This window comes from Myodes glareolus, chromosome 11, assembly GCF_982192425.1.
Source record: "Myodes glareolus chromosome 11, mMyoGla1.1, whole genome shotgun sequence".
Classification (NCBI taxonomy): domain Eukaryota; kingdom Metazoa; phylum Chordata; class Mammalia; order Rodentia; family Cricetidae; genus Myodes; species Myodes glareolus.
The window spans coordinates 23,814,577-24,353,945 of NC_142036.1; the positions used below are offsets into that span (position 1 = coordinate 23,814,577).

Sequence of the window (539,369 nt, forward strand, 5' to 3'; positions counted from 1 at the left end):
TTACTTTTCAGAGTTGAGGAGCCATAGATGGGTGGTTGGAGGGAAATCTGACCCATGCATTATGCTTCCAAACCTGTGGGTCCCCTTTAAATGACAAACGGAAGACAACTTGGACAATTATTAATCTTCCAAACACTACTTTTGTGGTACTTTGAGATTGAACCTACCACCTTGTTATGCAAGGCAAGTGCCATGCATTGAGTTACATCTTTAACCCTCCTTTATTCGATCAATTTATCTATTTATTTATTTGCAGTATTATTAATATTATTATTATTATTTTAACCAGGGTCTCCCTACATAGGCCTGGCTGTCCTGAAACTCACTTTTTAGACCCACCTGGCCATAAACTCACAGAGATCTGCCTGTCTCTGTCTCCAGATGGTGGGATAAAAGTCCTGTGCCGTCAGTCAGGGAGGAACTTGTACAGTTGACTGTCTGGGCCTCTATAGAGTAAAGATGACCTCTTTCCTTTGACTTCTCCTGCTAAAGAGGTCACTGTGTGTCTCCCTTTCTTGACCTGGTGGGAAATGAAGCATCTCCATTTGTGAGGTTCCCTCCCCACCTTCGACCTATAGGGACTGTATGGGCCCAGGCAACTTCATCAGTGCAGAAAAGCAGGGATGTTGCTGTAACCCCTGCCCAAACACGCATGACTGTCTGAGGGAGGAGACAACTGCACAGTATCCTGAGGGTAGGGACAAAGGGGACTTTGTCAGTCAGGGGCCCAACTTCCCTCAGACGGCATAGGCCTTGACTCTGAGTCAGTGAGGAACTTCCTCTCTCAGGATATCTGCTTTTGCCTTTCTTTGATTCCAAAGAGTTCTCCCTTTCTGTCAGCTTGACCCCTATATTCTCCAACCCCCAATCCCATTGTTCCTACAAGTCTCCCCCAAATGTGCCCTGGTAGGGTGTGAGGCAGGACTCTGCTCCCTGGGGAAGGGATGAGTTAGAGGTCGGGGTGGAGTAGGGATGGGATTGAAGGCCAAGGGTTCTAGAGCTTTTTTCCCAGCTGAGCGACAACTCCCATAATCTAAACCTCAAAGCCTTTCCCAGCTCACGGAAGGAGAAAGACAGTGTTGACACTGGGTGACAGAGGCCTAACGCTCAATAGACCTGCATTAGTGCTGGAGGTCCTAGGGTTCACCCAACCTGCAGCTGGAAAGGAGAGAAGTGTTTGTTCAGTCAAAAACCACACAGAAGAAAGTGCACCCTGGGAGGGTGCCGTATTGTCCTTGCTACTTCCGGCACAGCCTCCCTTTGTTTCTGAGAGAAACCAAAAGCCCTTCCGCCGTGCAGTCACACCACACAGACCTCTTTGGGGTGCCATGGCCATGGTTCTATTCCTACGGCTCTATCCCCAGCATGCATCAGGCCTCATCGTCTGCTGTGTTGTGCTTATGCACACTAGAATGAGTAAGATTATGACTCTGGAACTATCATGCCAAGCCCACACTTCCCAAATGCTTTCACAACCCAGCCTCTCACAGACGAGACATCGCGCCCAGAGAGAGCTGACCTGTTCAGGCAGCAATGCCTAGGGAGTGATATCATGCGTGTCCCTGAGGCCACTGCCTACTTACCTAGTCACCATATCCTCCTGTCAATCATGGCAGCAGAGCGTGTCACCATAGAGGAAGGCCAAGTCCCCGGCCTGGAAGTTCAGAGGACCTCATGGCTAACTTTCCCGCTGTACAGGCCAGGAAGGCTTCAGAGAACAGCTGGACTATGAAGGGTGGTAGCTCTGGACAGCAGATCCCTGTAGGAGGGTGCTTAGGGTGAGCAAGTGAGGGGAAGGTTCTGAACCCCTAAACTTCTTCAGGGAAACAAGGATTCACAAGGGGAAGATGGGAGAGAGGTAGACAGAGAATGAGGAGGGGGGAGGGCTGGAAGAGCTGTCTGCCTGGAACAGCCTGAGAGAGCAGATGAGGAGATCCAGTCATCTTGGCAGGACAGCCAAGTACTCAGGCTGGGTCCAGGGTCCTCACGGGAGGCCTCACTCTTCTCTCACCCTGGGAGGCATAGCCACCCACAGCTGTCATCTCTGGCTTCTCCATGGAGTCATCTGAACTCCAGGGAGTAGATGCAGGAAGAGAGGACCATCTGTCCCTGCACGAGGGCCACCCCGAAGGATCGTCCCAACAGCGTTTGAGCTGAGTGGAGACTTCCGGAGCTTTTCCTCCCCTAATCATCTTCCCAGAGTTCAGGAGGCAGCCTGATGGGTACAGGGGGATGGCCTCCATTTTCACAGTGGGAGACGTGTGTATAAACACACACACACAAATACACATACATATACATATGTACACACACACACACACACACACACACACACACACACACACACACACAGTTTTCTATATATGCAGGTTCCGTAACCGTTTTCTAAGCTCCATGGAACCCACAGCTTCCTGAGAGGCATTTCCTGTCCAGGTGGTTGACAGAACCATTTGGATCAACTTTCAAGGGGAAGGGGACAATTGTCTTTCTTTTCTTTTCTTTTCTTTCTTTTTTTTATAAGACAGAAATCTTATGGGTTTTTACAGGCTGATTAGAATGCTGTGTCTCCAACCAGAGTCAGAGATATGACTCATTCCATTCTTTTTTTTTTAATTACTTTTTATTTAGATAGGAGCACATGTGTGTACCACGGCACACAAGTGAAGGTCAGAGGACAACATAGAGAAGGCAGTTCTCTCCATCCACCATGTAGGTCCAAGAGAAAGAACTCAAGTTACCGGGTTGTCAGCAAGCACCTGCCCCAGTTTGCTTTCTGATGCTATGATAGACACCGTGACCAGAGCAAGCTGGGGAGGAAATGGCTTTTATGGCTTACACTTGCATGTCGCAGTCCACCATTGAGGGAAGGCAGGACAGGAGCTGAAGCAGAGACCAATCAGGAATGCTACTCAACAGTCTCCCCCCCAGACTCAGCTAGCTGTCCTCCTTAAACAGCCCTGGACCACCCGCATAAGGATGGTACCTCTCACAGTGGCCTAGGACTACCTACATCAATTAACAATCAAGAAAATGCCCCCAAAGACAACCCACAGGCCAGTCTGACGGACACTGTTCTTTGAGGGCCCTACCTCCCAGCTGTGTCAAACTGATAACCACGATTAGCCATCCAGAGCCTTTACCTGCCCAGGCTTCCTGCTGGCCCCTTACGTCCCATTCACTGCTCCACAACTTTGGTTCCTGGTTTTATAAGCTTCTGTGAGGGAGGGGTCCTGTTGTTGGTTGTTTTACTCTTTTTTACAGCTCCCAAGTAAATCACACGTGGAGTCTCATTCTTTCTTATAAATGCCTGTTAGCCTGGCTTGTGTCTAGTCCGCTTTTCTTAAATTATCCCATCTACCTTTTGTCTCTGGGTTTTTTTTCCTTTTCTTATTTCTGTAATCTTACTTTTACTCTTAATCCATGGTGTGGCTGGCCTCTTCTCACTCCTTGATCTCTCGTCCTTTCTCTATTTTTCTTCTACTATTTAATCTCTCTGCCTGCCAGCCCCGCCTATCATTTCTTCTGCCTCGCTATTGGCCTTTCAGCCCCCCCTCTTTTTTTTAGACCATCAGGTGTTTTAGACAGGCAAAGAATCACAGCTTCACAGAGTTAAACAAATGCAACATACAAGAATGCAGCCCATCTTTGCATCATTAAACAAATGTTTCACAGCATAAACAAATGTAACGTATCTTAAAATAATATTCAACGGGGGTCCATACTCAATGACCTTCAATTCTGCTGATGTCTGACTAGTTACCTTGTACTAGGACCCTGTATCAACTTGTTTTCCAGAGAATTTACGTAACCAGAACCACTGGGTCAGACAGCATGTCTCAGAAACGTTCACACAGTAGCTTAATTTGTATTTTTGATAGACAAAAATTATATGGTTGAAACATTTTGCATGTTTATAAGCTGCATGTTTATAAGCTATTCTTAATTATTTTTGTGATTTGCTCGACTATGAACCATCCGTGACAATTTTATTTTATTTATTTTTGCAAGTTTGGGGTCCCGGACTGAATGAGAGATGAAAAGGACAAGTGTGGTTTGGGCACCAGCACCCGCCTCTCCATGATTCCAGACAGCAGACACATGGTAACTGATTGCCCATAAATCTTTCTTTTCTTGATAGCCCGTGGCCCCTCAGTGTGTCCCCACAGACCCATCCTCCCATTAGCTGCTTTGTGAGTATTTTGCCAAGAAACAAGAAAATAACTAATACTGTTCCCCTCAGTCCTGAGTCTAAACCTTGCACTTAGCCTGGTGTTGGGCTCCTCAATAGCGTTTGCCCCTTTCTTAGGCAGCCATGATGGTCTTGGCCCTTTAGCCACTGTGGAGTCACTGCCCTGGTGTCTTGGTCACTTTTCTCCCTCCAACTTCTTCCTTCTGACATCCACTCGAGAGAATGTCCCCCTTCCTTGCTTTGACTCTGTCTCCTCCACTGTTCCCCTTCCTGACTGAGGCACACAGCCTCCCTCTTCCCTGACCCCACCTCCCCAGCCTCACTGCAACAGAACCCACACCCACCCCCGTTCTGTCCAGTAAGCCTGTTACCCACCGGCGACAGCCCACCGCCCTGCACCACCCACCCTTGTTCACAGTCTCCATGGCTGGCAGCAAGCTCACCAGCTGTTCAGAGTCCATACGCACCCACAGGCCTGTGGAGAGAGCATCGTGGCTGGTACTCACAGCAGCAAGTGGCCTCCTGGAGACCCATGGCCCCTACTCTGAAGGAGGAGTGTCAAACTCCGTGTGTACGTGGGTGACATCTTCCCATCCAGCTCAGAGAGGGTCCTTGCTCTGCCAGTTTTCCTGAGGGTTGATGCATTGCAAGGTGTGAGAAGACACTCAGGGTGGGCAGCTTCCGGGGACCCATGATCAGAGCACCCACAGACCTAGTCCCCTGCTAGCTCCCTGGCTGCTGGGGCTCAGGCATGCTCCCACATTATTGGGTGACCTGGGGACTTGTTCATGTTCCCTGTGACTCTGATATTCCTCTAACAGTCAAACTGTCAGAAGCACGTTGTATCAGGAGGCCACAGTCACAGCAAGAAAGGTAGTCTTGGAGCCTAGAGGTGACAGTCCCCCAGTGTGTAACACTATCCCACATCCAGCAGGCTCCAGAACTTTGCCTGTGCTCTCAGCCTCCTCCCCTAAAGCTTCATGTGACTTCCCCCTCCCCTCTCCTCCTTCTCAGGGGAGACAGAGTGAAGGGATTGGTCACGTTGGCTAGGGTCACGGTCAGGCCTTCAGCACACATGGGAGCTCTCTGAGGACTGGATGCAGGGAAATGGTCCTGGAGATCTCATCTTGCTCCCTTGGGAATCCCCTCAAGGTGTGCTGTACTGTCTGAGTCTCTGGTCTTTCAGACTGTGTCCTGACCAGCTTCCTTGGACTCCAAGAGTGCCAAACTCATTCTCAAAGTCTCTATTTTGCCTAATAAATGCCAGGAAAGGAAAATAAATCTCCCTCCCGCCAGTGCTGTGGCCCTGACACCCCTTCCCAGGGACCAAAGGGGGGGGGATTGGCAAAGGATATGGCTTCAGCACCACCAGACAAGGAGTAAACAGAGGTTCAGAGAGGTCAAGTGTTGTGGAATGGCACTCAGCCACACAGCCAGCCAAGGAGTAAGACTTGAAAAAAATATATATTGAATAAAGAAAGATATATAGACTAAAAAGCCCAGAGGCAAAACATAATTAAATTTAAACTGGATAATTTAAGTTAGAAAAGAGGGCTTGAAACAAACCAAGCTAAGGTGCAGCATTCATAAATAAGAATAAGCTTCCTTGTATTTATTTTGGAGCTAGCTGGAGCCCCCCCCAAGTAAAACAAACAAACAAACACAAACCTACAGTCAAGTGTCATATCAGAAGGTGCACAGCCTGCTAGCGGCAGAAGTAGATGCCCAGGAGTTTGGATTCTTGTGAGGTCTCCTGAATGTGACTGTCTGCCTCTTCTAACTGCTTCTTTCAGGAGGGGGGGGGTGCTCATACCTCTTGTCCCATCTTCAGCTATACATAGCACAGTCCTGGGTGCATCTGGGTAACTGAATGGTTAGAGACCTACAGACTTGGTGGGGCTTACAGGAGAAGCTTGAGATGCCCTGACACCACCGTGCTCTTTCTTCCCTTTACACTGGAAGGGTGATGAAATGAACACATAGCAGACATCTAGACAGATGTCCCTTACTTGGAAATTACATTTGGTTATAATGTGAAGGGGTTGTGAAATCCCAGGGCTGCCAATTACTTGAACTTCAACAGGGATAGCTGTCCCCGAGTTGAGCCACACAGCAATGGGTGAGAAAGCCTTCACTCACTGCTGCTGCTGTTTCTGGGCACTCAAGATGGATTGTCCCCTCTAGGCAAAGGGGCTCAGGATTCTAGGTTTCAGTGCTTCTCCTGAGCCTGAATTAACTGATGTGAGCCTGTGCTAAAGATGGCAGATGAGGCGGTGCCTTCAGAGTGCTACTGAGTGCTTGATCGCACTATGACTAAAACCCACTCTTGACACCAATAGGAGCCACGCACTTGACAACCTCAACTCCCTACTAAGTGACAGCAGTCAAGATGGTATGGTTTCGGTGCAAGAAGAGCGAGACTCAAAGGAACAGCATCTGGAGACCAGGGTGGGGGAGGGTGGGGGCGGGGGGTTTGCTATGTTAACAGACGCTACTAACATATCTTTCAGAGGTGATGAAATGTTCTTGAATTAAATCGTATAATTTTGACTACACTGGCAGTGTTAAGGATATACTTTAGAGACGTACATTTTTATGCTTTGTGAATTATGTCTCAAAAAGCTTAAAAAAGCAAATCTAAGCTCTGTCGTTGGCTGAAGCCAACCTGATAACATTTTTCCCATTGCTGTAGTGACAGTGGTTCAGTGGGAGGCGGTGAGACGAGGCAGCCTAGGGCCTTTAGCCAAGCTCCTGAGGAAGGAGTCAAGCCTCTTGCAGTCACCAGAATGCCTAATTTGAGAGTACATTCACGTGTCCACCTGTGTGTTCTCTTGTGTGGCCATCTTTGTGTGTGTGTGTGTGTGTGTGTGTGTGTGTGTGCCTCACACATGTTTGCAGGAGTGCAGCAAGCAAGGAAAATGTCATATTCATGTGACATGGGTGTTGTGGTGTTGGTTGGCCATGGTGGTCTCCACATAAAGACCGCCATCTTTGTGTGTGTGTGTGTGTGCCTCACACATGTTTGCAGGAGTGCAGCAAGCAAGGAAAATGTCATATTCATGTGACATGGGTGTTGTGGTGTTGGTTGGCCATGGTGGTCTCCACATAAAGACCAACAAAGGCAATAGTACATCTCTGCACCCCTCCCAATCCCCTTCACCTATGTGGTGCTTGGGTTTGTGGTACAAGAGACTGTCTTAGTTACTATTGCTGTGGTGAAACACCATGACCAGAAATAAGCTGGGGAGGAAAGGGTTTATTTTGCTCACAGTTCCATAGAACAGTTCATTATCAAGAGCAGGGAGGACAGGAACTCACACAGGGCAGGGCCTGCTCCCATTCATCACTAGTTAAGACAATGTCCTACGGATTTGCCTGCAGCCCAATCGCATAGAGCAGTGGTTCTCCGCCTTCCCGGTGACCCCCAACCATAAAATTATTTTCATTGCTGTCAGCAATGAAATGTTAGCACCGGACCCTCAATTATTTCTCTAAACCAGACCCCAACATATACTATCTCTTTCTGGACCGGCGTGGAGGAGACAGGAATAAAGACACGACTCACATGGTTTCATCAGGAGGGAGATTCTCAGAGATCCCTCATAACATCCTGAGTTCACATCCTGAAGAATTCTCCTGCTTTATTTTCCAAACAGTCTTAATACTTAATTGAGGGAGAAATACATTAGTATTCTGTCTCCTAGGTAACCAGGTGAATGGCCTTTTGCCATGTCCACAACTACCTGTCTGCTCTTTATGCAAGAAAGGAGCAAAACATCCTGACCTTTGTTAGATTAGCGACAGCCTGCATGGCAGGACCCATCTCAGGTGTGGCCTATGGCTTGATGGCTTGGCTGCCGTGCCATATAGAAATTTGGGCCTACACATTGCTACTTCATAACTGTAATTTTGTTACTGTTATGACTTGTAATGTAAATATCTGTGTTATTTAAGGGTCTTAGGGGATCTCAAGGGGGTCGTGACCCACAAGTTGAGAACCACTCTATTAGAGACATGTCTTCTGCATCCTGTCTCTTCCCACAGTTACTTTTAAAATAATCACTCAGAGGCTTAATATTAACTATAATTGCTTGGATGATGGCTCAGGTTTATTACTAGCTAGATCTCACATATAAATTAACTCATATTTATTAATCTGTATATCACTTTGTGGCCCATGTAATGCTTACCGGTAATGCTCTGGCATCTTACTTCACTGGTGGCTGCTGGCATCTCCCTCTACCCAACCTTCTTTCTCCTTGTATTTGGCTTTCTCACCTAGATATATTCTGCCCTGCCATAGGCCAAAGCAGTTTTATCCATTAGCCAATAAAAGCAACAAATATTAGCAGCATACAGAAGGACATCCCACACCAGTCTTTACCACCTCTCACTGTGATTTCTCTTCTTCAGCTGCCACAGTCAGATCTTCAGGCTCTGGGATGAGAGAGGTGGGGTCATCTTGGCCTAGTGGATGCTCTATGGTATTCACCTAGCCTGGTCCTGTCCAGAGGACTCTATATTGCTATGGTCGGAGTGGGTGGATACTCAAGGTCCTGGGAGATGCAGGACAGGGTCAGAGCTGCAGCTGAGACCTAGACACGCTGGATTCAGGGGTATGCTAGGCACACCACCCGCCCAACCAGGTCCAAGGATGTGAATTAGGAACTGACATTATTCCCTGATGTTAATTTGCAAATGGGAAGACTATCGTGTCTGAGATGCTCCCTAAAACTTGGTAACAAGTCAGACTTTCATACAGTGTTCTTAACTCACCGTTAAGCAGTAGGGAGAAGTCATAATGAACTAAAAAAAATAGGCTTTAGGGAAAGACAAATATAACCGTGAGCTCTGTGGGAAGTGTCCAGCAGGGACACAGGATGCTCTCCAAAGAGAAGATATCAAGTGGTGCAGTTCCAGATCATTACCACTAGGGGGCAGAGACTATGCAAATATCCCACTGTTCTTCTGATCTGGAACCAAGCAATCTGCTAACCTTTCTTCTGGTTCCTGGTGGCAGTGTAACCGGGCAGGTTCTCCCACCTGCAATCTCCACACTCTGGCAACAATTCTCCTTACTATCATATAGTCAGAAAGAAGAAACCGGGGGAAAAAGTATTTTTAAGCATCATCCAAGATCTCTCGTGTGTTGTCCCCATTTGACACACAAGGAAACTGAGGCCCAGGAAGGATACAGATGAGCCACACAGACAGTCAATGACTGGACTTTGATCTAGGGAGACAGCCTCACCCAGACTCTCCCCAGGTGCAGAGAAAAAGGGTCTCCAATGCTTTGGTTCAAGTGGAGTGGTCCAGGCTTCAGGTACCACATATGGGCACAACAGTCCCATGGCTCTCTACTAGAGAATCCAGGCTCTAAAGGGTGGCCTGTTTCATCCCAGAGAGAAGCTCCTGGTGCTGCCAGGGTCCTGAATGGCTGTGAAGAACTTGCCACAGTGCTCCACCATGATATCCACCAAAGCCGCCTGGGATTCCTTCCCATCTCAGCAGCCCGTGGAGACGGAGCTAAGTGAGGTACATGGATGTCCCCTCAGAGGCCTTGCTGACAGAGAGGGAGTTCTGCATAGAGCCTCAGAGCTGAGAGGAGCTAGACAGTCAGACCGGGTGTGCTCCAGAATAGTAGGGCAGAGCCAATGGTTCTTTGCACCTCATCATCCACCTCCTGCATCCTTGACAGAAGCCTGGGCACAGGAAAAGCCACTTGGTGGCTGAAGACACATTGGGAACTCGCTATATAAAGCCAGAGATGGCAGAGGAGGATCAACAGACTTAGGGAAGCTGAAAGAAGGGTCCAGGCATGTCCCGTTGGAGGGAGCAGGTTCAGCGGGTGCTGTGTCTGCTGCAAGGAGACACATGACCTCGGCTCATTACTCAAGACACAATTCCGTATCTCCCACCAGTGCCTGAAGCTCCAGCGCAGAAGTTGGCCACCCTGAGCCTGTCATTCAGGGCAGTGATGGCAGCATCCTGCCCAACCACTCCTGCCTGCTGAGCTCCACCAGAGGTCACCCGTGACACCTTGTCACCTCCAGGGCAGATGCAGGCTTTCCCACCTCTTAACCCTCATGTAGCATGAGGACAGTGACTATGAAACCAGATGGGAGTTTGAGCCTGAGTTCACCACTGCCAGCCCAGCTGAGTGACCTTGGGCAAGGTCCTTACCCTCTCTGTGCCTCAGAGATTGTGAGGAGATTTGAGACAGCCTAACTAGCGCAGAGGAAATATTCTATATGTGCTCATTTTGTTCCTGCTTTGCCTACTCACATAGTTCAGAACCTTCTGCCTAGTGCCTAGGGAGTGACGCCACCCACAGTGGGCTGGGTCTTCCCACATTGTGGATTGTCTTAAAGCAATCAAGACAACCCCCCACCCTCCCGCACAGGGATGTCTACAGGCCAACCCGGCCTATATAATTCATCCACTGAAGTTCTCTTCCTGGGTGATTCTGGGTTGTAACAAGTTCACAATTACAGCTCACCATCACAGTAACAATTCTGATTTTTGATAATGTTAGAATAATGATATAAATACATGTTTTATGTACATTTATTTGTATAGCTATGTATGTATGCTCCGTGTGTGTGTGTGTGTGTGTGTGTGTGTGTGTGTGTGTGTCTGGCTATACTTCCCCTTCCCACATATCTATTACCTCCTTACTACATAGAAAGAGAAGTCAAGAGCCTGAGACCCCGCCAGAGGTCGACAGATACTGTCACCAGGTACCTAACCCAGGAACCTGGCCCTTTTCCTCTATAGTTATTATGGTACCATTGAAACCTCTTTGTGTCTCCACTCAGAGCCAGGCAGCTGGGTGCTCAGACAGACACATGCAGTGCCTCATGGCTGACCAAAACCACACCTGGGTGCCCAGCACATCACAAGGCTCAGTCTTGACTTCCCAGGGAGCATCCAAGCTAAGCATTGTTGCAATAGGTGGGTCAGTGCTGAAGGGATGAGGGCTGGGTAAGATCTGGCTTATGATCACTGTGGCTGAGGTATGATCTTGCGGGACCACTAAGTACCCCAGGTGAGTCATTGTGAACTCTGTTTTCTTATTCGCATAACCTGGAAAGGGGAAAGAAATCCCACAGTGGGGCTCCCAAGCCACTATGGGTCCAGTCTCTCTGGGAATCCCAAGTCATCAGAGGTACCAGTGACAGAGCTGGATCTTTGCTTTGGGAATCTGCTCACAGCTAGGATGTGGTGACTCCCACCAGTATCCTGGCATTTGAGAGGATGAGGCAGGGTGATGGTGATTCAGGATCCTATGAATTCAAGAATAGCCTGGGTTAACTATGCAGTGAGATGTGACAATCTTGGGCTATAGTATGAGACTCTGTCAGAGAGAGAGAGAGAGAGAGAGAGAGAGAGAGAGAGAGAGAGAGAGAGAGAGAGAGAGAGAGAGAGGAAAAAAGAGAGGAGGAAGAAGGGGGAAGAAAGAAAAAAAGAAAGAAAGAAAAGATAAAGGAAGGAAAGAAAGAAAGAAGGAAGGAAGGAAGCTGTGTGCACAGGGAGGCTATCACTTGTGGCTTCAGGAAAGTAAGATCCCAGGTTTTCACTTCGCAGGGTTGGGTTTACCGACAGCCATTTGCAAACCCTGCTTCCTGGTGGGGATACTCAGTTCCCAGAACTTGGTACTGGGCTAAGGTCTGAGGTCAAAGCAGAGCTGAGGATGAAGGATTGTGCCCTTGCCCACCACCACCACCTTCTACTCCCCTGCATCTTGATTTATCTTAGGATTCACTCCCTTCCTTGACCTTGACTTCCCTGGGGCAGTTTTGCCCCGTGATAGCACTAGGGCAGGGCTTGGGCAGAACAGGACCAGAACCAGGGCATGAGGGCCAGGGATGAGGCAGAGGCATGTCATGACAGGGTCAGGGCAGGGCAGGGTAGGTGTGGGGTAGAGCATGGTGGGAGCATAGCAGGGGCAGGACAATGCAGGGCACGGATACAGTTGGGGTAGGAAAGGGCAGGGCAGAGTCAAAGCAGAGGCAGAACAGAGGCAAGGGCATGGCAGGCAAGACAAGGGCAGGGCAGGCAGAGCCTGGGCAGGGGATGGAAGGGCATAACGGGGCAGAACGGGGGCAGCTGTACAACAGGGACAGGACAGGGGTAGGTTCTGGGCAGGGGATGGCAGGATCAGGGCAGGGCAGGGGCAAGAGTATGGCATGGAAGGAGCACAGCAGAGGCAGGGCAGGGGATGGCAGGGGCCGGGGCCCAGCAGGTCATGGCAGTGCCAGGATATGGTCAAGGCAGCTCATACCTGGCTAGAAGCTGGCTAAGCTCCTGCCATATTACCTCTGAGTCCACATCCTCATATTCAGGACTGCTGAGGCCAGCTCCCTGAGCTGCATATGTGGCTGTTAGCAGTGTACCTCACCACCTCAGGTGATGCAGGAGCCAACCAGGGGCCAGGTAGATCTAATCAGAGCAATGATGCTGGTTGCTTCCTCTCTGGGTCCTCCTGGCAGTCCTTGGGAGCCTGGGCTAGCACGTCCTCTTCACAGAAAGGGAAACAGAAACTCAGAGATGGACAGTGGCCAGCCCAAGATCACACAGCAGGGCTGGGTCTGGATTCAGGGCTCACTACTTCTAAGTCCAGGACCTTTGAGGTGCAACCAGCTCAGAAAGGCTGAGAGTGCCGCTCTGTCATGACATCACTCTCCTCCCTGCCCCATAACCGGTATGGCCCCATCAGTCCCCAGCTATAGGGCACCAGGAATCCTGGGGGACTTTAAACAGGTGTTGGCTTCTAAGAACATTCAGAAGAGTCTTAGGGTGAGAGCAAACTAGTTCAGAGAGCAGCCAGGTTCCACTGTCTCTGTCCTTGGTGCTTTACCCACACATTGCTCATCCATTGCTCAGGAGCTCACGCGGAAGCTGGGGAGGCCAGGAGAGATCACAATAAGGCCACTTGGAGTCAGCTTATGGTCAAGCCCGGAAGACAGTGCATTACAGAAAGTCTCCATACAGTCTTGCCAATCATGCCTTGGCCAGAGACCCTGTGCCGTGTCCCCCATTATGCGGTGTGACTTGTCTTGGCCATCTATTGGGGCACCCTGTGCAACAGGGTCAGCAGAAAGGGAAGGTGAAGGTGTGCTTCTCAACTATTTCAGCACCCAGCATCTGATAGATTCAAGAGCTCCCGGAGGAGGATGTGACCCAGAGGCCTCTCCTTAGCTCTGGGTTGTGACAAATCACAGTACTGGAGAAACCAGTCCTCCCATCTCCACTCTGGACAGTGCTGGGCTGACAGGCACAGATGCATGCCCATTTCTGAGTCCCTACAGTACCATGGAGGGTACACTACAGCGGAAGCTGGATTGTTGATGGTCTTCCAGCTTTCTTCACCCATCCTTTGGTTCAGTTCCTGGGAGAGGATGAGAAGGAGACTAGGGCATTATGCTATGTATCATGCAGTCATGGGGAGGGTGGCTCTAGTACTCACCTGAAGTGGGATCCCAAATCCTTCTGGCCTATGTTCTCTCTTTCACTCTGCAACCACGGTTTCAGTGGCTACAGCCTAGTCATTTCCCAAAGTACCCTGATCCAGATTCAGGCTGCAGCATAGTTCAGGACAGACAGGGGGTGGCAGGAAGCCTCAGGACCTACTGTGGAGCTACAGAAGCTGTTGTACAACCACAAGGGTCTGGGCCCGGTGCCGTCCTAGCTCATGCTACCCCAGGAAGGTCTCCATCCTCAGCTATGATGTGAACATCACAGCCTCTGGGGGAAGCCGTGGTGCAGGGAAGACAGGCAAAGAGGAGGCAAGAGCTGGGCTGGGCCAAAAGAGAGAAGATGGAGGAGCAGAAGCAGGGATTGAGGCAGTTGTAGAAACTGGGTCCTGTTCGGGACAGCAGCCTTTGTTGGAGGAGAACCCGTGACTGTTGGGTGGAGGCAGTAGGCCTAGGGTTGGGTTTTCTGTGATTCTGAGGCCACACCCATCTCCCTTGCTTCACTGCCTCAACACCATTCGTTAGCCCTGCCAGCCTAGGTGACCCCAAGCAGGAGTAGAGAACAGAAGCTGTTTCCATGGTTCTAGAGTCCCTAGACAGGACACAGTGGGGAAGCATCTGTTCTGGTCTTATATTGAGAGAAGGAAGTGTATCTCAATGCAGGAAAGGTTGGTAGAGACAGAGACACCTTAACAGCTAGGGCTGACCCAAGATGGGTTAGTGCTGGCCTGTGTGTCGGGGTGTGTGGAGTGGTGATGGAGACCCCAGCATTGCAGAATCTGACGTTCTCTCTAGAGGATAGGAATGAGCAAGAAGTTTGACAAGAAGGGTATTCTGGTAACAGGAACAGCAAGACAAGGGCTCGGAGGCATGGGAGAGCCTGCACGGCTCCTGAGAGCCTTGGGCAGAATCTGAAAGGGCAGGTTAATGATGGGTGGCTTGGGCTGCGGAAGCTGGTGGCAGGAGCCGAGGGCATCAACAGCAATAGAAAGGGTCCAGAGAGCTATAGGAACAGAAGGATAGGGTGTAAGGTGCTAAGGAAGGCAGAGAAGCCATTAGACCACAAGGATCTAGGGCAGGCCCAAGAAGCAGGCAGCAGGGACTAAGGTGATAGCCCAAAATGTGCCCCTTCCCTGTGCCCAACATTTTTATTTTCAAAGCTAAGAAAACATCCAATTGGCTGATAGCCCTGGATCCACCCTATAGCTTGACGAAATGTTGTAATAAAGTTGCCTGTATTGCTACACTTTGTTTGGGTCCCGGGTAAGAGCAGGGTCACTGAGCACAGCACTGTGTGCAGTTACACAACAGTCTGATGAGAGAAGCTAAGTGACTACCTGGTGGGTAACGCCTACCACACAGATACACTGAACAAAGGGAGGATTTGAATCTAGGCCTGAAAAGAATAGAGGTATTGTCACGTGACCCAGGAGAAGGATTACATTTAAACTGTGTGAAATGTGGACTTCTAAGGATTTTCATTTAACACAGTTGGGCACTGATGGACCATGAACAGCCGGACCATGGGCTGGGGGTACTGGTTACATTGCTGTTATTTGGAGATTATGCTGGCCCATATACACAAAGTCCTGACATTGTCACCATTAGTCACCATTTTTCTGTCCCATGAGGTGAAAACCCATCAGAAACTAGGAGGTTCACAGGTAATGCTGCTAGCGCGGGCGCACACCCACATCCACCGCTGTGATGGTTCTGTGGTGAAGGTGGTGTCCCGCCTAAAATACTTCGCAGCCACACTGGGGAAAGGCCAGTGCTGTTTGGGTGCAATCCCCTAGTTTGATACTTTCAATAGAACAGACCCCAAAGAGTCCACAAGAGGGCGCCTGTCTGCTTCCACAGACCCCTTGAGGAGACCCAACCCAGGGCTACCACCCCTTCCTCTGAGCTGGGAAGAAGTTCCCTGGCTCTGTGAAATATGCTTGGTACTGGATGAACATCCTGATCTGGGTGGCTTTTTACAGCTCCCTGGGTGGCCCAGACCCATGCTTCTGTTTTATTATCACCTTTAGGGCTCTCAGTGTTCTCTAAAATCCTAATTGTGGGGAGAGACAGTGAGGGTGGTCTCTCCCCCTCCTGTGGTGCTGTGGTGAGGAAGGAGGGGAGAGCAGGATATTCTGGAAGCCAAGGAAGGAGAGAGCCAAGACAGGAGACCAGTTCCTGTCATTGCTTCCAAAGTCCCGAGACTGTGGATACCTCTGTGTGTCTTCCCCAGAGCCAGAGAGTCCTCAAGTGTGACAAAGGTCACAGACCCTCAATCTGAGATAGAGAAGTCCTGGCACATTTGGTCCTTCAACAACAGATCCCCTTTCCCTGGATGGCTTCCAAGATCCAGCCTGAGAGATTGAGGGGAGTCAGTGAGGATGGGGAAGGGAGTTCTCAATGCTGAAACAGCAGGGGTGGTGGACAGAGATAAGGACAGTCACTGGGAACAGCCCCTGCCTATGGTGGGCAGAGAATGTCTCTCTAGAGCCTCTAGAGAGGACCTTCAACGATGACCTTGGACTTGGGAGGCCCTGAGAAGCAGACAGAACCAAGCCCTCCCAGACTTTGAACCTGCACCACACTGAAGCTGGTCTGTGAAGAACTTCATGAGATGCTAAGAATTCAAGGGCTGGAACTTCGGGTCTCCAAGTACTCAGTTGTTGCATAAGAAGCAAGGTCACGGTGAGTTTCAAGGCTATCATCTAACTGTCTCAATTCCAAACACCCCAGTGCCAGGAGAAATTCAGATCTGACTGAAATCCTGAGGCTTCCCAAGAGAGGTGGGGGACAGGAGGACCACCCACATGTCCGACTGAGCCTTCAAGGCCCTGGAAGCTGTATGCTCAGTACCTCTAATCCTTGAACAGAATTCATCCTAGGGAGAGGCTCTGGGACCCTAAGACTGATATCATTGGCTGGTGTACTTTGCCCGGGATGGGACTTCCAGGACTGGACACGACCACGTGCCATGAATTAGCTCACGGTTCCTGTTCAACATGCACTCCTTACTGAAGGTATGAAGTTGCCTGTGTCCCTGACCTAGGAGCGCAGCGCCGGGCCTCAGCCAAGGTCAACGGGCCAGCTGGATCCTTGGAGAACAATATGTCTGACTCCCTGGAGTCTGCTGTAGCAGCTATAGACCTCTGACTGACTGAGGATGGAGTGGACGCTGCATACAGTAGGCAGCTTCCAGGTGCTGCCCTCGGCCCACCCCCACTCTCCATATGATCTGGGGCAAACTACGGACCTGTGTCAAGATCCCAGGGGTATGAAGGAGCCATGAGACCAAGGCACAGGTGATAAACTCTGGCCACGTGGTGGGAGCTGATCCTTGCTCTGTCCCCTCATTGGCTAATCCAGAGAGGGACTTGAGTGTCTCCTATACAACTGGGAAACATAGTGGATATTAGAAGTCCTGTCCTTGTCCCCTTACCTTGACCACTGGGTACATACCTCCAGGCTTCCACCTGTCAGTCCTTGCCTGTCCGTCGTCTGAAGTATCAGAGAAGACACAGTCCCAAGACTCAACTCTCAGTCATAAGCTATAATGTTAATGCCAATTGCCCCTTCCTTTAATGGCACAGCTAAGGTGCTAAACCTATGGAGGCTTATTATGTGGTAACTCACCTGAGGGCAGGCTCTTGTTTGGCTTTTGTGAGGTCTTGCTGTGGTTTGGACATGGTTTATTCCCCGAGGGCTCATGTGCCTGCGACGGGTTCTACGGTAATAGTAACAGTGAGGTAGTGTGCCCTTTAAGGAGCAGAACCCGGATGGAAGTGGTTAGGTCATTAAGAGTTCTGCCCCAAGAGATTAACATGTTCCCATTGGGGTCCCTGATTAGCTTTCAGAAAGGAAGCTAAGGGAAAGGAATGAGCCTAACCCTTGGTGCCCGCCCCCTCTGACTTTCCGTCATCTCACCGTGTATCTCTCCCTCTGGCATGCTCTCCCACCGTGAAGAGGCTCAACGGAGGGTCCTCACTGAAGGCTAGCCTGTGGGGCTGCCCAGTCTGGGCCAGTCAGCTGACGACTGTGAGCGTTTATAGATGGCCCAGTCTCGGATACTCAGCTCTAGCAATGGACTGGGCTATTCTCTTCCAATGCACAGAGTCCTAGTCTGAAAGTCTGTTTCTGGGGGAGCTCACTAAGGTACAGCCTGCCATCTCACTAACATGGCATCGTCTAGGGAACAGAGGAATGTCCTTCTAGGGCCTCCTTCCCCATGCTGTTGGGGATTGTTAGAGGTAGCACAGGAGTGTGGGTGAGCCCTGTGGCTGCCACCAAGTTGTTGTCCTTTCTTCCTGGGAACAGAACTAAAGAGGCATTTTCAGCCTATCTGACATAGTTTGTGTGAACTGAGGCATTGTGGAATATTATCTAAGCAAAGATGTGTTATCTTTGTCTGTGCTGTGGAATATTCCTTTAACTGTGTAAAGTTGTGTTACATCTGTTTATGCAGCATTTGGTTAATGATGTAAGGATGTGTGTTTAGTTATGTAAAGATGAGTTGCAGTTGTTTCCGCCTTGCCTGATTAAGGCCCCTGATTGGACTAATTAAGAGCTGAATGGCCAATATCCAGGCAGAGAGAGGATAGGTGGGGCTGCTGGGCAGAGAGAGCCAATCAGAGGAGAGACCTAGGCTTCAGAGGAGATTGAGAGAAGGGGAGAAGAAAGAAGGGGACAGGGAGAAAGAAAGGGACACGCCTGGGGCCAGAAGCCAGGCAGCAGCCAGCCAGACGTGAGTAGTGAAGATAAGATACAGAGAAGGAAAGGAAAGTAACAAACCTGGGCTGAAAGGCAGATAAAGAGAAACAGGTTAGTTTAAGTTAAAAGAACTAGCTAGAAATGAGCCTACATTAGGTCAAGCATTCAAAACTAGTTACGTCTCCATATCATGATTTGCGAGCTAGTTGGTGGCTCAAAAGAAAAAGACAGTGAGGGTTGGAGAGAAAATGTCCTCTCCACTATTGTCTCCATATCATGATTTGCGAGCTAGTTGGTGACTCAAAAGAAAAAGACAGTGAGGGTTGGAGAGAAAATGTCCTCTCCACTATTGTCCTCTCCACTATTGTGACATGGCGATATCACAGCCCTGGGATGCCCACATCTCTTAGATGGCAGAGCCATCCACAGGAGCTGCGTGGGCTCTGAGGAGGGCCATTGGCTAGTCAAGGACAGCCAGTGTGTGGGAACTTTCAAGTTAAACATCCCACAGCACTTGCACCACGAGGTCTTGGAGTTCATTTGTCCCCGTAGCCAATCTTGAGTTCAGAAAGCCCAACCTTTGGTTCTGCCTCTGCCACTCACTGAGTCTCGTCAGCCGGCTGAGCACTGAACAGGTTAGAAACTGCGGCCCAGAGTCACGTGAGTGTGCGTTGACTCCAAAGTCTGCTTACTCTCCACAGAAAGGCCCCAGATCTTCCAATTCCTTCCTTCAGGTTCCTATGTGCCATACCACTGCCAGTGTCTAGGAACGGCCTCTGGGCCTGTCCCTATGATCCCAGGGCATTTGTGGGGGGGCTGAAGCTTGGGTAGATGTTTTGGCCAGTCTCCTTAGTCCCCACCCCCACCATTAGGCCATGGTTCCTGTCCCCAGGAAAGCCTTCCACTGCCCTCATCAGAGAAGCCACTATCAGGCCCCAAAGAAACCCAGGACAAGGCTCGCTCAGCACCTGTGGCCCCTTCTGGAACGTCTCACCCCACTCCTACCCTAAATCTCTCCAGCCCATGGGCTGGGCTTCCCTCCCTCAGTTTCGGTTCCTGTATAATGCAGCCATTTTAGTCATGTGTTCTCCTGGGGTGGCTTTTGCTCCTCGGCTCTTCTCTTGATCTGCTCTCTCTCTCTTCCTTTTCTCTTCCTCCGCCACTCTTCCCCTCTCTCTTCTCTCTCGGCCCTGTCCAGTCTGGACCCATCCAGATGTCTCTGGCTGTACTCTCTCTCATATCTACAATAAAAACCTTCTCCTCGACCATACCTAGGAGCGGGCATGTCCTCGTTTTCATTCTGTCACCCACACTGTCTCTGTTGCAGAGGCCTGGGATTCTGGGTCCACCTGTTCTGATATCAGGGTCACAGCAGCTCCCCGTGACCTAAGAGTTTCTTGCATATCAGTCAGGAACCTGGAAATGGGATTTTGCTTGAAAAGCGCTGGCTACCCAGGTAGGCGGGGATTTCGGAAAAGCAGCATTAGTAATTGCTTAGTATAAGCATATCCTATGTGACTTCAGGGATGTATTTATTCGACAAATAGTGCTTATCTGCAATTAAAACTTAACTAGGCATTCTGTGCCGTTTCTGATGGACCTCCTTCAAGATTTAGTAGGCACAGCAACAGAAGAGAAGTTACTGGAAGGGTAGATAATGAGCAGGGTCAAGGGTACTGCGAGAGGGTGGTATGACCACAGGGACAGAGTGGTAGAGGGAAAGTCTACTGAGAATCTGCCCCACTGGAGCTACAGCCAGGTAGACCGGTCCACTGGCACAGCTCAGGGTATACCCCGTCCACGGACGCAGCTCAGGGTAGACCCCGTCCACTGACACTGCTCAGGGTAGACCCCGTCCACGGACACAGCTCAGGGTAGACCCCGTCCACGGACACAGCTCAGGGTAAACCCCGTCCACGGACACAGCTCAGGGTAGACCTGTCCACTGATGCAGCTCAGGGTAGACCTGTCCACTGATGCAGCTCAGGGTAGACCCCGTCCACTGACACCGCTCAGGGTAGACCCCGTCCACGGACGCAGCTCAGGGTAGACCCCGTCCACGGACGCAGCTCAGGGTAGACCCCGTCCACTGATGCAGCTCAGGGTAGACCCCGTCCACTGACACCGCTCAGGGTAGACCCCGTCCACTGACACTGCTCAGGGTAGACCCCGTCCACGGACACAGCTCAGGGTAGACCCGTCCACTGATGCAGCTCAGGGTAGACCCTTCCACTAACACAGCTCAGGGTAGACCTGTTCACTGGCACAGCTCAAAGCAGAAGAGAAACTAGAGAGAAACAGCCTGACCTGATTCACCCCCCACCAGAAGCCCCTATTGGTTGAATCCAGAAAGCAGGAAGCCTGGGGATACCTTAGGCAGCATTAGGAGAGGCGGAGCCTGGGCCTGGCAACTCCAGGGGACCAGTGTAGTCTGGAAGAGTAAGCTGGCTTGTTTAATCCTCCTTGGGTTCTGTCTCCTGATACTCACAGAGGACCAACCCTGCCAGGCCAGGTGCAGACAGTGAGTGTGAACAGAATCTCAGATGTCACCAACAGCTGGAGACCCACCAATGTATCTGCCCATCAAGAGTCCAGAGTCAAGGGTCATAGACAATGCCAGATGCCAGAGAACCTCCAGTTCCTCCACAGTCTTGCTTAAGTCACCGGAAGCTGATCTAGTTCTCTGGTTCTTTAGTCCTAAAGTTTCTCCTGAGATTTCTAGCACCGCCCCACCCCCACCCCAGAGCCTGTCTTCTCCCACCCAAGGCCCTGCTCTAGCTGCTGTCTCCACACAGACTGTCCCCCACCTCATGAGTCCCTAAACCTTTATCAGGTCCCAGCAGGCAGGCCATTCCTCTGCCTCTGAGTCCAGAAGAACCTTGTGCTAGCCAGCAGAAGGTAAAGAAGAGGTTAATTCTTCTCAGTTTCCTCCTTCCCTCCCAAGCTCGGCTTGACTGCAGAGCCCTGAGCCTGGAATGCCAACACCCTCCCTGGGATGCAACCCAACTCTGGGCATGACTGCAGTGCCCTCATGGCCCCGACTTCTCAAGTCTACATTTGCCTCCCTTCCCTCTGCCTTCTGGCTACACCCAACTCCAAGAGGGACCCAAGAACTCCATGGTGCAGAAATAGGAACATCCTACAGCCCACAAGCTGGATTAACCCACTTGTGCCAAGAATTTTCTGCAAGATTAGGACAGCCTGTGAGAAAGCATCCAGTCCCCTTCCCTAGCCCTTCCATTCTGTCCCCGGCCCTTCCATACCCCTCCTCTCCATCTTCCTCACTTAGACTGTTCCTTTTCCTTGCTCCCCCATTTCCCTCCATTCACCCTTCTTGTTATCCCCTCTCCTCTCCTCCTCCCACCTCTTTGTCCCCATCCCTCCTTCCATTTGCCTCTGCGTTCTGTGGGGCTGGGTAGGAACAGCATCCCAGCCGCCGACACTGCTTCTGGCTCCCAGTAGGGCTGTGACATTTGACATATGCTTTGAGGATAAAAATAATAATGGCTACATTCATTGGGTCCTAGCCTCAAGTAGTCATTGTCCTGAATGCCCTCATTGGGCCCATGGGCACTAAGGGGCAGGCGGGTGGGGCAAGGGTGGAGGCTCAGAGGAAGTCATTGCATTGACCCAGAGGCCTTCGCCTCCCTTGCAATCAGCTGGAATCTGCTTCTGTGAGATTGTCTCCAGGCACAGCAGTCCCTGTGCCAGACAGATACCTAGGTCAGAAACCAGGCCATTGGACACTGGGGCCAAGAGATGATCTAAGGCCGTGTGGCGCAACAGATAGTTGATCCTGCTGGGGCAGGAGTCACTAAATATAGGCCCAGGAACCTGAGGGCAGGACATAGAACGGCCGGCCAAATGGCCAGCCAGGATGGTCCAAGAACAGGTCCTGCACCAATTCCAAATCAGCTCTGGTCCCTGGAGCCTGACAGCTCTCTTGTATATCAGGACAGTCAGCCTCTTAAGTATGCCCCAGCTGTCATCATGCCAGGACTTGTGTGCCTGGTCACATGCCCTGCAGGGCCCAGCCAGGAACTATGACAGTGCAGTTTGGAGGGAAGGTAGGCGTGGGTGGCATCCAGAAAAGTGTGAGGGAAAGGAGGGTAGGAAGAAGGAGAGAAGAAGAAAGGCACTTGACCATCCCCACTCTGCCATCAGCTGGCTGAGCTGGAAGCAGGGAGCCAGAGGCTGGGAAGTGCACGTATCACCTCTGCCCTGGGGATGGGGGAGGCAACACAGGTCCTCTTTCCAACCACAGGTCCTTGAACTTTAACTGGGTCATGCTCAAGGGCGTGTGTGCACAAGAGGGCAGGAGCACCAGGATGTGGGGCTACAGGGCACATACCAGCCCACTGAGCCTCACTCCATGATAGTTGTGGAACAAGGAGCAATAATCTGTCACCCCAGCCTTCAAAAGTAATAGTCTAAAACAATTACCCTCACTCTTAGCTTCCATTTTCCAAATGGTCAGGGAGCCTTGATTCAATTGCTAATTTGATTCACTTGCTAATTGCTACAGTTAGGATGTTGATTGTTTCAAGCAGGGGCTCAGCAGCAGGCGGCTGCTCAGAGGTTCTCTGAGGCCCTGAGTTCAGGACCAGTTTTGTCCTATGGCACCAGGGGACTGGGCGGGGACTGGGCGTGGTGGACAAGCCCTCTACTATCCAGTCACTTGCTTCGTCCTGGTAGGTAGAGCCCAGGCTGGCTTTGAATTCACTATCCTCCTGTCTCAGCTTCTGTAGCATTTGTCTACAAGTGCGCCCCGCCACAATCCCCATCACTTACATTCTGAACAGCTGAGTGTGGACCTTCTCTCAATCCTCGGTACGCACGATGGTGGAAGGTCTGAGGAGAGTCACACAGAACTTTCCTGAAGGGCTAAGCCCCGGATTAGGCTGGAGGACTTCCCAGTGTGTCAAGGCACCTCACACACTACGTGGCTATAAGTTTGTACATCCCACGTGGGCATGCAGGTGACTACCCATGCATGCCCCCCCCCGCACCAGCACCAGGAGAGAGATGGAGAACTGCTATTTCTAGAAAACAAGGGACTTGGTCAGAGGCTTACTATATCATAACCTGTCCCTTCACCCCCTCTCATGTACGCGTGAGGCTCCGACTAGCTTTTTGTTTTCTCCTGAAGAATGGAAAATCCATGCTCAAGGTATGTCAGCCAGGCTTGCTCAGCACTTGTAGGCATGAGTCTAATCGGACCAGAGCCCAGCAAGGCTGAGACCTGTTCTGAGGAGGACCCCACCTTCATGATGATCACTGCTGGTTGGCTGTTGAGTCCTTCCACGTTGCTCTCATGCCATTGGTGACCTTCACAGCTGGCTTACAAGCCTTTCCGTGAGCTGCCCAGTTATGTAACAGCCACAGGGCCTGGAGAATGCAAGCGCTCAGCACTTGTAAGTTTTTATCCTAAAGTGTAAACATGCACATATATATATATATACTATACATGTATAACATAATAATCACATGTATGTAATATACATGATACTATGTACGTGTGTGTATATATAATGTTTAAGGGTATTGTTCTTTTTAAAAGAATATGATGTTGGGATGGCCCCGTGGCTCGCAGAATCCGGCAAGGATGGCCGTGAGTCCCTGCAGCGCCATGCGGCCGGGGAGTCAGGCAGGCGGTTACAGCGGATAAAAGGCTCATAGGACATAGTATTATTTTACAAAGAGGGAGACATTTATTGCTTAAAGGAGAGAAAACAGAGAGAAAACAAAGACACATGTACATACGAGACGAAACAAACACACACACGCACACGCACACATCCACACACACCAGAGAGAGAGAGAGGAAGAGAGAGAAGATGGCGGCGGGAGGAGGGGTCAAAAGTGGCTGGGATGGGCGTGGTTAGTTCTTAAAGTGTCCCAATGGTATAACAAAGGGCATTATATGTGTACAAATTAAATCTTGCAATCTTCCTATAAGCTGTGTGTACTATCATTTCCCCCCACCCCACCCCCCGTTCTGCAAATTAGGAAACCAAGGCCCAGAGAGGTCAAATGACTTGTTCACACAGCTAGCAAGAGCTGTATCTGGCAGATAACTTCAGGGTTGTGGCTCTGCGGCATTGAGCTTTACAGAGACACCAATAACCACTACCTTACAAACTATTCTGTGCTGGGAACGGCTCCAAGACTGGCTGTGTGGGAAGCAGGGTACAATAGCATTGACGCTCAGATTGTCTGGACTTAAGTGTAGCCCACTGTCAATTATAACATGGACACCCTCAAGTGTTTCTGAGTTGCCAGGGAGGGCAACTTCCAACTTCCCCAATGTGGAAGTCTAGGTTGTCTCTTGGCCTTGCTGTGCGGTCAGGGTCCTGCCCATTCGCTCAGTTCTGGTCTCCGAGTCTGCGGCACAATGGGGTTGTCTAAAGGTGTTAGGAAAACCCAGCAGAGGACTGGAGCTTAGGATCCCACGGGGCTAGGTATTCCTCTGACTTTATAGTTTCCCTTCCTCAGAACAAGGGTGTGGTTCCTTGTAGAATGGAGACGACGTGACTGGGGCTCATCACGGCTGGGTCTGGAAAGTCCTCAGAGGGTCCTGCGACTTCGGGATGAAAATATCTGCCTCGTAACACAAAAGGGGTCCAAAATGGAAGCCTCTTGCTCCTTCCCCTTCCATGCTCAGAGAATATTCAGCCCACCCTCAGCCCATCAAAATCTCTGGCCCTTCCATAGGTCCCAAGATCACACCCACGACCCAGCATCCGCAACCCAGCAAATCCAGAGTGTTCCACAGCAGACCATGTCTGTCTGGCGCTCCATGGTGGGTGCCACATCTCTGGCCCCTTCGGGGCAAAGGTTGAGGGTGGAAACTGAAACCCACAGCAGCTGCCCCAATGCTGACTGTCCCTGCAGAGGTGCCAATGAGTGACAGCTGCATGTTTAAAACTCGGTCCCTGCAAGCGTGGCTCCGTGGTGGCTGGCTAGATCGCCACCTTCCTGCCCTCCCCCTGCTGAGTTATACAGGAGCTTCAGCGGATGTTCCCATGTAGCTAAGCAGTGATGGCAGGAGCTGCTGTGTCCCGCAGGACCAGTAGGGTCCCACGCAGACTACCTAGTCCCAGGGGAAGGAGCTTCGCATTTTGCTCTTGCTTGGGGCCCTCGCTCCAGCTGGTGAGCAAGAGAGCTCTGCTTGGAGCGTTTTTTATATGTGTGGGAAACCTGTTCCCAGCAGCTAGCCCGGTCCTGTGGGCTGCTCTGGGTTTAATTTTGTCCTTGAGTTCCCCAGGGTGGCTTAGGCACCGTGAGACTAACCTCACAGGAGGCCAAGTGACTTGGCCAGTTGAAAGAACCAGCAGCCTCTGGAATAACTCAGTCCCAGGCTCCCTGAAGGCCTTAGACCCCTGATCCCTGAGCAGTGGAAGATGACTTCTCTTTTGCAGGTAGCTGTGGCCCAGACCATTGCCTGCTCAATCCTTCTGGGGAGCGGGGGAGACTTGAGCTCTGAGATCTTGTTAAATCCCCCAACAGTCAAGGGGATTATTTTACCCCTTCTCTCAAAAGATGAGGCTGCAGCTGGACTAACTAGGGTTATCTTTCCCCGGGGCCCACGTTGGAAACAGAGAGTGCGGTGGGCTTTTTCCCCAGCAGGGTGGTCATGTCTGTATAAGGTTAGTTTAGTACATTCCTGAGCAGCTGGCGTGGAGGTGGGGGAGAGGCACCGTAGTGTTACTTTGGCAGTGCGTCAGCAGGGAAAGTGGGCTCCCTCTCTGGCATTCTCCTTGACCTCTGAGGAAGCAAGTCTGGTGCTTCCTCCTTCAAACCCTCTCACAGTGCCCTCTCCTCCCTCCCAGGACCGAGCCTTTTGCTCTTTCCTGATCTCCCTACTAAACACGTTTAAAGCCAGGCTTGGGCCCTTGTTTGCTTCTCTTCATCTTGATTATATAAAACCAAAATAAATTTCTATCGAGGTAGCGAGAGCCGAGCCAGGACATCAGGCTACTTACTGGGTGCTTAATTTAGCTGCGATGTTCCACTCTGGGGCCAACTTCAACCTGGAGCCTTGGCACTGCCACAGCCCGGTTCTCATGGCCCCTGGCTGGCTCTTCTTCCCTGCACGGTGACTCCTTCCATCCTTCCTGGAACAGGGGTCACTGACAGAAAAACGGGGGGATAGGTCCTGCAGGAGACATCCCACGTTGCACAGGGGGTCCTGGGGCCTTGTAGAGGCTCTTCTTCCTGCTCTCCTACAGGCTGACTCCTCTATGGTTTCTGCATCTGCTCCCATTCCATCCCCTTATCTCCTCTGGAAGATGGTTGCTAGAGCTACCCCTGGATCTTATTTGATGCTGGGGACTATGAAATGCTCTAGAAATCACTAGTCCAGTCCGTCAGATACTCAGTATGATTACTCATCAGGGATACAGTTTAAAATGGCTACCTAGAACCATCAATGCCCACAAATACTCAGATGTGAAAGCCCACAGACTGGACGGGGTATGGAGCGACTGGAACCATGACCAGCACTTAGGGCTACAAGTCAGCTGAGCGCCAGAACCCTGGGCTGGGAGATCAGAGAGGCGGTAGTCAGGCCCTGCCCCAGCGTTATTCTGTCTGTTGGGCTGTACTGCCTGTCTTCCATATTGAGTCAGGGGCCCAAACCTGCCTATGTCTCTGGAGTGACTCTACTGTAGGACACTGGCGTCTGAGCCCATGGACCGCAGTTTTCAGTGTGCGCATTGTTCTACCTATTTTCGGTGTGCGCATTGTTCTGTCTTCCTTTGCTGAGTGAACCCAGAGGAGTCCCAACAGTTCTCTGGGTCTCAACTGGGAAACAAGGGCTCTGGGCACAACTGGGAATCCAAGAGCCCTGGTTGGAAAGGTTTCAATTCCCGTGAGACTAGGGAGTTTCTGCTCTGTTGAGGACTGTGACATGATTGGGAACGACATCCTACCGTGACCTGGCAAAGAAAGTGAAATTGAATCCTGGTTTTGTTAGTTTGTCTTTTTGAGACAGGCTGGATTTTTCTGCAGCCTGCACCTTTACCGGCTGAGCAATCTTGATGGCCCAACACATCGCGTAAGCAGATGAAACTCAAAAGCAAAGAAAAAACCTCCCAAGCTTGAAGCTGGCTTTTCAGTAGATAGTGGAAGTTGATCCTGCATCTTAGAGGCCCAGACTTCAGAGACATGAAAATACCTTCTCATTTCATCCCATGGTTTTGGATTTTTGTTGTTGTTGGGTTTTTTGTTTTTGTTTTGTTTTGTTTTGTTTTGTTTTAGATAGGGTCTCACTCAGTATACCTGGCAGTCCTGGAACTCATAAAGATCCACCTGCCTCTGGGGTACTGGGATTAAAGGTAGGTGCCACCACACCTGGCCCATCTTATGATTTTGAGGGTCAGGCTGTGTGTGAAAGGTCAGCCTAAGTGTGTAATTGGCTGGGGCATCTGTCAGGGATGGAGAAGGGCCCACTGTTAAGACAGTGTTAAAACTCACTGTCTGCAGCCACCATCTTCTCTGTCTACTCTCCTCCCTCAGCGGCTCTTCTGCCTGGGTCCCTGGTTGTGGCACACAGGGACATTCTCCCAACATGGCAACTACAGATTGTCATCTGCCTATCCTTGGAGGTCTCCAGGTGTCATGTCTTTCTGTCTCCTATTGCTAAGTACATGGCAAAGGACACAGGAAATACAAAGGAGAAGGGGGAATGGCCTCCTGCTTAGCATACTTATTCCAGAAAGGAAGATACTCTTTTCCAGTCCTGGGGTTAGTAGGTCCCTTCTGTGACTGACCCTGTCCAGAGTGGCCTGCTGCTGTGCACTCACTGGTCTCTTGGCTTGGGCTCTGCCCTGTGTCCTTGGCTCCACCCCACAGCATACAATTCTGGGTAGCTGGTGTTTCCAAATGTTAGTCTTGGCCACCTGCTGCATGCCCAACACTGAGCCTTGATTTTCTCAAGGATCTTACAGAGAACCCTTTATGTACCCTCCCTCATCCGGTCCTTCTTCCTGCCTCCCCCTTTGGTCTCTTCTTACACATCCTTTCCCTCTCCCTGGCTTTTTATCCTCTTTCCCAATTCTGTGTCTCTTTGTGTTCCCTCTCTGTCTTGTCTTCCTGCATCTCCCTCCTCTCTAGCTCCCGCCTGGGTAGTTCTAGAAACATACCCATATATGGCCTCCATGTCAAGGATCACAAATGATGACATCACGTGAGGGCCGAAGCCCGAGATGCTCTCTGAAGCGGGAGCCTGTCTCCTGTGCCCCCAGAGGAGTGGAAGGCGGGACCACAGCTTCCTCGGTGCAATCTTTGGAAGGGAAATCTGAGAGTCATAACATCTTATAGCTTGGCTTGCCATCACGGTCATGCGGTGGGCCCGAAATAAACTCCCTGCTTCAAAGGAAAGTGTTTCAGAACGGCCTGGCCCAGCGGCTGGAAGCTCAGGGCCAGCGCAGGAGGCAAACTCAGGGAGCATGTTCTGAGTTCAGACAGTCAAGAAAATCTTTGTTTCCTAGACCTGTGTCCCTGCCACAGAGCCTCACAGGTAATGCATGCTTTTGGCTTGGCCACAGGCACTTTCAAAAGAATCGCTGGGCGGGCTGGGACCTGCAGCTTTAGGGCTCCCCGAGACCTGTAGTCAAACTGTGCCCATGCCTCTCCCTCTGTCCCTTCTCTCCGGCTCTGCTCATACTGAAGACTTTGGGTCTGGTGGCAGGGAACCAGCACTCTGCTTGCACGGTAGCTATTCTTCCGGAGGACTCCAGCGTAGAGTGTCACTCTGTTGGGTGTTTCTAAACATGGATGTGAGAGAGGAGTGAGCAGCAATGCTATTTATCAGTGGGTCCACAGGGTCTCTGGTAATGTCTGTGTTAGATAGGTGGCTTCTGAAAATGTTTCTAGGCTAATGAGAGATGTGTCCCTGCAAGGGGACGCAGGGTCTGCTGCCTGAAGAGGGCTGTGAAGCTGGTGACAGCCCAGGTGCTGTGCATTCTGCATGCCCTTTCTGGAGGGTGAGGAGAAGGCGTGGAATGAGAAATGTTACCTAGATGAGACAAAAAAAAAAAAAACAACTATGGGATGCAGGGATGCAAAAATATCGTGCATACATGCATGCGCATGCACACACGCCATATGTGAGGAGGCAATGGTCTTGGAAAGGACAGATGGAACGTCATCACTGTGAGCAAGGGGTCTCTGGGTAGAGGAATGGCAGGAACAAAGGGAGATGGGACTTGGGAAGGATGGGGCTGCCGAGGGAGAGACTCCCTGGGCTGGGAGGGAGAAGTGAAGCCCCTGTGGAGGCTGGAGGGAGGAGCGCTCATTCCAGGACCGAGGAGAGATGGAACGTACTTGAAAAGCATATGAGCAGAGGGGAGGCAGGTGGGGTTTTATCTCAGGCTACATCTTGTGAAGCCAGGGATGTGGGCTGACATGAACAGGCTGCTTACATCAAGGAACAGGAGAGCTGTGATAAAGCCCTGCTTGGGGCAGGAAAACGGTCCTGCAAGGAGTCCTGTGAGGCAAGGTTTGAGGGATTTCAGAAGGGCTTAGGCAGGCCGCCAGACCAGCCCCCGGCCAGAGCCTGACCTTAGCCATACTGGTTGTTATCCCATTCTCGTTTAAAAAAACGGGCGCATACCCACCAGAAGGAACCATTTCGTATTTCTGGTCCCTTCGGGCACACATAGGCCACACCTGGTATGTACTGGTCACCAACGTTGGGAGCCTTAAGGCAGTAATTGAGAGTGTTGTCTTCTTCCCTTGGACGGAGGCCTGGAAGGAGTTAATAATGGAGAACAATGCAGTCCCTGTTAGCTGGTATTCATCAAAGACTTAACATGAGTGAATTAGTTCCCTGACCCCTCAAGGCCGCAGTGAGTGTGAAAAGACCAGTAACTCTCCTTTACAAAATTTGGAAACCGAGGCTATGAGGGGCTGTCAGAGGTCTTGTGACAACTGAGGCTGGGTGGCGATGAGGTGCTGGAACTGGGAATCAAACCTAGGCTCCAGGACCTCAAGTGCTCATGCCCACAGCCACAGCTCCCGCAGCTCTCAGACTGGCACCTCTGTGGACCCAGGGCATCTTCATGGCATCATTAGGTACCAGGTGTTGCCCAGACTAGATCTAAGGGTCTTCCTGAAGGAGACACAGAACCGTCTTCAGTCTGTCTCCTGGCCTCTCTCTTCTGAGCTGCAGAGGCCCTGGCGGCCTGAAGCGGAGGAGGGGCCAACCTTGCCACCCATCACCATCGCTTCAGGCTGCTGGCAGATGGCAGGGCTTGGTATTTCTAGAGACGGGGCAAAAACTGGGTCAGCCCTGTGGACTGAGCCGTACTGATGTGTCTGGATGCAGAGGGAGGATAGAGCCTGGGACACCCGCCAATCCCTGCAGGGCCTGCAGGCAGGGGAGAGGCCCTCCACCCTGTCTAAAACAAAGGTGACCTCCTGGCCTTGCAAAGGCCACAGCTTAGGGGCTGGGGGAAAAAGAGCAGGCTCCCTGGAGTCCTGTTAGTTGTTGCTCTGAGGCAACGCCTCAGGTGGCCTTGAGCTCTGGGAGGAACTGATTTCTTAGAACACAGTATTTGCTACAAAACTTAGAAAAGTATTTTTTTTTTCTTTCTGCTCCCCCACCCGCACCCTTCACTCTCACCCTCTTTCTTACTGTTTTATATGAGGTGGTTTTAATCAGTGGACCCCAGACCTGAATAAATAATCAGAATGTCTTTTTAGGATTTACTTGAGAGAGATTCACAAGGCACTGGACAAGCCAAGGGAAGGCAGGGTGCTCCACTCCAGATAAAGCCTCAGTTTCCTCTTTCTGTACAATAAGTCTCTGATCAGGTAGTAGAGTGAGGGCAGAGTCAACTTTAGACAAGATCAGCTCCCATTGGGTGACCTCTCTGGGCCTCAGTTTCCTCTCTATACATAGGAAGAAGAAAGCTGTATGGTGATGTTGACTGCACCCCCAAACCTGAGCTGATCATAGCACCCTCTCCCCCACACAAACACTGACCAAGCCTCAGAATCTCCAAAGCCTTGATACCCCAAAGTCACAAGCTTGGCTGTGACCAAAAGTCTGAGACTAGCAGCTGAGTCAGCTGTGCTTAGAAGCTGTGAGACCTGTTCTGTGAGCTTTTCCTGGAGAGACACCAACACATGTCTGCTCAGTCCAGATAGGCCTCCAACAACAGGCCAAAGCACGACTCCACCCAAAGCCAGCTTGACCAACCAGTGAGTCATTTACAGAGTGTGGGTGCAAGGGGGATTGACTTGACACCTCAGGTGAGGGTCACTATGGGGGATGGTCAACAGGCTGGATCCGGAGGGTCTCTTCAAGTGATCCCTGCTCTTCAGCTGTTCTGTCGTGAGGATAGAGGTCTGTAAAGAGGCCCTGACACTAGAGGTCCTTAGCCCTGTCTCTAGCTGTGGCAGCTTAAATGATAAGTGCCCACACAGGTTTATGAATTTGGAGACTTGGTTCCTGGTTGGTGACCCGGTTTGGGGTGGGACGGGCTACGGGGAAGTGCAGCTGGACTGGAGGAAGTGCACCTCGGGGGTGGGTTTTGAGAGTTCCTAGCCCCACTTCCGGTTTGCAGTTCCAGTTTACGTTAGCAACAGAAAAACCGCTACTGCGCTTGCCAAAGGCCCACCCTGGGGCCTTGACCTGGGTCTAACCTTAGCTAAGGCAGTGACAAAGATCCAGAAGGGCGAGGTGAAGAGTTGCTCGTAGGTGTCCTTGCCATTGCCCTCAGCATTCAGGGCCAGGGAGGGGGCTGAGGAAGAAACGGGCAGCTAGATGTGCCCTTGGCCAATCACATCCTGGGCCTCAGTCCCCCTTTCTGTACAGTAGAAAGGGGACACTCCCCAGAGTTGCTCTGGTTTGCGTCTCTGTTGCTGTGTTGAAGACACCGACTGAAAACATGTTGGTGTTCTGTTGGGACGGTTTGTTTGGCTTGTGCTTCCACACCACAGTCCAGCATCCAAGGAAGTTAGGGCAGGAGCCCAGGGCAGGAACCCAAGGCAGGAACTGAGGAACACTGTTGGCCGGCTTGCTCTGCCCTGACTTCCTCAGCCTGCTTTCCTATACAGTCCAGACTCACTTGCCCAGGGGTGGCACTACCCAAAGTGGGCTAGGTCTTCCTTCATCAATTAAACGCCCACAGTCCGATCTGATGGAGGCAGTTCCTCAACATTAACTTACCAGCACAGGTACTGAGGTTAAAGAATTCTGCTCAGGACCGTGGTTGAGCACATTCACCGTCCACAGCCACAAGTGTGGTTTTTACTGTTTAGATTTCAGAGCATGAGGACCAGGCAAGGAGAGCAGGTCTCTAGTCTCCCATGAGCCTCTGCTGGAGAATGAGGAGGTTTGAGAGTGGGAGAAACATTGCAAAGGATAAGACTGTATATAGGGAGTGGGATAGGACAAGAAACAACCTCTAACTCCCCACCTCCTCCTCAGTCTCAGGCTAGCCCAAGCAGACTGTTTTCACAATCACCTGAGGCTTAGGGTCTTGGAACAATGGGGTCCCTAAGACTCTCACAATAATTAACAGATACTATGTATGTATCAATGGCATATACAGAGTTATTCTTAGGTATCTTCAGGGGTGGGCTTATGAAATATGTAGATTGCGAAATTTGAGATGCTTAAGACCTTTAGGGAAGATGTATAGCATCCGCATAGAGCGTGCGCACATCCTCTTGTCCTCATAGGAGCCATCACCGGATTACCCAGAGCCATCCACATAGGTACATAGGTAGTGGTTAGGGAATAATGACAGGAATATTATCTATACATGTTCAAGGAATAATGTCTACAAGTGCTCACCATTACTTAAACATTTTTTCTGGATATTTTAAACTTCACTTAGTTGAATTCATAGATCCAGAATGCACAGATTCAGAAAATGACTGTACATACATACATACAGATGTGTATATATTACATGAAGGATTATATTATATGATTCAACTACAAACACAGTTGTGACTTAGAGTTTACTATATACACACATATAGTATACACTTACAGACAAGCTTTTAAAAATACAAAGTCTTCATTCTTACTCCCAGTCTCTCCCAAAGCCTTGAAAGGCATCAGGAGCGGTGCTGGGGAGATGACTTAGTGAGGAAAACACTTGCTACACGACATGAGGACTGGAGTTGGGATGGCGGCTGCCTGTTATCTCAGCACATAGGAGGCAAAGGCAGGATCCCTGGGGTAAGGCAACTCTGAGTTCATCGAGAGACCCTGTTTCAAAAAGTTAAATAGAGAGAACTGATGTCGCCCTCAGGCTTATGTGCATACACACACGTTCATCTCACCTGTACCCACACGTGTGAACCCATACACACGCCACACACACACACACACACACACACACACACACACACACGGCTGCCCTTAGCCATGTGAATCAGAAGTCTGGGTCTGGTGTAAAGTCATATGCAGCCTTCTAGTCCTGTTGTTGTCACTGCCTCTCTGGGTGTCTCTCAGTTTCCCTGTTGTCAGTCAGAAAAACAACACCCCTACGATGGACTCGTGATGTGGTTCAATCAGCAACAAGCACAAGGGGGCACATGGTGGCAAGGGAGCCTTCTCTTTAACTGGCAGGACAGCTCTGAGGTGACACCTGGCTCCAAGCCATGGCCTCGCTCAGGAGCACAGTGCAGCAGCCCGCCCTCCCACACACATGCTCCAGTGGATATGTGACCCCAAAATGAAAGTCACAGACAGTGCTTGCCATGTGCCTTGCACCATTATATAACTCGAGAACCCCCTCAGAGTCCCCGTTGTCCTGTGCAGATGGTCACCTTGTACAGAATGGCAGCTGGGACTGGGAGGAGAATGGAGGCCAGGCAGGTGGTCCCCCAAGGTCTAGAGCAACTAGAGGGTAGAAGGGCTGGGGGATTTGGGAGGAGTGGACACCAGCCCTGTAGCAGGTTAGACGAGGGTGGCCATGGAATCCCCCTACCCCAGCTCTGACCAGATCTCGCCATAACACATGCTCAACTTAGGAGCTGACAGCCACCCTTTTCACAAGAGAAGAAGGCAGGCTTGGGGCTCTTTTCCCTTGGCCCTCCCTCATTTTAAATGGAGGAGAGCCAGGAAGAAGGAAAACCGTCAGGTGGCCCTGCTGAAAACTGCCAGCCAGGGCAGGTCCCGAATGGACAGGAACAGGTGGAGGCTGCCTCCAGGGAGATGAAAATCATATTCAGATTTTCCAGGCCCTAGATGTCTGTCAGATGATGTTATCCACATTTGCAATAATATCATGCGTCCTGCAAACACAGCTACAGACCAAGGCTGTTAGCATCCACTTCATGGGCAGGATGAGGCCTGCTGGTAGGTAGGCTGCAATCCCTGACATGGCCAGCAGATGGCAGAGCAAGGCTAGAGCATGTGGAGAGGGATTCCCCAGTCAAGCAATCAGCGGGAGGTCTAGGCAATTAAACCTTATTCTGGTTCTACTATTTATTCTCCTGCACTTATTAAATACCCATTGTATGCCTGACCTTCGGTTAGGTTCTGAAGTTTGGACGGGAATGTGAAAGAGTTTTGTGGATGCTATAGGCTGGTACGTCCATTGTAAGCAGTCCAGGTAGTCAGTTGTCTAGAGGGCTGCTGAGAAGAAACCTCTTCAACTCTTTCACGAACACAGTATGCCTCCCCTCACACCTGACCCCAGATCCCTGGCCAGAGGGACTGGGTGCAAGAGGATGGCTGCCTTCCAGTCATGCCCACTCAGCCGTTTCTTCAGAGGATGCCCAGAGCATGATCTCCTCCCACTGCAACCCCCAACACCACACGCAGTCACACACAGGAGGCTCAAGGACAAGCAGGAGAGAAGGTTCATCATTCAGTTCTGTCTTAGTCCTCATCACAGTTCAGTTGGCATCCACACTGGCCCAATTCACAGACTGGAAACTGAGGCCCAGCTGAAAAATCACTGCAGGCTGCTAATGCGAGTCCTCAGACAGTTGCTCCCACCACCTCACAGAGGACACCTGGGGGGACCTTGGGAATCACCTCAGAGGGCAGGAGGGACCTGAGCGAGGCCTAGCTCTCCTGGGTCAAGCCTGGATGTGGGCTGATCATCTCTGGACCACCGCTGCATGCCCTGGGCTTGGCCAGTGAGGACCCATGGGTCCACTCTCCCTGAAAAATGACTGTTCCTATCCTAGGTGGCCTCCCAGTGGGTCTTGGACTCACGCCTGGGGCAGAGGATGGCCCACCTGCTCAGAACGCACACATGGGCTATTGCTCTGATCGTCAGTCTGGAATTTCCAGGAGGAGCATTTGGTCTGAGGTTGGAGGACCAAGGTTTCAATCCCAGTTTCCCCGAGGTATACCCTCTTTCCACTCTGAACCTTAACTGCTTCATCTGTGAAACAATGTGAATGACAAGGGGTATCAAGCTCCATTTAACTGTGTGTGTGTGTGTGTGTGTGTGTGTGTGTGTGTGTGTATGTGTGTGCGCACGCGTGCATGTCTACGTGTATGCATTGCTGGAGCTGGGACATAGGGGACCCCAGGGCTCTACTTTACAGCAACTCTCCTTGGAGTTCTGGAATGAACAGTAGGGGAAGAAGTCAAGTCAGAAGAAGTTTGGAGATGGGAGGGTTACTGCAAGGCAAGGCTTTGTGGACAGCATCCAGCCCAGAGCAGACTTCCAGAAGGTTTGGGGTCTGTTATTTGAGGGAATGGGAGACCAGGTGGCCAGGGAGGCACACTGTGGCCTGCTCTGCCAGAGCCCCCAATCAGCCCATGCCAAGTTCTCACTGATCGTGGCCCATGAATCCTTTCAGAATCAGGATAGAATTCTGGGAGGACACTTGCTGTGAAGCCTTAAATATTGAGGAGGAGTTTGAAGAGCAGAGAGAAGGGGAGGCATGTCACACACAGGAGGAGATACTGGGGTAGGAGGGAGCCTCGAGGATGTCGGGGCAGGAACCACTCAGGTATGGAAGGTTAGGATGTAGAGAGGAAGAGGGTGAAGCTGGGGCAAGAGCTTCCTTCCCAGGAGAGTGGAGCTGGGGGCAGTGAGCACAGTGTGTTAGAGCAGATGATGGGTGAATATGGAGGCCAGGCCAGGGACACCACCATGGGAGTGACTTAAAAGGCTGGAGAGGGAGGCACAGGGCAATGGTACCAGGGAGACCTCTGCATGGGACAGGGACAGAGTCTCTATTATCCTTGCTACATTTGTGCTCTAAGTCCGAAGCCTCAACCAGTTGTGCTTAGAAGAGTCCAGAATTGTTGGGAAAAATCTCTTGCTTTCTGGAGAGCCACAGAGCAAGTCGGGACTGCTATAGGGATTAAACCAAAGAACTGTTTCAAGGAGCCTCATTGAGTGCATACATGCTAGGTATGTGTATGTGTGTGTTCCTCCAGTGTACTGGCCCATCTCCTGTCTGTGTTTTCTGGCCAGTGGCTTGGAGACTGCTTGTTTGGTTCGTTTCCCGACTTCCCAGACCCAAATAATCACACAGAAACTATATTAATTACAACACTGTTTGACCAATCTTTTAGGCATCTTTCTAGTTAGCTCTTACATCTTAAATTAACCCATTTCTATTCATCTGTGTATCACCACAAGGCTGTGGCTTACTGGGAAGTTTCCAGTAGTGACTCTTTCTCCTTCAGCAGCTACATGGCATCTCCTGACTCTGCCTACTTTCTCTCTATATCTCTGTTCAGATTTCCTCCCTGGCTTTACTCTGCTAAGTCATTGACTAAACAGCTTCTTTATTAACTAATGGTAATAAAACATATTCACAGCATACAGAGGGGAATCCCACATCAGTGGGTCCCACCTGCCTGGGCTCATTTTCAAATTGACAGGCTGACACCTAGACCACACTCCAGGACTCTGAGTGCTGGGGATTGAGGTAGGGCTCAGACATGATACTTTCTAATTGGTATTTTCTGTGTTTTTGAGTTGTAGGTCACAACAATGTAGCATGCTTATGTAGAAATATGTGTGCACAAGTCCCATGTGAATGGTTCTAGGAACCCTTACAGGTACTCACTGTGCCATGAAAATACTTAACAGCGGATACTCAAGGAATCCACCTGCACTGTGGTCCCTGCACCCTCCAGCAGACTGCAGCTTCCCAAAAGAACTAAGCCTCTGGGTTCCATCATTGTAGGTAGTTTAGCCTGTTACAGAACTTGATATAAGTGTGATCATGTATACACATGTGACTTACATGCATGTGAACCATGTATATATGTTCTTGTCATCTTGTTCATTTGGCTCAGTGTTGTTTTGAGTCATTTTTGTGCAAGGTTGTGTTTTCTTGGGTACACGCTCTCCACAGCTCCACCACCCTGTGTTAGTTAGCTCGTTTATTTTGGTGGGCATTGTGGATCTATTTCAGTTGGGTCTAGATGAGTTACGCTTCCTTGAATATTCTAGACCTTTACTTATCTATTTATGTGTCCCTAGTTCTTTGGGATGTAGCTGGAAGAGGATCGCTAGGCCATTTGTGCGGTCAGCTTTAGCAAACACCAATGACTTTCCAAAGTGGCTTTGTTATTTTCCACTCTTCCTGGTGCTGGGAAGGCAATGACCCTACACTATCCCTGGTGACCCATATTCTCTGTGGTGACCTTCATACACTCCCTGGCATTGACATTTTCTACCATTTTCATTTGAACTGTGTGGGGCAGGGGAAGATGTGTTGCTTTAGGTTTGAATCTGAACCCTTCAATATTAATGAAGTGAGTGCCTCTTGCTGTTTGGGCTGTAGGATGGCTTCTCCGAGGAGGGTTGGACTGGTCTCCTGGGTGCCAGTTAATTGGAGCCACAAGAACACCACATAGCAAAGCAGTCCTTAGAAGAGATGAGAAAGGACTGAGCTGCAGGCTGGGGTAGGGGCTGCAACATTGAGGTTCCTATTCACTTGAGGATAGTGCAGTTCAGGAGTGGGGGTTGGCTTCCCACTGGCCGAGGAGGGTTTTCATCAACTGGACAGGGACCCTGATGGGTGGAGTTTGCCTACCCTCAGGAGCCTGGTGTATTCTTTCAGGGGCCCAGGTTGTAAAGAAGCAGGTCTCATTGGAAATTCTCTCCACTGGACATGTCAGAAGAACTGTATCATATGCCTGGTGTGTTGTGCCCACCAACTTCCACTTGGGAGGGCAATTCTCAAGGGCTTGGGCCCAATATCCAAGGGGAAGGAGAAGGACATCTGTCTCTGGGGGAGGGGGCACATATTTGCTAGACTAGAATGCTGGCACTTGGTGAAGCATGTTTTTTTTAAAGACCTCATGTGACTTGAATGCCCAGCCAGGGCTGAGAACCATTGACCTGTGGTCACACTATTGCAAGCCAGTAAATATCACAGGTTGGGTTGATTTGATTTCATTTGCTGAAAGAGCGTCACTCAGCCTCTCTTCGAGGCATTTGTATCTTTTAGAAGAGGCCCTGCAAAGAACTGCTGTGATGGCCGGTCTTAACTGGATCATGCCATCCCAAGCATGAGCTCATGTCTGATTCATCCCCAGCATTCTCAGCCCTCCCACAGCGAAGAGCAGGCTCGAAGTGCCAGTGTGGTTCGCAGCTGGGACTGGATGGGAGGAATGCACATGACACTGTGAGGGCTCATGAGGCAGGAGTCAGGATGCTGAGGTCTCTGTGTCCCCAGAAGAGTGCCTGGCCCAGAGTAGTTGCACAAGACATAATCTTAGTTGATGTATGCAATCACACCTGTACAGATAGGGTTCCTGGATTGGAAGTGGAGTGGGTACCTACATTGATAGGTGTAAAAGGGAATGGGTAGGAGGAGGGGGGCTATGTGCCTGAGGGCATGAATAGATGGAAGCGTGGGTGGTGGACAGATGGGTGGACGGTCGGATGGATGGGTGGATGGATTGTTGGAAGGCCAGATGGGCTAGAGAATAATGACAGGTGAGAGAGTTGAGGCAGGAGCGACTGAGGGCACGTCCTGGTCAATGGGTAGGAACATGGATGGAGGGGTAAGATAGTTGGATGTTTGGACACATGGGCAGGGAAGAGGACACATGGGAGAATGGATGGGGAGCTGGGTGTGCACAACTCGAGGTGGGTAGGCAGATGTGTGAATGGATGAACCAATGGATGATGCCTTGGAGGCTTAGACGGATTGGTGACCAGATGGGCGAATGGATGGCTGTGTAGATGGCTTGATCTTCAGCTAGATTCCTGTCCAAATGAATGGATTTTTTAAAACAAGTATAAGCTGGAGGGATGTTCAGCGGTAAAGCACACTTGCTGTTCATGGAGAGGATCCAGTCTGGTTGCTAACACCCATATCACGTGGTGCACAGCTACCTGCAACTCTAGCTATGGAAGCTCCGACACCTTCTTCTGGTCTCCATGTGCATCCACACTCAGGTGTACATACTAGCACGCAGGCACATGCATACATGTTAAAAGAAAGCAATTGCATAGCCTTCCCTGTGGGCAAACATGGCTGTCTCGTGGGGCGCTCATTGACTGGGGGGTGATTTTGGTTTCCTCACAGGATTTGTCACCTGCTGTGTGCCTGCTACTGCTGAGTCTCTCTTCTAGAAGGTGGAGGAGAAGTGGCCAAGATGGCGACCGAGATCACCATTCGGGGTAGCCAGCGTGCCATTGGACAGGAGGAATACAGCTTGTACAGCAGCCTGAGTGAGGAGGAGCTGCTCCAGATGGCCATCGAGCAGAGCCTGGCAGACAAGACTCGAGGCCCAACCCCTGCTGAGACCACCGTGTCCCCTCAGACTGGTCCCCAGCCAGGCCATTTCCAGCCATGGACCAGGTAAGTGAGGCCAGGCCGATGAAGGGAAGATGATCTCAGGGCCTTTCTCAAGCTTCAGATGCCCCAGGATGTTCATCAGTATTCTGATATCTGACCCTTCAATGGACTGCATTTGTCATCTAAAGACTCTCTGGTGTCACAGTGGGATGGGATCCAGGATGCTTGTGGCCCAAGGCTCTTACAGAAAATATTGTATTTGCATATAACTTATGCACACCCCAACTGTATATTTTAATTCATCACTAGATCACTTTTAATAATGAATACAAATACTAAGTAACTAACTGTCATGTCATATGTGGGGAATAATGGCAAGCAAATGGTATGTGTGGTTCAGAACAGACAAGTTTTTCATATAATTTTTATCTGAAGTTGGTCGACTTCATGAGTGTGGGACCAATGCTCTCTTGTGGTTGATTCTATGTGCTTCCATTTTTAAAAAATCTTCTAAAGGACCATTTAAATGGTCTCTGTGTTGGGGAACTGAAACTTAAGGCTGACTAACTGACCCAGGGTCACAAGGCTAGGAACTTGGAATTGGCTAGCTCCAAAGCCCAGGCATGGCCTTCCCTACTGATTTATGCCTGAATGCAGGGGACTATTGTTCAGAGTGGGGCTAGGGCTTGCTGCCCCAGCTGGCCAGTGTCCACTGAAAACATACCTGCCCAGCAGAAGGCGTCTATCTCTCTGGCACCTCATCTTCTCAGCCTCTGGACTGTCTAACATTATGACCTGAGGCCGCGTGAAAAGCCACAGACAGAGTCCGCGGTGCCACATGAATAGTCAGAGACGCAAGTGAAAATTTACATCATTTCATAAAAATTTATTTTTGTGACACTGTCAAATTGCATAAGCTCAAGCTGATCTGGGTCTCACTTGTGTAGCCCAGGCTAGCCTCCAACTCTCAGTCTACCTGCCTTGGTCTCCCCATTGCAGAGAATCCAGGCATACACAACCATGATCCACAATTATATATATATATATATATATATATATATATATATATATTATTAATTACATTTTTCATTTATTTTACATACTGATCAGTTTTTCCTCCAACCTCTCTTCCAGTTCCCTCCCCCTGCCTCCCACCTACTCCCCCCATCCACTTTTCCGTCTCCATTCAGAAAGGAACAGTTCTCCTATGGGCGTCAACAAAGCTTGGCACACCAAGCTGAGGCAGGAACAAGCTCCTCCTCTGCATCAAAGCTGGGCAAGGCAACCCAGCATGGGGAACAAGCTCCCAAAAGCCAGTTCAAATGCCAGGGACAGGTCCCGACCCCACTATGCATCTTCATTTCTTGTCATCACCAATATAGACATTTTACCTGAATGGCTGGTGAGATGGCTCCGTGGGCACAGTCTTCCAAGTCTGGTGACCTGAGCTTGATCCCTGGTACCCACCTGGTGAAAATACAAAAAACAACAAGTTGTTCTCTGACCTCCACATGGGTACCTCGGCACACACGTGCCCACACGTACACACACACACACAATACATAAGGCTTAACTATCTCTTGTCAAGTTCTTAATATCATGTGTACTTCACATTCACACCATCCACGTTCCGAGGGCTCATTAGTTACGTGGGTCCAGTGGCTGCCAGTACTGATCTAGGGGACACTGTCTTTGCGGGGACAGCCGGAAAGGTACTTGGCACTTACTCTTCAAGTGCTTTGAGGAAAGAAATGGTATAAATAGTGGAGGTGCTTTTGCTGCCCCACCCACCCCCAGCCAAGGTTGTGTGTGTTAGAGGTCAGGCACATGGGGGCAGTAACTGCTGTAGCAGGTGGTGTCTATCTGACTGTGAGCCACGGGCCTCAGATCTGTGTCTCCAGCAACCAGTGGCCCCTATGAGGCCTTGACCTTGGGAAAGCCCCCCGACTCTCTCAGCAGTTCTTCTCCCTCTTCTAACAACTTTAACGTACAGATCTCGCTAATGTGAGCCACGGAAGATAAGACGCATTCGTGGAAGATGAGGAGTGCCACCCTGTCCCTCCCTGGGTGACAGCTGTCAGTGTTTACATCAGGGCACATTGCTCCTTGCTAGTGCTATTTTACCTGTTTCTAACTGTCTGTGCCAAGGCCAGGGCACCGTATTCTGAGAGTCCCTTCCACAAGGATGTCAGGCAGGCTTCTTGGGCCGTGGGGAGGAGGATAAGGCCTTCAGGCTTCTAAGTTGACCCTGACCACATCCCATTGGGGCCTCAGAAACCCTGTGAAGGACCTGGCTCATGCACTTCCTGTTTTGGCTGGTTTAGCTGAAGTCACACACAGGTTCCTCTTTCTCAGGAGAGGACCAGACAGAGACGTAGATGGGACTGCTATAGGCACCACACATCTCTGGGGGCCTGCAGCATCCTCCCTAACTCAGGAGGCCCTCCTGGTGGGGGGCAATGTCCTTAGAACTCACAACCTTGAGCTCTGGAACTGCTCCCTTCTGTGAGATAAGGAAGTAGAAACACTCTGGGACATTTATATCTGTCCAGCCTTATGGGGCCCACCTGAAGTGAAACTGCTTGTCCAAGGTCAGGCAGCCTTCATCTGGATCTGTCCCATGACAGCACCTTGACCATCCACAAGGTACAGGCTCCCACCAGCAACACCTCACCCCACCCCCGACACACCCCCAGCGCTGGTGTACAGACATGCACACTTAGAGCTGCACCGTGTCTCTGTCTTTTCACAATCAACAAGGCAGGTGCACAGCGGGGCCGGGCAGTCGGTAGGCACTGCTGGTTCTGCAGAGCCATGCTCCTTCCGCTCTCTTGCCTCCCACCTCGGAGGTGGGCTTCAGCCTCACGACATCACTCCCACAGCCACAGAGGTCTAGGGCTCCTGCAGACTCATGAACAGGGCTAGAAGTTAGAGGGAGTGCAGGACCTACGAGCCCTGCTCATTTCTCTTGGGATGTTCCAATACATCCAATAGATCCAGGACACCACACAGGCTCCAGGGACTCCTTCTCATCCTTTGGTTCTCAGGTTAGCTCTCTCTCCATTCTCAGTGAGTCCTGCCCTAACCCCTTGCAGGTGAAGCAGGCTGCAGGTACTTACTGTCTGCCCTGGGGGTTCCTGCATGGATGGCCCTGGATGTTACCTGGAAACCTTGTGTCCCTGCTTCTGTGAGCAGCCTGTGAAGTTCTAGGGGCTCTCAAACCCCTCATCTGCTCTCGGAAGCCCTAGTCGTGACCAGGTACCAAATGGTCACTTATAAACATAGGGATGGGTGAATAGAAGGACAAAATAGAGGAACTGGAAAGAGGTGGATCTGGAGGATCAAGGGTTTTCTGTGTCATTCACGACTTCAGGTTGGATATCCCCAGCTCAGTGAGTCCTGCCCTGACCACTTATTACCATCCTTCTCATCTTGCGGGATACTTTTTCATCATCTTTCTTTTTCTTTGGGTGTGGGGATGGAACCCAGGCCTTTGCTAGGCAAACACTCTGCGGCACACTCCAGCCCTCGTGTAGTCTTCTTGCAAAAGGCAAACACGATGTGGCAGGTTCGAGCCGTCCCCACACCCTGTGGCTTGCATTCACTTCCGGCTATTCCCTAGGTGAGTCCCTGGGGCCCCAATCTCGTGGCCGCCTCAGCTTCACAGGCCAGCTTTCATGTCATGCGTTCCTATGATGACTTCTTAGGGACAAGGGGACATTGATCACTGTGTCTCAGGGCCTTTGTTATGGGCAGGTATCTAATGAATATTTTTAGGCAAATACACACTTCAAAACCAAGAGCATACTTTGGCAATGTAATTTGTCATTGTCTTCAAAATGGAGTCTGGGGTCCTAGAAAAGATGGCTATAGGGGAACAGCCAAGCAAACATAAGGTCTCTTTTTAGAGCTCTCTCCCCACTGTCAGGTGAATGGATAAAGTAGAACAGTCAGGAAGGTCATTTGCCAAGCATGGCCCCCAAGAGTTCCCAAGAGGCATACCCAGCTCCCCGTCCAATGGGGAAATGGGTCCATATATCCCTGGTGTAGAGAACCTGAGGTTACTAGGGATGGACCAGCAGTGGGCAACTGGAGCTGGTCTTCAAAGCCTTCAAATGCCTGCGTTTTATTGAAGGTTGTTCTTCTCAGATGAGACCAGGGAAGGAAACACAAACCTGGAATTGCTTGGGATGGGGTGCATAGATGATGAGCTTGCTTAGAATGGGGTGCATAGATGGACTTGCTTGTGATGGGGTGCTTAGCTGCAGACGATTCCAATCAAGCTACCGCAACCACTGTACACAGCCTGTGCACATCCTGGCATCTGGTCATGACCTCCCTAAGCTTGCAGCCTGAAGAAGGCAAGGCCTAAAGGTGCATAGGAACCCAGAAAGGTAGGCACAGCGGTGATGCTTGCTGTGTTTCAGCAGGGTGGGGGTGGGGGTTGCGGTTCAGCTAGGCCCTACCTGGACCTCTTCTAGTTCATAACCTATAGCCACATCCCACGGAAGCATGTTCCTCTCAACCCAGATGACTCAACCCAGTGGTTGGTTCTGCTGGGAATTCCCCTCACGCAGCCAGCAGAGGGGAAGTGTGGCTTTCTACTTTGCTTTGAAAGCACAAAAGTCACTTGGCTTCCCATCTAGCCCGAGACTCGGAGCTTGGGCACTGTGAGCAGTCACACTGCTGACCCTAATTTCAGGGCTCCTAGAACAAGTTCTCCTGCCTTGCCCTCAACCCCTCCCTGCAGCTCTGTGGGTGTGTGGCCTTGTCATGCACATGTGGCCTCTGAGCATTTAAGGATCCATAATAATACATGACTCAGTGATCCACAAGCCCAGTCCCTGCCATCAGGTTTGGGACAGAGTGAGGGCTGGCACATTGCTGAATCTATTGTGTCTGTTTCTTCATCAGGCAGAATGGGAAGGGCACACCCTTGCTGCCATGGGAGGTATCAGGAGGGTACTCTGTGAGATTTGTCCTGCACGGTGGAGACTTGTGACCCTGCCATGTCACTGCACCGCATCAGCATTGGTTCCTCATCTCAGCTACCCTTCTTCCTGTTACCACGTCACATGGATGGGTCCTCATTTTAGGTGAATGTGGCAGTGTTTTCTACTGCGCATCACCTTGCTAACACATTTGGACAATATCTAGAGGCCACATGGACCGGGAATTTCAGGGTCTCTTGGAGAGCTCAGACTTGCTGACTACAGAGGTAGCCTGGTCAAAGCTGCCTTCCTAGGGCTGGGAAGAGAGAGGGGGGAACATGGGGCCTGTGCAAACAGGTCAAGTGAGATAGGCTGTGCACATCCTTATCGGGGCTGGGGGTTCTTGGATCTATATCAAACTGAACTTCTTAAACCACAAAGGCAGCAATGAACCCCAAGATCTGTCCTGACCCCTCTTTGCAAGTAAAGAAACAGGCACAAAGTCCAGGAAGAATCTGTACACATTCAAAGGCACAAAACCAGTGTGGAGGTCCTGGAGCTGAAGGCAGGGTTAGGAGGCAAGAAGAAGCCAGGATCTGCAGGATGGAGGGGTCTTCGGCACTGTCTGGCCCTTGGCTGTGCTCACCTGCTGTGTGGGATCCTGGGCAGTTCCCACTCTCAGCTTGCTCATCTGTAAAAGACAGCAATATTAACACCCACCTTAATAAGTACAGAATGGAAATTGTTAAATGAATGTATCAGGTGTCTTGCACAACTTAGAGATTGTGTAGAAGGGTGTGATGAGTTGGGACTGGAGAAAGAAAATGCAAGCAAGGAAGACGAAGGTGGCCAGGCCTCCAGCCTGATCTGAACCAAGCCTCCTCTCCACTTCTTTCTCCTGGCCACCTCCTCTTCACCACAGCCTGGCTTTGCTGAGGGAGCCATAGAGTCGGAGGCTGTTCCCCAGCTTATAAGGTCAGGATCCTTAAATCCTACAGATAGTCTCCAGCCTATGTCCAGGCAGCAAGGTAGGTTGGTACCAAGGCTGACTTGCTAGAAGATGAAAAGGGGCTAAGCCTGCTGCCCCTGAAGCATCAGAGTAGACCAAAGTGGAATGGCTGCCACATCTCTGCCAGCCCTTCCGGTCAAGGGGACTGAGGTTCAGTATAGTGAAAATAAGGAAGCATTGACTCAAGTCCCCTCTGTGTCTGTGCCAGGTGACCTTGGGGACTAAAGCTTGAGAGAAACGGATTAAAGGAGAAAGAATTTACTGAGACCCACAGTTTCAGAGGCTTCACCCATGGCCAGCAGCCCCCTGTTACAGGTCTGAGGTGCAGCAGGATATCATGGTGGTGGAAACACATGGGTTAGAAGGTTGCTTGCCTTACAGTAGCCAGGAAGCAATGAAAGAGAGAGAAAAGAGCTGTGCTGGCTGCTTTGTGTGTGGCTGATTGACACAGCTAGAGTCATGAGAGAGGAAGGAGCCTCAGTTGAGGAAATGTCTCCTTGAGATCCAGCTGTGAGGCGTTTTCTCAACTAGAGATTAATGGGGGAGGACCCAGCCCACGGTGGGTGGTGCCATCCCTGGGCTGGTGGTCATGGTTCTATAAGAAAGCAGTTGAGCAAACTGTGAGGAGCAAGCCAGTAAGCAGCTCTCCTCCATGGCTTCTGCATCAGCTCCTGCCGCCAGGTTCCTGCCCTGTTAAAGCTCCTGTCCTGACTTCCTCCAATGATGGACTATGATCTAGAAGTGTAAGCCAAATCAACCCTTTCCTCCCCAACTTGCTTTTCAGTCATGGGAGTTTCGCCACAGCAATAGAAACCCTCCCTAAGACAGGGCTAAGGACCCACTCCTGCCAGCTGGATCTCAGGTCCTATAGTTCCACCGCTTCCCCATGAAGCCACCAGCCCTCATTTCATTTTTGTTGCTGTGATACAAATATTCTGACAAAGACAACTTAGGAGTAGGAGAAAGAGGGTTCACTCCAGCTTCCACCCCCAGGTTCTAGCCCACCACCATGGGGAAGCCTGAGATGTCTGGTCCCATCACAGCCATGGTGAAGAGCAGAGAGAAATGGATGCATATGTGTGCTTGCCTGTGCTCACCTTGACTTCACTGCTCCCCTACAGTTCAGGGGCTCTTGCCTAGGGAATGGTGCCACCCACCGTGGACTGGGTCTTCACACATCAATTTGACTTAAATAAGACAAGGCCCACAGACATGCCCAGAGGTCAACCCGATTTAGGCAGTCTCATTGAGATTCTCTTCCTACGTGATTCCAGACTGTGCCAAGCTGACAATTAAAGCTCCCTATCACACCATCCAATTTTGAACCAGTCAGTGGATCAAAATCCAAGGATGAGAACAAAACCCTCTTGATCCAATCCCTTCCCCAAGCCACAGCACTGAATACTACTGTACTGGGGACTAGCCTATAACACATGAGCCTTTGAGGGTCACTGTGCTCTAGAATGAACCAGCTAAGCATTTCACACAGGCTCTTGAGACAGGAATGCTCTCCTCCCACTATACATGGGAGGACAAAGACACAGAGAAAATGAACCTGTCTCCAGGTCACACAGCAAGTAGCACACGGATTTGAAACCCTGTCTGACCTTCCGTACACACCCTTTGGAGTTACCTTCCAGACTGTTGTGTCCCAAGATGACTATGGGCACACTGTACTCTTATGAGAAGCCATCAAGGTGAGGGAGAGGGCTACGTGCCTTGGCTTCTCAGACTGGCTCTGCTGTTCCCTTGCTTGCCCAGGAATCTCTTGTCCATCCCCACTGAGCCCCCCCCCCGTGGCCTTTCAGCCTGACTCCTGCCACTGCCACCGACCACTTCTCACATCCTCCCCAGTGAAGAATGTCACCTTGCTTCATATCTGCTCCCTTGTGGTTGGCTGAGGAGGGGGGCGGTGGGGGCGGGGTGAGGTTAACCTCATTGTTGTCTTATATGGTCATTTAAATCTCTAAGGGCTTCCTCCAAGGGCCAAAAATAATCCAGAGACACAGCAGCTGTGTCCAGCACACAGAGAGGACCCGGCCATCTGCTTTGGTTCAGAGCCCTGTGTCTGTCTGTCACTCAGACTCTTTCTCCCGGGCTCGCGCTCCATCCTCCTTCCTGCCTCCAGCATGACCCGCTTCTCCTATGCAGAGTACTTTTCTCTCTTTCACTCCAGTTCTGTGCCCTCCAGGTCCTCGCCTCCCGAGAGCGCACCGCCGCACGCACCCCTGGGCTTGTTCCAAGGGGTCATGCAGAAGTACAGCAGCAGCCTGTTCAAGACCTCCCAGATGGCGTAAGTGACCCCCCCCACCCCACACCTGGCCCCATCCAGCTCACACCCCCAATGGGGGCAGCAGGGAGAGGGGTGGATTTGTAGCCCTAGATCCCCTTCTCGCTGTGTCCCCTAGAGTCCAGTGCTCTCGCTGAGCTGGACATGGGACTGATGCCCGCTAGGAGTGGCATTCAGGCTATGCTCGGGACTGACCCCTAAGCTATCTCCAGAGATTGTGGCCTGCTGCTGGTGGAGCTCCATGGAACTCTGGATCTGGGGCCCGAGCAAGGGCAAAGGACCAGGGGAAAGAACTAGGGGTTGGCTTCCACTTCTCTTTATCCCTGTCTTGTATCTCCCCAAGGCCACCTCCAGGGGCTCATCTGTGCACATCTAAATCCCCACCCACAATACTTTATTTAGTGCCAGATGCCAAAGGCCAGGACTAATCAGAGCCAAAAGGAGAGGGTTCTGCCTGGGGCACTGAGCTTATGGTATAGTTAGGAGGTAGTGCTTGACCCCTTGTTCTGAACTCCAGGGTGGCAGTTAAAAGCAAAAAAGGTTCCCTTGGTGGGATCCCTTTTCTGTGTGGCAGAGAAGAGGAGTCAGCTGGCCAGTTCTCATTCCTGGCCTCTCTAAACCCTGCAGGCACCACATTATCCTTGGGGCTTTGGGGTTGACACAAAAGAAAGCCCCAGTTCTAATCTCAGTACAACTACTTGCATGTCCCCTCAAAGTGTGCCCGCCCACCCCTGCATATTCCCCCAAGGAGGGCCTGCCTGCCCTGCATATACCCCCAGGAGGGCCTGCCCACCCCTGCGTGTTCCCCCCAGGAGGGCCTGCCCATCCCTGCGTGTTCCCCCCCAGGAGGGCCTGGCTGCCCCTGCGTGTCCCCTCAAGGAGGGCCTGTCCGCCCCTGTGTGTCCCCCCAGGAGAGCCTGCCCACCCCTGCGTGTTCCCCCCAGGAGGGCCTGCCCACCCCTGCGTGTTCCCCCCAGGAGGGCCTGCCCACCCCTGCGTGTTCCCCCCCAGGAGGGCCTGGCTGCCCCTGCGTGTCCCCTCAAGGAGGGCCTGCCCACTCCTGTGTGTCCCCCCAGGAGGGCCTGCCCACTCCTGCATGTCCCACCAAGGAAGGCTGCCCCCAGTCTCCCTTTTCTGCAAGACAGGGTTGGGAAGGACTACGTGGTCTTCCAAGGCCCTGTTCAGCTAGTCCTAGGTAATTTAACATGCCTGACAACCTCCCCCCTTTTGGGTGGGGACTTTGTCTGAGCTCATGGGGAAGCTGTCAGTGTGTGACACTGAGGGCCCCAGGGTCTGCGGACCCCAGCTCGAGAGACGCACTCCAGCTGGTGGGTCAGAGAGCAAGCATTACATAGTGGTAACCTCCCTGACGAAGGTCACAGGACCAGCCAGCCCACTCCCTTCCATTTCAGCAGTGGCCACATACCCCATGGGGCCCTCCCTGGGACTGATGGGCTCGATCCGGTTGCTCCTGAGTGGAACCCCAGCAGGTGGCTGTGATGGTGTTAATGGACCTTGAGGAACTAGCTGGCTAGTTAGTCCTTTGTCCTTGAGTCTCTGTCTTTACCCATCTGCTATTAATAACCCGGAGGCTGAGTGGCAGGAGGAAGTGTTGCATGCTGGAGGAAGCAGCCGGGAGGGTTTGGGTGCTGGTCCTGGAGATGCTCCTCGAAGCCATCATTGCCCCTGATCCCAGGATCCTAAATAGTCATGGTCCCTACTGACTTGGTAAGGGAAGAGATTCCAGCAAACAGATAGATGAACTAGTAAATAAATGGACACATTGCCTTCAGTGAGCCAAACAAAGCTGCCCCGCTCTCTAGCCTTGAAATCTTTTGACATTTAGAAGGTTTAAACTGTGGAGGCTTCTAATTTATTAATCCTTCAAGTACTGTCATTTCACAGCAGCTGGGAGTAGGGATAATGGATTCGACGAGGAGATAGGAAGGCTGCGGTGACGGTGAAGGGAGGCGCCTTGGCAGGTTCATGCCTCTGGGAGCTCTTGCAGTCATTCAGCCCTGTAGGTAGCTGTGCTTGGTACCAAGCAGAGGTCCATCTTTGGGAAAGGCCCCTGGTTACTGCCGACGCGTCCACAGCTGTCAGCCTCTGTCTATACTGAGTCCTCTTGGTAGGAATAGTCTGGGTGTGACATTAGCTTCAGCCACAGAAAGCCACAGAGCTGCAGAGGACCCACCCCACTTCTCTTAGATCCGCTGAGCTGGAGGGCAGACGCATTGGTCCCAGAATAGACCAATACCCAAGAATGAGGGACTTCAGGGCAGGCACTGGCTCCTACCCTTAGGAAACAGGACGCCTGACCCAGCCTCTGCCTACGTCTGCCGCTTGCTCCCACAGGGCTATGGATCCCGTGCTGAAGGCCATCAAGGAAGGGGATGAAGAAGCCTTGAAGGTCATGATCCAGGACGGGAAGAATCTGGCAGAGCCCAACAAGGAGGGCTGGCTGCCGCTGCATGAGGCGGCCTACTACGGCCAGCTGGGCTGCCTGAAGATCCTGCAGAAAGGTGTGGGCCATCTCTGAAGGGCCAGCAGGGATAGGGGCTCTCTCTCGGTGCGGGGTGGACAGGCCCCTGCCCCTACCGCTGTCTCTGCTGCGTCTCTCCATGACTTTCAGACAGGAAAATCTAATTCTTAGAAAATAAAGAGGGAAGAACTGAATTCTGGGACAGTCTCTGTCAGCTTGTTCCAGAATGTTCCAGGGGATGATTTGATGTGGAAAGAACCACAACTGTGCTTGTGTACTACCAAGGCTGTCCCCACCAACTGTGGGACCCTGTGCAAGTCCTACCTCATCTCCAAATCCCATATTCCTGTTAGGAAAGATTAGAATTAATAGTACTAACAGGCAGGTATTGCCTTGGCCACTGAATGGTCCTCACTCCTGCCAGTCACGCTAAGAGAAAAAGTTACATGAGATATGGGCATGCTATCAGTGGCTAAGAGAGCAAAGGAAAAAATAGACACTTCGGAGCCAGGGGCTCAACCTGGGAAGACTTCCCAGAGGAGGTGGTATTTCGATGCATTTCTACAGCTAGGACCCCAAGCAGGACCATCTGAGGCAAGACGAAGGCCACCTGGGCTTGATAGATTGCAGAAGCAGCAGCTCCACACCCTTGCTCAGAACTGTGAGGAAGCCAGAACGTGTGCGGGGAGTGTGGCTGCCCCCCTTCACAGATCTTCTGCTCTTCCCCAGCCTACCCGGGGGCCATTGACCAGCGCACACTGCAGGAGGAGACAGCACTGTATCTGGCCACATGCAGGGAACACCTGGACTGCCTCCTGATGCTGCTCCAGGCGGGGGCAGAGCCCGACATTTCTAACAAGTCCAGGGAGACGCCACTCTACAAAGGTAAGTCCCTAGGTTCTCACGGACCAGGGAGTCCAGAAGCCAGGCGGGCAGTGGGCAGCTTGCTCCCATGAATGAGGGGTCCACTTTCCAGAGGCTACTACCCCTCCAAGATGCATGGGGGCATGTTAATCTGATCATACACTTGCACATGGGGTCAACCAATATTTCCCATGTGTCCTGGGGGTCAGCATGCTGAGGGATACCGACACCTTGCCATGGAAAGCTGTGGTATATGTCTGTGGGCTACACCAAGTGTGAGCACATACTCAGAGCACAAGACATAGAGCTTGGCAAGGGGTGGGGTGGGAATGTGTGGAGTGGGTGCCTCTTGGAGGGATGCCTGACCTGAACCCCAGCAGGAAGGGATTTACCAGCTGGCCAAGCTTGTGGAGCAGCATGGGCAAAGGCCAGAAGAAAGGAAAGGGGATGCACCCTCCGTTATGTTTATGTAAGCAAAACAAGCCTCCCAGCTGACTCAGGACCACCCCAAAGGTGTGCACTAGCTGCTCTAGCTAGACCCAGTGTCAATGGCTCGATAATCCGTCATAATTAGCTGGCACCTATTGAGCGCATGTGTGGTGGGCAAGGCACTTTCCTTAAGCCTCCATATTCATCTCCACACCCAGCAAATGTTGCTGGTGTCTCATTTTATACATAAGGCAGATCTCCTGTGGGTTTGGCATCTGTTACACATAATATTCTGTAGGCAGTGAGGACCAGAGAGTAGGCACCTGAACCTGACATGGGAGGGTCCTCAAGGGACCCTTAACTGTTACCTGGGACCTCAGCTGTCCCAAAGAGAGTCTTAGGAAGTAGGCTTAGTACTAGCCAGTAGCTTGGCTCTGTCATGTACCAAAGCCCCGGGCTCCTGTGTCCTGTGTGTTGCCTCCTGTGGTCCATCCGCCAGCCTCCTCCAGAAAGGCTCGGCCATGTGGTTTACAGGGAGGTCACCAGGGCTTTTGAGGTGAGGCGCTGAACCTCCTTGAAACACCATAGACAGATGCTCTCCCTGCATACTGTCCCCAGGCTTCTAGCGCTCATACGCCTTGGCGACTTCAATTCCTTCTATAGCTCCCAGGTCACCTTCAGGGTCTTTTGACAGAAGAAGCTGAATTAGAGGTTTGAGGAGGATGAGAAAGATGGAGTTAACCCAAGTTAAATGAGCATTTTTGTTGTCTGGATTCTTTTAGGCCTAGTGTCTGATATACCTTTGAAAAGGATGATGGTTATCCTTTTAATTATGGGTACTCTAGAATATTCTAGGGGACAGAGTCTCTGGACATGACTCTCTGGGTTTGAATCCCACTTCTGACATTTACTCTCGGTGTGACCCTGCGTCAGCCACTCTCTGTTTCACCTTGCTTATTTATCGATGTAGGTACTGACATTGCATTCTTCAAGGGCAGTTGGGAGGATTAACCCAGCCGCCTGCCAAATCTTCAGGGCCACACTGACTGTCTGTCTTCTGCCTGGTCCAGCCTGTGAGCGTAAGAATGCAGAGGCAGTGAGGATATTGGTGCAATACAATGCAGACACCAACCACCGCTGCAACCGGGGCTGGACAGCGTTGCATGAGTCTGTCTCCCGCAATGACCTGGAGGCCATGGAGATTCTGGTGAGCGGTGGGGCCAAGGTGGAGGCCAAGAATGTCTACAGCATCACTCCCTTGTTTGTGGCTGCCCAGAGTGGGCAGCTGGAGGCCCTGAGGTTCCTGGCCAAACATGGTGAGTGGTCACGGGATACAGCTGGCAAGGACCTCAGAGGTCAACTGGGAAGGAAAGCTGTGTTGGGGTCATCTTGGGGGTGTTCTCTTGAGCCAGGGCCTTGCAGAGCTGTGCTGAGCAGGCTGAGGCTGTGTTTAGGCTCAGCAGAGGTGCTGTTAGCGTGCTTGCAGTTAACAGACTGCACAAGCATCTGCAGACACACAAGCATCTCTGGTCCAGAACACACGTCCTCCTTTCACAAAAGAGGAATCTGAGGCCTGGAAAGAGGAAGTGACTTATCTACAGAATTAGCTGTAAAAATATCTAGATTCTTGGACTCTTGATGCCCCAACCACTATTCCTTTTTGCCACGTCACACTGTGGGGCCAGAAGACCTCAGATGGAGATCACATCCTTGCTTTGCACGTGATTAAAACTAGAGGTCAGGGTGGGAATGGGATTTGTCCAAGGTCGCACAGTAAGTTAGTGACAGACAAGGGGTCTGAACCCAGGTCTCTACCCTAATTTCCCATTTAAAAAAAAAAAAAAAAACCTTAACTGGAGAAATTAAAATAGTACTGCTTGTACCGTGATGTTTCGGTAGCAAAAACCTCAAGACCACGGCTTGTATTTTGACAACTGCCCCAAACATCCCTGGATTTCTTTTCACTCCCAATGGAAGGAAGGTCCCTTTTGAACACTGAAGAGGTTGAGACTCTGCAGGCCTTGGAGCTGAGCTGCGAGAAATTGGTGAGGACCTTCTGCATGTCAGACCTCCTGCCAATGGACCTCTAATGGGTGGAATGTGAACTGGGCATTGTCCTAGCTCCACATGGGGATACTGAGGCTTGAGAGGCTAAGTGACTGCTCATTAGGAGAGCCTGAATCCCGACTTGTGTCCGCACACAGCCTGCCTAGAAGATCGACCCCGGGCCTTTGTTGGGACAAGAGGTCACATCCATAGTGTATGTCAGGACAGGATGAGGCTTGTAGTCAGGGATAAATCTGCGGTGAACACTCTGAGAGTACAGAGGCCAAGGCGGAGCTCTGGAGCCCATGCCAGCAGGCCATGCAAGGGCACAGGGGGTGAGAGGGGCTCCTCTCCCCAGGCAGCTGTCTTATCCCCTGCCGACTCTGAGGCAGGGGCTGGTCCCTTCATGGGGTCGAAAGTCGGTTCCTACACAAATATTTTCCTTGTTTGAGCAGGCTGCTCTGCTGGCAAGCCTAGGCCTACTGGGGAGCCTGACCCCAAGGCCCAGAGGCTTGTTGAAGGTACCCCTGGACTCCCCCTCTGAGGGAAGGGCAGGGCCAGTCTCTGTCCTGAGCTCTGTCCAGACAGTTGGCATCGATTGAGCGGCTTGTGAGCCTGGTACTGTGATTCTATTATCTCATTTACATCTCATAGTAACCATGAGAGGGTAGGACCATGATTCCTGGTCAACAAAGGGTAAACTGAGGCTTTTAAAAGCCACCTGGGACCCCAGAGCTTGGGAATTATGAAACAAAACTTGAACGGTCCCAATGGACTGCCGAGTCTTGTACCCTTCTCTCAAGGTCAGAGAGATTTCCACTGCTGGTGAAAATGAAGTGATCAGAGAGGCTGAGGCGAGCACAGGGCTCTGTGAGAGGAGCTGTGGTTGGTACAAGGCTTTGATCTCAACCTTCACAAGCCATGTCAGCTCGTCTGCTTCTGCAGCATGAGGCCTACTTCTCTCTGCAGGGAAATCATGTGCATGCTGGTTCTCTTTCACACCCCACGGGAGGCAGAAGATGTAGAAGACCAAGATGAAGGCAGGCTGCCATCAGGCGTTAGTCCCCCTCCTGCCAGCGTGGCTCAGCGATTCCTTGCTTTTTTAAAATTTACTTTTACTATATTTTAAAGGGTATGCATGTGTGTGTGTGTGTGTGTGTGTGTGTGTGTGTGTATGTGTTTGTGTGTGTAGTATGATGTATATATGAGTGTAAGTACCCACAGAGACCAGAAGAGGGAGTTGTATCCACTGGAGCTGGAGTTACAGATAGTTGTGGCTACTATGTGGGTGCTAGGAACTGAACCCAGTTTCCCTTCTATTAACAGTACATAATCTTTGCCACTGAGCCATATCTCCAGTTGCTCCGTGAAGCTTACGAGGAGCAAGGAAGCCATTTCTCCCTTGTTTCTCCTGGAAAACAGCACAAACCCAGGATGCGGGGACATGGCTCCCTTGGTAGAGTGCTTGCCTAGCCTGTATGAGCCCATGGCCAGTCTCTAACGCTGTACACGCTAATGTTCTGGTATGTGCCTGTAACCCCAGCATTGTAGAGTTAGAGACAGGAGGATCAAAAGTTCAACATCATCCTTGACAACTTACGGAATTCAAGGCCAGCTTACATGAGATGATACCTCAGACTGATCAACCAGCCAACTATCCATCAAACCCAAATTCTACTAACAAAGCCAATGGGGTTTCCTTTGGGAGTTTTGTGCTTAGCTGGAGCTGAGGCCGTGGTGAAGGCACAGTCTAGGGCCTTCCGCAGTGAGAGCTCAAGGCCTGGTCTCTACGCTCCGACCATGTGGGTTCAGGTTTGGCTTCACACCTATGAGAGGTTTACCCTGGATTCTTTCAGGCCCTGCGTCCTGATCTGTGAATGAGTTCTATGTAAATTCAGAGAAACAGCATAGGTATTGCTCTGTGATAAAGAACTTAGCTTAACTTGGACCTGCCAGGGTTCCTTGTGGATTTAGACAGTATAGGCACGGTGCAGCACACAGCGGTTAGCTCAGAGGTGCTCACCACAGTGGCACTGAATTATGGCGGAATCACTGGTCACTCACTGCTCTGCTTCTTCCTCTCCAGGAGCAGACATCAACACGCAGGCCAGTGACAGCGCATCAGCCCTCTACGAGGCCTGCAAGAACGAACATGAAGACGTGGTGGAGTTCCTTCTCTCGCAGGGCGCTGACGCCAACAAAGCCAACAAGGACGGCCTGCTTCCCCTGCATATCGCCTCCAAGAAGGGCAACTACAGGTCAGTCCGGGTACTGCCATCGCCATACATAGCACAGTTCTCTAGGGATGCCCAGTGAAGGCAGGGTGGGGCAGGGCACCTGCTTGAGTCTGTCCTCAGGGCAGGAAGGTCAGAGGCTGTCAGTGTGAAGGACACTCTCCTTGTGGAGGGACGCATTGACCCCATGTGACAACCACCATGCTAACAAGAGCACAAGCTTGCGTGTGTGGTCCTACCACTGCTTACATGGCCAGTTCATCCTCCCAAGAGCTTGCTGAGGTGGAGGCCATGGTGACCTCTTTTTGTTAAGATGAGAAGGCTAAGATCAATAGAGGTTGATGACTGGTCTAAAGTCACACGGCTTGTAGGTGGCAGGAATTTACCTGCTCCAAATGACCCAGCTAATCCTACTTAGGGAGCAGAGAGGAAGCTGACCTCATGACTTGTTTGTTGTTGTCGTTGGGGTGGGAGGATGCAGAAATAGCTTGCAGGGCATCCTAGCAAGCGGCCGGGGTTGCCTACAGCAATGCAGAGGGACCAATCCCTGGGCTTCTCTTTGCACTTCATGTTCAGGTGGGAGAAGCTCAACATCTCTAGAAACAATCTACAGGAGGGAAGGTGTGCACACTCAGTCTCTCTCTCTCTCTCTCTCTCTCTCTCTCTCTCTCTCTCTCTCACACACACACACACACACACACACACACACGCACACCCCATCATTGGTGGCCCCAATAGAAAGGCACTAATAAACACCGAAGCAGAACGCAAGGCCATTGCCGGCACCGTCCTGACAACATGCTCACTCCCCTCTTTGGTAGCATGAAACTGACCATGGTGGCAGTTTACACACCATGGAGTAAGCTTCTCTCTAGAACCTCCAACACCCCACTCAACCAAGGGACCATTGCTAATAATTCCCCACTCACACATGGGTGGGGAAGAAGGCTTGGTAGGTGGGATGCTACCTGAGGACACTTGGATCATTTCCAAAGTGTAGCCTCATGGCCGAGCTGTGAGATACAGGTCTGCCATGATGGCTCCTTTTATAGACAAGAAACTGGTACTCAGGTAGCTAAGAGCCTTGTGCCTCAGTGGGCCAGTCCCCAGGCCTCACACTAAAGCCCCAGAGGTCAGACACTTCCCTAGTGGTCAAGTGGTTCCCAACTGTGGACCCTGGCAAGTTTCTTTCCATTTAGACAATTTTCATTACTTTTTAAAAGACAGTTTTTAAAATACATCTTTTTTTTCTTTTAATGGTTTTCAAAAGAAACATTAATCACAGTGGCATAGTGAAAAGATGATTTACGTCCTTAGAAAACCCCTGGCATGTACCTGGGATGTCAAACTGGGAAATGCTCTAACTACTCAGACTGCCAGAAGAAAGAGAACAGATTATATTTGGCATTGTCAGTAGGGCGGAAGGTATATAGGCGGAGAGGGACATCCTCAACAAAAGAAGCAAAAACCCCAGGCGCCTATACTGTCCCTTGGAACTTCAGGCTTCCCTGTAAACCATCTGCACACACAACCAGTTTCCCAAGGGCTGTCCAGTGAGGGGTTAAAGTTGGATCCCCGGCAGCCTCTGCCACCTGGCTGGGCCACGGCTCTTTGCTCACACTCTGGGCATGTGGCATTAGAGGCCCTCCCCACAGCCTCCCACGGGCTGAGCAGGGATTTGATGTGACATTCCATAGGCATTCAGCCACCTGCCAAAACACTGCCTAACCAGGGCCGGGAGTGCAGCGCCTGGACCTGCGGCCATTAGCCAGATGTGCCTGTTCTTCAGCACATAGGGTGAGGGGTCCTGGGGCATGGCTGAAAGAGGAGCCTAGGATCCCCACCCCTTAGTCACTGAGGGCACATTTTCTGTTGCCCAATTTCAGTTTGCCCAGTTTTTTACAGAGACTTTATGAGCGGAAGACCAGCAGCATGGGTAGACTTCCAAAGGCCTGGTGAGCAGGACAAGAATGAGACCAAGGGCCCTGAAAGCAGGGGTTCCTGACCTCAGCTACGCAGCCGAGATCCAGGGCCCATCTTAGGCCAGTTTACGGCATTGGGCGAACCTGGGGCGGGGTGCCAGGGTTTCTACATGGTGCCTGAGTGAGTTCCAGAAGCTTGGCACCTCTCTTGTGGCCAATAGAAGACATGGGCTTGTATTTTGGCTTTCACATCTGACCCACCATCGTTAAATATTCTTCTTTTTGCGTATGTGTGATATGTGTTGCACACATGCCAGGATTGGCAACATGGCTCAGTGTGTTGGTAGCTGCGGTGGTTAGTTCTCATGTGATAGGGTGAATGCTGACAAGGGTCAGGCCACCATGACCCTTTGACTAAGGTCTCCTCTGGCTTGGAGCAGCCAGGCATGTGCAGCAGTGTCCATGATCTGGACACTGACCTCCAACTGCATCCCAACTGCATGCCTACTGTGTGCTGCTCAGACTAAGGTGTGAGGTATTTCCTTAGCCTCCAAAGCAGGCTTGGTGAAAAAGATGGTGAGGTCGTGCTTTGCAGTGTGGGTACAAATCCCACCTTGCTAGGGTGTTTGAAGAATAAAGAAGACGAGAATGCTCAACTCGTGAGGTCATGTTTGAATCATAGGAGCGGCTGTGAAGATTGGATGCCTGGCACCGACCCTGTCAGTGCTCGGTGGCGTATTCATTCAGACTTAGAGGAGGTGAAGTGTGTCCAGCATCAGGACCTCAGTGAAGGGTAGCTGTAGGTGTCATTGTCATTGTGTCATGATTTGGTCTAACCTAGGTGTGGTTGAGAGAGGTTAGTGCCCTGCCTGAGATGACCCAGCGTGAAGCGGGTTCAGCTGGTTCTGAGCCTGGTGCTTCCTTGTTGTCTGAACTGGACCACAACACCCTTTCCCTCAATGACAGCTAACTTGAACATCTCATCTCCTCACTGCTCCTGGGCGGGGCTAAAGCAAGCCATCAGCCACTCAGGTCAGCACTCACGGCAAGACTATACACACACACACACACACACACACACACACACACACACACACACACACATGCTGGAGTAGTTAGTGTCTTTACTGGGACCCCAGCTCTAGGGCAACGAGAGGGGTTTTTAATACTAAGGGGGCCTGGACTGAGGTCCCAAGCCAGAGACCGCAGAGCTGCCCGTGACGTCTTCCCAGATGCTGCTGGGGCCTCCCGAAAACAACCCTGGGCTGAGTCTGTTTGACTTTCTGGTAGAAGTCAGCAAATCCAGCCTATTTCTTGGAGTCACCTGCTTACTTCCTGCTCTCCACCCCACAAAATGACCTGGTAGGGGAGAGTCATCTGCTTCATGGGTTGTCCACATGGGTGCCCTCCATGGTTAGAAGTGGGAGCAGGCCGAGTGGCACCCTCCTGCAAATGTCAGCACTTGGGAGGTAGAGGCAGGAGGGTCAGAAGTTCACGGCCATTCATGGTTATGTGTGAGTTTGAGGCCAGCCTGGCTCACAAGAGACCAAAAACTTAATTAACTAATTAAAAAGAGGTGGGGCACCACGGAAAGTCCTGGCCCTGGGTATCCACCAGCGCCTCCACTCTGCCCTGGCTTGTTGCCTGTCTTTATCCAGACCCATTTGCTTCCCTTCTGCCATCCGGGGTCTCCATTCCCACCCTCTATGAAATGGCAGCACCGTCCTTTTCTCTTTAGGAGCTGGCCAGCCCAGCCCAGCACAGCAGCCTTCTTCAGTGCTGCGGTCCTAGAAAAGTAACCAGTGACCCGGTGACTCACTGAGTTGCTGACTGGATGCTTCTGGGACTCAGGACAGATATTGTCAAGTTCCCACATTCCTGCCCCTTTTCCTGGCCTGAGCAGGGAATCACTGGAGACCAGCTGGGGCCTGCAGAGATCCCAGCCCAAGGGCCAGCCGCCCAGCCCGCCCCTGTCCCTGTTCTTTCCCGTGCTTGGGCGCGTCACGGCTGTTACCCTGCATTTGTTGGTCATGGCGGTGGTCCAGAGGCCCCAGCCCTGCCTTTGACCAGCACCTCTGAAGAGGAGGTCAAGCCCCTGGAGCCTGCACAAATAGAAATTAGGAGGCAATTAGCTCCCCTGAGTGTGTGAATTTCCTTTTGAGGTTTTTGAGGCAGATCTTAGCCAAACTCAGCATCACTGATGATAACAATACTGCCCTTGGAGAGCCCAGCAGGAGGTCGCTGGCATCCCAGTTCCAGGAAGTCAGAGGCAAGGGTAGTGCCAGGATGCAAGAGACATGGGAACTGGCCTGGTGACACCTGCCTTTCCCTCCCCCTTCCCCAACATGGCCACCTCATTAGAGCCCCACAGGGAGGCTGTGAGGTCACCTGTCAGCTTGGATGAGTCAGGGACTGAAATCAACAGTGTAAGCCCTTGTTCTAGAAGGTGGCAGGGATCCAGGGGACAAGAGCCAAGATGAGGGGTCCTGGGGTCAAGAGCTGAGATGAGGGGTCTTGGGTCAAAGCCTTAGAGCTATTTATCCTATGACCTCTGGTTTGTCACTGGTTTTCTGGGCCGTGTCTGTTAAAAAAAAGATAGACAAAGCTTGCTCTGGATACCCCATAGGGCTACAGTGAGGGTAAACTGGACCAGGCCAGTTAATGCGCTGTGAGAATTGTAAAACCCCGTGACCTATCAGCTGTCACCCTGATTGCTACACCAGAAGAAGGAGAGTAGTTAAGAGTGTAGCCGAAAGGATCGGACAATCCAAATTCAAATCTTGGTGGTCTCACTTCCTGGCTGTGTGTCCTTGGGAATTCCGCACCTTCTCTGGGTTTCCTCCTCTGGAAGTCAAAGACTCTTAGGAACACAATCTCAAAGGTCTCCTAGGAGAACTATGAAGTTTAGTAGGAAGTTGAGATCAGTGCCCCATCCAGCGGCCGGGAGCCAGGACGGTGGGAGCTCCAGCCTTGGCGGTGGCTGGCTGAGCTCTCCCTGTGGAAAGTGGGCAAAGGAGAAAAACTTCATCTTGTAGGAGAGGAGAATGAAGGACACGGGGATAGAGTGGTTGAGACTTTTCTCGCTCTCTGGCTCCATGCCTCCCCTCACCATGTCCAGAGGTTCCATCAGATACCAGTGTAGCAGGAGAGGGAAGAAAGACAATTCACTCCCAAAATGCCCCTCCTAGTAAGCTCCTTAACTGCTCGAAGCCTCAATTGTTCGCATCTGTGGAGTGGGGGCAACAAGACATGCTTTATGGGCTCTCATAACGATCAAACCAGATTCGCAGTGTTTCCTTCCCATACAGAGCAGGGTCTGGTACCAGATTTCAGCACCCAACTCTATCTACTACTCCTGTAGATAGTAGTAGGCTTTCAGTGGGTGTGCGGGGGCTTCCTGCCACTTTCTCCAGATTCCTGGGAGCCACAGTCTTTATTATTAGTGGATCGGTGTTTTGTTTGCATGTATGTTCATGTACCATGTGTACAAATGGTGCCAGTGGTCATCAGAAGAGTGCTTCAGGTCCTCTGGAACTGGAGTTACAAACGGTTGTGAACTGCCCCGTGGGTGCTGGAAATTGAACTGGGTCCTCTGGAAGATCATCCAGAGCTCTTAACCTCCAAGCCATCCACAAGCATCCTTTATTTAGGCTGGAGTTCACGAGTGGTGCTTGAAACCGTAGACCATCTGGTTGAGGTTTTTCTAAAACTCACCAGCCAACTTCACCCTTTTTTGACTTTGTGACTAGGAGAACAGGCCGACTGAGCATGGCTGGCCCCTCGGCGCCCTCTGCTGGCCCGGCCATGCACACGCGTGCCGTCTCCTTACCCGCGTGTGCTCGGCTGTCCCCACAGGATTGTGCAGATGCTGCTGCCCGTGACCAGCCGCACGCGAGTGCGCCGCAGCGGCATTAGCCCGCTGCACCTGGCGGCCGAGCGCAACCACGATGCTGTGCTGGAGGTGCTGCTGGCCGCGCGCTTCGACGTGAACGCGCCTCTGGCGCCCGAGCGCTCGCGCCTCTACGAGGACCGCCGGAGTTCTGCTCTCTACTTCGCCGTGGTCAACAACAACGTGTACGCCACCGAGCTGCTGCTGCTGGCGGGTGCCGACCCCAACTGCGACATCATCAGCCCCCTGCTCGTGGCCATTCGCCACGGCTGCCTGCGCACCATGCAGCTGCTGTTGGACCACGGCGCCAACATCGACGCCTACATCGCCACGCACCCCACCACCTTCCCCGCCACCATCATGTTTGCTATAAAGTGCCTGTCGTTGCTCAAGTTCCTCATGGACCTTGGCTGTGATGGCGAGTCCTGTTTCTCCTGCATGTATGGCAACGGGCCGCACCCGCCTCCCCAACGACTCGGCACCTTCCATCCAGTGGACGACAAGGCACCCAGTGTGGTGCAGGTGCATGGGGGGGGGGGGCAGGGACAGGCGGGTGTCAGGGAAGGGAGAGCAGGTTGATAACCGTACTTCCGAAGCAGGCTGGGCTAGTGGTTACGGCAGGTGGAGAATGAACCTGTGGCGAGCATCTTCATCAGGGACAGACTCCATGGCTCACACCAGGTGATGTAGGTCTGTCTGTAACCCCAGAGGCAAGAGGATTGCAGGTCTGAGGCTAGCCCTAGCTACAGAGTAACTTAAAGGTCATCTTTAACAACTTAGTGTTATTAGCATATCTCAAAAAAAAAAGCAAAACAGAACCTAGAGAGATGGCTCAGCAATGTATTGGAACGCTCTTGAGGAGGACTGGAGTTGGGTTCTGAGCACCCACCATGGGTGGCTCACAACCACCTGTAACTCCAACTCCAAGGGAATCCCCTGCCCTGTGGGGGCATGCACGCTCACATGCATATGTTTACACACATGTATGCAGATAATTAGAAGAATAAAATAACTTTTGAAAAATAAAGTATAAAAGAGGGCCAGGGATTTGATCTGTCAGAGAGCACTGAATGATGCAGTAGTTTATTCTCAGTCCAAAATAATAATAAGTAAAAATAAAGATAACATTTAAAATATACAAAATAGTTTATATTCTTGAAAAAAAAACCTGCCTTGGAATGAATGTCATATGCACTATTTATGGGCAAGGAAGTTGAAACTCAGGGAAGTGAGGGGACAAGCCCGACTCCTCTGTCTTGCATGCCAGGTGACAGATGCCCGTGCTAAGAGGACCACACTGAGAGGAGGAGTTCGTAGACGGCACCTGGTCAGATCTTAGACAGCGGCCCCACCACCTCTCTGGCATCACCTAAGAGTGCTGTGTTCCTTTTTCAGTTCTGCGAGTTCCTGTCGGCCCCGGAAGTGAGTCGCTGGGCAGGACCCATCATCGACGTCCTTCTTGACTACGTAGGGAATGTGCAGCTGTGCTCCCGGCTGAAGGAGCACATTGACAGCTTTGAGGACTGGGCCGTCATCAAGGAGAAAGCAGGTAGGGCTGTGACTGCTGCTGCCAGCTTAGCCTCTGTCCCACAGGCACTCAGACTTCAGGCGGTGTGACCCATGCAGGTACAGGCTGTGCCCGGCCCTGCTCTGCAGTGTCCACTCAATGTGCTGGTGGCTCCTGGGGTGATAGATAAAGGCATCCAGCCTCAGAGAGATCATATTATCTGGGCCAAAGTCACATAGCTAGGTAGATGCCAGCCCTGGCCTGATAACGTTACTCGCTACTTCAGACTGTTTGAAATAATTCTGGTACCCCGAGGGAGCTGTGGATCTACTGCCCAGCACCCAGTTCTCATCTGATGGGCAGCTCCTTTGTGCAGATCTGGAGCCTGCATTCCCAGTAGATTTCGGGCACACCAGAGTTGATGCTCTGCTGGTCACCTGAAGCAGCCTTTGTAGGGACACAGGGTGGCTGTGAGATTGGTCTCTTACCCCTGAACAGAGAAAGAAGGCAGGCTCATGGCCCTAACCCTTCTAGCACTCAGATGACGATGTCTGGCTAGCTTGGGCCCAGGAGGCTAGACCCTGATCACTTTTCTCTCAGGCAGGTAACACAGGGACTGGTCTGTGGTAGGCTATCGCCGTGCCGCCAAGGCTGCCCCCATCCTTAGCGCCCAATTCTGATGTGCCCAATTCCTCCTTGATCCCTCCGGTTCCCTTGTGCCCTAACTACTATAGGATCTTCCCTGGGCACACATCTGGGTGAACAACTCTCAGTTGATGCCTTTGACAAGTTAGTGGGTAGCAGCAGCAGGGGTCAGGGATCATCTATCTACCACCTACTCTGCCACTGCTATAGAGAATGTCGTAATCCTTCACTAACCAAGTCACTGGCTGCTGCCACCATGGTCCCTGACCACCAGAGGATGGAGTGATCCACACCCAGATGCAGGCCTTAGAAAGGGGCCGGCTCTCACAACTAGACTCGGCCCCGGGGCAGAGAACTGTAGCGAGCACTTGGGAACAGGTGGTCCACAGTTCTGAGGCCTGCCTTGGTTACTTTAAAGCCACTTCTCTCCAGCTCGCTCTCCACCCACTCCTGTACTAGGTGTTCTGAGGTCGACATCATTGTGTTATGGAGAAAGCTGGCTAGCCCGGCCCCCCAGACTCTCTGGGTCTTGGGCTACCTGCTTCCCTCTCCACAGAAAAGGTCCTACCTTCCTTGAGGGAGGCTCAGGCCCTAACGTCAGAAGTGGCGGGGACACGAGGTATTTGTCAGAAATCCCATATTGTCTTGTGGTCTTGCCATTGGGCGAGGCAGGCACTTGCCATCTCCCCTACTGGGAATGCCTTGGCTTCCGTCCCTCATGAAGAGCGTTGATTCGGACCCCTCTCAGAGGTGCAGAACCGTCTCCGTATCCTCCAGAAGGCACTGCTTCATCTCTGGCCCGGCATGTGTGTGTTGAACGGATGGATGGATCATGCATAAATGAATGACTTGCTTTAGTTGACAAGCTACTTCCCTGTGCCCAAATAAATTACCCGATTACCAGATGCACCCTTCTGCCTTTCTTCATCCCCACCTCGCAACCGAGCAAACACCAGACCATAAGGTACTCCAGGGGTGCCCGGGAACAACCAAGTGGGAGTCTACAGCCTGCAGGGAATCCCCTCGTTCTGCTCTCATTCTGCCCGCTTCATCTGGCTTCTCAGTAACAGCAGGAGCCCCACATAAGTTCCTCAGGGGATGCCTGAGAGGTCAAATTCTGACCAACTGTTGAGGCTGCTTGGGGATCCAAGTTGTGTGTGAAGAGAAGAACCTAAAGATGGTGTTGTAAGCGCGAGTCCCAAGGACATCCCCGGCAGGGCGGGTAGCCTGGGAAGTGGGTGTGGTGTTTACCTTGACCACTTTGGTCTGTGCAGATCCCTGCAGGTTGAAGGTAGAAAGGCACATTGCTAGTCCCAACTTTGGGTACTGAAGTTCCCAGCAGCAAGTACCCACCCCTCTTGGATTTAACCTCATCATTGGCTGAACTCACAGGCGACACCCGTTGCTCAGTTTAAATGACAAGTGTGCATCTCCCATCCATTTTCTCCTCTTTCCAGAACCTCCGAGACCTCTGGCTCACCTCTGCCGGCTGCAGGTTCGGAAGGCCATAGGAAAACACCGGATAAAACTGCTGGACACACTGCCGCTCCCAGGCAGGCTGATCAGATACTTGAAATACGAAAACACACAGTAACCAGCCAGCAAGGAGATGTGGCCTTCAGACTGTTTCCGAGACAGCTCAGGTGGCTGGCATCCAGACGCACCTAGGTTCAGAACAAGGCTGCAGAGTGTGCTCTTGGGTCTCTGTACTAGAGCTTTGTCCAAAGTGAGAATCCATGTGTGGAGTAGGCGAGGAACCTCCAGTTTCAAACTGTGAATGACTCACAGACCTGCCTGTTCTGCCATTCAGCATTGCCAGAGACCTTTGACCTGGGGCCAGGGCAGAGCTGGTCTGGGAAAGGTGGCCTGGGCAGGAATCCTGGCCTTCAGCTGGGAATGAGCTCACCTGCCTGGAATTACCTGGTCTGGCTGTAAGTCCCTCACTGGGCTCTGAGCTTTCAGACTGGGGGGGCGGGCAACCCTCAGTCTGAGTGCTTCGTTGTGTACAATAAACGTTGCGTACTCCTTTTCTGCCCTGTGACGTTCCTCCCTTCAGACTCTCCAGGCCTGAGGGTCTCAGTCTTGCTCCTGGCAGTAGAAGGACTGAGCAGGGGCCATGGACAGGATATGCAGAGCCCCCTTTGTTGGGCTTTCAAAGAGTCCTGAGGGTATGTCCTTCATGGACCAGGAGAGAGCCAGTTGGTTTCTTCTTCTAGTTCAATCACCATGGAAACCAGAACTCCATCACTGGTGGTGGGTCCATGCCTACGAGTCCTCTTGATACCTGGGCTTGTCTTGCACATTTTCAGATCCTCCTTCTCACGCCTTGTTTGCTACAGAAGTAGAAATAGTCAGGAAAGCAATTCAGACCTGGAGAGATGGCAGGGAGAGCATAGGAGCCCTGGTCATCATGTTCCTGTGAGAGAAGGTGGGAGCAGGTGTCCTGTTTGCACGTGAGTGCTGAGGCTCGGCGCTGTCATCGCCCTTAGTCAAAGGGCTTTGAGACCCAGAAGCTGAGACCCAGCACATGCTGCTTTCATGGGAGTTGCACCAATTTTTCAATGTTTTCTGTGCATGACAGTGAAACTGCCTCCCAGGTCAGGTCAATCAACCCCCTTGCTGAAAGCCCGCACCTAGCCTAGCCTCTGTCTCTGAGGGTCTTCTGCAAGGTCAAGGGTGGTGTCTGGCCTTTCAGAAAGTAAGCAGCTGGACCAGTAGAGGAGCGATGACTCAGGCTCTGGCTTTCTCTTCTGGGCCTTGGGCTCCTGATGGCCTTGCTGCTTCTGGCATCCCTGGTATTCATTAGTAGATTCTAGGGTCTGCAAGAAGGGGAAAAGCCTCTTGGGCTCTGGGGGGCTAAGCAGCATCTCGTCTATACCCTTAAGGTCATGATGAGATAAAGGTTGGAAGGGGAAGGCACTTGCCTGAGCACACAGGACAAATCCCTGTGGGGTTGGTTCTGATTTTGTGTTTGGTTGCATCCCGTGATGTTTCACTGGATCAAGTCCAGAGGGAACCTTGCATCCTCTCTCCTGGGGATGCTTAGCCTCAAAGGTACAGGGGAAGCTGCTAATTGTGTTCCAACTCCCGAATATTAAATCTGGCCTGAGGCCTGGCCTTGTGGGCCAGTGATGATGAGTTAGTGCTTGGGGACCACTCTGGACTTCATTGCGCCACCAAACCCAGCCAGGGTGCCTGCCTTAGAGATGACACACAGTATCACAAACAGCCTTTTGGAAGTCTAGCCCCAGTTACAATGCATGAGCATGAGAATGCTCGCCCTAGTGGTAGGAGCAGGAGACTGAGCAAACGGGAACCCCGGTAATGGCTTCGGGTTTTGCTCAGAGCCACACCAACACGACTTGATATTGCTCTTCCTTTGTTCTCCTCCCTCCCTGCTACTTATTTATTTTGCAATGATGGATCCAACACCAGGACTTTGTGCATGGTAGCCAAGCTCTCTATCTACCTGAGCTACATTCTCAGCTCCCACCTTGCTCTTTTGTTGGGGGTACATCTGCTGCTGCCACCAAGGCTGCTTTTTCCTCTCCAATTTCAAGTCTCCCAGATGTGCAGTGTGCTCCCTGCAGCTGCTTCCCGTATGAATGGGACTGGTGCCTTAAGTCCCTGTTGGGTGGGTCATGTCCCAATAAAGGTTTCTGCTTTGATTTCTTAAAGATTTATTTATTTATTTATGTGTGTAAAGCTGTATGAGTTTATGTGCATCATGTGTGTAGCTTCCCATGGAACCCATGGGTGTCAGGTGCCCTGGTGTCGGATTATAGACAGCTCTAAGCCTTCTGATATGGATGCTGGAAATCAAACCAGGTGCTCTCAACTACTGAACCATCTCTCCAGTTCCTGTTTCTGCTTTTAAATGAAGCCTTTTGGTTTTTGAAGGAATGGATCTACAGGTCCCACTGGGGAAGCTGAGCCCCGGCAGAAAAGGCTGGTGTAGGACCAGGGCTACACCAGTCAGGGTGGGGCTCAGTGGTCCCTGAGAATGTATGGCTCGAGGGGTGCTACTGCTCTAGGAGGAGGGTGGTGGGGAGGTAGGGTGTCCAAGGTGCTCACTGCTTCTACTCTGCCAGCCCGGAAGGACCTCCGGGTGTCTAAGTGTAGGAGACAACTTCATGTAATAACAGAAATCAGACTTCCATGTAAACAACAGCCGTGTGGCCGGGCTACGTCCGATCTCACTTTTTGGGTGAGGAGATTTCAGCGTAGACAAGTAATTTGATCAGTAGGTGACAGGACCGGAGCTTTGAGGCCCCTGCTGAACAGTCTCAAGGTTGCTGAGAACCATTGCGTGGGTCCAGGGGGGTTCTTGGTGATGGTGCTTTTGGGTAAGAGAGGGCACACACGTGCTCCTGGTCCCTCTGTGTTCTTTAAGATGGAGCATAGGCTAAAGACCTTCCCCTTCCACATGCCAGGAAATGACTTAGGACAACTCTGTGTCATTCTAGTATCCGTGATACTGAAGTCTTCTGATGCCTTTGGACAGAAAGTCCCAGAATCCTGGAATACTGCCCATCTTTCCCTGGCCAATCGCACTTCTGGTGAACTCCCTGGTGGGACTTGCGGGGTTGGGGGAGTAGGCTAGGACCAAAGGGCCATGTTCAGCCTTGAGTCCTGGATGTGCAGTTAACTAAGGGCTTGCTCAGAGGCAGGTCATGAAGGAGATAGCAGAAGGGATCGGCACACCTCTTGGAATCCCCTATGTGGGGAACAGAGGCTGGCCCAGCACCAGGCTTGGATGCAAAGATCCGGGTTTGATGATACACTGTGTAGCCCAGCCACACCAGAGTGTCCCTAGGCCAATGCTACTCAGGACGCCACCTAGCTCAGCAGTTTGCTGTCTGGGAACTATCAGGAGAATCCCTGGTCTTTGCCCCCAACATACACTTCTATCCAGCCACAGGCAGAGGTCTCCACATTTCTTTGATACATGGCTGAGAGCAAACCGAAGAAAACTGGGATGGGAGTTAGTTAGAGGCTGTGGCTTTAGGGCTTGGGTTTGGGTTTTGCTTTGGTTTGGTTCACTGTGGATATATAACCATGTTCATGCTCAAAAGGGACAGGTTAGTCAAACTGCCTGTTTTGATCACGAGAAACTAAAATCTCATTGTCCTGATTTTATCTCTGACCAGGATTTTGCATAGCTGCTCTGGCACAGCCCAAGGTGTAGGCACACCAAAATTATAGCTCTACCTCCCTAAGACAGAGTATTATGAACCACGGGATCCAGACTTTGCATACTTCTTCAGATGTCTGGACCAAGCATCCTTTCCCAATGTCTTTCCCCATCCCTTCCCACCTGCTTCCTATGAATTGAGCCATGGCCTTTAGCACCCATCGACAGATATCTCAGAGGCTGCAAGCCACCCCTCCCTGTAGCCATCTTCTATATCGACCCTGCATCTGGAAACTAACCCACTTCATGACACCCAAGAGGTAGAAACTGCAAAAAAAATCTTTATTTTTTTTAACTTTCTCAATATTTACAAAGAACAAAAAGAACAAGTGAGAATGCCCCCAACTCCCAGCAGATGGCAGCTGAACAGGTGTGTAATGGGCAGCTGCCAGACTAGGGTCCCTTTGCCCAGGGTCTCCACAGAGATAGGGAGACGTGTCTCTAGGGAAGGGCTCCTGTGCCTGGTCCCATAGACTGCAAGAGTCAAATAGATGCCTGGCTGAGGAGCCCCCTCCCTGAAGCAGCCCAGATAGACCCCTGCCCTGCTCTCCTCTCACTTGGAGAGCTTATCAGAGACCCCATCCTGCAGGCCAACAAAGGGGGCTAAGGCCATCCAGCTAGAGGTAGCTGAAGACATTGAAGAGGGGTGGAGGCATGGCTGGTTTAGTGGGAATAGGCTTCAGAACCACAGGTCTGTACACCTTGGGCCCTGGATTGTCCACATCCTTGCAGAAGTGGGCTAGCTCCACTGGTGAGGCTGGGCTTTTCCTCCACAAGCCCAGACTGGGTACTGGACCTTGGGGCAGGACCCCTGGAAGGCTGGGGAAGATGGGCTGTCCATGGTACTGGAATGGGCAGTAGCTCCAGCCATCAAGGCTGCCTACCAAAGAGACCCCAGACATCTTGAGTGGCTCCGTGTCAGCTAGAACCCTTGGGGACAAGGGCAGTGGAGCAGTCTCAGGCCCCAGGGACTCAAGACCCTTGCAACTTTTCTTATTCTCATACAGAGATGCCTCCCTGGGGGTTAGGCCCACCTCCAGCCCCATTGGGTAGCTAAGGGTGGGCCTTGGTTCCTCCCAGAATGAAGCAGGCAGTTGTCTCTTCCTCATGGGCACCTGGCCAGGTCTAGCAGCCTCTGGGTTTAGCCCCCCAAAGCTCTGCTCCTTAGAAAGGCACTCCTCCCTGAAGGGGGTCCCCAGGGCCTTCTCCTTGCAGCTCCCACCCTCGCCAGGGCTGGATTCGGGACACGGGTGGAGGGGCAGCTGCCCAGGCCTCTCTTCCGGCCCTCTGGGCAGGTGAGGCTCCGTCACCCTGCCAGGCAGGCCCCTAGGGAACCTCGAATACTTCTGAGAGAAGCGCTTGAGTTGCTTCTGCAGGTATTTGCGATGGTCCACAGAACGGCGGCAGGGGGCCGACTTGTCCAGGGCCGCCTTGATGTCACTGGACGCCAGGTTGACGAAATTCAGCAGCATCTTCACATCACTGTCAGCTGCCATCACCACGGGAACTGCGCGGGGCTTTCCATGAAGAGTGCAGGCTCTGCTGGGGGCTGGCAGCTCCAAAGAGAGCACAGGGCAGACCTGGGGAGCACAAAAGGTAGCTGGAGTTTCTCCAGGGCAGTTACACCTTCCCAGGGCCACCAGGACTGAATGCAAAAAGCCCCCCTCCCGTCTTCCACCCCCCCCCCCCCCCCCCGCACCCTTCTGTCCCAACCAGGATCCACAATGGGACACCTGGTAAGTCATTCAGCATCCCTTGACTAAACGAGACAGGTGCCGGCTATTTCATTCAGTCTTTTAGGGTCTGTTGCCCCCTCCTGGAAATTGACGCTCAGCAAAAAGAATCACCTTGCTCAAAACCATCTAGCTACAAGTGGCATTGCTGGGGCTACATTTCCAGCTGGTCGCGTCTCCCACATACTGTGAGCCCAGCAGGCACGACTCGCCATTCAAGTTTTTATTTTCAAAGCCAAAGAAATGCTCTACAGAAGGCCAAGCCCCCTTCCCCCTCCGTGGTGGTGGCCTCCCCCTCCCACCACCCCGCCCCCCTCTGCAGTCCCCACGCTCCACCCCCAACTCTCACACAGGGCCAGGCAGGATCCCTGTCTAGCACTTAATCTAGACCTGCCTTCAAGGCTCATCTCAGGCTGCCGGCAGCAGGAACTCCCCTGTAGAACCATCTGCAGCAATTTCATGCCTCCTCGGCCACCACCCACAGCACTGTGCCCCTCCCCCAAGGCCCTAGCCCGCTCACACCCTCCACCCAGCTTTGTCAGACCACTTGGGACTCCACACTAACCGAAGGTGCGGCCTGGGACCCCCGCCAACGTGGCCGGCAGGTTCCCCACCGTAGACCCAGGCAAGCCCGGCGAGCTGGCGTGCAGCGAGCTCCGTGCAGGGTGAGAAGCAGTTGTGCAGCCCTTGAGTGGGCTGAATGGAGGACAAGTCCGGAGCTGGGGGGCCCTCAGGCCAATCAGGAGCGCCTCTCCAGATACAAAGCATCCCAATCAGGCGGCGGAGCCCCGGTCCCACATTCTTTGCCGTCACAAATTGTCACCATGGGGACCATCACAAAAAAAGACAGCTCCCAAATGCAATCATTTCCCGGTAAATTTCTACCCTTCAGCCCCACTTTCCTCGGCCACCACACACCCCCTCCCCTTGACCTCGGTACCCTGGTTTCTTGAGGGAGTAGGGGGTGTGTGTGCAAAATGTCCAGGATCAAGGAGGGCTGGATACAGTGGAGACAGGCACCCAACCTTCCCCAGAGTCTCCAGGCCTCCAGCTGCCATGCTCCAGTGCAGACAGACAATCGGATGGGGTAAGCTGGCGTGGGCTGCTTTCCCTCTGCCCTTGAGTGTTGAGCGTGTGCTCTCTGACTCTGTCTGTCTGTCCTCGTGTCTCTAGCCTCTTTCCCCACTCTTCCTGAAGGGTCCCCTGGGTCGAGAGGTACACTGATGTGGGGAAAGGTAGCCTGGACAAGCTAGCTGAGGGGTGCTGGGATATCCATGGGAAGGGAGCCGGGGCTCTCAGGAATCTTGTCTTTATGTCTGCTTCCTCAATTGAGCCGCACAAAGCCTGAATTGCCCATTCAGTGCGGCTGGACAAAAGGGTGGCGTTGCACGGTCCCCTTGCATTTGTAGTCAAACAGTTAGGGACTTAAATCGAGTCGTCATGATGGAGAAAGAGGTGGACAAAGCCCATAGAATTGCCATCAGCAAACATTTTCCTGTGTCATATTAGCTAGTCTCCATGGCTCCCCCTGGCCCAGGGACAATGGCACAAGTTTGCACACTTGGCTACTGTCACCGTGCCAACGCCGGCAGGGCTGCAAGCAGGGCCGCTCAGTTGGAGCAAGCAAGGAAGCCCAGGCTGCCTTGGCCCTGCCCACCAACTGCCCAGAGAGAAGGTGAGGCCGACAGCCACATGGTGAACAAAGTTGCTTGGGAAGCGCTCACGGGCAGGGGCTCCGTGCCCACTTGTTGAGTGGATCCCACCCACCTCTTCTCCTCCCCTCCTCTGTTTCCCTGTCTATTTTGCCTCCTTCTTCTCCTGTCCTCCAGTCAGCACCCTGGCCCACACCTTCATACCACAGTCTAAATGGCAGACAGAGATGGCCACAGGCCCTCACTCAGAAGTGGTACCCAGAGGCTGCTGCTGTGGGGATGGGGCACGGGTCCCTCCTCTAGAGATGGCTCAGGGCTAATGAGCTGCAATTCCGACACCTGGAGCTAGCACATGTTCTCTGAGCCGAGCCGGGCGCCACAGACAGGGGTATGTGGGGCTGTGACCCCTGGAGTGGCAGCCGTCACACGCTCAGTGTCCTTGGCAGTCACCTCTGCGTGACTGAGGGCTGTGTCATTGCTATTTTAATCCCCAGGGTTTAGAAGGGGAAATTCTGTAGCAATGTCCCAGCCCCCAAGACAGGTACGAGTGGGCAGCATCCTTTCTGCTCCAAACTCTTGGCACACTCTGCTGGAGATAGACTCCAAGGTCCTGTGACCCACGCGTTAGGCTCCTGCCAGCTCCCCTCAGACTCTTTAGCTCCCACCATGCTGGGGCATTGCCTCACATACCCAGCCCTCTTCTGCCTTGTCAATCAGCACCTAGCTTGTGACATGTGGGCCCTATTCCCTGGTACAAGGATGCTCCCAAGAATATTGCTGTCAGTGGATCAGCTTCCTGTAAGATGGCAACGTGCCTCTGTCCTTTAGGCATCTCCTTGCCTAAAGGAGTTAGGAGTTAAAAGTGTTATCTGCACGCTTCTTAGGTTAGTGGGCTCCGTGGGAATCTAATCTTAAAATGTCTTTCTAGGCTAGGGGTACAGAGGGATAGCTCAGTAGTGAAACCCCAGCATGGCCCAAACCAGACTCTGTGAGCTCTAAATGTGTTCTATCCTACCAAGGTTTGGCACAGGGCAGCTTTTTGTTTCCGGAAGTAACTCTCCATCTCACTGAACAGCCTGCATCTTGTCGACTGGAAACAATTTCTAGTTTGTTTTTTTTTTGTTTGCTACCAAACTCTGGCCAGGTAAGGGCAGTGGGGATTTGGCTGCCGGTTTGTTCTAGAATTGTGGAAGCAGAGATGTCTGTCCTTGGCAAAAGACGCAGCTGCCGTGACTGGACCGGGATGACTGTTTCTGCAGCGAGATGACACTTAAGGCAGGAGTAGACTCCCGATTGCACCCACATGGGAGTCTCTGCCAAGCTCTGCCAGGGGCAAGTGAACTGAGCTGAGGCACTAAGCCAACCACAGAGCAGGGCCCTAACCTTCCCCTCCTCAGCCCGGCATGCTAGGGAGCCCCCACTGCCCACTCTGTGCCCCGTAACCCCCAGTCTCAGCTAGGTGAAATCCTGCTTGACCTAAGAGTGGAAGGGAATGGGTGCTAACTGTTCTCTCTCAGATGCCAGCTTTGCTGCCCGACACTGTCCATGGGCAGGGAATGACAGATCACTGCTGTCAGTGCGTCCCTGTCTTTGGCTGTGACATCCCAATATGCTGTGGTCTGACAGCTGTCAACTAGGGACTCTTATCTGCCCAGCTTTGGGGATGAAGGCAACCATCTGCTCTGACTTGAGGAACTTGGAAAGGCCACTTGGGGTACGGCAGCCGGCTAGAAGCTCTGTTAACACGGGGCACGCATCACGCGGTGACTTATGTAACCCCTTACGTAACAGCAGCACGGCCATCAAAGTCCAGCCTGCAGCAAGTGTCGTACACAATCAGGCCTGGGACGGGAGGCGTTGGGTGGAAGTAAGCTCTTTTGGCTGCTGGGATGAGCACTTCTTGCCGTGGCTGCCCAGATTCATGGTGAATGACGACCCCCAGTGTGACTATGCCCACAGAATGACTGGGACTGCAGGTGATCACGGGGAGTTACAGCCTTGTGTGGTCAGTTCCAACAGCAACAGAGGCAGGGTGTCACTTAGGAGTCCCGACCTTGGTAAATGCTTTGATTGCTCCTGGTACAAATCAGGGCGGTTTTAACCTCACTTACTAGCCTGGGATTTAACCTCACTTGCTATACCCTTAGTGTAGCAAGTCTTCAGAGATGGAGTCTAAGGATGGGAGGCTCCAGGCCAAGCTGGCACAGCCGTGCCCCCTCCATTACCCAGGGTCTCAGCAGGGCAGACTTCAGGATGGAGTTTGGTAGGAGTGAGTGCGTACCCAGCAGGCCTTGTCTGCTTTCTGATGGTGGCGTAAGCAGTGGAATTTTCATAAGTAGGATGGCATACGGAGTGGGCATGGGTGCTACCCCGGCTCCACAGAAGGCACTGGGGCATGAACAACAGAGTGACCGTGGTGGGTTTACAAATCCTTATGGCAAAGAGCTGTGTCTCCAATTCCTTGCCCTGAAGGTGGAGGAATTGCAGTCCCTGGCAAAATCGATACTGTGATCCAAACCCCTCCAAAGTAGAGGAGAGGTTGTCTGGCGTGCAGCCAACACCCTTCCCTCCTCCCGCACTCTCCACAGGGCCAGACCAAGCTTTCCCTGTAAAGGGGACTGGTGTGGCACAAACAGCGTGACAGTTGTGACTATGTGCCCCAGTGTTCTCTCCCCACTGGATCCTGGCCCCATCTTCCTGATGCTGCCTTGTACCCCCACCCTCAGACCCACCACAGACAGATACTTCACCTTGACTGTGTCTTTTCCTGTCCTCCTTATGCTGGGTCCTGTCCAGTCAGGGCACTGGCCAGGAACGAAAAGTCAGTTTAATCTCAACTGTCAATTCAGATTTGATTGGTGATGTCTCCAAGGAGCCTTGAGCGAGGATTCCAAGGCCAGCATGGAATTTGGAATGCTCTGATCAGCTAGTGATGTCTGCCTGGAGGGTGGATGGAGATGGTTTCTGGGTGCCAGGTCCCTGATTCCGTTTGAAGATGACGGGACACAAAGCTTGGCATTATATCATCTTACCCCTGTGATTTAATCAAGTGAAGGGCAGTGAGTTATCCACGCATGTGTTCCTTTAACCAGTACCCAGATCTCTTGCTTTCTAGGGGAGAGCACATCAGTTCAACTCACAGGTTTTTCTTTTCCTTGAGATAAGATTTCACTTTATTTCCCAGGCTGGCCTAGAACATGTTGATCCTCTTGCCTCAGTCTGTCAAAGGCTGGAACTACAGGTTCAGTGACCATACCTGGCTACACATTTACTAACAGACGTCAATACCCAGCCAGGTATTAACCATAATAAACAGCTTACATATCTAACGGTATTAAAATTTATTTTGGAGATTTCATTTACTGTTTATTATATATATTTATGTGTGTGTGTGTGTGTGTGTGTGTGTGTGTGTGTGTGTGTAAGTATTTGGCCTGCATATGTCTGTGTACCACATATATACAGTGTCCACAGAAGCCAGAAGGTGACATTGGATCCTCTGAAATTGGAGCTAGAGATGGCTGTGAGCTGCCATATAGGTGCTAAGAATCAAACGTGGGTCTTGTGGAAAAGCATCCAATGCTCTTGAGTGCTGAGCCATCTCTCCAGCCCCACGTATCTAATGTACTTTATTCTCACAACCACCCTATATGATGGATCTCAGAATTTCCCCACACTTAGCAATGAAACTATGGCTCATGGAGGTTAAGCTGGAAAGAGGATGAACCAGGGAGGTTCAAACCCTAGCTCCCTGACTCGACACCCCGGGGTCTTTCTAAGAGCTTTCGAGTGTGATATGAGACAGAAGCCATAGCCTGGGAGAAGCCCTGAGATAGCATGTGGGCGCTCTGCTGTGCTGAGACAGTGAGGAGTTTGGTATTATGCAGAGGGGAGGAGGTCAGAGCAGGAAAGAAATGTTACATTCTTCCTCCGGTTTTACTTTCATGAGGCACATCATACATGCTTGATGACTGAGAGAATCATCACATAAGCAGAACGGAACATGAAGTAAAACGGCTGACTGACTCTCGAGTGTGCCTTCAGTGCCTGACTTGAGCCCCAGGCACACCTTCCCTGTCAGCTGTATTCCACAAACACCTGTCGTCACTGCCATAGGTGCTCTTGCCTCCAGGCAGTGGGATTTCAAGCAGAACAGTAGTAGAAATGGTCACACACCTGCCTCGACTGCGGGGATCTTGTTGTCTCCAGAGGCAAATAAGTAGGGACTGGATCGCCACCTAGTAGGGAACCGGCAACCTGCAACCAGGCACCAAATGCATACTGGAGAGATGGGCTGAGGACCACTAACCTTAAAGGGGCAAAGATCCTAGATGCCGAGGGCCACCCGGAATTAGTGACTCCTGGATGTGTCCCCATGAAGAGTCTCCTTTTTATTTAGGCACTGCCCTCCTCCCTTCTTTTTTAGATGCCTCTTTCCTCACGTTTCCATCACAGCCCCTGACATACGTGCTAGCTGTAAAGCAGATCCAAAGATCTCTCCATGCTCCTTCTGTGGGGGTTGGAGACTGAGACCTTCCCCTGGGCGTGGATTTAGTGTCTCTCTTCTAATGAATTTCTGTTTCTTAGAAGGAGAAGCGACTGTGTAAGTTCCAGGCAATGTGTGAGTGTGCATGCAGTCAAATGGACATGTATGTGTGGAGATGGACAGATGGACAGATAGGTGGATGGATGGAAGGGTGGATGGATAAATCTTTGTATGTACGTGTGTGTGTATGTATATACATGGATGTGTGTGTATGTATGTATGTTGGTGTATGTATGTGTGTCTGTCTGTCTCTCTGTATGAATGCATGTGTGTATGTGTATATGTATGTGTATGTATATGTATATATGTGTCTGTACGTATACGTATGTGTGTGTGTGTGTGTGTGTGTGTGAACGAATGTGTAAGTGGGTGAATGGATGGATGAATGGATGGACAGACAGATGGATGGATGGGTAAGTGAATGGATGGAGTGGAGTGTGTGAATAGATGAGTGATAGGTTGGATGGACGGATGGACAGATGGATAGACTGATGGACAGATGGATGGAAGGATGGATGGTTAAGTGAATGGATGGAGTGGAGTGTGTGAATAGATGAGTATCAGTTAGATGGATGGCAGGCAGACATTTAAAACTTCTGGGCTCCTCAGAAGCAGCGAATTTGGTGTGACTAATTGAGTGGTGGCCATAATTTCTTTGCGTGCTTCAATGCTTCCTGTCTGTGAGATTGCCCCACACTGGAATGCCTTTTCAACCACTCTTTAGCTTCCATCTTGTCTGCTTACCTGGTCCCTCCTGCCTACTCTAAGATTCTTTTTCAACAGATGCTGTGTGCCACAGGTGGAAGGGACCTCTGAAGCATCACGGTGGGGGAAGGGGCCTCTGACTTCAGGTCTTAACCCTACCCCTCACCAGCTGGGTAGCTCCTCTGCGCCTCTGTCAGCCTCCTGCCCTGCCCTCAATGAGAACATGAAGCAAAGGCAGCCTGCTTGCTTCAGGCTGAATTGGCTCTGTTGCTCTTCGGACCATTGATTGATGAGAAAACAGGCCAAGAGCAGCTTGGGGGCTGATAGCTGGAATCTTAACTCTGAGATCCACTTGTGCCTCCCATCCCACCTCTCTATTGGAAAATAGAGCGTTTCATACAATATATTGTGATTACAGTTTCCTGTCCCCCCAAATCCTTCCAGATCCTCTCCACTTCCTTTCCCAGATCCAAACCCTTTCAGTCTCCCCTTAGAAAACAAGCAGTCAACAAAATAATAATAAAATATAATAACTCCCTTCTCTTCTGAACCCACCTTCAGGAGTCTCTTCTGTGTGCTTGGCCTTCACTAGCCACCAGGGAGCGCCTGTGAACCCACTCAGTTTTTCTATCCACCTGCAACCTCAGGGCTTGCCAGACCCCAGCCCCTTAGCCCCTTCTCAGAATCCTGATGAGTGTCCCCTCACTCAGTGCTTTCATAATAGCTAAAGACCCCCCCCATTCTCCTTTCTTACCTCAACTCTTGATCCTCTGAATCCTAAATTATTCTTGTTTCCTGAACAGAGTTGGGATAATTGAAAAGTCTTTATTGTTTTGGCCAAGTGTATGGCTCACATTTGTGAGTATGGCTCCTTACTTCAGGGTTACAGGACATTCCTGAACACCTACCATCCTTCCATCTACCTATTCCGTAAACATCGGCTCCACGTCTGGAGCGATGGAGGCGCGGGGAAGGCAGTTAGAGATGGACCAGACAACCTTGCCTATACAGAAAAGCATGGCTATAACCAGCTGGGCCTGGTATTGCGGGCTGGAAATCCCAACTACTTGGAAGGCTGAGACAGGAGGATTGAAGATTCCAAGTCTGCTTGTCTCAGAATAAAAAGTAAGAATCAGGCTATAATTCAGTGTGTGTGTGTGTGTGTGGGGTTCCTGTCTAGCATGCTTGAAGCCCTAGGTTAGATCCCCCAAGAAAACAACACAACAACCAACCACTTATTTCTATGTGTTGATTGGAAGCAAACAGAAAACAACACCTAAGGTAGAAGGCCCGGGAACTGTTCTGGAAGCTGTGGATCCTGGGTTGAGCCCTAAAGGATGCCAAGTTTCTGATCAGGCAGGTAGGACTTACAACTTCTAAGCAGCCACAGGAGAGACCTTTGCTTACAGGTCCCAGCCTCTAAGCTCAATGCCTCGTGGTAGCCGAGGTGACCTGACCTAGCCAGCAGCCAGTAGAGGGCACTGTGGCCTTTCTCAGCATAGCCTGCAGGCTGCAGACTGTGGAGTTGTTCAACGTCATTCTGGGCTCCTCTGTGTAGGAGAGCCCTAGTCTCCTGGCTCCATGCTGGAAAGCTGGAAATTGAAGTCAGGGGAAGAGTACAGCTCTTGGGGTGAGCAGGACACAGATGCAGCATCAGGGTGCTGGTACAGCAGAAGAGGAGGACCAAAGAAGATGCCCAATGATGGATCAGCATCAGCTCTGAAGACTGATGCATGGTCATGGTCACCCTCTTCCCACAGAAGCCCCAAACGAGCTACAATACTTGTGCCATCTGCACCCCATTCCCTGGAGAAAGGGAACATGTTAAGTCCCTAGGGCACCTTGGCACTGTAGTAGATCTCCAGCCTTTCAGCAGCTGGAGAGGACCTTGACCATCAGAAACAAGGCAGCACCCAGATGTTCAAGGCTGGGGGACAGAAAAAGTCTCTAGTGTAAGCCAGGTTCTTTAGATGCCACAATGACCACACGGCTAAAAGCAACTGAGTGTCATTCTGCCTTGATTCACAGATGGGAGACTATGGTGAAGAGATGAGGTGGTGTCTTCCTCATGAGGCTATCTATGCAAGGTCTGAATTTGTCTCACCACAGCCACACACAGGTCACAAACGTGCCTCATTCTGGGTGGGCACTCAATGGCTTCTTGGTCACTGTTCTAAAACTGTGAAGAGACACTATGACCAAGGTAGCTCTTATAATACTAAACGTTTAATTGGAGGTTTACTTACAGTTTCAGAGGTTAGTCCATGGTCATGATGGCAGGAACATGGTGGCAGGCAGGCATGGTGCTGGAGAAGTAACTGGGAGCTACATCCTGACAAGCAGAGTGAGAAACTAGGCTAAGCATGGACTTTTGAAATCTCAAGGCCCACACCCAGTCATACATTTCCTCCAACAAGGCCATACCTCCTAATCCCATTGTATATGCCCCAGACTCAATATGCAAGGTGCCAAAGGTGGGCAACTTGGGTGCCAGCTGGGTGCTCTGGTGTCAGGTGGACCCACAACATGGGCTAGCCTTTGAGAGGGTCTTGATTCTCCCAGGATGGCCTCTTTTGAGGAAGCATGGTAAGATGGTTTGTTTCAACTGACCTTAATCCTAGACCAACCTAGATAGAATTCTACGTTCAAAGGTAGATAAAGAGCCTCAGCCACCTATGAAGACCACGTATGGAGTCCGGGCACCCTGGAGAGAGAATTGAGGGTGTGCCAGTGAGGGGTTTGGAGCGTGGGCTCTGAGGAACAGGGCTGAGCACAGGTCTGGGTGAGATAGGACCCATTAGAGCACGAAGGAGGTTCCCGGGTGACACAGACACTAGAAATCGGGAGAGGCCTGGGGTTGGCGGAGGAACTGGGTCCTGCCTTCTCTCTTGCAAGCCCTGCTGCTTGTGAGCTGCCCAGCCTGACCACTGGGCTTTTTCCTGGAGTCCCAATACGACACTCACAAAACCCAGAAGTTCCCTGCCTGTCTGGACAGACAGGCCCCAAGTTCGGAACCTCTCCTAAATGTGGACTGAAAAGGACACACAGTGGCCCAGGGACTGTCCTTAAAAGATGTAGGAGGTAGTGACCACTTGGGTATCCGCCTGCTCCATCAGACTCACAGCCATCTCCTTACCATAACCTCCAGGGAAAAAGTGTGTTCAGAGCCTGAGAGTGTTGTGGAGGTCCAATATGGTTTCCCCTGCAGGTTGCTCAGCCTCCCATGCAGAGGTCACATATGAGCTAGAAGCACACTGAGCTGTAGGGCATATCTATCATATGTCGTGGGTCACATGGGTTATCTGTAGCTGCTTAATCAAGGGCATTTTGCTCTTTCTGGTTGACTTGGGTCTGGTCTCTGAATCTAGTAGGAAGGACCTGGGGGGTTGGAAGAGACACATGGAAGTCTGTGGTCAGAATCACTTCTGGGCTGGCCATTCATGGCACACCTGACCTAAAGGATGAGCCCCAAGTAGAACTTGAACCCCAATCCTCCAGCAGTCTCTCTAGTCAGTCTCTCTCTGTCTCTCTGTTTCTCTCTCTCTGTCTCTGTCTCTGTCTCTCTCTCTGTCTCTGTCTCTCTCTCTCTCTCTCTCTCACACACACACACACACACACACACAGGGAGTTATTTTCTCTAGGCCCACTTCATTACTACAGATGCTATAGGTTAAGATGTAGAGTCCCCTCCCACTTTGGCTCCTGCCTCCTGGTTCTTCCCTGCAGACAGTCCCTGATGCCAGCTCTGAGGGCTCCTTCTAGGAAGACTGGGAAAGGCTCTGAAGGGTGGGACATCTCTGACCCCTTCCAGGTTATGTTTACACACACGTGGGACACACACTTCTGAGCATAGCTCTGTGCCGGCTTTTCCTGAGTTTATTCCCACCATCAACCAGTCCATCAACGGCCACTACTCGAAGAGACAGGTCCTTAGTGTCTTTGATTCATGTCACTTTAAATACCTGCAAGGTCTGTTTGTTCAGAGGTGTATTATAACATTGAGGACAGCACTTTAACGCCAGAGTCTCTGACGAGTCATTCCCCACCGAATGACTAATGAAATGAAAGATTTAAAGGGTGTTTTTTTTTGTGATCCTAAGGACAAACATTTTAGGAATCTTCTTAATGTCATGTAATAGAAAGAGTCCAGGCCGTGGTGGAGAAAGGAGAGGCCATACTGGCTCTTAAAAAGCTGAGAAGCCCAATACAGTATTGGTTGTAGAAATGGCTGCATCCAGAATCCAGTGTCTCCAGAACCAGCCTATTGCCTGACTCTCCCACATGCCAGCCCTCTGTAGGCTAAAATCCTATGGTTCACAGCAAACACCACGAGCTACCAATTAATTCTGTTCCTGCCTCACCTCAGATTTTAGGTTTAGGTGATAAAAGTGAGAGTTTCTTTCCCAGGAGTCCAAGGGTAAATCTCCCTGTGAGTTCAGCCAGATTAAACTGCAATGCCAAACTTTCAAAGTCACGTCCCTCTGGCTCAAACCACTAACCTAACTTTCATAGCCGACCGAGGCACCATGGGGGCGTTTTTGCCCCCCTCAGGCAGCTATTCAAGGATATCTGACTGCCTATCCTATGTGGTTCCACTGCCCTGGGTCAGGGACCTGCACTCTCTCTGTGGAGGCTACATGCTAAACACTTAGGTTTTGCAGGGTCTTTTTCCTCCTTCACAGAAAGATGTGGGATGTCTTTCTGTATACTGTGAATATGTATTGCTCTCATTGGTTGATAAAGTTGATTTGCCCTATAACCAGGCAGAATAAGGCTTGGTGGGAAAGCCAAATGGAGATACAGGCACAAGGGTGGAGTCGAGCAGATGCCAGTAGCCACCAAAGGAACAAGATGCCAGAGCACCCGGTAAACCACAGGGCACATGGCGATACACAGATTAATAGGAATGGGTTAATTTAAATGTAAGAGCTAACTAGTAATAAGCCTGAGCCATCAGCAAAGCAGTGATAATATAAGCCTCTGAGTGGTTATTTAGGAACTGAAACATCTGGTTCCACACCACCTTTTGAAAAGAATCCTCACCTTGCAAACCAGGGAAATAGCCCCATAAGACTTCCTTTGCTGCCCCTGCCTCGGGGCCTTGGGGCCATGCACATGGAGTCTGGGACAGGGAGTAGGGAAACAGCCCCTGCCCCAATCCCTGAGAGCCTTGACCTTGCTGTGGTGTGAAGCTCACCCACCCCTATTCCTTAACGTAGGCTTCAGCTCCACTGTATCCTGATCCAGGCCTGGGAAAGAAAGGTGCACACAGACACTTTCTAACGCTCTGTACTAAGAGAACTCAAGAGCAGTGTGAGCTGTCATTTTGCATGCAGGCCTTCTCTGTCACCACATCTCCCAACAAGGATAAGGAGGAACACCAGACAGAATTCAGAGCAGCAGCTGTTTGGCCTTCCTAACACTTCAGGGGTCCGAGTCTTGCCCTCTCCTGAGCGGTTCAGTGTGGAAATGTTTGCTGACTTCTTTCAGAGAGTCCCTGAGTGGAGTTTCCCCGCCCTCAACTCTTAGGGGTCCCAGTGCTTACCTCATCGCAAGGATTTCGTTGGAAAGGAGGAGGAAACTAAGTGGCATTTGTCGGACAGGAAGCAGGAAGAGTCCCTGTCCATGAGCGTCTGAGTTACTGAGCGAGTTACAGGGAACGGAGCGGCGTCTGCCTCAGTTTCCCCGTTTGTACCCTGTGAAGTGGGAGCAAGTGCGGCATCCGGGGTCTTTCCCCAAGCGACAAAGCTCAGGTTTGCAAAAGAATGACCGTAACTGTGTGAAGTGTAGGTGTTTGTCCCTGTTGTGACAGGAAAGGTTTTCAGAGCCGAGAGGGTGCTCAGAAAGGGGATCCCTCTACCACCTATATGCGTGGAAACTAAGAGGAGAAAAGCCTTAAGTTGCTTGGAACCAACAGTCTTGACTGGACAATTCTAGATTTCTAAACATTAATCACATGGAACGGACTCCTGAAATTGCTAACATCTTTGTGATTCTGTACCTACCATAAGTAAAATGGGTTTACCTTTTGCCTGCAGACTGTTGTGCCAGAGGGCTCATGTTTTGACCTACTGCCTGCAGTTCCCAGCACATCCACCAGGTGGCCCAGACATTGCTATCCTGGGCTTCTGATTTCAAGAGCCAGGCATCTTTTCTGGCTGTGAGGAAGTGGAGAGAGCGCTTGTCTGATGCCCGCTCATCTCCCATTCAAGTTTAATCCGAACAGCAAGGAAACATCAAGCCTTAAAATTCCAGGGTTTCAGCGCAGTGATGAACGAGTACTGGAGAGAGAGAGACTGGGATGCGTCTTCAGACGCGCCAAACCCCGGCATCTCCGGAGACCTCAGAGCCTCCTCTACTGGATTCTTTGCAAAACTGAGATGCTGACAGTGAGGCCCTGAGACAGCGCTAGTCCTGGGATGGTCTGGACATGCATCAGCAGGGCTCTGCCCCAGAGCCAGTCCTGGGAAGCTGAATACTAACACAACCACCGTCCAACAAGCCTCAGGGATGCCTGGGTTTCCTCCTGCCATTTTAGCAGTCCGTGTGTGTGTGTGTGGGGGGGGGGTGGACTGGGACTGGGAACGGGACACGGAGAACAATACAGGCATCCTTGACCACAGCCTGGCAGGATCTTGCCTCTCTCAGCTGCCAACACTGGGAGGGCCGGAGCACTGTCTCACACCAGGGGCCAGTTGTCTGTGCCCAGGAAGAGGGGCATGGCACACCCTGGGCACAGTGGCTACAGCAGAGTATGTGATGAAGCATTGTTAGTGATACTGCAGCTTGAAGATGGGGCGCACCCATGCTTCACCGACAGAAGAACAGATTTCAGGCTATTCCTTGATGAAGAGCATTTTCATTCAGGTGACAGTCTTTCTAGAACGTTCTGGACTGGAGTGGGCATAACCCCAGAGAGCACTGTGAGCATACGTCCCAGTAGGACGTCCTTGGGGCAGCAGAAAAAAAAGCTATGTTTTTTAAATGGTATTGAAATCACTCTGAAGGTTGAGGAGCAGTTCTTGTGTGGGGGTTTGTGGCTCCTCAAGGGCGAGGAAGGGCAGCAGGTGAGGGTGGAGGAAGAAGAGGTGGCGGGGCTGAGGAGCGCGGATCTGTGGACAGCTGGCAGGACAGCTGTCACACTGTCAAGGACCTGGAAGGCCAAGGACTTTCCAAACCACACTAAGTGGGTAAGATTGTTCACAGCGATCCACATAAGCCGTGGGGCTACCCATCTTCACTAGGGCAGGAACTAGGAGCAAATGACCGTTGCTGTCACCCAGGGGAGGCTGGGAGTCCCTAGCAGACAGTATGACAATAGAGGTGGTAGTAAAGCCAGATGTCTGATGTGTTTTGGGTGTGGGATCCCTGGGACACAGACTCACAGCCAGGCAGGTGGGCAAGCTCTCAGGCTTGTACTGAGTGTGCAGAACTCTGCAATGCACTCTGGGAAGGTAAATCGGACAGGTGAACACGTGGCTTGTGGGGAATCCCGGGGTATTGACATGTGGTGTGGATGGAAGGGGTGAAGAACAGATGTGGCTGTCAGCCCGTGAGTGGAGATGACGGCGGGACCATGTGAGGGACATCACAGGCAGGGATGGACGCTTCCAGGCCACACAGGTACTGGAGACAATTCCACGTGTGATTTCTCTCCCTTCAGTCTTAATTGCCTTTTTTTTATCCCATCAAAAGAGGCCAGATAAGATGGCTTCACAAGTCCCTTCTACTATGGGCCTTCCAGAACTAGCCAACCGGGAAGATCTCCATTACAAAGCTAACAAAGACTCGCGACCATCTCTGCTGCACGCGAGCCACTTCTGACTTCTGGGTATCCCAAGAGCGATGTCCAAAGGGTTTATTTTATGCCAGTTTCTGCTAGGTGTGCTGTGCTGCCCACTAAGTGGCTCCTCCTTTAGACGAGAATGTGAAGGAACTGTGCAAAACTGCTGTTCGGCCCAAATCTTCCAGGACACAGGGCATCTGGGTGGCCTCCTTCCCTGAGGGTGACTGGGAGAATGGCATGCCTCATGCCAGAGCTGCAGGGGGCTGTGCTGTGCTGCAGGCTTCCATCCCCAGGCTCCTCCCTTGCTTTCTCTTGCTTTCCACAGCAAGTCCACTGTGAGCTCTGTGGTAAAACTGAGACGCGGCTGGGCTCAGTCCAGCCCACATCCTCCCGGCAGCCCCAGGAGACTCATTCCTAGCATCAACCACTTCCCCTTCACTATGTCCATGGCCAAAGCTGTATGACAGACTGGATATTAGGTCAGCAGCGAGTGTCTGGCCTGGGCTGGCCCTACGCCATGTACCTGCCGGCTGCATGGCCCTTGTTCAAACCACTTTTGAAATCCCACTAGGAAGAAGCTGGATTTGTCCTCGAGGGTGGCAGACAGGATAGTCTTCATCTGGCAGATATCCTGGCAGGTAGACAGGTCTGGTGAGGGTCATCACCTTGGAATGGATAAGTCCCTCACACTGGACACTAAACAAAACAAGCAACATGTCCCAATACTCCACAGTCTATGTAACCCTTTCCATGGCCAATCAACAAACCCTGAGAGCAATCACTGAGCTGGTCGTCAGGGCACTGGATTTGATCCTACTCTAGGTCCCCCCCCCGCAAATTTCTCCCTGTGGATGTGGGAAGACAGCTCAGTGGGCCAAATGTTTGCAGCATAAATTTATGGACTTGAACTTGGATCCTCCACAGTCACATCCAAAACTGGCTGTGGAGGCAAATATAGGTAACATTATAGCACACTGCATACCCAAGAGTTTTGTGTCTTCTCCACCCACCATGGACAGCAATGGTGACATCATGGTGGTCCAACAAGCATAACCCACACCCTCCCATGTCTTCACTTCCTGTGCCTCCCTTTTGTACATCCAGAAATCTCCCCCTCCTCCCAACACGGACATAGGCAGATCTTAGGACTCCAGATCTGCTGTGGCCTCAGTAAACTGAGGAGTTCAGTCTCCAGATCCAATAGGCAGGTCCAGAGCCTTAAATATGAGTGGACACAGCCAGACTGGTTGGCTGGCCAGGAGGCACTGGACCAAGGTTGAGATGTACACACAACTCATCCAGCACACACACTATCGCAACCTGAGCTCCTGTTGCCCATCACTGGTGACATCTGCATCCTGGAGCCAAGTCCCAGCTATAACTGAGGTTTTACCTCTCCCCACAGGGTGTCTAGGTGCCTGTGGATGAGAGGAAGGGAGGAGGCTGTGAGAGTGAGCCCAAGCATGGGCACTCAGATGGCAGGACCACTGGCCTCTCACACAGCGACAGGGTTCCAGGTCCTGTGCATGTGCTCAATGGCCCTCATGTAGGCCCTCCACGCACTACACAAGGATGAGTTGGACGCAAAGAGATCCTGACTCTGCCTTAAGTAGCTTCCAGTAGTCCTCCAATCCTATCTGACTTCCCATACTGCCCTGTGCCCCAGGAAGAGAGTCTCCGAATGAGCACTTGAAGAAACCTTGACTCTGGCTGGTTCTGAGCTCTCACCTGGGAGACCTGAGTACAAAGCTGGAGGAGACTAAGCCAGGGTCTCATCCCTGGTCTCTTTCTCCTTTAGACAACAGCCCCACAAGCCTTCTGTCTTCTGGACCTCTCAGGTTGGTGGCCACGCCTGCTTCTGTCCTGAGAGCGGCCATCAGCCTGCATCCAGACACCTAGACACCCAGTGCTGTGGCAGTCCCTTTGTGATGCCATCAATGCTCCCGGATGTGGATCCATGTCAGTATTAGAAAACCCCGCTGTCACGTGTCCTAAGACATAAGCCACTGACACAAAAGATGGGACAAACTAAACCTAGCAGCCGTGATGCTTCTTGTTGTTTTCAATCCTTTTCAGGATGCATGTGTGTATGGGGGTGTTGCATATATGTAGTTTCACACGTGTGTGGGTGTATGTGTACACCTGAATGTGGTGGCCGGGAGTTGATGTCAGGAGTCCTCCTCAATCATTCTACCTTGTTCTTTGAGGCAGGGTCGCTCACGCAGACCAGAGCTCATTGATATGGACAGTCTTTCTAGCCATCTCACCTTGCTCTGCTTTGTGAAGCCATAATTACAGGTGGCCCGCCATGTCTACCTAGAATTTACATGGATCTGGTGGACCAAACTCTGGTTCTCATATTTTGCCAAGCAAGGACTTCTGAACCATCTCCTCAGCATCCCTGACTTTTCCCACTTATTTTGTATTTATAAGAAGATTCTTTGGACATGTTTAGATTTAATTTAGTTTTTTTTTAATTTCATGACTTCTCTATTCACAGAAAACAAAATAAATTAATAAAGGTCTTTCCCCAAAGTCTTCCCATTCAAAACTCATCTTTTCCAAACTATTACCTTTAGGGCCATGCTTTTCCATCTTGTTTCAAGAGGAGCTGGGTCCAGGTCACCTTCAGTGTTACTGCAGGAGGTCCTCTGAGGGTTCCTATTACCATTATGTGCATGCACACGCACCAACTTTGTCATGACTGTCATCTGTAAGCACTAATCATAAGGCACCAAGTTAGAGATGACACAGAAAAACCATCATCATCATCTTGACTCTGGCTTCATGCCTTTAAGGAAAAAGAAATCAAAATACACCATGTAGGTCCATGAAATGGCTCAGCAAGTAGAGGCATTTGCCATTGAACCTAATGCTAATACCCCCCACCCCAGGCTCATATATTTTATTATATATTATTACTTGGTCTCAGTCAGGCAATGGTGGCACACACCTTTAATCCCATCATTCAGAGAGGCAAAGACAGGCAGATCTCTGTAAGTTTGAGCTCCAGGACAACCAGAGATAGACATAGAAACCCTCTCTCAAAAATAGCAAAATACATACATACATACATACATACATACACACACACACACACACACACACACATACTTTGTATCCAGTCAGTGGAACTATTTGGGAAGGATTGGGAGGTGTGGCCTCGATGGAGGAGGCAAGTCACTGGGGAAAGGATTTGAGGGTTTCAAAAGACTCATGCCATTCCCATCTAGCTCTCTCTGCCTTGGGCTTGGGGATCAGGATGCGAGGTCTCAGTTCCTGCTCCAGATACCTACCTCTGTGCCCTTGCTCCGTCATCAGGAACCCTAACCTCTGGAATCATAGGCCCAATTAAATTCTTTAATAAGTTGCCTTGGTCATGATATCTTATCATAACAGTAGAAAAATATAGATAAGACACAGTAAGAAGTATGAATGTGTTCTTACCACCTAGAACATAAAAGTGCCCCTTTCTGTCTCACCTGTCCCTTATCATCACTGGCTTGGCAGAAATGAAGCTGTTTTTAAAGAGATTCCCATATCCCTCAATCTGTATCAGATGATGGTAACAATGATCCCAAAGAAATGGGACTTTCCCCAAGAACCTTGCGCTGGGAGAAGGAAAACGTCCCAGCCAGAGGGAGAACTTGTCTCCTGGAAAGAGATTTCACAGAGATCTAACAACTCGTGAGACCATCTCATGGGATGAGACTGGAGCTCAGACAAGGAGAGGTCAGTGATGGGTGGGACTACCTGGACAGGAATCACATAACCCTGGTCTTCTATTTAAACTTCTCTTTCAGTTCAGGACTCCCAGGGCAGACTTGGGGGAGTGCCGCTGGATCTTTTTGCCTCTCTTCTCAACGTGGTCCCATTGAACAGATCTCCTTTTTCTGAATTCCACTTCTAATTTTCTGCCTTTAATTGACTTATTGAGGACAGGTAGCTGAACCAGGCTTGAGGTACAATGTGCGACACTCCCGTGCCTAGGTTACTGTCCTATGGCTGTGAAGAGACACCATGACCACAGCAACTCTTCTAAGAGAAAGAACTTAACTGACTGCTTTGCTCACAGTTTCGGAGGGTTAGTCCATGATCATCATGGTGGGAAGCAGACAGGCATGGCACCAGAGCAGTAGCTGAGAGCTTACATCCTGATTCACAGACAGCAGTCTTTGGGCTTGGGTTGGGTTTTTAAAACCAAAAAGCCCACCCCCAGTGACATTCTTCCTCAAGCAAGGCCTCACCTCCCAATTCTTCCCAAATAGTTCCACTAACTGGGGACCAAGTGTTTAAACATATGAATCTATGGAAGTCATTCTTATTTGAACCACCACACCCAAATTTGGCAACACTATCAGGAATATTCATTGAGCATCTACTGTGTGCTAAGCCAGAGACTTCAGCAGGGAACATGAAGCCAGATGCTAATCACACAGACAGTGACTCCTAAGTAAGTCAGTGTCCAACCTAGTGTAACACGTTACAGTTGATTAGCACTATGTGATGTGAAAGAGACCACATGGGGTTCTTATGATAGACAGAGACACCTAGGATGCTGGCAGTAGAAGAGGGCTTTCTCTAAGGAAGACGCTAAGAAGCTATTGAGCTGGGGCATTCAAAACCTGGAGAAAGGGCACCTTGGTCCTGCCCATGCACATTGGACCCGCCCATGTTTCTATGTATTTGAGGACCAGAAGAACCTACAGTGTCAGAGCATAGCAAGCAAGGGTGGGAGTGGATGAATGTGGAAGGGGCAGGCAGGACCAGGTGCAGGAGGATTAGGAAGCCTTAGATAAGATCTTGCAGACCTAGTCCAAGGCACAGAAGGAGCACATAGGGAAAAGAGAGCAAGCAAGTTCTTTAAGACCAGAGCAAGTTGGGAAGCTACGGAGAGTCACAGAACAGGAAACCTGTAGGTGCTGAGCAGTCTGTCCTCACAGGTATGCAAGTATCTCAGACAGCAGAGAGGCCAGAGCCTGGGAGGGAGGCTGGTGATTATTCTGTGAAATCAGCAGAGAAAAACATCCAAACTTGGTAATAATGCTTAACAGTGTTCACAGTGGCAAAGGATCCACTTCAAACATTTTAGCAGCAACCTGCTGGGATCCGGGCAATCTCTGGGAATGATTTATTTACATATAAAAATGAGACTGTCCCTGGGGCGAGGCTGTCATTGGTCAGCGACTCTCAGGGCCACAGGCTCAGGCCTGCCTCCCTACAGTCTAGGCAGGGGGCTGATTGCTCTCCCAGGGGAAGTGGAGGGCCTGCCAGCATCCCAGAGTTCCTTCTCCAAAGCAAGTCCTCAGGAGCATTTTACTGCGCGACTGAGCCTGAAGTACAGACAACACTTCATTCCAAGAATGCAAATAAGCTCCGGAAGGGCTCGCAAGAGGCGAGCGCACTGGCCCAGAACACCTTTTTGAAAGGCTTGAGTTTGGTCCAGAAAATGTCACCTTTTCAGTCTAGACTTGGGAAACTGAGGCTGGGGAGTTGGGAGACCCAAGTCTCCCTAGGAGGAAAGGGCAAGGCTGCTTGCTTTTCATCCTGTGGGATCCTCAGATTCTCTATTGATTGGAGCATGCTCATCCTGATGGGTAAGGGGCCCTTGGAAGGAGAATGGAGGCTCAGCAGTCACAGGTAGTCTGACAGAAGAAATTTGTCCCAAGTTTCTGCTGAGGCTGCGCTGGCCATGCATTGGGTTCTGAGAGGTCTGGTGGTTAGGGACCAGTAAACCCACTCTAGGGATGCAGGGTTACCTGTATGGACAGAAGCCTTCCTCTGACTGCCCCCTCCCCCGCCACGAGATGGATTAAACTGATCAGAATTTTAGTGACTGTGGGGAGGTTAGAATATTGCAGGTCCAGATCCTAATTTCACTTTACCCTGGACTATCTTTAGCGGCCTTGAGAGCCATTCCTGTCACTTCTGTATTTAACCTAAAGTCCTGTGACTAATGCTTGAAACCGTCTGGATTCCGCTAATAAGGGCTAAGCGAGCCTCTGAGGTCTAGAGTGTGAAACCTCACGAGGAGAAAACACCAAATCCACTATTGCCCAATTAAAGCAAGCTGTGTCTTGGGGTGCATCCGGGACTGGCTAGCTGGCTATCTCACCCTAAGTCTGGATCTGAGAGAGCAGCCCCTGCCAGCCTCCCAAGGTCCCTTTTATAGGAGAACAAGGCATTCACAGTGGGGAGACAGTTGGCTGTTATACCTTGTTAGAAAACTACAATTAAAAAAAAAAAACTTCAATGAGAGGGAAGGACCAAGGGGAAGGGCTTACATCAGCAGGTGAGTGTAGGCTGAAATACTTGTTTTGCAGTTTACATCAGATCTAAGGAACAGGAACTTATTACCAATTACAAAGAGAAACCTTAACTTGCAAGAATTCACACAGGACAAACAGGAACTTACTCTTTTTTATTTAATTTTATCTCATTTTATTGAGCTCTACATTTTTCTCTGTTCCCCTCCCTGTTTCTCTCCTCCCCTTTAACCCTCTCCCATGATCCCCATGCTCCCAATTTACTCAGGAGATCTTGTCTTTTTCTACTTCCCATGTAGATTAGATCCATGTATGTCTCTCCTAGTGTCCTTATTGTTGTCTAGATTCTCTAGTATTGTGATTTGTAGGCTGGTTTTTCTTTGCTTTATGTTTAAAAACCACTTATGAGTTAGTACATATGATAATTGTCTTCCTGGGTCTGGGTTACCTCACTCAATATGATGTTTTCTAGATCCATTTTGCCTGCAAATTTTAAGGTGTCATTATTTTTCTCTTCTGTGTAGTACTCCATTATGCAAATGTACCACATTTTCCTTATCCTTTTTCAGTCGAGGGGCATTTAGGTTGTTTCCAGGTTCTGCCTATGGCAAACAATGCTGCTATGAACATAGTTGAGCACATGTCCTTGTGTCATGATTGAGCATCCTTTGGATACATACCCAAAAGTGGTTTTGCTGGGTCTTGAGGAAGGTTGTTTCCTAACTTTCTGAGAAATCACCATACTGATATCCAAAGAGGCTGTACCAGCTTGCATTCCCACCAGCAATGCAGAAGTGCAGGAACTTATTCTTAACTGTCTTGACTGCAAACAGAAATCTTAACCTGCGAGATACATTTTTTCTGTTTTGGTCTCCCATTAACTTGCCACATATATTGCTTATCTTTCAGTCTTACAAGAGCTGACATTTCTCAGCTTTTCTAGAAGCTGCATACCCAGTATTTTCAGCAACACATTTAAATTTTTTTCTTGATTTATATTTTTCTTTGTTCCATAAAAGCTCATGCTACCTTGGAGAAACATGGAATTTGGAACAACTTAAACCTGTGTTCCCAAGTCATAATCACTTCAGAATAAACCATCATTTGTCTCTTTGAAGTGAGAGATGCCTTTCTGAGTCAACACCCGGATCTGTGTGCAGCCTCTCGACAGCTCTGGGGGGTAAGGACAATCATCTCCGCAGAGGCAGAGTCCTCAAGGGTCAGAACACAGAGCACAGAATGGCAGGTCACTGTCTCTCCATCTCCTTACTCCATCCCAATCATGGAGTAAACTAATCCAAAGGGTCTGAGCCCATCTTCAACCCTGTATCTCAAACGAGCCACCCCTCAGCTCTGAGCCTTAGTTCCCTCGACTGTGAAATACGGAGGACAAATTGCTGCTCTGCCCTCCTTCTGTCCCTGACTGAGGCCGTCTGCTCACCACTCAAAGGCCAGTATTCAGGAGAGGAGCGCTAGTGAGAAGGGCATCGGGTCCAGTCAAGAGCTAGCATCCCGAGAAGATGGGACACCCCCAAAACATCCTTGAGGATTGGGATATGTCAAGGGGCTTGTTCAGGTTGGGAAAAAGCACAGGTCATTGGACACAAGACCTTATGGGGAGATAAGAGGAAAGAATAACGGGATAAAAGTCGGTACACCCTGGAGAGTCGAAGTGACCGCCTAGAGAAAAACAAAGAACGAGCTATAGGTGTTTTTTTGTTTTGTTTTGTTTTGTTTTGTTTTGTTTTGTTTGGTCCACTTAGGCTTTTATTGGGGTGAGATCGAAAACTGCCTTCTGCCCAAAATGATACAAGCCTTGGGTGGGGAAACTAATTTTTTCTTCAGTCGTCTAGAATATGGGGTGCAGTTTTGAACCCAAAGACTCCTCCAGCCTGATAAGAATTCAGTTTTCAAGCCACACCTCACACCCTCTAGCCCAGTGCACACACAACCTGCTCCCCTGTGCATTCTACAACTCTGTACTGCCTATTGTATCTCCCTCCCCCCCAGTTCTGCAGGATGCCCTCAGACAGGGCCTCTTCCTGTCTAGACATGGGCATTTATTGGCAGCACAGAGGGAGCCACCTGCTCCCTGCCCCACTTGCACCCCTGTCACTGAGATAAGATAAAGGCTTTAAACTGATTTAAGGTGAACCGACGCAAGGACTAGGATTCAAGGCCAAGGCTGGATGTGTGCAGATGCCCAGGAGCTCCTTGCCGGGGCAGTAAGGTGAAAGCTTCTGGGGACTCCATGGTTTTTGTGGCTCTTGCTTTTTAACCTTTCTGAGCACCCATACTTTGCTGGGCCAGGTGTTGGAGACTTAGGAAGGCTGAATAAAGCCTCAGGGTTGAGTTTAGTCTGAGAAGAGAAGCCCAGCTCTAAGTGTATCCATAATGCAAAAGAACTCAGCGATGGCACATGGTTGAGCCCAGCCCCAGGAACACGAATCAGTCATTGAGACCATTCTCACTGGTCAGCCTCCTCCTTAGGTTACTTCCCTCCTATTAAAACGAGACCAGGAGGGCAGTACCAAATGGAGGTGTGGAATACCCTGTCTCCACTTCCTACCTCGTCTTCCAGGGATGCCCTCGGTGTGGGGTACTCTTCCTGTGCCTTCTGCTCTGTCCACCCACAGGAGCCAGCTTGAGGGAATGGTAGCAGCTCTTAAGGGCCAGCAACAGCTCCACCTGGGGCATACTTCTCCTGCAAGGCTCTTCTTCAGGGTCACCAGTGCAGGTCTGTGCCTTACACCAGAGCACTCCCTGCATGCTCTGTCATAAACAATAAATGATCTGTTTGCAGACTCAAGCCTAGGGTAGCTGAAGGGAAAAGGCTGAGAGAGAAACCAAGGGGCAGGAGCAGAGCGCACGCCCGGAACGTGAGTCTGCAAACTGCATGAATGAGCTGGGGAAATGCCACTCTGTGATCTCATCTCGTCACCACCATATCAGTGTGAGGCTGGGAATGCTTCCCCAGGATTTCTTTCTGTTATGGGTTATATTTTGATCATTTAAAACATAAATCATAGCCCCCAGTACTTCAGGTACAATGTCGTCATAAGGCAATGGTACAGGTCCCTCATGTAACATAACTGGTACCATTGTGTCTTAGTTTGGGTTTCTACTGCTGTGAAGAAACTCTTATAAAGGAAAGCATTTAATTGGGGGGTAGCTTACAAGGATAGCCAATGATGTGGACAGACAGCAGAAGTTAGTTCTCTGGAGGACCATTCACCTCTGGAAGTATGAGGTGACGTCTTAGTCTGGATTCTGCTGCTGTAACAAAATATTCAGGACAGGGTAATTAATAAAAATCAGAAATTTATTTCTCACAGCTCCGGAGAGAGGCAGGCAGTTCAATACAAAGGTTCTGCAGGGGTCTAATGATTAGGAGGGGTCTAATGATTGCCCCCTCCACTCCTAGGGTGGCATCTTGAAGCTGTATCACATGGAGAGGAGGGCTGTTGTGGACCAAGGACAGACGGCAAGAGGAATTAATGCCCCCCTCCAGGCTCTTTGGTAAGGACACATCGTCCTGTTGTACCCTCATGACAGGATAGCCTCCTGGGGACCTCGATTTCCAGCCCCTTGGGGATAAGGTTTCCATGTGACTTTTGGAGGGGTAGAACATTCAAAAACCGCGCCCCCCATCCTGCCATGTGTCTGCAGACCACTAAGTATGGAGTGCTTTGCTAGGACAGCTTCAGCTTAGGTACTGTCGGTTTGAGAAACTCCCACAAGGTTAGAAGGTAGCTTCCCTCTCGCCAGCCCTCCACGATATCCTGCTGTGGGGCTCCCAAGACTCGTGCCCTTCTGTTTACGGTACCTGCGGCTTGGCTTTTGCAGGCACCCTGAACTCCAGACCGCTGCCAGCTGGCTCAGGCTTCAGTCTACTGCTCTCTACCCTGTCCACTTCACTTCCTCCAGTATCCTTCAGCACTGACGGCAGCCTTGTCTCCTCAACTCAGACGAATCCACTCCAAATGCCATGCCAGAAGTCCTTGCGGGACCAGACACCTTCCAAGCCTTGCCCCTACCCACTCTCAGTCTAAAAGGCAGTCGTTGCCAGCTGGGACGGCTGGCAGATCTGTGAAGTGGCTCACTCACAGTGACAATCACAGTGACGGACATGTGGGTGGATAGATTGCTCTCTGTGTCATTATGGTGACCCTTGTGTCTACCCACCCGGGAGAGCCCTCTCTCAAGTGGGCTACCTTGTCACTCACCCAGCAGGAGCAGAGGCTGCATCGTGACATGGAGGCTTGATTGGCTGTTTACAAAGCCAGAGGGAACAAGGGCTTTTCGTGGATGCATGTGGCAGACTGGCTTCCTCAGCGATCACATGAAAATGCCGCTTGAGCTGGAGGACAGCCTGTGTGGCTGGTACTCTCGTCAAATACCAAGAGCGCTCTGATGCTTCACCAATTACTTGTTCTGGAAGAAGGCTCCCAAGGAAGCCATTGGGATAGTCTCCTGGTTGAGGAAGACTGAGGATTTCAGCTTCACATTTAGATTCGAAGACATGTCAAAGAACCATTTCATCCTGTAGGAAACTCCTTAGGAAGACAAACAACTCAAAATCACTTCAGGAAGTTCCTAAAACTGACCGAATGCACTAGGTCCCTCCCTGTCCGAGTAAGCAAACTGAGCAGCCCTCTTAGACAATGGGAAACTCAGTTACAAAGACCCTGAGACCAGACCAGCTACTTGGAAGAAGCAGAAACCAACCAAGCTGCCTGGAAGAGGTTTAGACCAACTGAGACACCTGGGAAGGACATCTCCAACCCACTGAGCTGCCTGCAGTCTGTACAGTGTGCTCTGGGTTCCCAGCTTATGAACTGGGGCTGCTTTGTTGAGACAGTTGTCTGAGTCGTCTCTACTCCTGTTTGTGTTCTATCACTCAGATCCCTATAAGTCATTCCAATAAAAACTCATTGGTTCACCAGGTTGGACTTTGGTGGTATCTGTACTTTGGTCTGTTGTGGGTTCTCTATCTGGAATGAATAGACATGTACGTTGTGTATCTTCAGGAAAAGTAAGTTACAAAAGAACATGGAATGGTCAAATCCTAGATGCATAATGCATACAGACATCCTCAGACTCTGAAGACATAGGTTTCCCCTGAACTGAGGACAGGCCACTGTTCAGCCAAAGACCAAGTACACTGGTGTCATTCATCCTATTGTACCAAGAGGAACCTAGCACCACTCCCGCTTTCTAGAGTGAAATTGAACCCCCCATGGGATAGTGTTGTGTCTCAAATCCTACATGGAGGAGGAGGAGGTGAGGTTGAAGATAGCCATTTGCTTTCAACATCAGAGCAGGCCTTCAAGCTGTAATGAGTGGTAACAGAGTGGGACATAGAGATTGCCCAGTCTTTTGGGGCTTTGATGCAGTGGGTAAGGACACATAGATCTTCTGTAGCATCTTTATAACCCATATCTGGGGGGATAGCTCAATTGGCTACTCCTCTTTACTGAGAAGTCTTTTCCCCACTATTCATCCTCTCCTGAGCCCACCCTCTGGAGTTTTCCCATAATGCAAATCTCAAATGCCAGTTGCTCCATGTGCCAGCTCTGTGACGGGTAAGACTCACCCCATCCTTGACTAGTTTTCTCATCTGTAAAATGGGAAAACACTTGTAGTTGCCTAGATTTGTTATTAGTGTAGACAGAGGTTTGCACAACCAACACCTGGCACAAAAGCACTCACATGAGGATCATGGGAGAGGGTAGAAGGAGATGGGGGAGGAAGGGAGGGGAGAAAAGAAAATATATAGCTCAATAAAAACAACTTAAAAAATTGCTGTCATTACAGCCATGATGGTGGTGTTTGAAGCTGCTGCACCATTGCAAACATCTATCTCATCTGCACCATAAGATTCTCAACTCCTGAAGGGCACAGGCCGGGGGATGCAGTAGATATCCAATAAAGATTCATTAATGCATACATAAATTACTAAGTTCTTAAGCAACCAAGTCTCTTAATTAGTATCTAGAGAAATGATAATGGCACCAATACTATACGTAACAATGTTATTGATCACTTGTGGAATGTTTAACGTATATCAGGATTCGGGCAAGCACTTTACAGAAATTATCTCATTGAACTGTCAACAGCAGCTAACCATGAAGTAGTAGCCCTTGCAATGACAAACATGAGATCCAGAAGCTTGTCCCTGGCCCCATACGGCTGAAGAATGAAGTTGTCGTACTGGCAGTGGCTCTAGAGGAGGGACTCAGCGTTGCTCCTGACTGTGTTCCTGGTGGCTGGAATAAGATGTCACAGAAGGTAAGTCCTTAAGGAAATGTTTATTAAATTTATTTCATGGACAGCTGAATGGGATGGCCAGATGGATGAAGGACTGGGTAGGTGGAAGAATGGATGGGTGATTGGAGGAGACAGGTAGTGTAATGAAGAGGTGGATGGACACACAGATGGGAGGTTGGATGGAATGAAGGTATGGACAGATGGTGGGTACATGGGTTGGTGGGTAAGTGGATGTTTGAGTGGCTGTGTCTTTGGGGGAATCCCTGAATCAACAAATGACTATTTGCATGGAATTGTGGGTGGGTATTCACGTGGGTAGACAAGAGAAAGATTGGGAAGATGTACAGAAGATGGAGACCCATTCCATGCAACACTTCAGAGCGACAGGTGAGGGATCCCCACACCAGACTGTTGGAAACAGATGTGTATCAGATAAAAGATTTGAGAAGATAGCTGTTGGCAGCCCCGTTCCTGGAAGGGAAGCAGGAGCAGGGGAGGTGCATCTGAGTTCCAGGAAGAGGCGGCTCCTTGTTCACATCTCTCTTCTGGAAGGGCTCAGGACTACACAGAGACGACACTAATTGGATCTTGTTAAAGCAAAATTGATGTCTTAGCACTGGAGGAGCTGGTGTGTTAACACGTGCTCTGCCAGCAGGAGGGAGAAAGGCGCTGCCAGGCTCAGCCCACCTGGCTCAGGACCAGAGTACTTGGTCTGATGCAACACTGTGATCCTACTCTCTGGTTCTCTGCCTCCAGAAACTCAGACTCACTGCCTCAGAGGCTCAGAACCCCAAAGCCTTGGAGCCCTTGCTACCACACTTATGAAAAGCCACTTCCCCTAACCCATGGGAGCTCTGTATAGCATTCTTGTTTATGTATCAGGCTAGGTATAGGATCAGGGGTAGCATGACATGTCAGTCCAAACCCCACATATACCCTCAGGACAGGACTAACTTTCTTCTCTGCAGGGTAGAAAGGCTGCAGAATCTCCCAGGAGCTCGGTTCCTTGGCAAAGCATGGGAAAAGAAAAAAGATTTAGTCTGAAAGAAAAAACTAAATCTTGTTTACTGACTTCAGACTTCATCTCTGGAGCTGAAATCGGCCTGCCCCACTCCCCCAACTCCTGCCTGACACACAGTTATCTCATAACCCACAGCCCAACAGAAGCCCTTACCCCCTTTCCCCAACAACCCCATCTTCCCTAGGAGGTGGGCAAAGAGGTTTGATGGAGACCTCAGGGTATGCTAGGTTGAACTCAGACATCTTTTAAATGTATCTCTTTGGTTGAGGCATCTGGCTCGGTTTCTAATGACAAGACTGGAATGGAAATCTTTCTTCTTGGCTTCCTGGTCCAGGAAACACATTTCCAAGCATCAAGATCCCTCTTGACCTTCAGAGTGACCCTGGGAGCTTGACCAGGTAGGAGTGACTCCCCATCCCCAACTTCCGGACAGGCAGCAGAGCTGAAGAGATTATGTGGCGTGTGGGACACAGATTAGAATCTGTGTCTTCACTCAGACCCCCCGGAGGAGGGGTAGGGGGTTGGGAAGACATGGACACAGCCCATGGAGATGGCTCTGGATTCTGCTGCCATTTGACATCTGCTTGTGTCGTGTCCTCTGCCAGGAACGTTCTCCCTGTCTCCTCTTCAGGCTACACCCGACCTAAACGACCTTTTAGGCAAAAGTCGCAGATGATTTGCAGACAATCTAGGTACATGATTCCCTGGGCAGTTGCAGCTCTAGACTGTTATTCTGTCTGCTGCTCATCTTCCTGCTTGAATCTTAAGCATCTTGGGAACACTAATCTCCACCTTTCATCTCTGATGCTCCAAGTCCTAGCACATCTGCTTGTCCCGCAGATGTACAAACTCTTTAATCTGTGTGGGCTCAGTCAACCAATCAGATGACGATGCCACACATGTTTATTATTCACAAAGCCGATTTGCATTCTTTTTGATTTGCCTAATTGCCTAACACAAAACACATGGTCACTTTTGGGCTCTGATCAAGTCAAACTCCTCCACCCCAATCCTGCCAGATGCCCTACTGTCCCTCGTCTTCCCCGTTCTTCCTCTGGAGGGAGCCACATGGCCAGCTTGTGTGTCTTCTCCAGATGGTTAGCAGTGTGTCCATCCTGCTTTCCAACTACTGAGGAAGTAGAAGGCGTAGCATCTCAAGCGTTCTTTTCCCATAAATGAGCCCCTTGTTGCAGCTCGTTGTTCATGATGTAGTGGGGCAGCCCAGGCTCCTTCTCCTCTGAGAGGTCCTTAAACCCTGACGGTTGTACAGCTACTGCTCTTCTGAGACTCATCTTGGCTGGGGGGAGGGTCCCATTCTTCTCAGGCAAGGGATGTGGCAAAACCCTAGTCCAGAATTCGGTTTTTATGATTCTTGTAGGGCTCCAAGCTGTTTCTACCCTTTCCTCACCCCCCACAGCCCAAGTGCCCAGCAGCCACCTGAGCTTTAGACACACTGGTGCCTGAGTTGAGAGTGTTTTTGTGTCTTCAGGTTCTTAAGAACAAAGACACTAAATCCACCCCGTCTGCGCCTTACTGGTGAGTCCCTGAGCTCCCCAGAAAGTATGGCCCCTCACTTTCCTGCAGCTCAACAGTGCCTGGTTACTGTACAGTGGTGTGTGTGTCAGGAATGTGTTAGCAGTCTGGAGCTCCATTCGAACTGGATTATGAACAGTCCTTTCTTCTAATAACATACTTGGTAGCCTAAGTATGTACACGTATGTACACATGCCCTCTCCAAGCAGCGTACCTGGTAACGTTAGATGCCCTGACAGCATCTGTCTATGCACACGCACATGTCTCTGAGCAGTGGGATTCCTTTCTCCTCCTCCTGGTGACCACCAAACTTGGACAGTTTTTGCTCAAACATATTCCCAACAGAAAGACTGATCCTGAACTGGTTTTGGAAGCGTACAGTGTGAGAATACTGTACTCAAATGAAGTTTTAGGGAGACTCCCCTATTTACCATCTTATGCCTATGTGTAATTGGGCATGCACGTGACCAAAACCAGACGCATCTGGGAACGGATACACACGGTGAGAAGACAATCGCATGACCTAACCCACCAACCACACCACAGCACCTTCCTCCATACGCCCCTCAGTAACCAAGCTCCTTCAGTCTTCTAGAGGAGCCTCAGCAAGGGTGGGGCCCTTGTGAGCATTCACTCCCATGGCCGCTGCTCCCGCCCACACGGTGCATTCTGATCTTTCTTAGCACTTTGCTGTAAACCAAGTTTCCCTGCTACTTTTCAAACCTGTGTAAGCTCTTCTTTCAATTCTTTGAATAAGAGCTAAGAACATGGGGCCGGAGGGAAGGTTCAGTAGCTAAGAGCATCTGTTACTCTTACAGAGGGACCAAGTTTGGTTTCCAGCACCCTCATTTGGCGACTCACAACTGTCTGTAACCTGAGCTCTGGGAATCCGATGGATGCCCTCTTCCGAATTCTGTTGGTACTTCCACTCAGTAATAGCAAAAGCAAACAAACAAAAAGTCATGTGTCCAGGAACCCAGAAACACTTGACCCTGACCACTAGCAATACCCTGCCTAGAATTGAGTCAACTCTGCCCAGGAGCCACACCACCAGATGCCTCTAGAATCCTCACCACTGGCCAGCCCCTTGCATGCTTAGCCCATCCTCTGGCCCTGCCTGCTCCATCCTCTGCCCTCATTCCGCCCTTTCTGATGACAGCCGAGAAATGGTCTTTCAGTGTGTTTTGAAATACGAACTTAGTGGGTCCTTATGTAAGATGGGACTGGAAATCCTTCTGCCACTAAAGTTGCTGACAGTCTGTTTCAGGATCCAGAAGGCCTCGGGGCCTCCTCCCTCCCTCCAGCCTCTTGGCACTGTGGAGCAGAGGGGAGAGGAAAAGAAGACAGGTCAGCAAAGGATTTGCCAGGGCTAAGGCACACAGGTGCTCACCATGGTGACGATGCAGTCTGGGCTCTGGGAAGCATTCACTAGGTGGCTCAAGACGTCAAGGGCTCTGATGTCCACCATGGAGCTTCCCTGTCCAGAATCACAGTATCGGTGACTTGAGCTAGGGTAGCAGCTATGCCCCTGAGGATCTCATAGCTCCATGAGGTGGTCAAGAGGTATCCCTGGCATCAGCTGGCTTCAACCTATTTGCTGTGGAATGTTGGGCAGCCTGTTCCTCCTTGGGTATTGGTTTGTGCATTGTGATATGGGAACAAGACTGCTCTCTGCCAGGACTTTGTAGCTGAGAGAGGAAGACAATGTCAGGCCTTGCTAGCAGGATCCTTGCAGAGGGCAAAACCAGGTGACCATCACCCTTCAAAGGTCAAGGTGAGGGAACGGATGTGGCCCAGGCTGGTCTTTGGCAGTGTCTGATGATGCCAGCAGGGTTCAGCACAACCTCCATTCTGTGTCAGGCTGGCCCTGTCCCTCTGACTGCACCTCCCACCGAGACTTGGAAGAACACCCAGGAGCTACACCATCATCTTCCTCTGGCTAGCTGACTTTTTCCTGCACAGTACCCAGCCCTCAGATGCCCAAGGACCCCATCTATCCATGGCCCCCACAGGCATTGTCCTGAGGAGCAGGGAGACAATGGCAAAGAGGGGAGCAGAGAAAAAAAAAGAGGGCGGAGGCAGGGGCAGACTCAAGAGGCCCAGAGAAGCAGGGGGAAGCTAGAAAGACAGAGAGGGAGGCAGAGCCTTGGCTGGAGCAGAATTCCCAGCATGGCATTCCTCTGCAGGCCATTGTACAAGAAGAGAGGCAGAGGCTGGGAGTAAGGGAAGATACCTGGGTTATCAAAAGAGAAGGGTAGAAATTCATGTATCAAACAGGAATTTGGCATTGTTCCCACAGGGACAGGCCAGCATGGGTGAGGTGAGCCTTTGGGGTGGCTGCCACAGAAGACTAAAGGGAGAACCCACTCTGGGACCCTGAGGGAGGCAAAGAGATGGAGGAACCAGAGACCCAGAAGCTTAGTGGTGAAGGGGTAAGGACGGGAACAAGGAGAGACAGATGGACTGGGGAAAGAGAGGGAAGGAAGGGGGGGGCGAAAGAACTGGGGGACAGAGAGAAGCAGAGACAGAGACACCGGAAAAGAGACAGGAGACCTAGAGAGACCTAGACAGAGAGATGAGATGGGGGAGAGAGAGAATCCTCAGTGAAAAGAACAAGGCCGGCAGGGCAAGGACCAGTCCGGAGGCAGAGGCAGACAGTGAGAGGTGGACCGGCCCAGGCGCTGAGACCCCCAAGAAGAAAGTTTTGGGGGCAGTGTGTCCTGAGTCAGTGCCCATGATGCTGGCCCTGGCCTGTGGTGGAATGCAGGACCAGCGCTTGGCACAGAGGCACCTCCTGTCTCAGCAGGCACAGGCGCCTGCCAAAGCCAGAGGACAAAGTCCCTGGGGAGACACACTCAATCTGCAGTACAAACAAATTAAGCAACCCTCAGAGGAAGACTGGAAATCTGTCACCCAGCCACAGACCCAAGCCCCCGCCCCCTCCCCCGAAGGAGTCAAGTGTCTGAACTCCCAGCCGCTTCTGGAGTACTTGAGACATGCATCAAGGATCGCCACCCGAGCCATTGCTCGCCTTCTGGGGGCAAGGCTAGAATTAAGTTCTTGGAGCCACTGAACTGTTTTTAAATGGTTTGCAATTAATTCTACAGCTTAGCGAGAGCTTTCCAGCTGAGAGGTCGGCTGGGGGGGGGGCCGAGGCTGTATTTCACCAGAGTTAATGCTGACGCAAGCCCACAGCCTGACACCGCCTTCAAATCCCTTGGACCAGAGCCTTGACAATGCGCACAGTCTTAGGGGACTTCTTCAGAAATGCTCGAGTCTCCTCTCTGGCAGATATATTTGTATATGTTTTTTTTCTTATTCTTTGTGGTTCAAGCTGTGTGCACTTCTGCTTCTGGAGAAATATGCTAGAAGATTCATGGTGGTCAAACATCTGTTGTATGTTTAGTTCCAGTCTGGCTGACTCACCTAGACGTCACGATCCATGGTGATCTTTCCAAAGTGCAGGTATGCGAGGACTTGGCTGCTTAGATGCCTCCTGTGGTTCCTGATCGCCACACCACCCTCCAACCCTGCAAGCCCTTCAGTCCTGAGGAGACTCAGGCAGAGCCCTGTGCTGCTCCAGCTGTGCCCTCAGACACACTCACTAGGCCGGGGTCGCCCTGCTCCTGGTAAAGGATGGTTCTTTCCCCTGCACTGGCACAACACTCCGCTTGGTCAGCTTGGCTTTGTCGGTCACAGCTGGCTTGTCCCTGTTCTGTGCATTTCCTCATAGCCTGTTTACACTCCCTTTTGCCCACCAGCCCCTTGATGTAACCAATTACAGCCCTGCTCACATGGCCTTCAGTACAGCGAGGCTCCTCTGGGAAGCTGCTTGCCTTCTACTTCCTCTCCCCAGCTTTGGGAAATGGGACCAAGCACCAAGATGATCCCCAAATCCTCAGTTGCCTTCCTAGGACACCTCCCCCCAATCCAGCATTCTACAGGGACTGGCTGAACTTCACACACTCAAAATCAAACTCATGGTCTCCTTCTCTCCCAACTCTGTCCCCTGTCCCCAGATCTGTCCCAATAGGCTGCCCCCTCCAGTTCAGAGAGCTGAGAGTCTTCCTGGTCTCCCTGTCCCTACTCCCTATACCTGGGGTCGCCAGTCTCTGTTGCTTTAGATATGGCTCTCATGTCTGTCATCTTCTTTCTTCCTCATGGAAGGGCTCCCTAACTCCTGCTTGGCATGCTTCCAAAGCTCATGCCTGCCGCTGTCCACCCCTTTCCAATCCGTACCCTTGCCTCTGAGAGCAATCATGCCTTGAACTCTATGCTGTCAATTGATCTATAGTACCTACCCTTTGTGGCAGAACCAGATTCTTTATACTTCACTCCTCCTCTGCCAGATCAAGCCCTTTCCCACCTCTGGACCTTTACAAGAGCAGGTTCCCTCTGCCCACAAATGTACTTTTGACTCATTGGGTTCCTGCCTCTGTGTTAGGATTCATAGTTTTGTACACAAACATATGTGTGGGCTTCTCTTTCAACAATCTGGAACCTGTTTGAGTTGTTAGTCCAGAGTCCAACTCAGAGTCATTCTCAAATATTTGCTGAATGAATACAAGAACAGATGGGTGGATGGGTAGATCAATTTAATGGTGTGTGTGTGTGTGTGTGTGTGTGTGTGTGTGTTAGAGAGAGAGGGGGGGGGGAAGAGGGTAGATGGACGAGTGGGTGAGTGAATGGTGAATAGATGGATAGGCAGATAGGTGGATGGATGGACAAGTTGATGGATGAATGGGTAAAAAGATGAACGGGTGGATGAGTTAGTGGGTGGGTGTTTGCATGTACTTATAGACTGGAATATGAGAGGACTTCACCGCTGGGAGATGTAAGGATCTACGATGTCAGCTTCTTCTAGCTAATCATTGACAAAACAGGGACTGTGATTGCCGCAAAGTATCTTCACATCCTATTATGGTTGTCACTGATGTCTCTAATCGTCATGCATGTTCGCATTACTTCACTTTCATGGTTATTAGTTTCCATTTACACAGATTGCTGTTTGTCATTACCAATGAACTGCAAAAGCTGCGTGTGCAACACTGCATCTCACTGCATCAGAGTTTCTTTCAACATCCCTGTATTTATTTTGGTTACTGGTGCGGCTCCGTCAAGAGGTTCCTATCTTTCACTGCATAGTGACGGGGTTTGGGGATGGGGGGATAAAGGGGCCTAGCACAGTAATGGATCAGTACACCTTTAAGTGGAAGTGGACAGCAGAGGACAGAACTTAGGTGAACAGCTGCGTACAGGGGAACGGATCTAGGAACATTTGGAGGTGCATGAGGAACAGGCCATGTCGGGTATGATGAGCTGCCAGGTACTTAGATCCTCGGCAAAGCCGGGGCCCAGCTTCTGTCTTGGGCTTCCCTGCTGGTAGATGGTTTTTGCTCACTCTCCCCTGAAGCAGTACAAAAGCCCAGGGCAGATCTGTCCCATAGAGCCAGTGAGCTAATCTGAACTCCCAGGCCTTGCCCTTCCTCCTCAACTCCCTCACCTGCTCCACACAGTAGGGCATCTAGTTTCTCTCGTCAGAAACTCTGAGGAACTGACTTCCAAAAGACAGATTACTTCCATGAAGGAAGGGGAGAAAGGCAACTTCCAGGTACTTCCATGTCCCTTGGAGCTTTTGATCAAAGACCCACAGACTAGAAAGGAGCAAAAAGATGGCTTATTGCAGTTCCTCTAACCTGTGGCTAAGATGGTGTAGTAGATGCCTTGGAGGGATATATGGATTCCTCACAGGATCCTGGCACTCCTCAGGTGCATGAATTAATTTTGTTTGTGTGGCACTGGGTGTCAATCAGTACCTTGGGGACACTAGGAAATGCTTTACCACTGAGCTATGCTCCAGGTGCCCTACTTCTTCAGCAGCAGGGCCAGCCTCTATTTCTGCAAGACAGAGGAGATGGGATTGCTAATGGTGTCTACACTGAGTCCTGGCACTTATTAAAGGTATCACAACATAACCTGTCTGGGACCCAGGAAAGACTCAACAAGCCACTGGGCCAAGATACATGTTGAAGCTCCAGATCACGAGGGACGAGACATACAGGACCTGGAAGGTTGAAGTGAGACTTTGTGGTTGCTGTCAACTCTCTCCAGTGTCCTTTCTTCCATCTCTTTTTTGATTAGTAACAAAACTATCACCCTTTTTTCTTTTGTTTGTTGAGACACATGGCCCCATGGTGTGATCTTGTTATCTGTGTAAGCCAGCTCCTAATGGTATAACAAAGGATCCCAGACAGGGCAGATTAAACAACAGGAATTTAGTTCCTCAGTCAGCTCTGGAGGCTGAGAGTTAAACAAGGACATAGAGGAGGCTGTTTCTCAGAGGCCCTTCTTATGACTTAGAGATGGCATCTTCTTCCTGAGGGTTCCAGTATCTCTCCCTCCATCCATGTCTGTGTTCTAGTCTCATCTTATAAAGACACTATCCTTGCATCGGCACCCAACTTAATGCCCTCCTTTTCCTTAATGACCTCTTAAAGTGCCCAGTCTCCAAATACAACCACATTTTGAGGCACCAGGCATTAGGATTTCAACATACAGATTTGGAGGAACACACTTTAGTCTCTAACGAGTCTGTATCTCTCAGCTTCCCTTGCAGCTAGACATGACCAAGTTCAGTTCTGTCAAATATGCTGTGTGCATCTTCCAGGTCATCTCCCTAAACAGCATAGCTCTGCAGTTCCTTAACTTCCCTTCTTAGTGGTTGATCCTGCTGCCTTGGGTAAGATGGCAGAGATGAAAGAAAACCTAAGTCTATGGACAACTTTAGGAGTTAGAGCTCTCTGTCCCTCTTTTATTGTCCTGGTCACAGTAACAAACCTCCATGGCATTTTACCTTAGGAATGAGGTGGAGGGTTTCACATCATGAGGCAGAGTAAGATGCTGTCCCAGTCTCTTTTCCTCTCTTTCTAAAACATGAAGGTCAATCAAGGGAACCTTACTATGATTGATTACGGTATTTAAAGCCACCATGGAAACAAATCTCTGGACGTGTCCGCAAGGGATTAGTTTAGATTAACTGAGGTGGGAAGACCTACCCTAAATGAGGGTAGCGCCATTCCATGGGCTGGGGGCTCACACTGAGTGAAAAAAAGAAAGTGAACTGAGTGCCAGAAATCGCCTCTCTTTGCTTCCTGACTGTGATGCCATGTGACTAACCAGGTTCCAGCAGCCATATCTGCCTACCTCCTGAAACTATTCCTAAACATGCATTGTCCTTTTTAAGTTGCTTTGGTCAGGGATTTGTTGTAGCAAGGAGGCGAATAACTAGAACACTCACCTTTACGAGCTCATCTCATCCGCATGGCATCTGAAAGGCCCCTCTTAAAGGCCATCAGTAACTGTCATTAGCTGTGACATTAGTGATCAAATTTCCATCTCAAGGACTTGGAGATAGACGTTCACCTATGACCTTCCATACCAGGAGCTGTTTCTTGGACCCACAGATGATATTTCAAGGCCAGCATTTGACATCTCAGAGGGCACCTGCTGCAGGTGCCGGGCTTCTGAGCAAGGGATCTGCACTGGTCTCCAAGGCAGGATAAAGGTCACTGCCCTGTACTGTTGTGGGCAGGAGGCCGACCCTGCATGGAAGTGGCAGGGAGTCTTTTCTCTGCTTTACACCCCTTTAGTCTCTGCTCTGGCTGGCTAGAAAACAGAAGGGTGTCTTTATTTAAAAAGTGGGCTGGAGAGATGGCTCAGCAGTTAAAAGCACTGACTGCTCTTCCAGAGGACCCAGGTTAAATTCCCAGCAACCACATGGCATCTCACAACTGTCTGTAACTCCATTTCCAAGGTACCTGACACCCTCATTCATCTGATGGTGCTTAACACACATTACCCCTGTGTTTTACAGAGAGGTACAATCAGTTGATGTTGCTTCCTATAGGTCTGGTCGCACTAAGTCCCCAAATCTCCAAGAGCCTACATTCTTAGCGACAACCTCATTCTTAGTTTGACAAGAGAAGCTGCACCTTACTTCCTCTGCCCGGGGCTGATCTTCAGCGACAGTTAACAAATGAATGGCCTTTGGCCTCTAAGCTATGGCTTGTTTTGTGAATTGTTGAAACGCAGCACCAAAATAATGAAAATGTCAGATTTTATGTCCTTTGCCCATTTTTTATCACAATGTTTACCTTTTTCATATCAATTCACAGCACTGCTTTATGCATTAAGGATATTAATCCTTGCAGAACAACACAGGCTGCAAGTAATATCTTCTCATTGTGCCTTGACATTTGGTTTTATTTATAGTGTTTTTGGTGTCAGGCTGTTCAGTTTATAAGTGGTCAAATCTATTAATCTTTTCTTTCGTGTATTTGCTTTTGATTTCATACTTAGAAAGCTTCTTCCCCAGACCAAAAGCATACAAACATTTATATTTTATTTATTCTTTCATTTCATATTCCCTGAAGTAATTTTTTGCATAAAAATAAAAAAAAATTATTTGGAGATATAATATAAAGTTAGAAATTATGGGATAATTTGATTTTACTTTGTAATTTATGGGGCCCCACTTTAACCTTTATTAAATTCAGATGGTAGTTAATAGGTAGACAAGATAGATGGTGCATCAGACAGACAGACAGACAGATAGAGATCTAGACTGTCTCTCTTATTCCATTAGCCTGTCTGATACTTAGATTTATCATATCTTCTTAAAAATATAAATTTCCCAGGGCCATCACGACTTAGATTAGGGTGTGGCACAACATAATTAATTAGCAAATACGTATTGAGCTGGGCCTCGTGGCACAGGCCTGTCACCCAAGGAGACTAAGCAGGAGGATTGTAAATTTAAAGGCAGCGTTGTCTACATGTGAGTTCAAGGTCAGTCTGGGCAACCTTGTGAGACATTGTCTCAAAATTAAAAGTAAAGGGAAGGCTGAGGATATAGCTCAGTGGTGGAGCATCTGCCTGGCACCAGAGGCTGAGGATACAGCTCAGTGGTGGAGCACCTGCCTGGCACGCACAGGGCCATGGGTTTCATCCACAGCCCTGCAGGCAAAAGCAAAAAAGGAAAGGAGTACCCACTGAGTGGCTGAGTGAACGTTTTCTGAACGGAATATGTTTGGGTTTGGGTTCTTCTAAGTTGGTTGATTGTGGTTTGTGATTTACTCGCAGCCAATTCTCCCTGCTTTCAGAGTCCGGTGTGAAGGACTTGACAGATTCACCCCATGGGGGAATCACCCACACAATTGTTCACAATATACAACAGATTCTTTGCCTCAGGAAAGCTTCCTCTACTTAACTGCTTTAATTTTAAACCACAGTTTTAAAAAAAGATAAAATTTATCTTCACTATTTTTTTTCTTTTCTTTGAAACAGAATTTAACATTGCCAAGACTGGCCTGAAATTTGATATGCAGCTGAGGCTAACCCTGAACTCGTGGCCTAGGCCACCAGACTACATTTAGGCTGTGGATTGAGCCCAGACTTCTGTGTGGGCCAGGTGTTTTGTCTGTTTGGCCTCATCCCTAGCTCCTCTTCTCCATTTTAAAGTGTTTTTACTACAGGGTTGGAGAGATGGCTCAGAGGTTAAGAGCACTGCCTGCTCTTAAAGAGAGAGGTCTTGATTCCCAGCAACCACTGTGGCTCATAACCACCTGTAATGAGATCTGGTGCCCTCTTCTGGCCTGCAGGCACACATGCAGGCAGAACACTGTATACACAATAAATAAATATAAATTTTAAAAGTGTTCAGTACAGTAGCGTTGGGTCCAAAAGCAGAAGAACAAGACTTTTCATCTAGCAGATTGGACACAAGCTCCCCCACTCTTTTCTTCCAGACCCTGTAAAACGCCATTTGTCTTCCAATTTTGACAAATTCTGTTCCTTGAGGTACCTAGAGAAAGTGTGATTGGTTATGTTGTGTGGTTGGCCTTCAGAAGTTGAAAATATTGGCAAAAACCCAAAACTGTATCTGTTCTGAGCTTTGTAGACTTTCCCTCGTCATTCTCTGAATGGCACAGAGTAAGCACTGATGTATCCAATGCATAGCGCCAGGTATGGCAGCACATAGAGTTTAAGGTATGTAGCAGGATACAGGTAAGTCATACAGAAATGCTCTGTTTTCCTCAGAGGAAGCAAGTACCTCAGAGAGTTTACTACCTCAGAGAGTTTAGTACCTCAGAGAGTTTAGTACCTTGAGGACTTGGAACCTCAGGTACTGGAGATTTCTTTCTCTTTGCGCACAATCCCAAGGCTCACCAGACCACAACATTGAACGACTGTGTGTGTGTGCTTCTGTGCATGTGTGCACATGCAGATACACATGTGTATGCATGCATGTGCTTGCATATTTGCGCATGTGGAGATCAGAGATGTCAGGCCTCAAGAGTTGGCCGCTTTGCTTTTTGAGACAGGTTTTCTCCCTGACTCAGGATTCACCTACCTATTAAGCTAGACTGTCTGTGCACCCCGGAATCCTGCTGTCTCCACTTTCCCAGGGCTGGATCACAACTGTGTGCACAAAGCCTGACTTCTTGTGTGAATTCTGAGGCTCAAACGCAGGGTCCCAGGCTTACGAAGTGACCACTTTCAACAAATGAGCTATTCCTTGTCCCTTCCTTTCTTTTTAACATCTCCATTGAACCTGGCAGGCCTTTAGGTATCCCACTCCTACCTGCACTAGGTCCTGATCAGTGTTTTGTCTCTCTAGTTTTCCTTCGCCAGAGGGTCATGTGCACAGCCCCTTCCAGTGTGCAGGCTTCTGAGACTGGCTTTCGTTCCCTATAATGTGTCAGAGGCTCATCCACAAAGTGGTGATACTGTGTGTTCTTGCTTCTTATTCTTCAGCCATATTTCACCGAGCATATGTATCAGCGTTGATTTATTCGTTTCTCAGCTGGATATAAATTTGGGTTGTTCATGTTTTTGCTATTACTGCCTCATAATGCATTTTTGTAGCGAAACCATCTAATAGCAACTGTAGTAGCTCGTCTACTACTGTGATGAACGCCTGAAGCTAGGGGCTTTATTAAGAGAAGAGGTTTATTTAGACCTCAAGTTTCAGGACTAACTGTCCAAAGAACAGGACACCAGCTCCGGTAAGAGCTCCACGGGCTATCCTGCCTCATGGCAGATGGTCTCACGGTAGGCAGGTGTACAAGTATGAGATCACATGTCTAGACCACATGTCTAGACAGGAAGCCAGAGAGAGGGGGAGACTTGGAGGGGCCTGGCAGGTTTTTATAACAACTGGCTCTATAGAGCCAACCATGGGCCCACCATGGGCAACACCTTCAATCACCCAGTTACTTCCCATCTCTTAAAGTCCCCACTACATCCCCACACAGCACATGAGTTCTGGGGAGGGGAGGCACATTTAAACAATATGCAAGCTACAGTAGTTGGCTGTGTTGGTGCCGTTGCAGTCAGGGTTAGAGGAGAAGCAGGAGCCCCTAGAACCTCCTCACATGTCTGAGTAACATCAGAGGACTAATAAGCAAAAACAAACCAACTACACACCCCACCCGCCAGCCCCAGCCCCACTATCACAACCCCCATCCCCATCAAACAGCAAAAAGCAGCAAAACAGGGAAGAGATGTCTCTGCTTATAAACTGCTTGCTTCAAAGGCAGAGGGACCTGACTTCAAGGCCAAGAACCTATTTTTTTTTTCAGAAGTTGTGGATGGTAGAACCCTCTTAGAATTCTAGTGCTCGAGAGGAGGAGATAGGCGTGCACACACACACACACACACACACGAGTCTCCTGTTACTTGGAAACATGTGAGTCAGACCCCAAGCTACATGATGCCTCAGCAACACAGTGGAAAGCCCAGGGTCCACATTCCTTGTCCACTGCTTGCTGACTGTGTGACTTCCGACAAGTCCCTTGGCTCCCGGGAGTCCCAGTTTCCTTGTGTATAAAATGGAGTCAGGAATGTCTTCATGCAGCTGTGGAGGTGGATAAGACGCCATCTGTAAAGGGTCTAGCATGCTCTGTGCTTCATAACAAACCCACTGTGGGTGTTATTCTTTTTTTAATTAATATTGGTTCATTAATGTTGCATCTTCAGAACTATTTTTACATTTATGGTATGAATCACTTGTCAAATATTTGGTTTGCTCCTAGTGTGGTGGTTCACATTTTTTAAATTTTAATTGAAGTTTTACATACCAATCCCAGTTCCCACTCCCTCTACTTCTGCTTCGCTGCCTCCACCTTCCCTCCAACCCCACTCCCCATCCACTCCTCGGGGAGAGTAAGACTTCCCACGGGGAGTCAACAAAGTCTAGCACATTGCTTTGAGGCAGGACCAAGGCCCTCCCCACTAAGTCTAGGCTGAACAAGGTATCCCTCCAAAGAGAATGGGCTTCAAATAGCCCCATTGCCAGCAGCCCAGCCATACAACTGTCACTGACATTCAGAGGGCCTAGTTTGGTCCTATGCTGGTCACCCCCACCCCGCCCCCCTGCTGTCAGTTCAGAGTCAGTGAGCTCTCACTAGCTCAGGTAAGCTGTTTCAGTGGGTGTCCCCATCATGGTCTTGACCCCTTTGCTCATATTATCACTGTAATTCTCTTTGTTAGTCAAATTTTTGTGTGGTTTGGGTATTAGAGTAACTTTACCCTCATAAAAAGAGTTTGGCAAAGTTCCTTCTGTTTCTATTTTGTGGAAAAATTTGAGGAGTATAGGTATTAACTCTTCTTTGAAGTTCTGGTAGAATTCTGTTCTGAAACCATCTGGCCCTGGGTTTTTGGGTTTTTTTGTTTTTTTTTGTTTGGAAAAATTTTGATGATTTTTCTATTTCCTTAGGGGTTATAGGTCTATTTAAATTGTCCATATGATCTTGATTTAGTTTTGGTTATGTTATCTATCCAAAAAATTGTCTGTTTCTTTAAAAATTTCCAATTGGAGTACAGGTTTTCAAAGTATGACCTCATGATTTTCTGGATTTCCTCAGTGTCTCAGTGTCTGTTGTAATGTTCCCCCTTTCATTTCCCAACTTTGTTAATTTGGATGTTCTCTCTCTCTCTCTCTCTCTCTCTCTCTCTCTCTCTCTCTCTCTCTCTCATTCTTTGTATTGTTTTCTTTCCCTCTATTGTATTGATTTCATCCCTCAATTTGATTATTTCCTGTCATCTATCCCTTCCAGGTGAGTCTGTTTCTTTTCGTTCTTGAGCTTTCAGGTGTGCTGTTAAGTCACTAGTGTGAGATTTCTCCAGATTCTTTATGTGGGCACTGAGTGCTATGAACGTCACCCTTAGCACTGCTTTCACAGTGTCCCATAGTTTTAAATATGTTTTGTGCATTCATTTTTATTGAGTTCTGGGAAGTCTCTAATTAATTTATTTATTTCTTCCTTGACCCAAGGGTGATTCAGTTGATCGTTGTTCAGTTCCCATGAGTTGGTAGGCTTTCTGCAATTAGTACTGTTGAATTAAAACTTTAGCTCATGGTAAAATATAGGGGTTATTGCAATCTTTTTGTATCTGTTGAGGTTTGCTTTGTTACTGAGTATATGGTTGATTTAGAGAAGGTTCCGTGTGCTGAGAAGGTATATTCTTTTGTGTGGGGGTGGAATGTTCTATAGATGTCTGTTTAGTCCATTTGAGTCATGGCATCTGTTAGTTCCCTTATTTCTCTGTTAAGTTTTTGTCTGGCTGACCTATCCATTGGTGAGAGTGGGCTGTTGACGTCTCCTACTATTAATGTGTGGGGTTTGATGTGCAATTTAGCTTTAGTAATGTTTATTTTACATTTGTGGGTGCTCTTGTATTTAGGGCGTAGATATTCAGGATTGAGACTTCATCTTGATGGATTTTTTTTCTGTGATGAGTATGAAGTGTCCTTCATCTCTTTTTATTGATTTTAGTTTGAAGTCTATTTTGTTAGCTATTAGGATAGCTACAGAAGCCTGTTTATTGTGCCCATTTGATTGGTAAATCTTTTCCCAACCCTTTACTCTGAGGTAATGTCTGTCTTTGAGGTTTCTTTGAGGTGTGCTTCTTGTATGCAGCAGAAGGATGGACCCTGTTTTCATAACCATTCCGTTAGCCTGTGTCTTTTTATAGGTGATTTAAGTAAATTGATACTAAGAGATATTAATGACCAGTGATTGTTGATTCCTGCTATTTTTCAGTGGTAGAGTGTGTGTTTCCATTCTTTGGGATTTGCTAGTGTTGTCTTTTGCTTATGTTTTCCTGGGTACAGTTAACTTCATTGGGTTGGAGTTTTCCTTCTAGTACTCTCTATAAGGCTGGGCTTGTGGATAGGTATTGTTTAAATCTGGTTTTATCATGGAACATCTTGTTTTCTTTGTCTATGGTGATTGAAAGCTTTACTGGGTATAGTAGTCTGGGTTGGCATCCATGGTCTCTCAAGGTCTGCAGCAATCTGCCCAGGACTTTCTTACTTTCAGGGTTTCCATTGAGAAATTAGGTATAATTCTGATAGGTCTGCCTTTGTATATTACTTGACCTTTTTCCTTTGCAGCTCTTAATATTTCTCTTTTTTCTGTGTGTTTAGTGTTTTGATTATTATATGGTAAGGGGATTTTTTTTGGTCTAGTCTATTTGGTGTTCTGTAAGCTTTTTGTGTTTTCATAGGCATATCCTTCTTTAGGTTGGTAAAGTTTTCTTCTTTGATTTTGTTGAATATATTTTCTGTGTCTTTGATCTGAAGTTCATCTCCTTATTCTAGCCCTATTAGTCTTAGGTTTGGTCTTTTCATGGTGTTCTGGATTTTCTAGATGTCTTGTTAAGAATATATTGGATTTAATATTTTCTTTGGCTTATAAATCTATTTCCTCTATCGTATCTTCAATGTCTGAGATTCTCTGTTGGTTATGCTTTATCTGTAGTTCCTGTTCATAACCATACTTTCCACTTCCAGGATTCACTCCATTTCTTTATTTCCTCTATTTCAGTTTTCAAGTCTTGAACTATTTGATCTGCTTGTTTCACCTGTTTGATTGGGTTTTTTTTCTTGGTTTTCTTTAAGATATTTATTGATTTCTTCCAATTTTTTTTGTTTGTCTTTTCCCCCATTTCTTTAAGGGAATTTTTCATTTCCTATTTAAGAGTCTCTATCATTTATCTTCATAGAGTTATAAGTAAGGTCGTTTTCCTTTGCTTCTTCTGGATTAGGGTGTTCAGGTCTTCCTGTTGTATGACCATCGGATTCTGGTGTTACAGTATTGCCTTTTAGATTGTTGAATATATTCTTGCATTGGCACCTACCCATCTCTTCCTCCAATTGGTCCAGGCAGTGTCTTTGCCTCTTGGTCCAATCCTTGTGGATGTCTATGCCTCAGGGATCCTCTCTTGGACCAATTGTTTCAGTTACTGTCTGTGCCTTAGGGAGCCGCTCTTGGTCCACTCTGTGCAGTCACTGTCTGTGTGTCAGGGAGCTGGTGAAGTCTTCAGGAATGGGTGGGTTTGGGGATGGGGATGGAGTTGGTTTCGAAAATTACAGAGTCTGATCAATGGAGTGGGGGTTGGAGCAGCTTGCCTTCAGGTGACTTGCCTACTGGCCTGCTAGTGAAACTGAGGCTGCTGGGGGAGGGGCCCAAGGTTTTGCCCTGGGGCCCAGAATCTAGAGCCTGGGCTATCCTGCTGGGGAGCTAATCACTCACCTCTTGATCCACTCTGTGCAATTGCAATCTTGCATCAGAGATCCTCTGAGGTCCCAGGGGATGGTTTGGGGTGGAATAGGACTTGTCAGTTACAGGGTCGGGTCAAGGTGGGTGTTGGAACAATCTACCTCTTGGTCTGCTTTGTGTAGTCGCAGTGTGTGTGAGAGATCCTCTGAGGTCATGGGGAGGGGAGGATGGGTTTGGGGGCAAAGTGGGACTTGTAGGTTACAGGGTCTGGTTGATGGGGGCAGTGGAGCATCCCACCTGCAGACAGCTTGCCTGATGACTGGCTAGTGAAGCTGGTGGTTATTCTTAATTGCCCACTGTGGTGGTTTGAAAGAAAATGGTTCTCAAAGGTAGAGGCACTATTGAGAGGCATGACTTTGTTGAAGTAGGGGTGGCCTTGTCTTGGGGTTTCTCTTGCAGTTAAGAGACACTGTGACCATCACAGCTGGTATAAAGGAAAAATATTTAATTGGGGTGGCTTATATTTTCTTAGGTTTAGTCCATTATCATCATGGGGCAACATGGTGGTGCACAGGCAGACATGTGTTGGAGAAGGAACTGAGAGTTTACATCTTGACCCACAGGCAGCAGAAAGTGATCTGAACTAGGTGTAGCTTCGGCATAGGAGACCTCAAAGCCCACCCCACAGTGACATACTTCTTCCAACAAGGCCACACCTACTTCCACAAGGCCACACCTCCTAATAGTGCCACTCCCTTTAGGGACCATTTTCTTTCAAACCACCTTGGGCCTTGTTGGAGGCTACTGTCGGGGTGGACTTTGAGATCTCCTTTGCTCAGGCTATGTTCAGTGGAGAAAAGAGTTCTCTTCCTGCTGCCTGTGGATCAAGATGTAGAACTCTCAGCTCCTTCTCCAGCACCATGTCTGCCTGCGTGCTGCCTTGTTCTCTTCCATGGCAATAATGGACTAAACCTCTGAACTGGAAGGTGTCCTCGATAAAATGTTTTCCTTTATAAGAGTTGTGTGATCACAACACTAGAAACCCTAATTAAGACACCCACCTTTGGCAAAACTGAGGGGCAGATTGCTGACCACATTTTCCACACTGCCTCTCCCTCCCATGTAGGGAAAGCTGTGCCCTTAGCTGTGGCACCAGGCTGGCTACCTCTGTACCCCACCACAGCCTGGACATCTCTTGATTGCATCCTGCACACCCAGACTCCTACCTGAGCATCTGGTGAGGAAATTACCAGAGAGCCACAGGAGTCCTTAGCCTGAGTGTGTAGTCCCCACGCTCCCCAGCTCCGGCCCATCAATTTGCAGGAGCCAAGAGAAGACAAGTGCCTGGGAAATTATAGCCCCATCCGGCCACCATCATCTGCCGCGCTCTTCAAAGTGATCAACGGCCCTTTGGCTCTCATCTTGAAGACCGAAGGGAGGGATGGCTCCACTGAACTCCAGCCTGCGCTGCTGGTCTCCTGGGAGCCAGAAAACATGATAGACAGAGTGCCTGGAACACAGAGAGCAAGCAAACAAGAATCTCTACACATCATAGGAGGACATCCTAGTGGGGCGCAAGGAGGCACATGGCCGCTTGTCTCCCAGATTCAGCTGCCAGAACTCTAGTTTCAGGAGAGCAAGGGTCGCGGCTATTTGTTTCGACACTTAGTAAACCCCAGGTAATATGAGAATCCTGTATTTCCTGCTGTAAGAATTTTGTCCGATCACTTTGGATCAGTCAAATGATCAGTGGGAGCTTCAGTTTTCTTATCTATAAAGTAGGGCTGTGGGAAGCATTGAATCTGCATCCCAAGCCCTGAGATGGTTGGAAGATGAAATATCAGTAAAACTGAAGGAGAGGTGGCAGGAGAAGGCAGATCATGAGTTCAAGTCTGGACAGGCAGCTGATTCACAGTGCAGTAGGCTCCTACAATGTCTGGTGGCCTCTTCTGTCTGGGTTGTGTCTGCCTCGGAGCAGCCATTGAGAGACAGGGCTCAGAGAGCAAGCCGTTTGTGTTCTCTACAGCATGTGCTGTTCCTGTAGGGAGGTGGGAGACTTAGTCTGAAAGATCACTGGGTGTCACAGATGAAGGGACATCTGTGCTTTCCAGTGGCAGGTTCCCAGGGCAGTTGTGGGAACCTGGCCTTTCTGTAGGGGTGGTGCTCCAGAGACCAAGGTGAGGACGTCACACTTTCTGACCAGGACAGTGGGAGCTGTGGGAAGTTCTGGAACAGCAAACTAGTCACTCAATTCTTACCTTTGTTAGATAATTGGTGTCTTAATGCCTCCCCCAAAGGGATCTGCAGCTGGACATTGGTAACTGGAGCAGAGGAATAAAGGAAATGGCCGGAGAGGTCACTGTCCCACAAGGCAGCAACCCTCCACAGGCAGGGTGCCAGTTCTTCAGTGCTTCAAGTCTCAGTCTGAATCCTGCGATGACATGGAAGGCTCCAGCATGGTGATGCCAGGAGCTCTGCTCTCCAGCATGGTGATGCCAGGGGGTTCTATGCTCCAGCACAGTGATAAGAGAGCAGGCTCTATTCTCCAGCATGATGGTACCATGGGGCTCTATACTCCAGCATGGTGATGCCAGGGCCTCTCTGCTCTAGCACGGTGATGCCAGGGGACTCTATGTTCCAATATGTTGATGTCAGGGCTTCTAGCTCTGTGCTCCAGCATGGTGATGCTATGGACTCTATGCTCCAGCATAGTGATGCCAAGGGGCTCTATACTCCTTCTGGGCACAGCAGGGAGCAAGGCCAAGCTTGGATTGGAAGGCATTCGGTGAGACTTGGGGAAAGAAGTGACTCCTACAAGGCCTTTGGGATTTGAAACTAGGCCTTCATGACAGGCTCAGGAGCTGTTGGGAAGACATGGGAACTGTTCTTAAGGAAAGCCAGCCATGAGTGGGAGGTTTCTCATTTTTCTCAGGATTCTCCTTACCTGCCACCTTCCCCAGCCCGAGACACGCACCCACAGTGAAGTCGTGAGGAAAGGAAGGGGTGTCTTCCATGAAATGTGGGTGGGGGTCCTAGAGTCTACACATTGCCACCTGAAAAACACATAGCTCAGTCACAGAGTACAAGAACCAAGAGGATGGGTGATCCATGTCCGTGTATGTAAGGGTTGGGGTGACATCATGTCAGTGTGTGAGAGGGTTGGGGTGACACGCTGGGACATCCAGGTCTGTGAATTTATAGTTTATACAGATCTTAAACAGTCTAGTTAAATCTGCGCATAAGAACCTAAGTCCAGAAAGAGGCTTAGAACAGATTTCTAAACAGAGACCAAGGAAGTCACTGTTTAGTTTACTCAATCCTTCAGTTATTTGTTCTTCTGATCAAAGCGTTCCTAAGGCCTTGTTGACTTCCAGGACTCAGGCCTGACCTGGCTCACAGAGCTGAGGAAGACAGCCCTGGCAACACGAGGGTATGGGGGAGATAGTGCCAAGCTGAGGGTAGGGTGGAGGCCCTGCTCCAGGAGGCAATAGTAGGTGGGTGTAGAGGAGGTGACCCTGGTGGGCTCCCCTTAAGGAAATGCTGTCTATGCTCATGACAGATATGTAGGAGGGAGGGAATTTCTGGGCTTTGGTGCCTACAGGGTCATTTTCAAATGAGAAAAGTCAACCCTTACAGGGAAAGCCCAGGCAACCAGCCAGCAGGGTGGAAAGTAAAGCCACTTTCTCAGATCCTAGGCCAGTGTGTGTGTGTGTGTGTGTGTGTGTGTGTGTGTGTGTAGGGGTAACCTGGGAGACACTGTAGTCAAAGAAAACACTTCATTCTCTATAGAAATCTGCCAGCATCAACGTCTTCATGAACACAGCACAAACAAAGACAATGTAGGACTAAATACACATGTTTACTGCGGAACCATCCATCACTCTCCTCAACCATCCATCCATTTTCCCTTCTCCATCCATCATCCTCTTTCCATCCATCCTTCCTTGCATCTATCCACGACCCATCCATCTTTCCACCTCCCCCACACCCCATAGCATCTCCTGAGCACCCCACGGATATTTTTCTGGAGCAAACAAGAGAGCCGAGCCATTCTCCTGTGGGAGAAGACCTCTCTTTGCAGAGAATTTTCTGGAAAGTCATTGTCTAGGTTTGGGAAAAGACAGCAGAATAGTTTGAAGACACAACATAATTCATACTCCCAGCTCCCCAAAATCATTTTCATCAAATGTCTACCTCCATCACCACTGCAAGAAGGAGCAGCAGCAGCAGGAAGAGGAGAAAGCCACTTTGGAAACCAGTACAGTGGTTTCTCAGAAAATAAGGAAACTATCTACCTCAAGATCCAGCAATACCACTTTTGAGTATATAGCCAAAGGAAGCTCATACACACCACAGGGACATGTGCTCAGCTATGTTCATAGCAACATTATTTATAATATCCAGAACCTGGAAATGACCTAGATACCCCTCAACCAAAGAATGGATAAAGAAAATGTGGTATATTTTCACAATGGAGTATTACTCAGTAGTAAAAAAAAAAAAAAAAAAAAAAAAAAAAAAAAAAAAAAAAAGCAATGACATCTTGAAATTTGCAGGCAAATGGGTGGATCTAGAAAAAACATATTGAATGAGGTAACCCGGACCCAAAAGACAAATATAATGTGTACTCACTTGTAAGTGGCTTTTAGACATAAAGCAAAGAAAAACCAGTCTACAGTCGACAATGCCAGAGACCCTAGACAACGAAGACACCCTAAGAGAGACATATGTGGATCTAAATAGGAAAGAGAAAAAGACAAGATCTCTTGAGTAAATTGGGAGTATAGGGTTCAGGGGAGAGGGTAGAAAGGAAGAGGGGAGAAAGGGAGGAGAGAAGAGAAAATATATAGCTCAATATAAACAATAAAAATGTATTGTGTGAAAAATAAAAAAAATAATAAAAATTTTGAAAATAAGTATTTAAAAAAAGGACATACTGGGATGTCTGAAGGAGAACTTGTTGGCACAAGACCAGCCTGTCTCTTCTGCTGTAGCAAGTCACCGTGGTGCAAAAGGAGGCACCCTACTCCCTCAGCTGTCTGCAGGCAAGGACAACAGAGCTACACACAGTGGCAAGTCCTCCTGGTAGAGTCTCAGGAGATCCATCACTGCTGGAGAGCCTCTGGGCCCCATCCACCAGTGTGAAGCTGTGACAGCCTGTCGTAACTGTTCTGGGCAGTTATGGTGCTTCACTGAATGGAGCACCATTTAATTCCCAGTTCTCCTTTCCAGGAGAGACAGTCTGGGCCTTGGAGAGTGAGCAGCTTGACCGCAAGACAACATTCACAACAGACACAAGGAGACAGACTGCAGACCCTGGTCCACTGACCCCCTACTCTAGGATGGGGAGCTACGATTCAGGGTCAGGACAGAAGTAGCATCCAAAATGAAGATGTCCTTTTATACCCAGAGTGAGATCCAAGGAGCAAGCAGGACCCAAGTTTGGGTAGGGTAAGAGGTAAGTCTCTGTGCTGGGACCGCCTCTCCTCACTCAGGGTCTGAGTCTCCCTTAGTTACAGCCTTAATCATCAGTTCAAAGAAAAAAGCCTTCTTCGTTCCAGCAGGCCGCCACTGTCACTTTATAATGAAATTTGTTTTTACAACCCCAAGCCTCTAATGACTAAGTGAAGCCAACTGCAGGAGGGGGAGGAGGCGGTTCAGGCAAGTGGGCGGGGACATGCCTAGAGACCTATCACTTACAGGAGGGTGAATCGTGACTGAGATGATCATACATACTGCGCCCACAGGAACATGCACACACACCTGCAGATATCACACACACACACACACACACACACACACACACACACACAGAGAGAGAGAGAGAGAGAGAGAGAGAGAGAAACAGAGAGACAGAGAGAGACAGACAGAGAGAGGTTACTTCAAGTGCTCAGTACTAAAGATAGGAGTTCCAATGGTAGCCCTGCTGTGGCACACGGAGGGCCCTCCATTTCCCAATCTGTAAAGTGGGCAGTGTCAATACTTACCTCTCAGGTCAATGTCTGGCAACATGAATGGCACAAGTGTGTAGACTAAAATAAAGTAGGTAATGCCAGCTTTGACAGTGCCCCACCAAGTGTTTGGGCACTCTTCCAGACCCTGTTTCTTTACTTGTTTCTAGAATTTTCCTCTTGTTCTTTTAACAGTAGCCCTGAAGGCAGTTCAGGAAGGCAACCCTGATGGAAGCTCTGATGTGAGGTGGCCTAGCTTTGAATTTGAGCAAAGTTACTATTTATTGGGCACCTACCATGTGCCTATCCTCGAACTAAGACTTTTTCCTTGTCTAACTCCTTACAGGAAACCAAGGGGGTCCTCGTCAAATCTTTGCGATGACGAAACAGAGTTCTGAAGACAGGGACTCTGCCCCAGCTCCACCTCATCACTGAAGTTAACAACAGGTCACACAGCCTTGAAGGAGCAAGGGTCTCCGGACTAAACAGAAGCTTAGGGGTGGCCTCTGGTCCCACTTGAGATGAGTGAGACCGCTGCTTTTGAGGTATCCAAGAAGATTGGGCCAAGGTTTCCAGGGTAGCTCAGGGTCCCTTGGTCTTAGTTAAGGTTTCAACTGCAGTAATTAAATATCGTGCCCAAAGATAGCTTAGGGAGTGAGGGTTTATTTCATTTTACAACTCACAGTCCATCACTGAGGGAAGGCAAGGCAGGCATTCAAACAGGCAGGAGCTAATGGAGGGGCCATAAGAAATGGTACTTACTGGCTTACTCTTCCTGACTTCTTCAGTTTGTTTTCCTATATGGTTTGTCTTATATCTAGGGATGGCACCACCCAGAATGGGCTGGTCCCTTCCACATCAATTGTCAATCAAGAAAGTGCCCCGCAGGCTTGCCTACAGATCAGTCTTCTGGAGGCATTTCCTCAGGTGAGGCTCCCTCCTCTCAGATGACTCTAGCTTGTGTTAAGTTGACAAAACCAACAATAACAACAACAACGAAGCAAAAAACAGCCAGCATACTGTTGGTTCCCATTTCTACAACACTTCAGACTCCAAAGATTGGGGTCTCCTTCATGGACCCAAACGCTGACGAGGAAACCAAGGCCTCACCCACCACCCAGCTCAGTGCTGCTCCGGAAGTAGGAGTCCTGCCCCCTCAGATTTCCCTGGGTCCCCTTCACAGGGGGGTTCTCACATACCAGGCTGAGTCAGGATCTGCTTAGCCCTTCACTGCCACTGTCTCTGGAGGGGCAACCTCACCCATAGCAGCCAAAAGCCCCAGGAGCTCTGGAGGAGCGATTGCCTGGCCTGCCCGCCCCCTGAAGGGTCACATCCCACCACGGTGTAGAGTCACTGTCTCCTGAGACTCATTCTGGAGATTCTGCAGGAGGGAATAGCTCCCTCAGCCCTTCTGAGGTGGGCAGTACCCCATTCCCTCAGGGAAATCTTGCTTTTATGCATGAGGAAATCAAGGTTCAGAGAATTAAATCCACTCATCCGAGATGCCTCACCCTGCAGATGGCAGGAAAAAGACCCAAGTCCAAGAGCCTGTGGCACAAAGTCTGGGCTCCCTTTCCACCCTGGCTCTTGAAGACCAGCCTCCGGCTGCTAATGATCTAACCACACACCCCCTGCCTGCAACCTACGCTTTGGACTTCAGTTGGCCATTGCTGGCAGCAGGTGTAGAAGATGTGCAGGGTCATGGCCCTTCAGTACAGGGCTCAGCCTCTGCCTATGTCAGGTTTCTCAATGAAAAGACGATGTGCATTCAGGGTATGGGCTGGGTAATAACCGGAGGGCTGTAGCTGTTGACCAGGTCAGGGTCTAAATCTCACAGCTAGGGAGACAGGGAGAGCCATGCCTTTCATTGAGAAAGTCGGGGTCTGGGTAGGGGAAGTGCTGTACACCTCAGGCCAGGGAAGAAACTGTGGCTTCCCTTGGCCTCAATCATCTAGGTACTCCCTAAAGGGCACAGATTCGTAGCTGAAAACACAAAGATGTGGGCCTTGGACAGATAAGGAGCCAAGTTGCAGAGATGTAGGCTGCCCAGGGAAGGTGAGAACCAGCATGGGTTCACACTCCCAAGTAGCACTTCAGTCAGTGGGACACAGATGAGGGAGGTGATGTGGGATGCCCCTCAGTATGCTGTGAATATATTTTATTACCATTGGTCTATAAAGAAGCTGCTTTGGCTATGGCAGGGCATAATATAGTCAGGCTGGAAAGTGAAATTGAATACAGGGAAAGAGAAGGCAGAGTCGGAGAGATCCTAGCAGTCACTGAGAAGCAAGATGTAAGGTAAGACTACAGCTACATGGCAATACATAGATGAATAGAAATAGGTTAATTTAAGAGGCAAAAGCTAGTTAGTAATAAGCCTGAACCGTCAGCCAAATAGTTTGTAATTAATATTAAGCCTCAGAGTGGTTATTTGAGGACTGGCCGGTGGGAGAGAAACCTCCAGTTACAGGAGGCAGTTCTTCACCTTGCGGGATTTCGGAATTGTGGACTCAGGAAGCAGCAGGCTTGTGACTGAAAAGATCCTGCAGACCCCAGACTCACTGTCTGGGGAGACAAGTATCCAGGTCTACCAGTTATTAATTACCCCAGGTTTGCTCCTCTGCAGGGCTGTTCCAGCCTTTCTTCTTGGTAGGTGTCTTCCCAATAGGTATCCCTGAGGTGTGGCAGCATGGTTCTTCCTAAAGTGTGTGTTTAGTGGGGTGCTCCATCTACTCCCAGACTGTCATAAAGGCAAGAGCTGTGTGGACTATTATGTGGGTGTCCTGGGACCCCAAATGTCAGGGGCCTGGAAGCCCTGGGGTAGAATTGCTTTCAGGATTGCTGGGATTTCTCCCCAGGCAGCAGGTTGGAATCTGCCTTTTCTAGGCTGTTGTCTTGAACAGGTCCTGGCCCCGCCCAGTTGGTTTCTTTCTGGGAATACAGAGGACAGCATGTGAAGTTGTCCTCTTAGGGAGCAAGACACATGCAGCTGGGGTATGACCAGTCTGTGGTGAACATCTTCCCACACAGGTCTCCCTACAGTGAGCACTGCTTTCTCCACACTGAGCCAGTCCTCAGAGTGAATGCGGAGCTGGGCATCTGAGTGTGCCAAGGACTTGAGGCAGACATCAGCCACACATTGTCCAGACACTTCCCAGGGATGATGGTTCCCATTTGAGCCACCTGGCAATCTAAGTCAGAGGCTTCTTGAATCTGGGCATGGATATCAGAATGCTACCATGTTACTTTTTTTTTTTGCACTCACTCCTAATTTGATACTAATGTCATTATTGGAGTGACATTTTTTCCATAATCATATTAATGAGTTGTCTTTTCATGTTAACTGACTTTTGTGGTGTGATTACAGCTCCTCAGAGCTAAGTATAGTGAAATAATAGGCACAGGGTCCTTCGGGAACAAACGTGGGAGTCAGTGTGCCCAACAGCTGGAGTCACACAAAGAAGCACAAAGCCAATAGGGGCTGGAGGTGTGACCCAGTTAGTACAGCTCCTACCTAGCACACATGGAGTCTTGGGTTCCATCCCTAGCCAGTATAAACTGGAGCTAAAGGCACATGCTTGTAATCCCAGTACTTGAGAGGCAGAGACAGGAGGATCAGAGATTCAAGATCATCCTTGGCTACACAGTGAGTTCCAGGCTAGCCTGGGCTACATGAAACTTTATCCTCAAACAATAACAGCAACAGCAAAAAAGCCAGAATATTGAGTTAGTGTTGTATACAGTATATTACGTGTCATATGTTAATGGTTTTTATTATGCTACTTATCTTAAAGTTGATTTAATGTAAGAATGAGCTGTCGCCCCGTGCTTAATGCATGTTTACATGCATGCACTCAGATACACACATGCACACACAAATGGCAGTGATGAACAACACACAATTGTATCTCCGTGGAGCTTGGTGGTAGCACCCATGAATTATTGAACAATTTGATAACTAATTCATGACTTTCCTGCTACAAATGGTATAAACAGAAACTCATTGAGTAAAAACCTGGTGAACTCAGCACCTTCCTGAAGATGTTTTCCAATTGTTTTCCACAAATGTGTGAATGAGAGTGTGTGTGTCTATATGGCTTGTGTATGTGTGTATATATGCCTGTGTATGTGTGTATATATGCCTGTGTATGCGTATCTATATGGCCTGTGCATGTGTCTGTGTGTCAAAACGGTGTGTGTGTGTGTGTGTGTGTGTGTGCCTGTGTATGTATATGTATATGCCCCTGTGTGCGTGCCTGTGTATGTATATGTATATGCCCCTGTGTGTTTGCATTTGTGTCCAAGCACACCCCTGGCTGTTAGCTGAGTGTGGAAGCCATGTTCACAAGTAATTTCAGGCTAGCCTTGAACTCACTATATAGCTGAGAATGTTCTTGAACTATTTATTTACTTAATTAATAATTAATTTAATGTGTATGAGCGTCTTTTATGCATGCATGTATTGCAATCACACTGTGCAGTACCCACAGAGGCCAGAAGATCCCTGGAACTGGAGCTGCAGACTGTTTGCCACCATGTGGGTGCCGGGAGCAGAGAGCAGCAAGTGCTCTCAACTGCTGAGCCATTCCTCCAACCCCTTGCATCTTTTAGTTTACTTATTCAGTCTGTTGATAGGCTCTTGGGCTGCTTCCATCTTTTGGCTGCAGTAAATAAGGTGATGGTGTCCAAGTATCTGAGTCCTTGTTTTCAACTCTATTGAATTAACTCGTTCTTTAAAAAGCGAGGAATTCTATGTTTACTACCCATTTACTGTGCTCTAAATGTCTTATTGCACTGTGGTAGTTTGGATGAGAGATGTCCCCCTCTGCTTTCAGGGAAACCCATCTAAAACAGCAAGCTTCCCCGCCCCACCTCCATCCACTCTCAGCCCTGTTGTCTAGATTCATCTTCTCTGAGGCTTCTTTTTATTCCACAGACACTTTAGGAGTGCTTGCAGCTGACACCGGGAAGCAAAGGAGGTCAGACATGACCTCAGCTCTCAAAGACCTTCAGCGGCCTGTGTGACCAGATCAGACAAAGGCGGGAGCCACCAGGACCCCGTGTCCCAGTGTGTGCTGTGACTGGAGACCAGAGCAAGGTTCTTGAAACCAGACAGGGCTCTGGAACATCTTAGATGCTGCTGCTACAGCTGAAGCACCAGGGATAGAAGTCACCCAAGAGACCAGGAGCCGAGGTTGGCTTGGGTCAAGACAGTGCGGAATCAGCTCCTTCTCTCCTTCTCCCCCTCCCTTTCTATGTGTGCATCTTCCTAGGGATGCACATGCCATGCACACTTGTGGAGCTCAGAGGAAAACTTCAGATGCCAGTCCTTGGGTGCCTTCCTTCCACCTGCTGATTTTTGAGACTTTTGCCACTGACTTGCAACTTTGTCCTGCTGATCACACTAGTGGGGCCCCAAGATTCCAGGGGTCTCTCTGTCTTCTGTCTCATCATTGCTGGAATCATAGACACAAACCACTACACTCAGGTTTTTTTTTTTTTATGTGGATTCTAGAGAGTTGAAGTCAGGGAGCCTCAATGGGGGATTGGCCTGTGGGTATGTCTGAAGAGGGATGCTCTTGACTGCCAACTGATGCTGGAGGCCCCGCCCATGGTGGGTGGTACTAGCCCTACTTAGGTGGGAGTGCATTGTCTGAGGAAGCTAGCCGATCCCTTTCCTCCTCTCAGTTGCTTTGGTCATGGAGTTTGTCAGAGGAAGCTAAAACAGCACTGTTTCCATTTTACAGGTGAGGATGTGGAGGAGTGGTTCCCCAACTGGGAAATGGCAGAACTCCTGTTCACCTATGGATCAACTTGATTCTACACCCTAAGGGCTGAGCTTTAAAAAGGGGTTCATTCCCTTCTGTGGGAGGGGTGGGTGTTGGGGGTGGAAGACTCCTCAGGGCTCAGACACTAACAGCGGCAAATGACTGGAGTCTGAATAAGATGATTATTTGCTCAGATTTTCCAAACATAATTCTGACCATGGCTACACCAGCTCCTTCTGTACCCACAGTGGGAGAGGAAAGATCCTTGTTGGCTGCATGGCCAATGGGGCAGACAGCAAGCAGCGCCCCCTTAAAGCTGGCATGGGAGTGGCAGCAGGGACCCCCCACTACCAAATCCTTGCCTGGCTCAGCACTCCTGTTGATGAAACTGCCCTCTGTTGCTAACCTTCCAGGAACGTTTCATTAAAGAAAGTGACATTTTCTTTTAAGTCTCTCTCTCTCTTGGAAAGCCTAATAAGTATCATCTAATGATCACAGAGGGTCTCCAGGACACAGTAGTACATACTATGACCAGTCTTGATCGTCTGTTCTTGTCCAGAACAATCTTAATTAAGTGGAAGGTGCCAGTAACTTTACAAGAATTTATCAACTGTCTCTCAAAGTAACTCTGATTAATAGCAGAGTCACAAAAGCGTCTCCATAACCAAGTCACATGATATAATACAAATGACTGTCTGTTGCTATTTTTAAGTAATGTTTATTAGAATCCCTTGGCTCATAATACGTGTAATTTACAGCTGCTTGCAGTCCGACTTACACACGACCTCAGCTCATTAGCACACTCGGGAAGAAATGAGCTTTCTTGTGACTTCTCCCATTCCGTTTCTTCTTCCTTATGAGGCCAGATTGCCAGACTCCTCAAGAGCGAACACCCGCCCTTGTCTCCAGGGCGAATGTCTTAAACGGTTGGTGTTTGTTAATTATCACAGAGGCACACCTCACCAGTTCATGCTAGATAGCCTGAGACAGAGAGCTGGAGAAAGACTCAGTGAGTCAGCCGTGCTCCTGCGAGCGACCACGCTCAGAGAGGATGACACAGGGGAGACCTGAAGCCAACTGAGCTTCAAGAACATTCCAGTTGGAGATCTGAGGGCCTCTGAAGGAATTTATCACCAGACACTTGCAGAATAGAAGGGTTCCAGGTTAGGAAACGAAAGGCCTGGGTTCTAATTCTGCTTCTGAGTTTGAGATGGCAGACACCAGAGGATCTTTGCCTGAGTCCTTCCATTTCTTGGCCAGAAAACAAAATCCAAAGATCAGATGTTTCGGTTGGACAGCTTGCTCTGTGAGGGCCCAGAGAGGATGCATCTAGCATTTTGCACATGCTGTGCACACCAAGAGGTGGAAATGAAAGATGCTACATTTATTACATAATCCTAAGAACTGAATGGTACAGAGTGACTGTCTTAGCTCATCACGACGAAGAGCAAATCACACATTCTTATTAAAGAAATTCAACATATAATAGCAAGTTCAGAATTGGGTGGTCTGGGAAGAAGATATGTCTTTCTGTTGTTATTGTTGTTTGTTTTTCAAGACAGGATTTTTCTGTGTAGTCCTGGCTATCCTGGAATTCACTCTGTAGTCCAGGATAGCCTCAAATTGATATAGATTTGCCTGCCTCTGCCTCCCAAGTGTTGGGTCTAAAGGTGTGTGCCACAATGCCCACCCAAAGAATATAAATCTTCTGATGAGATACCATATTCCCTTAGGTTCAAAGTTAGCTTTCTCCTAATCAAAATGAGAAAATAGTTTCATCTGTCTTACCCATTCATACAAGAGCACGTAGATGCTGTGGGATAACGCTTTTGTACATTGTAGAGATTTGTCCCTCATATTGGTTTAATAAAAAGTTGATTGGCCAGTAGCCAGGAAGGAAGTATAGGTGGGGCAATCTGATTAGGAGAATTCTGGAAAGGGGAAAGGCAGAGAGTTAGTCACCAGCCAGACACAGAGGAAGCAAGACGAGAATGCCTTACTGAGAAAAAGTGTCAAGTCATGCTGCTAAACATAGACAAGAATTATGGGTGAATTTAAGTCATAAAAGCTAGTTAGTAATAAGCCTGAGCAATAGGTCAAACAGTTTATAAATAATATAAGCCTCTGTGTGTTTATTTAGGATTGAATGGCTGCAGGACTGGGCAGGCAGAAACTTCTGCCTAGAGGTAGGTGGTGGTTACACTTTGCCATGGGCCATAATTCAACAACAAGCATGAATTAGCTCTTGCAGTATGGGATGGGCGACCATCATACCAGTCTCAAAATACAACACAGCAATGGTTAGCTGGAAGAATTGGTTTTTTTTTCAACATTTGAAAAATTTACTTATGCAAAGGACATGAATATGTCTTGCCATAGTCCAGTGTGTGTGTGTGTGTGTGTGTGTGTGTGTGTGTGTGTGTATATATATATAACTTAGGGATACAGTTCTCTCCTTCTACCTTGTGGGAACCAGGGACCAAACTCAAATCTTTTTTTCAGGCTTAGTTGAAAGTGCCTGTACCTGCTCAGCCATCTCACCAGCCAGCCCCATCCCATGTTCTCTCTGGTGAGCTTTCTAAAGTCACAACCTCGCTATAGAGCCCCAGTATCTCACAAGAAGAAATGCTCACTTTGACCATCAGTCTACAAGATTGCCTTGACTTTACCCAAGCTCTGTACATCCAGGCAGGCTTGCTCATGACCTGCAGATCATCCTAGAGGCTTTGAGGCTGCTGTCTGGGCTCGCTCACAGTTCAAGGTTCAGCTGGAACTGAATAATCTAAGGTGGCCTGGGTTCCATGGCCTTTTCACTGTAGGCAATCTAGCCTGGACAGATGCTTCATCTGGCCACAGGCAGAGAAGCATGAACTAACAAGGCCAGCCACATAACACCCTGCACTATCTGGTTCAAAGCAAGGGTAGAGACTGCATGTTGGAGTGAGGGTAGTCCCAGGTCACACGGCACAGCAGAAGGGTATGGTGAAGGAGCTGCATTAGTCCATTCTGTGTTGCTATGAGACACTAGGAGACTGGAAATGCAAAGAGAGATGCACAGAACTACTGGATGGAAAGTCCAGGGAACACAGTGCCTGCATCTGGGAAGGACCACTTTGCCTGCATTGCATGGTAAAAGAGAAAGGGAGAGAGCTATGGAGGAGAACAAGCCAAGCACCTGGGGGACAAGCAACATCAGACATATCAGGACACATGCAGGGCCACTGATTCAGCCACACCTATTCTATAGGATGTGTGTAGTAACAGTCACTACCTATATCAGTGTCATGCTCCACACCTCGTTAACAGCAAGTGCTGACCATTGTTGCCTTGTGTGTTGGCCCTGGGCACCAGTATCTTCTCTTTCATTGCCTAGAGGGCACCAAAAGGTTCACAAAGAAAGGTTTAGTCCAGAGCTCTCCGTCACCTCACTAACTACCTGAGATAGCCATCTTATAAAGAGGGAGGGTTCTCTTGGGTTCAGAGTTTCCAAAACTGACTGACAGTGCCTGTGTCTCAGAAGCTTATCATGGTAGGAATGTGTGGCAAAGTCATTCAGCTGATGGTGGGATGTAAGGGGGGAAGAGGAACAGGCTATGGGCTCAGTGTTGCTTCAAGAGCATAAATTCAGAAGACTTCCCAGTAAGTCTTACCTCTTACAGAGTCCCTATACTTTATGAAAACAGACCTACAAAATTCCACAGTACAAATGACTAGAAAGAGTGGCAAAATTTAGCCACTTGTTGGTCCCTCAGTACCCACTTCTCTATTGCTCACTAGTAATGACTCCCTGAATACATGCCTGTCCTGATTAAGAAGGGTGTTTTACAGCCTCCCTTGCAGCTAGGCGTAGTCATGTGATTATGTCCAGGCTAACAGATTGCAAGCAGAAGTGTCATGTGAGACTTTCAAAAGGGGCTTTTATAAGAAAGACTGTATTGTTCTTTTTCTCTTTTTCCTTCTGATAGAATAGGGGGTGTGATGACTGGAATTTGAACAACCATCTTAAACCACAAGGTAAAAAGACTTCTACGTGCTAAAGATAGCAGTTCTTTGAGTTGAGAAGAACATGGACCTTGTTCCATGAGAAACTGTACTAAGACTCCCCCCAACACATACACATATGCAGACTTGTCATTTTTTTTTTTCCAGAGAGAAAATGAAATTCAATTGTGTTCAGGCTTCTCTGAACATTGCTGATCATATCAGTTATTTACATAGTACTTTTAAATTTACAGAACCTTTTTTCATTTCCTTTATGATATTCCCAGGTAAAACAAACGATGTTATTTATGTTCTCATTTTATATGAAGAAATAGAGGCGCGCGGGGTGGGGGGAGGGTTATCAGCTGCCCAAGATCAGTGTGTTAGGCAAAAACCTGAACTATGTGGCTCTTGGGCCAAACTGTTCAACAGCACAGGTGCACTCAGCTCACAGTGTCTCTTCCATCCTTTTCCTCCCCCTGTATGCTGCTGGGACAGAAGAGAAAATCAGGGGGAGTCTGGGGACAGGGGGAAAGACATCTGGCTGAAACTAAGAAGCAGGAATCCAGCACAATGAACAGCTGTTTAAGGACATCTCCCTTCCCAACTGTAAACCTGTAGATTCCTAGGGATCTCACAGGAAACCCTGTTTACAGGGAAAGGGTATACGCTAAAGCCCTGTGTAAACCTAGCAGCTCCTGGTCAGATTAGAACTCCATCGGTGGCATCTCCAGAGCTGCTCTGTAATTTCCACTTGCCCAAAAACTGTGAGTTTCTTAGAAACTAGAGAGCCACTCAAATGGTATGTATGATTAGTGCTAAGACTAATTTTGACTAATTGTGATTTTTCCTTGAGGAGTCTGTTCCTGTGGTTGGATACGGTACACAATCACCCCTCTCATTTACACAATGAGTTTCAGGCTATGGTGGCTTGAATGGGAATGGCCCCATAGGCTCATTTATTCAAATGCTTGGTCCACAGTTGGTGGAACTGTTTAGGAAGGACTAGAAGGTGTGGTCTTCTTGGAGGAGGTGGATCCCTGGGGGTGGGCTTTGAGATTCCACCCATGCCATTCCCAGTTATTTCTTTCTCCTCAAGCATATGGATCAGATGTAAACTCTCAGTTACGCCTGCCTGCTGCCATGTTTCCCTCCATGGTGGCCACGGACTCTAACCTTCTGAAACCCTGAACTCTAGATTAAACGCTTTCTTTTATAACCTGCTTTGGTTGTGGTGTCTTGTCATGGCAATAAAAGAGTAACTAAGACGCAGGTCAACCAGGGTTATGCAATGAGACCCTGTCTCAAAATAGAATAAGATGAAACACAGATTTCAAAGCATCATTAATAAAATCCCATCTCTGCTAACTGGTGCTGAAATCCTTTCCAATGTCAAAGTCCTGATTCCTGGACTGATCTGAATCGAAATTCCTAGGAGATTAGGGGAATTCTCGAAGCTGTTGGGGCAGCGTGGAGCAGCATCTTTGTCTCCTCGGTGATGACACTGTCAGTGTCACCAATATTCGAGGCTATTGGCACATTCTTTAAAGACAAAGCAGCCTTAGCTCTGCAGACATTGCCAGAGTCTAGCCAGTCCCACCAGGCCGCTGTCCTCCCCAGTCATCCTCTCCTCCTTCGGCCCCACTTCTTGATTTGTCTGCTCAGTCCCAAGAGAGCATAGCCAGATATGTTAACTGCTTTTCTCTCTCACCTCCAAGACAAAATTCTTAGTAGAACCAACTTAGGTAACAAAGGGTTTGTTTGATTCATGGCTGCACAGCTAGCCCCGAGAGGCGCCTGTGTCCACGACAGTGTGTATATAAAGTCACTTTCTCACATCTTGGAGGCAGACCAGAAGCAGGTAAATTGGGGTGTAACAGGGATCATAACCCTCTATCCCTGCACCTATGGCTCCAATCTATCACCTAGGTCCCATGTCCAAACGGTTCCATGACTTTCTAAGCAGCACCAGGCAGGGACCAAGTGTTCCAACATAGAAGCCTGTGGGGAACATGCCACACTCAAACCACAAAACCAGGAACAGCAATCCCAGGACTCTATCCAGATGTTGGATAACAAAGTCAATGACTCTTTTTCCCTACGACACCAGCCTTTTGATTCCTCATCCTTCACCAGTCTCATAGAGGGCAAAGGGCAGCTGCTAGTCCCTAGACCCAGCTCAAGCACAATACCCTACGGAGGGTGGTGGTCAGTGTGGGACTGGGCAGAAGAACTGGAGTCAAAGGATGCTGAGGACCCTGCTAGGAGGTAGAGGACCAAACCTTCGGGGTAGAAGTGCAGGATGCGTGTGAGGCAGAGATTGGGATGGAATGTGCACAGGAAACCCTCACAGGCTGTGCCAGGGAGAAAGCACATCTGCACCCAGGTACTGGGAGCACCAGGCTCTCCCAGTGCTTTGCAGCCTGTGGTCATCGTGTCCACACCACACTATGTCTGTCACTTTCCCTCCCATTCTTTCTCTCCCGAATGAAGCTCTTGGAGGGAAGGCAGCGACCCTTTGTCCAGCCATTCTGATTCCCAGGGTTCAAGGCCTGATACAGAGCCTGCAAGCCAGACATGCTTTTAGGAAGACCCAAGCAAGCGAAGGAGGTGGTAACAATATTTAAGGAACTGTGAGTACAAACCGATCTGTCTCCGTCAGACCCGGAGAAAATGGTGCTCTTCAGAAAGTCCTCAGGAACAGCTGTGTGCCCGGCGGGTCGGCGCCAGCGTGAGCCGCAGGTCTCTGAGCTCCCGGGTGCTTCTGACATTTCTAACTAAAGTAAATGGCAAAGCCCTCCCTCCCGGAAAGATCTACAAAGCCCAGAGTCAGACAGGTTTCCAGGCAGAAGTCATTCCCAGAAAATCCCACTGTAAACAAGAAACTGCAAATTCATCGAGTTCCCCCTTGGAGGAAAAGTCACCCACACCTTTAATCATAAACCAAGACGCGGGATACAGAACTTTGCAAATTGTCTCTTTCCATTAATTCGCTCCGCAAATACAGGTTGGGCTGTAGTGAGTGAGCACCCTGAATCTGGAGCTCCTCTCCAGACTGGGACCACGGCAGCTGGTCTCCCAGTGGAAGGCAGAGTGGAGGACAAATCAGAGTGCCATCAGACAACAGCTGAGGGGGTTTGATTTACAGAGAGTAGAAACTCATTTGCCACAGCCTTGGAGGTTTGGGTGTCTAAGACTGAGGTGCTGGCAGGCTTGGCATCTGACAAGAGCCCTGCCTCTGTCTCCAGGATGATGCTGTGGAGGCCGGATTCCCCAGGAATGCCGTTGCTTAGGTGTCTCCAGAGCAGAGGGTGTGAGCCCACAGCATCAAGTCTTTTCTACTGGAGCGCTCATCCAGGCAGAGGTAAAACCCTCGTATCCTAAAACCTTCCCATGAGGCCCCAGCTTCTGCATTAGAATCAAGGTCCCCACATGAATTTGATTGACACTGAGTATTCAAACCACAGCAGTGTGTATTGTTGACAGAGTGGCACCTGAGTGAGGGAGTAGGCCCTGGTGACCCTGTGGAAGAGCTGTCTAGACATCAGGAATGGCCAGACTGAGGCAAACTCGGGTCAGAGGGTTTGAGAAATAACAAGATGGCTGAGGTGGAGTCTTAAGGTTTGATGTGTGTGTGTGTGTGTGTGTGTGAGAGAGAGAGAGAGAGAGAGAGAGAGAGAGAGAGAGAGAGAGAGAAAGAGAGAGAGAGAGAGACCTCAGCAGGCTGCAGAGTACAGGCCATGGGAGACAAGACTTTGTTCGGCTCAGCAGGACTCAGAACCCAGTATTGGTTCAAGCTTCTGGAGTCGGATTCTGAGCAGTTTATTTCAAGCGTATTTAAGTGCAGCACTGTTGGTGGAAACTTTCTGAGATAATGAACACAAACCCACAGGCTCAGCAAAGCACACAGAAATCTCCATGCGGAACAAAGTAAGCCAACTACAAATCCAACGTGACCACACCAAAACTCTCTGTAAAGTCCGTAAAGATGGGTTTTATAGCTTGGCTGAGAAAAATCAGCTCACGGTAAGGGTCTGGTGCAGGAAACGTCTCCAGCCACACGTTAGAGTCAAGGTTGCCCGGCTAGAAAGCACACCTGCACACAGCCTTCTGGGTGGTTAACAGATACTGCATTCCTTCCCTCGAAGAAGCAACCCTGTGTGCTTAACATCCTGGGTTCCTCTAGTGCTTATGTGTGAGTTCAAAGACCGCTATACGTCCTACAACAGGGGACACAGAAAGGCTGTGGAGGAGAGGTGAGGGGGATCCTGGTCCGCAGACTCCCTACATTGACTTTGTTTATGTCATGATGCCTTGCCAGTCCTTTTGGATGTATTCACTAAGCTCCTGAACTCAAAGATGGATAGTAGACTCCCAGCTAGGGGTGGAGGCAGACTTGCCGTTTACGAACCGACCAGCATTTCACATGGGCCTGCTCTGTGGAGGGTCTGGACTAGAGGCTTGCCTGGCATTATTTCTAATATTCCTCACTACAGGCAAGCAGGGTGTTATCCCTTCTTTATTTTACAATCAGCAATGCTGAGGCTCAGAAAATTTAAGAAAACTTTGCCGATTGTCCTGGAGCCAAGTGACACCAAGGTCACACTTGTTCCTGCAGACTTTCTGAGAGCTTGCTATACCCTGTTCCGGTCTACTCTCTGTTGCTGTAAGAAAATGTTGGGGCTGAGTACTTCGTGAAGAAAAGAGGTTTATTTAGGTTACAGTTGTAGATGTTGGAGACTTCCCTTTTAAGTGCATTTTTAAGGGTTAGTTTTTAGTTATGCGGGGAATGGTTGCATACCCACACGCACATCAGTGCCGGAAAAGACCAACGATGTCGGATCACCTTAGAGAGTTATAGACAGTTGTAAGTCTCCAAACAGGGGTTCTAGGACTACTGCTCAGGCCCTTGCAAGAGCAGCACTTGCTTTTTATGCTGAACCATTCACTACTCCAGCCCAAGGTTGGAATTTTAAAAATTAAGATTTTTGAAGGGCAAATGGTAGGCATCATCCTGTCAGACTCTTGTTTGAAACTCAGGAAGTCAGAGCAGTGGGGGCAATCTTCATTTTGCATGATAACTCTTATGATTTCACATAAGAAATCCCAGAATCCCTTTCAAGAACAGTGTTCGCAAAGACCTAACTGCCTCCCGCTAGGCCCCACCCCTTAAAGGTGCCACCATCTCTTAGCATCGCCACACTGAGAAATAAACCCCAACCCATGAGCCCACAGCAAACCCATCTCACTTTCACGTGATTAGACTCCATGTGAGGTGAACTGTGCTATGTCCAAGAGAGGGGTAGGAGGATGCTTTGGGAATTAGCTGAGTTCCCAGGAAGAGAAGGGATTCCGGGCAGAGGAAGCCACATGAGCAAAGACAGGAGGTGTAAGCCAGTAGGCATGTGCTGGGTGCAGAAGAAACTCACAGTGTAAAGGTGCAGAGAGCCAAACAAGGAGGGGATCTGGAGTGGAGGGTTATCAAAGGCGATGCTAGGGTGTCTTCTGGGCCACTTTAAGCAGGAAGGAGACATGGTCCCATTTGCAGTTTCGTATTGTGCATGTTTTTCTTCCCCTGTGAGAATGAGAGGGCTCAGAAGACAGGACTCTCTTCCTCTCTGATGTCATCTAACCGCTCCAGCACACACTGGTGCTCAGTTCAATCCAGGCGATGGAGCTGGCTCGGCCTGTGGGACTGGCATTTGGACTCAACTGTCCTGGCCAAAGGAGTGGTCAGCCAAATGGCCACAACCAAATGTTCTCTGGATCCCTTGTTTGGAATCTCTTTTGATATAAAAATACGGTACTGGGCCACAGTGACAATCAACCATGCCCAGACATGAAAACTTTTCTAATTCTTGGCTCCTTCTCAGGGGTTAAGAAAGGGCAACAAGAAGGCTGGGGTTGCGACTCACGGAAAAGAGTTTGCCTAGCACTCTTGATGACTGGGCTTGAGTCCAACGCTGCCACAAAAGTGTTTGTGTGTGTGTGTGTGTGTGTGTGTGTGTGTCTGTCTGTCTGTCTGTCTGTCTGCATCTCTCTGTTTCTCTCTGTGTGTCTATCTGTCTGTGTGTCTCTGTATGTGTGTGTCTGTCTCTCTGTGAATATGTATGTATCTCTGTGTCTGTCTATCTGTGTGTATACGTGTATTTCTGTCTCTCTTTCTCTCTCTGTGTGTGTATATGTGTGTGTGTTCAGGGAAGATACAGATAATTTTAAATCAAGGCTAAAGTCTGGAATCCTTTCTGGTTCCTTTATGCCCACTTCCATGTGTAGACATCTAGCCTCAAAGATTTAGACTAAAAGTGGTACTGGGAAAAGAACAAAACTGCATTTTGAGATGAACCAAACCTGTCCACTACACACCACTAAGGACAGATTGCTGCTTAGCCTTTAGGTCATTGACAGAAGATGGGACAAGCCTCAGGAGGGCTGGTGCTGTCTCTGACAAAACCCAGGACAAACGTGAGGCTCCCCTCCTTCAGACCCATTTAACTAGCGAAACATCCTCTCTACAGAGGCATAGCTGTCTTGTGCAACGCGCCATTTGCAGTCACATAGTTAATTAAACCGGAGGTAGTGAACAATGGGGATAAAGTCAGTGTCTTTGCAAATAACTCGTTTATTTGCAGCATTTCAAAATGAAATGGGCTTGCCTCATTTCCAAGCTCAACGATGAGCATCTCTCTACCAAATGGCTTCCCATTGTTTTCTTTGTATTTTGCTCAAGACTATCCCTGGTGCCAACTCACACTCTTGCAACATGTTTTCCCTTTACCTCTCAAGATCATTGCAGATAGGAGTTTCCCCCTCAATGAGCTGCTATTTTATAAGCTTTGAAAATCATCTGTATTAATTCTTCCAAGTACTCTGTGACTTAATTGTACCAAAATGCTATTATAGTCCGTGGTGGGGAGAGGGGTCTGGTGTCAAGTTTTAAGAAATCCTTCAAAGATTAGGTAGTGAGAATCCAGGTGTCTAACTTAAGAACCCAGGTCTATTTGTTTATCTGTCTGTTTTTGAGACAGTCTTGCTGTGGAGCCCGGGCTAGCCTCAAACGCATGATCCTTCATATATACAAGAATGCCTGATGAGAGCCCAAAGAAAACCATCTGCATACTTAAGGAGTCATTTCATTTGATTCCATATAGTCACACAGATGGTCCTGATATACAAGATCCTGGTTACCATGGTGTCCCACTTCAGTTGATGTATGTGGCCACAACCTCTGGGCACCATAAACTAAGGGATCTGATGGATCCCAGATGGAGTGGTCATACGCATCAAATGAAGAGTCCCAAGGGGGCTGGAGGAGAAGCTTCTTGTAACAACCCATCATGCGCGTGCAATCCAGGGTAGAAAGAAGGAGAAAGAGTAAAGGAGGCAGGACAGGACGGAGGACAACTTAGAGATGATGCCGAGCCAGCCACAGTCTTGCCAGGGAGCACAGCCAACTGCTCAGTTGCACAAGACATATTGGACTGAGCCATATGGAGTTGCAGAAGAAGAAAGGGAGATAAATCATCCCCAGATCTTCCTGGACCCTCTCATTGATCAAAGTCCATCCCTAGAGAGTTAGCTCTGCAACACCTGTAAGTGTATCCCGCAACTCCATATTGACACCTGGAGCAGAAAGCAGCTACTCTTCCTGATGGTGTGAGGTTGGTCAGACAAAGGTTCTGGGATTCCAGCCCACCCGGGACAGACCCCTCTGCTGCCATTGGCCTTGCCCATGGTGGGCACCATGGCAGCCATGGTCAAGGTCAGATGTCCATCCGAGGGAGAGTGGGACAGCTGCAGGCATCTGGAGAGGGAACAATGGTGGCAACTTCTGCTCTCTCCACATAGCTTCAGGAAGAGAAAGTAGACCTGGCCTTGCCCAAACAGTCTGATCTGGTCTAGTTCACGTTCTCTTCGGAGTTGGCGTGGTTTGTCCCCACCAAAACTCACCGTGAAACTCAATGCTTGACACTGCCTCAGCGCGGAAGTGTCAAGATGCTTAGACTTTTACAAGAGAATCAGGAAGTCTCCACCCACAGAGGGGTTCCTGAGTTCCCATGAGTGTCTTCCTATGAAAGCCAGCTTTCTCTAGCTGCATTTCCTGACTTGTGGCTTTGCGTAGAAGGTGAGAAGGGACTGGTACCATATTCTTGGGCTTCCAGGGCCAGGAACCAAGATCGGCTTTTCCCATTATGAATTCCTTAGACGTAAGGGGTCTGTGGCAGGAAATGGACCGAGACAGATGCTTCTCCTGTCGTCTGATATTTACATCTCATTTAAGGACAAAATTACCATCAGTCTGAAAGTGAAAGGAAGTCTAATCTTCGGGGTGGTCAATTCCAAATTCCTAAGAAAGATGGGAAAGATTAGTAAGCTAGGCTGGAGTCCTCCTGCAGCTGTCCAGGGACCATGGTTGACACCCACCATCTTCCCCTTACCCCTCTTCCATTCTAGGCTTCCATCTGAGATTCTTAACCTAAGGGTGTCTGGGGTTTGCAGTTGCCTGTAATGAAGATCTCAGGCTGCCAGGTGCCATAACAAAAAACACCACAGGTTGGGTAACTTGCACAAAGGGGGCTGATTTTCTTGCAGTTCTGAAGGCTGGAAGCTCCAGACCAAAATTCAGCCGGGTCTGATGAGGCTCTGATGAAGTTGGCAGCTTCTACCACTTTGTCGCAGTTATAATCTTTCCTCTTGGGCGATGGACAGTACTAGCTAGCTCTGATTTTTCTTACTTTTTAAAATTAGGGTGGGATTGCCCCCCACCCCTAACCATAGCCTTAGTTAAACTTAATTCCTCCTGAGTAGGTTGTCTCCAAATACAGCCACACTGAGACTTAGAGCCTCAAGAGACCAAATTGCGTTCATAGTACCAGGCATGTTCCTTCTTGCCCCCACTGTGTGATAGTAACTCTTGCCCCCATCCCCTCCAGAAGGCCCTCAGTGTCTAGATTAGTGGGACCCCTGCCTTGATAGATATTTCACACTTTGGGATCCAGGACCTTTAATCCTTTGAAGTCCAAGATTACCGGGACAAGAGGCATAGCTTCTGCAGTTTTCTTCTCAGCATCTGGACTTTTGGCTAAGCTAATTTTTTTCCTTAATTCTTAGACTTGCACATTTTAGTTATTGGAAACATACTCTCTGGCTCTTAGTACATCCTAGGGAACAGCTCTCTAGTCCAGGACAGTTCATTTCTAAGCTGGATGATAGTTTCTTCTTCCATGGATCATTCCATTGTCCATGTAAGCATAGGGTAATCAATGAGAGAGACCCTGCCATCCTGTCCAACTGATCGCTGACAGCCGCACTGGCAACAGATGCCCTCAAGTGGGAGATGACCCTGCCTTCATGCTTTCTCCATGTATCTATCCATTCAGTGTCTACTGGCTCCCTACACCACTTGATTTTTAGTTGTGTTATTTCTACATTCTTAAGATATTGTTCCAGTCATTTACCTCCACCCAAGTCCTCACCCTAAGCCTCACCTAAGCCTTTCTTGCATTTCATCCCCACACACGATCAGAGATGGCATGCAACAATAGTCTATTCCCAGCTAGCACCAGTATGTTGAACCAGTCTGTATGTGGTTGAAGTCCTGTTTTTTTTTTTTTCTTTTCCTGCTATTGAACTTTCAGATGAAGCTCCTGCTTGAGGCCAGAAACACAAATGGAGGAAGACCTCCCACAGATACTAAGATGAGAGTTTGGGCCAATTGTCTAGCAGCTAAACTGTTGCTTCTGGAGTCACTCAAGGTTGACGTTAAATCACCCATTGTTGGAGGACTGCTATTGTTGATCATCAGGACGCTCAGCTACATGATACTCCTTTTCCTTTTAATGCATGTGTAGGTATGTGTTCATGTATGTGTGAATGAGCATCTTGTGTGGGGGTGTACATGCACATATGTGCACACATATGGGGATCTAACCCAGGTTATCATGCCTGAAAGGCAAGCTCTTTACTGCCTGAACCATGTCCCCAGCTCCTGGAGTGTGTATGTGGTCTCTGTGTGTGTGTGTGTGTGTGTGTGTGTGTGTGTGTGTGTGTGTGTGTAAAGGCAGAAAGATGGCATGAGCTACTCTGAGGGAAACTCTAAGTTCATTCAGAGTACAATAGAAAGGCAGAGCTTCTTTGAAGAAGGATCATATGGATCTGGGGAGATAGCACCATGACAAATATGTCTGTCACATAAGCTCAATCTTCACCGCTCATGTACAATCCAGATGTGGCGGTGCACACTCATAAACCTAGCACTGCGGAGGCAGAGACAGGACCATCTCCTCTCCAGGCAGCCTAGCTGAATCAGTGAGCCCCAGGTCCCAGAGAGGGGGAGGGGAAGACACAATGGGGAGAGGAAGGAGGAAGGAATGAAAGGAGAGAGAGAGAGAGAGAGAGAGAGAGAGAGAGAGAGAGAGAGAGAGAGACTGTTTCAAATATCAAAGTTGGATTGGAACACCCAAACTTGGAACACCCAAGGTTGATCCCTGAACTCACAAACATGGGCACACAGCAACACAGCACACCTTCATGTACACTCCCCACCCCCTCACATACATGAACACACACATACGCAAATGCTTATACATCAATCAACACTTTCTATCTGTCTCACTCCTACATTACATGGTGAGCTGTTGCTCATTGATTTGGCTCTCATGACTCAACCTCAGAGCCGTGCCAGACTCGATGCAGACTGTGAAAATGAGGCCTGTGTTGTGCCTTGTGACTTGGTATGTGTCTGTCTTTGCTACCACACTGACCTCCAATGATGCATGTGAGTTGACTGTCTTCTCCCATTATCAAATCCAGCTTCCAGCTTTCAGAGATCAGCTGTCGTCAAACTTCTCAAAGAAGTGGACATTGCCTTCCTAGACCTTTTTCTTATGCCTCAGAGAAGGGACTGTTTACCAAAGGCTAAAGCTAGGAGGACAGCAATCACCTTTCCAGGTTCCCACTTCAGTGAGGTCACTGTCGCACCCAGGGCAAATGGCACCGTTCTATTTTAACAAGAGAAAAAGAGTCGATCTGCCTGACATACAAGTTAGGGGGCTTTGGCTGTCAAACAACTTCAGACTCATCTATGCAAAAGGCTCTAGGTCAGATCACAAGGCCCAACCTTTCCCCTATAGCAGCCCTGATTTAGATGAAGACACCTGTGTGGCTATGGGGACGTTCTCCTTTTTATGGGCTCCGCTTCTAACCAGACACCGGGCTTGACTTTCCATCTGTTTTGTGGGTGTTCTTCAAGCTTTTACAAAACACGGCTCAAGTGGGCAATCAGTTGTCTGAGCCTATTGTTTTATTCTTACAGTGTTCGATGACGCCAGGAAAAAGTCACCTGACCAAGCCCACACCTTGCAACAGCCAGCGCTCTCACTCTGAGCCACCCGATCCCATAAAGCTTTGCTTTCCAGCAATTCCTCCTTCCCATGGGCTGTGGATGAAGTTTTAGGAGCTGCCATGCCAGGCTGGAAAGATCTCTATGCAGTTCAGAGTGTTTTGCTGCTCTTCCAGGAGACTGTATTTCAGTCTTCAGCACTCAGGGCAGGTGACTGACAACTGCTCGGAACTCCAGCTCCGGGGCATCTGCTGCCACCTTCCCTGTGTGCCACCCCACCCCCAATACATGTAATTAAATATTGAAAAAGAAGGATCAGTCCAGCTGAGTTGACAACCGAGATCAGCTGTCACCGTAAGCAAGCACTGCTCCCTGCCGTCTCCTAAGGAGCAGGGACAACTTACATATACTACAAGTAGAGCTGTCAAATAGACTTTCTAGATGTTATGTCAGACTTGGCTGTTCCATCAATTTGTTTCAGTAAGCAAAGCCAAGAATGGTGGGGTCTATGAGGCAGACTAGATGGAGATGCATAGACGATGGGTAAAGCACACCCTGGTGGTTTTGTGAGAATTCCTCCAGAAACTGACAGATCAGAGAACAGAGCCGGGAAGACAGACCCTGAATGTGAGAAGTGCCATCCGATGGGCTGTGAGCTGTCCAGAGAAAAGGTCAAGGGGGTTGCTCAGATGAGAGGGCGCAGGCCACTCCTCTTGAGTGTTTGTTTAGGGGGCTGTTACCATCACTTACAGACATCACACCCTGGATTCTTTACTCTTGGGCTGTGGATTTGCCTCAGTGATGCTCCGAGCTTCCAAGCCTGCTGCCTTCATCTGGGGCTGCTGCTGTCCTCACTTGTTCTGTAGTCCCCAACTTCTTGCACTGAGTAATTTATTTTCTGGTTCTTAAACCTGCAGCTAGACACTGTGGGACTATGCAGCCTCTGGTTGTGTACACTCATCCTATAAATCAGCTCTTATCGGTCCATTCAGTTTGTTCTATTCCTTTGGAGAACCCTGACAGAGACACTTCAGTGAGGACCAAAACCCCAGAGCAGCAAGAATAAGGGGAAAGGGGAAAGAGGGAAGCAAGCACAAGACTGGCTGTTATCGAACCGGCCACAGCTTCAGAAGATGTCACTAGGTACTCTGTCACACCTTTTGGTCAGCTCCTGGTAGGACAAATGGAACCACTAGACTCCACAGCCAGATCTCCCTTCATCCTCCATCTTTTGTCTTTCACTGGCCCGTGTGTTTCCAAGGTGGGGTGGACTGTCTCCTGACAAAGTTGCTTGCTTACTCTTGGAATTAGATACTAGAAGTCACAGGAGTCCGGAAAGGCTGATGGAAGCTAGGACCTCTCTAGGTCCTTCACAGTCATATAAGACCTATTATAGAGGAGGAAGTCTTTATTCTAAGCGGGATTGTAACATTCCCCACTGTTAGATGGGCTACGATGTTGGGGACCAGGTGATTCTCCAGAGGTTCATCGGTTAGATCCGGATTTGGAAAACTGAATACCAACATACAAACCCACCCAATCTTATCTTCAACTTGCTATGTAGCTAAGAATGATCTTGAAATTCTCATCTTCCTGGTTCGGCCTCTACCTCCTGAGTGCACTCCCATGCCCTTTTATGCTGTACCTAGGATCCTATCCAGGGCTTTGTGTACAGTAAGCAAGCCCTCCAACAACTGAGCTACACCCTAGTCAAGAATGCTTTTGACCCTGCAATCAAAAGTTAGTATCTGTGAATCTTAGGGCAAGAGCTGTTTGCTTCTGCCTAGGAAACATCTCTGGACTGCTGTGGGATATTAGTTTAAGATGTGTTACATTTGTTTATACTGTGGAATATGTGTTTAATGATGCAAAGATGTGTTTCATTTATTTATATTGTATTTGTTTAACTCTGTGAAGCTGTGTTACTTTGCCTGCCTAAAACACCTGATTAGTCCAATAAAGAGCTGAACAGTGGTAAATAGCTTGGGAGGAGAAAGGATAGGCTGGGCTGCTAGGCAGAGAGAATAAATAGGAGGAGAAATATTGGGAACAGAAAAGCAAGGAGCAAGGAATAAGAAAAGAAGGAGAGGAAGATGCCAGGGGCCAGTTTCACAGCCACACAGCCAGCCACAGAGTAAGCGGGAAAGAAAGATATATAGAATAAAGAAAGGTAAGAAGCTCAGAGGCAAAACATCGTTAAAGAGAAATGGGATAGCTTAAGTTAGAAAAGTTGGCTAGAAACAAGCCAAGCTAAGGCTGGACATTCATAAGTAAGAATAAATTTCCACGTATTTATTTGGAAGCTGGGTGGCAGGCTCCCAAAGAGAAAACAAAAAACAAAGAACCAACGACACCAGACTTTCCACTCGGAAGTTATAACTTAGCCTCCCAGGACGATGAGAACTGAACTTAAAATGTGGCATGAGTAATATTTTTCAAGTAGCCAAGGGCTCCAGGTATCTGGTGCTGTTGTCTTAGCTAAAGACTCGAGTCCTATACTGGCTTAAGTTACATTTTCAAAGACATGAAAGCATCCGGCATCACTTAATTTCTGTTGACGGACAGGCCTCAGGTCTATGCTCCATTCCTTCTTTCTATGCTGTCTGGGGAAGCTCCCTTCTCATCAGTGGTGTCTCCCATCCCATCTCCCTGACCGTAATAGCATGTGATTGGTTACAAACATTTGTTACTGTTGTACTAGGTGCCTGTGGATACTACCAGGAATGAAAGACTGAATTAATGAAGGGACACATGTCTCCATGGTTTTTGCCTAAGGGGTTAACAAAATTATTGACACGTTCCCCGGGTCCCTTTATCCTGGCAGTCTTTCCCTAGCTTCTACTCCTCAGCTCTCTTCATAAGTGCAGGCCCCTGCCTCAGTAACGGTGGAATGTCAAAGGACTGGTGATGATTGATGTTATGGGTTCCCTTACCTGCCACTCCCAAACCCCCTTCCCATTCTTGGAAGGGGCAAGGCTTCCCTCACATCGCCTGTATAGAACTGGGCATTCGCGGGGCACACAAGTACATCAGCCAGGCGTTCAGTAAGAAGGGAAGGCCTTGCTATGTGCTCTGATGAAGGAAACTGCTGGAAAATTGATCTGAAACCTGGTTTGTGGAGCGGTTTATACTTAGGTGTAGGTTTACCTGGAGCGACTGGAGGGTGCCCTTGGGAACAGACAAAGGGAACAAAGTCCCTTTTCTTAGTCAGTGAGCTGTGATATCTACCCTCCACTTTAAGCCACTGGTTCTCTCACCCAAGCCCAAAACAGGATTGCCCAGCTTTGGGGGAATTTGATTGGGATTGTCACACCCCACCTCAAGAGACCATCAGTCAGAGTGCTTATAAAGCGGCATGGACAGATGAGCAGGGCGCCTCCATGGCGCCCGCGGAGATTCCTGTGAGGTAGAAGCAGCGAGCAGCTTGTTAAAATAAGAAGCAACCAGGTACTTCCCAAAGAACCGACTTGTTGATAACCTTGCCTCAAACAGGGAAAAGCCCTGGGGGAAAAAGCTCTCCCTGGGACGTCGCGACTCCCCTCCCTCTCCAAGACTCAGCGTCGTAAAAGAGGAGAGTCCTGAGGTCTTGACTGCCAAGGGGAGGGAGGTCAGTCACATTGCACTGGAGGGCTAGCCTGTACCCTCCCAATCTGGCACCCGCAGAGCCTGCAGGGAAAGGGGGCATTCGGGAGGATGGCGCACAGATTGGGATCCCACTAGTCAGATCTCACTACCACCTTCCAGCAGCCTGGGGATGAACTTGAGGGAAGGGCAAGTCAGGAGCAGGATGCCACTGTCACTGGGAGTCCTTGGCCTCTAGGGTGAATAAATAAATTATTAAGCGCCCAATACACAATAGCCTCGCTAGATGGAGACGAGGAATCACTGCAGCGGCGCTGGCGGCCGCGGCAGCGGGGAGCGCGGGCGGGAGCGCAGCCCGGGAGGGAGGCGGGCGAGGCTCTGGCTCCGCTCACGTCTGTTTTCCTTTTTCGTGCATTATTTATTTCGCCTCCGCCCGCGGCCCTGCTGCCGGAGCGGGCGCTCCGGGCCGGCGTCTCTCGCCCGCTACCTCCCGAGGGCCCCCGGCACCCCGCGCCCCGGACAGCCGCGCGGCGCCACCGGGAAGGGCGGGGACCCGGGCGGCGCAGGGACCCGCGGCAGGGTTGGAGGAGGGCTCGCGCGGCCAGCTCCCCAAGGATCCGAGGACACTTTCCCCGCCCTCTGCCTGGGCAGTCCAACCTGGGCCCTGGGCTCGGGGCTGGCCGCCTTTCCTGGCCCGCGCTCGGCCAAGCGCAGCCCGGAGCTCAGTGCAAGCGCGCCGCGCCCCGGGTCCCCACATCAGCTGCCCTAGAGGCCCAAGCGGCGCGCAAACTTTTGCTCCAGCGCCCCGCGCTCTTCCGCTGCGTGTGAAGCCCCCGAGCGCCCGCGCAGCCGCCAGGGTGAGCTTGGAGGCCCCGCCTAGAGGGCGGGGGACTGGGGAGGCGGCTGGCTTTAAATGGGGGCCGTCCTGCCGTTGAGAAACAGAGCAGCTGTGGGGGGACACCTGACCTCCCTTCCCCGTGTCTCAGATCGGTGGGGCTCGCCGCCAGACAAGGTGGCTTGAGGCATCGGAGGGGTGCGGGCGGGCATGGGGGTGTTCGGGAAAACCTACGCCTGCAGGGGAGCAGGAGCTAGGGCTTGGGCGGCCAATGGGGGCACGCACCGAGGTGCCTAAGTACCAGTGTGCGCAGTGAAGTCCCTGAGGCAGAGAGATTGCAGGCAGCGAATGATTTGGTGGTACTGTGCATGCAAAGTCAAAGAGTGTGCGGGCGGGAGTCGGTGGCAGTGCACGGGGGGTCACAGTGCCTGCGCGCGCAGAGTGAGTGGTTTTCGCCGGGTTTGAAGCTCACTCTTCCTGAGAGTTGTGCAAGGCGGTTTCTGGGGCGGTCTGAGGTTCAGTTGGTGTGTTTGAGTCTTTCTGGAGGCGTGTATGGGATCAAGGTGTGCATGCAGTATTCTGAGGGGGAGGGGGTGTGCGCCAGGGTTGGGTGTGAGTTCTGGGATGCACTGAGAGTCAGAAAGTGTACACGCTGGAACAAAAATGAAGGCTTGCTTCGCGTAGGTGCCCCAAAGTGCGTGGCAAGTGAGTTCTCGCCGTGTTGGTACGTGAATTGATGCTACTGTGCCTGCACAGTGTCCATCTGATTCAAGCCTTGCTCCCTTGACAGTTCAGCCCACCAGTGGGCGCCGCGGATCGAGATGCTACTCCGGGACCTGGTGCTGCGCCGTGGCTGCTGCTGGCCCTCACTACTGCTGCACTGTGCGCTTCACCCTCTCTGGGGCTTCGTTCAGGTGAGAGACCATTGAGGCCTCCTGAGAAGGGGGTGGGGTTAATTCAGAGCGGTTTCTCTAGTCACTCGCTGATTGATCCTGGATACAGTTGGGGGAGAAAGAAAAGCATGCCCTAACCCCCAAAAGATAAGCTTCATAAAGAGCCACAGTTGTGGCCTAAGGCCGGCAGGACCGAACTTGGCACAGAAAGGTACTGAGACCTCATTGTAATCTCTGCTGCAGCATTTGGGAAAAGAAACGAACTTAAAGAGAAAAAGAATCCCACTATGGTTCTTTGTTTCCTACCAGATTCCACCCCTGAACTTTGAAGGTCTTCAACCTGGGGTGGGGACTGTGTTTTTTTGTTAATAATGGCCGGGGAGGTGGAGGAATTATTGCCATTCATGCAGAGCATCTGTCGAGACTGCCAGAGGAGAAAAACTTTGGTCCCCCAGTTTCCAGAGCAGGGGCTGAGCAAGCACCTTCCAGCTGTAGTTACTCCTCAAGGCAGAGAGAGGTTGGATGGAACATTCTCTAGTCCTGCCCAGAATTCGCGTGCCCAGCTCTGTCCTTTACCAGCTAAGCAACTGGACAGCATCCTGAAGCTCTCTGAGCCTGAATTTCTCCTTTCTTCCTGCTATGGAGTCAGTACTTGTTGACTTGGTTACTTCACCTGGATGCCAGGCAATGTGGTTAGAAGCTGTCCCTGCTGTTACTGGGATGTATGGCTCTACCTGCTCTGCCATCCCTGAGCAGACCCCTGCATCTCCATCACCCTCAGAGACACCCCATCTCCAGCAAAGTCCAATGTTTCAGTTTTCTCTGCTCTGGCCTGCCTCTGGCTTATGATTGGTTTGTTTAAACTTGCTCTGTGTTCTTGGAACTCAGAGTTGTCACTTCTCAACACTTGGACCACTGAGAATAGGTCCCTTGGTTCAACTTGTCGCTGGGCTCCATCACGGAGTTCACCTGTCTGTGCATGCACATGCTTCCTTCTCTGCCTTCCCAAAGATCTTTCCGTTAGGACCGAGAGAACACTGATAACATTGCCTTGGGACTAGAGTGCTGGCTGCCCCACACTTTAGAGGGATCTAAAGAGAAGAGTCACTGCCACCTGCCTACCCTTCAAAGGATGAATAAAGCAAAGCAAAACAAAAACCCCAGCCAGGCAGCTTTTCACGGGAGCAATTGCGCGTGTGTGTTTCAGATTCTCAAACTCAATACAAATCAATTCTCATGAAAATCAATTAGAAAAAGAATCCTCCAGCTAAATAGAACGGACAAGATCTTGGCTTGAAGCTCTGGAAAATTAATCTGCAAATGATAGGGACCGAGAGAGCAGAGGAAAGGAAGGGGGCTTGGGAATGTATGGGTCTTATTTTTGAGCAGGAGAGCTGAATTCGGGAAGGAACACAGGAGGGACGAAGAAGCTTGTGAGCTCTTAAGGCTGTGTTCCTCTTTAAGTGGAGAGGATAAACCTGTCAGGTCATAGGAGTTTCCCCAACGTAGAGAAAGAGCTCGAAACCATCACTGCTTCCATGAGCATCCTTCCAATGAATCCTCCAGAGGGTTAAAAGACAGGCTCCATATAACTGTCTTGTGATTAATGGACCAGTTGATGAGGCAAGAAACCTGGGTCCCTCGTGCGGCAGGTTCCTCCCTTGAAATTGGCAGAAGCCTCTGGCTGTGGCAAGATAAGACACCGCGTTGCTTAAGTCCAATGGCATTTTAATTGCCAAAGGTTGGTAGGGACGTTCCTTAACCACCGCCCCCCTTAATGTGTCCAGAACGGAGCTTTTGTGATTTGGGTTTCTTCTAAGTTCACTTCAGTCGATTTTTTTTTTCTTGTAAGGGAAGAGGACAACAGGCTGGCAGATTTATTAAGTGTGACAGGATTGTGTCTCCTCAGGTTACTGTGGTACTGGCCTATCTCCTTAAGAGATGCCAGAAGCCATCATCCTTGTGGGCACTCGTCTAAAGCAAGTGCCAGATAGACAGGCTTGGATCTGGCTTATGCGTGCCTGTAAGCAGACACAAAAGCAGAGCTCTCCCAGATCTGGCAGAAGCTGATTCTTACACTTAGCTCCCTTGGCTTGCCTTTTCCAGCAGCAACATTTACCTGGATGACAGGTTGTGTGTCAAGGGCAAGTGGCTTGTGGTCCCTGTCCTTGTGGCACTGACAGGTTGTGTTGGCGAGGCCATTAAACAAGTTAATGTAGGCAAAAGCACTCAAGAGGAACAAATGGCTTAGACCTGGAAGGAGAGTCCAAGAAACCTCCACCTGAGGTGCCACCACTGAGAAGTGAGAGAGGTCAGGATCTTGACAGAGGGAACAGGCTGAAGCCAAGGGCAAGGATGAAGCATGGAAAAACCCAGGAGAAGAGGAACAGGCAAGGCCCTGACTGTCTTGTACTGGAGATTTGATTCTAGGACTCCTGGGGACAATGGAGAGTTCAAAGTCAGACATGATACTATCTCAGATTGTCACTTTTTAGACATCTCAGCCTAGGTTGTCTAGGAGGATGGATTCTGGTTCCACGGCACAAGACAAGGGGCAAAGAGGTCTATGGTGACGGCAGGTTTGCCATATTAAGCGGATGCAAAGCCCATTTTCGCTTTTAGCGTTAAGTATATTCCATATGATTCTGGGGATATTTGTCAGTAACAGTGTTGTTTAGTGTTTATCCACCATTCAGATTTAACAAGGAAGTTTCCCTAGCAATATTAGGTAAGAGGCAGGTACTATTCAGTAGGCATGGATTCAAGTAACAGAGGGAATGGAGACAGGCAGGTAAGTTTCAGACATGTTTAGGAAGCAACATCCACACTGAATGTGAGAGTCACACAAATTGGTCTCGAATTTAAGTTGCATTCTCAGGACAATATACAGCCCAATTCTCAGCCAGAATATCCCATGAATGAGCTCTAGCCCTGTTCCCAATAAAGTGCCTGTTTGCCTCTGTCCACACTTACGTCCCTCTGCTTCCTGACGGTGGACACAAGGTGACTGGTCACATCAGTCTCCTGCTGCTGGGCAGGTCCCACCATGATGGATGTCCCTGAATCAAACTGAAGCCTTCACAGTAAAGGAGAAAAGTACCTAAGGCAAGCTCTGACAGTGTTGGATTGGACACCGAGTCCATTGTTTAGGCTGATCATCTCTGTGTGGCTAATAAGCTTCCCATATCTGTCCTCCTGAAGGGAAGATAGCATGTCGCTAACACGGCTTAGCATGTCACTTGCTCAGGACGAACACAGCACAGGCCACCGATGTGTCTGCCCGAGACACCTGTAGTTTTGTGTGAGCAGACAGACAGTGTAAAACAACAGGGGACTTGCCCCAAAGAGGAGATATTTGCGCAGTAGGGAGCAGGGAGGCCCAAGGCAGGCTGCAGGAGGAGCTTGTCCCAGGCCATTGTGTAAGAAAGGGCTTTGAAAGGGGAAGAGAAGCCTATTGGTGGATAAAGAATTCAATGGACAGAGACCGATCAGTCTTGGGCTCATGCAGAACTACCTATAGGAAACTCCAGTAGGGTCCCAGCTAGAGCGAACCCCTTGGCAAGAAGGACAGCCAGCTCAGACTTGGCCCTTCTGTGAGGCCAGACAGTTGTTCCCTTGGGTCTCAGCAGAGCCCTCACATGAGAGACCAGGAGCCATTGATTTTTAAAATGCAATGAGCAAGCTCCTTCATTTCTTTTTCCTTCAGTCTTGAAAACTGATCTCAATTTTCTTGCCTGTCATTTGATCACATTTAAACATTTTGTAGACCTGTACCCTTATATCCTCTCCCAAAAGAGTACGTCATGGTGTCAGGCCAGGTCAAACCAATGCGCTCTTCCTGAACTCTCCTGCACTGAGTGTGTCTCAGAAACTAGAAAAGTAATTGCTTTGGCTGGGCGTGGTGTGAAGTTTGCACACTTGGGCTCTGAGTCTCCGACAGTGATGGTCTAGAGCAGGGCAGGGGTCAGGCCTGATTGCAGGAGAGGCTCAGACATGGTAGAGAGTCTGGTCTTTTCACCTCCAACTCTGACAATTGAGTCACATTGGTGCAGGAACGAAGGAAGTGCATACTCTAAGGATATACCCTGCCCTCGGGAGACAGGGCTGCCTTCCAGGGTCAGAAACATAGTCAGTGACTCTTTAAAATACCAAGAGGTAGTCTGTAGGAGCCCATTGACCTCTTAGGTGGTAAGTTGGGGCTGTAAGTTGGTCCAAACTCTCACTGTCAACCTGACATCCACTATGCATCTGCTGTGCCACCAAGTACACAGGGGACACTCAGTCCTGTGCCCTCTCTCACACATCTGAGGGACCCTAGGGGAGTCACCTGCAGTGACAGACTGGAGGAAGTTGCAGGGACATTGGTATTCTGTGTTTCTCTTTGCCTACGTGAAGCCAGAATAATTAACTGTGCCTTTCACTGAGGCAAGGGACTACCCCCAAGTCTTTTCTGGTCTTGAAGTCAGCTTTGGATTCCTGGATTTACAGTCCTCTGCATATGGAGGGACACTGGCAACTGTCTAACCCATGGTTCTTAGGATGGCTCTCTTTGTGTTTGTCTGGGAGACTAAAGCAAAACCCCTAGGCACAGCTCCCCTGCAAAAGTCCCAGTTGGCTGGTCATAGGTAAGGCTAAGGCAGGAATGTGCCGAAGCTGCCGGCTGGGTTCCAGGGCACAGCTAGAGTGAGGAACCAGTCGATCACAGCCTACTATAGCTAACATCAAGAAGCAGAGACCCATCCTGGGAAGACCCCAAGCCCAGTACCTACGAGGCACAGATTCTGTCTTTGTCTTTGATATTTGTTCATTCAATGGCGAGCTCTCTGGGAATGTTGGGCCCTTCCCTTGGGTGTTGGTTTTTAACAGTGACAGAAAAGTCAAGACAGAGCCCTGTCTTGGCATAGTTTACAATCCCATGTGAAGACGGGCTGGGACTAAGTAGTGGAAATGAGACCTGATACTAGGAGACCTCTGAAGAGATCCAGCCTGGCCAAGGAAGGGACAGCAGGGCTGAATGGTGACAAAGTGGGTCAGATGGGAGGACATTCCAGCCACCAGGACAGTATATGCAGTGGCCGGGGATGACAGGAGGGTGGGGCAGGGAAGGCAGATGCATGGAGGTTTGCCAAGGGCTGCTTATGCTGTGACTTCTGGGCCATGAAGTCCTCTGGATATGAGGAAGCAGTTGGGGGCCGCTGGGAGGGACTGGATGATTTGGTAGATGTGTGCCCTACAAACTACTCAGATGCTATCTAGAGAACATCAGGAGGTTATCCTGCCCCTTGATCACATGTGATACAGACCAAGGCCCAGCCAGGTAGGTTCCCTCTCTAAGATGGGGGACACCGCCCCTCACAGACATAGAAAGACTGAATAAGCTATGACTGAAAGGTGAGGGTTTGACCTGTGCTGTCTCTAGGAATAAGAAGTGGGTACGGGGCTTAGATGGTGGAAAAGACTGCCACTCCCTGGGATTAGCCCCTTTGACTCCTGTCTATTCTGTCTACTTTGGTCTTAATGAAGAATCCCAAGCTGTGGCCCGGAAGGGACCTGGGGCAGGCTCAGTTCAGTTTCTAGCTATCTCGTGGCCTCCTATGTCTCCTGGCTATGTTCGTATCTGCAGGTGACGCATGCTGAGCCCCAGAAGTCTTGTTCTAAGGTGACTGACAGCTGCCAACACATCTGCCAGTGCCGACCCCCACCCCCTCTACCCCCTCCGCCTCCACCTCCACCACCTCCCAGACTACTATCCGCCCCAGGTAAGTGAAGGATCATTCATTGGTTTTATTTGCGGGGGGAGGGGGTTACTCTATATGTTTTCCTGTGCCCGGGAAGGGCTGATGAACAAGATGAGACGGAGGACAGCTCTGTCTTCTTTGTAATTTTCCACTGGCCGAGCGGGAGGGAAGCCAAGGCCCAACTTTCCCCTGCAGTCTGCAGAAAGCTATTCCCCCAGAATGCTCCTGTGGGATGGAGAAGGATGCCTCTCCATGGGTTAATCGGATAAAAGTCAATCTCCATTTGATAAGTGACCCAGCCTGGAATGTTCTGAAGGCCAGATCTTTAAAGGGGGCAGCTGCTGGGTACGATCTTAAATACCCCACCCACACAGTTTTAATTTTCAATTCCGATGTCTGTTTAAGGAGGCAGTTAGGCTAGAACCAAAGGCAAAGATCTGGGAGCCAAGATCCACTTTCGTCTTTTGGCCATTTGTACCCAACCTACTGAAGCCTCTTGGGCTCGCCTCCTCCCTGGGTGACTGAATCTCTGAACAATTCAATTGCCTGGTCACACAAACAAAGGAGCATTTCTTTAGCTAGAAATGGCCTCGGCCCAGACTTCTGCACAGTTAAGTTTCCTGCTTCAGGTGGTGGTTCCTGGGGTCTCTAGAGGAGATTCTGGGCTGTAGATGGGTCCCTTCAGGTTTACCCTGTAGCATGCCTATGATCATATCGCCACTGAATGAAGTGTGGTGTGTTTTAAATAACCGTGATGGGGCTCCATCCCTGCCAGGCTGTGTGTCCAATGTTCAGGGCCATCTTTGCAGTGTGTATGGATTCTTTCCTTTTCATGCATACCCTGCAACCTTGTGCTTCTAGGAGTGTAACCCCAAATAACCTATTTACAGCCTCTCTCTCTTTTCATCTATGAGTCAGAGCCTTTGGGGTGGGGCTTAGCATCCTGTTAGGTTACTCAGCTGCGAGTGAGAACCGAATCTCATCAGGCCCTCTGCTCTGGCCTCTTTCTATCCCTGGGTGCTCGCTGACTTGTTTATCCCGAGAGATCCCGTTTGCCAGTGCTAAGGGCAGCCTTTGGCACCTGTCCCTGGAGGTGTCACCTTCCCTTCCTGAGACATCCTCCCTGCCCAGGCTCTGGCCCCCAGGCCCAAGTTCTGGGATCTAATAGCTCCACATGTTCAGCCAGAGTTCCTTCAACTCCTTGTGCTGTTAAATACCTGCCCTGGACAAGGAGTGGGGGAGGATTGTCTTGTCCTTTTGGGATCTCCCAGCTCCACAGAGAGCATCGTATCAGCCACCAAGGTGGCCTAGGAAAGTATTGGGAATCGTTTGCCAGGGACACTGGACAATCCTGAGTCATTCGGTAAGATTCCACCCCTGAAATCAAATTAGCCTTCCAGCTGTCTTCAACCTGGGGTGGGGACTGTGTCTCTTGTAAGTAGTGCCTGGAGAGGTAGATGAATTGTTGCTATGTGACCTGCCATTCATGCAGAACCTGGTCTATGAGATAAATGGGACTGTCCTGGGTTGGTATGGAGGTTGTATGGAGATGACATTCAATAGAACATGAACAAAAGGGTGGGCAATCTGGGAGGTAGGACTGCGTGAGACCCGTCTCGGACAGCGTGAGTCCCGTCTCGGACTGTGTGAGACCCATCTCGGACTGCGTGAGACCCGTCTTGGACTGTGTGAGTCCCATCTCGTGCTGTGTGAGACCCGTCTCATGCTGTTTGAGACCTATCTTGGATACGTATCGCAGTCTTCAGTGGGGTTGTCCTAAAACGCTTCTGACTGCTGTAAGACAATGCCTGAGACTGGGTAGTTTATAAAGGGAAGAGGTCTGTATCAGCTGGAACCAAAGCCTGGGAGCAGCATCTGGTAAGAGCCTCCTGCTGGTTCATGCCACAGTAGACCAAAGGGCAGGCGGGCATGTGCAGATGTGAGAGGAAATTGCTAGCCGGAACAAACTGCTCTTGAGACTTGTCTGTTCCCAAGAGAACCCATCTAGTGTCATGAGGAAGCCATTAATCCCTCTTTAAGGCGCTACCTCCACATGTCACTGCGTTGGCAGCCAACCAAATCTTAACATGAGTTTTGCTGGGGCAAATGACATCCAAATCACAGCAGGCTTTAAAAGCGGCGGCCTGTGGACCTCCAAGACCCGGGAGAGCAAGCCATATCCCATCCCATGGATCATGACTCACCAGTTTCGCCAAGTCCAAGTATCACCTCTCATTTGCTTGTGGTTTTCTGTGTGTATTCACCCCTATTAACAAATGCTTTTATGAAGTCATAAGCCACTTGCTTAGATAGATGGTGCCCACAGAAACAAGTCCAGTGCAGACAAGTCGGGGCTTTGTCATGGCAATCTGAAGGCTTGTGAGGGAATCAGAAGGAACACATTAAGTTGCTGGTGGTGTCACTTCAGATTGTGTGGTAGCTTCCTGTCACTGTATCACAATGCCTGAGAGAATCACCTCACTAACTGGAAAGAATCATTCTGATGCAATTTCAGAGGGTTCGGGGTAGGGTTGTTTGACCCCGGGCTTCGGATATGTGTGTTGACAGCAGTGGACGGTGGAGGAGGCCTGTTCATATTCTGGCAGCTAAGAAGGAAAGGGAGTAAGGAAAGGTCTGGGGTCACAGTATCCCCTTCAAGGTCACAGCCCTAATGACTTAATTTCTTCCTACTTGGCTCCACCTCCTAAATGTCCCATCTCTTCCCAGTTGTACTACAGACTGGGCACCAAGCCTTCAACACGTGGCCCTCAGAGGGCATTCAGGATCCAAACTGTAAGAGCTCACAAGATCCAAAGTGTGTGAGCACTGTGTGCTGTCTAACATATAAAGTACTTCAGGGACACGGCCTGGGCAGGAGTGAGCCAAAAGAGATGTTAGGCAGATAAATGGTGGACCATCGCTCCCTCTGCCCAGAAACATCAACAGATTCAACACCCTGGACTGGGTGTTAGGGTTGGTCTGTTAGACAAGAATGCATGGACGTCTTGGGATGATTTGATGCTCAGAGGTCTCTGGCATGTGAAGCCAGGCTGGGTGCTGTAGAAAAGGGGGCTGGGAGCAGAGAGGCTGCCATGTGGTAGAGGGGACAAAGCTGAGCTGTGGGCAGGAAGATGCTTCTGGATGAGAAGAGAAGAGATGGTTGAAACAATAGCAGGATGCTTCATTATAATGGCAGACATGGCTCTTCTGTCTGCAATGGATGTTGTGATTGTCCTTCATCACCCTCTCTGGCTCCACCCAGCCATCACTGGTCCTTTTCCACCTCCAACAGTCACTTTCCTCCCTTCACACCTTTGTTGTTGGTGTCCCAGTGAGTTTCATGATGGTTGCAAATAGAAGCATGGGTGAGAGTTATTTCCAGGAGCTTTTGCCTATGCTCCTGCCAGTGGCTACACCACTGAAGAAAACGTCTCTTCCTCCCTCAACGAATACTAACTATAAATCCTAGGGTAAGAGTGGGACTTTGTGAGCCCTTCCCCACTCCTTGACAAAATGTTGACACACCCAGTCTTGTGCAGATAATCATAGGTGCCACGTCATGCCCAGAAGCCAGCATTCCACAACACTCTGCTTCTTCCTCCGCCACTTACGTTCTTGCTACCCCACATGAGCATTGGAGGAAGTGGCAGAAATGGTTCACTGAGGGCCAAGCATTCAACACTTATTCTCATTGCAACAGAAAGCTTCTCCCATGGGCACTGATATAAATACTCAGAAGGCACTTGTGCTGGTACCTAAGATCCATTTAGAAAAATGATAGCAGTAGCTCGTCGCTGCCTCGTGGTGGTCTATGTCATGGGCTTCTGACCACGTGTACAGTACCAAACCCTGTTTCCTTCTGGTGGAGCAGTCCTCAGTTCCAAGCAGAAACAGTGATGCCACTGTCACACCAGTGGGCACACTTTGCCTTGCCAGGTCAGTAGGATAGCATGCAGGGTCCACAGCAAGTAAGAGTCTGATGACAGTCATTCCACAGCAAGGTACTACTTTGGCTCTGACACTTTCATACACGTGTGTCCTTACTATCTCCACCCTCCCCCCGCCTTCTCTCTTCCTTTTCTTTCTCTCTTTCAATACTTCTGGAAGTGACTTATGCAATACAAAAGTCAGAGAAAAAGATCATAGCCCCTTAACTCATGAGTCAGAATGTTGCAATATTAGATCTACTGTATTCATGAATTCAAATGATGCTGGTCTGGGATTTTCTTCTCTCTCTCCTGTCTTTCAGTCTTAGTCTCTCTCTATCTGTCTACTGTCCCTATGACTCTAAGCTCCTGGATTCCCTCAACAGTGCAGGTTCTTCATCTAGAAAATAGGCTTGTGGATCACCCTTGTTCCCACCAACACACACACACACACACACACACACACACACCCTGAGAACTCTCAAAAGAGAGAGATACTTCTGAATCCTAGCCAGGCAGCTGTGGCTGCTGCTCATCCTGTGGACATCATTTTTGAAAGAAGCAGCCCGAGGATACCAGCTAGACTCAGAGGCTAAAGGAATGCTACTGAGGAAAGACGATATAGCCCAGAAAGGGGATTCCCTGGTCATTCAAGTCAAGAAAAATTCCGTCAGGCCTCAGCTCTGACCAGTGCACGGAAAGCTCCTGGCTTACAGATCTTTAAAGGGGATCTTGCCTTAGAGATGGTCTAGTTTCATCCTGTGGAATGTCTGAGATGCTGTCTCCATCTTCTACCAGGCAGTCAGGGAGGGAGATAGGACTTGAGGAGGAAGCAAGGAAGGCATCAGGTTGAGGAAGGCTGACAGGACAAGGATCAGCTGTCACAGGGGCACAAGGGGTGGGGGGGAATGACATGTGCCTGGGGTAGATAGTGCAGGAAGAGAGACAACCCTTGGTGCAGACTCAGTGGAAGTAAGGATCAGAAGCTTTTGTGGGGACCCTTGGGTGGCTTCCGTGTGACTGAGCAGCCCTACTCCATCAAAGAGCACTCAGCCACTCTTTGTTGCTCAGGACAACCCACTTATCCCAGTTTCCCCAGGACTCTCCTGGGCCCCCAAAAGTCTCCTGATGGCCAAACTGCTCAGCTGTGAGTCCCTGGCAAAGCAAGGTGATTTTTAATATTGTTTCCTGTTATGTTCTTTGGGTAGTGGCTATTGATTGCATGTGGTGCTAGATACAGGCCTGCCCTGTATTCTGTAGGGCCCAGCTCTGTGCCAGTGTTGAAAGAGCCACTAGGAAGGCATCTAGAAATAGTTCCTGTGACACAGGAGCTTCATGGTGAAAGAGTGAGTGCATGAGCAGGTGGATGCTGAGTGAATGAGTTAATTTGTATGACAGTGTGTAGTCCAGGCTAGCCTCAAATTTGAGATCTTCCACGTCCCTCTTCTGTGTGCTGGGATTAACAGACATGCACCACCGTGCCTGGCATGCCATAGAAGATTCTTGAACAGCAATGTTTATTTGCTGCCAACTTGTTCTTTGTGCTCTGCCCATAACCCTCACACACGGGACAAAGGGTGTCTAGGGGCCTCATGCTTTGTGAATGTTAGTGAGCTGTATCACGGGGGACCCGAGACAGGGTCCTCAGAAGGCCCTGAGAAGCTGTCTTAAGAAGATGCTAGCGCTCATCCCCAGGATCCCTTGCTCAATAGGTCAACATGGGCCTAACAAGCCGAGCTCGTCACTCACTTCCTTAGTCACAGGGACACTGTGAGAAGCACAGCCCTATGGAATGACAGTCAAATCAAAGGGCTTTGGGGGCCACCAGACTCTTTTCCTCCGCGTTGTGACATCAGGCCAGCTGCAGGTCACCCTGGGCAAACCCCATGCCACCCCGAATGGGGGGATCACAGAGCTGTGACTCAGAGCCTGGATTTCTTGCCCTGTGGACCTTGGCTCATTAGCCACGTGAGTTGCTTGGGACCCTGAGCTGCTGTGAACCAGGACAAGTAGCCGTCCATGTCACGTGTGGTCTCTAAAGTGAACTCCGTGGAGAGCCTGGAACCCAGTTACCACTCAGTAAGAGGCAGCTAACAAATGCGAAGGCTGGGAGGTGCAGTGGTAAAGACACTTGTTGCCAAGCCTGACAAGCTGAATTTGATTCCCGGGATCCACAGGGCAGAAAGAGAAAATGGCTCCTACAATATGTCCTCTGACCTCTACACATGCCTCGTCACTTGCACACCCATATCGATGCATGTACGCATGTGTGTGCACACACGCAAATGTAATAAAAGTCTTATGAAGGTTAAGCTGAGAATGATTGTTCACACCTGCAATTCTGGCCCCCCGGGAGGCACAAGCAGGAACATCAGAAGTTCAGGGTCATCCTTGACTATTGAGGGATTCAAGGCCAGCCTGGGCTACATGAGACCCTGTCTCATAAAGGACTTATTAAGGCTGACAGTTGTAGTCATTCTAGGCTACTAACCGTCAGACTGACAGTGGTCGAAACAGGAACCTGGCTGAGGATAAACTTGAGATGGAAACAACTGTTAAGATTCCCCAGGTCTTCAGCATAGAGGAAGAAGGAGCTCTGAGACATCATTCACATGCCTTCTAGAACAGTCCTTTCCAGCCTACGATCCCCTGATTCAAGTTGGGGCCCCACCCTCCATGTTGAAATTTCTAGAAGGTGTTGGAGGACGATACCCAGACAAAGCCCATCACAGTCACCAGAACGGAGGACCTGAGTTTGCTTTGTACATGCCAGCTGTGGCCTGTTGTCCCTGCCTGTGACTCAGATCACCCAGGCCATGGGAGGAAGAACTGTGTACCAGCCCTAAAGGAAAAGCATGCATACTCCCTCTAGGAGCCAGGCTCCAAGGTGGACAGGCTGGAAGTAGCAATGGCAAAGCGGAGGCGTGAGCCCAAAAACTTCAAAGCACTGGGACAGATTTTATTTCTGCATTTATTTTATTCTTACAAAAATCAGAAGAGAGGTTAAGTGACTCCCCAAAGTGGTGGAGCTGGGAATAAGGTTGTGAGGGTCCCTTATGCACCAAGGGCCACATATTAACAAAGGGATTACAGTTAAGCTGTGAAAGTTCTAGAATATTTTATTTTTGAGGCAGGATCTCACAGTCTCACAGTGTAGGCAAGGTTGGCCTGGAGTGGTGGCTCCAGTCTTCCAGGTAACGGATTTATATGTGTGCCACCATGCTCAGGTAGAATGGCCTCCCTCCCCAATTTGAACAGTAGAAAGAAACTGATATTTAGTCCCCCGGTCCCACAGGCAGGAGCTCTGCGAGCCCTCAGATGCTCGTTTGTAAATGGTGGTACTCTCCTTACTTTCTCGGAAGAGTTCAGCTCTTCAGAAGGGGCGAGCTGCTTGTTCCAGGCTGCACTGCTGGAAGGGCCAGCCTGCCTCTGAAGGATCCACAGCGATGCATGCAGAACTCACCTCACCCCAGCCCTGTTCTGGGTTTATACGGCTAAAGAACAAGCTACCTCAGTAGATGACCCACATGTGGGTTGTTACTTCCCTCCCCAGGTAACAGGGTCTACTCATCCCTCCAGGATGTCCCCATGTGCCTTTTATGAGGTTGCAGTTAACTGCCTGGGACTGGGTGGTTCCAAAGCCTTACTCTCTCAGGTCTAGCAGTTGACAGTGGCTTGGGTCACTTGTTGGCGGGGTCCTCAGCGGAGTCAACCTCTCGAGCACTGTACATGGTGTCACCGTGTGGTCCAGGCTTCCTGACAACGTAGAGACCAAGTTGCAAGCCTGCAAGGCAGGCAGAAGCTGCATTCCTTTTGATGGTGAGGCCGAGAAAGACAAAGAACACTGTGCCTGTTGTGTCTCGTTCCGTAGAATCTGGTGGCCAGAGCTGGCTCGTCAAGGAGTGGAGGTTAGACCTCACCTCTTAATGAAGAGGGTCAGAGGATTCACTTTCTTCCCTTTTTCCTTTTCTTTGTGTGTGTGTGTGTGTGTGTGTGTGTGTGTGTGTGTATGTGTGTGTGTGTGTCTTTTACTCTTGCAATGCTAGAGATGGAGCCCAGGACCTTGCACATGCCAGGCAAATGACCTCACCCAGCTACATCCCAAGCCCTTGTTTTGTTTTGTTTGTTTTGTTTTGTTTGTTTTGTTTTGTTTTAAATAGGCTCAGACGATGTCTCTCTGTAGTCTAGGCTAGCCATGAACCATGTTTTTCCCGCCTCAGCCTTCCTAGTCCTAGTGCTGGCCTTCTACCACAGTTATGTCTGGCAGCCACGCTGTTCTTTAGCAACATGGACATACAGGCACATGCTCTTCGGCCTTTCATTTTCCTTTATTGCAATCATCTCAGCTTTTAAAGCTGTGATTGACTAGTGCTTGGATCCTTGCCTAGATAGGCACAATTGCTGAGTATCTTGCTGGGTCCTTAGTGACAGCTCCAGCTCTTTAGCCCATGGCTCTCAGTAGTTTATTTCCCAGATAATACTTGTGGTATCTTCTGTGCGCCAGGCATAGGCTGGGTTCTGAGATGGCAGTGACCAGGACAGAAGGTTTTGTTCTTTAAAAATATAATGATGGAGTGACCGCAGCCGCTAGTCCAGGCAGAGATGGGTAGAGTGGTGCAGGTTCCCTGCGGCGAGCAGCAGAGCTGGCGGGAGCACATCCTGAACAGGCTGGTTCTGCCATACGGCCAGGGAGAGTCATCCAAGTGGGCGGGTGACCAGGCGGTGGATAAAAGACTTACAGGACATAGTAAATAGATGTAAGGCTAAACATAAAGGTAAACATTTATTACTTGAAGAAGAGACAGAGAGACATGGAGACAGACATAGAGGAGACACGTGTGCACACACCAAGAAAGGGAACAGAAGGAAGAGTTAAGATGGCTACGGGAGGTCAGAAGAGAGGTCAGAAGTCGCTGGGAGTGGGCGTGGCTTGCCCCTTAAAAGGAACAGACCCAAAGAATAACAGAAGGGTCCCCACAGTCATAGCCACCTATGGTTGACTTTGTATGCCTGAAGGGGAGAGTAGCTGTGACGGAGAGTGGGAGACAGGTGTAGTGCAGGAAAATGGAAGATAGTTTACGCTGTGCTCTGAAGGGTACCAGGATGGCTTCTGACACCAGTGGACCTGAGAGCCCACTAAAGGAGAGTAGGAACCTGAGAGGGTGGGAGGGAACAGCCTGTGCACGGTCCACATGATGGGCAATGCCTGGACTGTAGGAAGCCCTTGTGGGCTGGTGGCTGCAGATTGTGGAAGCAGGAGGGGCCTTAGAGGCTCAAAGGTGGGGCAGCAGTACAGGAGGTTGCATGGGCTACACAGGCCAGAAGCTAGGGAAGGAGTTTGGATTTTTACCTAAGTGCAGCAGGGAACCTCTAGATGGTAAGACCTCAGATTTGCTTTTCGGAGATTGGTCCTGTGGAAGCGAGTAAGGGAGAAGGGAAGCATAGATGTTAGGGCTCAGTGATGAGGCTGGTACTGTGGTCCAGCCAGAGACGGCAGTGATGGTGGCTGGATTAGTCTAGGGGCAGGTGAGTGGTGTTGAGCTAACTTTGTCTGATTTGAGACCATTCTAGAAGATGCAGGGATGCTGGGCCTGAGGAGGAGAGGGGATGCAGAGATTCTGGGCCTGAGGAGAAGAGGGGATGCAGGGATGCATCTGGGTCTGAGGGGAAGAGGGGACACAGGGATGCTGGGCCTGAGAAGGAGAGAGGATGCAGGGATGCTGGGCCTGAAGAGAAGAGGAGATGCAGGGATGCTGGGCCTGAAGAGAAGAGGGGATGTAGGGATGCTGGGCCTGAAGAGAAGAGGGGATGCAGGGATGCTGGACCTGAGGAGAGGAGGGGATGCAGGGATGCTGGGTCTGAGGAGGAGAGGGGATGCAGGGATGCTGGGTCTGAGGAGGAGAGGGGATGCAGGGATTCTGGGCCTGAGGAGAAGGGAGGAGGCAGGACATCTGGGCCTGAGAAATCACTGAGTGGACCATTCACCACACCTGTTTCTTGCTTGTAATTTCATAGCATGATGATGACAATCAGGTGGGACCAAGGAGTGGTGACCCATTTTTTTTCCTCTGCTTTCATCTTAAACACTGAATTCCTCAACATTAATCCAGGTTTAGTGCCACGGAGCCTCTAAAAGTAAAGGTTCGCATCACACAAACCAGAGTTCTCATGGGTCATGATGAGTGTGAAGGGACCATGGTAGTTTTCCCTTGGGGGTCACAAAGCTGGTGGACACAGCTGGTGAAGTCACTCCCCATCGCCAGGTTCCTGATGGAGGTCCGTAGATGCTGCTGATATTTCCCTTGGCCAGACATGGTGTTAACACCAGATGACTTTCAGGTATCAGACCCCCAGGGTCTGTGGGACTTCTAAAGCATTTTATTTTCGTTCTGTGTTGTTGCAGAGTCGGCCCTCCCCAGGGCTGCAAAGTTAGATTTCTGGGACTTTTGCTGGGGGTACTGTTTTCATCTGGTCACAGATCCACATTCCTGGTCTTGGAGGTAGGATGTGGAGGCCAGTTGGGCTCTGGCTCTTTCCAGCTGTATCCTGGTCACTCTGCCTCTCAGGGTTCCTATTTTCTCCATCTCAGAGAACTCAGAGGTAGTTGTGGGAGATTAAAACAAAACAAAACAAAAAAATATGAATGAGGGTCTGGCACTGCCCCTGGCGAGTGGCAACTCTCCACGAGTAGGAGTTTTTGTCAGTATGAACCTTACTTTAACAAATTCCTTACCTAAGTCAGCCTCTATTCCTCCATCTGTAAAATGGACCAGCTCTCACATTCTACTGTACACTAAGCCCAGGGCATCCCCAGCATGGTGCTGCACCCAGACAGGGATCTGAGATCTCTAATGGCCTCCAGGGTTTCTGGTTATTAAATGTTTTTTAACTGAATTTTCCTTTTCCCTATTCAATAAAGGAATTATTTCAGTCTTCCATTCCTTAATTTACATCTAGCAACTAAGAAAACATGGCCAACTTCTGTGTGTATTGATGCACTGAGGAGATGGTTAGACTGGCCTTGTCTGGCTTTAGAATCACCCAGGAGACAGACACCTCCAGGAGTGTCTGTGTGGGCATTTCCAGACAGGTTTAACTGACGAGTGTGGGTGACACCATTCAATGGGCTGGGCTCTTGGACTAAATAACAAGGGAAACCTGAGCTGAGCACCAGCGTTCATCTCTCTCTGCTTCCTGACTGTGGTCATAACATGATCAACCATGTCAAACTTCTGCTGCTGCTCCTTCCCCACCATGATATACTCTATCATTAAACCAGAAGCCCCTTCCTTCTTTAAGTTGCTTCTTGTTAGCTCTCTCTCTCTCTCTCTCTCTCTCTCTCTCTCTCTCTCTTCTCTCTCTCTTTCTGCATGTGTGTGCGTGTGTGTGAGATCACAGGAAAAGTCACTAATCTTTGAACCTTGACTTGCACTTCTGTGGCACGCTGTAGGGTTACATCTCTGTCTGTGCGAGCCCCTTCCTCTAGGGGACTGCCTGAGCCCCAACTGCATGAGACTGGCTTCCCATACCAGCCTTCCAAACATCCTAATTCCATCCTGCACGGGCTTGTTGTGGAACTGCCCAGGTGATTTATGAGTCAAGGTGGAGGCACAAGGCAAGATGGATCTACGCCCACAAGGGGAAAACATGGGTGTGATGGGTCTGAACTGACTTCCCTCTGTCTCTGGCCTCAGGGCCGTCACTGTTCTGGGATATCCGATACTGGCTTTGTTGAAGGCACAGAGAGTCACCTTGATAGAGTCTGCCTGAGTTCGGCTGAGCTGTTGCTCCTGCCTGGAGCTCTGTTCTACTTCCCAGATCTGGGCCTATGCTGCAGGGTGTCTGCTAACCCATTTTCTGGGTTCACTTTTTATCTGGTGGGACTCCTCAGGAAGACTGCCCTCGCTGGAATTACGTGACCCTAAACTGGTCTCCTCACTTTGTTGATCTCGACTTCCAGATGTGAACTGAGAACACGTGTGCTGCTAAATGCTGAAAATTGCTGTGAAAATGAGGGAGCTAGCGATGAGTTAGGGGCCAGGCTCTGCCTGTGGTAATTCTTACAGCAGCTGTTTGCTTCTTTGTGTGTGTTTGTGTACACATGTGTGCTCATGTGAGCGGCTATGCATGTATACTAGAGTGCACACGCGTGTGTATGCATATGGAGCTCAGAGGTCAACCTCAGGTGTTTTTTCTTGGGGGCCACACACTTTGCTTTTTGAAACAGGGTCTCTCTGGTCTGGAGCCCACCACTTAAACTATGTGGGCTAGCCAGCAAGCCCCAGGGATCCACCTGTCTCTGTGTCCTCAGAGCTGGCAGGACAAGTGAACACCAAATAGTCCGACTTTTGTCAAGTGTGGGTCTTGAGGATCAATTTCAAGTCCTGATCCTTGGGTATCGAGCACTGTACCGACTGAACTGTCTCCCAATCCATGTTGGCCATTGATTTCTTCTGACCAGTAGAGTCTGCTTGCTGAGTCCACTCCCCGCCACAGTCTCTGCTCGGAGGGTCTTGCCAATGCTGCAGATGTGAGCTACAGTAACAAGATGATGGGGTTCAGCCTCACATCCACGCTGCGCATCCCTGGGCTCAAGCACTGAACCCATCATTTCTTCCTTTGTTTCTCCTTCCAACTTACCTGATGAGGTGTAGGCACTGGGCGGCGACAAGCAGAGGCCACCATCATGAACCCTCTCCTTAATCAAGTGGTCCCATGTGTAGCCTTTGTTTCTTCGTGGGTCCCAGAACATAATGAGCCATCCTCACCGAGGCCTGCAGACTGGCTCCCTGATTTCTCTATTCAACTCTCAAAGGGGAGAACAGACTTAACATTTCCACAGGGTTCCAACTGGCAAATGAATTCAGTCCTGTTTTCCTTGAGACCTAAGGCCATCCTACCATTGGTTCATCAAACATCTATTGAGCCCCATGTGCCAATGCTGCACACATCATACTTTGCTGTGTCTTTGAGGCATCAAGCCTGTGCCAAGGCTGGAAACACTCTGTGTTTGCTGTGGCATACCTTTTGGAGCAGGGAAGGAGACGTAGCCTTGGATCTGAAGTGGCAATTCTTGGGTATCATCTGTCACTGACATCCTAGTAGTGAGCAGCTAGCTAGCTAGTGTCATGTCATCAAAACATCTGTTGGTTCCTCATCCCAGTAAACCTGACCCTAAGAGAACATATTCTCAGAAGGCCCAAGGGACCCTCCCAAATTTACCATCAATGAGGTGCCTAGGACCAAAACCCAGGCCTCTCAAGTCTGGAACTTTCCCAAGCACCACAGACATCAGGTGCTGTGAATATGTGGCTTGTTTACGCCCCACCTCCAGGGCCCATCACCTTCCCAGCGTAGCACCAAGACAGACGAGCAGTCTCTGCAAACTGTTTTCTTAGAATCTGTAGTAACTGTGGCTATGAAAATGGCCCAGTTTCCTCTTTACACACTACCAGGAAGCATGGAGAAGAACACGTGGGCCCAGATGCAGATGACATTTAGCATCTGGTTTTATCTGCTTCGTTCTGTGTTCCATTTTATGTCCCTGTCCTCATTTTAAGTTATGAATGAAGGCACGTTAGAAACCAGTCAATTAGAATCCATTGCTTAGGGAGAGTGCTGGCCAGAAAGAAACTTTCGCAGGCGGCCAAGATGCAGCCTGGGGGGCAAGGAAGCAAGGGGTGCTGGAGTTGGGAACTTGGGTGCTGACTTGGTTTCCTTAAAGTGATTGATAATTGAGAGAGATATGTGAAGGGGTGGGCTTAAAGAAAAAACACATCTGTTTACTACTTTTAAAAGCCATTTTCAGGATAGATTCTGCAAGCCAGGGCCTAAATGAACTCTGCTGCCCAGCACCAGTGATTTGGAACCAGGTGACACATCACAGCTGAAAGCCCTCCCTCTTTTCACCTTGCGTGGACCTCATTTTTATACGTAGGGCAGTTGGGAAAGTCAAGACAATGCTTAAAATGGCACCCATCATGGGGCAGGAGAAGAGAGGTCCTGCCAGTGTGTCAGCTCTTTAATATTATTACAAAATTCACCTAGGATGCCCCACTCGTGTCCAGGACAAAGTCACTAGTTTAGCCTTTTAAGTGTCTGCTCTCGTCCCCAGGTTCAGGGATTGTTTGTACATCTTTACCCCCCCTCTGCTGCCCCAGGTGGTACTGGGTTTGACACGTGACAGGTGCATGCCAGGTGCTTGCATAAATGTGTGCCTGGGTAACATTATGATGAGGATAGGGGATGCTGTCTGGGAGAGAGGAGCAGAGAGGGGACTCAGGTTTTATCAGGTCCTGCTTGTCACTTGCTAGCAGTTCTTGGGACCCTGTCTGATTTAGGCTTCTCCAGAAACAGATGCTGATCAAGGAGTCCAGTGCAAGAGGCCACTTGGGAGGTGAGCCCAGGAAACACCTACAGGGAGGAGATGGTGAGAAGGAAAAGGACTGCAGCCAGCCGTGGTGGCTGCTACATCTGACCCTGGAGCTCAGGGCAGTAGTACAGGCTGGCACCCCAGAGAGTTAGGTGTCATATCAACTTGTCACAGCTGGTGAACTGGAGTGTCACTTCCCAGGCCAGAGAGACAATGGGTCCCGGAAGCATCTGTCAGAAGCAATTGCTTTCTTCCAATGGGACCACTGTGGCTGTCTTTGTCCCCAGTCAGACTCACTGCTCCTATACCTTATGGGGTCCTAGCAGGAACCCATAGCTCGCTCTCTCTCTCTCTCCTACATAGAGAAAGTACAAGGGGTCTGGAGAGATGGTGCCATTAGCAATGCACACAGGACTTGAGCTTTAGCTCTAGAACCCACATCTACATATACACGCACATAAATGTATATGCATTGTACCCATTGAAACATGCATACACACCTTCACATATCAAACACATGTCTCTCACAAACATTGATGTCCCAGCATTTCTAGAGCTCCGAACGTGCCAAGTACTATGCTGTGGCCACTGGCTGCGGATGACAGTGGAGAGGGGCTGAGGACCCCACGGAAAGGTTTATGGCATTCTGTTGTGTCTCCGATGGAGTCTAAGGAGTCAGTGACAGGGGAGGGAGGGGGCCAGACTAGCCACTGTGGGGAGGGGACAACGGTGACTGGTGTGCTCGGGCACCTCTTGAGCAGGAGCAGTGTGACAGCAGAAATCTCAGCTCCAGGTTTGTCACAGAGCCTGGAAGATACCACGAGTCTCAAGTTGAGGCAGACGCTTCCGCCAGCACTAAGGATGGGGCTGTGGGTGCCATTCACAATGGTCCTGGAGTCACAGAGATGACTGGGAAGAGTGCAGACAGGCAGGAGAGGGGGTGAGGAGAGATCTTGAGGGTCATGAGGACCAGAGTCTGAGGAATGACCCAGGCGTGTGGAGAGGAGTCAGAAGCCAGGAAGGAGCTGAGGACAGAAGTGCTTGCTACAGCAACAGCAAGGCAGGTGTCCGCCGCCCTTTATCAATTTATCGTCTGAATTCAGAGATCTCAATCTCTGTGAGCACAGAGGATGAAGGCATTCGGAGCCAGACAAGTGGGTGTTTCCATTCAGGGTCCAGCTGTGGAAAGCAGTCAGGGATGGGAGCTTACAGAATCCAGGGACTTCAGGGAGAAGGAGGAGCTCCCATGGTATGGAAGGTGGGAAGAGATGCGCTAGGCCTTAGGGAGCTATTTGGATCCTTGGGTGATGTACTGGCCTAGAGCTGGGAAAGCTTGAGCCAAAGGGGAAAAAAGCCAGCAGAGGTGTGGTTAGGACCACTCAAGGCCCCCACGGATGTTATGGTCAGCATTGCTACAGGCGTGTGCTAATGGAGGTTCTAGGCTGGGCCTCACGGAGCCTGAGGGAGGACGTTTGGGAGGTAGCCAGCCTTCACTCATTCAGACATTTTATTAAACATGCCTTCAGAACTTGAGTTATGCTCCAGGAGAAAAAGGATGCAGAACTGACATTCTGGCAGGGGATAAAGACCAGAAGCAATCACTGTACTCATTCTTGGAGCCAGACTGTGGCAGGTGTGCTAGAGAAAGCAAGGACTAGGATGTGCGGGGAAGCTGGCTGGGGCAGACCAGGTCACAGGAAGAGAAGATAGTGTCTGAGAGAAAGAGTGGAGGGGCCTGGGAGGGTGCCGTGGATGGAGAGAGCAGCCCTGGCTGAAACCTGAGCTTGGAGACTCATCAGAGCAACTGAGCCTGAGGCCCTGTAGGATTGGAACAAGGTAAGAAATGAGGGTTGGAGAGGGGCAGAGAAAGTGGGGTCCTTGCGCCCACTGCGAGGGCATGGGGCTGGAGTCCAAGGGGAGCACTGTCTTCCCTGCTCTGCAGTGAGGAGATGGACAGAACCAGGAAGACCAGTTGGTTGCAGTGATCCAGAGGAGAGGGAATGGTCCTGGGACCAGGCCATGCCAGCAGGGCTCAGATTCTAGACAGCAGCCTGCTGGGTGCACTTTTGAGCAAGTCAGGTGCTGATGGGTGTTGTCCTGAGGAAGGACAGGGACAGAACAAGGAACAAAGAGAAGGACTGCAGGCAATGAGAGGAGATACTAGGGTGGTCCAAGATGGTGGAACCAAGTAAGACCTTCCTGCTAAAACAGGTCAGTTCTATCAAAACTTGAACTAAGAAGCCAGTGTGTGATCTGGTGGTGGTACAGTCAAAGGCGGAAGTCGCTTCCACATCCGCTAGGTGGGGGCATCAGGGAGCCTAAGAATCTGCCCCTACTGTTAAATACTAGAAATGTGGTGGCACAGTCTGGGTTGGCTCCAGTTGCATCTCTGAGCCCAGGGGCTAGCATCTGTAGAGCTGCCATCCAGTCCTGGCCCAGGGCAGAGTCCCATGTCACCCCAGAGGGAAATAGTTTCTGGGGACACAGGAAGAGATTTCAAGAATGCCTTGTATCAGTTACTTTTCTTCCCAAGAACCCTACAAGAAAAGAGAGAAAGGGCTTATTTGGACCCAGACTTTGAGGGGACACAGCCCATCAGATGCAGGGTCTGGGCCATGAAGCAGAGAAATGTAAGTGTCCGTATCTGGCTCATCTTTCATGGTGTTCATACCCCAGCCCATGTGATGGTGCCTTCCCCCATCTCAGGTGGGTCTGACCTCGTCAGTCAACCTTTTCTAGAAACACCTTCCTAGACACACCCGGAGGTAGGTTTCCATGGTGATCTAAGTCCAGTCAAGTTGGCAGTGAAGATGAACCACAGCAGCCTGGGAGCATCATAGCCAGGGTGTAATCTAAAGTAAGCCAACAGTGAAGTATGGAAGTGGCATGGCAGGAGGAAGGACAGCAGTGAGGGCCCTCAGACTTGGGGCGCCCAAGGCAAAGAGGACCTGATTTCTGCTAAGGATGGAGAGGGGAAAAGAAGAAAAACGCATAACCCCCAATTCTTGTAAGTTTCCTTGGTCAAGTTTCAAATAAAAGTAAAGTCTGGGTGTCCTGAGGAAGGCCATCACAGATGTTCAAGGGTCACTTTCACCTCTGCCCTCACCAATAAGCATCCACTGATCACCCACTGTGGGCCGGACGCTGGGGTAGGAGGTGGAGGTCTAGGAGGCCGTGAGGAGGGGCTTAGCTCCAAGTGAGGGGCAGGGAACATCTCTGAGTGAGCCGGGGTTTGAATAAACTGTCTTGTGAAGTCCAGGGAGAGTGTGCCAGGCAGAGGGGGACATGGGCAAAGTCCTAGAATGGAACAGCCACAGGCTTCGGGGGAACTCTGATCATGCCACTGGGCACTGTAAGCCATGGAGGAGGGTGGCTCGCAGGAGAGGATGACAGAGAGTGAGACGGGAGAGCCAGCACCAATTCAGTCTGGGTCCTCCAACCATGGTTCACTTCGTACAGATCTGGGAGCATCTTCAGAGTACTGTGGAGAGCCATTAAAGAGACTTGGGGCCATGGGGATGGCCGGAGGGACCTTCCTCTTTAGATGATGGTTGGCAGTGGGTGGAGAGTGGGGGGGGGAGGGAATAAGGCTGGGTAAGAAGCTACTACTTCATCCAGGTGGTAGACTAGAGCTGGACTCGGGTGACTCAGAGCGAAGCGAAGATTCCCAGATGAATTCTGGAGAGAATCATGAGACTAAGCATTGCACGAGGGCCATCCGTCTCTCTGGGATGGAAGCAGGCCAAGCCCCTGATCGTTTGTGTGTCTGTTTCAGGGGCCTCGCTGTGGCAACCGTCTCTTTCTAAGATTATGCCAAGATGCTGGCCTGGTTTGCAGCCCGGTTTCTTAGGACTTGATTTATACTGCCCTCCCGTTCATCTCCCTAAATATGGCCAAGCCGCACGCAGGGATGTCATCTGCTAGCCCCTGGGGCCTTGCTGGAGTTTACCAGAACCAGTTGTGCCTTGGCAGTGGCATCTGTGCCCCTCTCTGTCCCTTCCAGAAGGAACCCAGTGTAAGTTCACGTCTTGGGCCAGACTGTCTGGGAAGCTCTGGCATGCGGTATCTAAACTGTAGTCTGTCAGGGGCAGAGAGGGGTGGTGAACACAGTCCTTTCTGGATGCTTCTCTGCCAGAGCACCTCCCATGTTGGGAAACTGGCACTGGGCACAGCAGATCAACTAGAAATACCTTACCTGAACTCTGGGGCAGGGGAGTGGAGTCCTTGCTATTCCTGGCAGGCCCTCTTCTTCTTCCCTCCTGTTCTCAGTTCCTTCCTCACCCTCTTCGTATTCCAGGTTCACTCGAACCCCCAGCTTCAGGAGCAATCCTCACCTTCTTCTCTCTCCTCGCTCTCGCTTGAGCTGGCTTTCCTGCAAGTGGGTCTCCATCAGATGGCAAAGCACCATCTAGGTGTGTGTGTGGCAAGGCAGGCCTGGTGAGCTCCGGTATTTGGGTTGAAGGACAAATGCCCTGGGCACAGTGGACAGGAGCCAGAGATATAGGAAGTGCCGTTCTTCACAAAGTGTGGGTCTCCTATCCTCACACTCAGCCATGGGCATTGACTTTAGCTTGGTTAGAGGACAGCAAGGTGTTTAGCAGCTTCCTGTTCTGCTCTGTGCCTGGGGGCACGGTCTCACGCTGTACTCATGTGGCCCACAGTGTTTTCATGGGTGACTTTGTTTTTCATAAGTCATCCTGTCTGGTTCATTCTAGAGGCAGAGCTGAGATGAATGGTTCAGGTGTGTGTGAGGGGAAAGGGGATGCTCCCAGAAGGAAGCAGTAAGGAAGTAAGAGAAATGGACCAGAACAGGGATGGACCCTTTGGAGACAGAATATGACTTTAGTATATTCTGTCCAAGCAAGCCCACAGGAAGTGTGATGGGGAACACACAGGAAATTGACATGGGGTGCCTCAGATCAGGGAACTGGGACCCCATACTGTGTACCCCACATTCTTCTGACTGAAGACCCTCAACTGAACACACTATCTTCTTCCATTTCTTGGCTCAGACATGGCAAGATCCAATGGCACCAAGACTTGCCAAATTCTTTTTACTATTTTTGAGATTTAAATAATGCCCCCTTATTCTCCCTTTCATTTCTTTTCCCTCCATGCTGCTGAACTCCTGCTTCCACCGAGATGGAGCCCGTTGCTCCTATATGCTAACCTCCCCTCAGAGTCCCCGAGAGCAGGAAGCCTGACAGCTCCCCCATGGGGCCTTAAACACTGCCTGAAGTCCCATCCCTGCCTCCCTCCCGCAGCCAGGACCTGGATTCCTTTACAGTCAGAAATACACAAAGGATTTTCTTCTCATCTCTAAGAACATTCTGGGCCATGTAGCCGCAAAGCAGTTTATCTTCCTAGTCACCGCTAAGATGCTTTCCGCAGCCGGTAAGCCCTGTGGGATTAACCAGCTCTGCCGTTTCCACCCAGCTGGCCCCTCTTTCTGTGGACGAGTAGGAGTGAGGGCGTGTGCTGATGGGAATGAACGGTGCTGTTTCTGGGCCTTTAGATAGCAAAACTAACCCCCTTTCCTTTCTTTCCTTCCGAACACACATCCCGTAACCCATCCATCTTCCCCTCAGGAGTTCTCACCCTTTGGGCTAGCATTGGGAGTCCTGTTACTGTTGAGGAAGCTTCTAGAGACTTCTGTGCAAGGAAAGTGACTTAAATGGAAGCAATGTTTCGCAAAGCCATGATAAAAAGATTAGAGTTCGGCCATCTTTGGCAAGAAGCCTCTGGAAGCTATGCAGAACGGAGGTGAACTGCGTCTAATTTAGGCTGCTGTGTGAGGCGGAGACTTGGAGGGGAGGTGGGGAGAAGAGGAGGTCAGGAGGGAGGCTGTTGTGGCAGAGACAAACTTTAGGAGGAAGTACATGGCTTACTGTTGGCTCACAAGGAGGGAGGTGACAGGAAGTACCCCTCTTTGGGGATGGAGCAGCTGGTGAATTTATTGTCTTGTGTGAACTCTGAGCCCCTCCCTGCACCATGTGAGTAGAGATGCCAAGTCACAGTGGAACACGGGCCAGGAGCCGGGCATCGGTTGGATCTGGAGCTACAAGTGTGGAGCTGGCCTCCAGCCGGAATTGAAACAGTGGGGCTGGGTTGGTGTTTGAGGGAGAATGAAGAGGGACAGGCCCAGCCCTGAAGCCAAGGCTAGTAAACAACAGACAGCTTCCGGACCGAGGATAAAGCAGCTCCTCCTTCAGGATGACAGTGTCCTTCCTTTAGTCCCTAAGAGATGGATTAAAGTTCAGTCCCCAAGTCTGTGGCTGGGTCCTCGCTCTTAAGAAGGACTGTTTGGAAGCCATATTAGAAACAACACCAGATGCCTAACCTGTCACACCCAGTGTTTCAAAAGAGTAGAGTCTTGAACTGTCGGGGAAATTTTACAATTAAAATCCTGCTCCTCTGTTCTCTGTACAAAGGCTGCCTAGAAGTGTGAGCCGAGGCCCAGAGCAGAGCTGATCAAGGAGACACAGGGTGTTGGAGGCAATGCAGGGTCAGGATGGGTAGGGATGGAGAGGGAGGGAGGCATGGCAGGGTGGGAGACAGCTCATCAGAAGCCAGAGGGCTTGGGTTTTACAAAGAGCAATGTCATGTGTATACTATAGCTTAAGTGGCTGCGCCAGGCTCTCTGGCGTTCAGTAATATTCCTGCCACAGATCTGTGGATTTCCACAGGCGGGGGGGGGGGGGAGTTAAGAATACAGAGAACCCAACTCTGCTTAACTGTGGGTACCAAACTCCCTTTGGGGTTTGGAAGTTGCAGGTAACAGGCTAAGGTGACCCCCTCCCCATAAGAAAACGGTCTCAGGAGGATTTATATGAACTGTGGCATATCCCTGACACTCTATCCAGCTCTTAGGAAAAGACCACAAAGAATGGCTCTGCTCACGCTGATTCAGAAGTATATTCTGCAGAGTGGATATCATAACACAAGAGCACCAGTGTCCCCGGTGTGTGTGGTGTGTGCATTGGGTGCTCACACATGGAGTGAGTATAAACACATTTAGAAGGATTCACAGGAAAGGGGTGACCTTTCTGGACTAGACAGTTCTAGAAACATCCAGATGCTGGCCAGTGAAGGGGGAGGGGCTGGGTTACAGTGGAGGCCGCCTCAATGGTGGGGTACTGGATATAAGCTAGTAGTTGTGGGACAATACCTTTCTTATGCCTGGCAACTGATTTTCTTTCCTTTAAGTTAAAAAATGTGTTCTTTGGCAATTTCATCCACACGTGTAATATATTTCAGTCTCACTCAGCTCCAGTTTCCTTCTTATCCTCCTCTCGCTCCCTCTGAGCCTCCTCCTCCTCCTTGACACCCCTCTTGCTTTTGTGTCTTTCTGTTTTGAGGGCCCGCTGAGTTCCTTGCATGAGCATGGGTGTGGGGTGCAGTTATTTGTGGGGGCACAGGCAATGCAGAAGCTGGATTCTGCAGCCGGTGGACATGGCTGGCCTCCGAAGCATCACCCCGTCTACAAGAGACGATCTTCACCTCCGAGCCTCTTTAATGTCCCTGTCAAAGGAAAATGATGGAGCAGTTGATCATGGTGACCTGTGAGGCCAGCTGTCAGGGAAAGTAAAGAGCAGATGGCAGGACGGGGCTGGTCAGGGACTCAATGTCATTTAGATTTTAGTCTGAGGTGCTCGGGGGAGTCCGTGATGACCCTGAATTAAAGAGGAAGAACTCCTTGTATACTCCCAGCAGGGCTGGCTGTATAGCTTACCGGGAGACTGCTGAGCATACCCAAGGCCATGAGTTCAATACCCACTACCAGAAAGGAAGAGAAAAACCTTTGAGTGGAGTGTGATGGCACATGCCTGTAATCCCAACACTCAGGAGGCATGGGGCCGGAGGATCAGCAGTTCAAGGCCATACTCGACTATGTAATGAGTTGGAGGTTTATACTGTGTTACATGAGATTCTGTAAAAAAAAAAAAAAAAAAAAAAAAAAAAAAAAAAAAAAAAAAGGCTTCTCTGTTTCTCTCTTGCCGAGCATTTCAGTTTTCTTTGCTGCCACTCCTGAGGTCCACAGTTTGAACAAAGCAAACTTGACCCTCCCAGAGTCCTGCCAATTGCTATTGGTGCCCACAGAGGCCAGAAGAGAGCTTCAGATCCAGAGCTATAGTCATAGACAATATTGAGTCACCTGGTTGGCTGCTAGGAGTCGAACTCATGTCCTCTGCAAGATCGGTTAGCTCTCTTAACTGCTGAGCCATCTCTCCAACCCCTCATCTGCTCTTGGAAGGAGTAGGTGAGAGATTAGAAGTTGGGGACACTCCTCAAGGAAGTCAGAAACCCGAGACCAGGGTCTCTCAGGCAGTGCTCAAATCCACTCATCAAGCCGGGGCAAGGCGTCTTCACTAAAGTCCAGTACCCATGGTCATGTCTGGCTCTCCGTAGTGTGGGGTAGAGAGCGGGGACTTTGGGGTCAGGTGGCCGGCCTAGAGTCCTAGCTCTGCCGTTGACTTTCCTCATTAGTTTGCTCTCACCTCTGCAAGTGGAAACGAGAGGGACCTCTCCTGCAGGATCAGGAGACTTCAATCAGGTGATGCTACTGCAGTAGTGAGTGACACACAGCAACCAAGGTCACAGCAGCTGCTACTATAGTGTGTGTGTGTGTGTGTGTGTGTGTGTGAGAGAGAGAGAGAGAGAGAGAGAGAGAGAGAGAGAGAGAGAGAGAGAGAGAATTAGAGAGAGAGGGAGGGGAAGAGAGTTGCTCAGTGACCTGGAACTTGCCAAGTAGATGAGGCTGGCTGGCCAGTAAGTCCCAGGGATCCTCCTGTCTCTGCCTCCCTAGTGGGATTACAAGCACCCACCACCCCTCCTGGCTTTTTTATGCCAGGATGGGGATGGAGCTCTGGTCCTCTTGCTTACCACGCAGGCACTTCATGGATGAGCCACCTTCTCAGCTCCCTGTCGGTATATCATTATTCGGCAAGTGGAGCCTGTCAGAGTTCCTCTGTAACGTTTTCTGAAACCTTGGCAATTTGCTTGCTTTTCAGCACATGTTTGGAAGCCAATAACTACTTGTGACAGCACAGACAGACACAGCCTGGTGCATCCCTATGGTGCCACTCCTTGACCTTTAGCATGAGCAGTGTTGCCTGCGACTTTGTAGACACTGCGATCACGGCTTCCTCATATGATGGGAAAGAATCTGGTGCACATTTTCGAGCTAAATTATCCCAGAGGTTGGTTGGTACGATTTAGAATTGCGCTGTCTGGGAGAGGACCTGTTTGGAATGAGCTAGTGTTACCACTCTGTTAGACGAGCCCTGGTCTCGGCAGCCTGGACCTTCTGCCTGGGGAAGATGGTGAGGTTTTGGGTGGGTCAAGGAAAAGCATGCCTTGGTTAACGTCCCCCACGCCACCTTCTACCAGAGTAAAAGGCACGTATGACTAGTGTCTGTTCCCTGCTCCCGAGTTTCCATGTGACCCTTGCCAACAATCAGAACAGGCCAGAGGCCACTGTCTCCTACCCCGAGCCCTAGGCCTCCTGGCCCAGAATGAATGAGTTTCTTGTTCTCAGATTTAGAATGAATTAGACTAGGGATAGCAGAGGTACATCACCCCCTGCCTTAGCGGAGAGGATTATGGGTATTGTGGAAAAAAAAATGCCCAGGCTTCTTTCCGAATCCTGTTAGCCTCTCAGTAGCTGGGGGTCATTCTGAAGGCAATGGGCTCAGAACCTCGGAATGTCCTGTGGGAAGGCTATCAAATTGGCCTCCTTCGATTAGCCAGGTCCGGTGCATTGCACACCAGGAGCCTGAATCTGGCTTTCTCATCTCATGCTGACTGTTGGATGAAGCAGCCTCTGCACCGAAGTCCTGAGTCGGGACCGAGCTCTGGAAGAGTTCCCAGAAACAGACAGTTGCTCAGCACAGTTGGGGACAGCTGCCATTGTCGTCTAGGGAGCAGAGGCCAGAGACACCCCCAGACACTGAAAAACCTCAAGGCAGCCTGAGACGCCAGTTGTGACGAAGTTGGGGATGTTGACCTAGCTCCATGGTGTTACTCTCATTGGGCCTTGGGGAGCCAGGGAGATGTGGTGACTTAGAAAAGTTCAGAGAGTTTCAATGACAGTACCAGAACCCAGGTGGTGGGGTGGAGTGACCTTGATCTTTAGAAAAAACTGCATGTCTGGGTAGGGGAAAGACCCAGGAGGATGCTTGTTGCCAGGGAGACCTTCCATACAGTCTCAGCATCACTATGCTTTGGACAAGCCAGGGACAGAGGAGTCATCTATGCGTGTTGCAGTAGCAGAATCTTCATGGTCTTGGGCCTGGCCAATGTCACGACAATGGTCTGTCTGCCCATCGTGAAGGGCTTCACTATTGTCTCAAAGGCATAATGACTGCTTTTTCAGTCCAGGCATCCCACTCACCCTGCCACGTGTGTGCCACGTGTGGGGTTGAATGGTCCATGGCTCCTACCTGGTACATCAGAGCCGAAGTATTGGGAGGATGGCCCACACCACTATACCCAGTGGTAATAGCAGAAGCTTTCCCACCTAGAAACCTGACTGTCACTTTCCTCATGGCTCTGTGACTTTGCCTCTCTGAATCTTTGGAGTCTTCCATTTCCTTATCTGGAAAACGGAGCTGATTGCCTTCTGCAATGCTCTTCTGATGGAGGAAGAATCTGAGAATGAAAGAAAAATGTAAGAAACACACGCTTTAACCACACCAGATGACACTGGTGGCAGAGGGAACCCATCTCATTCTTTACTTTTGTTTTTGGTACGGTAAGTAAAGTAGCTATTGAGCCATTTAGAAAGGGGGCCCCTGTCCTTGTAATGCAAGCATCCAACAAACTTCCATCATAACGGTCATGGTGGTGCCTGTGTAACAGGGTAGCCATTCCCCCAATGGCTGTTGAGCACTTGACAAAGGGCAAGTGTCACTGAGGAATTAAATGCCAGGTTTTACTTTTTCATATGTGTGTGTGCGTATGTGTGCATGTGCGTGTGTATATGTGTGTGCCTGTGCGTGTGTGTGTGTATGTGCCTGTTCACCTATGTGTGCATGTGTATGCTTGTCTGTGTGTGTGCCTGTCTGTGTGTACACATGAGTGCGTGTATGCCTGTGTGTGCATGCATGTGTGTGTCTGAGTGTACGTGTGTGTGTGTGCCTGTGTGTGTATGCTTGTGTGTGCATGCATGTGCCTGCATGTATGTGTGTGAGTGTGTGTGTGCCTGTGTATGTATGCATGCATGTGTGTGGGAGTGTGTGTATGCCTGTGTGTGCATGCATTTGTGCATGTATAGCTGTGTGTGTGTGCGTGCATTTGTAGGCCAGAGGTTGGTCTTGGAGGGCATTCCTCAGGCACCATTCATCTGGGTTTTTTGGGGGGTGGTAGTTATTTGTTTGTTTAGATAGGGACTCAGCTGTAAGCTAGACAGGCTGGCTAGGAGCCCCACAGAGCCTCCTGTCTCTGTCCCCTTCGGGCTAGGATTACAGAGCTTGCGCCACCAGCTTTGTCATGCAGACTCTGGGCATCAGACTTGAGTCTTCATACTTGCTCGCAGGCTCTTTATTGACTGAGTCATCTCTACGTCTGTACAGTCCTTACAATGCTGATCATTTAAATCAAGCTTCAGTAGTTACTTGTTGATGATAGCTACTGTATTGGACAGCGTGCCCCTGGACGGCCAGCATGGATTGTACTTTTAAGTATGGTTTTGTCTCAAAGCTACGTTCATGTCGGTTTCTTTTATTAAACAAAGGCCTGATGGGCATCAGGGACTTTCTCAGCATGTTGTGCTGTGCAGCCTCAGCCAGGACAGAACTGATCCGAGCATCACCTAACAGAGACTTTTAAACAAGACTTAGGCTCTGGCCAGAGAATTAGTCAAGGGCAGGAGGTTCTGGGAGCAAATCGTCCAGAACACAGAGTTCATACGCACCTCCTTGGGATAGAGTTTCATCTTCTAAGGTTGCCAGGGACTGTCAGCCCTTGGTGACCTCATGTCTGAGTATCTTGACGTGTAACTTGTTCTTGGAATCTCCCATGAGGATTTTACAAGCAGGTGTTTCCAGGGGAGGCTGTGGGGGCCATGCAGGAAGTGGGAGAACATGAGAGTTAGAGCGCCAAGCCTGGCCGCATGTCCACAACTGGTGTCACCTGCCAGGCGCTGGTTGAAGATGCCATTTGAAACTGAGATCCCCAGGCTCCTTGTTCTGTGCTCTGCCTCTCTAGCAGCCTGACTTGGTGCCGCAAAGAAGGTCTGCAGCCCTGGGCCAGCGACATCCAAAGCAGAGTCTCTACATCTTTGCCTATACTGAAAGGTACCTTCCTCCAGTCTCCCAGGGAAGCTTCTCACTGCTTCTGTGGGTGAGAACTTGGGGGCTATGAAATGAGCTCTGGCTGAGGGGTGACTGAGCGGGTATGATTTCCCAAGTCGAGATGCAAGCTTAACTCCACTGTCTGTCTGTCCATCTGTCTGCTGTGCATCACTGCTTCTCACATTGTCACTCTTAAGCTTTCCAGAAAAGAGAGATCCCCATGCCAACCTAGAGATTACACTAGGAAATTGGTGTGACATTTGGGAAAATAATAAAATCGAAGAACCGGAAAGCTCACAATTACAATGCAAATGAGATGTAACTTTCAGTGCAGGCTCAGGTTCTCTTCAGATGGGTGAAGAACCAAAGGTCAAAATGGTATCCCTTAGAGGTAAGCAAACTTTTGCCAAAGGCCACACAGTAGGTATTTCAGTCTTTGCCAGCATGTAGTCCCTCACACAGCTCTTCGGCCCACTTAATGTGTATGTCTGTGTTCCATCAAAACCTTGTTTCTCAAACGAGCCATGGACCAGAGTCAGCCTTTAGACCAGAGTTAATCGTCACTGGTCCAAGGTGAGCCTGAAACTTTCTTTTATTATTTATTTAATTATTTCTAAATAATTAACTGTTTAGACAGGACTGCTTCTACTAACCTGGGCCTTCACAAGGCCTCCATCATGGGTTAAGGACCGTCATGAAAGGGAAAGCCATCTAGCATCTATTGGTGCTGAATGCAGAGGCCTTGCTGGGCATTTACAATGCTGAGCATTGTCCCCATCCTTGGGCCACAAACTTCTCTCAAGCTAAAATGAGTTCACTGTGCTCAGTCAACTCCCAATGGTTCTCATGTCATGCCGTGACTACCTGTTTGTTTTATGGTGTTCATACCTTAGACACCGACACTGAGAGGTGTCTGGGTGAGGTTGGGGTCCCAGCTTGCATTTTCTTGATGTTACTGGTGTTATGAGAGCAGGGCCCATCCTGTTCTTAGCATCTATCCCAGTGCACTGCACACTGCAGGAGTGGGCGGGCAGACTCACACTGGATCAATGAGGATAGGGCAAGGAGATCTGCTCAGTGGTCACCCAGAGTATTCTAGATATGGGACCTCACTGTTACTTCTGGACAGGGCTGTGCTGTCCCAGAGCTGGCAAATGTGGACCCTCTGTGCTATACTGTGTCTGCAGCCTTGTTGGGGCCAGCAGGCATGGCAGATTTGAGAAGGGCACCAGAGCAGACAGGAAAAGGTTGGGCCGGGCTCCCAGAGTAGCAGCTCTTTATTTTTGTGAACGTAACAAAGAGGGCTATTTGGGCGAGAAACAAGGGAGGTCGTGTTTCTCAGTCCCCACAGAAGCAAAATTAATTAATTATACCAGCCTGTGGTCCACTGTTCCCGGCTCATGCCCAGACCTCCCTGGGATCTCTTCCTCACCCAGGAGAAGCTGTTGCTGCCCCCACCAGAGAGGCCTGGGCTTGATTCATAATTTGCCTTTCCTAATTAGGCCCAGGGATGAAGGAGACGATTATTAATAATGTATCCGGGTTTTTAAGTGCCCCACAGGAGCCGAGCCTTGAGAAATGGTGTTCTTGATGATAAACAGTCACACCGCCACCACACTGGGCTCTGTGCCCAGACACTGGGCAGAAAGACGTTAGAGGAGAGAGTGGTCCATGGAGCATGGGCTGTTGGCTGGAGTCACAGATGGAAGAGTCGAGAGTCCTTTGCGTGAAGGGGTGTGTGTGTGTGTGTGTGTGTGTGTGTGTGTGTGTGTTTGGGGGAGAGGCAGCCAGCCTGCCTTTGCCATCCAAGGTTCATCCAGATAGGACCTTTCTTTAGGGTTGCCTCCTTGGCCATTCCAGGTAGGTCTAAGGTTCAGCATCTCCTGAGAGGGGCCTTGATTCTCACAGTGGCAGCAGCTTCCCTTTCCACCCAGTCCTGGCTCCTCCTATCTCAGTTTCTCTAAAGCATCTCCCATCAGTCTCCATATGTGGGCTTGCTTTCTTGTGTTGTTTATTTAGAGGTCATGGGTTCAAATCTGCCTAGGTCCCAATTCTGAGATAATGCCACCAAGTTTTGTGCCATGGTTTCCTCAGTTGTCAGACCTTGTCTTTTCTCCCTACAAGCACCCACACTCGACACTCACTGCATCCTAACCTGATGTACAGAGCCGGCACAGCATCTCTGCATCCCCCACCTATGCAGTGAAAGGTTGCCCCAGCAAGGCGCATGACTTTGAACTTCGGGTTCATGACCTCAAGTCTCTTGGGGTCTTTCTCGCTCCTGCCTTTACTACATCATCGGTCATTCGCTCTTCTAGACAACCGGCTTACAACCTGCCACTTGCCCTTGGCACACTCAATACTTTACCCTGGCTTCACCCCTCTTCCTTGAAAAGATTGACACATCCAGAAAGGGGCACCCAGACGCTAGAGACACCCCATGCTGTATAAACTTCCAGCCTACCTTTCTGACAGAGTAGGGCTCCATTTGAGACTGAGGCAGAGGCTACTGATCTAGGAAGCCTTCTCCCTCTCTCCTAGACACACCCATTGAATTCTCTTTCTCCCTCACCTCTCCCCCACCACACACATGTGCACACAAATATACTCTGCCACATACCTGAAAATCCTCCTCTGGTCACCACTTCCCCACTGTCTGTGGCTCCATGGGATCCTTTCCTTTGGCAACAAAGCCCTGTGCCCTGCTGTCTGCATCTCGTTCCCACACAGCCCCTCTTCTAGAGCCCCCACAGGCTTCCTTCTTCCGCCCTCCAAAGCCTCCTTGGCACCTTACCCGCCAGTTCTCACTTCATTGTACTTAATGGTCAGCTGCTCCGGGCACGACCAATGTCATCTTGCTTCATGAGGTTCTTGCTTGGCCCACTTCCTGGCTTCTCAGTCCTTGCCCGGCCCTCTGCCTTTGGTCTGCTAGTGTTGAGGTATCCAGGGCTCAGGCCTCAGCCATCTCAGTTCTGCTTGCAATTTCTTGCTTGCTCAGCTTCCCCAGTCTCGGGGACAGGTGCTGAGGAATGCCTGCTGCTGAGCCCCATGTCTGAACTCAGACCCAGCTGGTGGCTGGCCAGCTTCCTCGGTGTGTTATAGGAATTCCACCCTGGACTTGACTTCCATGCCCTGCTCCATTCTTCCTGCTCGCAGACAGATTATAGGAATTCCACCCTGGACTTGACCTCCATGTCCTGCTCCATTCTCCCTGCTCACAGACAGAATTCGTTCTCCCCATGCTCAGGGGACCCTACCCGCTCTCCTGTCTCATGCACTGCTCTGAATGGGGCCTTTTCTCGTCAGGTGTACCACTAACCTCCAGGCTGAGGCACAATCACATCTCTGCTGGGTCTCAGGTTCCCTTTGCAGCTCCCCATCCTGTTCTTGTGCACGCGCGTGCGCTCGCGCGCGCATACACACACACACACACACACACACACACACCCACACACACACACCCACGGTGCCAGACCTCACCATCCTTTCTCAAGACCCTCCAATACCACCTCACTTCTTATTCCTTCTCCCAGCCTCCAGACCTCACACAGTCTCCCCTAGTCTCTCTGTCCCTGTCTCCAAACATGCCAAGCTCAAGGTCACTGTAGACCCTCTGCTTGGCCCCATCCTTAGGCACCTTCAGGACAAACTCCATTGCCGAATCCCAGTCTTTGTTCAAGTGCCACCCTCACAATGCCTTGGGTGTTCTAACACTGAGACCCACTTGTTCGCACCCCACCCATTATACTGCTCTGACTTAAAGCAAAGAGGACACAGTGGTATCTGAGGTGAGGTCATTTGACCAGACCTGCAGGACCCAGAAGCTTCTTCGACTAGAGGCTAAGGACTAGGATGACCAGGCCTGAGACCATGAAAACCTACCTCTGCTAGAGTCTGTGCTGGATGGTCTACAGGAAGAGACCTAGGGAGATGGGAAGGAGGCAAGCATCAGCGCTAGCTGTCTGTGGATCTTCTCTAATCCTGGTACCTCCTTGGAGGAGGTGCTGTGGCTTCTCCCAAGTTACAGGGGGTGAAATAGATAAAGTCTAATATACCCGATGGCTTGCCCAACTCAGAGCCCAGACTTCAAGGCCAGCTCCCAATTCAAAGCCACTGTGGATAATCACTGCACTGAACTGAGCAGTGGGCCCTCGGGGAGCATGAACCTCTGGATGTGAGGAAGATGGGATCTCCTGAGAAGGTCAGAGGTCAGAGGGAGGGAATGAGGAAGGGGCAGTGACTGATGAATGTGAGACTCAGAGAAAGGGGCCCAGAAGGGGGAAAGTCTGGTGTGGGGCTGAAACTGAATGAGAGCGCGACTCCTAGCGAGACTGAGGACACCTCACTGTTAGATGTCTCCAGCTTGGGCCAGGCCATTGGTGCAGGCCTGAGGCGCTCATTCGGGAGAGGCTGTATGCACAGGGATGCTGAGAAGACACTGGAGGCAGAGACATGGCTTTTAGGGCTACGCTGAGCATAGCGCCAGGGTTCTGAGCATCCCAGCAAAGGTCTAGCCTGTCATGCCCTGTGTTTTGCAGCCCCATATAGTCCTGGTGGCACACTGGCACCCAGCCCCTTCAGAGCCCGAATGAGTCTTTATTCACATCTAGTGTGGCCGCCCTCCTGATCCAGTTGTCTGTAGCAAGCAGGAGCACCTTGGTGGCTAGGAATGTAGAGGGGGACTTCCATCAGGGCTGCAGGAGGGCTGGTGGGCACAAAACAGAGTAGGCATGGCATTGCCTGTCTCCATATTGCCCCCAACATAGGTGGGCGCCTAGGATCCTAATAAAGTGTTCTTGTCACTAGGGACATCCCTAGCAATTCTAGCTACTAGGCCTGGGTTCCAGAGCGCCCAAGCACCAATGCCTTGTGGCTTATTTGTGGTTTTAAGTCTAGCCCTGGTGAGAAGTGAGGGACAGTTCCACCCCCACACTGACCCTGAGACCTCCACGGGCGGTGGACACCCTGGCACAGGCTTCCCCATGGATGCCCAGTGTCTGTGAATGGCTAGCAGCTGCTGAGAGTTCCTTGTGTCCCTAGACAATGGAGCTCTATGTGGGGCAGGCCATGAGAGAGAGGTGGTGTTTCTCCCCCACACCTCCTTCCTAGTGGACATTGGGCCTGTGTCAAACTGCCCAGCAGTGCCAGGGCTTTGGGCACCGAGGCAGGGGAAGAGCTGGGAACTCATGATGGAACTTCTGAGCAAGCATGCTGTTTGCATTTGGGCCAGGTCAGAAAGGGGGGCCCAGACTGTGAGGTTACTGTGCAGCCCTGGGCAGGTCCCCCGCCACTCCGAGCCTCAGTCTCCTCTAAGGGATTGTGAGGCAGATCCTGCCACCACTCAGATCTTTAACATAGCCCCTAACTCCTCACTCAAACCACACAGGACCAGGGCAGGGTCAAGTTGTACGCTGTGTCTCCAGAAGTTGGAAGCAGGAAAGTCATGGAGGGAGACTCTCCTCACCTCAGCATAGCCAGGATAATGAAGGCCAATTAGGCCTACAACCCTTTCAGTTCCCAGGGAGTCAGCCGCAAACCACTGAGGCAGCCTGCGCATGAGTCACCAAGGACTTTGAAACCAAGGAGAGGTGTCTAATGATATCTCCAAGGCCTGTGGTGTCCCAGTGGTGCCTAGCATTCAGGCTGGGCCTACGAGCAGGGTGCCTCTGGAGAGAGCCACACACAGGGTTGAGAGGCAGAGCACCAGATACAGGCATGACTCAAGATGGAAAATGACGCACACATATGGCCGGGCGGGGGGGGGCTGAGGTCGACTTTGGTTCCCGTCTTTAACAAGCTTCATCAATCTGCCTGTTCCGTCACTACGTGTCCCCCAATTCTGGAGTTACAGATGTGCCCCGCCATAGTAGCTTTCACATGGATGCCGGGGAACCAAGCTCAAGTCCCCATTCTGGTGCAGCAAGTGCTTCACCAACCAACCCACCTCCCTAGCCCCAGAGAAGTGACTTCTAAATGCTTAAAGGCAGGATTGCCCCCAGACCTCTCAAAGCCCCTGTGAGAGCATCCCGTGTACCTAGAGGGAAGGCCTCTGGGCAAAAACCTATGTGAAACTGGATTGAGATGAGCCGCTGAGAATGTCTGTGCGGGGTTGTCTCGATTCTAATGATTGACCTGGGCAGCCCCATCCTAACTGTGAGCAGGACCATTCTGAGCAGGGGATCCTGGGCTGTGTATCGTGGAGAGGAGGAACTGAGAGCTAGATCTCTGCTCTTGACTGTGGATGTATGTGACTCCTTTTCTTTTTTCTTTTCTTTCCTTTTCTTTTCTTTTCTGGTTTCACTAGTTGGTTGGTTGATTGGTTGGTTGGTTGGTTGGTTGGTTGGTTGGTTGGTTTTTCAAGACAGGGTTTCTCTGTAGCTTTGGAGCCTGTCCTGGAACTAACTCTTGTTGACCAGGCTGGCCTCAAACTCACAGAGATCCGTTCGCCCCTGCCTCCCGAGTGCTGGGATTAAAGGCGTGATGACTCATTGGCTGAAGTTCCAGCCACTATGACATCCCTGCCATGATGGACTGCTCTTTGAGCTGTGAGCTGAAATAAACCCTGCTCCTCTGAGTTGCTTCTGTTTGGGTATCTTTGTCATAGCAACAGGAAACAAAACTAAGACAGCCACTTTAGTTCCTTCCTGCTTTATCTGGTTCCCTCCCATTAGTCTGAGAATAACTGGCTCTCTCGGGCTACCTCTTAGTATGTATTGAATTGACTGCAAGAGCTGTCACCATGTCCCTGGCTTTGTGGCCTCAATTTCCCCCCTGCTAACAGTGAGTAAGTGAACCAGGCACTTTGGTATCTGGTTGTGTGTCTTGAAGTCTGTGAACCCTCAACCCCCGACCACCACCAGGGGAGTGGTTCTGGTCTCCTCTGTCTCCTTAAATACCCATTCAGTGGGTGCATATGAAGTACCGCCCCTACTTGCTTCTTTTCCAGGCTCCTGTGGGGTCTGCTGAGCCCACTTGCCACGTGTGTAACCGATGTCCTTGAAGCACCTCTGCTTACCATTGACTTACAGTCTTCTCAGAACTTCCCAGGGCAGGGACCGCCTCTGTCCTGGGCACTGCCTAGATTCCTCCCATGCTGCTCTTGAAATTCCTTGAGACCGAAAGCTGGGATTACTGTCCATCATCATCATCATCATCATCATCATCATCATCATCATCATCATCGTCATCCTCGTTGCCACCGCCATCATAATCTTAGTCATAATCCTCCTTGTCATCATAGTGAGTTAGCATCCAAGGCAAGAGGCTCCATTGTGGCTTTTCATACATCTCTGCCATTACACGTTGTTCTCATTCATCCTCTCCCCCTCCCCTCACTCTTTCCATCTCCTTCCTGCCTCCCAACAGTCTTGCCTTCTGCTTTGACACCGCAAGTATCTCACCATCCTCTCCTTACCCCACTCTTCCCTTGTGAGTCATCTCTTCCTCTCATCCTCTTCCTGCTTTCACAGACTACACTCATCCTTGCACCCACCACACACACACACGCACACACACACACACACACACACTCACTCTCTCTCACACACACAGACATACACTCTTACACATACTCTCACAGACACACTCATACACACACACGGACATACACACACTCACAGACATACACTCACACACACGCTCACACACACATTCACACACAGACATACACTCACACACACATACTCATTCTCACAGACACACACTCACACGCACATACTCTTGAATCTTAATTGGGCATCTGAGAGAAAACACCATTTGTCTTTCTGAATCTGGTTTATTTCAATTACTAATCTCTGATTTCATCCTTTTTTCCCCCTGATGTAAACGTTTCATTTCTCTTTAGAGATGAAAAAAGTCCCATTGTGTGTATGGTCTACATTTTCTTTATCCATTCTTTATCTGTCTGTTGATGGACATCTAGGTTGGTTCCATTTCTTAGCTAATGTGATCAGTGTAACCATGAACATGGATGTATAAGTGTGTCCGTGGCAGGAGTACCCAGTGATGCTGCTGAGTTATATGATATTTCTATTCTTGGGTTTCTGAGAAGCATCCATGCTGATTCCCATAGTGACTGCCCCCATTCACACTCCCAGCAACAGGATCTCCATGTTCTTCTTTCCCCAAATCCTCACTGGAATTTGCTGGTATTTGTTTTCTTGGTGATAGCCATTCAGATGGGTATGAGAAAGAATCTCAAAATGATTTTAATTTCCATTTCCTTGATAGTTCAGGATGTCGAGCACCTTTTCAAGTGTTTATTGGCCACTTGTGTTTCTTCGGAGAACTCTCTATTTAGCTCATGGGTTCATTTATTGATCGGGTAATTTGTCTATCTATTTTGTTTCGTTCTTTATGCAGTCTGGATAATAATCCCATCTGATGGGTAGTCGGTGAAGATTTTCAGCAGCATCTCTTTGCTCGGATGATTGTCTCCTTGCTGGGCAGAGATTTTTTTAATGCCACACGATCTCAACAGTCAGTTCTTGGAATGATTTCCTGGCCTCGGAGTCCCTTTCAGAAAGTCCTGGTCTGTGCCTACATCTTGAAACATCTTCCTCTAATGGCTTCAGAACTCTAGATCTTAAATTATTTAAGGACTACCGTCTTGTTGCCATTGTTTCATATATTTAGAATGTTCTGGATGTTTTAGGAGAGTCAGTCAAATCCACTCCTTTACCCCTCGTTGCCTGGAAGCAGAATTCCCAAAGCCTTTAACCATGGTGTCCAGGGCCTGGCCCAAATTGGGTATTCCCAGCCCTTTAACGTATTATGGGCTGACTAAAAAGAATGAGGCTCCCTTGACACAGCAGACTTGAGCCTGGGCCCCTTTCCAGTGCCCTCCTGGCTGCCTGTCCCATCATCTGCACAGGGTCAGAAGAGTTGACCGATATGTCAGTTTCACTGAGACTCAGGAAATGGTGACATGACCCCTGAGGTTTCATGACAGCTCCTGCCTTCTGTCATGTTCAAAGGGAGTGACAGAGACTGAGGCAGCTCTTTCCTGGTGCTTGACACTACCGTCTGGCCTCCTGCCTGTCACCCAGGATTACAACTCAGTGTGCAGGTTGCCCTTCCCTTGCCTATTGGCAGTCAGTGTGTGTGTCGCTTCTTTGGGAGATTGCCGGCTCCTCATGCAAGAAGATCAGGTCTTAGTCAGCTTTATAATCATCCCTGGGCAGCTGGCACCAGGTCTGGCAGAGGACAGCTTGTGTCTGATTCATCTCTGTACCCCCAGCTCCTAGCAGTGGGCACTGAGCATGCTCAATACATATCCAGAGGAATGCATGCATGAATGAGCACTATCAGAAAGCTGTCTCTCAATATGAGCCTCTAGCCTGCCCACATGGTGAGCATCTATGCTCTCTGGAGAGGTATTGAGGGAAACTGAGGCAGTAAGCAGGTTAGTGGACAGCTCCAAGATCTTGAGGTCCCTGTTCCAGCCCTCTCATAAGTTTCTCCAAGGTTTATTATCTTTCCTGAAATGATAGCGCCCAGGTTCCTTCTAGCTCCGGCATCCTCTAATCACTCAAACAAGGATAAATATGAATACCACCTTAGAATCTATCGCTGGCTTGGTGACCAAAATCCATGCTTCATGCCACCACGTCTCTTGAAATACCTCCTCTTCACAGACACAGTGTTTTTGCCTTGGGTTGTTGCCTTCCACAATACAGTGTTCATTGGCACCTACTGCGTCCCACGGGGTTTCAGACAGAAGGACACACAACCAGAGCCAGCTGTTTCCAGTACCAGTGTTTAGAATAAAGACCATAAAATGAAAAGTCTCACCCAGCTAGCAGAGTATGAGGAAAAGAGACCCTGCCAAATTCCAGACCGAGCTGTGCAACCTGTCATGTGGATGCAGTTTCTAAGGAGGGCCTTGCTGTCACCTTTGAGGGACAATCCAAACTTAGATGTATCTCTGTTAACACCTCTAGCTGAATCATTCACTCTGGTGACCAAAGAGAGCACCTTCCCTGACCCATGCTTCCAAATGCTCTGGGACATTCCAAGGTATAACCACTCTCTGAGACCACACACAGGAAGACTGCAGCTGCAACAGGCTGGGTAAATGACCCTGGGGATGTGCCCAGAGAAGTCAGAGCCTGGGGCAAAGCTGCAGAAGTAGAAAAATAGCTTTCTACTCCACAGAAAGGAGGAGCAAACCTCTGTGGGCGCTGGAGGCTGCAGCAGGGTGCTAAAGCTAAAGTCACCCTGGGAAGACTCAGCAGTGCTCCTAAAGGAGAAAATTTGGTGTAGTGATATTTTTATTTATGTTTGCCTGAAGATTAGAGGGCAAAACTAAGCCACTAGAGCCCAGGCAGTGGTGGCACACACCTTTAATCCCAGGATTTGGGAGACAGAGGCAGATGGAACTTTGTGAGTTCAAGGCCACCCTGGGCTACAAAAGATCAATGCAGAAGCAGATCCAGGTGTTGGTGGCTCATACCTTTAATCACAGTACTAGGGAGTCACACGCCTTTAGTCCCAGCACTGAAGGGGAATATAAGACGGGAGGAGACAGAGGCTCAGGGCTCAGGCTGCGGTCACCCAGCCTTGGTAGAGGTAAGACTTCGCCAATGGTTTGGTGTTTTGCTTTTCTGATTTTCAGCTTGAACCCCAATATCTGTTTGTTATTATTCAAGCTACAATTTGGAGTTTGATGCTATCAACAAAGTCATTGAATGAGCTCATGGGTGGAAGCATGACACCCAAGCATCCTGCTGGCTCTCCAGCACTATTCAGTGTCTGTGTGGTGACTGATTACCTAAGGCTGGCTCCTTCCAGCTGACAGAGCCTGGTGGTGTCCTCATCCAATATCTCTGGGTTTTCTGAAGATCTGTGGAGAACTGAAGTCCACTTGGGACTGTGTGTAGGTGGAGACCGCTTTTTCATTTCCCAGCTGCCCAGACCGGAAAAAAATCACACAAAAACTGCATTAATTACAACACTGTTTGGCCTATTCACTCAGGCTTCTTATTAACTAGCTCTTATATCTTAAAATAACCCATTTCTATTATTCTGTATATCACCATGGGGCTGTGGCTTACTGGATAAGTTTTTGGTGACTGTCTCCTTCGGCAGCTACATGGCATCTCTCTGACTCCGCCTACTCTCTATGTCTCTTCCAGGCTGTCTATATTCTGCCCTGCTATAGGCCGAAGCAGCTTCTTTATTAATCAATGGTAATAAAACATATTCACAACATACAGAGGGGAATACCCCACATCAACTGTGTGTTTGTTAATAGGCAGTCTGGATCCCCCAGGAGTCAGAGAATGTCGGGGACTGTGTGTTTGTTAATGGGCAGTCTGGATACCCTAGGAGTCTGAGAATGTCTTCCCGGATCCCAGGATGTGTTCACTCCCTTCTCTCTATTTCCATTTCTCCTTCTTGGTTCTGCCTGGGAGCATGCCAGAGCGTAAACATCTGGGAAAGAAGTCTAGGTGTTTGCTTATGATATTAATCATACACACACACTTTACCCAAGAGGAATATAAAACTGTCTATACAAAAAGTTTCTTCACAGGTGTTTGTTGTAGCTTTTCCTAGAGATCAAGAATCTACCAACAGCCTGGGAGCCCATTAGCAGGTAAATGGCCAAACAGTTGTAGCATAGGAACATGTGTGTGTGGCGCTGGGGGCAGATACCATCTACCAACAAAAAAGGGAGAACTGCTAAACTACATAGCTACCTGGGCGAATCCCCAACACTGCTAAATAAATAAAGCAAATGTAAAAGAAAACAAGAATTGCTTATCACATGATTTGGTTTATATGAATGCCAGCAACAAGCCAATCTTATCTATTATTTTAGCAATCATTAGGATGGTTGCCCCAGGTTAGGGATTACTGAGGAAGAGACTCAAGGATACCTTGAAATTATTGGGAATAATGGGTGTGGCTTCTCTGGTATAGACATCTGTCACAGCAGCCAGGTGGTCCATTGACAGGAGGGGAACCCCCGCCCCCACGTATCCCGATATCCTTGAAGCATCTTCAACTGGTTGCTGCCTCTTCAGAGCGCCTAGTACTGAGGGGGCAGAACTGGGGACATAGCTTTGACTCTTGTGCAAATCTTCGCATATACTGATGACTGGTGTAGCACTCCTCTCCTCCCTCACCTTCCCTCTGTTCTCTGCCTCTCTCCCCTCCCATCCCTCACCCCTTTTGTAATACTCAGGGCTTTCTTTTCTCTGTCCTGTCTGGTTCTTCCCAGGTCTCTGGGATGGAGCTGGGCTGTCTCTTTGCTTTACTCCCAGGGAAGCAAACAGTCTCTCGAGGCCTGTATTCCAATGAGCACCAACACTGCCCAGACCCACAGGTTTACCTAAGGATTGCTCTGGGAGAGGGTGGGGACCAGAGGGGTCTCAAGCTGCGATGGTCACACACCTTCCCATGTTCTGGCCCCATCCCTGCACAGTGAGAATGTTACTGGTAGCCTCACCGGGGCCCGATCCAGGCAGGAAGAGTGAGCCTCTCACAAGAAACTCAGTTCAGAAGCACATCCAGGGGCCAGCCTCCCTCCTTTCTCCTCCTAAGTCCCCTGCGAGCCCGCCGCCCCACCCCCAACCACAGACACACCGGATTTAATGCCTCGACTGAGAGAATGAGATGTTCTGTTATTTTTCATGGGAAATTAAACCCGACCCTGCTGTCAGTTAGCTCATGCCTGGGAGGATAGAGGCCTGCTTAGCCAGGCGCTCAAGCCCGGGCTCTGAGCTTGCCAAGGCGCGATGGAGGCACTGACTGGGGGAGGGGCTGGCTGGGGGCCAAGCATGATGTCACCTGCTGAGGTGGGGGCAGGGAAAGCAGGAGAGGTCAGAGGGCCTTCCTCAGGGTGATGGATGGCCGTGAGGGCCGCTCCCTCGCCAACCTCTCACAGACCCACCTCACTCACTCAGAGAAACTCAGACTCCAGTGTCTTCCAGCTCCCAACTCTACCTCGTGCCCCGCGGAGGACAGCTGGTGGTCGGGGCTGGTGATCATCATCGCTGTGGTCTGTGCCTCCCTGGTGTTTCTGACTGTGCTGGTCATCATTTGCTACAAAGCCATAAAGAGGTGAGTGTCCGGCCACAGCGTCCAGGTGGAGCCCCCTCAGGGAGCCCAGCTCGGCTGGGATGTCTTCAGCTGCCTGGCCACCATTGTAAATGATAGATGGTCACACCAGTCAGGAGCCGGAAGGACAGGCAGGGGACGCCCTTCATCCTGACCCATTTAATGCTTGTCATGAGTTTGTTGTAGTGGCTACGGTGATTTCCCTCTTTGTTCTTCTAGCTTTAACATTTTAGAGGTGATCTCAGACATACCTTCGCAGCGTTAGGAAGTTTGATTCTGTAAGCTACACGTCTATTTCAGCCTGATACAAAAACCATGCAAGGCCATTGCCAAACACCGAAAGGGTAGCAGTCATTAATAATATTTTGGAGAAAGGGATTTTCTTCCTTAATCCCCGTGCTCCAGAAGTTACTTCTATAGTATTATTACTAGAATAATTGTTAACATCTAAAATACTTAATTTTTCCATCTGAACCCAATGTTCTGTGTAATTTCATTTCAATAATTCAAAACCAAAAAGAATGACAAAGGAACACTTAAAATGAGGGTGTGGTCAGGTACACAGGCCTCAAACGGGGACACCTGGGCAGAAGAGGGAGCACAGGAAATAGAGCTACACAGACCTGGGCGCGCGCATTCTGGGCCTGAGCTTTTTTATTGCCAGCCCTCAAGCCACAGGCTGGCCTTCACAAATGGTATCAACACCGAGTGCTCAGGAACTAGACTACTGGAATTTCCAGGCTAGGCTTCTGTGCACCTCTTCTCTGTGTCCTTGGTCCGTCTCCTCCCATCCTTCCCAATTTGCTGTATTTTTCAATTTAAGAAACTGAGTCTCCAAGGAGCTAGGAAGCTGCCTTGGTATCAGAATTTGAATCCAGAATTGTTTGGTGCCAAAGCTCACCTCCCGCCATGTTGGGGCGCTCAACTAAAGTTTTGTATTGATGATGAGACCCCACACGCCTGCCTGCCTTTCTGTGAAGTTGAAAAGAGGGACTGCTGGATTTGATGTCTGTGCTCTGCTGGGTCAGAAGGACAAACAGATAGAGGAACTCAGAGGCCCTGAGACCCAGTAACTCTGGGTACAGATCTTGCTTTGGACACCAAAATGGGTGGAGTCCCCACTACTAAACTGTTTTTGAGAATACCTGCTATGTGCTGGCTCCATTAACAGAGACAGGTAGTGTTTGCAAACAGTAAAGATTATTTTGTCATAAACTATTCACCTGACCCCCAGGCAAGAGGACTGATGGTCCCCAGGCCAGGGGAGAGCTGCCTATTGTAGGTACTCAGAGGAGCCATGATGAATGCCATTTTTTTCTCTTTCTTTCTTTCTTCCTTCCTTCCTTCCTTTCTTTCTTTCTTTCTTCCTTCCTTCCTTCCTTCCTTTCTTTCTTTCTTTCTAAAAAAGAAAACAAACTGTATTTTTATTTTACATACCAATCCCAGTTCCCATTCCCTTCCCACTTCCCCTTCCCTCCACCTATCTCTCCACCCCACCTCATCCACCACTCCTCAGAGAGGGTAAAGCACATTACTTTGGGGAAGGTCCAAGGCCCTCCCTACTATATCTAGACTGAGGAAGATATCTATCCAAAAAGAATAGGTTCCAAAAAGGCCAGTGCAAGCAGTAGGGATAAATCCTGGTGCCACTGCCAGTGGCCCCGCAGTCTTCCCCAGTCATACAACTGTCACCCACATTCAGAGGGTCTAGTTTGGACCTATGCTGTTTCCTTCCCTGTCCGGCTAGAGTCAGTGAGCTCCCATTGTTCAGGTAAACTTTTTCAGTGGGTGTTCCCATCATAGTCTTGACCTCTTTGCTCATATTCTCACTCCTCCCACTCTTTAACTGAACTTTGGGAGCTCAGTCCAGTGCTCCAATGCAATGTCTCCACCTCCCTTTTCATCTGTTGCTAGATGAAGGTTCTATGATAATATTTAAGATATTCATCAGTCATTCAACAGGACAAGGCCATTTCAGGCACCCTCTCCTCTATTGCTTAGGGTCTTAGCTGGGGTCATCCCTGTGGATTTCTGGGAATTTCTTTAGTGCCAAGTTTCTTGCTAGCCCCATAAGGGCGCCCTCAATCAAAATATCTCTTTCCTTGCTTTCATCTCTGTCCTTCCTCCATCTCGACTATCCCATTCCCTCAAGTTCTCCTCCTCCTTCCTCTTCTCCCCTCATCTCCCCTTTCTGCCCTCTCTACTCCCACCACCCCCATACTCCCAATTTTGTCAGGCAATCTTGTCTGTTTCCCCTTTCCAGATAGATCTATGTATGTTTTTCTTAAGGTTCACCTTGTTAACTTAGCTTCTCTAGGATCACAAACCATAGGCTCAATATCCTTTGTTCTACAGTTAGTACCCATTTAAGAGTGAGTACATACCATGTTCAATTTTCTAGGTCTCGGTTACCTCACTCAGGATGTTTTTTTTTCTAGTTCCATCCATTTGCATGCAAATTTCAACATGTAGAAGAATGAACATAGATCCATATCTATCCCCATGCACAAAACTCAAGTCCAAATGGATCAAAGACTTCAATATAAATCTGACCACACTGAACCCGACAGAAGAGAAAGTGGGAAGTAGCCTTCAATACATGGGCACAGGAGACCACTTCCTACGTATAACCCTAATAGAACAGACAATAAGAGCAACAATGAATAAATGAGACCTCCTGAAACTGAGAAGCTTCTGTAAAGCAAAAGACACAGGTAATAAGACAAAAAGACAGCCTACTGAATGGGAGAAGATCTTCACCAACCCCACATCAGACAAAGGACTGATATCCAAAATGTATAAAGAACTTACAAAATTAGACATCAAAATTCCAAATAACCCAGTTAAAAAATGGGGTACAGAACCAAACAGAGACTTCTCAACAAAAGAATCTCAAATGGCTGAAAGACACTTAAGGAAATGTTCAACATCCTTAGCTATCAGGGGAATGCAAATCAAAACAACTCTGAGATACCATCTTATACCAGTCAGAATAGCTAAGATCAAAAACACCAATGATGGCTTAAGACAGAGAGAATGTGGAGTAAGGGGAATACTCCTCCATTGCTGGTGGGAGTATAAACTTGTATAATCACTTGGAAAATCAGTATGACGGTTTCTCAGAAAATTAAGAATCCAATTACCTCAGGGCCCAGCAATTCCACTCTTGGGCATATACCCAAAAGATGCTCATTCATACTACAAGGACATTTGTTCAACTATATTCATAGCAGCATTATTTGAATAGCCTGGAGACAACCTAGATGCCCCTCAACTGAAGAATGGATAAAGAAAATGTGGCACATGTACACATTAGAGTACTACTCAGCGGTAAAAAATGACGAATGCCAATTCTAACTGACCGTAGTTGAGCCTTGAGCCTGTGGGGCTTTCAGAATCTGGCATGTGTACCTTCACTGTGTACCTTGGGATGGTGATACAGATACCACCCTTGGTGGAGTCATGGGGGTGACTTTTTTCTGGTTGACAAGTCCACTATTCAATATGATTAAACTTGTCTTGTCCTCCTGTCCCAGTGGGTTGGAGCCCCTGTGTCTCATACACAGCTTTAGGGCTTGGGTCTTGACATGTTCAACTCTCCCCTCTTCACCATCTTGACAGTCTGGTTACTTCCCCAAATTATAGGTTCAGTAGATACATATGTTTTTGAAACAGATTCTCATAATGTAGCTCAGGCTGGCCTCAAGTCCTCAGTCCTCCTGCCTCAGCCTCCTGTGTATACAGGGGGGCCAAGCCAGGAAGGACTTCTGGAAATACAAGACAGGCCTTCCTGGGCTGTCCAAGGTCACCTTGGGAACCAGTCCTCAAAACGAGCAGAGGTCTTGTGTGTGCCGAGTGCCAGAGTGAAAAGTATAGGGGCTGTTTCTGAGGACATGCTTATGTTTTTTGTACTGTGCCTCACTATTCCACTTGATAGAGCCTTGGAAAAGCAGGTGCCAAAAACCCTCAGTGGGTCAGATGCCATGTGGGGCCACCTTTGCCCTCAGCCCCCCTCACACACACAAACAATATCCACCCTCATCACCATGTGGCATTCCAGGGGTTTGCAGAGCACCCAGGGAGCCTGAGATACCATGGAAGGTCCCTCTCTAGCTCCATGTGCGGCCTGGGAGAACTTCCTCCAGCGTTCATGCTGGGAAGCGCTCCTTGCAGATCCTCGCCTGCAGTGCTCCGAGGAGAAGGAGAGTCCCAGCCTGGGAAGGACCCTCCCCTGGAGCCTTCCCTGTCCACCAGGGCCCTTTCTGCTCCCCTCTCTGAGCACACACAACGTCTCCCAGAGCCAACCCAAATAGCCAAAGGACAATGCGAGTAGGCTCATAGGCCACATCTCAGCCTCGGCCTCACCAGGTGTGGAAAGAGAGGTGCCCATGCACATCTGCTTCTCCTAGTGACACCTTGGTGGTTGGGGAAGCTTCTGGCTTCGAACTCAAGGTTGGGAACATCTGTACTCTATAGAGGAGGGCTCCTGCTGGGCCGTTGTAGGGTGTGTGTGTGTGTGTGTGTGTGTGTGTGTGTGTGTGTGTGTCTGTGTCTGTGCAGGGTTGACTGAGGATGACAGTGTTATCTCATTGCCAGCAGAGCCCTAGAACCCAGGCAGAGACCCCAGTGGAGGCAGAGGCCCTTCTGGGCTCTGCAGCTGGAGCCCAACACATGATGTTTTCAATGGAGATCAGGAGCATCTAATAGATGGGGACAGAAGATCTCCAAACAGGAAGGCCGTGCCCCCATCCCTTCTACCCAGAAGCCAGGGCACATGGAGATGCTCACGCCCCTTCCTTTTGGTTTTAGGAACCAGGCCATTTAAAGGCGTTCTCTGTGGCCTCTGCCTGGCTTAGTGGAACCAGTCCAGTTTGGCCCACAGATTGGAGGATCAGAAGTCCTTGCAATGTCTGCTAGCTCTTCCAGAGCCTCAGAAGGTGCATGCTAAGTAGGAAGTCTGGGCAGACTAGAGTACGGTACGATGGCCACTACTGGCCAGCCAAGCAGCTCCCATGACACCTCTCTGCCAGCAGTGCTGAGTCCTAACACTCACAGAGCACTTACTGTATGCTACTCATTCACATGCTTGATCTGCACTAATGTGTTTAACCCTTCCAACAAACCTATGAAGGGGATGCCGTTGTTGTACCCATTTTAGAGATGTGGAAACTGAGGCTCAGAGAAGTTGCCTAGATTGCCTGAGTTCACACAGGTAAAGAGTGGTAGAAAGCTGAGGTTCTTGAAGATGTGGCCTTGGCCCCTTAACATGGGGTCATTTCTGCTTTCTCTGGTACCAGTGAAGCCCAGAAGGCTTTGGGAACAGTTAGGACAGAGTATGGGAAGCAGAGCCGAGAGGGGCTTGGCTCTAGTGCCAGGAGGTGGACAGGCTAAGTCTATTAATATTGAGGACCTTTTATGAGGCCATGACCACAAGCTGACATCTGGGAGCTCTTAGGCCCCACAAAGTGGGCCATCTTGGATTAAAGCTAGGCAAGACAGACTTCTTGGAAAACTCAATATGACTTTGAAAGCTCTCTGGGAGGAGGGCTCAGGAGGCTTTCCCAGCAGCTAGAGCACAGAGCCCATTCTTAAAAGAATGCCTGGGGAGATGCTGACCTAAGGGGCCAGTCAAGGATGATAGTCCCGGTCCCACTGCAATGCAGTCAAAGCTGTCACTCTCAGCCTCAGTTTCCCTCCCACGAAATGACTGTCTTACCTCCAGTCTAGCTTCTTCGGGAGGCCCTAAGGAGGGACAAGATTTTCTCTACCTGAGTGGGCTCTATACAAAGGATGGCACAGCAGGAGAGGAAGTCTGGATTTGATCTTGCCTTCCCAAAAGCCACAGTGCCTAGGCTCAGCCACCTGGAGTGGTTTCCTCTGTGAACAACTTCCACTACAAGAAAGGAGACCGTGCAGGCTTGACCTTAGTGTAGCTTGTGAGAGGTCCCGGTTGTCTCGTGACTCCACTGATCATCCCCTGCCTCCCCACACTGCTGAGCCTTCAGAGTCCATGCAGCGATCTTTGAGCCAGTCACAAAATACCGTGCCTGCTCGTCCTGTCTTTGGGGAGGCTCTGGGGGTGCTTGAGAAGACAGAAGCAACCAATCCTTGAGCTTACTTTTGAATATGACTGTAAATGTCTAGTTTGGAGACTACTTAGCATGAGCCATTTGTCCAGGTACCTCTGGGGACATAGGAGGGGCCTGAGCTATGTGCTGCTCGGACCATCTTCACCCAAGAGACAGCAGTACAGTGGTGTGAAACACAGGTTGTACAGCCCAGCCCAAGAGGTTGTAGATACTCAGGGTGGAGCCATTAGATACCCCCTGAGTGACTCAGAGAGGAAAGAGGACTTCAGCCAGGTGGGGAAATAGCACTGTGAGTTTACACTCTCAGCAAGTGGGCTAGGCCCTTTCCAGTGCCTCCCTCCTAGCCTTCCTGATCCCTGTGCACGTAACAGGAATGGATCCTGGGTTCGGTGGTCTCTGAAATGAGCTTCAGATGGTTCAGTGAAAACTGCTAAGAACCCCTGCTGTGTACTAGCTCAACTTGGGAATTCTTCATTGTCAGCACCACAACCATCACCACAATCATTGTCACCACCACTATCAACACGACTGTGACCACTGCTATTATACCCCACCATCACTACTTCCATCTGCCCCACCGTGATTACTACCACAACTATCACCTCTATCATCACTTCCACCATCACCACCAGCATCTCCTCCTCCTCCATCATCACTATAATCATCAGCACCACCTCTTCCTCCATCACCATCAGTATCACCATCACCACCACCTCCTCCTCCATCACCGTCACTATCAACACCACCACCATCATCACTATCATCATCACCACCTCCTCCACCATCCACCATCACCACCAGCATCTCCTCCTCCTCCATCATCACTATAATCACCACCACCACCTCCTCCTCCATCACCATCAGTATCACCATCACCACCACCTCCTCCTCCATCATCATCATCACCACCATCATCACTATCATCACCATCACCACCACCTCCTCCTCCATCATCATCACTATCATCACCATCACCACCACCTCCTCCTCCATTATCACCAATACCACCACCTCCTCCTCCATTATCACCATCACCACCACCTCCTCTACCATCACCATCACTATCATCACCACCACCATCATCACTATCATCACCATCACCGCCAGCATCTCCATCATCACCACTGGAACTATCCCCACCACCACCTCTACCATCACCACCTTCTTCACAGTATCACTGCTACCATAACCTCCAAAATCCCACCACCTCCTTCACCATTGTTGTCACAACAGCCATCAGCAACATCTCCTCTACCATCTGCAACCACCACCACCATCCCTTCTGCCACCACTAACTTTGCTAACACCTCCTCTACCACCGTTATCGTCACCAGCAGAATCACCTGTACCGTCACTCCCGTCACCAGTCAGCATGACTAATGCCACCCACCACCCTGACCATTGGTTCATCACATCTACCATTATTTTGAACACACAGAGGCAGGGTGCAAAATCCAACTACTAATGCCGCTCCTTGTGAACCAGCTGCTCCCAAAGGGATCAATCAGAGCTTGGTTATACTAGGCTGACCACACATTTTGGTCCCAATTCAGACTTGTCCCTGTCCCCTCTTTCCTTATCAATAGACCCTGGTGTGCATGCTAAATTATATGGTCATCCTAGCTAAGACTCTACTTGGCTTCTGATTGACCCCACAGGCTGCTAACCTGGACTCCGACTCAGAGGTCGCACCATCACAGATGCTGCCCCTAACAATGTCCTTGTTCCCCTCCCTCCCTCTCTAGGAAACCACTGAGAAAAGATGAAAACGGCACCAGTGTCGCGGAATATCCCATGAGCTCGTCCCAGAGTAGCAAAGGGGTGGACGCGAACACTGCGGTGGTGTGAATCTGCAGGCTCTGCACCCAGTGGCTGGAAGGGCACCTTGGTGGCACTGGTGGACATGGGGTGACCCTGGGCCTGTCCATGACTTCATGCTTTACAGGCCTCGGGCCTCCTGAAAGAGAAAGCATTCCCTTCCCAGGGTAGCCCTGGTCAACTTCCGGGGTGCAGCACAGACACCAGGCTTGAGCCAGGCTCCTTGCATGTGGCCCCTGAGCGTCAGCACCACCCGGGGCTCTCCATACCCTCCTTCTTGTCTCGGGCACATCGACTGTCACCCAGTTGCTACTAAAAGCACGTACTCCGGTGAAAGTCGAGGGTCTGTCTGTCTTCCTGGGGCAGAAAGACACCCCTCTTTAGCCAGAAGAAAGGTGATTCAGGGATTGCTCCCATTCTGGAAGCTTCCTCTCATCCAGGAAGCCCTCCTACTTCTCTGTGGACATTCTAACAAAAGCCATCACACAGCCATGAGACAAATGTCCCCTTCCAAAGGTGCTTCCCACACATCTGTCCACAACTGTACCTGCCATGGTCTTCCACCTCCAGAGCCTGCGCCACCCTCCCGTGCCCACCCACAGCCTCACAGCCTAGCCTGCAGCTCCTGGTTGCATGCCTGCTTCGGGAAGCGGTAGGCCCAGCCTGCCTAGTCCCCTGGGAGTGGATTCAGTGTCTCCCAGAAGCCCAGACTGAGAGTGTCCCAAGAAAGTCAGGGGTTCCCTTTGCACCTGCTCTGACACCCCACACCTGGCTCTTCAGGAAGCATCAGTGTGAGCCAGGCTCTGCCTCAGTGGTCAGAGGTTACAGCTTGTGCCAAAACCATGTGGGCACTCTGTGCCAGGCCAAATGTTGGTCTGGTACAATGTGCCTCCCTTACCCCCAACAGTCCCTAAAACCTAAATTTGGTACTCAGAAAACTCCCAGGAGAAGGTGGTGTTCTTTGTCTCCAAGAAGTGGCTTTCTGTGGGCCAGGGCTCCTTTCTGTGGGAGTGAGGGAGAGTGGTGAGGAGCCATCTAGCCTTGGTAACCCTCTGCCCACAGGTTTGTTTCCCTGGAGGCCACCCACACGGTGAAGTCAACATCCCTTGCCTAGAAGGAAGCTGGCCTACTAGAGGGCAACGCCCCCAGAGTATAGAGACTTAGTTGAGTTCATTAGCCTCCTCCTCACCCAACAGAGATCTTCTCTGGTGGGTGTTTGTGCCACATGATAATTTCAAAGCCAGGTAAAACTGAGGGACAAGAAAAATCAGTCCCATGTGGATAGGCGCCCGGAAGCTGCCACTACCCTGCTCCTGAGTCGATCGGCAGGTGCAGGCTAAGGGGAGGTCCGGGCCATGCCTCCTGACATGGCATTTGCCCTCCTTTGCTTGAGGGCATGGTTTGGGATTGGGTTTGAATTTCCCCTTCACAGCATACCTTGACTCTGGTGTGGGGTTGCCAAGAACTGTGGGACCGCCCTCACCTCACCCAGGGAGACACCTGGCAGTCCTCTTTGGATGTGGTTCCAAGTGACGAAGAAGCCAGAGGAAATGGATCAAGGACAGGCAAACAGGAGTGAGAAGCCTGGCAGGCTCCACCGGAGTACCCTGTCTCTTACCCTTTCTCTCTCTCTCTCTCTCTCTCTCTCTCTCTCTCTCTCTCTCTCGCACCCACACACACCGTCACCTTGATCTAAACTGAGAATTGGGCCACAGTCTCCTGGCACCCGTGCCTGCAGCCGACACTGGACAGACAGGAGGACTGTTCTATTTGTAAACACACACACTCTGGAGCCTCACGGGAGAGAGCATAACACACCCACTCGGGACACCTGTGGCTGGAGGGGAGCTCTCTGCCAGGGGACATGAAGGACTGAGCAGACCCTGAGATTTCCATGCACCCACATCCTGACCTTGGCTGAAACCTAGCAAGCCCACAGTGTGTGTACTATTAGCCAGCAGGGACCAAGGCTGAGTTTTCACTGTTCTTGGCTAGTGTGCATGTAAACTCTCTCGAGTGGGCTTGTATAACCTCACTTCACAGTTAGGGGAAGGCAAAGGAAGGGCCTAGGTTTTACAAGGGTGTCCCTAGAGAACAGCATCCCCGAGCCCAGGACAGGCCGTTTAGAGGGTGCATCTCTCATCACAAGAGAAGCCACCAGGTTTTTAACCCACGCAGCTGAAACGTGATCCTGTCGACCGAGAGCGTGGGCTTAGAGCATCATTTCACAGGGCCCTACAGCAACGCCACTAAGACCCTGTCCGTCAAGCAGCCTGAATGCAGAAGTCAGGTGACGTGTCCATGCCCAGCTGTTTCCCCAGATGCTTTCCACTGTGGTCAAGTCGTGTCAGAACTCAGCGGCATTTAGGTTCTCCCAGTTACCAGGTGTTTCTACAAGCCTTCTAGAGGACGTGTGGATGGAAGAATAGTAGATGTAAAAAATAGGAATATTATATATAGTTATATATATATTTAAAGAGATATCTATCTATACAAATATATATATATATAAATACTGTACTCCAATCTGTACAAATATGACCTAAACAGCCTAGGTAGTGTGAGATCTGCATTGCATGAATGTAAATACCTTGAACTCTGAACTCTGAACTTTGCCTTCTTAGCAATGCGTGTGTATGGGAGGTGACTGTGCCGCTGGTGTTCTGTCTTGGTGGGCAGACGCTCACATCAAGACTCAGTAGCCCCTTCCTTGCAAGGAAGGAATCATTGAGATTTTTTTATTGTCAATAAAAATATACTTATAAATATGGTTGTCACTGTTGTCTGTGGTGGGTGCCCTGAACATGCATGAGAAGGAGCAGGCATATTGATGTGACCCCACGGAAGCCTGGGCACTATGAAGGTATTTCATTTCTATTGGTAATCCTAAAGTCACAGAAATAAGTTTTTATTTATTTCATTTTTGAAGATTTATTTGGTGTGTGTGTGTGGGTGTGGGTGTGTGTGTGTGTGTATGCCATGTGTGTGCCATGTGTGTGCCTGGTGCCTTTGGAGGCCTGAAGATCCCCTGGACCTGAGGTTATAGATGGTTGTGAACTACCTGGTGTGGATGCTGAGACCAAACCTGCATCCTTTATAAGAGCAGCAAGTGCTTTTAAAGCAGCGTCATCTCTCCAGCCCCAAGGCTTGATTTCTTTTTTTGGTGGGAGGAGAAAGGGTTTATTTCATCTGACAGCTTTTGTGGTCCATTATGAAAGGAAGCCAGGGCGTGAAATGGAATAGAGACTGGGGAGGAATGCTGCTTATTGGTCTGCTCAGCCTGCTTTCTTATACAAACCAGGGACATGTTCCCAGGGGCAACCTTGTCCATGGTATGCTGGGTTCTCCCGCATCAATCTATAACCAGAAAAAAAAATGGGGGCTAGAGAGACAGCATAGAAATTAAGAGCACTTGCTGCTCTCGTAGAGACCTGGGTTCGGTTCCCAGCACCTACATAACAGCTCATAACTGTCTATAGCTTCATTCCAGGGGATCTTCTGGCCTCCACAGACATTGTAGGTGCATGGTGTACATACATAAATGCAGGCAAAACACTACACACATAAAATAAAAAATAAATAAAATATTTTTAAAAATGACAATGTGCCACAGAATTTCCCATAAATCTGCTGGAGGTGGTAGCCAATTGAGATTCCCTTTCCCCGGAGACTCTAGCTTGTATCAAGTTGACAAAGAAACTACCCAGCACAAAAGTCTATTTTCTTTCCTCCATGAGGACATGAATGTCCCAGATATGGGACTAACTCACTGTTTCTAGAACATCATCAGCAAAGTTGTGGGTTGATCAGATCATACCATGTCCAGGGGATGGGTTTTTAAATGTGCATGACAAAAATTGGAGAGAGAAAGGAGTGGGGGTATAGGACTGGTGGTCCCTTGAGACACAAAGCTGATTCAGGGTCAGTGTGTGGGAACATCTGGAAGCAGATGTTATGGGAGACTGGCAAGAACAGGCAGCAGGTCTCCAGGGCCCAAGATTCTAAGCAAGGCTTGTATTTCTAAGACCAGTCCTGTCCCTCGTCCTCTCACCCCTACCTCCATCTAAACTGAGGCTGGCACCACGAACCTTTCCAATGTGCCTGGGTGGAACCAGTTCAGATGCAGGTCTTCCAAGACTCACACCGGGGAGGCTCCAGGAACGTGATCTGACTATGCTGTGGGCATCCAGGCATGGAGAATCTTCTGGACATGCTGGAGAAGGAGTGAGGTTGGACCTGTAGCCAGCATCCTAGCACATCCATCCCTGCCTGGACACCAGTATCCAATTCCCTGGCCTGACATCTGCTCCAGCAGAGGGGCCTCAGGAAGAGCAGGGCTTCCTCAGATTGTCCTGAGCCTAGAGGCAGTATAGCAGGAGACACAGAGCTTTATATAAATCCAGACCCCACCAGGGAAACTTCTCCAAGCTTTCATCTTTTCGTGGATGAGTGGAGCCCTTGCGCATGTGCCGTGAGGGGAGAGAATGCCACTATCCTCATCTTTAGGGTAAAAAGATAGATCTGAGAAGGGACTCGATGGTCGCTTACACAGAGACCAGCGAACAAGGATGTGGCTGGGTTTGGAACCTAGACCTTCAGCACTGACCTCTGCTAATGGTCAATCTAACATAGACCTAACATAGACCATCTCCCCATCACTGAGTCACTCCTGCATCTCTCTACTCCCATAAGGCTCCCAATCTTCAGTGACTTCAGTAAGGGGGTACAAAAGAGCCCTCCTTGTCCTGAACTGGGGTTGGGTGGTTCCCAGATGGCTCCCAGGCTAGGAGGTTGTCAGCTTAGGATGAGTTTGGACAAGGATCAGCATTTTAGGCACCAGGAAAATGAGAGGAGCTGTGGAGATCCCTGCTGAGCTAGAGATATTTTTCTCAATATATATCTCATTGATATATATTCCCAGTATCACTGGAGCCTGATAAACTGCCAGCTATGGGAACTCCTGTTTCCAAGCACGCACACAGTGTAAAAGCAATCGTTACAGTTACTATCAATATCACAGTCAATAAAAGCACCCAGGCCACCCAGGCTTTTTACTTGGCCCCACTACCTTAGTAGAAACACTTCCAGCTTCACACAAATTCCTGTGCACCCCAGCCACAATCCTGGGACCAGAAGAGGACAAGGCAGAGAGTAGCAGCCTGTATATAAGGTTCTGTCCTTTTGTGCCCAGGAATAGGGCTCCAAGGCCAGACTGGGAGAGTGAAGAGGGGTCGGCCACCAGCAGAGAGCAGCGGCACCAGACTCTCCAGCCCAGCTCTCTTCTCTGGGGTCTTCCTTGCTGATTTCAGCTCCAGTGACCAGCACAGTACACTGCCCTCTTCAGTCCGACAGCAGCATGTCCTGTGAGAGTGACCCACCTGCGACCAGTGAGCACAAGACACAGTGGCACCCCAGTGTACCTGGTCTGGCAGCTGGAGAAGAGGCAGAAAGCCAGCCTTAGGCCCGTGGGAACACTGGCAGCAAGCCACTCTTTCTTCCTCCTTCCTTCCCTAAACACACTGTGGGGCACCTGGAAATCGGTCTTGCCCCGTGGCTGCAGCCTGGCTTGCCCCGTGGCTGCAGCCCAGCTGGTCCCCTTACCATAGGCCACCCTGCCCAACTAGTGCCACAGCCCAATCCAAAACTCAGGTCACACAGGGCCTCTGACAGTTCCCTAAATGGGTCACCTGCAATGCTGTGTCTGTCCCAACAGTCAGTCAGGCCCCACCCCTCTCTTCCATATTGGGGTGGGGCACTTTCCAAGCCATGCCCCCCCCTTATCACTGGGGTCCCTGAACAGGTGTCATCCTGCTGCCTCTCTCTTCCTTCTCTCCCCTGAGAAAGGGACTCTGCCACCACCCAGGCGCCATGCTGAACACAGGCCTAGCTTTCCTCCAATCCATCCATTGGCTACTGTGCCTCCTTCCCTGGCCCTGCTCCCCACTCCTGCCCCCACCACTCTCTCCCACCCTTATCTAGGTAGACTGCGTGTCTCTGTTGTGTATTACCCTCACTCCTTGGCCGGTCCTTATCATGCTTGGTTCTGGCTTGCCTCTCCCTGCCATCTAACCCGCCACCCAGGCCCCTCCCAGAGGCAGCCTCTCTCCATCACAGAGCCAGTTACATGCCCATCTAGCCTATGTGTCCTCCCCTGTGGGTATGAAATCTCACAATATCCCCTGCCATATGACCCTGTAAGCCCCTCGAGACTCTTACTCACACCCATGCTGTGTCCTGGGGCTACAGAGGGGAACAGGCAGGGCCCGTCCTTTAGGAGCGAGCTGATGGTGGCGGTGATTCTGTAATTTGAATGCAGGCATCTGGAGATGAGGGTATGGTGGCAAGGGACAGCCAGGGTCGGCTTTGCAGCACTTCTATACCCCCTTAAGCCTAGGAGGTACCCCTCTTTTATAGGGGGAAACTAAGCTTCGGGAATGTTAAGGGACTGCCAGGGCTCAGAAAAACAGCAAGGGAGCAGAGCTGCAGTTGAGACCCAACTCTGCATGGTCACAGGCTTCAATTCCTCCAACTTAAATGAGTACACAGATTTCATAGAGCCCGTTACACACACACAGACACACACACACGCACACACACATGCACACGTACACACACACACACACACACACACACACACACTTCTTATGACCTTAGGAAAGCGGCAAACCTTTTAGCCATCCCAGCCTCTGGAAGCTGGAGCTAACTAAACAAGATTGCTACGCAGGTGACCTTGGGCCAGGCTCATCCCCGTCAGAGCTGTGGTTTTCTCACCTGAATGGGGAGAATACACTCTGGTAGACTCTTCCTCTTGTCTCTCGTGACTTCTTCTAACCACTACTAGCTTCTCCCCATTCTATCACCTTAATCTAGCTTCAATATGGCAATACTATCCACCTGAGAAAAATTGCTGGTTTGTGTGCATGCTTCCTGTTCTGCCCCTGTTAGAAGGACATACAGGTACAGGGACCTTCTCTGGGTTCAGGTCTTACTCATTACTAAATCTCCGACCCTCCAAACATCCTAATATGCAAGACACTGGAAATATTTGTTAAGTTAACCGGTACACAGTGGTTTACAAATTTAACACAGTATACATGGGCATAAAGAAGAAAACATTTTTTCTTTATTTTACTTTACATACCAATCACAATTTCCCTTCCCTCCTCTCCTTCCACTCCCTCCTCACACCCTCCTCCCCCATCCACTCCTCTGTCTCCATTCAGATGGGGTAAGGTCTCCCTTGGGAATCAACAAAGCATGACTTATCAAGTTGAGGCAGAACCACGCACCTTCCCACTACATCAAGACTGCACAAGGATCCTGTCATAGGGAATGGGTTTCAAAGAACCAGTTCGTGCATCAGGGACAGGTCCCACTGCTAGAGGCCCCACAAAAGACCAAGCTACACAACTGTCACCCAGATGTAGAGGGCCTTGGTCGGTTCCATGCCGGCTCCCTAGCTGTCGGTCCAGAGTCCGTGAGTTACCACAAGCTCAGGTCAGCTGTCTCTGTGGGTTTTCCTGTCATGATCTTGAGCCTCGCCCTGCCCCCACCCTTTGAGAGCACTTTATTTTGTATAAAGGCTCACAGCACACAATTGGATGTAGTCACACCTGAATTTACACTTGGTGGTATTTTGTGCACCTCGCTAGTGTCATTCAGACATCTTAGTTTCCTGGGACTAGACACTGTGGTATTATTCCAAGGGTCACTCCCCTCTTGCAGGCCCCAACGTGGGCCACCGAGCAGGCAATGTCAGTCATTGATACATAGCAGCTGATCTTAGACCCAGGGGTTTTCCTCAGTGGTCTCCATTCTCTGCTGCAGAAGGGCTGGCTCGGCTGCTTCATGGGCTGACCAGGCTATCCCTGGCTCTTCTAGCTCTTGGGGTCACTAGCTGTCCCCTAATGTTTATGTTATAAGCATCCTCCTAATGTGTCTTATTTTCTTAGCCCCCAACTCTTGGGGATTCTGGCCTCTGATCAGACACATGAGCCAAAGAAGAGCTGGACTCCCAGGCACATGCCCAGCTCAGCAACTCGGTAGCCTCTCGAGGAAAGATACAGACATACACCCTGGCCTCCCGGTCCTTCCTACTTTCTTGTCCTCTTCCTTTGGCCAGCAATCCACCATGGTCCAGAAGAGGTGGGCTCTCTGCTCTCTCATCCTGTCCGACCAGAACTTTCCCCGCATACTGGCCTCCTTCTGCCCCTACCATCCACAGAACAGTCTGAGCCGTGCTGTTTCCTGGAGAGGAATAATAAAAAAAAAAACATATGCAGTTATTATTTTCAAAATATTATCCCCATTACAAACACTGTGCTGTGCTCACGCCATGTGACTCCAAATGCTGCAGAGCGTGCCGTGTGGAGGAGGATTCCCCAGTTGCTCATTCAGACTTGGAATCGTGGGGAGCCTCGAGTCAGCGCAAGGAGCTCGGCAGCGTGGGAACAGCACACGGAGGAGTTGGAGCCAAGCGCCCATTGCAAGCTGTGGTTTCTCTTCAGCAAAACAGCAGCTGTCACCAGCATTAGAGTCTGACATACAGACCCGGGATGGGGCAGGTCCCAGAAGAGCTCCTCCCTGTCTTACTAGCAGTCTCTCTCAGTGCCGAAGATGGACAGCATCTCTTTGTGCACTTTGTATAGGGATAGGGATCTGTCCCCTCCATCCTGAAGCTAATGAAACCGGAGCTTAGGCACCTCACCACGGGGCAGGAGAGCATGCAGGTCCTGAACCCAACCGCAAGGCCTATGTCTACACAACCCCCTCCAATACCCACTGGAGTCCAGCTTCTGCCCCCCCACACACTGAAGACCCCCATTGTCTGCGGCCTGCCTTGAGCTCCCAACCCATCTGTCTCCAGCTCCGCAACGCCTCCTCCCCCGGGCAGCGTGACTGTCCTTACCTGAAAAGGGCGACCGTCCTTCAGCTTGATTATCCACGATTCCTCTCTTTTCTAAGTGGCCTCTTGAAGGGGTGGAAATCAAGGTGACAGCCAGACAGCCCCAGGAGGTACCCTTCTCCACTGGCCCACAAGGACCTGTCTAGGCTGGGTAATTAAAAAGTGATTTGTTCCTGAAATAACTAGAGCCTCAGGTCACCTGTGCACCTTACAGAGGGCAGCTGGCACCATGGGGTCACCTCGGCATACTCACCTTACCTCAGCTTCTCGACAGAAGAATTCAACAAGGTGCTGGGCTGTTACTGTCAGCCACACTGAGAAACAGGGCTCCTGGCAGCCCCCAGCAGCAGAGGAATGATGCCAACGAGGAACACGGGGGCCAATGTGGAACAAAAAGCATGGTCTCAAGCCTTGCTTTGTCCTTTGCCCTTTCCTGCTGGCTAAGGGACTCTTGGGACCTATAGCTAGAGCTCATTCTAAGCCGAGGGCAGTAAACCTGGACCTGCAGGTCAAGAAGGCTGCCAGGCCAGGAACCAGCTCAGCGTCACAGGATTTCTGTTCAGAGGCTGTGGAGTTGGTTCTGACACTGAGGCTGGATCAGTGGTAGAAGCTAGACCATGTGAGGCCAGATCAGTGGTGGGAGCTAGACCATGTGAGGCCAGATCAGTGGTGGAAGCTAGACCATGTGAGGCCAGATCAGTGGTGGGAACTAGACCATGTGAAGCCAGATCAGTGGTGGGAGCTAGACCACGAGACCACATGGTATTCAACCACAGGTACACCAATCAAAAGAAGAAATAAAACTGCAAACTTATCACACAAGGGGCACTATGGCAAGGTCAGCAGCAGGCTGCCCTCTGGTGCCTTTGGATCTGAATAGTTCTAAGTTGTCTTGTGTGTCAGAAGAGTAGGAAAGGGCGTTCCTAGTGTCTAGCTGCTAGTCTCTGATGTTGCCGGAGACAGATGCATCCCAAGCCTCCTTCTCCTCATCTCTTACAGAAGGCTCATAGGTAAGGGATTAGGAGTGCCTATTTCACACCATTGTGAAGGTTAGATGCCATCATTGCATTAAAAGCACAAGACACGTAGTGAGCCTTTGTCAACGCTATCTGTGGCTACAATTAGTTAGGGGCAGGTCTTTTCAGAACCGAGTGAATCCCACTCAGTAGGATTCCAAACTGAAGAGCTCATCACCGCAATCTTCAGTTCATACAAGTTTACTCTTTTTCTTCTTATTAATTTTGTGGCATGAGGGATCGAACCCAGGACTTTGCACACACTAGACAGGCATTTTACCATTGACCTACACCCCGAGTCCTTTTTATTTTTATTTAGAGACAGGGCCTAAGTTACTCAGGCTGGCTTTGAACTTGTGAATCTCCTGCCTCACTCTCCCTTGTAGACAAATTCATTATATATGTATATATATAATATATAAAATATTATAGTAATTGGAAAACTAAATGAGAATCAAGATGTGATCTATAATTTTTTACACACAAATTATTCCCAAAGACAGAGGGAAAACATCTTTGTCAGATGAGGTTACTATTTTGGGGGAAGTACAAAACAGAGTGTAGTCAGTAAATCGAAACACCTCAGGAACATACTGGACCCAGACTTCTCTAGCCCATGCTCTGACACAGCTCAGCCAAGGAGAAAACAAGCAATTTCTAGTGGAGCTCTGATGTGGGGACTTACAGCCTTCAGGGTAAGTCACTGCCAGCTACGTGGCCCAGGGCACACACTTAACTCAGGGGCCTCCGGTATCCCAGATGCAAAAATGGGAAGCACCTCAACACCTGCTTCAGGCAGGAAAGTCAGGGTAATGTCTAGAAGGAACTTGGGACCTTGTAGACACTCAACAGGCAGTGGCTTCCATGACTTCCCTTGAAGGGCCTTCCTATAGGCTCACTGCTTGCTCCTTAGCTGTGGAAGGAACTGACCAACCTTTCTTTTACACCCCAGACATGATCATGGGTCACCCTTCATAACACCCTGGTTTTATACTGTGCAATGAGTTCCATCCAGTCCATTCTGCACAAGAACCATTACTGTCAAAACAGGTCATTGTCCAGTATACATATTTGCAAACTGTTCCCATTAGAGAAGAGCAGTACAGTGTCCACACTGTCCGGTGAGTGCAGAGGTCCTCCAATCAGAGCTCATCAGAGTCTTGGTGGACAACCCATCTTCTCTGACCGATCCAGCCTTCTCTGTCCTGTTGTCACTTGACAATGGAGATGAAGCTGCTGTAGCCACTTGGCCTTAGAGGAAGCTCTTAGGGAAGAGATGGCTGGAAATGTCTCAGTGTGTGGCAGAACAATAGGCTTCCAAGGGAACGACAAACAGCGGAGTCTGGGAACTGCTGACTAAAACCACGGTCTTACAGATCTTGACTCAGCTGCACTGGTTCAAAGAAAAACCAAAGAAGCCTGCAGCTGTGAGCCGTCCTCTTCTGTGCCTTTGGAGGGTAGCAGCAGTCCTCCAGCGGTCCCTGGATTCCCGTGCTCCCAGCACCATCATAGTCCTCTGCCCGCTGGATCTTTCTATCACCCCATTTTACAGAAAGGGAAAACAGAGGTCTAGACACAATAATTCGTGCAAGGTCAACCAACTAGCAAGAGGCACGCCTGCTGTGACAAATCATTGAGGAAAGAGTCTTTGTACAGGAAGGATTGGGCCCATGACACTCTTGGGCATCTCAGAGTGACCTGATGACACTGGACTTTGTGTGGGGTACATGTAGCTTAAGTTAATGTGAGAGATGTGACCTTGGGTGAGCATCTTTAAGCTTTAGCAGAAATAAAAATAATCATTTCCTGAGTTCCCTAAGCTTCATTAAAATTTATATCCTTTTATCTTTTTTTGCATTAAGAACCCCGTGAGGTAGAATGTGCCATTGTCCCCATTTAACAGATGAGGAAACACTAATAATGAGATCCCAAGCCTCCTGAGGTAATGGGGTTCCAGCTCAGTTCTCTTTGGTGGCCTTTGCCAGGGACAAGGGTCAGCATATATTCTGAAGGACTGCTGCATTATGCATTTTGGTGGCTGCATTCAGAAGCTTTCTGGCCTACAATATCCATTGCAACCCAGCCCTGCAACTGTAACACAAGAGCAGCCACAGTCCACATGAGAGTGTAGCTATGGTTTGTCCAATCACACTCAAACAGGCCGTGAATAGCATCTGACCTGTGGACAGCATCTTCCCATGGACAGTAGCTAGTCTGTGAACAATAGCTAGCCTGTGGACAGCAGCTAACCTGTGGAGAGCAGCTAGCCTGTGGGCAGCAGCTAGCCTGTGAACAGCAGCTAGCCTGTGGGCAGCAGTTAGCCTGTATGCAGCAGCTAGCCTGTGGGCAGCAGTTAGCCTATATGCAGCAGCTAACCTGTGGACAGCAGCTAGCCTGTGAACAGCAGCTAGCCTGTGAACAGCAGCTAGCCTGTGGACAGCAGCTAGCCTGTGGACAGCAGCTAGCCTGTGGACAGCAGCTAGCCTGTGGACAGCAGCTAACCTGTGGACAGCAGCTAGCCTGTGAACAGCAGCTAGCCTGTGGGCAGCAGCTAGCCTGTGAACTACAACTTACATCTAGCCTGTGGATAGCATATGGCATGTAGATCGCATCTAGACTGTAACTTTAGTTTCCTGGTCCTTGACCTACATGGACAGCTTTTCCTCCAAGGGCAATCCTGTTAAAAATGCCCCGTCTCTTCCTACCTTCAAAGTACCCGAGCTCAAGTGCTGGATGGCTGACATAAGGAACCATGTCCAAGGAAAATAGTGGAATCTGTGGATACAGCATAGGTAAGGTAATTTATGGATCTCTATCAATCAGTGAAGTGACAGTATACTGACCACAGGAACAGAGAGCTGGTGTCAAGCTGACAATTAAAGTGGTCACAGTTCCCCAGGGCAAGGAGAAAGGTGTGTGGGAGCATACCAGTAGGGGCAACTGGGATTAAGACCACAGGGTCCAGACTCTGAGTTTTGAGGGTTCATCTCCAGCTCTTACTGAGGATACAAACACCAGGAGAACTAGAGGCAGAAACCTGTTCAAAGAATCGGGGAAAAGACAAGTTGGAGAAGAAACTGACATTGTCTATGGGTAAGATGTGGCTACTAAGATCTAGATTGCTTGGGACCTATAGCTGAGCTTGGATGGGGAGTCCACAAAATGACTCTCCGAAAGAGGAGTTACGACGTCCCCCTCCAGCTGGTAACCTATTCTAGGAATCTTTGAACAGAAGCGGAATGTGACAGTTCAGCCACTAGACACTGAATGAGGCCACTAGACAGAAAAAGGAGGAGGAGGAGAAGGAGGAGGAGGAGGAGGAGGAGGAGGAGGAGAAGAAGAAGAAGAAGAAGAAGAAGAAGAAGAAGAAGAAGAAGAAGAAGAAGAAGAAGAAGAAGAAGAAGAAGAAGAAAAGAAAGAAAAGAGAGAGAAAGAAAGAAAAGAAAAAATGTATTCAATTCAGCAGATATTATTAAACACGTACTATGTGTCAAACTCTGGGGATGACACATGCCCCCAAGCCTGTCACCATTTACAAGTGAAACAAGAATGTGCACAACTTACAGATTATGGAAACAAAGCTAGCTACACATGACTGGGGGCAGAGAAGGGTTCAGACTGCTCAAGAGGACCTTTTGTAAGAATCTGATACAAAAGCATCACTTTGGCGCTCTTGCCACAATAGGCTCTTGGCAGGCTCTCAAAAGCACCAACCTCTGGTCCTTGCTGAAGCACTCCCGCACCTGAGGACTCATTTCCCCCAAGAAATGCTTCAGAGTTCCCAGAAGAAAAGAGGAGGCTCTTGCTAACCAACTTGTTTTAAAGGGGGATATTATTTTGTGCTTTCAAAGTCCTCACCAGAAAGTGGAGCAGAAAAGGAGGGAAGCCCTTGTCTGAATGAGTAATTGCAGCCTTAGAGGAGATGAGGAGCTACAAAAGTCCTGAAGAGATGGTTGTCAGGAACTAAATGCTAGCACTGGAGGTGACTTTTAAAAAACCCCAGGCTCAGAAAGATAGTAAAAATGCATGGAATCGTCTGTCAGCTTACAGCTTTAGTGTATATTTCGCCTTTTCTGTCAGTGCATTAGAGGGCAGAGAAGAGAAGCTGCTCCGGGAATCGGTCAACTGCTAAGGTGTGACTACACATAAACCTCGGTGCTCTTCCACGATTACAATCCCACTTCAGGGGTGGTGCTCTGTGCCAGTGCGGGACTCCTCTGGTCCCCTGTGCAGTCTACAGTTTTGAATGGAGCCCTATCCAAGTGTTAACAAAAGCATAAAAATCCATTACTCACAAATCTAAAAAAAGTTCCCATAAAGCTTAGAGAAGAACACATCCAGGAACTAATGAGTTGAAAATTAGTTTTAAAGCAATAAGACTCAGCTGGGCATGGTGGCACATGCCTTTTATCCTAGCACTCAGGAGGCAGAGGCAGGAGGATCTCTGTGAATTCAAGGCCAGCCTGGTCTACAAAAGCTAGTTCCAGGACAGCCAGGGCTACACAGAGAAACACTGTCTCAAGTCTCACAAATAATAATAATAATAATAATAATAATAATAATAATAATAATAATAATAATAATAATAATAAGACTTATCAGACAGTTTTAGAAAGGTTATTAGAATAAAAAAAATTGGCACAGATTAACCATCTAATTTCTAAGTGCACTTTGTAATGTTCCTAGCAAGCTGCCTCTTCTCCCAGGATGATAAATGGCAAAAAGCTTCGGTCAAGTGTCACTGGATTCTGGTGACTTTTGTACGTTTTTGTTTTGCTTTATTGCATTGCCAAGAGTAGAATTTTAAGAAAAAACACTACAAAGGTTTCAAAAACCCTATTTATTCTCTATCATCAAAAATAGCAACAGGGGGCTTTATACAACTTTTCTGTGAGTACCCACCAGTCTGTTTTTTTTATTTTTTCTTAAAAAAAATAGAAGTTAGATAAAGAAAAATGATTTGGTTTTTTTTTCTTAAAAAATAATGTAAGGAAACACTTAATCAGATAGCCCAAGGAGTCATCAGAAATACGTGTAGCAAGAAAGCTTCGTTTGTGGCCCTCTCCGGCCTTTGCACGTCTTTATACTAAACTAGAAAGAGAATGTACAGTACCAGTGTTCCCCAACCTGCTTGGATCAAATTGTTTGTTTTTATACCCATTATTGCTAAGCCAGAGTGTTGACGCTGGAGCCGAGGAGTCCACTCATAGAGGATAGAACTGAGAGGCCGCCTCCGAGGACTGGATCTCCACCTGGGCCATTTTGAACTGGGTGCACTGCAGCCATTTGCGGAGGGCAGCTAGGCTAGCACTGCTCTGGCCCGAGCCGGGCAGCGTCCTTAGGCTGTGGTGGTTCACGTTGTTCTGGATGGCCTGGAGACGAAGCTGGAGGCCGGCGGATAAGTGCTGTTGAGAAAGGGGAGACCGTTCAGTCCTTTCCACTAAGTGTGTGAGTCAGGTGGGGATGGGCATGGCAGTTGGTCGGCAGGTAAAACTCAGATCTGGCCTGAAAAAAAGCCTTCAAAACTGACAGTGCTTGGGGGTGGAGGAGGGATGGGGCAGCGTGAGCCTGCTCTACCTTGCTACAGTTATCCTGGCCCAACTCCATCCAAATAATGATGAGCTCATGTTGACTCACTGCAACGGGAACATGGAGCTAATGCCCAGCACCTGGCCCGATGCACTGGTCCTGAACTGCTGCTCATATTCAGCACAGCAGCCTGGTACCGTGGTTAGCACTTGGCTTTCTAAAGGAACGTTCCTATTTCAAATCCCAGTTCCCCCAGGGAAGCCGTGGGACAGGGTCTAGTTGTCTGTATTAAGTTTTTGTCCCAGGTAAGGTGGGGACATATTTATTTCAGGGGCTCCATAAGACAAGTGGGTTAACAGATTTTCTAGAGGGTGAGTTGGCCCATTGCAGATGCTCAGTACATACTTATAAGGGTTTTTCTGTGTCTATGACAGTTGCCACTGAGAGGCCATGCCAAATCCTCCTTCCCCAGTTCCTCACCAAGCCCTCCTGGCCAGTCCTCCGTACTTTGTGAAATTACCACGAATTGCCACAAATCAGATGAACCGTGGGACTGGCACTTTGGAATGCCTCAGGCAGGAAGGTTAGTGGCTCATCTTGATCCTAAAAACTGGAAGTGAAGTAGGTTCTAATGGTCCCTAAGTCCCCGCCCTGCTGGCCACCACTAGCTGGTCAGGAGGCAAAGGCGCTGGCAGCTGCCCTGCGGCTTTTGATGGCCTAGGGGTCTTGAGTTCACACCCCTCTCCTTCCACCAGTATGGCTTCCCGACCTGGGGAAGGAGAACCAGCAAGAATGCAGCTGCCCTCTTCCCCTTCCCCACACCCCAGGGCAACAGACAGACACCAGTTGTGGACAGTGCATTGTTTGGCTCTGCCGTTAATTGTCAGGTCCCACTATATTTGTCACTAAGGTGTATATGTCAAAGTGTCACCACCCGTGAGACATGGAATTGGGAAGTACATTCACTTGGGCCCCCCTTCCAGGGTTTGGGACCCTATCCAAGTCACTGTTTATTATGGTCTCAAATTTCCTCACATGTAAAACAAAGGAAGTGGGTTCTTTCTAGTCTAATTCTGCCATTCATTCAGTGCTATCCTCTCTTGCTGGAATTCTCTCTATCCCAGAAAAAAAATCAATTTGGTTTGTCAGATGACATCACCAAATATGCCTGGGCCAGACTCCGTGTTTATCCTCCTTAAGTAGAGTTTGTCATGGACTGAACCTGCTCAGACCTAGGGTAGAGCTCTTCCACCCCTGCCATCTTCATCCACAGTGAGCAGTGGGACCAGGGCTCCTAGTGATGCCCTCTGCAGGCCCCTTACCTGCCACAGGCCTCCAGTATTATTAGCCCATGAGACCTGAGTAGGCCAAAACTGTTCTTTCTCTATAGCCAAGGGAGTAGCAGTGTCCCCTTACAGATGCTCTGAGGATCTCTGGAGCAAGCAGAGCTTCCAGCCAGTCCAGGGGATGGCTTACCTTGGTGTTTGACTGAATCATTGGCAACCACATAGGGATCAGCTGTATGGAGAGAGACAGGAGACCGGTTATTGCTGTCTCCCACCCCCCTCATTAATGTGCTTCCATTAGTGCACAGGCACACAGGCTGCACCGAGCACACTCAACACCACAAGAGATTGTGTGTCTGCCACACGGGCTGCACCGAGCACACTCAGCACCACACGAGATTGTGTGTCTGCCACACGGGCTGCACCGAGCACACTCAGCACCACAACAGATTGTGTTTGCCACAGAGCTGCTGCTATCAGCAGTGTCACTGAGATGGCAACACCTGGAAGCTAATAAGCACCCCGTAAATGCTTAAAACACACAATTTAGAGTGACTGATGGGCTCTTGAAAGCTACCAAGCATGGGAAATTAAATGTGTATTTATTTAATTAAATCCCCACTTTCCTGAAATGGGATTTCCTTGTCAGGATCTTTAGCGCTGTAGCTCTGGGAGAAAGGGCGACTGAATTTGCCTATAAAAGAGTATCCCAGGACGGTGTGCAGAATACCACTGAGATACAGAGTGTGTCTACGGCAGGAAAAAGAGAGCCCTGGAGGAGCCTGATTTAGAGTGGGAACTAAGACTAAACCCACAAGCAGTTCCGGGGAGCATGCAGGGAGGAGAGCAGGGGGGATGCATGAGGGGCTGGGGCAGGTTCACAGGAAAGCTCTGGAGAGAGTTGAGAAGGCAAGGTGGAGCTGGGAATGCTTAAGGTGCCCACAATGCTCCTCTCTACTGTGCTCTGAAGTGTCCCTTCCTTGGGGGTCATGCAACCCCATGCTGCCTCCAGCAGCAGCTCCCTGCTCTCCGCTTTGACCTCTTGATCACACTTCAGTCTACTGAAATGTGAATAAGTGTTCATAGCTTCGTAAATCCGAAAGTCAGGGGCAGGACATGGTGTTCATTTCCTGATGTGTCCCCCGAACTCTCGTTGGTGACAGGCAAATGGGGTAAGAGATGACAATCCAGTAGATTTGGGAATGTTGGTTTATTCTGACACTTCTCAGTGCCATCATACACACAGATAGGCATTGTGACACTCCACTCTGAGCTCCTCCTGTCACTCCAACACAGCAGTCGGGCTGTTACAGGTTAAATAATGTTTCCACAAAATCTGCATTGCTGTTTTAGCCCACAGTGGCTCAGAATGTGGCCTTATTTGGAATTGGTACTGCTGAAGATGTAGTCAGTTAAGATGGGGCCACACAGGCCAACACAGTTGGCATCCTTTTGAAGAGGAGAGACTGGACACAGATACATGGGAAGAACACTATGAAAAGATGGAAGCAGAGGGCCGCAAGCCAAGGGATGCCAAAGATCTGCCGAAGGCTGGGAGAGAGGCAGGAAGATGCCCCTCTCTTTGACCCCAGAAAGAGCCAGCCCCTCTGGTACCTTGTTCTCAGCCCTCCAGTCTCCAGAACTGGAAAGCATATACTTCTGATATTTAAGTTGCCCAGCCTAGGTTCTCACCATGGTGGCCTTGACAAAGAATACAAAGTGCTTGGCAAAGGGATAATGGATACAGCTGTGTGAGTGTGCAGAGCAACAAGGGATAGGAGGGGCTCATGGGTGCCCAGGGGAAAGATTCTTAGGAGAGAGTCATGGAAAAGAGGCTTAGAAAACAAAGGCCAAGCAAACCTCCATGAACCCACAGACGATCTTAGATGTCCCATTAGGGGATTTGGGCCTTATTCTGAATTCAGAATGCATCCCAGAGAGGGGCAGAGTGACACCCCTTTCACCATAAGCAGAACTAGGATAGAGACAGTTGAAGGAAGATGAGGAAAGACATGGAAATTGGAGTCAGGGTCCAGTGTGAAGATTGCCTGGTGGCTCAGGTAAACCAGGAGTAGTTTCTGAGCACGCAGAGAGTCTGCCTACAGAGGCAGCCTGCAGTGATCTACAGAGACATTCTGACTGCACAGGCAACCTGGAGGATCTGAAGATGAAGCTGCTCTTCACATGGCTGAAGTTTGCAGGGCAAACTGGAGAGGGGAGAGCTGCACAGAGACAATGGGAAAAAAGAACTGCAGACAGAGTGTCTCACAAAGGGTCTCCGCACTTCAGCTGAAAACTGGCCAGCACACAGCAATAGAAACAACACCCAGAATGGAAGAAAAATGATGCAAAGTGTGGAAGAGAAATAACCCTGGCTGGTCACATAGAGCACGAAGAGGTTGTGCTCACTGGCTGGTGGGAAGTGTTTACGTCACAGAACAAGTACCTATAAGATGGGTGCTATCTCATGTGGTGCTACTGAAGAGATACAGTCATGGAAGGTGCTGCTCCTGTCTCAATTAACAAATCTGAAAAGCGAGCCTAGGAAAGGTTAAAAGACTTGTGAGTAATTTAATTATGGCACTGAATGAGCTCAAGAAGCTACAAATGAATATAAAAACAGGCAGCACCCAAATCCACAATGTCAAGAATCCAATTAAAAAAACAATCCACCAGACAAGGCGAGCAAAGAAACAGGAAAGTGACCCACTTGTGGGTCACAAGTGAAGAGACCAGTCAGCAGAAGACAGACCAAAACGACAAGGACAGGAGGATTAGCAGAAGGATAAAGAAAGAATCTTACACCTACTTTTAATTAAAAACAGCTGTTTGTTAAGTGTGTGCATGCGTGTGTGTGTGTGTGTGTGTGTGTGTGTGTGTGTGAGAGAGAGAGAGAGAGAGAGAGAGAGAGAGAGAGAGAGTGTGTTTGTGAGTTCGCATATGAGTAATGTGAGTATGGATATGGAGGCCAGAGAACAACTTGCAAAAATCTGTTCTCTCTCATACGGGTTGCAACCATTAAGCCCAGGGAATCAAGCTGGTGACAAGGACAGTATCTCTGCCTGCTGAATGCCTTATAAACCCTACTATGCCTATTCCTCAGGAAGATCACAAAGAAGAAAGGCCGAGACTGGTAAGTGGAGAGACTGAGGACAAAGGTTAAAGAAATAATGGTGATGTTTAAAGAAACAATGGTGATGTTTCCCATATATACATATATATATATATATATATATATATATATATATATATATATATATATATATATATCCCAAATCTCAGTAAACTCACAAACAAGAAATATGAAGAAAGTTCTACTGGAGGAATCATGTTCCAAATTCTTTATGGCAGTGGTTACATTGAAATCTTCATGGCAGGGAAAGAAAAAGGAACATTTTAACATACAAGGAAGGAAAGGAAGCAGGTAGACTCCTGACGGGAAAATGGAAGCAAGCAGATGGTGGGTCGGGACACCCACACTGCTGGGTTACTGTGGATCCAGTGTCCAGTACCCATGAAACTGAATTAAAGCACGGCAAACTGGGTGTTGTGGTATGAACCTGTATTCCTGGGAACAGAGGCAGGGAATTACTGAAATTCAAAGCCAGTCTGGTCCTATATAGTGAGACCTTGTCTCAAAATACACATAGATAAATATTGCAAAATATTGAGACATAAAAAGCAAAAGTAAGGAATTAACAGCAGACTAACGTGAGACATGTTTTCTTAAAAAGCGAAGAAGGAAATAAGAGAAGGTAGACATTTAAGCATGAAGAGCTGGACAGCGGCCACACGAGGACTGGAGAATTGATGGCAGACAAAGGGACTGCGGATGGCTCTGTGGTTACGAGCCTGTCCATTCAGGACCCAGAACCCATGTCAGGTGGTCCACAACCACCTGTAACTCCAGGCCCAGGAGATCAGCACCCTCTTCGGGTGTCATCAGGCACCCACACACATGTGGCACCCACACAGTCACGCATTCGTACACATAAATAAAAACAAAACAAAAAACCTTAAAAAGAAAATGGAAAATGGAGACAATGGGAAGTATAACAAATTTTAAACCTGTTTCAAGTCTCTTAAAGAGGCTGTTGATTATTTAAGGCCGAACCAGCAAGACTGTGCTCGGTGGTGTAGACCTGTGCTCTCAGCTGCCTAGGACATGCCAAGGCCGAATGACTGTAAGTCTGAGGCTTACCTGGGTAACTTGGTGAGACACTATGTCAAAGGTAAAAAGTAAAAAGAGTTGAGGATGGTTTCATGGTGGAATTATATCAAACGGTGTGCTTTTTGTAAAGACTTGCCTAGCATGAATAAGGCCTGAGGTTCAAACCCTAGTACATGGTCATCACCACCACCATCATCATACTTGTCTATCAGCTTCATAATATGTGGTTTCCTTTATATGTATGAAGTCAGAGTTCTATACAAGCATAGAGCCAGGATGTTGGAATGGGTACAATGTAAGTACAGTATTACTTGAAGATCATGATAAGCTAAAAACATAGCTTATATGTTTATAGATTTATAAACTCCAAATCAACCACTAAAAGTAAAAATGGCATACAGCTAAGAAGATAATCTGAAAAATGTCTAAAAATATCTACAGGTCAAGCAAGAAGCTAAAACAGAAATTCAGAAGTGTTTTTAACTCAGTGAAAGTGAATAGCTATCAAATTGAGGGAAAGTAATGAAAACAGCACCTAAAAGGAAACTAACACTCTACAGCAGTGGTTCTTAACCTTCCTAATACTGCGACCCTTTAACACAGTTCCTTGTGTTGAGATGACCCCAAACCATAAAACTATTTTATGCTACTTCATAGCTGTAATTTTGCTACTGTTATAAATCCTAATGTAAATATCTGATATGTAACCACTACTTTAAACACTGGTATTTGAAAAGAAAATTCTCTCAAATTAATGATCCCAAATTCCATCTTAAAAAATTAAACAAAAGAAAATTACAATCAGAATAAAATCATAAAATTCTCTATTAGTCTGAAGAAAGAAATAAAAACAGAATAGAGGATAAAGAACAAATATGAAATACAGAAAACAACTGAAAAGCTGACAGACTTCAACATAACAACATGACAAAATACATTAAATAAAAATGGGCTAAAGACTTTAACCAAAAGGAAGAGACTGTCAGATTGGATGTTTTCTAAAAGACAATTAACTACACACCATCTGTAAGGAATACACTTTAAATATAGACATAATTTAAAAAGATGAAAATAGATTTACCATCCTAACACTAGTCAAAAAAAATCTACCCTGCTTTTTATCAACATTAAACAAAGTAGTTTTTAGAGGGAAAAATATGCCAAGAATAAATAGTGATATGTTATAATTTCAAGTCATTAAGGAAAACAACAATCCCAAATAAACCTGGTAAGAGAGTTTCTTCATTATTATGATACATGAAATCAAAACTGGTAGCACTGGAAAGAGACAGAGCAAATTACAGTGCTACCCTGATATTCTCTTCCTTCAGAGTTTGTAGAGACACAGAAGGAAGGAGACTTGATCAACACTCAGTAAGCTTGCACTAACTGACAGCAAACCCCATGCAACAACAGCAGGTCCATTCCTTTCGAGAGCATGCAGAGTAATTACTAAAACGTACCAATTCTAAACCAAAATATGAGTCTCAAAAGTTTAAGACAATTGAAATCACAGAGATCACAGAGAATATCTTCTCTGCCAAGAAGGAAGTTAAATTAGAAATTCACAATGGAAGAGTCTCTGAAAGAACTCAGATATCTGGAAACTAAACAATTCACATCAAAGCATCAGGGAGCCCAAAGAAAGCAAAACAATAGAACAGTTAGAATGTCAACCTGTGTGAAATAACACAATATATAAAGTCATTTTTGTGGCTCACCTGGAGCTTTGAAGGAAATTTAGAGTGCACTGTCATAAAAGAAAATAAAAGGAAGGGGAGCAAGGAGAGATGAAGGAAGACAGCAATTAAATTGTAACATGAGGGCTGGGTTCGTTGGGGTTTCTGTCCCACCCAGTCCCCCAGTCGTTTAGTCCCAGAGAAAAATCACACAGAGGTCTCCATAAGTTATAAAACTGATTTGCCTATTAGCTCAGGCTTCTTATTAGCTCTTGTAGCTTATATTAACCCATTATTCTTATCTATGTTAGCCACATGGCTTGGTACCTTTCTCAGCAGGGAAGGTCACATCCTGCTTCTTCAGTGATCTGAGCTAGACTGGGAAGAATGGGCTTCCTCCTTCCCAGCATTCTCCTGTTCTCATAGCCTCGCCTCTACTTTCTGTCTGATTGATCCACTTATGCTTCCTGTCTGACCAACATGATTGACAGAATATAGACAATTCTCCTGCACCACTTCCCCCTCTTAAAAAAAAAAAAAAGGAAAATAGCCATAATGCATATTTTGGGAATGTGGGCGTAGTATTCCAGGCTACTTCCGGCTGGTTGGGGCACTGATAATCTTATGTGCACCTAAAGAAAATTTAAATTTATGATCAAGTCCTGACTGGAGTATCCTGTGAGGCCTGATCATTTCAGGCAGCATCTTGAATCTGCTCTGGATGTAGAACTTAGACCTGGGCTGTCTGTTCCTACTGGAGATTTCTCAGGTGATCTTCCTTGATTGAACCTGATTTTTCTTAATTCAGAATGAATTCAGTCTTTCATTTCCTATGGAAACAAAGCAAAATCTCTTCTCCAAAGTAACATACCTTTTGACTTCAATTTTAAGTCAAGGTATTTTCAAAATACCTATCTTGGATTAATTCAGCAGCATTTATAAGCAAATATCTTTTAGCAGCTGTTGCTCATTCCTCAGCATTCAAACAATTCAAAGAGATCATAATACCATACAGCACGAAGCAGTTTGGAGAGAAAAAACTACGTCCATATTCCCAAATATTGTTTATAAATATTCTTTTACATTTAAAAGGGGATATTATATAGATATGAATAATTTAAATTTTGCTTTGTTGATAGAAATTTAAGTCTAATCTTGTTATATGTATATTTCTGCTCTTGATTAAGGTATTATGATTGTGTAGTTAATTTAAAACTGTAATTTATAATTAGGAAATATAGGTTGTTAATGGATAATCATCAATAATAGTCATTTATAGTCATGTTAGCTAGCTTTTCTAGATATACAGAGATATATTTCAGTTAGATAGGTATTCTTCATATCTTTCAAAGACTACAGAATATGGCATTTAATGTTTTAATAACTTAGGGCTTTTCATGACAATGAGACATGTCTGCTCCTGGAAGTACCAATCTACTTCAAGAGGAAGATGGGCATCAAAGGGGATCCTTATGGAGTTTGATAACCATTTGGGCAAGAAACTGCTCTTGCCTGGACTGTTGCATATACTGGACATGAAGAACTCGCAGAGAGAGGATTGCTGAACTTGCCTAAAAGTGAGATGATCCTTCAGGGTTCCTGGTTCATGAAAGAGTCTGCGAGACATTCTGCAGAACACAGAAGAAAGTGACTGAACAGCCTTTGAAATTTCCTGCTTCATGGAAAAGTCTGCTGGATGCTATGGGCCTGAAGGCTGAAGATGGATGCTCCAATGATGCAGAAGAACTTTTGGTGACTGTCCAGGCAGCGAGATGTCTCTGTCATTTCTAGAGTTTTGAAAGTTGCTTACTTCTCATTTACTTAGGTAATATTATATCCTTCTGGAGTCTTTGATGGAGTTGAAGAATAGATAAATAGTTATAGTTTTCCTTTGTTATGATAAAAGATAAACTAGATATAAATATTGTAACTGTAATTCTTGATTGATAACTGTTTTGTTATATGTAATTTTACTATGTTAAAGTGAAAGCCTTTGTTTTCTGTTTAAACAGAAAAAGGGGAAATGGTGTAGGAGGTCCTTCTTTCTATATTGCTTTCATTGATTGAATAAAGAGACTGCCTTGGCCTTTTGATAGGGCAGCCCTTAGGTGGGTGGAGTAGAAAGAATTGAATGCTGGGAGAAAGAAAGCAGAGTCAGAGAGCCGCCATGGAGTTGCCAGAGTCAGACATGCTGAATCTTTCCCGGTAAGCCATGACCTCGTAGTGACATACAGATTATTATAAATGGGTTGAATCAATGTGTGAGAGTTAGCCAATAAGAGGCTAGAACTAATGGGCCAGGTAATATTTTAATTAATACAATTTCTGTGTGGTTATTTTGGGGGGCTAAGCTAGCCGGGTGGTGGGACACAGCCCACCGCTCCCCCTACAACAAAATGAAGGAACTTTACATGACTTTGAATTATACAAAGCCTTTCTAGAATTGCAACATCAAAAGAATAAAAGAAAAAAATGAGAATTGGACATGGTGGCTCATGCCTGTGATCTCAGCACTGGGAGGATCAGGAGTCCAAAACCATCCCTAGGCACACAATAGGTCTAAGACCAGCCTTGGACACACAGTAGGTCTAAGACCAGCCTTGGGCATACAGTAGGTCTAAGGCAGCTTTGGGCACATAGTAAGTATAAGGCAGCTTTGGGTACTCAGTAAGCCTAAGGCCAGCGTTGGACACATAGTAAGTTTAAGGCCAACCTTAGGTACATATGTCTAAGGCAGCCTTTGGTACACAGTAAGTCTAAGGCCACTTAGGCACACAGTAAGTCTAAGGACAGCCTTGGCTATATAAAACACTGTCTATAGAGAGAGATAGAAAAGGTAGGAGAGGGAGGGAGACATTTGATTAATGATACTTCACCAAAATAAAAACTTATATACTGTCTAGACAATAAAAGGGAAAAAAATCCTTGAGACCACTTTCTGATCAAGGTTTTGTATATCTCAATTCAATAAGAAAAAAAAAAAGAAACCTCAACCCAATGAAATATGGGCAGATAATTAACAGACACTTCACCAAGCAGAAACACACATAGCAAACATACAAATGAAAAGACATCAGCATCATCTGTCAGGAGAGAAATATAATTTAAACCACAGCAAGATGCTAATACCCAGCTCCCAAAATAACTAATGTTAGAAATTGGCTACACCATATAACATATGCATGTATGGACTGTTACAATGATAACTGCTATACACTAATACAAGTTTTACTATATTAAGTGCCATGGAGGAACTGGAATGCTCTTCGCAGCCAAAGTGAACCTAACAGAGCACAGGCACCTTAGGAACAGTCTGCCACATTCTTAAGCAGTTTACACAGCAAACACAAAGCACGCATGCACCAAGATTCATATGTGCACACTCACAGCAGGTCTTACAGGACCCCTCTGATGTCCAACTGGCAACAGTGGATAAACAATGTGTAGTGTATCAATATAACGGACTACTATCAAACGTAAAAATTAATGATCAACTGATTCATGTAACAACATAATCTCAGCATAATGGTTCTAAGATGAAAAAGGCAGAAAAATACATGCACAGGATGAACCCATTCATAGCAAATTCTAGAGTACAATCAATGACAGAAATCAGATCAATAGTTGCCTGGGAACAGAAAGTAGCAGGACAGAGGCATCATAAGAAAGTATAAGAATGTTCTGGGGTGGCAGCTGTTCTCACTCTCTTGGTTGCCATGGTCACAGAAGCAATTGCAGTAAGACCAGTGAGACATCTTAGTGAGCAAACACACTGAGCACCATGCTGATGCCCTGAGTTCAACCCCAGGGACCCAGGAAGCAGGGAGAATTGACTTCTGAAGTCATCCTCTAACCTACATGCACTCCTTAGCAGTATACCTACACACACAGATGTATATGTGATCACATGCACACACACCTGCACATTGATTACATATGCATTCCATAGCAGCACATCCACTCACACATCCACATGTGCCCACACAATGCACTTCATAGCAATAATTAATCGATTATTAATTATTAATTGATTATTAATAATATCATTAATAATTGATGATTATTAATTAATTTTTATGTTTGATAGTAGTCCATTATATTGATACACATTATATGTGATACATATACACATATGATAACAATGTACATCTAGCAGTACCTACACATATACACACTACTCATGATAAATAAATAATTGTAAAAAGTACAGAAAATGCCCAGGCTCATCAAAGCACACAACTTAAATATGTCCAATGTAGCATGTGTAAATTCATGTGAATTACACCCTTAGAGAAACTGCAAAACATAAAATTAAGTAGGATCATCCAGCTGCCAGTTTTTCTCACACTGTTGACTTTTTTCTATGTTGAGCTGGGAAAGGTACATCTCTCCCATTTGAACCAAAGACCTGGCAGCGTCAGTTGAATATTCCCTGCAATGGGTTGTTTCTCCCCTACCCCAGCACAGCCTGAGATAATGAGTAACAAGAGTCTTTGATGGAGAGTGGAGCAAACTAAGGAGGGAAACAACAGGTTCCAAACTGAAGCTCTGTGCTGAGTGGTGACTGACGCCAAGACGGGACATATAGAGTAGGGGGTAAAGAAAAGATGTGGTCGGGAGGAGAAAACCTCAGTGGGATAAAGATGAGGGTCGGCAGATACAGAGGAAAAGGGGGAGCCAGGAGTGGGTTGAAGCCAGATCTGCCTCTCAGGTTTTACTCCCTGTGGCACAGGTAGACACACTCTCACCAGGTCCTCCTCACTCTTAGACATCATACTCTGCTGCTTCTGGAAAGATGACGAATGCTTGAATTATCCTCTTGTACCCTTACTTTTCATGTGCTTAAAATATCAACACACGAGACTAAACGATGTCAGAGAGAGCAGCAGGTGGCAAGTCAAACAACTGCACAGTCATTTCTTTGGTTTTCTGGGTGGCTTTTGCCAAGTAAGGCACCACCATCTGAACTGCATTGTCATAGGGCTGTTTTCAAAGCAGTGTTCCCCTGTCTATTTTAACTCCTGCATTATACGCAGCCACACTCTGATATGGAAGAATGCATCACAGTGTACAGTGAGACCAGACGGCATATTAGCCACTTGTTAAGATGTTGTGAAGCCATATTCTTCAGCCCCAACTGTACATGTTTAAACCGAACCCATTCTGTCTCCCTTTTTAGATCAGACATTTAAAACAAATCCATTATTTATTTTAGTAACATAAAATAAAATAATCTATAAAAATCATAAGTTGTTCTTACCTTGACAAAAATGGTTGAATTGCATTCTTGCAATGCCTCCATTAGGCTAATCACATGGAGACACACCATTTCTACCATCTGAAACAACACATATCCAAGTCAATCCCACTCCCAGGGAACGAGAAACCCTGTAAACCTGTCATCAGCCACAGAGGACTGCTCCCCTGCACCCAGGAGGTCTTCCTGCCTAACGACTGGAGACCAGAGAGACTTCCATTCACCTCCAAAACCTGGCACCAGAAACAGACTTTGCAAAGAGCCCAAGGCTTCCTCCCTCAGAGCAGATGCTGCTGAAGCTCAGGGGTGGCTGACTTGCAGGGCACCATGATTCCCCCTGGAAGACCAGTGGGCGGCATCAGTGGCATCCTCAGCACCCTTCAGGGTCGATCTCTTTCTCCATCTTGATCCTTCCTCCACTCACAGGAGTGTCTCTCAGGGAGTGGCTCAGTATACTCCAGATCTGCTTCGCAGGTCTTAATCCCAGGGCACAGGAGGCCATACTCACACAAATTCAAACAAGATTGTGTCCCTCGTTGGAAATCCTTAGGGATGGATTTTAAATCCCAGGAAGTTTTCACTAGAATGTTTTACTGGGTTGAATAAACTTTCCAGAAAAAAAGTAATTACAATTTATATGTAACATTATGTGTTTGGGGACATGTTCGTTTGTAACACTCGGATGTCAGGAGGAAAGCGTTGACACCAGCATGCTGACACTGAATGAAAATGCTAATCTCCAGCATAACATGTAAAGTTCCAGCTTTGGTGCCTCCAGAATAACATAACAGCTGATCACTGAGCTCCTCTCTGATCACAGAACCGTGACCCAATAAGTGCAATTATCTCCTTAGGCCCAGGAACTGTTTCCAAACCCTGATATGAGCATAACCTTCCCTTACTCAACCAAACAGCCTTCCCTGTGTAAAACTGGGCTACCTCCTTCTCCAGACAAATGCGAGTGCTTCAATAAAGAAATACACAGTCCTCCTTCCTTACAAAATGCTGGCAGGAAATACTCCTCACTGAAGACACATGCCCGAATACCTCTGTGGCCAGGACAGCATGATGTAGGGTCCTAGGCACACTGGGACGTGTTTGCCCTGCACCCATGCAACCATGACACTGGCTGCTGCTTCTTTAGTTGAGAATTCTTCAAATGAACCCCAGTGTCTTTCAGAAATAGCTCCCACACACCTCCAACTGGTTCCAGGAGGACCATCCAAGTTTGTTTAATGTAATGGGTACAGGCTAAGCATTCTCCAGACTCAGGTAGAATGCCCTCTCATGGTTAGTCTGCTTTCACTCACACTATGCCAGAAAGACTATCTAACGGCAGAAGTTTACACACATGGCTTTTGAATCCAAACCCAACATGGATTTTCTCCTAATTGTCTGTCTTTATACCATCTTAACAGTAGAAATCTCACATGGAGTTCATTTAGCTCTAGGTAGAAAAGATTAAAAAAAAATCTGCTTTGTATTGCTTTGTATTTGTTTTTTTTAAATATTCATGACCTACAACACGACACTTTTATATAATGGCATTGGCTACATAACACCTAACAGACACAGATTATTATGTTGCATACGTATTTGTGGGCTTGTGACGAGGAGAGGCTTAGATTTCTTTTTTTGTTTTGTCTTCTTTGTGTAGCTAAGAAGGCTCTTCACGAACTCACCACTTTGTTGTGGGCCATCAGCTGAAGGATGCTGGGTGTCACCCTACTCCAAAATTCCAGTGCTGTTAGTATTGCTGTGAAGCTGAACTCGTTCTGGTTTTGGACGTTTGTCGCCACGGCACTTTGTTCGCAGTACACCGTCCAGAGCTGGGCAAAGATGAAAGCATGGAAGAGGGAGCACATGTGGAGCACACAGGTCTGCAAAGGAAGAGGATGCGTGTTGCTCCGTGCTCACAGCAGGTGGTCGTGCCCCGGAGCACAGAAGCACAGAGGCGTGAGCCCAGACACAGACGCCTGGTTCCTCGAGTTGGCTCCTCTCTGCCAGTGCAAGTGTGCTCGGGGCCTCTTTTCCAGGAGGACACACCTAAATTTGCAGAGGAAATCTACCCGCTGCCTTGTCCTTTTAGGAGACTGACATTTGCACCCCTAAGCTGGGTTAGGAAAACAGTCGTTCTATTTTGCCGCGGTAGCATGTTTCCACATCTACAAAACAGGGGTAATAGTGAGTGAAAGAGAGGCAGGCAAGACCCTCTGTCCTGCACTTACAATCTCATGGTGTAGAGCAGTGTGGCCAGAACGCCCATCTGTGGCGAGCACACATTGCCACAGCTCCTACAACCCGGAGGCTTTCCGCAGACTGTCTCCACAATTCTCAGGCCATCCTACCATCTACAGATGAAGAACTGAAGCTGAGGAAGGTTAAATAACTTTTTCAAGTTCACAAAGGTCGTGGGGAGCGAAGGACACCCTGACTGACTGAAGTCTTGAGCTGATATGTGTGCTTTTGACATGGGCACGGCAATGTCAAGCAACCTAGCTTCAGACCCATGGAAAACTGGCAAAGCCTCCCCTGCTGTGAGGCTCAGAGGGATGGCAGCTTCTGCTGCGTGTGCAGGTGCTGATGGTATATGCACAACATCCTTGTCCCAGATGTTGACAGCCTGAAGACTGTTCCCCTTGTAGAGACTGCTCCTATGAGATTAGTTAAACTATGAGATTTGTCCAGCTGTATACCACAAACCTGCCTACACATAACAGATAGGTGTTCTGTCGTTTATCTGTACCTAATAACCACATGCAGGGATGGAGCTCAAAGGTACAAGTACCATCCTTAAAGATCAAACACAGGGTGGACCTTTTGCAAGTGTCATGTGAGTCACTGGGTGGGCACCCTTATTTTCTCATAGAGCTTGCTCTGGCCTAAATCTTAGCATCTCATAAACCCCCTGGAACCTCCTAGAGTTTGCCTAAGCTCTGGGAGATGACTTGGGGTGTCATGACATCGATCTGCCTGGGTTTTCCTTTATTCCCTTTAGGCCACTATGAGTCTCTGCAGTTTGCAAACTTCCTCTGTGTGGGTGATTCCAGTGTGCTTCGCTGAGCACCACGCTAGCCTTAGTTCCATGCTGTGAGTTCATGTGTCCTAAGGGATCTGAGTTGAAAAGATAGCGCACAAAGAATGAGATGGGGCATACATCCCATGCCCCCGCCCCCGCTTCATCCTTGGTTCAGAAAACTAAGCACAGAATTCTTATTGTATTTGTAACCTGTTATTTCTCTATATTTTTTTGTGACAAAAATGCCTGAGAAACCAATTCTTCCTCAACTCCATAATTTATCTCCATAAAAGTACAGGAAACAGTTTCGGGGGAGAAAAGGACAGCCTGGGAATTTAAACAACTCTAAGCAAGGCATTAGCACAGAGTCGCTTTCCCAGCAGCCACAGGAGGGTGAGCTGTAACGCCTTCACTTCTCAGAAGAAACTAATTGGCTGATAAGGGTCTCCATTAGCAATTCCAATGCACTGAGTCTGAATCTGCAGAAATCACTTACCTTTGATTGCTCTGGAAATCCAATTAAGATAACAATAAGGTGGTCTGCGATGTGGGAACCTGCATCCAGAGGTATTGGAAGGCAGGGAGAGGAGGCATTGGGACAGACTGCATTATGGGTGAGGGACCCCAGGAGCAGCCAGGATAGCAGCCGGATGTGGGAGACACACTCAATGAATTCTTTAGGTCTGTCAGGAAAGAAAGGAGGCATCGAGGGTGACTTTATGTTTTCTCTTTCCTCCAATGCCCAGCGGACATTTACTGGAGGAAGGGATGAAGGTGTGGTCTTACAGGCTAGTACACAAAACACCGAGGCAAGAGTCTCATCTATTTGTCTTGCTTCCTGCTCTAATCCTGGATTTTCCCTTCAGGAAGGAGCAGCTTAGGTGGGACAAGATTCAATATCCTTCAGTCAGCCTGGCTGTCTCCCTTTCTGAAAGCTTTCTTTCTTCTCATCAGGAAGTCCTCCCCTGGCATCCTCTCATGGGAAAGGGGCACAGAGCTCCTCTCTTGCTGGCCACTCCCATAGATTTCCCCCAAAGCCATGAGCTCCAGCTAAACCCCAGGGATTCAGGAGCACTTCTGCTCATCGGCCCCACTCCACCACCACTTGCATTTACTCTTTGTGTGTGGGTACTTTGCCTCCACATGTGTCTGTACTCTATGCATGTGCAGGACACACAAAAGCCAGAAGAGGGTGTCAGATCTCCCGGGACTGGAGTTATAGACAGCTGTGAGCCACCATGTGTGTGCTGGGAATCAAATCTAGGTCCTGTGGAAAAGCAGCCAGTGCTCTTCTTCATGGGGCTCTCTCTCCTGTCCCCGCCCCTTTAAAAGTAAGAAGAGTCTCACCCTTGCTGCATGGCGGAAGGAGGGTGGTAGAGCCAAGGCAGATAGCGGACCACAGCCTTGTTATCTCTGTGGTTGCCCCGGGAGATTTCCATAGCTGCAATCTGAGCCAGGCCAACTTTGAGATGGCCACCAAAGGTGTCCTCATGCAGAGGCTGGGAGCACGTCTTCATGTGGCTCTGTAAAGTCGAAGGACACTTTGAAGGTCAGGTCGTTCCCATAGCATCGCACTCCAGGCAACACAACCCACTTAACTTCTTAAATGGTTTCCCTCTGTCCTTAGGCTAAGAGCTGGGGTGGGAGTGGGGCAGGATGGGGTCAATGGGACCCACCTGTGGCCTACAGAGGCAGATTGCCTACTGTCCTGGCCTTGGCATCATCCCCCTTCCTCCATTCTGGGCTCCGCTGCGTCAGCTCTGCTGTCCCACTCCCACGTCTCTATCTGGAACACTGCTCCTCTTTGCTGAATTGTTCAAATTTAGCTCAAGTATCACTTCCCTTAGAGAGCCTTCCCCGAACTCCCTGGCCAGGTCCATGCTACTGTCTACTGCTTCTTTACAGCAAGTGTGAAAGCCACAGTTCTATTTCAGCTTACGTGACATATTCACCAAATCTGGCGTCCTAGCAGACTCTAAACTGCATGAGTACAGCTTCCGTGTCTGTATCTGCTGTTTGCCCATCAATGCAATCCTAATGCCCACAACAGTGCAGGTGTAATACCGACACTCAATATATATTTGCTAAGTTAGTTTGAAGGTTTATTTTGCTCAGGAACTTGAGACGTAGGTTCTAGAGCTGGTTCTATTCTGAGTAGCCGATGACCACAGATAAGCCAATTGGCATTAAGAAAGCACCGTTGGAAGCTACCACTCTGGCCACAGTTCTCTGCAGCTGTCCCCTTCCAAAGACACAGTCACCCATGAGACATTGTCCAGAGTCCCAGAGCCAGGAGCCCTCATCTGGGAGAGGAGACAACATCAAAGCGGCTATTGGTGGTCACAACTCCCACCCACTCCTTCCCTGCCTCCTGCCTGGAAATCGAGAAACCCTGGTTGCATTGTATGCTTGTGCCTCCATCCTCACAGAGGCGCTCTACTTCTGCAATGTGGGCTCTGAGTCCTCTCTTCAGGGGTTCCACCATGCAATGTTTCTTTGGTACTGGGTCCTACACTCTCTTCAGAGCCACTGCCATGCTTTTGTCTGTCTGTCTGTGTGTCTGTCTGACCACAGTGTTAGTGTTCTACTAAACTCTTTCTTCCCATGAGTTCATCTGAGCACCTCTCTAGAAAGCTCCCATCCCAATCCTTGTAGCTGCCTGAGGGTTGTGATCTGCTCCCTAACTTGAATTAGCGGTCAGAGGGTTGGATTTATCATCTTTTCAACTATCACTAGTGTTTGTGAATGATTTTTCAGAAGCTTCTGTAAAACAAGCTCAAAATGTTTAGGTAACGGTTGCTGCCTCTTCTTCTTGTATTAAAGTCATTTAAGTTCATGTGACCAGAGTCAGTGATTGGTGACCAGCATATGACTAAAGGACAGGGACGCTCACTCCAAAATGGCTGGATTTAGACGCGGCACTTTCTATCCCTTGTCTTTGCTCTTCTCCCCATCACCCTAGCGAGAAACACCCTGGCTGCCTGAGCAGAATGCTAAGGTGGAGCCTAGTGAAGAAGCCACATTCTCAGCTGGTGCTTTGTCACTCTCTGGACCGTGCTTGGCTTCCCATCTGCCCTTGTCCTGAGCCTTCCTCAACTCTTCCAGATTTTAATCTTTTAGGTCCCTGATAGGACCATGGCAGACAAAGGCATCTGCATCATTTGTTCATCCCATCACCACCCCCTCACCCCGCCCCTTACCACACCCCTCACCCCACCCCCTTACCACACCCCTCACCCCACCCCCTTACCACACCCCTCACCCCACTACTACACCCCCTGCACTGGGATTTTGTTCATACACAAATTGAATTCTGTTCCATTCCCTTCATTATTTCCCTAAAGAAGGTAGCAGACAAACAACTGATCTGTGTGTGTGCAAAGAGCCACAGTCTTCCTGTGTTGGTTCATATCCATCTTGAGCCCATGAGACAAGGGAGGAGCCTGCTGACTCCCTTAGCAGAGGAGGAAATGGAACTGAGATATTGAGAGAGCTCTGGCTGGGTGAAGGGGGGTCCACTGGGGCTCACAGCAGTCTGGAGTTCAGCTCTGATGTAACCACTTCTGAGAAGTGTGACCTTGACAGCAGGACCACATCACTCAAGCCTCAGTTTCTATGCTTTTAAAAGGGCTTATATTGAATAAGGACATTGTAAGAATGCAGCAAATATTTTAAAAACTACACAAAATGCTGATACCATAGGTCTTTCCTTTCCTCTTTTTATTTTGTAGAACTGCTGGATCCCAATTCTTCAGACTCCCACCCCCAAGAAATGGGCCCATTCCACAGTGCTGCAGCTGCTTCTGCCAGGAGCCACAAATTCCCTTGTGGGTCTCCCTCATTCTCTGAAAACTCTTCTGTTCTGCGACCCTAAGGGGCGAGCAGGCGGACGCCAGCTTACCTTGAGCTTGGTTAGGGTGTGCATGTCTGCCATGAAGTCCAGCACTTCGCTGACGTACTGCCGTATGCAATCCATCGCTGCCGTCCCACACTGAAACACAGGCACACTGCTCGGCCACAGCGCCACTTCCCGCTGTCACCACAATCTCATTCTAAAGCCCGTTCGTTCTCTGTTACTCCCCCAACCACTGCCTTCAGTACAAAACTGGTTTTGAAGGTTTATGGTGGAGACGAAAGAAACTGGACAGCCTCAAAGAAATGAAATCAATGGCTATTTCCACCAGGCAAACGAAGTGAGGCTTGCTTGCTCTTGCTCTTAAACTGCCATAAACACCAGAGTCCACTTAACTGGGGCCGCCGGAACCTGCAGGGAAGTCTTGGATGTGCACGAGATGTGCACTATCGAGGTTAACACTGGCATGATCATTTTTACTTCCCCTACACACATATCATATCAGGTTTGCAGAATCAAAAGTTCTTTTCAAATCACATCATGACTTGACCTTATAAGCAGTCAGTATGTTACTAAATAGATACTTGTATTCGTTTTGAGTTCTTCCTAGGATAGACAACTAGAAGAAAGAAGTGTGATGGGCGCCTCCCTCACACACTTCAAGTGTGTTTGGTCCATTTCACAGGAAAAGAAAAAGCATTCTGTGTGGTAGGTTATGGACTGGCTGGGACCTGCTCTCTGAAAGCAGTGCCGTGAATCTGGGATTCAAAGCAAAACAGAGGAAAGTGGACGGACAGGCTGGCTGCATCAAAGCTGAGCTTGCGAGAGAACCCACATGTCAGCTGCATAATGTGGATCAAAGGCAGGCTGTCTTTGAAGCCCCATGAATACCCTGCTAACGGCCTCTCTGGGCTTCCTTTAGGAAAATCTGGAACATTACAGACTTAACTAGCTCGCCCAGAGACTTGCATTTCCCCCATATTCATGTAAATCTGCACAGCACTGAACTGTATCACCTCCCCTCTCTTCTAGAATGTTCCGCTTGTCAGTTCCTCTGACAGGATAACAAATAGTAAAATAAGGTCAGTGGCCAGTCTGTCAGTGCTTTCCAAGCGCTTTACATGTTCCAAGGTTTTCTCCCTTTAATTCAAATCCAGCAAAGGAATTATAAAAGGGTATTGTGCTCCGGCATTTGCAATATGAATCCTTTAATGCAAAAACAGGATCCCCCACCCTCAATTTATTCCACTCTCTGACCTTTCGTGTATCACGCGAGGAAGAGCGGAGACTCCGCTCTTGAATTTCCTGAAAGGGATCTGTGTCTTTCATGGGGAATATTTTATACCACTTCAACTAGGCAAATGCCACTGAAAAGAATCACTGGGACATTATTCAATATTTACCATTGCTCGTTCCAGTGGCAGAGACTACATCCAGCCTTAAAACCCACCTTAGGCTCGGGAAAATCCTGGGGAGCCACCTATACTTTAAAAGGCACAAGCTGACAATTTCCAATCCCAGCTTTGTATCTTTAGCTGTGTCACCAGGAAGAGACGAATGAGAGACTGCTCTGTGTGTCTCAGAGAGATCCGCCTTGCCCTGACAGGAAACTGGTGATAAAGGCGCTGGCTTTCGCTAACCTCAAGCATGTGAGCTGAAATCAATCACACCCAGCTCTTCAAAATCCATCTGACTTAAAAGCCACATTTCTTATATTATAAAAACGGCATGAGTTCATTGTGAGAAGCAGCAAACGCCAAGCATTAAAAAGAACGATTTAAAACCCCGTAATCCTAGACCCTGCCTTGCTTCTCTGAGACAGTCACTGCTCGCATTTCCTCCCCTAGACTCTGCTGAGGGCACCCAACATGCAGGGACCTGTGGGAAGACTGACATGGCCTCTGCTCGGCAGCCCTCCATTTAAGCGCATCACCAGCCTCTCTGATGGAGTAGCATTCTTGGAAATCTTTGCCTGACATCCACACAGCAGCCTGCCTTCTGGGTGATGTCAACTCAACTAAACAACAGAGGGGCAAAGGACAGAGAAGCCCACCTCTCAAGTTGTCGCCATCCCCTGACTAGTCGGGATGCCCATGCAAACGTCACACAAGACAACAATGCATTCCTGGGTGCCGAGCACCTAGGAATTGGAACTTGATGGCAAACCTCACATTATACCGACAACTGTTAAAAGCCCTTATAAATGGTGCAGTAATTCTCCTCCAATGAACCTGTCCTGAAGAAAGAGTCCAAAGCATGGACTCAGTTTTAAGAATAATGACCTCAACTGCATCTCAGTTACAAAAGCAGCATAACTGAAAACAAACCGCCCAGCTGAACGTCAACATTCACTGCTTTGTCTTCGGGGTTTCTATGAAGCCCCTGCTGGTCTTTTGCTTGTATAAGCCACCATGTGCAGCATTAATAGCCAGCATTTACTCTGCACAATGTTTAGCATGCATTTTCCCAGTCAGTTCTCAACATACACGAGACCCTGCTGCATCTCATTCATGGGTGACATAAAAGCAGGGAGCCACAGTTTAAGTGACTTGACCCTAGAGTCACCACTAGTAAATGCCAAGCCTCAAACTTGGGTACCTGTCTTAAAGCCTTCATTTCTAAATACCGTTCACTGAAATAAAAAAAACACGGGCCATAAACTCGGCCAGGACTTACCCCAGGCACGGAGGCTATCATCTGCTTGCTCAGAATGGTGGACTCAGCTAGCTTGGTTCCAGCATCTGCACAAATAAACTAATAAAAAATTGAAAGGTGAATTATTTTTAAGAGTACTCATATAGTTACAACTAACTTATAATCTTGTTAAAAAGGCTTAAATTTATTCATGTTTACTTTCGTTATGTTATGGTCCCTCCCTTCCCGAAATACCAGACTTGCTAATCATGATGGTCTATTCCTGTCAGCTTAGAAACAACATGAGCATGTGTATGCTAACTTTACGAAATCCAAGATTGAATCAAGGAAGAAAGTGGTATGTGTGCGCGTGCGTGCGTGTGTGTGTGTGTGTGTGTGTGTGTGTGTGTGCGCGTGTGTGTGCGTGTGTGTCGGAGGGGACTCTCAGAGCTCCCAAGGCACCCAGTCCGTCCTGCAGTGCTCAACAGCTGCTGGCACACAATCCTGGACCTTCATGATGTCTATCATGACAGCACAACTCAGAATGGGTGTCAAAGTGACTTGACCCTCTCCAGAGATAGCTTGCTACCCCAGGGAAGCCCAGGAAGAGCTAGCCTGCTGTCCTAGAGCAGCCCAGAAAGAATTAGTCTGTGGTCCCCGCCTAGCCCAGGAAGAGTTTGTAAATGGATTAATCAATTACGTCTTAAGATCATGATGAGGATGGACTTGCCAGATTATAATTTAATTTGCTTTCATTACAGGCATTGACAGGTGTTTCCTACTTAATCTAACATTCGGTTATTTATGGTTTTAGGGGGAATAGTTAAACTAAGCCCAGGGATAGCTGAGTAATTAACTCCTGTTTGATTTCTCTTCTTGGCCTCTGGCCAGCTATCCTAGCAACTTTGGAATCTGCTGTTTGCAGAACTCAGAGCTCTAAGAAGGTTTTGACATAAAGTCGCTCCTTCCCATCCATTTGGAAGGTGTGGGGAACCTGAGCAGGAAAGGTCAAAACACCAGCGTGGAGCTACACAAGCTCCATCCTGCCAAACTGGAGAAAGAAACAACAGTTGCGGTCAAGCAGAAAAGTTCAGAGAGGCCTGATGGGAAAGTGTGGGACAAAGGAATGGAAACCAACATTTGGATGAACTAATCGGGTGTGCAGATCTGAGTGTGCTGATTGGCAGCAGGTTTCAGCTAGCTAGGTGGGGCTCTACATCAATGACCTTTCCTAATGTGTTTATTCTAATGCTGTGTAAGGAAGAGTCCTGAATCAGGTTTAAACACCAGGAAGCCTTTAACTTTAGCGACAACCTGTATGCAGAAACAGTGAGGTGGGTAACATTTAGCAGAACAGCAGGGTGTAAAAGCAAGTACTCCCAACCCGTCTCCTGGCAGATGCTGCATGCTTTCCCATAAAATGACTTTTCCAAAGCTGTCTGAGTTTGCAGTCTAAGACAGGTGACCTACGGCTAAGTTCTAAGCCCATCAGAACACCAGTGTTAATGCCTATTCTCACGATTAAAAAAAAAAAAAAAGAAACAGTGGCAGAGGCCTTGGTAAGATGGTGCCATGCCAAACATGTGACATAAAGGGCATTAGAGTGGCCTCTCAGGACAGCCAAAGGTCCTGGCCCTCAAAATGTACTTGTATGGCCTAAGTAGGGGACATTGAGCAAGGTAGGGTCAACACAGAAGCACAAGTGTGACCACTAGGATCCACCTTCAGCAGGTACCTGCCCCCTGCCAGACACTGTGCTTAGACTCAAAACTGTCACGACTTACACAAGTCAAAATAAAACACCGGTTTTACTTGAAAGGGAGCAAAGGCACACAATCCTCTGAAAGCCCAGGGACCATTATCAGTGTCCTCAGTCCAGGGTATTTCTACAGCATATGAGCAACTGAACTCAGTAAATCTGTTATTTTATTATAGCTGCCAACCACAAACTGGCAAAGCCCTCACTGTAACGGCACAGAACTGCTCAAACATCAAGGTACAACTGAGCTCAGGGGAAGTGAAGCAAAAACTCTATACTTTCACATAACAACAGTGAGTGGAAAAAAGACGCCATGAATTTGAAAGCGAGCAAGGGGCAGTGTATGGGGGGTCTGGAGGGGCAGGGAAGGGAGAGGTGGTGTCATCATATTACAATCCCAAAATAAAAGTTCAAAAACAAAAGCAAGAGGATTCTGTGCTCTCAGGAAGGAATATGCCACTGAAATATGTACTCCTCCATAAGAACAAAAGGACACAAAGAAGCACACCATCCATTATGCGTCATTACTATATTCATCATCAGCAAAAAAAATACCCAAAATAGCATGTCTACATTCCCTCCCATAGGGCGGGTTATTAGCAACTTTGCTAGTATTAAAGACTTGCTCAGTGATATGAATTAAAAACAGCAGCCATACCTTTGTTCTCAGCCCACAACTAACCTATTTTTACAAGAGAACCTTTTACCAACATGATCCTGCAGCCCTTGGTTGTGCAGGGACCCCCCACAGCGTGGGAGGGGTGTGTGCAAATTAGTCAAGTATCTACTTTCCACACAGGAGCAGAGGAAATCCATTTGGACTTGAAGTCAGTCTTTCCGGTGACTTTTAATAAGTTATTATTCTACTGTGGAAGCTTTCCTTGAATCTTCAAATATACTGGCCTATCTATCATGCATCAAGCATTCTCAGTATAAGGGGAGGGGAGGGGCTCCCAGGATGCCACCAGTAATGAAGAATTTCTAGGAATTGTGGAACAGACCAGTACTGTGACTGCCTTGAAAGTAGGTAAGCATTCACTGTTGGGTAGGGGTGTTGCGGAGTATTTGTTTAACTACATAAAGATGTGTTGTTATTTTACCTTGCCTGCTTAAGATACCTGATTGGTCTAATAAAAAGCTAAACATCCAATAGTGAGGGAGAAGATATAGGCAGGACTTCTGGGCAGTGAGATTAAGTAGGAGAAGGAATTTAGGCTCAGGAAAGAAAGAAAAAAGAGACACCAGGGAGATGCCAGGGTCCAGCCAGTCAGACACAGAGGAAGCCAGAAGTAGGGCAGCAAAATGAAAGAAAGGTAAACTACCCCAAGGTAAAACATTGACGAATAGAAACAGATTAAACTAAGTTAAAAGAGCTAGTGGGTCAAGCTTAAACTAAAGCTGAGCATTCATAATTAATAATAAGTCTCTGTGTCTTTATTTGGGGACAGGTTGGCAGCTCAAAGAAAATTCAGACTGCATAGGGGTCTCTGGTATTGCCATTTAACATAAACACAATTAAGGTATGCCTACACATGGGACAATGTAACAGTTCCATCCAGATAAGCTTATCTATAGTAAACTGTCTCATATGGGGCAGGACCCCAGGGTGGAGACGAGAGCTACACTGGCTTTCAGAGACACTTCACTTTGTCCTCATTAATAACTAGAATGGTTTACTCTAACAGTTTATAGATGAGTTACTAACAAATGGCATGATGTTTAATTTTTTTGTTTTTGTCAGAGAAAGATGAAACATTGTTCAAAAGGCTATTCCTCCAGGGTAGGATGTCAGTGTTTCCTGGACACCTCTCCAATCTGAACAGTTTCTCAACTGAAGGTGTCAGTGTGTATGTACATTGTTTATTTGAAAATGTAATCCTAGTTCCTGGGAGACTGAGGCAAGAAGTGCTAAGGAGTTAGAGGCTAGCCTGGACTACGCAATGAGACTCAGTCTTAAAAAACAATCTTAAAATGTCGTATTCGTAATGGCAGACAAACATTCAAAAGTCCCATTTAGAAATGTCTGCTTTTAGACCTCTTTCTTGTTGACACGAGTTTGTCTTTGTTACTTATTCACCAAACAGTGATGCAGTAATCACTGTTTTCACGGCTGCCTTAAGCGCTGGGTAATTGGAACTGTCAGTGTTCTCCTGTTGTCTGGCGATAGGCGCTCATTAGGGTTGACTCATGGACTTCACAGAAACCAGCCCACAACCTCTACAGTGTGAGGTGCCAGACCCCACGAAGACCGGCCACACAGACATGCTCTGCTCAGGACAGAGAGCAGGAGACGGGTGCTGTCCAGTGCTATGGAGAGAACCTAGGGTCCTCAAGCTTGTTTTCTGTCTGTACTGTTTCAAGTCTTCCAGTCTCTGGCTGGCAGACCTGCCAAGCAGACACTAGTCCTGGTGACCCAGCTCTATGGACAATAAGTTCTTCCCTGATTACACAGGGGGGAATCCGTCCTGCTTACAACTTTTCCCAAGGACTTTCTTTATCTGTCTCTCTTTTCTGACACTAGCCACAGCCTGTCTTGGAGGTTTAAATGGGCCTGCCTACGATGCCGGTAAGGACACTGGAGACAGAGGGCTTCAGCCCCTACTTTGTAGTTCAATATCCAGAAGCATAATCATTGTCATTAACTCTCCAGTGCTTGCCCTCAAGCCCTCTGCCTCAGTAGACCCACGGAGGCTGATTCTCATCTTCCACCCATGAACACAACACATCCTGCCCCTTGGCTGTGTCTGGTCTGGCCCATCCTCACGAATACAGAAGATCCTGGGGCTTGTGTATGCTGATTGGACCGTGCAGGAAAACTTCAGCCTGCAGCCCCGCTCTTAGCTTCCTTAGTTCCATCTCTGCAAATCCCTTTTCGTGTGTGTGTGTGTGTGTGTGTGTGTGTGTGTGTGTGTGTGTGTGTTGGATCTCCTTGAGCTGACTGAGCCAGATATGGATGTGAGGAACCAAACCACTGACCATCTCTTCAGCCCTGAGTAACAAGTTTCTTGATGACAAAAATTATGGTTTTATTCTATATTTTTACCATACACAAACTAGGTCCACCCCGGGACAAAAAAAATTACTCCTTCTTTGTCTATTCAGCAAGTGGAAGTGCCAAGCACACTGAGTATCAGAGCAACACTCCCCTGTCTCTTGACAAGTGCTTTGGCCTGGAGCATACTACCCAGGCCTCCATTGCCTTTCCCCAACACTCACAACATCATGAAAAGTTTTGCAGATGCAGCACAGATCTACCTGGACAAGAAGCAGGAGGTTTGTATCTGGCAACGGAGACTTGAACTTTAGGGCCTGGAGAAGTTCCAGAACAACACTCCGAGACAGGTAGAATTTATCCCGTTCCTAAAACAAAATAAAAGGGGTTAGTCATTTTCAAAATTCAATTTGCATGACCTATACCAAATAAGCTTCAAAAGTTTACAGATCAGAAATTCTAACCAGTGTTTAAAGTACAATGAGCTGTCTTCTATCAGAACCACAGGATTCTCTTCTGAGTCACAGGCAGCAGAGTTTACAAGCTGCACAACCCAACAGAACTAACTAAGCATATGTTTTTCAGTATTAAGGGTGGATACAGAGAGAAGCAGGCACAGATCCCCCCAAAACTCCACGTTCCCTCCAAGACACCCCTTTTCTGACCTGGATGATTTCAAGTGTACAGAAAGCAGAGAGAACGGACATTTTATGTACCCACCATCCCCGTTCAGTGTATCCTCCCTTCCTGGAAGTCTTCTCTACTTGGAATCTGTTGCTTATTGTGTGTTTCCATATTGGACTACACATGCGCACCTCCATTAGAACTTTTTTAAACCTTAGTACTATGACATCATATACTATGCATATCTTTTCTTCAACTTAGAATTTTTATGCTGTTAGTTAGCCCTCAATATATTTAACTCATTATTTTGAGTCAACGATTTACTAGCATTATATTGTATAGCTGCGCCACAACTCACCAACATTAGTTGCATATTAGATGGACTGTCTCCATTATCCAACACTGCACTCATGCAGTGGAGCACATGGTGTGTAAGTGTACAGTTAAGGAGTTAAAATGGGCTTAGCTCTCAGGTAGCGAACACTTAGGACAGGACCTCACATGGCAAAGACCTCAGGGGCTCTGGGGAGTATTCATTCTCATCCACTGTGTCTGTGTGTTTAGCTGGTTACATTAGCTATGTGCTGAAGGTTTTCACTTCGCAGTTCCATGTAGAGATACTGTGTTTCCACAACTGTTCTCTTCCTTCAAAGAGCCTTCTGCTTCTTCTTCCCAGGCGCATGTGGCCTGCACTGGCTGACCACAGCTACCTTAGTATACAGAAAGGCTCATGGATTGAACCTCAGAGCCAACACTGTACTGGGTACAGCAAAAACAAGTTTATTCTGGTCTTCCTTAGTTTGAGCCCTGAATGGAGGTATACTCTTGTGGAGGATGTGGAATCCAGCTCTCCAGTCCGACGTTCGTCTCTCTACCCTCCTTAACTTCGGAAGCTGCAGCTCAGCCAAAGAGAAAGCCGATCAACATTTCCAGGGAAAAACTGGCCTTTGGGGCCAAATTCACCATGCTGAAGAGTGCAGGGTCAGGCTCACCACCCTGCAGGACTCAGGGCCAGGCTCACCACGCCCAGGCTTACTACCCTGCAGGATTGTGCTCTTCCGATCCCTGGCATCATGATGTCTGTATATTTGGCTAACATACTGATGCTCCCAAGAAGCTTAAAAGAGAATAGCCTGTTTATTTTAAAAAAAATCCAATTTTAAAAAATTGTGTGTGTGTGTGTGTGTGTGTGTGTGTGTGTGTGTGTGTGTGTGAGTGAGACCTCGTGACCTCCTTCCACCATGTGGGTTCTGTCAAGTTCAAGTTGTCAGGCTTTATGGCAGGTCCTTCTGTCCTGACACAACACCACTTTACTGGCTCTATAACAAACCTTTCAAAGCGGTAAATGGGGGTCTAGCTTCAAATTACTCTGTTCACAATTTTTTGTTTGGTTTTGGTTTTCCAAGACAGGGTTTCTGTATGTATCCCTGGTTATCTGGAACTCGCTCTATAGATCAGGCTGGCCTCGAACTCAGAGATCCACCTGCCTCTGCCTCCCGAGTGCTGGAATTAAAGGCGTGCGCCACCACTGCCTGGCTGCTCACAACTGTCATATAACTCCATGTAAGGCTGGCAAAAGGGGTGAGCAGAGGACACTGGCAACAGGAAAAGGTTTCTTGACCAAATCCTAAGGTTAAACGTGTGATGACTGCCAGGTGTTTTGTAGCTCTCGCCTGTATTGCATCATTGTGTGACTCTGCCGCAGCCTCTGTTCTGAATACACCATACACACACACACACACCACACACACACATCACACACACACACACACACCACACTACACACACACCACACACTACACACACACCACACACACACACACACACACACTGCACTGTGCATGCTGGACTGCACTGCCTGAAACACCTCTGCTCAGGCTGTGGCATACAAGCGACTGTTGTGTTCCTGTTGTGCATACAAAGGCTCTGCTTTTACAGAAATACAAGGTTTGCTGTGGAAAAGACTTCTAAGATGGTCCCACTGCCGTACTGCAATTTCTAAGCATGTGTGCACTAAGTGAGTTACCTCTGATTCACAGAGTTAGAATGTTTGATTTTAAAATTGCCGTTTGGCTGCTGACTTACATTTCATTTTTTTACGATCCCTGCATAGATTTTAGTTTGGGATTAGGAAAAGGTTGCCAACAATTTGAGATGGTCTTAAACTCCACAGTTTTTGTGCTAAGTGTTTATGCAAAGCCTGCTTTTCAGCTCTGATGAGAATAAAATAAAAATGCCAAACAACTCTGAAAAACATTGAAGATAATCTATGTCCTGCAGTACTCTATTTATGTCCTGCAAATATTCTGGCAATATTTGATTCTTTATATAATAAACAAGCAGATCCAACTCATTAATAAGAATTTTTAATAAAGATTTTTAAAATTTATTTATTTATTGTTTTTGGTTTTTTGGTTTTTCTTAAAGACAGGGTTTTTCTGTATGTAGCCCTGGCTGTCCTGGAACTCACTCTGTAGACCAGGCTGGTCTTAAATTCATAGAGATCCACTGCCTCTGCCTCCCGAGTGCTGGAATTAAAGGTGTGTGCCATCACTGCCCGGAATTTTTTATATTTAATGTTTGTATATGTATCTGTGTGTGTGGGGGGGTGGGTATGTGCCCATGAGTGCAGGTGCCTGCAGTAGCCAGAAGAGGGTGTTGAATCCCCTGGAACTGGATCTATAAGCGGCTAGCTGTAAGACACCCAGCATGGGTTCTGGAAAGTGACCTGAGTCCTCTGCAGGATAGGTATGCTTTCTTACTGAGCCATCTTTCCATCCTTGAAACTTTCTTTTACCTTTAATAAATGGTAAATTTATGTACACCAAATAACTGCTCTAAAATAAATGCAACCATGATTTATTAGTAGTAAATGTTTGGCCAAATGCCTATTTCACAGTCCTGTAGATCCCAGCGTCTGTCCTCTCCTTCCCCTGCTGCCCTCGTCTGCTGGAGTCAGGAGTCTGCTGCCCTCGCAGACTGGGCAGTGCTCTCTGATCTGTCCTATTAGTGTGCAGGTACAGATGCGTCTGTCTGCAAACACTGAATGGACACTAGTGGTGCAATGGCATTCATTCCAGGGTGGCTTTCAACTTCCAGCTCCGTTATTTCAACATTTAGGTGTAATCAGCGTTGGCTTTTTCTCTTCTCCTGGTTGTCATGCATTGTTTCTCTCAAAACTACTCCTGTTGTACAGGAACTCAAGGTACTGGCTCAGAGTTAACTGTCTTGACCGTAACATGCCTGCCATCATGTTTCTTTTTGACAATACCCTTTTTCTTGCCATTTATCTGCTTTTCTTGATCACTGTGATCAAGGTCTGGCCTTAGGGCCACCTTTGCTGTGTTGCTCCTCTGTGAATCTGTGTTTCCTCCTTCCCTAACCACTCTGCTCTCTCTTATAATGCAAATGGGCTGTTTTAGTTAATTTAGTTTTTCTTTCTTTGCAGCAAAGTACTGAGGACAGCGGCTGGGGACTTCTTCAGTTTGTAAACTGCTTGCTGTGTAAGCACGAGGACCTGAGTTCACATCCCCAACACGCATGAAAAAATAAATAAATAAAAGCCAAGCTTGGCAGTTCATGCTTGTAAGTCCAGAGCTGGGGGCAATGACAGGCAGATTTCTGACCTAGCTAATCAGGGAACTCAGGTGCACTGAGAGACCCTGTCTCAAAACACAAAGTTGGGCCAGAGGAAGACACCTACATCAACTTCTGGCCTCCATATGTACATACATACACATGTATTTATACACACATACAGTTATGTAAGGCATTAAAAGTGCTTTCCAACACATTATGGCTATAATGCTCCATTTTGAAGATAATATTTTCACAATTGGAACTAATATTCTAAATTCTCTTAAACATTCTTTTGATTTTAGACTTATTAAACAGTATATTGCAGCTGCCAAGTATAACAAGCCTCGGGTACTACTACTGCCACCTTGTACACACTACCACACATTAGCACAGGGCTGAAAAGTCTGAGTTTTCAGAGCCCTGCTGATCAATAGTCTCGGGTTGTGTGCATAGACACTCTCATCCACTCACACAACCTCCCAGGACAAACATGCACTTACTCTACACAGGCAGATAACATGGTGGGCACAGATCTGACAAGGAGACAGGATCCATGCATCTGAGAAGAGGGAACAGTCAAGGAAAGAATCTCAATGATTTCTCCATGTAGCTGGGAGACAATATACTTACCTATGTACCAGAGGTGTGTGTGTGTGTGTGTGTGTGTGTGTGGTGTTGGTGTCTGTGTTTCTATATGTATGTGTTTGTCCGTGTGTCTGTATGTAAGTGATGTTTGTGGCTGTATTTGTGTCTGTGTGTCTCTGTGTGTGGTGTATTTGTGTCTGTGTGTCTGTGTGTATGTGCGTGTGGTGTGTTTGTGTGTCTGTGTGTATGTGTGTGGTGTGTTTGTGTCTGTGAGTCTGTGTATTTGTGCACATGCGCACACTCTTCCCTGTTCTCAGGACTTTGAAGGCTGATGTAGCTGTATTTGCATAAATAGAAGGAACCTCTTCTAACTTCTCTAGGGGTAAAGTATAGGTATAGCCCATATACTTATACTTGTTTCAATACTCAATGAAATGTGTGACTGAATTTATCAATGTCCTTTTACGGTTATATTAATTTTAGAGACTCTGTTCTTACCTCTATAGAGCTTTAGAACTGTCACATTTTCCTGATGAAGCGTTCCCTCTTTCAGTATACAATGACTTTATAATAATGCTAACACAAAATTCCAACCTACTGTCATTTTTCCCCACTAGTATCTGTCTACATATCAGCCATGAGTACCATATCAGCCACGAGAACCATATCAGCCATGAGTACCATATCGGCCACGAGAACCATATCAGTCATGAGTACCATATCAGCCATGATATCATATCAGCCACGAGTACCATATCAGCCATGAGTACCACATCAGCCATGAGTACCACTATATAAGCCATGAGTATCATATCAGCCATTTCAAACTTTCTTAGTGTCTTTAGATATATTTTAGGTGTGTCTTTTCTAGGTAACATGTAACTTTGCTTTTAAACTCCAGTCTGAGAAATCCTAGCGAGTATGGTAAACATTCATCACGATCACTGCCATGTGTAGGTTCACTCCTATTTCCTTAACGGAACTGGTTGCAGCTTGTTCTCTGTTGCTTGTCACAATTAAGCTCTTATCCTATTTTAGCCTATACTTGTTTGGAACTTACACATTGTATTTCTGGCCTTTGGAGTTTACACTTAAAATGTTGACATACATTATTAAGAGTTTAAAGACACTGGTAATCCCAGTCCTTGTGAACAGGACCTGTGAGAGACTGCATTAACTTCAGTCTCAACTGTTCACACACGCACGAACACACACACAAGTACAGATACACACAAACACACACAGACACACAGACACACACACTCACACCCTATATACAGGTTATTGTTAGCTGGTATTTTATTGTCCTTTTGTTTTCTGCTTAGTTAATATCATCACTACTGTTGCTTCATATTGCCAATGATCACTTAGACTTGCACATTTTATTAATTTCTTTGGTAAATTTCCTTCATATATTTAAAAACTTCTTTATTGGGTCAATTTCCTTCTTATTGTAATACATCTTGAAATATTACTTCGATAAGAATATATTCACATTTTCTGGGGCTGGGAAGATGGCTCGGCAGTTAAGAGAAAGTACTGCCCTTGCAGAGGACCTGGGCTCAGTTCCCAGCACCCACATGCAACAGTTCATATCTATAACTCCAATTCCATGCTCTCCTCTGGCCTCCTTGGGCACTAGGCATACACATGGTGCATATACATACATGTAGGTATTCACACATACACAGAAAGTAAAAATTAATGAATCTTCAAGAGAAATAATATTTTATTTTCTTCCTCATAAATACCTCCTTAGCCTCCATTCTCTTCTTATTGTTTTTATTGAGCTATACATTCTTCTCTGCTCCCCTTCCTCCCTTCCCTCTCCCCTTCTACCCTCTCCTGTGACCTCACACTCCCAATTTACTCGGGAGATCTTGTCTTTTTCTCCTTGCTATGTAGATCCATGTATATCTCTCTTAGGATTCGCTTTGTTGTCTAGGTTCTTTGGGGTTGTGAACTGTCGGCTGACATTGCTTTATGTCTAAAAGCCACGTATGAGTGAGTACATATGATATTTGTCTTTCTGGATCTGGGTTACCTTACTCAATATGTTTTTTTTTCTAGATCCATCCATTTGCCTGTAAGTTTCAAGATGTACTCCATTGTGTAAACAGACCACATTTTCCTTATCCATTCTTCAGTTGAGGGGCACTTAGATTGTTTCCAGGTTCTGGCTATTATGAATAATGCTGCTATGAGCATAGCTGAGCACATGTCCTTGTGGTATGATTGAGCATCCTTTGGATATATACCCAAAAGTGGTATTGCTGGGTCTTGAGGTAGATTGACTCCTAATTTTCTAAAAAATCTCCATGTTGGTTTCTAAAGAGTCTGTACCAGTTTGCACACCCACCAGCAATGGTGGAGTGTTCCCTTTACCCCACATCCTCTCTAGCATAAGCTATCATCAGTGTTTTTGATCTTGGCCATTCTGACAGGTGTGAGATGGAATCTCAGAGTTGTTTTGATTTGCATTTCTATGATGGCTAAAGATGTTGAGAAATTCCTTACCTATGTTTTGGCCAGTTGAGATTTGTCTGTTGAGAGTTCTCTGTTTAGGTCTGTACCTCATTTTTTTTCCATTGAATTATTTGTTCTTTTGATGTCAAGTTTCTTGAGTTCTTTGTATATATTGGAGATCAGTCCTCTTTCTGATGTGGGGTTAGTGAAGATCTTTTCCCATTCTGTAGGCTGCCATTTTGTATTGTTGACTATGTCCTTTGCTTTACAGAAGCTTCTCAGTTTCAGGAGGTCCCATTTACTAATTGTTGTTCTTACTGTCTGTGCTACTGGGGTTACATTTAGGAAGTTGTTTCTTGTCTGCCAATGTGTTCAAGTGTACTTCCCACTTTCTTTTCTATGAGGTTCAGTGTGGTTGGTTTTATGTTGAGGTCTTTAATCTATCTGGACTTGAGTTTTGTGCATGATGATAGATATGGATCTATTTTTTAGCCTCCATTCTTTCTGTTTTTAAAACAGGAAAACTTACTTTAATCTCTTTAGCCTCCATTCTTAAAAGATGTCTTAGCTGTAGAGAATTCTAGGAGAACATTTTTCCCCTTATATCATCTTAAAGACCTTTCCCACTAGGATCCATCTCCCTCTGGGGTTGCATTGTGCTGCTCTGAGGTCCTGCTGTTAAGTCTATTTTCAGAGTGTTTTCTCTCAGTTATTTTCTTTTTCTTGTTTGTTCCAAATCACAGTTGGTCATATAAACTGACATGCAGGTACGTGAGTGGGTACAGGTGGGTGGGTGCTAGTGAGTGGGCACAGGTGAGCGGGTGCAGGTGATCAGGTGAGTGGGTGAACGTGAGTGGGCACAGGTGAGCAGGCACAGGGGAGCGGGCACAGGGGAGCGGGCACAGGGGAGCAGGCACAGGGGAGTGGGTGCAGTTGAGTGGATGCAGGTGAGTGGGTGCAGGTGTGTGGGCAAAGGTGCGTGAGTAAAGGTGAGTGGGTACAGGTGAGCTGGTGCAGGTGAGTGGGTGTAGGTGAGTGGGTGCAGGTGCTGAGCAAGTGCGGGTGAGTGAGTGAAGGTGAATGGTGAGGCTGGATCTAGAATATTTTTGGACACATTGTGTCCCCAAAAATAGAGCTGATGATTTTCATTAATCATGGAAATGATAAAAGTCTAGTCTGCTTTTCTACATATTTACTTAATGTGTGTTAGATCTTTTTATCTTTCATTTTTTAATCTCTTTGTCTGAATTTTTTAAGATTTGTTTTGCTGTTTTCCCTTGTCCCCAATTCTCCCTTTAAGCTGCCTCTAATTTGCTAGTTAACCTGTGAATTGAGTTTTTTTTCAAATGTTAGTGGTTACTTTTCACCTTTTATCAAGCTTAAATTAAGCTGATTTTTTTTTTACCTAAAATGACTAAATCTTTTTCTAGTATTTTTAATCCTTTGCATGCTTATAGTATAATGTATACTCTGATAGCCCCTGTCTCATGGTTTTCATATTTTAGGAGGAAGAATATCACTATTTATTGGCTCTACTAATCCAGGCCATGGTGAGTTATTTTTACTTGGGGAGAGTGGAGCTTCATTACTTCTGCTCATCAAGGGTTTAGCTCCAGGAATCATGCTGGGCTGGCCTGCATGCTCACCTCTCCAGATATGCCTGAGGTTTGTTTCTGAGCTTCCTTCTGCAGAGATGCCAAAGCCAAGTGCCTGTTGTGGTGTCTTGAGGCTTCAGCTTGCATGTATCATTGCTCTTAACAAAATCTCAATTGTTCGATTTTACCAAAAAAGACCTGGGAGCCAGATGCTGAGGTGAAAGCCTGCTAGCTCAGAGAGGCAGGGAAGGCAGCCAGCTGAGCTTCCTCCTCCACTGTCATCCCCGAAGCCTCTCCTCTCCCTTCTCAAACAAGTCTCCACAAACTGAAGGTCCCGCCCTTCTATTTCCTGTGTGTCTCTCTATCCATCCTACTGACTCCCTCTTATTCTCTATAGTTTTCTCTTAATAATCTTATGTTCACTTCCTCTCAACTGGTTGCTTCCTCTGCCTCTTGACCAACCCGGTTTAGAATATTCAATAAGAGGCCCTTGGATTAAAGGTGTGTGCTAGGGCTGAGCCACACCACAGCTAGAAACAGGTTTCTGAAGCATAATAACACAATCTCAGGGTTCATAGTGTGATCAGATATCCTGAAGCAAAGTATTATAAATTCGAACCAATCTTTTCCATGATCAGTCTATGTCTACTAATTCTCAAGGAACATCATGTTCTTTCTCTGTTCAAAGGCTAAAACACATAGCATTGCTTGTCACGGCCGATTACAAACATATTCCTCCGGAACCACCCTTTTACCCAGCGTATAGTTTTCCAAGGGTTTTGACTTCCCGAGGGGGATGACTCCGCCCCAGCTCCTGGCCTGGAACTGTCCTCAAACCATCACCCCTTTGCTTGTGTGGACTTCAGCATTCGAGCCACTACCTTGCAGAGACAGTAGCCCTCCATAGACCTGATTGTGTGCTTGCATGTTTGCTTGCATTTTGGCTCTCCATCCCTCTTCTTTTTCCCTCCATCATTCTTAAAATATTAATCTTACACTTACAGTATCGCAAACATTCTAAAAGTATTATATTTCACCCAGAATTCTAGTCTTCAGTGGGGTGGATCTGGATTTTCTATGACTTCCAGGAAAGGATGCCTCCAGGACTCTACACTTTCTCCTGTCTCCTCACTGGATTACATAAGGAGATGCTGTTAGATATCACTATTTTAAATAAAATGACTTCTAAAAATAAAGCATTTTACTGTATTTGGTGTTATGTTGTATAGCTATACTTTTTTGAAGCGTAAAAGAAAAAGGGGGTTAAGTTACTTTTCAAGGATAAAGTGCAAGGAAAGAAAATACTGACATCTTGAAAGGCAGAAAATATGTGCTCCAGGCAGGCCAGTAAGTACCCGAGAACGTACAAGGCCAAAGAGAAAATTATCATGGAACACTTACCATGGCAAAATGGATCAAGTTGGTAAGAAAGATGACCAGGATGCTTTTTATAAATAGAATGAAAGCTTTGTTGTAAAATGAGAGTTTTGGGGGGAAATAAAGGGCTCATAGAAGGAAGCAACACAAATAAAGAGCATTCTGAGTGCTCAGGAGGGACCCACAGAAGCAGAGGCCCCATTGAAAACAAGCTCAGGACACTGGGCCTTGGAAGGGAGCATTTGCAGTGTCCCCAGGATGGGAGGAGCCGCTTTCCCTGCTGCCTGTATTTCCCTAAGACCAGTGCCTTCCAGCTCTGATAAGGAGGCCATGTCCACTGGATAGGACGTACTTTTCCATTTTCTCAGACTTGGAGGGAGAGAGGTGCTAAAGTCAACCCAGCAAGGAGCCATGATTAGGATTCTCCTTTCAGAGGTCAAGAACCCAGTCTGGGGACATAAACATGGGGGCATTAAGGAGCACTCTAGAGGCCTGTACAAGTAGCGAGCTATTTTCTCTCCTTTGGTTATAAAAAAAGACACAGTGGCAGTCTGCCCACTCACGATGCTATAGCAAACTTGAAAAAATCTTTATGAGGTCACTTAGACCATTAACTTGCTCAAAATGCTTCTTGTTTTCTAAACCATGCGGCCTCATTCTCCGAATCTGCACCTTTCAGGACCAGTTAATGAATGATGCAAGTGTAAAGTGTCCAACAGACCTCAGTATAAACACTATCCATCTTAACAGCAATAAGGCAGTGACGACATCAGATCTGATGCTGCTGCCTCCAGCTTCATGGGAGCACACAGGGAAGCTTACCTTAGTGAACGCTCGATAGCACAAGCCACACAGCTCCACCAGGTAGGCCAGAGTGAAGACTGCATTCTGAATGACGAAGCTGAGCAACTTGGAAAATGGTTCCAACAAACTCTGCAATGAGATCAGAGCCAAGTAAAATTGCTTATACCTTCACTTAAAAAAAGAAAAGTACCAGTCTTATACTTTAACTGCTAGAGCTGGTTTTTTAAAAGTTTGATGCAAGCTGCTGTTAATAACCACTCTGTTGCTCTAAGAAACCAACCCACATTTCAAAAAGAATGAGTTAGTCACTTTATTGCTCAGAAAAAATCAAACCCCTCATTTTCCCACATGGCATCTTTTACAAACCCTCCTTATTACAGTCCTGTTCTCCTGCCAGGCTAAGCAATCCCACCTCTGTGAGGCTGGCTGAGATCTCCCAATCTGTTCCACTGGACCCTCAGGTGTCTGTGGCTCCTCAAATTGGTACCTACCAGTTACACTCTGAAAAGAGCTCTGTGCACAGCAGCACCAAGTACCTAGAGTTCAAACACAGTTCCTGCTGCCCAGCTTCCTGCACGTATTTATCAGAGGGATGTTGTCGGTTTGTTTCCCATCTGAACCCCACCATCAGAACTCAGTTTTAGTTTTGCAGGCTCTCACAAATCACCCATTTTGTTTGGAGAGCACCCACTAGTGTCAGGCAGTGCCTGGTGCTTTTGCATTGTGTATCTGTGAGGTGTATGCTTGTCCTGGAGCCGCAGGGGCCAGGAAAGAACACAAGCTCCAGGCTTTGATGCTGCTCTTCTTAGCAGAAATCTTGGATCTAGATATGCATATAAACAATGCACTCTCTTATTGGTAATATAAGAAATTAAAGTGCTATTTAGTACTCCAGAACCATACATCTCAACAGCCACACTTCAAATGCCACCTCGGTGAATGTCTACATGACATTTTCACTCGAAAGCTCTTCCTTAGAACAGACGTTCAGAAAAGGACTGGCTCAATAAGAAGATACAAACATTTTTACTTTTTGTGCGTTCACGTGTGAGGGTGTGTTTGTGCCATGATATACATGTGAAGGTTGGTGGACAGTCTCGGGTATCAGGTGAGGACAGCCTCACCTTCCACCTTCTCTTGCTGTTGGCCACTGTGCTGCATCCGGTTTTTATGTGGGTTCAGGGAATGGAGACTCAGGTAATCATGCCTGAGTGCCAAGCGCCTTTGCTCTCCCAGAATCTCTGCAGCCCCAGGGATAAACTCACTTTTAAAGAGTTATTTTATTTTTACTTATATATGTGTGTGTCTGTGAGTCTGTGTATCTATGTGTGTTTGTATGTATATGTGGGTGTATGTGTGTATTTGTGAATGTGTATGTCTGTGTGTGTGAGAATATGTGTCTGTGTATATGTGTGTGTCTATGTGTCTGTATGTGTGTATGTGTATCTATGTGTGTTTGTATGTTTGTATGTATATGTGGGTGTATGTGTGTATTTGTGAGTGTGTGTGTCTGTGTGTGTGTGAGAGTATGTGCGTGTCTGTGTATATGTGTGTGTGTCTATGTGTCTGTATGTGTGTATGTGTTTGCATGTCAGTGTCTATTTGTATATCTGTGTGTATCTGTGAGTGTATGTGTGGTTTCTGTGTGTTTGTATGTCTATGTATGTGTTTGTATGTCTCTGTGTGTGTTTGTGTGTGTGCGCGTAGCGGTGTGCAGGAGCCTGAGGAAGCCAGAAGAGAGTGTCATGTACCTGGGAGCAGGAGTTACAAGGGAGTGTGAACTTCCTGGAACCAAATTTAGAATCTGCAAGGACGACAATTATTGAGCTTTCTCTTCAGACCTGATACAAGACTTTTGGGGGTTCCTTTTATATTTGCATAAAGATCAGTTATTGTTTGTTCTTTGCCCCCTGAAAATGGATGTGTATTCCATTACTGGTACTCCTCTTCAGAAACCTATGTGGTTATATAGAAAACCTTAAGAAAGCTTTGAGATGGTGCCCATAGATAGAAAGCTAGATTCCATCCTATCTGGAAACACTCACACCTAAACAGCAGCTGACAGGCAGCAAACACAGCAGAAAAACCAAGGAACTTGTTCTCGAAGGACCTATGCTCAAGTTTCAGACCAGTCACAAACTAGCTATGACCTTGACCAGATATGTTGCTTCAGAATCTATGCCTTTATCTGTACAGGCACAGGCTGGTTCATCTCTCCTTGCAACTGGCTAGCATGAACTGTGACTCTGAAAGTGTAAAGGAAACAGCTATCAGAAATGTGCACTGCTGGAGGATGAGCTAGCATAATATAAGTTATAGCTTAATATAATATGTAAGTTATAGCTACCAAAATATAAGTTCTTATACGCTGCACAGAAGGCAGCCAAAATATGTGAGTAGGGAATGAGACATGGTCTTGAACATCCCACATGGCTCATGGTCTTACTGGGGAGCCTGTGGTGTTAATACTGAAAGCTTGTTCACGGAAGTGCTTCCTATGGATAATGGAGCATCTAGGAGTCTTATATGGGGCCTTGAAAGGTGAAATGGTTTAGAGTATGTCAGGCAGAGGAAGCAGCCTGGACAAAGGTGAGGGTCTGAAACTAAAGTACATGTGCAAAGCATGAGGTACAATACAGGAGCATTCAACACACAGTGTCCACTGTCTTCAGGAAGATAGCGATGCTGACTTCACGATGCAGGGGGAATGGGACAAGTAACAGAAATTAAACTGGAAAGGTGCGCTGGTGAGAAGGGACGGAACTGAATGCTACATCAAGGAATTTAGATGCCACCCTGAAAGAAACCGGAAGTCATCAAAGTCATCCTTTTAACTAAGGAACCAACACCAACCCTCCTTAGATGACTCAGGCCATCTGGAGGATAATCTGGATGGAGCGATAGGCTTGGCCCAGCCCAGAAGGATTACAAATGGTAGCATTGCAGGATGTTAGACTCTGACCCAGAATGACGCTAAAGGGGGGCGGTCCAGACGCAGAAGCCATATCTTCAGTATTGCTATTTTCCTCTTCCTATCTTTCCGTTAGAAGATAATTAAATAACCAACCAGGAAAGCTTTTCTGAATCATTTTTAAAATACGTACCCTCGTGGCATTGGTGGAAGGTATCTTCAAGAGGCAAATCATGATTCTCAAACTGGAATCCAAAGAACACTGTGAACAGATATGAGAAGGCAAGAGTCAGCTTTCTTTGCTTCAATTATTCCCTGCATATATTTTGCAAAAAGAAGGATGTGGGATGTGGCACTGCCAGCGAAGGGCTTGCCACACAGGCATAAAGTCTCAATTTTGTGCCCAGAACCCAAGTGAAAGAACAAGCTGAGTGTGGTGTCTGGTGCTTATAAATCCAGTGCTGGGGCGGTGAAAGCAGGGTTCCCTGGGGCTCGCTGGTCAACCAGCCTGGCCAACTCAGTGAGCTCTAGGCCAAGAAGAGAACCTGTCTCACCACAACACAGCAGACTGTGCCTGAGGAGTGACACCCAATGCTGACCTCTGGCCTCCACATGCCCACATACTCACAGGGATTCACACACACACACACACACACACACACACACACACACACACACTCATACTCATGTGATACACACGCACACACATACACACAAACCCATGCACACATGCAAACACAAATCATACTGTAACTATCTCTATACTGTTTCCTACGTCTATCAAAAACAATTGCTTTCAGACTTTAAAACTTTAATGAAACAATTATGCAATGTTAAAATAATTATTAGATAAATTAATTAAATAAACATAGCTCTGAAACTATTTCCTAAAGATATAATGCCAGAATTAAATGATAGACAAAGTTGATAAAGAACTGGATGGATGGATGGATGGATGGATGGATGGATGGATGGATGGATGGGTGGATGATGGATGGGCAGATAGGTAGATGGACAGACAGACACAAAGGTTAAGAAGGCAGATGTTAAATGGATACCAGTTTAAAGAAGTATACTAAGGAAAAGTTATCTGAGGGGTGGAAAAGCTAATAGAAATCATTAGTCCAAATAACCAGCTTCATCACCCTTCCTCTGGGATTTGTTTATTTTAATTTTTCACAAGATTAGGGATTAAACTTGGTCCTTGTGCATAGCAAGGTGTTGTACCACTGAGCAAGGCCTCCCCAGTTCCGTAGGTGGGAATTCACCCTCCCTTTGTCATGAAAAGACATAAGCCAGAACCTGGAGACAAGCAGCAAAATTTCTCTCTAACATCCATACAGAGAGAAAAAAAACACACTTTCAAGAGTCTAGATCAAAATAGTCTTTGAAAACCTCTGAGTTTTCAGGGTCGGGAGGAAATTCGCAAATAACAAGCTGTTGTTTACTATTGTGAGCATATCACTAAAGCCACACCAGTTTTTACAGCCGGACAATGGTCCCCTTCAACAAAGGATAAACTAAGCCAGAGGGTCTCCTAGAGGACCCCTGGACCTGCGGTGTGTCTGTCACCTGACCTCGCTCCCCCCAGTCACAGCCCTCTGTCACTAGCAGGGACAGTGGTGCACACTGAAGTCTGAGACCTCCTTCAGTGACACTTCCCAAAGACAAACTGCAAGATTTTCACTGGGGGATATTTCCTAAGAGATTAAAGACAAAACGGAATCAGTTTTCAGATATGACAGAATAGAGAACTTCCTTACACAAACCCTGGCAGTATTTCCTAAGAAGCTTCTAAAAGAACTCAGCCTGTTTAATATGCCAATGCCCTTCAGAATTGACATGACATTTACTTACTTTAAACCAGAAGCTGAAAACCAGCTGCTGATCAGGCCAAACCCTGGTGACTTAAAAACCAGGAAATGTCATCTTAGGGGGGAAAAAAGCGGGAGTGGGGGAGGAGGGAGGTCCACATGCTGAGGCTTGTTTCCATAAAACCACCATCAGCAGGAGCGGACGGCAGACTGCAGCCCTCGGCAGGAGCGGTGCATTAACACTGTCGAGGGCCTCAGCTCTCCTTATTAGCGTATCTGGCACCACTCCACTCATTAACCTTTCGGCAGGGCCCCTGTGGGCACAGCTGATTGGCACACATTAGGCATGGCAGTTGTTTACAGCGGCAGCACTCCCTGCTGGTCAGCAATTTCACTAGCGCACTTGGGGTATGTGTGTGTGTGTGTGTGTGTGTGTGTGTGTGTGTGTCTGTCAGTCTTCCCAATTCCAGTGTTGATCCAAACTCTAGAAACTGTCCCACAGAAAATCATGGTGGCCTTCCTTGAACATTACATGGACACTATCCAAAAATATCACTTTAAATAATTCTCTAAAACTAACACTTTACCAATGTCTGGACTGCTTTTAGACAAAACTATTAATTTCCTTGCCACTCAAGGAAAAAAGAAAACCTTCTGCATAAAGAGTATCTAAGGACTGGAGTTCAGAGGAATGTTACCTAGCATGCATAAGATGCTGAAAACAAAATCAAAAACAAATTAAGAAAGAGAGAGAGAGGGGAAGACAGAAAGACACATAAGGGAACAAACCATATTCTACTGGCACCCTTTTATCCAACTGAAAACCATGTGGTCACTGGACAGCTTCGTTCTCAGTGGATAAAATATCCACTCCATGCTGCTGACAACCTGTGATGTTGCAGACTGAGGGGCCTGAATAACTCTCTCCACTCTGGCTGACAGATTTCCCACAGACCTTTGGGATCTATTGGATCACTTGACCGTGCTTCATGTGCTGGTCTCTGTAAGCGAATGGGCAGAAAGCAATGGAAACTAAACACTTGTCTGAGCTCACCTTCAGAGGTAAAACACAAGGCAGCTTGGCAAAAAATGTCTGAAACTGGTTGCTGATTGTTGTCCAGAGGCTACTAGGAGAATCCATGGGCAGAGCTTCCATGAACGTGGCAATGTTTTCCAAACAGCGGATCATAGCACCCCCTGCTGGTAAATTCTTTTTGTTATTTAGACCCTAAAAACACAAAAGCATAGGCAATCAACTGCTGAAAGCAGTGAAGGAGTTCATAAAGCTATCCAGTGACAGCTTCTTTAGAAATCATATAGTCACACTATAAACATGCCGGACAGCTTGCTACACAGGCTGACCGTTCCAACAGGCAGGAAGAACACAGAAGAAAAACCAGTTATGTTTAGAAAAGCCTCCAGGAGAAACTGGTGATCTTTAAGTCCAAGAGGTATTATCGGATCATGAAATAGGAACTATGTAAGGCTTTATAACTTGGGTGATTGGATGCTCAGAAGACAATGAATGATGCCTGCTGGAAAGAATCCTCCAGAATAAAGGCTGGAGCTATTGATAATAGCAGCAGCTGCTTTCTTCCTAGCCACCGCTGGGCATGGTGACATCAAGGGGACTTCTCGATGTTGCTCATAAAGACTTGGAGCCAACCCCAAGATACAGCATAACACCATGAAGTGGTTCAAAAAGGACACAGGCATGGTACCTGACACTGGCTGAGGCCTAGGGCGTTCTTCTTGCAAACCTACCTCCAAGAGTTGACTGAGGGCAGCAATTGAGCTCAGCTCATTGAAGTCCATGAGCGATGTGGCTAAGGTCCGTAAAAACGTTCCATCTATAAAGCAAACAGAGTTAGCAGCATTTTCGGGTACTGGCCGGACTTGTAGTGTCTGGGTCCTCAGGGGAGTGAGTTACCTTTGATGGCACTCTGGAACAGCTGGGGGAAGATGCCATTGGGTGCCAGCTGGTGGAAGATACAGCGAAGGAACTGCTTGGCCACACCTGCTGCATTGCCGGGAACCATCATGCTGCATTCAAACACAGAAGAGAGACACAAGCTATGGGCCAACGAGCATGTGTGTGCCATGACTTAGAGTTTAGGCTTTGAACGCCATGATTTTATGTAATATCTTGCCATTTCCCTCAGTGAGATGAAATTATCCATAGTCATACCTTCATGGCAACTTTTTAGATGGATCCCAGAAGTGCCAAAGTGACAGCAGAATTATTCCAGGCCTCCTAAATATAGCTGAGTATCCCAAAGCCAGTGACCTGAGAAGGCCACATGTCCAGAAGGGGATGGATGTCATCAGCGAGGACGTACTAAGGAAGTGTAATTGGCCAAGAGAGAGCTGCCCTGAGGGAGTCAGGAGTTTTATATACCACTGCCTTGTAGACAAGACACTAGAGTGGACAGTTCCTGAGGTGTTTGGGTGGGGGAGGAAGTTGCCAGAAGGAAGAAATCAACTGAATGAAAAGGAAGCTGTCCCAATCCATCTACTACAGCCTCGTGATGCCAAGTCTACCCTGACATCTCAGTTCACAGATTTATACCAAAAATGGCCTTCCAGGGAAACAAAACCCTGAACTTGCAACTAATTAAAAAAAAAAAACAGAACTAGGAAACCTTTTGTTGTTTCATGAGGCTCCATAGCTGTAAAACTGACAGCAGCTAAAGCAGTTATCTAAGTAAATAAATAAAAACAAGGAGGGAACAGAAAGAGAAAGCACAGACCAGGGTTCCTCTGGCACTGAACCCAAACACATCGCATTTGGATATATACATACAAGGAAAATACATCATGATCAAGTAGGGTTTATTCCTAAATATCAGAAAAATGTCACAATCAATGCAGTGGCTGGGGAGAAGGAAGGAAGAGGACAGAGCTCAGATCCTCTCCATGGGCACAGAGTCGCCTATAACTCCAGCCTCAGAAGATGGAAATGGGGATTCCCCCAAGTGAGCAAGCTTTCTATCCAGACTAGTTGCACCAGCAAGCTTGGGGCTTGATGGAGAGACCCTGACTCAAAGTATAAAGTGGAAGAATGATCAAGGAAGATTCCTGACATCAACGTTGGGCCTCCAAAAGCTAGTGCACACACAGTTGCACACATGTACACCCACACACATACACGCATACTAGACACATAAAGAAGAGGAAAAACCAACATAATTCAATACATTAATGGAAAAACACACAATTTTAAAATAATTCAATATATTGGAAATAGAAAGAAACATCCTCAATTGTTTTTTTTAAAATGTGTCTGTGAAAAGCTATGGCTGACTATAAACAGAACAGGATGTTAAGCAGGGAATAAGCTAGAATGGCCCCTTCCATGTCTCTGATGGAGCTGGCGGATCCAGCTACTAGGAAGTAGCAAAGAGGCAAAAATAACAGCGAGGAAATAGCAAAAATCATTGTTTGCAGGTGATACGATGTTTGCCAAACAAAACTAAGCCCTAAGGAGTCTAGAAAGGAACTTCTAAAACGTGTAAGTTCAGCTAGGATACAACCATAATTCAGAAAAACCAATTTACCCACCAGAAAATTTTTGAAAATTATTTTCGTCAAAGTTCAATTTACATTGAAATTGAAAACATAAAATTCTTAGGGATAAATTTACACAGCATAGCCAAAGACTTACAAGAGCACTGCTCAACACCGCTTGGGGGGGCTGGGTTGATGGCTCGGTCAGGACAGCACTTGCCTTACAAAGCCAATGGCCTGAGCCTAAAGCCCAGAATCCTCCACACAGGGAAAGGTGCAGTAGTGTGCAAATGGAATCCCAGCATTGGGGAGGTAAAAACAAGGGCTCCCAGGGGCTCGCAAACCAGGCAGTCTAGCCTGATTGGTGAGCTCTAGACCAATAGGAGACCTTGTCTCAAAGGAGCTTGATGGCACTTGTAAGGATAACACCTAAGGTTGCTTCCAGTCTCCACACATATGTGCATACACACCTATGCATATATTTCAAAAACATAGCTGAGAGAAATGTAAACTATCATGAAATGGAGATGTATACATGTTCATTAGTTGGACAATCCAGCATTTTTTTCTGAGTAATTACCAAATTGATGTACACTTTCAGTAAGCATTTTTCTAAGCAAGGTGAAACTTGAGCATGGTGTGGGTGTGGTGTGGGCATGGCATGGGCATGGTATGGGCACGGTGTGGGCATGATGTAGGCATGGTGTGGGCATGGCGTAGGCATGGTGTAGGTGTGGTGTGGGCTGGTGTGGGCATGGTGTGTGTATGGCATGGGCATGGTGTAGGTGTGATGTGGGCTGGTGTGGGCATGGTATGGCATGTTGTGGGCATGGTGTTGACATGGTGTGGACAGAGCATGGATGTTGTATAGGTATGGTGTAGGTGTTGTGTGGGCATGGTGTGGTACTGAAACCTGACATCTCAGCACTGGGGAGACAGGAAGGAGAATCACCATGAGTCTGAGGCCAGCCAGGGCACATAACAAGATACTGTCCTGAAAAGCCAAAAGAGAGAGAGAGAGAGAGAGAGAGAGAGAGAGAGAGAGACTAATTTGGAAATTAAAAATCTAGATATCTAAACAAATCAAAAAAGAAAAGACACTAAGGAAGAGGACCCCTGCTACCTGATGCCAGGACTCACCACTGTAACACCACTGTAATCTTGACTGTGTGGCATGAGATCATTGGTTCTCAACCTTGGGTTTAGACTCCTTTGGGAGTCAAATATCAGTTATCCTGCATATCAGATATTTACATTGTAATTCATAACTGCAGCAAAAACGCAGTAGTTCAGAAGTAGTAATGATATAATGTTATGATTGGGAGGCCACCACAGCACAAGGCCACAGCATTAGGAAGGTTGAGAGCCTCTGAGCTAGACTGAGGATCAGTATAAAGACTATAGGAGCCAGGTGGGAAGCCCAGATACAAGCTACCACATTGGTACCTGGAGTTTCTCACAGTGGGTCAATGAGAAAAGGAGTCTTTAAAACAAGAAGGTGCCAACATAGATTGATATTGGACGTGAATAAAAATAATGATCCTACTGCAACCCAACACCGTATATAAAAAATAATTTTGATGGAACACATGAAGTGTTAAATATAAATGCTAAGGTCTTGAAGTGTCTGGAAGGAAAAAGAGAACACCCATGAGTTGGCAGTAGACGAGCTTTCTTAGTTGACCACTAAAAATTCATAACCACACATACTTTGAAGCTTGGATAAGTTAGAGTTCCTTTAAATTAAAGACTTGTCAGCAAATTAAAGCATCAAGAGAATGCCTGAGTAAGTCCGACATGGGTAAAAAATTCTAAAAACGTATTTATACTGCGAAGCCCTATAACTACAGAGTAGAAAGAAAACAGCATGTTAAAAAGATGGAAAAGAATATTTAAATAGACACTTCAGGAAAGAATATATAAAACAGTCAGTGAGCACTTGAAAAAATGTCATCAGGAAGATGCATATTAAAACTACAGAGACAGCCACCACATAGCCACCCCATCTGCTATAATTAAAGATACCAACGATGTCAGAATCTGGCAAGGATATGGGATAGCCCAAGTCTCGCTGATGGTGGGAATATAAAATAATATAATTATCTGACATAAGAGAAATAGCATAAGCCTCATTTAATATTTACTTTCACTTAAGTGCCCATGTGTGAGTATGAACACAAGCGTTCAGATGCCTTCAGAGGTCACCAAAGGGCACTGGGCCCTCCAGAACTGGAAGTACAGGCAGTTGTGAGCTGACTAACATGGGGGGGGGGCGCTGAGAAACAAAGGCAGGACCTCTGGAAGAGCAGCAAGCACTCCTAGCTGCCGAGCCATCTCTCCAGCCCCTAGCACGACCATTTTTATACAACCATATTTATGTAAGAGAAATTCTGATTTCTTATTTTAAAAAAATCAATCATGCATGACTCATGTGACCCAACAATTCCATTTCCAAGAGAAATAAAGTATTTACAAAGAACCTTATATAAGAATGTTCATAACGGCAAAGAAATTGCACCAAGTCAGAAATAATCCAGATACCCTTGAATAAAAACCCAAATAAACCATGTGGTGCATGGTGCATGGCCAGCTTTGACAAATAGACAGCATGAATAAACCTCAAAGCATGGTTACCTGCAGAAGGCAGACACGAAGGAGCGCAGGCAACACAGCTGCACGCATGCAAAGCCCTAAGGCAGGCAAAAACTAATACATGGCTGAAGAACATCGTGTTTCCTCCTATGAATGGAGGGCAGCTGGCATGGTATGAGGTGGACTTTTCTGGGAATCATGGTTAAGCTCTGTGTCTTGACAGGGTCTCAGGTCTGCAGGCAAAGCTACCTGTCCAAACTCAGGGGATTTAGGTATTTAGGGTTTGTGTATTTTCTTCTGTGAATTTTACAACAGAAAAGGAACGCTAAAGTACTACATGGTGTCTGTCAACAGGAGTGTATTATACGCATGAGCCCTGCTAAGACAGAGGGTCTTGAGTGTTTTAAGGCAAAGCATGCTGGTCCTCGCTTTGTTCCCTGTGTATTCAATAAAAGCTGAACTCCCCACAGTAACCTCCATGCTGCTATCTGGCCTGGGTGCCTCTATCTCTTTCGTTTCATTTTCGGCCATGTTCTCTGAAGCCACCTTGGTCTGTTTCCAAACTCACCATCCTCGTTCCAGACTTAAAGCCCTTGTCCTTGTTGTGCCCTCTGCTCTGCAGTAGAGCATTTTCCCTGAATGCTTGAGGCCCTTGGTTGGATTTGCAATGTAACGGACAACAAAAACTAATACACACACATGCACAGAACAACAGCAGCAGTCACTTAAGTAGACTGGAGAGCTGGCTCATTGGGTTAAGAGCCTTGGCTGCTCTTCCAGTGTACAATACCCAGCACCCACATAGTGGCTCACAACCATCTAAAATAGGATCTGAAGCCCTCTTCTGGCATGCAGGTATATATTCAGAGTACTCATACATAAAATATAAATAAATTAAACTTTAAAAAGCAAACCAATGAACTATTACAAGTTGGGCTTAAAAGTACTTGCTAACTGAAACGAGTCAATGCGTAAATGCACAAATCTGATCAGAAATTAGCGGGGCTGCAAAGGAATAGCAGCTGTCTTCCTGGGGCACGCCTGTCCGTGGCCAGTGTCAGAACCGTGTGGACATGCACAGAGAACCTAGAGAAACGAGACCCACTCAACGTTCTTACCTTTCTGCTTGATTAGAAAAGGTCGTGCTGGATGCGAGCCTAGGAAATAAAGTAAACAGTCACACAGTATCTTAGCTTTCCGTGGTGAATGCATTAGCACTGAGCTAGGCCTTTGGTTCAGGTCTGGACAGTGAGACTACAGCTATTGACAATTCCTTTGGTGGGCGTCAGAGGCCCCACTCTGCGGCCATGTCCACTCTCCCAAACCTGACTTCTGTGTCAGTCACAGACTCCCATGGAAAGGTACACAGGTAAAAGAGTTTACTGTCATCCACCCAGCCTAAAAAAATGGCAGCTGTAGCCCACTGGATGGACACCAGAATCTGTCTACTAGTGACCCCTGCGTTCACTCAAATTCATTTCTCCATTACCAACCTCTGGAACCCGACTACAAGCAAACCACACATTGCAAACCCTGTAGCACAGCAGGAGAGACAGCAGAGGTGTCTCAGCTTGGTGTCGAGTGGGAGTGGTGGGAAGAGAGGTCTGTCATCTGGAGATGAGAGTGATGAAGTCACCAACACTGACCACACTTGAATACAGCAGTGTGGTTCCTTAGCCATGGCATATGTGCTCTCACGGCAGAGAATGAAGCCAATTGGTGGGTTCTAAAGGACATACTATAGTCTATAAGATATTGAAGACACCATCTTTCTATTTTAGTAGGGCAGCTGAAGGGACCAAGAGTTTTGGAGAGAGATGGTGGCTCTAGCAACTGCCGTTGTAGTATCGTCCCCAGCAGCCTTGGCTATAGGCCCTTATGCTGAAGATTCCATGATGGAGAAAGAAAGATCGGCAACTCAATGGAACAATAATCAAGGGTGTGGGAAGCGTGGCCTTAAAGGATTCACCTGAAAGCCGGGGGGGATGAAGCCTGAAAGGGATCTGAGCAGACAGCTCTATATGAGATAGGAAATACTGGAGGGAGACATGAAAGGGCTGTGTGGAGCAGACTCCTAGGACATCCAGAGGGCGGTCTGTGGAGTTGTCCCTGGCAGTACTGCTAAGGTCACCATGGCTCATCAGGCATTCTTCACAGTGAAACTGGGCGTGTGAAGAAAGCTGCAGCGAGGTGACTGCGGAACCCGCTTCCTTGGCAGCTTCCTAGTCAAGATTAGGCTACCAAGAGTCATGCCCATTTGCACTCAATGTTTTTCAGTCTCTCGCCATATACCTAAAGGAGCTAGACAGTCAAGTGTAAGGATATAGGTGTCTAAGTGTCCATACGTGGGAGGATGTAAATGTGTGTGCCACTGTTTTCCTTCAAAGCTCATGTTCCCACCCTAACCGTTGGTAGTAGCCGGGACCCGGATTGTCTGTGCACAGCTTCCTCTCTCTGTCCTCTGTGGCTCAGATCAGCTGTGCCAGGAGGGCAGCAGAGCCGAACCACAACTCCATCTGCTCTCTAACTACAGAGAGGTGAGAGTAGGAACTGAGGTCACGCCTTAATAAAAACCTTCAGCTCCACAGGTGGAAGAAATAGAGGATGCAGCACTTATTCTATAATTACCAAGACTGAGTTAAAATAATGGCTTGAATGGAGCTACCTTTCCCTTCTCTCTTCTAGTTCCCATATTCATCAAGTACTTTTTACAATGGCTTTGGAATTTTGGTTACACTTAACTTTACGCTGTCTCTAACTATGTAACTCTAAAGAAACTCCAAAAAATAATCAGGGAGGTCTGGATGGGGAGAGGGCTCCATGGGTAAGAACACTTGTGCAAGCATGAGGACCTGAGTTCACATTCCCAGCACTCAGGTAGAAAACTTGGGAGTGTTTGTATATGCCTGTAGCCCCAATGCTGGGAAGTGGAGACACTCAGACTCTGGGAGCTCATTGTCAGTCAGCCTAGCAAAATCAGCAAGCTTCCAGTTCAAGGAGAGACCCTGGCTCCAGGGAATAAGGAGAAGAGTGAGAAGCAAGACACTCAAAGTCCTCTTACTTCTGCATATGCAAATAGGTATGCCCACACTCTCACACACACAATACATGTACCATACATATATATACCACACTACACTCACACACAATACACATACCATACACACATATACCATACTACACTCACACACAATACACGTGCCATACACAAATATACCATACTACACTCACACACAATACACACGCCATACACACATATATCATACTACACTCACACATACCACACACATACTATACATACACATACCATGCCGTATCATACACATGAACTGGGGCAAGGAGCAAAGAACAGGATTATATATTTTTTGTGGTCAAGTTTTCCTTTTTTAATTTGACCTCTACTTAATTTGACTACTACTTCTGCATATGTATGTGAGTGTACATGATATATATGTGTGTGTGCACATACATGCAGACACAGAGGCCAGAGGAGGTGTCAGCATCCTGTTCTACTACTCTCTGTCTTCTTTCCTGGAGACAGAGTCCCTCGCTAACCCTGGAGCTTGGCTGGCCAAGACTCCCAGTGGTCCTTCCCCCGTCTCCAGGAACGCAGGGGCTACAGGCACTCACCCATGAATGCCTGCCTTATTATGTGACACTGGGAACTTGAGTTCAGGCATGCATGCTTGCACAGCAAGTGTCTTACCCACTGAGCCATCCCCACAGCCCCTGTTCTTATTATTTTTAAAGTTAAGGGTCGCTATATTCAGGCTAGCTCTCAGTAGAGGTGGTGGCACATGCCCACAATCCTAGCACTTTGAAGGCAGCATTGTTGGTTGAGGCAGCCTAGGATACAGAAGGAAACCCTGTGAGAGGCCAACCTATGCTACATAGTGAATATATCAAAACCAAATCAAAAGATAAACAAAAACAAAACAAAAACAACAACAAAAACCCGACAAACCAAAAAGATTGTTTTTCCCTCCCCCAAACTCTGAGTGCTTGCAGATTTTGCCTCCTCTAAACAATGGGAAGCATTTCCATTTCAGGCTTCTCGAGGTCTTCTGTCTTATATGGCCACCCAATGATTTCACACAAAACTGTCCCTTTCAACAACCAAGTCATAGCCAGGCATGATGGCATACATCTCTAATCCCAGTAACTCAGGAGGCTAAGGCTGGAAGACTACAAGGTCAAAGCCACCTGAGGTTACACAGCAAGTTCAAGGTCAACCTGGGCTGCATAGCAAGACCCTATCTAAAAAAACAAAAGGAAACAAACAAAAAGCTCCACAAATCACCTGAACAAAGGTCTAGGCCTTGTTTTTTTTTTATTTTTTGATCTTTAATTTTATTTTATGTATATGGTGTTATTCTTGCATATCTGTCTGTTGACTGTGTGTGTGCAGCACCCTCAAAGGCCAGAAAAGGTCATCAGATCCCCTGGGGTAGTGTTAATAGACAGTTGCGAGCTGCCATGTGGGTGCTGGGAATTGAACCTGGGTTCTCTGGAATAGCAGACAGTGATCTTTACTACTGAGCCTTCTCTCCAGGCCCTGAAGCTGGGTCTTAACGGTGACGGTTCAAGGCACCCAGCAGTGCTGGCAGAGATCAGAACTTAGCAAGCTCATGCAGAACTTAACACAGTATCTATGAGCTGCACTGTTATTGCTGAGCTGGAATTTAGTCATGAGCACAAAACACATTCTAATGTCTATACATGAAGGGAACTCCCTTCATAATAACACTCAGACTGAAGGTCCTGTTCCCTTTACCTGAGCCTGATCTGTGAAGGGCACACATTGATGCCCTGAATTGAACAGTTAAGTTCAGTTAAGTTCAAGATCTTCCTTGAGATCACGAAAGAAGTGTCAGGTTCACCACAAAACAGGTCACAAGAGAGAATACAAAGCCTTCTATGGACACTAGCACACATATCAGCTCATACAGCAGATGGAGCAGCCATCAGAGCCCTTCGCACAGCTCCTCTAGCTTCTCTCTGACCTTGACTCATGACCTGGAACAGCTGGGGAATAAAATCAAAAGATGCTTCTGTCCGTCTTTTTAAAACTAGTCTAGAATTGATTCCTTAGGTACCAGGCATCTCCAAAGTGACTGGATGTTCCGATTTTAGGGTGCAGTTTTAAGGGAGGCCCCTTCCTAGCAGATAAACCAGAACCTAACATTCACCTTCCCACAGACTGCATGATATCCAGCAGCAGCGGGGCCGCCAGGTCTGGGCTCAGGTGAATGAATGTGGAGAGGACCACGATGGCTAGTCCCAGGGTTTCCTCATCGTACTCTTCGAGAATGGCCCCGCAGTCATGGCATCTGCAGAGAATACAGACAGAAGACGTTAGAAAGCTAACACACAAACACTGGCATTTGTCAGAAGTCTTGGGAAAGGTCCCAAAGGTGGTAACTGTCACTCTAATGTAAGTGGAGAATCCAGTGCCATTGTCACCATAAAACATGGGACGAGTGCGGGTGGCAGAGATCATGGACGTTCCTTCATGGTTCAGTCCACAGGCATCTGACCCTGCAGGGTCTCTGCTCCTTTAGAAAGGGCTTCAGGTAGACTAGCACCTTCCTGGACTTTAAGAAAGTGAAATTATGTCTAAGAATACTCAGTAACCGGATTTTTGGATCAGTTTTTACTGTTTTACTTAAGCACAAATAAAAATGCATGCGAGTTGCGTGATTTTTCACTTTCTTCATTGTACAGCTCGCCAATGTTTGGTAGCTCTGACAGTCACCTTTGCTGCTGTTTCCGCGCTGGTCTTGAGCTCCTGGAGGAAACACTGAGTGATCCCAGCACAGGTGGAGTTGCTCACATTCAGACTCTTCCAGATCCCTGATGCTGTGGACCGGGAACCTCTGGGAGCCACTGGCATGTGCCTGGTTTTCCTGTTCTATAACCGATGCTGGGCATCAGGATCTGGCCCTTCAATCTTCTAACACCTGTTGTCAATACTTCTGAGTTTCTGTCAGTTGTACCTAACTTTAATCTAGTGTTCTGACTGCTACAGAATGACCTTCAGGGTCCTCTATTTAAAGATCTTGGGCTTTATCAGGTGCTTAAGGGCAGCCATGATGCCATGTAGGAGAAGGAAGTCACCTCATAGCAGCACCAAGAAAGGAGGATGGGATTGCAGTAATTAGATTTATTTTTCTTTGTCAAAGTGAAAACTGCCTGGATATGGTTAGAAGCTTTCAAAAGCTATCCAGTATGTAGGCAGGAGACGGAGGACACAAGTGAACCCGGACACACCAGAAAGCCTGCGGTCTTCCCTTCTGCTCCCTTACACCGGCATTGTGACTCTAGTCCTACTGGACTAACGTGGAAGAGCACTGCCACTTGCTTTTAAGAAGCCCACAACTTACTGCGCTTAGCTGTGTCCTAATATAGGTTCCACTCAGCCCAACCAAATGCGGCTTTAGAAAGTGAACTTGAGAACTAAAAATAACTTAGGAACCAGAGCTACAGTTACTGCGTCCTTCCATCTAAAAGACTCCCAAACAAAAGCAAAAGAAGAGAGAGACTTAGAAGTTAATTTAACATTACGATTCCCATTTAGAATCCCGGAGACAGAGACAGAGCCACAAAAGCAAAGGGCAAGGAGGTGGCACAGTTGGTAAATTGTTCGCCACGGAAGCATGAAGACCTGAGGTTGGGTCCTAGTACCCAAGTAATAACGCTGGGTCTGGTGACAAGCACTTGCTAAGGGGAGCAGGTCCAGCAGGATCTCTGGGTCTGACTTACCAACTGCCTACCCTCCTAAATGAGCCAGAGGCCAATGAGAGATTTTGTTTCAAACAACATGGTGAATGGCTCCCAAGTGCAGCTGAGGCTGACCTCTGACCTCCACACACATGCTCACACAAATGCATTTACACTAGAACACACAGGAAAACACACACACACACACACACACACACACACACACACACACACGAGCAACCAGAAGCAACTAAGAAAAATGATAACTTGGGAAGAGGTTATGACACAAAACGGAGAAATTTTATCAAAGCTCTGGGGACATTCCAAGACAGTTTTACAAGCCAGGCACATTTGCTTCTCAAATGTGGCCACTGCGCTGGCAAGTTTTTATATCAACTTGATACAAGCTACGGTTGTCTGGGAAGAAGGGATTTTAACCGAGAAAACACCTCTATAGGCTGTCAGTGGGCAAGTCCGTGGGACATTTTCTTGACTGATGATTGACATGGGAGGGCCCAGCTAACTGCGGGCAGTGCCACCCCTGGGCAGGTGGTCGAGGGGTATAGAAAAAAGCAAGCTGAGACAGTGATGGGGGAACAAGCCAGTAAGCAGCACTCCTCCTTGGCCTCTGCATCAGTTCCTGCCTCCAAGTTCCTGCCTTGACTTCCCTAGATGATGGACTATAAGTTGGAAGATACCTTTGCTTTTGGTCACAGTGTTTAATCACAGCAGAGAAACCATAAGACAGTCACCAGCTCACTTCCGACTGCGCAATGAGACATCCCACGCGGATGTCTGCGCCATCCTTTCTACCTTGCTTGCCTTTATTAGATGTGTGAGCCACCTTTATCCAGGAGCCTGTCTAGTCCTGAGGGTCTGTCCAGGTTTGAAAATCTACAAGCCTTATTTAATTTATTATACTCATTAAACAAATATTGGTGTGCCAGGGACGACATAGGGTGCTTAGGACAATAGAAGAAGTCATTCTCATCCCAGGGAACTCACAATCTATTTTAAAACATACCTGTACTGTGCAGACAAAGAAGTAACATATACCGTGACAAGTGTTGGACAGACATGGACCAGAGGGCCCGGAAACTAGAGAAGGGCATGACTAATCCTGTTCCTCACCATCAGGGGCACTTTGCCTTCTGCTAGATCTTAAGTGTGTAAACAGGTGTTCACCAGGAAGATCAAGTACCAAGAGAGAACACATCAGGAATGCTCTGGATTCTGAAGGGGCTGAGGGGAACGGTAGGGACAGTCATACCCTAGGATGCCTTCTATTTAAACATGTGGACCTAGTCCTGTAAGAACTCAGGGCTATTGCAACTGACAGTCTGGGGGTGACAAACCAGTTTGAGATGTAGAGAATGGATTGTTCTTTCGGGATGGAATAAAATGGTCAGGCGGTGGTGGCACACGTCTTTAATCCCAGTACTCAGGAGGCAGAGGCAGGCAGATCTCTCTGAGTTCAAGGTCAGCCTGTTCTACAGAGTGCCAGGCTAGCCAGGGTTATGCAGAGAAACCCCATCTAGAACCTCCTGCCCCTCTGCTTAAAAAAAAAAAAAAGAAATAATAATGGAGTCTCTTTTTTTTTTATTCCTAGTGTAACAATTGGACATTTCTGGGCTGAAGATTTTATGGATATTAGATGTTTCTAGAAGTAAGTGGGATTATCTGATTCTATCCAAATTAAAAAAGGGGAGGGAGCTGCCAAAGCATAAACAAAACACTGCTCATGGCGTTTGCATTTCTAAATCGCAGTTGTGTACAACACAGCTTCAGCCTTGGAAAAGTAAAGTGTGTGACTCCAAAGCAAAGCGTGTTTCCTCACCGGGGACCAAACTCTAACTCAATACCCAAAGCAAAACACCGGGGCACTCACTTGTCCGTCATCACCGTTGGCTGCTCATCCGTGAATTCCTCAGGAGCAGGCACGAACATACTGGCTATGCTGGGTGCCGACAGCAGGCTAGATTTAGTGGCGCCTGGGTAAGCAGCAGAGAGACAACCATGAGTGCAAACAAGCTTCTGGGGTCAGCAAACTCTCCACTCTGCATTCATTAACCCTCAAAAGATCACATTCATGAGATCATGCACATCCCACCCACGGCAAAAATGTATGCTTTCTCCTCAGAAAGAATGACAGCTGAGAGAATGGTCACTAAAGACATGAGAATGCAAGTTTTAGATGCCTAGCCTGGAATGTAACGTTGTGGTCTGAGGTAGAAATGGTGTTGAAGTTCTCGCTTCCGCACTTCAGACCACCTCCCCGGGTAACGTTTCCAAAGCGTACTTCTGAGAAGCAGAGACTTACAAACACAAGTACCAACCATCTAAAAATATCTTCACCTTCCTAAGATCCCAACTGGGAATACAAATCTTGCTACCATACCTATCTATTGGCTGTTTCTGAGCCAGAATTCCTGAGCTAGCATCCCTTCCCAGGGATATCGGAGTTAACAAAGGATGCCCACAAAGATGTCGCACGGTGTCACAGACAAGAGCACAAAACTTAAATACAATCCTCCACAGTTCATGATAGGCACATTAGCCAAATGTGAAAAAGATTATTCCAGAGCAGAACAAAATCAGTCCAAAAATATACGGCAATGTGTCCACAATCTCACTAGGATCAACTCCAAGTAAGATTGCAACCAAAGGAACAAGAAGAGCTCTGGTGTGGGAGAATTGTCTGTATTCTGTCAATCATATTTTAATAAAACACTGATTGGCCAGGCAGGCAGTATAGGCGGGAAAGCCAGACAGGAAGTAGAGGTGGAGCAAAGAGACTGGGAGTTTTCTGGGACACAGGAAGCTCTCTCGCCACTCCTGCGCAGATCACTGAAGAGGCAGCATGTAACTTGCCCAGCTGAGAAAGGTACGGAGCCATGTGCTAAAGTAGATAAGGATAATGGGGTAATATGTGTCATAAGAGCTAATAAGTAGCCTGACCTAATGAGCCAATCAGTTTATAATCTTATGGAGTCCTGTGTGTGATTTTTCTTTGTTGCTTGCCGACTGTTGGGGTACTGGGAGGGACAGAAACCCCAACAAGCCAGCCCTCATATTACATATGGCGCCAACGTGTGGACAACTGTATCCACATAAAGCCTGAGACAGCTTGGGAAGTAATTCTAGGACAAAATAACAGCATTATGCATGGTTTCTTGGCAGCAGCAATTTCTCGGGTCTGCTCTGCTTGCTAGAGGCAAGCAAATGTTCTCATCTAAGAGAGGCTTCCTGACTCAGCTTTAGCTGCAAAACCTTGCAGCTCATTAAGAGGTCCTGCCACGAAACACTTAAACGGTGTTGATGAAAAGCTGAACGCATGCTTTTCGGTTTTAAGCTGTAGCAGGAAAAAAGCTGTGCTGTTTTAAAATGTCGGCTTTCTGGGCTGTCCTGCCAAGGCAATCTCTGACTCTTTCAGGCAGGCAGTCCGACTGAGTGTGGTCTGTGAGCAGAATGCTGCAGCTTGCTTGCTGGCAAGGACCTTGAAACGCCATAGAGTTGTGGCAGTGAACACAGCTCTGGCTGGTACCTCAGCCTTGAGGCTGAAAAGCTAAGGAATGAGCTGGATCTAGCCGTCAAAGCCACGGCTCTCCATATTGCTTAGTAAATTAATGGCTCATGTGGTCAGAAAAAGAAAAATATACAGTAAAGAGAGATTCAAAGAGGAAGAAAACCTCTAAATGGTTTACAGTGTGTTAAAAATATATGCAGGCTAAAGGTTAAAGTCATTAAAAATAAAAGAAGAAGAAAACGGAGACATAGGGTGTGGTAGTGCACACCTTTAATCCCAATGCCTGGGAGGCAGAGGCATATTGACCTCTGTGATTTCAAGGGGCAGAGGTAGATTGACCTCTGTGACCTCAAGGTGTGGTGGTACACACCTTTAATCCCAATGCCTGGGAGGCAGAGACAGATCTCTGTGAGTTCAAGGTGTGGTAGCACACACCTTTAATCCCAGCACTGGGGAGGCAGAGACAGGAGGATCTCTGTGAGTTCAAAGACAGCCTGGTCTACAGTGTTATTCCAGGACAAAGATATACAAAGATCCTGTCTCAAAAAGTAAAAGTAAAAATAAAAGAAATAGAGGTTAAAATAAAGCCACATAAAGATGGAAAATGCACAGAGAATCTTCATACTGTATGCTATTATGCTCTCTTTAAATTGTTTGATTGCTGAGGAAGGAGCAACAACTGCTAAAAGACTTTTGTTTATAAATGCTGCTGAACTAACCCAAGATAGGAATTTTGAAAATACCTTGGCTTCAAAACTGAAGTCAAAAGGTATGTTACTTTGGAGAAGAGATTTTGCTTTTGTTTCCACAGAAAACGAGAGACTCTGGATTTATTCAGAGTTAAGAATAATCACCTTTGACCAAGGGAGGCCACCTGAAAAATCTCCGATAGGAACAGATGGCCCAGATGACAGAGGTCTACATCCAGAACTGATCCAAGACTGCTGCCTGAGATGATCGAGACTCACAGGATACTCCAGTCATGACTTGATTATAACTCTAAATTTTCTTTAGGTCCCCTTAAGACTATCAGCGCCCCCAACCAGCAGGAAGTAGCCTGAAATACTACGCCCACATTCCCAACAAATGGATTATGGGTATTTTCCTTTGTTTAAAAAAAAAAAGAGGGAAATGGTGTGGGAGAATTGTCTGTATTCTGTCAATCATATTTTAATAAAACACTGATTGGCCAGGCAGGCAGTATAGGCGGGAAAGCCAGACAGGAAGTAGAGGTGGAGCAAAGAGACTGGGAGTTTTCTGGGACACAGGAAGCTCTCTCGCCACTCCTGCGCAGATCACTGAAGAGGCAGCATGTAACTTGCCCAGCTGAGAAAGGTACGGAGCCATGTGCTAAAGTAGATAAGGATAATGGGGTAATATGTGTCATAAGAGCTAATAAGTAGCCTGACCTAATGAGCCAATCAGTTTATAATCTTATGGAGTCCTGTGTGTGATTTTTCTTTGTTGCTTGCCGACTGTTGGGGTACTGGGAGGGACAGAAACCCCAACAAGCCAGCCCTCATATTACAGAGCTCTGGCATTTTTGCGGCTTCCCAACAAGCACTGCCTAAGAGGGGTGTTCTTACAGCAGCCCCACGAAGTTGTTTTTCTCAAAGACAACACAGAAAGTATGTTGTGATATTTATGGCAGTCATCTGTCAAAACAAACAGGTTAGGTGACTGGGCATTGGTTCTTATAGAACAACATTAGCTGCACAATGATTGCTAAATCCTGCTATTGAAGTGGAAACAGGCAAGAAATATAGAAAAGAAAACCACAGACCTCAGCCGCTTTTCTTTGTAAATGACCCACAGCCAAGTTGGTAGTATTAAACTCAGCCTCCATTTTTGTCCCCCACTTACTGGCAACAATTCTGAGCCAACCACCACTGTTGCCTTCAAGAATATCCAGAGTCCCTCTGTACAGAACTGAACAGAGAGCACTCAGAAACTGGAATAAAATCCAAAGCCTGACTTCAAAGATGGAGATGCTGATAAACATCCCTTTTTGGATCTCAGAGACAGCAGAGGTTCTGCAGGCACACTGTCTCAAAGTACGCATCAGCCCTGCAACTGCACTACGAATCAGCCCCGCAGCTGCACCAGCGGACTCTCCCCCTTGCAGCGAGAAAGACTGGAAGACTGGACATCACCTTCACGCATTCACCTTTACTTCACGCTGGTTTTGCTAGGTCACTTAGATCACAACCAAGCACCAAAGATTTGTTTCAACCACCCTGACTCATGAAAGCATCTCTTAGCCTCATAGACAAGTGTCTCATCTCATCTGATAGGAGACTAGAAGGCTACTCATTAGCAGTGAAGTGTCCAGAAAGCTCCCAGTCTATAGCAACATAGGTCGGCTTGATTCAAGAGACTACTTAGAAAATGTGGTCAGAAATCTTTTCTTTTCTCTTTCTTTTCTTCCTTCCTTCATTCCCTTTCTTTCTCTCATCCCTTTCTTTCTTTTTAAATTTATTTTTATAAGCGATGATAGGTTTACCAGCCTTCTGAACTTTAATAACAAAGATAAGGATTAACTAAATATGTACTTAAATGTGTGCGATGAATTTGGAAAAGCAAAAAAGTTCAATGACAGTGCAAACGCATACTCATTTTGCTCCCACACCCAGAATAAAGCATGTGTTTTCCATACATATCACCCACAGCCCCAACGTTCTAGAAAAAAGTAAGGACAATCTGAACTCTGCTCAGGAAAAGAACATGGGATGACATGAAAAACTGATACATCTCGGAAGGAAGGCTGAAGAGCCCAGGGATGCCTGGTCTTGAAACGAGGATTAGAAATGGGCCGCTATTTTCAAATGTCCAAAGTGTGAGGTGAGAAACGCTAGAATTGTCTCATGTGGCCCCAAGCTTTAGAAAGACACTCTACGGCAGAGCCTTTGTCGGTCATGTTCAGGGATGAATTGTCACGTGTTCTCCAGCCCTGGAGGTGTTTTGCAGGTGGGAAATATGTGGAGTTGTTGAAGAAGATGTTCTCCACCTGCTGTGTGAATCCGTGAGGGGAACATGGCCCTTCAGGTCTACAGTCTGAGACCCTGGAACTCAACCAACCTCTTGTTCTCAGCGGCTGTCCCTCCAGGTCAGGGTTTAGGCACATTGGCACGTTACACTGGCGTTTCCCGGGCTGTACCTGTTCTGTGGATAAAGAGAGCATTTCAGTCTTCAGTGTGGTCAGTTTAATACAAGTCACAGCACAGTCAAAACACAAACAATGCAGCCAACCATCATATAAGGCCATCTTTGTCATGGTTACTTTATTAACACAAAAAGACTAAACCTGGGGGATAGGTAGGGTTGTTCAAGCTTTGTTACAAACCTGTCACTCAGTTAAATGAACTACATCTGAAATGGTAGAGGATTTAAAACTATTTTTAAGTTCTAGTCCCACTCTGTTTCAAAGGAGCTCAAATCCTGTGTCTCCAGATATGAAATAAAGGGCCAATGCCATGGCCATGGAAGAATGGTTTATGCAGGCCAACAAATACATCAATGATACTCCAGGGTAATGGCCAACAGTTCACACAGGAGCCACATGGTAGAGAAGATGGTAGGGATTTGGCTGAGGGACGGAGAACCAGAATAAGGATCAGGAATGGAGTGGCACTTAGGGACTATCCATTCACATAGAAGAAGTGTACGCTGGGAAAGAGGCAGACTATCTATGAATGAGCTGGCACATGCTGAGGCGATTCATCACAACTCAACTTAAGCTTCTTTCTCAGCATATCTACATGATCACAGCTATTCTTAGTGGAAACTCAAGAGCCAATGAAGCAACGTGCATGATTCAAAGTGACATGTCACTTAACGTCATACTAGGCATTCAGAGTCTCTTCTGCTGGGCTCAGGTAATAAGCATGAGAATAATGAAGCTGGGTGCAACATAGACTCAACTGTAGGAGGCTGAGGCAAAAAGATCACTTGAGCCCAGAGGTTCAAGACCAGTCCGGGTAACAAAGAAAGATAGTGTCTAAAACAAACAAAGCATTTAAAAACTTGAGAATAATGAGTTAAAGATTTTACTAAGGGACTCAGAGATAAGTGAACCAATTGGAGGGTGGAAAATGAAAAAAATAAGCCCCGGTAAGCTCCAATGAAAAGAATTGGGACAACATGGACTCTTAAGTGTGAAGTCAAGAAGACAAGAAACATTAAGCCAGGTTGAAACGTGAAAAAAGCGGCTACATGGGCTACTCAGCATCATGGAGGGTTTTGGAGCTTCAAGTACAGGTCAGAAATTGAGGTCAAGTTACATTTAACTCTACTTAATCAAATTGGGATGTAGTCAGAATCTACATTGGCTGAGGCTATGCTACACACTGAGCTACAACAGCACAGCAAAATGACTTTCAGGGCCCCCAAGTCAACCCGGGCATTTAGTACCAAAGATCTAACTGAACTGTGCTTCTCAGGCTACACAGCCCCATCTCTCAAGAGGGAGGCACAGTCCTCCATGGTACAAAGAGGGGAGACCATGTTAAAAACCAAATACATCCTTGGGGATGGGTAGCCAGCGTCTCTTCCTCTCTCTCTCTTGTCTGTTTCCTCTTGGCTACTCATGGCTCACTCCTACATGCCAGTGAATGAAAACACCAAGCCTTTGACATGCTAAATGCTCCTCTAAGTCCAGGAGACTGAAGTTGTCTGTTACACGGGTTTGAGTGTGGTATGTGAATCTCTTCTTGAAGAACAACAAAGGTAAATAGGAAGACATACATACAATTTAAAAAACAGCCCAACATTTTGGTTGTATGCATGCTGTGATTCTGCATCATAATGAAGAAATTAAAAATCATCTCACAATTGGAGCCAGAAAATAATAAGCAGGATACTAAAGTGCACTCCCGCAGCATGTTGCAGTAATCAGCCCTTATATTTTCATGGTGTTTGCACACTTCAAGGTGCTTTTATGCTTATAATCTTGTGCCGCAAATGACCCATTTAAATTAAGAAGAAAGACTAAGGAAAGGCAGGCCCTTGAAAGGGAATCACTGCGGCGCAGTGAGCTGAGAGGCAGCATAGGTAGAAGATGTCTTAAGGTTCAGGAAATGAAAAGCAGGCATATTTAAAATAGGTGTGCCACCGCAGTCAATTTTTACTGTATGACAGGTAAGGTGCAGTTCTGGCTTGTGCACATGAGGGTGTGCGGCTGCCACCTGGTGACCCTGCGGGCTAAAATACACAACTCGTTCCCAAACTGGTGGATGATGCCATTACCAGCTGCCGTTTGTCATCAAATCATCACTAACCTCAGTACTTCATACTCCATGAAAGAGAATTTGATGACCTCTTTTAAAACTTTGTGCCATGAGACCATAGCTCCACCCCTCCTCCTCAGGCAGATAATCTGAGATCTGAAATCTGGATTTTAAAGGAATAAAGAATTGGGCTTGCCTAAATGGAGACCAGTCTAAACAGAGACGAGCCTAAGCGGGGATCAGTCTAGATGTAGGCCGCAATGCTCTAGAGCACTTAAAAATCTGAATATGTGTTAATTACTTCCAGGTATTTTAAAAAAACACCTATTTTAACCAAAACACACAAGAAGTGGACAGAGAGAAAGTGGCATTAGCTAATCTGAGAGCAAACAAGAAGAAAAGGCTTGACCCACCAGTGTCCCAGTTGCTGATGTTATGGGGGGCGCTAGACTGATGCTCCAGCTGTCGCTTCATTAACTGGCTCATTGTCACAACTCCCAGAGATCCCCTTTTCATCTGCCTATACTGAGCTATACGAAGGAAATTAGGAGATGATTACTGGGCGGAATATGTTTCCCATCGCACACACAGGCTCTATACATCCACACAGATCTTAATTGAGTCTTTCTTAGTTATTAGTCATTTTTGATTACTCCTAATCAAGTGAAAAACTTAAGCCTTTCATTGTTCCCAGTGTCTCTGTGGTACAGGCAATAGTAGTGCTCCTTGGCATTGATCTATCAACTATACATATTTACTCAGTTATCAGTGAATTTTTTTTTTACTTATGTGCTCTGCCACATTCTAAAAAGAATTTAAAACAAACAGTGTTACCTTGAATTGAATCAAAAGCAATTGAGATAAGCCAAAACATTTATTTAAAAGTCTGCACTGTTTCCAAGCTGTGTGAGCCCCCTGTCTACTATTTGGAAAATTGAGAAAACAATGGTAATGTTTTTGTTCTTCAATTAAGCCCTGATATGATTCTCGGCAACAAAAAGTTGTAAGCTCTTCCAAACCAGAGAATAAAAAGCACACTGCCAGTTGTGTTAACTTAGAAAGCCACCCTTGCCTTTGCTCCTGTTTCCCCTGTGAGACACTCAATGCCTAAGCACCAGCCCAATGTGAGCACTCAACCTCAACAAGATGGCCCATAGGCCTAACCCCCAAGCACCCAGAGGTTGACAACTTGGGTTCATCTGCCCAACTCACTTGAAAGGGCAAATTCAGAAGCCAAAGCTCATGAACTGCACACCCCAGAAAGGAACACAGAGACCAAGATGTCCACTACACAGCCCTTGGACAGCTCTGAATGCTATGTACCGATTTCGCAGCCAACAACGAGGCAGCAGTAGGCATGCAGGGCATCATTTATAACATCGCTTATGGTGTGGTCAGCTGCTGCTTGACTTACGGTGGTCACGGCAGGTTTAGGTACAAAACAATCAACAGGCAACTTGAGCAAGAAAGGGATGTGATGGGATTTGTGTGTCTTGGAGCCCATATTCATTAAATTTGTGGAAATAGCTAACCAACTGAACAGCAAATGATTTGTTTATTGATCGGCAAATTTTATAAGTTTGCAACTCACTTGAAAAGTAAAGCTTTAAAAAATTTCAAAAGCAGAACTATTCAGGGTTTTGAACCCAGCGCCTTGCACATGTTAGGCCTTCTGACTGAACTATGCATCCAGCTTAAGAGAATTTGAAAGTATTAAAAAAATAAGTGGCATCTTTCAGACTCAGTCAACGACATGAGACCTCTAGTGTTGAGAAAGAATTTCCCCAGTTCTTAGCTTTGTTTTGGTTTACAGTACTGGGGATGGAACCCAGAGCCCCCACAAACAGGCAAGGGCTCTACCAACGAATTACATTCCCAGTCTCTCAACTGATTCTAAAGACTGCAGAATTCCTGAGAGCAAAAACCCCAGTGGATGAGGTTTCTGGCATCTGCCTCCAAGAGCACACCACCAAATTCTATGATGAATGCTTTTTGTGACAAGGGCAGGAAAGATAGGGACTAATGTGCTAAACTCTCTCCCAAAGGGCTAGGCTTTCACAACTGGGAGATCCTGACCCATTTGACACACTGGAATTAGAGTCATTTAACCATTCTGGCCATTTCAAATCATGCTATGTAGAGTTCTAAGCAGGAATTCAGAATCTTTTTGTTTTTAAAGGTGATTCATGCAAATAAAGAAGAGAAAATGATCAGTTGAGATTTGTCAAGTTATCTTATGTTTTTCATGATTAAAAAATAAATAAAATATTTAGCTTTAGAACTAGCCATTCTATTTTGCAACCAAAGGCAAAAATATCTGTTGCTTAGAAACTATTTCTTAAAAATTTACAGTCTTACAATTGATTTAGAATTATTCAGAGACTGTGTGACCACTAAAAATAATATTGATTTGCTTCACCCTCCAGCACTTGGTGGCTCTGTGACATTAGGCCAGCCATTTAGTCTTCCTCCTTTGTCCCCATGCAGTGCTCATGCTATGTATGACCGATTTGCCATGGTGGAGATATCAAATAAATACAGGAGGAGAATCAAATAAATGATATCTAGGATCACCATTAAGACTGTACTAATTCCTCCCTGAGGAAGTGGGGGGTCCTATTTATTCACTTGTGATTCCCAATGACAATCACAATACCTGGCCCCCACCAGAAACCCATGGAATAATGAATGAATAATGAATGAAAGAATGCATGAAGGGATAAATGGTGACAATGATTCCTTTCTATACAACCAGACCAGCATTTACATTAAGATCTATATCTGGCTTTTCAAAGCATCTGCCTTTCAATGGATGGTCCATGAAGACTCACTAACTCTTCAGGCAGCATCCATATGGAACACAAATTTATCAGGACGTGAGAGAAAGAGCTCCAGAAAGTACACTTCTGTCTGTCTGGGTGACTGATTCCTCCCAACAATTTCTCTTTGCTGAGCATCTCCTGACACCACTGAGCTGAGCAAACACCTTGATGGTACAGCAATGGAACTCAAGTTTCTCATGGCCAAAACCTAGCACCCTATAGCAGGGGGAAGTTTCAAAATACCTCATATAGGTTTTATAATGCATTGGGCCATTGTTATTTTTCAGCCTAAAAAGAGCAGATTTAGTTGTGCCCACAGGGTCCTGATACATTTATTTTGGATAACTCAGATAAAGCTGTGTTCAGGATGGAAGATAACTCAGATGAAAACAATGAGTTCCAAGTAAGATTCTGCCATAATCAAAGCTTTGCCTGTGTTACATGGCCAGCTCTGTGTTCTATGCTCAGGCTAGTAGTGATGTTTACTTTGCTGAATAATGAAATTTTGTATTTATTCTTTAATAAATTAGGGTTCTTGGACAATCTGTGCCCATATGATTAATCCAACATTCGATGTATGGGCTAGAGCAGGCCATGCTACCCTCAGGAGTTTCATAGAACACACAACACTGTATCACTGAGGAAGCTAGTACAGCATTTTTTTAAAGTAGGAGGGCTAGCAAAATCGAAAGTAATATGTACAGATCATGTCCCAAAAGTGACACACACAAAAAACCATCACTGAGAAACACTTACTTGATATTGACGAGTGGCTGCCTGTTTCAGGGGCACCTGCTTCTAATGTAGGGGCAGATGAAGATTCCCGTGGCATTTCCAATGTTGAAAGTCCTTTAGCAGCCGGATCTACAAACAGAGATACTGCTTACAGTCAAGGACAGTGGTGGAAAGTAGTTAAGAACCTTCCCAGGTCTTTTCACCTCTTATCTACCATGCCTGTTCAAATCTTTAGGCACTTTCTGCCTCTAGCGATTACCTTGGAGGGGTTACATACATTCTACATCACATTATGCACATGCTTCTCTGTCCCTTAGGAGAGTGATGCTTGCACAGATGCAAAGCTAACGCTCAAAATGTCCATAGTGCTAGCTAGCTCTGAGACAGGCACTTCGCTGTTCCGTATTTGTTGATTTTCATTTAACACCTACTAATAGGTCAATATCCCATTCCACCTATCTCCACCTTTGTCTGAATGTTTCCTATTCATTTACATGTTAATCTTCAATAGAAGATTTCACATCCAAGGAGGCTTCCAGGACACTGTTTCCCTTCAAAACACTCAGTCAGGTGACCTTCTTATGAAGCATTTGACCTTAATTTTTTCTCCAAACTTATCACACTGTAAGGTTATTAAGTTACTAAGCTGGAAGCAATTTAAGAGCAGGACCTGTGTCTGCTAAGAAATAAATAGTCCTAAATGAGACTCTCAGTATCTCGAGAGCAGTGGTTCTCAACCTTCCTAATGCTGCGACTGCTTAATACAGTTCCTCAGGTTATGGTGATCCCCAACCATAAAATTAATTCATTACAGAAGAGGAGTAGATATGGGGCACAGGAGAGGTGAAGAAGAGAGACTGGGAAGAGAGGAGGAGGAAGAAACTGTGGCTGGGATGTAATATATGAAAGAAGAATAAAGAAAAAGAAAACATTATTTCGTTGATAGTTCATAACCATAATTTGTTTCTGTCATGAATCATAACGTAAATATCTGCTATGTGACCCACAGAGGGTTGTGACTTCACAGCTTGAGAACCGCTGCGTTAGAGGGACACGACCTCTGCTTTGTTTTCTTCTATTTTATAAATATCCTCTCCAGTGTCATGTATTTTATGCATATAATATTGTCTTATTAATCTATCAATATTGGGAAGTAAGCCCTTCTACAGCATTCTAGATAACTGCACAGTAACCTCAAAATTTCTGAAAGGATTGGCGTGTCGAAACTACAATTCTTTACAACAGCACTGGGCAGAGAACACACTGAGCCTCTTGCTGGCTCGGAGTTGCCAATGTGGGTTTCCATGACTACACCATGCTGTGAGTTAGAGGCAGCCATATTAAGTGGCTTCAAGCTCTCAAATTCAAAATGTACCATCTCATCTTTTTCATAATGCCAGCTGCTGCTTCTTGCCACAGAGCAATCAACAATATTTTATAATCAATGTCTGCTGCTCCAACACTAGATGGCATCAAGCCTGTTAAAGCATCAGATACAAAAGGTCCCAGAACAGAGTCTGGAAAAAGTTTTGAGGCACTGGCTTTGGAACATAGACTGTTCAGTTTTCGAGGTCTTTCTGACACATAGATATGGCTGCCATATTAATAACTTTGTGTGTGTTCTGTATGCAGATGTTCGTGTGGGTGTGTGTAGGTGTGCCGGAGTTTGATGCTGAGTATTCCTTGCTCACTCTCTACATGTTTTCTCTCACCGAACCTGAAACTCGTAGATTCAGCAAGGCTGACTGACTAATGAGTTGCAGGGATCTGTCTGTCTGTGCTCCACCCTGCCGTGACCCCCAAACAGTAGCGTCACGGGCAGTGCACTGACTTTCTTGACGCTGGCACGGCTGCTCGTTATCCAAACTCATTCCTCATGCCTGCTTGGCATGCAGTTTGTCAACTGAGTCAAATCACCACTAAGAACTTCGGGTTTTCTTTCTGCAAATTTCTTTATTTGGTGTGTGCGGGCATGCGTGTGTGCGTGTGTGTGTGCGTGCGTGTGTGTGTGTGTGTGTGTGTGTGTGTGTGTGTGTGTACAGGTACCTCTAGAGGACAGGAGAGGGTACTGGATCCCTGGATCTGGAGTCCCAGGGGCTGGGATCTACACTCAGGTGCTCTCGATGAGCAGTATACACTCTCACTGCTGAGCAGCCGCTCCAGCACCTCCCCCCAGTAACTTCATGGTAACAAAACAGAGTAACTGCCGTACAGTCTCCCAAACACTCCTGACAGTGAGTAACCATTTGATGTTACTTTAGTCATCAAGATAAAAATGTTAGGTATTGTTTTTCTATAATGCAAAACTAGAGAGGTTACATTAGTGCTTCTCTTACCCTATTGACCTGCCTTCTCTGTGTGCTACAGTCGTGGATTGTGGTCTGCCAATAATATGAAATGAGGAAAATGAAATTAATCTTCAAGAATCCACTGAAAGTTCATTGTGGCTTTTTAGGTTTTGGGTGTGTGTCCTGAAATCCTTGCTGTACTTTAACCTTAAAGAAACAGTACGAGATGACAGCTACTGATGTCCTAGTCTGCACAAATTCTTTAGACTAGGCCATCTTTCCTTAGTTCTCAGTCATTTTTCTGAAGCCTCTCATCTATATAGAGTTTAGAGCAAACATTTGAAAAGAGATGCACACTTATTTTCAACACATTTGCTCTCAGTTTTCTAGAGCCATGTACAGAAGAATCAGTGACTCCCCATCTAGTCGCATGCACCAGTGCTCTCTCAGTCTCTTGGGATATAATCAGAAAACAAGCAAAACAAAAATACTGCATTGGTGTAGGAAGCCCTTCTGTGTTTGTGTTGCTTTTATTGGTTAATGAATAAAGAAGCTGCTTTGGCCTGTGATAGTGGAAAGTGGAGCCAGGTGGGAAATGTAAACTGAATGCTGGGAGAAAGAAGGCAGAGTCAGTGAGATGCCGTGTAGCCACCTCAGGACACAGACACATCAGGACTTTGTCAGTAAACTACAATCCTCATGGTAAAATATTAAATAATAGAAATGGGTTAATTTAAAATGTAAGAGCTAGCTAGAAATATGCTTAAGCTATTGGCCAAACAGTATTGCAACTAATATAGTTTTTTGTGTATTTATTTCAGGTCTGGGCAGCCAGGAACAAAGGAGCAGCCTCTGCCCTACATTGCATCACAGAACTTTGATTTGATTTGATTTGATAGGGGAAGACATGTGTAAAAGTGAATAAATTGTCCTATGTTGAGGTAACATTAGAGACAGGAAAGAGAACCAGATGCCGGTTGGGGGGTTGGCTAAACTCAGGGCAGGCCTCACTGGTGAGAGGAAGTGAGAGAGTGCATCAAGCAAGTATTGGAGCACTTAAGCCTTGGAGAACAGTAGGTTGAGGCCCTAAGCTAAGAGCACGTAGGGGTAGCCAAGAAATGGCAAGAGGCCAGTGTGGCCATGTAGAATTTGTAGAGAAAGCAGTGAAAATAAAGAGAGAGGACTGATATGGGATTTCCCTCTGTATGCCGTGATTCCCATTAATGAATAAATAAATTGTCTTGGCCTGTTGACAGGGCAGAACTTAGGTAGACAGAGAGAACTAAATGGCATGCTAAGAGAAAGGAGGCAGAGTCAGAGGGAAGTAGCCCCACTGGAACTGAACAGAACTTTATCCAGTAAGCCACTGCCTCGTGATGATACACAGATTAATTAATTAAATTAAGATATAAAAGTTAGCCAATAAGAAGCTAGAGCTAATGGGCCAAACAGTGTTTTAAATAATATAGTTTCTGTGTGATTATTTCGGGACTAAGCAGCAGGGAACCAACAAGTGGTTCCTTCCCTCCAACAAATTGGCACCAACGTGGTTGACTAAATCCACGTAAAACCCGAGAGTATTTAAAAAGGAATCCTAGACACAAAAGAAAACAGCTAAGCGTGGTTTGGTAGCATCATTTTCTTGGATGGGTTCTGTTTGCTAGAAGCAAGCAGAGGCATGGCTCCTTTAACAGAGGTTTTCCTGATTCAGCCAAAGCAGAAAAAATAAGGTGTGGTTTTAAAATGCTGGCTTTCTGAGCTATGCAGCCAGTGTGAACTCTGACGAGGTCTGGCTTTCAAGCATTTAAATGAGTTTTGTTGTGAGCAGGAGTGCAACAACTACTTAATGGCTCGACATGGACCTGCTGCATTCTTGGAACTGGGGCGGTGTGCATGGCTTGCAGAAGCGGTGAACGGACCTCTTCCACCATGTTGGACTGAGCGGAGCAAGCAGGCAAGGCCATATTTGACCTAGTAATGGCGCACCTTAAGTTCATAAGAAGGGTTTAGCATTTTAACAAACACTTCTGGACAGTAACAAATTACAGATGCACAATAGGACAGATTCAGACATAAAAGACCTCTAAACGAGACACAGTGTTTAAAAAATGTACATAGGCTTGGGAGAGAGAAGAAAAAGAGTAAAGAGACAGTACCTGTAATATGAAAGAGTACAGACAGTAATAGAGTAAAGGAGTAAAGATAATAAAATAAATATTAAAAAGTAATAGAGAAAGAATAATAAGCCATGTGACAATGTAAAATTTGCAGAGAGTCTGGATTATGTATACTATTGTGTTTCTTTAAATTTTTTGGCTGTGAAGGAGCTAAGTACAGAGAGACATTTCATTGTATGGACTTCTAAACTAAATCAGCATATATATTATAAAAGTATCTTGACTTCAGAATTTGGGTCTAAGGATATGTTGCTTTGGAAAAGAGGTTTTCCTTTTGTTTCCACAGAGTATGAGAACCTGTAGAATTTTTCCAGATTAATGTGGTTTGATGGACTAAACCCCCCTGAAAGGTTGCCTTGAACACCCCTCAGAAAATTACTTCGTCCAATAAACAGCAGGAAGAAGTTTAGACAGAACTACGCCCATATTTCCAAATATTGTCTATAAGTGTTTGTTTACATTTAAAGGGAGATATGCTATAGAGATTTGCATTGGTATAGATCTTGGTTTATTAATACAAATTTAAGATCAATTTTGTTCTATGTATATTTCTGCTCTTGATTAAGGTATTGTGATTGTACAGCTCATTTAAAAATGCAATATATAATTAAGAAATATAGGTTAATAGATAATCATCTATAATAGTCAAGTTTGTAGTCATGTTAGTTAGATTTTCTAGATGTACAGAAATGTATTTCATATGGATAGGCATTCTTCAAATCTTTCAAAGACTACAGAATATGGCATTTAAAATGTTTTAAGAACTTAGGACTTTTCATAACAATGAGACACATCTGCTCCTGGCAGCACCAATTACTTGAAGAGGATGATGGGCACTGAAGACACTTCATACAGAGTTGGTTAGCCATTTGGGCAAGAAACTGCTCTTGCCTGGACTGCTTAATGGACTGAACATGCAGGGCCCACAGAGAAATGACTGCTGAACTTGCCTAAAGGTGAAATGGTCTTTCAGGGTTCCTGCTTCATGAAAGAGTCTACCAGACATTCTGAAGGACACAGAAGAAAACAACTAAAAACTGCCAATATAGGTGGAACCGCCTTTGAAATTTTCTGCTTCATGGAAAAGTCTTCTGGATATTATGGGCCTTTAGGCTGAAGATGGATGCCCCAACAGTACAGAAGCACTTTGGGTGACTGTCCAGGGAGTGATAAGTCTCTGTCAATTCTGGAGTTTTGGAAGTTGCTTACAATGCACTTCCTGTTTATTTAGGTAATATATCTTTCTGAAGTTTTTGATGGAGTTGAAGAATTGACAGTTATAATTATAGTTTTCCTTAGTTATGATAAAAGATAAAGTAGATATAAATATTGTAACAATAATTCTTACTTGATACCTGTTTTGTTATATGAATTTTACTATGTTAAAGTTAAAACTTTCCTTTTTATTTAAACAGGAAAGGGGAAGTGATGTGGGATTTCCCTCTGTATGCTGTGATTACCATTAATGAATAAAGAAACTGCCTGGGCCTGTTGATAGGACAGAACTTAGGGAAGCAGGGAAAACCAAATGGCATGCTGGGAGAAAGGAAGCAGAGTCAGACAGATGCCAGTTAGAATCTTTGCTGGTAAGCCACTGCCACGTGGCAGTATACAGATGAATAGAAATGGGTTAAAATAACGTAAGAGTTAGCCAATAAGAAGCTAGAGCTAATGGTCCAAACAGTGTTTTAAATAATATAGTTTCTGTGTAATTATTTAGGGGCTAAGTGGCCAGGAACAACCAAGCAGCCTCCTGCAACAGAAGATATGAGAACAGGGATGCTAGAGAAGTCTTGAGGCATATGAGGAATTCAGATTTTTACTGCAAGGGATGTGGGAAGGCCCTGAAAGGACTTATGCCAGAAAAATAAAAGAGACACTATTCTATTCTAAAGGATCACTCTGCCTATTGTACAGAAAGGAATGAAGGCCATGAAGGAAGGCAGTGGGAGAGGAGTTAGGAGACAAGAGCGGGTATGCCAGATAGGATGTATTGACCCTTGACCCAACAGTCACTATAGAAATGGTGGGCATACGAAGGAGGTGGTATATGTTATGTCTTAGAGAAGATTAAAGTTGCCAGATGGAACTAATGATTCTCAGTTAAGGTTTAATTTCTGAGAACAGCAAGAGACTATTTTATAGTATGATTATGTCCTGTACAATGTGAGAGATGAGACTCCATGTTCTCACTTCTCCCTGAGCGAGCCCCTTTCACTGAATGACTTTGACATCCCTAGGAGGAATACAAATTTCCCTTTGGTTTTGGTTCAGTCATGCGATTTTCTTTCCCCTATAAAGGATTTGCAGGCGTTCTATGATGGTCCTGGTAAGATGTTACAGTCAAGGTAAGACGTTATAGTCAAGTTGATACAACCTAGTGTCGCCTAGGATGGGAGAACCACAAATGAAGAATTGCCTTGATCAGAGTGACTTGTAGGCATGTCTGTGGATCATTTTCTTAAATGCTAGTTGATATACAAGGACCCAGGTCACTATGGCAGTAGATCCCTAGGCAGGTTGGTTTAGGCTGTACAAGAAATCTAACCAAACATGAACCAGAAGGAGAGCAAGCCAATAAGCAGCATTCCTCTGTGGTTTCTGCTTCAGTTCCTGCCCCAACTTCTTTCAATCATGAACTGTGACTTGGAAGTATAAGCTAAATAAACCCTTTCCTTCCCCAGGTTGATTCTGGCCATAATGTCTTCTTATTGCAACAACACGAAGGAAACATTGACTTAAGCTTTTGTAAGTGTCTGTACAATTGATCTTGTACTCTGTTGCTACATAACAATAAGAATATCCCTAGACTTTGTGGAATACTGAGAAGGCTAGAAAGCAAGGGAAACAGAGCTTGGCTGCCCATCCAAGCTGGGTCTAGCTTAGTTCATCTTTACATGACCAAGACTCTCAGAGATAAATCATAAAAGCTTACTGTTGTATGCTGGTGATTGTTTTGATATGACATTAGTACAGCAATGGGTAACTGATAGTTGTCTCAGTAAATGAGATCACCAAGAAAGTAGGTGTCCCCAGAAGTGGGGAAAAGACAAGGGATATACTCCCTTGGGGAAATGAGGAAGAACCAACAGGAGAGACTGAGACTTAGTGATCAACAAATAGAAAGGGAAAGCCAGGTGCATGCATCCTAGAAACCACTTTAAGTAGACGTTATCAATTATGTCCAATATTGTAGCTATGCCAGAGAAGAAGCTTCAACAGTGACCATTGGATTTAGCAGTGGAGGTCCTTGGTGATTTTGAAAAATACAGTTTTGTTGTTGTAGTAGGGAAAAATGGAAGAAAAATATCACAGAAGAAAACTGGAGAGTGCAATTGTTGGATGCTGAGGTGTTTTGAATGACAAATGTCTCATTGGCTCATGTATTTGATCACTTGCTCCCCAGTCAGTGGTGCTGTTTGGGGTGGGGTGGAGCCTTGATGGAGGAAGTGTGTCCTTATGGCTTTGAGGTTTTATAGCCTGGCTCTATACCCTGTGCCCTTTCCCTCTGATTGCTGACTATAGATAAAACATGATCGGCCATCTTCCTGCTGCCATTCCCATACCATGCATTCCCCACCATGATGGACTCTAACCTTCTGGAACCATGAGGCAGAATAAACTCTTTCTTCCTTTGGTAGCTTTGGGTCATAGCATTGTTATCACAGCAATGGAAAGCAAACCAAAACACTGCCTTTATGCCTCTTTTTATTTTTAAGTAAAGAACAAAATAAGATTGTGTCTGTGTGCTCAAGTCAGAAGTTCTTTAAAAGAACCCATGGAGGGCAGAGGGAGAATGTTCTTGTATCCCGGGGTAGATAAGAGAAATGGGATCTTGGCAGGAAACCACGTGGTTAAATGTAAATGTCAGAGGAGAAGGCAGGTGTGGTTGGGAAGTGAATAAATGAAGCAGGAAATTCCTTATGATCGTGTCAGGCAGGAAGAGGTCTTGACCTTTGAGGAGAAAAGCAGCTATGAAATAGCCAAGTAGGAGAACTAAGTGTGGATCTGGAAAATACTTTATAATTGGTGGGTAACTTCCCAGTTACGGTTTGTCACCATGAGTTTAAAATGAAATATCCTACGTTATACATTTTTATCTAGACATATTCGTCTGATTGGGGCAAATGCTTGTGCACAGAGAGTTTGGTTTCATGAAGGATGTATACATTCGAGCGTGTTTGGGAAAGGATGCCCAAGAGGATAGACTTGAATTTAAGGTGAGAAGAAGATAAGACAGAAGTGGGAGACAGTAAGGTACAGTAGGATCGATAAGTCCTGGCCGAGAGAGAGAAGAACTGGTCATCAAAGAGCAGTGGATATCACTGAAATCTCAGGAAGGCTGGGGTTGTTGGTAATAAGCCTGGGATACAATTACAGAATCAGTGGCTGAGCTAAGCTCGAGGATGGAAAGGCACTGGAGAAGGCCAGTTCGAGAAACTGGGACGCCTGGGAATCAGAAGGCATCAGCATGTATTACTGAAACAGTAAGAATGAAGAACAGAACAGAACATGGGTGTTGATGGGGTCAAGAGTCAGGGAGTACTAATGAACAACAGGACTGTGTTTGATGGGCTGATGACAGCAGAATCAGAATTGTAGATCTTAGAGATAAGGAAATAAAGGCCTGTGGGGGCATGGTGAGTGCAAACAGCCTCCAACCCATGCCCCCAGCCCAGTGGCACATGTCAGTTACATGGGCTTTCAGGAAGCTGCATCCTCAGGAAGAGCCAGGCTTCCATTACGTTAGGAAGGTGATGGAAATAAGAGCTAGACAGAGGAAGACAGACAAAGGGTTTTGCTAAAAGGAACCCATGAATTTCTGAGGGTGTGGAGGGAGGTAGTATGGGAATTTTTCAGAATTTATGACAATCTAGTGAAGCAGAAGAAGAGCAGCCCAGCCAGCAGAGAGGTGGCCCTATCCTCTGGGCAATGAGCAAATGAGGCTATCAGTGGAGAGGATTGGGAAGAGGGCGTGTCTGGACCCCTCTCGCTCCCCTCTGGTAAAAGCAGAAAGCCTGACCCAGACACTCATTGTATGGGCCCCTCCTCCTTCTAGTGCTCCCAGTAGGGAAAGATCTGTATGTTTGTGTGAAGTGGAGGGCTAAAGAGCCAACTGACAGGGTAATTTTCAAAAATTCAACAATCGTCTTCATATACTTTTCTCTTGTTCTGGGATCAAATGTATGACTACAAAAAAGAAAACCAGTTTTTCACTTGGTATCTTGGGGAACAACTAAATATATGGGAAAATGAAGAAGCTAAAATGTATGCACATACTAACGTATCCTGTGAATTATATACAACCTATGTACAATAAATGTCTATCATATACAACTCCTACCATGCACCTATAGTTTCTGGGTCAATTCCGTCCTGCACTCAAATGCAACAATTCCCCTGGTCCCAAACAAGATAAAGATGACCAAGTTTCCGTCAAACCCTTCTTAGTTGGTTAAACTTTCCTGATGAGATAAGACTCCACCCTGCCTGGCTAGAACATGACCGGTTCCAAACATGCTAACGCTCACTCAGTAGTTTTTCAGTGTCTTTGAGGCAAACTGTTGTGTCCTATGGCTAGGAAAGAGCTAGAAATCCCTATAGATGTCAGGGAAGTGAAGGGGTCTGGGTATTTCTCCGGAGTGGGAGAGTGGGGGGAGCTGGACTAGGACGAGGTAGACCGTCCAGCATTGCCTTCGCCAGCTTGTGTCACCTGGGGAAGGGGCACGACCTAAGAATTCACAGGCTGGACTCAAGGTCACCTCCACGGTCTTTGCCAGTTCTCAATGGTCTCTGGTTTCCAAGCAGACAAAAATAACTGTAGCTTTTCTCACATCCTTTAATCACTGCCATCATTCAGACGAGGAGGAGGAAGCACCCCCATCAGGGTTAACGTGACAGGAGACTCATTTGGGATTAGTGAGGGACCAACAGAAGGCCACTTTTTATACAACATTTTCTAAAAATTGTGCCTCAAAGAAAACACAGCAAAAGACACTTAAGACTGGAAACGCAGCAGTTGGTGTCTGTGGGTCAGAGTCCAGATTGTACCTGGAAACTGTGCACTGACCAATCTACTGTAACTCCTGAATGATTATTCAACAGTTCATTTACTCTGCATTTGGACTACATAGTTCACTAACATAAACAGAGTGTGATGGCTGATTTTGGTTGCAACTTTACATTACCTACCTAAGAAAAGCAACTGCTAGTTACATATCAATGGAGGAATTGCCTCCATCAGATTAGCCCCTGGGCATGCCTGTAAGGGCATTTCCTTAATTACTAATTGTTATAGGAAGGACTCAGTCCACTATGGGCACTGCAAACCAGAAGAAGGCAGGCCTGGGATACGTAAGAAAGGGAGCTAAGCCTGGAAACAAGTCAGTAACTCAGTAAGCTCCTCTCCATGGTCTCTGCTTCAGCTCCTGCCTCCGGATGCCTACCTTGAATTGTTGCCCCGACTTCCCTCAATGATGGATTGTGACCTGGAAGTATAAGGTAAAATAAGCCCTTTCCTCCCCCAAGTTGTTTTCAGACAGTGTTAGATCACAGAAACAAAAAGCAAATTATAACAAGAGAGGAAAAAAATGAAAGCAAAAACATAATACAAAATTAATTATTTCTGCTGCTTTAGGGAAAGCCAAAGTTACTTTTGAAATATCTAGGTATCAATTAGCCATTGCCCAGAACAGTCAAGATTGATGGCAAAACTAGAAACAACAAACACGAAACATTGATGGAGCCAGGACAGCCATATCAGAATCCAGCGCCCTGTGGTGACCAGGATGGATTCTGAGTGTTATGAAGCGGTTATAATGTCAGCCCCGACATTATAAGATTTCCAGTTTGGTGCATAGTTTGTGTCAAAACCCTACCAAGTAAGATGCACAAACCTGAAGGTCCGAAAGAAGAGAGACAGGCTTACCTGGGTCCTTCTGGTCACCCAATTTGTCTAGAATGTTGAAGGAGATGTCGAGGTACTCTCTCTGGATAGCGCTGACGGCAATCTTCCTTTGTTTCCTCTGTCTGGGGACGATCTGAATCTTAAACTCTGATTCCTCAGCCCCATCCTCCTCTGCCTTCCTTTCAGGGTTCTGTTCTGTATCAGACTCAGTGCTCGAGTTGGGCTTCTCGCTTTCTATTGGACTCTCGGCATCTTCGGGAACTTTGAGGAGCACAGTTTTGGCCCCTGACGTTGGTGTCTGGCCTGCCTTCTCTCCAGCCATGCCAAGGTCAGGGTTGTAGTCCACTGACATCTCGGGGACCGCAGGTGACTTCTGGAGGTGGTCTCGCTTCTGCTTTAGCGTTAGCGGACTGCCAGAGGCAAACTCTCTCAGCTCCTGTGACTTCGACAGCTCTTCAGAGTCGGTGAGCTCGTCCAGAGCTGTGATGGTCGAGTCCTCATTGCTCGCTGACTGGTGATTTCCTGAGTCCTTAGAGGAAAAGTCTTTGGAACAGTCCTCCACACTGACCTGCACCAGAGGAGTGGTGCTTAAGCTGAGGACAGAGGGCTGGCTGGGGGTGGCGGGTGAGGAGGCAGCATTTTTACCCAGGGGACCATCATTCCCCTGGTTCACCATCTCGTCTTCTTCATCACTTTCTACTATTCTGAGAGGCGGGAGAGGCTCAAATACAAGAGAGTCACTGTCAGATGTTGAGAGTATAGAGTGTTTCTCTGGCCCAGACGTTGAATCTGAGGACAAATCTATGAGATCGAAATCCTCTTTAGGGGCGGGTTTTCCCGGGGAGTCAACTCTCACTTCGAATGTCTCCATACAGTTCAACCTAACTTCTGGTATCACGGGCCTTCGTGTTTCTTGAAAACCTTCAGTCGCCGGATTCTTGGGGATTTCAGTATTGTCCGGCCTCGTAGCAGAATTCTGTCTAGAGCGTCCGTGGTGGTCATTTTGCCGTTGTGCGATATAGGCAGCTTGGGTAGGAGGCTTATCTATGTCACAGCGATCTATGCAGGACTTCCTACGATGCTCATCTAATGTAAACAAGAGGGAGTCTGCATTCCCTATATCAAGAGATTTTTGTTTAAAAGAGCGCAGCTTTTTTTTCTGAATGCTTTCTTCTCTCACACAGTGCAGAACGCTGTCTTGTAACGCACCCGTTTCTCTATATTCGGCCAGTTCTATTTCACCTGATCAAAACAGAAAGAGCTAGTACTATTTCCCTCTGAGAGTTTACCATTTTCCCCTCATACTTGGGTACACAATTGGCACAAATTGCAATTATAATCCCAGCTCTACCAGAAGGGAAACACTTGCTGGCCATGGTTTTGTAATATTTGTTCTGATTTTAAGAACTGGGAAACTTGGGTATGAAAGAAACCCAAGTAGTGGCTTAAGATTAGATTTCCAAAAATCAAACTTAGAGGTAGCTCCTCAGCTCTGATAGTCATTAGACATAAGAGAGGGATTGTTTTGTTTTGTTTTGTTGGTTGATTTTGTTTGTTTTGTTTTGGTTTTTGGCTGAGGCAAGTCTAGGAATGTGTATTCAAATCATGTGAAAGAGAAGCAAACATTTTGCAACAAATTAAATCAAGCAATGGCCCTTGAAGACAATCATGACATTAATGACATATCTGTCAACTCACGTATATATATAGATAAATGTGTGTATATATATACTGTTTGTGCATACATATATATAAAAATCAATAATATCAAAATATATGGTAACATAATAAAATTAAGATTTCACCCCAAACAAACAGTAGAGTACAACATTTCTGCATAAAATTACTAAGAGGAAAAGTTCATACTTCTCTGAACATTCATTTCAACCGGCTGGTATTTCACCATTTTGCTGCCGCCTATCCTTTTCAATCTTGCAAAAAAAGTTTGAGACTCTTTATTGCAGGGTCCAGTAGGTGTATCATGAATATCAGATTCATCAAAAACACTATCTTCTTCTGATTGGGGAGAGAAAGTCAAAATTACACTTAGGAGGTTACTCTCTCTTAGGCTGTGTCTACACAAGCATTCAGTGAAAGCATTCTAGGGCGGTCTAAATGGTTTCAGCAACAGCAGAGTTTAGCTGTGGGTCTGTACTTTATCCAGATCATTCAGATCAGAACCGAGCAACCTGTTACAAAGCTGCCCATCACCTTCCGAATGACAGCGGGCAGCACTATGAGAACCATCTCAGTGGTCCACAAGAGCCTTCCCTGGGGAATGTGCCCATTACACTTAAAACCAAATGACACATAGATGTCAGAACTCTCTCCAGGAGTCTGGACATTGCTCGAGCTTGCCTGCTATCTTTGACAAGGAGGACATTAGCGTGAGTGGGGTTTGACCCTTCTAAGATACATATGCCTTCTTGGGATCTGGGAACTGGCATAGACACAGCCTAACAGTACATGCACCTTATGCTCCGTGAATGCAAAATACTGTACTCTACATTTGGTAATGAAACACACAACACACAGAAAAAGCTTAGAGAAGCCACTGGTCATCTCAGAAGCTCCACAGATGATTATGGACTGAAAGAGTAAACAAAGGAAAAATAAAACAGAAAATCACATTTCTTCCTATTGTAAGAAGACTCTTCTTTGAGGCATTTACTGCATATCTGTAATAGATTTTTGGATGCCAAAGGGAAAAAAACCTTTGGCTCTTGTCATCCTGGGTTCCTTAGACAAGCTGATTGCTTAATGTCCACTAAGCTTGCTTATAGGTCTTTTCTTCTGACCCTACTTGGCTGCTCTTGAGTCAAAATAATCCAAGTAACTTATAAATGAAGAAAGAACCATCCTGCTACAAAATCTCAAGTTTACTTCCCAACATTCCCTCCCTCATCCTTTTGAAAGGATAAGGCACACATAATCAGTGAGAGAAAGACCCGTGAAATACACTTCACAGTATGGTAAATAAAACCACCTGCCCTCTGAGGTGGGTATCCCTGGAACTGCAATGTCTGAGCTTTATGGATCCCTGCGGTGACAGGACGCCATCCCACCGTGATGATGATGGTGAATCTAGATGTCTTGAGTCTGGGAAAATGTCAGTCCTAACGATTAAAGACCAATATCATCCTGATGCTCAAGAGTCTACTAGTTAATGGAACCCAAAGCAGTAAACTTTAGTTGATGTCACCACAGAGATCTTTTTAATCAAATAAAAAACATTAACAATCAAAATGGATGCAAACCTCCATGTGAGTATACACAAAGATAAGACAGTCCACCAGATTCCCATGTGTCTGGGGAAATGCATCAAAATGACCTCCTTTCTTTTTTTTTTTTTTAAAAAAAATCTTTTGAAAACTAATTTTCTAAGCAAATGGCAATAGTGACTTGCATTTCACAATTTTGAAATAACTCCAAAAATGTATTGTGTCGCATGATAGTGATGGGAGGACCATGAGCTGTCCCTTCTACCCAGGAAGTCATCTGGGATTGGGCCTATTCACATTGAAAACGTCATAGCTTAAATGAGTTTATGCAATTTTCCAGAGACCTAGCTGATAAACACCACACTCTTCAAGAAGGATCTGAATGGTACCAGAGTGCTAGCTGGCCCTCCTCGTCATCTGACACCAGCCAAGCACCGTGGTCCTCAGAGGAACAAACAGTGGATCACTGGCCACTAGTCCAGTGCCTTCCTCCAGTCACCCCACCAATTCAGATCCATCTAATGCTACAGGGTCAACAGGCACTTGGCTTTCTCCTAAGATTCAGTTCAATGATGTCACCATTTTTGATTTCTAGTTATACTGTGGCATTTATCAAAGACACAAACCTTGGCTCTCCATCTTTTATCTGTAATTTCCCTCAATTTAGTATTTCGTTCTACTGCTGCCTTTGAGGAAAAGTTATCAATGAAAAAGGCATCAACATTGAAAATAATTTAAACTTCTACACAAAAGGCTCTTCATTTCCGCTGCCTTCAATCACTTCGTACTGAATAATGAGGCTCGGAAGAGGCACTTCAGAAAATTGAGACTGAATTCAAAATCTGTGAGCATGAAGTTCAAGGGCAAACAAGAGACACTCAAATGATGATGCCACTGACTGCCAACCCAGACAGGTCACAGCCCAAAGGCAAGATGTTTCCAGTATGTAATAGGAGGTTATAATAGCTCATTAATCAGATGGGGAAAACAGCATCCCCAACATTATTATTATTTTGAGTTTCAGAAGTCCTGCAAACTCAGTTCAAAAGTAAAAGCAACAACATTCCCGAGATAGCTGAAAAGTTAACCAACTAGGAAATGATGGCTTGGGCTTCATAAGAATATAAGGTGGTCACTGGGCGGTGGTGGCGCAAGCCTTTAATCCCAGCACTCGGGAGGCAGAAGTAAATAGATCTCTATGAGTTTGAGGCCAGCCTGGTCTACAAGAGCTAGTTCCAGGACAGCCCTCCCCCACAAAAAAGAATGTATGGGGGTCCTCCTCTACCTCCTTGGACAATATAAAGACTCCTATCTGAAAGCGGATCATGTATCCCAGCTAAGTTCAGGACAGAATTCTGTCTTGAGAAGTACCTTTTTCTTTCTCGCTGTATCTGCTTATGTTGCTGTTGTCACTGTACAAAGGTCCTGCTGTGGCATGGGGCTTGCAGCTATGGTATTGCGCATTGAGTGTATTGACTGTTATGTGAATCAGGTGCAGAAGGATCTTGCTGACATCACAGTCTCGGTATGGATACTGTGCAAAGGGGAGAAAACACAGGTGGTTATTCCAAAGGGTAAGTCTTCCCAGGGATCTTGCTGGGTAGTTTTCTTATACTTCTCATGCACTAGAAAAACGCACACAAAAGTAGCAACACAGGTTCTGATCATAAGCTTGTTTTATAGGGTCCCTGTCTCTCCTTGATTCAAACCACTGACAGCAGCGTGGGCTAGATCCCAGCAAATGCCTTAAAGAGCACCAACAATGCTATCTATAAATATAATTTTAAATATTACCTTTGTTTTCTGATAAATAGTCAAGACTTAGATAAAATATGAGATTCTGAGCATAGAACTCACTGGTTGTTTTAAAAGCATTTGAAACCCTCCACTGCATTCCTCCTGTTTCTTTTCCACTCTCATAACTCTTCGCCTCGCAGCACAGACTGCATCTCTTCGGAAGGTCTAATTGTCATCCTGTGGAATCCTCATCCGCTAGGGACCCTCCTAGCATTACTGTGCTGTCTCAGACAACCTTCCATACCAGCAGAGAAAGCACACTCACTCACCTTGTAAAGGATGACGAGCAAGGCCTTCAACCACATCTGCCTGATGTGAGGCTTTAAGGACCAGAGGGAGCAGCGAGGTGGCTGTTGGAAATAATGCCGTAGTTGAGGACAAGAGCAGTATTTGAGCACCTGGACCACGAGGGGGAGAAGGTGTTTGCCCAAGTTAATGTTATAGTCCATAACCTGAAATAGAAGAATATTAGTAACTGAAAGAAAACTATAAATATCAAGAAGAAAAAGGAAAAATTTGAACCATCACAGAACACACAGAGGCACCTCACAAAATATCAATATGAATAGGCAGTGTTCATGAAGGGGAAATTCCCAATCTCACAATAAATTTTAATACTTACAAACTGATAGTTTTTACCTAATCATCTATTTCATTATGTGCTAAAAATAAAATTGTATATATTAAAATACCTATCATAACAACTAACTAAGACTAGGCTAGTCTGGGTGGAAACAAAACATTAACCATTCAGAGAAATGAGATTGCCTGGTCACATCTGGTAGATGTAGAAAGCTGTATAATCTTCTAGAACAGAAAGTTAGCCAAATGCATTCAAAACTAGGAGAAAGTATATATCCTTTATCATGGCAACCAAGTGAATCTGAAGAAAACAATCATTCAAGTGTTCCAAAATGTCTGGGTAAAGGCATTCAGCATGATGCCCCAAACTGAAAACTATTCCTGCATCCAGCCATTAATTAAATATTATTTGTGCTAGGTATAGTGGCTCAGACCTGCAGTTCCAGCACTCAGAAGGTTGAGACCGAAGGAATGTGAAGCCAGCCTGCTCTACATAGTGAATACTGGGTTATAATGTGAGATCCTGTATAAACAAGCAAAATAAGTAAAATAAATAAAACATTATTTGTATAAAAGTATACTGGCCTTCTCCCATAGCCATACTGATGAATATTTTGCATATCACCATAGAACCTTCATCTGGCGATGGATGGAGATAGAGACAGAGACCCACATTGGAGCACTGGACTTAGCTCCCTAGGTCCAAATGAGGAGCAGAAGGAGGGAGAATGTGAGCAAGGAAGTCAGGATCACGAGGGGTGCATCCACCCACTGAGACGGTGGGACTGATCTAATGGGAGCTCATCAAGGCCAGCTGGACTGGGAGTGATGGAGCATGTGATCAAAATGGACACTCTGAATGTGGGTGGCAATGAAGGCTGAGTGAGAAGCCAAGGACAATGGCACTGGGTTTTTTATTCTACTGCATGGACTGACTTTGTGGGAACCTGGTTTGTTTGGATGCTCACCTTTATAGACCTGTATGGAGGGAGGAGGACCTTGGACTTCCCACGGGGCAGGGAACCCTGACTGCTCTTAAAACTAGAGAGGGAGGGGGAGGTGGGGAGGGGCAGGTGGGGAGGGGGAGGGAAAAAGGAGGCGGGGAAGAGGTGGAAATTTTTAATAAATAAATAAATTAAAAAAGTATACTTAAATAGGCAATAATATGATAAAAACTTCATAATTATTAATTTTGTTTTTAAAAGTTATATGTATATTAGTATACGTAATATTGTATATACTTTATTTTTTAATTTTTTTGAGACAGGTCTCATGTAGCCCAGGCTAACCTGCAGTTCATTATCTTCCTACTTTTGCCTTCTAAGTGCTGGAACTACAGGCATAATGCCATCTTACCCACTTTATATATACAATCTTTTTGCTTGCTTGTTTTGCAAAATAGGGTTCCTCTGTGTAGCCCTGGCTGTCCTGGAACTCATTCTGTAGACCAGGCTGGCCTCAGACTCAGAGATACACTTGATTCTGTCTCTTGAGTGCTGGAATTAAAGATGTGCACTGCCATGCCTGGTTACACATTTTTACAAAAACTGTGTCAGGCCAGTGAGATGGCTCAGTCAGTAAAAGTGCTTGCTGCCAAGTCTGATGACCTGAGTGCGAACCTTGGAACACATGGTGGCACAAGAGACTCAATTCAGGAAGTTGCTCTCTGACCTTCACACATCACCATGGCGCACAAAAATAGAAAGATGAATGAAAAAAAAAGTTGTCAAAGTAAGCTTTAAAAAAATATGTGTAGTTACAAACAAACATGTTTGTGTGTGTGTGTGTGTGTGTGTGTGTGTGTGCGTACACATGCATGTGGGCATGTGTATGTGTGACACAAATTCAGGAGGAGCATTTTATAGACTTTTTAATTTTAAAACTTGTAATTTCTAAAGTAAATGCACAATGTGAATTCAGAGGAGGGAAGAAGGGAGAAAGGGTAGTAGTGTTCGTTGTTGAAAATGGCACATATCTGGCTATCTGCCTCGGTGAGAGTAGCTGCCTCAGCAAAAGTAGCTGCTTCAGTGAGAGTAGCTTCCTCAGAGAGAGTAGCTGTCTCAGTGAGAGTAGCTGCCTCAGCAAGAGTAGCTTCCTCAAAAGAATAGCTGCCTGCAGGTAACTTCTGCTTTCTTGCTTGTGTTCACTCTATTACAATCTGTGGGAGTGAATTAGTAATAGCCTCTGCCTGCTGAGTCCCTACCATAAGACAGACAGTGAGTAAGGTGTTTTACAATGTGTTGACTGGGCATTCCCCACCAGTCGGCAAGTAGGTGAGAGATCTACCTCCAGGCTACACCCCCACCCCCACCACACACTGGACTCTGTCCCTCCGAGACCCACTCTTTCACCCAACCTGAACATTCTCTCTAAGGCCAGCCCTCCCCTGCAACCCCAGCAGACTACATAAGCACAGGTATAAACCACACCAATTGGAAGAACAGGCGTAGACACAACCCACATCAGTTGGAAGAACAGATGACACAGACCCAGGCACGACCCACACCAGTTGGAAGAACAGGTGAGTAAACGCCAGTGGAAAAATACATTCAACAACCAAAAGACCAATATGGCACCACCAGAACCCAGTGATCCTACAACAGCAAAACCTGAACATTTCAATGCAGCTGAAATACAAAAAAAAAAAGAAGTGGCTTTAAAAAATAATTTTATGAAGATGATAAAAGCTCTTAAAAAGAAATGAAAAATTTCCTTAAAGAAATTGAGAAAAAGACAAACAAAAATTTGGGGGAAAAATCAATAAATCCCTTAAAGAAAACCAAGAAAGCAATCAAATAGGTAAAGGAAACAGTTCAAGACTTGAAATCTGAAATAGAAACAATAAAGAAAACACAAACTGAGGGAATTTTGGAAATAGAAAATCTAGGGAAGTGAACAGGAACTACAAATTCCATACAAGTAACTATTCTTCCATACAAGAAATGGAAGACAGAATCTCAGGTGTTGAAGATATGATGTAGAAAACAAATCCATCAGTCAAAGAAAATGTTAAATCCAATGAATTCCTAGCACAAAACATTCAGAAAATCTGGGGCACCATGAAAAGACCAACCCTAAGAATAATAATGATAGAAGTAAGAGAAGAAAGAAGTAAGAGAGAAGTAAGAGAGAAGTAAGAGCTCAAAGGCTCAGAAAACATATTCAACAAAATTGTAGAAAACTTTCCCAGTCTAAATAAAGACATGCCTGCAAAGAAACAAGAAGCTTTGTAACACAAAATAGGCTGGACCCCCAAAAAAATACCTTCACCACTAATAATCAAAACATTAAACATAAAGAATAAAGAAAGAATATTAAGAGCTACAAAGTAAAAAGGCCAAGTAACATATAACGGTAGACCTATCAGAATTACACCCAACTCCTCAGTGGAGACTCTTAACAGCTAGACAGTCCTGGACAGATGCTTTGCAGATATTAAGAGACCATAGATGCCAGCCCAGACTACTGTACTTAGAATCAGCATACCACAACACAGCAGTCTCACAATGGACAGGTCAGCCAGACAGAAACTTAATAGAGAAACAAGGAAAAGTTTCAATCACCATAGATGGAGAAAACAAGATAGTCCATGACAAAACCAGATTTAAACAATACCTAGCCACACATCCAGCCCTACTGAAAATACTGGAAGAAAAACTCCAACCCAAGGAAGCTGGCTACATCCACAAAAAAAACACAGGCAATAGATGATCTCACACCAGCAAACACAAAGGGAGACACACATATTACCACCACTACCACAAAAAAAAACCAAAAATTAACAAGAATTAACAATCACAGTCAATAGAATCTCTTAATATCAATGGACCCAACTGACCTATAAAAAGACACAGGCTAAGAGAATGGATACGAAAACAGGATCCATCCTACTGCTGAATACAAAAAAATACACCTCAGTTTCAAAGACAGATATCACCTGAGAGTAAAGGGTTGGGAAAAGATTTTCCAATCAAATGGACCTAAGAAACAAGTCAGTATAGCTATCCAAATATTTAACAAAATAGACTTCAAACTAAAGTTAATCAAAAGAGATGGAGAAGGTCACTTCATATTCATCAAAGGAAAAATCCATCAAGATGAAGTCTCGATTTTGAACATTTATGCCTCAAATACAAAGGCACCCATATTTGTGAAAGAAATATTACTAAAGCTTAAAACCACACATCAAACCTCACACATAAACAGTAGAAAACTTCAACACCCCATTCTCACCAAAGGACAGGTCAGTCAGACAGAAACTTTACAGAGAAACAAGGAAACTAACAGATGTTATGATTCAATAGACATCTACAGAACATTTCAACCAAACACAAAAGAATGTACATACTTCTCAGCACCTCATGGAACCTTCTCTAGAACTGACCACATACTTGGTTAGTCATAAAGCATATCTCAACAGACAGAAAAAAGTTGGAATAATCCCTTGTATCTTATCGGAACACCATGGATTAAAGTTAAAGTTCAACAACACAAACTACAGAAAGCCTACAAACATGGAAACTGAACAGATCTCATCTGAATCACCATTGGGTCAAAGGAGAAATAAAGAAATTAAATACTAGAATTATTAAATACCTAGAATTCAATGAAAATGAATCCACAACATACCCAAATTTACGGGACATTGTGAAAGCAGTGCTAAGAGGGAGGGTCATAGCATGAAGCACCTATATAAAGAACCTGGAGAAATCACATACTAGCAACTTAACAGCATACCTGAAAGTTCTAGAACAAAAAGAAGCAAATTTACTCCAGGAGGGAGTAAATGGCAGAAAATAATCAAACTCTGGGCTAAAATCAATAAATTAAAAACCAAGAGACTAATACAAAAAATCAATGAAACAAAGAGCTGGTTCTTTGAGAAAATCAACAAGATAGTCAAACCCTTATTCAAACTAATCAAAAGGCAGAGAGAGAACATCCAAATTAAAAGAATCTGAAATGAAAAGGGGGACATAACAACAGACATTGAGGAAATTCAGAGACTCATCAGATCATACTTCAAATTTCTGTACTCCATAAAGCTGGAAAATCTAAAGGAAATTGGCAATTTTCTGGATAGGTACCACATACCAAAATTAAATCAAGACCAGACAAACAAAATAAACAGACATTAAAAGTCTCCAAAAAAGATAGTTTCAATGTAGAATTCAATCAAAATTTTAAAGATGAGATAATATAAATATTCCTCAAATTGTTACAAACAACAGAAACAGATGGAACATTGCAAAATTCTTTTTATGAGATCACAGTTTCACTGACACCCAAACTGCATAAAGATATAACAAAGAAAGAGAATTACAGATCAATCTCCCTCATGAACATTGATGCAAAAATATTCAATAAAATATTGGCAAACTAAATCCAAGAACATATCAAAAAAAAAATCATCCATCATGATCAAGTAGGCTTCATCCCAGAAATGCAAAGATGGTTCAACATACGAAAATCAGTCAAAGTAATCCACCATATAAACAAACTGAAAGAAAAACACCACATGATCATCTCATTAAATGCTTAAAAGGCCTTTGACAAAATCCAACACCCCTTCATGATAAAGGTTCTGGATAGTCAAGAATACAAGGAACATACATAAACATAATAAAAAGTAATATACAGCAAGCTAACAGTCAACATCAAATTAAATGGAGAGAAACTCAAAGCAATTCCACTAAAATCAGGAACAAAAGAAGGCTGTCCATGTTCTCCATATCTACAATATAGTATTCAAAGTTTTAGCTAGAGCAATAAAGCAACAAAAGGAGATCAAGGAATACAAATTGGAAAGGAGTAAGTCAAACTTTTGCTATTTGCAGATGATACGATGGTAACAAGATTTAACTCAAAAACAACAGTACCCCTCTATATACAAATGATAAATGAGTTGAGAAAGAAACCAGAGAAACAACACCCTTTGCAACAGCCACAAATAATATAAAATATCTTGAAGTAACTCTAATCAATCAAGTGAAAGGGCCTGTATGACCAAAACATTATGTCTTCGAAGAAAGAAACTGAAGAAGATATTAGAAAATGGAAGATCTCCCATGTTCATGGATTGGTAGGATTAACATAGTAAAAACGGCAATCTTATCAAAAGCAATCTACAGATTCAACACAATCCCCATCAAAAGTCCAACACAATTCTTCACAGACCTTGAAAGAACAATACTCAACTTTATATCGAAAAACAAAACAAAACAAAAAGAATAGCTAAAAAAAATCCTGTATAATAAAGGAACTTCTTTATTATCTCCATCCCTGACTTTAAGCTCTACTATAGAACTATAGTAATAAAAACAGCATGGTATTGGCATAAAAACAGACAGGTGGATCAATGAAATTGAATCAAAGACCCTGACATAAATCCACACATCTATTAACATCTGACTTTTGACAAAGAAGCCAAAATTATACAATAAAAGAAAAAGAAAATGGTGTAGGCATAACTGGATGTTGGCATGTAGAAGAAATAGTTCCCTATCTATTGCCCTGCACAAAATTCAAGACCAAGTGAATCAAAGACCTCAACATAAATCTAGTTACACTGAACCTGGTAGAAGAAAACGTGGGAAATAGTCTTGAATTCATTGGCACAGGAGACAACTTCCTGAATATAACACTAGTAGCACAGACACTGAAATCAACAATTAATAAATGGGACCTCCTGAAACTGAGAAGCTTCTGTGAGGCAAAGGATACTGTCAATAAGACAAAATAGCAAACTACAGAATAGGAAAAGATCTTCACCAATCCCACATCTGACAGAGATGTGGGATTTATATATTTCTCCAAAATATATAAAGAACTCAAGAAACTAGACATCAAAATGCCAAATAATTCAATTTAAAATGGAGTATAGATTTAAACAGAGAATTCTCAACAGAAGAATCTCAAATGGTCAAGAAACACTTAAAGAATTGCTCAACATCCTTAGCTAACAGGGAAATTCAAATTAAAATGTCTCTGAGATACCATCTTACATCTCTCAGAATGGCTAAGATAAAAAATGCTAATGACAGCCTATGTAGGAAAGGATGTAGAATAAGGGGAATACTCCTCCACTGTTGGTGGGAGTGCAAGCTTGTACAGCTGCTATGGAAATCATATATCCAAAGGATGCTCAATCATACCACAAGGACACATGCTCAACTATGTTCATAACAGCACTATTCATAATAGTCAGAACCTAGAAATAACCTAGATGCCTGTCAACTGAGGAATAGTTAAAGAAAATGTGGTACATTTACACAGTGGGGTATTACTCACAGCTTAAATCAAACAAACAAACAAACAGTGACATCATGAAATTTGCAGGCAAATAGATGGAACTAGAAAAAAATCATCCTGAGTGAGGTAACCTAGACCCATAAAGACAAACATGGTATGTGCTCACTCATAAATAGATATTAGACATAAAGCAAAGGACAACTAGCCTACAATATACGCCCCAGAGAAGCTAGATAACAAGGAGGACCCTAAGAGGGATGCATGGATTTCCCTGGGAAGGGGAAATAGATGAGATCTCCTGGATAAACTGGGGGTGAGGTGGAGTGGAAGGGATCTGTGGGGAAGGAAACATGAGGGAGCGGGTCGTCAAGTTGGGGTTAGGGCAGAGAGAAAGAGCAATGAAAGAGAAATCTTGATAGAGGAGGCCATTTTGGGGTTAGGGAGAAACCTGATGCCAGGGGAACTCCCAGGAATCCACAAAGATGACCCCAGCTAAGACTCCTAACAATAATGGAGAGGGTGCCTTCTCCAATATGGTGACTACCCTAATTGTTAGCAGAGAGTCTTCATCCAGTAACTGATGGAAGCAGATGCAGAGATCCACAGTCAAGCCACTGGGCCAAACTCTAGGAGACCAGTTGACAAGAGGGAGGAACGATTGTATGAGCAAAGGGGGAGGAGTCAAAATCATAACAGGGAAACCCACAGAGACAACTAACCAAGTTAAGGGAAGCTCACGGACTCTGGGTGGACAGCTATGGAGTCTACAAGGGACCAACCTAGGTCCCCTGCATGTAGATGACAGTTGTGTAGCTTGGTCTGTTTGTGGGGCCCAGAGAAGTGGGAGCAGGACGTGTCCCTGGCACATGAGCTGGCTTTTGGGAACCTATTACCCATGCAGGGATGCCTCAACCTAGCCTCAATGCAGGGGAAGGAGCTTGGTACTGCCTCAATGTGATGACATGCTAGAAAAATATTGGGCACCAAATACAAAAATATTATAACATAAAAATTTTAGACAGGGTCTCTCCTGAATCTGGAACACACCAATTAGAAAGGCTGCAAAGGCAATGAGCTCCAGGACCTTCTCTGTCTGCACTACCCCAGCACTGGGGTTGTAGATGCCCACTACTTGTTTTCCTTTATCCTTGGGCCCTAAAGACTGAACTCGAATTCATATACTTGTTCCATGGCCATGTCACTGACTGAGCTATCGTACTACCACTGTGTTTCAATACTGTGTTAAATATATTTTACAGACATTTCCTTTACAATACAAAGCTGCTAACTCCCACTCCATCTTATTCTCCCCTTTACAGACTCCTGCCTAATACCAAGTAATCTGAACAAACTTTTACACTCCACATATCTAAGTGGAATGGAATTCCTAATTTCTATCAAAACCCGCAACCGGACTCCTGAAAGCACTATTACACTTACTTGGGCAATTCCTGCAATAAATGCATTAAAGCATGTTGACAGGCGCATTTTTTGGGGTGCAATCATGAAGCAGCCTTCCTGTTGGTCATAGCCAAGTAAAACGTAGAGGTGCCTCTTGACCGTGTTGAAGGCCTTGGCGCTGCTGATGTCTGACTCCGCGCTGCTCTCGTCCTTGGCCATAAACTTCATGAGCACAGTAATCAGCTGGTGGACTGTCTGGTGGTCGATTCCAGCATCTTCTGGGAGCAAGTCCTTGATGGTGTTGTCATTCTCAGGAGACTGTTGTCCTGTCAGTGTAAGGAACACAGTCAGTGTGCAGCTGTGCCTCCTCAAGCAAGTTGACATTAACTTGTCACCTGACCTTGACAAGTTACCATCCTTTCTGCTTCTACTAAGCATGTACAAGTTCCGCTCTACATGAGAAATTAAAGGCACAATATGGCTTCCGAGCGGAGTGTCGCTCCTGAGGCGGGAGCTACAGTCTCCATCACTGAGCAGTTACTCAGGAGTGAGACAGGAGTGGAGACAAACCTGAAGCCCTATACGGCAACACTGTTCTCAAAGTGTCAGATAAATACCTAGCAAACTTTGCAGTTCTTAATACAGTGGTCAAGTTGTATCCTCAGTGAGGGAGACAGAAGAGGCTCTGCCCAGCTTGTACGCCATGTTAGTAAGATCGCCAAGCAGAAAAGGACTAGCTGGTGGGATTTTATTTTAATTATGGTCTCAATCCAATAATGTTCACGAGTCAGCTGGGGCAGAATAATATTTTTTCCAAATGTTGAGAGATTCAGCAGTGTGTAGTCTCTGAATTACAAATGGCCAATGATAAGCCTTGCAGAATGTAATGAGAGACACAAAGGCAAAGGAGAGACAGAGACATGAGCTCTCAACAACATAATAAATAAATAAATAAGTAAATAAATAAATAAATAAATAAATACCACCACTAGGTGAGCTGAGAGTTCACATGAAAGAAAATGCGCTCTAGTCCTTGGCTTCCTCTTCAACTCCCGGTTATACCTGAGCTGCACCCTAGTCTTCTAGCCTGCCTCGCCCCCTCCTAACCTTCTAGCCTGCCCCACCCCCTCCACTCTTCGTGGTCAGGCTTGGTTTAGGACTTTGAGGAAGGAAGGCTCTTATTTACTCTCTTGTACTTATGTTTTTTCCAAATCACTCTGCAGCCTGTCCTTTTGATAAACAGTAGAATTTCTAAATTCAATTTAAGTTTTTATGTAATAGGTTATTAGAGCTGGACACCAGCATCCTCATCTCTTCATTCAAGAGTAAGTCCAGCAGCGTGAGGACAAGCATTGGGTGCAAACTTTCGCGAACCTAGCCTTGGTCGCATCTACTATAAGTATGCAAATTATATAAATTATGATGTCAAAATGACACAACAGAGATCCAGGGAGTGATTTATACCCACTAATGCCTCAGTTAATTTGGTAAAATTCTATCTTTCAGGGCCAGATGAAGAGAAGCCAGACAGAAGCACTGTTTCCTTATACTGTGGAACTGGTCTGTCTAACAGCCACTCTGCTCTAGGACAGGGGCATAAAGTAAGGCTGGATCAAGAGTTACCGATCATACTTCAACATGGCCTGCAGAGGTGGTAGCAAACTTGATCAGCTACTTCCCCTGTGTCTTCAGGAGGATGTTGATCTACCCACAGATATATGAGTAGGAGGTAGTGTTCAAGAGCAGGCAGAACCAACCCAGTCTAAGGGCTCTAATCCAGAAGGACCTTCTGACACTCGGCATTATGACCCAAGACATTAACATTTTCGGTCTTATCAGTCTGTCTACAAAGCATGCACACATGCAATATGCTTACATGCAACATGCTTAGGAACTTTCCCCATTAAATTCATTTTTAAAGCACCTAAGGATTTGGTTCACAAATGAATAATCCATAGCATCATTCTATTAAGGCATTTATCACTAAACAATTTATGTGGAGCAGCTTATTTCAATGAAAGACCAGAAAGGTCTAAATTCATCACATATAGTTAAACTGAATATAAGATTTGATCAAAAGCAATTCTTATGTAAATCTTTGAAAAACAACACACACATGTATAGAGAGAATTCTTTTTGTTTGATTGTTTTTGAGACAGGGTTTCTCTGTGTAGTTCTGGCTGTTCTTGAGCTCACTCTGTAGACCAGGCTGTCCTCAAACTCCAAGTTCTGACTGCCTCTGCCCCACCAAATGCTGGGATTAAAGGCATGTGCCACCACTACCCAGCAAGAGAGAACTCTTTTAGCATTAAAAAATAGAATTTTTTTTAAAAGCCTGTCTACTTTGTGAGGCTAGAGATTTGGCTCGTCAGTTAAGAGCATTTGCTGTTTTTGCAGAGGACAGAGGTTCAGTTCCTAGCATCCACCATGTGCTCACAGGCCCTGTGCCTTCAGATCAGGGACTCTTGCTTCCTCTTCTGGCCTCTGAGGCACCTGCATGCCTGTGGTGCACATGAAGACAAGGAGGTGCACACATACACATAAGTAGAAAATATATTTTTTTCAGAAAACATATTTTTTAAAAAACTACTTTTGATTTTCCTTCTGGAGTATTATTTTACAGTTAGATTAATATTACTGCTTAAGAAAATTGGTAATAAATAAATAAATATATAAATGAATGAAAAAGATAAAGTGGGACTAGTGTGTGTGCCTAGGTTCCATGTGGGCCCAATGCCATTACAGCAGCAGCAGGCGTCCCGTCATGGCAGGGTTTCAGCACTCAATTCCTTTTAGCTCTGGGGTGCAGGCTTTAGGAGAGCACGCATCTCTCAGGCTTGCCTGGCTCCTTCGTGTCTAGCATAGCTTGACTCCTAAATGGAAGTGGGGATGACACAGCTGCTTTGATGTTAGTCCTAATAAGGTGGGGACACCGGAACAGAGAGAGTCCTGCCCCCACCTCATTCTGCCTCAAGTCACAGCCGAGAAGACAACTCATCAAACTCTATCCTAACCATTCTAAAACTCGCATTCCTATTACAAGGGGAATGATTTTTTTTAATTCTCAGCAAATCATATTTCCTCCATGGCTGAATATCATCTCATATGTGCCCTCATTTCAGAGATCAGTGCTTCGGGGTGATGCTTGCTGCTTTTAGTCTGCCTTCCCTCTGCAGTCATAATGAGAGATCCTTAGCAAGCCATCAAAAGTACTTATCCCCATGTAAAAAATAAACCACTATTTCTTATTCCGTTAATCTGCCCCTCCCACCCTGGACATTACAAGCCTGCACTTAGCTCATCATATTCCATTAGAATAGAGTGGGCTTGTGAGGGATGCACACTTCTTAAGGGAAAGTGGCCAGGCTAAATCCCTATGGGAAATGAGCTGTACAAACTGGATGAACTGTTATTTAATGCTACTTGAATTATCTATAAAAGACATACAATTTCCATTTCAAAACTAAATACCTACAACTAAAGGCACAACAATTAGGACACCTGCGAGTTTTCAGTTCTAGTCTGTGTGGTTCCTTCCTTAACCATAGTGATTCATTTTAAAGGTTTGATTTTATTTCTGTAAATAAAGTTTAGATGCTATTATAACCCTGGAGGCAGAGAGAGCCTACCATAATTTAGTGTGGACTGGGTTCTCCATGACTCATTCACAGAGTGGAGTGACTGAATGAAACTCAGAAGCAGAATACAGGGTCAGAGATACAGGTTATTGGCACCAGGCAGAATCTGCTTTTCGAGACATGGCTCCTGGACCTCCCATCCCCCACATACCAAATGCTCAGCACTCCCCCAAGCTGGACTATTTATGGATTTCAGAAGAACCAATGCTCGCCCACCCTCATTTTTGCTCATAGTGATCATTGCCTTGCCAGGGCAGACTTCCACCTGGTCCCGCGTTTTGTGCTATGAATCTTCTCCCTGGAAGCCATTCTTATTCCCTATGCCCACAGTCCCCTCCATAACTGGACGTGGGCCCCATAGTCTGTTATGTTCCAAAGATGAGAAGAGATAAGCTGGGAAGCAGAAGAGGAAAATTTCTTTTAGCATTCCCCAAATATCTTTTATGCAAGGCAGAACTTTATCTATTCCTTGTTTATTTCCCCTGCAAAATACACATGACTTGGAGGCATGTGCTATGTCTTATCCATCTTAGCACCTGCCGCAGAGCACAGGATGCTATACACATAGAGGAGATACTTAATGTTCATACGTGTCCAAGTGAACTGAACTCAAATAATGCTCCAGATCTTCTCTTCTATATAAGAGAAAAATTGAGGTCCCATGACAGAAAAACTAATGTGGGAACATGGCTCTGTATGAACTGACTCACTGACCTTTCTTTCCAAGTAACACGTGACAATCAGGCAGGGAAAGCAAAGACCACATCAATGAGTTTGTTCCTACTTTTGACCCAGAAAACTCAAGTTCAAATGCTGCATTCTTAAGCCTTCACTTATCTGTCAACTTAAAGCTTTTCCCAAAGTAGTTCCAGTGTGTGTGCATGTGCGTGTGTGCGTGCGTGCATTCATACTACTGCAGGAGGTTGCGTGTGTATGCGTGTGCATGCTTGTGTGCGCGCATGTGCATGTGTTCATACTACTACAGAAGGTGTGTGTGTGCACACGTGTATGTGCGCACGCATGCATGTGCGTGCGTGCGTGCGTGTGTGTGTGTGTGTGTGTGTGTGTGTCCATACTACTGCAGAAGAGCTGGGAAGCTAACCTTCTAGTCTCATGTTCCTCCTTTGCCTCTTCCTAGCCTGTGTCCTGTCACCATGTGTTTATACTCTGTCTGTGATGGCTACGGGTTTTGATTTGTTTTGTTGTTTATTTGTTTGTCAACTTGTCACAAGCTAGAGTGATTTTGGAAGAGTGACTCTCATCAGAGAAAATGCCTCCATCAGATTCTCTGCAGACAAGACTGTGGGGCATTTTCTTCATTAATGATTGATGTGGGAGGATCCAGCCCACTGTGGGTGGTGCCATCTCTGGTCAGGTGGTCCTAGGTGATATCAAAAAGCAAGCTGAGAGCACCATGGGGAACAAGCCAGTGAGAGGCACTCCTCCAGGTTCCTGCCTTGAGTTCCCGCCCTGACTTCCTTCATGATGGACATAAGATGAAGCAAACCCATTCTTCCCGGGTTGTGTCCAGCCATTCAGCCATGGTGTTCGAGCATAACAACAGAAAACAAAGTAGGACAGTTCCACCAATGAGAAGCCAGAGAGAAAGCCCTCTGCAGCTTCAGCTGGTGAAAGGCTCTCCTGCTACGTCTGGTGTCAGTCAGGCATTCGTGTAAACGCACTGTAGGTGAAGGGACATGAAACATACATGAAATATATTTCTAGTCTCTTACTTTCCAGCTATTCATCCCTGGGGATGAGAAACATGCTAAGTCTGAGCATTTCACATTTGTGTGGCTGGTACCGTTCATTGATATTGAGCTGATAGACCTTCTGAATAAAGTACCCGGGTAGTCCTCAGCGGACACTGCAGACATGCCAATCTGAAATGCCCACAGTATTACCGAAAAGACACCTTACATAATTGCACAAATGCCAGGCCAGCAGTGATGGAGTCCGAAATCAGTGAACATGGTGGTGTTTATATGGCCACATAAGCCGTATAAATCGGGAACTCAGGAACAATGAGTGTGAGACCCGAGCCTGTCACCAACAAATTTGTGGCATCTGTCCCTTTGTGAGAAACTGTTTCTTCTCCTATACAATGAGAATGTTAGTGCCCCTCCCATGTCAGCTCTCACACTCCATGAATGTTATTTATGTGCACAAAAGACTTTGGCTTGGCTCCTACCCATTACAGGGGAATGCAGCTTTTTGCACAGGCCTTGCAGAGTATACCATCTATCTATAGAAAACCTTCCGTTTTATTTGCTGTGAGTCCTACATAAAGGCTAAGATTAGAAAATCATACATTGTAAACGCAGAGTCCCAAAGTTCAGCCTAAACACGAATTAGAAAGCTTTTTTACTGCATAATTAAATCACACCCGGTTTATTTCAGGCCTAATCAATAGTCTGCACAGAGGGGTTCGCTGCCCAGACTAAACAGAAATCTGTTTGTTAAGCAGCAAGCTCTTCCATTTTACGCTATCCTACACGGTTTTCTGACGGAGTATGCCTTCGCTTCCAAGTAAAAACATCACTATCCAGTGAAGGATAATTCAAAGACACAACAGTTGTTCTGCATGCCATAAAAGCTGGGCCAGCTGCTTCCAAACTAGGGAGGCTTTCCTCGTCCTGTTGTCACAGGGATTCTCTCCCAGCAGTCTTAGCTTCATACTTACTTTAAACTATGTAGCTGTCTGCCTCTTTCTGCCTGGTCCTTCGGGTGGAATGATATGTTGCTTGAGGCTTTTCTTAACTTCAGCAAACACACGGACATTTTCCTACAGGGATGTGAGGGGCTCCTTCGGTTGGATTGTTAGAATAGATAATAGTAACCAAAGACTGGCCTTTCAAGGAAGCGTGAAAGGATAGACCAGCCTCGAGATAAAATAAAGGAAATATATGAAACTGACTAAGAATTTTTTCCAAAAGGCCTCACTGAAAGGGAACTAGATGAACCTCACCTTTCTTTCTTTAGGAGATTTGTTTATTTTTATTTTATGTGTATGAGTTCTTTGCCTACAGGTCCATAAGTGCACTATGTGTGGTCTATGCCCACTGCTCTAAGAGGCCAGAAGAGGATATCAGATCCCCTAGAACTGGAGCTACAAACAATTGTGAGCCATTGTGTGGGTGCTTAGAATTGAACCTGGGTCCTCTTCAAGAGCAGCAAGTGCTCTTAACCACTGAACCATCTCTCCAGCCCAGATCCCACCTTTCTAATCTAGACTGAGTGTCGTTAGATCAGAAGTTCTTTTAATTTACCCCCTCTCTCTTTCTTTCTCTCTCCCAAAAGAAGAGATAGTTATAAATCTAAGAGGGACTCAGCCACATGCTTGCCATTCTCTGTTTTCTAATCCCTTTCAAAAGAGAAAGAATACTTTTTACCCCCCATCTACTTCCTGTATCCACAATCTCTGGGGCCTTTCCATCTCTCCAACTCCTGAATTTCTGTGTTTTGAGTGTCTTTTTTTTATAATATGCAAAGCTCATAACCTTCAAAGTCTCCTTATTTAAATTTTTTCTCAGAGTGTTAGTTAATACCATTCTGAAACGTTTAACTTAAAGCTATACTCAGATAAAAATCCAAATGTTTCTAGAATGAGACCAAGGTTGATATGACAGTCATGCAGGTATTCAGAAACTCACAGTCTTCTCGGTGAATGGTGGCACCATATGGACAGCATTCAGTTAGTAATGTCCTTGCCAGTATCTGCTCAACACTTGGGACACTTCGTGCTAAGTTCTAACAGTAAGGAATGTGACATGAGAAGTTACGCCATGTCACCCTAAATAAAGCCTTCAGATCCTCCAAGCGATGGAAATGCTCCCAAAGAACAGGAAGGCACAGACTCGCAAAGAACTGAGTGGCTACAAGGATGAGCAGATGGTGGTCCAAACACAAAACCCTTTCAAAACGCAAATGAAGAGTGTGTTTCACCTAAAGAAGACCCTTATCTATGAACACAGAGTTTCTATGTGTAGCTTACACATACAAACATATCAGGAGCAAGGAGCACAATCCTAGTCACGCCTGCTGTCTGTGGAGAGGTGGGCAATTGGTGCTTCTTACTGGACCAAAAGTCAATGGGATCAGAAAACGTCTGCTTAGAAAATGATGTAAAGAATTGACCCAGCAGCGGTTCAGACATTTGAGCATCGAGAGCGAGACCCTTTGGGGCTCACAGATCTTAATATCACTCTGGTCCAGTGAGAAACACTGAGTTCTTTACCTAGGGTACCTATGATAGAGACACTTGTGTCAGAAGTACCCACCTGGCGTCTGTTCAGGTGTCCCACCGAGAGCTGGAGCAGACTGCTCATGCCTGGTCAACCTCACAGCTTAAAAATCAACAACAACTCTATTTCAATAAGCATTAAAGACAACTGGAGCCTAGAAAAATACTCAGTGCTGGCTGCTCTGGATAGCAGAAGCACGCTAAGTTTTCTTATTTGTGATTATCATCATATAAAAGATGTTTACTCCAAAATGCTTGTGTTTTGTTTCTGATCTCAAGAAAACCCCTTCAAGTCATGTGGATTCTAAAAGCATCAAAATGGTTGTGTGAATTAATAAGGAATAAATCAAGTGAAACCCAAACTAGTAAGTTAGGTTATTAAAGGGTTGGAAAACTCATATGAAAGTTGTAGTTAATTCAATCTAGGGTTGGTGTCCTTCAGCTGGCACCAGCTTCTCCCAGGGTCACTATGAATTAGTCTTCAGTGTGATTTGCTTTGCTCCCTGAGAAGCTAAGGTTATCAATTACTTAAAAGGCTTTCTACCGACTCTTCTAAGGCTCAAAATACCACATACTCAGAGCTTGTCATAAAAAGGAAAAATGTAGCAAAGAAAATCAGATCCTATTTATGACTAACATGATAATGTCATATAAAGTTGTTCTCTAACGAATGCCAAGGAAATGGAAATCTTTCTGCTTTGGACAGAAGTGTGCTTAAGTGTGCTTGCGGCGTTACTTCATGGGTGGTATTTAAGACTAAATCATCCAGATATACGCATTCATTCACAGTGATTTAGTTCTGCAGGCTTTATTATTTGCCACTCATGTGCTGTCGTTAAACAGTGGTATTTAGTTCTTTGGTTACTTAAGGAAAAGCATTCTCTTTAAATATAATATAAAGATCTTTATGAAACAAATGTGTGTGGTCTTTTTAAATCGACAAAGCTTATTTCCATTTATAAGTTATCTGAAGTTGAATAGAAATCCAACTTCTCTTCAGCCTGGTTTCTCTTTTTCAAAAACCACCATTTTTTCTGGTCTTTCTGGAGGCCTATGTGGTTGATTCTAGCACTCACAAAATGACAATCATTCAAAGTTTGACCGCTACCCCTTTAGCTGTATGGTTTTTGTTATCTAAGTCTCATTCAGAAAGCACCCAGATTCCCAGGCTGCCCTGGCAGCCCTTTTACTCCAACACTCAAAACCAAACGTTTCCTCTAAGCCTCATGTCAAGCACCAGTGGGTTCGCTTCCTTCTACATTTCAGAACTACTGCTGTATCAGTCAGGATTTTGCTACACTCACAAACTGGAGAAAGTCACCCGTGACTTTTATGTCCATGGGGTGATGTTTCTAGGGACGCTGAGGGCCAAATTTGATGAACTGGCTGTCTGCTAACTGCGCTACTTTCTGTGAACACTCGACAAGACACATCAGCTCCAGGAAGACATTAAACAGATGTCATGGGAGGAAGAAGGAAGGTACTCAACGGATTTTGGAGGTCAGGGTTTCAGGGAGGGAGAGCGCCCTCTTGGATTCTGTGGGCCCCTTCACGCTGTCCCTCAGAGACCGTACACTCTTCTGCCGGTTTCTTGCAAAGCGTGCCCTCTTGATTTTCCACAATGCGGCATCACTGAGGTTGGCAACATTGGTTCTCACAGCGGTGATGGCTTTGCAAAAAGAATTAAAGACATTATTCTTTTCCTTGGCTGGCCCTGTGACCCAGCTATTTTGAAGTAATCCATCTGAGTATAGTTCCAGGATAAGAAGACATCTCTCATTCATGAATGACTCATCTACCACCCTCTAAGACCATGATGTGTCTTACAGTAAAAAAAAAAAAAAAATCATGACCACTCTCTATCAAGACTATCATTTTCCTGTTTAATTCATGAGGATTGATTATCTAATTTTGTTATATTTTCCTCAGCAACTGAATAATAAGCAGATGGGAGTTTGCACAGTGCAAGTACGTCTCACAAAATTGTTCACAGATATTATCAACATAACAGCTGGGTGATATGTAAAGAAAACAGTCACCGGCGGTTACTATGTATCCTTCAGAAAGGGAGGAAAATTCAGATCTGAGACTAGCGCAATATGCTTAAATCTACAGATTAGCATCATAACCACTTAAAAGTTGATGAACTGAGTACATAAAATCAAGACCTCCTCTTTATTCTTTCATGTGGGCAACAAGCTACAGACCAAGTGTCTTCTATTTATCTAGTCAAAAAAGATGAAAGGGGGGAGCCAAGACTGTCTACATTAAGTCTTTTGTCTTACTTACTTGTAGGAAAAGGAAATTCTTTGTTACAATCCAAATGCAGCTGAGCTTCTAAAGAAAGTGTCTCGAATCTGTTGACAAAGAACTCCCAGCTCAAAGCAGGAATATCTTGCTTAAGGAAATGCAAGAGTAAAAGCTTGCTCAGGATGGTGGGGCGGTCTTTAACCACAGTGTCAAACTGGAAGTCAAGGCAGAGACAGAGACCCTGGAAAAGAGGGATCAGACAAATCTAAGAGTCGTCAAAGAACATACGCCAGACAGTCGATGGAACAAAGCAATGTTTCCCAAAGCAAAATTATTCAGCTGCAATCTTTCTGATCACAAGTATTGGAAGGTAAAATGCATAGGAAAGGTTCTCCTGGTTTCAGAATTCCTCTTCAACTTGATCCAGAACTGTGAACTAAGAGTATGCCACTTGTTTTCTAAGTATTAAATAACATCCTCTTGACCCAAATACCAGTGCTTCTCCTTCCAATTATCTGTAGCATTTACTGAGAAGCATACTTTCACCATTGTATTTTATTCTGTTATTGCATGTGTGTATGTGTGTGTGTGAACACATGTATGAACATTCATTCATAAATCAAGGACATGTGGAGGCCAGAGGACAATTTTTGGAAGCCCGGTCTCTCCTAGAGCGGTAGGTTCAGGGAACTGAGCTCATGTCATCAGACTTGTGCCTCAAGCACCCATACCTACTGAGTCACCTCACTATCCCCCTAAGCTACATTTTAGGACGTGTGAGAAGATAGTCATTAAATTTCCTTACAATCCTAAGTTGTGTGTTTGTAAAATAACAACAACAAAAAATTATTCTGTTTTCTTGGAATGAAAGCAGAAAACACATTTAAAACATTTAAGGGGAAAATAGATGTGTGGTAGCTTACTGAAAATGGCCCCCTAGGCTCACAGGGACTGGCACTGTTGGGATATGTGGCCTCACTGGAATAGGTGTGGCCTCGCTGGAGTGGGTGTGGTCTTGTTGGAAGAAGTGTGTCACCAGGGGTGGACTTTAAGGTTTTGGAAGCTCAATCTAGGCCTAGTGTCTCATTGTGCCTTCCTGCTGCCTAAAGATCTAGGTGTACAGCTCTCAGCTACCCCTCCAGCACCATGTCTGCCTGTGTCCTACCATGCTTCCTGCCATGACCATAGCAGACTAAGCCTCTGGACGTAGCCAGCCCCAGTGAAATGTTTTCCTTTGGTCATCGTGTCTTTTCACAGCAATAGAACACTAACTTAGACAGGGTGGAATATCTATTTCTCTAGTCTATGAAATTTCTTTTAAACGTATTCATATTTAAAAATGACTTATCCAGCTATCCCATTCCCCCATTCTACTATCAGTTAATGAGTAGCCCTGAGCCACTGCCTGGAAAGTCAACTGGTAAGAACCATCTCGAGGACAACTGAGTTTCATAGGCACAGTGTGCTTAGGAAGCACAGCCCTGCATTTTTCCAGGTCGTACACGGGTGGCTTTCTTCTTACTTGGTCTTATAACAGATGAAAACTTTTTATACTCTAGAGAATGAGGGAAGAGGGAAGGGAGAGGAAAGGAATGGGGAGGAAGGAGAGCTTGGCTTTATTACAAGTCAGAGTGAAGTCTGTCTTAGGACCATGACTCTGAAAACGTGATGTTGCCTTTCCAACCTCCAGCTTCCTCAAATGCAACAATGGGAACCCACAAAAAGCTATTCTGAGGGCTAAGGGAGGTAATGCATGAGGGGACACCTCTACTTCACATCCTGGCGACCCAGTACTTATTTGGCAAATGCTAACTCTTGACATTACTATTAGTTTTGATAGGAACAATAGAATTCAAACCAGTATCAATGTAGAAAAGCATTAGGCACTAATGTACTGTGTGCCCTCTCCTAAGTCCTCTCATGTCTCTGAGGCTGGCTTTCTTATTACAGCAGAAGGTTTTACAGAAAACAGACATGCAGCCCTCTCCGGGTCACCTACTCCTTGGTTTTGATTCATGATGTTTCATCTGGCGACATGCTTGCCTTATCGTTCTTCACTTCGATTCCCCTTTGCATCCAGCCTCCAACAGCAGCTCCAGCCCAGAGGCCAAATGAATGGCACAAAATGAACCAGCCTGCTTCAAAAATGTGCCCACCCTTCCCCCCACATTAATAATTACAGCTGTCCACCAATTTCATCAGCGTGTGGGAAAAATATTTTAAAAAGTTGTATCAGAAAATAAAACTATTTACTGTTAATAAGATATGGTCCTGGGATGTTTTCTCCACTGTACAGGAAGAGTTGGGGTAAAACAGATCTCTTCTTGTTTTCATTATAACATAACAAGTGTATTTGAACACACAGAGATCACCAATACCATGTGTTTGCATGGTGCTGTAGTCTGGATATTTCTGTTCACTCCCCTAAAAGGTTCATTATGCTGAAGCTCAACCCCTTGGCAATATTAGAAGGCGAGTTTGGGGAAAAGGACAAAGCCATGTGGACAGGGTCCTCACAAACAGGACTCGTGTCCTTAAACAAAGGCCCAGGCACAGCTAAAGACATTGTCTATGAACAAGAAAGTGGCCCTCACCAGACACTGAGTCCACAAGTACCTTGATCGTGGGCCTCCCAGACTCCAGAGTTATGTTACATAAATTTCTGTGATTTTATAAGCTACTCTGCTTGTGGTATTTTGACAGCGCATGGCTAAACAAGACCATGGCAAAGCCAGTGAGCTGGTGGGACTGACAGTCTGTAGGGCTGATAAGACACATCCCCCGTCACCTGCAGTGCTGGCCTCTTTATGGTATCAAGCAGGAGACCTGCTCTGGTGGCAACTGCGGGGTTGACATCCTCCACAGCTGTCAGGAAGCAGCAGAAGGCGTGTGCCAGTGAGTACTTCAGCAGGTGGTTTTTGGTCACTGAGTGAATATCCAAAAACCTACAAATGACAGCTACTTTTTCCACTGCAATATAAAAAACAAAGGACAAAAGGTATAAGTATATATATTAACATATATCAAAAAATATTATTTCATTTATTTACTTGTAGGTGGGGCATGCATGTGATACAGGCCACGTGAGATCAGAAAACAGCTGTAGGAATTGGTGCTCTCCTACCATACAGTTCCAGAGGACTAAACTCGGGCCTTCGTCCTTGGAGGCAATGGCTTTACCAGCCATTGAGCCATATCGCTGGCTGGGTATTACCGTCTATTTAGCCTCATAAGAACTGACCTCCATAAGAAAAATGATAACATGGGGCCCCTACATGGAGATTTTAAATATCAGCGATAAAGGCCAAAAACGGATTTCAAAACTGAACATCTGATTTATCTTACAACCCAGAGGATTTTTTACATATATAGAAGTACCTGCTTCAAACCTCATCTTCCAGTCTTTGCTGTTGAAGTTGCCGTTTATGATTGTCCAGAATATGTCAGCACCATGAGGAAGTGACAGAGCGTGAAGAAGGAGAGGGACTGCCAATGAGGACAGCTGAGAGAACTCAGACTTGACGACTCTCCACAGGCTGGGAAATCAAGAATAAGCAAAGGCATTACATCATCACCACCTTTGCAGAAGGAAAGAGCTTGATCCCTTAACTCAGTGACATTCAGTCTGTGGGTCTCCACCACTTTGGGGTCGAAGGACCCTTTCACAGGGGTCACCTAAGACCACTGGAAACACAGATACTTACATTATGGTTCATAACAGTAGCAAAGTATGACTTATGAAGTAGAAAGGAAAATAATTTTATGGTTGGGAGTCACAGCATGAGGAACTGTATTAAATGGTCAGAGCATTAGGAAGGTTGAAAATCACTATCTTAGTTTATGGTGAGATCTGGGTGAAAGTGCTTTGTCTGCAAGACTATAATCCTCCAACATTTATGTTTAGATCTGTTAATATTTTCTGAAAAAATTACTTTTATGTAACAATATTGAAAAATTAATAAAATTTTAATTTCATATATAAATTCAGCTTTATAAATGAACTAAATAATAAAGGAAATTAATAGCTATATTAAGATGATAATATGATAACTGGTTTTAAAATTGTTTCTTAGGTGAATAACTAGAAAGCTTCATTGTTTATTTTATTTTTCTAAGAATAACTGCATGTCTGCTCTAGACAGCCTCTACGGAAACTGTCAAGACTGTCACCCAAGGGCTCCCTCTTTCCCCACCATAAGGACAAGCACGAAGCTAACAAAGTACTTGACTGTCCTAAACTGAGGGATTACCCAACAAGCAGGCATAGGACCCCAACTGAAAGCTTTCAGGACCCTTCTCCAGGTCACGGTGCGAACTCTGGGAGCCAGGGATCTGTCTCTCCTTCAAAACCTTCATTGAAGGACAATGTCAACCAAGAGCTGCCAGGCACCCACCTCACCTAGTAAGATGCCAACATTTAGTCTGATCTAACAAGCTGGCACCAGGCTAAGTGACAGAAGAATGGGAAAGGAGGAGGAAGGACATGACTGAGGACACCCAGTGACCACTACCTCCACTTCTGTGTCCCTCGGCATTAGACAAAAACAAATCCGAACGCTGAAACCACCCACCGAAAGCAGGTTAGCTGCCTTCGGCAGGGCTCTGAAGAAGTGTCAATTTTTAGTTATTGATTCCTATTGCTTCCCTCCTGTTGGCTGTTGTACTCTTTCTCACATGTTGCTGGGGCTCCCAACCCAGGCTCTATCTTGTCTCTTTGGAGAAGTCAGCTACACTTACTCTCCTTAAGATTTAAATCTTCTATTAAACTCCCCTTAACATGCACTTTTTTCTTTACTTCTAAATTTCTCCTTCCATTCAGCATGCCTTCTCTTCTCCATCATTTGTATTTCTACTCTGCCTGCCGGAGCCCGGCGCCTCTAACGCTTAGCTCCACAAATCTCTTCTGTGGGTTCTTTTCTGCTAATCCTTCCCACTGACCATAGATCTATGCAGACTTCCTTTACCAGAACCCCAAGTCTTGGACACCCACTCCCTTGCCTGTTTCTCTTCCTTTGAGACAAGGTGCTCCATGCTGCACCTCTACAGGCCTTGGGTCCCAGAAGCCTGTTCACTGGGTCCCCTCCACACTTTTCAGCTAAAGCCCAGCGCTGACTCTGACAGTTTTCACTTCTTTTCATGGGTCTCCATCTATCACCAAAGAGAGATGCTCTCTTCAAGACTCTCATCCGTGGGCCATGGCCTGCCTTTCCAGCCACTTCCCTTATTCCCCTGAAACCACATCTTAGAAAATGACACCTGCTATCACCTCACTAGTGTTTCCCGTTTCTTGTCCCCCCTCACTTTTTAAGCAACTCTACCACCTCTTTGTCCTCGACATTCCTGCTTTCTAAAAATGCTCTATCTTTATTACATTTCTATTACAATTGAGTCCCATAACGCTGATGCAGATGTAGCTGCTGCCGAGCCCTGTCACGATCACTGACGCAGATGGTTCTTGTTTACCTGTGACCTGTGCAGAACAGCCACTTACCACATGACACTGGATTATTTGTGACTTGTGTGTGCACAGGATAAAAATATGTATTAGTTTATCCAAGATCCTACTCTTGTTTATCATTCGGAGATTGCTATCAAGGCTGCCTTTCCTTCAGCCCCCAACATAGACCAATTTATGGTTCAGGTGAATGTGTGTGTGTGTGTGTGTGTGTGTGTGTGTGTGTGTGTGTGTGTGTGAAAGTACATTTGCCCAGAAGTGGAGGCCAGAGGTTGTCTTTAACTGTTTTCCTCTGTTGCTTTCCACTTTCCTTCTTGAGACAAGGCTTCTCGGTGTACCTGCAGTTCATGGTTTTAGCTAGACTGACTGGGTAGCAAGCCCACAACTCTGGCTTGTCTCTGCCTTACAAAACGCTGGGGTTATAAATGCCATGCCTGGCTTTGGTGTGGATGCTGGGAATCCACACTCAGGCCCCCGTGCTTACACAGCATGCTCTTTGTCCTCTGAGCCAGTCTCCTGAACCCAAAAGTACACAAAATTAAACAATAAAATATCTGGTCACCCTTTATATTTATAATTCATCCCTTCTCAGACTAGACTAAAAAAAAAACCCCAAAGCACTAGGATAGTATTACAATAAATAAAAATGAAATAAGTCATTATATTCATTGAATGAATAAATAAATGAGAAATAAGTAAGGGCAGAGCCACAACTGGTTTTGTTGCAATGCATGAAGAAGCCTTTTTAAGGATCAGACTATCCTCCTACTTATAAAATGATCTTTTTTCTGGCATGTCTCCAGGAAGTCTATAATAGTTATTTGAAGGTTCTCAGAAAGAAAGCACCATAAACCTAGGGCACTATTTTATTATTATTCTCAAAATGCCTCTATCTCTTGAAAGCAAGGCTAATGGCACCCAGAGGGGTTCAGTATCTGCCAGCATTTCAAGTAAGATTACTATCTTACAAAAATCACACTTGGCAGCATTATTCGCTACTGGCATTTTTCTAGGGTCTACTATATTCATGATTCAGCCAACAACTGAACATCATAAAATGATCCTTAGTTTACCTGTCTGGCCCAGCAGAATCTAATAAGCAAGCATTGCTGTCTTCCTGCTGGCATACGCAGACAAAATACTCGGAAGCAGAGCTGAGTGTGGTGCCCCAGGAGACAAAAGCAAGGGGTCTCTGAGTTTAAGGACACCCTGATGAGTTACAGGCTAGCTAGGGGTACACAGTGAGACCCTTCCTGCTAAAACAAAAACAGGCCTAGTGGTTGGTGGCACACACCTTTAATCCCAGTGCTAAGGAGGCGGAGGTAGGTGGATCTCCGAGTTCAAGGTCAGCCTGGTCTACTCTGTGGAGCCAGTTGCAGGACAGCCAGAGCTTCCTGGAGAAACCTGTCTAGAAACACCCCCTCAAAGAAAAACTAACAAACAAAACTAGGAAGTTAGTAAGTTTCTTTATCAAATTATTATTCTGAGAGAGAAAAATCAAATAAAATAGAGTAAGTCTTACTCTCATTTTGGTTCTTAAAACTGAAACCCAAAACGTAACAAAAATGTGAACAGCACATACCTTGCAATCAACATGTGGTCCTGGATGTAGGCTAAAAACTGAGGATGGTCTTTCCTCGCAGAGTATAAACATTCTCCGTGCAGACAGAGAATCTTTAAGCAATTGAGCATATTAAAAAGAATGTCTGGCTCTTCAAACTTAGCCATTTCCTATGCAAAGAACACACAGTTATTATGTTTTCCAAAACAACAAATAGTTCCAAAGCCAAACCAAATATTCAAATATTTCAGAAAAATCTACCTGGAAAATGGTATATATTAGTCTCAGCGTTACTGGAAGCTGTTGGTAGCAAAATTTTCTTTCCGTATCATTCTTTATTGCTATGAAAACACAATTACACAAAGGTTAGCCTAGCTCCTTCCCTCCCATCATTCATCAGTTCATCAAGAGCAGGAAACCAGAAAGGGATAAAAGGGTAGAGAATGCATTACATGTTTGTAGAATGCTTTCACTTGGTTTTTAAATATTATCATGTGCCCACTTGGTGTGGCAGATCACACCTTTAATCCCAGCATTTGGGAGGCAGAGGCAGGTAGAGCTCTGTGAGTTCAAGTTCAGCCTGGTCTTCATAGTGAGTACCAGGACAGTCAAAACTAAACACAGCAAAACCCAGAGAGAGAGAGAGACAGACAGACAGACAGACAGAAATCCTTAGCATGTGCCTGTCTATGAGGAAATAGAGGAAACCTTCTAAATCAAAGACTCTCAGCCTCCATTTTTCACAGCAGATCTTTCATGTAAGCCCAGTGTCTTTGGCTGCCTGAACCACCCCAGACTCCGCCTGTGCTCCTGTGGGTGAAGGGACCTGGGACTGGCATGGCATGCCCTCATAATTAAAAGGAGACAGGAAGGTATGGAAAAGAGAGGTGCAGGTTGATGAGCTCCTAAGGAAAGGTTATGATACAGACTGGCAAGCAAGGCCATTGAAACAGACGATGGTTTCTAAATGCAAACACTGCTCCTGAATGTCTCATCTTGGGAGGGTCTCTAATCTCTGCCGCTACAACAGGGCAACACTACAGTGTTCATACAGGCAAGCTCGAGTTACCAGGTTAGCCAGATACCAAAACTAGTAGAATAGTATAGCATAGAGGGAGGAGGGGTTCTCAAGATTCTCACCCCTAGCTCTAGGAGCTTTTGACATTTGATGGCTTTGGGCAGGAGGAAGAGTCAGTTTTCTGGAAGAGTGTGGTCCTTGGTAGTCTGTCCTTCCTAGTAAATGCTCACACACATGAGTACATGCCCTGCACAAACTGGAGTCTATGAGATAGTTAAAAAAAAGTTGGAGCAATGGGGAGGTTGGGGATGGGTTTGGGAGGAGTTATAGAGGGGAGAGATGAATGTGATCAAAATACATGGTAAGAAATTTTCAGAGTTAATAAAAATATTATGTATTTTTTAAAACTCCTGCAAGATGGGCCAAATAATGTGCCACTGTAAGTTGTGGCAATTCCTAGCACCAGAGACGATGACAGCCAAATCCTCCTGGCTGATACATCGTCAGTTTCATGATGATCTTCTACTCAAAGGACTTTATACATCTTTATCAGAGCCCAGCTCTGTTATGGTTAATGTGAACGTGAACATACAGCTTTGACGGTAGACATAGCTGTGTCTACAGGAAATCCTTCCTGCAAAATGCAGAAAGAGGAAACACAAAAAGGATGTGGAAAGTACTGAGCCCATTCGTGCAGCACCAAGGCTCCCTGAGCAGGAGCCCAGGACCACCACTGATGGCCACAGGGCACAAGCAGTACCAGTGGCAGGGAACATTGGTCTAGAAAAGTATTACAGGAGACACACGTTATTCTGTCTCATCCATTTTGGTTTTGGACTTTTATATAAGAATCTCACAATGTACTCCAGAACAGCTCAGAATTCATGATCCTCCTGCCTCAGAACATGCAGGCAATACAGACATAGTCAGGAGTGAGTTGGTTAGTTTTTGTTTTTTGTTTTTTGGAGTGAGTTTACAACAGCATCTCGCAAGGAGTCAAAAAGCAAAAGGAGGAAATCAGGCTGAGGCTGAGGCTGTACAGGAGCCTCGAAGCAGGACCCGGGAGAGGCAAATGTTTTAAAAGGTAGAATTTTACCAACTTCATAAGGAAGAACATAGAGGCCTCTGTAACCACCACATCTACGTATGCAAGACTCAGCAAAGTGAGGCTCACTGGAGAGCCGGGCTGCTTCTGTTCTAAATGCACACAGATGTTTTTTCTTTTATGCCATTATTCTGTAAACAACACGGGCTTTAGAGTAACTCAATGATAGTGCACGTACTTGCCTTGCAGGAACAAGGCCCTAGGTTCAACTCCCAGAAGTGCAAAACAAACTTAGGCATTATAAATGGGAGGATATGTATAAGTTATGAACAATTACTATACCATTTTATATCAGAGCCTGGGCACTTACAGAGAAGGAAGTGCTATGTCCTGGAACCTGCAACGTACCAAAAGGATGAGGCAGGAGAATTAATGAAAATTTAAAACCAAACCTGGGGTACATGGTGTGTTGTATCTAGTTCAGCCTGAGCTGCATAGTATACGTCTACCTCAAAAATAACAAAAGGAAGTGATAATTATTTGAGTTGTGTGCTATGAAATAAAACTGTTTCCACAGAAAGAGCATAAACTATTAGGTCCTGAGTAAAGTCTTTGCTTCCCTTAGGTACAAAGTTTAATAGAAACATAACTCCAGCTGTGTCAGCAGCTGCAACCACAAAGCAAGGCCATTGCTTCTAAGAAACCAGGAGGCCTGGGTTCCAGCTCCTGCCTCTACTAACCCTACAGAGTCTGATTTCCTAATTCTCTGGCCCTTCCTGCTACAGAATCAGAGGTAGAGGCTACGGTCTTGTTTGTTTTTTTGTATACATATCGAGTGTATGTAATAAATGAATTACACAAGTCATTGCACCATAGGCAAGTCATTTGGCCTGCCCGGGGTTTGGTTTTTCATTGTCGAAGATACACACACACACACACACACACACACACACACACACACACACACACATGGAGAGAGAGAGAGGAAATTACATAGGACAGGCAGAGCACTCTAGTGGGAGCTGCATGGGGAGCTTCATCATTTGCCTTCATTTCCCCACCAATTCCCACCCTGATGGAGGAGGTTACAGAGGAAGGAACACGGAGCCTTTACTACACAGAACCAATGAGACACATCACCTCCTTCCAGCTTAGTTTTCAATAGAGTTAATGTGAGTCAGAGAGTCAGTCTATTAACCATTTATAGCATCCATCCATGTAGAAGCAGTTAGTTAGAGCAAGGATTCTTTTAGTGATAATGTAATTATTATGAACCACGGAAGATAGTCCCCTAAGAATGGTTGCCATTCACCAAATAAAGCCCATGCTTCCTGATTCCAGAGTGGACCTTCCAGGGGCAAGACAGTTTAAGATAGTAGAAGTAGAGATTCTTAAAGGCGGCCCAAATCTGTCCCAGGTCTGTAACAAGTCACACAGCATTCTGTTCAGATCTAGGGATGAGGCTTTCCCATGCATGAGGGAACATTTTAACTCTGTTTGAGTGTGTGGAAGTAACAAATAATTCCCCAATTGGTCTGCCATCTTGGGGTCCTCAGTTCACACATCAATAGCCTTTACGGAAATTATAAAGAAGCCATCCTTCCAACCACAAGGGATAACCAGCCCTGGAATACAGCTAGGCAAGGTGCATCTGTTTAGGTTCTTGGCCAATCTCCCAAGACACAAGTTTTGTTGCCTCTATCCATTTGACTTTGACTACATGCCCCAAGTGGCAACTGAGACTGTTAGCATCCTCCACCACAGCCATTCTCAGTTTCCTCTGCACAGAGAACTTAGTGCACTAGGTAAACTTCACATTAGGTCTCTATATACTAGGAAGAGTTTCTGCTCGTAACAAGATCCAGGAAGACGCTTGGGGTTTGGCATTCCTTCCTAACATGGTAGGAAATGCTTTACCTGTACAATCTACACTAAAGAAGCAGCATTAGACGTTTCCATGTTGCTGAAGTTATATAAACCAGAAATTGTACATCCCGTACTCCCATCAGCCAAGTTCACCTACCAGCATTTTCTGAGGGCGCTGTACGAGTGCCTGGATTCTCTCCATGCTTGACTGTTGGGTTCTCCTCCTCCTCTCCCTCATGCCCTATAATGAACTCAGGCTTGGAAGAAAGGAGGCTATCTTCAAGGCTGTCTGTGGGCTCCTGCAATAGATACAAGTTTCTATGTGAGGGGCCATAAAGAACAGCTTGGTTTAAGTCAGAAAAAGTGGATCAGCTGTTCTATCCAACTTTGTGCTGGCCAAGAGAAGAACCTGCACCAGCACTTATATCCGTGCTACTGAGAGGTGTGCTGCGGTGGCTGAGGAAAGATTTGCTTTCATTAGGTACAAGAAAATAGAACATCGAAACCATTGCCTGATCTCCTTGGACAGCTCCCCCACCTTTCTTTAGTCCCAGAGATCAGCACCCATTCACATCTTATTTAGGAGTTAATGTTTTTAGACATGATGTCAATTCTGGTGGCCTGGGTGAATCCATGTTTTAGAAACAAGAAGTTGCTGTAATATGTGAGTTAAAGGGAGCAAAGCTCAAGTGTCTATCAGCAGACAGATGGATCAACAAAATGTCTCTCCACACAATGGGTTGTTACTCAGACTTTACAGGGTGATACTAATGCATGCTACACCTCGGAGGAAGCTTGGAGACATGACGCCAATCACAAGAGACAAGTGCCGTAGGGACTCACTTAGACATCTACAGTAGTCAATGTCATAGAAACGGTTAATAGGAGCTGGGGACAGAGAGATGGGCAACTGTTAAAAGTCCTGGAGATTGACATATGCCTTAATCCCAGCACTTGAGATTAAATCCCAGGCAGACCTCTGTGAGTTCAAGGACAGCCTGGTCATCAGAGTGAGTTCCGGACAGGCTCCAAAACTATACAGAGAAACACTTTCCCTAAAAACCAAAACAAAAAAACAAGTCCTGGAGATTTGTTGGTTGCAAAAATAATGTTCATATACCAGCAGCACTTATATATATTATATATAATACATGAAAGTTCTTTTTAAAGAGTGTATAACAATCTACACTCAGAAGGCAGAGGCTGGATGAGCCAGAGTTCAAGGCCAGCCTGGACTACATAGCAAGACCCTATCTCAAAAAGCAAGGTGGAGGAATACATGAGGTTTGGCTATTATTTAATTATCTAAGGTGTAACCATTCTATCCTTTTTCTTCCCAGTGTTATCTTTAAATAGCCTCTATGGAAATTATCCTTTAATTTAACTAATACTTTAACCAACAATTATTCTTGAAGAATTGTTTGACAGCTAGTTCAAAACCAACAGACAAAGGTTCAGCAAAGGACGTCAGAAAGTAGTGCTAAGACAGTGGCTGGCGGGGTGGGACTAGGGGTCAGACAGATCACAGACAGGCAGAGAGAAAGAGGAGCTGCAAATGAATAATAAAGATGGGAATTGTACTCATAACCAGAGATAACGACCTGACGGTGGGCTTCTTTGTTCCCACTAGGCCTCCCTGCTGTGGGCCACTTGCCCAAGTTCAAGGCCTGATCAGGACAGTTTGGGATGCATCAGTTTTCCTTGGTTCAAACTGACCAACTCTATGAGAGAAGGCAGATCCCTCAAAGACCCTTGGAGCTCTGACCCTCACAAGCCTTCCTCTGCCTTATCTATGTGTGCCTCATGAAGCCTCTCCTTTGCTCTCTGTCTCTATCTGTCTCTCTCTCTCTCTCTCTCTCTCTCTCTGTGTGTGTGTGTGTGTGTGTGTGTGTGTGTGTGTGTGTGTGTGTGTGTGAGGGAGGGAGGGAGGGAAGGAGGGAGGGAGGGAGGGAGGGAGGGAAAGGGTGGGGAAGCATGTGTGCATTGTGTTTCCTCACTTCTAACAGAAGCCTCCCTCTCCCTGCTGGTTCTGTCTGCTGTGTCTGAGACCTCCCCTGTTGTCACCTGCTGCACTGGAGAATTTTTCTGCCTTTTAATTCTTTAACTGACAAGGAAAATGAACTTGATCAAGGTCTCTGAAAAATACCTTTGCCAGTTTCACAGGTTTAAGGAGGCTGGCTCTGTTCCTAGGTTACCTCTAAACAAGACAGCCAGTCACATTGTAAGTTGAGTCTCATATAGACAGTCGACTGCCATTTGCTGATTTATCTACAAGCACCAGGGATCCACAAACCTGGTACCATGATCGGACTGGCATTACCAGTCTTGAAAACTAGCCCAAGCCTTCTGCCAGCCTATCCTCCATGTGTTCATCTCACTGTGATCTCCGCTTTACCCAGGAAGAGGAGGGGAGACCTAAGATGGCCAGTTCGGGTGACGGAAACCATGCTCCAGGACAGACATCTCTCTTACTCCGGAGAGCTTCTCTTCCAGCTGAATTTCAAAGAAAAACAGAACCCTTGGTTTCATCTCCAAATCTATATTAAGGTTTTGAACATTTTGAGAACATTAGAGACATGAAGGATTATTTGGAGCGGCTCAGGTTCTCTACATTTATGCTTAATTTTCCTTCTTGTCTTAGATGGCCCAAACCTGCTAGGATGAGAGCTCAAGACAACCCCCTGTGACCCCTGTCCCTTACACTTCTACAGAGACACCTATGTTTCGTAGAGACATTTCCTCAGTGGACTTGTTTTCAAACTGCACACTACTAGAGTCTGCTTCATTCCCTCGCTATCACCATTCCCAAGGGCACAAAGAACCCTAGAAATGCAGAGTTCCCGGGGCATTTTTCCTTTTCCTCTCCTTGGAAAGTGGGGTTCAGTATTTCCTCCTGGTGGGCACTGCCTCCTGCCTTGATTTCTTCGTTATTGCTCTCCTTGGTCTTCTCGTATGACTCTGGCCTCTTTTTGAAGGTTTACCTTTCGTCTTCTCTTCCTCTCTTTTCCCCTCTGAACAGTTGGTTCTTCCCAGAGTTAGAGTACATTACTGCAAACCATCTCTTTCTTTCCAAGCTTTCTCTCATGATACAGGGCAGCTCTTCTTGGGTAGTCAAGCTGTGTGCCAGTTTGTCCCCTCTAAGCCCTGTTGAGATTGTCCCTTTTGTGATATCAGGACCATGTGGGTCTTTTAAAAGGTGATTAGAGCTTCTCCACTAACAAATTAACCCCATGTCTCATTTGGGTGACATTCTCTAAGTCTGAATTCCTTTCCTGTCTTCAGCTTTACTGCAGCTATAAACTCAGGGCTCATCTCCCTCAAAGGACTCCTGGTCCCATCACCCTGAGGCTGGTCCCCAAGTCCCTCTCCTACGCTCCCAGAGCTACTCTGTTCATATCTTGCTGCAATAAACATCACACTGACTTGTGGTTCTCTGTTTACTTAAGTATACCCTGAGTCACTCTCAGCGTTTTTGTTTTAAGCAGGACTGGGGATAGAACTCAGGGCTTTGTGCATGCTAGGCAGACACTCTACCATTGTGTTATACCTCAAGACAGACCCTAACTAGAATCCTTGGCTTCAACCTCTATTGCCTCACCATCTGTTTTGGTGGCTAGTTCGATTTTGGTTTGGTTTGGTTGTTTTTCAATTAAATTGTATTATATGTTGACAAGTTGACAAGGATGAACCTGGAAGGCATTACGATGTGGTAATAAATGAAGCAGATCAAGCAAATGTAACCTATTCTCACTTGCACGAAGAATCTAAAACATCTAAGTTCAGAGTGGTGGACAATGGGCAGTAGTTAAAGACAATGGGGGTGGAGAGAGTATTTTATTGAAGTTCCCAATGGCTGTGTTAAAAGACATAACATCATATTAAGACAGGACTAAGAAGGTCAATAGACTGCCACTGCAGGCACACTTCATTGCTTATGTGTGATACTTCCAAAAAGTGTTGGATCTTTTTAGAGAAGTAACTTGTGATCCTAAGCAGTCTCTGAAGAAGCAGAAGAAACGAGTGCCTTGGATAACTCAGCTTCATCTGCCTCTGATGGCCTAAGGATATTTTGGTGTTATGTGTGCCCTTTAAAGTATGTTATACAGGAAACAGCTAAAGTATGGAGCCACTGAAATGTGGCATCTGTCAGAGGTCAATTCTTTATGTGGCTTTTCCTGAGAGCAAAGCATGAACACAATCGGAAAAGAGAATGGGTTTTCTTCATTGTTGATGAAGCTGGTGAGTTCCTTGGATCTGTATCCATCACAATCTACTTCGTATTAATTGTATAATGTACTATGTCCACTATTATTTAAACTCCATAAACATAACTGAGTGATAAAAAATCCTTTAGGGATACCAGTCATGTTCTGTATTTGTGAAAAATCTATGAACGGAGCTGCTACTATTCAACATTAGCCACTTAAACACAATTCTGTATCCTGTGTCCCCATCTCCTACCCTAGACGACAGTTAAACAGCCCATCACTCCGGCTTTGCTTATCGTAAGCCATCTCATTTCTTCAACTGCTTACCACCAGCCGGCTTTCGTCTTTGGGAGCTAGCCTCTCCAGGAGTTCACAAGCAAGCTGGTAGCAGAGGATACTAGACTGGCATAAGTTACACTCCTTGGCCTTTTTGTCCTTCTGGCAGCTGTGGGAGCCCCCCCAGGGGGCCTGGAAGACATTGTTGATGATAGAAATAATGTCCTTTGACAGACTGTGCTCCAAACCCATCGTGATGCCATCATCTTGTAACTCCATCTGAAAGACACCAAAGGACAGAGAAAGAAAGAGGGGAAGGAAGAGAAAGAAGACAGAGTTTGGTCCTTAATCCAGCATTCTCTTGGCTTAATACTTGTCGATAATTCAATTACTTTAAAACAATATATGCTTAAAAAGCCATGAGGACACACTGCTTTCTAACATCCATCTAAAAATAGTATAAATACAAAATAAAATATACAGACTATCCTTAAAATCATGAGCCACTATGTATTTAGATTCAAACCTGGAAGAGCAGACAGTGTTCTTAACCACGGAACTATCTTTCTAGTCCCCATGGCCTGGTTTTTTGTTTGTTTTTTTTCTGATTCCAGAACAATCTAAGATTACTTAATTTGTCGTTTTCCAGTTTCTCTCTCTCTCTGAAATATGGTCTCACTGTATAACCCTATCTGGCTCAGTACTCACTACGTAGACCAGGCTAGCCTTGAACTAGCAGCAATCCTCCTGTCTCATCCTCTCAAGTATTAGAATTAAAAACAGGTGCCATTGTGCTGGTGGAGATAGAGACTTTTCATCCCTGTGGTGCTGGTGAGAACAGCACACTTCTCACACAGCCAGGTAGGCACTGTGCCACTGACCTGTGTCCCCAGCCCTTCAGACATTGTCTATAACAGCTCCTCGCTCATTTTTATTTCTGCCCCTGATTTTCTGAGAATATACTTTATAATATTAATATTCTATTATTTTATAAAATGTATTTCAAATAGAATTTGTTTTATTTTCCATAAATCCATATGAACTGATTTGAGCCACACATTGGGATGGGGGAAGCTGACACGTGTGATATTATATCCTCTCTGGTTATTGTATCCAGAGGCAGGGGATGGAGAGGTGTCTCAGCATTTAAGTGCACTTGCTGCTTCTCCAGAGGACTTGAGTTCAGTTCCCAGCACCTGCATCAGGCTGATTACAACCTATAACTCCAGCAGCATGGGACCCAGCGTGCTCTCGTGGGCTCCAGGAGCACCTGCACTCACACTGCATCCCCACTTAGACACATGCACACAATTCAACACTATTAAAAACCTCATGTCAGGAAGCACAGGGGAATATTACCAATGGGAGCCTGTGCTGTCCTCAGTTTCTCTACTAGAAAGTCACTACAATGATGCATTGTACTCCTGGCCTCAATATCTGCAACTCCAACCACAGCCAAGGACAAAAACGGTTGAAAAGATCACTGCATCTTTCCTGAACACATACAGACTTCTCTTCTTCTTGCCGAAACCATGCAGTATAACAGCTATGTATACGAGCTCACATTGTATTAGGTGTTACAAGCAGCAGAGAAGAGTTAAAGCACGAGGTGGACATGGCACTTTATTAGGTACTGCTGTTTACAAATCCTGGTCATCTCCTATATGAGACTTGAACATTCATGGATTTTGGTGTCTGTGAATGGTTGTGGAATCTCCTGAAGATGCTGAGGGAGGATCCACTTTCCCTTCTGTGATTAGTACATGATGTGTGATTTTTTTTGCTCTTATCAGACTCTCAGCTACTGATTTTAGCCTTGTGGATGCCTGAATCAGTTACAATTGCAATGGCTTCAAAATGGCCATATTCCAAGTCCATCCCCCACCCCTGTACTTGCTGCTGTATAGTCTCCCACTAAAGGAGCCGTTGCTCCTTCTCTACTGTGCTGTTCATCTGACTATACTGTGCTTGCACAGTCACATGATCTGCTAAGATTAGTTATTCAGTGGCTCAGGCTACTCCATGTGTGGTTAGTGCAATCTCCTTCAGACTGACTCTATGTTCTTCTGACCCATCCACACCATTCTCTTTCTCGTTTGTGGTATCAGGACTCAAACCCTTGCATCTGGAGGCCCCGCTCTACCAGTGAGCTACATCCCTAGCCTTTCACAATCTTTTAAAATAGTTCCTTGATTTCTGCCACTGTGAGATTTTCATGACTCTCCGTTGTCTCAACTCTGGGACTGGCCATTTCTCTAAGGAACCCTGGCTTCTTTCCTTGGATCATAGTACTTAGGAACCAAGATTTGGACAGCAGGTGAGAAACAACATTATTTAAATGTCTAAAATTATACAGAGTGACGAGTTAAAAGAAGATGTGTCTTTTTAAACACACATGTAGGCAACATATCCCCACACATATGCACACTCAAAATAGGTAAATAATATTTAAATTGAGCTGAGTTTATTTTTTGTTTTTATAGAAATATTTTTATATTAATTCTAAAACAAAAGTTTCTGTAAGTCAGGCAGTGCCGCTGTCTGACTTGAGCACGCTGGAGTGTGGGGACGGATCCCAAGCCTGCAGCTTAGTCTCACAACAACTCATTAAGAAAATGGGACCAGCAACATCTAAAGAATTTGAGAGCAGGGTGTTGAGGGTTCTTTGGATTACTCTTTTAATTTTCTGTAAATCCAAAATAATTTCAAATTTTTAAATTATGAGGAAACGTCCTTCTCATCAGAGTCTTCTCAACTTTTAAAATTCCCTTCAGAAATCCGTTATCAAGCATACCTAAACTATCCCCATCGCTACAGAAGTCTGCATTGACCTGCCCGACAATAGCAGTAACCCTGCAGATAGTCACATAAGTTGTTCTTAGACTCCTTAGGAGGTTCTCATAGTCTGATGCTGCCCGCGTCAATGAGAGCAAAGAGGCCCCACCCAACAGACAGAATCACTAGGACAGGACCTAACCTGGGAACTAAAGGAATCTCAGGCTCTACTACCTGCTTTAGGAGAAGATCAAACATGAGGATGAAACAATTTAGATTCATATCATCATCTTCACAGTCAAAATCAATAGTCCTTCCTCCTGGGTGCCCAAAATTCTTGAAAGGGCTACGAAATGGACTACGCATGGGACTCCGGAACGGACTCTGGAAGGGGCTATGGAACGGACTCAACATATTGTGCTGACCTCGTCGACCAGGATCAGAGGCGACACTCACCTGGAAGAAAGCACAGCAGCAAACGCGAATGACTTCATGAAGGCTCCAAAGGTTCCCTGGTGTGTGAGGGCCCCAGGGAAGGTGTTTCCTGCTGTCACACTGGCTTCCCCAAATTATTTGTACCTCCCGACATGATATATCCCCACAAAATGTGCATGCAAGGAAGGAAAACACCCACAATTCCACAGTCTGGAAAGGAGTTGGGATCCTGAAGAATGAAGGTGCCCGCTGTCATTTTCATCCTATCAAATGCTGCCAGAATAATCTACAGTGGCTAAACTACTGAAGACTCATGGAAAATGAGAAAATATAAAGGCAAAATATTTTAGGATAATTTTTAGTATTACAAATGTAGACTTCTAGACTGGAAGGGCTTTGGAATGACCCCTGAGATTATAATGATCAAACTCTCATGAGAAAAGATACAATGGACCTGCGGTGCTGGCTGCTTCCCATGTACCCAGCCAAGCCCCTCCCGAGGTCCTCACGGAGCTTTTCTACTCTGCTCCTTACTGTCTCTCAGCTGCCCCTCTGCCGCTAGGTGTCCAGGTGGGCTCAGTCAGTGGTGGGCTCCAGAAGAGCACCAGGGCTGCAGATGTCAAAGGCAGAAATAGTTCTTGCCACTTCTGCCTGCAGTGCTTCTGAGGTCACCACTCTATGGTGACCCCAGTCAGCCATCTAGTGGAGTTCCAGCTCCAGGAAGGCTGCTGGAGTTCTGTATCCTTCAGCCCTGCAGGTACAGTGGTTTGCGGCTGAGCTATCACCGGGTGAGGGTGCTTCATCATCCTTGTATGTCTTTAACCACTCTCATCACTTCCCCAGCAGAATCCCCACTAGACTCTCCCCTTTTTACTAAGAGCAATAAATTCTGCAGTGGAGTCCTGTCTGCCATGTCTGTGTGTCATGCTCAACTGCCATTTCATCCCATAAGGACCATTCTGGCGGTCAGGAAGCACAGTGAATACCACTCAGTTCCAGGAAAGAAGATGACCCCGTATGAACCAGAACGCACATTTATAGTGTCAATTCACCGGACCTAAGTTTCAGCAACTGTAAAAATGAGGATGATGGGTTCTTACAACTCTGCGCTAATGTTCAGTGTGAACATAACACAGAGTGAAAGGCTGTGAGCTTGCTATACAACCTTTGAGTTGCAAAAGGAAGAAAACAAGGTGGGCCACTCGTTCCTACCAGACAGGTAGGCAATGATCATTTTCAAAGAAAAAAAAAAAAAACACTGAGTACAACCTATGATCCCATGACCTCATTAGGATTTCTGATCCCCAGACATCAGTGAGACTTTGGGAGCATTCTGGGGACATGCAGAGAGTTGAGGTCCTTCAACTCTCATGAACTGCTCATGGTCTGAGAACATCCTTGCACCTATAGAAAGTTCTTCAGGTCCTCCATGGACATGTTACAAAGCACACCAGCCATTCTTAGGCATTTTTCTCGCTCATAAAGATACAATTAAAAGACCTCAGCTGATTCACAACATGGTATCACTTAAAGTCCCCATCAATTGACCATGTCTTCCCCAAACACAAAACAAACAAAGTCACCCCAATTCTTCCCTCAAAGTGAAATACTGATCTTCAGTAACTAGAAAAGAATTCCTATTTACCAGGAAATGTCTTACCCCCAGAGGAACCAGTAAAAGAATTACTCTCATTCTCTCAATAGTAAGAGAAGGCAAAATTAAATTAAAAAGAAATGAAAACAGTAACTTACCGATTAAAGGCTATATCAAGTCTGTCTTTAACAAATGTTTTCTTATTTAATGTAATTAAAAGATTAATGGAATGGAACATGATACAATCTTCCCAAAGAGATTTCTAATGATGCTACTTTGGAGGCCAGAATAGCTGGCAAGGGTTTCCCAAGTCTTAACAAATAGGACAAGAACAGTCATGGCAATAATTACCCTTCGTGTTGCGGTGTTCCCTGACAGTTCATTGGCTCTTGATTTTCTTTGATTTGCCAATTCTTTAACAGAATTAACACCATCAGAAAACATACTTATCAAGAGTTGAAGTGGAACCGTGATATCTAACTCCGATAATACCTGAGGGAAAAATCATACACACACCCAAAAAAGTAAATTTTCAAACTCAGAAAACTAAACTTAATTTTCTCTACGTAAACTACTTAATGCAAAGACAGTTCGCTTAGGCATATGAGCACAGCCATTTTCACTCCCAGGAAGTCAGTCATCTTTGGAATTTCCATTTTCCTCTCCACATTGTACTGCATTCTTTCCACTGCCTCCTCTGATGCTGTGGCCTCCTCTCTCCCACGCACTATGGAACCTTTTCCTCAACAAGCGTCATTGCAGCCCTCACCCTGGTCCATTTCCACTCCCACTCCGACTGAACGCTGCATGCTTTCTTGCTTTCCGGTGCAAGTTCACGTCCTCTTGGGGCAAATGCACCTCATCTGCAATGAACTCTCTGGTGGTCCATGCTTCCTTTCTTCAGACAGAATGAATCCACCCTCCTCTCCTCCTAGATCTCCCTTTATGGCCTTCTGGGAACGACTGTCACTTTCGCTGGGTTTAATTACTGGGGCTGTTCCCCCACTGTCAGTTACTTAGAGAAAGAAAGAACGAGACAATTTCTAACTAAGCCTTTAACCGACTGTATACAAGAGATCAGCAAGTGTTTCCACAGCTAATTATTGTGAGTCAGATTTGAACCCTGTCTTGTCCATTCTCTTCAATGTACTCTCCCAAAGTACCGGGCCAGTACTTTGAAACCTTCAGTTGCAGCACCGGCACTCAGAGCAATGCAAAAGACCCCAAATTCGATCCCAGCACCACAAAAAGCAAACTTTAAAAAAAATGTTTCTGCAATCATAATTAAACTATGGATCTGCTCTCATTTTGTGAAAGTGCCTAAACTTCAATTTCACAATTTTTATTTTTTTTTTAAACTGAGTGTTCATTAAATAAAATACCTATCCAAATGCTAGGAGGAAAAACCTGCGTAGCCATAAAGTTAAAAATAATATGTGGTCCCTGAATTTGCTGGGTTTGTAATCAGAAGGAAAACCCCACCTTTCCCCCACCCCCAAAAAAGAACGATTAGAAAGGGAAGAATTCCCAAAGACAGCCTGTGGGATGCTACAGGAAGGAATAATGACCTGGGTGGACTGAGAACTACAGAAAACTCTGAGAGGAGGTAATTTGTGAGGCAGGTTTTAAAAGATTGTGTTCTTTGATGGAGACAGAAGAGAAAGTCATCCCAGGCTGAAGGAACAGCACAAACCATTCCTTCCCTGAGTACTTCTCAATCTTTCAAGGCAAAGGTAATTTCTCTGAGCCTCGGACACCTAGCCAAACATAAGGCCTAAAAGGCCCTACGAGTTTGATAATCTTACCGAATACATTTATCCACTACAGCTACAGCTACATACATGTATCTGAGATTTAGCCACTTATCTCCCCACATATGACTCTAGCCTGCAGCACACTTCCATAAACACAAAGGTTTGGGGGTCTCTGCCAAAGCTCTTCCCCCTTCCCCTAGACATCTAAAGCCCGGTGGCCAAAAGACTGCTCAAAATGGTAGCCTTGTTCAACTCACGTGAAGCCAGAGTAGGGCTTGCTCCTGCACCGTGGAAGGGTATCCTGTAAACCGGCAGCTGATAAAACCAAACATCTCTTCCATGGAAAATGGCAGAGGACACAGCTCTATGTCAAACATTTTGCTGCAAAGCAGAGCAAAAGAAGTGACCGATGGGCACACTCAGAAGACACCTGGTACCACGGAAGTATTCCTAACCAGAACCTCAGAGAGCTAAGGCCTTTAGGTTAACTGCCTTGTGTTCTCATCAGGCACTCATAAGTTTCACCACTTTAAGAGGCGAGTCCCCATCACTAAAGAGAAACGACCTTATTGTTTGATAACATTACATTAGCGTTCATCCCCATATGGGAATTAACAGAAGAAACTATCCCAGAATCTAAAGACATGTTCTCCCAATATGTCCCACCAACCATATCTAAAAATAAGCAAAGGGAATGATGTAAATTTACTGCTCCCCGAGAACAAAACTTTTTCTGAATAGGTTCACACTTTCTTAGCTCAGTTTCTGGTGGCATTTCCCCTGAGTTCTTCACGTCACTCCACAGGATGGTTAGTTAGTTGTACGGACCATATAAGATGATCAGCAGAGTGCCCGGCACACAGCGCATGCTCTGTGGCTGTCAGACAGCGTGACAAGAGTGACTTCACTGAACTACTTACCCACCTTAATACTTCCCTGAATTCCTTTAACTGGTTGTCAGGGACTTCTGTCCGGATGGCCTCCAGCCATTCTGGCATAATGCACTCCCACACAGACTGGCTGATGACATTGTAGGGGATCAGGCAGAGAATCCTGTTGAGACCTTCCTTTAACTGAGTCACTGTGCTACAGGACTTGTCCCAATATCCGCCAACCTGGCCAAAAAAAACAAAACATGCTCCTTACAATTACAGCCAAGGACCTCTTAGAAGGGAACAGGCCTATTAGGAGTCACAGCCCAACGGTCTTCAGAGTGAGGTCGGTGAGAATCCTCAAGTCACCATTAAGATCCATCAGTGCAAACAGAAGTACCTCTGCAGGAAGACATGGAGTCCTTCGGGGAAATGCCCAGCAGCCGTACAGCTGTGTCAGATGGTAATTCTATTTCTTGTCTTTGAGAAACCTCAAGACAGATCGCCAAAGAGGCCACACTGACTTCCACTCCCACCAACAATGCACGAAGGCTCCCTTGTCCCCACATCTGTGCCAGCATTTGTTGCCGCTTATACTCCTGATGATGGCCATTCTGATTGGTGTGAGACTGGATCTTTTTTGTTTTCAAGACAGGGTTTCTCTGTGTAGCCCTGGAAGTCCTGGAACTCACTCTGTAGACCAGGCTGGCCTCGAACTCACAGAGATCCACCTGCCTCTGCCTCCCAGCTGCTGGAATTAAAGGTGTGGACTACGATGCCCCCAGCAAGACTGAATCAAAATTGGTTTGAATCCACATTTCCATAATGACTGGGGCTGTTGAATGCTTTTTAAAGTATTTACTGGCCCTTTGTGTTTCTTCTTTTGAGGACTTCATGCTAAACTCCATAACAAAAAGAAAATGCAGTTACAGGTAGGTCCAGATACTGATCATGGACTGAATTTGAACTATACTGCCGTGGACTTCTAGAACCCATGAAAGTTGTAATTCCCAAGTTCTCCTCCTACTGGGATGAACAACAGTGAAAAATCACTCTTTCTAAAGCCGGATCAGCGTGCAGTTACTCCTGTCCGTGGACAGACACACTTCCTACTGACACACTCAGCACTGCAGATTTTCCTTCACAAACAGAGCCATGGTACAGAGTGCTATTTCTCTCAACTCTCTGTATTCGGCCACAGTCTTTTTTAAACAAAGAAGGTCTAAGGTCTAGCCAGGCATGGTAGCAAACTTCTTTAATCCCAGCACTTGGGAGGCAGAGACGGGCCTGAGTTCAAGGCCACACTGGTCTACAGAGCAAGTTCCAGGACAGCCAGGGCTACATGTAGAAACCCTGTCTTCCAGGTTACAGGAGGTACACATAGCCACATGTGGTTATTCACACAGGTTCCAGTGCGTTGAAGTCAGGTCTTCATGTCTGCCGGGTAGGCACTCCACCACATAGTCATCTCCGTAGTCATTCTCTCACCCTCCTGGGCCAGCATCAACAGAACTAAAATCAGCTGTCCAGATCCTTACTAAGACTGTACATTTTTGGGTCAACAAGATAGTTCAGCAGGTAAAGGTGTCTGCTGCCCTACCAAAGCTAAGCTCCACCTCTCAGACCAGCATGGTAAAGGAAGGAGATAACCAACTACAACAGGTTGTCCTTGGACTTACACACACACACACACACACACACACACACACACACACACCACACACGCCTTTGCGTGTACATTCCTTCTCCACCACAAATAAACAAATAAATAAAAGTTGATTTTTTTTTAATATTGAGTAGTCTTGCCCCAAGGCCTACAAGCCAAAGCTGAATGACTCAAGCTTCATAAGATTTATCCACAACAGTCAAGTTCCTTGGGAAATGCACCAAATACCCACAACATCTGCACTGCTCATGGGAAACAAGCGTCACCTGTGACACTAACATCTTCACTTTGTTACTGTCTAGAAACCTCCGTTCCTGGCTTCTTGTCCTCAGAAACAAGGTCTGTGACCTATCCAACCGCAGCTCTCTGCTCGTGAATTTGCTTCCTCAGGCCCCTTTGTGGGCTCCTAATCATGTAAGCTCTGACAAAAGCTCTCCACACATCTGCCTGGCATCTTTGCTGCAGGTACAATTTCAAGGAGGTCGCTGGGAAGGAGATAGGAGAGACACTCAAATTCCAGACTACTGAGAGGCTGTTTCAAATTGAAACCTTTTGAGCTTAAGAAGGAAAAAGAGTGTTTGAGCTTGCTGTGTCTGCCTAAAGCAGAGGATTTTGAAAATGCACACCCATTTACCCCTTCCAAAGAGAGGGTTCTGAAAATTCAGCCGCTCCGAGGGAAGCTGCTACTTGCGCTTAGCTTCAAAAAAACTCAAAATGTTGAGTTTGGTCTGGAAATCTCTACCAGTTCAGGGAGAATTTATCATCCCTCATTATACTCATCCACGAGCCTTCTCTTCTAATTAATCATCATTGGTTCCCACACAGGGCCCACTTTGGGAGAGGAAAAGTTTTACCAACAACGTAACTTCTTATCTCCCAGAATCACATCAAACCCGCCTCCTATAAGGGAATTAACAGGAGCACAAAGAATTCCAACAACTGGAAATTGTCCGTCACATAAAAATGCAATTTTACAAATGAGTCAGTAGGTGGCACCAAAGGCGAGAGGAGCTGCTCCGCCATCTGGATCCCGGAAGCAGTTATTCCTGCAGATGGCTTGTGCTCTGATTTACCCTCAAATGTCTCATTTCAGCACAGTTCTAAACTGAAGATAATCTCAAGGTCTTTTTGAAAGAAAACAAAATAGCTAAAATAAAAATAAAACCTAGAAAATACTCTGAAAAAAAAAACCACAGATTGCTGCCAAAAACTGATTCTGGGCCTCCACCTTTCCGGGTTAGGCACAAATTACATTGTAATGAAGAAATGTGGGCTCTTTCTAGCTGAGCATCTGCAAATAGTGATCCACACTGGCAGCAATCGAAGAGACAGGGGAAACCTGTTCTCCAGTGCAAGGAGCAGGGATTCCAACCGTTCTAGGAACCATTTTTGGCGCTTTTAAACATCATGGAGTAGACTTCCACTGCTACTAGTGTCTTAGATGAGAAGCTGGAGTGGGGGGGTTCCCAGCAAACACGTCTGTTCACTCATCCCAGAAATTAAAGCAACGGCTGAAGGAATTTGATACGCAGGATGACCACACTGGAAAGACAAAGAGGGGAAGCCTGTCTTCTGGAATCCTGGCAAACTCAGAAGATACGTGGGGAAGCGGAAGTAAGGTCAACACAGCGGAGCAGCCTTAGTCAAACTGTGGTCTGGTTGGCCATTACCTCAGTCCTGCGCACACAGAGTATTATTCCTGTTGAGGCAATCAGGGGGCAGTTTCCATCAGCATCCAGGTCATTAGCTAACGGAGCTGTGATGCTGGAAGCAAGGGGGGTCTGTTTCCTATGGAATCCCTGTCCTGACTGAGGGTGTCAGTCTGTCTCCTCACAGGGTGACCTCCTGCAAAGTTCAACTGTCCCTGGAAGGTGTGCAGTAATTACTGAAGACTTCAAGGAACTATCACAGAGATCTGAAAATATGGCACCTTAAAAACTGGTGGCGAACCACTTGTTGAAAGTACCTGTGAGTTGCTTTTACCTTGGTGTCTTTACCCTCTGAGAGGCCTAAATAATTATCAAACCCACCTATCGGCACAATCGAGCAAGTAGATATCTGACCCAAAGAAGACATAGAAAATGAGGCTAGAGATGCCACGCTTCACCTGCTTCTAGTGACCCACTGGGCATATGCAGGCCCAAGATCCATTGCTCATAGTAAAAAACTATCTCGGAGTCATGTCATTCTGTCATAATCTAGAAATACACATAAAGCTTCCAAAATTCTCCTCTTTGGCTGCAAGCCAGAAAAGAACTAGCCCCATAAAAACCATTGTTAATATTTATTTCTTAATAAAAACAAGCCACATCAAGAATGAACATATAAGTTATTAGAGATACCACATTATCCCATCATGCCATTCTTCCCAAAACAATGCCGAAATGGCACGTCACCAAAGCTGCGGGCAGGTATTACACTAACTACTCTTGTTGTTTGTTTGTTTGTTTGTATTTGGTTTGAATTTTTTGAGACAAGGTATTACACTGTAGCCCTGACTAGCCTGGTACTCACTGTGTAACCCAACCCACCATGGGCATCACAGTAATCCTCCTGCCTCAGTCTCCTAAATTCTGGGATTACAGGTGGATGCCACCACACCCAGGTAAGCTAACTGTCTTTGGCTGTTGGCCCAGACGGAGGGTCAAAGATGGCATTTCCCCCAAGTCCTTCCCCACAGCAGGTCCAGATGGATGACCTCCACTTACCCTGGCGAATTCCATGGGTTTGGGAAGAAGGCACATGACCATGACATCAAAGCGTACATCACATACTGTCTTCAACCACTTGGTGACAAACTGGGGCTTTAGCTTTTCTACTAAGCTTCCGACTTCATCATCCATCATGTATGCCGTGGAATGAAACCACTGAAATACCATGGCCACCAGCCGGGCCAGGCTCTCAGTGGGCGTGTTCTCACTGGGTGTGCAGAGGCTCACCTGCGGTAGACACAACCGAGCTCAGTCAGGTTCCACCCAGCCAGCTTTACAAAATTATTACAAGTATATGTAAAGATCAAGAAAAAATTTAAAGGAGGGGGATCAGGGTCCAGATGATTCAAAATCAGAATGTTACAAATGGTTATCACCTATGAGAACTTGGGTCCTTTCGAAAGGCATGCATGGATTGCCACAGTAACAACCCTAAGCATCCAATAAGCATAGCTTTCCTAGTGTAACTCTATTATGTAACCTGAACTAGAAAAGAATCCAAAGGATTTAGTCAGTGAAGTGATATTTTACTAATATCTTCAATGAAAAAAACAACCTAAATATTTCAGTTCTCAAAAGAGCAGATTCAGGTAAAACTTTTGCATCGGTAGTAATTCTGATACCCTAGTGCTCCTCTCAATTGGCCATATTATAAGTCATTTTTAAACATCTATTCATTAGAAACAATACTTTACTGAGCACTTGGTGGGGTCCAAGAATATAAAATTAATTAGTTAGTTAATTAAAGCCTTGTTCTTCCCTTCTAGGAGTTTTCAACAAAACAGTGTCCCTACATAATAAGTTCTTGAAAGCAAGACATGTAGAATCAACAATTAGTTCCCAATTTGATAGTGTTTTTTTTTTCAAAACTGTGCAAGCATAGAAGAGAGTGATCACTATGGAGACACAATCCTTGACTCTAGCAGACAAGGAGAAAAAGCAGAACGGGCTCATTCAGCTGGGTCTTTGCCATGTTTGGTCTCCACTGAATGAACGGTACAACTGACTCAAATGTAACCACTCACTCCACAGCAGCCTGACTAGAATTCCTCTGGATACACAGACCCCCTTTAAATATGCAAAGACTCCCTTCCCTTGTGCACATAAATGATGAGGTATAAATCATCTGGGCCTCATACTAAATCCATACTCGACAGCCTGGACTAGCAACTCTCCCACTGTTTCTTGTGAGGGAGGCATGCTTCAGTCGGGCAAGGCCTTGGCGCTGTGGGTCTTGCTGCCTTCTTGCATGTTAAAGACAAATTCAGTGAGCACTGACAATCGTGAAACTAAAATATTGATCCACCCTGAAAACCTCAAAGACGATTTGTGTCCTAGAGCATCACATATTCGGCCAAAATGCAATTGATTACATAAAAACTAACAGGTATACCCATTGCATTATTATGCAGCCTCTTTCCTCTTGATAAATGATAAAATTATATGTGTACCCGAAATTGGTTGTATAACAAATTTCTTTATAATTAAGAAGAAAGGTTCTCAGGATTCTGGAGATGAGTCTGGGCATGATGACTTCCTAGAAGCATTACTGGATAAATCTAACAGCACTGAGAGCTACTACCCCCCAGTACACCACCCCACTCAGAAGGTGACAGCTAGAACGACGGAGTGGGAGGAGGGCAACGGAGTGACGGGGTCTCTGTCTCACCAGGAACCATATTCCGAATTGACTGAGCAGCCTCTGGTCGTGCTTGTCGTCGTCCTTGTTGTCGAAGTCGGCGTTGTCCAGGGAGTGGTGGGAGGAGGACAGACCCAGCTGCCGCCGCCGGTTCAGCTCGTGCTCCCTCTGCTCCGCGTGGAACTCCGCTTCTTTCAACAAGCTGCCCAAGAAGGGTGAGTTCGAGTAGGACATGGAAAAGCACATCCCAGACCACGGCCCATCCAGAGCAATGGCCGCATGAGCCCTCCCGCAGTGTGGTCACCCTCCTCTAAGTTAGTGCCATTTACCCAGAAACGCTAGTTTTATTGTCTTGCTATTTTATATTCCCCATCTCAAAGATAAGCCAAGAGACTCCTTCTTCCAGTGGATCGCATGGAGGTTGATGTAATAATACCTCTTCCCTCCGGCTCCCCAACCACCCGACATGGCCAGGCTGGTCATTTGCACCCAGATGAAGAAAAGTCAGCAGCTAGTGTTAAGGCTCTGGAAGGGAGGTTCCTCTCTGGGCTTACTAAGCAAGCAGCAGATAAGAGCAATAATAACTAATGTTGGCAAAGGATTAGCAAAAATAAGTGACTTCATACACAATGTTGGTGATGTAAACTGAGACTCATGCTTTCAAAAGCAATTTGGTAACATATTATAAAAACATCTAAACCCTCTGACCAACTAACCCACATCTGACACTGGGGGTATGGGTATGTACATCTGTGTGTACACCTGCAGAGGCCAGAGAAGGACACGTCGGGATCTCCTGTCTCTGCTCCCTAATGCTGCAGTTACAGGCATATGTGACCTGCCCAGCCTTTTACATGGTTGCTGGGATTCAAACTCAGGTCCTCGTGGTTGTTGAGCAAACGTTCTTACCCACCCAGCCATTTTCCCAGCCTATTCTGTGGATTTCAGCACAACATGGAAAGAGCAGATTGAATGTTGGCCCAAAATGAACCATAGGCTCACTGTAATTACGATCACATAAACATGCATTGAAAACAACTAGGTAATGTACAAAACTCTACGGCTGCATTTTGATCTGTTTTCTGCAATCCTATTTAGTAATCATCGAAATTCTATCATGTGTTTGTCAGCTGGTAAAAAAGAAATCAAAAAGATATAGTCTCTTTTTAAAAGAGCATTTTAATATTGGTTAATCTTTAATAATCTTGTGACTTTGGATAGTATCTGAAAAGAGAGCAGATCTAGACACTGTGGTGTGGCATGCTCTCTCCGTCATCTAATAGAAACCTTCAGCAGCAGCCTGGTAGCCGGGGCCATCTGAATCCCTCAGCCTCCAAGTCCCCACCAGCACCCATCACCTGGCTCTTCTGCACCCTATTACTAACAGGCAGGAAGCAGGGTGCATCTGGGCTCTTGGGCGAGGCCTCCCCCTGGCTAATACTGCAGGGGCTCAAACCCCCACTTTGAAGGGAGCCACCACTTCACTGCCCTAACACCTCCTCTGCTCATGCTACCCTGCACTCTCCAGAGCCTGACAATTATCCATTTCCATTTCTCTAGTTCCTGCTTGGGTAACTGAAGGGCACTTGTGTCTCCTACGTACCTAGCACAAGGCCTTGCATGTAATTGTCATTCAATCCAAATATTTATTGAATTCATAAATTTTATTAAAACATCATCATGGCAAGGCAGCAGAGAGCATGAGAAACTGAAGTGAATTCGCCCCTCTCGGTGTGAGCAAGGAGAGCCTCAAAGGGAGTGTCTTCAGAGGAAGCCAAGGTTACCTGATCACGGCCTCCACAGCGCAGACCAGCTCCTCTGCCCCACACTCCCGCGTGTTGATTGGGGGTGGGGAGGTCTGGTAGAGGTGCGTCTCCGCGGCGGCCCCCACCTCGTTATTGTGGTGATTGGAGTGGCATCTTTTGCAGTACCGAACCGGCCTGTTTCCGTGACGACCGCAGCACCCTGCAGAAAAGCAGGTGACGACCGCCCTTCTGACATGGGAGCTGCAGTTCTGGAAGCAGAGAAAGTCGAGCCAATTAAAGTTGGCTTCTGAGAGACAAACTCTGCTAAAAACCTGGAGCAATCCAAAATGCGGGGTATTGTCTAGCCACTCAGAGGTGTGTTAGTCTAGTGGAAAGGGTAGAGATGTTCTAGAAAGCAATGGAACTGAGTTAGGAAGCTGGATTGTTTGAACTTAATGTTTAATACTTTCCAACAGAAATTAAAAATCAAAGCCTAGAACCTTGATGCAGAGGAAGCACACCCGGAGTTGGGAAGTAAGAAAGTCAACTTCCAGCATAATCCTTTTAAAAACTAGTTTATGAGCTGGGTGGTGGTGGCGCATGCCTTTAATCCCAGCACTGGGAAGGCTGAGGTGGGTGAGTTTGAGGCCAGCCTGATCTACAAGTGCTAATTTCAGGACAGGCTCCAAAGCTACAGACAAACCCTGTCTCGAAAACAAAACAAAAAGGTTATCTACCACTGGCAGAGTAAATTTCCCTGCAGTTCATCTGTCCTTGGCATTCTCCCCTCCGCCATGAATACACCAAACCACACCAAACTGTACCCACAAGGACACACTAAAGTATGGCTAGACCTAGTGACGAAACTGGCCACTGACATCAACCACAGCACAGGGATCCACAGGAAGTGATGGGAATTTGAAAAACCACATCACAGGAAGGAGATGCCATCGCATGGTGGGGGGGGGGGGGTTGACAGCACTACCCTGACAAGAGACAGGGGAGTAAGGCAGAATCTATGGGAAGTGATCTGAGAAGCTTTGGGGAGCAGGAAGCACCCTGACATCAACATCACTGTCAGACAACATCCACATGCTTGGCAGAGCACCTCAAGGGCAGACAATGCTGGGCCCTGTCAACTCAGGGTTTGTGAGGAGTGGGAAGCACTCCTGTCAGAAATCGTGGGAGAGTCAGGAGGAAGGCTGCAAGCTCCATCAACACATCAACAATACAGCAGCCTGTCGGTAGGAGCTACCATTTCACCTCTTCTAATACAAGGCTACGGACTTTGGACGCCTGTATTAGAAAACCTCATTTTTTTTAAAACTCAAACCATCAAACCATTGAAGGCCAACAAACCATCGAAGCAAGACAGGAATGTGTAAGTCTTTACACCTCCAAAGTCACAGCTTTTTCAAACAGCGGCTGTGTGCTTATTGTCGTTGAGTTTGGAATATTTATAATATGTTTTTACCAATTTTTTAAATAAACAGTTGAGATGTCTTGTGATTCTTCTATTAAAATTCCTTGGGGTTTTTCCTCTTTCTCGGCACCAGAGTCAGCACTGGCTTTTCTGTTTATGAGTAGTGTAACCCACTATCCTGGGAGCACAACAGCCCTCGCCCTCCCCAGAGTAGCTGGGACTCTCTGAATGAGAGCCTCAAGTCAGGCCTGTGCACCCCTGACCTCCCCTCACAGAAACGGGGATGGAGAGGGCCACTAAACCCTTATCAAAGATCCTAGCCACTTCCTCCTGCACTTCCAGCCAACTACAGGCAATTCTGCCTTAGCTGCCAGTGACATCATGGTCTCAGGAAACGCTCTTTATAGAGAGTGTGGAGTAGTAACTGAAGCAGGGACTCCATCGATTAGGGAGCTGTCACCCACTTTCTTGTGGTGTTGCTGCTTTGGGGTTACCCATGCTCCTTTAAGTGGCCTCCCACCCATTTCTATAGGTAAATCTTTGAATTTTGATGGAATAGCACTTTGATCTTTCGTGGGTGCCCTGTCTTGGGACAGGAGACATTTGGGTTTCCCCAGGAATTGTTCTCAATGACCTTTCTCTTTTGAACACTGAGTTTCACTCTGCAAGCCCATGAGTTCTTGGTAGTTTAGGGATCCCCCTGCTCAGCCACCAACCAACACCACTCTTCAACAGAATGCTATTTCTCAGCACATATTCCTTCTCCCACTAGAGCTGCTGCCATGGCCTGAACATTTATTCCACACCCCACCCCCAAATTCCTCAGGCTGAAATCTTAACCGCCACATGATACTATTGGGGAGTTGAGTCTATGGGAGGTGGGTAAGTCAGGAGGACAGAGCCCTCAAAAATGGAATGAGTGTCCCATGAAAGAGATCTAGAGAAAGCCAGCTATGAAAATACAACACAGGAAGAAGCCATGTTTGAGGAGCAGACATCAAATTTACTAATGTCCTGATCTTGAACTGCCCAATAAATGCTTGTTGTTTGTAAACACCCAATCCATGACATTTCATGGCAGCCCAAATAGACTAAGACAATTGCAATTAGCTTTATATTCCTTTGGCGTTTTCACTGTTCCATAAATAATAGACTATGGACGTAATTTCATCATTAGCCATAATACAGTCCTGAAGTTTAGGTCAGCTATTTCCCCACCCTCCTCCCAACAGCCCAGACACTCCCTGAATCCTAGCACCATTTTTATATTTTCTGATTTTTACTGTAGATTTCTTGGTATACTATGCACAAGAAAGGAAACTTCACGTATGATGATTATCTATGCTCTGTGTGAAATTTTCCTGTGGTTCATATAGCACATAACAAATGCATTTGCATACACAGAGGAAGGAAGATATGCTCACAACCAAACACTCAGCAGTATAAACAACACGGACGGCAGTTACGCCAGGCAGGATCAACCGGTACAGAGCCATCTTGCAAAAGCAACAGCAGGACTTGTAACACCCACTAAACACCTGGTGTAATACCAAGGCCTCAGACAAGTGCTTAGCTGTATGGGCTAGTGTCAAGGACTTATTGTCACCTTCTTTTTCCTATTTCTCTCCTGTAGTCAAACCCAGACACACAGTGATACTTAGCCCGAGACCAGACTCTGCTCTCTAGGGGCATTCTAGTTTAATCTAAAATAAGTACAGTCTTTTCCCCGTCCTCATCTGATGGAACATTGTCACCTCGGGAACCTCAACATACAACACTCAGGACGGTATCCAGACACCTAGTATCCTGGCCATCCCAGTTAGCCCAGCTGGGATGGGAAAGCAGGGAACACCCCACCTCTACCTTTCAACTGACTGTGCTTCTGTGTATGGAAGCAGACAAAAGCAGAAGGACTCCTTGGTTGCTCCTAGGCCACATGACTGGGTGACTGTGTGCTGTGAGCAAGTAAACATCATACAAAGATGTTAAGCTTTGCTAGGCCATGGCCAAGATGAACATTAACTTCAGAAGTGGGAGGCTAGCATCACTCACAGCGAGAAAGTGGCATTGGTGCTGGAGCCAGGCAGGAGGTGGGGGTGCAGAAAAGCAGTCAAGAGCTAAACGGTGCAGACTGGAGGAGGCTGAGAAGGCAACAGGGAAAACTGTAGGCTCGAAAAGAAAGTGACCTGGAGGTGTTGTTCATAGTAGAGTGTTTGCAGAGACAAGAGCAGGGCCTGGGTTCCATCCCCAGCATGGTAAGAAGGAGGGAGCTAGGGAGGCGGGAGGGAGGGCTATTTTGTGGCAATGAAAGACCAGGGATAACTGCTGTCTGCAATAACTCGAAGAAGTAAAGAGCACCTAATGAGACTGAGGATGTGACTGAAGACAAATCCACACACAATAGTGAAAGCACCAGTTCATCTGTGTTAACTGCACCTGGTAGGGTATGAAAGGGACATAAAAGGGACAGACTCACTCGGAAAGGAGGTGCTGGAGGAAACACATGGAAACTAAGAAGCGGGGATCGGCAGCAGGTGGAAGGAGCAGATGAGAGTAATAAATACTCCTTAGAAAACTTGAAAACCATCGCAGAACTGGCTTTTCCTAATGTCTCCTGTTGCATAATAAACCACTCAGAACCACAGCCATGTGGGTATGTGCCTGGATTCTCCAAGCCAAAGGTTCTCACAGGACATAAGCAAGATGGCTGTGTTCTGTGATATCGGGGACTAAACTGCAATGACTCAAACTGCTGGGAACCAGAAGAGCTGCGGCTGGGGAAACTGAACGGTGGAGGACGGGCTCAATGGGGCCTCCGCTAGAGCATCTGCCTGTCCTCTCTGTGCTCGTCAGTGTATTTGCACCTTTTATGTTGCGATGACAAAATACACATGGCTCCCGATATAAAGAAAACATTGTTTTTGTAGTTCTGTATTATGGAGGCTCAAGGGTCCGGCAGAGGCAGTAACTGGGCTCTGATGAGGACCTCTTAACAGATGATCTCCAAACAGCAGAAGTGCTTGAGAGGGTGAGGAGACCACATGGCAAGCCAGACACCAAGAGGGGTCAGATTTGGTCTTCTGGAACAATCCATTCTGTGGGAACTCACTAGGGTTCTCTGAGACCTATGAAGAGCTATGCAAACTGCTCCTAAGGCTCGGTGCTGAGTGATCTCCCCCAGGCGCCATCTCTTAACATTGTCACCCTTGGGACCATTTGAGCCCTTAGGGAAGAAACTTCATCCAAACCATAGCACTTAGGTTCTCATAGCACACAGTTCTTGAGGGACACCCTGGAAGTATTAGCTCAAGAGGACAAGGAGTAAGAGGTGTGACCTTTTGTGTCCCAGTCTAAGTCACACAGAGTCACTTCTGCTACCTGAAGACAGCCACACATTCCAAACCTGGAGGAGGAAACACGGGCTCTACTCCTCATTGAGAGGAGAATCCAAGAACGGCATTCTGACCATGGCATTTCCATTCCTCCTTGTGTTAAACATACTCTCCTGCAAGGAACCCCCAAAGACTCACTGTGACCATTGTCCCAGACACCACTGGTCACCTCTGTCACACACTGTTTGAGTCCTCACCCAGAGAATCCAGGTCCATCACTAATACCACAACCTGCCACTGATGCGGAGTCCCTGCAAGTTTGGAAGAGAACTGAGCACCTGGCAGAGTGGGGTGCTGCCATAATAGAGAGCCACACTGAGGAGCTGGTGTGATGGACAGTCCACACCAAGTGGCTGGAATGATAGACAGTCCATACTGAACGGCTGGCGTGATAGAGTGTCCACACTGAGTGCAGGTGTGAGAGACAGTCTACACTAAGTGTCTGACGTGGTAGACAGTCCACACTGAGTGGCTGGCATGATTGACAGTCCACACTGAGTGGCTGACATGATTGACAGTCCATACGGAGTAGCTGCCATGATAGGCAGTCTACATTGAGTGGCTGGCTTTGTAACGACAAAAGTGGAAAGTTTGGAAGACATGGTTAATGGAAGTCAGATGGGCCTCGAGGAGGATTTAGAGAAAATGGAGAAACAGTCTCATGCTGGGAGAAAGGGACACAGCAGAAAAATGTTTGGCTATGATGCTGCCCTGATTGTGGGAAGCAAGAAAGGTAGACAAGGGAACTTGGGGTCTACTAGAGAATTTTTCATGTGGAGTTAGAGATAAAACCCGAGTGTTTCTTGCTAGAGGCGGGCTGGGGAGAAGGCTCAATAGGTCAAGTGCTTGCTATCCAAGAGTCTGATGCTCAGAAGCTATGTAAAAGCTGGGTGCAGTGGTTTATAGCCATAAGACTGAGATCTGGGGGAGGCAGGGAGACAAGTGAATATTGCAGTCTTGCTGGGCAAGCCGATCCAGCTGAAACCACAGACTGCAGATTCACTGAGAGTCTGTCTCAAAACACAAGGCGGAGAATGATGGAGAAAGACATCTCATGTCAACCTGTGGCCTCCACATGCACATACACAGGTTAGCACTATCACGTGTGCACACAGGCACGTGTACACACACACATGCACACACCACAGTAACTTTGAGAGGGAACATGAACAGAAGAATGAATCATTGTAGTTACAACTAGAGTTTAAAGAGAAAATATTGAATCCAGGGTACTCTTCCCAGTGAGTGCTGTAAGATTCTCAAGGTAAGAAAAGGTTTCTGGGTAAACACTACATCCAAGGTCCCATCAAGAAAATGTGTCCTCAGGGGGATAAAGATGATAGGGTTAAATATAAAGCCATTTGTTAAGACTCAGAATGGGCAAGGCAGTAGTGGCACATGCCTTCAACCCCAGTATAATACTGGGAGGCAGAAGAAGATGGATCCCTAAGGCTAGCCTGATGTACAGAGTGAGTTCTAGGACAGTCAGAATTACACAGAGAAACCATGTCTGAAAGGAAGGAAGAAAGAAAGAAAGACAGACACACACACACACACAGAGAGAGAGAGAGAGAGAGAGAGAGAGAGAGAGAGAGAGAGGGAGGGAGGGAGGGAAGGAGGGAGGGAGGGAGGGAGGGAGGGGAGGGGAGGGGAAGGGGGAAGGGAAGGGAAGGGAAGGGAAGGGAAGGGGGAAGGGAAGGGAAGGGGGAAGGGAAGGGGGAGGAGGGAAGGGAAGGGAAGGGGGAAGGGAAGGGGGAGGGGGGAAGGGAAGGGAAGGGGGAGGGGGAAGGGAAGGGAAGGGGGAAGGGAAGGGAAGGGGGAAGGGAAGGGAAGGGAAGGGAAGAAGGGAAGGGAAGGGGGAGGGGGGAAGGGAAGGGAAGGGGGAGGGGGAAGGGAAGGGAAGGGGGAAGGGAAGGGAAGGGGGAAGGGAAGGGAAGGGAAGGGAAGAAGGGAAGGGAAGGGAAGGGAAGGGAAGGGAAGGGAAGGGAAGGGAAGGGAAGGGAAGGGAAGGGGGAAGGGAAGGGAAGGGAAGGGAAGAAGGGAAGGGAAGGGAAGGGAAGGGAAGGGAAGGGAAGGGAAGGGAAGGGGGAAGGGAAGGGAAGGGAAGGGAAGGGAAGGGAAGGGAAGGGAAGGGAAGGGAAGGGAAGGGAAGGGAAGGGAAGGGAAGGGAAGGGAAGGGGGAAGGGAAGGGGGAAGGGAAGGGAAGGGAAGGGAAGGGGGAAGGGAAGGGAAGGGAAGGGAAGGGGGAAGGGAAGGGAAGGGAAGGGAAGGGAAGGGAAGGGAAGGGAAGGGAAGGGGGAAGGGAAGGGAAGGGAAGGGAAGGGAAGGGAAGGGAACGGAAGGGAAGGGAAGGGAACGGAAGGGAAGGGAAGGGAACGGAAGGGAAGGGAAGGGAACGGAAGGGAAGGGAAGGGGAAAAAAAGAGTCAGAATGTGATATGTTACATCATAGTCTCTTTTAGGCAGACAAAGACCTGGAGATTTTAAGGGCATACTTCACCATCCTCGCTACCAAAATGATATAGTGCTGAGACTGTGAGGCATCATTCCCAGAAACGTCGAGGAGAGTTCAAGGTTTAGCCGGGCTTATCTCACAAAGATGAACCTTTAACTTGTGTTTAACGAAAGAAGTTTTTAAGGGCACATAGAAGCACACAACATTTCTCGAGGATTCTGTCAGGGTGGACTGAGAAGGCTAGGGACAGCCTGAGATGAATGAGCTTTCAGGCTTGCAGGATTTCAAGAGAGACCAGCTAAGTCTGCTTATCCTGGCCAATTTTATGTCAGCTGGACACAAGCTAGGGTCATCTGGAAGGAGGGAGCCTCAGTTGAGAGAATGCCTCCATAAGATCAGGCTGTAAGACATTTTCTTAATTAGTGTTTGATGTGGGAGAGCCCAGTCCATTGTGGGTGGTACCATGCCTGGGTTGGTGGTCCTGGGTTCTATAAGAAAGCAGGCTGAGCAAGCCAGGGGAAGCAAACCAGTAAGCAGCACCCCTCCATGACCTCTGTATCCACTCCTGCCTCCAGGTTCCTGCCGTTTGAGTTCCTCACCTGACTTCCTTCTGTGATGAACAGCGACCTGGAAATGTAACCCACCATTTTCCTCTCCAACTTGAATTTGCTCTGTGTGTTTCACCACAGCATAGTAACCCTAATTAAGACAAGTTGGTCACAGGATTGTGGGGGGATGGAGGCCTGGCTTGTGAAATTTTAGAGGTAAGTTTTAAAGCCTCGATTGGGGTCATTTGTTACTGTGGATTAAGGTTCTATGGTTCTGGCTAGCTGGGGTGAAGAATCAGCTGTGATTAGCAGGATACAGAGCCTGCTAAAGTGAAAGATTTGTTTTCCTGGGATACTCGATGCTGGTTGGCCGGAGCAGAGAAATCAGCTGTGATTAACAAGAGACCAGTACTGCTGAGGTGGAATCTTCTGAGAAGTGCTTCCTGAGAGTCAGCACACAGGAGCTGTGCTCCAGAGGTGGCCAAGGTTGTACTGAGGACTGACAGTCAAATTTGGTACTATATGAGTCACCTAGATGGTACTGGTTTTCAAAGCATAAATGGAAACCAGCTGAGGCTTGCTTGTCACTGTGAGAGGCCATTGGCAAAGATATCACCTCAGTGGCGGTTGAAGGCCCAGGATTGAAGGGGTCATACAGAGAAGTTGAGGTTTGGCACCATGATAGCAGCCTAGGAAAGGCTATTGGTGAAAGTGCAGCCCAATTGCAGCGGAAGACACCAGTATTTTGAAGATGCCAGCACTGTGGGATGACCACCAAGAACAGCAGCAGCCATGGAATGGGGCACCACAATGAGAAGACAAGCTGTGTGTGCTGCAGAGGGCAGAGGTGGAGAAGTGACCCAAGCCCTTTGGAGGAGTCCAGAAGACCATGAGTGAGTCCCGGATATTGGTCATTGCATGCATTTACACTGATGGGATTTTGGTTTGGTTTTAATCTGGTTGTGACTGTGCCCTGGATCTTCCCTCTTGAATAGGAAAGTATTTAACTTATTTTTTTTTTATTTTACTGGAGCCCACAGCTGAGAAACTGAATTTTCAAGGAGATTTTGGTTTTTCAAGAGATAAAGAGACTGAATTTTCAAGTGTTTTAATTTATAAAGATTGTGGCACTTTTAAAATTTGTAAAATGTTTTATGCTGTGATGTTGATGTTAATTTGTGATGTTGGGGATGAACAAGAAGGAAAGGTGGTGTCTTCACAGTGATGTGTCTGTGTGTCAAGTTGGCGATGGGTCAATTGTCCTGCCTACTTTTATGTCAACTTGGCACAACTGAAGTCATCTGGAAGGAGGGGGCCTCAACTGAGAAAATGCCTCCATAAGATTAGGCCGTAAGCAAGCCTGTAGGGCATTTTCCTTATTAGTGATTGCTGGGGAGGCCCAGTCCATTGTGGGTGGTCCCACCCCCGGGCTGGTAGCCCTGGGTTCTATAAGAAAGCAAGCTGAGCAAGCCAGGGGCAAGTCAGTAAGCAAGCATCCCCATGGGCTCTGCAGCAACTTCTGCCTCCAGGTTCTGGCCCTGTGTAAGTCCCTGATCTGGCCTGCTTCAATGATAAACAATGACCTACAAGTGCAAGCCACCCTTTCCTCCCCAATTTGCTTTTGCTCAAGATGTTTCAGCATAGCAATAATAACCCTAACTAAGGCACTGTGTCAATCTGCTGCCCAGATCGCTATGCTCTGTGCTGACCTTCGAGTTGCTTTACCCAGGGGCAAGCAGCAGAACTGACGTTGTGTGACTTCTGAGCGTTGGCCTCAAGGGCTCTTGCAACCTTTCCTTTCTGGCCCTCTCCAAAAACTGTTGCCTGTGCACAAGCCCAGCCTGGCCTCCTGGAGAGTGAGACTTCTCATGGAAGGAGGGAGGTCCTGAGACCTCTGCCATCTCAACCATTCAGCCAAGCTAGCTAAGGTCCCATACATAATATATGACAATCAGACCATCTGTTATCATCCAGACAGCATTCTCTGTATTCCACACCCGTGACTTCCTCCTGCACGCCACCCTCCACCTCCACCCCCATACCCCATCCACCCACCCGCCAGCCTCATACCAGCAACAACCTAATGCAAGCGTGTAAAGGAGCCTAGAGGAGTTCATTAGCCAAACTGTCAATCCACAAAATTGCAATCAATTGATTGCAATAACTGACTGTTGCTGGTAACCAGCCATTACATTTCAGGATGGTTTGTTACAAAGCAATATATAACCAAGACAGCCTTCAAAGATGCGCACTCGAGACAAACCTCCCAAAAAGTTTAAATTTAAAGTTAAATAAGCAGGAGAGAATAGAGTGGGCCAGAATCCATGTTCCTCGAGCAACAAGTCAAAGCTTTTGTCATAGTGCCCTGCTGCTTCCTGTTAGCTTTTCAACTACTAAAAAATCAGAGAAAAATGGAATAGAATGACCTAAAGAAACTAGGTAAAATGGCAAAAGGAAGTTTTAGCAGAGGAATATTTAGCTAAACATATCATTGAACATACACCTAAATGAATATTTTCTACATGTGCTTGATCTAGGCATATTCTTGACATATATTAAACTATATGCAACAAGTTTCACAACAATAAAGACTTTTAGCACTTAAGAAAGAACCTTCCCTAAAATTAAATCCCATGAATTGCATCGTCATCTGCAGATGTTCGTGATAAGACTCTACCCCAGAACCGCACATCTGCTTCCATTTCAGAGAACAAAGACACTGAGCACATGACGGTGAACAAAAGCAGCCGTGGACATGGAGGCCATGTGGACATCACAATCTCACACGATACAGCGCTCCCTCTCCTCCTTCACAAATGCACTGACATGTACACAGTGGGAAAGTATGGCGCAGAGATGAGGCAGATGTCAACAGATGAGTTTACACACAGACACGGAATCATGCCCCATCACACAGAGGGTGTGCGCTTACCTTTTTTTGACATATAGCAGATATTTCAGCTGTAAGGGGAAGGTACACAAAATATCAACAAAGAAAGAGAGCCCATTTTAAACAAGGGCAACCATGAAAAGTAATTAAAAAATACATCTTAGTAATGTGAACCAATGGATTTCATCAGAAAGCTTTGGATTTGCCTATATATTGTCATCAACATTTATTGACTTCTATTTTTCCCCCAAAGCAAACTGTATCTTTCTCACTCTTCTAATAGTTTTAGGTTTTGTTCCATGCTGTAACTGTCTTCTACTCACAGGTCTAATTTTACCTTCTCAAATATGTTAAGGAAATCAATCAGGCTAAAGCCATACAACGTTGATCTCATCAGATAGTCAAACTCAGAAGTCTTACTGGGGACCAAGGAAGTCACTGGTGTTGAAGCCACAAGAGCAGCAAGGACTCTGGCCTTTCTGTGTCTGCTCTTTCCGTGGCACTGATGTGGAGTGATGGGCTGCGCTTAGCGCACATCCATGAGATGGTCTGAAATGTCAAGACGATGAGATACACTTCTCTTGGTCTACTCTGACTTGAGCTATTGGTATTAACTAATGCAAAGCAGCCTTGTGGTTACTTAGAAAAAAATCCTTTATCAAACATGAGTAGATCCATTAGATCAAGGCGGTCAAACTGCTGTCGACTAATGAGGCTGACTTTAATGAAAGCCTAAGAATTCTTTTCAGTTGGCATACCAAGTGTTTCCATGGAAACTGACATCTTGAGAGTAGTTGAAAATAATTTTCCGAGAATCTATCACTATTTCCCTTAAAATAGTAAGGCCCCAAGAAATGGACTGGCACTTTATTTATAGAACAGTCTGTGTTACAGTAACTCAGAAGATTAAAGGAAGGTGTTTCCCAAACCCTGTCTGTTAATTAGAAATTAATGGATACAAAATCAGTAAAATGTATAACTTGGTTATTAAAAGTCATCTTATATAACCGTTTGATAACCTGCTGTTTGTATGAAATAATCTGACGAGAATATCACAACTCTTGGTGAACAACCAAAAGCTCTTTCAGTTCTTCCACAGATGAGCATCATCTAAAAATGAGGACTAGAATTCAGAAACATGCCTGATATTTAGCAGGGGCTAGTATTCTAGAAACTGAACATTGGCATACACTCCTATAGAGCCAGCTACTCAGGAGGCAAGAGGCTGCTTTAGTCTGGGAGTTTAAGTCCAACCTAGGCAATACAGCAAAAGCCTGTCAGTCATGAAAAGAAGCAAAACAAAAGCAAGCCATCCAGGGTGGGGCATGTTCAGTACTCGGGAGATAGAGACAGGGAAATCCAGGTTTCGGTGCCAGCCTGAGTCACATTAGTAAGACCCTGTCTAAAAAGAAGCCAACAAAATATAGTGGCACGGACTTCTGAATGTGACTGTCCAACATCAGGCACCAGAGGTTCACTAGGAAAGCGGCCTGATACATGACTCTGTCCATACTATGAGACCAAAGCTTCCTACAGATAAAGGAAATTTTCAAACTGTCCCTGAAAGGAAATGGAAGCCGACAGCCTCCATTACAGGAGGCACTGTGTTACAGGTAGCACTCATCAAATTAACTTCTCTCTTAAAGTTGACATAACCTAATATGAAAAATTAGGATTTCAAAGAAGTAGTGTACCCTAAATTAAAGCAGGAGCTCACGGCCCATGTTAGCATGGGGCTTCCCATGGCCTCTCCTGCCTGTCCCTTCACTCTCCGTGTCTGTAGTCACAGCCTGTGCCGTGTGCCCAAGTGGGGGGGGGGGGGGTCATTGTGCCTCTGCCTTTCCTATCCATGTCTTTTCTCAGCCTTCCTGAGCAATTTTTTCTTTTCGAGACAGCCCTGATAAGGAGGCTGGAACACCCAACTTCTCCATGTGCGGTGACCTAGCAACTCCTAGCAGACTCTAACAGGCTCCAAGGAGTATCACACATCTTACCTTTTTATTATAACACACTAGATACACTTTATCCCCATCTTACTGATAGGGAGACCATCTCTCAGAGCAATTAAGGGACACTGCCCCCCAAAACACAGAGCCAGCAGGAAATAAAAAGGACCGAGATTCCCTTTCTGACCTAGCACAACACATCATTGGTAGCATGTGTTCTACACACAGAATATTCCCCAGGACATAACTCAGCAGGGCTTAGGTCATACATGATGTTGATTATAGTATCTAACCTTAATTCTTGGTAGAACTGATAGTGCCTTCCCTTGTTATTACGTGTTTAGGCGATATTATAAGCAAGACATTGATATAACGCTGCAGGTCAGTGAACATTCCTGAAATATGAGGCTTTGGCTGCTGTCTTTATAAAATAGCACAGAAGGAGATAAATCAGCCATGTCATTAGTCATCCTTACTCATTATTCACCCTTTCTGAAGAACACCTTACCTTGTGGCAGGAGAACATCAATCAGCCACTCGCTGTGGTCCCTAGGAAGAAAAATGAAATTGGTTTCTGAGCTTCGCTGGACTGTTCCCCATGCACATGCTCGTCTGTGAGTTATAGACTACTGATTGAAGCTTTTCATAAGGAGTGTAATTAAGAGCACTGTTGTGATAAACTTTTGAGCATCTAATGCTTCCCAGTCAATCTATAAATTACGAGCATTCCCTCGTATTCCGCTGTCTGAAAATGATGGTTTCCCGATGTTAGTTCTGCCAACCCAGACACGGGGATAGACACGGAGCTGAGCGAGACCACGAAGGACAGCTCACAAGGACAAAGAGCCCACTGGAGCAATGACACACTGGCTTTGGAAACTCCAGGTTTCTCCAGCATCAGGCTTTCTCTGCAGCCTTCTTAGAGCGGCTGCTTCAGAATTAGAGCTGCTCCATCGCTTGGAATTGCCTTCTTGTGTCCTCTAAAGACAGATGTGGCAACTTCTGTCTTCGATTGAAATCGCCCAAATTGTGTTAAACGTCAGACAAACAAATCTCTAAAAGTCACAGTAAGGCTGGCGGGAAAGCTGAGTAACCAACCTTGGGGCAAACAACTTTCCTTGCTGTCTGGTTCAAGGACTCATACCTACCCTGCAATCCTCTCGCTGCATTCTTCGCAGAGGTACAGTGGAGGTGGCTTATCACCCAAAGCCACTGATAACGAAGGGTCTATACACATCTGAAACAAATGACAAGACAGAATGACCCTTCCTGCTCCGATGCACCACGTCCCCAATCTATGAGACGCATACCATATATTGACAGAGGCAGCATTCTATTATCAAGGTAGAAGAAACTGTTTTAGTAAACCCCACCACCACCACCCTATTCTGCTGAGGAGCCCACACTGGGGATGTAAATGTGCCTGCCAGGGTTCCTCTGTCTGGCTATTTGCAATTCAAGTACCAAACACTGTCAAGAAATCTTCCCTCCTGCCACAAAGCTTAAAAATCTCCTTGTTCTCAGGCTGCTCAATTGTGTTATATGGGTGACAAACACAGCAATCTCTCTTTAGGAAAAGGAAAATGCATCATTAAGATTTCAAAATCATTAACTGCCATCCAAATGCTGGCAATAGAGATGTCACAGAAGATCTAGTTCCGAGGGGTGCCTATCCTTACTCCCGAACCTCAACTCTGACTCACACTTACAGTGCTCCATTTTTGCTTTTCTCCCCACCCCCAACCTGCAGCTCATTTACCCCATGCCTTGTTGTCTATGCCCCAGCAGAGACACAAGTGTTCATGTCACAGCGTCAGGGTGTCGGGATGTTCTAAATCAAGTCAACAGTCAGGTAACTGTGCTTAAACTTCCCATCAGTTCAAGTTTCTAGTATTTCAAAAGTCATCCTGCATTCTGTGCCTGCCTTCAGGAATAATACTCCTCTGCTTTAGCTGAGTACCCAGGTAATATGCCTAGTACACACACTCTTCTTCCTTTAGCTTTTTTTCATTTACTTGAAGGAGGAAAATGACCCACATTTACAACCCCACCTATAATTCAGAGCCAAAATCTTGAGAGGTTTTAGTGATGGGATCAATACCAAAATTGCTAAATTTAAATAATTAAGTCAACAAAGTTCATAAGTTGCATATTAGCCAACGCCAACAATCTACTGTGAAATATTTCCTATGTAAATTTCTTGATTCTTCAGACACAATTAGTAATTACTATTTGGTCTGTGAGAGTGGCAATCTTTCCACAAATAATCAAAGAGTAAGTATTTTAGGTTTTGTGAGCCATATACTCTCTGTCATAGCCACTCAACTCTTCAGGTATTGCATAAAAGCAACCACTCTGTAAGCAGAAGAGCAAAGCTGCATTCCAATAAAACTTTATTGACGGTAACAAGCAGTAGACACATTAGCAGCAGACACATTAGCACCACAGGTTTGCTGACCCTGTCTTACATAATTCTCTGGGCTTCAGCCAGTTTCATAAAGCGAACTTTAAATGGAACCAGGAATAACTGAAAGTGGAATGTGACATAAGACTCTAAGTTCTGACTTGTTTTCGCCCCATCCCCATGGCAACGGTCGGCTCTTCAAAAAGTGCTATTCCCTGGGACAAATCATTAAAGCCTTAGACTGCAGTGTCTGTGGCAGAGAGGGCTTTGCTGAGGACTCATGTTTCTCCTGAGCTTCCCCGTGCACCCCGTGTAGAGCTCCTGAGCACTGTTATTTCACGCTCTTTTCTCGAACGTCTGCCAGACAAAGATAAGTTTTTCATTCCACTCAAAAGGAAAACTTCCTGGGATATTAGATTGACAGCCATTAGAGACTGGCTACCTGACTTTTGACCTGCTGGTTACATAATTAGTATGTCTGCTCAGTTCTGTTCTACTAACATGTTTCTGTCTGGCTGTTGAATTAAAACAAACAAACCAACCAACAAGAGCAACAACAAGGTGACTGCTTGCTGGCAGGCACCACACCTTTAATCCCAGCACTCAAGAAGCAGAGGCAGGGGGATTATCCTGGAGTTTGAGGCCAGTCTGGTCTACATAGGGATGAGGCTAGCCTGAGCTACATAGTGAGTTCTACGCCAGACAGGGCCATATAATGAGACCCTGTCCTAAAAAAAATAAAAGATTATTTATAATCTATGCCCAATGTACAGACTGAGGAAAACAGATAAACAAAAATTACAAATAACTCACGTCAGTGAATCATCCTCATCCACTCTGTGGTTATGGTTACATTTTTATGGGTATCACTGGCTGGTTTTCACTTCCAGTGTGAACCTGTATCTAAATAGACTGAATCTATGTCAGACTACACGATCTCTCCGCTTCCCTTTCCAGTAAGACTCAGGCATTGGAGTCCCTGCACCTGTGTGTTCTGTGGTGGTGGTAGGCCCTTCCGAGCAGCCATGGTGCAAAGAGTAAACCCCGCTGAGCTGCACCTGCTAGAGCGCAAAGCATGGCCCCACATGGGAAGCATTATCCGGACTGTTGTTTTCTAGAAAGAGAAACACTAGGGACTTTTTAAAAAGAGAAAGAGATTTGGCAGGAAGAAGGCACGCAATGAAAATATCTTCAGAGCAGATTAAGGTGGTGGCTGCAAACATTTGAATGTGCTAAATACCAACTGTTTCCTTTCACATGGTAAGTTTTAAATTTAAACAATTTCTATGTGAATTTCATCTTGATAAAGAAAAATACCAAAGGCAGGCTGGCGGTGCCTGGCCTCCATGACTGGGTTCCTGGCATAACAGTAAGATCAATCCAGATGAATGGGCTGGACTGCCTGCCTAGCAAAGAAGAAAATCTAATTTCTCCTTTCTGTGATTAGATGGCCAGAAAGTATTACTAACCAGGATGCCAGAGAACTCTAGAAAATGCAGTCTGCCATAAATGCAAGAAAAAAAATACCTGTGAGAGGCAAGAAGCAGGGAGGAAAGACAAAAACCGTGTAGGTCTCCCTGCTATGAAAGCTACTGACTGCACGAACCACGCGTGATCTACTATGTGTTCACTCCAGCACCCTCATGCCAGAGAAAAAGACTTTGAGTCCCACATCTTAACTTCAGAATGGAGGTTACATGAGCAAATATGCACTGCAAAGTCCGTGCTCCTGTTGGTGGCTCACGTTCATCTGCTCTTTCTTTGGAGTCATTCAGTTTTCTGTCATTAAAGGCAAGCATCCAATATAAGGACACAAGGAAATCCTGTGACAGATGATACACAATGAGATCCAGTAACTACAAAAGGATCTCATTTTACCTGGCTTTGTCCCTATGCAGTGGCAGCGCCGGCTTTCTGTTATTTAGGCACCAACACAGTCTGCCTAGACAGGGAAACAAACTCCAATAACACCAGTTTCTCAAAAGCACCTGTAAATGCTCCTAACTTCAGCCAGCACCCACTCCTTACAGTGTGACATTAACCCATGCAAATCCTAACCCCGTCAAGCCACCCGTATGTCCTGCATCCAACAAATACAATACTATAAGCAATTTTGTTTGCTAAGATGTGATTACTCCTTGGAGCTTCCAACTTCAAGTCAGTTTCAATAGGGTTGGACAATACATATAGAAAAGAATGAAGCTGAGAGTTAGGGTACCTGGTTCTGTCTTTAGTTTTATGCTAATCGCCCATTGGCCTCATGCAACAATCTCCTCACCGCTAGTGTGGCCTACTGTGTGCACGTTACCCAAACATCTCTCAGTCGACTAGCCCACATCTGTGATTTGAGCAAGAACTTCACGACTTTGTCTATTTTTGTCTTACTGCTCTCAAATTTGCATAGTCACATAGCAGACCCTCTGAAGTGATAACTTATAAGGAAGGGGGTGCAGTTCTGAATGTATTGGCTTAGACTGAAACCAGGTAAGATGAACTATGTGTTCATCAGCATTCTTCTGATAATCAGCTCAATGCTATACAACCCTTGACTGTGAATTCACAGCTCTAACTCACAGACACTACCATTCCTCTTGCCCAAATACAGAGCTTGAGATGGACCACAGAGCTGTTTTATGGAGACGCAAGCAACTTGCTCTGTTTGCCCAGCAGTTTACTCTCCTAACTGAATGGCCTAGAACGCAGTGGCAGCCCAAGCTTGGGAAGCAGTACCTTCACAGCCGGCTTATTAATTGCATTGTGGCATTCGATGTGCTGGCAGTGGATGGGATTCCAAGCTGGAAAGCAAAAGAGAACTGGTGAAGATCTCTCATTGAAATTATTTACTCCCCAGTAAAAAACACACTGGATAGTTCACTAGTTTTCTTTCTCCTAAATAGAAACATCATCAGATGGTGTCCCAACAGATTCAATCACCTATGAAAATAAGTTAAAATCAGGCAAAGACAGGGCAATTCTATTCACCTTCCCTGGGAAAGAAAGGCAGCGGCAGGTAGAATACACAGGCCCATAATATTCATGAGTTCTCAAGTTTCCCAAGGATATTTTCACTGGATTCCCCAACAGTTCTGCAGCTAGGTATGACAGATTATTCAGCTCTTGTCTCATAAAACGTAAAATTAAATTTTCTGGTTGTGATGGTGCACACTGATAGGATTTGCTGAAGGAGGTGGAGGCAGGAGGATCATGAGTTCAAAGTCAACCTGGGCTACACATTAAAAAAAAAGCCAGGTAGTGGGGGTGCTTGCTTTTAATTCCAACACTCAGGAAGCAGAAGCAGAAGGATCTCTGTAAGTTCAAGGCCACCCTGGTATACAGAGCTAGGTCCAGTACAGAGAAACCCTGTCTCAAAAAAAAAAAAAGTTAAATTTAAAAAGTTTATGTCACCCGATATTGCTACAGTTCAGGTAAATGCAGGCTGAGGCTAGACCCTGCAGCGCTAGGATCCCAGATCACCTCACGAAGTACTACGAAGCACTACACACAACACCCTAAGCTTTTAGCACCAGCAGCTTTTCAAACAGGCAATGACACAATGGGTCAGAAGGAATTCTCCACCATTCTAGTTCCCACCCCTTCTTCTTCTTCCTATGGAGACTGGAAAGATGAACCACAGCTAGTCTGCTGATACCTGTACCAAGTCCTTAACTCAGTCTCTATAAAGAATGAGGGCCAACAGGACGTGATCTGAGATGGACCAGGAAGCACTCCCAGTCAGCAACTGCCCTATGCGCTCTGATGCACCTAACAGCACGCTGTCATTCCAATGAGGTAAAATGTTTGTGTGCTTCAAAGTAGGCCCGTTCTGAACGGCCCCAGTCTAATCTTACGGGACTGCAGGTCAATGCATCCAAAGCAATGACTAGAAAACAGCACTCTAACCACAGGTTCGTATTGGCTCGCTTTGAGGAAAAGAAATGAGTAGTTAAATGAAGACTCACTCGGGTGTGGGTATCACATAACCAGATTCCTTTCCAACGTGTCACAGAAGCAAGATGTGAAGAGTAGCAGTAAGTTTCCTTCTGCCATGGGAAGAAGTTCACAACTGCCTTGAGACTGTGACCTGCTGAAAATACGCGGGACAGATGCCCTGCTTCTCCACCCAAACTCACGAAAGACATAACTAATCCATTCCAGCCTTCTTCCTGCTGAGTTCAGAACGGAGCTTCAATCCTTCATCCTGCGCCAGTCACCATGGGTCAAAGCAGGGCTGGCATATACAGTGGCATCTGTTGACCCTCCCCAAACCCATCTATTATGAGAAAACTGTAATTATTCAGCCAAGGATAAGGCTGCACTTCCAGGTTCTAAAGGCAGTCATGTGCGGATTGGCCCTCAAGAAAAAAGGGCCCTGCATGACCCTCCACGTGCGACTCAGCTAAAACCCTTGCGCACATGCGTGAGTCGCCCGTCTGCGTCATCAGCGTATAACGTAGTCACGCCAAGCCCCTGGGCACATGTGCTAGGCAGCTTTTAAAGCTGTACGCGCCATTTTCTCTAATTTCAAAAACGTCATATTTAAAGCATATCCGCTGCTATGGTGCAGTACAAATACGTCAACATATGCAGCAGCCACGACACCTTATCAGGGCTCTAATGACTTCCGCTCTGTGGACGAGAGAGATAAATGGGAGGACTAATTCCTTTCATTTTTTAAAATCCATGTTGCCCATGTCTTTGAGTTAAGAACAGGTTCTAGGATATTCCACTTGGGTAATTTTTCGACTTTGATGAAATTTATTAACCCACAGACCCTGAAAGCTCAAACAGTTGTTGTCAAGAGACGGCAAAGGAAGACACACTGAAATTCATTAAGATCAAATTGATGAAAAACTTTAAAAGCAGTCATTAAAAACAAAAGATACAATACTTATAGGAGGATAAAGATAAGAAAGACCGCTGATGTTTTCTCAAAAACAATGCAAACCGGGACATAAGGAAGTCCAGCTAAAACTGGTCTGAAGTTTCCCTGCTTCCTGGGTAGCCTTCACAATGCTGCTATGCAGACTGTGGGGTGAGGGGGGACAATCATTACGGACAGTTACCAGGTCTAGGGCCTCGCGGGCGATACTGACCAGCCAGGCAAGACTTGAGTGGTGCAACCTCTGTTACAAGTGCAGACGCCTCCTGATTGCATTTAAGCCCCTCCACGGGAGGGGATTCAGTGCTACCATAAACACAGTAAAAGCCTGCACCTGGGAGAGTGGAGAGAGGGTCCTAAGTGCTAGTGGGGAAACTGTCGTCATTGTTTTGCTAAAAAAGCACACCATGTGCCCAGCGAAGCGCCTTCTAAATAACTGTGTTTAAGTGTACAGGTCAGCGCTGCTATCAGCTTTGATTGGAGACGCTTTTATTTGCAATGGGCAGGAGTCATGCAGAGACGGTAACTGGTGTGGGTAAGTGATGGGAAAAGATGACTACAGAATGCTCAGCTAGAAATGGGACACACTGAAACACACCAGGCTGAAGGAGCATCATGGAAGCAGGGGCAGAGAATTTAAGAGCTGGAGAAAATGGGGAAGGAGTGTGGAACACTGACTTCCAGGTACCACAGGGATTGAACTCACAACAGCTGTGTTTCCCTGCTGGAGGAAGAGCTGCACAAACCCTGTCAACAACCTCTCACAGAGAGGGAAGGGACCCACAGGACTGAAGATTTATACACAGTTAATGGTTGGCAGTAGAGGGAAAAAGTTTCTGAGCCCTGGGGTCGATGGTAAGATTCCTGTGCTCCTGCAAGCAGCCCCTTCCCCAGGAGCCTATAAGTGACCCCTCCCCCAGGAGCCTGCAAGCAGCCCCTCCCCCAGGGGCTATATCTAATAAGAAAATATTCCTCAGAAATATGTACTATAATATTGGCTATTCAAGATAAAGAAGGAAAAGAACAGGAGCTGAGTGAAAAACTCATTCCTATCTCAGCGTGTGAATCAGTACATCATCGTCTGAAGGCAGACTATGGAGTTAAAGGTACACAAACCTTAAAGAGAAAAAAATTTAAATAAGTAAAAACTGTTAATCCAATATAGAAAAATTAAGCCAAAACGTTGAGAAGTTAGTAAAGAACAAGTGGTCTTATCATAAAGCAGTGGGCCAAACATGAGCCCACCCGCTCAGCAGTAATACTGCGAGTGACCTGGACAAGCGGCACATGGCATGTAAATGATCTAAAAGGCAGAGATTGTGAAATGAGATTCTTTCAAAAAGCATAACTCTATCATATGCATACGAGAAACACTCAAAATACACACAAAAATGTGGACAAACGGAAAACTATGCCATGCAAAGACACATGCGTCGAATCTGGAGTCTCTACATAAATGTCAGGCGAGCTGACCCCAGGACAAGGAACATGAGCAGAAAAAGAACGGTTTTCCATAAATATGGAAAGGCCAAGAGAGCAAGGCACAGAACAGCCACGAACACAGGTACATTTATTAAATGGACAGAACCAAGGAAGGTGTCGGTAATTATTGCTATAAGTTCCAACCATCTTTCTCCATTCAGTAACTGATGAAATGAACGGACAGAAAGTCAACAAAACTGAACAAATGAAACAAGAATCTCCCACAAGAATGAAATAATAACAGGATTCCCTGTACAATCGCCCTGAATACACATTATTTTAAACTACACGAGTAACATTTACTAAGATGCACAATTAGAATCAAAACTTTAGATGGCATTACAGCACACAGGCTTCGTAAGCTCTTTGGTGACACTGGAATACGACTGGGGTGTATTTCAGACAGGGGTGTCTGAAAAATCGCTAAGTATCCGCACATGTGAATTAAAGTTCCCCTCTGACTCATGATATGACTCATGGGATTAACAACCACAAGAAATGTTAGCATTCAATACCAGGATATAGCAGGTTCCTGACCTGCGTGAAACAACATTCAAAGGGGAACTTGTAGCTTTCAGTTCTTACAGTAAAAATACAAAAAGACTAAAAACATTTATGCCATTTCTTTATGAAGATGGAAAAATACAAAATCAAAAGTAATATTAAAAGAGAAAGAAATACAGACACAAACAGAAGTTAATAAAGCTGAAAATAGAGAAACAGTGCAGAAAATGAATTTAAAAAAAACAAAAACGGGTTCTTTGGGAAAATCAACAAAATTGATAAGCTTTCTAACCAGCCTGGTGAAGAGGAAAAACAAAACAAAAAAAAAAATCACAAGACGATATATAAGTTACCCACGTCTGAAGTGAAAGGTGGGAGTTCTGCAGACCTATAGATATAGCTGACCTATGAATTGGATGAAATGTCCATATACTTCAAAAGGTGCAATTTTAAAATATGCCCCAATGAAAATTATCGATTCCAAGTAACCCTACAACTGTCATAGAAACTGAATTCATAACATAAACTCTCGCCTTTAAGAAGAAGAACAAAAAACAAAATCTCTGAGTCCAGATGGCTCCAATTGGGATTCAGGATTCCATAGAATAACTCCTATATAAACTCAGAGAAGAGAAATGCTTAAGACCCTTCCCAACTCATGTCGCGAGGCTGGGATTACTCTGTCAACAGAGCCACAAGACACACAGCAATTAAAAAACTATAAATGCTCCTCATAAAGAAAGCTTCAAGAACGCTTAACAAAAAATTAGTAATAAAATACAGCATGACAATATAGAGTTTATCCCAGCAATTCACAGTTGGTTCAAAAATGCAAATTTAATCAATGTAATTTGCCATATTAGGAGCCTAAAAAGAGTTTATATTGTCAGCTCAGCAGAAAGAGGAAACAGTTATTCCAAACTGAACTTCATTCACTAGCAATCTCAGTGAAGAACAGACAGGAATCGCCTTTATCTGATGTTTAAAAAAAGCACCTGTGGAAAAATTATCCCTAACGCCATGTTTAATGGTAAAAACCTCAATATTTCCCCCACAGCAGGGAAGAGCAAGAATGCCCATTCTCAGTGTGTCTGCCAAACACTGTGTGGTCCAAGAGAGTGCAGAAGGAAAGACAGAAAAGGAGGAAGCAAGAATGATGGGCAGGAGGAGAGACTGAAACAAAGGCAGATGAATTAAAGAGAGAAAGGAACTTCAAAGGATCTTATTAGGCCTGTGGAAATGGCTAAACAGTTAAAAGCACCGGCCATTCAAGTACCGGGGTTCTGATCCACAAAGCTCATATAAGTAGGGGTGCAGGTGGGGGCAGGCATAGGAACTAGTCTGTAATCCCAGGCTTGGAAGTGGAGACAGGATTCCTCCGGCAAGGCAGCTAGTAAGGCTGGCCATATCAACGAGCTCTGGCTTTGATGTAGAGACCCTGCACCACTGAATAATGGGGAGGAACAACTGAGGAAGGCTGAAGAAAACGTGGGGCCTCTGAGCACACAATGCACCCACACACACGTGAGCACATATCCATATACACAAGCACACACGCACAGAGACACAGGAAAAGAAAGGGGAAAGGATCTTTATTTTCAGGGCACATAATAATTCTTTTAAAAAAAATCTTAAACTCACAGGTAAGATGGGAAAACTAGCATGTGACTTTATCAAGGTTTCAGGTTAAAAAAATGCATTTCAAAATCAAGTTGTTTCTATATATTAGCAACAAACAAATAGAATATTAAGTTTTGGTATAATTTGCATTAACAATCAAAGCTATAAAACATTACAAATAATTTTAACAAAATAATTGTAACATCTATATACAAAAATGAGCAAATGGTGCTGAAAGAAAAATTTAAAATACCTAAGTGAGGGGGTTTATTCTGTGTCTGTAGGTTAAAAGGCCCAACTCTGTAAAAATATCAGTCTTCCCAAATTAACCTACATATTCAATATCCAAGTTCATATTAAAAAATCAAGCAGATTATTTTTCAGAAATGACAAGATCCAAGAAGATGTGAAGGACATCACCTGATTTCAAAATATACTTTATTGTGTGGGGTGTATGCATGTGTCCATTTCATGTGTGTCTGAACATGCGCATACATGAGTGTGTGTGTGTGAAGACTAGAGACCAACATCAACTGTCTTCCTCAATTTTTTGTCTCCACCCTATGTTTTGAGACAGGGTCTCTCCCTAATCCTGGAGCTCAGCAATTCAGAAAAACTGACCGGTCGGCAAGCAGACCGCCTCTCCAACCCTGAAACCACAAGTGTGCACCACTATGCCTCACTTTTTACATGGGTGCTGGTAATTGAAACTCAGGTCCCCACACTTATGGGGGAAGCAGTTTACAGGCTAAACCGTCTCTACAACCCCTCAAAATATGCTACAGAGCTGAAGTGATAGGATGTAGTTATGGCACTAGAAGAGATGTAGGACAAAAGAAATACAGTTTTAGAAACAGACCTGAAAACTATGTGGTCGATTACATTCCAAAGAAGAAAATCAAAATCAATTCAATGTGAAAAGGATAACAGTTTTCAACAATTTGAGCTGGAATAATGGGGAGAAATTCACCATTCCTTCTCACAGTACTCCAAAAGTCTACTCCAAACAGATCAAAGAGTAAGATATCAAATACAAGATGCATAGGAGAATTTCCTGATGGGCCTCTTGACGCAGGTCTGTAATCTCAGCTACCTCAGGAGGCTCAGGCAGGGGAGAACCAAGGACAGTCTAGACACAGAGTGAGTTCAGGCCAGCCTCAGTGAGACCACACCCCTAAAAAAGCAATAGAGGGTAGGTGTGGTTCAGAATGGCTATTTCATCTGATACGCACGAGGCCCTAGATTTGATCCTTAATATTATAAGAGAGGAAAGGAAAAAGAATTCTTTACAAGCTTCATAGAGACACAAGAACCATAAAAGAAGATACTGATAAATTTCAATATATCAAAATGTAAAACACCTGTTTAGGCTAACGATATAGCAGCCTTGAAGGCAGCATGCCAAAGACTGGGGGAAACATATCTGAAAATCCCCACTCTATGAATGAACACATGAAATCTGTGTGTGCCGAAGCACATAACCTCTCCAAATCAGAAGTAAAAACACATGGAAATTCATAGCTTCCGGGGAAACTAACAGAGTGGAACAGAAATGGATTGAGGTAAGGCATGGTTAAAATGAACACAAACTAAAAATAAAATGGCAGAATTAGAAATCCTGGCTTAAAGAAAAAATATTTGTTGCTGTATCGCAGAACTTGGCCCTGCCTCTGGATGTCGGGATAACTGGGTTCCACCGCCACCAAAGATTATTAGAGCTGGTCCTGGGCTAGAATATGTAGTAAGTTACAGAGTAGGCGAGACTGAGGAGCTAAGAATCTAGAGGAGAAATAAATACATCAATTAATGATAATAATTGCTACAGATTACAGAAGATACAATTTTGACATGACAATCATTGGTATTTCTGAGGAACACGCCAAAATAATTGGAAGGAAGGGCAATAATTCACACTTCGTTAGAGGAGAATGTCTTGAAAAAATACCCAGATTTCATGTTGAATGGGCTTCCCTGGGAGCCAGTGAGGATAGTGGGTAGAGGTGCTTGCCACCAAGCAGGGGGACCTGAGTCAAGCCCTAGAACTCACCTGGAAGGAAAGACTCAGATCTCACAGTAGCCTCATGCATATGGACATGTATGCACACATACAAAAGTAATAAATAAATGTTAAAAAATAAAGAAAGTGCTTCATGTTACAGACAAACATTGAGGAAAAGATATTCAACCTCAAAATACTCATGAAAATTTTAAAAATAAATGAAGAGAAAAAAGGAGATTTCTATAAAAGACAAAAATCACAGTGCTCTAAAATTCTTCATAATTCTACATAGCAGAAAACAACGAACAAATATTTATATATCTTTCACGGCGAAGCAGATTTTTCATGTGTAAAGAATGTTTAAATATGCCCAGACTTAAAGAACAAAATAAAAAGTATAATCCACTACTGAGAATATTTTTTTCTTTATTCTTTTTGTTTGTTTGGTTGGTTGGTTTGGTTTTTCAAGACAGGGTTTCTCTGTAGTTTTAGAGCCTGAACTAGAACCAGCTCTTGCAGACCAGGCTGGCCTCGAACTCACAGAGATCCGTCTGTCTGCCTCCTGAGTGCTGAGGTTAAAAGCGTGCAGCACCACTGCCTGGTTGCTGAGGATATTTTCTTCACAGTTTAGTGGTTAGCAATCCAAACGCCTGACAAGCAGCAAAACAACAACCAAGAGATCAGGGCAGCCCCCACATGGAACAGCAAGTTCCAGGCTTGCCGGGGATCTAGGAAACCCTGTCTCAAAAAAACACCACAAAACAAAATAGAAATATTCTGGAACACACACACACACACACACACACACACACACACACACACACACACACACACACACAAAAACCTCACAGAAAATGTAACCCATAATGGGGAAGGGGGTGAAAAGACGGAGACTTAGACTCATTCAGAGTTAAGAGTAAAGATTTTAAAATAATTCCTTTAGGCTTGTTAAAAACTATAGACAGATTGTTAAAATGAGAATTACAACAGAGAAATGAAAATCCTACTATAAAGTACTAAAAGAAATAGAACATATAAAACCATTAGTTCAGTGGGTAGACTTTTAAAGACATTGCAGACAGCAAGAAGAAAGAAGGGATAGATGAACTGAAAGACCAGTCAATAGAATTCTCACTGAAGAGCAGCTTGTTCTGTCCATACATGTGCTCACAAGTTTCTGTGGGTGACTGTATGTGTATGCTTGTGCATGGGGGAAGAGGATGAATGTACACCCACGTGCACATATGTAAAAGCCAGAAGTCAACTTTAGAGTCTTCCTTGGTCACCTCATGCTTGGAAATCGGGTTCCTCACTGGAGCTGGAGCTGACCCCCTCACTCCAGGGAGTTTCTGTTACAGAGACAGGAGTTCCCTGGCACAGAGGACACAGACATAGACCACGGCACCCAGCATATGATGTCAGTGCTGGGATCTGTACACAGACGCTCACACTTATACAGCGAACACTTTCTCAACTGAACCATTTCTCCAGCCACACTCCATTTTTTTTTTCTCAAAAAACAAAACAAAACAAAAAATAAACAAGTCAGGCAATGGTGGCACATGCCTTTAATCCCATCACTCGGGGAGGCAGAGGCAGGCGGATCTCTGTGAGTTTAAAGCCAGTCTGGTCTACAAAGTGAGTTTCAAGACAGCCAGAGCTACACAGATAAACCTTGTCTCAAAAAATGAAAAAAGAAAAAAAATACTGAGTATGTAGATAATATTAAATATCTTTGAGTCTCCAGGCGAGAAAAGAATAGACTATCCAGATAGGATGGCATCCAAATTCTTGTGATACCAACAAGAGGAGTAAAACCACATACCCCAAATGCTCACACACCCCAAATGCTCACACACCCCAAATGCTCACACACCCCAAATGCTCACACACCCCAAATGCTCACACACCTCAAATGCTCACACACCCCAAATGCTCACACACCCCAAGCAGAGTAAATACAAGGACAACCACACTCCAAGCATGAGAAACTATTAACTACCAAATACCAGGAAAGGTCCAATTTTTTTTAAAAAAAAAAATTTCATTACCTTAAAAGTTACACTGATTTTTCTCTTAGAAAGAGTAAACTGACATAATTAAATAATTGTTAAATGAGAAAATCAACATTCACTAATTACAATGAAATTAAGGTGAAATTTTTAAGATAGCTATAATGTAAATGAAAAATGTAAAAATGAAACAATACTCCCCCATACATCACTCAAGGATGCAGAAATTAAATAATACTTCCCGATACACCACACCACAAACAAAGAAGATCTAGCAATAAAATTTTTAAATAATCTGAACGAGTGTAGTAAAAACACAAGACATGGGAGCTGGAGAGATGCCTCATAGGTTGCCCTTCCAGAGAACCCAGGTTCAATTCCCAGCACCTACATCACGCAGCTCACAACCATCTGCAACTCTAGCCCCAGGGGATTGCTGCCCTCCTTTGGCTTCGGTGGATACCAGGCATCCATGCAAACAAAACATGTATACACACAGTGACAAAAAAATTACAAGAACATTTATAAAAATGCAGAATGTCAAAACCTGTCAGATACGGCAAATGTAAACCTTAGAGGAAACGGGTCCTTTATAATAGATAAACAGATATCATTTTAATGTTAAAATCAATAGTCTAAGCATTCTCTACAAATCTTCTTAAAAGAGAGAGAAACAGATAAAATTCAGCTCCAGGAAGTATTAAAAGATGAAATCATAAAAGCATAACCTTTATCCATCTTCTCTGGTTTTGATTTATTTTAGTTTATATGAACATTACGATAAAATTTCAAGATAAGGGCTTTAAATAACTGGAAATAAAACTTCCTGGAACCAATCAATAAATGCAGATGCCAACAGCTGACCCCGTTGTGAAATACCCCTGCAGTTAGGAACAAGCTACAGTGTCTATTCTTCCCCTTCTGGGCGTCAGACCGCCTGCTCTGAGGGTCCTGGACCAGGAAGCAAGCAGAGAAGACAGCAGTGAGTAGGTGAGTGGATAGGACTGGCGGGAGCATCTGCAGGAGAACGCCTCCCAAGCTAGCCTGGCAACTGAGTTCTATCCCCAAAGCCCACATAACGGCAAAAGGAGATAAATGACTCGATGAAGCTCCACACAAACACCATGGCATGTGAGCTCATATGTACTCATCAAACACGCACACATGCAGCAATAGTACATCTTTAAATTAAAAAAGTCAATCACTGACCACCACACAAATCACTGAAATGCATAAGGTGGTCATAGTATATTTCATGTATATTGGCCCCAAGTTGAAAACAACCAAAAATTTGATAAAATAGGATATTTGGAGAATGAAGAGAATATATTTAACAATATGGATTAAGCTCAGGAACACTGTGTTGATGAGTGAAGTCGGACAGGAAAAGTACATACTCTTCCATCTAATTTGCATATACACCTGAATTAGATGAATACATGAACTCTATTAAAACCACATCACGGATTGCCCATGGCTATTGAGGGGTGTGCTGATTGAAAGAGACAGGCTATGACTACCTGTTTTGTTGTGGTTATTGTTTGTTTGTGCTATATTCATGATGACTACAAGAGCATCATACATTGGTTAACACCGATGCAGTAGCCCACTCGATCCCTGTTGTCATACCTGCCATACAGACAAAGTGCATCTTCTGTAAGTTCTATTATCCCTAATGACACTGGGATAAAACCTGATATCCCCCAAACTGACAAGACAGCAAGTGTCAGCTAGAGAAGTCCTATGAGGCAAGTAGAAATAACAGGATTGGATAGGAAATAGCCAAGTAGTCAATAAATAAACAATAGGCTTTGCTACCTCTAAATTAGCAATAACCAATAGTGTACATCCAAATAGCAGCCAAAAATAAAGTTCATAAGATACTTCCAAAGTGTATGAATAAAATGACTGCCAGCTTAGAATTGTATACATAGAGAAAACATATTTAAGAGGATCTCACATTCTAGGCTAGTCTGATATGCAGAGCAAGACCCTCTCTCAAAAGCTAAACAAATAAGTAAAGGCAAGATAATGACATTTTTCAGACAAATACAAAATGAGAAAACTTATTCCCAGTAGATTAGTATTAAAGGAAACAAAAGCACGTTGTTTAAAAAATTCAATTCCAGGCTGGGCAGATGGCTCAGTAACTAAAGTCCTTGCCAAACAAGCATGAGGACTGGAGTTGGGGCCACCAGAATGCATGGAGATGGCAGGTGGGTGACGTGGCACACCTGAAATCCAGCCCTAGAAGATGGAGATGGAGGAGAAGTTATACCATTCAAACACTTGCAAAAGTCTGCATAGCTATATTAGTTTGTGACAAAGTAAATTTTAACAAAAAAAGAATCACAAAAGATAAAAAAAAAAGAGATGCATTTCAAGAACTGGTAAAAGTTTTCATTGACCTAAAAGAGATCAAATTCTAAATTTTCATATACCTACCTCCTAACACCATCTCAAAACATAAATAGCAAACAGATAAGAACAAGAAGGAATTAGACAAATTTACAAACATAGGAAAGAAAGAGAGAGAGGGGGGGGGGGGGAGGGAGGGAGGGAGGGAGGGAGGGAGGGAGGGAGGGAGGGAGGGAGGGAGGAAGGAAGGATGGAAGGAAGGAAGAAAACTTCAGGACTTCACTCCTAGTTAATGATACAGAGAAAGTAAACAAAATTTAATGAGAGGCTGGAGAGATGGCTCAGTGGTTAAAAGCACTTGTTGCCCTTGCAGAGGACCAGGGTTTGATTCCTAGGACCCCCTTGGCAACTCACAACGGTGTGTAACTCCAGCTCCAGGGGATCTGAAGCCCTCTTCTGGCTTTTTAAGGAGCCAGGTAGGCATGTGATACACAGGAATACATGCAAACAAAACACTAATACACACAAAATAAAATAATATTTTTAAGTTAAAAAAAAAGCAAAGACAGTATAGAAGGTTCAAACCATACAGGTAATAAATCTGGTTTATTTCACATAGAATACTGTATAAATTGTTTTAAGTACACAGAAATATTTATATGTTCAGCCCTAAAAAATATTTTAAAAATACATAAATGATGTTGAACTATTGAGATGGATCAGCCAATAAAGTACAAGAATAAAGGTCTAAATTTGATCCCAGAACTCAAAGAAAAGAGCCAAACACAGCCTGCAGTTACAGAGATGGTGACAGAGACAGCAGGACTCCTTGGGCTGGTTGATCAGTCAGTCAAGTCAAATCAGAGTTTCAAGCTCAATGAAAGACCTTGTCTCCAAAATTAAGGCAGAGCCAGGCATTGGGGCATATACATTTAATTCCCACACTTGAGAGTAGAGGCAGGTGAATCACTCTGAATCTGAGGCCAACCTGTCTGCAAGATGAGTTCCTGGTCAGCCAGGACTATTTAGAGAGCCCCTGTGTCTTAGTCAGGGTTTCTACAGCTGTTACAAAGAACTACGACCAAAAAGCAAGTCGGGGAGGGAAGGGTTGATTTGACTCACACTTCCAGATCATAGCCCTTCATTGGAGGAAGTCAGGACAGGAACTTAAGCAGGCCAGGAACCTGGAGGCCAAAACTGAACTTCCCCTGGCTTGCTCAGCCTGCCTTCTTATAGAACCCAGGACCACCAGCACAAGAATAGCATCATCTACCATGGGATGGCCTACCCCATTGATCAATCAATTGAGAAAATGTCTTACAATTGACTCTCATGGAGGCATTTCCTCAACTGAGGCTTCTTTCTCTCTGATGAGTCTAGTTTGTGTCAAATTGACACACAAACCAGCCAGTACACCCAATGTACACACATGAGCATTTACACATGCACACGCCACACACACATAAACATGTACATACAAAATTAATATATAATACAAACTATGTTGTCTGACCATAGAAGAATGAAGCTATAGTTTAGTCTTGTCAATTATCGATAGGTTAAAAAACAAACCACACAAGAACCTAGACATCAGCACAGGAGGTTTAGCCTGAGCACGACGGGAGAAGGGCGGGACCACAGCACTAGGTCACAGAAGTTCTCTGACGAAAAGCAAAACTCCTTTGTGACTAAAAACAATGAAGAGTACAGAAACAGAAGGATGGTATCTCAATGTAATTAAAGACAAGTATGACGGACCTATAGCCAATGTTACACAGAGGGGAAAAACAAAAACTGTTTCATGCAAACCCAGAAATGAGACGCAACTGTCCTGCATCTTCTCTCTTACTATAGTGCTTAAAAACACAACCAGAGTGACAGGCAAGAGGAAGAAGTAGACACAAATAGGAGGTGAAGGAGTTAAATTATACCTATTTACTGATATAACCATTCTCTTGAAAGACCCCAAAGAGTTCACACACACAAAAAAAAATCTTATAGGTCTGTTATATACTTTTATCAGTTACAAGGTGAAAAAAAAATCAACATTTAAAAACATAGTAGCTTTATACACCAACAAAGAACTCCTGGAAAAAGAGATCTGCTAAACAGTCCTCACCACAGTGGCTTCAAAAAGTAAAGTAACACAACAAAGGCATAAACTTGACCAATGATGTGACAGTTCCCTACGAAGAAAATTATAAAGCATGAAGAAAGAAACCATATTATCAAAGGTGATACACAAAACTCAATACACTCTCCATCAAGGTCCAGTGATGTTTTTCACAGATTAAAAAAAAAAAACAAAAAACAAAAACAAACCCTAAAACTCATATGGAAACGCAAAGACCTGTGAAAATCGCCAAAACAATCCTAAGCAAAAAGAGCAATATTGGCAGTATCAACACAGATTTCAAACTACATTACAGATCCATAGTAACAAAAAAATATAGCACAAAAAGCAGTGGAAAAGAAGACACAGAATTTAACCCAAACAGCTCTCATCACTTCATCCTAGAAAAAGATACCAAAAGCAGACATCGTTAAAAAAAAAACTTCTTTAACAAGGGATGCTGGGAAAATGATATCATGTAGAAGACTGAAACTGGATCCTTACTTCTCATCAGCACAAAAATCAACTACCACTCAATCACAAGCTTTAAAGTAAGATGAGATCATTGGAATTCTATAGGGAAACATTTTAAGCATTAGGAATAGACATTAACTGTGGTGGTTTGAATAGAAATGACCCCCAGAGGCTCATATATTTGATGCTTGGTCATCTGGGGAATGGTGCTACTTGACAGGGATTGGAGGGTGTGGCCTTACTGGAGTAGGTGTGGCCTTGGAGGAACTGTGCCACTGGGGATGGGCTTTGAGGCTTCAAATGCTCAAGCCAGTCCTAGTATCTGATGCTCTTCCTGCTGCCTGATGATCTGGATGTGGAACCCTCAGCTACCATGTCTGCCTGCATGTGTCACACTTCCCACCATGATAGACTAAACTTCTGAACTTCTAGTCAGCTCAGGGAAATGGTTTCCATTATAAGAGTTGCTGTGGTCACAGTGTCTCTTCATGACACTAGAACACTGACTAAGACAATAACTTTCTGAATAAAACTGTAATAGATTGGTAAATAAAATGAGCCTTGCCATTTTAAGCACATGCAGTAACGGCATACTGAAAGCCCTCTGTATGATTAATATGATGGATGTTAAATTATAGATTTAAAAGAATCCATAACAGTCTTGTGGATTAAAAAGGAAGTATATTTTATTGTGCTATAGTTATATGATACATAAAAGAATGTTTAATGAAGCTATTACAATAAATATGCACTCCTAATGAGAGTGTGGATTAGCATAATTGAACTGGGAAGCTGTCTATCATCATCTATTAAAATTGGGTACACATGCCTCTTACTCAGCAGGCTCATTCATAGGGATATATTTCACATCAAAGACATATCAAAATATGCTCAGAGTAGCATTATTTCAACAACCAAAATGGAGGAACAATTCAAATGTCTAGCAATAGTAGAGAAGATAAAGAAAATTGTGGTACACGCATTTTTATGAACAATTTGTAGCAATAAAGGTAAACAGACAACAGTTATCCTCTACACATAGATAACACACTACACACACATACACACAAACATGTACATAGAGAGAAAGACACAAACATACAGACAATGGGCACTTCAATTTTTGTAAAATTCAAACTCAAGAAAACTAACCTCTGCTGTTGAAAGGAGGGGAAGGCCACCACTAAAGGAACAAAGGGGGAAGGCTCCACATATACTTATTGTGGTTTCATGCATGTGTTTGTAATTCCACCCACAAAACAGTCAAGAGATTTTAATTGTGTAGATACAAAATCAAGATAACTGAAGAGAAGAAAGTACAACAGAAAGACCTGGCTCAGCCTTCTCACACACACGTCTCAAAAATCCAGGTGCACTAACACGGGTTAGATGTCCGATAATCCAGACCAAGCGTAGTCTTAGAGTGCACTTCCCACTCTCTCTGCTCTGCCTAGGAATGTGACCCTATGCTGCACCTATGTCCCATAAAGGGAAACTAAGTGACAACAGGTGGTGTCCTTGGCTACAAAGCCTAAGTCACTTACTGTCTAGTGTGCCGTAACAAGACAATCACTGTATGATATCTCTTCTGTTTTATTTTATTTGTATGGGTGTTTGCCTGAATGTCTGGATATGAGCCACATGTGCTCCTGGTGCCCACAGAGGCCAGAAGAGAGGCCGGATGCCCTGGAACTGGAGTTACCTGTGGTTGTGAGCTGTCATGTGGGTGCTGGGAATTGAAACCAGATCCTCCAGAGGACCAGTCAGTGCTCTTAAGAGCTGAACCTTCTCTCCAGCTCTAGTAATTTTTATAATAAAAGGTGGGGAACAGCTGGGGAGGCGATGGCTCATTCAGTAAAGTGTCTGCCGAATAAGCCTAAGGAGTTGAGCTTGGACCCCAGCATGCATATAAAAGGTCAGGCGTGGCTGCATGAGTCTGTGACCCCAGCATGGAGGGGTAGAAAGAGAGAGAGATGGCAGGATTGCTGCCAGCCAATCTACCAGTGGCATCCAGATTCCATGAAAAAACTCATTTTAGACAATAAAGTAAGGAGTAAGAGAAGAGGACATCTGACATTAATCATTGGCCTTCATACATGAAAACCCGGCACACACACACACACACACACACACACACACACACACACACACTAAAAGTAAACACAGGTTAGAGAACCTCTGCCTGATAAGTGCTGTGCTTGGTCGTCAAAGAAACTTCTCTTTTCAACAGACCGATCACAGAATTTGTCAAAGTACAGAGAACAACCGATCGTGAGGTGTTTAGCTTCAACCAATATGTCTGTAACACAACCCCTGCACACAATGCTTAAGGAATGCTTCAGGAAAGGGAGATGTAAGCTTGTAAGAGCAAGAGGACCCAACATCTGCTGTCAGATTGTGTCTCTAGAAATGTCAGGGAAGCTACACACCAACAATATGGCTATCTAAACAAGACAGGGATAATAATAGCAGTAGGCGGGCACGGAAGGGGGAAGCATCAAGATACAAAGCTCCGAGAACAACAGCCAACAGGCAGCAGCTGCCAAATGCACAGCAATACAGAGAGCTCAGTGGATGACTTCTCCCATGACTTTCACCTCCCTCATGGTCAGTGAGGATGGTGCCTGGCTACAAGTGGCCCTTGGGACTCAGCAGTGAACAAAGGGAAGCCAGACACACGACTACAAGGACACACTGGTGAGTGGTGTCCCTAGTCAACTACCTCTCCGTCAGTCCACGAGAACAAGAAAGCATTGCTCTGATCTTAGCATGCAGGTACTGGACCAGTTTTACAGTATGTGTTGGTTGGTCCTTGCCAGAGGCTTTGGCTATCCCATGACTGTCAGCATTTGGGATTGTGGGATGCTCTGGCCGGTGAGTCTCACCAAAACCTGTATCGGGAACCTCTTTGCTGTTGGAAAACAACCCCAGCTCCTTCACAGGCATAGCCAGCCTTCCACGGGCCTGTGCATTCCACTGTCTATACACACTGTAATTTTCCAGTTCCTAAACACCACCAAGCTGTGTGTTGTGTCCACCTCACAAGGCCCGAAGTTCCTTCTACCTTAAACTCTCGGTCTATGCGCTCATGGTTTCCTCATGTCTAGTTAGGTGCTTGCCACTGCCTCAGCTACCAGCTAAAGCTTCACTCAAGGGAGCGCCACTCACGAGAGAACCTCCCTTAAGAAACCTCTCCTCCAGACTCGTCTATGAGCAGGATGAACGAGGATCCTGCCCATGATCCCCACAGATCTCTTCGCTCTACCTGAGGGCTAGTAGCCCTAGAAGGCAGTCTCTAGGTATTTCACCCACAACTAGTGTGGAAACTCTAGGATGCTAATGACTATAAGCCGTTTTGTTTTTGTTATTGGTGCACAGAGAAATTCCTGGTCAACAGCAGACACCCCATAAATATTTGCTGAATAAAACGAATTTCCACATCTAGATACCCCACGAATATTTGCTGAATAAAATAAATTTCTGTATCTAGGTTGTATTCAATTTAATGAGGTTTGCTTTTGTGTTGGTTCCCATATCAACAACAAAAATACAGTGCCTGGGACACAGTTATCTCATCAATATTTATCATACAAGTAAATCTCACTGGTATTAGAGGGATTTGATGCTTATATCAGGAACCCTACACAAAAGGGTCAGTGTCAAGTATTTCAGCCGTTTCACTTTTTACTCTATGGAGGTACTCTATTTACTCTCTGTGCCAGTTTTTCACATTCAAATTGTTCGTCTAGCAACAATGAAACCCTCTCTACTACCAACAACACAAAATATCAGCAAAGAGACTTTCAACTTCAGAGAATTCTGTCTGCCTTCCCCCGCATTGACATTGCTGCTGCTTGTTATCCTAGTGTATAGCACTTGGGATCCGCCTTCCACGTGCAAAACATATGATACTGTTGAGGGGATATGGGTGCGGACATCAGAAACTCCATCAGCCACTGGGATTTTCTTATACTTCATGATATATAAGCAGCAACCTATACCCTTGTGTCAGTCAGTCTTTCTTCCTGTCTTTTTGTTTTGTTTTGTTTTGTTTTGGCAAGTTTCTTGGTAAATATCTGTCACTATATTTTTTAAAGAAAGATTTCATGTAGCTCAGGCTGGCTTTTAAAAAATCAACTATGTGGCCCAGGCTGGCCTTGAGCTCCAGAGATTTTCACTTCTGACTGCAGGATGCAGTGGGTCACCATGCCTGGCTATGTCATCCCCTTGAACGGTACTGCTTCATTGTCATAATGGAACTCTTCCCGTAACACTGGAAATGTGCCCAACACTCTTACAAGAACAGAATCAGGCATCTGGGGCCTCTGCTAAATGATAGCAAATCTGCAGTCATGCTCCCGTCACCTCTGGTTTTGTTGTAATTAATCTTAGCAGTGGGCAAGATGCAGGCCCTTTAGACAGCAACTGGGAAAGGCCTTAGGCAATCTGCTAGGATGTCATAAATATTTTAATTGGCATGATTAAGTTTTGTTTTGTTTTGTTTTTTGCTTGTTTATCTATGGGTTGTTTTGTTTTGAAACACATTTTCCTGTAGTTCATGACGACTTCAAACCTGGTATGTAGTCAAGACTGACTTCAAACTTCTGATCCTCCTTCCTCCACCTCCCAGGACTGGGATAATCATATGCTTGCCCCACCACACTCAACTCTGATTATCTAGAGATGGGATCTTGCTATGTTGCACTGCATGGTCCCAAAATTCCCAGGTTTGACTGATTTTCCTGCCTCAGCCTCCACAAGAGCCTGGGCTACCGCACCTGGCTAATTGACTTCTCATTAAACTCTGTGTCAGAAAGAACTCATGACCATGTCTAATATGTATGGTCTTTTTAACATAGGGCGAGGCCCAGGTGGCCCGGGAGAGATGAGCACAGGCCACCACAGAGCGCTCTTCTTACCTGTGTACTGCAGCCCCCTGTACTCGCTTATTGCCCCAGGAGGCTTTAGGTTGGGCCAGTAGTGGAAAAGCATCTGCACCGCTGGGGGCTTCACCTGTGAAGGCCCATATGCAATCACATATAAAAGGTCCTGCAGGAGGGAGGAATGCATTCTGAGTCAGCAACAGCAAAGAAAAATAGAGGCCGTGCACCCAATGTCACCCAGGCAGTAGACATTCTAAGGGGGAGCTTAGGGGAGTCATTTCTCTGGACCTCATCATCCAGGTGAACTTTCCAGATTAAATTATGTTACCCCGTCATTTTCATCATTCATTCATGTGTCTGTTTATATGTCCTGCAAACGATGCCCCCAGGGCGAGTTCAAAAGTTCACCGCCCATTAATCCCCTAATGAAATTCAAATCCAAGAAAGATTTTTACAGCAGCGTGTGCCCACATACCAAACACTGAGTTTAAAAGCAAATGTTTTCCTAATCACATTTCTTAACAATTCATATCTGCTATTTGAAAAAAAAAGACAAATTCTAACACAATTTCAAATTAAAATCCCACTTACCATGCAATGTAATATTTGCCTAATTCAATAACTAAGATACATTCAACTATTCTGTCAGGACACTCTGTTCTTAAAGTTTCAGTTCTATTCTGAGTGATAATCTTATCAGCAAAAAAAAAAAGTACATGTTTACCACATCAAAATAATAAGACAGGTATAAATTTGATCAAAATAAATTATAATAAGCAATTGTTACAATTTCTATAAATCCAGTTAGTGAAAACGAATCAACTTAATCCACACTTACTTTCCAGACTTCTTGCTTATATTTCATGAGGCATTCCAATAATTGACAATGATACACTGTAAGGAAGAAAGTATCATTTATAGTGAGATGTAAATACCAAAAAATTACACTTGGAGATATAAAAAAAACCTCTTCAGTATTTGTTTTCATTTTAATCATTAGATTAGAAAGTTTTTATTACACTTTTAGAAACCATAGCAGCACTTAGCTTTATCGGGCTTTATTCCAAAGCCATTCAAAAGTATTTTGCAAATCACACTAACGAAATACTAGAGCGCTTTTAAACAATTATACTTATGTAACATAAACTGGACTGATGCGGCCAAGAACAGCGTGGGAGGGGAGGCCTCGCCAAATGAGGTCATATCCAAGCTCACAGTTTTACATGAGCTCCTTCTTCGCCGATGTTGCACTGAGCACTCCACCCATGTTACCTCACAAACACCAGGCTGCAGTTAGGAAACAGAGGCCGACTTTCCTATCCTGCCTAAGGTTGGAAAGATACCAAGCGATACCTGAATCGGACTAAAACGCAATTTTACCCCTTGGTCAGCAATCTTATCCTCTCTTCATAGAGACAAAAGTGTATACCTCAGAAGCACCCAACAGGTTCTGCTGGGTAGAGCTAAGTCCCAGTTATAGGAGATTTGTATTTTGATCTTTCATTTGTTTTAAGTAAAATGTTTCCCTTAATCCTTTGAGAATTTCATAGAATCTCTCTTGATCATATTCACCCCCACTTTCCCCCTAACTCCTCCCAGATCCACGCCTCACTTCCCATCCCCTCCCAACTTCATAGCCTCTATTTTCTTTCATAATAGTCCCGCAAGTCCATTTTTGTTGTCTATATACTCACGGGTGTGGGGTGATCCAGGAAAGCATGATCAACCTATCAGAGGCCACACCCTTAAAGAAACCTACTCTTCCTTACTAGAAGCCATCAGTGGTCAATTGCTCCTCACCTGTCCATTCTCTCTCTCTCTCTCTCTCTCTCTCTCTCTCTCTCTCTCTCTCTCTCTCTTTCGTGTGTGTGTGTGTGTGTGTGTGTGTGTGTGTGTGTGTGTGTGTGAACCATGTATATGTGAGATACCCACAGAGGCGTTTGTGATCCATCATTTGGGTGCAGAGAAAACCAAACCTGGGTCCTCTGCAAAAGCAGCAGATGTCTTAACTATTGATCTATCTCCCCAGCACAGCCGGCTTGAGCTTCTGTAAGCTGACAGATGCAGTAGTCCTGGCATGTCCAGAAGACAGCTCCTCCCTGATCTGTCCTCCATGATGGGCCCTGAGCCTTGGGAGGGAGGAGGATACAGACGCTCCATTTGTGGCTGAGCATTCCACTGAGGCTTGTTCTCTGCTCTCTGATCAGTTGTAGGTGTCTACATTACTCACCGTCCACTCCACAAAGAAAGAAAGAAAAATCTGATGTCTAAGAGCTGTTCTGACCTATAGGTATAGAAATATGTATTTAGGACTGGAGAGATGATGACTCAGAGGTTAAGAACATTGACTGTTCTTCCAGAGGTCCTGAGTTCAATTCCCAGCAACCACAAAGTGGCTCACAACCATCTGTGGTGAGATCTGATGCCCTCTCAAACCTGCAAACAGAACACTGTACACACAATGAATAAAATAAATATTAAAAAATATATAAATTTATAGGGCAGTATGACATTATGTCATTTAGCAAAATAATAACAGTAAGTTCAGGCCCAGGTCCTGGGAGTTTACTAACCATCTGTTATTAGCTGAGTTGTGGTGCCGGGCAAGCATTTCCTCCTATGTCCTGGGCCTTAAATTCAGTCTAAAAGCAGTGGGTTACCTCACTAACATCTGTGCCGCTGCTGCACCCATGGCCATGACTTGCCCATTGCTGTAGTTCACTGGGTTTATCACCGGGGAAAAGTGTTGATTATTTTAACCCCAGCAGCCTATAACAGCACCCTCTGGTTTTATAAGGCCAGCCATACAGGAAGCCTCATAGTCAGTCACCCAAGCATGTGGCATCTTTGCAACAGGGTCTGCTACAGGGTACCAGTTAAAGCTACACAACAGCGAGCTTTTTGATTTTCTTATGTTCGCTTGCAAAGGACAACGTTCATCCTGGATAGATTACGGTTTGTCTCTTTCTATAAACTACCTTCCAGCTCCATCCTAACATTGACATTTATGCACTGGTGACCACACTCAAACCCTGTGGACACGTTTCATCTGAATTCCCTTGACTCTTCAGAGGCATTTGGCACTTCTCTCTACTTTTTAAATCTGTCTCTTCTTGTGGCTTCATGACACCATGTGACCCTTTTCTTTCTGTCACCTGTGGTAGACACCACTGTTGTTCCATTGCTGACCAAAGTGGTCTTTCATCCTAGATAACCGCCAATACACAGCCTTCCTCAGCCTCTGCTGGAGCTAGAAGTGGCTAGGGGACATGTCTGATGGCAGAATCTGCTGAGGAGATGCTAAGGTATGCTTTTTTCTCTCTGACCTTTTCAAACTCTCCATGCCTTTCCTTACCGTATTGAGACAGGGTCTCACACTATATAGCACAGGCTGGCCTAGAACTTGGGATCTCACGCTAAAGCTCAGGCTGACCTGGAACTCACTGTGGAAGCCCACACTGGCCTCAACCACATGTCTCTCCCTGCAGACACAGTCTCTAATGACTTGCACTGGCCTGCTTCAGACATAGCTGGTGAGGATATTACCTCCACGATGGTGGCCACTGTGTGAACACGAGGGGAGTCTTTGAGAAACAGGATGCTGCCTCAGCTCCTGGTATTATGGGTTAAAGACATCCCATTAAGCAAACCACAAGTGAGCTTCTAGTTTAAAGTACCCATCCCATGATCAGCTACACAAACACAATTTCTGTACCTCCTGAGCAAAGCCATCTTCCCCCACTGACCTACTGTTTTTCAAATTTCCTGAGGCCTGGTTATAGCACCCATATATCTTTGATTCTACATTCTCCCCTAAGCAATCTGACACCCACACTTCTGCAGCAATAGTAACCGCCTACATGCAGTTTGGTGAAGATCACTGGACATTTATGTGGAGGTTCAAAGTTTATCAGCACCAGTACAGAGCTCTATTCTGAGTGTTGGACCTACAATAACATCTAATTGCTATAAGGAGGCCGTTTCTTCATTTCCCGGCCACCCGGCAGCTCAGCCCCAAAATAATCACACAAAAAATATATTATTTAAATCACCGCTTGACCCATTAGCTCTAGCTTCTTGTTGGCTAACTCTTCTATCTTACTTTAACCCATTTCTAGTAATCTGTGCCTACCAGCAAAGTTTCAGTGTGTCTGTCTCTGGTGGCAGCTCCATGGCTTCTCCTTGACTCTGCCTCCTTTCTCCCAGCATTCAGTTTAGTTTTCCCCACCTATTTACCCTATCAGGCCAAGCCAGTTTCTTTATTCATTAACCAATAAAAGCAACACATAGACAGAAGGACATCCAACACCACCTAATTACCATTTTCTCCTCTGTGTCTCAAAGGCACCTTGAAATAAAGCACATCCCAAACAAATCTCTCATCTTCCCTCCTGTGATGGTTGATGTCTACTATCAACTTGGCTGACTTTATAATTGCCTGGGAGACACACCTCTGAGAATGTCTGTAAGGGCATTTCCGGAGAGGTTCAATGGAAGAGGCAGCACCCACCCTGAATGCAGGAGGCATTGTTTCATGGCTGAAAGAATATTATCTGGGTACCAGCATTCATCTCTCTCTGGTTCCTGATTGTAAGCATAATGTGATCATCTATCTCGTGATGACGAACTGTGTCTCCTCAAACTGTGACCTGAAACAAACCCTTCCTTTCCTGAGTTGCTTTTGTCGGGTATTGTATCCTGGCAGCAAGGACAGTAACTAACACACCCCAAAGCCTGACCTTCCTACAGTGCCTTGCCATTAACTGTCACTGTGCTCAGTCAGTGCAAGTCAGAAACCAAGTCCTGTACGTGGTACTTCCTAAAGAGTTCTCAGTGGACACACACTTCTAGTCTCAACTGCCTTGCCTTTGACACGCCTCAATAAATGCTGTGATTTCCCTATCAATCTACATCCAATAATCAATTTTGTACTGTAACCAAAGTCTCTGTACACACACACACACACACACACACACACACACACACGCATGCATGCACGCACGCATAAAGGATCTCATACCTAACAGAGTCCACAATCCCCTGCAAGTTCTCCAGTCTTATGTCACATGAGGCAGGCAGCCTCACCCACAGTCCCAGCCTCACCAGTCTGCCCATCTCACTAACCTGCCAGGCTACCTCTTGAGACACAAGGTTCCTCTGCCTGAACCCCTAGCCTTTCCCCTAACTCAGAACGCTACTCATTTTTAAGTCCTCATAGTGAGGTTAAGTCCTCTCAGAGAGGCCTCCTTGACATCCACAATAAATTTAAAGGTTCCCTTCACAGTCTAATGACAAGAGAAACTGACAGACATGTCACAACTGCAACTTGATACTTTATTTCTAATAGTTTGACTTGTTGTTCTTCGTCCCCTCCAACTATACGAGATTCACGAGGTGAAGGCATATCCATTCTGCCTTGCTAGCCAGGGTTTCCTGGATGACCGTTGAGTAGCCTTCGTCCTTCTGCCAACACTGAGTGCTCATGTATCGCAGGACACTTGGTCTTACACAGCGCCTGATCTTCTGAAGGGTGGATAACACGAACCCTGTTCAGAATATCCCACTGACTGTCCTGTGAACAGACCTCACGAGTGTCTCTGTTCAGTTCCCTTCCAAAATGCCCCACTTACTCTAGCGAGCAGAACTTGGTCCATATTTTCTCTGCTCAAGAAGCACAAAGCAGTCCCTGATTATTCCAGTTCCCAGAGTTCTCCTCCTCGGATGAAATAATGGCCTATAGTATGTAATTGGTGCTTTGCACACACTGCTCTGTTTATTATTGCTGTTTGTTTTTTGAAGGATGTCTCACTTGGTTGGCCATGGCTGGCCTGGAATTCAGCACGTATCAGGCTGCCCTCATATGTGTCGTGATCCTCTTTTCCCAATGCAGGGATTGCAGGTGTGTGCCACCACACCTGGCGACCCCACATTGGTATTGTTTCATGGGAATATGCCCCATCTTCCCAAACACAGTCCCACAGCATGCACCGCCCCTTACATTTACATGTCGTTCCCACAACACCTAGCAGAAATCACACAGGAGTCACTCAGGAAATGCTAGCTGCTTAAACAAGTGTGCTTCTCTTCTTTAAGATGTATTTTATTTTTAATTATGCCTACATATGTGGGGGGATGTGCGCGTATGTGTGTGTGTGTGTGTGTGTGTGTGTGTGTGTGTGTGTGTGTGTGTATGTGTGTGTGTGTGTGTATGTGCCAATAGAGATCAGAGTCATTAGATCCCCCTTGGAGCTGGAGTTACAGGAAACTATGAACCGGTGGTGACTAAACACTGAGCTGGAATCCTCTGGAAGAGCAGTGTGTGCTCTTAGCCACCGACTCATCTCTCCAGTGCTTGACCTCTATTTGTGATACACGATCAGCTACAAAAATCAATCCGTCACTTGATGCTTCTCTACCCTTGCCCCATTCCACCAAAATTTCAACAGTAGAATGAAAACTACTTAAAACATTCCACTTAAAACTACGTACTTAAAACTTAAACTTAAAACTACTTACTTAAAAATTTCCATGACTGGTTTTATGGTGGGGTTATTCTGTTTGTTTTGTAAACTGATTACCACAGTTCCATGTGAACTCTGAAGATGGCGACAATGTCATTGGGTCAAACTGCCAGAAGTTTGAACACACCAGCATGCATCTGATACCAAAGTGACCCTAGAGGGTACCACCTCACCTCTTAACTGTTTCCCACATGATTGGTCTTGAATCAGAAACATACTCCCCAATATGGAATAGTTAATTGGCTATAAACATTACCCCATGAACAGATTTGAAAATAACAGAGGCAATTTTGTATGATCACGGTAACTTTTCATCAACCCAAGTCCAAGAAGAAAATGCCCAGTTGTGGCAGATCACATTATTTACAGCACTTACAATGTGCCAGTCAGAACAGGACCAACCGAGTATGTGCACGCCTATTTTTAACTTGTCAATCTTAACAATATTTTAAGAACAGGAAGAATTGTCCCATTTTACAGGTGAGAAAACTTGGCCTCGAGGCAGGAAAGCTTGTTCAGGGCTGCACTGACCGGTCATTTGCAAATGAGCTCGGGAAAACTCAGTCCTTTGAGAAGCCCTCATAATCCCCCAGAGCCAGCTCAGGTATTAGACAGTTTGTCTGGGCCAAAACAGTCATATCATCACACATCTCTCCAATGGGGATACTGAGGGGAAAATTAAGTTAATCCGGTAGCCTCTAAACATCTCTCATTTAGAAGAAGACCGGCTTCTCACTTGCTTGGTTGTTTTCGTTTTTGTTTTGCTTTTTCCTAGAGATGACATTTCTTGATGTAGCTTATGATAACAATTGCCTGAGTCACTTTTCAGAGTCTTGAAGGCCAGTTTGGCTAAAACGTTGACTCTTCCCTTGGGGCTGTTGATGTCTACTGAGTAACGGAGAAAGGTGAAGAGGCGTGGTATCTGTCTTTATGATGTCTATCTCCTCTGCTGCCTTAATCTTTAGGACAGATTCTATATATAAATATATTGATCACTGGAGAAACTTGTGTCTAGAAATACAACGCATGGTTATTTAACTCGGCTTACACTTGCCTAGTCTCTTTTTCCTCCCACCAAAGCTAAAGACATCTACCAGACCGTGTGACTGGAACCACCAGACCATGAAAAATGTAAAAAGCAGTGTCAGGGAAGGTTCTGGAAGGTCTACCTCATTCCAGAAAGATGAGAATATGCCTCCCTTATAACCCCATTTCCATCCATCATTCCTCCTGTCCCATATCTGAAACCCCACTCTCCTGGGGTTAAGAAGCTGTTTGTAAGCATAGTCTCCCCTCTTTTTCATTATGTGGCCACTGAATAAAGACTTCCTTCCTCTCCACTATTCAGATGTCAGTTCTTCTACGGGATGAAGGCCCAGATCCGGGTCCAGGAACAGATAATCAAATAACTAACCTCCAAACATCCTCTCTGCCCTATTTCTGCCCACCAGGACCCACTCCTCATGACTAGAGTTAAATTTACTAGTGTATAAATGAAGAATCTTCTCAGAACATATAATGTAATAAATATGAGATGTATTTAGACAGTTTTTAAGGTAAACAGAGTAAGATATGAGATTATAGCTTGGCCTAAAAAGACATGTTTTAATTAAATTCACATAATAATCACAGAGATATTACACTTGAAGATGCTGTAGACAGAATACACCCCTCAAAAGCCACATGTTAAATTCTAACCCCCAGAGTGACATCACTGGGAGGTGGGGCTTTAGAATGAGCTTATGGCATGAAGGCAGAGTTCCCATAAATGGAATTAGAGCCCTTGTTTTTTAATATTTTATTAGTAGTGTTAGTGTTATCATTATTAACTAATGTGTATGGGAGTTTGCACATGTGAGTGCAGTACTTATCGAGGACAAAAGAGGGAGCCAGATACCCTGGAGCTGAGTTGCCCAGCATGGGTGCCGGGAACTAAACTTGGGTCCTCTGGAAGATCCATCCATATGCACTCAACTGCTGAGCCATTTCTCCATTCCCCCACAACCCCAGTGCCCTTATTTTTTTTAAAGGCTTCAAGAAAAATCTTGCCTTTCTGCTATGCACTCAAATGCAACGAGACAAGTAACTAACGTAACAGAAGCAGAGACCCGGTTCTGAGAGGTGGAGTGCTAATGCCTAAAAATGGCATTTGGTAATTGTAGGGACATGTATGGTGTGTTCCAGAAAGGTCACCATTACTATGAACAGACCTTTAAAGACATCTGTGTGAAGGCTTAGAAAGAGAAGATCAGGGAAAGCCTCACTCTTCTGAAAGTATGCTGAACTGAATGTTGGCTTTAAAAAAAAAAGACCAATAATAGATGTCTCTGTCGACACCTCTGCTGAGACGTCAGTCGGAAATGGGAAACACATGATTGCAAACACGCGACTGCAAACTGGAGAAAAGGCCTTGTCATAAAGTGACAGAGAACTTGGTCACACTGTGTTCACGTCTTCATGGGCTGTGGGAAGATAGAGTTTGTCAGAGAAGAAGGTGGCTGAGGAAATCCCAGAGGAAGTGCTGAATGAGTGGCCTGGTCTGTGGTTTTGTTTGTTTCTGTTACTGTTTTCTGAGTATTTATAGTAAAATTCCAGAAGAAAGAAATGGCTTCAGTCAGAACGGTTCATCAAAGAAGAAACCAACTGAAAGTTTGGAAACCCCTCAGACTGTTTGTATTGAAAGAATGAGAAGACCTGGGGCAGGGAGAAAGCACCAGGTGTATGTATGATCAGGGAGCTAGGAAACACGTTAGTCAACCCTCACATATGGTCCAAGGCCCCCCAAAGACAACTTAGAACTCATCATAGTAGCTCCTCCCATCAGATGCCTAGAGGACAGAGGGCAAGGCTTCAAGGGGTCATCAGCAAGTTGGGGAACTCACACTGTGGCCCCGACTTCATTCCTGCACTCTGATGACTTATTCTTCAGCTGCCAAAATGAAGCTCTTTGGGTCCCAGAGTAGCATACGCCACACCCAACAAAGCTGTGGGTGTATGGATACTACCACTTAGAGTTCGGATACCCTGAAAAGTCAAAGGCACTGAACCCCAGAAAGTGGGGGTGGAGCTAAGATAGACACAGGGACAATCACCTTAGGAAGCCCCCCTAAGATAATTTCCAAGGGACTGCTGGAAGCCAGGCTGCCTAAAGCTATGGTGGCAGGACCATCAGACGCCCTGGGGCCAAACCCTTATACAGCAAAGCAACAGAGGAGACAGGACCGTCTAGAAAGAAGGGCATCAAGTCGAAGAAGATTATTTACAAGGCTGAGGTTTGATATTGAGTTTCAAACACACCCCTTCTCCCTTTGGGGTGGGAAAGTCTACTCTTTGACTGGCCCACTACTGCATTTTACTGTTTGTCTGCCTGTGTTAAGGAATCTAACCCTCAGCTACCCCCATGCTAAGCAAGAATTCTACCACTGAGCTGCAGCCCCAGCCCTCACAGTTACGTTTTGGAAACACATGACACATTTGTTTTCATACACTCACAGCCAAAGAGCACATCATCCTAGGATAAATCACGCCTCAAGTCTGACAGTTACAGATGTGGATGGTGTTTACATGAGCTGCTGGGCCTCAGAGTTTTGAGCTGATAATGGAATGAATTAACACTTGTAGAGTTGTCAAGATAGAATTGGTATATTCAGGTGTGAAAATGATGTGAAATTAGGGAGAGGGGATAGAATGCTGTGAAATCAAATATCTGTGTTCCCAGAAATCCATGTTAGATCCTGGGCCCAGCATGGTAATTTTAGGAGGCACGGTCTTCAGGAGACATTGAGGTCCTGAGGATAGCATCCTCACGAATATGACCAGGGTCTTTGTAACGAAGCACCAGAGAACCAGAGAACCGCTCCTCCTTCCTCCGGGAGAGGAAACAGCACGAGCGTGGCCATCCTTGCATCTGGGAGTAAGCCTTTGCCAGAGAGTGAATCTGCTAGGACCATGAGCTTAGACTTCCTGGCTTCCAGAACTTTCAGTTTTTGTTGTCTTAAGCCTTCTTATGGTAGCCCAAGAGGACTAAAACAGAGAAGAAAAGTCAGCGCCTGCCTTTGGGAGGCTGAAGATGGAGAACTGATTTACCCAAGAGGTCAGCCTAGGCAATATAGCAAGCCTCTATCTCAACAACAAGATAGCAAAAGTACGCACATGGGATGACTCTACAACTCAGATGTATTAGAGAATATGAACAAAATACAGTGCATAAAATTCTCAATAAATTAATAAAATATTATGTTTATTTTTTTAAGTAAAATAAGAAATTCAATTATTATGCTACTTATAGACTAAAAACAATGTTATAAAATTTCTCATTCCCCAAACATTACATGAAAATAAAAAACAGAGTTCATACTTAACAGTGTATGAACAGGCAGAACTTCAACAGTGAGCTGCCTTTTGGGTCAGTTCTTCCAATTAAATCGGCAGTTACCCTGACACACACAACCAAACAGGGTACAACGTGGCAAACCCATTGAACACCACAAGCGCTCTAATACACAAAGGCAAAAGTGGGCTGTCATTTGACAGCAACTCAATGCAATTACAGTTTTTCAGATAACACTAAGTGATAAGCCATCATGAAAAACTGTTTTCTCTCACACATAGAGAAAACCAAAATTTTTCTAACCTTTTAAATCACACATTCCATTTCATCAATTTATCCTGTGAAAAACCTGAAACTTGGTTAAAAAAAAAAGATTTACGCTCAGAAATGTTTCTGTGGCATTAGCAAAGCAAATTTACCCAAATTATCAATTTAGTAATCATTAGTGGTTAAAGAGCAGTAAATATGCATATATGCATGTGAGCTGATCAATACATGTAATATACAGTGTGTGTGTGTGTGTGTGTGTGTGTGTGTGTGTGTGTGTGCGCGCGCGCGTTTGTGTGTAAGACAAGATCTCACTCTACAGCCCAGGCTAGTCTAAACTAATGATAATCCTCTTGCTTCATCTTCCCAAGTGCTAAGAATATAGACATGAGCCATGACACCAGCCTTTCTCTCTCTCTCTCTCCAAATATATATGTGTGTGTGTGTGTGTGTGTGTGTGTGTGTGTGTGTGTGTGTGTGTGTGTTTGAGACAGGGTTTCACTATGTTGTGTAACCCTAGCTATCCTGAATCTCACTGTAGACCAGGCTGGCCTCAAACTCACAGAGATCCTTCTGCCTCTGCCTCTGCCTCCTGAGGGCTGGGATTAAAGACTTGCGCCGCTACCACCACCACAAACTAACTCTATATTTTTAATTAAACTTTTTTTTCTCTAAAGTCATCAATTTCCAGGCATCTAAAGCTTCATCCTCAAACATCCTAGCAAACCAAACCACTACTACTAGCAATCGATACATTTATTTAAACTCAGAAATCTGTCTTTAACACATCAATTGTCTCTTCTGCCTAGAAAAGCTCCCACATGAAAGAATCTATTTTGTCTGTGAGATGTCTCCTCGTGATAGCTGTGGAGCTGCTCAAGCGGCCGGCTTTCTGCTTACCTGGATTAGATGTGTACTGCATTGCAATCATTAGCATGGCGGACGCAGAGAGGTTCACATGAGCTGGGACGCCTTCTTTCCTGGAGGAGCCCACTGAAACCAAAATTGTCTGATTAGATACAAATTAATTTCTAGATATGAGTACATACTTGCTGCCTTACTTAGAACCACGAAAGAGCTTCATGAGAGAGTTCCAAGAAAGGGGCACGGCACTGCTGACTTTCTTTCCTCCTTTATTAAGATGGTATCCCATGTACCCCAGACTAGCCTTAAACTTTCTATGCAGCCATAGAATTCCTTGAATTCCTGATCCTCCTGCCTCTACCTCTCAGAGCTGGTACAGGCATGCACCCGGTTTATGGAATGCTGGTGATCAAACCCAGGGCTTTGTGCTTGTAAGGGAAACACTCTGCAAACTGAGCCACATTCGAGCCCCAGAGCTGATAGAAATTCACAGAGACAAAACCCCAGAACTGCTCCGTGCATACAAACGCTACCATAGTGTGCCACTGTAAAAACATTTAGAGCACAGCCATGTGGAAAAGGTATAAAACCAGAATACAATGGCTTTGTCAGAGTTGCACTTAGGTGTGATCTCTATTCCCAAGATGTTCAGATCTATAAAAGAAAGGAAGAAAGGAGAACCGCATGTGGGCCCAGGGCATATAAACATGTTAACGGTTAGCATAAGAAAGCAGATTTTCAGACCAACTAGAATATATTAGCACTTAGAGAAGCAAGCAAACCAGCTTCACAAAATGTATAGCTTCTTGTTTAGTTTTAAATACAAATCTTAAATCACATATTATGAAAATGATCACGTTGGTTTTTTAAAGGTTTTTGGCATTCATTTGTCCCTACACAACTGTATCCAAACCTTCCCATAGAACCCCATCAATATCTTTGTTACCATGAGAAATCACTTGCAGTTTCCCACAGTCTACCCTCCTCACGTCGGTCTGAGTTGTTTGGAGCAAAGCACTTTTTTGAATCTATGAATAGCTATGAACAACGTTTATCCTATGCCAATAAATGTCCAATTGCAAAGCAAGCAGGTGTCTTCAAAAATCACCTAATTGCTGTATAATCCCGATATCCACTTATACACTGATTTAAACTCATTTTTAAGTGTCTTGTTTATGATGACATTAAACTCTGTATTAAAATTGTCTCTATTTCATAGAAAATGCTAGGTAGCCCTATAAGTATTCAAAACTAGCTCTGATGAAAGTTATCTGGCATAACATATTTTCAGTCAAAGGGTATTTTTATCCCATAAATAACTGAGAGAGACCCCCACAAAAAAAAAGACTTTTCTTAAGATTAAAATATAAAATGAATTCCTTCTTCCACAGAGATAACAGGAGAAGTAGAAGAAAACGCTTATACATACACTCATATACCAAGCTGCCAAACGGGAAAAACAGCACACAGAAGGGAAAGACTCACCAAGTCAACACTGTTTCTACACACTAAAGACCACTGATGCAAACAGTCAGCCCAAAGCAGATAACCTCAAACTCAGCTTTATTTTACATTAGAGTAAAGTGTATGGGGAGCAGATCTCATTTACATCTAAAAAGAACAAGCCAATGCAACAAGACACTCAGTAAACAGAAGCATTAAAGCACTAGTAAGGAGTTGCCATGCAATAACGAAGACAATGAAAGTTTAATAGGATTCTATTTTGTTTCCACAGTAAGAACTTCCGATGCTGTTAAGGACAGCGGTCTCTGCTACAGGTTGAGAGATGCCAGCCAACAGAACAGGTCCCTAACTGAGTTCTACTAGTCTGAGTCTGAGTTTATTAAGCACCTATGTCTGCATGTGTCTAATTCACAGGGCAGATGGTATTCAGGCATAGGTCTGACTGATTCTCCACTATAAACAAAAGCTGATGGGTAGACCAGGATGGATACAGAGAGCGGTACACTGCTCCGAGGGGTGAGGATGACTAATCAAATGGGATAAACTGAAGAGGAAAGAGCTCTGAATCAGCTGCTGAAGAGCAGGGCACATGGTTTACCACCTAGAGATCCTAGCTCAGCCAGAGTGGGAGATCGGAAACGCTCTGTTAAATTAATAAACCCATCAGTGGCTCTCATGCAAGCTGGCTTTGGATCTGCCTTGGAAAGGCACTATTAGAGAGATGAGGGGTAAGCAAGGGGATGCCCAGACCAATACCCACAACTGGAGAGAGTGAGCACATAGACGATACTCCTGTGCCTTTTGTTGAAGAAGAAAAGAAAGGAATGCCTCCTCCAACATACTCAACAACAGAAGAGTCTCCCTCCCTCTCCTCTCTCTCTCTCTCTCTCTCTCTCTCTCTCTCTCTCTCTCTCTCTCTCTTTCTCCTTTCTCCTCTCTCCCCCTCTCTTGTCACATGTATGCATATATATTCTTTTGGTGACAAGTGGTTTCACCTTTATTTAAATTCAACTCAAACTTTTTAATAATAAGCATTTTTCAACAATGAAAACTGTTAGAGAGGTTGGGAGCCACTGTGCCCAGCGGCCTCTAAAAATGGGAGAGATGCCCAACTGTCTCAGATGATTTACGTGAAGTCTGTTTGGAGAACTGCCCAGATGGCTCAGCGACCTTTGGATGTCCCTGTTACCTCTGCAAATCTATGCTGTCCCTCAAGTATGGCCATCCATAAAGCCAAAAGAGTTCCCCCAGGACACGAGCCCCAGGAAATTGGCTCCAATACTTATATAAACAGACGGTATCTTGCAATTTCAAAGCCTTCTACAAGACCAAATAAAATCACCATGGCTCTAATTTAATAAGCATGCACAAGCACACATCATTGACTGAATCTTGTTTAAAAGGCATGATGTAAACAGATACGCAGCTCGATCCCATGAGGCACAAAAAAAAAAAAAAAAGCACCTACAACTAAATGGAAAAGACTACTGTGCTCAGGGAATATAATGAAAAGTTTCCAGGTCTTTCGCCTATTCCTCCAATAGCACCAGAACAAAACCTGCCATGGTGCCTTCCTCCAACAAACAGTACTAGTCCCTTAGCATGTGTCTGCGTTTGATAATCGCCAATGGGCTAGGTGCGCAGTTCTCACACGGTTCTTACCTCTAAAAGTAAGCAGATGACAAAAGTCATTCTGGAAGTGGGAGATGAGCTAGTGACAGGAATGCACTAGCCTAATTACTAAAACAATGACAGTCTGGGACGAGTACAGTCATCGCTAATGTTCCAATCACTCACTCATACACTGCTTTTTTTTCATAGAACTGCACCAGGCATCATTCTCGGCCATTGGTTACAGCGGTAAAGGAGGCTGTGGCCAGAGTTGGGTTAGGTACTGTATAGTTGGAGTTGGCTATGTATATTAGTTAAGATTTAAGAAAAATTTAAAATTACATTCTTCAGCCTCACTAGACACATCATATGTGCTTAGTAACCCTATGTGGTAATGGCTACAGTATGAGGCAGCATAGGATTTTATTTCCACATCCATTGTCAGAGAAAGTACTGTGGACAGTGTTGTTCGTCAGAAAAGGACACACATTGGCCAAGAAGAAGCATGAATCTGGGCAAGGGAACAGAGAGAAGATGGTGGAAGGTTCTGAATTACATTAGAAAGGAAGGCATCTCAAAATATGTGGTCCTTAAGAGTGTCCAGGTTCTGGCTATTACAAATAGTGCTGCTATGAACATAGTTGAACAAATGCTTTTGTAGTATATTAGGGAATCTCTAGGGTATATTCCCAAGAGTGGAATTGCTGGGTCCTGAGGGAGGTTGACTCCCAGTTTCCTGAGAAACCGCCACACTGATTTCCACAGTGGCTGCACAAGTTTGCATTCCCACCAACAATGGATGAGAGTTCCCCTCTCTCCACATCCTCTCCAGCATAGGCTATCGTTGGTGTTTTTGACTTTAGCTATTCTGACAGGTGAAAGATGGTATCTCAAAGTGGTTTTGATTTCCATTTCCCTGATCGCTAAGGAGGTTGAGCACGACCTTAGGTGTCTTCTGGCCATTCTAGGTGCCCCTCAATAGAAGAATGGTTAAAAAAGGTGTGGAACATATACACATTAGAGTTTTACTCAGCGGTAAAAAACAATGACATCTTGAATTTTGCATGCAAATGGATGGAAATAGAAAACACTTTACTGAGTGAGGTAAGCCAGACCCAAAAAGAAGAACACGGTATGTATTCACTCATAAGTGGATTCTAACCATAATTAAAGGTCTTTGAGCCTATTATTCGTGATCCTAGAGAAACTAAATAAGAAGATGAACCTGATGAAGATTATTTAGCTATCCGCCAGGAGGTAGGAAATAGTCAAGAGTCCCAGGTAACCTCGGGTGCATGGGAGGGGTGGGTGGGAGGGTTGTTGGAAGGGGAGAGGGTTAGAGAGAAGGGATTAGGGGAGGATTGGGGAAAGCTCGGTTGACCGGGACGGGGGGGTGGTGGAGGAAGGTTGAATATGGGATCAGGGAAGAATATATTTCAACTAAGGGAGTCATTTTAGGGTATACAGGAAACTTGATTATATATGGGATCCCAGGTCCAAGGAGAGATCCCCAGATTGTTCTCTGGACAGAGGAGAGGGTGCCTGAACCGGCCTTGGCCCATAACCATACTGATGAATATTTTGCTTATCACCATAGATCCTTCATCTGGCGATGGATGGCAATACAGACGGAGACCCACATTGGAGCACCGGACTGAGCCCCCCAAGGTCCAAATGAGGAGCAGAAGGACGAAGAAAATGAAAAAGGAAATAAGGACTGCGAGGGATGCTATCACCCACTGATACAAGGGGACGGATCTAATGAGAGTTTACCAAGGCCAGTTGGACTGCGACTGAATGAGGAAGTGATCTAACCAGATTCTCTGAATGTGGCCAGATTCTCTGAATGTGGCTGGCCCGGAGTCTTTCTGAAAAGCCATTGACAATGACACTGGGACTTGTTTCCTCTGCATGGATTTTTGGGATCCAGTCTGTTTGGATACTCACCTTCCTGGACCTGGAGGGAGGGGGGAGGAACTTGAACTTCCCACAGGGCAGGAAACCCTGACTGCCCTTAGGGACGAAGAGGGAGGAGGAGAGGGAGTGGGGGGAGTGGTTGGGTGTTGGGAAGAGGGGCGTAAATGGAAACTTTTATAATTTAATAAAATTACTTTAAAATAAATAAATAAATAAAAATAGAAATCAATAAAAAATGATGAATAAAAAAAAAAAGAGTGTCCAGGAGGGCAGCTCAGGCCTGACCATTTAAACTGCATCCCCAGAACCCACATGAGAAGCTGGATGCAGTGGCGGGCATCTTAAGTCCTGGCACTGCGATATAGGAAATAGAGACTGGAGAACCCACCAGAAATCTTGGGCCATCTGGAGCATACAGAGTAGCAACAGAAACATCAAAGGAGGTCCTGTGCAACAAGGTGGAGAAAACTGACTTCCAAATGTTATTCTCTGAATCTCTCTCTGTCTCTCTCTGTCTCTGTCTCTCTCTGCCTCTCCCTGTCTCTCACTGTCTCTTAGTATTTCTCTGTCTCCCTGTCTGTCTCTTTCACTCTGTGTCTGTCTCTCTCTTAAATGCACACACACACACTCATTTCTTTAAAAGATGTGGTACTTATACTGCAACCTAAAGGAAACACCGCGAAACCATTTAGAGGGGTTCTGAGACAAGGGGTGCTGTATAAACACAAAGCCTTTGTAAAACCACAGCAAGGCTGATGCAGACATGCAGAGCAGTCACGTGGAGAAGCAACGATGAAAGTGGAGAAGCTGGTCACAGCCAGATCAAGCGAGCCAAGGAAGAATCTAATTGTTAAGAGTGACAAGAAGCTAGATGATTTGGAGGAGAGACATAGCATGACATAATCCAGATGTTTGGAAGGTGACTCTGGGTTTGGGGTAAAGAACAGGCAATAGGAAACCTAACCAAGGAAGTAGAGAGATCAGACCTGAAATTATTGGTCTGATCCAAATGACCACCATAAGGCATGATCTAAGGATAAGTTAAAATAAATAGGTTATAGTCTTCTAAATGATAAAGATAAGAAAGACAGCTAGGGTGAAAAAACTCCTACAATTGGCCCAATAGCACTATCTGGATAGAGACGTGGCCTCTCCTCTCACAGGTTTTGGGCTTGTGCAAGCAGAAATGGCTGCACTCGATTAGGTGAGGTCTCTGTTAGAGAGAGCCATGACTTCAGAAGGCATCAGCTAAACCAAAAGAGAATACCAGGATCACAAGACTCTCAAGTCTATACAGCCTTAAAATACTTGCCATTTGGGTTAGTGAAGCAAGACGCCCAACTTCACAAGTACTTTGAGTGCAAAACCTGTGGTGGTTTTATGTGCACTGTCACATAAGGGACAAAGTAAGCCAGGAACAGTCCGACCTCTCCTGGGTGACCCTTTGCCTCAGCAGTGTATTTAACAGGGAAAAGCACTAGAACAACATGGACAGTCTCAGCAGAGAAGTGTCAGGATTTGTTGCAATGTGATTTAATTAATATATCTATGATTTGCCTGTATGCATATATGTAATATGATCCATTACATATTTGCATATCATAGAATGTTCAAATTCCAGTCTCATGTGGCCTTCATTTCATGGTCTTCACGACGAAGATGGGATGTAACAGGGCAAGTTATAATTATTGACAATCCTATATCGAAGAAAATAGAAGTTGAATAGGGGAGAGAGAGTTGTGAAGGGCCAAAGGAGCTGTAGCTTTGCCCGCAGTGAATCCTGGTGCCAAACACTTTCACAGTTCCACAACAAAGTTCTCACAGCAACACCTACCTCGTGAATGCAACCATTAGTGAATGAGTGGACTATGCATGACAATGGTTATTCAAATGTCACCAAAAACTTGCCTTTTCTTTATTTTTTCTGTGTACGATTAGTCTTCATAAGACCATAGAACTATACCACGTGCTCCATGTGTAGCCAGAACCAAACAATAAAAACCATAGCTTGGAACCAGATATTCAGTGAAATCATACAGCTGTTTTTAAATCAACACAAAGATCTGAATGAGCCTTTCTTTTTCCTGAGGGTCAGTGACTGAGAAAACCTAAGGTAGGAAAGAAACTGGATTCGGTAGCACAGTCCGGGCTGCTCCGTTCCTCAGCATGGTTTCTGTCTTCAGAATAAGACAGCCCACGTGAATGGATGTTTATTTAAATTATATTAAAAGATGTCTATTCAAACTATATGGAAGTATCATCGTCCAAAGATCCATATTTCAATTTGAACAACAAATCACAAATCCTTTATCGGAAAAAGAGAGGTTTCCATGGCGATGTGCAAATGATTTGTTTTTTTCAATGCTTAGTAACTCTTCTAATACACTTTTATAAACAGCATAGATTCCACACAGACGGAATAAAGAGATCTGTGTTTTATTTTTGGAGGAGTTAATAAGAAAAACATGTCAAGAAGAGTTTTTATAATAAATTGATGAGTTATTTAAAAGGAGTTATTTAAAAATAAAAGCATAAACGATTAGTGGTAACAAAGATGGCATGAACAGTATGTATGCTACGCATCCAATGCTTGGTTTGGAGAATTGGATCCACTTCAAAGCTCAGAACTACATCATCTAAGTAATACAGACAATATGATCATTAATTATATAATCAGTAATTATGTAATCATTAATGATATTCATTTTAAAACGGAAAAAAAAATCCATGCTTTACATTGACTATAAAAATTCCATACCAAAGAGATCTTTTTTTAACATCTTCCTGTAAATTTTGTTTTGTATAGTGTTTTGTTGTTTGCAACAGGGTCTCATTAGCCTTGAACTTGTAGTGATCTTCCTGATTCAGCTTCCCAAGTGCTAGCATTACAAATCTGCACCTTCATGTCAGGCAAGTCCTTCTGGCAAAGACTACCAAGCATTTAGAAAATGCAACATCTTTTATCTAACATCTTTGTACTGAGATAAAAAGACTCTGGACCAAGTTAAATGTCCCTGTCCTGATCCAGTGTGAAGCTCTAGATACCGTAACAGCTACCAAAACTAGAAACAGCATGGATAAATAATAAGACCCACTCCTATCCTCACTGCAGTCCATTCTAACAGGAACCTGAAAGTCTGTCCCTTCTGTCTTGAGGTCTGTGTATGAAGAAACAACCCAGTCATCTAAGAGCAGGCACGCAGGCCACCGCTACAGCTCATTTCAAAGACGGCAACGAGTGACTATGAGCGAACGACCAGGAGGCTGCTGAGAAGTCGCCCAAGCCAACAGGCTAAAACAGAGTGACAAGTAAACACGTGAACCAGGCCTACCAATGGGTGGACAAAGGTGTGTGCCAAGTACGCAAAATAACATTGATGTTAAAGAACAAATAATCCAATTTAAAAAATGAAGTACAGACCTAAACAGGAAAAACTCTCAACAGAGGAATCTAAAATGGCTGAAAGACACTTAAGGAAATGTTCAACATCTTTAGTCATCAGGGAAATGCAAATCAAAACAACTCTGAGATTTCATCTTATACCTGTAAGAATGGCCAAGATCAAAAACACTGATGATAACTTATGCTGGAGAGGTTGTGGGGGAAAAGGAACACTTCTGCATTGCTGGTGGGAATGCAAGCTGGTACAACCCCTTTCGATGTCAGTGTGTGTAGAAGGAGTGGTGGGCCGCTTCCCGCCGCCCGCCTCCCAGCTAGCTTTACCCCTGAAATAATTACACGGAAACTGTATTCTTTTAAACATTGCTTGGCCCATTATCTATAGCCTCTTATTAGCTAACTCTTACATATTGATTTAACCCATTTCTAATAAGCTATGTAGCACCATGAGGTGGTGGCTTACCAGGAGGATTTTAACCTGCAGCTGTCTCAGAGAGGAGAGTCATGGCAACTGCCTCACTGCCTTCTTCCCAGCATTCTGTTCTGTCTACTCCGCTTACCTAATTTTCTGTCCTATCAAAGGCCAAGGCAGTTTCTTTATTAACCAATGAAAGTAACACATAGACAGATGACCTTTCTCCATCAAGTGTGGCAGTTTCTCAGAAAATTAGGAAACAACCTACCTCAAGACCCAGCAATATCACTTTTGGGTATAGACCTAAAGAATGCGCAATCATACCACATGTGTCCAACTATGTTCATAGCATTATTTGTCATAACCAGAACCTGGAAACAACCTAAATGACCTTCAACCAAAGAATGGATAAAGAAGATGTGGTACATTACCACAATGGAGTACTACACAGCAGAAAAAAATAATGACATCTTGAAATTTGTGGGCAAATGGATGGATCTAGAAAACATCATATTGAGTGAGGTAACCTAGACCCAGAAAGACAAATATAATATGTACTCACACATAAGTGGCTTTCAGACATAAAACAAAGAAAACCAGTTTACAATTCACAAATACCAGAGACTCTAGACAACAAAAAGAACCCTAAGAGAGGTATACATGGATCTAATCTACATTGGGAAGTAGAAAAAGACAATGTCTCCTAAGTAAATTGGGAGCATGGGGATCAAAAGGAGAGGGTAGAAGGGAGGTGGGAGGAAGGGAGGGGAGCAGAGAAGAACATATAGCTCGATAGAAACAATTAAAAAATTAACATTGATGTTATTCAACCTAGAATTATTAAGCCAGAAACAGCCAGGGAGTTTCAATCTGTTTTCTGAACATTCCCACTTTTAAAGCTGAAAAAAAAAAAACCATTATGTCTCAGAGACATGGAGTGATTTGCTCATACCTTCAAAGGAATAAATATCAAGCCATTCCACTAAGAAATACTGAAATTCACACATATTTTTAGGTTCGCATCGCTCATTTTTGTACTCAGTTGCTTTAGATATTTGTGTAAAACAAGGATTTTAACTTGACAAGGTTTATGTCTGGGAATCCCCGCTTCTAATTAAGGAGGAATTAGTCACCAGCTCTGCAAAGAAATGAGCTGACAATACCTGATCAACCTTCAGCGCGCTGAGACGCTCACTGCCTGATCAACCTTCAGTGCGCGGAGACGCTCACTGCGTCAATGTCTCCCCACAAATTACTTATCCCCAAGAACAGGGGCACAGCGAGCTAGATTATTACCAGCAAGAAACTGTCTCATCTGCTAATCTTTTTTTAAAGATGCCTGTTTATTTGCTTAACAGTCGACATTATTTATCCAAAAACAAGATCACAACATTCTAAAACTATATCCACAAGTGAGCACTGGGTCATAAGATTGCATAGGTGAAACGGAATGAAATGAAATATTCTACAACTTGGAGTGACATCATCAGTTTACTCATTTTTCCCTGTTGCTAAATAATTAGGATATTTTATGTTCAATATTTGCTAAATGTGATGTTTAGAAATATTAAATACTTGCTGAATATTTTTTAAAATTATTAACAAAGAGTCGGACTTTTTGCTGAAAAGACATGAAAGGTACAGTCCTATACCTAAATTATACTCCACTCTAAGGTGAACCAGTGTAGTCCAAAAGGTACACATGTTCGTCAGCTGTTGATACACAACAACTTTAATAAGGACATGAGTACATAACTTAATGTGATGAGCATTGATACCAGGAGTTAGACATGACCAATAGAGCTATTTTTTTATTTTTTAAGAAAATCAAGAGAAGAAAAGCAGGTATGGTGGTGTGCACCTAAATCCCAGTATTCAGGGGGTTGAGGCAGGAGGGTAACCATGAGTGACATAATACTGGACCAACCAGGGTACATAGGAAAACCCTATCTTGGGTGGGGGGGGGGGGTAAGGAAGACCTACTGCACAGCCAGCAGGCTCCGGGTGGCACTTCACCAGCGCCCAGGCTAATTACGCTACTCCTTGACACATCAAGATACAGCCACAATTGCTATCTGTGAGGCAGCTAAGGTTACTAGTCACAAAGGAGCTGTGATTGTTCACGAGGAAGCTATGATTACTATTTTACAGATAACAACCAAAGATTGAAGTCACTGGCCTAAATTCACATAGCTAGCCAGTGGCAGAGCTGAGATTTGCATCTTGATCTGGTTGAATTCTTAAGCCATAGTTTTTTTCAGCTTATTCCCTGAAACATAGGCTAATCCACAATCCACTTCTAAAGAACACTTTAGGGGCTGTGATTATAGAAGCTGAAACTCTGCTTGTTTTCTCTTTGCTTTCATGTCTGAGGACCCTGTAGAATTATGTACATAAAAGTTGAAAAGAAGCCATAATCCTAGCACTTGGGAGTCCAAGACAGCAGATCAAGAATTTGAAGAAGTTCTTCACTACAGAACTAATCAAATTCCAGGCCGACCTGGAGTTGTGAGGCCCAGTCTCCAAAAATATCAATAAATAGACAAACAAGACCGGTCCTAGGTTTGCGACTATATCTTGCGTAGGAGTCATGGGCATTGGCTTTTTTTCCAAAGCATGTCATAAATTTTGACTCATTTTGTCATCAAAATACTGAGAAGGAAAGCTGATCCAGTCACCAGCATCGAATTAGATTTCAGCCACATGAACTGAGCTGTACAACCCTTCACAGCAATCTGAGGCAGAGCTGGAACAGGAGGCTACGTCTCCCCACTCTCTGCTGCCCTATCCATCCTCCCCAACTGCCTTCACCTGCAGGAAAAAGCGGTCTCCACATCAGACAACACTCTGTCCACCTTCTTTTCTAACGTGGAAAAAGACACTGTAATTTTAAAGTAGGAAACACAGAATGCTTTGACACATTCTTTCCTCCTATTCCATGAAGGCAAACTGAGCGAATAACGTGATGATTCTAAGGTATAACCGTCTTTCACATCATCGACTTCCAACATAACGTAAATGCTGAAACAATGAAATTTAGATCATAGCAGGTGTACGTTATCACGTGATTCCATTACAATCTTGAAAGTCAAGCGCCTGTAACAGTAAACACAGTTTCTGTTTGTACAATATATAAAGATCAATTTAGGATTAGGTGAGATTGAACTTACATATGGCCATTGGTAGAAAAGATGTGCTAAGGTATTCAATAATATCCTTGTGAAGAAATGGAGGAAAGGTAGCTAGCGTTGAAATCATCGTGTAGGGCAAAGTGCTCAGAACATCGTCATTGAGAAAGGGTAGCAAACATGTGGTTGTATAAAATATTGACTGTCCAAGATCTACAAAACAAAATTAAGTAGTCAGCCACTGAAGATGGTGCCATTAACAAAACATGCTAGCTTTATATTTTAATAATCTAGTCTAAACTATAAAAGCATCTATTGCTCCCTTTCTACTAAGAATTCAGAAAACCACTGCTTAGTAGAATGTGGGATACACGTAGCAGTTAGTTGGTGAATATATTAAGAAATAAATCTTTTCCATGAGTTTCTCATCAGTGTATCAGTCATCTGTAAGCCTCACTATTCAGGTGACCCTTGATCCCATTAATCAAAGCACTTTCCAAGTGAATGCCGACATCCTTCTTTTTTTTTTTTTAAGCTCCATTGGATTTTATAAAGATAACTGAAATACAGTGATATGCCCAGTCAAATTTTCAGAAAAGTCCAGGGCAGTATTAGAAATTGAGACCTGGCTATTTCTGCTACACTGACCAAGCCACACTGGTCCTACACCTTTAGTCTCGGGCAGCGAGGTAGTTTGTGACCTCTAGATTAGATGTGCTTCACAGAAAGGAAGCTAGGGGCTGGTACTGCACAGCCCTGTGCATCCTGTCAATTGTCAGGGAAGCCGGCCCTCCTCAAAATCATCTCTCCAGGCTTTAGAATGCAGATAACAGCAGTACCTACCCGACGTGATAGGAGTGCAGATGGAATAAACACAAAGAGCTCAGCATAGCACGCACTCCAAAAACATTAGCTATCACTTATTATCATTAACATTACTATCATTGTTACCTGCATGAGAAGTAAACATAAAGGGCCTTCCAAACAAACCACAACTATTCAGCTTTAGAAAGCATGAAGAATAAATCCATTACATTTGATGTACATTGTGATATTTCTGAGCCTCTTGAAATATAGACCATCAGCCAAGGCTTGACATGAAGATGGATCACTTCTGTATTCATTAAGATGATGAAGTCTCAGACTCTGGTCTGCTTTGGCTCTGATTCGTCTTCCAGAATCATGTGCATTTCTCAAATTATTTCTAATAATCGTGAGAATTAACAAACCATATTGACTGGCCTGTCAACTGGCAGTGTGGTTAACACGCAACCTGGACGGCCCAGGTCCATCACCTTTGAGCTCAGACCAACAAGCAGAAAATTCACAGGTGTTTTGGTGTGAATTCCATGAGGCTGTGCATAAGAGACACCTCAGCTATGTTCATTGAGCCTTTTTTTCATGCTTAGGCTAAAAAGCCTAATAGCACTGACAGGGCCTGGAAATCCACCTTGGGTCTTTTCTACCCAAGGAAACTGAGCTCTGGAGACAGCAGGAACTGCCCAAACCACAATTCACCCATAGTTGAACTACTCCTGTTCATTCCTATAGGCCACCTGGACCCAGAATGAGAACAGGGACTCTAGCCAGGGAGCAGTCAATCAGTGAACTCTAACTCAGTTCACAGAAGAAGCTTCGTAGAAAGCTCGCTCAGAGCATCAGCTGGCAGGACCACTCCTCAGTCAGTGATTCTCGCTGGCTCTGCAATCTCCAAGTTCCCTATGGCCCAGGTTGTGCAGAGAACCTTGAGAGGAAGGGACTGCCTGGGCTCTCTAAACCCTTCACTAGAATGCTGGTGAGCTTTATCCTAGCTTCTAAGCTATGTTATTCAGAAGAAGAACACAATAAATAAATATCAAGATAAGGTCACAAGGCAGGCATAGGCATGAGAGCAAAAACATAAATCATCGATACTGAAATTGTCAAGATTCACACATTATGTGAATTGCCATTTACCAAGCGAAATACCACAATCAAGAAATCTTAAAAATAAAGGGCATCTACTCTGACCCAGTGGCTCTCCCCAGGAACAAGTGAGTCCATGATAAATGTAGGACTGGGTGCCACAGAGCACAGGCCTCAGTGAGCCACTTGACACCTCCAAGTTCCCAATTTGTCTCATTTAGGTTCTGATCTGGGAGAGGATTGTAGCACAAGAGGCTAGGTAGGTAGGTTTAAGACAGCAAAAGGGTTCAAGATAAGCAACTCCACATTTACAGCATTGTAAAGACAAGAAAAGCAAATTCAGTAATAATTTCATCACTTTATGAGAGGAAACTTTAAAAAAGATTTCAATTACAAACACTTCATACCAAATCAACCATTAAGCATTCTTCTAGGAAAGATAATCATATTAAAAAATAAAATAATCCCCACTGCCCACCCGTTTCCAAAGCTTGCTTTTCTGAACAATGAAACTTCGGTTAGCACACTTTCAGGGACCAAAGGGCAAATGATTTAAAGACAGCTCAGGCTTCTAAAGTGCATTAAAGAAGCAAATCTCTACTTGCCATACAGTTTAGAACTTTTAAGTTCCCCCAAATTCATAGTGGATAGCTAAGCAGACAACACTGCACCCCTCTGTGTGGATCTGAAGAACAGAGGGGCAAACGATGGAAAGCCACGGTAGGATGGGGTGGAGAGAGGGAGCCTGCTCACCAACAGCTTCTGCTCTAAACACAACCAGCACACCATGCACTGGAACCCTTGCCCCAGCATTTTGCAGTAACTGCTGGTTGTTAGATAAATCAGGCATTTGTTTTACCAGGAAAAATGAGTCCCGGAGAGAATTTTTGGTTTGCCCCTGAAACTCTCAGAATCAGTCAAGGGTTAGAGCCTGCTCTTCAAACACAACCTCTTACATTTTCTGGGGCAAAGCTTCAAACTCAGCTTCTCAATTGTGGCCTTAACAAGAGTCACCACAATAAACTGATCAGTGAAGGGAGCTGCCCGCTATATTCCCCGTCTCCAGTTCATTGTCTCCTGCTTCCAAACCCTTGAATAACAACCCTGGGCATAAGGACTGTGTGAAATGAATGGAAGGGAAGCACCATTATTAAGTTTCATCATCAGAAAAGCTTCAAACACACGAAACCCTTCAAGAGATTTATGACAGTAACAACATTCTCCAAGCCCGCCTGCTCAGCATCATAAATATTCATAAGCACGCATGGACATTTCCAAAGACTTCAGTAAAGATGCTCACCGTGTTGGCCATGCTGTAGTAAAGGAACTAGATCCAGGAGAGTCACCAAAGTCACGTAGAGGCCTTGGTAGTCCAAAGAAGGGTAGTCTGACAACTGAGCATCACGACTTTGCGGGCCGCGTTCTGAAGGAGCATCTCGCAGGACGCTGTAAAGGAGGGAGCGAGTAACAGTAGGGTTGATGGAACTGACCTGCGGTCTTAGAGATGGGGTGAGTGGGAATGGCACAGGAAAAAGACACATGGTCATGGGCACTGTCAAATTGGAGGCATCTTGGCTTTCCTTCTTCCCTGTGCGGGACAAAATGCTGTTGGGGGGACAAAGAAAAAAAAGAGACAACAAAGACACAAAGAACAGCACATTACATTGAAATGACACTCTAAAACAAATAATAAAACACCAGATACATCCCACATAAGATGCAATTGCCACCGCAGCACAGTCTACGGATCTCGTGCTGGTTGCACAGCCATGTGCTCAGAAATGTCAACAACACAGGTGGACTTTGTGGAAGTTGCATTGCATCTCATGTGTTATCTGGTTTATAAGGAGCAAAAATATAAAAATGCATGTTTCAGTGCCAAACCCATGTTTTACAGTTTGTCAATTTGGCGAAGGAGCAGTTTCCTAGCATGAGGAACGCTGACTTGGCTTCATCTGTGAGGGCTCTCATTCCTATACAGAGTTTTCAAAGCAACGTAGCAGTACTATCTCGTCATGGAAATAGAAACTTGCAAAATATAGGTATGGCACTTGCAGAAACATGTTTTAGCAAAGAATAAACATGTGCGTTTATTAAGAAAGTCTTAAAAATCACATGTTTATTGCATCAAAATAATGTCTATATGTATATTATGATACTGTTTCATGACATTCTGTCAGTATCATTTGAGATAATGAAGTTTAAACAGGCATATGAACTTAGAAATAATACATATTTCTAAAGTGTTAACTAAACTACATTGGAAAAGCTATAAAATAATATATAGTAAATGGCCCATAGCATGTGTTGTGTTGGTGAACTAAAGATAATGTGTGTGTGTGTATGTGTGTGTGTGTTTTAATTTGGCATGTTGGGAGGAAACGTTTTATCTTATGAATACAAACAGTGTTTATTAAATAGTTACCGTGAAAACTCTAGGAGCTAAGCAAGCGTCATCTACGGGAAAGCTGTGCATCACACAACGAGATCTCTGATGGTACTGCTGTTACTTACTTTATTAGTCAACAAAACTCACTAAAAACTAGAGAAAAGATCATGTAGAAAGTTAAAAAAAGCTTAAATGTAGTATCTAAATATCATTTTACTTTTTAGTCTCCATTGACATCTATGAAACTTTTAGTAAAAGTTACAAAGCAGAAAAGTTGTTGGTTTAAAAGTCAAATTACTTCTTAACCAAATGTTTAGGTTTTTAAAATGAGATTATGCTATTTTCCAGTAGGCAATCGTTACGCACTATAGCGTCTACAGCACTCAAGTGCTTTCCTATGGTTTACTTATTCGTTAGTCAAAATAGAAAACGGTTTCTAAATGCTTCTTTTCATTGTCTTATACTTACTCTATGTGCATCCAACATCACTAAATTCTCAGCTAACGATGTGACGTCTACAATATCACAGTGGTGTGAGGAACTGGTTAGTGCCAGCATGCTTGTTATGTCAAGTTGACGTTGATTTTTTTTAATTTTCTCTTAGCGCAGAAATATGTTACAATGTAAAAAAATGACTACATGCTTTTTATTTTCTATGTGCCTAATTTACCTCCATTTCCTCTGTCTTCTGTTACCCAATGTCCAAGGAAAAACAATTGATAACAAAGATAATTTCAGAATAGTTATGTAATACTTCTTAGCAATAAAGAACTTAGGAGCTGCTGTATTTGTTTTTGTTAAAGGGGATTTAATTTAACTGCATTAGTGTGTGCTATGCTGGGCTTTGTAACCTTAAACTGTACAAGAGGATAATGCCGTTCCACCTCTCACCATCTGCCTACTTGTACTATAGAGAACATATATTTTTACACCAGACTTTTATAGTTTCCCACACAACTAAATTACTCCTCAGATTACCACCTTTACATGTTATATTATTGATAAGTCCAGTTACCAACAATTTTAGTCCTATAGGAGTCTATCCCCTGAAATCCCTTTAGAATCAAAAAATGGACATGTTGATATAATTTCCCAAATTTCAGCATTCGGTGGCTAGCTGCCAGCGCCTCTTCAAAAAGAACAACACTGTCCCTGAGTCAATAAAAAAGTAGTTGGATATCATAAATGCATGATATGTAAAGTGTCCTTTCAGTCTAGTCAGCCACCGCCTTGGTGGGGAATATAGCACACTATTAACTACACGTTGCTGTTGTTCCACAGTCAGAGGGGCTGCAGCAAGTGCTAATGGCTCAACTTTGGAAGCTGATTCTGTGATATTTTTCCCTCCTGTGCATGTGCATGCCCAGGTGACAGCAATGACAGTGTCCTACATTCAGGGAGGGAAGAATGTCAGCGCTGAAACAGTACAACTTTCTCTCTCTGCCTTGAGATTTAGCAGGTGAAGTTGAGGAAAGAAATGGCGGAAATGAGTTACCCATGAAACCAGTTTTAAATCGCCATTCATGGCTCAATGTAAGGAATGTGTTCGTTGTGGAAACTTAAGAAGGGCTCATGAATCAATGTAGAATGCATTGTGATCTCATGATGTTTTGTTTTATGATGTCTTATTCAGAGAAAAAATTTACTTATTTCCCCAGCCAAACTGTTTAACTTGGGAATGACCAACGATTTCCACATCCATCTGAAATTCTTTCCCAAAGGTTTATATACAGATTCAATCACAAATAATATTAAGAATGCCCTGTCAGAAGAGTCAGACATTGTGGCCAGCTTTTCACCTATCCTTTCCCTCTCGGACCCTCTTTGTGGCCACTGGCTTCCATTGTCAAGAAGGAAGAAGAACCCTGGGGTGGGCAAGGGGGTTGAGCGTCCTGAGGCCTTTCTTGCACAGAAACCTAATCCATCAAATCAACTTTCTATACAAAAAATTTTGACATTTGCACTGCATCTATGCACTAAATAAATTGACTTGCTAAACTATGCTTTAAAACTATTCTGTGGACTTTAGATTGTGTGTGTGTGTGTGTGTGTGTGTGTGTGTGTGTCTGTCTGTCTGTCTGTCTATCTGTATCTGTGTCTATGTGTCTATCTGTGTGTGTCTGTGTGTACGTGTCTCTGTATGTGTCTGTGTGTGTATCTGTGTGAGACTGTGTCTCTGTATGTGTCTGTGCATGAGTATCTGTGTGTGTCTATGTGTGTGTATTTTCATGTCTTTGTGTCTGTATGTGTCTGTGTATGTGTCTCTATGTGTGTTTGTGTGTGTGTATATGTGTATTGTCTATACATGTGTATGTATCTCTGTGTGTGTCTGTGTATGTGTCTCTGTGTGTGTATGTGTGTGTTTATTCTCATATCTCTATGTCTGTGTGTATCTGTGTGTCTATGTGTGTCTCTGTGTGTGTCTGGATATGTGTGCATGTCTCTGTGTGTGTCTGTGTATGTGTGTATATGTATGTGCGTCTGAGTTTGTATGTGTGTATGTATGTGTATCTATGTGTGTATGTGTATGTATGTTTGTATATGTGTGTATGTGTCTGTGTGTCTGTGTGTGTATATGTTTATGTGTGCATCCTTAAAAATTCCTATTCTCTTAAGAATATTGGGATGAAACTAGAATCTCTATTTAAAGCATATTTACATTTTCTAACAAGTTGGTAGCAAATGTAAAGATTTACATTCGAGCAGCTCCAAGAACACCAGAAGAGAGACACAGAGGAAGATTTCCAACAAGTCTGAAACAGGAAGGACACTAGGAGCCAATAAATATCCAGCCACCAGGTAAAGGGCAAGATCCTTAAAGACCTTAGATGATGGAAATGTGACCACAGTATGCTTCCAGCATGAAGTGAACAAACACCCCTGAGCCCTGAGGGGTAAACTAGACAGTCTTTACTAGTGAACAAACACCTCTGAGGCCTGAGGGGTAAACTAGACAGTCTTTGCTGCCATCCCTAATACTAAAAGGCAAATAAGCAGAACAACCTCTACGGGAAAGTTCTGTGAATCTGTGTCCACTGCCAGACTTGCAACCCTGCTAAGTTAAAATGAGTACAACGCAGCACGCGTGCGTCATCCCACCCAGGGCCTCCAGCCACTGCTTAATGCAGGAAAGGCTTCTGAAAGCTTCTGTGCTGGACGAAATTTGATGAAAGTCAATTTTGTGTGTATGTGTGCATATACGTATACGTGTCTGTGTGTGTCCGCCTTTGCAGATCCCTGTTATAGAACAAAAGCTGCTCTGGGCACAGGACTCAATACGCTGCCTATGACAGAGGACTTCTCCAACTTGAGTAGAGAGAACCTCGGCAGGCGAATTATCTAATGCAGATGCTATAGCCAATGTTATAGTCAGCTGTGGTGATAGCGCTCTCGCTCCTCCAGTGGACTAAATGACTGACACTGACCATCTAGGCCAACTTCAGCTTTGCCATACAAAGTTTTCACGAATGCAGTGAGGTTGCATGAATGCACAGATACCAGACAACTAGCATTCTAACAATATAATCCTAACTCAAATAAAGCCACCTGAATTTTGCAAAATGATACCACATAGTCCTTCCCAGGGTCTCACTCCTCTTGCCTCCAGCTCCCTAGCTTGGATACATCAGACAGGAGCCAGAGTACCCAGCTTGTTCTTCCTACTTCTTTGCAAGAACCTGAGTTCTGGAAGCAGCAAGTAGTTCTGAATGTAAAAAATTATATAAACGCAAAGGGAACCACCTTGTTTGTGGTAGAGAACTTTACTGGCAATAATCAAAGAGCCAAAAACTTAGTTCATCTCATGTAGCTTAAACTTTCTACTAGCTTTTTAAGAGAAAGGTATATAAATATGGTTGGAATTGATGCAGGTGCCAACAGCGAAAGGGTTTCTAACATGATTCAATACAAAGAACAAAAGATAAAAGTTTTGTATTTCCATCTTTTTAACGAAAAAAGCTCCAGTGGGCACGGAGAAGATCAGAAATACATAAGATTCAGACCAAACAGTCGACCTGGAAATACTCCTATTCAAGTCTGATCTATGATGCATTACATTCCTCAGTGTCTTGTGCACATGTGTACTAGGTGAGCATGCACAGAGTCTGCCAGGCCTGCTCTGCTCCACCACCTGCAGCTACCTTCTGAGCAATGTGGAACTGCAACATCACCTCAGTCAGCTCCATGGAGCAAAAGTTCTGAATAGACGCCAAGCACTAAACACTCCCTGTCTTCCCTGGATTTTACAGATAGCCAGCCAACAGCACTCTACGACTTTCTGTCAGATGCTAGCTAGCATTCCCAAGGGCGAAATCAAGTTTTTATTAAAGAGAAGTATCCCTGCTGGGTGACAATAACCAGAGAGCAGCAGCATGGCACAGGTGGCACAGCGTGTGTTGTGGATTAAGATCACCAATGACCTAATGACTCCAAAATTACTAGATCTATAACACTGAGCAACATATTGGACCACGCCTGTGACTTAGTTTCATTATCTGTGAAATATGTATAGTATTTATCTTATCTGATTACAAGGTGTTAAAGGAAATGTCACATTTAAAGAGCTTGGAGCAGCACTTGATGTGAAGAAATATAGCTATCATGATATAATGTTGCTATGGTGATGGTAGCTATTGTCACTGTCGCCATTAACGGCTGTTGATATTGACACCCCTTTAAGATGGACTCAGTCACACAAATCTTCTCCGAGCATCTCTAGAACAGGCCACTGGAACACCACCTTTACCATGAAGATGCTGTTACCCCTGACCTCATCATAATGATTGAAACAGAACCCTCGTGGTGTCCTAAATTTCTTAACTTATTGGCACAACTTCAAAGCCCTGAGTGGCACACTCTGAAGCCAACAAAGGTGTCACCATTTCTTCACAAATGGAATCCACAATGTTTCCTACCAGGAAAGTGTCCCTCACTGTGGGTTATAATATGGGAAAGAGTTTCCCTTTGGGGCACCCAGCTTCAAAGGCGAAAGGAGAACGTAAAAGGATGAAGTAGGATGCCTCGGTTCCCACATTCATCTGATTATCACTAAGAAAACCTGGCTAACTTTGCTGTGCCCTTTGAAAAGGGGAAGTGGCTTGCTCCAGGGTCCTAAACCAACTATGTGAGCCTAACACACCTCAGGAACCTGATAAATAGAATCCCTCCATCCTAGGACAGGAATACTAAGGATTCTAAAGATAAGACAATATCCAAAGAAGAACAGTAGACACAATGCCTAAGACCAGTGACTGGATGCAGGATGTGTCTCTCTGTAAGTGGTCAGCCTGTCTGCATACAACAAACGTCAGATGCCTGGAAACTCCAGCGCCACTACACTCACTCCAAGGTATGCCCTCCCTATGCCTGACTTACAGAACTCTTGCTGTTGTCTAAATAGCAGAAACGGCAGTGAGTCCGGGGCAAACTCAAAGAGGGGTTGTGGCAATGGGGAGACTAAGAGGTGGGGTGTAATGCTAAGTGAAATATTCTGAATTCAGTTCTGTTTGCCAAAGACAGTTCTACAGCTGGACAAGGCTCGTCTTGCTCTTTTGTATTAGCGGCAAGGGTGAAGGGGAATGCCCCCTCGGATCTCTGCCCTGTAGTAAAAGGAGACAGGGTAAAAGAGCTCCAGCGCTGTTGCTCCCTTGTCCTCGCAGTACTTAATATCGGGTGTGACACAGAGGATGGAAGCAGCTGCAGCTCCTGCACTAATCTGAGAACCGGGATGTACCAGCAGCAAGCCTAGGCCGCTACGAAACTCTCCATTTCTTTTAGACTCTAAGTGCTCCTCACTCTCAATTTTAAAGACTCAAATCTTATTCCCTTAATCTTGAGCTGTTGTGTCAAACACACAACGTTTTTACCATTTGCAGATTTCCCCAAAGAACTCTCAACTGAGGAAGCAGGACACAATCATGCTGCCCATGTTTCCGAGGAAACTGGGGTCTGATCTGCTAGACACACCCAGGGGGCTGGAGACCAGACTCTTCTGACAGAGCACTAGACACTAAGGCCTTTCAAGACTTTCAGCTCAGTGTGAAATTAGGTCCCAATCAATTCAACGATACTACCTAATAGTTCTCTTGAAGTCAAGGGTATGTGAGGCTTACCTTAACAATGTTTGGGAGAAGTACTTCAGGGTGTTTGCGATGTCTGTTCCTGATGGCACGGGATAGATGTTGTGGAGAACTCGGTTATGATATTCCTGCAAGTACCGGATCTTGGAAGAAACTAGATAAAAGCAAAAAGAAAAAAAAGAAGAAGAAGAAGAAAAAGAAGAACCTTCTTGTAATATGTATCAAACACAAAGTGAATAATTATGTATGAGAATTCAATCCATATTTTTAAAAATCCCTGTAAGTTTTTACTGGAATTCCATGATAGAAACACTAATACAAAACACCTAATTTCTTATAACTGCATTCAACAATTAAAATTATTTTTATCTGGATTAATATCCTTACACATACTGTCTATTCCTTTTTCAGTCACTAAGAAAAGCATTATTGTAATAGCTTTCTAATTATCTCCAGAAAAGCTTCCTGTTATCAAAATAGTAATAAATATAAGTTTCTGTCACTAGAGAGTTATAGCTACTATGAAGGAAAAAAAACCTCAAAACTCTAAAATTCCCTGAAAAAAAAATGTGTGGCCCCTGTATAATGGCATCAATTAAAATCGATTTTTTTTAACTTAGTAATAATCATGAAAGTATGTTTAATGAATACCTAACTATGAATATGTTAAGAGTATATTTACTTTGCGGATATCAAGTAAGAATACAATGATTGTGTGGCAATAAAAACACAAACAATAAAAGTCACATTTTTCTTCCAGTGAATTGCATAAATCAGAAACCATCCTAATAGCTTTCTGAGACTGGCTTCCCAGTCTCGAGACAGGAGGGACACGTGCCGTTACCCTCCTACACCTACCTGGAGTCACCGGCATTGTCCACATTCCTGACCTGACCTTTGACCTGGCTGTAGTGAATGGCCCAGCTCTAGTCAATCCTCTTTGCAAATCCCAAGGAGCCATGATGATCAACGTCTCTCTGGTCTCCTCTTCCACAGAGTTCTCAATACTGTCCGTTTGTCCTTTCAATCTTTAAGGCTAGCCAGGGAGCCTTTTAGGTGGTATGGCTCACTGTCAGCAGTTAGCAGAAGACATTTGAAGTCCTGGAGAAGCAAGGCTTTGCTGTTCCCAACAGCCAGTGGGAACAAACTCCTGGATGGGTCTAACTGAAACGCTGGCTTAAGCAACTTAAAGAAAGTCAAATGCTTTTGACAGGTGTGGAACAGAGAACCACAGAACAATAAAGTATCAGAGCACAGAGATGCTTAGAGCCCCCTTTCCCCTAACCACTTCATTTTAAAGGTGGGAAAATGAGGCACACAGGAGGATAGCGGTAGGGCGGGGCTAGCGGTTAGTTCTCCTGACTCATGATCCAGTGCTCTTTCCTCTACGACACACTCGAGAATACAGTTCTGAGACTGAGCCAGCATGCACACAGTAAATGTTCATGACACAACATCACAAAGCAATTGTCAGCAGTTGTTTGGCTAATCACTACTCTAATGTAACATCTTCCATTTATCGGACTTGCCTTTTCTCCTTTTTGCTTCTGGGCATTCTCCCAAAGAAATACGTTCACATTGCAGATAGACGGCCTTTGGTTTGCACAACACATCCTCTCCAAAGACAACAATAACTTTAATATCTATTGTTTCATTTAACCCATGGTATTTGATTATAAACAAATTTTCTGAGATAAACTATAAATAGGTAATATCTGGAAAATATATCAATTATATAATCAACAGAATCCATTTTCTTCCAAATGTCTTTGACCTGTCATTCATCTTAATTTTTATAATGACATTACAAGAAACACTCATGCTAATGTATAGTTTTACGTTCCAAATATCTGAGATATATGCCAGGCCAGCCTATACTTCCTCACACCCACTATCACAATGATGTTTTATTACTGGGACTTTTCTCAACTTTTAACACTCCAAAGGTCTACGTGGAGAATTTAGGGAACATCATTAATCATTCTACTATCTAAAAAGAAACTTGATGATAGCACAGGATTTGGGCAACAAGCTGAAATAAGGAGAAAAGTCAAAGATACCCCAACTCAATGGCTTGCTCATAATTCAAGAGCTTTAAAACCATCATTTCACAATGATGGCAGGCATTCAAACATGTTTATGAGATGAATGGGTATACTTTCATAGCAACTTGCTTTAAAGTGCAGGGACGGCTCCTTTCAATGAGTTTCCAAACTTGCATGGAAAAGCAGACACTATAGGCCCTTCCTTCTTTGAGATCTTTGTATGGTTTACATATTCACAACGCATTTACAGATTCACATAGTTCACTTACCTGCTTATTTTTCTATATCAAGTTAGAAATATGTTGGGAAGCATCTTACTTATGCTTCCCATCCCAATCTTAAAGACAGTGCCTAGAACTGAGTGGGTACCCAACATAGTCATAAGATTTAGGTGAGTTAATAACAGTTTTAGCACTTGATCTCTCTCTCTCTCTCTCTCTCTCTCTCTCTCTCTCTCTCTCTCTCTCTCTCTCTCTCTCTCTTTCTCTCTCTCTCTTTCTCTGTTTGTCTCTGTGTGTGTGTGTGTGTGTGTGTGTAAAACACACAAAAACAGTATTTATGGATTCTTTATTCTTAGATCCCAGACACCTTACTTTCTCAGAAAGTTATCAGTGATTAAAGGTAGAAGAAAAGGAGAAAGAAAGGGGTAAAGAAGATTGCATGCACAATCATGAAAGTCAGTTTACAGAACAGGTTAGAAAATGCTCAAACTACTTTCTATAGTGGAGAATCAACAAAATTTCAGCCCTCATAGATTTAATTCTCTTCATTTCAACTACCTGAAAATGATCATGGGGCTGAAAAGATGACTCAGCAATTAAGAGCCCTTGGCTGCTCTTCCAGAAGAACTAGCTTTGATCCCTAGCACTCTCATGGCAGCTCACAACCAGCTGTAACTCCAGTTCCAGGGGATCTGATACCCTCTTCTGGCCTCCATAAGCATTAGACAAGCACACGGTAGGTACTCTTACATACACTTAGGTAAAACACCCTCACACATTTAAAACAAGAAGAGGAGAAGGAGGAGGAAAGAAAGCAATCAGAAGGAACTCCGACAAAAAAAAATAATAACTTGTAATTCTGCTCATGAGTGAAGCTCATTTGCGTTTCAAACTAGTGCACAGGGGATGGTGCTCTGGCTGGCTCATAAACCCAGGAGGATCCAGCAGCTCATCAAGGCAAAGACAACTTGCTCTTTGCTCCACATGTACCAACCTGCCGCTGCAGACTTAGATAACTGACAGACTGGACGTGTCTGATCATCTCCAAATACAACTGCCCTCAGGACTCCGTGTGTCTAGCAATCTCACGCTCTCCTGTTCTAGTTACAGCTTCAGAATGTTCTCGGCGAACTCTCCCAGCTTTATACCATGAGAAGCCCCCTGCCATCAAGTGTGTTCCCCAAAACTCAGAAGTGAAACCCTAACCTCAAAAAGTGAAGGTACTTAAAGAAAAGGCTTTTAAAAGAGATAATCCAGTTCAAATGAAGTCATTACAGTGCTGTGCCTCCTCGTCCAATCTTCCTTGTGTCCTTGTAAGGAAAGATCAGGACATGCAGGAGACACCGGTAATGCAGGATCACACCGGAAAGGCTCAGCGGGGACAAGCGAGAAAGTGGCCATCTGTGAGGCAAGGAAAGAAGCCTCAGGAGAAACCAAATCTGCCAACACCTTGATCTTGAACTGGAAGTCTTCAGAACTGTGAGAAAATAAATGTCTGTTGTTGTAGCGGCTCCATCTGTGATGGTTTACGACAGCTGGAGAAAAGTAATATACCATCACACGGGTAAGGAAGAGAAAGAAAGGTAAGAGCTCCGAATTAAGACCTCTGCTGACCCTCTCTGTTAAAGCTCAGTCCCTCGTCTGTACAATGGGGAGGCTCATATCAGGGAGTCACTTAGCACAGTATCTAGCACATACTCACTTGCAGTAGGTAACAAAAGCCGACTTGTGTCTCTTTCCTCCTGTTACCAAACACCAAGTCCACCATGAGAGCCCACCATCTACGGGCATCCCTCCAGCGTCATTGATCTCTCCCTCTTTATTAAGTCTGTTAAGTCACTCTCGGTAACAGAAGCTCCTCTGACAGAGGGAAAGAAACCAACTAAATACCTTCCCTACTCCTTCTGCTCCACTCCCTCCAGTACTGCCTTCTTCCTTCAGAGCTCAAACTATTAAGAGTTGTAGATAGTCTTCTCTCTCTCTCTCTCTCTCTCTCTCTCTCTGTGTGTGTGTGTGTGTGTGTGTGTGTGTGTCTGTCTGTCTGTCTGTCTGTCTGTCTGTCTGTCCATCCGTCCACACGATCTCTCTCTATTAACCCCAACCTGGCTCGCACCTTCACCTCTGCACTGAATCTGGCTTTCACCCATCTCATTACTGTCCCTTCAAACTCCAAGTAGTCAATCCAGCGCTCCCACATTTTTTAAAACCCTCTTCCCTTGGTTTCCCTAACACCACATTCCCTTTGAGAAAAGCCCTCTTAGAGTATTTTGGCCACCTTCAGACTACTAGAACGTTGGACTTTATCAGGGTCCACATTGACTCCCTTTGTCTCTGTCAACATCTCTCCCTGGGTGATCCCATCTACCCAGAGGGCTACCGGTACTACCCATTGGCCAGAAATTCTTAAATAGACATCTCCATTGCAGAAACTTATGTCTCTTGAGTAATAGACCTCCTCTCAATTTTTTCACTAAGGAATCTCAAATGGCTCTCAGAGTAAACACATCTAATGTTAAATAGCCCTCCCCCACCCACCCATCCCCAAATAAAACCTTGTACCATCTGTGCAATCTACCAAGTTCGCACAAAGAATATGAGCAGCGTCCTCACACTGTCTCCTCTATCCTGATCCAACACTTTCTCCTATAAACACAACCAACAAAATCCACATCCAAAGTATCTTCTTTCTTCCCCCTCGATGGCATGACTTGCCACCATCTCCAGAGGGACTCAAACCGCTCCCAGATCACCTTCCAGATTCTCTCTCGCCACACCCCACCAGGAACAGCCTTGTAAGATGTTTTGCATGATCCTCTGTGACCCACCGCCCTTCCAGTAAAATCCAAACTTCTTCCCACGCTCTTCTAGCCTGATCTTGCACCCACGGCCACACTAGTTGCTCTCGCTCAGTTTGTCGTGCAAATCTATTTCTTTTTGCATGAAAACTTCGTACATGCTCAGCCTCTTCCTTGAGATCTTGTCCCTGCACACTTTTTGTGACTAATGTCAACTCGTACCTCCGAAGCGGCTTTACATACTACTTGCTCACAGAGGCCTTTGCCCACGTCCCCATCTGAACTGATTCCCTGACCCACCCTTCCATCTTTTTCTATAATAACACACTGTTTTAAGGTTTCTCCCCAATGGCCAACACATTTTGTAGCCGTGCATTTGTCTGAATAGCATTCACTGTCTCTTCCAAGTGCACATGCTCCAAGCATCCGGTCACTTGTTCACCACTGCACAGCCCTGTGGCCTAGCCAGAACCGACTATGCTGAGTTCCATGAAAAGGGTGAAACAAAAGTGGTCAGCAGGGCAGTGACTGTTTTCAGTCGCTAAACGTTGTGTCCTTACAACCCAGAAGCCACTGCCAAAGCAAGAGAGAAATGAGCGCAAGCCAAAACGGTTGTGAGGTGTTCATCTCACAACGAAGGCGCTGGTTTACACTTGAACATACACTAATCCAGTCTCTGCTCCCTGCTACTTTTCTTCTTGGACACTTCACCACATTTTCAGAGACAGAACACAAAAGAAAAATTCAGCCATAGACATGAAAGTGATGCAACAAAACCAGGATTGTATACCACACAAGCGTCAAAGCAGCTCCTTGACCTTAAATGGGCTCCTGTGTCACAAAGTGTGTTTAAAGTAATCCAATACTATTTTCAAGTTTTTAATTATCTAGGCTACCAAAAAAGTAAAAATCAAAAGTCAGATAAGCACAGCTAAGGATATAAAACTCACGAAAAGGCTGCTGTTCAATCATACATGACATTTTAGAGTATTAACCTTTTTGAAATTTTTTTCTGCATAACTGAACATCACATATATACAGACATATATAATTTTATAACTCATTTTCCCCATACATTAGAAATAGATTTCTACATCATTTCAATTACTCTGTAATTTCTTTTTTTAAAAGTAAATCATAATTTATTTCACCACTCATCTATTGGTGTTTGTGAGATTTGGGGTGGTTCCACTATTCTACATAATGCAATAAAGATACTGGAGAGATGACTCGATGGATAATAGCCAATACTGCTCTTGCAAAGGACATGAGTTGCATTCTCTGCATCCACATCAGACATTTTGCCTCTAATTCCAAGTCCAAGGCATCTGATGTCCTCTTCTGGCCTACTCAGGTACCTACACACACATGACATACACATTCACACATAATTTTAAAATAAAATAAATCACTAATGCTGCAAATAATACCCCTTAATATCCAACCATGTCCGTAGAATAAATTTTCAGTGAGGAACTACACAAATATTAAATTCTTTGTAATGATTTGGGGAGTCAGGTGTGGTAGTGTGTACCTGTAATCCCAGCTCTTGAGAGGTGCAAACAGCAAACTCAAGCATTCAAGGTCAGGGCTGAAGTGATGGCTCAACAGCTGAGAGCACTAGCTACTCTTCCAGAGGACCTGTGTTCAATTCACAGCCCCCATATGGCAGCTCACAGCCATTTCTAACTCCAGTTCCAGGAGATCCAACCCTCCCTTTAGGTCTCTACAGAAACCAGGCATACAAGTGGTCACGAACATAATGCAGGCAAAACCCCTATACACACAGGGCCATCCTAAATAGAAAGTTTGTGGCCACTTTGGGCTACGTGATACACTGAACTTAAAAAATTAAAATAAAAACTAGCTCTTTAAAAAGAACAAATAAAGCTTTTTAGGATACTTGATAAACTGTTCTTCCAAAAGATAGTCCACTTCTTCATCATAAATAATAATACTGTTGAACACCCACAATTGTATGTTTTAATTTTTAAATCTTGCACAAGTGTTTATGTTGTATCATTCCAAATTCACAGTTTACTAAACCACAAAAGTGGGTGGCCCCCACTTTGGACACAGAGCTAGAACATGGAAGGACTAGTCGTTTAACTGACTGAGAGCACGCTTTTCCCCCAGACCACAGTGGTCTCTGGTCATTTTTAGTGCTTTCATGACATTCAGCCACAGGGTTATGGCATCAAATAACACTTGGCTGATCCTACTGTTTGCAATATCTCAATAAAGAACACTGTAGCAACTAGATGAACTATTAGAGCAAATTTCCAATACATATTTCAGAAACATAAAACCAAATATATTTACTTCACTGGTCTGCCCTTTCCTTGAAAAATCAAATGATTTCATCCTTCACGATCCTCCCGAAGACCACCTCATCAGACCGTAAATGTCCTTCCATCATTCCTGGAGTCTTCTAATTGACTTCAGATGTCATCAACGGCGCCCTTTCTAAGCATGCAGAGTGCCACCATCTACTTTCCAAACAGAGCCACTTGGTTATGTGCATATCCCAGTAACTGTAAATGAATCTCAATCGCTCCAATTAGTTTCATGTTTGCAAATCCATTTTCCCTAACACCTCTAACGCCCTTGAAGATAGACCTGTCTTCTCATTGTAAATCCCTCCGAATGTGTCATGATGCTGGGTGCACGGCAGATGGCCAGCAACAGCAGTGGCTGAAGAGATCAGAAAGCTTAAAATGTCAACTACCCTGAGTCCTACATATGCTCTAAATTCTTTTAAAATTCTGCTCTTATTTATACAAATTATTTTCATATACAATTTATTATGTAAATTACATAAAGAATGCAGTATTCTTTTTCATGGTTAATTTCCTTCTATTGTTCCAACAGAACCTAAAAAATAAAAAAAAACTCTCTTGTTACATATTTCAAAGGATTTTAAGTTCTTTATTATATTTGAATACCCACTCTTTTTTTCTGACTGACCACTCTGGTTCTAACAGGCTGAGTGTCTTGGGGTTTTCGCGATGCCCTGCAGAGAGCCCTTGGTGGACTCTGAGTCTCCCCCACCCTTGGCTATGTATGACCACAGGCAAGCCAGTTAATACCTTGTCTCTCATGGGTTCTTGCTTCATTGTGTTTGGTTTTTACCAAATGAGAATTAAAATAGCATTTCCAGTACATTCTTTGAAAATGTTTGTTATTAATTTGTAGACCTGATCACCTGTGTTCTAATTCCACCTTAATTTTAATCAGTTTCTTCTTGTACCATGTAAACTCACTAACAGATTTGGTATGGTCCCCTTTTAAACTACCTTCTTGTCAATTTAATATTTCATTAAGGAATAGTAGACATGGGGCTGGCAGGCCGGCTCAGGAGGTGAAGACACTGGCCAGCAAGCCTGGAGACTTGTGTTTGGTCCCCAGAACCCTTATCAAGGCGGAGAGAAGGAACGGCACCAACTGCACAGTTATCCTCTGATCTCCACACAAGTACTGTTGTACACACATCTGCACATACACAGAGAGGCATGTAAGGAAATAAGTGTAAAACACTTAAAATGTAAGTGTCATTTAAAAGAAATGACAGACGTGAGTAAAAAGAATCTGGACATATTTCTCAAATGGGATTCCATAACCTCTCCCCACAGTGGTCTAAGCAGCAATCTGCCTGGTGTCTTACTCGTCTCTTGGTCAAGCATAGGTTATGGAACAGGATGTCTGCCTTAATTATCATTGCCTATCTGTCTTTATTCAGTCTTTTTGCATTAATAGAAATGGGATTATTTGGTAGTCTTATTGGCTCTAACAAGAAATCATCTCTCAAGATCTATTTTCTTCTTCCTCACAACATCGCCTGAATTAAATTTTGCACGACCTCCTTCTGAGATGAATTGCTATAATAACCAGGCTGATTGCACTCTGATCCTTTTTCACCATGACATCCACAGCCATCTTCCCAGAATTCAAATGTTTTTCATTCTCTGTTCATTGAAATTAAGTTAATATATGAAGCCCAGGAAGAATTAATTCCCTGCCTACTATCCAAGCTTCCTCATCTGCTCTTTCCCTGGATGTCACACCTCAACCATTTGAACTTAAAAGACCCTACCTGACGGTCTTACTTAAACATGGTTTTGTTCATAAACACAAACCCTACTTCTCTGCCTGCCCTCAAAAAATTCCTCAAGTTTCAGGTCTCACCATGTCACCTGTGGACAGTGAACCTTCCCTAGCCCACGCCGCTTTCACTGCAGCTCTTCTGAATGTTCACAGTCCCTGGCTTCTCTCTGCCACTTACACTCCATGATATTGCCAATAACTCAATAACTGTCTCCCCACTGGACTATCAGAAGCATCTCTTTTAATTCCGCACACTCGGTATATAGTAAGTGCCCAATTCCGAACAAATTATTTGTTGAATGAGTGAGTGGATGTAACACACAACTCACTACAACAAAGCAGCTCAAAGTTTATGTCCTCTCGTGAACTAGATTTAGATCTCGGATGTAACTAAGGCTTTCTCTGCTTCTTCTTCCTACTCCTCATCACAAGGGTCCCTTGCATCACCTTCTTCTCAAGGACCCTAATTCCATCACTATTTGTGGGTGTGGAGAAGATCTGGCTACAATAATGTGACACAAGCCCAAGAGACCGCCCAGTGGAGCTGCTGATGTCAGGGCTTCAGGGGCAGAGCCACCCCGCCCACTGCACTGCACATCAATGCACTGCCGGCCTCGCACGATGGACGTGCAGCCTCAAGGTTGCAGCTCTGTTTGCCCTGCTGGGCTCCAGTCCTGCTCTAACCCAATATTCTCCAGTGATGCTCCCGTCCCTTCCTTCTAAAACAGGAATGCAATGTTTACTCTGTGCTGTAATAGACTTGGAAGTGTGTCATTTGGGGTTTTTGTTTGTTTTTACAGTGACTCACAGATAAGAATTGGCTATGAGTCTGGACAGTGTGGGACTGTGCAGTCTACGTGGACTCCTGAAGTTGTCACTGAGTTGAATGCATTTCACAGGAGCCTAATGATGACCAGGGCAAAACGCTATGCCTTGAATGTCCTTTCCCAGGCTTTGCTTTGCTTTGGTTTTTGTCTGTTCAATTGTTTGTGTGTGGTAAGGTTTCACTGTGCAGCCTGGTTGTCTCAGTGCCCACTATGTAGACCAGCCTGACCACAAACCTGCACCAGTTCTTCCACTTCTGCAAGCACCACCACACCCAGCTCTAGGCTCCTAATTTGAACACTTGGTCCCCATGATACAGCAGCCCTCAGGAAGTGGGGCCTGGCTGGTGCAAAGGTGACACAAGAGGATGATGCATGCTCCTGCTTCCTGTCCTGCGCTCTCAAGCCTCCCATCTTTTGCCCCAGGACAAGCTTTCACTGTGCAGTCTGGCTGCCCACAACCAAACTGTTCACTCTGCCATGATGGCCTGTGGGTCTTTGGAAGACGGAAGTCAAAATAAATCTTCCCTGACTTGAGTTGCTAATGTCAGATATTTTGTCACAGTGAGGAGAAAAGCTTTGCTTGAATGCGGGCTCCCCTGTGTACTGGCTGGGAGAACACGGGCAAAGCAATAAACTTCACTCAGTCCTAATTCCTTAATCTATAAAATGAGGGCAATTGTTTTTTATCTCACATGGTTGTATATATCGACACGCAGCACAAAGACTGGAACACAGTAAAAAAAAGTTACAATCCCAATTAGCTACTACAGATGGCTTCCTTTTCTCCATCCCTGTCTTTTTCCCTAGACTAATGTTCTGTCCTTGCAATGAAAGATAATGTACAAACGTCGCTAATAATGAAGATATTCAGAAATTAAAATGTAGGGAGAACAAAGCAACAAAGCATTGTCTGAGAGCCCTGGTGGATACGCAGGATTCTGTGCACACCCTTGATCAAAGAACGTCACCTCTCTTGTGAGGAAGGTCATTTCCACTGAAAGCAAGACCTCACAAAAGATACAACCGCAGGGTAACGGCAAAGGAAACAAACGGGAAGAGAGCCGAAGCTGTCCAAGGATGTCAGATGCCATGGACACCTCATCAAGCTCTTCCAAAAATTTCCTCAGTCAATTTAAGGTCCGGGGGGGGGGGGCAAACTTTACCTGGCATTTTCAGCAGACAAGAAAGGTCAACAAAGAACATACCCTGTTCCTTGTCAAAGAACTCCATCGTCACCACCACCTCCATCATTAAACACTGCATTTGTTTAGTTGCTTACATTCTTCAAAACACTTCCACATACATTATTCAGTTAGGTTTTGAGCATTTATGTTGTAAAAAAAAAAAGGACATTGGTAGTTTTAGGGAAATTTAGACATTACACAACAAATTGAGCACAAAAGTAAAAGACTCACATGCTCTTATACATCCATTAGCTAAGGACAGGGTCCTAACAAAGCAACAATTACTGAAACACAATCCCCGTCCTCCAGAAGGTCAGGAAAATCTACAATGGTAATTCTCTATTCCGATGCGCCCTGCATAATGCCAGTCAACATGGAAATAACAGCTATATTGCTCCAGCATTTCCAGTGAAAACCTGCAGTTGAGAGCACCTTGGTAAGTCGCTCTGAGGTCGCAGGAGAGGCACGGGATAGAAGCACCTTCTGTTACGCCACCTAGTAAGAGACACTGGAACTAGCTGTGGCCACTGCACAATTTTAACTCATTAAACGTATGCCACTGCATACAACCACTCGGTGAGCTTTCATGCGCCAATCAGCAAGACTAAACCTCTTGTCATCTGACAAAGATATATAAACACAGGAACATTTCCCTTGCTGGAAACGAGGCTCTTGCAATTAAGGAGAGCAGGGTCACTTGTTCAAGGTTACTAAGTCAGTCTAGAGCTCTGCTGGTCAGAAGAACTTGAACTAAGAACCCTGTATGTCAGATTCTCCCGGCAGTGTGGTGGAGGAGTGATTCAGGAGGTGTGTTTTCATCAAGTAGAGGGTTAGCTATCATGGAGGGTGGAAATGGAAGAGTCCCGTCCTATCAAACACAACAGGGCTAGTCGTGGAAACTCGGTTTTAAAATTGACTAAGCAGCCTCCTCAAATCAAAAGTTTGAACTGGAAGAATCTGAAACCCAGTTATTAAGAACTTTCCAAAGCATCAGGTGACTCAACAGTTGTACTTCCTAACTGGATGTGACAAGACTCTTAAATACCATACTCGAAGTTTCGTGGAAGAAAGGATGAGAGCACCACTGGTCTATCCACAACAGCACATACTCGCAAATACAGATCTAGCAAACTTTCACCACAAGATGCTATAGTCTCTGCCAAATGCTGTTACACTCTCTAATAAATAATTTTAAAAAGCTAGATTTTAAGAAGTCTTTGGTAGAATTTAGTGGTATACAGAATTTCTACAGTCAGATTAAATATTCAAGAAGTATTGAATTGCCAGCCACTGTCAGGGCTACAGTTGGCACGACAGAATGTAGACCCACCTGGGAGATGGGCAACTGAGCATGCCTGTGAGGAAGAGTCTTATAACCTTGATTACATCAATTGCTGATGCGAGGAGCCAGGTCTCAGTTGTGAGTAGGACCACTCCTGGGGCAGGGAATCCTGGGCTGTAGAAGTGGACGAGGGGCCTGAGCAGCAGCCATTTTCATCCCTGTTTCCAGATGTGAACACGGCATGACCAGCTGCTTCAAGCTTGGGCTGCCTTGACTTTTCCCAGCATGACGGATAGAAAGGAAACGAGGACCTCCCTTCAGGATTGCTCAACTCCAAAGAAAACAATGATGCTGAAAACACGATTCTGCCCCCTAGGAAGACAAGTTCTCCCCAAACTGTCTAGGTAAGAAAACTAACTGCAGCCACCATTATCCTCGACTGTCAGGCCATGTGGACAACCACCGGAATATCCGGGTCCCACTTTCCTGTGGAAGCATGTTGTCTTCTGTGACAACGCCAGAGTCCGGGTAGAGTGCTATGACCAATCTGGAGGAAACACTTAGGTGGACCATGATCCAGGTCACATAACACTCAGGAGCAGCTCACACCATCGTGTGAGGGAAATGGCCTCTCACTCTCTCAAAACTGAACACCAATTAAATAGAAGCACTCAACCCATCGAGGACTGTTCTTAAGAATACAAAAATAAATCATAACTAGCATTTCTGTAGCATCCCCATGCACCGGGGGCACTTAACCCTTTTGTAAATTTCAAGACAATAGCATGAGGCAAGCCATGGCTTTATTCCTCCATCCTTATTTTTTTAACGGATAAGAAGACCGAGGAAATTGGTATCAGTTTTGAGAATACATGCTATCCACATATACTTTGTTCTTGTACTCGGGCAGAAAATGTTTATTAAAGTTCAACAACACATAAGACAGCCCTCATCTTCAACCTCATGAGCAGACAGAAAAGAACAAAAGATGAATAAAAACAAGGCAGTATTTTCAAAGATTTGTAAGGAAATATATAAGGAACTAAGATAGAGAATAAAACAAAGTTAAGGTGCCTCTTTTACACAGTGTGATTTTGAGGCAGACTCTCTGAAGGGATGATATTTAAGTAAGCCTTAGAAAGCGAGACGGCACTAGACCTGAGAGGGAGAAGGATGTCCTGAATTAAGACTGCCACCTGAAGACGGCATCTATCACACTCACCGGAAGGTCACTCCAGTGCAGTGGAAGGATTTTTTTTAATATAAAAAGGAGAAAAGAAGGAGACACAAAATAACAGAATTTGGGAAGCTTGAAAGCCAAAAGGTAGAAAGCATGTGATCTGGCAAGCCAGAGGAAGCTGGGTCCTGGGGCAGCTGCAGGGGGAACGAAGAAGAGCAAACACGGGGCTCAGAATTCTCTATGGCAGCATCCTGGCCACACCAGAGAACTAGCAAACTAGAGACAAGGGGAAAGAACAGGAGGCCAAACAAAATTTTTTAAAGATATGTTAGAAAACTGTTAGAGTAATTGGAGCCCTAAATCATTCCGTCCTTAACTTCTCTTGAAGGACACCTTTCCCAACCTGGCAGATCTGGAGTTCACTGCCTAGAAAGAGCATGCGTCTAAGGGATCTAATGGAGACCACACACGGCTGAAGACAGGAGTAACCTACAAAAGCCAAGGAGGTTTGTCCCCTCGATGAACTGTGGATGCTGACAACAGTGCTAAACCAGCTCTTGTTCTTCTGCACCTAACAGCCACCTCATCCTTCAGGATGGAAGTTGGAGACCTGTTTTGTTCCACCTTCTGTAAATCAAGCCAATCAAATAAAATAAAAAAAAAACCCGAAGGACAATGACCCCTAGTAAATACACAGCAGGCCTGGTATGTCAGTGCCTTGCTCCAACCCTAAGGCTGAGACAGCAATGAACAGGCAGCCACCTAGAGAAAACCTCTAACATACAAGGCAGAGAGGAAAGGACAGAAAATTACCTTGAGAAAGAGAAAGCTAAGTAAAAGAAGAAAACTCTGTGTGTGTGTGTGTGTGTGAGAGAGAGAGAGAGAGAGACAGACAGACAGACAGACAGACAGACAGACAGACAGACAGACAGACAGATATTATAGGGACTAGGGAGATATTTATACGGGTAAAGTGCTTGCCTCACAAGTATGAGGACCTAAGTTCAGATCCTAAGCACCCACCTGGAAGCCTGGGACGGTGTTGCGATGCTCAGGGCTGGGAGACTGAGACAAGTAGATTCCTAGAGCTCACTGGCCAAGCAGTCTAGACAACAATAGTATGCGCTAGGCTCTTGTAGATGTCTCTCAAAGAACTAGAGAGCAACAAAGGAAGAATCTAAAGCTGGACTCTCACCTCTACACACGCTTACATAGTTGAGTGCCCCGAGTGCACGCATACACACACATGAGCACACACAGAGACACAAATAAATAAATAAGTCAATAGAAATAACATGCAAAAACTGTTATAAGGGGCTGAATAGATGACACAGAGGTTAAGAGCACTGGCTGCTCTCCCAGAGGATCTGGGTTCAATTCCTAGTATGCACATAGTGGTTCCCAACTGTCTGTACCTCCAGTCCCAAGGGTCTGATACCTTCTTCTGGCTGCCATGGGCACCAGACATTCATGTGGTACACATACATACATGCAGGCAAAACACCCATACACGTAAAATAAACAAAATTTTAAAAGTTGTTATAAATATCACAAAGGTCACCCTGGTTATGAATAAATAACCATTTATTTATATAAATAAATATATATTTATTTTGGTACGCTTTTCAAAAATAACACACAGAGAATGACAAGAAAACAGAGCTATTGAATATTAAAACAGGATTTTAGAAATAGTCAACAGAAAGACTAAAAGACATAGTTGAAAGCAATCCCTGAGTACAGTAAAGAGACAAAGGCACAACATGAGGGAGAAATGACAAATCCAGGAGACTGAAGTTAGAACAAAAGCACCAGAAAAGGCACACAGTGCCAGAGGAGCTAAAGCCATTAAATGAGATTGAGGAATGTTCAGGTAAAGGCAGCTCAGAAGGGCCCATCCAGCAAGATGGCTCAGCAGGTAAAGGCGCTTAGCACTGAAGCATGGGAACTCAAGTTTAATCCTGAGGACCCACGTAAAAGTGGAAGGGGAAAACTTACCACACGGAGCAGTCCAGTGACCATCACACATGTGCCCTCACGTCACGTGCATGCGTGCGGAGGTGTGCACATGCGTGTGCTCACGTGCACACACAAACACACACATAATAACAATTTTAAAAGGATCCATCACAACAGATAAAAGTAGACAGTGTATATTACTACAAGATGTCAGAAGCTATAGACAAAAAAAAGTTCTACATGCATCTAGATATTTCTCAATTTTTTGCATTGCTTAAGAGAGACCCAAGATCAAACGGCTTTGGACTCTTCAAAAGTAGGTACTGAAAGCAAAGCGAGAATGAGACAATGCGTTCAGAGTCTGGCAAGGAACTATCACCGCAGCAGACAACTATTACCAAAGCAGGTGTGCATATCCAGGCAAACTACAGACCAAGACCTCAGTGTGTTTGGACATTTGCGGGCGCACTGTTTCTCCTCAGAGGACCAAGACCTAGTAGTGCATCGGGTATGGGTGGCAACCTGTCAAGGTCAGAGGACTATAGCTAAGGAAAGACTGGCAAAAACTGTCATCACTAGAAGTCCCCCGCACTTGATATACTGTGTTTGTAACCTAAGACAGACTGACTGACTGGGCAAGCATGGCCCTGATTTTCATTTGCTCTTAAGCCAGTGAAGTTCCTACCTCTTCCACAATGTCCTTAACAGCTAAGGACACTCGGTTACCCCACAGAAGTGTTCTATTTTGAGCTACTTCTAAGAGCTAGAGGTAAATCTGCTTTGCCTTAAACAAAAAGTACAAAGCAACTCTCCCATCCCAGAGCATTGCAAAGCCCTAAGCAGGGTGACACTCTTTAAGACTTGCTCTGACCTGCTTAGTAACTTCCCAAGGAGGGGACTCTCAACGATGAATTCATACTGTGTACCAGAGACGGCATTTGTATATCTCTGTGACATGAGAGAGACAGAATACAGTTATGAGCACATGCACCCCCAAACAGCACCCAGATGAGAAGACAGCATCTCTGTACCTTCTGGGAACCTACCTACAACTTTGTTCTCATTCACCATAGACACCCTCTTCTGATTGTCCTGGTCCTTGTACCCTAACTTTTCTTTACCATTCCATCCTGAGTGTGTGTTTCTCAAACCTATTTCAGTCTATTAAGCCAGACCTGAAGGCATCGGGAGACAATAACACGGGTGGCTCCTGCACTAACAAGCTCTGTGCACCGTTCTTCATGAAAGAACGAAGGGCTGCTGTGGCTCCCTTTGGACCCAGAAACAGGAGCGGGTGGTTAGGCACGAATCTAGTTCTAAAGACAACGGCTGCTTAGTCAAGAAAAGTCATTAAGTACCAGAGAAGATTCTTGGGCATCCAGAAAGTCCATCTAAATATGCCACAGGATGAGAGTTCTGGGAAGGGGCCCTGGCAGCAGCACAGGGGTTTCAACCCAAAGTCTTCCGTTAAAACCACACAGGCCAGCAGAGACCACTGATGGAGTGCACCAAAGTAGGGAAGAGGGCATCTCCAAACCAATTACACAGGGTAAGGACAAGCAGCAGACAGCTACACATGTGTGTGTCATCAGCATTCACATAGAAGGACACAAAAGAGAAGCAGATGATCAGGAGCCCTCCCAAATAGTCAACAGGCATGAGTGAAAAATGTGGTTGGCTGGTCTGAAAAGAGCAGTCAGGCCAAGACAGGCTCTCAGGGGGTAAGAGGTCAAAACGAAGGGAAAGAATCCCAATCCCAAAACTAGTGAGTCAAGACCGGGCCTCAGAATCGAGCTCCACACTAAGGACAAGGTCCCTCGGAGCTGATGTGTGTGGGAAGAGCGTAATGACTCTGGGCTCAGAGGGAAAAGAAAGCACAAATGGAAGTGAGCAGAGAAAGCAACGCGAGAGCTCAGGAAAGGCAAGAGCAAAAGTAAAAAGTGGCTGGAGAGATGTGTGCACGGCTCCTCTCTAGAACCCGAATTCAGGTCCTAGCGACCCTGTCAGACTGCTCTAGGGGACCCGTTTCCTCTAGTCTCAGAGGTCACCTGTGCTCGCATGTACAAAACCACACTGAGACATGTGTATAGACTTAATTAAAAACAATTTTTTACTTTTTAAAAACAAACAAAACATCTCTCTTCCTGAAATTGTAGGAACACTTAATTAACCTAAAAATTGAGTAACAAAAAATCCCATAAATTAATATGTGTAAATGATAAAAAAATAGGAAATCATAAAAAATGAAATTCCATACAAATTGATGATAAAAAGAGACTATGTCGAAGGAAAAAAAGGTGTGAGGTAATATATCAACCAAGTAGCTCCATTTAAACACCCCACAAAATGCTTTTTAATTTAATGTGGTCTGTATGAGTTTTACCAACTCAAAAACCAAATACTTAAAAACAAAGGAGTAGTGGAAGTATGTCCACTGAGCAGAAAAAAAAATACAGTATATGCTAATATTTCCAAACAAGCCCCCAAATAATTGAGAACACTGCTAGATCTATGTTATTAAGATACTAAAATTAGATGGACAAATAAAAGAGAGATGATGAAGAGTAAAAACCTTTGAGAGAAAAATGAAATAAACATTTCAATACTGAAAACTACATCAGTCAGTGTAAGGCTAAAAACCACCAAGGACAGTACTTAAAGAAATGAAGCAGGAAAAGAGATCCCTTTTATTTCATTTATTATTGTTGTGTGTGTGTGTGTGTGTGTGTGTGAGAGAGAGAGAGAGAGAGAGAGAGAGAGAGAGAGAGAGAGAGAGAGATACATTTCTAGGTAGACTACTAGAGTGTCTGTGGTATGGGAGGTCCTTCTGTCTATGCATTGCTTTTATTGGTTAATGAATAAAGAAACTACCTTGGCCTGTTGATAGGGTAAAACTTAGGTAGGCAGGGAAAACTGGACTGAATGCTGGGAGAAGGCAAGCAGAGGAAGAGATGCCATGGAGCCACCGCCAGAGTCACATGCCACATGGCGATACACCAATTAATGGAGATAGATTAAATTAAGATGTAAGAGTTTGCCAATAAGAAGCTAGAGCTAATGGACCAAGCAGTGTTTAAAATAATATAGCTTCTGTGTGATTATTTCGGGTCTAAGCTAGCTGGGCCACCGGGAAGAACAAGTGGCCTCCCTCCAACATGTCCGTGTGGAGGTCAGAAGACAACTCTGTGGAGCTGGCTCTCTTCTTCCACCTTTCTGTGTGTTCCAGGGATTGAACACCACGTTTGCTCCGGAAGGACCTTTACCCACTGAGCTATGCCACCTACCCCAGGAATTCTGAAAAAAATTAAAAAGAAGCAAAGTGGCTTGTTATGATCATCACCAAGGATCCCACCTCTCTACACAAATATATGTGTGTATGTGGATATATATATATATATATATATATATCACAAATGAGAAAGCAACAGAATAGTGGACCAAAGTTCCCAAGAAGGATGGGAGAAGGAGGTAGGAAGGTCACTTCCTATCTGACATTGACCTGGAGATGGTCTACACTGTAGGGGCAGACAGAAAAATTCACTATCTCACTGGACTAGGGAATTACAAAAAAAAAAAATCCAGGCAAACTGTAAACACTAAAACAAGTGGCACAATCGTAAAAGGGGTAAAGCCAGAGAAACAATCCTCAAGCTCTAGAAATCTCCCTCTGCAAAACAGGCAGAGCATAATTCAGCTAAAGACCAAGACCTGAGCAGACTGGGAAGCTGCTGAGAGAACGAGAGAGTCTACCACTCAAGTAGAGTTTGGTGGTTCACACCAGTACTTGGGAGGCTGAGGCAGGAAGACAGTCATGAGTTCAAGGACAACCTGAGTGAGCTTCAGAATGAGTTTTGGACCAACCTGTATTCCAGAGAAAAACCCTGCCTCAAGGGAAAACAAAATAAAATAAAGAAGGGAGAGAGAGATGGGAAGAGGAGAGGAGGGACTGAGATTGCAATTCAATCCCAACTGAAAACATGGCCTACTAAAGTCAACAGCATTCGCCTACAGGAAATAAGAAAACCCAAAGCCTACACATGAAATTCAGGGATTGCTTTAAGACAACGGACAGAAGGAAGAAGCAGGATAATGACATGTGAGAAGACAGTCAGTCTAGTTCAACCCTGAAAAGAAACAACTACCAAGAATAAAACACAGATTTCAGTTCAGTCTCTATACCTGTCCTGTCTTAGATGAAATAAAGCATGCTTTCAATGCACAAGACTCTCATCGGAGAGACGGGAAGTCTCCGCAGAGAAGGTTAAAAAAGAGTGGCTGGGCAGACAGAAGCTCTGGACCTGGGAGAAAGGGAGAACCAGCTCTCAAAAGCTGTCCTCTGATCGCCATGCACCTACTCACACAGACACAATGGCACGTAGAATTCAAAAAATTACCTTAAAAAGTAAATTAAAGAAAAATGAGATCAAAATTCTAGAGCTGAAAACTATAACTTTGTGCATTGGGGCCTAAAGTAATAAAATTAACCAGATGTGTTCAGCAGCTGGACTTACAAAACAGAGGAATGATTAATAGAAAGTATCCTGGGTGAAAAATAGGAAAAAAAATCGGGGGTGGGGAATGAAGACCTTCAGAGGCCTGCTAGACAATACGAAGGACAGGATGGATGTTCAGCGAGACTCTCAGAGGAACAGGCAGGAACGATGGGCAGAGGCATGGGAAGCGCGAGTCACCAAAGATTTCCCACATTTCCCAAAAGACAGAAATTCTCAGACACAATATACACACAGGAGTAAACACATTGGGAGCCCATGCCAGTGTAAGCCACATGGTCCCCACACCAGTAAAAACATAAACCAAGATATCTTGAAAGCCCCAAGAAGAAAATAATTTGACAATAAAAACAACAACAACAAAAGAAGCTAAGATATTTGGTAACAAGCAGATCTATACGACTAAAAAAAAAGTCAAAGTGGTTTGTTTGGCAAATAAGAAGTGAGAAATTTGAATCTCCAGGGCAAGAAGGAAAAGTTACTCCCCAGTTAAAACGGAAGAAAACAAGGAGGGAAGGAAAGAAGGAGGGAGGAAGGGAGGGAAGAAGGGAGAATCTCAGCAATTAAAAAGATTTTGATTAAAAAGAAAAGTATTTCTTTTCTTCTTAATTTATTTACTAATCATGTACTTTGAAAAGTTAAAGTTATAATGTTGCCCTTGGGACCTTATAACATATGTAGAAATATTATCATTTCAAAATAGACACAAGCCTATTGGGCTGCAGGATTTCTATGTAATCTGAATATTTATGTTTTGTTAGCTAATGTAAATTAAGGATTCATATTATCATTGCTAAAGCAACCATTTCTAGGTTTTTCCAAAGCAGGGTATTATGCAACCTAGGCTAGCCTTAAACTGTCTCTGCAGCTAAAAATGACCTTGAACTTCCAATTCACCTGCACCCAGGCCTCAAGCGTTGGATCACAGGTATGTACCATTGCGCCCATCTTATTCAACACTAATGCTTGAACCTAGAACTTCATGCACACAAGGAACTACTCTACCAACTGAACCACATCTCCAGACCAACCACTAAGTTTTAAATGGAAAAAAAGGATAGCTAGAAAGCCAATAGGACAGTCTAGAATATTGAAAAGGCATGGATGGAAAAATATATCATACACACAATAAGCAAAAGCAGGTCATGGTGGCAATATCAATATCCTATAAAGTAACTATGAAGACAAAACACATTAGCAGGCAAAGCACAGGCTTTGTAATAGTAAAAGAGACACGAACAGAAAAATATTACATGCCTGTAATAACACAGCTTCCAACATACAAAGCAAAAACTGATAGATTTAAAGAAAACATAAATTATATAAACATAGGCAAAGATTGCAACACACTTTAATCAATAAATGGGGAAGCAAGGCAAAATTCATGAAAAAATATGGAAGAATTTAATGTATCACTCAATTGCAAAATGCATTACCTTCAAATATGTAAGGAACGTTTATCAGTACAGATCATATTTGGGGTAATAAAACAAGATACATTAAAAGTGAGAAACAGGGTCAAAGCACACAAATATTTTCTCTGTCAGAGTGTAATTATGATCAAGATAAAAAACAATGGGGTAACGGGGAAATCCCAAATATTTGGAATTATGCTAACTGATAAAGAAATCTCAGGCTCAAAAAGAAATGAATAAACAAACCAGAGATGTTAGAGAATATTTTGAGCCAAACAATAATGAAAATATGACCTATCAAAATTTGTGGGCCGACATGGTGGTACACACGTGATCTCATTGTAACAAACAAAACATGATAGGATAAGAGGATACACTTCACGTGGGACTTACATGGAAATACATGGCTTTAAAGCTGCTTTACACATTGTGAGGGAAGTAAGGTTTCAATTCAATAGTGTAAGCTTTTGCTTCAATAAACTCAAGAAAATTAAGTCCAAACCAAACCAAACGAGGAAAATGGTGTCACTAAGAAAAGCATCAAACCAAAACAAACATTGGCTTTAGGGACCAGTGAATTTCATAGACTATGAAAATCAAGAACAAAAAATAGACAGTAGTTGTCAATATTAGAAACAAAGGAACAGGTTTGAGGACACAGTTTAGTGGGTAAAGTGTGTGGTCATTAAGCATGAAGACCCATTTTTGGATCTCCAGCATCCATGCAAAGACCAAGCACTGTGATGTACATTTCTGACTCCCAAGTCTGGGAGTGCAAAGACAGGTGGATTCTTGATGCTCAATGGCCAGTCAGTCTAGACCAGTGGTTCTCCAACTTCCTAGTGCTGTGATCCTTTAATACAGTTCCTCATGTTGTCGTGACCCTCAAACATAAAATTATTTTGGTTGCTTCTTCATAACTGTAATTTTACTACTATTATAAATCACAATGTAAATATCCAATACACAAGACATCTGGTATGTGACCCCTGTGAAAGGGTCATTCGACACCCTCCCCCAGGGGACTATGATCCACAGATTGAGAACCACTGGTCTAGAAGGAACAGTAAGCTCCAGGTTCAGCAAGAAACCCTGTCTCAAAAGAATAAGCTAAAGACACCCAAAATTAGTCTCCAGCCTCTATGTGGGTGAGCATAGGCAAGTGTACATGCATGCACACAGATACAAACACACACACAGCACAGTTGTACACACTATAATAATAGCAAATTTTAAAATAAAGCAAGAAATTCTACAAACAAAAGGGGAAATGCCACAACTTTATGCTAATGCATAGACATCTGCACAAATTTGCCAAATGGACATGATGAACAAATTCTTTGAAAGGCACAGAAAACCACAGCTGACCTGAGATAGTATGTATATTTGGGGGTTTTGTGTTCACATGTGTGCACAGGTTTGTGCAGGTATGCACAAAAAAAATGTGTGCATGTTTGATTGCCTAGACTGGTTAGCCAGTGAGATCCAGATGCAAGATCCTCCTGCATGCAACCCAGTGCTGGGGTTACAGCTTCAGTCACGCTTATGCAACGAGGTCTCTATGAAAACACAAAAGGCAAGGTTCTGACAGCTTCCAGACAGCAGAGTACATGGAGGATTTGGAGAGTGGTACAGTCAGGAGGAGCATGGGAAACCCGCCCCTTCCCACATGCCCCAGCCCCAGGCATTTGTTCATCTGGAATCTTTGCAGCATCCTTCATAAGAAACCAGCAAGCACATCTTCCCTGAGGTTCTGTGACTGGCTCAAGCAGGCTTATAAAACCTGAGTTGAGTTTGAAGTGTGTGCTTTGTAGATGGTGATCTGGGTGTTCAGGTGAAGCCAATGGAGTCTTGGGTTGGCATATGAGGGGCAGGCATAATTGAGGAAACAGTTCCCAAACTATGGGGTCTCTAGGTTAACAGTGTCAAAAGGGAGCCCAGTGGGAGAACACCCAGCTCACATCGCTGCAGAATTACCTGACTGTGTGCTCGTGGGAAGAAACCCCTATCCCTTTCAGGTCACAGAAGTGATCTGTGTTGTGGCCTCACAGCAGCAGGGACTAAGTTTGAGTTTGTTTGCCTCCATCATATGACCCCCACCAAAGGAAAAAGAAATAAAATGACAGTTCCATTGACTAAAGAGTTGAACCTAAACCTCAGAGAGAGAGAAGCAGAGCGATGGAGAGAGAGCTTTCAACTCTTCACAAACTCAGAAGAATTCTTCTCAACTCAATTGGTGAGAGCAGTTTTGCCCCAATTAAAGGGGTGGGGCAGATTATGGACCTATTTTTTAGACAGGAAAATCCTTAACAGATTACTGGCAAATTGAACTCAACAATGTTTTAAAAGGACATAGATTCCAACCAAAGGGGGTTTATTTCAGGAATACAAGGCTGGTCTGATCCTGAGAGGCTCAGAACTGTAAGAACATCCGCCCACGTTGTTTCTTTCGACCTTGTTCCCAGGGTCCAGGCCAAGGCAATAAGGTGATTAAAAGAAATAAACAGCAGCGTAGGAAAGATGTGTGATTGTGTGTATTGAAGACTTCAAGTAATCTAAGAACCAACCTGCTAAACCATATAATCAAGTGTGCCTGGGGTGCCAGCGAAAACGCAAACACACAGAAAACCAGCGCTGCATAGTTCACAACAACCACACTTAGAAAACAAAAGTCTAAAGCTCTCTTTCATTGTTGTCGGCTGGCGCTTTTACTTTTTATATGTGTGTGTGTGTTTGAATACGTACATTCACGTGTTCGTGTGTGTGTATTCGTGAGTGCACACATATGTGCACATCCACATTCCTATGCACGCATGTGGAGGCCAGAGGTTGGCACTAGATACCTTCTCCAATCTTTCTCCATCTTATTTACTTCAAGTAGAGTTTCTCACTGAATCTGAAGTTTACTAATTTGTCAAAATGGATGGCCAATAAGTCCTAAGCGTTTTTCCATCTCTGTTTCAACAGTACTGGAGTTAAAGGTGTGTGTCATAAAGACTAGCTTTATGCATACGTGTTAGAGATTCAAATTCAGTGCCTCATCCTTGTGCAGCAAGTAATTGACAGGCTGAGCCATCTCCCCAACCGCTTGACAGGTTTGCTGTTGTTTGTTCTGGATTTTGTTTGTTGGGGGTTGTTTTGTTTCTTTTTTTAAGATAGGGGTTAATACTAAAGCTCAGGATGGCCTGGAATTCACAATGTAGCCCAGGCTAGCCTAGGAGCTCATAAGCCTCCTGCCTCAGCCTGCCTAGTGATGGAATTACAGGAACAGATCCCCAGACTTGAGCATACCATGCAAGCACTCCACCACTGAGCTCCATGCCCAAACCCCAAGAAATGAAACTGAGAAAGTAACTCCATTCACCAATTACTTAGAAAAACATCTAATTAAAGATGCAACCTTGTGACAAGTAACTAAATAAGACTTCTATGTATGTGTCTGTCTGTGTGTGTGTACACGCGCACGCGCACACGTGCTCATACATGCATATGTGTGTTCATGCATGCATGCATGCATGTGGGGGTATGTGTACTCCCGTGCATGCATGTGTGTTTTGTGCATGTGTTCATGTGTGTGTGCTCATGCATGCACGTGTGTATGTTTCTCCAAAGAGACTCGAGTTAATATCTTAATCCTCCTCAAAATTTTCAAGAAACCAAAATGCAAGTATTTTTTTAAAAAAGACTGATTTTAAAACCTATCTGAAACAAAATTTAAAAAGAATGTAAGACACAGAGTAACAAAGACAGTGTGTCTTGAAATAAAGAGAAGGGTTTAAATGGATAAACAGAGTAGAGCCCTGAGATAAATCTACACAGACACAGTTCACTGACTTTCAGCAAAGGTCCCAAGGGACTTCAATAAAGACAAGATGATTTTCATTGCAAATGGAGCCTGAGTGAATGGATATTGTATGTGGAAACAATAAACCACAAACCTTACCTCACATTACACATGAAAATTGACTCTAAAGTATTCACAGACCTAAAATTTAGAGTCAAAACAATTTAACTTCTAAACAACATTGAAGAAAATATTTATGACATTAATCAGAAAAAAATTATTGAATAGGACAAAAAGTACAAATAATAAAAACACAAATGATAAAGCAAAAAATTACATAATGGTCTATGAAATTTAAAATTTTTCATCTTTAAAATCATAACTAGGGGCTGAGGAGATGGCTCACTTGGCAAAATGCTTGCTCACAAGCATGAGGGCCTGAGTTTCATCTCCAAAACACATATAAAAATGCCAAGTGTGGCAGCATACACGTGCCATCCCAGTGCTGGGGAGGCAAGACAAGTGGATGCCTGAAGCTACAGGCTAAATAAATAGTCTAACAAGTGAGCCTCCAAGTCAATAACCGACCCTGTCTCAAAGGGGCTGAGAGTCCTTCCTGAGCTGACAGCTCCACAAGCCAGCACTCGCTCCTGTGCACACATGTCAACACACACGCACACACATACACACACACACGCTCACTTTTTAAAATTCATACTTAATAAAGTGCAAAAGTAAGCTACATATTGGAAGCAAGTTTTTCAGAAAAAAAAAAGTGCTTGAACCTACAGCTTACACAAAACTCTTACAACTCAACAAAGCCAAAACGTCCAAATAAGATGGACAAAAGACTGAAACAGGCACTGTCCAGAAGATATCCAAACAGCCAATAAGCTAGGCAGTTGCATATCACTAGTCAACAGAGAAATACTAATTAAAATCACAATAGATTCCATTACACCCTGACTAGAAAGATAATGATTTAAATGACGGACAACATCAAATACAGGCAAAGATAAAGAACACTGGAACCCTCGCCTACATCTCTAGTGGGAGTGAGAAATGCTACCATCACTTTATATAAAACACTAAGAATATCTTTTGACATTAAATATTAATTTATCATAATATCAAGCAATTCTATTCTAGGTATTGAACACAAAAGGTATAAACAGGGGTAAGGGGTATGACTCAGTGTACACATGAGGACCTGAATTCACATCTCTAGCATAAAGAGTCAGGCATGTCATGGGTGCCTACATCCTCAGCATTGAGAGTAGAGACAGGAAAATCCCAAGAGCTCACTGGCTTGCCAGCCCAGCTTCCAGTGTGGTGAGAGATCCTGTCTCAAAAAAAAAAAAAAAAAAAACAAGCTAGCAAGCAACAGAGTTCACCTGACATGCTGCTCTGGCCTCTGCATGTTCACACACAATCCATGCATCTCTATAGTGACATACATGTACCACATATGAACACACGCACACACAAAAAAGTAAAACACATGTTCGAAGGCAAGCATGTGGGCCATGTCTACAGTCACAGCACTTGAAAAATTGAGGCTGAAGAAACATTATAAGTTCAAGGCCAACCTAGACTGCAAAGTGAGTTCTAGGCCAATATGGAATACATAGTGAGACGCTGGCTCAGACAACAAAGAAATAAAAAAAACTTACATGAAAACAGATATGCCAACATTCCCAGCAGTACTGTTCACAAGGTCCAAAATCTGGAAGTGATCTAAATATCTACCAAATGGTAAATGTGGAAATAAATGCAATATACACATGCCACGGCATGCTACAGAGCCATAAAGTGAACATTAATAAATATGACGGCACAAATGACCCTCAAAAACACTGTGCCAATTACGAGCTTCTGTAGTTTAAATAAATGGTCCCAAAGGCTGGTTTATTACACTGGACACCAGCCTGTGGCACTTTCAGAAGATGGAGGGACCTTCAAGGGGTGGAGCCTAATGGGAAGAACTTCAGTCATTGGTGTGTCCCTGAAGGAACTACTGGGAAGCCAGATTCTCCTCTCTCTCTTTGTTCCTTGACTGCCATGAGCTAAGCATCTTTTTTGGCTACGTGCTCCTGCCAGGGTGTGCCAGCTCACCAAGACCCAGAGATAGCCACAGACCTTTAAAACTGTGCGCCAACATTACCCCTTCCTCCTTATAAACTGATTGTCTCAGTTTCTGTTTGGATGAGACAAGAAAAGAGAAAAACAAGAGATAGGCATGAAATGCTGCGTCCATCTATGCAAAATGCTATAAAAGACAGGACACAGGCTCTGTAGCACGCTGTGAGTGTCTTCCTGGAGCTGGGGTAGAAGGAGATCATGGCCAAGGGCACAAGACTCTTTACAGTGAGGGTTCTGTCTCTCTGATTGTGATAGTGTCTACATGAATGTATGAATTTAGGAAAACCCATCCAGCTACATTTTGAAGAGGATCGATTTTATTATATGTAACTGTTTCCATAATTGGAAAACAAAACAAAACATAATGATAGAGTCAAATGTGGATGATTACGCATTATAAGCTTATACAAGATAACAAGGTGGTAAGCATGAGAAGGCAATATTCAACTAAATGGTAGCAATTTCTATTTATATTTAACATTTCAAATTAAGGACTAAGTAAATGTATTTATATATTGTGTAGAATCACTACAAATAGGCTAGTTTAAAAATAACTGATAAAGGTATACTGTGTGAGTAGTTTTTTTTTTTAAAAAAATACAGGTCTGGAGAGATAGTTCATCAATAAATGCTTGCTAATCATGAGGAGCAGAGTTCAGATCCCAGCACTCACACAAGTCAGGTGGCCCTGAAAACACTTCTAACTCTTTCTGAGGGGAGCAGAGATAGAAAGATCACTGAGGCTTGCTGACTTCTAGCCTAGCTGAGAAAACACAAGCCCAAGGTTCAAGGAGAGACCCTGCCTCAAGAAATACATAGAGAGTGATGAAGAAGGACACCTGAAGCCCTCTTTTGACATCTGTGCATGCACACACACACACACACACACACACACACACACACACATCCCTATAGACTCACACAAGCACATGCAAAATAAATAAATGTTTTTTTAAAAAATTATAGATAGCTAGATGATAGATAGGTAGGTAGATAGATAGATAGATAGATAGATAGATAGATAGATAGATAGATAGATAAACAGACAGATAGATTTTCAAAAGTCAACAAAATCAAGCAGTGGTGGAGCTTGATTTAATCCCAACACTCAGGAGGCAGAGGCAGGCAGATCTCTGTGAGTGTGAGGCCACCCTGGTCTACAAAGCAAGTTCCAGTACAGCCAAGACCAAAAAACTCTATCTCAAAAAATCAAAATGAATTAGTTACTAATTAATCAATTAAAAACTCAACAGAAATTTATCTACTCAGAAGGAAATTTAAAAACACAGAGAGAGAGGTCCAGGGACTGGAGTGAAGGCTCAACGAGTAAGAGCACTGACTGTTCTTCTAGAGGATCTGGGTTCAGTTCCTGTCGCCTACCTAGCTCACAACCATCGGCAGCTCTACTTCCAGAGGATCCAGTGCTCTCTTCTGGCCTCCACAGGTAGACACGCACAGCGGCACAGATGAATGTGCAGGGAAAATACTCACACATTTGACATAAACAAAATTATGTTAAAGAGGTAAATACAAAAGATATGGATCATGAGAAAAATACCAGAAATGGGACAAAATAATATTTCCAAAACATTTTCCTAAAATATCTTGAAATTGAATATTGAAAGGCCACACAGCAATGACTTCAGCATGGCAAGCAATGAATCATGTTGTGTCAAAGCTACTTCAAAGAAAAAGGTCATTTGGGCAAACAGACAAAATCAGTAAGCAAGAAAAGAGAAATAATAGAAATAATATTGCCATAGATTATTTACCAATTCTTAAACCCCAAAGAATAGAATATAACAAATTTAAGAGCCTTGAGTAAGGGAAATACAAGCTAAGGGTTTTATATCTACCCAAGCTAGCTTTCAAGTACAAAGCCACAAACAAACCTTCATAAACCTGCCAAAATCAGGGCGCATTGCTCCTGTGAGTCCTTCAGATGGAATCTTTTAGAAGGAGTAAGCAGTGGGTACTAACTATCAACGAGCCAGTTATAACAATGCTGATCCATGGCTACAGGGAGAGAACACAGCAATGACTGTACAATTATTAAAAAGCAGGAAAGCCTGGGGAATAAATACTGCATGCAGATATGACTCACTAATATGCATTAAATATAAATAAAAGGCTATTATTTTATATCAGATACTGGGAAAGGGGTGGCTACAGATAATTCTAATGTAATATTCAATGTAGAGAAATAATTAGCTGAAAAATACATGAGCTAATTACCTTTGTATAAATGAATTAATATAAATTTAATGAATAGAACAAATAAGAAAATTAAAATTCTATTACATAATGAAAAAGCCTTTGATGTAAGAAACAATGATAAAACTAAGGCCAAACATATTCATCATATGAGCAGATGTAAATAGGCTTAAGTGACCTATGGAAAGAAAGGGATTTTCAGATTAGCTAATAAAGAAAAATTCAACACTACACAGAATAGAAAAGACCTACCTGAAACCAAGAGGCACAAACAAGTTAAAAAACAAGATGTAGCAGATAAACACAAACACACAAAGAAGCAAACAGGAGCCGTAGTTTTGATACCTGACAAGGTCACCAACTTTTCCTAGATGCACATGTGCACACCCTGATGCTTTAGGCCACACTCACAGTGAAGGTGTTAGTCACTGGTGTTTACACACAACAGAATACAAGTAACTTCCATAAGTAGTAACATGCAAGAAATGGCAAAAACACACTAGCAAAGGAGATCTCAACATACCTCTCCCAGTTTAGCCAAGGACACTAATAATCAGTGAGGGCAGAAGAGCTAACCAGCGTACATAAGGAATCATCTTAGATTTAAGACAGTTAAGCTATCTGCCATGTGTGATATTCTGTGTCAATAATAAACATTACAACTGTCTTTCAAGTACACATACACGTGGAGCATGGACAAGCATGGACAAGCATGGACAAGCATGGACAAGCATGGACAAGCATGGACAAGCATGGACAAGCACGGACGAGAAAACCTAAAGGTTTTCAGGAATAACATCGTCTTCAGAACACAGTACAAAAAAAATAGAAATCAAGAAGACGGGAAAACAAAATACCCTACCACACTGGAATGTGGTAGCTTAAATGACATTTATAGCGTAAATGACTCTTAGCAGAATATGAGATTCTATTGCAGAATTTCTTAAAAATGACAGTAACATCTCAAATCTGTGACCAGAAATCTGTATGCTACCACTAATGGTAGTGTCAATCAAAAATGTATTATATGAAATGCCTATGTTGATAAGAGTTAACTTAATAGAATTCCAAAACTCAAGGAAACAAATAAAAATAAGTATTTTTTAAAATGATGAAATGAGGAGTAAGAAAAGCTGAAATTAATGGGTAAGAGACCCAGGGGAAAGCATAAACGACACTAAACACATAATACTACAAATGATAAGGAGAAGGAAATATCAATTTGAATTCATAGGAGGCCCCTGCATAATCTCATAAACAACACTGAAAATTTACATGAAATGTATTATTGTTGTTCTAAGAAATAAAACATACCAAATTTCACCTGAGTAGAAAAAGTAGAAAGTCTAAATAGAAAATGTGTCAAATAACAAACAGAAAAAAAAAGTTCAAAAATTCTATTTAAGAAGAAGATGATGAAGATGATGATGAAGATGAAGAAGAGCCCCAACTACATGGTTTCACAGGGGAACACTAAGCACATTAAAGATTGAATAGTCTCAATACTCCTGTACTGCAGAGCAAGACAAAACTCTCCAAACCCACTTCCTGTACTAAACAGAAGGTTGTTTCCAGATCTTGTCTACAACTCACTCCCCTCTATCTTCTTGAAACCCTGCAAACCAACCAACTAATTACCATCAGCACAAAAAAAACTCAAAGTTTGCCAAAAATCTAATCCAGCATATGAATAGGTTAAAAGACATCACATGGTCACCTTGGATACAGAAAAGGAATTTAACTCAACTCATTCATGCTAAATAAATAAATGAATAACAACTTTGGAGCCTGAATAGATGGCCCAGGGGTTAAGAGCACTTGGGTCTTCATTTCTTACCACACACATGGTAGCTCACAACCACCTAGAACTTCAGGTTCAGGGAATTTGATATCCTCTGTGTTCCTACTAAAATTAAAAAGCAAGACAGGAAATCACATGTGTGGTACATGCCTGTCACCCCATATCTGAGAGGTGAAGGCAGAACAGTAAGCTTGAGGCTACCGGATGTTGCAGCACGAGACCTGTTTCAAGGAGGAAGACAGACAAGAACACGAGCTATCAGGCCTGGAGCTGATGTGACTGTTTGAAGCCACCCAGGTTCTGGTGGCTTCTTACAGAAGCCACAGGAGACGGAGACATGGTCACATACAGCCTTTTATTTGTCCCCAGCTGCATGGGTAGGGAACAGGCTTAACAGTTATTCCTATGGAACACAGCTGGTGGGTGTGGCCAGCCTGTAGCTCATCATTATTATGAGCGGAACTAAAGAACATTCACATTTGGAGAGGAAGGTCCCTGCACTTGACACTAACTCGGTGAGCACAGGCCACCTTTGAAGGAGAAGGTGAGGAAGACCTGGGATGCACTGTGGTGTAATAAGGCAAGTCAATGGGAACTTCATTATGTTACCACAGAACAGTGGCTACCCTACGTATGTTTCAATGTTCAGCTGCTTAGAAAGCATTTACTCCGTTCTCAAAGTCAGAGAGCTCTATTACAGGTCAGCGCTGATGGGCAGTTACCGATGGGCCTTAAAACTGAGGACAACGACATGCCGGTTTCTGTATTTTTAATGGCTCGCCCAAGCTGCTATGTGACAGTAGACTTGATGGGAAGAAGAGCGGTGCTCTCTTTAGCTTTTCTGTTGCTGTGATAAAGCACTTACCAAAAAGAATTTGGGGACGGGGAGGGTTGATTTGCTTTAAATGGTATAGCCCATCATTGAGGGAACGTGAGGCAGGATGTCACACAGGAGCCTGGAGGAGGGAGCTGAGGCAGAGAGCACAGAGGAACTTGGCTACCGGCACGCTGCACTGGTTTGCTCAGCTATCTTTCTTATAGCTCAGGCCTTCTTGCCCAGGGATGGTACTGCCCATCCTGGGCTGGACCTCCTCACATCAATTGCCAATCACGAACTTGTCCCCCAGGCTTGCCCACAGCTCCATCTGATGGAGGTAATTTTTCAAATGAAGTTCCCCCTTCCCAGGTGTGTCAAACTGACAACCAAGATCTGCCATCAGAAGTAGACAAGGGAAGCACATTAGAAGGCTGTTGTAGTAGAGAAGGGCTGTGCTCAACTCCATAGCTAAGCGGCAATGGCAAGAATAAACAGAAAGTGATCTATCTAAGCCATATTTAGGAGAAAAGGCCAGATTACTAGTATACTAGCTCTTCTCTCTCAGAGTTGACATTAGAATTGATGTATACCAAAGTGCCTTGGGCAAAAACAATAAATACCTAATCTTTCCTGTGAACGGTTAAGATTCAAACCCATGTAACTGTCTTGTGGAACAGAAGTGAGGAGACCATTGTGTACGTACTCATGTGTAGGCGTGCATGTGGAAGCCAGGTGACACCTCATGGACTAGTCCATGGGAGCAGTGCTTCTCAGGCTCCCTAATGTTGCGACCCTGTGACTTTTTTATTTTTATTTATTATTATTATTATTATTGGTTTTTCGAGACATGGTTTCTCTGTAGCTTTGGAGTCTGTCCTGGAACTCACTCTGTAGACCAGGCTGGCCTCCAACTTACAGAGATCCTCCTGTCTCTGCCCCCCGAGTGCTGGGATTAAAGGTGTGTGCCACCGCCACCTGGCATATTGCCATCCTTTAATATGGTCCATGTTGTGGTGATCCCCAAACAGAAAATTATTTTCGTTGCTACTTCATAATTGTAAATTTGCTACTGTTATGAATCGTAATGTAAATATGTGATATGCAGGATATCTGATATGAGACCCCTGTGAAAGGGTCATTCAACACCCCCCTCAAAGGGGTTGAGACCCACAGATTGAGAATTGTTGCTTTAGAGTGTCATCCACCCTGTCTCTCATTGACATGGGGCTCATCAAGTAGGCCAGGCTGCCAGATCAGCAAGCCCTAGTAATATGTCTATCTCAGGCTCTCCAGTCCTCAGATTAACGTGCAAGCCACCATGCCTGGCTTTTATCTTTCCTTACTTTATTTTGTCTTATCTGTGTGTGTGTGTGTGTGTGTGCGTGCATGCACGTGTATGTACAAACTTACACTTCACCCAGCTTTTTTTATTGTATGGGTTATGAATGGGCCATCTCCCCAGCCTCAAATATATATAACTCTTTATGTCAAATTGGTTATATAATTATGTTATCTTTTTCGACTTCTAAGACAAACCCATTTTTAATTTATTTTTAAAGTTAAAATAACACCACATATCATAAGTGTATATGTGTGCATACATCCTTTCAATTTTATCCATGTGTCTGTCTCTGGAATGGTGAAAATGAAAGATACTTGAAATGCTGAACACCCCTCTAATTCTAATCCAAAGCCAACTATAAAATAAAACTCATGATGATCTATATGCTGTTGAAAGGGCCAGAAAGAGAGACAACCAAGAGAAACAGAATGCTTCAGATGAATGGCTGCGATTTCCTCACCACAGAAAGCTAGACTATTGGTGAACACATGTTAGCTAGTTCTCTATACTTTCTGAAGTAGTAGAGTTCACATCTAAACCATTATGTACTCATTTCCAGGGAGCTACCATATCTCTTCGGAGTGTAACAGATTTATGCACATGAATGTCTAAGAGCAGTTCTCAACCTGTGGGTTGTGATCTCCTTTGGCAAAAACAAAACAACAACAGCAAAAGAAAAACTTACATTACATTTCATAACTATCACAAAATTTCAGTTATTAAGTAGCAATGAAATAATTTTATGGTTGGGGATCACCACAACATGAGGAACTGTATTAAGGGGTCGCAGCATTAGGAAGGGTGAGAAGCACTGATCTAACACATCATGACTGTATGCAAGAATTCAACATCAACCTTACACATGACTGGGCAATCTGTGCATAGAACTTGAACAGGATCCATAGAGAACTACACCTCAAAGGGTCTCTGGCTTCTGATGTGCTGCTACTTTATCTTACAATTGACTGGTTATGAAATAAGGCAGCCTACCAATTACGAATCATAATTATTATGCTAAACACAATAAAAGGAAATTTTAGCTAATTAGAGAGAATCAAAACCACAATCAATATACAATAAAAGCATAATTTGCTATATAAACACTATAACATTTGATTAAACAACTATATTCAAGTATTTTTGACAATTATAAATCCATTTAAAAACATACATTTAATGCAATATTCACATTGGAGAGAGAGCAGAATTTCATATTAATAAGGAAAGCATAAAACCATATTGAAGAACTTGATTATGTAATCCTTCCATACCAAAAAAATATTTCATCCACCCTCAATCATTTTTATTTCTTATTATACAAGAAACATTTTTTTGTATAAAATGTGCACCAGCAACGTGATGCATCCAGGAGACACAGATACGAACACAATACACACCAAGTAAGTTAAGAGAACTAACGATGATATTAATTACTGGAATCTGGTGTGACATCTAAGTACACACAGAGGAGATGGGCTGTAGTGTGGGGCACACAAGCTAAATATTCAGCATTAAATCAGCTCCTACCACACTACAAAAAGGACAACAGAGGCAAAGAGCATTTCAGGCAAAAAGCATGGTGCATTGATGGAATTAAATAAGCAGCCCACTGCAAGCACAGTGAAAATATAAAACAAATAGAACATCAGGTGAGCTAGGAGATGAGGAACTTAGTGATTTTTTCGCTAGATATTGTGAAAAGTGACAGTCTTGGAAGACTCGTGATTTTTTTGACTTGGATAACAGGTAGTGCCACTCACTGAGATGAGCAACGCTTTTTTTTAAGTACCAGTTTGGCACAATACAGTGAGTTTGCTTATCTGTATATAAGATGCCTGAAGAGATAGAGGGGCATCTCGTTCAAGATATATGTTTCAATTAGAAAATTATACTTGGTAGTAATACATATGAGGGAGATAACTGACACCATTGGGGAGGGGAGAAGGACACTGGATTAAATATGAAATCTTGGGTAAATATTTTAAAAACAAAACACAGCCCTAAAAAATAATTCTGAGTAGAAATAATCAGAAACATGAGAGAGTTTAAGGAATGTGCTAATTAGTGTCAAATAACACAGAGGATCCATATAAAACATGAGTTAAAAAACAGTGTGTTTTACAATCACAAAATACTAATTATTGCATATGTAAAGAAAAGAAGCATTTCCTCTGTAAGAAGCTAGTCTGTGATGTTATGCAAAGACTTTACAAGACTACAGACAATAGTCCTGTGTGCAAAGGAAGAATGTTTCTCTATCCTGGTGACTTTATCATGTGCAAATAAGATTTTTATTGATTTATCCAGCATGACCCTTAAGTTTGCATAGGAAGGAACAGCTTCAACCTCAAACTACTAAGTAGATACAGTCTTAAAAGAATTTGTCTGCAGCCTGCAAGATGACTCAGTGGGTAAAGATAAAGGCTACCAAGGCTGACAACCTGAGTTCAGTCCCTCTACCTCACATGGTGGAAGAAGAGACTCTTGAAAGTCGTACTCTGACCTCGACGTGCACACCATGGTATGTGAGTACACACACATGCACATTCACAAACACATATGAAGGTAACTTAAATTTTTCTAAATGTCTCTAATGTAATTAAAATTAAGTTTAATTATTAAGACACTCAGTAATGAACACATTGAAAATAGTACATATTCACATTTCTATTATATAATTAGGTATTTTGAGCTTAAATTATTAGTGGTTAATTTCCAAGTTTGACAGACATTCTGATGGGTATTCATACATAGGATTTATGTTTACCAACTGTCACACTGTCATCATAACACAAAAGATGACAGATAGTCAGGTCACGCCTTAGAAAGGTTCTAAGTAGCTAGCCAGCCAGTATTTTGCTAGAAATGTCAATCAACTCCAGGGGTCCCTATGCAGAGGAGACAAGGAATGTAGTCTAGTCTGATACTCTGTGTCCTTTTTTATTTTGTCGCATTCTAGAAAGTCAGACTCAAACTTTATATATATCCCCACTTCGGTATCAAACACGTGGTTTGCATTCAGGGTTCTGTGCTAGCACTTCTCATAGGCCGTCTCATTTCATCTTCACCTGCCGCTACCAGCTCCACGTTATAAATGACCCAGCCAGGGCTCAGATGAGTTAAACTGACTTGTTCAAGGTCACAAAGCTTGCAGGAGGCAGAGTCAGGATTCAGATCAAGGCCACATCTTACGTTGGAGCCCCAACTCTTAACTTTTGCTGTTGTCAAAAGCAAAGACTCATGCTAAAAAGCATTCCCAACATAGTCCATGTTGGTTAGCATTAACTACCAATGGAAAGAAGAAGTTGTGGGAGGAGTGATAGAATCCTTTTCAGAAGTGCAAATAAATCATGAATTCCTATTTGAGTCATTTCCAATTCTGTATGTGCTGTCCAAACATCTTCACTACAATGAACTCTGTAAGAAGCAGGGATGGAGGGGCACAGAGGAAAGGGAACTTGTCTCTTCTGCAGTCGCCTGAGAGACTGATAGGGAGCATTCACCCCCTGTCAGCAGGCAGACTCTGCAGACAACACAGAGACTGGCAGGATGTCTCACCCAGGCTCCCAACTACATCTTCGCTAAAACTAGCCTATCTTCCATTACTATTGCTTAACACGTAAAAGAAAATGCTACTGCATAAAAACTAAAGCTTGTTTGCCCTAGCTCTGGGATACACTACACTTCCGAGGTAAACATAATCTGTTTGGGTTGCAATGCAAGCACTTCCTCTTGCTGCTTCAACCAAACTCTATCCACTTCCTGTATGTGAAGCCTTCACTACTCAGGAAACTCCAAGAAAAAGAGCAATAAAATCATCTTGTTACATTATATTAAGCCTACTCCTCCCGATACTGGGTCCTTAAGAAAGCTGTGTTGTGCGTGCTCCTGACTGCAGAGGAGAAAAGGACTCCCCCATATCTCCTCTTCCCTCTGTTGATCTTCACACCCAGCACAAGAGGAAAATCTTCCTTTTGGTCCTTTCTTCTTTCTCCTCCCCAAAATAGCCATCCTCCTACCAAGTCCAAGGATAAGCTGTTTGCAATCCGCAACTTCACTTTAGTAAGTATTTACCATCATCTACCATGCAGCTTTTTGGACTGTCGCTCTATTTCCAGGAGTGCACATCACAGGCATTCGTGTTAGTGCATAAAGGAGAAAAAGAGATTCCTAACTGGAAATTTAAAATTGCCTACAGACCCAAAGTATCCGTACCCCTTTCACGGCCTCCTTTTAGTTCTCTCCTTTGCCCTCCAACAACAGCTGTTACTTTCCCCTACTCTGTAGATGGAACTCTAAGGCACAAAACTATTAGGCTAATTGACCCAAGTCTCACAGGTCATCAGAAGGGCATGCAAAGCTCAATTCCACATGCTTTAACCCAAAATACAATGTCCAGTTCATTTTCTACAGATTAAAACATCTGTTTTTGTGGACAAATCTAAAATAGTTGTATTTAAGTCCACAAATTGCCCTACACAGCCAAAGCCTGGTCTAGATTTTGTTTCATCCTGGCATTCACTGCCCAGGAAAAAAGCAAAACAAAGAACCAGGCAAACATCAAAATACAGCACACGGGAGAGAACACAGTAAGAGGACAGTGGTTTTCACTGGCTTCAACCTGAAATCACTTACATAATATGCAACTACAGAATCAAATGAATCAGAAGTGGTGGGGCTTCTCAACCACCAGAACACAGTAAAATCTTAAGGGGTACTAATGTTGTCCTCAAGTGGGAGGCTCTGCCCTGTTTCTAACTGTGTTACGGGTACTCTAAACTGAGTGCATCCGATGTTTTTGAAAGTCTCTGTAGAAACAGAATTTAACTCTGAAGGTAGATCTGACTTTTGGAAACAGGCAAAGAAAAAAGTCACAGAGGACTTTCTTCACCATTTAGGGGAGATGGACAGCTGAAATGGGAAATGCCTGTCAGCCTTATGGCTATCATGTTTTAGGTATATGCTATTACTGGACTCGGGAAATAGTTCATAAGTATTTTCTCATTTATTATCACAACTACACTATCAGTAGCTTCACCCCAGGTCTACAGATGAGGAAATGAAGTTCAGAGGGGTTAATTATCTTGCCCAAGGTCAACAGAGGCAAAACTAGTGTATAAACCCAGATGTTCTGGATTCTGAAATCATTGTGAAAGCTCTGGTGGGAAGCAGGCACACACAGTTTCTAAAGAAGCATCTGCCTGGGAATTGTGTGATCGTCAGCCTGTTCAGTCTTATGTGGTGGGCAAATGGCACAATGCATCTTATCTTTACACATTCCAAAACTGGTGTTAGTACCATTGCAAAGAAGTACACAAGCTGAAGTAGAGACAGCATTATCAGAATAAACGTGAACTGCTTTGGAAGAGACAATCATTTAGAAGAATAAGTTCTAGGCAAGCTTTTTTGAAATACCAACTAATTGCTTAATAAAATGATCATTTTTTTTTTTTTACAGACAGAAGCTTAAGTTCCTGAATCCCTCAAGTGCACTCAGGTAAACATTCCTATCAACCAACCCACCAAGTACATACCCAAGGCCTACTAGTGCGCATTGCAATATGCGGACCATGCTGGAAACGTTCTCTGTCCACATGGAGTTACCATGTTGTTTCCAGCCGAGCACATAGTCAGTCATTATTGGTACAACCAAATTCCTCCTGTGCTATTAGAGTTTGTGTAAGCTGCCCTACAAAGAAAGCCTGCTCTATGGAAAAATCATTAGATCAATTAGATCATTTTCCCAGCGCTCCTTTCACTGTCTTGTAAGACTCATACAGTGGAGGCTAGCTTTAGCATTGGTGTTGCTATTCGTGAGTTAATTTTCCTTATGCAGAATTCAGCCTGCTCCCTGCCCCCCTCTCCCTTCTTGCCTCTTCCACCCGAAGTGGAAACTGCAGACTCAAACTCCCCGATGGCTCCAGCACCAAGAACTGGGCATGCTCAGAAGGCCGGGAAGGCTTTGGTTGCAACTGACAGTTCCCCGCCCCTGATTTGCCGCTGCCCCCCTTCCCCCACTCCAACAAGAGATACCGAAATGTTTATCTGAAAGATACGAGGCCTCTTTTCCCCGAGAATGACCCCATTTTAATTTCATCTCGTGGGGTCTTCAGTCTGGAGAACCCCACCGCTAGCCCAAGAAGACCGCATTATTTTTTCAGCACCGGGGACAGCGCCGCGCTGCCTCCGCCGTCCACCCTCCCCCACCTCCTTCCACCCCCCACCCGCCACCCGCCCCAACCTCAGCCCCCACCCCCGCACCAGCACAATGCCAAGGTCTCCCAGCAGCCGCAAACGCCGCAGCTGCGATAGTTCCCAGTCGGAGGCCGGGCCGAACGCCGGGCCGGCTGCTACTTACACTGCTCCGCTTTGGTGGACATGGTGCTGTCCAGATGGAAAGGCTTTGCCCCAAAATCTGTGTCGTGTGAGCTCCCTCGCTCCGCCAGCGATGTTGCGAGGAAAAGAGCGCATACCCCCCACCCCCCACCCCCTCGCTTTCCCCCTCCCTTAGGCCCGTGTCGCTACCATTCGGACAAAACGCACATCAAATTGCAGAATTCGGTCCCGGAAGGTTAGGAAATCGCCCCCGGAGAAATGGGTGGGATTTAATGGGCGGCCAAAGGCTTCCTGTCCGTCCCCTCCTGGAGCTGCCCGCGTGGATGTGGGCGGGGAGACCGAAAGGAGAGAGCGAGCTGCGGCTCCTGGTGAAATGGGAAAATGGGCTCGACCGGGGGAGGAGTATTTCCATTCATAAGGCGCACGGAGGGGCCGGGTGTTTCCCAGAGAAAAGCCTCTTAAAGTGCCGGAGTCCCCGACCATTTGGATTTCCCCATTGGCGTTCTCCAGGCCCGTAGATTCTGCGGGCGAAGCAGCCCCCGGCGCCTCGACGCGGTGACCCGAGAGGAGCACAGGTGCGTCCCACGCGCGTCTCAGCCTCCGGGAGGAAGGGCAGGGAGGCGGATCCGGGGCGGGCTGCACACAGCCGGGCCGGAGGGCGACGACGGTGCTCCCGACGACTGCGAGGAAGGAAATGGAGAAGTAACACTCTGCATGGCTTCCCGGCGTGCTGCGCTCCGTGCCCTCTGCGTCCCCTGGCGGATGGGCTCTCCTGCTGCTGAGCAGCGATGGGAGGTCCCACTGCCAGGGGGCTGTGAGAAGACTTGAGGGGGTGGGGGTTGGAGCTAGGGAAAGGAGGAGATTTCCATAGATGGTGAAGCTGGAAGGTCCACAGAAAAGGAAGAGGAGAAACTGGAGACAGGAAGAACCCAGGCGTGCTCCTTACAGCAGTCCAGCCTGGGAGCGGTGGGAAGCCCCTTTATCTGCTGGGAAGCAGAAACCAATAGAAATGGGAAGCGATCAAAAGGGCACCATGCATATTAATCGGAAGACGCCTGGATAGTCCACCTCAAAGTAAGAAAGGCATTGGAAGCCCGGACCTAAAAGACCCAGGTCCCATTGCTTTCTCCCGCAGCTGTTCTTTCCATCTCTCTAAACCTGTGGTTCTTCGTCATCTGTAAAATGGGAACAATACAATCCATCCTGCCACCCAGAATAAATGGGCAGTCAAACAACACAGTGGGGGTGAGAGTTCTTTTAAAATGGAAAACTGCGACTGCTAGCCATTTAGAACCATTCTTCATTCAAGTCGTTCAGTTGGGAAACTGAAGGGCAATGATTATAGCGAACTGATTTACTAAAAGCAATAGGAACTCTAAGTCGAGGAGTGATTTTTAGTATCTATAAAACCAGTGTTCTTCCATCTCACGAGGAATGATCTGCAAGTTAAGGGAAATAATAGTAAATTCCTTGTGAGGATGTACTAAATATCCAGATCTTTGACTGCTAAGAAAAAAAAAAAATACTGTGAACAAATGCACGGTATCTCCAGGGGAAAAAAAAAACTCTAGGGAGCTGTCCATGGTACACACAGCAGAGTTGCTGAACCGCACACAAGCGGGCAGGGATTTGGCTCTTGAGGATGCCCATGTGACTGCATTCTTAGTAGGTAGGTAGATAGCTGCCCAAGCTATCTCCCTGAACTATTGTTCACTTCCAAAACCTCAGCCCCGTCTTCAGGCAAAGATAAAATGATTCTGTGAAGAATGATGGTGAAGGGTTAATCTTGAGTAAATAAAATAAAATAAATGGAAGTCGATCTGAACAAAACTATGACTATAATGAACATTTCTGAGAAGACGGCAAATGCTTTGTGTGAATAAAGGAAAGCTTAAGGATTTATCCCAAAATTTCTGAGAAGTTTGAGTTTTAGTAAAGAAAGCAATAATTGAAGTTTGAAAAGGAAAAAAAAAGTGGCTTGTACAAACACCAAAGGAGGAAAGAAGTATGCCCTGAAAACTATCCCCACCTCCTTCTCTGCCGGCCATTTCTGCATTTGTCATTTAACCTCCACTTCCACACTGAGAACTGGCCGCTGCTGAGGTCATGGCCACCCAGGTTAACCTGGATCTAGGTTTCAGATCTGCTCTTTATGGTCCTATTCAAGTCTTTTCACTTTCTATGTCTAAATTTTTTCATTAAAAAAAATAGTGACACAATAGTCCTATCCAAAGCCATTGTCAGGATTAAATGGGCATGCCTGTGAGAATCCAGGGCAGCCAGTGCACACGAAGAGTCACTGTTGCTGGCAGTACTGCTCAGGATGCTCACGCACCTCATCCATTCAGACCAGTTCTCTGTGGGACCTTTCAATGCCTCAAGTCGTCCACATCATTGACACCACTCCTCAGCCTTGACTCTCACTAGTTCAGCCTTCTGACTTGTGATTGATTGGGTTAATTCACTAGCCTGGACCATCTCCACACCCAATTTCCCCAGGACAACACATGTTCAGTGAGACACACTCCTTCTTTTCTTCTCTCTGTCTCCTGCCTGGGTCAACCTTTCTTTTGTCCACTGCAGAAGCTATGCCTCTTCTCCTTGCCAGATAGAATGTCTCTGCTTCTTAAACCCTGCCTGTAGTTATAAATGTTTCCATTTGTTCTGGATAAGTGCATGCTCAGCATATAGAGAACTTTTCCACTCTGAAAAAGTTTGACTAATCATTCAACTGAGTAGGTAGCCACATCTCTATGCAACCACCTGCATTGTCTTGCCTACTTGCTGTTCACTACTGGTGCAATAGATACTTCAAAGAGTCACTAATCATTCCGTTACCCAACTGCAATTATTTTTACTCTTGGGGCCAACGTTTGAAATAGTTCCCTATTCATTTTTAAAATTCCCTCTTCCCTTGACCTCTGTGGTACACATTGTTCAAATCTCTTTGCTTCTTTCTTGTGGTTCAAGATGTGAACTCTCAACTTCCTGCTCCTGCCCCATGTCTTTGTTCTTCTATCATAGACTCTTAGCCTCTGAACCCATAAGGACAAACTCTTTTAAAATAATGATAACTGATAACATGAAAATCGATATCATTATGTAGTTCCACCAGATCTTAATATGTTGTTATATTATATCTAATATTTATGTTCCAGAAATAAAATATTTTACAGATAATAAAAGCCCTTATAAAAATTATTATGGGGCAGGAGAGGTTACTCAGCAATACACAATCCATATTTTTGGACAAACAAATCCGAGTTTGTCCCAGGAAAAACTTCAGATGACTCTCAACTGTTACTCTAGAGGGATATCATGACCCAGACCCTCATAGTCACCTGCACACATGTACACAACCCTCTCCCCACATAAACATTTAAAGAATTAAAATGCAATCTTTTAAAAAACCTTCTATACACAGATCCACAAAGATATATGTTTTGGGGCTGACGAGATGTATTAATGGTTAAGAGCACTTGCTACTCTCCTCATAGCCAGCTGTAATTCCAGTTCCAGGGGATCCAAAATCCTTTTCTGGCATCACAGACACTGCATGCATGTGGTGCACAGACATACATGCAGGCAAAACACTTACATGCATAAGATTAATTTTTCAGTTTTTAAAATATGTATGTTTATATATTCTATTCTTGTGTCTGCGTAGTATATGCCAAGCAAGCACTGAGCTATGTCCCAAGTCCTATCTCATAGGTAGGTAGATGATAGACAGGCAGATTTTGTTTTTTCAGAAAGTCTCATGCATGTCAGTTTAGATTCCAACACACAGAGTAGCCAAGGATGACCTTGAAATTCTGAGACCCCGGACTTCACCTCCTGGATGTTAGGATTACAAGTATGCACTATTGCACTTGGTTTATGTAGTGCTTAGAATCAAACCCAGTGCTTCATGCACGCTAAACAAAAACACTCTGCCAAATGAACTACATATCTAGACCCATTTCCCATATTTTAAATTTACATAATTATTACCAAATTACAGATGTATTTGTAAAACTTTCTGCTCAACATTGCATTCTTAGTTAATCATGCCAATTAAGCACTCATTTATTTAGTTGTTGTGTGGGATGTGTGCACCTTGTTTGCTGTAAGTTCTCTCGTTATTCACTTCTGTAGTCTCCGCTTCCCATCTCACCACAGGATCACAGGCAGGCTACCACATCCAGATTGACAGGAGCTCTGGCAATCTTTTTGTTTGTGTGTTTGGGTCTTTTGTTTTGTTTTTCTCTGTGTTGTCCTAGCTATCCTAGAACTTGCTCTGTACACCAGCCTGGCCTCGAACACAGAGATCTGCTTGTCTTTGCTTCCTAGGTGTTGGGATTAAAGGCATAGCAAGTGCTTTACCCACTAAGCCATCTCTCCGACCTGTCTATTGATTCATAGAACTATTCCACAATTAATTTAATTACGATCTTATTGGTGGAAATTTAGATTATTTGCAATAATTTTCTTTTCAGAAAACGAAGTTCAGAGAGCATTGTGACACATGCCCTTATATCCATAGATAATAATTCTCAAGGGGAAGTTCAATCTTTTTCTAGGTGTTGTCAAATCCCTCACTGAAGTGATTGTACCAATTTAGACTCCTTCAAGGTTCTATTTCCATTATGGCCAAATAAATGACTCTATCAGACCTATGCTCCCACAAACAATAATTATAAACCCTGGATAAAAGACCAAAACACTCTCTGAAAGTATTGGAGAGATTCTCAAGAGGCATCAACATTTGGAAGAAAGAAATGGCACCAGATGAGTTTTCATTGCTTGTGGCTAAAGGCTGCTACTCACAACGGTTAAAGACTCCAATAGTGTGCTCAAAGCATTTCTTACCAAAAATAGCAAAACACGTAGTTTAAAATAACTACAGCTGCTGGAAAGTGAGGGGAGAATTATAAGACAGAGCCAGAGCAAAAGACGAACAAATTCTGTTTCTCTGCCCAAATCTCTAGCTGATTTCCAGCCACATCCATGCAGGACTACACACAAACAACTCCCAAACGGGGAGCAAAAGAGCTAAGCAAAGATTTCTGCTGATGCCCAAGAGTTAGTTTGTATTTAATTAAACAACAATTTTTTAAAAAAAAACTCAATACTCCTTTTTCTTTGGCTCTTCTTCTTTGTTTTGTACTATTCCAGTTTTATTTTATTTTTATTTCATTTTATTATGTTTTAGAGGATGGTTTGTTTTCTAGTGAGAGAGTGAAGAAAGGCTGTGGATTAAGGTGTAAGGGAAGATGGGTTGGCCCTGGGAGGATTTGGGGGTAGGGAATCCATAATCAGAATATAACAAAACACAGAGCCTCTACAACATAATAGTCACAGTATCTAGGATAAAACCCAAATTTTTGACATATAAAGAAACAGGATGCCACTGAGCAGTGGTGGCACACACCTTTAATCACAGCACTAGGAAAGGAGAGGCAGGCAGATCTGAGTTTGTGACCAGCCTGATCTACAAAGTGAGTTCCAGACAGCCAGGGCTATTCAGAGAAACCCCACCTCAAAAATAGATGGATGGATGGATGGATAGATAGATAGATAGATAGATAGATAGATAGATAGATAGATAGATAGATCAGGATGCCAAGAGTTTCATAAAAGCCTATGGTCCTATGGTTCTAAGGCTGAGGCAGTAAGATCACTTGAGCCCAGAAGTTTTGGGAGAGGAGGTGGTTGTTGTTGTTGTTGTTGTTGTTGTTGTTGTTGTTTTGTTGTTTTGTTGTTGTTGTTTTCAGTCTTCCCATGTGTCCTAGGCTGATGTAGATCATAGGACCTCCTTTGCCACCATGCTTAGGGATGGACAGAATGAGAGGGTAGTAAAAGAAAGGAGAGGAGAAAATAAAGGAAGAAAGGGAAAGTATGAAATATGGCCCACTGTGTAGAAAGAAAAAAAAACTGAATGTGGAAGGCATGCTTGTAATCCCAGAGTTAAGAGATTGAAGGAGTAGGGTTGTGAATTTAAGACCTGCCTTGGCTATTACAGTGAATTTGAGGCCTTTCTGCCCTGTATAGAAAGAACCTATCTCAGAAAAGCAATATGGTCTATGTACACTTTTCTTAGGGTTCACCTTGCTACTTAGCTTTTCTAAGATCATAAACTATAGGCTCAATATCCTTTGCTTTACAGCAAGTATCCACTTATGAGTGAGTACATACCATGCTCATCTTTCTGGGTCTGGATTACCTCACTCAGGATGGTTTTCTTTTTCTAGTTTCATCCATGTGCATGCAAGGGTGTCTTTGTTTTTTACCACTCCTTTGTGTAAATGTGTCACATTGAGTCCCAAAGTACAGTTGAAGAGTGGGAAGAGTGAGAATATGAGCAAAGAGGTCAAGACCATGATGGGTTCACCCACTGAAACAGTCTACCTGAGCTAATGGTAGCTCACCAACTCCAGCAGGACAGGAAAAGAACCAGTATAGGACCAAACTAGTCCCTCTGAAAGTGGTTGGCAGTTGTATGGCTGGGGTAGACTGTGGGGATCAGGATTTATTCCTACTGCATGTACTGGCTTTTTAGGAAACTATTCTCTTTTGATGGATACCTTGCTCAGCCTGGATATAGTGCGGAGGGCCTTGGACCTTCCCCAAAGCAATACGCCTTACTCTCTCTGAGGAGTGGAGGGGTGGGGTAGGTGGAGGAAATGGGAGGAGGTGAGGGAGTGGGAACTGGGGTTGATATGTAAAATGAAAAAAAAATAGTTTGTTTTCTTTTTCAAAAAAGAAAAGAAATTATTTAAAAAAGGAAAAAAGCAATAAAAAAGAAGAGGGAAGAAAACAAAGTGAACTCAAGATGAAGTAGAAGTCATAATTAGCTAGCAAATATTTTAAATTATCTAACTCTGCTCAGTGAGGTAAGAAAAGATACAATGACTACGCAAACAGAAATCTCAGCAGAGAAATAAATACTACCTTTAAGCTACAAGTTTTAGAACTTGAAAATACAGTATTTGAGGGGACAATGAATGGGCTCACTGAAGTAAGGTGCTTGCTTCTAAACCTGATATCTGAAGTTCAAACTCCAGGACCCAGTGGTAGCAGGAGTGAACTACTTCCCACAGGTCATCTCCTGATCACATGGCATGTGTGTACATGTACACACACAATGATTTGAAATCGTAAGTGAGATTAATGAGTGAGATGAATCAGTGAGATTAATGATAGGCTACAGACAACAGATAAAATGACTAACTTTAAAGATGTTTCCAAAGAAATTATCCAATCTGAAGAACAACAGTGAAAATTAGAACAAAGTCAACACAACTTACAGGCCTGGGTGACAACTGTACAAGTTGTAGCCAGCATCTCTGAAGCGATAAAAGAGAAAAAAAACTAAAATGTCAGAGAAGTAGCCTTCCGAGCCCTGGGCATAGGAGCACGGGCATAAAGATGCCAATCCTGAGATGTATGGCAAGACTCGAAAACAAACAAACAAACAAAAAATTCGACAACCAAACAACAGCAACGAACCTTGAGAATGAAAAGACAAACGTGTTTTCAGGCAGAGGGAAACCAAGGTGATTCGTTCTCTTACCTTGTCCTGCAGGAGATGTGCTGCTTCCCAGGCTCCGCACTCCTCGCTGGAAGTGTCCGTTTTCTCTGTGCACCTTTAAGATATTTTACAATCATTTTGGTTTTCTTCAACTTGGATTCAATGTATCCAGGACTGATTTTCATTAAATATGTTCTGTTTGAGAGTGTACATGCATAGGGAATTATGGGCATCTCTATACATCCCATTCCTTTCTTCTATGAATTTAAAACTGCTCATTTCAAGCTGCTGCCTTACTGACTAATGACCATGGTACTGGAGGGTACTCTGAAAACAGCCAGAAAACAAAGGGAATCTTTTTTATCACCCAGATACATACAAACTTGAAACCTACAGCAGTAACCTGCCTGCAAGATAACCAGGTGCAATAGTGGCACAGTGCTATGAGAGTAACCAACCACTTTCTGCTTGGATGTAAGGCCTACTCCATGAGATGGGATCCATACCTGACACTACTACAGTGGTCAAGAACCTGAGAATTATTATGTCATGAGCCTGAGGGAAACCTAATATTAGTATTTTGTTAAAGAAACATTGCAATAAAATGACTTGTAATGGCATACTGTTATACCCATAGATCAGCATCTCACCCAGCCCACATCAGAGATGCCTTTTGCCGTACTTGGGAACTACCCCAGAGATCTACAACTAGACAATGTACAGAGACAGACTTTGAAGCATTCAGCTCTAAATGGAATGTCTTTATCAAACACTACTTCAGGAATCTGTACAGAAGAGGAGGCAGAAAGTGATGACAGATGACTCTAAGGAAACCGTGTCTTCCAGACCAACAGGACTGACACCCATGTGGACTCACAGACTGTGACAGCATGCGCAAAGCCTGCACAGGTTCAAGTCAGAGAGGGGAAGAGGATATGGGGCCCAACCTCTAACCAAGAGGTTATTTGCAATTGATACCCACTGGTAACAGGAGAAACAATTTTCTCTAATGGAGTATCACTGAGTATATCAATCACACTTCAAGTCAGACTCCATGCCCAGGAGGAACTGACCAACACAAAACAAGCTCAGTGATATTTTTGTGGATTTTTTTGTTTGTTTGTTTCATGTTGCTTTGTTTGGACTTTTTTCTTTTGTCTTGTTATTCTTTTGTCTCTTTTGATTTTCATTTTTGTGGGGGTTTTTACAATCAACATACCAAATTACATGGAAAAAACCTGAAAGTTTAACTGATATTTAGTTCAATTTATAGACTAATTTAGAGGTAGCCGATGTCTTGAGCATTACCATCTTTGAATACATTTAGCCTTTCAATCATTTGTTGTAGATTTTTTTCATAAAAGAGCTAAAAACCCCTCATATGTTAATTATTAAACAGTTTACAAGTTTTATTGCTATTTTGAACACAAAAATGCCCCATACTACTTTTTTTTTAAAATTTTTGTTTTGATTTATTTGAGATGGGTCTCACTATGAAGCTCAAGTTGGCCTAAAACTCCCTATATCTAGACTGACCCTGAACTCTTGGCAATCCTTCTCCCTTAGATTTCTGAGTATAGGGATCACAGACTTATACCACCACATCTGGCTCTCTTAATTCATTTTTATTAGCAAGTAAGATGTGTCAATTTTTTATTTTTCACCTTAGACTGAGCAACTTGATAACCTCTCTTGCTAGCTCTAATACCTGCTAGATTTTTCCAAAGTGTTCTACATTGACAAACTTTGGTATCTGCAAATAATCAGAGTTCTACTTCACACTTCCAATTATGTTTGTCATTTAATCTCATTACATTGGATATAATCTTCAGAATAATACTGAATAAATGCACTGTGACATCTTTTCCATACTCCAAATTTTATGGGCTATTCTACGATTCATCATTACATTGCTGTTTATCAAAAGACATTTTTAGAGTGTGCTGAGGAAAAGTGCCTTATACTTAGCTATGGACTTTCAATGATGGAAAGTTATTTTTAATAAGGTACTTATTGAACAGATAGAACAGAGAACCCCTGTGTGTACTCTCCATGTCCCACACACACACACTTATGCACAGATACACATGCATGCAAATATAAACACTCATGCACAGATACAGACACTGTCATAAATGCAGACACACATGCACAGACACTTATACACAGATACACACATACACACATGCAGATAGGCACACACAGAGAGAGACTTTATTACTGGCACACGGCATTTGTTGCCATTGATGAAGCAATGGTCCTACTATATTAAGCAGAGTCCATAGTTTAAAGCTTCAGTCTGTGCTGCAGAATTCTAGAGATGAGTCAGTAAAAGACATTGTTCATTTCTATCATAATGGGCCCTTTTATTTCCAGAATTTCCTTTAGATGGAGTTTCCAGCTCTCTGCTTGCATTACCCATTTGTTCTTCATGTTGTCCATTTTGCTAGCAGATCCCTTAGCACAATAATCACACTCATTTTAAATCAAATCATTATTTAATCATCCTAAGCTGCCGTATCTGTGTTTGCTTCCAATGCTTGCTTTGCCTTTTGGCCTGTGTAATTTCTTTCCTTTTAGCATGCTGACCTGCTTTAAATGCGAACAGTGTCCTCTAGAGATCTGTGTGTTAAACCCTAGGTCCTCGGCGTGATACTCCTGGGACATATCATTGACCTTTAGAAGGAAGACTGTATGGATTGTCCGTAGGTCACTGGTGCTATGTCCACAAAGAGGAGCAGGGAGTCTAGTTTTGTGGTTTCTCTGTTTCCTGGATCATTAATAAGCAATTTACTCTGACAAACACTCCCTTCCGTTGCTATCCAGGACCCTCACCAGAGGTCCGAATCAATGGACTGCCCCATCTTGGACAGGAAATTCTGGAATTATGAGCTAAATAAATTCAGCTTTGTACTAATTGCCTCAGGGAGTTCATTGTAGTAACCCACTCCTGCTGGTTTCTGTGCATGCCTTGTAATTTGTTGTTGTTGTTGTTGACTACCAGACCATCGGTACTCATCAGGTAGTAGGAACTGAAGTAAATAACGTTTAGTATGTGGGTTTATTCAGATTATAGGACTCGAGCTGTGTTTATTGTTGACTGGAGCTATGAGTAGCCGAGGCTTCAGCTACCTTTAGTGTCGTTCTTTGTCTCCCTGGCTATCTAAATTTCCCTAGAAACTCCTTAACTAAAGGGTCTTGTCCCTCTCACTTACAATCCAGGTAGCACGCTAGAGCCCTGATATGGTGGGCAGGTATTACATGGGAGAAGCAGCCCATAGTCCAGTAATGAGATCTCCATTCTTCAGTGGACTTTTTTTGCTGTAACCTACAGAAAAGTTTCTTAGCCCCCACCCCCACACAACCAGTATGTGAGGCAGAACATCTAACAGCTCCAGCTGTCTAGTTCCCTGTCCCATAGCTTGGGCGAGGTTTGAATAACTCTCTTTCCCCGGGAAAAAGCTTTCCTTGTGGAGAACAAACAACTCTGGTTGGATCCTAAAGTGCTTGATCTTCTCATTGCCTGTCATAAGCAGAATGCCTTTCTCAGGTCTTTGCCAGGAGAACCTCTTGGGGCCTCTAGAGGTAAATCTCACGAAAGGGCACCCCACCAAGGGCTTTCATATATCAAGCTGGTCTACCCTCTGCTCCAGCAGTTGAAGAGTAATCATTAGAGTGTTTCATGCATTACTGATTCAGTAGAGTGAGATTCTCTATCTTATCTGTTCATCCAGGCTTTGTGCTTTGTTTTGTTGGTGGTGGTGGTGGTGGTGGTGGTGGTGGTGGTGGTGGTGGTGTGTGATAGGTTGAATCTGCTTCTCTCAAATATGTGTTCACCTAGAACATCGCCATATGACCATATTTGGAAATAAGGTCTTTGGAGATGTACTCAAGTTAAGGCCATTAAGGCCATCAGAGGTTGGAAAGGGACACACACCCCAGAAGGGAGGTCACGTGAAGATGGAGGCAGAGATGACGGAATGCCACAGTGACTGGAACCAAGCACTACACCAGCAAGGAGTCTTCCGCTGAGCGTTTAAAGAGGCAGTTTCCTCAAGTTGTTGCTAAGCACTCCAGTTTCTGTATTTTCTTACAGCAGCAATGGGATCCTGAGACACACAATTTGTACTCTGGCCTCGGCCCACTAGTAGGTCTAGGAACAGACAGTAAACTTCTGTGTTCTCTCCACTTTGGGGAGAAGGAAAACAGAAGCCTATTGAGTTGTTTTGGTGTTTGTGTTTTTGTTTGGTTGTAGTGATATTTTGTGTGTATTTTAATAAATAAAGCTTGCCTGAGGATCAGATTGCAAAACTAAGCCACTAGTGGCCAGGGAATGGTGGCATACACCTTTAATCCCAGGACCTGGGAGACATAGACAGACGGATCTCTGTGAGGTCAAGGCTACCCTGGGCTACACAAGATCAATCCAGAAACAGAACCAGAAACAGATCCAGATGGTGGTGGGTCACACCTTCAACCCCAGTGTTTGGGAGTCACACACTTTTAATCCCAACACTAGGGAGGTGGAGACAGGAACAATATGTCTGGTTGGAGAGAGGAGTATAAAGGGGAAGAGACAGAAACTCACTGGAGTGTGGAGTCTGTGGATGCGGAGAGACAGGATCTTGCCCTTTCCGTCTGAAGATTTGGTAGAAGTAAAAGGTCTCTCTAGTGATTGACTGCTTTGCTTTTCTCATCTTCAGTTTGAAGCCCAATATCTGTCTCTGAGTTTTTATTATTCATGCTGTATTTGGTTGGTTGATTTTGGTTTATTTTGAGACAGGATTTCTCTGTGTATCTCTGTCCTGGAACTCTCTTCGGTAGACCAAGCTAGCCTATAACTCACAGAAATCCTCCTGCCTCTGCCTCCCAAGTGCTGGGATCAAAGGCATGCACCCCCACCCCACTACCCAGTGTGTGTTTGTGTTTTTTGAACTGAGATCTTGCTGAACTGAGCAGACTAACTTTCAACATTTGAGTTCAAACAATCCTCCTGCCTCAGTCTCCCAAACAGCTGTAACCACAGACCCAACCCCAACTTGTACTAGTTTTAATAAATCATCTTTGAAGTAGGCCATAATGTCTTCTATCTGTTAATGAGATATATCATATTAATAGATTCTAAAGGATCCTCACATTCCAGGAATAAATTTGATCCTATCTTTCTTTAATACTTCTGAACTGATTTAATTATTGTTTTCTAGAATTTTTGCACATATCATGAAAAGTGCCCCTGGTTAATAATTTTCTCTTCTAGTTACAACATTAAGACAATAGTTGTCTGAACAAAAAAAGAATGGGTTAATGTCTTTCCTTGTCTAATCTTACTTACATCAAATTGGGTTTATCTGTTCTTTGATGGCTAAGGCTAAGAAGAACTTGTAACTATCTCAGTATAGCATTAAAAATCTACCATCCCGGGCTGGAGAGATGGCTCAGGGGTTAAGAGCATTGCCTGCTCTTCCAAAGGTCCTGAGTTCAATTCCCAGCAACCACATGGTGGCTCACAACCATCTGAAATGAGATCTGATGCCCTCTTCTGGCCTACAGGCAGACACACAGATAGAATATTGTATACATAATAAATAAATAAATAAATATTTAAAAAAATCTACCATCCCCTCCATTCCAGACCAACAAAGACAGAGGGTCACTTTAGCGGAAGAAACTTCACTGTTGTGGCAGTGGAAGCAGAAGTGAGGTGGCCTTCTCTCGTCTGTTTTTAGTGTCTAGCTAAATAGGTCAGTTATTAATTAATCATAGTAGGTGTACTTACAGCTCCGTACGTACTGGTCAGTCTTGTACTGGCTGTATGTGTTATGATTTCCACCACCCAGGACTCTGGCTGGCACTTCCAGGTTCCAGTGCCGCGACTGTGTCAACACGCGCTCAGGCAACTTACATAGCCACCCAGGGTCCTCAAGCCCTACGTGACCGACCTGCAGCATGGTCAAGTCGCCTACGCATGACGCAGCTTCTTAAACCCTTGTGCGCATGCGTGAGCCCCTATATGCACGTGCTAGGCAGCCTTTAAAAGCTGAACGTTCCTGCTCTACGCTCATGCTCTGCACCAACTTCCTGGGGCTTGTACGCATGTCTTTCTCGCTTTAGTAAACTCTTAAAGTGGGTTTCATCGTGTGTTTCGTGATCCGTTCTCGCTCACGCTGGGTAATTTCAGTGTACATGTCAGATAAAATTCACTGTCATTGATTTCTGAGTCGTTTTGTAATTAACATTCTAATTTCCTCTTTTTAAAAAGAGTCAAACCAATAAATAAATAAATAAATGAAGCAAGGATCAGGCAGTGGTGGTACACATCTTTATTCCCAACACTTGGGAGGCAGAGGCAGGCAGATCTCTGGGAGTTTGAGGCCAGCCTGGTCTACAAGAGCTAGATCCAGAACAGCTAGGGCTGTTACACAGAGAAGCCCTGTCTCGAAAAACCAAAAAGAAAAAGAAAAGGGTCAGACCAGGTAGTGATGGTGGTTTAGAGCAGCACTTGGGAGGCAGAGGCAAACAGATCTCTATGAGTTCAAGGTCAGCCTAATGTTTGGATCTAGTTCCAGGACGGCCAGCGCTACACAGAGAAGCTGTTTCTAAAAATTAAAAGATGAAAAGATAAAATAGAGTCAGTTTTAGTTTGAAGGTTTTTGTGATTCTGGGAATTTAACCCAAGGTTAGTACAATGCTAACCTTGCTCTATAATATAAAAACACAAATCCCACCTTACTGATTTGCTGTTGTTGTCGTTGTTCATTTTCAAAACAGGATTTCTCTGTGTAGCCCAGGCTGTTCTGAAGCTTGATCTGTAGACCAGGGTGGTCTCAAACTCAGAGATCTGCCTTCCTCTGCCTCCCAAGTGCTGGGATTAAAGATGTGCACCACCACCTCCAGACTGTGTCCAGCTGATTTGTTGTTGTTGTTGTTGTTGTTTTGTTGTTTTCTTTTGTTTTTTGAAAAAGGGTTTCTCTATAGTTTTGGAGCCTATCCAAAAACTTGCTCTGTAGACAATACTGACCTCGAACTCACAGAGATCTGCCTGTCTCTGCCTACCGAGTGCTGGGATTAGAGGCATGCGCCACCACCGCCTGGCTGCCCTGTTGAATTTAAATGGAAGTTTTCTATACCTTTACTAGCCTTTTAAGGATGCATGAGAGAGTGTGTGTGTGTGTGTGTGTGTGTGTGTGTGTGTGTGTGTGTGTGTGTGTGTACGCGCGCGCGCGTGCGCCTAAGGAGAACAGAAGAGAGCATCAGATGTCCTGGACCTGGAGTTAGGCACCAAATTGTTCCTCTGGAAGAGTAGAAAACATCCTAACCTCAGAGCTTCTCTCTGACTTCTGCTAGTTTATGGCATACTTATCTCTTTATCCCACTTTGATTACAGTTTTAATTCATTTCTCCTTGTAATGCTGCCCATCTTGTTACCTATAGATAAGTAATAACTTGTCCGTAAATTAAAGATTCTATTGTTAAGTGAAAACCAGTCTAATGGTTACATCTTCATAGTGATTTTTTTCTCTTAGTCTGCTGCATTATTATTCTTCCTTTCTGATTGAGAGAAAGCGTAGCCCCAGCTCTTGGCATTCAACCAATGGAGCGCCAATGGAGCAGAAAGCTCCATCTCAAGCCCCCCCACCCCTGGGAGTTGCCTTGGTCCGGACTCCACCTCTAGGAAAACCCACCAAGCGGTGACCCCTCCCCCACGCAGGGTCAGGACCCACCCACAAGCAATTTAGACTGCCAAGGAAAAAAAGAACACATGGTTTTGGGGTTTGCGTCGTTGTGTCGTCGTCCCCACCCCACCCCCACCCCCGCCATGCTTTCCAGGCCACCCCGAGGGCTGCGGTAAACATGGGCATTGATTCGGTCTAATCTGATCTGATTGGAATTATTGCATTGACGGAGAGGCTCATTTTAAGATTATTCCTAACAGATTATTCCTAACACTTTCAAACAATTTTGCTCTAAATTCTACTGTGTGTTGTATAGCAGCCTCTCCGAGCTAATGTTTAAAACAGAGTTTGTTTTGCGGGTAGTTCTTAATCTCTTTATTTTTACTGAGTCTGTGTGGTTTTAAGTTTATCTCTTTTTAATCAGCAAAACAGTTGAGGCTTGTTTTCATTTAAACCAGAGGTTCTTAAACTGTGGGTTGTGACCCTTTGAGGGGTCAAATGACTCTTTCACAGAGGTCGAATATCAGTTACCCTGCATATCAGATATTTACATTATGATTCATAACAACAACAAAATTACAGTTATGAAGTACCAACAAAAAAAATGATTTTATGGTTGGGGGTCACCACAACATGAAGAATTGTATTAAAGGGTCTCAGCATTAGGAAGGTTGAGAACCACTGGTTTAGAGCAATACTCTCCTCCAGTAACGGGAGGACTCTTTTTGTGTTTATTCTGACGTACTCAGTTATGTTTACCTTATTAACTTGCATAGTCTTTATTGTTCCTTCATTATTTTCCTCTTATTCCACCATCAAGCTCTTAACACACAAAACATGGTCAAAATATCCTTCACCCTCTTCCGATCTGAAAAGTTTAGATTTTATTTCTAGTCTTCTACTGACTGTTTTGGGTCTTTTAAATAAATTTTCAACTATTAATCCTTCTAGAAAATCATATTTCTAACTTCTTCTCAACTGAATGCAAGTCTTTATTTTATTGCCATTAAGTAGAGTTTCAGTTTGCCTTTGAAAACAATACTCACGGATGGTTTGATCAGTTAAGCATGTCTGGTACTTTATCAGTCTCCGTGGTCACAATTATTTTTTGCTCACCATACCAGCCCTTAAGTGCACCTTTCGCTTCTTTTATAAAAAGGTTTAAGGGGTTTAGGGAGATGGCCCAAGGGTAAGAGTACTTCCCACTAAACCTGAGAGCTTGAGGTCAAATCCCATATAGTGAAAAAAGACCACTGACACCCACGTGTTACTCTGATCTCTCTCTCATACGCACACACATGCATACATATATGTGGGTGCACATGCACACACTAAATAAGTGCAATTACATTTTTTAAAGTAATAATGACAGAAAGCACAGGACTGCGTAGTGTGGACTTCTGGGTCTGAAAGTGGTTCTCTTTCACCTCTTTCTCTGCGGGGTTTAGTTGGTTGTCATAATCCAGCTCAAAATAATTTCTTCTTCAATACTTTTTTCTTTATGGAATATTTTATGGGTGAGAAGTTTTCTCTCACTCTGCCTTACTTAAAAATAAAATAGCCAAGCATGGTGACATATACCTTTAATCCCAGCACTTGGGAGGCAGAGGCAGGTGGATCTCTATGAGTTCGAGGCCAGTCTGGTCTACAGAATGAGTTCCAGGACAGCCAGAGCTACATAATAAGACCCTGTCTTGAAAAACAACAACAATAATAATAATAAATTTTAAAAAATCTTTTCCCCCTTTAGTCATTTGAAAATTCTATAGATATCAACTTTCTGCACACTGATGGTCGTTCATTTTCTTGTAGATTTACTTTATTCTATGCAGTACTGAAAATACATTTTCTATCATCTGAACTCAGAAAATGCTTTACCTTTAAGAGACTGCCAGCTTTGTTTATGTTTTTCTTCTCTGCCATCTTCTCCTGTTTCTTATTCCAGAACTCCCATTTGATACTTCAGATCCTCTCATTCTGTCGGTGCCTCTTAACTATTTGTTCCTAGTCCTTATCTTTTTACCCTCGTCACGCATTCTAAGTGATGCCTCACAATTCATACCCTCTCAGTCTGTCTGTCTGCCTACCTGTCTCTCTCTCTCTCTCTCTCTCTTCCTCTCCCCTCACTCCTCTCCCATCTCCCTCTCTTCTCTCTCTCCCCTCTCCTCTCTTCTCTCCTCCTTTCTCCCCACTCCCTCTATTTTTCAGAGCTGGAGATCAAATCCAGGACTTAGCATATACTAGATAAATGCTTTACCACTGAGCCACATCCGTCTCTAAATTCACTGGTTCTTTGTGTGTCCAATGTATTGTGCATCTCGGTGATTTAACTTTCCATTTCAATGTTGTAAATATTTTACTTTCACATGTCTAATTAAATTTTTCATATTTACCTGTTCCCATTTCATATCTGCTTCATTTCACTCATATTTGTTCCTCTTTATGGATTTTACTTCCACATTCAGTACAAGCATATTTGCTTTAGGGTCTTTGGCAGCTTCTTCCACACACACACAAAAAAAATCTTATTTGTAGTGAATTCACATTCTTTTGTGGTTTCTTGTTTTATTTTAGTTGTCGCAATTCTTACCATTTAATAAGTTTATTGAATCTGGTCTTAGATATCTCTTGTGTGAAAGCCTTTTGTTCTTATTTCTTTTCTTTCCTTCTATCCCTTGGTGTTCACTTGCCTTATCTAGTATTTTCTGGTTTATCTATTTGTCTCCACCTGGCTCCCTACATAGCCCAGCCAAAACTAGATGTTATATTAGCAAACAAGAACATTAAATAGAGAGTGTTCTGAATACCGTCACTCTTCCTGAAATGGAGAAAGACTAAAACTAAGCCTTGTAAGGCACGTGTGAGGTCAATACTGCAAATCTAATTAAATAAATGGATTTTGTTTTTGAGACAAGGTCTCACTATGTAGCCCTGACTGGCATGGAACTCACTACATAGACCAGGCTGATTTTGAACTCACAGAGATCTACCTACCTCTGCCTTCTAAGTGCTGGGACTAAAGGCATGTGCTACCAAACCTGGAAAGAAGAATAGAATTTAGAACAAAATTATTAGGCACTCTAATTCAACTGATTCTCAAGATATTACCTACATATTTCTTACTTCTTGGACTACAAGGTGTTCTAAATTGCATGAATTCCAAAAAGCACCCACAATTCATTGGGGCCATTTTCTTTTCTGTTTCTTATAAAATTCTGTTTAGGCTTATTTATTTTATCTTGTGTTTATGAGTGTTTTGCCTGCATGTATGTATGTGCACCATAAACCTGCCTAGTGACTGTGGAGGTCAGAAGAGGGCATGGGATCCCCTGGAACTGGAGTTACAGACTATTGTGAGTTGCCATGTGGGTGCAGGGAATTGAACCTGGGTCCTCTACAAGAATAAAATGTATTCTTAACCATGTTTTACTCTCATTGCTCTGGGTCTAGAGTGCCATGAATGAGCATGCTACCATTTTTGGCAAGCAGCATTTGCTACAGTTTGGATTTTAAATATCTCCCAAAAGCATTCAAGGACTGTCAGATATTCCAGGACTGTTTCATCCCACTGTGCAATGGAAAGATGGAGCATCCTCTAAGGGGTAGGATCTAGTTCTAGGACTTTAAGTTACTGGGGACATGTCCTTGAATGGAACAATGAGGTGCCCACCCCTTCCTCTTTCTTGCATTAGCTTCCAGTCCACAAAGGGGATGCCTCTAACTTTAATTGTTTTTCAGTTCTGGGAAGCAAACCCAGGATCTCTCCCATGCTAAGTGCTGTGTTGCTGGGCTCTGTGCCCAGTCCAGGGGTTGCAGTGAGGGGCTTTTTCTCTGTCTCATCTTCATGCCATGCTATGCTGTACCCAAGTATGGTCCTAAAAGCCATATCATCTCCAGCTCTGTCATAGACTGAAATCCCCCAAACTATAAGCCCATACAAACTTTTCCCCTTGAGAAGCTCATTTTTCTCAGGAATGCATTACACTGAAGGAAAGTTGACTAACATTGTTACCTAGGTCTTCATTTTTCTGCCCCCTTCTTTCAAAGGATGATCTGTTTCTCAAGCCTCGCCTTTGGGACCTTGGCCTTTTATGTATGGTCTCACTATCATTCGGATAGCTCTTCTTCTTCTGTGTTTCAATTACAACTTACATGGTGAAGATTTTCAATTCTTTTTGTCCCAGCCTCTGTCAAGAGTCAAGCTTGTGTTTCTAACTGCTTGACAGATGTTTATATTAGACACCCCATCAGTATCTTCAGCTCAACACACATAAGTCATGCCTCATTTTCCTACCACTGCCCAATTTTCTTCCTCATCTGAGGCCACCAGTATCACAATCACCATTGTCCAGACTTGAAATTCCAGTGTTGCCCCGTTTTCCTTTGTACACATGATCTGACTGGGACTCACGTGTTGTGTTCCTTTTCAAAATAATTCTCAGGTTCATCTCTTTCTATACATATTTATTGGCTGTAATGTTCATCCATTTCTTGTTAATCTCATGTCTGAATCAATGAAATTCCTTCCTTGGGAGTTCCCAGATGTATCCCTTGTTCCTCTTTAATCAATTCTCCATGCGGCTCCCAGCAGGATCTGATCATCCAAAGGCTGTGCATGCCATAGATGCGAGTACTTTACTGCTATGTTAAATTTATCCTTGTTCTTCCTCACCACTAGATCTTTATTTGTGGCATTCCCTTCTCTACATGCCTACGTTTCTCTGCTCAGCCTCTGCGTCAGCTGTGGGTCCTTCGCTTAGTGATCCATTCAGAAGAAATTCTCCTTCACTTCAACTCCCAAGATGCTCTACCTAAACCACATATATGGTACTTGTCTGCCACTGTATACTTTCTTATTTATTCAAGCCAGTTCCTTGGGCATGGTGGTCAGTCTGCAATCTGAAGACTGAGGAGGAAGAGACCTGACTGGCCAACTCTGGGTCAATGAATGATATCTCCTAAGGAACTGCAACTGAAGTTGGTCCTGGCTTCCATGTGAATGCGTACACACCTGTATTGGTACTACATATGTGCACTCTCACAGACATGTACCATATACACTTACATATATACATGTGTGTCCACTCACGTGTGCACACACACACACTCAAAGTTTACACACAGAATACCTATAAGGCAAAAAAAAATTCCCCAGCCACTGCCCTAAATCAATTTGTGGTGAATTTCATTTCCGTGAGGATGGAAGAATAAACTTAAATATCAAATCTTTCACATCTATAAAGTGAGCTAATGACATCATCACAAAAGGTCTGATGTGAGAAATAAGTTAAATCCACATATAAAGAGTTTAGCATAGTACAAGGCATGTACTAAAAGTATAACAAAATAGGCTTCTTTCCATTTCAGAAAATGGTAAGTATATAAGAGAAAAAAAAATGAGTAAAAAAAAGGAAAACTGTAGAATCAGCCAATTATGTCTTGAATAGAGCCCAAGACTCCTGTCACTTCTAGTTCATCCCCTGTGTCCTTACACCATTCTGTTCTAGAAAATTTTCCACTTTAGGGTTGGGTTTGTTTGTTTTATCAAATATCATTTCACCAAGAAGCTTGGTTCGGTGTTGACCCCAAAATATACCCTTCCATTTCACAATCATTTCTACCCTCACATCCGTGGGTACTGGCAGTAACCCTTTGAACGCTCGCCTATCAAACCATAGCTGCTGTTCAAAGGCCAGTTTTCCTTTCTGGGTGCAAAACTTCCTCCTCAGCTGCATCTGTGAGTGACCTCTCTCTCTCTCTCTCTCTCTCTCTCTCTCTCTCTCTCTCTCTCAAAGTCCCTCAGTGTGTGGTTTTATACACCACAAAACTCAGGAAAACCCTAAATACTTCATTGGGCTTTGACATTCAACCCTTGAGGGATTCGGCCGGTGAGGACTTTGTAAGCATCTGCTTCAGGACGCCCCTCAGACACGCGAGAACACCAGGCAAATCAGATCAGAAACCTGGCCCATGTGGCTGTTTGTCCTCTCTGAAACAGCCTTCTGGGTCTGTTTATGTCTTCATGCTGCACACTTGTTAACTCCCGGAAAGTGTTTGGAGGAGCATGTGGCACTCTGAAAAGTCTTCATAACAGCAGATATCATTTTTGTAATTTTATTATGATGTGCTGAGTGGGATGACCATGCGGTGAGCAATTATCAAGGACATACTAAATAAATATAGAAAAGGAAGGAAGGAAGCAAACAAGAAAGCAGGAAGGAGAAAGAAAGGAAATCCTATTTCCTACGTGAATTATGGGAAATTATAAACTTGATTTTCAATATAATATTAATGGAAGACATCAAATGCAAGGACAGTCCTGTCTAGTGACTAAGTCCTAGGTTCACTGAAGACATTGTCAGTCAACCCTCCTGTGTACAACAGGTCCTGCTTCCTACCCAATGACATAGATATGTATCCACAAGATGTTGCATTCTTTCATTTTTTAAAAAAAAAATAAGAATACAAAACATTTTAATCTCTCGTTTTCAAAATTCCCTGTTAAGCTGTTCCAATTTTCAGATGTTAATTTTCACATCCATATCTTCTTGTTGTGCAACCGAACCACATGTGGCAATTTTTTATGTTCTCTTAGTTTTTCCTCATTTATTTTTATTTGTTTTTTATTTTTTATTTCAAGATATTTATTTTATTTTTGAGATCATAACAGTTACATTATTTTCTCCTTCTCTCCCATCCCTCCAAACCTTCCCATATACTCTTTCTTGCTCTCTTTCAAATTCATGGTCTCTCTTTTTATTACTTGTTTATAAGCATTTATGTCTATACACATATATTCTTAAATATAATCTGCTCAGTCTGTATACTGTCACTTGTGCGTATGTTTTCAGGGGTAACTGTTTGATACTGGGAAATCAGTTAGTGTGCTCTTCCCTGAAGACTATTTCTCCCACTCTCAGCGTTCCTTAGCTGACTGTAGTCCTTTCTGTAGGGTTGAGACCACATGGTCTTTTCCTGGTTCATGTTAGCACATCTGTTATTGTCATTGTTCAGCTCCTGTCTAGGTAGTCACGTTGATGAGACTTTATTGGTATAGCTTCTAACATTACTAGGAGACCTGTTCTCATAGCACAGTTCCTGATCCTTATTCTGGCTCTTACAATATTTCCCATCTCCTGCAATACCCCCTGAGCCTTAGGTACAGGAATTGTTCTGTAGATGTTTCCATTGGCACTGGACTCTACAACTGCATTCTGATTGGTTGTGGTTTTTCTGTAATGGTCTCCCATCTGTTGCAAAAGAAGCTTCCTTGATGGGGGTGAGGGCTACACTTGTGGGTATAAGAACAAACATTTAGGGTGTAGTTGGGGCTTATGCAGTATGGTAAAGTAGTGGTTGGAGGTTCTCCTTGAAGATCCATGACTTCACTAGCCAGGGTAGTTGGCTGGCTAGATTTCTAGTAACAGGCATCGCTTCCTCTTGTTGAGGAGTTCTAAACTCCAGTTAGAGAGCTACTGGTCAGCACCCAGGTATGTGTGCCACTACTGCACCCTTAGGGATACTGTGCCACAGTGGCTGCTGTTGTAGTTCATAGGTGTCATAGCAGGTAGGACAGATGGTTGCCATTCTCAGGAAGGAGATATCCAGGTCTGTTCCAGATCATGGGCCTCTAACCATGACTAAAGTTCAAGGTTTCTTTAGCCACAGGCTTTGACTTCTGCCTCCGGAGGACAACCAAGGGCAACAGCCATAGCTAGTCTGTAATGTTTGGGAAGTCTCTTGGAACAACCCTGACAAACAACTCAAAAGAGGGCTTCTCATGCCTGGCTGTTAGGGGTTTTATTAAATGATCTTTGGGTCTTTGATGGAGCATCTCAGATGAAAATTTTCATTTAAACTACCAATTTATATTTATATACAGACTTATGTGTGTTGTAGATAAAGAGTTAATAGTATGATTCACTATGACTTTTTCAGAAATTTTGATTTAATTTTTTTACCCATCTTCCTCCTCCTTCTGTACTGATCTCCACCCGTCTCTATTTAGAGTCCCCCCCTTTCCATTTCCCCAGATCACTTGTAGTTTGTTACTCCCCGCCAATCCCCCATATCCCCATGTCCTGGCAATGTTCTCATTTTACTTTCCTGGTTTCTGCAGCTACTCCAGGATATGTACTCACATCTGAAGATTTGGAGCTAGAAGCCTCTGCTGAGAGCAAATACGTGGTGACTGTCCTTCTGGGTCAGTGTTGTACATTCTTTCTACAGCAAACATCTACATGGCGAGAAAACCTTCACTTCTTATTCTTCACGAAGCTAATTCTATAAGTCAAAAATTCAACATTGTGTCTCTTTAAGATAGATAACTACAAGACAAAATGAAGTCTTGTCTCCAGCTCTCCTTTAAAGGCATTCACACTTTAAAGTCATTTGCTGTGAACTACAGCAAAACATAACCCCCTTTCTGATTTGTGGCTCTGCTTTTGGCACTTTTAATTGCTTGCATCAACTGTGGCTCAAACATACTAATCTTGGGGCTGAAATGAGGGTTCAGCAGTTAAGAGCACTGGTTGTTCTTGCAAAGATCCAGATTTGGTTCCTAGCACCCACGTGGCTGCTCACAACTGTACAAAGCTCCAGTTCCAAGGGATCCAATGCCCTCTTCTGGCCTCCACAGGTACTGCACAGACATGGTGACTATGCAGCAGGCAAAAACTTAAAAATATATCTCCCTGTATGAATGTTAGTATATTTTAAAAATATACTAATATTTTATTCCCTCTAAGAAGAGAAATAAACATATCATTACTTTTATTACAGTACTGTTATAAATTTTTGTGTAATAATTGATACTGCTAATCTTGTGCTTAATTTAGAGATTAAATTTTGTCATAAGTACATCTGTATAAAAAAAAGATGTCATATGCAGGGCTTAGTATCAATCTTAGGTTTCTGACAACCACTGAGGAACTAGGAAGATATCCCCCATGTATAGGGCAGAGCTACTTTATGCAAAACATAAAAGTACAGCTTAATGAGTGGTGATTAATCAAGCTAATACCATGTAACCACACCCAGATCAAGAAACAAAACTTGCCACCACTAGGAAAGCCTTGAACTCACACTTTCTTCCCAGCCAGAAGTCCCTACCTCCCTCTTCATAGGTGCAAATCTGACTGTGAGGGTAATTGCTTTCGTTGCTCTCTTTATACAAATGAGATCTGAAAAGAATGGAAGATCAAGGAAAATTTATTAGTCACTAGACTACATCTGAACATATGGCCAACATCATCTTCAGAAGAATTTTCCCAATTATTTTTATGAGCTTACTAATGTTCCAAATTGCCTCTCTAGCTTCTATCAGTACTCAGGTTGGATTTATGGCACACCCTTGAAGCCTGTCCCCAGTGGTGAAAGGGCAGGCAGGCTGCAGTTCTTCATTTCTTTGAGGATGTATTAGATGTAACTCCCAAGACCTGAGCGATCATTCCTCAAAGACCAATATTTCAGGGAGATTATGCAATCCTTTCCTGAGGAAGATGCTTGTTATGCAACAGCTGGCACCAGTGACAAATGAAGTAGAAAGTGGAGTCGTCAAGAAAGTCCCACAGCTGAAGATGGAAAAACTAGTTCCTCTCCAGCCTTTTGAGTATGGTCCTTGTCACTAGCTTTCCCATCCCCCACCCCCACCCCCCACACACAAAAGACTGAGATTCATGTGTGAATGCTGAGAAACAGAAAAGGAAAAATTCAGCTTGAAGCACAATATACACTGTCATTTAGATGAGAAATGCCCCTCAGAGGTTCAGGGATTTGAAGATTTGGTCCCCAGTTGGTGGCTCTATTTGTGGAGGCTTAAGTGCTACAGGTTTGCTAATGGAAACATGCGACTGGTGGTGAGATTTTAGAGCTTAAAGCCTGATTCTAATTCTGCATTCTTCTTTTGTTTCATTCTCAAATTGAGGGTGGGAGCTCTCAGATTCCTGCTTCTGCCTCCATGCCTACTTGATGTAAGCGGGCCTTCTGTCTATGTGTTATTTTCATTGGTTAATAAAGAGACTGCCTTGGCCCTTTGATAGAACAGAAAATTAGGTAGGCGGAGTAAACAGAGCAGAATGCTGGGAAGAAGGCAATGAGGCAGACGCCATGGAGCCAGCCACCAGGTCAGACATGCTGAATCTTTCCCAGTAAGCCACCACCTCATGGTGCTACACAGATTATTAGAAATGGGTTAATCAAGATGTGAGAGTTAGCCAGTAACTAACTCTCTAGAGATAATGGACGAGGCAGTGTTTAAATGAATACAATTTGTGTGTTGCTATTTCCAGGGCTAAGCTAGCCATGCGGGAGCCAGGTGGGACAAAAAACAGGCCTGCCCGCTGCTCCTTCTACACCTACTGCTTGTTGGTATGCTTCCTCACCATGGTGAATTTTTATCCCTCTGGAACCATAAACCTAGATAAACTCTTCCTTCAGTAAATTGCCTTGGTTATTGTATTTTATCACAGAATCAAATTAGTAACTAATACAGAACTTAGTACCAGGAATGGGGCATTGCTGAAGAAGCTGCTGGTATGTGGTAGAAGACGAAAGAGTTTGGAACTTTGATGAGGATAAATGGTTGAATGCTATTAGCAGCATTCATTCTAGCAAAAGCCTGTAAGACATCAGTGCCCAGAGCAAAACACACTGTAGAGACCTGACTCAAGGAATTTCAGAGAAGAAAAGATTTTTATGCAACTGCTCCAGTGACTATTCCTGCACCATCTTGGCAAAGATTCTTGTTGACAGAAGTTTCTGTACTGCCCGGTCCTGCAGCCATTCAGTCCCAAAGAAAGCATACAGAGGCCTACATTAACTATAAACTGGTTGGTCTATTAGCTCAGGCTTCTTATTAACTAATATAACTTACATTAACCCATAATTCTTGTCTGTGTTAGCCATGTGGCTTGGTACCTTTTATCAGCAAAGCATTCTCATCTTGCTTCCTCTGTGTCTGGGTGATGATTGCAAACTGAGCCTTTCCTCTTCCCAGAATTCTCCTGTTCTTGTTGCCCTACCTCTACTTCCTGCCCGGCAACTGACCAAACAGTATTTTATTAAACCAATACAACTGACAAATCTTTACAGGGTACAAGATCATTGTCCTACAACACTTCCTCCCTCCCTCCTTTTTTTTCAAAACATGGACTGTGAATCTAATCTCCTTTGTTTAGCTTTTCTCCTGACCGTTAATCATAACAACTTGCAACCAGCACTCTAAACAAAGACAAACATCCATAATCCATTTTTTGGGGAATGTGGATGTAGTTTTCCAGGATACTTCCTGCTGATTGGTGGTGCTGATAATTTTATTGGGACCTAAAGAAAATTTAGAATTATGGTCAAGTATTCTGTTAGGCTTGATGATCTCAGCCAACATTCTTGAAACTGCTCTGGGTATAGAAGTCAGAGGAAACTCCAATAGAGGTCCTCTGAAATGTTAGATTATCTGGACCATCTGCTCCTATCAGAGATTCTTCAGCAGGTCTTCCTTGATCGAACTTAATTTTTCTTAACCCATAATGAATCCACAGCCTCTCATTTCCTGTGAAAACAAAAACAAAACCTCTTCTCCAAAATAACATATCTTTTGACTTAAATTTTGAAGTCAAAGCATTTTTAAAATATATATGTTATATTAATCCAACAGCATGTGTAATCAAACTTTTTGGCAGTTGTTGCTCCGTCCTCACCAATCAAATAATTCAAAGACAACACAATAACATACAGTATCCAGATTCTCTGTGTATTTTTTCATCTTTAGGTAGCTTTACTTTAAACTCTCTTTCTTTTAAATTTTATTTTTAATTTTTGGTTTTATAAAACAGGGCTTCTCTGTGTATCTTTGGCTGTTCTGGAACTCACTCTGTAAACCAGGCTGTCCTTGAACTCATAGAGATCTGCCTGCCTCTGCCTCCCAAATGCTGGAATTAAAGGTGTGTGCCACCATATCCAACCACTCTCTTTCTTTTTTTAAGGACTTTATCCTTTTTCTTTTCTCTCCCAAACCTACATACATTTTTAAACACACATTTAGAGGTTTTCTTCATCTGAATCTATATTTACTGTATATCTCTTTTTCTGACCATGAGTCTTTAATTTGCTAAGCAATATGACTAGGTTAAGGCTGTGGCTTTGATGGCTGAATACACCCCATTCCTTGACTTTCTGAGAGCCTATCCTCATGGCAGAGGTACTAGTCAGAGCCAAGTTTATTGCCACAACTCTATGGAGTTTCAAGGTCCCTGCCACCACTAAAAAGCATGTGGTTGGCTATTCATTAACACCATTTAAGTGTTCTGTGGTGGGGCCCCTTAAAAGAGCTGCAAGGTTTTGGCAGCTAAAGCTGAGTCAGGAAATCTCTCTTAAATGAGACATGCTTTCCTCTAACAAAGAGAGCATACTTGAGAAATAGCTGCTACCAAAAAAACAGGCAGGCTTAACTCTGTTCTTTTGTGGATGTATTTGTCTACATTGGCACAATTAAAAACAATATGGTTGCTTTTATTGGTTAATGAATAAAGCTGTTTTGACCAGTGGCTTAGAAGAGTAGAGTTAGTTGGGAAAGCTAAACTGAATGCTGGGAGAAAGAAGGTGAAGTCAAAGAGAAGCCATGGAGCCACCAGAAGAGAAAGATGTTAGCTGTCAGCTGAAAACTTGCCAGTAGGCCACAAGCCTCATGGTATAATATAAAATAGTAGAAATGAGTAAATTTAAGATATAAGAGTAAGCCAGAAATATGCTTAAGCTATTGGCCAAACAGTATAGCAGATAATACAGTTTCTGTGTGGTTATTTCAGGTCTGGGCAGCTGGGAACAAACATGCAGCTTCCTACAACAGATTCTGGTTATCTTCTGCCCTTTTTCTAAGAACTTACTGAAGGCTAAATTAAAAGGTGATTTTAATGTTATTTGAATAAGACTGTGGAGGTTTGAATAAGAATGCCCCCCATGGCCTCAGATGTTTGAACACTTGGTCCCCTGTTGCTGGCTCTGTTTGGGCATGTTTAAGAGGTTTCACTGTGGTAATTTGAATGAAAAATGGCCCCTATAGGCCCATAGGGAGTGGCACTATTAGGAGGTGTGGCCTTGTTGGAATAGGTGTGGCTTTGTTAGAGGAGGTGGTCACTAGGAGTGGGTTTTGAGGTCTCAAAAGTTCAAGCCTGGGGCTGGAGAGATGGCTCAGAGGTTAAGAGCACTGACTGCTTTTTCAGAGGTCCTGAGTTCAATTCCTGGCAACCACATGGTGGCTCACAACCATCTGTAATGAGATCTGACGCCCTCTTCTGGTGTGCAGGAAAACATGTTGTATATAACCAATAAATAAATCTAAAAAAAAAAGTTCAAGCCTGACCAATGTGACACTGTCACTTCCTGCTGCCTACCGATCTAAATGTAGCACTCTCAGCTACCTCACCAGCACGAAGTCTGCGTGCATGCCACTATGTTTCCCACCATGATGATAAAGAACTAAACCTCTGGACTGTTTTCCTTTATAAGAGTTGCTGTGGTCATGGTGTCTCTCCACAGCAATAAATTCCTAAGACAGTGGCTTTAATGGAGTAAGTATGTCACTGGGAGTAGTTTTTGAAGGTTTAAAACTTTGCTTCATTTTGTGTTTAAACTGCTTCATGTTAATACTTCAGGAGTGTGTCCTTGGCTTTCCACTCCAGGCAACATTCTTGTTTCTCACAGTCATACTTCGCTGCCATGATAGACTCTTTCTTTTTTTTTTAACGTTTATTGAGTCTTTGTGGATTTCACGTCATGCATTCTGATCCCACTTACCTCTCCATCCCCTTGCATCCAGCCTCTGCCCTTGCAACCTCCCCCCAAAATCAAAACTAAATTTAAAAGAAAAAGCAAACAACAAACAATAAAACAAAAGTAGGAGAATCTTGTGGAAGTTGTTGTGTGACCTGTTGAATCACACAATTTACCCTTTAATTGATTCATCTTTACTTGCAAGTGTTTATTGCCTCGAGTCCTTGGTGTGTCTCAAGGCCTCTGGTTTCTGCTACATCATCAATAATGGGCTCTCACTGGGGCTTCTCTTGGATATTATCATTGTCTTGTGTCATGGAGATCCTGCCATTTTGAATCTGTAGGTTTATCTTCTTCACATGCTCCAACAGTTCATAGATGAGGTGGATGTGGGGTGGGCCAACTCAGCCCTGGGTTTGGGCCTGAGTGGTTAGCTGGGTTAATCCGCCCACCAGCTTTCCCTCGTGCCCACTACCCAGGTGAGCTCTCCACATTGCCTCAATACGGTCTGCAGCAAGGGGCAGGCCTGTTCTCCTGCTCTCAAGTCCCCAGATCCAGGTCACCCACATCCCCATCACCAGGGCCAGCTCTACTGTTTTGCCCAGTCAAGGTGCAGATTCACTCTCCTGATGGCTGTAGGGGTAGAAAGAGGGATAGGGTCAGTTCTCCTGATCTCATACCCTCAGAGCTGGCTCACCTGCACCCCTGACAGCAGGGTCGACTATAGTGTGCTGCTCAGATGGGGTGCAGGGCTCGTTCTCCCGTGTGCTACAGCTGGTGACGGTCAGGGCTAGCTCTCCCACTCTTGGAACCCCAGGGTCAACTCTCTCATGTGCCACAGGAGGTAATGGGTGAGGGGGGAGAGCATCTTGCTCTCATCCATGCCACAACATGCCAATGGAGGGAGAATGGGGTCAGTTCAACTGTTCTCACGGCCTCAGGATCAGCTCACCTGCATCCCGACTACAAGGTCAGCTCTAGTGTGCTGCCCAGGTGAGGTGCACACCTGTGGGGAGGGGTTGGGCCGTCTTTCCCAAGTAGGAGGGCACAGCTCACCTGCTGTATTATTTAGAGAGGGACGGGGTCAGTTGTCACAGGGCCAGTGAAGGGTGGGGCTGGCTAAATACAGCATTGCTCTAGCGAACCTTTGTTAACATAGGCTATGGACATCATCACAAGCCCTTGGCAGCAGCGCAGGCCCAGACATCACCACTGCCCAGTGGCAGCACAGGCTACCAAGACCTGTATGGCCCCTGTGGCATCATGGCCCTCGGGCACCAACATCATCTCAGGGAGCTGATAAGACACTGAGCATCTACAGAGCCTTCAGTGGTAATGGGAGCCATGGATACCATCCTAAGCCCAGCCGCTGCAGGGCCATGAACCCAGGTGTAGCCCTAAAGAGTAGCCCATGTCCAGATATCTCCATGGCCCAAAATGGCAGCACTGGCCACCTAGATCAGCATGGCCCCAATAGTAGCATGGTCCTTTGACACTAACATGGTCTCAGGTGACTGACCAGACCCTGGTCATGGTCATCCACATGGTTTTCAGTGATAACAGGGAACCACAGACATCAACATCAACTTAGATCCTGGCTGTTGTAGGATCCTAGACCCAGACATGTCCCTCGGCAGCAACCCTGGCCTGGACAACACCATGACCCCAGGTGACAAGAGAGACCTCTCAGATCAGTATGTCCCTAGTGGCCACGCGGCCCTCAGACACCCATATGGCTACAAGTGGCCACACAGACCCCAGGCATCTCTATGGTCACGATGGACTCAGCCCTCTGAAAGCAGAAGCCCAAATAGACTCATTTTCCCATATGTTGCCTTAGTCGTGGTGTTTCATTGAGTAACTAACACATGTGTTTCTGGCCTAATGTCTTCCTCGGGGGAGCGGGTGAAGAGACATGATGTCAGACTAGCACAGAAGCCGGGAATCAGGTGTAGAGTAAGGCTTACAGCAGACTCATTTGTTTAACGGGGAAAACGTATAAACCCTCCCAGCACCCAGGTGTTCTGATCCGTTGACAGTTGGCATCCCATGCTCACCTCCCATTGGCTAGGCATGATCAGGACCTCTGACAGCGTCTGTTGCTAGGCACTCAGGAAACACTGCTTGGTCACTCTTGGCTAGACACAGACAGGACCTTTAACAGCTCCAGGCAGATCCCAGGTTGGCTCCTTTTGGCCTGGTAGGCCTTCGCTTCCTACATACATAGATTAATTTCTTTGGTAGAGAAAATTTCAAAACAACATAACATTGAATCTATGGTGTAGTTGTTGTTAATGCTTATGCAGGCTTACAATGAAAAAGAACAAGTGGGCTGAGAATGTACAATTTAGAGAGAAAGGAAACACTAGGGAAGTTAATGTTACAGCCAAAGAATGTGCTAGAAGAGAAGATATAATCATTAAGGAGTTTTTCACCATTAAGAGAGGCCTGATATACACTGTAGAAAAGAAAGGGGTGCCCTTAGGGCAAGACCCCCACCCTGCTAAGCTTCTAGTTTGTAAAAATGAAAGGCCTATGGAGTTTCTGTCCCTATAAAGCAACAACAAACAAAAACTGTTGCTCATGTGATACAAGGGGAAGAGGGCTCATCCCAAACTGGTACCCAAACTCAGCAGTGTTGGCCTCATGATACTGGCTTTAGAGACTTGAAGGACGCAGGACTAAAGGAGTCATGAATTCATCCTCCTAGGTTTCTGAGAGCTGCTGAGGCCAAGCAACATGGGGCAGGGGAATCCCTGCATGAAGATCCTGATAGGTCAAGAGGCTGTGAGATGCCATTGTGTGAAGCTAGGAAAGTGAAGCCTGGGTTACAGTGGAGGCTCCAAGATGCTGGAGATGCCAGAGCCATGAGACTTGTACGTGGAGAGCTGCATACAGGCAGTGGAGCCTGTCTGACATAGAGATGTATGTTGCAGGCAGCAAAGGTAGAGGGTCAGGGTCATCTAAGACCTTTGAAACTAAACTCTCAGATATCGGGCATGAAACTACAGGATTAGTATTTTCCCTGGTAGGTTTCAGCCTTGATTTGGTCTAGTATTTTCTTACTGTGTCGCTATTCCTCTCCTTTGGAATGATAATGTCTATTCAATGCTATTGTATCTTGAAGTATATAATTTGCTTTCTTGTTTTTTTTTTCTAACTGAAGGTTACAATTAAGAGATTATTTTGAGTTTGAGAAAAAGGCTTTGTACTTTTAAATTGTGAAAGACTGGGAAATTTGGATACTGTACCAGTGCAATTTTCACAATAATATAGGCATGAGCTTATAAGAGCCTGAGTTTGAAAGAGAAGTGCTTTCTTTAGTCTGGGGAATTTGAATGCTTGGTCCCAATTGATGGCTCTTTGGGAGATTTCAGAGGTGCAGTCTTGCTGGAGGAAGTTTGTCACAAAGAAAAGGTAGGCTTTGAGGCCTTAAAGACTTGCATAATTCCAAGTTCACTCTCCCTGCTTCCTGCTTGCAGTTCAAGATGTGAGCTCTCAGTTTCTGCTGCAACTACCATATCCGCTGCTTACTGCCATGTCCACAGACATGACAGATTCTTATCCCTCTAGAACTGTAGCCAAATAAAACCTTCCTTTTATAAATTGCCTTGGTCATGGCGTTCTATCACAGTGTCTTAAGATTTCTATTGCTGTGAAGAGACACCATGGCCACAGCAACTCTTACTAGGAAAACATTTAATTGGGGGGTGGCTTACAGTTCAGAAGTTTAGTTCATTATCATCATGGCGAGAAGCAAGGCAGCGCACAAGTAGATGTGATCCTGGAGAAGCAGATAAGAGTTTCTACATTGTCAGTCAGCAGGAAGAAAGTAAGACATTGGGCCTGGGTTGAACATCTGAAACCTCAAAGTCCATCCCCAGTGACACACTTTCTCCAGCAAGGCCACACCCACTTCAACAAGGCTACCCCTCCTAATAGTGCCACGCCCTATGGGCCTATAGGAGCCATTTTCATTCAAGTTACCATACACAGCAATAGAGAAGTAACGAATAGAGTTGAGTGCATGCCTAAGTATGAAATTGCTATTCATACACTTGCTTTATATTTAGCCTCAGCACATCGCACTAAACTACCTTCAAATGGCTCTGCCAATTTATGCTTCCACCAGTACCTCTTTACATCCTTGGCCACATTAGACAATGCAGCCTTTTTAATTTAAGCTGTTCAGATAATTGTGTAGGAGGTTCACTTTTAATTTGCAATTTGCCAATTACGAGTAAACTGAGCCTATTTCACATAATTATTTTATACTTGGATACCTTCTCTGCGAAGTTCCTCTTCAACTCTTTAACCTTCTTGATAAGTTGTCTTTTTTTCCCCCTTATTAATCTTCAGGGGTAGTTTGTTTCACCCAGATAGCAGCTCCTCGTCAGTTTTCTGCATTGCGGGTGTTGTACAGGACTATCCTCAGAGCCAAAGTGCCACCATCTTTATGACTCAAGTGTGCCTGCTTGCAAAAAAAGATCATCACTGCATGGCTTGTTGACTGTTGACCTTCTCCCATAAAATATGGGGAGGGAAGCATGCAGGACCCGCACCCAAGGATCCAGGCACTCTCTCTAATCAGCTGTGTGCAGTTCTGTCCTAATTGCAAGTTACCCAGGGCAGGGACCAGAGATATAAAGAATGGGAAGGACTAAGATCAGGCCCCACCCACACAGTCATCATCCAGGTTGGTTGCAGACTTTCCAGTGTGGCTTCTTTAAGGTCATCTACACTCTTGCTCATAACCTCTGACCCATTGCTCTTTAAGTAAGCCTAATGTACTCATTGGTTCTCCAGCGTGAATTTGACCCCAGGAAGAGAGGTAGTTGTTATCTTATCTCCCCCAGGGAGAGAACATCAGCAACAGCAGTCACTTTGTGACCTACTTTTGCATTCTCTTAAGCTCATGGCTTGATGAAAAGAAGCCCTTTATTGTACCTACTTTTTATATATTTGAGACAAGGTATGGTGGTTTGAATAAGAATAACCTTCATAGGCTCACATATTTGAATGCTTGTTTTGCAGGTGGTAGAACCATTTGGGAAGGATCGGGAGGTGTGGTCTTATTAGAAGGGGTGTGTTACTGGGCATGGATTTTGAAGATTCAAAAACTCACATCATTCCAAGTGAGCCTTTTTCTCTCTGTCCTGTGGTTGTTGTCTCAACATGTAAGCTCTCAGCCACTGCTCTAGTACCATGCCTTCCTGCCTGCCGCCATGCTCTTCCCAGTGGTAGTCATAAACCCAATTACCCTCTGGAATGGTGAGCACCAAATTAAATGCTTTCTTTTATAAGTTGCCTTGGTCATGATGCTTTGTCATGGAAGTAGAACAGTTACTAAGATACAGGGTTTCCTGTAACTCGGGCTGGTCTCAGACATGCTACATTACTGAGGATGACTTGCGACTCCTACTCTTCCTGGCTCCACTTCCCAAACACTGGGACTGCAAAGGCGAGCCAACATTGCCAGGTTCTTTTCTTTTGTTACATGGTATATGACTTTTTTTTTCGCTATAATCAATAGGTGATTTCAGAGAGAAGTGGTTTTTTTCAGTGTACAGTTTAAGGTAATAAAGTTCATCTGGCAGAGAAGGCATGGTGGCTAGGACCAAAAGCAATTTACACATCCAACATACTCTCTATTTAAATTCCAATTACATTCTTCACCAAACTAGGGAAAAAAATCTAAAATTCATATAGAAGCACAAAAGACCTAGGCTAACCAAAGCTATCCTACATAGAAGGAGTAATGCTAGCAATAGTAGTCCCTGAGATCAAATCACGCTAGACCTACAGTAATAAAAACTATCAACCAACACAAACATATAGATGCATGAAGAAGAATTAAGGGCTGCCTGTGACTAAATCCACACAGTGACAGTCACACAGTGACACTTTTTAAAAGTGTCAAAAACCTGGAATGGAAAAGGGTGTTCTCAATAAATGGTCCAGGGTGACTGGTATGTGCACACACGGAAGAATAAAACCAGCCTTACAGATCATCTGGTACCAACACAGATTGAAAACAGATGGAAACCTTCATGTGAGACCTGAAACTTAAGCAATGGTGGGCAGAAACACAAGCAATGCACTTTGGCATAGAGGCCTTTTTGAAGAGGACTCCAGAAATTCAGAAAATGATCTTCAAAATTCACAAACTGGATTTCACAAAACAAATATCCTTCTGCATAGCAAAGGAAACAGTCCACAGAGCAAAGCATAGCTGACAGAGCGGGAGAAGGTCTTTGCCAACACCTAACAGGGTGCTGGCATCTGAGACACAATGAGCCGCAAAAGTTAAAAGTACAAAGCCAGATGTGCTGGGGTACGCCTTTAGTCCCAGCTCTTGGGAGGCTGAAAGCAGGCAGATCTTGGGGACTTTGAGACTAGACTGATTGATCTACATAAGAGAGTTCCAGGCCAGCCACAGTGAGACTCTGTCTCAAAATAAACACACACACACACACACAGACACACACACATCATACCATCAATAAATGGGCTAAAGGAAGAGACGGTTCTCAAAAGAAGGAATACAGAGGTCATCACTGGATACATGTATATACAAACAATGTTAAATGAACTCAGTAAGTCATATGTATATATGTATGTATGTGTGAACATGTACACCTACATATTTATACATGTGTAACAATAACTAAAGAAGAGGTCACGACTGCTGGAGGGGGAAACATGGGAGGGATTGAGGGTGTGGGGGTGAAATAGATGTAGTGCTCATGGATGAAATTCTCAAAAACTTTTTTAAAGAAGAAATACAAATAGGCAATAAATCTATCTCAAAAATGTTCAATAAACGGCCTGAAGAGAGGACTCAGTGGTTAACAGGGTGCACTGCTCTTCTAGAGGACCCAACTTCTATTCTCAGCACCCACATCAGGCAGATCACAACCATCTGTAACTCCACTTCCAGGCTATGGAACATCTCTGGCCTTTCAGGCACCTGTACTCACAAGCATACGCAGATGCACAGATACACACACATGTACACATGTTCACATAATTTACAGTAATAAAAATTTTAAATTAGGAAGTAGATTGTCCAGTAACATGGAAATGCAGATTAAAACTGCTTACCCCTACTAGTATGGCTATCGCCACAAAACTATCATCAATAAATGCTGGCCAGGGTTAGGAGAAAGATGGAGCTTTATAAGCTGCTAGTAGGACTGTAAAGTGGGGCCGACACTGTGAAACTTAGTGGGAAGGTACCAAAAAAAGATCAATACCAAATTTTTATTATCCATTCACCCACTGATGGACCTATAGTATGATCCCATTTCCTAGCTACTGTGAGCAGAACAGTGATGAACATGGTCATGAAGGTCTCTCTGCCATGGAATATAGAGGCCTTTGGATACACAGTCAGGAGTGGTATAGCTGAGCCATATGACCTTGGAATATTAACTAAGATTACGTGAGAATATAATGAATGTGTGACATGAACATGGGAATATCCAAGAAGGGAATTTGGAATGCCTACAATATGGAAAAGAACACAGTAGTGCCTGGGGCCTTCCTTGATTTCTAGAAAATAGGGAAAGGGGCTGGAGAGATGGCTCAGCGGTTAGGAGCATTGCCTGCTCTTCCAAAGGTCCTAAGTTCAATTCCCAGCAACCACATGGTGCCTCACAACCATCTATAATAAGGTCTGGTGCCCTCTTCTGGCCTGGAGACATACATGTAGACAGAATATTGTATACATAATAAATAAATAAATATTTTTAAAAAAAAAAAGAAAATAGGGAAAGTGAAGCTCCCATGCCTCCAATGCTTTTTCCGGGGAAAATATCATTGCTGTCCTCTACATAACCTTGACCACATTGGCCTAAACAAGATCTCGATGAAGGCAACAATCAGAGTGCTAACTCACATGGGGAAATTCACATGCCTCCCTCTTGGATGAAGAGCTAAAGCTAATGGCTGCTGAGAGAAGGAGAATCAGTCTCTTCAAGGTCAAGTCCCCCCTCCATGGGCTCTCCAGTCCTAAAGTATAAGCAACACTAAATGGGCTCAGTAAGTTTCCAGGAAGGTCTGCCTGTGTGGGTGGGATGGGGTGGGGGATCCTGCTTTTCTTTCTGTTACTATGATAATTACCATGACTAAAAGCAATTGTGGAGAGAGAAGTTTATTTGACTCACAGATGACAGTCCATCATGGAAGTAAACCAAGAAACTAAAGTAGAGACCACAGAGGAACACTACTTCCTGATTTGCTCTCCCTGGCTTCTCAGCTAATGTTTTTATCTAACCCAGGCTGACTTGATACTGTACACCAGAGGCTGGGCCCTCCTACATCAAATAACAATTTTAAGAATGTCTCACAGGCATGGCCACAGGCGAATCTGAAGGAACCAGTCCCTCAACTGAAGTTCCTTCTTTCTGTGTGTGTCAAGTTGGTACGTGTGTGTAACAATAACAGTTATAGACAAAGAGGTCATGAACTTCAGAGGGGCACAGGAAGAATTGGAGCAGGGAGATAGAGCGGTAGAAATGATGAAATTGCAATATTTGTGTGAAATTCTCAAAATATAAAAAATATTCTAAATGAACAAATAAATTTGCTTTGTGTCTGCATATTAGAATTTCAAGCAGCCACAAGTGTTTAATGGATTTTTTGATGCAAGTTGTATATTAATGTAGGTAGGAATAACAGCAAGGAAAATTGTCCATTTTGCTCACTTCTGAAATGTACTAAATAAGGGGTATTATGAACGTCTACAGCATGAAAGATAATGTTTGCACTTTAGGTCATGAAAATTTAAAAAATTTATGGCTAACTGCAGGATGCTCCATGATTCACCAACCTCAGAAAAAAATGTACTGATCTTATTTAAAGTGTACTGTCCATGTTTAGTGAACCCTGCTTAGAGATGATGACTTAGGAGTAGGGGGTATCTAGGACTTGCATAAATTTTCAACCTTCACCGATTTATAAGTCTATGTATATTTTGTCTGTTTGTTTAAAACAGAGTCTCATTATATAACCCTGACTGGCATGGGGCTCTCTTGCATAGACAAGGCTGACCTTAAACTCAGAGAGATCCACCTGCCTTCCAAGTGCTAGAATTAAAAGTATGTTCTACCACACCCAGCAAGTTTACAAATTTTATCTCTTTAGGAAACAAACAAATTTTATATTAGCATTTTTTGCTTGAACTGGGTAGAATGTAGGTCCTACCTGAAGAATTAATAACATCCCAGGCAGCCACATACAGAAATCCAAGTACAGTTGTATGTAAATGGAGGCTGCTTGTTCATTCCCAGACACCCAGATTCAAAGTAATCACACAGAAATTGTATCAATTAAAACACTGCTTGGTCAATCACTTAGGCATATTGCTCACTAGCTCTTACATCTTAAATTAACCCATCTCTATTAATCTGTGCATCACCACGAGGTCGTGGCCTATTGGTAAGGTTCCAAGAAGCTCCTGTGGGTATCTTTCTCCTTAGGCGGTTATATGACATCTCTTTGACTCCACCTTCTTTCTCTTTACATCTGTTTGGATTTTCCCACCTTGCTCTATTCTGCCCTGCCTTTAGGCCCATAGTAACTTCTTTATTAACTAATGGCAATAAAACATATTCACAGCATACAGAGGGGAATCTTGCAACACCTCCCCTTTTCTGTCTAAATAAGAAGGAAGGTTTTAACTTCAATGTAGTAAAATTACATATAATGAAACAGGTATCAAGCAAGAATTAAAATTACAATATTCAGTTCATTTATATTTGACAAATGAAGGAAAATACTCTTATCATCTATCCTATCTTTGTGAGTCTAAAGTTTTATAACTAACTTATATTTTATAATTATGACTATCTTTTTTCAACTCCATCAAAGACTCCAGAAGGATCTAATATCACTTAAGTTAACAGGAAGTGCATTGTAAGCAACTTCCAAAACTCTTGAATGACAGAGACATCTTGCTGCCTGGACAGTCACCCAAAGTTCTTCTATAAAATTAGGGCACTCATATTCAGCCTATATGCCCATAGTATTTGGCAGATTTTTTCATGAAGTACAAAATTTCAAAGACAGTTCCACCTATATTGGCAGTTTGTTAGTCACTTTCTTCTGTGTCCTGCTGAATGTCTAGCAGACTCTCTCATGAAGCAGGAACCCTGAAGGACTGTCTCACCTTCTTTAGGCAACTTCAGCAGTCATTTTTCTGTGGGTCCTACATGTCCAGTTTATACAGCATACCATCAAGCAGTGCAGGCAAAAGCAGTTTCTTGCCCAAATGGCAAACAAACTTTATAAGTAGCCTCTTCTATGCCCATCATCCTCTTGAAGTAGATTGGTGTTGCCAGGAGCAGATGTGTCTCATTGTCGTGTAAAGTCCTGAGTTCTTAAAATGTTTTAAATGCCATATTCTGTTAGTCTTTGAAAGGTTTGAAGAATATCTATCCATCTGAAATATCTATCCATCTGTATATCTAGAAAACCTAACTAACATGATTACAAGTTTGGCTATTATAGATGACTACCTATTAACCTGTATTTCTTAATTATACATTACATTTTAAATGAGATGCACAAACACAATACCTTAATCAAGAGCAAATATATACATATAACAAAAGACCTTAAATTCATATCAATAAACCAAGATCCATACCAATGCAAAGTATTCATATCTATAGCATATCCCCCTTTAAATGAAAATAAATATTTATAAACAATATTTTGGAATTTGGGCATAGTTCTCTTCAAACTGCTTCTCCTTTTTGTTGGGCAAAGTAATTTTGGGGTTCATGGGGATCTTTCAGGGTTTGTGGTCCATCAAACTACATTAGTCTGAAAGGAATCCACAGATTCTCATCCTCTATGGAAACAAAAGTAGAACCTCTTTTCCAAATCAACATAACCTTAGAATCAAATTTTAAAGTCAAGATACTTTAAAATATATATGTTGGTTTGTGTATCTTAGCAGTCCGTACAATGAAATGTCTCTCTGTACTTAGCTCATTCACAGGCAAAAAAATTTAAAGAAAACACAATAGTAAACATAATCCAGACTGTGAATATTCCATTTTTACACAGCTTATTTTTCCCCTTTAATCTATTACTGTCTGTACTCTGTCTCTTTAAAGACTTTGTTTTATTTTTTCTATTCTTTGTTTTTCTCTCTCTCAAGTCCATGTACATTTATTCAGCACTGTGACTCATTCAGAGGTCTCTTTCATCTGAATTTGTCTTTATTGTGAATCTATAATCCTTTTCTGGCCAGGACTGCTTCTTAAAATGCTAAATGACATGACTAGGACTAAGGCTACTTTGCCTTTTGGCTCTGCTCAGTCCAACATGGCAGAGGTCTGTTTACCGCAAGTTCTGTGAGTCATTCTTTCTGCCCCCACTCCAGGGATCCAGTGGGTCTACTTTGTCAGCAATTAACCTGTAGCACTCTTCTCACAAACCCCATTCAAATGCTTGGCCTCCTGAAAGAGCCAGAGCTGTTCCTGCAACTAGCACGAACCAGAAAGCCTTCTTAAAGGAGCTGCACAGTTTTTGCTGCTACCACTGAGTCAGGAAGCCTTCTCTTAAGAGATTCACATCTCTGCTTGCTTCTAGCAAATAGAGCCTACCCGAGAAGATGCTGCTACCAAAAAAGCCATGTTTAACTCTGTTCTTTTATGTGTAGAATTCTTTTCCAAGCTCTCTCAGATTTTATGTGGATGTAGCTGGCTCATGTTAGTGCACCAATCTATAGATGGAGGCTGCTTGTTTGTTTATGGCCACCCAGATCCAAATTAATCACACAGAAACTGTATTAATTAAAACACTGCTAGGTCAATCACTTAGGTGTATTGCTAGCTAGCTCTTATATCTTAAATTAACCCATCTCAATTAATCTGTGCATCACCATGAGGTCATGGCCTACCAGCAAGTGTCTTTCTCCTTGGGCTACATGGCTTCTCTTTGACTCCGCCTACTCTCTCTTTACATCTCTGTTTGGATTTTTCCACCTTGCTCTATTCTGTGCTGCCATAAGCCCAAAGCAACTTCTTTATTCACCAATGACAATAAAACATATTCACAACATACAGAGGGGAATCTCACATCAGGTGTAGGCTGGAAGCAGTTCTAGATGTAAAGAAGAGATTGCTCACGGCAGTGATCATTCATGAATACCCATGTCCATTCATGAATGCCCACACTTCCACTCTACACATGACATGACTCTCCTGAATTCCTTTGCTCCTCCTGTCCTGGGCTTATCTGTTTGCCCATTGTGTCTTCTCTAAGACTGGCTTTTAATTTGGTCACTTGTAACCTCTCCAGTTTGCTGATTCATTCTGGCTTTTGAATCTTACCACCAACTCTGGCATTTTGTATATCAGGTATCTAAATTCATATTTCTCAGAAAAGAAATATGACAATTTTCTTTTGAGTACAGCTTAACTGTTCTGGTTCACCTTTGGTTGTACTTGACAACTCCAGCTCCAATCAACTATATCCAAGTTATAGAGTCATAGGATTTGAAGTATACAAGTGTGCTTTCCCCTGTACCTCTGGCTGCGGTCGCTTCCCCTACAAGGGACATAGTAATCGGGACTACTAACTAGAGAGGGAAAGGGGGAACAAAACAGTCATGTCCTTCCAAGGCACCCACTCAGGCATATGAATATTGTGAATATATCAACTTCATCTGAAACAAATAGCATGATCAATGGTCAGCAATTCCCGGGTAGATGGGAAATCTTTATAGAATAAAAAGGCAGATTTCAAGTATGATAATGAAATATCTCCAGACTGCTTCTCACTTGTATTCAAGCACAGGCCTTCCATTGCTATTCATAATAAACCCTCACTAGCCTTCCAAACCAGTGATAAAGATCACAGGCTACTTATAATTAACTGCCAGGGTAAAGGTGGACCGATGGCAAGGGCTTTAAACTGGCCACAGAGCTAAAGGGTAAGTGGGTGGCAGTAAATACAGTTAGCTCTTCTTTCCTGGCCCAAATCTAAAAGGTAAGCTGAAGGCAATAAATTCTGTTAATTGTTCTTGCCTGACTACATAAAAGTACTGGCAGAAGTGAAGATAGAAGGAGAGACTCTTTGGATCTATTAGAAAATTGGACCCCAAAGAACTGGAATTTTTCCAGAAATCTGCTGGGGAAAGAGGGCGGTCGAAGCCCCAATGCCATCCAGAGGGGGAACGTAACTCCCAGGAGCAGGTTTCACACAGCTCTGACAAGGATGGGCATGGCTACATTTGACTAGGGGTGCTTAGTTGCCCTTTATTTAACAATAAACTTCATGTCTTTGAGTACCTCAAAGATGGATTCAGGGGCCACTGGACCTCTTTGTCCCCTGCCTCCTTTTGATACTCTATATTATTACTGGCATCTGTAGTTTGTGTGCTAAGGACAAATGGATGAGTCTGTTAGGGCTATCAGAGTCCAGGCTTGGACTCTAAAATCTTTGGTATCCCCACCACAAAACTCAAAGGCAGACTGACGACAATAAATCCAGTTAGCTATCATTCCTTCCTCCTTTAAATGTGTCTGTCCTCAGTTCTACACCACACAAATCAACTCTTAGCTATCTACAATGTTAGGAAATGTTATATTAAGGTTAAATATTTCCTTCTCCTTGGGTGCACAGGTGTGGAGCATTGTTTCTGTGTCCAAGGTTCAGATCACCTCAGAAGGACAATCTTGTACCTTTCAATAAAAATCACAAGGAACAAATGCCATGGGCATCCAGCTCTTTATTTTATCAAGTGCCTACCTTGTCCTCCAAACTGTATATTATTGTCTGGACTTTATTAATGTATAACTTTCTCTCTTTGGCCTCTTTCATTCTCCTTTTCCAAGAACTTACTGAGATCTCCAGCTTTCCTGCTCTGTTTTCTCTCGCTAATTTCAACAAAATGTCTAGTAGTTCCTTTTTGCATCTTTTCTTAAATTCTTTAGCAATGAGATCAAGAACGTACAAGAACAGCTCTAAAGTGGAACACATCAGATGGGGGGAACGCAAAATCAAATAATCCCACACTAGTTCCAAATAGGGTATACTGAGAATTTTCTTTATTACAAGGGAAACTCATGGATCACAACAAGGAAATAGGAATGGGGTCCAACATCTAGGTGTGGCACACAGGAAGAAGAGGGGCTGAGTGAGCAGGACCATGGCTTTTTGGTACCCAAAGCCATGCCCCACCTGGTCCAACCTCTCAAAGGTCATTGGCTGTAGGAGGTTCCCCATCAGAACTCTCTGACCCTGGTAACTGTGGCTAGGAGATAAGTAAATGGACAAATGAATGGACAGATGGATGGATGAATGGATGGGTGGATAGATAGATGAATAGATGGATGATAGATAGGCAGACGGACAGACAGGTAGGTAGATAGGCAGGTGATAGATAGGTAGATACGTTCATACGTGGGTGTGTGTGTGTGTGTGTGGGTGTGTGTGTGCTTTATGATATGACTTTTCTGCCTGCCAGTACATCCCCATGTTTCCACACCCTACTTTCTTTTCAGTGTTCCACCCTAATGACAGCATCACAAACATATTACGCTTAAAAGAAGACTGGTAACTACACCAATGTCATGGCTAGCCTATGTGGTAACTAACAAAGCAGTGTCAGCCACTCATTGCATATTGGCTAAATCCAAGAAAAAAGTTTCCAAAGCTTAAAAGTGTCAGCTTTCTCTTCCTTGATGGGAAGATTCTTATAATCACCTGAAGAGAATAATAGCACCAATTTTCAATAGGAAGTCAATGCAAGTCTCTGAGGAAGTTTGATTCAACCTTTCCTCAAGGGATCAGCCTGCAAAGGGCTATGTTGTCTCTGCAGGCAAGAGTTGGCACAGAAGACAAAGACACCTAGAGACAAGCTTCAGGCATAAGCATAGCAATAAGCAGGCATAGAATCATCTGCAGTCACTAATCATTTTCAGAAAGATGAATATTTAGTAATTTCCAATGACTTAAAAAATGTTAAATCTGGCTGGGTGTTGGTGGCACACGCCTTTAATCTCATCACTTGGGAGGCAGAGGCAGGCAGATCTCTGTGAGTTCGAGGTCAACCTGTCTACAAGAGCTACTTCCAGGATAGGCTCCAAAGTCACAGAGAAACCCTATCTCAAAAAAACAAAGAAAGAGAGCGAGAGCGAGAGCAAGAGAGAGAGAGAGAGAGAGAGAGAGAGAAAGAGAGAGAGAGAGAGAGAAGAAAGAAAGAAAGGAAAGAAGGAAGGAAGGAAGGAAGGAAGGAAGGAAGAAAGAAAGAAAGAAAGAAAGAAAGAAAGAAAGAAAGAAAGAAAGAGAAAAGGTTGAAAAAGTTAAATCTGGACACCTGGTTATTACTATAGGTATTTTTCAATTATTTAAACAGTTTAAAAATTAAAAGATATTTTATTGTTGTTAACCAGTAACTACATGCCAAGTGGCAGGGACCCTCTTTCTGATCCCTTGAAAGTTCCATGTAGCTAATATTGCTCCAGGCATATGCAAAAGTGAATGGAGCTTTCTTGTGTTTTTTTCATGCTGGAGGGTACTCTGGCAGACAATACTAAGTGACCAACATGCAATAATATACATTTTGGAACAATAAAAATGGGACTGTCCCTTTCCCAAACCAACTTGTCTACTACAAGAAGCTTCAACAGTTCCTGCTCTAGGATTCAAAAGTATCCTGAGATGTGGAGTTGAAAGATTTCAAGTTGTGCTCCCTGGAAATAATGTCCCCTTTATAGCAAACAGTGCAGGCAAAAGCCCACCGGCTGAGTGCTAGCACATTTTGCAAAATCGCCATGTCTGGTAATTCAGTATAAAAGTCAATCGCTGTTTAAACCTTGCTGTCTGCACCATTGGGTGGAGCTCCGTGGAGACCTCCTCATGCATGCTGTCTGAACCAGGAGTTACTCCTTGAGCAAACAAACCTTGTCAATTTTATCTAAAAATATATTTTGACCATATATGTCTACACAGCACATGCAGCACGTATGCATATATGTATATTTATAGGTTGCAGGTGTATGAACATATAGACACGTAGATATGCAATTTGTAATATGAGAATCTTCCAAATACCAGGACTATGCTACTCTGGCATATATTCAAGAGCAATATGCGTTTTCTTAAGACGAAGAAAAGGCAAGTGGAAAAAACTTATACACTAGATACGACACAGTAAATATACATTTAAAAACTTAAGTATACATTAGTTAGTTCTTTTCTTACCCCAAATCTATCTACCTCATAGCTCTTCTCCTGTTCTCAGGTTATCGACTGTCAGATAATGGTCAGTAAGTGTTACCAAAAAATTTACTGATTTAAACATTTTTCCCATAGCTCACAATTGTATTGGTCAAGAATTTGGGCAGAACTCACTCAGCTGGATGATTTTCTGCTCAATATGGCATCTACCAATGTCACCTGACCACTCAGCCAGCAGATGGATGGCCTGTAGGGCCCAAGATGGCATTATTAACATGTCTGGCACCTTGGCATGGAAGACTGGGGATGGTATGCATATAAATAGTAACTCCAGAATGGCTTCCAGATAGTTGGACTTCTCAGAGTTTCTAGGATGATCAAAAACATAGCAAGCTGAAGCTACCAGTCTCCTAAGGTTTATGCCAAGAAGGCAACAGGCTTATACCACTTTTACCATGTAAACTGATCAGAGTTACACACACACACAAATGTCTACACAGACACAAGGAGACATAAGCCCACCTCAATGAGAGAGCTGTCGAAGAATTTGTGTGTATCTGTAATCTGCCACATGAAGTACTGGAAACATGCTTGTCTAATAAGTAAGAACCGAGTGAGTTGCTGCCTGGTTTGTGATAGTCAGCCTTGAAAAGAGATAGAGGGCTGACTCTGAAATAAGCAGGGGGCACAATCAGGGAGAAGATGCAGGCTGCAGAAATCACAATAAGTAACATCCCTCATAGCCTTCTGACATTATTATCATCAAAATATAGCCAGTCTGTAGTAGTGCAGGCCTTCAGCTCGAGCACTCAATCTCTGTGAGTTTGAGGTCAGCCTGGGCTACAGAGTGAGTTCCAGAACAGCCAAGGTTACACAGAGAAACTCTATTTTGAAAACCACATGCACACATGCATATGTGTGTGTGATATTATTATTGGCACAGCGGTTCTGCTTTAATTCCAAAAATCCCAATACCATTTACCACAAAAGATAATAGAGACAATTTTTCAAGTAATTGTTTTACCTTTTGTTCCTGAGAATTGACAAAAACTTGATTTGTCTTTGACTCATTAGAGTTTATCTTATTCTTTTCTTCCTGTTGGTTGCTGTTTGTTTAAAGGAATGGGGTCTTGCTCAGGTTGCCCTCAAGTTCCTGAGCTCAACAAACTCTTGTCTCAGCTTTCTAATTCACTAGAAGCATAAACCACCATGCCCAGGTTATCTCATTTTCTAAATTTTGGACTTTAAGTGTGCTTTCATTTTTAAAATATTTTCTATATTAACATTAGTAAGGTAAAATACAGATTCTTTTTCTTGAATTCTAAGCGTGGAAGTTGAGAACGTGTGTTCAAAGAGAGTTGAATACGCCAGTTCTCACATTGTTAGAAGGAATACCCACTAAACTGGCGAACAAGGAAAGATGACACCAGGATAAGGTACAAATGGAACATCCATGCCTTGCTGATAGCAAACAAAATGGTTCTGCCATTCTGGGGATGCATCTGGGAAGATCCATCTATGTTAACTCCCCAGGGACCTCAAACTCCTAGAGTCAACATCAACAAAACTTTCAGTTAAAGGACCAAATAGGGAATCTGATAGGCTTGTGAGTCACACTCACGCAGCTTCTCGCCTCTGTCATTGCATGAATGACAAGCATTTCAATATAATTTTGCTGATGAAAGCAGGCTATTTTTTTAAAAAAGAGATAAATCAAAAAGCCAATTTTGATTCCTGGGTCTGGAGAAATTAAAATGTATATCTACACGAAAACCTGTACATAAATTTTTACAACAGTTTTTTATCTAGGTTTTTTTTTTACCTGTATCTTGAGTGGGAGATTTTGTGTGTGTGTGTGTGTGTGTGTGTGTGTATATTTGTGAGGGACGCAGGTACACATGTGTACATATGCACATGGAAACCCGATGGCAACAGCAGGTACATTCCTCAGTCATGCTCCACCTTATTGAGACAGAGTCTCCCACCGGAACTCACAGTTGCAGCTCAGTCTGGTTGACTATCCAATAGTCGACCGTCCATCCTCATGCTCCTTCCAAAATGAGGATTACCAGCGTGAACCACTGTGCCCAGCTTTTAATGTGACTGCTAGGAATCCCACCTCAGGCCCTCAGTGAATTCAACCTTCCTACACCTTTTCTGTTTCAGTCAAGCCCTGAACAGATTGGGTAATGTCCACCCACACTGCTAAGAGCCATTTGTTTTACTTGGTCCACCATTTCAAATGCTAATCATTCCCCAAAATACCCCTAGACGCACCCAGAAATAACATCTAAACCAACATCTGAGCATCCCTTACTCAGTCAAGTTGACATGATTATCTAATCACCAGTCATCTTCGCAAAACCTTTGTGTTTTAGAATTCAACATGTGATCCATTTTGGATTAACTCTTGCAGCCCACAATTAGGAGACACATTGGTAATTAGCTGGGTTTTCTGGGCTAAGGACTGAAGGTTTCAGCTCCCGGTCAGCTGGTGGAAAATGTGCAAATGTCTCCAGTGAGAGGCTAAATTTACCTTCTTAGCAAGGATGATTCTGAGTGTAATATGGCCAACAGTCAATCACAGGTAGCAATCTGACTACAAGGGGTATCTAGTCTAGAGGCTACGTATTCCATTTTCAAATTGTGTCGAGAACTCCTAAACTGACAAGAACAAACTTAAGTTTCAAAGGGCACACCAAGTTACTTTGGGTACAAGCTGTCACTGAGGCAAGAGTCTCGTCATGTCAGGCAGAGCTCTGATCCCATCATCCTTCTCTCCTTCCCCTTCAAGTCAACCTGCTTCTCCTCAACAACAGTTGACTCCCCAGAGTTCTTCTACCCAATCTAAAAAGCTAGTGTGACCCAACTCAGGAACTTCATGACTATGTCAAAGCCAAGAAAGTAGGTCTATGTAAAGCACTTGACCTATTCTCTAGGGGACATGATTCCGCTGGCGAACACACCAAATCATATCCCGCCTACAAAGAGGTGGGATAAGTTAAGCAAGTCCTCTGGGGATTTCTGTTGTGGTTTCCTCTCCAAACCAAATTCAAAGACGCACACGGTGAATGTGGAAGCTGAAAGGTTCAGGGCTTGCGTGCGGGGGGAGGGGGGGTGGCACTGAAAAAGATTGTCCTTTGGAATACTAGACTTAGTAAAAATGTATTAATGCCGTGGAAAGACAGAATGGCAGGGGCTGTGAGGGCTCAGGCCCACATAAAAGAGTATGGGTTTCTTACAGGTATCAGAAAAAGGAGGAGACTTTTTGCCAAGTGGCTGGTAATTAGTCCATGATGGCCTGCTGTTAGTCAGGCTGTCTCTAATTGCTGGGCCACAGGAGAAGGGGAAGAAGGGCTGAGGATGAGGGTCAAGTCTGGTAGCTTAGGGCCTATAAATTTCCTTTGGGAAAGCGAAAACTCAGGTGCCTGCGATTCTCCTGGAACCCAGGTACCTGGGGAGTCTGTTAGAGGGCTACAGATTCAGAGACAGGCTCTCTGTAGGGTGTCCATCTGTCCCTGTAGCAGCGATGATCACAGAATCAAATATGAGAGTGGAGGTTGAGAGAGGTGCAGATGGGCGAGATCTGAATAGCATCTGGTCTGGAGTCTGGGTACCTGGGGCGCCTGTTAGAGGATTACAGACTCACAGAAAAGCTCTTGGTAGGGGGCTTGCCATTTCTTTCACAGGAGCTGTGAGGATGGGAAGGAGGCTACTGCAGGTGGTGGTAATCTGAGTAACCCCAAAGCCTAACGGGGTGACTGCCTGACGACAGCTGCAGCCCTGTCCCAGCCCTCTAACGCCTTTTCTGTCTTCCAGAAATAGTCCATGGTACCAGCGTACATAATAGACTAAGCAAACTTGGTGGCTGTGTCTGCAGTAGCACTCTGACCACGTCTAGATCCCAGGGGCAGTAAGGGACATGCCACAAAAGTCATCAACCGGCAGCTTCCTTAAGAGGGCTGATGAGTTTTTGGATCTTTTGCCATAGTCTGCATATCAGTTCACGGGTGCCTTGTTTACATAATTTTTAACTTTTTATTGATTCCTTGTGAATTTCACATCGTGCACCCCCAATCCCACTCATCTCCCTGTCCCTCCATATCTACCCTCTGCCCTTGCAACCTGACCCCAAAAAGAAAACAAAAGATAGAAAAATAAAGATTAAAAAGAGAAAATCTCGCCACGAGAGTTGTGGTACATCTTGGTGTGTCACACAGTGTACACTTCTGCCCAAACGTCTTTACTTGGAAAATTAAACTGCAATGAATCATTGGTGTGGTTTAAGGCCTCTGGCTTCTGCTTCACTGTCAATGCTGGACCCTTACAGGGACTCCTCTGGAATGTTCTATTGTTTTCCGGTGTCATGGAGATCCCACAGCTTTGGTTCTGCAGGACACTTCAGTTGGAGTTGGCCCACTCAGAGGCCTGAATCTGGGCCCAGGTGGTAGCTGAGTTGGTCAGCCTGCCCTCTCTCCTGCACCCACCAGGACCACCAGGGCCAGCTCTCCTTCCTGTGGCAGCTGGCAGGGAAAGGGCCTGCTCTCCTACACTCACGCCCATGGCCCAGCTCTCTTTGCCTATTTGGGGTAAGTAGCTGAATATGGTTTGTTAGGGCTACTGGGGCCCAAGTTCTGCCCCATTTTCTTGATTCCATGTGGAACTTCTACTAGATAACACTGAATTCCTAACTGGACATGGTGGCACATGCCTGTACTCCCTACACCCAGGAGTCTGAGACAAGAGTTGGTGGAAAGAGGCCAGCCTAGATACATAGCAAGATCCTGTCTCTAAACAAACAAAACAGGGCTAGAGAGATGGCTCAGGGGTTAAACCAGTTTTCAGCCCTCCCAGAGGATCAGAGTTGAGCTCCCATAACCCATACCTAGTGACTCACAACTACCTGGAATTCCTGCTCCAAGGAATCTAATGCCCTCTTCTTACATAAGCTTTTTTTTTTTAAGATACTGAATTGCTAAATCTGTATCCCATGTGCCTTATTTTCCTCACCGTTTCTAACTCCTTGATCTTTCCTATGTGTTCTCAAAGAAATTCGCCGCTTGTTCTTGTAGTTAATTTGCTTTCTGGCTGTTATCATCATGTGTCAGTTAGCTCAAATTCTGAGTTCATCTCTTTTTCTTTTTTCATTTTCATGTGTGGGTGGTATTTTTGTATGTGCATGTTTTTGTATGTATTTTGTATGTGTGTGAGTGCTGCCAGGGACTTGCCATAGGAGAACTGGAATTACAGGCTCGGCATCCCCTTTTTGACTCAAGTTCAGATCCTCAGGCTTGCAAAGCAAGAGCTTTACCTGTTGAGCTATAGCTCCATCCCTTGAACATTTTTTTTCTCTGTTCGTGTCTTCATTGGGTCATTTGTACTTCATTTGAAAGGTGTCTGTTCTAGCCACTTTTCCATTTACTGATTATCCTTTGGGTGATTTTTTTCAGCTCTTTATCTATTCTGAGAATGAATCTCATCAGATGCCGTTAGCAAAGACTTTCTTCCATTATGTAGCTTGGTTTTTCTATGCATAGTTTTAATCCAAGTCCGCTTGTCACCTATGCTCTCACTTACTGAGCTCTTGAGGTCCCACTCACGGGCTCATTGTCTACGCCTGGACCTTGAAGCATTTCTTCATTTTCTTCTATCAGTTTCAAGGTTTTAGGTCTTAGAGTAAAGGTGTTTTATTTAGTCACCCATTCTCAACAGGCCAAGTTTGGTCTTCAGTATATATCCAGGTTGTTTTTTTTTAATTTATTTATTTATTTATAAAAAATTTCCAACTCCTCCCCGCCTCCCTTTTCTCTCCCTCTCCCTACCTCCCCCTCCCTCTCCAGTCCTAAGAGCAGTGAGGTTTCCCTGCCCCATGGAAAGTCCAAGGTCGTCCCCCCTCCATCCAGGTCTATAAAGGTGAGCATCCAAACAAACCAGGCTCCCACAAAGTCAGTCCATGCAGTAGAATCGAAACCCAGTGCCATTGCCCCTGGCCTCTCAGTCAGCCTTCATTGCCAGCCACATTCAGAGTGTCCAGTTTGATCACATGCTCCTTAACTCCCAGTCCAGCTGGCCTTGGTGAGCTCCCATTAGATCAGTCCCAGTGTCTCAGTGGGTGGACGCACCCCTCGAGGTCCTGACTTCCTTGCTCATGTTCTCCCTCCTTCTGCTCCTCATTTGGACCGTGGGAGCTAAGTCCAGTGCTCCAATGTGGGTCTCTGTCTCTATCTCCATCCATCGCCAGATGAAGGTTCTATGGTGATATGCAAGATATTCATCAGTGTGGCTATGGGACAAGGCCAGTTCAGGCATCCTCTCCTCTGCTGCCCAAGGAACAATATGGGGACCTCTCCTTGGACCTGGGAACCCCTCTAGAATCAAGTCTCTTGCAAACCCTAAAATGGCTCCCTTAAGATATTTACTTCTCTGCTCCCATATCCACCCTTCCTCCATCCCACCCATTCGATTCCCTCAAGCTTTCCCGAATCCTCCCCTTCTCCCTTCTCTCTACCCATCTCCCCTGACATCCATCCCCCCCCCATGCACCCAAGTTTTGCCTGGCAATCTTGTCTACTTCCAATATCCAGGAGGATAACTATATGATTTTCTTTAGTATCACCTTCTTATTTAGCTTCTCTAGGATCACGAATTATAGGCTCAAAGACCGTTAATTATGGCTAGAATCCACTTATGAGTGAGTACATACCATATTCCCCTTTTTGGGTCTGGGTTACCTCACTCAGTAAAGCATTTTCTATTTCCATCCATTTGCATGCAAAATTCAAGATGTCATTGTTTTTAAGATGTCATTATTTTTTACTGCTGAGTAAAACTCTAATGTGTATATGTTCCACACCTTCTTTAACCATTCCTCTATTGAGGGGCACCTAGGTTGTTTCCAGACTCTGGCTATTACAAATAATGCTGCTATTAACATAGTTGAACAAATGCTTTTGTAGTATGATAGGGCATCTCTTGGGTATATTCCCAAGAGTGGAACTGCTGGGTCCTGAGGTAGGTTTCCTCCCAGTTTCCTGAGACACCTCCACACTGATTTCCAAAGTGACTGCACAAGTTTGCATTCCCACCAACAATGGATGAGTGTTCCCCTTACTCCACATCCTCTCCAGCATAGGCTATCATTGGTGTTTTTGATTTTAGCTATTCTGACAGGTGTAAGATGGTATCTCAAAGATGTTTTGATTTGGATTTCCCTGATCACTAAGGAGGTTGAGCATGACCTTAAGTGACTTTTGGCCATTCGAAGCTCTTCTGTTGAGAATTCTCTGTTTAGTTCAGTACCCCATTTTTTAATTGGGTTAATTAGAGTTTTAGTGTCTAGTTTCTTGAGTTCTTTGTATATTTTGGAGATCAGACCTTTGTCTGATGAGGGGTTGGTGAAGATCTTCTCCTAGTCAGAAGGTAGCCTTTTTGTCTTACTGACAGTGTCCTTTGCTTTACAGAAGCTTCTCAGTTTCAGGAGGTCCCATTTATTCGCTGTTTCTCTTATTGTCTGTGCTACTAGGGTTCTACCTAGGAAGTGGTTTCCTGTGCCCATGTCTTGTAGACTACTTCTCACTTTCTCTTCTATCAGGTTCAATGTGGTCAGATTAATATTGAGTTCTTTAATCCATTTGGACTTGAGTTTTGTGCATGATGATAAATATGGATTTACTTTCATTTTTCTACAGGTTGACATCCAGTTATGCCAGCACCATTTGTTAAAGATGCTTTCTTTCCTCCATTGTATACATTTAGCTCCCTTGTTGAAAATCAGGTGTTCATAGGTTTGAGGGTTAATATCCAGGTCTTCTATTCAATTCCATAGGTCGACTTCTCTGTTTTTATGCCAATACCAAGCTGTTTTCAATACTGTAGCTCTGTAATAGAGTTTGAAGTCAGGAATAGTAATGCCTCCAGAAGTTCCTTTATTGTATAAGATTGTTTTGGCTATCCTGGGTTTTTTGTTTTTTCATATAAAGTTGATTATTGTTCTCTCAAGGTTTGCGAAGAATTTTGTTGGGATTTTGATGGAGATTGCATTAAATATATAGATTGCTTTTGGTAGAATTGCCATTTTTACTATGTCGATTCTCCCAATCCAAGAGCAAGGGAGATCCTTCCATTTTCTGGTATCCTCTTCAATTTCTTTCTCCAAAGACTTAAAGTTCTCATCAAATAGGTCTTTCACTTCCTTGGTTAGTGTTATCCCAAGATATTTTATGCTATTTGTGGCTATCATGAAAGGTGATGCTTCTCTGATTTCCCTCTCTGCTTCTTTATCCTTTGTGTATAAGAGAGCAACTGATTTTTTGGAGTTGATCTTGTATCCTGCCACATTACTAAAGGTGTTTATCAGCTGTAGGAGTTCTTTGGTAGAGTTTTTGGGGTCGCTTATGTACACTATCATATCATCTGCAAATAACAAAAGTTTAACTTCTTCCTTTTCAATTCGAATCCCCTTGATCCCCTTATATTGTCTTATTGCTGTTGCTAGAACTTCAAGCACTATATTGAAGAGGTATGGAAAGAGTGGACAGCCTTGTCGTGTTCCTGATTTTAGTGGAATGGCTTTGAGTTTCTCTCCATTCAATTTGATGTTAGTTGTCGGCTTGCTGTAAATAGCTTTTATTATATTTAGGTATGATCCTTGTATCCCTAATCTCTCCAACACCTTTATCATAAAGGGGTGTTGAATTTTGTCAAATGCTTTTTCAGCATCTAATGAAATGATCATATGTTTTTTTCTTTCAGTTTATTTATATGATGGAGTACATTGATAGATTTGCGTATGTGGAACCAGCCCTGCATCTCTGGGATGAAACCTACTTGATTACAATGGATAATTTTTCTAATGTGTTCTTGGATTCGGTTTGCCAGTATTTTATTGAGAATTTTTGCGTTGATGTTCGTGAGTCAGATTGGCCCATAATTCTCTTTCTTCGATGTGTCTTTGTGTGATTTTGGTATCAAGGTAACTGTAGCTTTATAAAAAGAATTTGGCAATGACTCTTTTGTTTCTATATTGTGAAATACATTAAGGAGTATAGGTATTAGATCTTCTTGGAAGTTCTGGTAGAATTCTGCATTGAAACCATCTGGTTCTGGGCTTTTTTGGTAGGGAGGTTTTTGATAACAGCTTCTATTTCTTCATGACTAACAGGTCTATTTAGATTGTTTACCTGGTCTTGGTTCAACTTTGGTATATGGGACTTATCTTAAAAAATGTCCATTTCTTTTACATTTTCCAATTTTGTGGCATACAGGCTTTTGTAGTAAGATCTAATGATTCTCTGAATTTCCTCTGTGTCTGTGGTTACGTCCCCCTTTTCATTTCTGATCTTATTAATTTGTGTGTTCTCTCTCTGCCGTTTGATTAGTTTGGATAGGGGTTTGTCAGTCTTGTTGATTTTCTCCAAGTACCAACTTTTTGTTTCATTGATTCTTTGGATTGTTTTCTGTGTTTCTATTTTGTTGATTTCAGCCCTCAGTTTGATTATTTCCAGTCTTCTACCCCTCCTGGGCAAGTCTGCTTCTTTTTTTTCAGGAGCTTTCAGGTGTGCTGTTAAGTCTCCAATGTGTACTTTCTCTGTTTTCTTTAATTGGGCACTTAGTGCTATGAACTTTCCTCTTAGCACTGCTTTCATAGTGTTCCATAGGTTTGAGTATGTTGTGTCTTTATTTTCATTAAATTCAGGAAGACTTTAATTCCTTTCTTTATTTCTTCCTTGACCCAGGGGTGATTCAGTAGTCGACTGTTCAGCTTCCATGAGTTTGTAGGCTTTCTGGGGGTAGCATTGTTGTTGAATTCTAACTTTAATCCATGGTGATCCGACAAGACACAGGTGTTACTAATATTTTTTTGTATCTGTGGAAGTTTGCTTTGTTACTGAGTATGTGGTCAATTTTCGAGAAGGTTCCATGAGCTGCAGAGAAGAAGGTATATTCTTTCCTATTTGGGTGGAATGTTCTGTAGATATCTGTTAAGTCCATTTGATTCATTATCTCCAGTAATTCTCTTATTTCTCTGTTAGGTTTCTGTCTGATTGACCTGTTCATTGGTGAGAGAGGTGTGTTGAATCTCCTACTATTAGTGTGTGTGGTTTGATGACTGCCTTGAGTTCTAAAAGTGTTTCTTTTACATAAGTGGGTGCTTTTATATTGGTGCATAGATATTCAGGATTGAGATGTCCTCCTGATGAATTGTTCCTGTTATGAGTATAAAATGTCCATTTCCATCTCTTCTGATAGATTTGAGTTTGAAGTCAATTTTGTTAGAAATTAGAATGGCCACATCCACTTGTTTCTTAGGTCCGTTTGCTTGAAAAGCCTTTTCCCAACCCTTTACTCTGAGTAGATGTCTGTCTTTGTGGTTGAGGTGTGTTTCTTGTAAACAGCAGAATGTTGGATCCTGTTTTCGTATCCAATCTCTTAGTCTGTGCCTTTTTATAGGTGAATTGAGTTCATTGATATTAAGTGATATTAATGACCAGTGGTTGTTGACTCCAGTTATTTATTTATTTTGGGGTAGTAGAGTTTATGTGTTTCCCTTCTTTGAGTTGTGCTTGTGAAGGGTCGCTAGATGTCTGAGTTATTGTAGGCAGTGTTGGCAATGTTGGATTCCTTGCATTGTGATTTTCCTTCTATTACTTTTTGTAAGACTGGATTTGTGGCTACGTATTGCTTAAATTTGTTTTTATCCTGGAATATTTTGTTTTCTCCATTGATAGTGAACGATAGCTTAGCTTGGTATAGTAGTCTCGGCTTGAATCCATGGTCTCTTAGTTTCTGCAGTACCTCTATCCAGGACCTTCTGGCTTTCATGGTTTCCATAGAGAAGTCCGGTATAAGACTGGTAGGTTTACCTTTATAAGTTACTTGACCTTTTTCTTTTGCTGCTCTTAATATTTTTTCTTTAATCTATATGTTTTGTGTTTTGATTATTATACGGCGAGGGGATTTTTTTTATCCAGTCTATTTGGTGTTCTGTATGCTTCTTGAACCTTCATAGGAATACCATTCTTTAGATTGGGAAAGTTTTCTTCTATAATTTTGTTGAATATATTTTCTGGGCCTTTGATCTGCAATTCTTCTCTTTCTTCTACCCCTATTATTCTTAGGTTTGGTCTTTTTATTGTGTCCCAGATTTCTTGAATGATTTGTGATGAGAAATTGTTGGATTTGTTTTCTTTGATCAGAGCGTTTATTTTCTCTATGGTGTCTTCAGAATCTGAGATTCATTCTTCTATCTCTTGTATTCTATTGGTTATACTTGTTTCTGTAGTCTCTGTTCGTTTACATAGATTTTCCATATCCAGCCGACCCTCAGTTTGTGTTTTCTTCATTGCCTCCATTTCAATTTTCAATTTTTGAACTGTTTCCATTACCTGTTTGATTGTTTTTTCTTGGTTTCCCAGGGTATCATTTACGGATTTACTCATTTCTTCAAACTTTTTGTTATACTTCTCATCCATTTCTTTAAGGAAGTTATTCATATCCTGTTTAAGGGACTCTATTGCTTTCATAATGACACTTTTTTCCACTTCTCCAGATTAGGGTGTTCAAGTCCTTCTGTTGTAAGATCGCTGGGATCTGGTGTTTTCATGTTGTTTTTCAGATTGTTGGAGGAATTCTTGCCTTGGCGCCTGCCCATCTCTTCCTTCAAATGCTCTCCAATGGATCTTCTGGTACAGGGTCAGGTTCCCTTGTTGGCCAGGGACCTCTCCCTCTGATGGATCTTCTGGTACAGGATCAGTGCCCCTTGCTGGCCAGGAATCTCACTGACAAAAGGCCTACCTTGCTGCAGGCAGGCTATTGAAACAAAGGAACTCCCTCCTGCCCTGTTGCACTCACCACCCCGTCTCAGTGCCCAAACAGGCTGAGCTGAGGGATTTTATGGCCTGAAGGAAGGGAGGAAGAAGGGAAGGGGTTCCTGGGTGAAAGCTGGGATGGGATAGGAGGAGAGAGGGGATAGGAAGAGAGAGGGGATAGGAGGAGAGAGAGGATAGCAGGGTGAAGTAGCCCCTGTAGAATGACCAGGGAGTTAAGGGTGTCGGGGAATGTCTGTGATCCATTGCCGGGCTTCTGTCGTGGGTCAGGAGCACACTCACCCCTCTGATGGATCTTCTGCTACAGGATCAGTGTCCCTTGCTGGCCAGGAATCTTGCTGACAAAAGGCCAGGTTGATTTTTGTACAGAATGAGAGATAAGGACCTAGTTTCAGGCCTTTGTTAATAGATGCCCAGTTTTTCCAGCACCACTTATTAAAGAGGTTTTTTTTTTTTTAATGTTTTTGACATCTTTGTCAAAAATCAGATAACTAACATGGTGGTGCACACCTTTAATCCCAGCACTTTGGAGATAGAGGCAGGCAGATCTCTGTGAGTTCTGGATCAGCCTGGTCTACATAGCTCTAGGGCACCCAGGGTTATATAGTGAGATCCAGTCTCAAAAGAAACAACAAAGTGTTCAAAAATCCCAAATCCTGGGGGCAGACAACTCACTCAACCGCCACAGACCCTGTCTGTGGAAACAACACATGCAAATTAACAGTTTTTCTATATTGAAAATAATTTGGCAAGGCATGATCGTACAGACCTAGAATCCCAGCACTCAGGAGGCTAAGAAAGGAAAGTTGTGAGTTCGAGGTCAGTCTAAGATCCCTAACAGAGTATAGGAGCACAATTGTAAGCCCCTTGAGTCACAGGAGTGACCTGGCCCCTCCCCCGAGGACCTCTAACTGCCAGGTTCCACCCACAGAGCACTCTAACTGCCCTAACAGCTGGACCCTGCCCCCACCCTACAGAGTAAAAAGTCTAATCTCTGGACATGAACGCCCACCAATCTCTACCCTGAGAAGTTCCACTCCCTTCCCAAGAAACTCTGTATTATAATAATATAATAATGTATTCTGTTGGTGTTGTTTCTTACTCAAGCAGAGGCAGCCACCCTCCTGGCTTTTTCCCTCCCAATAAATCTCTTATGTGAAGTTTGGTGTGCAGTGTGACTTTGTGGAATTCCTTGGTGACGGCTCAGGTACTCCTGAACACATCCTCCAATTTGGCAGGCCATCCCCCAAAACTCCTGGGACATCAATGCCTCTCCAGGCTCAAAATGTCCCAATATTTATTTGCTCTTGTCTCTGGCTCATTCACACTTGCCTCTTCTATACAACCAGGGCACATCTCTGTTTCTCATGGCTAGCCCTGTTCATAGGACCAATGTTAGTAATCTATTTTTTCTCCTAGCAGTCTGCCTTCTCCACCTCCTCAAGAAACAGATTCCTGAGGTCTCCAGGATGGCAGTTAACCAATTGTTTCTTCACCCACACTTCCCGCTGATCAAGGGCCCATCAGCTCACAACTGGTCCTCCTCACATAGTGTCATGCCCGCAGGACTTGAACCAGTGCCCATATAACCTAGATGTCTGGCATGTTTAGATGGAAGCTCCACCTCTCTCTCTCCAGACCCCACCTTCAGAGAGCCTGCCAAGTGGTAGCTCCTCACCCTGAGATGTTCAGGACCACATGTATGGGGTATTTAAGACCTGGACCCTGGGATGGAGAGATGGCTCAGAGGTCAAGAGCATTGACTGCTCTTCCAGAGGTCCTGAGTCCAATTCCCAGCGCCCTCATGGTGGCTCACAGCCATCTGTAATGAGATTTGGTGTCCTCTTCTGGTGTGCAGGCATACCTGGACCCTAGACCTGCCACATAATTTCTCTCCTGCCTTTCCTGAGAGTCATCTGGGAGTTGTTTTGTTCTAGTTATTAAACCTGGTTTTATTAATTGGCATGGGTTTGGCTTATTGTATTGGCAAAGAAACTCAAAACTGGAGATCCAAAAATACTTATACTTGGTTTCACCAACAATCCAGGATACCTTTTCATCTGAGTTGTAATACTTACAACAATTATAATCCTACTGAGAAACCCTGTCTCAAAAAAAATTATACATATACATATACTCAGCAACTTATAAATTAAATACATTTCATATGAATACCAAGTCTTTGCCTAAAAGCCTGAATTCATGATTCCTAAAATTATTTCCATTTTCTTTCATTGATAAAGGTTATCAGGGTAAAATACTGGATCAATATAACCATTACAGGTTACTTTATTTCGAAATGGCCTAAGAGCAGTTTTCCCACAAGTGAACAGTGATGGTAGATCTTAGCAAATAGGTAAGGTTTTAATTAACCCATAATTTGTTTTACCCAACTATTATGGTTAAGTTTTTATTTATTTGTTTATTTTTGGTGTTTGAGACAGTGTTTTTCTGTGTATCTCTGGCTTTCCTGGAACTCACTCTGTAGACCAGGCTGGCCTTGAACTCACAGAGATCCACGGATGTGGGATGTCCTTCTGTACATATGTTACTTTTATTGGTTGATGAATAAAGTTGTTTGGACCAAGGGCTTAGCAGGGTAAAGCCAGGCAGGAAATCAGAACAGAACTAGAGAGAGAGAGAGTAGGTAGAGTCAGAGAAACACTGTGTAGCAGCAGAAGGAGACAGATGCCCTGGAACCTTACAGGCAGGCCACAGCCTCACGATGATACACAGATTAATAGAAATGGGTTAATTTAAGAAGTAAGAGCTAGTTAATAAGAAACCTGAGCTAATACACCAAAACAGTGTTGTAATTAATATAGTTTCTATGTGATTATTCAAGTCTGGGAGGCTTTTTAAAAAGCCTGAGGCTGGCATACTGGTGCATGCCTTTAGTACCATTCCAGCACTTGGGAGGCAGAGGCAGGTGAATCTCTGAGTTCCAGGACAACCTTGTCTCCATAGTGAGTTTCAGGACAGCCAGGGCTACATAGAGAAATATGTCCTAAAAATCAAAACAAAAAGAGGCTGAGGTTTGAAATGGAGCAAAATTCTTGCTTAGCATATACAAGACCCTATGTTCAACACAAGCAAAACCTAACAAATAAATGCCCCTAAAGTCTTTCCGTAAGAAGTCTTTCCTGAAAAGCAAATTGTCTTCAAACATACCTACAACATTATACTGTGCCTTCAGTGGAAGGAAGTGTCATAGCTCAGGTGGAAAGGGATCCTGGCATTTGGGAGCCAAGGAATGCCAGGTGCTACAGCTAGGGTGGAAGAGTGCCTGGCAGTCAGGAACCAGGGAAGGTTTCCCCAGTGTGACAGTGCTGCTCCTACATGAGAGGCCTTTCCAGCGAAGTTGTTAGAGGTGCTCCGGAGTGTAGCGAAAGTGTTACAGTCTCTGCTGCTACTGCTGCTGCTGCTGCTGCTGCTGCTGCTGCTGCTGCTGCTGCTGCTGCTGCTGCTGCTGCTGCTGTGCTTCTGACTTCCGCAGCCAAGCTGTAAGTTTTAACAATTCGGTGCTGCTAGGGGAAGGCTTTCCCAGCGAAAGTGTTACAGTCCGGCTTTCCTCTGTCTCTGCTCCAGCAAAAGAAAGCCTTCACCCAAACTGTTCAAGAGACTTATTGGGAGGGAAGAACCCAGGAGAGTGGCTGTCTCCACCAGGGTGAGGAAAAGCAGCATAAGTGAACAGGTGCAGGACTTATATAGAACTTCTTAGGGGCTGAGTTTTCCCAGGGAGAAGAGGGATTGGTTTTTCCCTGCTCAGGGATTGGTTAGTTTTCTTGGTCAGGGGCAGAGATGGCTGATCTCACAGCCAAAATGTGTTTCTTTCACTGGCCTTTTAAAGCTTTTTGGCTCTAGTTTTGAGGCCAGGATGTATTTCTTTCACTGACTCTGACTCTAGGGACAAGTGTGTTTCTCTTGGCACTGGTTTCAGAGTCAGGGCACGTTTCTTTGGTTCTGGGTTCTGGGTAAAGTGTTTCTTTCACTGGCTTGGGTCTCAGAACCAGGATGTGTTTCTTTCACTGACTCTGGTTTCAGAGCCAGGGTGGGTTTCTTTGGCTGTCCCCTTTACTCTACATTCAGCCTACACGACCTGCAAATTTTGAATTTACCAGCTTCCATAACTACACACAGCAAATTTTAAATCAGTTTCTATGTACACACAAATAATCACACACATACGCACATGTGCCTGTGTGAACACACATACTTTATTGGGTGTTTTCTTTGGAAAGCCTTAACAAAATCACCAAATTGTTGTTTTTGTTTGGAGATTGGGGATATTGGAGCAACTTTGTAGCCTAGGCTGGCTTCAAGTTTATGATTCTCCTGTCTCAGCCACCTTAGTGCTAAGATTACAGTTGTGTAATACAACACCTGGCTACCAATAAAAATGTTGAAATAGAAATATGATACTAGAGTAACCAAATGCAAATTTTCTCAGATCTTTAGGTCCATGAGTGGCATGAGCTTTGTGTTGGTGCATTGCCCTTAGTATTCACAGGAATACAGTATGTATGAAATGAACAATAGCAAACATATCTAACACGAACCTCTATTTATTTACTTTCAAGCACTATGCTAAAAATTATTTTTCCTTTGTTCCCCAAGTTAATTAGTCCCCACGAAATCCCTTCAAAAAAGTAAATCTAAGTCCCTATTAAAGAGACAAGGAGGGGCTGGAGAGATGGCTCAGCGGTTAAGAGCATTGCCTGCTCTTTCAAAAGTCCTGAGTTCAATTTCCAGTAACCACATGGTGGTTCACAACCATCTGTAATGAGGCCTGGTGCCCTCTTCAGGCATGCACGTAGACAGAATATTGTATACATAATAAACAAATAATTTTTTTTAAAAAAATAAAGAGACAAGGAAATTGAGGCTTAGAGTTGAAGGGTGCTGTTCAGTCACAGATAACTACACAGAAAACTAAAACCTCAAAGATGGGCGGGCTGGTGAGAGGCTCAGTGGCTAAAGGCACTTGCTGCCAAGCCTGACAACCGAGTGCAACTCCAGGACCCACATGATAGAAGAAGAAAATTGAGTCCTGGAAATTGCTCTCTGACCTCCACATCATGGCACATATACATAAATACATAAATAACTTTTTTGAAAAAGCTATTGACAGTTTGAATATGAAATGCCCCCCCTCAATAGCCTCAAGTCTTATGGGTTTAGTAGCCCATTGATGGGGTTTCATGAAGGAAATGGATATTGAAGGCTCCAATCTAATCAATGGTTTAATCCTTTGATGGATTCATAGTATTAGGAAATCACTGAGAAAGGATGGTGGCGGCGCATGCCTTTAATTTGAGCACTTGAGCTGAGAGACCCAGGCCCTAGAAAATTCCTGATCCACAGCTCCCACACAGACCCTGAACGACAGAATTCAAGCCCCAAACCAAGGAAAGAAACACAACTTGAAAACGGGACCAGAGCCAGAAGAAGAAACACTTTGTCCCCAAACCTAGAACCAGAGAAAAGTCTCTGAACTATGAAACTAGAACCAAAAGAACGTACTAAGTGCCTAGATTTAGGGCACACCAAAGATATTTGCCTTGGCCCCAAGATTAGGCTTAAAAAGATAGAAAGAACCAGAAAAACAAATACAGTTTGGCCCCAGAAAGGGAGCCATTTCTGCCCCTGACTCAAAACCAGCCAATACCTGAGCAGGGAAAATGGACCAATCAGAGACTCAGGCAGTTATTGGCAGTTGGGAATTTCCCTCAGGCCTAGAAAGCCCCCTTACCTCATTGGAGGGCAGCCAATCCCAAGCCTGGGAGTCTGGAATTTCCCCTCAGGCAACTAGGAGACAGCCAATCACAAGCCCTGAGACTTAGAATTTCCCTGCGCCTCTGCCCCTACACAAACTCCATTTTTAGCTGCTCTGGGTTTCTCTCCTGCACTGTGCCTGGAGCTGCTGCTGCTGCTGCGGTCATCACTGCTGCTTCGGACAGACAGAGGGACCCGAGTTAACTCGTGAATAAAGACTTTTTTGCATCGACTGGTCTTGTAGTGATGATTGGGTTCTGGAATTTGAGCATAACAGAGAAGCAGAGGCAGGCAGATCTCTTGCCTTCAAGGCCAGCTTGATTTACAGAGCAAGTTCCAGAACAACCAAGGCTGCACACAGTCTTGAAAAACTAAAGAATAAAAATCATTGGGGAGGTAAGGAATAGAGAGTTGGGGCCTGGTTGGATGCACTGGCTCCCAGTGTATCCTCGACGTTCTATTCTCCCAACCACACCCTCCCCCAGCCATCCCTTTTCTGCAGCACTCTCTTCTCTATTTCTTGGCCACCATGATTGTGAAATGCTCTGCTTTGTCACACTATTTCCCAAGCCAGACAGATAAAACCACGAGCCAAGGTAAGTCGTCCCCTCTTGACACTGCTTCTGTTGGGATTTGGTCATAGCAACAGTAAAAGTAATGACTACAGCTGTGTATACATATACGTCAAACTTGAAAGATGATTAAGAACAACAAAATCAGGAATTAGGAGTGTGACTGTGTGTGTGTAGTAAACAAAGTTTGAAAAGATGAACCGCTACAGTACTGAAACTCAGGTCTAAAGCGTGAGACCAAAAACAGGAAAAACAGACCTTGCAGGTTAAGGGTTCTGTTTACAGTTAAGAATAAGTTCCTGTTTGTCCTATGTTTATTTGACCCATTTGCACTGGATATGCTTGATCATATGTGGGCAGGAGATTCACCGGCAGGAAATGCATCAGGATGTATGTTTGCCCAATTGAATGTAGACAGGAGGTATGGAGGCAGGAAATATGTCAGGGTGTATGCTTCGCCTTGATTGGACCTGATGGGAAATGCCATAAATTGAGGGCTTGCCTTTTTAAGCCCCTGAAAAACCGTGATTTGTGCCCAGTTTCTGGGAATCCAGAGGTGGACCTGGTCAGAGAGTCCATTAATCTGGTCAATATTTCATTGAAGTTTGTTTCAAATTTGATTGTAGTAGTGGTCTTATTCTGGACTAGTGCAATTAACAAGAGCACTAATCTCCCATGGTGAGGTCTTAGGTTCCTATTCCAGCCCACACACTGTTAGGGTCTGAGAAAAAGCCCCCAAGGAAAACCAACAACCATATATGCAATAGCAAGAGCGTTTATTGATTCCAAAGTTGGGGTGGCAGAAGAGCGATCCCCAAAGAAGGTCACAGGCTCCTTTTAAGCAGAGTTAGGGGAATTCCAGAGAGGAGGGATTAATCTGGGGTTGATTGACAGAGAAAAGATTAGTATTGAGACTGATTGGTGGAAGGTCCTAGTGGTCAGGGACTTTACAGCAGTGGAGTAGGGAAAGCTATCTTTAGCCTGCAAAAGTCTTAGGGGGCATCTGGTGAGCCAGCAGAAGGACTTTTGGGGCCTGCCGATCCAACAGAAGGGTTGAGGGGGTGCTTGCTGATGGTCACCCATAAGCTGAGGTTTTCATGAGACCTTGTTCAGCTCTCTCCCAATGTGAAGTGAAACTAAGGTCTGTTCTCTGTCAGGACTGTGGTTTGCTGCACCCCCTTCCAGCCTTTTCAACACAAAAATAGCCCTAAAATGGGGACTGGCAAAACGTGGAAAACATTTAGCTAAATTTATAGTACCTTAAAGTCAGCCGGCACCCAGTAGCGGTAGCTCTAAAGGCAGTGAGAAAGCAGCATGGAGCCAACACCAAGCCATGGTGAAACAGGATACCCCAGGTAGGTGTGGGCATGGGCCACTCTGCTTGCCTGGGCCCAGCCTTTGGCGGGGCCTCCAGTTCCACACTTCTGGTTTGCCACTTCATCATTCACCGATGAGGCTGAGACACGGGCCTCCTCCCCATCCCCAATGTCCCCCACTTGGTTAGAGCCAGCCAATCAGAGAAGGGCAGATCTGCAAACCCCCCACTTTTTTTTTTTTGCCCCACCTCTGTGCGTTCCCTGACACATCCAGAGATGTCACAGCCAATCAAGTTTAAACTAATGTAACCGCTGCTTGTTTAGCCAATCGGATTTGCTGGAGATGACCTAACTGTCCCTGAAATTCCTCTAGCTGGGTTTAAAAGGAAGGAGCCTGGCTGCTTCTCTCGGGGTCGCAGCCATTTTGTTGTGTGGTTGACCTCTGTATGCTGGAATTTGTTCTCAAGAAATAAAGGCTCCTGAGAATTGGCCTGTGAGTGTGGTGGTATTTGTGGAGTGATCTGCAGACCCTAACAAATGCATGTTTCTTTCTCAGTAGACTCAAGTGTTCCCGTCCATAAAACTCTTGACGTCACTCAAAATCACCAAGTGCAGCCCTTCATAGCAATCCCACTGATTTTTTTCTCCTTGTATTTTTTCATTGGTAAATTTTTATCAGCTTTCATGATGTTTAGAAAACAATCTCTAAGGGCTGGGTGTAGCTCAGTGGTAGAGTGCCTGTCATGTATGAGACCCTGGATTGGATCCCTAGCATTTCAAACCCCCTAAAAAGTACAAAGGAAAACAATACTAAGCACAAACAAGTGTTTCTGTTTTACTTAACACTTAGGCAGATTATTTTTGCCATCCATATAATGCACAGTCAGAAAAAAAGTGCAGAACACACAGACATACAGTTATGAATATTCACAATAGGTTCAACGAAGCAATTTTTTCGTGTAAATGCTTTTAATGAAGGCATTTTGGACCTGCAGTGATGCTCAACGTCATCTTGCATCTACTGTCTTTTGAACTGGTTCAGGTTGCTTAGCACATATGCAGCGGGGATGAAAAAGGTCGTAAAAAACACTGCAATTCCAACAGCTGATTCCTGAAAAAGAAGAAAAGTGGTATTAATGAGTATGGCTTCCTCAACCCGTGGCTAACAAAACGGCTTAGAGGCAGAGGTGCGTGAAACCTAAATTTGGTTCCCAGCAACCCACATCTTGCAGATTACAACCAGCTCTAGCTCCAGATCCAACACCTCTGGCCTCTTCAGATACCTGCATTCACATTCATGCCAGACACACATACACACACACTCTGAGGACATCTGCTCCCTCCTACCTTCTCTCTCTCTCTCTCTCTCTCTCTCTCTCTCTCTCTCTCTCTCTCTCTGAGAGTTTCCTCCTACATACACACACACACACACACACACACACACACACACACACACACACACACAGAGGGCATCTGTTCCTTCCTATACACACATTTATATATTGAGGGCATCTGCTCCCTCCGAGCCGTTAGGCAGACTCTACCTCACCGTGGGTGACAGAACTCGGTGGCGTGGCTGTCCTGAGTGGGTGAGGCGACCGCCAGGTTTCAAGAAGAAGATGACGTGGTGGTGGAGAAGGGAAGGACAGAGCAACAGCAGGCGAGACATCGCGGGTCAGAAGAAGACCACTGAGGCAGAGCAAAGCCGGTAACACCTGTGCGGAATCAAAGCAAAGATGTTGGTACCGTCCTCGAGGAAACGGTGGGCGGTTGGTCTGAGCATGCGCATCAACCGCACAGGCCCCAGCGTTGATGGAATTTGCACTTTTGTTTTGTTTCGGTTTTGTTTTCGACAGGATTTGCTCTATATAGTCCTGGCTGTCCTGGAATTCATTCTGTAGACCAGGTTGGCCTCAAACCCAGAGATCTGCCAGAGAGTGTTGGGATTAAAGGCATTTACCATCTCGCCCAGCCCCTATTCTGTTTTCTTCTTCCTATGTATCCTAATATTTACTAAGGAAGTTTGTTAATTATATCTCTTTATTTGTAAAGTCTATTATATCGAGGTCTAGATCTTGCGCTCGAGACTGGCCTCTCTAGCTTGACCAGCCCTGTGCAGTAGGGAGGCACTACAGAACTGGAGAACCCAGCGCAGGCTTAGCTGTAAGAAAACGCTTCAAGGCTCCAGGTATTGAATATGTACTCAATAACGTGCGACTGCTGCTACACCCAAATGTAAAGGTTCCAGTTGGCTCTGATGGCTTTGTCTAGCTATTCAATGATCCTTGGCTGTCCTTTCATGGTTATGAATAAGGAGAATTATTTGGGTTCTTTTCTATTGGTATCTTAATTGATCAAGCTGTTCGAATGCCGTAGACTAATAAAACAAACTTAGGTCTCCCAGTTCTAAGGTGGTGTATTGGCCTGTGTGGATCCTTTTTCTCACAAAAGATACAAACCAAACAAGAACTTTTTTTTCTTTTGAGTCAGGGTCTCCATATGTAGTGCCAGGCTGGCCTCAAACTCACAGTCCTACTGCCTCAGTCAGTCGAGGGCTAGGGTTAAAGGCATGTGCCACCACCTCCAACAAGACTGGTTAGTTCTAAAGAAAAGATAAAAAACTGAATATTTATTATCCCATAATCATGAAAATCAGCATGAGCAGCTGTCTATAGGCACAAAAGCCACAGCAAAGATGCACAATTCTGTGAATGGGGAAGATCTGAATATTCATGATTCTATACCCACAGAGGAAGGAGACCTAGGCACACCTACTTGTCACAAGTGCCTATACCTACCTGCTTATACCTACCTCAGCAGCTATTTTATTATGCTTACATAGTTCAATATGGGTACAGTGAGCCTCACTGAAAAATTCGGATTTCTCAACATCTTGGTGATTGATGGTACCGATCTTCTTCCCCTGTGTAGGTTCCTGTTTTTCTGCCCATTTATCCAAATACCCAAATTCCTGCTCTCAGAGTCCAGTACCATGCCTAATTTATTTGTTCCTTGTAGCCTGGTTGTTGCTACAGATGAGCCTCCAGGTTCACCATATCACTAGGAAGACCAAGAAAAAGGTGGTGTTGGTGTCTGGAGATGACTTTTCTATGACTGGGATGCAAGTCTCTGCTATGCTCATCTCTCAGGTTCTACGTTAATGGTACAAGTTCTCTCTCACAAGAAGTTCTAAAAATGACCAATTGAGTTCGATAGAGAAAAGACTCATTTGCATGAATGACTCTCCCTCTTTCTCTCTCTCTCTCTCTCTCTCTCTCTCTCTCTCTCTCTCTCTCTCGTGTGTGTGTTGCCATCCAGGTTAAAAGTACAAATATCCAGGTCACACACACACACACCCCTCTGGACTACATGCTCAAAGGAACGTCCTGTTACCCAGGAGAATAAGCCTATACCCTCAGGATGGAGCTGTGATGAACAGCAAGGATGTGAGAACAGGGAGAACATGGCAAATGGCAGTAAACAAAGCATAGCAACACAGAACGGCAGCAGGGAGTAAGGAGCAAAGACCCAAGTACAGAGAAGGAGAGAACAGCCAGGCTCTGGCAGAGCAGGGTGGGCACCCTGTGGTGGTGACATGTTCTGGACTCAGAGCTGCTGTACCATTTCTGCCACCAGGAGCCATCTTGATGGATGCCTACAAGCCTGAGTCCCGAGACGCTACACCCATGCAAGGTTTGTGACCTAAACCCATGGCATTTAACAATAGTCAGCCAGTTAGTCCTCTCTTCACTGCCTCCACCGTTTATTCACCACCCACACAGGCCTTGGGGAAAGTGAACAAAGGAGGGGAAGGAAGGCAGGAAGAAAGTGATCGTTGAGGAAGCCACGCCCATTTGAGGAAAGAGAGAGAGGTGGGCTTTAGGGGATCGATTACATAGATAGATGTGCCTTAATTGAATTAAAGAGGCGGTCTGGAGAGATGGCTCAGGGTCTTCAAGAAGATCTGGGTTTGATTCCCAGCACCTACATAGCAATATGCAATCATCTGTAACTCCAGTTCCAGGGGATCCTACATCCCCTTCTGGCCTCCTCAAGCACTGCACACATGTGGTACACATGCATGGAAACAAAGCAAACTCCCATACGCATAAGAACAAAATAAATTTGAAAACCCTAAGTTTCTAAGCTCTGTGTCTTAGTCAAACTGGTACTAAAGGAGAATGGTATTTATAAAACCAAGCTGTTGCTTCTCGCTCAGCCTGTTTAGAGCCTTCCAAAGACAATGACTTTGTCTCCACTTAATACAAAAGGAGGACAAGTAAGGGAAAGGAAAGGAGACAGTGGAACCCCAGACACTAAAACGTAGATTGAAATCTAGTTTGTAGAGTTTTTGACAACAAATAAAAATAAAGATGGTCCATGGAAATTAAACAATGCTCACCTGAATCGTCAGTGGATCAAGAAAAAAAATAAAGGGAAAAATTAAAAACTTCCTAAAATTCAGTGAAAATGACACATAACATACCCAAATTTATGGGACACAATGAAAGCAGTGTTAAGAGAAAAGTTTATTGCAATGAATGCCTACATAAAGAAGCTGGAAAAATCCCACACTAGTGAATTAACAGAACATTTGAAAACTTTAGAACAAAAAGAGGCAAACTCACCCAAGAGAACTAGATGCCAGGAAATAATCAAATTGAGAGCTGAAATCAACAAAATAGAAACAAAGAAAACAATACAAAGAATCAATGAGGAAAAGAGTTGGTTCTCCAAGAAAATCAACAAAATAGAAAAACCTTTATCCAAAGTAACCAAAAGACAGAGAGAGAATATGCAAATTAACAAAATCAGAAATGAAAAGGGGGACATAGCAATAGACACAGAGGAAATACAGAGAATCATCAGGTTGTATTTCAAAAACCTGTACTCCACAAAATCGGAAAACTTAAAAGAAATGGACAACTGTCTGATTAAATATCACTTACCAAAATTAAATCAAGACCAGATAAGCAAATTAAACAGACCTATAACTGCTAAAGAAATGAAAACATTCATCAAAAGTCTCCCAACCAAAAAAAAAAAAAGCCCAGGATCATATGATTTCAGTTCAGAATTCTACAAGATTTTCAAAGAAGAACTAATACCAATACTCCTCAAATTGTTCCATACAATAGAAACAGAAGGAACACTGCCAAACTCTTTTTATGAGGCTACAATTACCCTGATACTCAAACCACAGGAAGATATTACTAAGAAAGAAAATTACAGACCAATCTCACTCATGAACATTAATGCAAAAATACTAAATAAAATATTGGCAAATCAAATACAAGAACACATCAAAAGCATCATCCATGATGATCAAGTTGGCTTTATCCCAGAGGTTCAGGGATGGTTCAACATACGAAAAACTGTCAATGTAATACACCATATAAACACACTGAAAAATGACAACCACATGATCATCTCATTAGATGCCAAAAAACAGTATTGACAAAATACAACATCCCTTCATGATAAAGGTGTTGGAGAGAGCAGAGATACAAGGAACATACCAAACATAATAAAGGCAATATACAGCAAGCCAACAGCCAACATCAAACTAAATGGAGAGAAAATCACAGCAATCCCACTGCAATCAGGAACAAGACAAGGTTGTGCACTTTCTCCATATTCAATGTTGTTGAGGTCCCAGCTAGAGTAATAAGACAAGAAAAGGAGATTAAGGGGATACAAATTGGAAAAGAAGAAGGCAAACTCTCACTATTTGCTATTGATATGATAGTTTACACAAGCAACCCCAAAAATTCTACCAAGGAACTTCTACAGCTCATTCACACTTTCAGTAATGTAGGAGGATACGAGATTAACTCAAAAAAAAATCAGAGAACCATCACTCTTTATAAAAGTCACAAATAGCATAAAATATCTCAGATAACTCTAACCAAACAAGTGGAAGGCTTGTATGACAAGAACTTTAAATCTTTGAAGAAACTAATTGAAGAAGACACCAGAAAGTGGAAAAATCTCCCATGCTCTTGGGTAGGTAGAATAACATAGTAAAAATGGCAATCTTACCAAAAGCAATTTACAGATTCAATGCAATGTCCATCAAAATCCCAGCAAAATTCTTCACAGACCTTGAAAGAACGGTACTTAACTTCATATGGAAGAGCAAAAAACCCAGGATAATCAAAACAATCCTGTACAATAAAAGAACTTCTGGAGATATCACAATCCTTTACTTCAAATTCTACTAAAGAGCTACAGTACTGAAATAAGCCTGATAAAAAATAGACAGGAGGACCAATGGAACCAAACTGATGACCCGGATATTAATCCACACACTTATAAAACCTGATTTTTGACAAAGAAGCAAAAAATATAAAATGGAAAAAAAGCATATTTAACAAATGGTGCTGGCATACCTGGATATCAACATGAAAAAAATGAAACTAGATCTATATCTATCAACATGTACAAAACTGAAGTCCAAGTGGATCAAAGACTTCAACATAAAACCAGCCACGCTGAACCTTATAGAAGAGAAAGTGGGAAGTACATTTGAACACATTGGCACAGGAGACCACTTCCTAAATATGACCCCAGTAGCACAGACATTCAGAGAAACAATTAATAAATGGGACCTCCTAAAACTGAAAACGTCTGTAAAATAAAGAACATGGTCAATAAGACAAAACGGCAGCCTACAGAATGGGAGAAGATCTTCACCAACCCCACATCAGACAGAGATCTGATCTCCAAAATGTACAAAGAACTCAAGAAATTGGTCATAAAAAGAACAAACAACCCAATTTAAAAAATGGAGTACATACCTAAACAGAGAACTCTCAACAGAGGAATCTAAAATGGCTAAACGGCACTTAAGAAAATGTTCAATATCCTTAGCCATCAGAGAAATACAAATCAAAATAACTCTGAGATTCCATCTTACATCTGTAAGAATGGCCAAGATCAAAAACACTGATGACAACTTATGCTGGAGAGGTTGTGGGGTAAAGGAAACACTCTTGTATTGCTGGTGGGAGTGCAAGCTTATACAACCCCTTTGAAAATCAGTATGGCAATATATCAGAAAATTAGGAAACAACTTTCCTCAAGACCCAGAAATACCACTTTGGAGTATATATCCAAAGGATGCTCAATCGTGCCACAAGGACATGTGCTCAACTATGTTCATAGCAGCATTATTTGTCATAGCCAGAACTTGGAAACAACTTAAATGCCCCTCGACCAAAGAATGGATAAGGAAATTGTGATACATTTACACAATGGAGACACAGCAGAAAAAGAATAATGACATCTTGAATTTTGCAGAAAAACAGATGGAGCTAGAAAACATCATATTGAGTGAGGTAACCCAGACCCAGAAAGACAATTATCATATGTACTCACTCATATGTGGTTTTTAAACCTAACTCAAAAAGAAAACCAACCTACAAATCACAATCCCACAGAACCTAGACAACAATGAGGACCCTAAGAGAGACATACATGGATCTAATCTACATGGGAAGTAGAAAAAGACAAGGTCTCCTGAATAAATTGGGAACATGGGGACCATGGGAGAGGGTTGAAGGGGAGGGGAGAGGCAGAAAGGGGAGCAGAGAAAAATGTAGAGTTCAATAAAATCAATAAAAAAAGAAATTACAGGATGCAAATGTTGAATGCTTTGTTTCAGAAAAAAATAAAACAAAGATGGTCCAAAGCATCTCGGATTAGGGTTATAGGCTTATGAACTCAAGTGAAAGCCCAAGAATCACATATGACCCAAGGAAGACAACCATGTGCTGTCTAAGAGGAACACCAAGGTTGAGTGATGAAGAAATGATGGGAGAAAAGGTTAGATTATTGAATCTACTTTTATCCAAAAAACAACTGTTAGTCTCAAAATATTTTATATTGGTATGGATTTTGTTTATTGATATAAGTTTAAAGTTAATTTTGTTATACTACATGTATATTACTATTCCTGCTTAAGGTATGTTTATACAGTTCAATTAAAATATAATGTATAATTTAAAAACATAAATTTACAAAAATACAGTTAATCATCTATAAAAGTCAAATTTAAAGTCATGTTAGTTATGTTTTCTAGATATACAAAGATATATTTCATATAGATAGGTATTCTTCAAACATTCAAAGACCTACAGAATATGGGCATTTAAAATGTTTTAATAACATAGACATTTCATGACAATGAGACAAATCTATTCCTGGCAGCACCAATGTACTCCAGAGAAAATGATGGCATAAAAGAAACTCCATATGGAATTTGTTTGCTTTATGACAAAAGCTAGACATTTGAACAAAGAAACTGGCCTTGCCTCGATTGCTGACAGTTACTATCCAAACTGGACCAGTACAATGCAAAAAAGTTGACTGCTGAACTTTGCCAAAACAAGGTAGGATGGTCCTTCAAAATTTACTCCTTCTGAAAAAAGTTTGTTAGATATGCTAGGCCTGTAGGCTAACGATGGATGACTCAACATTACAGGCAGCCAGTTGTTTCTGTCACTTCTTGAATCCTTTGGAAGTCACTTGCTGCTTACTCGGGTAGTATTATTTCCTTTTTGGGTCTTTGATGAAGTAGAAAACAAAATAGTGATAATTATAGCTTTTCTTAGTTATGATAAAGAAGAAAATTAGATATAAAACTTTAGACACACCAAGATAAGATTGATAATAGAGTATTTTCTCTAATTTTGCCAAGTACAGATGGACTAAATACTGTAATTGTAATTCTTATTTGTTTACTTTTATTGTTTGTAATTTTACTATGTTAAAGTTAAAATCTTCCTTTTTGATTAGAAAGAAAGGGGTTGAAATGCTGTGGGATGATCTTTCTGTAGGCTGTGAATGGGTATTAATCTCATTGGTTAATAATAAAAGCTGTTTGACCAATGGCCAGGCAGGATAAAGTTAGGTGAAACAATCAAACTGACACCAGCCAACTGCCAAACAAGTAGAATGTGTAAAAAATGAGGTAACAAGCCTTGAGTCACTGGCAAAACACAGACAAGAAATATAGGTTAATTTAAATGTAAGAGTTAACTAGTAATAAGTCTGATCCATTGGTTGAGTATTAATAATTAATATAAGCCTCTGAGTTATTATTTAGAAGTGGCTATGGAACAGGGCAGAACAGAGAAGCCTCCAATTACAGCTGAGGAAGATTGTAAAGGGGAAACATTTGTTTTAGCTGAAGATAAAAAAGAAATGAGTGTTTTGCCTACATATATGTCTGTGCCTAAGGAAATCAGAAGAGGTCATCAAATCTCCTGGTATTGGAGTTACAGATGTTTGTGAGCTTCCATGGGGGTGTGGAGAATTGAACAGGGTCTGGAAGAGTAGTCAGTGCTCTTAACTGCTGAGCCAACTCTCCAATCCTACTCCTTATATCCTTAACAATAGCTTCTGTTCTGACATAAGCTAGCTGGAATTAGGTTTCATGAAGAATCTTAATGAAAAGTCTGTAGATATTACCATGGTTACTAGGGTCAAAGATTGGGCCCTGTTACTCCTAATAAACTGGACTTGCCCACCTGTTCTCAATAGGCCAAATGAAGAGAAAAATCAAGAAAAGAAGATTTATTCAAAAGGAACAAATTCAGGCATCCAATGACACCCCTAAGTCTATCTTTGGGGTCTTTACATGGGCTTAAGCTTAAGTAAATGGTGAGTGTATGCATAGCTAAGAAGTCCTGGTCAAGGAATTGTCCTGCCCATTGCTAATGTATCATCTTCTCTGCTTTTTAGCAAGGTTATCTGAAAAGGTATCAGAACTGTCAGAAATCTCTTCTAAAAAGACAAGGTCCTTTTCCAATCATGAGATTCCTGGGAAATCCCAATGATTTTGGATCCAGTGTTTCAGTAATCTGATACCTAAAGAGAAGACCCAAGTGTCTCTCTTTAGAATAGCCTCTGCTTCCAGGATTGTTACACTAGTTAAAATGGTTTTTTGCTTTTGTTTTGTTTGTTTTGTTTCATCATTCCTCAGCCTATTACTCCATTTTTTAAAGTATGTGTGTGTGTTAGTTACTTTTTTTTTCTGAGAAAAGACATCATGGCCAAAATAACTTATAGAAGAGTTTATTGAGGGCTTACAGTTTCAGAGAAAGAGTCCATGACCAACACACAGGGAACATGACAGCAGGCAGGTATGGCACTGGAGCAGGAGCTGAGAGCTTACATGTTGAGGTAACAACCATGAGAGAGAGAGAGAGAGAGAGAGAGAGAGAGAGAGAGAGAGAGAGAGAGACTGAAAATGGTGTGTGTAATGATTGTTCTGTCTCTTTAAGAGACAAGCCATGCCTACTCCCTCCCCCATCCACTGAGGCAGACAGGTCTTCCTTCCTTCTTGCAGCCTTAGTCTCTCTCCCCCTCCCCTCTCAGAGAGACAGCTCCGGTCTCCTCTCTCTCTCTCTCTCTCTCTCTCTCTCTCTCTCTCTCTCTCTCTCTCTCTCTCTCCCTCTCTGTTCTTCTCCTCTTCTCCCTTCCCTTCCATAACTACTAAATAAATATCCAACCTCACTCTGCATGGCATGCCTCTGTCTGTCTCACCCGCCATCGTCACCGCCACATGGCTCGCCGCCAGGGACCAGCCACTTTCAGAGACCTGCCACGTGGTCTCCTTCACTGTCCCTTCCTGGGACTGGCTGCTCTTGGGACCACTGGCCCCTGCCTGTCACCACATGGCCGGCTGCCTACTGCTGCCCCGGGGACCTGCAGCGTTTCTGCCACTGCAGTTACTCAGGGATCTGCAGAATTTTTAATAATCCATTACAGTGTAGACTTTTTTTAATATGTATACAATATTGTGTCTGTGTGTGTGCCTGCAGACCAGAAGAGGGCACCAGACCCCATTACAGATGGTTGTGAGCCACCATGTGGTTGCTGGGAATTGAACTAAGGACCTTTGGAAGAGCAGGATGCTCTTAACCTCTGAGCTATCTCTCCAGCCCCTACAGTGTAGACTTTTGAAACTTCAAAGTCCACGCACGGAGATACACCTCCCTCAACAAGGTTATACCTCCTAATCCTTTCCAAACAGTTCCATCAACTAGAGACTAAGAATTTAAATATATAAGCCTGGGAGGCCCACTCTCATTCAAACCACCACTATATATTGTATTATGTTTTTTGTACTTATTTATCTCCATTTATATTGTGTGTATGTCAATATGTATTAAGACAATAGTCTTGCTATGTAGCCCAGGCTGACCTCAAACTCACATGACTGATTGTCCTTTAGTCTCTAGAGCACTGACATTGAGGGCAGGAGCCATAATACCCAGTCATTTTTATCCTTATGTTTGCTATCTTGCTTGTTTTGAAGGAGCATGTATGTCATAGGCCCTGCATGGACAATTGCAGGAGTCAGTTCTGTCCTTCCCTCATGCAGACCTCAGGGGACGAGGCTTGGAGGAAAGTTCTGAGTCATCACTCCAGTCCCCATTTTTAATTTTACTTATTTACTTATTTTAGTTTTTTTTTTTTAAACTCATCAAGT

The 539,369-nt window shown here is 45.5% G+C and overlaps 5 protein-coding genes and 2 long non-coding RNA genes across 20 annotated transcripts; 3 read left to right on the plus strand and 4 right to left on the minus strand.

Moving 5' to 3' along the window:
* The first annotated feature begins 28,603 nt into the window (after positions 1 to 28,603).
* Positions 28,604 to 66,351, plus strand: Asb2 (ankyrin repeat and SOCS box containing 2). Of its 2 annotated transcripts, none has more exons than XM_087911557.1 (10): positions 28,604 to 28,891; positions 39,862 to 40,137; positions 48,206 to 48,307; positions 50,660 to 50,826; positions 51,516 to 51,671; positions 53,150 to 53,395; positions 56,212 to 56,383; positions 62,137 to 62,692; positions 63,566 to 63,719; positions 65,780 to 66,351. In XM_087911557.1, exons 2-10 carry the CDS (start codon positions 39,932 to 39,934, stop codon positions 65,914 to 65,916), a joined length of 1,896 nt encoding a protein of 631 aa, XP_087767683.1. In that variant the 5' UTR covers positions 28,604 to 28,891; positions 39,862 to 39,931; the 3' UTR covers positions 65,917 to 66,351. The 2 variants fall into 2 exon arrangements, with proteins under 2 accessions (XP_087767683.1, XP_087767684.1); XM_087911558.1 differs by having other exon boundaries at positions 39,909 to 40,137.
* LOC148120461 (uncharacterized) lies at positions 45,511 to 49,845 on the minus strand. Its single transcript, XR_015739209.1, has 2 exons — positions 49,731 to 49,845; positions 45,511 to 45,696 (listed from the first exon to the last, which is right to left on the minus strand). It is a non-coding gene; the product is annotated as an uncharacterized LOC148120461 (long non-coding RNA).
* A 3,426-nt stretch (positions 66,352 to 69,777) lies between the features above and the next one.
* On the minus strand, positions 69,778 to 76,004 carry Fam181a (family with sequence similarity 181 member A). Its single transcript, XM_048449523.3, has 2 exons — positions 75,652 to 76,004; positions 69,778 to 71,096 (listed from the first exon to the last, which is right to left on the minus strand). Exon 2 carries the CDS (start codon positions 71,010 to 71,012, stop codon positions 70,134 to 70,136), a length of 879 nt encoding a protein of 292 aa, XP_048305480.3. The 5' UTR covers positions 71,013 to 71,096; positions 75,652 to 76,004; the 3' UTR covers positions 69,778 to 70,133.
* On the plus strand, positions 72,087 to 97,107 carry LOC125410118 (uncharacterized). The gene is made up of 3 exons (XR_007234986.3): positions 72,087 to 72,336; positions 95,629 to 95,723; positions 96,051 to 97,107. It is a non-coding gene; the product is annotated as an uncharacterized LOC125410118 (long non-coding RNA).
* A 50,582-nt stretch (positions 97,108 to 147,689) lies between these two features.
* Prima1 (proline rich membrane anchor 1) lies at positions 147,690 to 205,009 on the plus strand. Of its 5 annotated transcripts, none has more exons than XR_015004519.2 (6): positions 148,168 to 148,229; positions 148,843 to 148,966; positions 154,569 to 154,704; positions 194,210 to 194,339; positions 199,146 to 199,312; positions 202,171 to 205,009. XR_015004519.2 is itself a non-coding variant. In XM_048449520.3 (5 exons), the coding sequence occupies exons 2-5, from the start codon at positions 148,874 to 148,876 to the stop codon at positions 202,271 to 202,273; spliced, it is 462 nt and encodes a 153-aa protein (XP_048305477.1). In that variant the 5' UTR covers positions 147,690 to 148,074; positions 148,843 to 148,873; the 3' UTR covers positions 202,274 to 205,009. The 5 variants fall into 5 exon arrangements, 3 of the variants coding, with proteins under 3 accessions (XP_048305477.1, XP_048305478.1, XP_085553989.1); XR_015004520.2 differs by having other exon boundaries at positions 199,146 to 199,273; positions 202,171 to 202,283; XM_048449520.3 differs by lacking the exons at positions 148,168 to 148,229; positions 199,146 to 199,312 and adding an exon at positions 147,690 to 148,074.
* An 11,980-nt stretch (positions 205,010 to 216,989) lies between these two features.
* Unc79 (unc-79 subunit of NALCN channel complex) lies at positions 216,990 to 463,871 on the minus strand. Of its 8 annotated transcripts, none has more exons than XM_085697861.2 (52): positions 463,436 to 463,871; positions 423,303 to 423,423; positions 416,104 to 416,408; positions 412,941 to 413,111; positions 401,000 to 401,092; positions 389,820 to 389,875; positions 389,018 to 389,147; positions 369,388 to 369,452; positions 365,402 to 365,490; positions 364,762 to 364,802; positions 362,350 to 362,378; positions 351,640 to 351,869; positions 349,886 to 350,057; positions 348,214 to 348,444; positions 343,892 to 344,082; positions 343,225 to 343,348; positions 341,565 to 341,705; positions 339,419 to 339,640; positions 336,461 to 336,688; positions 332,083 to 332,224; positions 328,258 to 328,337; positions 328,018 to 328,166; positions 324,359 to 324,516; positions 323,769 to 323,950; positions 321,020 to 321,221; positions 320,220 to 320,399; positions 318,768 to 318,833; positions 310,889 to 311,175; positions 301,885 to 302,067; positions 301,190 to 301,352; positions 298,464 to 298,613; positions 296,619 to 297,839; positions 285,247 to 285,354; positions 282,082 to 282,198; positions 279,522 to 279,605; positions 274,806 to 274,908; positions 271,387 to 271,527; positions 267,316 to 267,354; positions 262,029 to 262,141; positions 261,863 to 261,948; positions 261,153 to 261,326; positions 258,478 to 258,546; positions 255,392 to 255,502; positions 244,607 to 244,711; positions 239,635 to 239,712; positions 237,007 to 237,096; positions 234,453 to 234,628; positions 233,602 to 233,788; positions 231,769 to 231,966; positions 230,090 to 230,167; positions 219,170 to 219,211; positions 216,990 to 217,569 (listed from the first exon to the last, which is right to left on the minus strand). In XM_085697861.2, the coding sequence occupies exons 3-52, from the start codon at positions 416,348 to 416,350 to the stop codon at positions 217,369 to 217,371; spliced, it is 7,923 nt and encodes a 2,640-aa protein (XP_085553987.2). In that variant the 5' UTR covers positions 416,351 to 416,408; positions 423,303 to 423,423; positions 463,436 to 463,871; the 3' UTR covers positions 216,990 to 217,368. The 8 variants fall into 8 exon arrangements, with proteins under 8 accessions (XP_085553987.2, XP_048305473.3, XP_048305469.3 ...); XM_048449516.3 differs by lacking the exon at positions 463,436 to 463,871 and adding an exon at positions 463,251 to 463,357 and having other exon boundaries at positions 416,104 to 416,249; XM_048449512.3 differs by lacking the exon at positions 463,436 to 463,871 and adding an exon at positions 463,251 to 463,357.
* Positions 463,872 to 528,680: 64,809 nt separating this feature from the next.
* On the minus strand, positions 528,681 to 529,654 carry Cox8c (cytochrome c oxidase subunit 8C). 2 transcript variants are annotated; one of them, XR_015004359.1, is made up of 2 exons: positions 529,414 to 529,551; positions 528,681 to 528,980 (listed from the first exon to the last, which is right to left on the minus strand). XR_015004359.1 is itself a non-coding variant. In XM_048449071.3 (2 exons), exons 1-2 carry the CDS (start codon positions 529,536 to 529,538, stop codon positions 528,888 to 528,890), a joined length of 213 nt encoding a protein of 70 aa, XP_048305028.1. In that variant the 5' UTR covers positions 529,539 to 529,654; the 3' UTR covers positions 528,681 to 528,887. The 2 variants fall into 2 exon arrangements, 1 of the variants encoding a protein (XP_048305028.1); XM_048449071.3 differs by having other exon boundaries at positions 529,419 to 529,654.
* Between the last annotated feature and the right edge of the window lie 9,715 nt (positions 529,655 to 539,369).

Excerpts from the sequence above, each read along its gene's own strand:
- Cox8c (XM_048449071.3), bottom strand. The coding sequence starts at position 529,538 with ATGTCTCGCCTGCTGTTGCTCTGTCCTTCCCTTCTCCACCACCACGTC. Across the intron at positions 528,981-529,418 it reads ACCGAGTTCTGTCACCCACG|GAATCAGCTGTTGGAATTGC; the intron begins GTGAGGTAGAGT and ends CTTCTTTTTCAG.
- Prima1 (XM_048449520.3), top strand. The coding sequence starts at position 148,874 with ATGCTACTCCGGGACCTGGTGCTGCGCCGTGGCTGCTGCTGGCCCTCA. Across the intron at positions 148,967-154,568 it reads CTCTCTGGGGCTTCGTTCAG|GTGACGCATGCTGAGCCCCA; the intron begins GTGAGAGACCAT and ends TCGTATCTGCAG. Across the intron at positions 194,340-202,170 it reads TGCTACAAAGCCATAAAGAG|GAAACCACTGAGAAAAGATG; the intron begins GTGAGTGTCCGG and ends CTCCCTCTCTAG.
- Fam181a (XM_048449523.3), bottom strand. The coding sequence starts at position 71,012 with ATGGCAGCTGACAGTGATGTGAAGATGCTGCTGAATTTCGTCAACCTG.
- Unc79 (XM_048449512.3), bottom strand. The coding sequence starts at position 463,272 with ATGTCCACCAAAGCGGAGCAGT. Across the intron at positions 365,491-369,387 it reads TTAATAAGCCGGCTGTGAAG|ATGTGTATAGACCCTTCGTT; the intron begins GTACTGCTTCCC and ends CATTTGTTTCAG. Across the intron at positions 219,212-230,089 it reads ATTCAACCATTTTTGTCAAG|CTGATCCCTATGTGGTTGCC; the intron begins GTAAGAACAACT and ends CTCTCCATACAG.
- Asb2 (XM_087911557.1), top strand. The coding sequence starts at position 39,932 with ATGGCGACCGAGATCACCATTCGGGGTAGCCAGCGTGCCATTGGACAG. Across the intron at positions 51,672-53,149 it reads GGAGACGCCACTCTACAAAG|CCTGTGAGCGTAAGAATGCA; the intron begins GTAAGTCCCTAG and ends TGCCTGGTCCAG. Across the intron at positions 63,720-65,779 it reads CGTCATCAAGGAGAAAGCAG|AACCTCCGAGACCTCTGGCT; the intron begins GTAGGGCTGTGA and ends TCCTCTTTCCAG.